This window comes from Nyctereutes procyonoides, unplaced genomic scaffold (assembly GCF_905146905.1).
Source record: "Nyctereutes procyonoides isolate TBG_1078 unplaced genomic scaffold, NYPRO_anot_genome, whole genome shotgun sequence".
NCBI classification, from domain to species: Eukaryota; Metazoa; Chordata; class Mammalia; order Carnivora; family Canidae; genus Nyctereutes; species Nyctereutes procyonoides.
This window is the reverse complement of record NW_026575142.1, coordinates 5,479,656-5,949,626: the sequence shown is the minus strand read 5'-3', so window position 1 is coordinate 5,949,626 and position 469,971 is coordinate 5,479,656. Positions and strand designations below refer to the sequence as shown.

The 469,971-nt window shown below is 36.8% G+C and overlaps 2 protein-coding genes and 1 non-coding gene across 8 annotated transcripts; all 3 read right to left on the bottom strand.

The window, feature by feature from the left end:
• Window positions 1–5,476: 5,476 nt before the first annotated feature.
• Window positions 5,477–325,573, bottom strand: PDE1A (phosphodiesterase 1A). 6 transcript variants are annotated; one of them, XM_055308586.1, is made up of 16 exons: window positions 325,531–325,573; window positions 325,136–325,246; window positions 102,181–102,294; window positions 80,457–80,639; window positions 75,549–75,615; window positions 72,397–72,513; window positions 71,360–71,500; window positions 62,593–62,693; window positions 54,872–54,997; window positions 51,524–51,625; window positions 51,296–51,416; window positions 37,220–37,301; window positions 34,856–34,976; window positions 33,636–33,781; window positions 11,558–11,674; window positions 5,477–8,115 (listed from the first exon to the last, which is right to left on the bottom strand). In XM_055308586.1, exons 2-15 carry the CDS (start codon window positions 325,234–325,236, stop codon window positions 11,601–11,603), a joined length of 1,596 nt encoding a protein of 531 aa, XP_055164561.1. In that variant the 5' UTR covers window positions 325,237–325,246; window positions 325,531–325,573; the 3' UTR covers window positions 5,477–8,115; window positions 11,558–11,600. The 6 variants fall into 6 exon arrangements, with proteins under 6 accessions (XP_055164561.1, XP_055164560.1, XP_055164562.1 ...); XM_055308585.1 differs by having other exon boundaries at window positions 325,484–325,557; XM_055308587.1 differs by having other exon boundaries at window positions 11,601–11,674; window positions 325,484–325,557.
• Window positions 271,654–271,781, bottom strand: LOC129499021 (small nucleolar RNA SNORD22). Its single transcript, XR_008662284.1, has one exon. It is a non-coding gene; the product is annotated as a small nucleolar RNA SNORD22 (small nucleolar RNA).
• A 13,152-nt stretch (window positions 325,574–338,725) lies between the features above and the next one.
• Window positions 338,726–339,871, bottom strand: LOC129498799 (basic salivary proline-rich protein 1-like). The gene has a single exon (XM_055308347.1). The coding sequence runs from the start codon at window positions 339,869–339,871 to the stop codon at window positions 338,726–338,728; it is 1,146 nt and encodes a 381-aa protein (XP_055164322.1).
• Between the last annotated feature and the right edge of the window lie 130,100 nt (window positions 339,872–469,971).

The following is a 469,971-nucleotide window of genomic DNA, read 5'->3' as shown; positions in this document are numbered from 1 at the left end:
TCATCATAAACTACCAAAAGCTGTGTTGGTAGAAGATAATCTAATGCAATATTCTGGGGGAAAATAATTGCCAAAATCAATAAATTTTGATTTAAACTATAAATAAATTTGTATGCTTTTCTCCTATTAATGAATTACTGTTTACAAATCTTTTTTCTTTCATTGTGTAATGTGGAGTTAAAATATTTTTTTCTGTTAAGGAATATATATATATATATATATATATATGAGTGTGCGTGTGCAGAATTTATACATATGTGTGTATACATGTATATGTACACATATGTATATACAAAATACATGTGTACAAATGCATATGTATAAGGTAACTGCTGAAATAAGAAAGGAAACCGTTTATTTTTTTATTGTTATTATTATTATTATTATTATTTATTCATGAGAGACATGGAGAGGGAGAGCCACAGGCAGAGGGAGAAGCAGGCTTCCTGCAGGGAGCCCGATGTGGACTCGATCCCAGGACCCCGGGGTCACACCGTGAACCAAAAGCAGATGCTCACCCAATGAGCCCCCGAGGGGTCCCAAAAAAGGAAACTTTAAAAAGAGAAAACAATTTTAACCCCTTTGCTATAAAGCACAGAGATCAAAGCCCCAGGCAATCAATACTTCCCTAGTTATCACTTCCAGGGGGTTCTGCTAGGGAAGGGGAGGTGAGAAGGAGGGAGAGCGGAGGAGAGCAGACCCAGGGGAGAGTGAGGCCGGGCGGGGAAGGCCAGCCCGGCCTCCTGTCCCCGGCCACCCAGGGCCTAGTGCCCCGGGCCCAGGCTGCCAGGCCATCTCCATCTGAGTGCGCCTTTTGTACGCTGCCTATTTCTCGCAGTCTCCTTTCTCCCGGGTGGGTTTAAAGATCCTGGTTTCAGTGTTGACCCACTTGGCTTCTAGATTGCATCTGATTTACCACATTTAGTTGACGCGTCTGTTTATGGGCAATTTCCTCATTATGAAAGGTCCTCTCCTTTTTTTTTTTTTTGTTTTGTTTCCTCCAAAGAAAGACCTTTTTGTGTTGCTAATGAAGGCTCTCTGAAACCCGTGGAGTTTGCTGGAGTGTGTGCCTGTAGTTTTCCTTTTGAGAAACTGCTATTGTTGCTTCTAAGTGCACCTGGATGTCTAATACCGTGTTTTATTTAACAAGCCATCCTGGAAGTCTAAAAGTCATTGTTATTTTATCTTTATGCTGATAGTTTTCTTCCTGACCTTTGCATTCATTAAACAATTTCCCCTAGAATCCAATGTCTACAGGACATATATCGACATACAGATCAATAGAGGAGTCTTGTCTATAAATATGTACACAAGTCTGTACCTCAGTCTACTGCACCTGCATGTCTCTCTCTCTGGCATGTCTGTAATTGTGCCTTTCCTCTCCTCCAGCAAGGACATAAATTGTGCAGTTGATGCCAATGTGCTCTCTCCTGTAGAAGCGCCAGCCTACTCCTAACACGGAGAAATTTCCCCATCCTGTGGACTCTTAGGATATTGCTACTGAAGTGAAAGCCGTACTGTGTTCTAGCAACTATACTCAGGAATTCATTTGATAAGAAGAGGATGATTCCTTTAAAGGGGAATTTTTACAGCTCGTACTATCTCCGTTTAGAAGACACTGTGCCGGGCATTATCGTCAGCATCTTACATGGGCCATTTCATCTCATCATTCTAGTAATTCTGTAGACTAGGGACTCTTACGTCTCCACCTCACAGAGACCACGACAAAGTCTGAGATTGAACTGAGCGTCAAATTCAGTCCCTTGGATAAAATATTTTTTGCCTCAGGTCTTCCACATAAAATTCAACAAGAAATAATGGTATTATTAATATAAAATAATAACACGAATTTACGTTCATTGAGAACCAACAGTGTGTCAGGTACCGTCCAGATCCCTTAAATATTCCTCATTATTTTGCCATTCTCTCAAAGCCTTCATGGTAAGAGGTTGGGAAACATTAAGGTCAACAGCTTATCAACCACCAAAAAACATACTGTGAATTGAGGTCATTCCTGTTCCGAAGCTTATGTGGTTCCCACTATTAGTCATCAAGCCTATAAGAAATCACCCCAGAAATGTAAGCTTTTCTCCTTAGCAAATTTGGTAAGATCAGCTACAATTAATATACCTCTGCACCAGCAGCCCCATCTCCCCAAGGGTAGACAAGAGACAGATGGGGAGATCTTAATGGTTCTCTCTTATAATTCAGGTTTGCTTTTAGTAGCTATTAAGTATTAATTAAGAATTAATGGACTCCCATGTGTCTGCTCTGAGAAAAAAAAAAACACAAATGGCTTTTTGGAATTACTTAGATCTAAAGGGCTTGAAAAGGGAGTCTCATTTTGATTGAATTAACTAGAGGTGTCATCTGAAAAGGATTAACTCAATCATCTACCAAACACTTCAGACAAATAAAAACTTTTCCTGCCTGCCTTCCTTCCTGAATTCATTTTTACTTATTCCATAAACATTTCCTCAGTGCTTCCTTACCTGCAAATCTGGCAGCAGGCGTGCGCCCTGGCAAGCCACCGAATTCCTGCACGGTGTTCCCGCAGCGGAGGGCCCGGGCCCCTGGGCAGAGGACTGAGGGGAGGCTTTCTGGGAGGCCTGACCTGTGCCCAGATGCGGGGGGCGGGGGCAGGGGTCCTGTGACAGGTCAAGATGCCAAAGGCCCTTGCGGGGAGGCATCGCGTGCTGGGCCGAGCAGAAATCCAGGACCAGGGAACGGTGAGGTGAGAGAGAGCTGCGGCCCAACACAGCCTGGGCTTAGACGTGTGTGTGTGTGTGTGTGTGTGTGTGTGTGTGTGTGTCCGCGCCTCAAGTGTGAGGCTAAGGAGTGGAAGGTCCACCTGCAAGCTGTGCGCCAGGGCTCCCGGGCCCTCCGCCTCAGCGCCCCCCGGCCCTCCCGGGGCAGGTGCCAGGGCCCAGGGCCGGGCCCAGTGACGCCCCCGGCCCTCTGGGCTGAGCGGGACTTTCACATCTTTGGAGGGTCACAGAAGCAGCAACGGAAGAGGAGGAAGGAGAACAAAGACGAGGAGGAAGGAGGAGGAGGAGGAGGAGGAGGAGGAGGGAAGGGGGCAGCAGGAGGGGAAGGGGGAGGCGCAGCCAAGGACTTGCCGCCTCAGGCTCTGCGGGGCGAGGTCGCTGACCCCTGCAGGACAGGCTTCGCCGTGTTTAGATTTTTGTGGAGCGGCCGGGAGAGGGCCCCAGCCTGCGTGGGGAGACTGATGCACTGAGGGCGCCCGGGAAAGGAGGCAGAGCCGAGCTGGAGGCCGAGCAGCCCGGTGGGAGCCCGGGCAGGCCGGGCGAGGCCTGGTGGTGCATGCGGCCACACGGCTCTATTGCGGAGACAGGAGTGGCCCGCGGGCTTCCAGAAGGAATGTGATGTGGTCCGCGGCGCAGCGCGGGCAGGAGGCTGCAGCAAGGCCCTCGAGCACCAGGCCCTCAGCGTGGGGCCCGCGGGCTGGCTTCCCAGTCCTTCTGGGACTAGAGCCACGTTGAAAGCGGGAACGTGGAGCCTCTTGTCCGGTGTGGAGAGAAGCCGCCTCCCGTGGGGTGCTTGGTGGGGTTCGGAGGTCCCCCCAGCACCTGCTAGGCCCCGCACAGCGATGGGCTCGAGCCGCCAGTTGCCTTCCTGGCCAGCTGCAGCTGGGGGGCTGGTCGGGGCCTGCGGGTGCCCTGGGGGGCGGCCACCCTTCACCTACGAAGGTCCACACTGAACTCCGGGTGGGGTTGCTTGAAACACACACTTTGAGGTCACATGTTAAACGTGCAAAACCATTCTGTCCGCAGGAATCAACGGCGCTGTGCCGTCCTGCGAAGAGCCGGGCCCTGGCCCTCGGGCCCCTCCGGGCCACCTCTAGAGACCAACGTCGGGGTGTGGAACGCAGGGGAGAAAGGCAGGTGAGGGACCTGGAGCGTGGAGAAAGCACGCGAGGGCCTCCCACAGCCACCAGGAGCCGTCGCTCAGCTGCAAACCCGGCTCTTGCGCTGAGCAGCCGTGCCACCTGCCACAAGTTAGTGCCCCCTCTGCCACGACTCCTCACCCACACACGGGGACAGCGAGTCCTCGGAGGGCACTGATAGGGAGTAGGAGAGACAACGTCAGAACGGGATGTTAATGCCATTGCAGGACTGTAAGAACCTATAAGAACCCTTAAATAACTGTGATCTTCAATTATCAGGGATAGAAAATGCATCAGCTTGAGATGCAAAGGAAGCTCCCCAAACACCACAAATTGTAACCAAATAACCTAGACATTGACTAATGTCACTAAAAGACTAGTGGCCCCAAATAGAGCTTTCAATATACATGTTGATCCAGAAGGACTGTATTTGAAATATTTGGGATTCCCTCCAAAGAAATGTTGTATATGTAATGGAGGACATTAGAAGGTGATTGTTTTTGACTCTAAAATATATATGGTCTGTATGGTTTAAGGCTTGTTCTAGGTGGTGGATAGGCTTTGCGATATTTAGAAAAGCAATTGGAGAACAGAAGGCTTCATATAGCTTCCAAAGGAAATAGGTGTTTTATATCTAAATCGTATTTCAGAATTAAAATATGGCCTTTGGGAGCTTTTTGCTCCTTGTGGAAATTTATCATGGAATCACACGTAAGGTAAAAATTTCAGTTAAATGTCATGTATCTGATGAATAGAAGCATTTCTATATTTTGATGGAGTGCTTCGCAGCCTGGGAGGCGGAGTCTGAGAAGGGACACAGGGCACCAATCATTCTTAATTCAATTAGCTGAAACTCTTTAGGTCTTCACCTTGATTTGATACACTTTGCTTCTTTAACATTCTCCGCTGTTACCTTGGTCGCATTGTTCTTCACAGAGCTTTCCTGTCCACTGTGCTTCTGCTCCACCCTATGCAGATAGAGGAGAAAGAAAAAGGGGTCTTGGGTGGCAAGAGAGACCTAGAAGCAAATCCAGTCTGGGTTGGATTGGGCTTCCTTCCACGTGGGACCTGGCCTTATGCTCTTTCCCTCAGTCTTGGTTTCCTTGCTCATATCGATACCTACTTTGCTGGAGTGTTGGGGATTAGAGTTGATACGCGTTGAGGGTTAATACAGAGGCCGTACATGGAAATAGGCAACGAGTATGAGCTTCTTTATTATTTGTAAAGAAAGTGTCAACTCGTGTGCAGTTGACTCAAAGAAGTCTTAAAGGCCCTGAAGATTTTACCGTCCTTAATACTCGGAGGTGCATGTTACTTGCCCCTGGTTACTTTTCTATGCGGCATTTTGGTTATTATGTGTAGGAACGATCTCCACAATGAGATACGACATTTACGGAGATAAGATTCAGCTTTTCAGATTCCCGTCTGCAACACGCATCTGGCCATGAGCTTGCGGATAACAGCCCAATAATAGATGTCCAACGGGTATTTCCTTAATAGAATGAAAATTATTTTCTGAGAGGACTCATATCAAAGCTGGCAATCTGCCTGATTTTCCAATTTCTCCAACTTGTCCGTGCCCCACCAAATGGAATGATATCAGACACCAAGTGTTTCACAATTATTTTCCCTCAAGTATGATTTATTAAACAATCATATGTAATAGGAAATACAGAGAATTACAGCAGAATAAAAACACAGGAATTGTAGCTTGGCATCTTAAAAATGAAATAAAAGGGCTACTGGTTAAATAAAGAGACGTGTGGAATTGTTAGGTATGTGTCCTGTAGCTGAGGATCGAAATGCAAAGCAGGAAGGCCGAGATGCAGCAGCCTGACTCACCCGCCCTCCTCAGGGCCCACCCAGCATTGGTGTTTGCAGAAAGGGTGGGCCCTGCCCACCTCCGCCCTGACTCCCTCCCGTTGGCGCTAATTAGTAGCTACCCTGGAAGGAAGAGAGAATAAGGGAGATGGAAAGGAGACAAGTGGAAGGGGGAGGGGGGAAGGAGGGTATGGAGAGAGGAAAGGGGGGAGGCAAAGAAAAAGCGCACTGACAGCGTGCCGATTCTAAGAAGTAGACCCTATTTCTCCACTCCCTCTGGAAATTCGGTCACGGTGCTTTATAAGTTAAATAACCTGGAAAATTAGGTGAGAGGCCATATACAGAAACTGATGAATTCATTATATTTCTCTCTCTCTCTCTCTCTCTTTTTAGTTAACAAAGTCTATAGGTCCTAAAATATCAATAGGAACAAAGTGGACAAGTTTCCTATGATGACTGAGAAGCAATGTTCCAAGTTACTTCTCCCCGGAGAGATTCTCTAGCTTTTCCAAAAGACGACTGGCTGGAATAAGAACAAAAGTAATTACGCTTCCCAGAGAGTCAGATTCTATTTTAAATGCAGAATATTTTCTAGCTGGTAAATAGCTACTTTTAAAAAGACACTGAAAGCAGTAGTTCTCATTTCTTCATAAATAGAAATAAAAAGTCCATAGTTAAAAGACAAAAAGTCACCATGATGTACATATCTATAAATCTCCCCCCACCGCATCATCAGAGATCAATCCGTACTGCTTACATTTAAAATATCAATTGCGTTATAATGTCTATGATACAATTCAATTATTTAGCTGAGTTCTACACAAGTTTCAGGTGAACCAAAAACTAAGGACCTTATTCACAGAACTTTTAAAGGCATTTTATACACAGTCTATGCACAAATATATCTTAAATTAGAATGATGCATACCTAATATGCATTTAGAATATGGCTTACACATTAAAGGAGATCTAAGTTGTGGATCGTAAAATCCCACCACTCAGACTTAAAAGCTTCTGATTATATCGATTTCTAAAATATTGCTTAGCATTGTGGAACCCAAGGAAAAAGCAGGTGCAACAGAAAACTGATAGGATGGATGGACCCTCCTTCACTTTATTCTTTAACTGATGGCTACTCTTGATTTTTTCCATCCAGTTCCTACCTCCCACCACACAGATTCGTTTCAGAATCATGGACGTGTTTGCACGGTGAAAAGTTACAACCCCTCATTGTGCTTGACCCTTCCTGTCAGCTAATAACAAACAAAAGTTGTTCTTCAGTTGGGGGCAAAGGAAAGGCTCTGCACATGCTCAGGCAAGACATGACAAGCAAGCAGAGTCTCCAAGAGTTGCAGTCTGTTTCTGTGTAGTAAAACTATCAAGTCACGCCAAATGATATTATCTGTACAGAAAAAGGATGGGTTTCCATTTTCATAGATATTTTTCAATACACACACATACTTCTTGTCACTTATCCCTGGGCCTGTGATATATTTTGTCATGTCCTGATGGCATCAACACCCCAGAAGGCAAATTTCATTCTCAGTCCTCACAGCTGTCTCCAACAATGGCTGAGGGTTCTTCTTATCCTGGAGTGTAGGGAACATGGGACTTGCATCGTGATGACGCTCAGGTGTGTGATGTCTTAGTGCTTTGAAACCACAGGCATGGATGCCAGTTGGTCCACTGGTTTCAGGGATGGGTCTCACTGCAGTTTCCCAGCTTGAGAGTTACAATGAAGTGGTTGGTCATCAGGTCGTAGAGCCAGGGTAAATCTCCATTGTTGTCACAGGACGTCGACCACAGCTTCTGAGCAGCCCCACCTCTCATGTTGCTTCCGTGTATTTAAAATAAAGACAATCTAAATAGCCCATTCTTCAGAGAGGCAAAAAAAAAAAAAAAATCCCCCCCCCCCATAATTTTGCTTTGCTTTTACTTAAAACCTTGAAATATTTGTAATTACAGAACTCTGCATAAAAGGATATAAGGAAGTAAATTTTTAAAATGCTTCATCTTTTGTACATGTGTCACCAAGTGCCCTATGCTATACCTGGGCTCAGAGCGATGACAATTTTAACCTATCCAACTTTTGTCTTCAAAATTTCTCAGACTTGCTTGAAAAAGCTGGGTCAAAACAATCAAAACATCTCCTCCAAGACTGTTTGTTGGGGGAAGGACAATGGCAGAAGCACTGGCCAAAAAATCTGATGGCAACTTTGGATGTACTTGGTTGGCTGGAGTTACTAGCTCAGAATTTATGTTCTTCTTCTTATGAGTTCCTCTCAAGAGTCCATTAAAATGGCCCGATCCAGATGTGTGTTGAAAAAGGAGAACATAGCTGTGTGGAAAGCTGAGGATTTAAGATGTTCTGGTCCTGTTCTCATTATCCTGAAATAAAATTCAAACGAAAACGAGGATCATGTTTCAGTCATACACACGCATCGATTATTGTGTGGTGGTATCACCTTGGACTTTATATACCTTGTCAGAAATAAGGGTTTTAAAAAATAATAATTAAAAAAATAAGGGTTTTTCAGTACAGAAAAGATAATGGCTTTCTACCAGCTGGGAGTCGTCTTCTTCTTTTTGTCTCTCTGTGTGTGTATGTGTCTGTCTGTATATTTTAATTCTACTAAAACTTTGGATTGTCTGGATCAGAAGTCCAAACCCAAGTAGCTATACAAGCCAAGAAGGCAGTATAAATGGGGTAAGTGGGCCTATGTGAGTGCAAAACCAGTGGAGTCACGAGGACTGTAGTGAACTAGAGAGAACAAGTCCTGTGTGATGACATTCAAAGAGATTTTACATCAGTAAGTCAAATAAAGCAAATGCACCGACGACATCCAGCCCGCACTCCATTAGGCTTTGACCTCTCCTTGGACGGTGCACTCAACACCAAAGAGCAGGTGTTGGTAGGAAGAGGGAACACGTCCTTCCCCGTGAGTGCCAGCTCTGATATTGGTTTGCTTTTGGAGCGCCATCAGTCTCTGGCGTGTCCTTCAAGGAAGACAATATGATAAATTATATTCTAGCATCTTTGTAAATGATAGAGCAGCATGGCATTTACATCCACTTCCAATCTCATTCACTCTAATTAACAAAAACGGTTTTAAAAAGTAAGCAAAACCAAATAGTTTTGTGGACGGAAATCTCTCAGAAATAATAGTGAAGTTATTCAACAATGTGAAAAGTAGATTTCAAAGGTTGGTTTCTTGCCCTAAGTGTAGTGTTGATTTATGAGGTTTTCTCATGGGGCACATTGAATTAGACCTCAGTGTTTCGTGGGAAAATATCTCATACTGGGGCCCACACACCGAGAATGAAACAGGCAATGGCTCTCAGAGATACAGCCAGGCTGCCATAAGGTCTATACTTTCCCCAATGGCAGCCAGGGAAACAGTTAGCTAGAGGTCACAAAGAAAGTGTGGTTAATATGCAACCTGGGAGCCTGGAGGCAAAATCTGACCTTCACATATATTTTGTTTGGTCTACACAGTGTTTCAAAACACTTTGAGCCAACATTAAAAATGGAAAGGTTTTACAAAAAAAAAAAAAAAAAAAAGTCTCTTAGCCAATGGAAACACCTGGAAACACTGGTCCCTAATTTGTACATGGTGAAAATATGCTGGAGGCAAAGACTGGCTGGCTACAGCCTTCAGGTCAGGTGCACTGTGTCCTTCCTGTTTCCAAAGGCTGACCACCGCTCTTGTCTCCCAGACACTGGGCCTGAGTCACTGTTCCCAAATGTCACCACTCTTTGGTTTTCTATTTCCCTTATTTAAGAGACCTGCCTATTTCTTGAAGGTATATAAATCTCATCTACTGCAGGTCATGATTTCTGGAAGACTGTGGACTGAAGTCAGAGCTTTCTCAGATTGAAAAGAAAACTACAGCATCTGGCTAGTGCGGACGGAAAAAACAATGGTCTAACAGCCTGCCTCAGTGTGCACACTGCTGTTTGAGTGGTTCTCAAATCTTTCCAGCTTTGGGGTCTTTTTAGTTAAAAAAAAAAAGTTAAAAGAGACTTCATTAACTGCCATTTGAATTCCACTGAAACACCTTATTGATGGGATGCCAGAATTTTACAGATATTTTATCTGTAAATATATATAATATACACTTTACCATAGACTTCTTCATAGATCGGACAGTCATTTTTACGAAGGTACTGGCGACCCGTGTCCCCTGCACGCAGTTTTTGGAAAATATTCATAAATATTCCAGTTCCATGTCATAAACATGTAAGAAATGCTGATTGTAAACTCTTTTCTTTTGAAGCTTCATAGTGTGCACTGGCTTGAAGATACCCAGTAGGAAAGACTTGCTTAATTTTGTTCAACTCAGTTTTCAAATGGTATTTATTTGACACAAAAAAATTTTTTTGTACTTAAAGCATCTATAAATACTCCACTGAATCTAGTTTTCCCTAAAATATGCTTTGAGGGTCCATCCTATATCATCAGAACCTAAGAACTCTTCAGAAACAGGGCAGCCCTGGTGGTGCAGAGGTTTAGCACCACCTTCAGCTGGGGGTGTGACCCTGGAGTCCCGGGATCGAGTCCCACATCGGGCTCCCTGCATGGAGCCTGCTTCTCCCTCTGTCTGTGTCTCTGCCTCTCTCTCGCTCTCGCTCTGTCATGAATAAATAAGTAAAATCTTAAAAAAAAAAAAAAAAAAAAGAACTCTTCAGAAACAGCCATGGGCTCTAAAGGTAATAAATTTACAGCTTGGATGGAGGGTATTAAGAGAAATTGCTATAGCTAATATGAGACAATATGTTAAAATTGTTAAATATAGACATACATGGGTTTTAATTGCTGAACAGCCACTCTGTGGGCTTGATTTCCACCCAAGCTTCATATGTAAAGAATCTTACATATGATTTCACAATCACCAACTCTGAAATTGTTGAGAGGACTAAACGAGATTAATACACGTGAGATCGTGAGATGTTCACTGCTCTGACACTTGATAGTTGCTATTAATGAAACTACTAGTATCAATAAAAGACAGTCTTAAAACCAACTCACGAATACGGAGATGAATCATCCTAAAAGCTAACCACAGTTTAACTCTTTTATATCTAAAGCAATATGTGAGGAGCTACTGACGGCATCTCAAAGTCTTGGTATAGGATCCCTCAGCATTTTCTTCCCCGCCCCCCCACCATCACCCCAAGAGCAGGGCTCAGTATAACACAGAGAGTTTTGTTTCTCAGCTTTTAAGGAGACCCTACAACATCTCCACTATAAATACACATCCTTCCCTTCTAACAGCTGGCACTTCCCCTGTAGGCAGACCCAAGACCACGGTCCTTAACTCTAGTGTACAGAAATACCACAGACAGAATTATTAAAAATTAAGATTTCCAAGGCATGATTCCCAGAGTTAGTAATTTTATAGGTCGAGGGCAAGCCTTAGAAGCTGAACTTTTAAAAAGAGAACCACTGATGCAAACAAATGTCTACAGATTTGAGCAAACACTGATTATTTGTTTCCTAATATGTCCTTGCTTTGTTATTGTCACCTAGTGTTAACATTCATATTTCCTACATGAAGTAGAAAGGGGATCATGATTAAATCTCTCCACAGCCTACAGATTATTATTATTTTTAAAGGACTAACATGTCTCGCTGAGGATAATTTTTATCAATGAGCAAACTAAGCTCTTTGAAAAAGTAAATATTTAAGATTTTGCTTCAGAAAATAGGAGAGATTTTTTTTTTAAAGATTCCGGGAGGACACTGCAATGAGATAGCTTTGTCTCTAATGATATTCTATGAACCATTCACTTCAGAAATTAGGTTTCTTGTCTAAAAAATAAAATTACCTCACATGTTTAAAATGACAGAAGCCTGTAAGGTATTTCAAACCTATGAATGTGTATCCACATGTTTTTCTTCAGCATTTACTAGATCTTCTGAGTTCTTATGAAGATCTGGCTCACCTAAAAAACACAAGCAGACAAATAAACAAAATAAGCCTGTGGAAAAAACCTAATAAGGTCAGGAATCTGAAGCAATTTAGTCAAATGTTGAAGATTCAGTTATACAATGGATTCTGTGGCACATTTCTCCAAAGATATCAAATACCATCTTTTCAGACTGTGGATTTAAAGAGTACAAGTCATCTCCTGGGGGTTGTACAACATTGTGAAGTTGCAATTTAAGCTGGTAATACAAAACTGAAATAGATGACACCTACTAAATCAAACATAAAAATTATGCATGCTTTTCTTTGATTTTTTTTGGGGGGGGATTTGGGGCAGAGGGAGAGGGGGGAGGCTCCATGTTTCGTGTGAGCTGGAGGTCAGGCTTGATTCTCACGACTCTGAGATCATGAGTAGATGCTTAACCGACTGAGCCACCGAGGTGCCCCTTTCTTGAATTTTTTAATCAAAACAAATTGTTTTAAACAAACTCTGTAATGATCAGTGCCTTTTACCACATACCCTTTAGTTGCTATGAATTTAAACAAATGTCTAATTAGAATACTGATCTTTAAGATAAGACATAATTTGCCAAACACACTAATGAAATTTATAATCCGAGAATAACTCATCTTCTATATAAACCGTGAAGAAAAAAGTGAACATGAAAAATGTGCCAATATTTCTAGAGAAGTTGAAGAGAATCTATCAAAAATAAAAATATAAAGCAAAATGTATAGATAAAAGAGTCTTATGTGAAAAAGAAAATAAACAAATTTAGCAGAAATTTATTTTTGGAGCAATTACTCAAAATACTTTGATATTTCAGGAAATGGTCATAGATGATGGCACGTTCTTTCTGTTTGAACTTTGGTCAAAAATATACTAACACTTAAGGGGCACCAGAGTGGCACAGTTGGTTAAGCATCTTACTCTTGGTTTAGGCTCAGGTCATGATCTCAGGGCTGTGAGATCGAGTCCCAAGTGGGGCTCTGCACTCAGTGTGGAGTCTGCCTAAGATTTTCTCTCCCTCTCCCTCTCTCCCCCTCCCTGCCCTCACTCTCTCACTCTTTCTCTCTCTCTCTCTCTCTCAAAATATATAGGTAGGTAGATAAGCTACACCAGTAGATAACACCAGTTATCTTTGAGATCACTCCTTTAACATATATTGTAAGATTGTGTTGTCTCAGTTGCAACAGATTTTTTATTGAGGTTATAAAATTAGTGAGCATATAAACCTTATGGGGTGTTACTATGAAGCAAAATTATTTTGTCTCCTGCTTTCTCTTTAAAATATATTCAAAAAGGGAAAATTCTCTTTTATCCCAGCATGAAGTTCTCAGGTAGTATCATGACTTTTGCAATCATCCTTAGATAATAAAAACATTATGTGATCACATTAAGTTACCAAAGTCTCCATTCTGATATTAGATAGTCTGGTCACATACATTACACATCAATCTTAAAGATCATAGAAGATTCCTTTCCAACCTTGAGTTTGTGGTGGACCCCAGAAATGGTGTGTGATGGTGAGGCATGGTTGATGCTTCTTTCTGTTTCACTCTCCCCCAACTGGCTACCTTGACTCCTGAGCTGGAGCAAAGGAGGGAAAGGGCTGAGTGTAGAAGCCAAGTCCCTACACCATGGTAGGATGGCTTCATACTCACTAGACCTGGCAGGTGTTTAGAGCTAATTCTTCGGTGGACACATTCATGGGCTCTTCAGGGACTTCTTGCCAGAGGCCATGGCTGGAGCCATCTCGTTATGCACACACGAAACTCTGGTTCCTTTACGATATTCAAAGCCCCCTCGAAATTTACTCTTGCATCTTCAGCTTCTGTCTGCTGAGGTTCTCTCATTCTTCCAAATATGGGTGGGGCCCATTTGGTTTACACAAAACATTCATGAGGCTGTTGTTCCCATAAATTACTTGAGGAAAGATTGAAACTTACATAGCCTCCTCTCATGTGGCTCATCTGTCACCAGCTAATCTTTTGCATCTCGTGTAATAATTACACTCCATTCCTAATATCCCTGAGGGTCCTGATGCAGTTCTCTTCTCTTGATTTGGGGTAAAGAGGGAAACATTTCTACACCTTCCCAACAGCAGATAGCTCATTAAAGAAATTCTCCTCGCGGATCCTTTTTCAACCATTAATAACCTGACCCTTTCATCTGTTTGAGTTGGGTAACGATCATAAGCATCTCATAATTGGCTTTGAATCTTCTTTGAAATTCCTGACTCACGGGATTTTTTTCTAAAATCTTAGACTCTTAGCTTAAACCTCTGATTTAATATTCTGTTACTTAGGACTAGATTAGAACAGAACAGAGCAAAAAGAATAGACTTCACTAAAAGAGGAATAAGAGTAATTCACAGGTTCTTAAAATTTTTGAGAGAAACTTTTACAGTGGGCAAAAATACTGATAAAGAACTCACCAGTAACAAGAGTGGAATAGGAACAAAATCATCAAGTTGTAATAATACAGCCATTACAATTTACAATTCTTGTTAAAACTGTCTATATGTATTATGTATTCTAACATGAACATGTTGTTATATATTGGTTTATTGAACCAATGAGTAATGAATGATCTGAGTAAGAAAGAATACAAATTAATGCATCAGAATAACAAATTTTATATTATCCCTATTAGCAGCAACAGCAAAAATAGTAGTTAACATTTAGAGAATGCTTACACTATGCTAAGTGCTTCATATATTTTATCATTTAATCCTTCGAACAATTTTTATTGTCCAAGGTCATATACCATCTAAGGAGCAGAGCTGGCCCTTCAACCCTGGAGCCATGCACTTTACTACTAAACCAAAGAGTTTGGTCACACAGGGCTAACTCCCTGACCCAAAGGGGCAAGTTTCTATTAGATTTGAAAGGCTGAAAGCATTCCTTGTTGCTTGGAGAGAAATGATTGCAAAGTTTCAACTTGAGAAGTATAGAGTAAACACGACATTTTTCATTTTTCATCTTCCTGCTCTGGCTAGCTACTAGGATTCAAAATTCAGTTCTTCAGAGTAGAATGAATGGTTTCATAGTAAGAACTGTAGGAAGCATTTTCTAAGAAACAAAACTCTGTTTACTGCCATTCTGTGTAGTAAAACCTACAGTAGAGACAGGCTAAGAAGGATTCAGATACCAAGGTCCACACAAATCCTACACTCAGGGGGATTTCAATGCAAAAGGCTGCAAGAAGGAATCAAATGCTTTCTTGCTAATGCCAGGGAGGAGAAATAATAGGGATTTGTGACTCCAGGAGTCGCAGTGATTTCTGACTCTCCACCCTGCAGCACCACAGCCAACACTGCACCATAGATGTTAGGGATCTCAGATTGCTGTTTTCCTTGCATATTCATCCACAACAAGGACAATGCATTGTTTCTAGAGACCACACACATCACAAGTTTCCTAATTATTAGTGTTTATGATCAAATTCTTCAGGGGAGAGAAGACTTTTTTCTGTATGAGTTTCCATCTACAGAAGAAAGAGTCAGGAGAGTATGTCTCCTTTGATTTTTGGTTTTCATTTTCCCCAGGGAGACAAAAACTACTTACAATCTTCATCAAGCTGAATACATAATTTTCAGCAGGTAGGTACCTGCTATGGAAAGCAGATTTGGCAAATATTGATGGTATGCAGAATCCAAAATTTTAGGAGCCTTTAGATGTAGACTGTAAAGATTGTTTGACAAATTTGTAGATTGGTTGAATTGGGGAAAACTAAACCCCAAACAAATAATTGTTTCTTCCATCTTATTTGGCTTTAGGCCACAAATCTCAGAGGACTTAGTAGGTAGCCATCTTGATTAAAGTTCAAAACTCAGCCAAAATAGAAATCAATCTCACATAACTAGCTGTCCTTTAACCTGGGATGAGAAGGGCTAGTGTTCTCTAAAAATGCCTCCCATGCTGTTTTCTCTCCTATGTACATGCCCCTAGCTAGCTTAGGCTGGCTGTGAGGAGAGGCTATTTGAGGGATGTGCGGAGAGGTCCTATTTAAGAGTTTTTAAAAGTTATAATGGAATAAATTGCTTCTTTTGGTCGTAATGCAAGTTGTTCTATCACAGTACACTTATAAATGGTAAATCCATGCTTTAAAATAAAAGCACTTAAAGCAATTAGCCACACAGCACTTTATTGATCTACAACATTCAGCCAAGATTGTGGGGAGTGGCACAATCTCTAATCTATCAATACTCATATAACAGGATGACTCTCATGATGAGGTGAGTTTACTTAAAATAAATCATGAGTTTTCTATTATTTCTACATTACTAACATCAAAACTATTATCTTATTCTTGTTGAACTTCTTTTATTTAATGAAATTTCTATTTCTTACCAGTCTCTGGGTTTTCTTTAATCATCAGACTTGCTCAGCATATTTTATAGAAGCATAGCTCAGGATGGGTGATATGGCAACACAGAATGAATCTGTTTAGAGTGATGAGTTAACATGATTAAGTAGGTCTTTTTGCTGAATACCTCCTTACTTCCACAAAAGTTTCCTGATACAAATCAAAACTAGTCGACTTCCAAGATCACTGGCTACCAGTTGTCTTACCAAAGAATAGGGCTACACTGGGCTTCGAAGAGGTTATGGAAATGAAGTTTGAACATCAGATTCTTGACAATTTTCACCATTTCTTCTTGAAGGCTTACATATTAAATCCTACCTGAAGGTATCTTTCGAATCATTTTTTATTCACTTTCATTTTTTTTCTTAATTTCTTCATAGAAATGAAATACATGAAAGAAAGGAAAAGATTTCAGCTATAAATCTTTTTTATTTCATTATTTCTGCAAATTTCCTAGATTTCTATAGTTTACAAGGGAACATTATATTAGCTAAAGCCTGAACAAGAGTCTCAGAGGGAGTAAAGTCAGAACTCAAGAGTTTGGATTGTAATTGGTCTAAATTTAGGCATACGTTAAGGGATGAAAACTAAGACAATAAAATATTCTTTTGGAAAATAAGTAGGATTGTCATAAACTAAGCTAACTGGGTTAGCTAAAATCTTTTCTTTTTAAGAGCATTTAGGTCTGCAGAATGCTTTCTAAAAATTTGTTTTTTTTCCTCAAGGGTTCTATGACAAGAAAAAATAAAGGCAAGTATATTAAGCGGCGGAATCCTCAACAGAAAGAATTTAGGAGAACACTTCATTTTCAGCTTGACAAATTGAGCAGCTATATCCGTCATTCAGAATAAGCCACTTCCATTCCTTCACTCACTCCTGCAGAAAACTGGATGGATTTGAGAGAAAATCCAAAATGTCTTTTGGCGAGATACTCTAGAGGTAATTCTGTTGGACTAATTAAGAATGGAAAGGTGACAGGAGAGCCAAGACCCATTCATCATACATCTGCCCACTTGATCGATGGAATTGATCCATTTTCTCATGAAATGTTCCATTGCTTTATCTCATACCAAAATTGTCGTGACCAAGCAGTGTTTTTCCATAATATAACTCCTTAAGGAAGATCTCCATGTAGTTTGGGGGCACATATTTGAGCCCAGAAGAGTAATAAGAATTACTGTGGAAAACACTAAATTCTAAATACTTCTTATGTATTGACTCATCTAATCTTCACAACAGCCCTTGAGATAGACACAATTTTTATGATCCTCACTTTAGGACTCCGCAAACTGAAACTGAGAGATTAAATAACTTGCTCCATGTTACACAGCAAGTAAGTGGTGGGACCGGGATTAAACAGGTAGTCTAGGTCCAGGGTTCTAGATCCTAATTCTACACTGTGCAACCGTCCAGGGTATAGGTTATTTAATAGCTGCTATGTTTCTGTCTTTCCCTAGTATGAGTTTATGGCTTATCTTTGAAGTTAAATCCAATGGTAAATGATAGCCGTTTTTCCTAAGGTGGAGACAGAGAGTAAGAATAAGTAAAAACACATTTGTGAAAATATGTTCTTTGGTATCAGACACCAAGCCACTCTCAGCTAGTTAATTATTGGGGTGTTCCTACTAGTACACTATAATTAACCATTAAGTCAACTGTTAGGGAATCACAGTAAAGAAGGTATATAAGAGCAGCTCTTAAAAAATCAGGTTTTTCAGGGGGAAAATAACTTGACTAATCTGATAAACTGAATTATATATGGGACAAGTCATTCTCAAATCCCACAAATGAACAGTATATGAAGCCATTTTTCTCCAGCCATCTACTTCTACTATAATAGAAATAATTTTTCAGGGATATCTGTCCCTTAGAATTTTTATCAATCCTTTCTTATTTTTTTTTAATGGCCAAGAACTATTATAGCAGTTGTTCAAAAAAAATGGTAGAATTAGTGTAAAGGAGAAAGTAAGTTTATGAAAGTCACATTGCCTTTTTGATGTTTTAGAAAAGGGACATCCAACGTGAAACTGTAAGCTTTATTGCAGAAATGACACAGTGATAAGATGCTCAAAGAAAATTTATTGACACTCAACATATTATGTCAGCAAAGAGAAATGCTACAAAATGCCATTTAAACAGATATTTGAAAGAATAAAGATGCTGATGTAGCGACAGCAGTTGAATCAGGTCAACCAAGGAATTTGCAGCCTTTGTGGTCAGTGATGCCAATTGTGCAATCTGCAAAAATGGGTTCCCTTTCTCTCATGGTGCCAGGTAGATTTCCAGCGAGTAAACTGAAATCTTCAAGTTTTTTTGTCACACTGGAGCTGCCACCATGCATGCAGTTTTACCTAAGCATGTTTACTGATCAGGAAAACTTAACGTTTGCATGAACTGGCTTTTGCTTCTGAAAAAAAAGGGTGCTTATTTAAAAAATATCGAGACAAAATTATTTAAAAGTTACGAAACACTAAATTGTACTTAAAATCTATAATGATCCATGTTTATAGGAATTATTGTGGAAATTATAAAGATAAATATAATTGATATTTTTCTTAATTTTCAATATATTTTACTTTTGCTCCTAAAACTTGTGATTTTTGTGTTCATTAGTAATGATCACGAAATGACCCCCCCCCCTTTTTTTTTGGAATTTAACTTATTTTTTCACCATTTGATTTGTTGCCTAAAAAGCCCAGATTGCCTAAATGAGCCCAGGAAGCTCACTTCTAGTTGATTTCAACTAGAGTAGGAACTCTCAGAATCTAATAAGAAGCTATCTTGAAGGATATTAATATTGTCTACTAACAAATAGTATACAAGTATTAGGATGTAGGACCATATTATATAAAGCAATAATATGGAATCTATGACTTATTTCAAAAATAAAAATATAATCATACTTCCTGTTCTTTTGTCTTTTCCCTACTAATGTATTTTAATAATCTTAACAAAACATCAAATTCTTTGTAGAAATACAGAGTTAGAAGGATCAATGCCCTTATGTAGGTTATGACTTGACTTTCAGGTACAACTGCACTCTATCATTCCTTAATCTACTGAAAAAGCATCAAGAAAACCATTAAGCTTTTCTTCTTATGTGTGTATCTCATGAGTTATAGTCATGCACAGTACATCCTACTTTTTATAATTTAATATATATAAGTAATTTATTTAACTCATAAGCATTTGGTAAGCTCATAAACATTATGGTAAAGTATAGGAGGACATTTTTGGCTGACTCTGGGTTTCAGAGCAACTATTAACTGATTGGAAGTTAAGTTTCTTTTCTTTACTATTTATAAGACTTTTATATTGACTAAATCTTTAGTTTAGGAGAGTTATAGACATACATTTTTAAGGAAAACAACATTGTACACTGAAAAAACATACTAAAATATATATGTACTGAAAATTTTACCACAGGAATTACTTATACTTACTCATTTGTATATAAATGTAGCATAAACTTTATGTATGAACCAATGTATGTTATAAATTCTGAGTGATCCAACTAAATGATGGTAAAGACAAAATCAGCTAAAATTGTTAAGCATAACAATAAAATAGTGCTCAAGAAAGAAAAAAAATGATTTGTAATACTCAATAAGGACCACCTGTCAGAGTACCCTTGACCAAATAGAAAGAACAAGAGGCATGCCTTGGAGGAAGAGGATCATTGGAAATTCTGGGAATAACTTATATTCTGACCATGTACAACTATGGATAAAATCTCAAAGTTGCCCCAGAATACATCGGCTTCATTTCCAAATTGAGAAAGGAGCACATCTTCCTACTTGTGTTCCTACCAGCACAGATCTCTTCTTGTCCTTGTTCCAGGACCTGCGGGGAAACCATTTTTTCATCATCACTAAGTAGCCCGTAATCACAAGGGAATGCAAACCTGCTCCTTCTACCTTCCTTCCAACTTTTATTGTTCACGTAAATAAAAGTGGGGAGTTCACACACACTTGAATAGTATCACTTAAAATACCCCTACTTTTTTTTTTTAAAGACTTTATTCATTTATTTAGAGAGAGTAGGGAGAGGAGCAGAGGGGTAGGGAGAGGGACAAGTAGACTCGGTGCTGAGCACAGAGCCCGACAGGGCTCAATCTCACAAACCTGAGATTACAACTGGAGCCAAACCACGAGTCAGAAACTGAACTGACTGTGCCACCCAGCTGCCCCTGAATTCTGCTGCTGTTACAGTTCCTCCATCAACAGTTTGGACAAGACTTCTGTGAGAAAATTTAGAAAATGTAAATAAACCAACTTCTCACAACTAACTTCTAGAAGATGATCTAGAAACTATCCAGAAGGCCACTGGCTTTGAATTTAGATAAACCAAGTACAAATCTCTGCCTTTTTCAAAGACCGCTTGTATGGATTTAGACAATTTTGATTCTCTAACCTGCAGTTTTATCAGGGCTATAATTCCTACCTTGTGAGGTTGCTGTAATATATGTTTGTATAAATGATCCACGGGAAGATACATAAACAATGTAAAATTTCACTCCCAAATTCATAGTTTTCAACATTTTAAAATAAAAATGTCTATGGGATATAACGTACACATTTGAAAGCTCAAGGGATCAAGTTGTGTTGAGATTAAACAGAAGTAGATTTGATGAAGCAATTATACTGCTCTCTGAGATAAGTTTTGGGACAAAGTTGTCTTCTCTTTTTGGATTTACTACTACCGTGACACTATTTTCTGGGTATTATATTAAACAGTGAAAATGAATATGGAATATTCATTTGCAGTATGTGTGCAAACCTGTGATTTGGGTAACTAACTTGCCCCCGCAGACCTCAGTTTTCACATTGGTAAAATGGTGATAATACCTGCATCATAGGCTTGGTTGCCTGATTCAATAGGATAGAGACCATGGCAGAGCTCAGTCTATCACCTGGCAAGTAAACGTGTCTTTAGTAGAAAAGGTTTCTGCATCCTATTTAGCATTAACATCAACATGATTTCAAAAATCACTTATACACACTGTAATAGTCAATACTGCATTTTAAGATAGTTCAAATATAAATAACAATATATAAGGTTTAATTAGTGAACCTATCGCAGTCTATTAAAATGTCATGCTAATCATAATGTAAATTTGATCTTTTAAATATTTTAATACTTCCCCATCAGTTTCAAATATTTCCTTTATTTCTAGTGGTTTTTGTGTTTTAATTTTTCAAGCAACGATACAAGACCTATTTTTACAAACTCTTTGTTTCCTGTTGAGAGAGCCTATGATGTTTTCTAGCAAAATACGATTTACATAAACTAGTTTGGCTAAAATATTAGGTATTCAATACACTTCAAATAAATTATAAAATGTGAAAAAGTAAAGTAACTTATTTGTAATTCATATGATGATTTTCTGATTACGAAGGTAGGTCGTAGGTACAGTGATTTTTTTTAAAAAAATGTCCTGATGGAAATAGGAAACAAAGCTTTTTGTAGGGATTCTAATGAAGTTGAAAATGCTAAAAGCCAACCACGATCATCCCAGACACGCGTAGGCATGGATGAAGGACTAGAGATATCATTTTAGACAAATAATCAGGCTTTTTCTTTGTTGAATGGGTTAAATTTGAGGCCAGAGCTAAATCATGCTGTACAAATGAGGGGATTTTTACTGGCTGAGAGGGAAAAGAGAGGAGTTAAGGTCATGAATCAAGAGGAATATGAGACTAAAAAGGCTTTAGAGAAAGAACAGAGGTGAGTGGTGACAAAGAAATTTTCCTTTTGCTCGGAGGTGTATTGTTAAGACAACAAAGCTTTCATATGTCCTTGGAATTTGGAATTATTGGGGCAATATGACAAAGTCTTGAACCTAGGCTAGTGTTAGCAGTGTGTTACCCTGAAATTCTGGTTACATTTGTCAGAGAAGAGTAGCACCTGAGAGAGAGAACTGTCTCCGAGAGCTGGTCCCTACTTCCTGCCTAGGTCTTCGGTCTCATTCTGCTCCCATCACCTCTGCTCAACAGCGCTACCTCCAATCTGCTCCTTTCTTCCCCACCATCGTTTTCTCTACTCCCCAGAGTTCCACTGTCACAGTGTTCCCCGCAGAGTTTTCAGAGGCTACAGAACTCCTGTGAACGCTTGCAGTGATTTCTCATATTGCACAAAGCAAAATGAGAGCAAGTGAGTAGGTTTTGGGTGTCTGAAAACACAGAAAGTATAGATATTGTGCAAGAGAAGAGGCTTTGGGGGAACATCCTCCACATTTAGTTTTCCCTTTTTCTACATATCAGATGTTTCTTTTCTCTTTTTAGATCTTTTCGCTAACCAAAAATATATGATAAAACATAGTGGGTAACATAAATTTCATTTACAGGGCTCACCACTAAATTGAGACCTTCATAAAATAAAGACCTCCATAAAATGGGAGTCAATTCTCCTCTACCCAATACTGACCAAGTTCTCATCTGGCTTAGGGATCTGAAGAGGAATAAATATTCCATGAATTCTGCTCTTCAAAAATCCTATCAGCTTTTTGTTTGGCATGTAGAAGGCCTCTGTAAGTATTTTTGTAGTGACTTCGTTTATAGTTCTCAATTTTTTGTCAGACTCCACGGCTTTATTAAGTGCAACACACTCCAATCACAGTATCTCATGACATACAGTGGTTCTTGCTAGGTGGAGAGGTGATGCACACCTCCAGAAGGGAAGGCTGGAATCTCCAACAGACAATGTGCAATTGGAAACATAGACTAAAATTCCTCGCCATTTCCACTCATTCCTACACTGCTTTTGGTAGGCCCCTTTTGAATGCATTTTTTCTCTTCCCATTTTGAGAATGTAAGTCAGAATGTGATAAATATCTCAACTGGAGTATGAATAAGACAGCTGTGCTTATAACTAAAGGGTAGCCTTTTTGGAGAAAGCAGGTTAATGGAGTTTGGGAAGATAGGTAAGATTTTAAAGCAGAGTAGAGGAGGGGACCTAAGAAGTACATTCCATGAGGAAGAAAGAACAAAGATTAAGGCAGAGAAAATCCACTGCCTTTCCTAGGAGTAGAAGGTAAACAAACATTCCAGAGGAAATGTGTGACCCGAGGCACAGATTTTTTTTTTTTTTTTTGAGACGCAGATATTTTAAGGGATATCGTTACCAAGGTACACTCTGTTGTTTCTTGAGTACAGCTTGCCAGGGTGGAGCTGGCTCAGATTCTAAACTGTACTTGGCTCGTCTTGACCATAAACTGACTAATTTCCTGCTCTCTCCCTCCATGTCTGCTGCATTCATTTCAATGCACAAGAGTGTTCTATTTTGAACTACCTCTGTAAACTGGAGATAAGCCATATTGAACTTTTAAAAAATAAAATAGCCCCCAAGGTGCTAATATGCTGCCAGAGTTGAAAACTATTGAGTTCTGCTTTTACAATAAATGAATGAATAAGCACATACTCACTGTTCAAACTGTATGTAAGCTCTCCTAGGTTTAAGTGACTTCGGCGAATACCACCTCTTAAAACTTCATAATTCTGATCTTCCAAATGTTTCCATTCTATCTACCATGCCCCTGATCTAATATACTGATAATATAGAATGTCAGCTAAAGAGATGAAATTGGAAATGGGAATAAACTAAATGCATAATATGTAATTTAGTAATAGTTTGAAATATACAACTTAAAAATTACTAGTAAGATCTCATTTAAGCTGTTAATTGCATTATTGAACCATGATTAGAGAGAAAATGAGAGTGGGCACTAGTTTTTTTCTTTTCTTTTTAAGATTCTATTTGGGGGAGAGAGAAAGAACATGAGTAGGATGAGGGGTAGAGGGAGAGGAACAAGCAGACTCCCCACTGAGCATGGAGTGGAAGCCAGGCTCGATCCCAGGATCCTAGGATCATGACCTGGGCCTAAGGCAGATGTTTAACTGGCTGAGCCACCCAGGTACCCCAAGAATGAACTCTAGTTTTTATCTGAAAAACTTTGCTTCCCCCTGTTTAAATTTCCCTTCTGAAATCTAAACAGTATGCATATATTTTCATCAAAAAGATGCTTAAGATTTAGTCCTGGGAGCTTAAAAGTTATAATTTTGTTTACATGGTGAGTTTTGATTCATTACAAAGATAATGGGAAGGAATAACTAAAACATTTTATGAACAAATATTTTAAAACATAATCTTTTAAAGTAATTCAATACAAAGTAATGTGGACATGTTTTTGTTGTTTAAAAACAGTGTTTTTATTTTCTCTAAGCAGCAGATGTAGAATCGTTAGGAGCACTGTTAGGGACTGGTAGGGATTGCGGGCAAAGAAAAAAAATGGGTCCAGAACATGAAGAGAAATCTATGGGATAAAAGCACAGAGTAGACCCCAGAGTGAGATGGGCACTTGGGAGGGAAAGTCCTGCCATGTAGTTGGTTTGGGTGGGATGCTTAACAATCAGGTCTCAGAAGCATTAGGACAAAAGGAGAATGAGAGATCAAGCAAAAGGGGGACGGCAAAGCTCTGACGGCCTACAAGTGGCCAAAACAGGAGGTCAAGTGTCAGAGGCAGCCGGTGATAAAGCAAGAAGCAGATGGGACAGGGTATATCTAGGGAGATGAGAGGGAGAGAACAGGAGTCAAGCAAGGTGGTTATCCCAAGGGTAACATCACATTATGAACCTCGATGGCATTTAAAGAAGAAAAAAGGAGGTCAAGAACTCTAACTGGAATAGGCTTACTCTGCTTTAGAGAAAACATTTGAATGACGAGCTTCTGTTTTCTTCAAACTGTAGCAGGGGGCCTTCAGCTGGACATGATGTTTTGTCATAGAAAAACAACACAAGTTATTTTATTTGTGCATCTGATTTATGGGCTAAGAAATTGATATGTATTATACATATGCTATTTAAAAGACTTAACTACTTAATGTTTTTGTACTTAGTGATTTTTAGAAAAAAAAATCTGTACGATATTTGGATACATTTTTTGGTCTCATGTTTTCTATCAAGATCCCCAAATTCCCTGCTGAGACAGATAACAGCTATTTGCCTCATTGTGGATAAAGCTCAGAAAATATGCCATTGAGTAGAAAGGTGTTCATTAAAGAATATGTACTGCATGATATCATTTACACCCAAATATGCCAAACTAAACTATGTATTGTCTGCAGTTATACAAACAGGAATAACAGCTAGGAAACAAACAAACAAAAAAAGATCATGAAATTCATAGTAGTGATTAGATCATGAGAGGGAAAGAGGAAAGAAACAATTAGGGGAGGAAAGAAACAATTAGGGAAACACTTGGAACTTCCAGGGGTGATAATATATTTCTTGGCCTAGATGATAGGTTTTCTCTCTCTCCCTTCTTTTCTCTTTCTTTCCTTTCTCTCATTTCTCTCTCTCTCTCTCTCTCTCTACTTCGTTGTGGTCACTGTCCTAGGAGCTCCAGAAACATCAGTGATTAAACGGACATCCTTGTTCTCATGAGCCTTATTCTGAATGGGGGAAGACAGACACTAAAAATTAAGTGTAGCAAGCCAATTATTTAAAGGTTAGACAGTGATGTGCAACCTCACTGACAGGGGACAACTGTTGCTAGATTGGAAAGCAGAGAGGAGACAGCCGTGTTGCTTGGAGGAAGAGTGCTTCTAACAAAGAGATGCTGGTTCAAAGCCCTTAAAGCAGGAACAAATCTGATGTGCTTAAAGAAAGAAAACAAAAGGACAATGTGGAGTTTAGCATAGCTGGACTAGAGCAAGTGAGTGAGAGGAAGGAAAATGGGAATTGAATCTGCAAGATAAAGGAGGTAGCACAGACGTGGGCCATATAAAGCCTTATGGGCAACAATATGCTACGTCTGCCCTGTAAAGGGTCTTGGGACCTGATTGTTACATTTTAGGTATTTTATAAGTTGGTTGTTAAATCTAGTAATTCTTTTTTTTTTTTTTAAGATTTTATTTATTTATTCCTGAGAGACACAGAGAGAAGCAAAGACATAGAGGGAGAAGCAGGTTCCTCACAGGAAGCCCAATGTGGGGCTCGATCCCCAGACCGGGATCACATCCTGAGCCAAAGGTAGACGCTCAACTTCTGAGCCACCCAGGTGTCCCTAAATCTAGTCATTCTTAAAAATAAAATTATAGAAGCTACAATGAAATAGACTGCATTTAAAGCAAAGGTGATAAATATTTTTAAAAGTATTTCCTAATTATTTTGACCCATATTTTCACTATCTATGTCTCGAGGTTAATCACATCCACCAAATCTGTATGATGTAAATATCTTATCTGCACATCTCTTTACCAACTCCCATGTTCAGAGACTTCATACTGATAGCTTGAAACTGGCCATGTGGGAATATTTGAACCATGGATGGCACCAAACTTTATGAATTGCAGCTTGATTTATTGTTTCATTGTTACCTAAAGTGGTGGAGATAATGATAAAAATAGAGATTAAATTTAAAAATGTGTCGTGTCTACAATTGCTACACATTGTAAATAGCAAAGAGATTTGAGGAAATTTTTTTCCAGTATTCAAAAATCATTAAATTACCAAGAAGACATTTGCACTTTTGATGAACAAGTGAAGTGGACACATGTCTCTTCTATATTTTCTAAGTTCTGACATATGCTTTTTTATACTTTCGTCTTATTCCTTGATATAAATGAAAATATCAATGTTCATGTCTGAACAACTTACATTTGTCAGTTGCCACCATAAGTGGACCATAGACAGAATTTGGCAAAAATCAGTGAAAGCATTCTGTGAGAACCAATAACCCATAAAGAATTTACAACAAAGGCTACTGGTATATTTGATTATTACTTTTCAATTATGTGTTAGATAGCCTGTCTATCAGTAAGAGATCTGAGAAACCTGCATATATGTGTGTGTGTATACACTTGTTTTGAGCCAGTTGTTACGCTTGCCAGCATATTACTGCTTGTAGGCCACTGCCGAGATTGTCCATTGTAAGAATATATGCTGAATTATTTACCTATAAGTAGCACATATATGTTTTTATATATTCTTTTGCAGTATATTTCACAATATATATTTTTAAAACCAAAAAAGTAAACAACTTAATTCGTCCTCTATGACTATTAAGAAAATTGAATCAGCAGATGAAAATTACCTCACAAAGAAAACAGCAGGTTCACATGTTTTTAAAAGTAAATTCTGCCAAATTCAATGCCAATTTCAGCCTCACAAACTCTCAAGAATTTAAAAATTCCAACTCATTTTCTGAGGCTAGGGTAACCTGAGTACCAGAACTACGAGCATGAGAAAGGAAAATGCAGGCTAATCTCACTCATAGAGTTTTTAAGTCAGCACAAGTACCACCTACATTTTGGGAAGTTAATACATCACAATTAGTTGGGCCTAATAAGGAAGATAAGGTGGTTCAACATTAGAAAATCTATTAATATAATGCATCATATAAACTAATCAAAAAATCATATGAATTATTTAAAAACCCACAGGGAAGACATTTGATAAAACTAAATGTTCCATTTAAAGTACATTTTCTCTGAAACCAATATTACTATTATCTGTTAACTAACTTGAATTTAAATTAAAAAATTTTTAAAATACTTTTTCTTAACAAATTGTTGATGGAAATGTAACCTCATAAAGAGCAGATCAAAGGAAATTAAGACATATCACACTTAATGATGAAACATGAAACACCTTCCTTTTATATTTAGAGAAAAGTCAAAAGCTATCACCATTTCCTTGTCAGATGATTCTGGATAAACTTGCTAATGCAGGTGATTCAAGAAAAACAATCATTAAAGGTACACATTTGGGAAAGAAAAAAGCTGACATTATTTGCAGAAGATCAGTATTCAAAAGCAAATTGTATTTCTCTACACCAGTGAGAAACAGCCATTTGCAAAAATAACAAAAAATATAAAATACTGATGGAAAAATCCAACAAAATATATTCAGAATTTTGAAATAAATTATTAAGTATAAATACTGATTACATTGGCATACAATATGCTTAATGTGATGCCAAGCATCTAATAACCTTACATATTTTCCATCACCATTATTATTATTACTATGAAGTAAAAGTAAACTTCCTGAGAAACATGAAAAAAGATATATATGAGATATATATGAATAGGAAGACTCAAATTCATAAAGATAATTTGCTCCAAATCGATATGAAAGTAATTCTAACCAAAATCCTAATTTGTTTTCCTTCTTTGGGTGGACCTTATGAGGTACTGAAGACAAAAGCAGGGCTTAAGATTCCAAATGAGTGAGTGATATCATACTGAACATCTATGACTTCAGAGCAGTTATGTAGGAAATAAGCTCCCAAAAGAGACTAGAAAACACTCATGTGTTTGACAATTTTAATGCATATTTTAAAATGTCAAGCTTGCCTTAAACTAGCACTAGGTTTCCTTCTGCTTCTAAACAGCAGTTACTGGTACCCAATGGGCAAATCTGGTGGTGCCTCGGTTCCCACGCTGCCTCCTTTCCTCACTTGTTTCTCGCCTTTGAGCCTAGTATTTTGGGGTTTGAATCAATATCACAAGAAATCAGAAAGTTACCCAGTACAGTAAGAATCATATCGCATTTCATTTCAGTCTGACTTGCCTCTACCCCCACGCCCCGATTCCATTGAGAAGAACTTGTTTTCTTTTTCTTTTTTTTTTCCAATCAAGGTGGATTTAGTAGACCTGGTTCAACTGATAGTTATTGTGTCTAAACACAAACCAAACTATCACGTGGCTTACCAAAGTAACTCATTTACCTTGAAGGGGAACCAATATTTGTGTTTGACGTTTGGGGGCTAGGTCTAAAGAGCTTCTTTAACAGTTCTAGGCATGAAGCTGAATGTATTCTAAAACCTATTGGTTAGCTTATAGGTTTAAAAAATTTCTGCATAAATGGCATCTTGCTTTACTGCAGTAGCTTGTGTATTTTGCTAAGTGCTTGCTCAGTGTTATTTGTGTCTCCCATCCCTGTTGGGACTCGCAATTAAAATTTGTGTATCTTTACAGTTGTATGCTTTTCCATAATATGAATACAGCACAGCTTGTGAATCCATTTTACTGCTGTTTTCAGGTTTTTTAGCTCTCAAGAACAATGCTAGAGTGGATGTTTTGTTCAAATCCTCTGATGCACATGAGAAAAAGTCTCTCTAGGGTGAAAATACAGAAATCAAATTATTGGAAACACGGCAGAAGCGTCTTCAGCTTTGCTAGAGAACACCAAGTTTTTCTGCAGAACGATTCTATGAATACATATGTACAGTTAATGTGTAAGAAAACCAAAGGCCCTGGCTTTATTCTTGACTCTTTTCTTGATTTCATATTCCACATCTGTTAACAAATCCCATTAGTTCTACTTTCAAAATATATCCAGAATCTGATCTCCTGTTGCTATCCCTTCCTGCTCATGCCTACTCATTCAAGTCACCATCTTTATGCATCCAGAATTTAGACATCACTACCACCTGGTCTAAGCCCCCATCTTTTCCCTGTGTTATAAAAACGAGAGCCTCCTTTCCCACCCCTTTGTTTCCACCTCTTTGTCTCCCAAACAACATTTTCCATTCGGTAGCCACGGTGATCCTTATAAAACTTTAGGCCATTTTATTTTTCTTCTTCGAAAAACTACATTTGGCTTCCTATCTCTCTTGGGTCAAAACCAGTGATGTGGCATCATGTTATCAGAGACTAAGTTTTCCAAGGGCTTTGTGTTATTTGGTGGAAGGGTGAAGTTATTAACTTCATTGTTATCTACTATTGATTATGCATTTAAATTTTTCTACTTAATCACAAAAATAATAGAAATAGAATGTAAATATTTCAAACCATCAAGGAGATGAATTGCAATGGAAAAAAGAAACAACTCTATCAATAAAAATGAAAGCAAGGAAAGTAGGAAAAAATTAGATTAAGAAGGTTCCTCTAGGGGCACCTGGGTGGCTCAGTGGTTAAGAGTCTACCTTCAGTCCAGGGCGAGATCCTGGAGTCCCGGGATCCAGTCCCTCATCGGGCTCCCTGCATGGAGCCTGCTTCTCTCTCTGCCTGTGTCTCTGCCTCTCTCTCTGTGTCTCTCTCATGAATAAATAAAATTAAAAAAATAAAATAAAACCATAGATCATTTTGATAATATAGTTTCCAAGGAGTCGGTGCGTAGAGTATACACATTTTGAGTAAAGCAAATACTGCCAAATTTATTTTATTTATAACATCACATGTTTGGTTTCTATTTCCAATTCAATGGTGAACTAGATACACTTAAAGAAAAATCCCATGGTAAAAACAACTAAAAATGTGGGATGAAATACTGCTAACAAGAAATTGACGGAGACAGCACTTGGAGAACTGTCTCCCTGTCTCCTTGCTTGCAACAAATATTAAAAAGTATGTTGTTCTCAGCAAGAAAGGAAGAAAGGAAGGAAGGAAAAAAAGAGAAAGGAAGGAAGGAAGGAAGGAAGGAAGGAAGGAAGGAAAGAAAGAAAGAAAGAAAGAAAGAGAAAGAAGCTGATACTCTCAGAACTTGTCTAAATAAAGATGGAACAGAAATTCAGAAAGACAAGGAAACTTTGGAGCTAGAATCTCTCTGGAGGGCATCTGCTTATCTCTACCGGAATCCTGATTTGGAGACTGAATTGACCACCACACTAGGTTTATGCCACAGTGAAAATTTAATTCTATGTTCTGTAATGTACAAAAATTCTGTAAATGCAACTCACAATATTAAGGATCAAAGGATGAAAACCTAAGACCCTGGGGTCACGCCCTGGGCCAAAGGCAGACACTTAACCACTGAGCCACCCAGGGATCCCTGATCTATAGTTTTAATTTGCTAAAGCCAGGCTGCCTGTGTTCAAATATTGGTTCTACCTTTTCTAACTATGGGACTCAGATACTATTACTCAATTCCAGAAATATAAATTGAGAACTTTAGACACATCTAAAGTTTACTGCACATGTGCAACAAAATATTCAGTAGAGCACAGTGCCAGACAGTTTATTAGAAAGGGAACAACTGCAGTCGCTAATCCAATTCTGAAGAGTTTTCCCTCACAGATTTATGGCAAATAGGTTCCAGGCAATAGGTTGATGTTTGGGGGTTTATTGTTTATTTTAGTTAAAACTTCCCTAGGAGAGAGTTTATTTTGGCCCATTGGATTTTTGGGTTTATTAAGGATGAATACTTCAGATTAATTTTTTCAAAGTACTTTTCTTGAAAGAGTATAATAGGAAGTGCTAGGGCGCAGTGGGAAAAACTTTGGGTAAAGAATCAGAACAGTTTGGACTCTAGTGCTGAGAAGCTGTGTGATCTTCAATTTCTGTACGTATCAAACGAGGGCAGTCATTTCTAGTTAGGAAAGTTGTTGCAGGAGGAGACACCTGGCACACAGGAGAGTTTTCAGAAATCTTGCTTCCTCCTCCCTTCCTTCCATCGCTGAAAATATTATATATCCATCTATTTTCCTTTCTGAATAAATACATGCAAAGTGGAGTTTAAGTATTCATTTATTCATTCATTCAAAACTAAACTCACTAAGTAATTTTAAAGCCCCTACACTATGCCAGGGACATACTAGCTCTGAGAAAATAATGGCAATAAGATAGATATTGTTCCTATTTTCAAGAGCATATAGTTTAGGGATTTATATCCTTATACTGCTTCAGGGCCAATATCTTGAATATAATTTGTCCCTAGAGAAAAGTAATTCAAGTCATTTGAAGTCCTCAGTTTGATGGGTTTGACAATATTTCAGTATGGCCATCTGGGTCTTGTGTTGTGTTATGTTCTTTATCCAGTGACAATAATGTATCACAAAGACCGACCCTCTGTACTGGCCAGGACTAGCTACATGACCGCACGGCCCCGTCCAAAATAGAAATGGGGTCCCTGGTTCAAAAATGTCTAAGAAGCTCAAGATGATGATAGTAGAGGTTTTAATGAACCCCAGGGCCATTCTGAGTGTGGGAGGCTGCGTGACGACAGGAAGTGGCCCTCGTCATGGCTGTAGAGAACCACCTAAGCCTGGGAAACCCTATTTCTTTTCAACTAAGATCAGGCTTATCGGAAAATGTGAGTTACAGAGTCAGATGAAAACATCAGAAGGATATTTCTTTTATTTTCTAATAGCAGAGGTAGGGGAAATAAGGTGTGGACACCATTAAGTAGTTACTTCATTAAACAAATATTTACCGAGTGCCTCTTCTATGCCCAGCCTTGTGCTAGGAGCTAAGGATATACCGGGAAACACAACAGACCACGTCCTAACATCTGTGGACTGTGTGTTACCCATGCAGAAAACAGACGATACATTTAAAAAGGAATAAATAAATGTCACTGATTATAGATTAGTGGTACTACACTGAAATGACTAAACTGGGCCCTCACTGGGAAAGACAGGACAGAGGATATTATTTGTCAAGGTCAAGGACGACCTCCTTGTGGGGCTGCTGCAGTTGGAGAGAAACAGTGAATTCTTCACTTACTAGTTATGGGATTTGGGGCAATGTCATATAGCTCTCTTCTGCCTCAGTTTCCTTATCTGTCAAATGGGGATAACAATACCTTATAAGGCCCATGTGAAAATTAAATTGAGTTAATTACAATTAATTGTTTTTTCAGCTAAAAATGAACAACAGCCTTGCCAGCCAAGGAGGAAATGGCCTTGCAGAGAGCTCTAAGAGGAGAACCCCCCAGCTGAAGAAATAATCATTGCAAAGGCTCTGGCATATTTCAAGAACCTGCCAGAGGCTGCTGTGCAGGGAGCAAAGCACATGAGAGACCCAGGGCAATGGAACGGAGTGTGAGGGAGGCAGGAGCCAGATTCGGAATTAGAAAGCTAATTTCCTGCACCAAAGATAATAACTGATACTAATTCACAAACACTGTAAACCAAATTGACTAATTTATTTGAATCGGACAACATACTAGAAATAGCTAAAGCTAGCTTCCCATTTGTTTCCTTTAATGGCTGATTACAAATTATTTTTTAAAAAAATATTTCATTTATTTATTTGAAAGAGTGCGAAGAGAGAGCACGGGCAGGGTGGAGGGGCAAAGGGAGAGAGAGAAGCAGGCTCCCCAGTGAGCAGGGAGCCTCAGGCGGGACTCGATCCTAGGATCGACCTGGGATCATGACCTGAGCCAAAGGCAGGTGCTTAACCTACTGAGCCACCCAGGTGCCCACAAATGATCTTTTTCAATGCATGAATGCAGTTGTCACCAAAAGAAATAATTTAGTAAACCCGAAAAAAAAAAAAAACACACACGCAGGTCTCTGACACTCTATGTGACATTCCCAATGCAATACAAAAGCCACTTGTAAAGCCTAAAACTCAGGCTCGAGAGCACTTCTAGAGATAACAAGAGGATCTCTGCCACGTAAGGTTGTGTCACCATGTCATTGTTCCGTCCTTCGCGTTCACGTCACTGCCACCCACCGATACCTGCTTCTACAGTCCATGTGACCTCATCTATTTAAGGGATAAACCAACTCTGTTATGAATAATTAAAGGGTAGCAAAGTTCCAGATACCACCACAGGCTTCATAAGAGGAGTAACCTAGGAGGAAAAGAAACCCCAAAATCCCAGAGGAAGAGTTGAGACAGACAGAGATGGCCGTAAGGCTGCATAAACAACGGTACCTTGAGCAGCCAACTCTTTCCACCTCTCTTTGTTCTGCTGGATGATGTCCACCAGGTTGTTTTTGAAGCTCTTTAGGTCCACGCTTGCAAGGGAGTAGTCTGGGGAATAGGTTCCATCGTTCATGGTGCCTTTCATATTTGATCGTCTAGACAAATCAACAATGGTTACACAAGAAAGGTGCTCAAGCTAATAGTAACAACCAAAACAAAACAAAACAAAACAAAAAGCCCAGAAAACACGAAGCTCAAGATATGAAATAAGGGAGCAGAGTCTGAAACACTTTACAAAACCGACTGCAGAAACAGGATGGCAGGTGCTCGGGCCCAGTTTTGAGCATGTGTCGGGGCTGCTCATGTCCCTCCTTTCTCCTCCCAGGGAGGGGTGCTGGGACTCTGGCTGGAAGGCCCGGGTGGGGCAAGGGCTCTCAGAGCACAGGTTGGAGCACCCTCACCTTATGGGGCGGCCAGGCCTGATTAGACCAGCGGAGACTTGAGGCGAGTCCCTCAGTGAATCATCAAAGGGGCGTCAGGACTCTGGGCCCGAAGCGGGGGGTAACCTGCATTCTTCTCACGGAGAACATTTCCTCCTGCCCTCCCTCCCTGGGCCAACATGCAGGGAGCCTGTTGTGTGCTATCAGGAAAGGCTGTGTGTTCAGAGGCGCAAGAGTCAGGCATGATTAGTTTGCAACTGGAAGCTTTAAATAATATCCCTTAACAAATTTATCAATGGAAAGTGTTTATAGCTGGAAATACTGTAAGTGATCGTATAAATCAAGATGTTACTGTTACACGTTCTACACCTATGGAACCCACCTCAGCCACAAGCCTCATTTTGGTACAGGCGTCTCTCCAGAGGTACCAGTGGGTTGTAATCGGTTTATTTGTGAGCAAACGGGCACGGCTAGGTATGTTAGTATCCAAAGCATAACATATACATTTCCACGCAAATCCCAATAGTTTCATTCTCCTGAGTACTGAATGCTTTCATATTATACACACGAGTTAGTACCTGCATATGTTTTGCAGGGGACAGCAAGTGACTTTCAAAGGCAGATGCAAAAATCACATGTAGCCACCAGGTGGCAATACTACCTAATAATTCTTTTAAGCATTTCCTGCCCTCCAGTAAGATTGAAAGATAATCGTAAGGAAAAGGTTATAAAACAGCACAAAGATTAAAAAAAAAAAAAAAGGATGCAGAAAGGAAGAACATCTCAAACCTGCTTGCCCCATAGGAAGAAGTGTCTGTTTTTGAGGCTTCCTCTATAAGAGGAGTAATAATTTTCTCTGTCGAGTCTGTCAGAAGAGAAAATGTTGGCTCTACTATGAAATCAATGAAACCTACAAAAGCAAAAAAAAAAAAAAAAGATAAATTGAAACCTTAGAATTTCTTGAATTCTAAAGCCTGTAATAACGAAGAGTCTGACGCACCGGATGGTAAGTATCGGCTACAACCCTGACTCAGTTTACCCCTTGCAGTTATTCTGTGTCCAATAATGTGATCTTTCGGGATACTTAATGGCTCTATAGCTCTATACAATAATCTCTTCAGCAGTGGAAGTGATACTATTTAAGTTGGATAACTCAAGTATATTGGCTTTGCTACTTAATATTCAGTCTTATACTCCCGTTAACAGTTAACAATAGATTCAAATGAAGGGGTTCCTGGCTGGCTCAGTTGGAAGAACTTGTGACTCTTTTCTTGGGGTTGTGAGTTTGAGCCCCATGCTGGGTGTAGACATTACTTTAAAATAAATAAACAATAAATTCAAATCTACCCAGAGTGAATATATTTTCCTCTCTTAGTGAGAGGGATCATTGCTTTTCTGAAAGGTCTCCCCTTGCTGGTTGAATTTACTACTGACCAACAAAGAATGATATCTCTAAAGCTCAAAAAAAACCGGAATAACTGACGTTTTGTCCTCAGGCCACAGGAAGGCAGCCGTGTTTTTCCCTCTTAGTGGGTCAGTGAGAGTCTTCTGCTAGGTGTTAATATTTCAAGGTGCTGTTTATTATTCTCTGGATGTAAAGGGAACGTTCACAACACGTGGGCATGTTGTATCAAAATCAGTGAAGAGAAAAGTAACGTCTCTGGGGGACAGCACCTTTCCCCCCACCTTGAGAGGTCAGGATGAGTGAGACCTTAAAGTACTCCTCAAGGTAGAAGACGACACACAGGGAGAAGGGGGCACTCCCACCCCCCTGTTTAGGTGGAGGAAGAGGCCAGCCTCTTGCACACTCCAGCCACAGTTCAGCACTATGTACCCCTGCAGAGCTGTGCCCCTAGAAATCAAGTGCTTGTGGCCTTACACACCCCTGAGGGCTACGGGCAACCACCTGAATATAAGACAACATGGGAGGGAGGCTTGTTAAGTGATACCATACCCAGAAATATCCACATTTGAAGAGTATTCCATCCATCAGATAAAAATAATGCACATTCCAAGTAATGGGGTCAGACATGTTATTATACATTAGGGTGTCTTTTTTTTTTTTTTTTTTTTTTTTTTTTTAAGAGAGGGAGAGAGGGGAGGGAAGGGGCAGAGGGAGAGACACAATCTCAGGCAGGCTCCACACTTGGCATGGAGCCCACGCCGGGGCTCGATCCCTGGGCCCTGACATCACCACCTGAGTCGAAGCTTAACCAACTGAGCCACCAGGCACCCCTCAGGGACATTCTTAACACAAGAAAACACCAATAGCTTTGTGTTTTAATTGACGCCCTCGACTCAAAAGCAATGTTAATTGGCCTCCAGTGCACTGCTCCTTCGAGTTCTGTCCATGGTTTCAAATACCTGGGACATGGAGACTGCCAAATGAGGGGTCACCTCCACTAACGGGGCGGCAATTTATATGACAGCAACAGTCTCAGAAGATTCCCTTCTTTCCAGCTCGCTTGAGGAGGATCCCAGCCTGCCACACTCACACGTGCTAAACAACGGAGAGCACCTGTGTCATGGGAGCTTGAAACACAATCGGTTGGCACTTGGATGGGAAGGGGCAAAGGTCAGAGCAAAAGTTAGGGCTTGGTAGGACGTGCCCAGGGCAGGTGGCAATCCTCATGTTTATTCATCTTAGAGTTCAACGAGGACGCTGCCTCAGGGAATAACCAGTACAAACATCTGGACCACGCAGCATAGCCACAATGTGTTTAATAATGGGCTGAACTTGTTGGCTCATCTACCTAGAAGAGTTTTGTTTCTGGAGGAATATAAGCTGCTGTATTAAATACACAATGCAAGCTCAGTGACAACAAAACAGACATATTAATGTTTTCATGGATGGTCCTACACACGAAGGATGGGATTACAGATTAGTCATGGGCAACAAAGTACAGAAAAGGCTCTTACATGAGAAAAAGCCCATTATTTATTCAAGGGTTACAGAGCAAGTAACGCATTTACTAATACTGCTCGATTGAATGTGTTTTGTGAGAATGTTTTGAAATTCTTATCATTAAATTTATCGTGCGTATGAAGGGAGGTTTTCATGGGTGTTGCCCTCATGACCAACACAGTTGGTTTATCCACCTGAAAACCGGCGAGCACATCCCACCCTCCACAACCACCATTCTCGAGTAGTACCTATTTGTGACTGGGCCACCATCGTTGACTTCCGATCACAAAGTGGAGAAAATGGAAGTCCTAATTCGGCTTCTTTATCTCCCTGTGGAAAGGAAAGCTTATTAGTACGGACTTGGGTTGGAGACGCTTGGATAACGAGCAGTCCAGATACAAAGTCTAAGAAAAAAAAAAAGTCACATCTTTATCTCCTTAATGGGCACTGTGCCATTATTTATTTAATTTTTACAAAACCAAAGGTACAGTCCAAGCTGGTGTGATTTTACTTAGTCTCCTTTTGAGGATGTGTTTGTTGTTGAAGAAAAAAAATTTTTTTCAGCACCTGGAGACTGCTTTGGGATGACAACCTCTTTCCTGTGAAGAGATAAACCCCTTAAAGAGACAAACCTTGGGCAGCCCCTGTGGCCCAGCGGTTTAGCGCCGCCTTCAGCCCGGGGTGTGATTCTGGAGAGCTGGGGTCGAGTCCCATGTCAGGCTCCCTACATGGAGCCTGCTTCTCCCTCTGCCTGTCTCTCTGCATCTCTCTCTCTCTCTCTCTCTCTCTCTCTCTCTCTCTTTCTCTGTCATGAATAAATAAATAAAATCTTTAAAAAAAGAGAGACAAACCTTTGCTCTTTGGAATTTTCTGCAGCTGCCATAAAATAGTCATCTCACTGTGTCATTTGGCATTTAATTAACAATCAAGCTCGTGGATTTTTATGCTCTTTTTATCCCCCCCCCATGCCAAGTACATCACAGATCTTCAGTATCAAAACTTCATGATTGTACTGCTTTTAAAAATTAAAAGCACATAAACATTTTGAAACATGTTTCCACTTATTAACCATTTCACCTGAATCTTCCACAGCAAATCATGTGGAGTATCAACATTCTTACATTCTGTGTGCATGATTTTGTTTTAACATACTCTCAGAAAACTGAAACATCAATGGTTTTTATTATTTGGTCTTATCTATAGTAGGTTAATTGAGCCCGTATGTTAAAGAATTCCATTTATCTTTGGGTGCAACATCACAAGACTAATCCGGTTTCATCTCCTAAAATAAAGGTGGCTGCTCTGGGCAAAACTTTATCTTCACAAGGTTTAATAAAATATCAAACATAGGTTCTTTCCTTTCCATTCAAGGGCATGACCTTACAAAAGAAAGAGAAGCTACTTCACTTCTCTTTCCTTCAAATTTCTGGCTAATTGAAAGAATGCCTCGGGCTCTATTTTCTCCCAAGGTATTGGTTGTATATCTTCATGGAGCACACCGGCCTTATGCAAAGCCACAATTTGGGACACATGGTCAGGTTCTGAAATCGGAAAACAAAAGGAAGAGCCTCTCACTTTTGCTTTGTTGTGGAGCATATCATGCAACAATGTAGGACCTGTCTGAGGACTTTGGCATTTCCACTCACTCTGCTTCCTTGAATACCTTTTGGTCGTGATCTTTACAACATCATGTCAATATGTTTTATTGGCTTTACAATCTTTCATTGATGATGTTTTCTGGCACACTCCCTCTAAGCCTTCCTTATAAGCCTGATTACCAGGAGCAGAAAGTTTAAGATCAAAATTGTTTGGGGGGCCATCTAGATATGGTCACTGGACAAGTAGGCAAAGTAGTTGCAAACAGGTATATTTTACTATGTCATGACTTAAAGAAAATAGTGAGTAGAATTTCCATGAGCTCTTCCAGCAGCCGTGCTCTTTCCTTGGAGGATAACAACACCCACTACATTGGGAATTAATATTTACATCCAGCTTAAGGGACAGAGGAAAGGGATTTATTAGCCTTGGAGTTACAATCCCCGCTGTTCAGCTGGATCTCTCTTATTTCAGACCTAGCGCAACCTTTGCTGAAATGAACTCCCCTCATATGTTACATCACTTTGTAATTACGGGTAACTCATATTGGGAATAAAGATCCAATGGTATCTCCTTGTGGGATTATCCTGAGGTTATCTAAGAGAGTTTATGTGAAGCCTACATTGCCAAATACTTGGTAAACGCTCACTGAATGTTAGCTAATAAAGCCGTATTTCTATAGGTGAAGAAGATTAAGAGTGCATTTACATGGAGTAGTGTGCAGAAGTGCTGAATCACTACATTGGGCCCTAGAAGCTAACAGAACATTGTATGTTAACTATACTGGAGTTAAAATTTAAAAAAAAAAAAAGAACCCTACTTCACAATAACAAAAATACAAAGCTGTGAGGTATTGATGATGTCTAATGCATATCTTGGATGGTGCAGGAAAAAGGACAGATACTTAATTGAGCATGTGATGGAGTGGCATTGCCCCCACCCCTAACTATCCCCACCCCCCATTTTCTAGCGGGGAATTGACATGAGAGGAATTACATGTTGAAGGATTGATTTGTCAGCAGTGTGGTGGATGACTTGAAGTGAATTAAAGATGACCCTTGGGCTTTCCCCCCTGAATAAGTAGGAGTCTTTCGTGCCACTGATAGAAATAAGACAATCTGAATGAGAATTTGAGATTAACAAAACCAGGAGTTGGTTCTTTGAAAGAATTAATAAGATAGATAAACCATTAGCCAGCCTTATTAAAAATAAGAGAGAAAAGACTCAAATTAATAAAATCATGAATGAGAAAGGAGAGATCACACCCACACCCAGGAAATACAAACGATTTTAAAAACTTATTATGAGCAACTATACACCAATAAATTAGGCAATCTAGAAGAAATGGACGCATTTCTGGAAAACCACAAACTATCAAAACTGGAACAAGAAGAAATAGAAAACCTGAACAGGCCGATAACCAGGGAGGAAATTGAAGCAGTCATCAAAAACCTCCCAAGATACGAAAGTTCAGGGCCAGATGGCTTCCCTGGGGAATTCTATCAAACGTTTAAAGAAGAAATCATACCTATTCTACTAAAGCTGTTTGGAAAGATAGAAAGAGGTGGAGTACTTCCAAACTTGTTCTATGAGGCCAGCATCACCTTAATTCCAAAACCAGACAAAGATCCCACCAAAAAGGAGAATTATAGACCAATATCCCTGATGAACATGGATGCAAAAATTCTCAACAAGATACTAGCCAATAGGATCCAACAGTACATTAAGAATATTATTCACCATGACCAAGTGGGATTTATCCCCGGAAAGCAAGGCTGGTTCAACACTCGTAAAGCAATCAATGTGATTGATCATATCAGCAAGAGAAAAAACAAGGACCATATGATCCACTCAATAGATGCAGAGAAAGCATTTGACAAAATACAGCATCCATTCCTGATCAAAACTCTTGAGAGTGTAGGGATAGAGGGAACATTCCTTAGCATCTTAAAAGCCATCTATGAAAAGCCCACAGCAAATATCATTCTCAATAGAGAAACACTGGGAGACTTTCCCCTAAGATCAGGAAGGAGACAGGGATGTCCACTCTCACCACTGCCTTTCAACACAGTACTAGAAGTCCTAGCCTCAGCAATCAGGCAACAAAAAGAAATAAAAGGCATTCAAATTGGCAAAGAAGAAGTCAAAATCTCCCTCTTTGCAGATGACATGATACTGTAACACAGAAAACCCAAAAGACTCCAACCCAAGATTGCTAGAACTCATACAACAATTTGGCAGTGTGGCAGGATACAAAATCAATGCCCAGAAATCAGTGGCATTTCTATACACTAACAATGAGACTGAAGAAAGAGAAATTAAGGAGTCAATTGCACCCAAAAGTATAAGATACCTAGGAATAAACCTAACCAAAGAAGTAAAGGATCTATACCCTAAAAACTACAGAACACTTCTGAAAGAAATTGAGGAAGACACAAAGAGATGGAAAATTATTTCATGCTCATGGATTGGCAGAATTAATATTGTGAAAATGTCCATGCTACCCAGGGCAATGTACACATTCAATGCAATCCCTATCAAAATACCACGGACTTACTTCAGAGAGTTGGAACAAATCATCTTAAGATTTTTGTGGAATCAGAAAAGACCCAGAATAGCCAGGGGAATATTAAAAAAGAAAACCATAGCTGGGGGCATCACAATGCCATTTCAGGTTGTACTACAAAGCTGTGGTCATCAAGACAGTGTGGTACTGGCACAAAAACAGACACATAGATCAGTGGAACAGAATAGAGAATTCACAAGTGGACCCTCAACTTTAAGGTCAACTAATATTCGACAAAGCAGGAAAGACTATCCACTGGAAAAAAGACAGTCTCTTCAATAAATGGTGCTGGGAAAATTGGACATCCACATGAAGAAGAATGAAACTGGACCATTCTCTTACACCAGACACAAAGATAAACTCAAAATGGATGAAAGTTCTAAATGTGAGACAAGATTCCATCAGAATCCTAGAGAAGAACACAGGCAACACCCTTTTTGAACTTGGCCACAGTAACTTCTTGCAAGATACATCCACTAAGGCAAGAGAAACAAAAGCAAAAATGAATTATTGGAACTTCATCAAGATAAGAAGCTTCTGCACAGCAAAAGAAACAGTCAACAAAACTAAAAGACAACCTACAGAATGGGAGAAGATATTTGCAAATGACATATCAGATAAAGGACTAGTATCCAAGATCTATAAAGAACTTATTAAACTCAACAGCAAAGAAACAAACAATCCAATCATGAAATGGGCAAAAGACATGAACAGAAATCTCACAGGGGAAGACATAGACATGGCCAACAAGCATATGAGGAAATGCTCTGCATCACTGGCCATCAGGGAAATACAAATCAAAACCACAGTGAGATACCACCTCACACCAGTGAGAATGGGGAAAATTAACAAGGCAGGAAAGCACAAATGTTGGAGAGGATGCGGAGAAAAGGGAACACTCTTACACTGTTGGTGGGAATGTGAACTGGTGCAGCCACTCTGGAAAACTGTGTGGAGGTTCCTCAAAGAGTTAAAAATAGACCTCCCCTATGACCCAGCAATTGCACTGCTGGGGATTTACCCCAAAGATACAGATGCAGTGAAACGCCGGGACAACTGCACCCCGATGTTTATAGCAGCAATGTCCACAATAGCCAAACTGTGGAAGGAGCCTCGGTGTCCATCGAAAGATGAATGGATGAAGAAGATGTGGTCTATGTATACACTGGGATATTCCTCAGCCTTAGAAACGACAAATACCCACTATTTGCTTCGACGTGGAGGGACCTTGAGGGTACTATGCTGAGTGAAATAAGTCAATTGAAAAAGGACAAACACTATATGGTCTCATTCATTTGGGGAATATAAAAATTAGTGAAAGGGAATAAAGGGAAAGGAGAGAAAATGAGTGAAAATATCAGTGAGGGTGACAAAACATGAGAGACTCCCAACTCTGAGAAATGAACAAGGAGTAGTGGAAGGGGCAGTGGGTGGGGGTTGGGATGACTGGGTGATGGACACTAAGGGGGGCACTTGGCGGGATGAGCACTGGGTATTATGCTATATGTTGGCAAATTGAACTCCAATAAAAAATTAAAAATTAAAATTAAAAAAATGATAATTTGAAGACTATTATGGATTTAAGATATTGAGAATAAAGTGCAAGAATTATCACTGCTTATGCTAAAATAATAAGAATATTGCTATTGTTAAAATAGGAATAAAGCTCCTCATATACATCATGGGAAATGTGATATTGGAGATACTTATCTGATCTAGGCAGATACAGCTGATTGGTTATATTGATGTAGGTAGGGGCTGTTTTCTGGTATTTTAGAAGCTATATTTTTATACTATATAACAGACTTCCTTTGTTTGACCTAAAAATGATAATTTGGGCCTGAAGAAGGCATTGGGATGACTGACCTTCCATGACCTAAATTTTATACAATGCTAGATAGTAACATTTTCATATAGGACTCAGGCATTTGACAGATACATGTAGGGTCCACCTTCCTATATTTGGAATTAGAAATTTTAAATTCTATTTGCTTCTTGTATCCGACAATGGAATTGGGATATTAAATTTCCACTGCTAAAGCACACTGAATGTTAAGCACATTAATTATTTAATTTATTTATAAATATTTAAAGTGTTATTCTTCAGGGTGAATTAAGGCCATGAATGCAAGATTAGTAGAGGGCCCTATAGCCAGACTGAGGACTTCATAAACCCAATTGGACAAAGCGGGTGTTACTAAAGGAGAGAGAAAACTATGTAAAGAGAAAGTTGGATTTCCTGAGTATAAATTTGACAAATTTTATAATTTTCCTTACTGTGTCCTGGCATAGGGAACATTCACTTTCCATCAAGATGAAATCAAGGGTCAAGGCAATAGACATTGTATAAGTCAACTAGTTTTTCTTGGAGGATATATTTTCATTAGAGGGTGCCACCTTCTGGAGGCCAAAAATGTACTTTCAAAAATTAGTAAAATACCGAATATACATATATATTCTAGTGCATTGACTTGTACAGTGGTTGGAGCAAAAATATAGCGTCCTAAGGCTATCAAACTCAATTCATTAGCCAACACAACTCAATTCTGATCCTAGATCTCTGCATCTGTTCTTGGGAATGAGCCTGCAGGTAGGGAAGGGGAGAAGGTTACCCCTGCCACATGGAAACACAAGGTAGTCTGCTGTGCTTAGGCTCATGTCTGTCTTGGGAATTCCCCTGGAGGTCGTTGAGGTTCCTTCTCTGAAAGGCCACAATAGAGACCAGAAGTTATTTTTATGTTTTACTAACAGTGTGAAATGCTCCAATTGATGTCAACAGGGTGTCCAATCTAGTGACTTACTGGCATATTGTTTTTTCATTTTTGCATTTTATCTGAAGCCAAAGCAATTTCTATAGCTTTCAAGAATTGGAGAGGATAGAAAAGGGCAAAGTATAGAAATCCTGAGGAACCTTTGGCATTGAAACCCAAGTTCTAATCATAGAAGCCACACCAACAACAAACATACAGGAAGCTCCTGACCACAGACCTGGGGGCCACTACAAGGTGAAGGGTGAGTTTGAGGGGCCACTAGTTCTGCAGGGGAATTTAACTGAGGAGAAGGGAAAGAAGCAATAGTTTAGCCTTCTTGGGACAACTCAAAGGATTTAGGTCACCTGAGTATCCCTTTTCTTCCTTCCTTCTAAAAATGGCCCTTCTAAATTCTAGAAAGCCCCCAAAACTGTCTAAAAGCTTAATGATTATTAGAGCTAACATATTCATTTTCAGCAAAATTTGTGATATGCTATAGTGTTTTTGTGAGTTATATTTCATAGAACATTAGTACCCCCTGTACAATACTTACATGCCTCTTAAAACTATGAACTTTGATTCTTAAATGTTATTATCCTGACTCATAGCTACGGTTCTTTATATTGAGGATTTTTTTTTTTTGGTTGTGTCTCAATTTTTGATGCCAGGTCCTTGGCTGAGAATGTACCAACTAAATACATTTTTATTACTATGGGAAATGCAATCTATTTTGAAATAACGTACTTCATACTGCTTCTAGCAATGTTGAACACAAAGGGGCCTGATGGCATGCAATTTAGGATAAAGTAATTATTTGGCTCTTCCCTCCCCCCAAAGATTGCATTCCCAATAATTTGTTCTTCCTTATTTGACAAGGTAATTCTTATTGGTAAGTGTAGATTTTACCTAAATGTCATTTTATGTCACAAAACAGCTAGACAAAAAAGGGGAAAATTCACTTACTTATAGGGCTTATGCAGTAGGAAGCATGAACAAGTTTTAATGACAGGAAGTATTTCTTTTAACTTTATTATTTTATCTTTTATTATTTTCAGAAACTTATTATCCTGCCAACCTAAAATATGTCTGTTCAAGGAGAGAAAAAAAAAAGCAAAACCCTGTGTTCCTGTACTCATGCATTCTTCTGCTGGTCCCTCTATCTCTGATCTGTCCTATCAGTCATATTTGAAATGAGGAGAGCATTTTCTGAATCCACACATTACAGCCAGAGGGCAGAGACAACTGTGTTGACCTGCACAAACACTTGAGGAGAGGCCATGAACTCTACTGATGAATGTCACAATTGTGCTGTGAAACCTGCTTTGGAGATGAGGACATGCTTTACCATCAGCTGCTTACTAGAGACAGAAATAAGAGTTTCTCAAGGCTGCAAATTCTGGATACTATTCTGATCTCTTCAGGCTACAGGTTCTCATGGCTTTAGAAAGTACACTTAACTTAAAGAGACTCATAAACTTGTTTTGCTTGTAAACATGTTTGTTGGTAGAACAAACTTACTTGTTTTGACCTTCACCTGTTTTGCTCTATATTTTTCTGAAGGGGATTTGAAAGTCACTTACGTTTACAAGTCCAGAGACTGAGAAATACAATATTCCATTTTTAAAAACTCAAGGCCTAAATCAACTTATTATGATCTGAAAGGAATTTCATAAATGAAGAGAAGAAGGAATGAGACAATTTGATTTTATAATATTCCATATAAACACATATGTTTTCGTCTCCTTCGAGCCCTAAGTACCTTATATGTTAAGGTTGAAGCAAAGGTGGTCAATTTCTGAACATTTTGGGATGATACAAATGCCTATTATTGCCCATCAACAATCCTGTCAAAAAACAAAACAAAAACCTGACACTTTCTTTCTCTAACACAATCTGAAAATGAAATTACAAAAACATTCCAAACATCATGATGCTACTACACCTATTTCAAGACTTGACCTTTTGTGTTGTGTGCATTTTAACCTCTATGTAGATATTTAGATATCTGAGTCACTGTTCACCAGGCATTGAGAATGACAGAGTTGCTAAGTAGCCATATGGAAGAGTTTTTCTCCATCCTGGATTTCAGGTGACTAAAATCACTGCATGCTGGAAGCAGCTTCATTATTACTATCAGTCACCTTTCTAGATATTCAAGAATATGATAGTGAACTTCAAAAACATCTGGACTCCATATCATTAAATTCATTACTCTCATGGTTCTATAAGGTATTCTTTGGTTTTAAATCAATAAAAACAGGGATAATAGAAGTCATGATACTCCTTGGGTATCTAACAGTAATTTTCAAGAGTCCAGAATATATTAGAACTTTTCCTAACACTGGTTTTTTGTTTTGTTTTGTTTTTAGATTTCAAGTCATCAATGAAGTAGCCTTATTCTGAGATGTTCTATTTTAAATCAAAGGAAAACTTAATGTACAAATCTTAAAAGCATAGATTATGAACACACTTGTGTAGTTAACACTCAACTAATACAAAAAACATTTCCATCACTTCCAATCCCTGAACGCTTTCCAATGACTCTCACCTCCTATAGGCACTCACTGTCCAGATTTCAATTACCATAGATTAATTTTGCCAGTTTTGAACTTCATATAAATGGAATCATGTAGAATGTATTTTTTTGAGATTTATCCTTGTTTGTATTACTAGTCCATTTTTTATTGTTGCATGGTATTCCATTGTATGACTATACTATGATTTATTTATTCGTTTCTATTTTTGATGCAAATTTGGACTGTGTCTAGTGTTGGGCTATCGTAAGTAATATGGTTATGACTACTCCACATTGGTGGGCACAAGCACCAATTTTTCTCTTACACACTTATGGGTGGACACACTGGGTCATAGAGGATATTTAGTTTCACTTTAGTGAATACTAGCCAGTAGTTTTCAGGTGGGTTGCAATGATTTATACTTCCACCAACAATTGCCTGATATTTCCAGTTGCTCTGCATTGTCAATAACACTTAATATTTTCTGTCCTTTTAATTTTGGCTATAGGATGAGGATGAAGAGGTATCTGATTGTGATTTTAATGTATAATTCTTTGATAAGCAATGGTAATGGGCATACTACCCATTTCTGTATTTTCTTTTATGAGGTGTCTGATCAAATTAGACTGATTTTTAAAATTACTGATTTGTAGGAGTTCTTTATGCAATCTGTGAGCAAGTCCTTGGACAGATATTTGTAGTACAAATATTTTCTCTTACTCTATGTTTTGCCTTAATGGTATTTTTGGAAGAAAAGAAGATTTAAATTTTGCTCTTGTCCACTTTACCATTTTTTTTTTCTTTTTTGGTCAGTGCTTTATGTGTCTTCTCTAAAAAATGTATGGCTACTCTCACAATGAGAGAGATTTTCTCCTAAGTTTTCCTCCAGAAACTTTATAGTTTTAGGTTTTGTATTAAGGCTGGAGTCAATCTTTTTTTTTTCTTCCAAAGATTTTATTTATTTATTCATGAGAGACACACAGAGAGAGGCAGAGACATAGGTAGAAGAAGAAGTAGGCTCCCTACAGTGAGTCTGATGTGGGACTCGATCCCAGAACTCTGAGACCATGATCTGAGCCAAAGGCAGATAGATAGATGCTCAACCACTGAGTCATCCCAGTGCCCCAAGGATGGGGCCAATCTTGAATTGCTATTTATATATGATACAGGTAAGGGACAAGATTCCTTTTCTCCCATATATTTAGTATTCCATTAGTATTCACAGACTTTCCTTTCTCCACTTAACTGTTTCATTCCCTTTGTAGAAAATCAAATGACCATACAAGTACGGGATCACTATTCTTTTTTTTTTTTTTTTTTTTGCGACATCTATCACCCATTGATCAACAGAGTTGGGATCACTATTCTATTTTATTGATCTGTTTGCTACTCTCCATGTTAATAATACACTGCTTTGATGACTCTAGCTTTCTACTAAGTCATGTAATACAAGGGTAAATTCTCCAACTTTCTCCTCTTTTTCAAAAGTGTCTTGGTTATTTTTAGGTTCTTAATTTCTGTGTCAATTTAGGATTAGCTTTTCTTTCAACTGCTACAAAGAAGTCAATTACAACTTTTGATAAGGATTATGCTAAGTATATTAATCAATTTTGGAAGAACTGACATCTTAATATGTTAATCCATTAACATGGTATACCTTTCAATCTGCATAGATAGGTTTTTAAAAATCTTCTCTCAACAATATCCTATGGTTTTTCAGTATTTAGGTTTTACATGCATTTAATTAAATATATTCCCAAATATTTTTATTATTATGCTATTATAAGTCATACTGTCTTTAAATTTTCAAGTTGTTTATTGCCAGCATACAGACTACAGTTGATCCTACAACTCTATTAAATTTATCAGTTCTGGTCACTATTTATAGATTCCTTAAAATTTTCTATGTAAGGGATCCCTGGGTGGCTCAGCAGTTTAGTGTCTGCCTTTGACCCCAGGTGTGATCCTGAAGTCCCGGGATCGAGTCCCAAGTCGGGCTCCGTGCATGGAGCCTGCTTCTCTCTCTGCCTCTCTCTCTCTCCCTCCCTTTCTCCCTCCCTCCCTCTCTCTCTCTATCATGAATAAATAAATAAAATCTCTAAGAAAAAAAATTTCTATGTAGATGCTCACGTTTCTGCAAATAAAGTCACTTCTTTTGATTTCTATCCAATCTACTTTATTTTCTTCTATTTATTGTAATGGCTAGAGCTTCAAATGCCATTTTGAAAGGAAGTGGTAAAAGCAGATATCTTGAACTTAGCATGAAAGTGTTCAATATTTCACCAGGAAGTATTATGTAAGCTATAGACACTTTTTACCATGTTTAGAGAGTTCCCTTATTTCTAGTTTGCAGAAAGTTTTTGTAACTAATGTCTTTTGAATTTTGTCAAAGGTCTTTTCTGCATCTATTGAGATGATTGTAGGATTTTTTTCTCTTAGTACAGTAAATTACTTTGAATGATTTGTAATATTAAAACAACCCAGGTCACAATTTGTATACTCTTTTACTCTATTGCTGGATTGGATTTGCTAATATTTAAAGGAATATTTCACCTAGGTTTGGGACATAGATGGATGATTAATTTTCTTTACTTGCAAAATCTTTGTCAAGTTTTGTCAGGATTATACTGATAATTTTCCCTCTCACTCTGTGTTATGAAATAATTTGTGTAAAACTGGCATTATTTCTTTTTGAAAAGCTTGAAGAACTCACCATCTCTCAACTGAATTGAGAACTGAAATGAGAATTAAGAACTGCCTGAATCTTTCTTCATGGAAAGAGTTTAAATTACAAATTCAATGTTTATAAATAGATATATGAATATACAAATAACAACTTCTTATTGTGTTTGTTTTAGTAATTTATATCTTTCAAAGAATTTGACAATTTCTTCTAAGTTGTCAAATGCATTGGCATAAATTGTGCATAATGTTCCTTATCCTTTTGCTATATGTAGGGTCCATAATGATAACTTCTCTTTTACTTATAGTTTATGGTTTTTTTCTCTTTTTAAACTTGCTAATAATTTTATTATGCTTTTCAGAGAACCAACTGCTTTCTCTGTTAATTTTTGCTATTGTTTGTCTTTGTTCTATTTCATTGATTTCCACTTTTATATTTGTTACTTCCTTCCCTCAATTTATTTTGGTTTAATTTTCCTAACTTCTCCTAGCTTATTTAGGTGGACGAGCAGGCAATTGATACATACTTTTTTCTTTTCTAATATGGTATTTAAAGCTATAAAATTTCCTCTAAGCATTGCCTTAGCTGTATCTGACAAAATTTCACAGGTTGTGTTTTCATGATCATTTAAAATATTTAAATTTTTTTCTTAACCTGAACAAAGTCATTCTGTCTTTTCATATTTCTATTTTTCTTCTCTCTCATATGATAAAATTGTTCTTAAAGATCTCTAAGTTCTCATTAGATTTACACTTTTCTACTTAAGTATTTGGTTGAGTACATAAAATTATAATTTTTATTTGACCATAGTATACAGTTGGCCTATAGAGCTGGATAGGTTTTAACATTTGTGGTGTGTTTTTTTTAACCACAAAATGTATTAAAATATTTAAAAACTGTTTTTAGTATTTAAATACTTAAATTTGGAAGATGCTACCCAGTAGTTTTCTCTAGGACTATGCAAGGCTATTTTAAAGTGAAACCATGTTATCATAGCCATTGACAATTACATTACAAATATAGTAATATATTCAGTCTTCATGTCTTAAGAATAGATATAATATCAACTGGCCATTCCTTATTATATTATTTATAATTAAACTATAACCATAAGTATAGGGCTTTCTGGAGTTGAGTCACTGTAACAAATTATCAAACCTGAGGAAGGTCATGGGAAACCTTGAATTTATAACCAGTGGTCAGAAGGGCTGGTGTCCTAGGGCCCCTCTTGAGGTTGGCATCTTGAAGTGAAGCCACTCTTAGGGAAAACTGAGCCTTTAACTTTGGGAACTGATACTAATTCTGGGTAATTCACATCATAATTGTATTGTGGTACGTCAGGTGGGAGTGGAAACAGAACAGGGATACTATTTTTAAAAAGTACACTTGTGGTAGAGACCGCTAGCCATTCCCCATGTCGAAGCTTGCTTTTTCATATAATAATTTAGTTTTTACTCAGGCATGTATCCATCTAACAAAAAACTACATTTCTCAGCCTCCCTTGCAACTATGCATATATAACTAAATTTTAACAAACAAGGTGTATACAGCAGTGCTATATATCCTCTCCTTTCCCATTTTATGATGAAAGGTATCTGCTGGGTGCCTGGGTGGCTCAGTGGTTGAGTGAGTGTCTGCCTTTGGTTCTGGTTGTGATCTCAGGGTCCCTGGATGGAGTCCCACATACAGCTCCCTGGATGGAGCCTGCTTCTCCCTCTGCCTGTGTCTCTGCCTCTCTCTCTGTGTCTCTCATGAATGGATAAGTAAAATCTTTTAAATAACTTTAAAAAAGAAAAAAAAAGATATTTGCTATCTCTAGCACTTTACCTCTTAACAGTAGACAATGATGCGATTTTTTTCTTTCTTTCCTTCCTTCCTTCCTTCCTTCCTTCCTTCCTTCCTTCCTTCCTTCCTTCCTTCCTCCCTCCCTCCCTCCCTTCCGTCCTTCCTTCCTTCCTTCCTTCCTTCCTTCCTTCCTTCCTTCCGTGGCATCTGAGATCCAAGACTTGACTCTCTTCAAAACATATATTATGCCACACAGGATTATGAAATACATTTATCTGAAAGATTAATAAATTCTGCTTAAAGTCTAAAGAATGTGTTGTGGCCAGTTGATAAGAGTAAGTCACCAGTCCTGGATTCTGTATAGAAAGTATGCCAATATGAATAGTCACTATTTCCAAAAACATTTGCACATATTGTGAAAGAGGCACCTGTAGGAAAAACTCCTCCATCAGGGCCATGGTCCACCGGTAGTGCAGCTGCCAGGATTTGGCCGGGTGGCTGATGTCTGCTGCATGAAGAATCAGGGACATAGTTTTGGCTTTGTCAATCCTGTCAAACCAAGGACATGTTCAAATGATCAGAACAAAGTAACCAATTACAGTCTTTTCTGAGTCTAAGCCCATGGAACTTTAACATGACAGAAGAAAATAACCTACCCTTCAGGCTGCTGCAAACTGTTTCTTATATTTTTAATTTGCTGGAAGTGACCTGACATGTCTGTAGATAAAACCATTTCAATCACTAGGTTCCGAAGATCCCTGTGGAGTCATCAAAAGAAGAAAGGTTCATTTGGCCCTTGATGATTCCCAAGTAAAACATTTCCTTAAATACTGCCAATTAAATTTTATTTTTCTTAATGGATATGAGCACAAAAGATGCTACTTTAAATGTAAAAGAGCTCACAAACGTTGACTTTATTTCACCCTTTAATTCTTATGGTTTTAGGAAGTTGCCAGGAGAGTGATCTGTGAATGATGCTGTTTAACATGTCCCCTTAAAGAACTGGATGCTTTCCCCACACACATTCACAACCCTCCCCTACCCATAATTCCCAAATACTGTTTTTCTATCTGAAGGGATAGAAAAAAATAATTTTTTAATTAAAAATAAATGCAGTATTTGCTATTATTAAAACCACCACTATTCATTCAGGATTTATCCAATCCAAGCAGTGTCCTACGTTCTTTAAATGATGAGGTATTATTATTATTGCTTTCCTTTAATATTTCCTTTAATATCCCCCTCTATAAGAGGGAATGAGTTTTGCCCAGTCACACAGGTAGATGGCAGAGATAAGATTCAACCCCAAGAGTTCACACTCCTTAAAGCTGACACTTGTACCACTTACATCATAAGACCCCCAGGGAAGCCAAGATGCTAAAGGGAGTGGGGATTCCCTATTTCAGCTTTTGGTACCCTGACTCTACAATCTATTGTAGACAGAGCTATTGGTACTATTGAAATTTTAATCAAATTTTAATCTTGAGCTATAAATACAGGGACCATATCACAAAACGTGTGCATGAGTAACTCATTCTCACACTATGTAGGAAATTAGTTAGCTCAGCAAAGGCTTGCATGTTCTACAATTCATTGCTTTCTCACTAGATAGATAAAAAGGTCACTTACACTGGAAATAATATTTTATTTTCATTCTGTGGCATGGCTAATAGAGTAAGCTAAATAAAAGGTATGTGGTCAAGTTGAATTATAATCTTGTGTCAAAGATATTTAACCTAAAGTTTGTATGATTGAATGATTTGTTTTTAAAACAATCACATATTAGAGGTGCTTGCTGAAAATTATGAGTGCTCAATTCAACTGAATTTTTAGATGGGCATTGTGAGATATCAATGCTCTGGTTACTGTATATACTGGATAGCTTGCATACAGAATACTTTTACCCAAATATTAAAGGAAAGGAAACTAAAGATAGTTAATAAAATTATTCTTGATTACATTTTTTCTCTGGAATTTTGAAGAGACCCATATTACAATAGCAACTGAACCAAAATATTCATTCTAACTAAGGAAAAATGAGATGAAAGTTTTATGAAATCTATAAAATTGGTGCATTGTACTTTCCAAATAAGTGATGAGTAAATGCTAGATATTATCAATAATCAACTAATAATATATCATTAAACTAAGCAAAATAGTGCATAAGGGAAATGTTACTTATTTATGAGTCTTCCTTATCAAAATTTTTAATTGTTGCATTTATTGTTTAAGTTACATTGAGAAATAAATAGGTATGCAAACAGACAACCAAGAAGTCTTTAAAAAGCTATTCATATTTTAATTTATGGTAAAACGTTATCAAGTTGATACTAGCAAATGCATCTTTGGTAGCTTTTTAGAAACAATATTGGATCAATTAAATTCTATAATCTATATGGTAGCATAGTATTTGTTAAAAACAATTCTATAAAAACATACAATTAGGATGATTCTGAGAAGTTACTGTACAGAAATCTATAAAATATTACAGGAATAAATTATTAGAATAGTAAAGATATTAAAGAACAAAAAGGTAGTAGGAAAAAAATCACATTGAAATAGCAACAGAATCAACTTTGAGAGGAAAAGAGGTTAACTGAAAGGAATATCCATAAAAATTAGTAATATAAATGTTACCTCTGGGAATACTAATCACTGGTGAAAAATTAATACTCAAAATGTAAATAATCATCTTTTGAACCATAGGAAATGCTTCCAAACTTATCTCCCTACTCCTACCTTTGCCCTTCTATTCTCTATGTAGCCCAGTAGCCGTAGCTTTAAAATTCTTTTGCAATTAGATGCTCGCTTTCTTAGCTGGAAACCCAACTGGGATATCATTTCTTGCAGAATAAAATGAAAGGCCCAAACCAGCTTCCCAAAACTAAGTGCTTCCTTCCACTGACATTAGATCTGCTTCTACAGTTGCAACAGGGAGCCCATATTTTTTACACAGCTTCAAAAATGGCCTTGAAAAACCAGAAAGCTTGAGTACTGGGACAAGTAACCATCAGAAATTAGAGCTTGTTTTAAACCCTGAATTAACTATTTATTCTTTATTCCTTCATTTATTTTCAGGCAGTTCTTGATCCCAAGGCACATCTCTTCTTCTACCTCAATTTAAAGAAAAAAATGAAAGCCCCCTGATATTTAAGTAGGAAACTTTCTGGCTCATTACCTAACTTTTAACAAAATCTTTGTTAAAGATAGCAATATATATATTTTTTAAGTATAAGTAGGTCTCTGACTAGTAGGGATATGTAGATATATTTGCACTAAAAATTTCTATGTTTATCAGAAATCCATACTTAACTGGACATCCCTTATTTTTATTTGCTAAATCTGGCAGGCCAGATTTTTTTCATCAGATGAACCAGCGGATGACGACCAAAGGATCAAGAAGGAAGTTATGCTAAGTGGTAGGGGTACATCTTGTTATTTCCCTCTACATGACAATAAGTATCATCAATCCATGATTTTTTTTTTTTTTTTTTTTAGGCAGACAGATGCCTTGGAGAAACAAGTTAAGATTTCCCTCTGCTTCTGGGTCATTTTAGCATATTTGTAATTTTTTTCCTCCAACAGTGAATTTTTAAAATTTTTTTTAAAAAAGCTAAATTCCACATAGAGAAAAGTACTATATGAAGGAATCCATATTCACTAAGATTTTGAATTTTTTAGGCACATATTGGTACAATTAAGCAGAGCTCCATTCCCGAGAGCACATCATTATGTACCCTAAGTATTCATTGTGCGGTGTGCAGTCTTACGGACTGGCTATGATTTATACAGATGTGGAATTAGCCTGGGAAATAGCTCAACTCCAACCAGCCGAGCCTGGCTCCTGAACATCTTCTAGGTACTAATCCTCAGAATCATCCAGTCAAGGGGAATTTTTATAATGTGAGTAAGGGATTGACTTTCTTCTGTTTTCTTCACTTTAAATTACATAATTTAACTTTTACCCAAAATTGAATTTCCTCCAGGCTTCCTTTGAAACTCACCTCCAGTCATCTTTGGATAAATTTATCAAAACATTCATTTCTTCTTCTTGCATAAGTCGATAAGCTGCACTCACATGGTGATTCTCTAGGACAGAGCGATCATTATACAAAAGGGCAACATCTGACCTAAGAATTAAAAACACAATGTCCAGTAGATGATTTCTTTAGACTGCACGAGTATTTACTAAAAATACTCATGTCACAAGACATCTTATCAATAAGAATTTTATAGTTGAACACCTACATTTATGGAAGTACTTAGTGTCTTTTTTTTTAACCATATGATAACTTAAAAATAGACTTTTTTTTTTAGCACAGTTGTAGTTCACAGCAAAACTGACAGGAAAGTACAGAAATTTGCCATGTACCCCCTCACCCCAGACATGTAAAACTGCCCCCATCATTACTGACATCTCCCACTAGGGTGGTACTTAGTTATAATTTATAGGTGTACATTGAACATCATTATCACCCAAAGTCCATAGTTTCCATTAGGATTCACTCTTGGATACTCTATGCACATTCTTGAAATCGGGCAAATGTACAAATGACATTAGCACTGCCATTATGCACCCGCCATTATGCACCCGCCATTATGCACCCACCATTATGCAACCCGCCATTACGCACCCACCATTACGCACCCACCATTATGGCATTACACAGAATATTTTCACTGCCACATAAATCTTCTGTGCTGTCTGTTCATCCCTCCCATGCCTGTAACCCCTGGCAACCACTACTTTTTTGTCTCCATAGTTTCAGCTTTTGCAGAACATCATATATTTAAAATTATATAGTGTGTAACCCTTTCAGACTAACTTCTTACACTTACTAATATGCATGTAAGATTCCTCCATGTGTTTTTATGGCTCAATAGCTCAATTCTTTTGAACACTGAGTAATATTCTATTGTCTGTCTCTCTCACAATTTACCCTTTCACCTACTGAAGGACAACTCAGTTGCTTCTGTGTTTTGGCCATTATGAATAAAGCTGCTACAGATATCCATATTCAGGTTTTTGTGTGGACATAATTTTTCAGCTCCTTTAGATAAATACGAAGACGTTCAATTGCTGGATTGTATGGTAAGAGTATGTTTAGTTTTCCAAGAAACTGCCCAACTGTCTTTCTAAATGGCTATACCATTTTGCATCCCCATTACAATGCAGGAGAGTTTCAATGGCTACACATCCTCATCAACAATTGGTGTCTTAGCCATTCTAATAGATATGTAGTGGTATCTCATTTAGTGTGCATTTCCCTAAAGATATATAATGTGGAACATCATTTCATATGCTATATGAAATCTGTATATCTTCTGTGGTGAAGTGTCTGTTGAGGCACATTTTTAAGTGGGGTCACTTATTATTGTGGAGATTAAAGAGCTTTTTGTATATTTTGCGTAACAGTCCCTTATCAGATATATCTTCTGCAAATATTTTCTTCCATCTTGTGGATGGATTCATTGTTCTGATACTGTCTTTTGTAGAGCATAAATTTTTAATTTTAATGAAATCCAGCTTATCAATTATTTTTTGTGAATTTTTCCTTTAGTGTTGTATCTAAGAAGTCATTGCCACATTCAAGATCATCTAGGTTTTCTCTTAGGTTAACTTCTAGGAGTTTGATAGTTTCATATTTTATTTTATTTTGTTTAAGATTTTACTCATTTATTAATGAGAGACAGAGAGAGAGAGAGGCAGAGGGAGAAGCAGGCTCCATGCAGGAAGCCCAACGTGGGACTCGATCCCGGGTCTCCAGTACCAGGCCGAGGGCTGAAGGCAGCGCTAAACCGCTGAGCCACCCGGGCCACCACAGTTTTGCATTTTATATTTAGGTCTATCCATTTTGAGTTTTTGTGAGGAGAATAAGGTCTGTGTCTAGATTTATTTATTTTTTTGCATATTCAGTAGTTTCAAAACCACTTGTTGAAGAAACTAGATTATCTTTGGTCTATTGCATTGCTTTTGCACCTTTATCAAAGATCAGTTGAGTATATTTTTTATGTGTCTATTTCTGGGCTCTGTTCCATTGATCTATTTGCCTATTCTTTTACTAATACCACATTATCTTGACTACTGTAGCTTTATACTGAGTCTAGAAGTTAGTATCAATTCTCCAACTCTGTTCTTCTCTTTCTGTAATGTGTTGGCTGTTCTGGCTCTTTTGCCTTTCCATGTAAATTTTAAATTCACTTGTCAATATCCAAAAAATAATTTGTTGGGAGTTTGACTGGGGTGGCACTGAATCTGTAGATCAAGTTAAAAAGAACTGAGCATACTGACAATACTCAATCTCCCTACCATGAACATAGAATATCCCTCCATTGATTTAGTTCTTTGAATTCCATCATCAGATTTTTATAGTATTCCTGATAAACATCTCATACATGTTTTGTTAGATTTATACCTAAGCTTCTCAGTTTTTTTGATGCTAATGTAAATGACATTGTGATTTTAATTTCAAATTCTACTTGTCCCTTACTGGCATATACGAAAGTGACTAAATTTTGTGTGCTAACCTTATAGCCTGCAAACTTGCTATATAGTTGCTTATTAGTTCTAGAAGCTTTTTGTCAATTCTTTTGGATTTTTTATATAGACTATCAGATAACCTGTGAACAAAGACAGTTTTATGCTTTCTTTCCCAATCTCTACACCTTTTATTTCCTTTCCTTGTCTTATTGCACTAAGACTTTCACTATGATGTTAAAATAAAAACGTGGTGAGAGAGGACATCCTTGCCTTGTTCCTGATGTTAGTGGAAAAGCCTCAAGTTTCTCACTGTTCAGGGTGATGCTAGTTGTCAGTTTTTCAAAGATCTTTATCAAGTTGAGAAAGGTTTCCTTTATTCTTAGTTTGCTGAACATTTTTATCATGAACGGTGTTAAATTTTGTCAAATGTCTTTTCTGCATTTTTATATGATCATGTGTTTTTTGTCTTCTTTAGCATGTCAATATGATGATTTCCTTAACTGATTTTGAATGTTGACCTTGGGGATAAATCCCATTTGGTCATAGTGTTTAGTTTCCTTTTCAGTATCATAGTTTGAATATACTTAGGCCTTTTCCTTATAATTTGTAATCCCAGTAACTGTGAGATAATCTAGATATGCCCAACAGAGAAAACAAAATTACCTGATACCCTCATTCAATTACTGAATGAATCAACCCCTCTGTGGATGAATCAACCCATCCAGATAGCTGATTACCAACTATTTCTTATTCCCTTGGACTAAAATTACTTTGGATGGAGGGTGGAGGGAATGATGAAAATCATTTAATCTATTTATGATTTTAGGGGTTTTTTCTCCCTTATAATGCTATGATTCAATTTGAATATTTAGATCTTACAGCATTAAATTAACTCAGAAAACCTTTAAAAAACCCATAAAATTTAAAATATGTGTTTTACCACCAATTTATAATGAACATTATATTTTAAAGTGATGGATTCATCAAGAGAAGTTTTTTGTTTTTCACCTGTCCATATTTTCACATCATTTGATCAAATAAACTACTTCAAGTAGTATTGTTGAACTTGGTATTCTAGCATAAAGTGTGAACTATGCCAAGCATTCTCAGATGTGTATAATGGAGCCCTGGCTTCTTCCTCTGTCCTTTTAGGACCAGATGATTTTGCAAGTGTGGAATGGAAGCAGGATCTTTATGTTTAATGTATTATAATGATAAATCCACCCATGTAAGTTGCCAGGTTGGAGGTAGACTGCAAAAATAACAAAAGGAAAGTCAAGTTAAAACCTGTGCAACTTTGCTTCCACTTGCCCCAATGTCTAGACTCTTCATTATTCCTTCCTTGTGGTAGATGTATACTCTGTCAGCACTAAAACCACCTTGCGAAGAGGTTCTGTTTTAGGGCTTTACAGTCAGTAGCACTAGTTATAGAACTGACTGTACTCTGAATGTTTTACCAAAGAATAGGCAAGGATAAATAAAAGAAAGAGCCAAAGAAATCTGCTTTCTGTTGCAAGCAACCTATTTTAGATCTGTATCTAGTAATCTACCAAATAATCCGAACTTTATTGTTCATCCAACATAGGGAAAATGACCTAGCAGACAGAACAATTACTTCATCTTTTGTTTCTAGAACTATCATAAAAGCAGAAAAACATATGTAGTTAGCTAACGGTATATAATTCCAAAATAGATTTTCTTTTAACCTCAACCATGAACTAAAAATTCTTTAACCAATAATCATAACTCAGTTTACAGAAAAGTACACCTGCAAACCTTGTCTTAAGAGAGAACTGAACATATCTTGCTCAAGTATCTCCAGAAGTTCATTCATATTGTGGGAAAAACTAATTTGAAAATCACATATCATTTGTTTCATATGGCCTCAAATCCACCCATGGCAGCATAATCACATGACATGGCTACAAGTATCACTGTCTTTTACTATCAGCAGCCAGCAAAGTTGCATCTCTTGGAACCAGATTTAATTGTAGCCAACTATTATGATTTTGTTTCATAAATCCAATAAGATTCTGAGAATATAGCATGGTCTTAATGTTTGAGATGGTCTTTGACTGCTAAGAAAAGAATAAAACTCTAAGCAACATTCAGTATCCATGGTAACACGTAGCTCAGTCTTTTCACAAAAAAAATGTCCATTTATTTACACTTTCAAGGATTTCATAAATTATAATATCTGTATTAAGCTGAAATCTAGCATTGCACTGTGTTCTAAATTATTTTTTTAGTCTGCATTCTCCAGTATATAGTCTCCCACATTAGAAAGGCATTCTAAATCCCAGAAACAGCAAATAACAAAACATACAATAGAATTATTGATACTAGTAACATAGGACCTAATTTTTTTCTTGGACAAAATGTAAAGGTGATAGAGTTTTAAAAGCACATTACATTCTTACATTTGTGGTCAGTACAACATTTTTGTTCACAGAATTTTCAAATTCTTGTATAATTAGTCCTTTAAGTTGATCCTGGTAGGCAATTTAGAAGAAAATAAATAAAATACTAGACCTTTTCTCCACTTTCTATACACAGTTTCTTAATGTAAAATTGGGGGAGAAATGAATTCTTCCTCTTTCCTCTCCTCCTTCTTTACTTTCTCTTCTTCCGCCTTTTCCTTTTTTCTCCATTTCCTTCTCCTTCACTGCAGGAGAAGGCCAGTCCATTGCCTTCACTTTGCAAAGTAGAAACAAGAAGTGTTCTTTGGTTCCAAATCACTTGCTCCCCTCTCCACCTCCTAAAACTGTTGTCCTATACAGGGCCCAGCTCAGTAATGAGCAGTCTTTAATTAAAATCTCACTCAGTATGGATTCAGTGGATGTAGAAGAGTCTCCAACAAGCAAAATTCATCTATACGGTCTACCTTTGCTACAATGTTTGACACAAAAAGTGGAACAAGTCCCTCTACTCTCCAAATGTATAGGCTAATAACATTCTCTTCCACATGACCAGACCTCCAGGTCTGACTTTTCCCTTCATGGTCTGTCAATCTTGGGAACTCCAGGACAGACAGATGCCTTCCTCAATACTTCACTGCTGGAATTTCAACTCTTCTTCTGTCTCCATCAAGTGGCCATATTATCTAAGCCCATCCCATTTCAGGCTATAGAAGACTAGAACTCTCCAGCATCTGCCTTGGTCATGAGGTTAGGGTTGTATGAGCAGACTGGATTGAGACTGTCCCTCTTCTCAGCTTCTCAATTCTGCACTGCCATCAGCTGGCTGTGTGCATACAGAGAGGTTGTTTTGCCTCTTGAAGTCTTTGTTTTCTCTACTTAGGCTGTGAGGTCTTGACTAGATGAGCCATACATAATGTGGCTCTCTGTCACTTCAGTCACTAAAAGCTTTAAAAACGTCTAATCTTTTAATAAAATATTCTTACGTGCCCCACATTTTTAAACGTAAAGTAATTTCCCACAGCTGCAAAATCAGTTGTTGGAAACATTGCTATTAAAAAGCAAATGAACAGACCATAAGAAAACCTGCACATGAATGTTTCTAGCCCCTTTATTCGTAACCTTTATTCCAAAATTTGAAGTAACTAAGATATCCTTCATACATGAACAAGGAAACAAACTCTGTCCCTTCCATACAATGGAATATCATTCACCAATGAAAACGAATGAGCTATCAAGCCATGAAAAGACATCAAGGAAGCTTAAATGCATATTATTAAGTGAAAGGAGCCAGTCTGAGAAGGCTTCCTATTGTATAATTTCAACTATATGACATTCTAGAAAAGGTAAAACCAAAGACACTAACAAGACCAGTGGTTGTCAGGTGTAAAGGGGTGGGGAGGGAGGAAGGGATGAACAGGTGAAGCACAGGGGATTTTAGGGAAGTGAACCTATTATGTATGATATAGAACGGTGGATATATGGCATTATACATTTATAAAATCCATGCAATGTGTACCACAAAGACTAGACCCTCATGTGTAGATGGGCTTTAGTTAATAATGTGTCAATAGTGATTCATTAATTATAACAAAGGTAACCATACTGATGCAAGATGTTAACAGGGGCAACTGTAGGGGTGGGGAAAGAAAGAACATGGTAACTATGTACTTCATGTTCAGTTTTTCTATAAATCTAAAACTTCTCTAAGAAATGAAGTCTAGTAATTAAAAAAAGAAAAAAAATAGTTTTCTCTTAATAGGACTAGAGAGTTCTACAGTAGCTCCAGAGAAACATTATATCCAGAGAAACTTATATCTCCATCTCAAGCATCTCTGACTCGTGAAAGACTCAGAGAAATGCCAGGATCCTATGTATAGAAAGTCAGATCATGATGAGTCCCAGACACATTCTGTCTCCCAGGCCCTGAGATCTCTGTGCAACCAAAAAGAGCACAGAGCAGCTTTCTCTTATGAAATGAATTATGTCTCCCCAAAATTCATATGTTGAGGTCTTCATGCTTTGTACCTTCGAAGATGACCGTATTTGGAGATATGGCTTTTAAAAGAGGTAATTAAAGTTAAACAAGGTCATAAGGGTGTAGCCTAATCCAATATGGCTGATGTTCTCATAAGAAGAGGGAGTAATACCAGGAATGTGTACCTACAGGGAAAAGGCCATGTGAAGACAGTGAGAAGGTGGCCTTCTGCAGGAACCAAACCTGCAGACACTTCTTGGACTTCTAGGCTTCAGAACTGTGAGAACATTTCTGTTATTTACACCACTCATCTGTGAATTTGGGAAAAGAGCCCTAGCAGACAGATACATCTCCAGTCTGGTATTTGGATTCTAATACCTGCCATTATTACCATCATTTAAAAAAAAAAAAACAACTCATTTTTTAATTATTTTCAATTTAGCACTTCACACTAACTTGGAAATAAAGTTTCTTTGATTTTTTTTCCAGGAGCACAATTTTATTACTTTCAAATACATAATGACACTAAACTGATGCTTTAAATAATATGTTGTAAGATTCATCTCAGTCAGTAGATGTCTGACTTGTGTGCTGGTTCAAACTTATGTTCTGGGCAGAGAGAAATTATCTGACACATTTTTACATTCTTTAAATTGCTAAATATGTCACCAAATGCTCATAGAATTTTCTTGATAAATAATTGATTGTAGCTTAAGAAATTTTTCTAGAATCCATTAAAATTATTAGACATCTTCACAGTTATTTTTAAATTTTCTTAAAAATAAGTAATATGTAGAAAAATAGATTTCAAGTTTTAGCTTAGAAAAGTTAGTACTTTATATAGCTTACCTTGTCTGAATATGAAAGTTGTTTGTGGTTCCTGTATGCTCATAATCATGAATGGCAGCAGCAAAGACCATTGCTAAAATTTCCAGTTCAGTGAGCCAGTGCTAGTAAATTAAAGAAAGATACTATCATATTTAGAAAGCAGAAGCCATTTTGTATTTCTACAAGAGATTTCCAGTGCACCCAGTATAAGTAATCATATAAATACATTACATTATTTTTATTGATTTTATTTTAATGATTATTTTTTAAGATTTTATTTACTTATTCATGAAAGACAAACAGAGAGAGGCAGAGACACAGGCAGAGGGAGAAACAGGCTCCCTGCAGGGAGCCCAATGTGGGACTCAATCCCACGACCCTGGGATCATGACCTGAGCCAAAGGCAGACACTCACCCACTAAGCCACCCAGGTGCCCCATATTTTTATTGATTTTTAAATACATTTTTTTCTTCCCATTTCACATCCATGGATTGTGCATAATGAATGTTTCATGAGATCAGTGATTGTTTCATGGCTTGTAAATTCAAAATACAGACATTATAATGTTCCTTGACAATCAGAAAAGGACTAATTTTCTATGATTTAAAAGGTAAGCCCTGAGTGGATTTTTGAATTCACAGACTTATGAATTTGGGCTCTCATAAAATCAATTACAGCTCAGTAATTTTAATAATTTTTGGCATAAGGGTCCATATACCATTAAGATGTCTTTAGCTAGACTTTTGTAGAAAACTCTTCTATGAGAAAAATTTACACCTAAGAGTTGCAAATACTCACTTTGCTCATTAGAGAACTGAACTTCACTTTTATATTTAAATATTTGTAAGTTTCTAAGACTTTACAAATTTCTTCTTCATAACACACATAAACTGTGCAATTAAACTTTTTTTTTAAAGATTTATTTATTTACTCATGGGAGACACTCAGAGAGAGAGGCAGAGACATAGGCAGAGGGAGAAGCAGGCTCCCCGCAGACAGCCCCATGCGGGACTCGATCCCAGATCTTGGGATCACGCTCTGAGCCAAAGGCAGACGCTCAACCACTGAGCCACCAGGCATCCCTGCAAGTAAACTTAATAATAAAGATAGAAAAGTGTTTTCATATAAAATCCAGACCACTTGCTTCATATCCATTGATCTTTCTGTTATCAATTAGATGGTTTAACAAATTTTCTCTTTTTTAAGTCTACTTAGGTAATTTGGTAGTTTATTCATCACTGAAGTTTTGCATAACAGTTTTATTATACTGTCCATTATGGTAACCACGTGACCACTTAAAATGAAAATAAATAAAATTAAGTAAGATTAAGTTCATTTTCCCAGGCACAGAAGCTACATTTCAACTGTTCAATAGTCACATATAGCAAGTAGTTACCATATGAAACTGTGCAGATGCAGTGTTTCCATCTCACAGAAAGTTCTATTAGATAGAAGTACAAGTAGGTGGTACTTGATGGTGGGAAATGGAGGATCCAAATGATACAGAGCTTGCTCTTAGGAGTCTCATTTCCATGTATTTAAACAATGAACTCATACAAAGCAACAGAAAAATATAATGTAAACTACATGCATACTTCATAAAAGGTCACAAAAAAAAGGTACAATTGAAGGGCAGACAGAATGTCTATTTGGTGGCAGGGATATTGGAAGAATGAGCAAAGATTAGATTGCCCATTCTACATGCAGTATTAGGAACAGAGAGATTCTAAATAGAAAGAGCAAATGCAGAATGATACTATAGAGGCCAATATGGAAGTTGAGCTGCCAATAGTACAGTTGTATTGGAGAATTGAGAGGAATGAGAGTGGAAAGAGAGTGCAGATCAGATTATGGGAAGAGTTGACAGACTACTGATGAATTTGGATTTTGTATGAAATGCAAGAGGGAGCCACTGTAGTAGGTCCAATGAGTCAAAAATGAGAGGCAACAACTGTTAAATTTCATAATTGACGAAGCCATGATCTTATTAATCTTTGCTCCTCTTCACATAACCTATCATGGTCATCAGCACAGAGTCGGAACTTAACATTTGTCTGCTGACTTGAATTTCACTGGTTTTGCTTTAGGAGGAAGTAGTACGGAGTAGTAAATAATCTCTACCATGGATAATCAGACAATTCTGGTTTTAAATCTTTGTTGATCCTTAGGCAAATAAGTTATTTACCCTCTCAGCCACAAATTCCCATGAAAGAATTTGTGATCATTCCCTGTGGAATTTTAAAAGAAGTTTTTAAGTTAATGTATTTGGCGTGCCTTTCACAAATCTTGTCATACAGTAAAATACAGAAAAAAATGTCATTTTACTGAACTTAATACCTTAAGTGCACTGTAGAAGGCACTGAGTCTGGAAAATAATAGTGAGCTAACATATCTTTAGTGATTGCAATTCAAGAATAAATGTCTCACAGCTGGAAGACTGAGAAGAAATGATTTTCAGAACCAATGGGAGTTGATATAACTAGCTATTTTGTGTTTATGGGTGCATTTAATTGTGAGTCATTAAAAGGAAGAATGGCCTGTATTATAGACTAAAGTGGGACTGAGCCTCCAATGTCCCCAGTGAGACTGGGAATTAAACACCATGAAATGAATAGCAATTAAAGTCAAACCAGGTTTTGTACCCCCAGAGACTCATTGTTTTATATAAAAAAATTGATCCTAGAAACAAGTCACCAGTTTTCTTACATATTTCCTATTTTTTCTAAAGATTTTATTTATTGGAGAGAGAGTCCATTTAGGGATGGGGCAGAGGGAGAAGAGAATCTTAAGCAGACTCCATACTAAGCATGGACCTCAAAGTAGGGCTCAACCCCAGGACCCTGAGATTATGACTTGAGCCAAAACCAAGAGTTGGACACTTCACAGACTATGCCACCCAGTGCCCCGTATGTATTTCCTATTGATTATATTTAAGATTTAGAGATTTCACTGTGATTTAAAAAAACCCCGCAACATTCAATATCTGCAATAACATAGAATATGAAGTTGCAATTCTAAAAAAAAATTAGGGCAACAGAGATGAATTTTAATTATAGATTATCTCATAAGTATTTACAAGTATCTTCTTAGCTGTCAAAACTGGTTATACTTATTTCCTGTTTTTAGTCTCATTATTCTCTGTTTCCCATAAATACTACTTCCTCCACAAATCTCACTTATATATTGCCACACGATAGCCCTAGGAATTAAGCTTAAATTATAAATTAGTCTGAAGAGAGTAAAATGTTGACCTCTCACACCGAATTCTAAAAGCACATCTATTTCGTATTAGTGAAAGTAGAATTTGGGGCTGATTTTCAGTTCCTTGGTTGTTTACTCGTTTTACATGAGTGTCAAATAGAGAATTCTAACTCAGAAAATGGATGCTTACATTCATGGATTTTGTGTGAATCATGAGAACACGCCAGAGAGAACAAGGCTGAGCCCTGTTCCTCTTCCCAAATAGCACAGTGGTCAGTACGTCATCTACTTTCTTCTGATTCCTCATGGGTGACATAAAGGGTTAAAATGAGGAGTCATGATCAGTGCAGACCCTGTTCTTCATCTGAACTGCAGTTTGCATTTTGTCTAGAGAGACACCCAGGCACACTAACCCTAAAGTGAGCAGTCCTTGAATTACATCAGAGGGACCTGTTGGCTGCCAACGGTAGTTTGTACGAGGACTGGCAGAAAGAAAGAAGCTGACACGGACTGAACATGTTAGTGAACATGGTTGCTGTTCATTTGTATAACCACCCTATTTTTCCACTTACGGGGTAAATGTTTTTATCTTTACTTGGCAGATAACAAAGCTGAATCCTAAAGAATTGAATCAACCTGCCAAAGGTCACATAATTATCAAGAGGCAGAGCAGGAGTGCAACCCAAAATCTGCTTCCAGTGTTTCTCCTCCCTCCGGCGACCACAGTATTCCCTCTACTGATGACAACAGCATCCAGTACTTGAGGGAGACAATACGCAGAACACAGTTTTCTAAGGTTTCAGAAGCAGAATTTCTAGATGAATTAACTGGGTATATTGATGGGTAGAGCCTTTAAGACTTATGATGTAAATTTTCATATCTGAATTATTCAGTGTGTGAGTGTGTGTGAGAAAGAGAGAGAGAAAGTGTATGTGCATATATAATGTTGGGAGAGTTTCAGGTCAGAAAACAACATTGACCTATTAATTCCTCGTGTGTCTAAAACAGCATAATTAACAACTCTTTTAGCTAAATTGTAGGGTTGGACACCTTTTTCTCTATCCCTTTGAACAGGATGACATAGTTTGCTATAACTTATCCAGTATAGAAAGTGTTATAATATTAATATATAATACATATAAAATAATATAGAATAAAAATAAGTTAATAATTAAGATGTCTGTTAATGCCTATTATGTTTCAGGAACTAGGGTAGGTGCATCCATATATGGTATCATTGACTCTTCACTGTCATCCTACATGGTGGTCAGTATTATTAACTACATATTAATGACAAGAAAACCAAGGTCATGGTAGAGCAGAGTTTCAACCCTATGTCTGATTGCCTGGAAAGCCTGCACTCTTTCCACTCTTCTAAACATTGTTGTCTGGAAAGCCATTTGCAAGAACAGAATTTCCACATAGTTTGTAGAATAGAAACATATTGGCATATTCTCTGCAGATTGATTGGAGAAAACCTGAGTCATTCCAGAGCATGGAAGGCTATTTCTGGGTGTAGTCAGTGGACTTACAATTTCCAAAGGAAATAGATCTCACGTCATCATTTTTTTCTTCTACTCCTGATATTAGAACACAGTGCCAGGAGCCCTTAAACACAAGTGTTCCCTTACCAAGGCCCTAGGATGATTTCAAATTCGGAGAGACATTTGGAGGTGGCTTCACAGCATCTGGTGAAGCAATTTGCTCCTTAGCAAATGGATTGAGGTACCACACACCACTGTCACCTTGGCACAGGGCTACAAGTTAATTAAGTGTCAAAGGACAGAGAGAGACAGACTGGGATCAAGTTTCCTCTGCAGTCTAGTCCCAGGCTGAGGGCATCCGTGTGACATTAACAGACTGAAGGGCAAGAGCTCCATCACAGTCCCTTTCAGGCACTGGTCCTCAGCACATTTTGCAGGTGGCAGGCTGCATTAGTCACAGTTTGGGGCTGCCACCGGACTACTCCATAAATGTCACACGGATAAGACCGTCGTGAAATAACAGGGCATCAACTAAAACACGAAAGCCAGTGACCCAGTCTTCCCCGTTATCATATCCGAGGGGTTTCAGCTAAATGAATATTTCTATAATACATTTTTGTGGTTTCAAAGAACCAACACATTCATCTGTGGGGAAATTAATACTAACCTACCACTGCTTTTTTCATCTTAAGTAAAGCTTGTTAAAATAACTTCCCTAAAGCTACCAAGCTGGCTGTGTAATTTAGTTTTGGCAACATCGTCAATAAATTCATAATTCATTTTGCCTTTCCTCTTACCATCTATCATAAAATTTCTCATTACTCCCTGTAGTTTAAATATATTTTCCTGATCTGGGACAATGACAGTCTTCCACTAGAGAATTTTTTGTAAAGGCCACACTAATAGATGAGTAAAGAGCCCACTGACATGTTGCTGAAGGATGAATCAGTTAGAAACCAGTTCCCCCCATGGAACCTGCTAAAGTAGAGTGAAGTTATGCTTATGATTGGTAAGTTATGGACTATGTGATCTTTACTAATGTCAACTTTCTAGCAGTCAGGCCAGGCCAGGCCAGATTTCCCTAGTTTTCCAGAGAAGTTAGGATGGCTCGTTATTCCCGGGAAAGAGTCCTCCTCACAAGTTGGAGGCAAAAGTCACACCGTGGATATGAATTTCTCCTTTTACCAATAATACAGCATCCCTCATCTCTTCGATGTCAACTTCAATGTCAACTTCAGAAGAGAAGTTCTGAAGCTGAAATAGGCTTTTATTTGTCTGTCTTTACACTGATAGCCAAAAAAAAAATTTACTTAAGCAGAAACATATTTCTAAATGATGGAATTTTGATTACCTCTCCTCATAAAATGGTACATATCTCCTCATTGCATTTCATAATTAAAGTAGATATTTGATTATCCTGAAGGAGGCATTACTTTTCAGAGCGGCACTTAAATATTTCATTTCTCAGTTAACTTTTTCAAAGCCACAGAATTTAGGAAAGAGGACATGCCACACTTAAAATGAAAACCATCTCACTATTGGATTTGGGACCAAGGCCTTAGAAAGGAAAGAGCAAGTAGCTCTCACCAGGAAGATGTCGAAGCGGCTTTTTTCAAGTGTAACAGCATTTGTGGCTATCAAGAGACAAAGAGTTCAAGAAATAGCTGTGAAAGTCAAGTCTTATAAAACCAAAGGAACTTTAAAAGAATTTCTGTGTGTGTGTGTGTGTGTGTGTGTGTGTGTGTGCTCACGTGCTAGAAACAGTTATAAAGAAGGCTATGTAACTACTTTCTAAAAGCTTATCAATCTTAAAGCTATGGCTTTGAATGCTTGATTTTCTACTTTTTTTTTTTTAAAGATTTTATTTATTTATGAGAGACATAGAGAGAGAGAGAGGCAGAGACGCAGGCAGAGGGAGAAGCAGGGTCCATGCAGGGAGCCTGATGCGGGACTCGATCCCGGGTCTCCAGGATTCCACCCCAGGCTGAAGGCAGGTGGCGCTGAACTCCTGAGCCACTGGGGCTGCCCTCTACTTTTTTTTTTTTAAAGATTTTTATTTATTCAATCATGAGAGACACACACAGAGAGAGAGGCAGAGACGCAGGCAGAGGGAGAAGCAGGCTCCATGCAGGGAGCCTGATGCCCGACTCGATCCCGGGTCTCCAGGATCACGCCCCAGGCTGAAGGTGGTTGCTAAACTGCTGAGCCACCTGGGCTGCCCTTATTTTCTACTTATTATTGTTAACTTCTACTTCCCTTTACATGTCAAACCAGACTCCTGGAAAGATGAGTGAGTAAGCTTCAACCCAGGACCAAGGAAGTCCCGCCATGATTGCATCTGATCTCAGCCGAGGGGCACAGTTACACCGTAAGTCTGTGATGCCCGTACATATATCTTACAATAGAAAAACAAGCTCTGAGGGTGACAACACACACAGTTCATTCAGCCTTCTACAAGGTCACAAGGGGGCCATGCTACTTCATCAGTTAAATTTTTGAGATTTCTTTCTCCCCTAAATAGGACTTAACTCCAGAGCAGGTTACATTACTTTGTAATTTTGTGGTAGAATGTATATGTCTATTGGATTGGTGGTAAGACTCCAAGAAAATCCTTTATTGAAAGCCTTTATTAAAAATTGATCTGCTTGCTAGCCATTAGCCATTATAACTGCCAGCTATGTAAGTGAAGCTCCATGATGTCCTGCCCGCTGATGTCCCCAGATGTCTTCAGCCATGAAGCTGGCTAATTGTAAGCCCATCAACAACCTCAAGTGAGAACCTCCTAGTTGGGACCCTTCTAACTACAGACCCTTGGGAGATATTGATGATTTGTTGTTTTAAGCCACTAGTTTTAGAGCAGTTTGTTTTGGACAAACAGATACTTGAAACACAGGTTAGAAGTGGGATCTGGGCCCAAGGCATTGGTGGATGTGCAACATTTTGGAGGCAAAGAAAGATGAAGAGGAGTAGATAATTTCTTCAATCATAATATGAGACACTATAGGATGAACCACAGAAAATGGACTGTATGTGTAGTAAACAACACACTATTGTTTCTTGGGGGAAAATAAAATTATTATGAAAATTTTCTATGTATGATAAAGTTGAAGAATCATGCAACTGTTGTATATTTTCAAGATCTTCAGGATGACATACTGTGGCCCTGGGGCATTGCTTGGGACCAGATTAGGAACGGTCTCTGGTGTGGACAGATGAGGTATTGAGGATCTCTGGGCCCCAGAGAGTATTAGTTACATAGATCGGAGTGCCAGTGACCCAACAGAACATGTGTGTGACTTCTAAAATCAAAATAGTTAGTGCATATTGTGGGATTTGGTGGAGCATTCTATTTACATGCAGTTTATGGCACTGCTTCAGCATAGGCTAACGCATAAAAGAATCAAGAAGGTACCAAGATTTGGGCATCTCACATGGCCTTACCCTTTGAACCTACCTCAGTGTGGAATTTTTAGAAGGAAGAGTTGCTCCTTCCTTTTCACTTTCTGGGAGTCACCCTAAACTCTGAGACCTTACAGAAATTCCAGGCAGTGTCAGAATTCCTAACATCTACTCAGGTTGTCTCCAGATTGCATTGCTGAGTTAGTCACTGATTCATTCATGTGGAAAGAAGAGGAAGGAGAATTTGGGAAAATTCATAGAAATAATTTCCGAAATCCCTACTAGGATTTGATTGTGATTAGCAATGCAACTAAAGGAGAAAAAGCCACAGAGGTCAGCTTGAGAGAACATGATAATATGAAGAAAGAGCACTGTAACTTTTATCCCAAGACTTTTTATGTAGGTCATTTTTTTTGGCTGATCCCTACAGGAAAAATAGGTTATGAACAAAAATATTCTAGAGTTCAAATTTTGGGAATTTTGCAGTATATTTGCATTTGCCTCTGGATATCTTTTCACAGAGTTAAAATATTTTTTTGGAAAATGTATATTATGAACAACTCATTAACCCTCATAAATCCAAAAGATCATTTCTTACAATACTTCTGAGGGCATTAAAGGGACAATGGCAACGTAAAAGAAAGGAATTCGATATTCCAAACTATTCCAAACTAACAGACTTCAGTTACAAAAACTTTCTTACCATGATACCTGTATGAAGCATTATGTAGTGCACAGTTTGCGTGACATCAGCTGCATGAATCAAATTGTGATACGGATTTTTGTACTTGCTGTAACCAACTTCTAAAGCTTCTGCAAAGGAAATTAGGCAAGAAACAGGAATCTGCGAAAAGTAATAATTATGATTATATTTTGACCAAAATAGTAGCACTAAATCAACATGAGCACAACAATGTTTGGGATAGGACACAAATATGAGTCAGATGTGAGCAGTAGGTTCTTGAGGTTAAATGTAGGTTGTTCTAAAAAACTGTTTTATTAACCTGTTAGCTTTTAATCCTGAGAAAGATTGCAACCTCCGGGTCTTTGACTAAGATAGATGAAATAACAATCTTACCCATAAAAAAAAAAAATCTTACCCATACTGTCTTCTTTAAATGTTTATATTTTCCAGAGCCAAGACAGAAGGCTAGTTCTTAAAATGGTAAAGTTCCCAATTACAGTTGGGAAGTTTAGTTTTTCTATCTGTAATACAAGGGATTAAAATAAATGACCTCCCAGTACCTTCTAGCTCAAAAAGGCCATGATCCCATTGGTAATGAGGAAAGGTACAGCTTGCAGAGTGCTCAAAAATCTGGATCAAATCTGTTGCTTAAGTGGCTCTAAATGAAATTAATTAGAAGCCCTTTCATCTCAGTTTAAGAAAAGCTACCAATAAAGGTTCATTCTGTGTTTGGGAAACAGAGATTATATTAAAACAAAAACAAAAACACAGCTCCCAATCTCTACATGACTGTTTTGTGAGTAATTCAGGGGGATGTTGTATCTTGTTGGAATGGGGCTACCATGGCCCCATGATATCCGTGTGGAAATATGTCAATGAGTCATGGAAAAAAGCTACACAGCGTGGTGAACTCATCCCCCTAGACCGGGGACTAGACTAGAAATGCCGACTAGAAACATGAAATGCACTGATTGATGACTTGATGGCTCTGCGTTTTAATTCTTACTCAGATAACTAATTCTAGGAGCATTTTACTTTTGTTCCATATTTCTGACCTTGAAACGATTGATAAGATCATATCTGGTAAACAGTTCATAAATCATAAACTTCAGACTGTGTTCTCCACTTGCTTCATTTAAGGCAAATACGTCAAAAGACCATTTATCAACGTCCTGTAAGAAGAAAAAAGGAGTAAATACTTTAGATGACAATATTTTTTTTAATATTTTTTCTTTATTTATTTATGATAGTTACAGAGAGAGAGAGAGAGAGAGAGAGAGGCAGAGACACAGGCAGAGGGAGAAGCAGGCTCCATGCAGGGAGCCTGATGCGGGACTCGATCCCGGGTCTCCAGGATTGCGCCCTGGGCCAAAGGCAGGCGCCAAACCACTGCGCCACCCAGGGATCCCCCTAGATGACAATATTATAGAGTTGTTTCTTTCTATAAAAAATTCTTGGAAAGATCAAGCATTGTAGATTCACCAGGTCACATTTCAATTTAGAACATCAGGCTCTATTTTCCCCAGTGTCTGCGATGACAAGAGGAACTTAGTATCCCTGGGTTTACAAAAGTGAGGCCATAACATGTGCTGTAAGTGCTAAAATCATCCCCTTAATCCCAGAGTTATCAAACTGGATGTAATAAACCCCGTAACACTGTAATACTGATCTCATTCTCCATCTCTCTTCAAATCCACCCCAAAAATCACTTTCCCAGAGTGGGCTTCATTTTGAGGTAGAATTACAGATATGCAGGTGATGTCAATGTCAATGGAGCTATAGGGGAAAGCGGTTCCAGTTTCTTTTTTCCCAACCACCACCTTCTACATGGCTTGAAATTCCACTCTAAGAGTTAGTCCTTGGATTTAAAGCTTTGATATTTTATGTCTTCTTTTAAGATGCAATTACCCTAGAATGATAGAGGACTACCTTATTCCTCACTCTAACCTTGGCTGATTCATTTATACTTTCCTCCAGGGACAGAGGGAAAGGGAAAGAAAGTGAGGCCTTTGACTGAGGAGAGGGAGGAAGAAAGTAATTACAGCATTTCAGGCGATTCCCTAGGGAAGTGGGCAGGTCTGTAGGGAAAGGAGTACATACCCTTGGAAAAACTCCACTGACAGTGGGAGGAGAGAAAGCAACAAGCAAGTGTGCCAAACCATTCCAGCTACCTCATGACTTTTTGCTTTAGGTAAGGCCAGGATGAAATCTTGCAGAGAGGTTCATAAAATGGACTTGTAACAGTGATATCAACCCTATATACTAAGGAGGTTTTAATATAAAATTTTAATTACTAAAATTTTAAAAATTTAAAGAAATAACAACAGTAAATTGTAAGGATTATTAGAAACTACTAGCAAAGTGTGTGTTTACATACACACAGCAGGTTTAGTACCGGTTAGGCAACGTTAAGACTGTGCATTAATTTTTAATTTGAGCTGAGATTATTTAGAACTTCGTTCATTTAACAAATGTTTACAGAGGCCAATTATCTGTACTGTAACACGTTGAAACTAAACTGAGAATCTGATAAAAAGTATTCAGTCTTTTTTAAAAATACTGCTTTTGAAAATAGCAATAACAGCTTCAAATGGTATTTTTAATCAATTGAAAACACCAATGAGATATTTTTTTATTTGCTTGTATGCCTTTGTTAAATTCCTTCCATTTGGCCCAGGTTTGATCCCCAAACACTTGCTTTATGTGTTTGTGAATTTAAAATCTCTGAAGGTTGTGTTAGAAGGCATCTTACCATCAGTAAATCTCAAATGAGGCCAACAAATCTTTGATCAAATTCCAAAGCTAACACAGAAGAATTAGTTCAGATTGTTAGGAAGCTGCTGTTTATAGTTCCTGCTAGGGGTTTCCCACTGAATAAAAGTTAGTTTTCCACTGTGGGGGATTTTTATCAACAATGATGATTTACATTTATAAACTAGTGCAGATGCTTCATTGAGAACAAACAAGACAAGAAGTACCTCAGGAAGCAAGACCTATTTAAAAATATTCCTTACTGGTAATATTTCTTCCTTCCACCTGTTCATTTCTACATTTTTTTTCTATCTTGTATTTTAGAAAAGTGTTTACTTTCTCTCATACTAAAATATTGTGTTGGTTTCCACATAAAGGTTATTAAAATAAAAAAATTTAAAAAGTTATATTCTTGCCCACAATTGGGGAAATCAAAATCTCACAAGATACAAGGAGTAATTAATATTCTATAATGTGACATCTCACTTATATATTTGTCTTTATTATAGCTTTAGAAACATATAAAAAATATCCAAGAAAAACTAAAATTAATAAGATTAAAGTCTAATATGCAGCAGAGGAAAAAATATGCAAAGAGGATGCTTAAAAGGAAATTAACCAAAGAATATAAGTAGCAATATAAATTTAAACTAGAAAAGGGGTTTAATAAATCAGAAATAAAGCAACTCAGGATGGTCCGTTGCCAGTGTCCTTTAAATTCTTTGGTGATATAAGAAAACCACCATGAAATTGTTAGAGGAGACAAAGCTGAATTTCTCCACCCAAATTAAATGATAGAAAGAAATAAGAGATGTTGACGGTGAGCCTGCAAAATGCCTCTAGAAATAGGAACAGAGCTCATGGGTACACAAGCAGTGGGACAACTGGACCCAAAACTGTCACCACTTCAGAGTTTCGACTCCAGCTATTTCTAACATATTTCATACTGCATTTGGGTCTTGGCCACAGAAAAGCAGAGATAAGAGAGACAAATTTCTTTTTCTTTTCTTAATTTTATCTTTTTATATTTTCCCAGACCTAAAATTCTAAACAAATTTCTTTCATATAAGTTTTGTCCTGGAACATCTTTTTTTAACGCATGCAACTTTCCTGTAATATATATAAAAAATATGTATATTCTGACAAGTCCTAGTGCCTTCTTAACACTGAATTCAAGATCTACCTAAATAAAGCATGAAGAAGAAAAAAAATCACATATGTGTGTGCACACATATGCATATGCATGGATATAATTTGTTAGTGCAAATCAATCCTCATGTAAGTCTACAATGAGTCATGACTTGGAACACAAGACATGTTGTAAATGGCTACAGTATTTTTTATGTACCAATACACAAGCTGCAGCAAAGACCCATTCTTATTTTCTCCCAGCCATTTTAATAAGATTTGAAAAAAATGACTATTTGAAAAATTAAAATAATTGAAATTATTTCACCTTTAACGTTACTATGACAGCTTCTGGATATACCAAACCAACCATGTGATAGGACTTTCTGTACATCCTGAAAAAGAAAAATAAGTATTTATATGACTCATATACTTGCAGTTTTCAACTATTTTTTAAATATAAGGGAAGAGGTTACTTTTGACTTGTTCACCTTGTATCATTACTTTCAGGCTGTCTTTGTGGCAACAATGATAACTATGGTCACCATTTATTGAGAATTTACAATGTGGCATATGCTAATATGAATTTGCCTACACACTAGCACCCTACTAAGTCAATATAATTGACATCTTTCTCTTCACTTCATCCTATTAAAAGAGATTGTCCTTTGTATGTGCAACAACGCTTTTTGGCATGCCACTACATCAATGACAGAAGAGTTATTCTTGTTTTGTGTTCATTTATGTGCCAAAATTTTCAGGCTGGAAGCCTAATGTCATTAAAATATTTCTTTTATGGATTTGTTTCTTTTTTTATATATATAAAATGGAAATCATGAGAGAAAGAACATGTAGTATCACCAGAATTTCCACAGCTTCCTTTTTTTATATTTAAAAATATTATGGCAGACCATATTGACAAAAATGGCTGAAGGTTGTTTGAATTATCATTTAATAAAAATTAAGAAACCTTATGCAGAAGAAAGTTATTTCCATTTTTATAATAGCATCAATGAAAATATTAATTAGTCATTTGTTGGATCTTCTGATGAGCAACCAAAATGACATAAATCAAATATATACAACTCTTCCATTAGTTCATTTGACAAGAGAATCTGTGTGATACCCTAATGTGTAGGAATGGCATTAGACTTCTATTCAGAACTGGAAGATGCATGGTTCATCCACAAAGTCCTGGGAAGAAAGAATTTAACTATGAATCGTGTCCCTTCATTTTCCTATTGTTAGTCCATTGGCAAGCTGCATTCCTAGACTATACTGTTTTAACTTCTCCAAAACTGCCTGAATAAAATCATAATTTAATGACTATATCATTAATTTGTATGAAGGAGGTCAATATAAGAAACAGTCATTTGGAAAATAATTTGCAATTTCATAAAACCACTACAGAAGACACTAATCCTTTTTGTTTTTAAAGGTTTTTGTAATTTATTTATTTTAGAGAGAGAGAGAGAGCACGAGTGGGAGGGGCAGAAGGAGAGGGACAGAGAATCTCAACCAGACTCCACGTTGAGTGCAGAGCCGGATGCAGGACTCCATCACACGACCCTGAGATCATGACCTGAGCAAAACCAAGAGTCAGAGGCTTAACTGATTGAGCCACTCAGGTGCTCTTAGACACTAACTTTTTGATTCAATGTACCTTATATTAAAAATCCATAAAACATATTACTTGGTTTCTATGTAAAATATTTCTTTTTTAAAGATAATAAATGCCAAATAATTCATGTTTCTCTCTCTCTTTTTTAAAGATTTATTTATTTATTTTACATATAAAGAGAGAAGTCCAGTGGGTGTAGGGGCAGGGGGAGAGGGTGAAGCAGACTTCTCTTTGAGCAGGAATCCTGGTGCAGGGCTCCATCCCAGGACCCTGAGATCATGACCTGACGAAAACCAAGAGTCAGTCGCTTAGCCAACTGAGCTACTCAGGCGCCCCTCATGGTTCTCTTTTTAATCTTGATTTCTTGAAAGTTCAGAATTAAAATATTGCATTTATGTTTATCTCTAGCCTAGGCCTCCTTGATAAAGTATTTCCCCATTTTATCAGAGACCTTACTTATTTCACTATTTCAATTTTTAAAGACTCTAAATTTTTGAATGTGGTAATTGATTATAATAAAAAATTATCCTTATTCTCTATTTCTCTTGGAAGATTTCAGTTTATAGATAAGAATACTTCTATTAACTACTCCATTGAGCTAGGCATAATTATTCCAGTCTTGCAGGGCAAGGAAAGTAGTATTTGCACTAAAACAGATCCAGAAAATGATGATTGTCAATAATGATATTTAGTTGTCTTGTGGGTTGTTTTTGTTTTTGTTTTGCAGACAAAGTCTTTTTCTATCTTTTTCTAGTCAGTATTACTAAACAATGGAAGGACATGGGAAATAAAAGGATAATGGACTAGGAAAATAAGGTCAATATAATAACCAGGTGTAAGAAATTCAAAAAATTAAGTAACTTTCAACCTGTGGGACTTGATGGTAGAGAACAGTGGTAGGATGCAGCAAAGAGAAGACATGCCTTAAATCACAGACTAGCCACTCACTGGCTATAGGACCTTTACAAAACGATTTAATGCCTCTCATCTGTAAAATGAGGATAATTATAAGCTTTTGTGAACAGTAAATGATACCAATGCGCCAATGCGTACCATAATATAATAAGGACTCAATACAAGAAAGCCATTATTATTATTAATGTCCCTGTTTCACTCCTTGGCAGCCAGTGCTCTGGTCTTCAGGGCTCCCTGGCTTCTGTGGGGACTCTGGTGCTGATCTCTTAGGTCTGGAGGAGGTTGAGGAAGGAATGTCCACGTGTGTTCTCATTACAAGGAATGTAAGGCAAGACCAAGATTATCCTTCTGAGGAGATAGAGGAACTCCCCAATAATCAGGTTCTAATCCCACAATCCGTAACAGAACATTAGAACAAAAAGGGAGGGTGACTGGGATCAGAATCAGTGTGGGGGGAACCTTACCAGAGCTGCCTCACATTGAGCAAGTAGCTGATACATGATAGAACCAGGAATTTCCTGGGCTCCTGCAAGTGGTGAAAGTCCAACTGGAAATATGGTGGATGGCCTTGGGAAGTTTTGACTGTACTTGCAATGTGTGATTCAAAAACTCAAAAGAAGTCCCCCCAAACCAAAAACTATCTTATGTGAGACACTGCGTTAGGTAAGAGACCAATGGCAAGCAAGAAAATGACAGTTGCTGCTTTCCTGGGGCTTACTGAAGAGTGAAGGCGGGCAATAAATAAAAATTAGATTATAGACGGCACTCAGTGCTATGATGTAAACCACTGGTTAGGGTAGACAGAGTGATGAATTGTGTACAGAGCCATCAGGGAAGGCCTCTGGAAAGACAGGAAGGGCCAGCCAGGGAAAAGGGGAGGGCAAATCACTTTTGGTAGAGGGAATAACAGGATGAATGGTCTCAAGGGGGGAAAGAGTTAGGGGTGTTCATGGTATTGAAATCAGAACATAGATATTCAGTCAGAAACGAAGGTGGCATTTGATGACGCGAGAAAGTAATAAGGTGCCTAATCCTGCAAAAACCATGATACAGAAGTCGCCATTAATACCAAGTGAAATGGAAAACCATCAGATGTTTTTAAGTTTAGGAGTGACAGGGACTAATTTATATTTCATACCGTCACTGTTAGAGTGACTTGTTTGGAGAGGGCAGCTGGGGAAGTTAAGAGACCCAACTGGAAAGCAGATGGCAGATCCCAGAGCTGGATATTGGGGTTGCAGTGAGCAGATTCGAGGTCTATCTGGGGAAGTGAATTGCTAGGGGAGCTGCAGAGGCACTGGGTCTTGGGAGGGAAGACTTGAGAGATACTCAGGAAGGCTTCCTAATTTCCAAAATTGAAGGAGATTATCTTTGAAAATGAAAGATAAACATATGGCCCGATTTTTAATGCACCTCCTAATGGGGATACAAGAGTAATAAAAGAGATTTCATTTCCACATGTTTGTAACATACCAATTTCTTCAAGACGGCTTTCTAGTTTAGTTATCTTACATGTATTTGATATTTCCATACTCTGTTAAACCAAATATTTTATGTAGCATATGAAAAGAATGAGAATTTACCATATCAATACACTTTACAAGAATCTTAATCTTTTATTGAATGGAAACAGAAATTTACTTCCTCAGTTTGCATCCTTTTTAGCCTGCCAAGTTCTACAATATTTTCTTTAAAAAGACAAAATATACATTCTTTTGGCAAATCACACATATTTTCTCTTATCTGTGATTCTCTCACTGACTTTCTGAACTACTATGGGGATATTTTCGATCTGATGTTAATGAAAATCAGCAACTGTCACACACTTTCCTAAATTGTCTTTGAAAAAGGGCAATATGGTTATAGATACTCTTTCTCTCCAGCCCTGCCTCCCTATTGGAGGCTTCTGGTCCTGCCTGGCAAGGGACCAGTTTATGCACCTTACCAGGGGTGTATAATTTTTTCTTCATCTAAGGGGTTTCTAATAACTAGTTTTCAAAATTGTCAGATGTCATGTGTTTACTTCAAGTCTTTTCTTTAGTTTTATGCTGGAACACTTGTTTCCTACACAGAAAAATTGACTGTATTCCTAAGGGCTAACCAAATATAAAATCATGCCACATTAACATGTATTTCACATCAGAACCTATGGTGATTTGATCTGGTGCTTCTAGGGGCCATAGAGTATTCCTTGTTTCAGCGACAGAAATGTTAAAAAAAAAAAAAAAAAAAAAAAAACTCTTCGAAAGCAGGCATAAGGAGCTTTTCTTCCATGATGGAGAGGGAATGCTCTTTTTGTTTTAATGCAGAGAAAGGCCTGTTGGATTTGAGAATGTAGTATAGAATTTGTTTTATGAAATGTTACATTTTATTCAGGTGAAACTAGTTGTGTAACATGAATGCGTTGCAATTTTTTAAACAATTACTTACAGAGGTACATTTGAGGGCAGTGGTCATTCAAAAGTCTTTGCTTTTAGCATTTAACATCAATTTAAAAGAAATAAAAGTAATAAATCCGGGACAAAACATTTTTGTTAAGGTAAGCTCATAATAAAGTTCTACTTTTGCTCATTCTGGGTATACTTATAACTGAAGTTTTCTTCAATAGGTAAAATATTTGACTCGTGTAATTTTGATATGGTAAGTATATCTCTTGCCTTCCAAATTTTATTGTCTTGAGATACTAACAATTTCACTTACCTTTCCACAAAAATTCCAGCTTGAACAGCATGCACAATGCTTCGAAATTTTGGTTTTTCCTCAGATTTCTTTTTCATCATCCCCATTTTCCGCGTGAAGGTGGACGCCAACCAGTCCCGTACTTCTGATGGGACTGAATCTGTCTGAATGTCACTGAGCTCATCTTCAGTATCCAGCAGTCTTCTGTAAAAATTTATACCGATATTTAAACTTTAGGAACAAGTGAAGGAAAACTGATAACCAAACAAACATTGCAATAGGATTTAAAATACAGCAATCACTCTCTGATCATCCTTTAATATGAGGTACCTAAAAAAGAAAAATGATTGGGTTCACATTTGGGAAGCTCCGAATTTCTCAAACTGATGGTCTTCTGAAGGCAAGCAATGGTCTTGAGCATTTGCAGCTTCCCAAACGCAGTACCGTGATACCAGTCTAGAGAATATATCAACTCATGTACTATCCTAGTCATAAATAAAACTAAATTAGAGAGTTCATCAACAGATGTCTGTTATTAAGGAAGGTAATTGGAGTGGAAAGACAACAGAGGAATAGAAGCTATGGAAGTCACCTTATACGTAACGATCTTGTGTACATAGTACAGATAGCACATGCTGCTTGCTTAAGTCCTTGGAGTCTACAAAAGTCATTCATATGTGTTATTTCATTTGAGAGGTATCTCTAAGTTTTAGACAAATGATACATCAAGGACTCTAAAAGATACTCATTCTGAGATCAACATCACAGATTAAAATGTGAAGAAAAAAAAGATGGATTATTTTGAAAGCTCATTTTAGGTGACAATGCCAGTGGAAGAGGAAGAGGAAGAGAAACACCTCCAGTTAAGTGCGGATGCTGTCTTGAGGGCATGCTGAGAACTGCTGGCCGAGGGTCCCTGTCCTCTCTAAGCTCCAGGTTAGACAACACTGTCAGGACTGATGGGTGATAATACCTGCCAGTAAGGCTGGTCAGCTCCAGTGATCCAGAACTTCCCAAAGGTCTGAACTGAGAAGATGGTGTGAAAGGCTCCCCACAAATGATAAAAACACTCTACAGAGCGACTGAGGTTTGCCACTGGGAAGAACACAGGCCACCTGTCTGCCTCCTGACTTCCTTATTTCTGTGTCTGCACCAATTTGATAACTCAGAGCTATTTTTAGCACACTTGAGTTTTGGCTTTGGGGTTCCATGTGCTTAGGTAAAGCTCTTTGTACAGAGTGAAGCCTACGGATCATAAGCTGATGGAAGGAAAGCAGAATGACAGTGTGTGTGCTAAAGCATCCAGAACAAGTCATCTTTGAGAGGGCAGGAACCAAGGGAAGAGAAAAAAAAAAATAGAAAGCTCACCCACTGCACCCAATGCTATCTCAAAGAGTCACAAAAGGTTACATGAAGACCTCTACATGCTGCTCTTTATAAACATTCAGAGCGCAGTCATTTGCCACTATGCACAAATGCATTTATGAAATTACCTTATGACAAAATATATACAATTAATTCTGGAATTACAAAACTACATGTATGCATATGAAGATTTAAAAAAGCCTTACATAACTGGAAGTTAGTACTGATTAATACTTACTTTGATTCATTTTTAACTTTCTTTTGGAACTTATGTTTGAGTGGTTTTGATTTACTCTTAATACACCAACATTGTAATTCAAGGCAAAATGTTTTTTTTAGCATTTTGTCCATTTTAAATTGGATTGTTTAGCCCATGGCAGCAAGACACTACACTATGTGGTTTGAAAATTCAAGGGCTTATGCCATTTCTCTTATTTCTTATTCAGTGATAAGTAAAACCACAGAACAGAACAGGTGGCATGGGAATTCATTGTGGTGTAATCCTGTGATGTCACTGAGCTCCAAGAATTCTACTGCTGCCTCGTTTTATCAGCAACTCAAAGTAGAATGACAGACACACTGTAACGGTGGCCCATTGATTCTTGGCAAATTTGATGTGGATGACTTTACAGCTGTATGTCCTAAACTCATAAATTACCCAAGACCGATCATCAAACATGACAAAATCAGCATATGGAAATGAGATTTCGAATGGAGATATGAGACTTAGGAGTCTGGTACTTTGGTAATTCTTAATCATGATGCATGATGTCATTCATGAAGAAGGAAAGAGCATATATAATCTTGGAGAAAGAGTAATGTGAATTCATTTGTGGATACAGACATAAAGGAAGAGTGTGTATAGAGGAAAGCATGAGATATGCTAGCCTGTAACTAAAAGAAAATTTTGAAAAAGCAACACCTACCTCTTCGATGGTTAATTTTATACATTACACATGGCTAGGGTGTGGTGCCCGTTATTTGGTCAAACCTTAGCCTAAGTGTACATGTTGCTGTCAAGGTGTTTTTTGGAGGTGATTAACCTTTAAATCAGTAGACTGGGTAAAGTAGATTATCTTACATACTGTGAGTTGGCCTCAAGACAAAGATTCTTTCACGAGGAAGGAATTCCACCTTCAGACTGCCTTCCGACCAACGACTGCAACATTGGCTCCTGCCAGATTTTCCAGCCAGGGTCAGCGTGTCCTGCAGATTTCCAGCCTATAGCCCCCACAATCACATGAACCAATTCCTTGCAATTAATCCATTTCAATCTCTATCTCTCTCTCATTCTCTCTAATAATATAAAGGCTAAGGAGATAGAGGCTTTCATATATATAAAAGCTATACATATATAATATATTCTATATAAAGGCTAAGAAAGACTATTTCTATCATTCATGAACACTACGTGGTAACTACTGCATGGATTAAAAACCCAATAGATGACAAAGGCACATTAATATAACTCCATTATATTAATGTTCACTTAATAGAGCACATCAGTTATACCTCTGGTTTTGAAACACAAAAATCATTTGCAAGGAACTAAAATGCCTTTTTAGCTATTATGGATCTAGGCACCAAACTGTCTTCTCATGTATTAATAGCTCTTTTTTTTTTAAATTGCTGAGTCATAATGTATTGTATGGATATACTAGTTTGTGTTTATATTCAACTACGGCCATCTTGGTTGCTTCCGATTCTCACAATTACAATAAAGCAGTTACGAATGATTGTATGCAGACTTTTCTAGTTTATTTGAGTAAATACCAAAGACCACAATGGTTGGATCGTATGGTAAGAGTATGTTTAGTAAAAAAAAAAAAAAAAAAAAAAAAAAAGGAAAGAAAGAAAGAAAGAAAAGAGAGAAAGAGAGAGAGAGAGAGAGAGAGAGAGAGAGAGAGAGAGAATGTTGAGTTTTCTAAAGAAACTTCCCAACTGTCTCCCAAAGTGGCTGTACCGTTTTGCACCCTGACCGGCAATGAATGAGAGAGAGGCCAAGCCACTATCTTCTCTCTCCTGGCCTACTTCAGGAAACTCCTACTGGTCTCCCAGTTCTTGTCCTGATGCCCTCAGTCTCTTTCTTCTGCGGCCAGAATGCTCTTTTAAAGTATGAGTCAGATCTTGTCAAGAACTAATTCATAAAGTCCTACACAGCTCGTCACAAGTCCTACCTCTACCTTCATCTTTTCATCAGTTTCCCCTTACTCATTTTCTTCCAGCAACACTGGCCTCCTTGCTGTGCTCCACCTTGCCAGCCTTGCTTCTGCTTCTGAGTCTTTGCACTTGTTGTTCGCTTTGCTTTGACTCTCTTACCAGTTTTGAAAGGGGTCATTTTCTCACTGTATTCAGGTAAAGAGGGTTTCCCTGACCCCACTACTCAACTGGGAAACACCTCCGTCTTTTTGTTCTATTATTGCCTTCTTAGCACTTACCGCTACTTGATATAATGTTGTATGTTTACTGGATTGTTTATTCATTTTATGTTTAATCCACTAAACTATAAAGAGAGCAGAGAGTTGGTCTGTTTTTGTGCATTGTTGCATCACCAGCACCTACAACAGTGCATGGCACAGAGTAGGAGATGAATGTGTATCTACTGAGTGTCTAGAAAACATTCAGAGATATTTACACTAAACTATTATAAGTGATTACCTTTGAGGAGTGGAGTGAGAATGGGGAAGGTAGGAGAAATTTTGGTCTTTAGAAGTCCTATATTTGATTGGTAATCAGCAGCAGCAGCCTGGGAGTGACTTCACCGTTGTCAATCATCTCCTTCATTGCGTTTAGGATAATTTGCATTTGGATAATCCCTTTACAGTTTTTGAAGCAAATTATGGGGCAACATGTATATTTGGTGTGGAAAACACATTAAACAATTTTATGGTATTTTGAATTATAGGCAAAGTACTAAGACATTCTTAAGGAAGTTATAAATAAGTTGTACCAGATTCATTAAAATAATTATTCTGGTTTGGAGAGAAGAAACTTGATAGACAAGTGAATAAGACCTAAATATAAATAAATTTTTAAAAAACCAACACACCTAATGATACATATTTCTCCCCACTCCTCTCCGTCTCCCTCTTCTCCCTTTTGTTCTCCCTCTCCTGGCCACCTGCCTTATACCTCTGCCTTCCTGCCTCTGAGCACAAGGACTCTTCAGGTTTCACTGCGCAGAAGCAAAAACTACAGTATAATGTGGAAGGGCAATCCTGGGGTTTTGTTAGAGAATTATCATAAACATAAACAGTTTTCCTATCCATCTATGTGAGACAAGTGAAAATATCTGAATATTCACCTAAGATTATGTCACATGGAAAACACATAAGACTACGTTTTGCCCTCATTTCATTTTTGAAATAAATTTGTGCATGTAGGGTTGATAAAATGGGATCTGGAATACTGTGATTAATTTTGCTTTCAAAATCTCTAAGAGCTAAATTACTCTTCATCCTAATGTTAGATGGCAGAGTAAGCATACTGCTTTACATCATGAGTGCTCTTAAAAAAATAAAGACTTTGTGTTTAAATATCTTACAACATGAAAACATAGTCACTGGTGCATTTTTCTTAGGAATTCTAATAATGCACTCTATAGAAAATAAATGTGTACAATGTTATCACTGTTAACCTCGGAGAAATACTTCTTCTGTATGATGTGACTTTCTTTCTTTCTTTCTTTCTTTCTTTCTTTCTTTCTTTCTTTCTTTCTTTTTTTAGTTTTAAGAGTGTCAATAAAACAGAAAGTGAAGAGTACCTGAAAATGAGCTATGGATAGATGGGGGTCCGGGGAGCTGTAAAAACTGATCCTCCGTCCAATCAGTGCTCAACTGATCCTTGAAGCTATTTATACCCCAAATTTTCTCTTGAAATCAGATGACACAACTCCCAAAGGGCTTATATTTTGAACTAGAAAATTTTCAAGGGGAAGGGAATAAAGGAGGCGGCCACGGAAAGAGAGGTCATGAGATTTTGACTTTTACAATTGTATCAGTGAAAATATTTCTGTCCACAGTGGACTCTTGGAAAACGGTTATATCAGTGTACCCACACAGCTATTTCCAGGCAATCGGTGCCCACATTTACACCTACTGAGCATTAAGATTCAAGTGCTGGATGTAATTAGAAACTGGCTTCCTAGGTTTGAAATGTTCTTTTTCTTGATTTACTCTTCTTGTAAAGGATACATTTCAATAAGCCACCAAGTCATTCAGTTCTACCCCTAACATTTGCTGGTCCCAGGGCAGGAGCACATTTCTCCCAAATACCAAATAATTAAATATTTTAGAGTTAAATATCAAATGATAAATGTGTTCTATCCCCCTACCTTTTAATAAGTTTCACAAAAGTCTGGCAAGTTGAGTTTGACTTGAGAATTCTCAACTCCTTACATGACAAGGTTGGGCCAGCTGGCGGCCGCTGTCCTTCTGCACCTACCTAACCTCCGGCTCAGGCCTTGCTGCATAAGCAGGTGGATACTGCAGCCTCCCTCCTCACTCTCATCAACTTGCCCAGCTTTGAAAGTAGCTGTTTGTTGGCCACTCTTGTAGGGGTGGAGAGGTACACATACCACAGACCTAAGTGGTCTGGCCATCTCAGGAGAAAAGACCTACGAAAGAAGCCCCTTAAAACTTAGGAGACAGGCTAGGGGTCCTTTGGGCAGAGAATTCTGGGGTCTCAGTGTCCAGAATATGAGAGAGGAGCACAATGGGCAGGGGAGGGGGTTCTATAGTCCATGGACCCAAAAAGAGAGAAGAGGGGCATGAGTTTCAAGTACTTCTTGGCTTGAAGATTTATCACCCCATGGGGAGGGGCACTCCAAAAATGAGCTATTGGTGAGCACTCTGAAATGAGGGGCAGTGTCGAGGGAGGCAGTTATATTGGCCCTGGGCTCAGGATGGTATTGAACTAATACGGTAAATATGTTCCAAGTGAGCCCTCCAGGGATGGCTGGGAGAATTAACAGAAGTTGATCATTTTGCAGTATGGATATTTTGGGGGTAAGTAGCTCCCACATAGGTTAATCCATTAGTGTTATTTCTTTGATGAGCACATACCTGTGCTCTGAGCTGACTGTAGCCTCCCATCAAAAAACAAAAACAAAAAACAAACCAAAATCCTAAGAGTAATACTAAAGCTTTACTCAGAGATGCTAATGCTGCTGACTCTATTAGTTTCAATGAATCAGTCCAGGAGCCACGCTCTAATCCTCACAATTCCACTATGAGGAGAATACGATGATTATCAGTACCCTTATTCTACTGATGAATAAGCTGAGGCACAGAAACCTTCAGTGATTTGCTCCAAGCCACACAACCAGTAGTGGCCATGCCACTTTTGAGCTCAAGTCTGATCTCAGAGTTTGAGTTTTTGTTTATTTATTTTGTTTAATAATAAATTTATTTTTATTGGTATTCAATTTGCCAACATACAGAATAACACCCAGTGCTCATCCCGTCAAGTGCCCCCCTCAGTGCCCATCACCCATTCACCCCCACCCCCGCCCTCCTCCCCTTCCATCACCCCTAGTTCGTTTCCCAGGGTTAGAAGTCTTTATGTTCTGCCTCCCTCTCTGATATTTCCCACACATTTCTTCTCCCTTCCCTTCTATTTCCTTTCACTATTATTTATATTCCCCAAATGAATGAGAACATATAATGTTTGTCCTTCTCCGATTGACTCATTTCACTCAGCATAATACCCTCCAGTTCCATCCACATTGAAGCAAATGGTGGGTATTTGTCATTTCTAATGGCTGAGTAATATTCCATTGTATACATAAACCACATCTTCTTTATCCATTTATCTTTCGATGGAGTTTGAGTTTTTAACTGCTCAGCTCTCCTTTACCTCAAACGTGTATGTTTTCTTACTAGGTACCCAGACTACCTTTACTTTCAGGCAACATTGATGTGAATAATCACTATTATCTAACCCATCTCTAGCTTGAAATTTAGGACCAAAAATAATTGAGCTTGGGGCACCTGGGTGGCTCAGTGGTTGAGCATCTGCCTTTGGCTCAGGGTGTGATCCCAGGGTCCTGGGATCGAGTCCTGCATCAGCCTGCTTCTCCTTCTCCCTCTGCCTGTGTCTCTCATGAATAAATAAAATATTTTAAAAAATAATTGATCTTAAAAAAAATTAAGGGAATTTGGCCCACCAGGGAATTTTTTGGTCAGAGGATGTTCAAATTTATTTTCCAAGACTGGTACGTTGAATCATTCTCTCATACAGAGATCTATCTGGATGGTCGTAGAATTTCAGGGTACTTTGAAGTACAATAAATTAAATGTCAGGATGAGAAAAGGTGATACATTCAAAATGCCATAGTGAGTTCCAGTAACCTGCTTCCTGAGTGTGAGATACTCTTGAATTAATTCTTCCAGTCTACACCTGAGCACACTTATTTATTTATTATTTATTCCTTGTCTTGTTCCAAAAAGGATTTAAGATGGCAGGCTCACAAACTTGTTTCAACAGTTTTATTGTTGCTGTTGTCAGTTTTCTTTCCTTTTTCTGTCTATGTGATAACTTTGCTAAACCAAAAGGGTTTTATTAGCTTTTTTTTGAACTGTGAAAAAATGACCATTACATTACTATTAAGACTGCACACTTGTGGGGTACAGGTGTGGGGAGACATGTTAGTTATGCTGACCTTAGCTTAATCCTCAAGAGACAAATCTTGGCTAAAACAAGACCAGCTAAGGAGAATGTTAAACTCAGATGGAGCTTTCTTCATGTTAAGGCCTAAGGAGGGCTCTATGCCCCCTCTGTACTCACCCAAGGAAGCAGAGGCCTAGCCAGAGGAGGTTCCATCCCCAAGTACAGGCAGAAAGAGCCAGGGGAATGTTGCAGGAGGAGTCTGAGAAGGAGTCAAGTTGCTTGGACAGTTGGGATTCAGACTGTATTTTTGGAGTCAGCTGGGAGATTGAAATGGAGGGAATGGGTGAAGCAGCAAACTGCCCTAGGCCTGGCTGATGACTCTTGGCTTCCCACCAGAAAGTGCTCTTTTATTTTTAGCTCAAAAATATCTTTGAATACATGCCATTAGGCACAAAGCTTCACATTCCATTAATTACCAAATTTTCTGATTAATAAGCATCCTCCATGGTTAGGAGAACTGCCTCTGGAGTCAAACTCCTGACTTCACCACATATTTGCTGTGTGGTCTTGGGAAATGTGCTTCATCCTACCTGAGTCTCAGTTTCTTTGTCTGTTAAAGAGAAGTGATAATAATAGTATCCCTAATGGTGGGGTTGTGAAGATGGAATCGTCTAGGGAAGCACTTAGAAAAGTGTCTGTCACAAAGAAAGTCCTCAAAGAACCCCAGTTATTTACACATCTGCGTGAGTTCGTCTACACAGATCTTCATTTCTGACATGAAGGAAAAGGAGGGTATCCGCTCATGGGGATGGAGGTGTTTGAGACATTTTATAGTAAGAAGGCGGTCAAAGTGAGTTTGGAGAGCCAAAGAACAATGTAAATCCTTCCAAGGATCATAACGAGGCAGTGGGAGGAATCTCCAAGAATAACTTTTACCCACTTTAAAATTTTACCTAGGAAAATAGGCAAATTTGTAGAGACAAAAAATAGGACAGAGGTTTCCAGGGGCTGAGAGGAGGAAGAGCATGGGAATTATTGTTTAATGGGTACAGAGTTATTTTGGGATGATGAAAAAGTTCTGGAAATAGAGAGTAGAGATAGTAGTGCAACACTGTACTTAGTTCCACTGAACTATACACTTTAAAATAGCTAAAATGGTAGCTTTCATGTTATATATGTATTATCACAACATAATATCTACCTAGTATTGGTCTTCCTGCTCCATTTTTCAGGGAATAGATATGTTACCTCTTCTAATTGGAGAAGTAAGAGAAGGGGATTCTGTTCTTCATCCAATTGTGCATCCTTCCAAGGCCTACTAAGAGTGCTAGGGTGAAGGAAAAGGGTGGCCTGCAGGCCAGAAATGAAGCCTAAGGGCCTACAGTTTCTCAGATCTGGGAGACGTGACCACATCACAAATCAAAGGAGGGGCCTTCCCCTTTTGCCCAAGACTCACTGCTATGAGGCACAGCTAATCTCCAATTCAGCACCTCTTACTTTTTGCTCCTGTTCAATGATGGAATTTCCTGGTCGAAGGAGGCATTTCAGCACAAGATCATCTCATAATAATACTTGGGCTACACTCTTAATAAGACCTGAAAATTCTAACCATTACATTTCTAACATTCTATCTCTCTTTTCTGTAGCCTCATTTTGACATTCCCTAATGCAGGAGTTCTCAAAATGTGGTTCCTAGACCAGCAGAATCAGCAGTACCTGGGAACTTTAAGGCTCTACTCCAGACCTATTAAATTAGAAACTTCGGGAGGTGGAGACCAGCACTCCGCTTTAACAAGTTCTCCAGGTGACTCTCATGAATGCTAAAGTTTGAGAACTGCTCTCATCCATTCACAGCTTGCCAATTCATGGATTCTCCACCAAGAAAACAAGATTCGACTGTGCATTACACGAACTTAGCAATGAAGAGTGTTGGTGAACTACTGAGAAGGTACCGGCAGGACAATCTCCATGAAGGTATCTTAATTAATGAAGATTTTATATTGATGTTACAAATGAGAATTATCTGTATGTTACTTAATTGCAAAATAGAAAAGTCAGTTTCTCAATGGAGCAGGGGTGGAACCTACTTAGAGGAGTTGAGATATATTTGGAAGACAGGAGTATGAGGGAAGACAAAAACTATATTTCTTTCTAAACCTATGAGGCCAAAATATGACCAGAATGATGAGGGAGTTAACAAGAGCCAAACAGAATAGCAAAATAATTATCATTGTATATAGAGTGCCCTGCATAAATACTTGTTGAATAAAGGCATAGATGTATAAAAAGAGAAGCAGAGAATCTCTAGTCTTAGTGGTTGTTAAACAGTCATTTTTTGTATATTTCGATGCATGTGATATATGTTAACATTTTTAGTCAGGCCCTGCTTCATGTGTGAAAATATGCTATCCCAAAATATTTTTAAAAATATTTGCTCTAATCCTGTGGCTCTTTGTCCATATAGTCAGCCATGATTTCATTCACTGATTCAAGTTATAGGTGAAACACAATTACCGAAAGGGAGAAAACTCCTGTTCCTGGACTCGACTTTTCAAAGTCTAGATCCCGTGAAAGGAGGAAAGACCCAGGAAAAGACAATAGAAGAATACATGAGTCAGAGCAGAGTTTTCATTCCTTTGTGCACACATGCCCTTAGTTTAACAAGAGGAGTCAGAAAGGAAGACAGAAGGGATCTTGAGAAGAGACCCTGAATCCTGCCTGACCTTCTCCAAACTAAGAAAAATCTTGAAGAGAGTGACAATACACCCCAAATAAATTCCCAGGATCCTGGAACAGAAGAGAGCTGGATTCTCCACCCTACCTTCAGCTCCCATTTCCAAGTGGAACAGAAGGACAGCAAGCTCCCGGTGCAGAGCTGTGTCTAGACAGCCTCAAAGATGATAGTGACTCAGACTGACGGAGAATGAATTGAGAGAAAAGTGAGGGACAGTAGACAGAGGCAAAATATACTTTGGAGGTAGGCTTGTTGATAAAATATGGCAAAGAATGAGGAAAAACCTTGTATTTAATGAGAAAAGTCTTAAGTATCTGACTTTCCAGTACTCGATACTTGCCCGAGGACCATCTATTATTGTTTAGCTGTATCATGGAATCAATAGGTTTTGTGGGCTACCTTGGAAACTGAATCAACCTTTTTGTTTTACAGGAAAATAGGATGTGAATTCTAAGTAGCTAACTTAGAAATCAGCCTTTTGTGTTAGGACTTCTTATTTGGGTAAATTGACTCCCTGGATAGATTAGAGATTAAGAATTTGAGCTCTGAAACAGGCAACCTGTGCTGTTGTTAGGATGCTCTCAACTGCATGTGACATCAACCCTAATCTCAAGTGGCTTAACTAATACAGAGAGTCAGTGTTTTCCTTAAAAAGAAAACTAGAGGTAGGTTGGCTCCAGGAAGGGCTTCTTTAAAATCAGCAGGTCGATAACATCAAGGACTCAGATTTCCTCCATCTTTCTATAACACCACCTTTAATGTTAGATTTAGTGTTATGCTTATAGCGAGATTGTTGTATCAGTTTCCCGCATCATACCCAGATACAAGACTCGGATGCATAGGTTTTCCAGACTCCCATTTTATGGAGAAGAAAGCTTTTGTGCAACACTCCTATCAGTCTTCCTTTTATGTTCCAGAACATAAAATTCTGATGCCAGAATTGCATCATGCATCCATATATAAACTCATCGATCAGGGAATTGGAGGCTAATTACTGATTTAAATCAATTAGGATTTCACTCATTGTGACCCTGGGCCTGGGATTCGTCTTCCCTGAATCTTTGCAGAGGAGAGTGAATAATTGAGAAAAAAATGGGTTCTGTTGGCAAGGAAGAAGAGAATAGTTAATGCTGGATTTAAGTTTGAATTTATCTTTAACACTTATTAATTATATGATCCTGAGCAAGTCCATTTAGTTTCTTTATGCCTCATGTTTCTTAACTTTATAGTGGAAATAATATAAATATCTAATTCCTAAGTTCTCTTGAAAATTATATACAATCACATATACAACATGCATAATATGTTGCTTTGGGTATAATTAATCGTCAGATAATGTTAATTGTTAATATCATTATTGGAAAAGAATATTTAAATTGATACATTTTTCCTTTTTTTAAAGATTTTATTTATTTGAGAGAGAGTGAGTGTGCACAAGTGGGGGTGGGGAGGGGGCAAAGGGAGAAGAGACGCCGACCCCTAAGGGGTCTAAGGGACTAAGCAGGGAGCCTGATGTGGGGCTCTATCTCAGGACCCTGAGATCATGACCTGAGCTAAAAGCAGATGCTTCACCCACTGAGCCACTCAGGTGTCCCTAAATTTATATCTTTTGCAAATCTAGTAAATAATCATTTATATTTTACTGACCTCAAATTTCACGAACAGTAAGATCTTATATAATCCATGGAGCTTTTTCTTGTTAGTCATCTCTCAAAAGATCTGGTCAGATTTTTTTTTCCCTGTTTCACTAGTGAGGCTGTTTTTGAAAGTTTGTAGAAAGTAACATACCACAGATGGACAGAAAATATGAAAATCAACCGAAATGTACTGCCACTTTTTCTAAGCCTGGTTTTCACACTTCATCCACAGGGTGAGAACAGCCTACAAACACAGCACTCCAAACAACCACCCCTCCCTTCAACTCACACCATAAAAATGGGAGTCCATAAAAAATCATAATTTGCTTTTTAGTGGTTCACTGAGCTCCAATAGTGTCTTAGCACCTACCCTTCAAATTGATTTCCCTCAGGGACTCCTCCAAATAAAAGCAATCTAAAATATACAAGAGCCCATATCTATAAATGCTTCCTCACTAAGCAAATGATAAGCAGCCCCCTCCTGTCACCCTGCTGGTGACCAGGGTAGGTTAGACATGAGCAGGTCTCTACAAAGGACTTTGCAACTATGGATAAAGCCACAGAAATCCAGAACAGAAAGGGGCTGGAGACTTCATCTTCCATGTAAAAAATAACCAATGACTAGGGAAAAAAGAAAAAACTCTTGCCCGTAGGCTTATCCTTAGTAGGAGAGAAGCCTGGATAGGATTTGTTCAACGTCCCACACAAATCCTGATCCAGGCCCCCTGCATGCGGTACTGACCTAGACATTTTAATTTTTACTCCAGAGAGGACAAAGTTGTTGTTGTTCGGCAAAGTGTTCTCCTCCAGTCTCAATTGTGTGGCATGTGGTTTAAATAAAATTGATCTCTTACCTGCCTCGGGAGATACCTGACCACTGCACTTACATATCCAACTCCCCTGGTCATACTGTTTGAGGGATACACATGTGTTACCTGACCAGAATCAATGAAACAAAGGTTATGTTTGCTGGAGCCTCTGAAAAAGAAACCCTTTCTCATTCCTGCTGGATTTGAAGATGTGAGGCTATAAAGCTTGAAAATAACCATTGCCATCCTGCTACCACTCAAAGGATCAAAAGGAGGCTATTTCAGTGCCAGTGAAACACAGAGGTGAGTCCCTTGACATCATTTTTGCCTGGAGTCACCTATGCTTAGACTCCGCACTAGCCATCAATGTTTTGGCAGTGAGAGTTTCTGGAAGGTGGTTTGGTTGCACTTTCTGTCATTTATAATTAAAATATTTGTAAAAGGTGTTCATTAGTCCTGCCCTTCTTTTCCCCTTTGCCCATGCTGGCTCTAGGTGTCCACGGAGTACACATGGGTCGGTGTCATCATGATGTGCAGCTTGTAGTGATTAATCACAAAGAGTTTGCTCTCCATTGTCACACTGAGCCCATAGTTTTATAGCCCACAGTCTATATTTTGGCCATAATTATTGTCACGCTCTGGCCAATGATTAACAACTGAGTTTAAATCGTAACTAACCTTTCTGATTTCACAGTGCTACTTAAGTTTTGCCTATTTGAAAGGCCTTGCCTGTGCACTGGTTAGCTCCATTCTTATATTTTCCACTTATGCTTGACCGTTGGTCTCTTTTCCTAGGTAACTTCCTCAGGGTAACTTCTCACCTAAACTACCTATAAATATTATTTCTCTTTAACCCAAATATCTTTTTCACTCTTTGTGTCCAGGCTACGGGAAGCCTTCCATTCTATAAAAAGCATGAAACAAATAAACAGACAAACACAATCAAGTAAAGGTCCCTACTAATAGACTGTTCTGTTTTTGTTTTTTCCTATGCTTGCAAATTCTTGAAAAGTAATCTAATTTCTTCTTGTCCTGTTCCATATTAATTCTTCATACTGCCCTAATCTTTCCTGAAACTCCTCTCAGAGGCATCAGGGATATCCTACCTGCAGCCAGTACTTTTCCTTGTGTCATTTGATTTACTCTTTTCAGTAACCCTACTCTCTACTGGCTTCTCATGCTTCGGATCTGCAGATCTGCCTCCTGCATCTGTATCTATTCTTCCTACGTCTCCTGTCCAATAGCTGCATGCCTAACTTTCAACACTTGTCTTTCCCATATCTTCCCTTGACATATCTACCTTCCCACTCCACCCTCTATTCTACATTGCATCCTGTCCCCTGACTTCAGTTACTAGGGTTGCATGGAGACCCCGCTTGAGATGGAACTCCACGAGTTTTTGAAACCTTAATGGTTAGAAGAAAAATGCACATTTGAAAAGTCAAAAAATAATTTGGGTGTTTTTTTTTTTCTTAGAAGTTTTTTTTTACTTTCAGAGAAAGGCTGCTTTTTTGTTCTTTTGTTCTATGAAAATTTTTTTGAATAGGTCCACTAGCTACATAAAATTAAAGCAAATGCCCTACTCTGCCATACAGAAAATTGAGACAATGTGACTGCAAGAGGCTAATTATCTCTGAACAGTAATGTACACAGTTGTCCTCTTTGGAAGCACAGCTGCATCACTAAGGATTCAGTGTCCTTTAGGAAAAAAGTGACTTTTTTTTTTCTAAATAGAGATTTAGACTGCATAATCTTTGAACATAGTTGTTGTTGAGATGAGATGAATGTGCAACCTAATGTTAATTTTGAGAGCCCCTTCCTATCTCCTGGCCTAGCTTGAGGTCCTGAAGTCAGGATAGGAAAATATGTTGAAAAGCACTCCCATAGGTGATGATAAGCTGACTTCTGGAAGATGGGCTTAGACTTTAGAGGATGCAGATAAATGCCTGGTAGAGGGCCTCTGTGGAAGGGGTTGTTTGTGGGCTCTGAGAGCATCCATCAGGACGGTCCGACAGCAGTTACAGCTCTAGCATCAGTTTGGGGAACTGGAGGAAGATGTTGAGCTCATGCTTGGGAGTAGGGCCTACCTATGGACTGCTGGATTTCAGGGGAAAATAGGTGATCTGCAGAGGAACAGTTCAGCAGTTTGAAGCCAGAGAGCTGCCAGCAGAGGAAAGGGACAGCGGGGAAGATGGGTAAAGCAAGGTAAACACTCACTGGGCATTCTCAAAAGCTTTAGGATGGGGAACATGTTGAAATAGCAAAGGAGTTCCAATTATTGAAATAAAATTAAAGGATAAAAATATCTGAGACCCCTGTGTTACAATCCCCAATTTCACATCTCTGACACTATATTTCTGAACTCTAATACTCAGATATTTGGCATGTTCCAGACATTTTTTAAAAATTACTTTTGTTAGAAGCTCTCTATTTAAGAATAAGCATGAGGAGCTTTGCCAGAGAACAAAACCCATGAACTTAAAGGAATACCTTCAAGTCCGATTCTATCTAGTTTGGAATCTTGACTCCGTACAATTCTTACTGCCTGTTATTCTCTCTGATTATGACTGAGTGCAGCTCTTTAGTGTTTCCTCCTGTAAAATGTCAGGATGCTTGGGTTTCTCTCTCTAACTCAAACCTTCTCTGTTTCTTGCTTGCAGCACTTGTTCCTGTGCCTAGGTTTGTCTTCACAGCTCTTGACCCAGTTCTAGACACCAGCTATGTGCACAGTTGTACTCCTAACTCTACTGACCTGGGTCGGTTCGTGTATTTACTTCAGATGCTCAATAACAATTTGCTTCATGAGTGAATATTTGTTGGTAAATTCCTGTACTTGATGATTTCAAGGGGGTTAGGTTTCCAGGTGCCCCAAATTTCACTCAATTTCTATCAGCGTAACTTCCAAAAGTCCTGATTGACATCAACCTGTTCTTGCTCAAATCAATCTCTCATGAAGTCAACTGAAAATGTTTCTATCAAGACATGTTTCCTTTCGAGATTCCTTTCTATCAGTTGGGCTTTGCTTTCATTTCCAGGTAACTATAGCCCACCTGTCTTCAGTTTTTCTTTTCAGGATCAAAAACCACACTCAGGAAATTATTTGTTTCACTAGGAAACAAAAACTATATATCTTAATATGATATGTACCCTAGAGGTATCTGCATTTTTATTAGTAAAATAAAAGTAGTGGTTATTATTTAACTTTTACTCCATCTGGTATTGTGCTACATTTAATCCTCAGATAGGGATCCCTGGGTGGCGTAGCGGTTTGGCGCCTGCCTTTGGCCCAGGGCGCGATCCTGGAGACCCGGGATCAAATCCCACATCGGGCTCCCGGTGCATGGAGCCTGCTTCTCCCTCTGCCTATGTCTCTGCCTCTCTCTCTTTCTCTCTCTGTGACTATCATAAATAAATAAAAATTAAAAAAAAATTAAAAAAAATCCTCAGATAAACCCTATGAGGTCAGCATTTTCATTATTCTTGTTTCATAGATGATAAAGGTAGGAAATAGAGAAGTTAAGTAAGTTGCTTAAAGAAAGGAAGTATTGAGTGGAGGATTGAGGCTTTGAACAGTCCATTCTTTCTGAATCCAGAGTCTGTGCTCCACGGTAATCCTAAGGCTTGGATTGATCCATATAACAAGATGAGGCTACTGATTGTGTTATTAGGTGGTATTAGAAAGCATAATATCCATCTCTGAAAGGATACCTGCCAGCCATCTGCCTCCTCTCATGAACAGCAGCAATCCATGAGGTCGAGGATGCTCCTTTGCCTGGCAATATCCCAGTCTAAATAAGGATAATCGGACAGTTGTTTGTTTGTTTCCCCCTTAAGGCCACATGTTTCTGGCTTACAACCATGCAGCTTTGAAAAACCATAACCTCTAGGGATACGCCCAAAACAGGACTCATAAAATATTGGCATTTACATTTGTAAAATGTCTCGCTAAAAAAAAACCAACAAACAGTTGTATTCATTAGGAAATTATGCTATAATCCTTCAAAGAGGGTTATTATTCAAATTCTGTCAGAAGAAACTCTGTTTTCATTTTTTTCACTTATCTTTCTCATCCTTCCAGAGAGATTTTTTTGTCTGTTTGTTTTGATTTGTTTTCTTAACTGAAACCCTGAAGTTACTAACCCTTAGCAGGAAAACGTGTGTGTGCATGTGTGTGTGTGCGTGCGTGTATGGGTTCTAAACCAATTGGTAATTTGTTTTGTCTTGCTTTTATCATGTGTTGACCTTTTTCTTTGGTCCAGCCCAAAATGATAAAAAAAACTGCCTCTCTGGAATACTCACTAAACCACTTTTTTCTAGAGAAAAAATTTTCCATTAAAAAACATCTCAAAAGCCAGTAAGTTTTTTATTTAAAGTTTAAAATCAACTAAGTGCTTCTTCATCTCTCCTCCTAACTCATCTGTTTTACTAATATTCCAAGGCAAATGCAATCCTAATAATCGTAAATGTATCTCAACAAAAACATTCTCAGTTTCCTGCTGGGTCTTACTAAGTCCATTGGAAATCAAATCACAGCAAGTATTATTGCTCTAAAATTTCTAGCTGGTATTTTGATCATAAAGTCACCGCCTTAGAATATACATAAGAAATCATCTTAGGCCTAATCAGTGGCATACTGGTAAATGTTTAACCACAGGCTCTCCAGAAAAAACAAATCCTGACTCGTTGCATTTCCCAGTTTCCATGGTGTAAATAAATACTCACACTGCAGCCAACTTCAAGCTACCAACGTGGCATCACTGAAGGCAGAGTTGGCAGTGATGCAAACACAATCCGCACACCACTGAGGCTGACAACTCTGACAGCATGTGAGCTTTCATCAAAATTTCCAGTAAGTCTCCAAAGTCTCCAGAGTCTGATGTTAGTGAGGGGATGCAGAAGAGATGCTTGGGTAAGCTTTTCTGTCAATTCATTTCCTCCTCTGTATTAGGTATGTAAAATGGTGATAAAAAAAAGTTTCTGGCTCATAGGATTACTGTGATGGTTCAATGAAATAGTGCATGAAAATGCTTTGAAGAGTTCCTGGCACATAGCAGGCAATGTATGGTAAGAAGAGGCTTTTAGTAATAAATGTTAGGTATTGTTTTTCTAGGATCTACAAATCCAACTGTCAGAATGTTTTATTGTACATTGTCACCTTAATCTTTCAGAGGTCATTAAAAACCATCCTTGGGCAGCCAGGGTGGCTCAGCGGTTTAGTGCTGCCTTCAGTCCAGGGCGTGATCCTGGAGTCCCGGGATTAAGTCCCATGTCAGGTTCCCTGCATGGAGCCTGCTTTTCCCTCTGCCTGTGTCTCTGCATCTCTCTCTCTATGTCCCTCATGAATGAATAAAAAGAAAAAAAACATCCTGAGAGGATGCCAGTTACAGAGAGAAGAGCACTAAGAGAGAGAAGTCATACCTTAGTTTCTGTCCCTAGTTTTGTCATAGCCTAAGTCTGTGACCCCTGGCAAATCTGCTTACTTCTAAGAGCTTTAGTTCTATCTATCATTAGTAAAGTGCAGAAAATAATGATCACCCTGTCAGCTGCATAGGATTATGGGGAGCCTATATGATAAGCCCTTGGACATTGGTCCAAAGGTGGGGTAGTATTATTAATCCAATTTAGAAATCAAGATGCATGGAAGCATTAAAACAGTGAAAAGTTTTGTGTCATTTGAGTAAAAAATGAGAGTGACAGTATTAAGAGCAGGGATTTTTTTTTAAGAGAACACACACACACACACATACTAGTTCTACTGTGAAGCAGTTAAGTACTTTTTTTCTTCCCACAAAAAAGCAATTTTCTAAAAAAGTAATTTTCAAATGAAAAGGAACTATACTTAGAAATGTAACATATGTGTAAATGAGTTAGGGATCATGGAGAACTAAGTTAACAAAATTTCCACAGAATCATAATTTTCTGGGAAACTTAATAAACATAGCATATAATAATCTATCAAATGAAAGACAAGATATATTTAGGGAAATGAGATCATCAGCATTATGCCATTTTAATGTTATAAATAATGTAAATCTCCAAATAATTCTTTAAGATAAAATTTCCTTAGTTTTATAAATAAAACTAATAAATAAAAATGTCAAGGACAGATTGAAGAAATCTTAAACATATCACATTCACTCAATTTGTGAATAATTTGTGAAAAGCATACATGAAAATGAAGGAGCAAGGAAATTACAGGAACATTGGATTTTTTTTTTAATTTACACTTCGAATCTCTGTTTGCCTAGAAGTACACACATTATATACACTCAGTGAACGTTAACCAGGAAAACAATTCTGCATAAGGTTTGTAATCTAAAAGTGTGCCTATGATCCCCAACCCCAATCTATGGCTCTAAATCATGTTTTAACAGAAGAGTTCTGTCTGCGGAGAAGGAAAAAAATCACCTGTGCAACACAGCCTGCACCATGCCCTCTATTGTCTGTTATTAGTGAAAATTCTCATGGTTTGATATTAAAAAGGTCAGTATATGACATAGAAAGTCCTCCAAGTTTCCTTAGTTATGGGAAAGAAAGCAACATGAAACACTGTGTATACAGTGCGCTACCTTACATAAAAGAAGAGAAAAATATGGAATAAAAATTTGTAATAAATCATTGGAAATATATATAAGAAATTTATGAGTTGGAAACACAAGTATATTGGGATGGGATAAGGCAAGACCTTCATGAGGCATCTTTGTACATTCTCTTGATTTTCAAATCATGTGAATTTTTACCTGAAACAGCTCTGTGTGTGTGTGTGTGTGTTTATGCCCAGAACACATGGATATGTACGAACTTCAGTCTCACATCTGGCTTAACAGTTGTCACCTCTGCCAAGCTTAGGCCTGACTCATGCTTGGACACCTGCAGAAGCGAAGGGGCATGATGGAAGTCTACACTCTCCTTGTCCCATCATCTGTTCCACTCACTCTGCCGTTTCTCATCACTTGATGATGTGGGGGGGGGCAGTGGGGGAGTCGCAGGAAATTATAGGAGTCAAAGGATGTTACAAGACTGGCGTTTGTGTGTGTTGTCATCTATGTGACAAATGCCCAAATGCTGCTTATTTTTCTCTTATTGGGAGCTTTTGTGTGTCCTTCAGAGAACTTGCTACACCCTCCTGGGTGTTATGTGTTCTCGGATATTTGGACTGGATCTTTATGATTTTTCCCTGGTTCATTCAACAATCATCCCATGCAGCCAGCCTCTTTTTCGTGTTCTGAAGTCAGTTTTCTTTCATTATGGGTGAATCCCTTCAAAGGACTCCTACTCCACTTGCTTTATGACTTTGAAAAACTTAGTGCCTTTTCTAGGCTAAACTCTGGAAGGACATGTCCCTCCCTCTATAGTGTCCCCCTTTTTTTAAAAAAAATATTTTATTTATTTATTCACAAGAGACACAGAGAGAGAGAAAGGCAGAGACACAGGCAGAGGAAGAAGCAGGCTCCATGCAGGGAGCCCGATGTGGGACTTGAACCTGGGTCTCTGGGATCAGGCCCTGGGCCAAAGGTGGCGCTATACCGCCGAGACACCTGGGCTGCCCTACAGTGTCCCTTTTACCTGTGAATTCAAGGTAGTTTGAATCAGCCTGCCACCTTTATGTCTGCTGAGGTAAAGAAACCAGTCTCAGTACCCTCTAAACTCCAAGAGGTAGTGGTCAAGTCTCTTACAATCTGTCATATCATACTCCACTGAGTCTTCTATTAGCATTAGGATCCTCAGCACCCCCTCTTGAGGTTCTGAGGTAAGTACTTCCTTGGAGGAAAAAGAGAAAATGAACAGTTCTCTCTTAAGGCCAGGGTTTCCTAGTCTCCATATTATCAACATTTGGGGCTGGATAATTCTTTGTTGTGAGGGATTTTCTTGTGCATTGTAGGATTTGTAGTTGCATCCTCTAGCTTCTCCCCATCACATAACAGTAGCACACTCCCATCAACCAAACCAAAAATGTCTCCAAAGAGTGTCAAATGACCAATGGAAAGCCAGTCACCTGGTCAAGAGCCACAGCAGGAGGCTAAGAATACTCTTCAAATAAATCCCCATTTCCTAATTGTCTAACCACTCTGCTAAATATGAGGCTAGGTGATAAGGTCTAGGTGATGCACTTGGGACTGTCTCTTAACAAGCCCTGCACAGAGAGTCTGATGGGTACATCTTAGGGGAATGTGTGAGCCTGTGACGCCCATTTTCTTAGCAGGAACTCTGAAATCTTGGGATAATAGGAAAATCTGTACATCAGTGAAAATTGATATAAGCCTATATCTGTCTCTGACGTTTACAAATCTGCGCCTAAAGATAATGAGGGTAGGAGCGAGGAGACTTTAATTTGTTCATTTTATGACTTAATTGTTTGGCTATTTTTTTTCCATATTCAGCTCTTCAGATTTAAATGTGTATTTTTTTTTTTTTGGAAAGGGTCATAGTCCAGTTAAATAGCTACATGTAGAAAAACCCTTTAAATTTTTATAAGATTTGATTTCATGACTAAGATGTGCTAAATTCATGTTTGAGATAAATGAAGGCCAAGAAAGAGGAGAAAGGGAGAGAGGCAAAGAAGTTAAAAGGGAAGGGGGACTAAAGCATACCTTGTTTCGTCAATGTAAACAGCTTCCAATACAGATGCTGCATATTCAATATTCTTCTTTAAGTCTACGACGTTAACATCACCTCTCTCCAGCTGCTTCACTAAGCATCTTAGTCTGTTTCAAAAAAGTAATAAGAAAGAGAAATAAAAAGAGGATTTATTATAACTATATGGAAAATAGTCCAGTATTAAATACACAAATCAAGTTAAACTAGTAACATATCTTTCTAGGTCATGAAATAGAAATATTTTCAGGAATTTTTTTGATATAATTAAGTTCAGTTTTTGTCACTTAAACAACTCTTGAAAATTATATCCACCTCTTAATAATATTAGGGCGATAGATAGCTATTTTAGGTATTTCAAGGATAGTCTTTCTGAAAATTCAAAACAATATAAATATTTCCATAAAAGTATATTTCTAACATTAGAATTTATTCTGTGGTTGTTCTCTTTTTTCAGAGCTGGCACTAAAATATTATTTAAAGGGTACTCTTTATATCACCACTGTAGCAACTATTCACTGTATATAGGAACACAAACAAAAACGAAAGGCAAAATATCTGAGAAAATATAATTATGATGAGAAAAAAATATATGTATGTATGCTTAGTATTTTTACTGAAGTGATTTTTCACCTGAGACAAATCTGTACAATATTTTCTTTTGCTTTTGCACATACAATGTGTCCCAACTCCCCAAGGAAATTTGAAGCATAGGGATCAACTAAGCCATGTCTGGATTCCTGACTCACAGAAACTGTGAGATAATTAATGTTATTGTTTGAAGCCATTAAATTTGAGGAATAATTTTTTATGCAGCAATAGATATCTCATGGAGTAAGATAATGTAAATACGGATATCTCTATATGTTTCCTAACATTTTAAAAAATTTCTGTGCATTAATTTTATAAACCAAGTGTTTCTGAAGATGCTACTCTATCCTCAGCAGAAAAGGAAAACATAATCCTTACTCTCTACGTACTATTGATAAACAACGTGAAGACAATTTGTCCATTTTCCTAAGTCAGTAGACAGAATTTAATTCCATTCCTGAACAAAGGTATTTTAGAGAGAATGAAGTACATCTGCTTTTAGGCACCACCTTAGAGGTAGTGTAGCAGATTTTCTGAAAATTTACTTTGGATGATTTCTAATACTAAGACTAAGGGTGTAAAGACAAGTTAAAAATTTCAGCAAGAGTTTTCACAGATACTTTCTCTCTCCATGGGAAAAAAGCCATGCTTAGACTAAAAGTTCTTATTCAGGAATCTACAAACAATTATTTTGTGTGCCATACATTTTTGTGTGATAAAATATTAGCAGATAACACATTGCAAAATAAAATCTATGTGTTAATAAAAAAGAATCTTATTCATACAGTCAGCAAACTAAAACAAAGCGAAAGTAACAACTAAAACAGGTTACTTAGAAAGGAAAAGCTAGGCTTGTCCGATTATGATGATAATGGAGTAACACATTGAGTGTTCTGAGAGTTTTGTAATGCTTAAGACTCAAGCATGTTATACTTAGTGAACTACCTTTTATGTGTGAGAGCAAAAGAGTCTCACAGTCCACAATGACTTAAAAATATACCACTCGTGTATCCTTCTTGTGAAAATTACTTGGTGCGGCTTGGTTGTATTTGGGGTTGTATCTTGTACTTTTAAAAGCAGTAAGTACTTCAGCTGATTGGCTTATCTTCTGAATAAACTCTTCTTATTTGAGTTAGCAATTTTCTCTCCTAAAAAACTACATTTATCTTTTCTTTCTAAAGAATTTATTTATTTATTCATGAGAGAATGAGAGAGAGAGAGAGAGAGAGAGAGGCAGAGGGAGAAGCAGGCTCCATGCAGGAAGCCTGATGTGGGACTCGATCCCGGAACTCCAGGATCACACCCTGAGCCAAAGGCAGATGCTCAACTGCTGAGCCACCCAGGCATCCCCCCAAAAACTACATTTTTCACATTCTCTTAAAGCTAGGTATAGTCATTCAAGTGTGTTCTGGCCAAGTAGCGTAATAGGTTGTTGAGTGAAGACATTCAGAACAATTATTTTGAAGAGGGCTTGAACTCAGCTGGAAGGAATTCTGTTTCATCCTTGCCAGTTCCTTGCTGCCCAAATGCAGTGGAATTGTCTCAAGGTCAAGCAACCATTTAGGATCATGAGGCAACCTGGCAAATGGAAGTTACCCACTATGAATGGCAGAGAAGGAAGATGCCAGTGGCCCAAGTCCCATGCTGTGAACCTACCCAAATGAGGTCACCTGCCTCTGAAGTTATTTCATATGAGAAAACAAAAAAATGTTGTATTTAAGCTACTATTATTTTGGGACTTTTATGTGCAGCTGAACACAATCCTAACTGATAAGTGAAATGAGTAAGAAATGACTCAAAATAAAGAACCCAAGAATAGCAAAATCATCAGAGAAAATGAATGGGGATGTCCCTGGGAAGCTACCATCAGGTGCACTTTCAAATCATGACAGCCTGCAGTTGTTCCCAGGGGTATGATTTTAACAAGTCTGCAATAAAGAAAAACAGATAAAAAGCCAATATCCTTTCTGTATGATAGTAATGGACAATTTGAAATTCAAATGAAAAGCAGTATCATCTAAAATAGTACCAAAAAGGACGTAAGTTTGGCAAAATAACATGGAAGCCCAATGCACTGAAAACTACAGAACATTGCTGAAAAGAATTAAAGTAGACCTAAATAAATGAGATGCATGTATTCGTGGATTGCAAGACTCAATCTTATTAAAACATAATTTCCCCAAAATTTAACTATAGATTCAATGCAATCCTAGTAAATGTCCATGGAGGCTTTTGATATTGTTGTATATATTAACTTGCTGATTCAAAACAAATGTAATAAAAAGAATAATTTGGAGGACTTATAGTATTTTAATACTTATAAAACTTCAAGACTTATTTTATTTTCTCTAAAGATTTTAGTTATTGATTTGAGAGAGAGAGCATAAGTAGGGAGAAGGGGCAGAGGGAGGAGGAGAAGCAGACTCCCCACTGGGCAGGGATTCCCGACAAGGGGCTTGACCCCGGACCCCGGGACCTGAGCTGAAGGCAGCCATAACCCATGGAGCCACCCAGGTGGCATTTCAAGACTTATTTTAAAGCTACAGTAATCAGTACAGTAAAAATAAGATAACATGGTATATTATTAGCATCAGGATAGGTTGATAGAACAATGAAACAGAATATAGTCTAGAAAGATATCTGCTAATATATATAATTGATTTTGGAAAAAGGTGCAAAGATAATTTAGTGGAAAAAGGATAGTCTTCACAATAAATGGTGCTGAATAAATAGAAATATCTATGTGTGAAAGGAACTTTGATCCATACATGCATCACAGATCCAAATGTATATCCTAGAACTATAAACCTAGAAGAAAACAGGAGAAAATTTTGTCCTCCTGACTCAGCCAAAGATGTCTTATATATAACACCTAAAGCACTGTCTATGAAAAACATAAATAAGTTGAATTTCATTAATATTAAGAACTTGTTTTCAGAATTGTTATTAAAAGAATGAAAAGAAAAACCAAAGACTGGGAGAAAATATTTGCAAATCATATATCTGATAAAGGATGCATATCTAAAGCATAAAGATCTTGCAAACTCAATATAACAAGATAAACAACCCAATACAAAATTTGCAAATGATTTGAACAAACTCTTCACTAAAAAAGATGTATTCATGGCAAATATGAAAGGATGCTCAAAGTTACTAATCATTAGAAAACAAATTAAAACAATAATGAGATATAATCAAACACTTATCACAATAACCAAAACTAAAATAACTGGGCATATCAAGTATTGCCAAAGATGTAAAGCAACAAAAACTACCGTACACGATTGTTGGGAATATAAATACATACAATCATTTTGAAAATAGTTTCTTAAAGGTTAAACATGTATCTACCATACAAATCAGCCATTCCATTCTTTGGTGGAGAGAACAAGAAATATACGTCCTTTCAAAGACTTGTACACAAAATAAAAGCTTTATTTGTAAGAGCCCCAAACTGCAAACAACCCAAATGTTCATTAACAGTAAACAGAAAAACAAACTAGGACATATCCATCCAAAGAAGTTCTACTCAGCAATAGAAGGAATGAACTACTGGCATGAGTAGGTGCCAAATACTTATACTGGGTAAAATAAGATATGTGCATACAGCCTGACTCATTTTCTACAAAGCTATAGAAAATGCAAATGATTCTTAGAGTGACAGGAACAGATCAATGGTTGCCTGAGAATGGTGGAAGTAGGGATGAAGAAGGAAAGGGAGGGATTACAAAGGAGCTCAAGGAAACTTTTGAAATTAAGAGAAATGTTAATTTTCTTAATTGCGGTCATGGTTTCTTAGGTGTATACATATGTCAATACTTACCAAATTATAAGTTAAAACTGAAATATGTAATTTATGTATCAGATAGAAAAAGGACATATGCAAAACAGGTGCTTCTTACATATCGTCATTTTCATCAATTTTATTAAAATACCAAAATTCTAACATATACTATTAGAGACATGAAAAAAAAATCTGAACCAGCACTATATTAATGATATCTTCCCAAGAGAATGATGCTAATCTTTGATAATTCCTAAGACTTTTAACATCAGCCTGAATATTACAAACAGGTTTTGATCTTCTTAGCTTTTTGGAAGGGCTTCCTTACCTTCTAATGATCAGAACACATAAAAGAAGACAGAAATGAAAATAGAAACGCCATCTTTGAAAATAACTGACTGGCTTTGTGATTCAATAAGTAATTACAGAGGAGAAACAATTTCTACCTTCGAGCAAAAAATACTTAGCTGTAGAAAACAATTGAGTATCTTTTATGCAAATATAGAGCTGTGACTTTCCAAATCAAAAAATACCCAATATAAACTGGTGTAGTTTTCATAATCAAGTGCTTCAAATACTATAAGGTTACCTTCTAAGATACTACTACCATGACCCAACCTTGCAAAATGATGACCTGCCTAACTAAGGATATTCTCATATTGAAAAATCTTCTGTATCTATGCAACTCTTTATTAATTCTAGGATATAAAATGCCCAGGACATTCCTAACGCTATGGAGCCTGAATAATAAATTAATAAATGTAATTTAAAAGAGAATTGATAATCATTAAATCCCTATAACATCCCCCTTTGTGATCTGATTGAAATACAAAAGTGAGAAAGACATGGTTCTAGGAACACCATACTGAGAAGCAGAAAGGTAAAGCTAGAAGAGTATCTATAGCAGATATTGACATTAACACGGAGAGACGGCCTTACACAGGAGGGCACAAAAACACACAAATAGGGACTGTCAACAAAGAAGCTGCTATGTAGTTTTCAGTAAGTCCTATTGCCTCTGATTACAACTTGGTAATAAAAATGATAATTAGAAGCTGTTAAATAGTGACATTCTCTTGTCTACGCTGCAGGTCAATGCTTAGGAAAGTAAGTCCTAACCTTGGCCTAAGCAGCAAGGCTTATAGATTTAATGAATTTTTAGGACATTTTTCTTTCACCTAGGAAAATATTATAATTGTAAAGCTCCTGTTACATTTATTTTATGAGATAAATGATTCCTAAAAAAAATTGATATTATTAAAAACAATGGGAACAACTGTATGGCAAATATTAATTGCCTTTAAAATAAGTTTACATTCTACATTTAAGGAGCAAAATAATCCCACTGAGGTGGAGAATAGATGAGGGAAAAATATTCTTTTTTGAAAAAGTATTTTTTTAAGTACAAAGGGATATATCATTATTCTCTCTCTTCTCCCAAAATCACAATTTAGGTAAAACTATCACTTTACTGCAAGTAAACTTTTTTTAAAAGATTTTATTCATTTATTTGAGAGAGAGACAGAGCATGAGCAGGAGGAGGAGGAGAGGTAGAGGGAGAGGGAGAAGCAGATTCCCTGCTCAGTAGGGAGCCCAATGCAGGGCTTGATCCCAGGACCCTGAGATCACAACCAAGCCAAAGTCAGAGGTTCAACCAACTGAGCCATCCAGGTGCCCTTCAAGTAAACTTTTTATTACAGAAATGGGCAGGCATAATTCCCAGCATGTGGAAAAATTCCTTCTAAGTAGAGACAAAAACACTCAAACAGGGACATCTGGGTGGCTTAGCAGTTGAGTGTCTGCCTTCAGCCCAGGATGTGATCCTGGAGTCCCATGATCAAGTTCCACATCGGGCTCCCTGCATGGAGCCTGCTTCTCCCTCTGCCTATGTCTCTCTCCCTCTTTCTCTCTGTCTCTCATAAATAAATAAAATATTTTTAAAAACCATTCAAACAGAAACACTTTCAAGATCAATTTTTTTCCTATTTAGAAGCCAAAGAACAGTAAGATCATGTTGACTATACAGAGGGAAGCAATCATTTGTGCCTGGCTATTGTTCCTTCTCTGAAATACTTTGGGCTGTGTGAACTCCAGGATTTTCTTTAAAGGTTATATATTTAAATAAATATGTATATTAAATATATATTTAAATACACATATTTAGACACATTTACATCTATATATATTACAGATTTAAATATGTTTATTGTCTTATTTATTTGTATTGATAAAACCATAAAATGCAAAAACATGTTTATAAAATAGTTATTATATATTTAATAACTATATTTGTGTTTACATAGCTTTATATATATATTTTAGCTTTTTATTTATTAATATAAAACACATATGTTTTGGAAAACACATATTTAGCACTGAGCTCAGATAGCCACTCTGTGCTAAATATCCTTAGCTTGTCCCTCCTCCTAATCCACTTTACTGCACTGTACCCTAGTCCTTGCCCTGAGAGGGAGTTATAAGAACTACATCAGGTAACCATTTGAGTTTCACAATAGGAAGCATCACAGGAGATAGGGGGGAGAGAGAAGAATGAAGTCAGAGTATTATTATTCTCTTCTTCTCCCTGGATGGTCACTCCCCACAGAAAGTCACTTGTTAGGCTGTGCTCTCCGTCTTCACAGAGTTCTCTTTCTGTCTCTCTGTCTCTCCTGGTGGTTTCTACACTCATCCCAGAACTATAAATCCTCTCTAATATTAATTTCTCCTCAAATTACCATTTTGACCATACCATCTATTTTGCTTTACTTCCATCACACCTCCTATAACACCATCCTCTCAAATCAGAGACTCAGAGATTTTCAGTACAGTCCTCTGAGTGTGTTGAAAAGACTGTAGAGACAGGGCTTTAAAGTCAGTAAGGATTCACTCTACTTACATTCACCTTTTTCCTGGCATTCATGGAGAGGCGCAACACACTGGGAGGACAGCTACTTCAGCTTTCTAGAACGATCAGCATTAGAGTGAGTTCTGGTTCATGGAAACTGCACACAATGCTGGGGAAATGTAGGTGAGCCACAAGACCAAAGTGCCACTTTCACACTGGAGCAACCTGACACTTGAAAGGGGGGTTTTGGGGAGATAACTGATGCTTGCTGGGTCAGAGAGTATGTGGTACAATTTTTCAAATTTAAAGAAAAAAGTAGACAAAAATAGATTCATGGTTTATATTTAAGCCTGGTGGATTAAAAAAAAATGCCTTTACTACCTTTCAGCCCTGAAACATCACTAACATCACATAAAGGGACTGAAAAGGTAAAAAAGCTACAAGACAAAGGGATAGGAAAGAAGATAATGGCAGAGAAGTTCACAATACATTTTTGGGAAAGTTAAACAGTGAGATTTGAGGACTGATTTAACAGATACCAAGAAAGAAAAACAAAGCAAAGTGCTTTCAAAGGATAATAACAAAGAGAAACAAGACCATTATTCCTCACAGAACCTCAGAATAGCTTAGCAGGTAGGGATACCAAAGATCTTACAATGTAGGAATCTGGCTTCAAGTTCAAAACAGGAGGGTGGAATTTCTTTAGAACTTTCAGATTTCTTTCTCCACCCAACTAGTGGAAAACTATCCTTACCTATACTTACAGCAAACATGGAAATGAGGCAAGACTGCCAGATTGAAAATAGGAGGATTAAATGAAAGTATGCTGAATGATGACAGCCCAGGTGTCTTTTCTCCCACCTATTAAGAGAATGAAGACTGGAGTACTCATTGTGGGAGAGACTATAAAGCCTATAAAAGAGAAATGAAATTTTGGAAACAGTTCACAGCTTGCTCACCCTTTGGTGAAGCTCAGCAGGTGACAAGCACCACCAATGCACAAAGAGATTCTAATCACTTCTTAGAGCCACACTCTTTAGTATTAATGGCCTATCAACAGTGAGCAAGCATGGAGGGAAAATCTCCAACATAAAAAACAATGTTTTTTACATAGACAAATGTAAGCAAAATTTCAAAAAAACTTGGGGAAAACAGAAATAATACAAAAGCCAAAGATAAACATTTAAAAAAATAAGAGATTTTTCTAAGAAAAATAAGAGATTCATCCATGCAACAAGAATATAATGCTACTTCTTATAAATGGAGTAAGTAGTATTGAAGAAACTCTTAGAAATTAATCCTAATTATTTACATAAAAATCTCAACAGAGGGAACCCTGGGTGGCGCAGCGGTTTAGCTCCTGCCTTTGGCCCAGGGCACGATCCTGGAGACCCGGGATCAAATCCCACATCGGGCTCCCAGTGCATGGAGCCTACTTCTCCCTCTGCCTGTGTCGCTGCCTCTCTCTCTCTCTCTCTCTCTCTCTCTCTCTCTCTCTCTCTCTCTGTGACTATCATAAATAAATACAAAAATAAAAAAAAAATTTCAAAAAAAAATCTCAACAGAAAGAGTAGAGAAAAAAATTCTAATATCCTATAAAGTGGACAAAAAGACAGCAAGAGGGATAATAGAACAATAAAGATAAGAAAATTAGAGGGCCAATTCAGGCAATCTAATATGTAGTGAACTAAAGTTCTAGAAATCGAGGATAAAGAAAATTACCACAGAAGAAAGTCAATTACCCAGAACTAAGAATCTCCATATTGAAAGGACCCACTGGGGTCAGTCAGGTTCATGGGCATGTGATCTGATAGTCATATAGGACCTCGTGCTTAAAAGCACTCGTAGTGTAGTGCTCTGCTGTCATCATCCTGAAATTCTTAATAATTTTTGAACAAGAAGCCTCACATTTTCATTTTGCATCAAGCTCTGTATGTTATGTAGCTGGTCAGGGGTTGACCTAGAATCCTATACTCAGCCAAATTTTCAATCAAATTTGAAGAATAAAGGCTTTTTCAGATATTCAGTGACTCCCAACATTTGCCTTTCCATGCACTCTTTTTTCAGGAAGCCACTGAGAGACGCATTTGACCAAAGCAAGGACATAACTTGAATCTAATGCAGATAGGTGAAGATGGGAAGTGTCTGAATAAGAGATATGTGACCATCCTGGAAATCAACTAGTCTAAATGAAGTAGGAGCACAGAGGAAAGGATGTAGGAAGAAGTCTCTAGGGAAAAAAACGGAACTGAAGAACAATGGAATCAATAGGATATTTGGAGCTTTGTTTTGGCAGATCAGTTGGCAGATCAGTTTATAAAATTATAAAATATATATGAAAAATACAATAATTATGAAATCAAGGAGAAGAAAGTTATATAAGATATAGAAGGCATTTGATTGACATTTTTGACTGACAAGTGAATCATATTTAGAAATCACCTGCTTACAAACACAAGTGACTTAAAAATGAAATAAGGTACAATATGACACTTTTGAAAAGAGGGTAAGGAAGCTGATGCAATAAATGTATGAGAGCTATTTTCTCTATTATTAATATGGATGTCCACTGATAAAGGCTAAAATTGATAAATTAAGAAATAATAAAAGCATATGATTTGGAAATATTCTAAAGAAGGAAGAACTAAAAAGAGTTAAACCACTGAAATTACTTAGTTCTGGAAAACTGGCTGCTGATCTTGATAATAATAAAAGTAATTTTAATGACATAATCCCCTATTAAAGTAGAATATTCAATATATTGTCAACAACACAAGTGACTTAACTTAGAAGTCAGGTACTTTACTTGGTAGTTTTGGAATCACTGACCATGAAAAATTTAAATGACTAAAAAATAACAAGATGTCAAAATTCATCTTGAATTAAAGCAAAGAAAGACTGAAAGGGTACAAAGCATTCTAATTATGAGTTGATGATTAATGTTGAATTCCAGTTGTTCCAGGCGTTTTAGACACACAGTGAAGCCGAGGGAAAGAGAATTACACATGATAAATGTACACTAGTTCATCACATGTTCCATGCTCATGGACTAAAATAACAGAAAACAGGCACCAGTGTTTCAGATTTGAGGTAGACACACACAGGAAAATATACATATATTATGTGAAAAAGAGAAAGAGAGGTATGGGGAAATAGCATAAACTATGAGTGCAGACTGAACTATAATGGATGATTTTATTACATATTTTATTTATGTATTAAATATATAATTTATTACAGGTTACATAGTTTTGTGGAAAATCAGAGAAAGGTACACTGAGGTGCTTCAAAAGTCAAATTAAAACATGGTTGAGAAAGAATGAAGAGGTTGCACATGCAAAAAGTACTATGAAGCTGGAATGTTCCTAAAGCAATTAGCGGTTGAAAACCAGCAAAGTCGAGTACTGTGTTAGCTGAGCAAAGCAACCTCGGCGCCAATTCCACCAAAAATAACAAAGGCACGTTTAGGGCATTTATTCTTAATAGAGTGCCACGTAACAACAGGCTTTAGAAATACACTAGCAGAGAAGGAAAATAGATCCTATTAAAATAGACTTTTAAAGAAAGACACATTAAAAAAAAATATATGGAAAGAAAGTACAGGCCCACTGCACAGCTGATACAGGAGGGCTTCCTAGAAGCAGAGAGGGAGAAAGAATTAGCCTGGCTTTTCTCATCCTCTTCATCGATCCATCCTGCAATCTCCTGGCAATTATCTGCCACTGGCCAAAACTAGGCAGGTGCCAGTTCACACAGGAACCTAGGAAATTCAGCTGTGATGATACAGAGCAGAGCAGGAATAAGGCAAGGGATAGACCTAGAGGCAATTAGGCCCCAAAACGTAAGACACAGTACCCAGAAAGTGTCAAAAAAATTTTTTTTCTGAGATTTGGAAATAAGGCAGAAAGGTGGGTGACATGTCTCCTCTGTCATGTTGGGGCAATGCTAACCAGGAGTATTTGGGAGGGATGTATTTAGTTTTCTTCACATATTACTATTGATTAAAAAAATCTAGATTTAGTGAAGCCACTTGTTCAGTGTACTTGCAGATTTTTGTCTGGTAGAAATGAAAACAATTTTATCTGGTGGAAGAGACAACTTGACAAGTTTAAGACCTTGTTGGACATTAGCCAGTTGTGCATCCAAACCAGAAATCTTACTGTACATTGCCCATGTACACATACCTCCCTAAACACATTTTCAATTAGTTATAACTTCCCACTGATTCCCTCAATATTAGTGATTTAAACAAAAACTTGGCACATGTTCAGTTTGCATTTGCACGTCATGACTTTATCTTTTTAAAAGCATATTTTAAAATAAGTACAACAGAACAGCCCGGGTGGCTCAGCAGTTTAGAACGGCCTTCAGCCCAGGGTGTGATCCTGGAGACCCGGGGTCAAGTCCCACGTTGGGCTCCTTGCATGGAGCCTGCTTCTCCCTCTACCTGTGTCTCTGTCTCTCTATATATATATTTCTCATGAATAAATAAATAAAATCTTTAAAAAAATAAAATAAAATGAGAACAAAAAATGTCTGTGCAATTTATCCCAATTCAGCATGTATAATAATATGTAATGCCACTAACTCCAGAGAAGGATATAATAGATACACAAATAACAACCAGAAAATATGTCCTCCTTTCCTTTCTATTTCTTTTTTTCCCTTTCTTTCAGAACTAATAAAGACATGGCTCTTGTGAGTTCCTAGAATGTAGATTTAAAAATCAACAAAAATTGGCCCTAAAAATAGTAACTTGTTTGGGAAAGAGCAGCTTCCTAGCAGATCCACAGAGCAGTAGTGCTATGCTCACTCACTTGATTTTTAAAAATTTTTTTGACATACTGACATTATTAGTTTTAGTGTACAATATAGTGATTCTCATTTGACTTCTGATGATTGAAAATATAGCTCAAGCACTGAATCTGTCCCAAGAGCCTATCATAATATCACTGCACAATCACAGAGGTTTTCGACATATTTTTGCTTCTAAGTCCTTATTTGCTACTCGAGGCAAACAAGGCAAGTAATTCAGCAAGATAGATTCCTGATTTTTAAGCATGGAATTACATGCTAAACAATAAGAAAACTACCCTTGGCCAATTTTTCTCATGACTTGTTTTCAGGGAATCTTCAGTGGTCTGGGTTTTATTCCTTCAGAGCTGTTGGATGCTAGAGTGAAATCTCATATTGGGTGCTTTTCTGCAAATTCCTTTAATTTGACTGAGATAAAAGCAATCCCATTTGTCTGGAGATGCACTGCTACAGTGCTTCTGCAGGAATTCAACTTCACTGTAAGACAATAATGGGAGGTGAAACCCTATTCAGGAGGCTCTTGGAATGGTTCACAAAATCAATTAGGGTCCTTATCCAACGTTCTTGAGTCTAAGCCATGACTCGGTTACAGTGAGTGCCTGGCAAGTACCAGCCTCAGTCACAATCTATTCAAAGACAATCTGTCCACAGCACTAGAGAGACACCAGCTCCATGACATATTAACCATATATGATCTGGCCAAGAGAACATGATGACTTCTTTCTGGAAGGTCAAAATTTCCTTATAAAACATATTTAATTATTTAATATGATGATGATTAAACAGGACAATTTCCTGGGAAAAATCTTCAATTCTTTTTTTTTTTTTTTTAAATCTTCAATTCTTATCCCTTTCCTTTATCCTTACAAAGACTCCAACTCCTATCAAAACAAGGGCTCATCTGGAAGTGGGCACAGTTGAAAATGGGATTTAACATGCTTACACAATTGAGCCAAATCAAGCCTTCTCATTTCAGGGTTTCTGGTGGTTATGGCACAAACACTCAACCATTTGCTGGGGAAGATAACCCAGGACATAACTTTTGACAATGTTTTCGAGATCTTTAAGCATAAATGCCGAATGAAAGATTTCAACTCTGTGTTTTGATAGCCTTAGGTAAAGAGAAGATTTAGTATTAGAACAGAGCTGTCAAAGAGACAGGGATCGGGGGGCACGGGGGTGGCTCAGGTGGTTGAGTGTCTGACTCTCGATTTGGGTCATGGGATCCACCACACATCAGGTTCCATGCTTGGTGTGGAGTCTTCTTGTCCCTCTCCCTCTGCTCCTCCCCTGTTCACCCTCTCTCTCTCCTTCTCATTCTCTCAATAAATTTTTAAAGTATTTTTTAAAAAGAAGCAGTGATCAGTAAAATTGACATTTCTAACATGTCAGAGGGATTTATGAATTATTTTGATTCTTTAGCAGATAGGTCGATCTGGCATACACAGTAGTGGAGACATTTTTCATGCATTATGGACAATACTTCAAGATCATAGAGATACTTGTCAATGCTAAAATCAACATGAAACAGCAATTTATGCAGATCCAAATGTACAAACAGGCTCAATTATCTGCTTGACATTACAGAAAAAGTCCTCACCTGGTAAGTTTAATCCTGTTCTCTATAGTAGTTCAGCAATGGTTTAATTTTGGGGGTGGAGAGAGAGAAATCTGGTAAAATTGAATAACCCAAGAAGATCTGAAGTTCTTTTTTTTTTTAACTTTTAAAAGTAGGCCAAATACAGTTTATTTTTTATTTTTTTAAAGATTTTACTTATTTAGTTATGAGAGACACAGAGAGAGAGGCAGAGACACAAGCAGAGGGAGAAGTAGGCTCCATGCAGGAGCCCAATGTGGGACTCGATCCTGGGACTCCAGGATCACACCCTGGGCCGAGGACAGACGCTCAACCACTGAGCCACCCGGCGTCCCAAATACAGTTTAAATAGATTTGTACGGAGTGGTAAAAATTTGAGAATTAGTGTAAAAACTTAAAGTTGAATTCCAATATTCAACTTCATCTCTCTCTCTCTCTCTCTCTCTTTTTTCCAACTCAAACTCCTTATATTGGCAAATAATGGAAGAGTTTACATTTTCTTAGAGACTCTCCATAAGTTATCTTCCAGTAAACAATGACTAGGTCATAATGAAAATAGGGTAGGGAGACAGAATCCTTAACTTTCATTCTTTAGCATGGTTTTTATTATATAAATTATATTTATTATTTATATTATTATAAAGGCAATAAGTATTCGCTATAAGCAGAGGATGAGCAAATTTTCAACAGTGTATAGCAGGAGAAAAAAATACCATTCTATAATTCTTAGCAAGCTACAACCTTATTGTGATAGATAAGGACTCACAAAGCATGCCACCACCATAGAACCAGAGGGCTATCTTAACATATTTAACAAGGTAGAAAGGTTATTCTCTCTTTCTTCCTTATTTATTTAAGGTCCATATCCCTTTGGCTTAATAGTATACCTGTTTTTCAGCTCCCAGGATAAACTGTACAGAAATTTCATCTGCCTTTTCTGTTACCAGAATTAGAAAGCAATAATAGCTCGATAGCAAAGATCAAAGACCCATTTGCTCTTCGTCTTCTCTAGGGTTGGTTCCCTGGCAAGCTAATGATCAATCAAAACAGAGAAGTTTGGTTACTAGGAAAAGAAAACCCTCCTTGTAGACTATTATATTTATGAACCTGTTTAAAAAACTTGCTTTCCTCTTCTTTCCATAGTGAATGCAATTTTTTAAAGATTCGTTTACTTATTTTGAGAAGGAGAAAGAGAGCACACAAGTGGGGATGGACAGAGAGAGAGGGAAAGAGAGAATCTCAAGCAGACACCTCAATGAGCACGGAGCCCAATGCAGGGTTCAATTTCACTGCCCTGAGTTCATGACCTGAGTCAAGATCATGAGTCTGATGCTCAACTGACTGAGCCACCCAGTTGCCGCCATAGTGAGTGCATATATGAGAGTATCGATCCTGGGGGCGCCTGGGTGGCTCATCTGGTTGAGTGGCTGCCTTTGGCCCAGGTCATGATCCAAAGGTCTTGAGATGGAGTGCTGCATTGGGCTCCCTGCTCAGCAGAGAGCCTGTTTCTCTCTCTCCCTCTGCTGCTCCCCCTGCTTGTGCTCTCTGTCTCTATCTATCTCTGTCTCTCTCTCGCTCTGTCAAATAAATAAATACAATCTTAAAAAAAAAGAGTATCAATCCTGGTTTCCTACCTGTACCCTTTTGGGCTTCAAATTTAGAGTAACTACTTAAGAAGATTCTTATAAGATCTAAAATATGAAGGTTTTAATTTTTTCTTATTCTTTGGCCTTTACTTTTAAAGTATTTTTGTCAGGGTAAGTCAAGGATACTTACTGAAAGGATATATATCTATATATCCTTTCATAAAAATTAGTATTTTTTCACCCTCTCAGTCCTACGCTGTGTTCTGTTCACCAGAGACATCTTCTTTAAACTATTTTGGCTATCTCTTCTGGGATTTTTCTACATATCTTTAAATGGTATATTTATTATTTTATTTCTTTTATTATTTATTCTTTTATTTCTTGACATCAATATTGGATAATGCCTATTGGCTTCCTGTTATGGTAGATGAGGACTTAGGTCTTTATATTTGTGGCTGACTGTATTTTATTACCCTAAATTCCCACTACTGGTCTATACTACTCTTAACCAATAATCAATATTTATATTTTTATGATCACATCACATACATAATGCTCATTACATGGCCAAAAAGTGTATAAAGGTCATATTTCCATCCGTGGATTTAAAAAAATTTCCTGATGTTATTAAATACCTCATTTTTAATATCATTATTTTCTCTATGTCTATTCCAAATTTTTCCCCCAAATCCTACTTACATCTACCAAATATCGATCAACAATTTTCTCTTTTTATTCTGGAGACTACTGTCTTACAGCTCTTTATCTTCTGGCTCAAATCTGGAGGGGCTGATCTCCAAATCTGAAACATAGCTATCATCCTGAGACCTGCCTTGGCCACACTCCTTATGGTATGGATCCCCCGTTTCTGGATTCAATGACTTCTTCTCTTCTGAATTCTCCCCGTTTTACTGAAAAGAGCATATTCTCCAGTAGTTCCTAAGGAAATGTGCGTGTGACATAAATCTTTGAATCTCTGAATCTTAAAAGTTTTTGTTCTTTCTTCCCATTTGATTGGTAGTTTGACAGTATATTTAAGATTGAGAAGCATTTTCTCTCAACGTTTGAAAACTTGCCTTTACTTCTGCCAAGGAGAGACATGTGCTTGGTCACTCTGTTCTGTTCTAACATTAACTACTTCTCCTATTTACATATTTCAAAATTTTATTAAAATGTTCTATTCTCTAATGCCTTCTCTTTTTTGTCTTTGACGTTGTAGGTTTATCAATTTTTACTCTTCTTCTGTCATTTTGGGGAAGGTTCTAGGTTGAAAGGAAATAAATACATGTGACAATCCACCATCTATATTCAAAAGTAAGAATGTTCTTTTCTTGCTGCCTGACTAAATTAGCAAAAAGAAGATAATAAAGTGTAGCTAAGATGAAAACTTCTTTTTGATGAAGTTCCTAAATGACTGAACAAAATAACAATAATGAAGCAGAAAATTTCCAGGGCTAGTACAAGTGGGCATTACCTATTTGGTACTGAAAAAATCATGGAGTATTTTTCACAAGTAAAAGATTATCTTTTCCTAGGGCAGAAAAAAATGACTGGGAAAACAAGGAATAAAGAATTATAGCTGGAAGTAGTAGAGGTAGTAGAGAGAATTGAGTTTATTCTAGAAACTAGAAATTCAGTCTCTTGATTCGTACACAGCTCTATACTTTTTCCATTTCATTACTCCCTCTAAAACTGTAAAGGCTCAAAGAGACATACTCTAAGGGAATCTCTGTGCTCCAAATCCATGAGTCATTTTTGTTCGCTAATTTTACCATTAGTTTTCTGGCTTCATCAGTTACTTCAGCATTTCTATTTGAAAGTGGGATAGTCTCTCACTTGTGTGATGTTGGTTTTTCTACTGCAATTTGCTTCTCAGAGAAACTACTTAAAACCAGCCTGTGGAACAAATGGCCATGCAATGATACCAATAAAGTAGTTAAGTGACGCCAAGAAACCCATCTGAGTGCTAACCACATGGACTAGAAGACACAATGTGAATTCTAGTAATCAAGTGTCCCATGAAGGAGCCAGCTGCTGAGCAGATGCTGCCCCTGCTGCTAAGAAAGAGAAAAGGACTATGCACCTCAATGCACTTTATATTCACCTTGTGCTTTGAAAGCCAGAGAACTGAAGAAATCAGTGGAGTGTGACAAATGTTAGTATATCCAAAAGATGAGGTTGGGAAAATGTTATTTTTTTTGAACTACCTCTTGTAGTGGGCTCCCTTAGACTGTTGTGCTCTCAATCTGATTCAACAAGTGAATACTGATTGAAAAGGCACAATGTTTTTTGTTTTTTGTTTTTTTCTGTGCAGTGAATAACCATTTGGTCAATTCAGTTTCTAATACTACAGCCAAATGCTTCTGAGTTTAGTATTAAATGTAGTTGATAGAATTTAGAGAAGTAAACCTTAGACTAAAATGTAGAAATCAGTGCATTATTGATATAATTTTCTATACTTATTATTGATCACCTAAATTATTCCCACAGTACCTGTGACTTACTGCATCTGAAACAATGTCACGTTCAATGCAGTGATGCTGTTATTGCAGATGCATGTTAGTATCACTTATTTCAATATTAAAATGAGAATAGGCCTGTCCAATTAACTCTGGTGGCTCAACTCACTCACCTCCATCACCAATACCAAAGACTTTTAGCCATAATCTCAATGTCTCCACCATCACTCCCATCATGTGTCCTCATCCCTTCTTTCTCGATTCCTCCCCTCTGATCATTCCCTGTTTGAGCCTTTCCTCCATTACCTAATTCAACTTGGTCTTGGCTGTTCCTCTGCTCCTGGAGGAGATAGTCACTGTCAGGAGAAGTCACTGCATGCCTTTCTAAAAACAACTTTATTAAGATATCTTTGACATATAAAAATTGTATATATTTAAGGTATACATCTTTATGTTTTGATATCTATATGCATTGTGAAAAGATCACCATAACTGAGCTAAATAACTTACCCATCATCTTTACATAGTTACCACGTGTACAGGGGGCTATTTTAAGATCTAATCTTTCAGGAAATTTTAGGTACATAATAGCCCTGATTCTAGCTATCAATCTTCTTTCCTAAGAAAAACTTTCTATGTGAATGTAATTCACTGCTCTGAACTAATTAAGTTCATAGGTGTCCTTATCCCTGTTATATCCAGCTTAACTCAAGATTACAAAACCTTGGCACAAAAGAATCCATTCTCACCAAATTTCAGCTCTTACTTCTGCTGTACACAACCCCCTGAAGGATCCTAACATTGATGTCCTCTTACATTCATATCATATCTCATATCCTAACATATCCTAATATTGAAGTTTGTGTAATGCGTACATGTATGTAGGTGTGTGTGTGTGCGTGTATATTTGAGGACACACAATTCCAAAAATCAGCATTATTTCCCCACATATACCAAGAACTGAATTAGATTTATTGTACTTTACAAATGTTTAATTCAATATATGAATATATCGTCTACATGCATGTCTTCTGGCATAATAAATCTCTTTGTCCTAAGTTTCCATAGACAGTCCCATTCATTTGATAAACTGTTGAAGATCTATCTAAAGATCATAAATCTTATGTAATCCACACAAAACCCCTAATGAAATAATACTCTCAATTTAAAAATGACAACACTGAGGCTCAGAGTTTTAACTAACTTGCCCACGTCTATACAGTGGATTAGTAGAATAGGCATATCTAAACCAAATCTGTATTTCTCAGAAATCCATTCTTTTTCCTTCTATAGCAAGCAGGTAATACGACTAAAAATATTTAAATACTGATCAATATACAACAGGGGGGAGCTATTTCCTTCTTAATCCTTGAAGTTTAAAATGTCAACTTTTGATGTAATAATTTTTAAGAATTAGCAAACCTAATAGAAAAGTAGAAAATACCAGACATCTGTTCTGTGTCCACATATGTACAGCCACATAAGTCCGATCTTTAGTAGTAAATGGTCCCATATATGGTATAATTACAGTGATTCTGATGGAATTAGCCAATCAGCAAATGTTTCCAAGAATAATACAACACATTGCTTAAACTGTTGTCTGTTGAGGAGCCTATCTTATAAATATGAGAACATGGTTTTAGTATGAAGTTTTACACACACACAAACACACACACTTTATAACTCATGACAGCCTTCATTAAATGGTATTCAATACAAATTTTTAGATTTGAGAAAATGGCAAAACAATATAAGGCTCTGTTTGGGCTTTTGATATTACTTATTTCTGAACTTTAAAAAAAATCTTTTCAACTGTTAACTCAGAACAAATCATTAATGACCATTAGTCTAACAAGGGAAGACACAGATTGAAGTTTTTCTGGAAGGAAACAAAAGACATATCCATCAAGGAGAAAATAAATCATTTTTAGAAACTGAAATCTTGACCCCAAAACAAAACACACAATGGAGCATTACTATTACTTGGCTTTTTTTTCTTGCAAAATTCTAAAGATTATAAAGTGGAAGTCAGACAAGGAAGAAATTAGTGGTTAGCTAAAATTCCATGGCAACACACCCACACTTGTGAAAGGATCATGGTTCTTTAAAGATTGTACATTATCAAACCCCATCTTAACATCTTGTTCTAAGGATGAAGCAAAATGTCAATGACACCTGAGACCTAATAACACCTAGGATTCCTGGGGCATTAGAAGCTCAAGGAGGTGGTTCTGTAATCGTAAACATTCCTATGATCAAGCACATGCCCTCTTTTTCTCCCTGGTGCAGCTGAATTAGGTCCTAGCTTTCAAGTAGCTGGTGACCTGAGAAACTTAACCTGTCCTATTGCAGGAAAGCAGAAGCAGAAGCTTGGGATTTCAAAAGGCTGTAAGGTAAGGAGATGCCTTCTGGAAGAACACAGGGATGTAGCTACTGGCAAGAGGGGTTGAAACCCCATGGAAGCCCCAATGTCTATGATTTTAGATTCCAGTTTGAGGAGTCTCGGTCTTATACTACATAAGGGATTTTAGGAAATGGTCATGATGAAAGCAGTTTTTGGTAGGTTTATTTGGCTTAATTTTTAGATAGAGAGAATCTTAAATCCAAAATAATATTTATACTTATAAGTAAATAGCTGCGTTAGAGGATTTTACTGACCAAGAGTTTAATTAGACAACTGAGAATTATAATACAAAATCAGAACATAAAAATCAAATTGAACAAAGTCACAAATTTTAAGAATCATTGGCTAATTTGTCCCTCTTACTATCTTTGCCACAATGTATATAAAATATATTTTGAAGGGATATGAATATAAATGGAATTTCATTATAATGTTATCAATGATCAGATATATAAGAAATTAATATTGCTTTAAGGGGGCATGTTGGCAAATTAATCAGAAGAAAAGAAAGAATTGGATTTCTCTCATCTACCTAAGTCCATAGAACATATAAATGAGTGGTGATTTTTTAAAATAAAGACATACAATCTACTCTTTCCTAGCTTTTTAATCATTCCTTTGTAAAAATTCCTTGTCATCAGTATGTAAACATGTTGAATGCTTTCCCATCCTGGAAAAAAAAATAATTGCTAACACTTAGTATGCCTTTACATTGTGTTAGAAATCGTTTTAAGTGCTTCACATATACCAACTTATTTAATCTTAAATCAGTTCTGCAAAGTAATTTACATTTGTCTTGATTCTATAATAAGGACTCTGAGATACCAGGAGGGTAAGTAGCTCACTCAAGGTCATATAACTACTAGTTTGTCAGGTAGCCATGCAGTCTTCGCTATTATACTAATTACCATGCTAGTCTCCCTTCCTTCTAGCTACCATTCTTGTATTCTTTTGCCCTCCCTTTTTACTAAACTTTCTCCCCAAATAGGCACATTCTTACCTCTGATTCACTCCTGAAGAGCTGCCTTCTACCTCTACTATAGCACCATGATCATACTTGTCTATACCATCATGACTTCTTCATGGCCACATTTGGAGAAACTCTGGTTCTTACGCTTCCCAAACTTTCGGCAGCATTTTTTTCACTTCCAAACTCTCTGGAATATTCTTGTCTTCTCTACCATCATCTTATCTTTCTTTGATGTGCCAAAGTTGGCTTTGTTTTTTTCTGAATTTTCCCTCTTTCTAAGTGTGCTTGGCAGTACAAGAGTAGAGTATAACTCTCCCCTTCTAAACCTTTCCCACATTGTTGTCAACCTTGCCCATGTGAGTTGCTTGGGCCAGTGGCATGTGGGTCTATTTTTTATATAATTTTTTAAAAGATTTTTTTTAAATTTTATTTATTAATAAGATACAGAGAGAGAGGAAGGTAGAGTCACAGGCAGAGGGAGAAGCAGGCTCCATGCAGGGAGCCTGACGTGGGACTTGATCCCGGGTCTCCAGGATTACGCCCTGGGCTGAAGGCAGCACTAAACCACTGAGCCACCGGGGCTGCCCAGCATGTGGGTCTTCAAATAAGCAGTGGTCTTAAATGTATTTGCACATTTTGGCTTGGTCTCTTGAGTTCCTGTGATCCACCAGGAAAAGAACATACCCCAAAAAATAGCTTGCTAAGGACAATGAGGAAACACAGACCGCAGACCTAAATTTAACCTCCAACCTGTAGTCATGCTGAGCTGATCTCAGATGAGTTCAACAGAAAAACAGCACACTTGAAGAACCATGAATGTGAAATCAAATATTTAAAACCAGATGTTATAAACCACTGGGAAGTTAAAAGTTCAGCTCCACTACTAATGGGACTTTGATAAGGGGCAAATAAGTTAACATACATATAAGCCTTAGTGTTCTCATTTACAAAGTTGGAAAAATGTCTGCTTTACTTGGGTTGTTGAGAAAAAAAGTTTTTTTTTGGTTATTGAAAAAATTAAGCACATGAAATAATCCAAGTGAAATTCTTAGCACAATGACTGACATATAATATGAACCCAATTAATGCTTGCTATTATTATTGTTATTATTCTCCTGATCTCCAGGCTCAAATATGCTAAGAAGCTGGAGGTCACTTAAAGACCTTACACTCAACTCCTGCAATAATGAGCTCATTATATTTCCCTTCCTATGCACCTAACATTCAAAATGGCAATAGGTTTCACATGGCTCATAAACAAGCAACCTAGAGGTCCTCTCTGGCTTCTTCCTCGCTTTTTTTGTTTGATCTGCAATCAAAGTTTTCCAATTTTATCTTCTATATGTCAACCTTCCATAACCTTTTCTCCTTAGTGTTACCACCTAATTCACTTATTTTACTGCAGCATCCCTAATTTAGTTAAGGCTCCGCTAGCCACTATAAGAGATAAAACTCTAAACCTAATAGCTTAACACAATCGAAGGTTATTTTCAACTTATAAAAAGGCCAAGTTGTGAGTTCCTGGTTAGTAAATGATTTAGGATTTAAATTCCTTCCTTCATATGGTACCATTTTCAGTACATGCCTTCCATGATCACTGACTCACTCATATCAGTGGAGTAAGCCAGTGAAGTAGAAAAGAGCATGGGTTGTTGCATGTAGAAGGCTTTTTGGTTGAGAGATGGAAGTGGCTCATAACCTCCACTCATCTTACATTGAGAAGAAATCAGTGATATGGCCACATCTTACTTTAAGGAAGGTGGGGAGAGGCAATCCAACTGTGTGCCAAGAAGTGAGAGGTAATGGGTCTAACGAGCAGCTAGCCATGCATTGCTCCAGTCCCCTTGCTGTCTTCCATGTCTCCAGGACTGGTTCTCCTATAACACAATTCCTGGCAGGATCCAGAGGGATATTTTTGTTAAACATAAATTGGATCATCTTACTCCGATGTTTAAATTCTCCATTGTCTTCCATGTAGTACTTTGACTAAAACTCAAACTACTGCCTTGACTTACAGAGCTCTTTGTAATTTTGCCCTTGTTTTTACCTTTCTGAGCTTGTCTCATGCCAATTTCTTTATCAGGTACTATGGTCTACTCAATTTACTTTCTGTTCCAGAACCACTCACACACATTTCTTCCTATCCTTTGTATACACTCTTTTCTTTTCCTAGAACACTCTTCTATAATCTTTACATGTTTGTTACCTTCCTCCCACTAAGACTGGCTTAAATGACACCTTTTCAGAGACGCCATCCCTGACAATCCAATCTAAAATAGTCACCAGTCACCTTCTAGCATGTCAATCTATTTTAACATTTTTTCATAGAATTCACAGCAATTTTATGTTTCTTTCTCTCAGGTATCTACTTATTATGCCTATCTAACTCTTCACCCCTCTACTCTTCTAACAGTAATGTAAGTAGTCAGAAATTCTTAGATGTTTTCTTCACCACTGACCTCTACAACGTGGAATGCTAGAACTGTTTGACACATGGTTAGTGTTCAGTAAACTTGACTCATTAATGAAGTGTGTTAAACTTTCTATGCACTGTGCTAGAACTCCAACCAACTCTACTAACCTGAAAAAGACAAAACAAGTTTGTTTCTTACATTAATATTACAAAAGGTACATGTGGCTGAAAACCAGACTTACTAAAAAACCAACTGGTCAAATTATGCCTAAAAAACCACTTAGCTGACCAGTTTAATTATGTCCCTTTTTCTTTCCAACAAGCCTAAAAATCTAAAAGGAATCTCAAATGGGTAGAAACATGTTTTTCACTACTTAGGACTTTTTTTTTTCCAAAGATGTTTTATTTTTGCATTCAGTGAAACTACTGAAGTTTTAAGTCTGCAACAAAGTATCTTCTTCAATGTGATGAATTAAATTTCTCTTCCCACTTGTATCAAGAAATCTTAGTGCAAAAGAAGAACAAACTTCTAATATGATATTTATTACTGTTTTTTTTATTTGTATTTATTTATCCATGAGAGACACAGAGAGACAGGTAGAGACACAGGCAGAGGGAGAAGCAGGCTCCCTGCAGTGAGCCTGATGCGGACTCAATCCCAGGACTCCGGGATCACAACATGAGCCAAAGGCAGACGCTCAACCACTGAACCACCTAGGTGCCCCCTAAGGTGATATTTAAAAGTTAAAAAACACAGTAGTAAAAGAAAGCCAAATTCTCAATACTTAAAACAAGCTGAGGCATTTTTAAATATTTTAAGTCGTATTAATATGATTTAGTTTAGTTAAATGTGGAAGGGGGACTTAACTTTGTTTCCTCTCCAATAGGATGTTTGCAGTGATACAGGTAGAATCATAATGATTAATAGTTGCTGAGAACCTCTGATTTGGCAGGCAGTGCATATGCATACTTTACAAGGACAAGCTTAAGAAACCGAGGCCTACTGAGGTTACGGTACCTTCCTGGAGTCAGAAGTTATCAAGGGTAAGCACTGTGCACACTACCAATATAATTTACCCATCGCAATGTAATGGCCACAGCCTGGCCATCGAAAACCAACGGCCACCGTGCTTGGTGTGCCAGCCATCTGTCGTGCGACCTGAATTCTGAACACCACCGTCCCACTGGGGCTCTGCTGTTGGCTGTGCCACTGTCCTGCAGGACCTACTGCTGGATCGCACACCAGAGTCCATTGATTCTTTCAGAATCACTTTCCTGGCCAGCAAGTCAACCCACGTCCCAAGGGCTACGTACTCTGTTGGTTTCTGCATGAAACTGTCCAGAGAGGCGAATGTTCTTGGCTTTCAAAAAAGTCTCAAACCAACAGCACTGATGTGGTATCAGCACCAGATCTGTTCTCTACACAGAATTGTTAAATTTTGCTCCTGGTATTTGTAGGCTTCAACCACAGTGACTGCTTCCTGTTCCAACTTTGCCACTCCATCACTCCCCCAGCACCACTCCTGCTTCAGTACCACAGACTATGAGAGTTGGAGGCTACCTGGAAAGTCAAGTTTCATAATTCAAATTTTGAAAGTTTTTTTTTTTTTTTTTTACAGTAACCTGGCTTAAGATCTTCCTTTTGTCAATGAATCAAATCAGTTCAGATAAATTTGCCATTACGGGCTGTGAAGACCATGATTCCAGCCTCTGCTCCTGGATTCATGGTCTTCCTGTGTGGTGACTCTCATGCTTCCTCATCTCACTACTTCTGGTTATCCGTAACAATGCTTGCTTCCTTCTCTGATTTTGCTACTTTCTTATTCTCTTCTCATGCTTTACATCATCAATATTTACTGGACCTATTATCCTTATTCTTAATGCTCTTTCTGTTTACTTAGATATTATAAAAGTAGAAAAATAAAATATTAATGGAGGCCAAAGCCTGAAACACTTCTTTTCCCTTTCTTAGCAAAAAAAATTGTTTGTTGAAAACATACCTTCTGAAGTCTCCAATAATTGGGATTTGGGGGAACATAGAAGAACAAAAGGAAAGGTATTTCGGGCAGTTATTTTTCACAGCCCTTCAAATCACGTGGGGCACAGAGATAGCTTCATATAGAAGGACACAGAGCCAAAGAAGCAGTGATAGTATAACAGCCAGAACAAGCTAAATAAACATGTGAATAAATATTTAAAGTAGGGGTAGACATCACTCCCTGTGTTTTAGTATTTATGTCTCTTCTCTAATCACAAATTATTCTTTGTTTAGTTTTCTCTTCTGGTTTCAAGAGAAAGCATAAGTCAAGAGGAGACACTTTGACATTTAACAATAAGGGTATTTTCTACAGTTACTTTTTAAATTTTAACAGTTCTACCTTCTTTTTCAACTTAATTTCCAGATCTGAAATTTACTATTGTCTTATGTCTAGTAAAGGCAAATGTACTTAATTCTAAAATTCTCATCTTCAAAAACAAATTCTCATATTCACTTCTGATTCTATTATTATTTTTAATTTACATTAATACCAAAATTTGAGGGGAAAAAGTATACAGAATATATATGTACTAGTATATCAGCGTGCAATCTGTGGGTAAGCATTTTTTTTAATAAGTTGAGAATACAGAATATTCAACATTCAAACAAAAGAAAATGTTCAAAAATATCCAAATCTCTTGGTGGAAAGATTAGAGTAACTTATAGTCCACCATTTTTTAAAAAGTGTTTGGCTAGATCTTTATTAATTTCCCTAAAGCTTAAGACTATTCTCTAGCAACACAAACTAGGGATAAAATGAGAGAAACAAGGGTAAAGTTAGCAGTAACTTCAATCTTAAAACATGAAAAAATGATTCCAGATGAGTCTCTACCCTACATATAAAGAGTAGAGTCCAGGCTCCCCTGTCTCCCTTGAGGATCCTTACCGTGATCTCCTCGTTGAGACTCTGTATGCCTACAGCTTCTATGACGCTCACTGACTTCTCATTTCCCTCCAGTCTGGTCTCTTCTTACAACCTTTTTCTATTTCCTTTCTCATCCTGCTGCTTAATTGTTAATGTTGCCCATAGTTCTATCCTTCCTTCTCTTCTCATTATAGTCTATATGCCCCCGAATTGTACTGCCACCTATTGGCTGGTGGCATAAATCGACATTTCCTGCCCCTCAAGATTCTAACCTATACAGCACTTCCTACTGTGTTCTCCATATAGATGCCCCCAGAAACTTCAATCTCCAAAACTAAAATTGGAGCTCACTAACCTTCCCCCAAACCAGCTCTTTCCTATACACTATATTTTGATAATGCCATGCACACTCACCCAGTCTTGTAAGCAAGAAATGTGGTTATTAGCCTAATCTTAGATTTCATGCTTAACACTAACCCATCAGACCCCGTATTTATTAAATACCTCTGATTCTCCATCATATCTCTATATTTAACCTTTATTCTTTTCTACAGCCATGACTTATTTTTTTTCTTTTTTTTAAAGATTTTATTTAATTATCCATGACAGAGAGGCAGAGACACAGGCAGAGGGAGAAGCAGGCAGAGGGAGAAGCAGGCTCCATGCAGGGAGCCCGACGTGGGACTCGATCCCAGGTCTCCAGGATCACGCCCTGGGCTGAAGGCGGCACTAAACCGCTGAGCCACCCGGGCTGCCCTATAGCCATGACTTTAGTTCAGATATTGATCTCTTGCTTGGATTGTCAATTCAGTCTATCTACCGCTGTGCCTACATCTAGATCTTCCCCTAATCCTCTTGTTCTGCAGAGGCAATCCTTCATTTACACTACTATTGAGGTGATCTCAATAAGCCACATATTTAAGCAAGGTAAAAACTCTTCAGGATCCCTATTGCTTGCAGGAATTCAGAAAGGAAATCCCTCAGCATATCTACACCAGGAAGACTCTGACAAACTACTAGTCAATCTTCAAGAGTTAGATCAGATGTTTTCTTCTTCGTGAGATCCTTGACATAATGAGGCAGAATGAATCACCTCCTCTGGTAGCATAATTGCTTGTACTATGCATTTCTGTTTTTATATTTACCACACTATTGTATGTTTACATAAATGTACTGCCTCTGGATTTTAAGCTCTTTGAGGCCTTGGATTGTGGCTTTTTATCTTTGAGGAGACTGAACATAAATTTTTGGCATAAAAATATATTAATTCATTGGGAATATGGAGGAATAATAGAATTTGTTTAATTTGGAATATGACCCAACACTAATGTAGAGCATAAATTGGAATGGGTAGAAAATGTTGACCAGGAAACAAGGAAGAAAATGATTGCGATAGGACAGGCACAGAAGAAATGACAAAGTCCTAAATAAAAACCGTGCTGGGGGTCTGTAGAAAGGGCACTGTTCAATTTGGAAGGAAATGATTATTTGTCTATTCATAGAATTTAAATTCTGACATTCAGAAGTTTTTAAAAAATCTCCTTTAATCACATTTTTGTATTCGATTTAAAGAGCAAATATATTTATTGTGTTCCCCTTCCTCAAATACTCCTTTGAATCACTGCTGTGCAACACAGATGCTCAGGAAAACAGATCGTGTTACTTGTGGTTTCAAAAAGGACATACTTCTTGATTTCTAAAAATAAGACTAATAGTACAGTATGATCTATGAAAAAGTATCAGTAATTTGGAAATAAATATCTTACAATAAAAGGGGGAAGTATTCTCTCTTTTTTAACATTCTCAAGTTGTGGGATATGCTTTGTATATAGAAGTAACTTTATAAACACTATCTGTATAAACTTCTAAACTACCAGAAACTCTTTCTCTAATAATCTTATTATCAAATAAGATTGCAGATATTTTGGAGAGCTTTTTCCTTCATCACTTGTAATAATCTGATTTTTATGCCTAAATTTTCAACAGCTGACCATCTAAAAACCTAGCATCTACAGATCTAATTATTATCTATGACATTTATAAATAATTATTTTAGGGATCCCTGGGTGGCGCAGTGGTTTGCCGCCTGTCTTTGGCCCGGGGCACGATCCTGGAGACCCGGGATCGAATCCCATGTCAGGCTCCCGGTGCATGGAGCCTGCTTCTCCCTCTGCCTGTGTCTCTGCCTCTCTCTCTCTCTCTCTCTGTGACTGTCATAAATAAAATAAATAAATAAATAAATAATTATTTTACTAGCTTTTTACTTTTTTCCTAAGTTTTCATATTTTTATTAATTTTTAATTAAAATTTTAATTAAATTTTAATTAAAATTAAAATTTTAACATTTTTAGCTCTAAGTTCTGTTAAGGTTATCTGTACCATAAAATTTATGATTTCTTTTTAAAATACACATTTCACAACAGTAAGAATACTCAATATTGATAGTATATTCTCATTCTAGTATAGAGTATATTCTCATCTACAGCTCCGTATTATTGAATAAGAATAAAAAATGTGGCATTTTATTTTTAATTTTTTATAATGCAAGAAACACAAAAAAGTAAGTAGAAACCACACATACTCTCACTACATATTTTAAAAGAATATAAAGAGGTAAAACATTGCCTCTTTCAATTAAAAGCTTGATGCTCTCATTCCAAATTTTTATCCACGGTTATAACAATGTTCATACCTGCAAATATCCATGTACATAAGCACAGTTTTTTTTGTTATAAAAGTGTTTATTGGAACTAGGGGGATCAATCAAAACAACAGGTACATTTAACCCCACTTTATATTCAAAGTCACATATCTATTTTCATGTGGCCATTAAGTGTTTCAGTTGGTGGTGGAACCCAAACCCTTTAAAGCCAAATAAAGTGTTTCCTTCACCATTGTATCTTAAATTTAGAGTGTCATCAGAATCATCTAGAGGATTTTCTCAATATGCAGAGTTCCAGGCCCTGCCGGGAAGTGCTGAATATATGGCTATGGCTTAGTTTCAGGATTTTCACTAAGTTCCTCAATACTATTGTGATGGTCATTCAGAATGAGGATCAAAATGTCTACTTTTAAGGGAACTTAAACTTTTCAAATTTGTCTCCTTTAGAATTAGCTAAAAGCTATTTCTGAATGACATATATATGGAAAGAGAAAAGAAAATGTGGGATTTAATATTATTGAACAAGTATTATAAAAATGCAGAATCCTGGATGCTGCTAATTAATGATTCCTTATGAGGAAAAGAAATTGTAATTTTCTGGTTACATGTAACATGCTGTGTGCATTAGCAAGAGACCCACCAAGTCTAGTCATACAAATTTGTCTTACTAGTTAATTAACTTGGGAGATCAGATGAGACTTAAAACTCTAAGTTCATAACTGGTTGAATATTTCAAGCAGGGTAATACTTTCAAGGTTTCGAATTCAGTACCAGTCAGAACACAGAAACTAAAAATATATCCAGGGTGAGCTGAAATAAAAGTATATGTGACGCACTAGAGTCCATGGAATTAGGCCAAAAACCACTAACTAAATTGCCTTCACTTGGGCTTTGGGATTGCTTTGAAATACTCACACAATCTCTCTGGGAGGCTGTGCCCAATCCCATCACATAGATTTCCGCTTAGACTTGCTACCCTCCCCTCCATACACACAGGTAAGTGGGGGTGAGGTCAAAGCACACATGTGCTTGCTTATCAATGAAAGTACCTGAAGGAAGAAGGCACCTTTGTTGTTGCAAGCAGTGTGTCCATGGCTGCTCCTGGGGAAAAATTCCTATAGTCCATGCTGCTTTCTGACCAAGAATACCCCCATCCACTTTCTGCCCCCTGACTCCTCAACCAGGATTACTGAGATTACTGAAACGACCTCCTTCTTGACAACTTCCATCTGAAACATCCCACTCATTCTGGATCACTCCTCAGAATTACCCAGCTCCCTCTTGCCACCAGGTAATAGGTAAAGACAAGTAGCCTCAGATATTTTCATGGATAACATGGCCACAGTTGGAAAACAAGGCATGCCACGTGTCTCCAACAGATTTGAGAAAATCCCTTTTAGTTTACCGGAATGTTGCTAGAGAGAGGAAGAGCTCTGGACCTTTGCCATTGCATAATATTGGGCTTCCATCTGCATCCTTTAGTTGTACAGGGAAGTTGCAATAATGCTCAGTTTCCATGTTAAGATGTCAAAAACTCCATAAATGATTGGGTCACTGAATCTATCTATCTGTCCTAAATCTAAAGACTAAAGACCTAATAGTGTGTGGTCCAGGACCACTTGCCCAAGAGAAATGAGGCCAAGGAGTGAAAAGGACACTCATCTTCGAGCAAGGAATACCTGGCAAAAGGCCTTGGGAGGCTCTAAAGTGTAACCCGCAAGCGAGTGGGTATGCTAAGATTCTTTTTTTTTTAAAGATTTTATTTATTTATTCATGAGAGACAGAGAGAGAGAGAGAGAGAGAGAGAGGCAAGCAGAGACACAGGCAGAGGGAGAAGCAGGCTCCATGCAGGGAGCCCAATGTGGCACTCGATCTTGGGACTCCAGGATCATGCCCTGGGCCAAAGGCAGACACCCAACCACTGAGCCACCGAGGCGTCCCTAAGATTCTTATTCGGCCATAGCCTTGGTTAACTGTAAAGTAACTTTGGGCTGTCCTGGGGTTTACAAAAACTACTGCCTATTGCACAAAGCATCCACTGTCCTTTTTTTCTTGTTTATTTAGATCTTTTCCATCAGTGGGAAAAAAAAGATCCTACTTATCCTCTTTCCTCTCTCCTTCGCCCACTCACATAAGAGCATCGTCTTTGCTCAGTAAACTTGATTTCCTGAGCTCAAAGGAGAAAAGATGAGAGCTATTTTTCTTTTATCCTCACGTTGAAAACAAAGAGATTTGCTCATTAAATTGGTTGGGAGTCATTTCTATATATGCCACATTTAAGTATAAACTAGACAACATTCTTGGAGGATAAATGTGAAATAGCTTAGTACAGGGTCACAAACAGGAGTCAGAAAGCCCATGGTCTTCCTTCCATTCTACCTTGAATAGCCTTGGATGTTAGGCCAGTCACTTAGAGCAGATGCTATCATACTGTGTCTTCACCACTTTAGCCCATGCCTCTCCCACTTCCAATATCCAGCACCTACATTCCTTTACCTGAGACTTTCTCTGGATGCCAGTGCCCACTCTGTATCACACCTGACTCTGGAAGCTGCTTCAACCAGTTCCTGACAACAGAAGTGGTTGCTGTGACAATGCCTTCTCTTCCTCCCCCCTTGCATGGCACACTCCGAAACACGTGTTCCACCATTTCCCGGAGGCCCCCAGTAAGGTACAGTTTCCCACACTGGTAATTTGCTTGTGTATCACTTCCCCATTTCTTTATTAATGTTTCCAGAGATCAGCTGGCCTGCTTTTGGGAGAGCATAAACAAAGACAGTCTTTTGCTACATGAAAAAGTAAATATTCCACAAGCCAGTGGAATTAGATAACTTGCCAGCCAGATGGCAAGAAGAATCCCGCTGCTAGTTGTAACTGCAGTGGTGATAATCCTTAGTGTCCTCTAGCACAACTGCTAACTCACTTGTGAAGATTTGAGATAATATATAGATAGAAGAATGTATTTCTGCATACTATTCAACAGCTATGGGGACAATGGTAATTATAAGAGCTATGGAGTTGAATGGTTATTGTTTGGCCATTGTAACACTTAAAGAATGACTGTGTCACTTGAGCCTAGTCTCAATTCAGGAGAGGGTGTGAAGGCCAAAATTCTTCATGTGGCATTTAAATAGACATGTATCTCCTATAACTAGAAGAATATGTTGTAAATTAAGTCTTATTGTTAAGACTAAAACACAGAACTGGGAAGTCATTTATGCTAAAGGTCCTGTTAAGAAAAAAAATGTGATCATAGGATATGTGGTGGGGACATATGGATGGATGCGTTGGTAACACTGAACCCCCAAATTCATTTGAATCCTAAGAGAGGTGCCTACTACTTCTAGTAGTAGGGTCAAGTCTCAGTATGACTTGGTTAGAGAAGTACTGTCCCTTTTATAAAAGAGATTATTCACCAAAAGAGCTGTAGGAATTTGATATTATATACCAGCCATAACTGGGAAGATATGCCTAAGAGTCAGTTTGAGGTTACTGAAATATAAGGAGTAGAAAATAAGGTTGGCTACATACACACACACGTACCACACATAAAAAGATCATGATCAGGTAAGCAGGAGGTGGATATGTGCTGCTATTATGGAAATTTAAAAGTTCTCAGCCAGCTTTCAGTGCAGAACCAGTTCAAGACCCCAAATCATCAATTAGGAAAGTTGAGTAGCCTTATAGAAGGACCCTGCCATGCATAGCAAATACATTAAATAGCAATTTCCCAATATTTCCCTCTAAATACTAGGGCCTCTGTACAATGGGAAAAAACACTTGCATTTTTGAGGTATGTTGGATGCCAGGGGACCAAAAATACCATCATATCCTGACTTTCTTAGGATATACAGATGCCAGGTAATACGCAGAATGCTGGCCCAAGTCTATTTTGTAATGGATCCATTGTGTCTATGGACCCATCCTATGATTATTTCCCAAGTCCTTGAATGCAGAAAATGGATAGATATACTTAGCAATTAGCAGAACCTTGAATTGATTTCCAAATCTTTATAATAAGAACCATATGGTCGAGAAAACCTACTATAAGCCCTTAAAACGGCTTCATTCCCCTGGGCCAAGAATGCACATCACATGTAATACAGCAATTTGGGTGGAATGGCAAAGGTTAGTGTCACCATCAAAGCCTTAATGGTTCAGAGAGGATCATGTCTACATACCCTCAACTAACTCAACATCCTGGTTTTGCAGAAATAGGCTAGATCATGGCGGATGACAGCCACTGACCACAAAATTAAGTAATATCTCCATTTGCTGTGCTAAATGTGGTGTTTTTTCTATAGCACATTAACAAAGCTTCTAAGACATGGTATACAACTCTTGAACTGGCAGGTGTTTTCATTTCAACACACATCAGAAAGGAAGATCAGCAGTTCAGATTCATGTGGTTGGATAGTAGCATCTGTTCATGATCATGCCCTAGGGACTGTTGGTTCTCCTGCTTTCTGACACAATACAACATGGAAGGACCTTGGCCACTGGGACATTCTGCAGAGCATTACACTGGGCCACTATACTGATGACAGCATGCTACTCAAACAGCAGCAAACGATAAGGAAACCCACACTGTGCCTTCTGTGACAGACAGTGGGAGGTAAATTCTACAAAGATTCAAGGGTATACCACACTGGTGAGGTTTGTAGGAGTCCAGTTGCCTGGCACATGCCAGAACATAAACTCCAAGGTAAAGTCATTGTATTTTACACCTCAAACACTAAGAAATAAATACAGAATTTAATAGCCTCTTTAGATTTTGAAGACATTTTGTTCATTCCACATTTAGAAATGTTATATTTGGAATTAAGTCTAGTTTCAGGAACAGGTAGACTAGACTTCCATGTTGCACTGACACCTCCCTCTCAGCTCACACCTATGGCCTCATGGGGGCTTCTGTAGGGTGGAGCTGAAGAAAAATCTGGCCATGGTTCACTTATTGGCCATTGCAATAAAATACTGGGAGCTGAAAATGCCACACTACCTCCTTACTCAGTGATTGCCCTGAAAGTCCATAGTATGGGGAGATCCTTCCAGTGGGCAGGGCTTTGAGCATTGCATCTGACTGTCAACCCTGTGGAGACAGAGTTGGCCCAAGGTAAGGATACATACGGCAAATGACTTGACTCTGTGATTAGGGGGCCTTAGAAAAAACAGGATTGGAAGACTGGAGATAATAGTGTCTAGAGAAGAACAAGTGGAAGGAATTATAGCAGTAGGCACAAAGTTGTTTCATATCTCAATGTCCTCTACAGTAAAGACACTGAACTACCAAATGGGCAAAATTTCTTGTCTAGTGGGTAAAGTTTATCTTTCCCACTGGCCCATGAGAGAAGAAGGTATTGGAGTACATATGTAGGCTACGCACGGGCTTTCTCTTAGTAGGCTGATCTAGCTACCGCCTCTCTTGACTGATTTGTCAAAATCAAAGACCAACAGTGATCAATCACTTGATATAATGCAATCCTTTGAGGAAACCAACCAACCATTTGGTTGCAAGTTGGTAATATCTGACCCTTTCCTCTCCCAAAAGGACAATAAGCCTTAGTTTCTTATGTAGTAATACTATCCAGGCCTCAGAGAATGGGCAATTTATCATCATGGGATCTTGTATAACATATTCTTGAATGAAAGGACCCATATTACAACAAAGAAAGGTGACCAGAAGTACATGACTATGAGATATCACTTATTTTATAATATATTGCATGATTCCAAATCTGGTGGCCTGATGAAATGTTGGATTCATCTCCTAAAGGCACAAATAAACCACAGGTTTGTGGATGACAATCTCTGTGGGATTGGGGTCCTATCCCTTAAATAACAGTGGCTGTTCTATGATGCTATTTGTCTAATAGCTAGAATACATGACTCTGTAGATCTAGAAGTAGCCCCTTTTATTATCCTTCCTAGTGACCCACTGGAGTGATTTATGCTTTCCATACTCAGCTTTCAACTTTGCTGCATAAGAGCTACTGATTCCCAGGATGCAGCGTGAGGTGAATTATAGGATGGTGACTGTATTACAATAAAATTTTATTTGCAAAAACAAATTGCTGGCCAGATTTAGCCCATGGGCTATAGTTTTCCAATCGCTGCAGTAAATTATTCCTAAATTTCCTTAGTGGTATAAAATTCTATATTGTAGGCCTCTATATTCAGGTAACATTCTGAAAAGTCCTTCAAGTCACAGGAGATTAGCAATATCTGTATAAGGATATTAGAAAGTTGATAAAAATCATACATAATCTAAAATTATTGCTAAGACTTAGTATTTCAGATTTAAGTCTCTAGTAGTAAAAATAATGTATTTGTAACAATTTAGACTACCTTTAAAAATGAATATAATTATTTTTGAACATGTAGTATTAAGGAATTGACAATTATGTTGAAAACAATTTGAAAAACAATGTCCACTGGGAAAATTATTCTTTTTTTTCAAATGGCATGACTTGTTGACGATATTAGTCTGTTCAAGCTTCATAATTACTGCCTGAATCAAAATGAAATCACTTGCAGTTTAGAGTGCCAAATAAAATATATAGCCATAAATCTTTAATAAAGAAGATGAAACATATGTTCAGGTCCTGAGAACTTTAAAAAGTCTCTGCATAATAAGCTACTATAGATTAACAAAATCTCTGTGTATCATCTTCCCTCCCCCTTTAATTTTTAATCAAGCAGAATATTTAAAAGGATGAAATACAATGGAGCAATCTAGAAATTAACAGATATAGCTATTGAACAAATTGATTATAATAAAAAGTGAAATTTGGCCAAGTGCACTTTTTAAAACTTTAAACAATACTGATAATGTAAGTTGAACTGGTGGGAGGTAGTAAATACATAGTCCTTGGAATGGCTGCCTCCTCACTTCTTATATCCATAAGTTGTTTAAGAGAAAATTTTCACTTTCATCCAATTGTGTGTTTGTGCATCTTTTTTCCCAGACATAAGATGAGTTACATTATAAAGAGTTAAAAGTATATGAAACATCCCAAGTAATTTACTTTATTCATTTGGAGGCAGAGTGTATGGTTTTTGTCTATAGTTATAAAGTAGTGTGTATCCAATAAAATTCTATAGAATTTACTAAAATTCAACTTAGTGCTATAATTTATTCACAAAACATACATACATGCTGAGAAAGTTGCCATTTTTGTTTTTCCTTTTTAAATTGAAAGTGTTCCTTGGAACGCCTGGGTGGCTCAGTGGTTGAGCATCTGCCTTTGGCTCAGGGCGTGATTCCCGAGACCTGAGATCAAATCCCAAATCAGGCTCCTTGCATGGAGCCTGCTTCTCCCTCTGCCTATGTCTCTGCCTCTTTCTGTCTCTCATGAATAAATAAATAAAATCTTAAAAAAAAAAAGTGTTCCCTTTATCCTCTCTTACCTTTACAATTTATCATATATAAACATCTCTTTTTAAGTTTATAATGTAGGCATTAATCTTGCTTTTTTTTTAAAGATTTTATTTATTTATTCATAAGAGACACAGAGTGAGGCATAGACACAGGCAGAAGGAGAAGCAGGCTCCCTGCGGGGAACCCGATGTGGGACTTGATCCCAGGACCCTGGGACCACAACCTGAGTCAAAAACAGATATTCAACTACTGAGCCACCCAGGGGCCCCTAGTCTTGCCCTTTAAAAAAATAAATTATGAGGAGGTTCACATGGGGAGAAAACAGAGGGTTTGCAAATTAATCGATAACAGCTTTGTATTTTCCTTCAAGGTAAAATGTTGGATATGCTTTTTGTTTAAGAGAATCAATTTGCTATTATTTCTGAAAAAAGACAAGACTGATGAACTTTATTTTCTATGACCATATTTTTACTTCACATGCTGTAAAATTAGGTAGAGATAAATCAGTATTTTGTATTTATATTGAGATTTGTTGTGTAGAGAATAATATTGGACATAATACCATTATTATAATCCCATAATTAAGGGTAATCACAATGAAAAACAATTTATTACTCTTCCACCAAATCAAAACTTGAAACACTTCCATTTCTAGTAATGAAATGTGGGGTCTAAAAAGTAAAAAAAAAAAAATGTACTCAAAGTCATAGGAGAAAGATAGAGGGTCAACGTCAAGTGATGAAACCAGTTATTCTCAAAGATTATGAAGACTTTACTGTATCCACATTTGATGGATTCTATCAGAAAATATCAAAGATAAGAAAGGATACGTTTTTTCAATTTAAATATCAAATCAATCATTTCAGTTAAAATCTCATTGGAAAAAAGTGGTTGTTTGAAATCTGAGAAGAGTACATTTATGAAGAAAAACTTATTTTGCAGACATGCAGTCAGACAAAATATGCAAGGAAATACAGTTGGGAAAAATAACAAAAGGACAATTTTAAGAGTGAGGCTCACATAAAGATATGGAGAGGTGAAATATCTACATGTGATGGATGTGAACAGCTCAAGAATTGTAGAAAAACTTTTCTGTAACTCAATAAAATAGTTAAAATTGGATTCAAAGTTACTGTAATATAAAAAGAAAAGAGGAAGAGAATGCCAATGCAATGAAGGAAATTGGTTTTAGAAGTGATCAGCCCTAAGGAGGGAAGCAGAGTTATCAGCATAATTGAGGCAAAGACACAGTGAACATACTAATGATAAAAGAAAAATATATGGATAAGGAAAATTTGAAATCTGCAGAAAGAAACAAAATAGAAGTAATTCTCATTTTTTGAAATAATCCTTTATCATTCTACATTTCAACATTATTTGTGCACACTATTGTTAGTTTTATTAGCACAGATGGTCATACTATATCCTTAACCACAACACAGTAGTACTGCAAAGAAGTGTTCTAAGAAGTCCTGTGGTTTCTGTTCCTTTTATAGTTAATAACATGTTAAGTAGGTATCATAGATGCAGTTAGTGCTTTGAAAGCCTTGAAAGACAGCTTCAGTATATGATCTCATTCCATCCTCAGCAATCCTTTGAGTGGTTGGCAAGTATCATCCTATTTTACAAAGGTATTGTTGGCCAGTTATTGCCCCAAAGACAATATAAACTCTTTAATCTTGGTATTCAATGTTTTTTTTGTTTTTTCTTTCTAATTCTTCCCACATTTCTTTAGGACATTCACTGGCTCCCTACATCCAAACAGACTCCTCCACACTCTATGACTGCGTATCTCACTTTTTCATGTCCATACCTGTGGCAAAGACCCTCCTATGTACTCACAAAACTCATTTCCTTTTACACCTGAGAACCCGGAGTTTTTGCTGATAGATGAGGCCATGTGACCATGTTCTGGCTAATAAAGTACCAGAGGAAATCATACACACAACTTCCATGCCTGTTTTCTAAAATCTCCCACTCAACCTGCCATGCAAGTACTCTACTTTCTTATCTTCCTACTCCTGATACAGAAAAAGGAGTGGAGGATTATAAGGACATAGACTTTCTGGGACCTGGGTTTCTGCATCACCCCTTGGAAGAGCACCTCCCGAATATTGAAGTATATCACCAGGTGAGCAGGAAATACATCATTGCTATGGTGTATTTATTCGGGATTACTCTTGTAACAGTAAGTTTGCTCTAGTATTAAATTTTACTCTGTTTACCTATTCAGATAGAAACTGCATTTTCCAACCAAGTTCAAGTTACCCTTCTCCAGGAAAACTTTTTGACCACTTCAGCACTTCCTGAATTTTTCCTATAATTAATTTTCCTATAATTCTTGTTTATTATTTAGTACGTTTAATGCCATTTTAAACTTACCTAATTTAAAGAAATCATTCTTATGTGTACAGATCTCTGAGTTTTCATAAACGCATATGGTCATGTAACAACGACTATAATAAAGATCTCGACCATTTTCATTACCCTTAAGAGTTGCATCATTGCCCTTTCCCATCAGCTCCCTCCCTACAAATTAGTCGTTGGCAACTACTGGTGTGTTTTCAGTCCCTATGATTTTCCTATTCTAAAATGTCAAATAAATTGGGGTGCCTGGCTGCCTCAGTTAGTGGAGCATGCAACTTTTGATCTCAGGGTGTGAGTTCAAGACCCATATTCGATAATATTTCATTGTATGGATAAACCACAATTTTTTTATTCATTCCTCAGCAAAGGAATACTCACCTACAAGTCTATGTATGGTTGTATGATTTCATTTTTCTCACATAAATGACTAGGGATGGAATGGTTGGAATATATATAGGTGTAAGTTTAAATTTTCAAGAAACTGTTAAACTTTTTCAAAGCAGTTGTACTATTTTGTAATCCAAACATCAATGTATGGGTTCTGGCACCTTAAGAACATCATCAACATTTAATATAGTCATTTCTTTTAATTTTAGCCATTTAAACAGTTGTATCATGATATCAAATGATTAATTTGCATATTGCTAATGATTAATGTTTCTACTGCTATGAGTATTTCTTCATGTGCCTATTTTGCCATTCTTACATCTTCTTTGGTGAAAATCAATCTTATTTTAATTGTTATTTTTTCTTTTTTTTAAATAGAAGATTAAGAGTTCTTTATATATCCCAGATATGCTACTTTTCACATATAGAATTTGCAACTATTTTCTCCCTGGTCATGGTATCTTTTCATTTCCTAATAGTGTTTTTCAAAGAGCAAACTTTTGAAGCTCTTTTTAAAATTAAGATTTGGTGATATCCAATTTATTGATTCTTTTATTTTGTGGATTGTATGTTTTCTACCACAGTTTAAAACATTTCCCTAATTCAAGATTACTAGGCTTTTCTATGATTTCTGCTAAAATATTTTTTAGTTTTAGGTTTTGCATATTTTTTTAAAGATTTTATTTATTTATTCATGAGACACACAGAGATAAAGGCAGAGACACAGGCAGAGGGAGAAGCAGGCTCCACGCAGGGAGCCCAATGTGGGACTCGATCCCAGGACTCCGGGATCATGCCCCAGGCCGAAGGCAGCCACTCAACTGTTGAGCCACCCAGACTTCTCTAGGTCTTGCATTTAGATCTAGGATTCATTTTGAATTACTTTTCTACATATCATGTGAGTTATAGGTAAGAGTTTATTTTATTTTTATATATAAATATCCAATCTTGGGGAACATCGTTATTGAAAGGGTTATTATTTCTCCACTGACTTTGCACTTCTTGCCACATATGTATGTGTGGTCAATTTATGGACTCTATTCTAATCAGTTTTTCTATTTTTCTACTGAACACCAATATCACATTGTCTTGATTACTATAGTTTTTAATAATAAGTCCTAGGGATCCCTGGGTGGCTCAGTGGTTTAGCGCCTGCCCCTGGCCCAAGGCATGATCTTGGAGTCCTGGAATTGAGTCCCACATTGGGCTCCCTGTATAGAGCCTGCTACTGTCTCTGCCTCCCTCTCTCTTTCTCTCTCTCTCCCTCTCTCTCTATCTCTATCTGTGTCTCTCATGAATAAATAAAATCTTTAAAAATAATAATAAGTCCTATAATCAGGCAGGATTAATTCTCCAAAACTATTTTTGTGAAAAGCATTTATAGGTCCTTCATATTTCTGTATGAATTTTAGAATGAACTTCTTATGTTCTACAAAACAAGGGCTGCTAGAATTACTACTGAGGTTGTATTGTATACGTATGACAATGAAGTGACATTATAACAATCTTCTGACGGTAAACATGATATACCTACAGACATGGTGTATGTCTCCACTTATTTACGATTTTTTTAAATTTCTTTGTTACATGTTATAGTTTTTAATATATAAATCTTACACACTTAGTTATCAGATTTATCCTAAGTATTTTATATTTTTTTTGCTGCTATTGTTGTAAATACTATACATCCTACCACCCTGCTAAATTCATTCATGAGTTCTAGGAGTCTAAAAGAAAATTTTATTAGAGTTTCTACACAGATGATTATGTGTTCTGCAAATAATAGTTTTACTTCTTTCTTTGCAATCTATATATGTTTCCTTTCTTTTTCTCATCTTATTGCATTTGCTGGAATTTCCAGTATGACACTGAATCGGCGCAATAAGAGTAGACATCTTATCTTGTTGATAGTTTATTTTCTTTCTGTATTTTGCTTTTTTGTACACTTTTGTATTTCACCTGTATTGATCTTTATTGACAAACATGTTGAAGATGGGTAGGAAGTGAATGGCTTTTACTACTAATAATATCTAATAGTGAATATTATTTCCTTATTGATTTATTATAGTTTTTTATATATAGGATGAAATATTAGTAGGTTATGAAAAGGAGATAAGGAGCAGTCTACTTAAAAAACCATTTTAGTAATTATATACATATATAATTAATCAAATATTAAAAGCTAACTCATCTAAAGACAATATCTAGTGCTGTTAATGAGGTAGAACAGATTTCAAATTCATATAAAATGGGACTATAAAATGATAGTCACTGTAGAAAACAGTTCAGGACTTTCTTATGAAGTAATGCTCCCTGAGCCCAATTTCAAAAATTGATTGCATTAGATGAAAAGATCACACATCTGGGCCTCATGAAACTATTTTCATGAGGAATTTTATGGGACTCTAGAGCATATGCAGGATGCTTTAGTGCCAGACAATTAACAACGGCACAGAGTAGGGGGCGTAGTATTCATCCCACAGTTTTAAGGGCACTACATGTGGTTTCAGCAGAGAGGATTCTGGGAAATACAATGTTGGTAGCACCAAGAGAAAGCACCTCCCAGCAAATATGGCACCATATCTACTAACGAAGGACACTGGCAATAGGGAAGCCTGGCAAAGCTCTTCCTCCAAGCAACTTCACAAGCAGTAAAAAATGACCAAGCAGTCAGGGGCTAGAAAAATAGAGTTGTTCCTAAGCTCAGAGGTGACATCCTCGTGTTTCCCAGCAGTGACTAAGTGAGTCTCTGAATGTAAGCTGGAGGACTTATACTATGGAGGTACATCTAAGAGTCCATGATATAATACCTAGGTTTTCAAGAAATAAAAATGCAATATGAGATTACGCTAATTCATCCTCATGAAAAATAGGGCAACAGAAGATCCTCATATAAAAATGGAATAATGTATGTGGTCAAATTTTGCAAGAAATGTAATGTTTTATAAAATTGCATTTCATTGTATTGATGTATTAGTTTACATGCATTTAAAGTTATGCAAAGAGAGATCATATATTTTTGTCGTTTCATTACATAAATGGCAAGTGGAACAAATAGGAATTATTATTTCTATTTTACAAAGGCGTGAGCTGAGATTCAAAGGGGATGAGTGAGTTGCTCAAGACCACACATTTGGTAAGTGGCCCAGAAAAGATTGGGTCTTTTGAATTCTAATAGAAAATTCTTTCCATTCTACTAACCTCATCTCATTAAGAATGTATTTGCAATGCCCATTTTATTAATAGCTAACAATATTTGTGACAATATTTCTGGAGTCTTCAGTTTGGGTTGGAGATTAAAAAGAATATATTTAGGGGATCCCTGGGTGGCGCAGTGGTTTGGCGCCTGCCTTTGGCCCAGGGCGCGATCCTGGAGACCCGGGATTGAATCCCACATCGGGCTCCCAGTGCATGGAGCCTGCTTCTCCCTCTGCCTGTGTCTCTGCCTCTCTCTCTCTCTCTCTCTCTCTCTCTGTGTGTGTGACTATCATAAATAAAAAATAAAAAATAAAAAAAGAATATATTTAGATAATTGGGAATATAGAGTTTATTTTTAATTTTCATTTACCTTTTAAAACTGAATTACAGGGCAGCCCGGGTGGCTCAGCGGTTTAGCGCTGCCTTCAGCCCACGGGCCTGATCCTGGGGACTCAGGATCGAGTCCCACATCAGGTTTCCTACATGGAGCCTGCTTCTTCCTCTGCCTGTGTGCCTCTCTCTCTCTCTCTCTCTCTAATAAATAAAATCTTTTAAAAATAAAAATAAAACTGAATTACAATAGATTATTATATTTCGTACCTTTACTTTCAATCGGTATTATAAAGACTTCGTACTCTAAATACATTAGAGCATTTTGAAGTTAACTGAGTTGGGTATTATTATTTAAAATCAGAGGTAAGAACATGGTCATTTCTCTCATTTCTGATACATTTTGTCTAAATATTAAGTGAGGAAAGTCTGCCAAATTGCTGTTGGATTGCAGCACTCATTTTAAAAAGTGAAAAATTACTTATATCCTTTTGCAAGACATTAAGGATGGACATGTTTTCATTGTTCTTCCTCTGGCCAGCCTGTGTTTAGGTTTAAAAGGCTTATGTTTTGGTTTTATCTTGCTTCCAAATAATAAATTTCTGGTTTGGAGTTTAGACAAGTTTAGTTATGCAATGCATCTTAATACCCACACTTAAACATATTTCCAGGCTAACCAGATGTTAACACTCTTGTGCATTTAAGCCTATGACAATGATAGTGATATGTGGCTCCAGAGTTAAGTTTTAAATATTTATACTTAATTTTTTTAAGAAAACAGATCTTTTTTGAACATTTCTCATAACCTTTTTAAAAATAAGAGTATTATATGATTTATCAATATAACAGTAATTCATTACACTAAGATATTCTGAAAAGTATCTTTCTCTCCACTCACAATACCAACATCATCCACAGGAAGGGACCATTAGTTCACAAACCAATATGTTAAACATATATTGAGTATCTACTATGTACTCAGTATTGTACATGTTGCAGATTTTAAAATGAAAGCTGCAGTTCTCATTCTCACGACTAGAAGTGCAGACAGACAAGTGCTCTGATGATCACCATATGGGATGATTAATGCTGTGATAAAGGAAAGTACGGAATGCTATTAAGAAAAACAAAGTAGAAAAAAAATTAAAAAAATAAAATAAATAAAATAAATAAATAAATAAATAAATAAATAAATAAATAAAGAAAAACAAAGTAGATCTTTCAATCCAGATGAGGTAGAGAGTTTCCTAAGGGAATCTTCGGGGATTATCCTTGAAACAACTGAAGTTATAGGAGTTAAGTGAAGAATGGAATCTCAGGCATAAAAAACAATACGTGCAAAGGCTTGGAGGCAAGCAAGTCAGGAAGCCTGCAGGAAACTACAAACCATTAGAAAGGATCTTATATAGGGATCCCTGGGTGGCGCAGCGGTTTGGCGCCTGCCTTTGGCCCAGGGCGCGATCCTGGAGACCCGGGATCGAATCCCACGTCGGGCTCCTGGTGCATGGAGCCTGCTTCTCCCTCTGCCTGTGTCCCTCTCTCTCTCTCTCTCTCTCTCTCTCTCTCTCTCTCTCTGTGACTATCATAAATAAATAAAAAAATTAAAAAAATTTAAAAAAAAAAAAAAGAAAGGATCTTATAGAGCTTCTGCTGAAGGGCTTCTGTTGATAATCCTGGAAGGCAGGCAGGGGCCATCCATACCTTAAGAAGTTTGGAATATATTCAAAGACTCATGAGGGAGCCAGCAACCAATTTAAAGTAGGAAATATCACTCCTGCAGGATGGCAGTAGGGTGGAGGATAAATCTAAGAGGGATGAGACTATGGCAGGGAAATGGACACTGTTTTGTTACCTATGAGAAATAAGAGAAGGCAGTGAGGGTGAAAAGAAGGAGCTTAATGACTGAGAGGCTGCAGTGGTAAAAGAGAGGGAGAAATGTGGGCTTACAAAACTGGGGAAGACTTGTGAGCAACACAGGAGAGTGGCCATGGGAAGAGAAGGCACAAGTTGGGCTGACAGAAGTGACAGGTTCTGTTCAGTGATGGTGACACATACTTGAAATTCATCAGAGCGCAGGGCAGAAGAGGGTCTAGAGTCGAGCCCCAAATCTGCACTTCTGCTAAGTGTTTGTGATTCCAAAGCAGGTTGTTCAGAGACCACATAGGCAGTAATCAAGAGTAGCTGACTCTAAAATGGGATAAACATCTCCATAAGACTTTAGAAAGAGAGGAAAGGATATTAAAGATGGAACCATGAAAATGACAATAGTTAAAGAATGGGCAAGAGAAGATGAATATTGTTATATTGAAAAGAACCAACAACAAGGAAGCCGTGGGAGAAAATATCAAGAAAGGATGCATCTGAATAATTCTAACAGTAGTGTTTCTGAAGATTAGGGCCAGAAAGAAAATCCTGAAAATTACTGATTAAACTTGATGATTGAGGAAATTGAGAAACTTAGTAAGACTGGGTTCCATGGACAGATGGAGGTCAAAACCTGGTGCAAAGGGTGAAGGACAGGACTGGACAACAGGAAGGTCAGGACAGTGAATGCAGACCAAGAATTTTTATCGTGAAAGGAAAAAGAGAGCCAGTGGGGTAACAAGGTCGGGACCTAAGAACAACAGAAATTCTCTTTTAAGTTTTTAATCAGTTCTCTTGAGTATGCTTAAATGTTGGATGGGCGGTGGGGGGAAGAGATTGGGGAAGAGAGAAAGAAAATAAGAGCAAGAGGGACAGGGATTAATAAAACAGAGAAAGAAAATAAGAGCAAGAGGGACAGGGATTAATAAAACAGAGAAAGAAAATAAGAGCAAGAGGGACAGGGATTAATAAAACAGAGGTGTATATATTGAATTAACACTGTGCCAGCCTATAATGGTTTTAAAAATTTAATGAATAGAAAAAAAATTTAATGAATAGATATAATTATCTAACTCTATGTGTGGATGTAATTATCTATGAAATAAGACTGAAAGAGCACAAATCAGATGCCCTGGCTACACAACAAGCAGGGCTGGAATACAAATACAAGATTTTCCAACTACAATTCACATTTTCTTTTAATTACACCGTTTCCCAAATTTTGAAAACTCCCCTCTCCCTTTTTGACAAACATGAAAATCTCACCCCCACACTCCTGCTGATCTAATAATATGTCCCCTCAGTATAAACCACTATAATCTGGATATTTTCACTAGCCAAGAATGTTAATCCCTATATGTGTAATGTAAATCAAATAATATTTTTTAATTTCCAAATATAAAATTAAAATGCCAACTGTGTTTTCTTTTTCAACCTACACACACGCCCTACCTCAAGAGTCACCTCCTGAAAACCCCAACACCCCAAGCTCTCTCCTGGCCTTACCTGTCCTAATGTCGCTTCCTACAGAGAAATGATCCCTGCCATTTGCCACTTTTAGTATTCTCCACTTTGTCCGACTGACCATATTCTATGCATAAGTCTACATAAACAAGAAACATCTTTTTTTAAAGAAAGCTTTGATTAGAGCTAAGAAGGTACTTTCCCAGAAAGTCCAATGCTACAGTAGCAGCATGCTTGATTCACACTCTCCCTCATCTTGATGCCCTTATGAAAACAATGTGAATGAAAAGAACTTCACCCACAGGACCAAGGTGGCCATCAGAGGCTGACGCCAGTGTCATAGAGATCCCAGGGGAAAGCAATATCTTTGTAGAAACATGATGATTCTCTGTGGTTTCTAAAGTTTTGTAGAACACTAACAGTTCTATAGTTCTTTTTTTTTTTTTTTTTTTTTCCAGTTCTACAGTTCTAATTTCCTCTGGAGCCACCCATTCCTTCTCTACAGTATGGGCTCTTCCATAGCCCCTTAATGTTTATAACCTTTAAGAAGGCTCTCTTCAGCCCACATTTACTTCAGTAGGTCTTAGCATTGTCAGTATGAATTACTCATTAACCTATCTTCTTAGTCATTCCTCCTATGTATATCCAAGTGTGTTATAAACTGCCTTTAAGAATGAATATTTTCTTTTCACTCTATCACCGCCTCTTTCATTTTGCCCTTCATGGCTTGAAAGAACTTGAAACAAGACTTGAAAGAACAACATTATTCCTCATCATGGATTGATTTTCTTGCTTTGGTAATTTTTGGTTTTGTCAAAAAAAGAATCTTGAAATATGTTTCTTACTGTAAGGGGATTTGCTGGCTCAAAATCTTAATAGAATTATATGAATTTAGGAGAAAAACTGGTCCCACCTTATCTTTATATAACTTAAACATATTCTATGAGATCTCGATATTATTAAACAAACACTATTATCTATGACATTGATGATAAAAGTCTTACTTGTCAAAGAAAATTGTTTAAAGAGGTTCTACAATAAATTAATCCTAAATCCTAGTTCAACTCTTCTTTTCTGACCTTAAGCTAATCAACAAATTTAAAAATGCTCACTATGGTTCTGCCCTTAATTTTGCATCTTAAGTATACTCATATTTAGTGGTAATTCTGTCTTTATTTACTCCTCTACTTATAAATCAAAGCTACTTTGCTTAAACAATTAGTTTAAAATGCATTAAAAGGGTGATATTATATAGACTTCATTTACTTCCAGGGCAACCAAGCTAAGGAATAATTTCCCCCAAGCAGATTTTCTGATGGCTCAAATGGACAACATAAATGGTAAGAAGTATGCTTAAGCCCTTTTTCTTCTCTTCACTGTGCCAACCATTCTGTACAGCTGTTTTTTTAGAATCTACAAAACGTCAGCTCCTGCTACCAAGCACAGTAACCCAGCAAGGAACACAAAATGACGTGGTTCCTCCAAAAATTGGCATGACAAAGTGGATAAATATGATACACATTACTTAATTAGCATGCAATGGGATTATTTTCTTCGGTGTTAAATCTTAAGATTATGAGCATATATTTGGTCTCTACTGGATTCTGAGGTTATGCCAAATTAAAAAGCAGCTTTCAACTTTCAATTTTTTTCTTCTACAGAAGAGTATGTGATGCTAGTGGTCTGCATTCTCTTGGTAGACTGAACAAATGGTAGACTCAGTATTGCCTGCAGTGTCAGTGTCTTTTATTCACCAAGACCTGTAAAATAAGGGTCAGCTAGAAGATACATTAGCTTTCTTGGATCATAGTGAGGACTGGACAAACATGGTACATTTGTTTAATTAATAAATATTCAAAGTCACAACTAAGTCTTTGTATAACACTGATGTGATAACATAAGCTCAATATGGAAACCTCTTGTCCATGTTCTTTGTTATTGCATCCCGAGAGCCAAGAACATGCTAGATGGTTTAGTTGGTTCTGTGTGGCTATGGGGTAGAGACCACAGTACATGTGGACTCCGGCAGGGCAGACCTGCTATAGTATTCAAGGTCCTCTGAGCCGGGACACGGCATTGCTGACTTCCAGCATGTCACACTGACCAGGAGGAATGTGGGAGAATGGAACTTGAAAGACACATACAGCCTTGCATGGGCTTAATAAATATTTTAAGTAACAATTCTATTTTAAAGTGTATTATAAATCGAACTAAGAATAAAATAACTATTTTTCTGGAATTGAAGAAACAGTTTTTAAAATTCATATTTATCTCTGTTACCTCAGTAAACAGATATTAACCACAAGCAGGAATCTGCTTTGAATTTTTTCTTTTTGGGTCTCAATAAAACCTGCTTTTTTTTTTTAATAAAACCTGCTTTTAAAAAATTAACTTATTTTTAGTATCAAATCACCTTTCCTATGTTCTTAGCTAACTTCAATTGAACAATTTGCAAATGGGCTACTTCTTATAAAAGACTATATTAAATATAAAGTTATGCATATCATTTCATAGAGAACTTGAGTTTATAATAGCAGATTCGTTGTTACTGATTTTGTGACAGCTTTGTCTCCATGGACTCTGATCTCTAAGATACTACCCTAAACCAAAAATATCCCACATGTATAAATGATTACACATCTGCAAAATATTTTGTTTTACATCACTAGCAGGTATACAATCAGTAATAATTAAATCCTAATTTATCTAAAGTTTATACATTCGATCTCTTCAATAGGTTGTAATAAAGTACCTACAGAAAAACTAATCTGGTTTCAATGAGAAGCAATAAATAGTATTTAGGGCAAATGACTGCTAATGACTTCTGTATGACTATAATCTAAAGCAGATAGATGTTTTGCATGTTGAATGAGATATAAAATCAAGATGGTCATTAAAAACAGCAGTAATGGCATTTTCCAGTAAGAGCATTTACTGATACCCTCTGACTGGATTCCAATTCATGAGATCACAGCCAGAATTGCCACGCTCTCTTGTAGTTCCAATTGGCGTATTTCTCCACTTTTTGCTGAAAGGACATGGTGTCCTATTTTTAACAGTTCACTAGGTCTCCCAAAGGCAATATGTTGGAGTGAGCATGAAGATTTAGTTACAAATCAACATGTTGCTATAAAAATTACTTTTCCTTCCCAAATCTTAGCATGCACACATGCCTACACACACACACACGTGCATACACACACACACACACACTTTTAAGAAAGTTAGCAAATTCATCAATTATTTCATTCATTCACATAAAAAATGTTGAATTCATATTAGGTACCAAGCACTGTGCTGATAAATGGGTCTCAGTGATTAAAAGAAAGGGGAAAAACTTTAGTCAGCCTCCAACTGTCTGGATCTACAATGAAAGAAAAGGCACAAAGAAGGGAGTCTTTATGACTTTGATAGTTCTTTTACTTTACCTACATTACTAAAAATCTATTTTTTTTCATTTATGAAATGAAAATATTGGACTTTACAATCATTTTACAAATTACTCCCCTAGGATCTGATTCTGGGAAGATTCTTTGGTGCTCCCTTGAAAAGCATCTCAAACTAAGAACTGTGCAAGTCGACCCTCTGCCCCTGCTTTCTTTGAAAGTGCTTTCTAAACTGTATTGTTTGCCTATTTGAGCTGCCAGTTAAATTTTTATTTGAAGGAATTTTCAAGGCCAAGAACCAATGTGTAAGTCACTAGGCTAGTCTTTTAAGTTCTCTTGCAGTCTCATCATTCAATGAGTCTAGGAAATATTTTACTCTGGTTTTATAATTTTGAAGTAATTATGTTTAGAAGAAAAGTGTACTGATCTGTCACTAACATTGGTAATGATCTTGGGCACATTGTACTTAAACGTTAATCTTCACTTTTATAAAACGAGATCAAAGTAGAATCTACCTCACTAGGGTAGAATTCATTACTGATTAGAAATTTCTTAATTTGAAAAAAAAAAAAGAAATTTCTTAATTTGGTATTGGGCACATAGTAAGTCACAGAATCAAGCCCAGAGTCTGCAGTTTCCTGGATATTAGAAGCTGAATTCATTGCTCATGATGCAGGATCTTTACTACATAAATAAAAAGTTATGTGACTCATCAATAGTTTTCATTTTCATATTGATGGAATTTTCCTTGGAGATACTCAATACTTTATAAGCTAAGTGGAAACATTTGTAGAACAGTTAAGTGAAACAGGTGAACCTGTGTTATTTTTTAATTATTCTTTTTATTTTAGAAAAAAAATAATAAAGTGGATAAATGGTTTCTCAGAAATCAGTAAATAATCAGCTTTAGATCCAGAAATCAAGTCAAAGACCACATTCCATGAAAATAATATCATAATTACGTAGCTAATAAAATTTTATATTTAGATTTCACAAAATGAATTCTCGTTGAATGTCAAAGAGTTCTCAATATTCTGAGTTTTGTTTATAATACAATTTTTGTGACATTTTGTAAGGCTCACAAACAGTTGAGAGTCCTTCCTGATTTATTACAAAATCAGGCAAATATTATTTTAACCTGATGAGTTTTAACAAACAAATCTAGAATAAACAGCTTTGTGAAAGCCTTCAGATCTGTAAACAACTTAAAGCAGTGGAAAATAAGGACATTCTAAGAAGTTACATATAAGTAAAGGATAGAAAAACAAACCTAGTTTCTCCCTTTTTTGTGACCAGTTAAAAATATTCATTTATTGTCAATGCTGGTAAATATATCTTATGATTCTATGCAGAAAAAAAAACTCCCATTTTTCCTCCCCAAATAAGAAATTAGCTATTTTTCTCCTTAGTAAAGATTCAATCGCAAAAATTATAAAAATAAGTTCTCTACTAGGGAAGCAATAACTAAAATAATGAGCATTTTTTTCTAAGAAGGAAGATAGAGATAATTAGGAAGTTGAATGCAGGCTGAAGCCAGGCCAAAAAAAAAAAAGAGAGAGAGAATTTTTGAAAACATTTTTACCCCTGTCCTAATGTCTAGTAGTTGGAGCTAAAAATTTCTTCCAGCTCTATGGAGGAAGAGGGAATTCTTTGGAAAATTCTTGTGCCTGTCAGAGAAGCACAAGAAAAACACATCTCCAATGTGAACACTGCTTGTAGAGAGAGTACTTGTTTGGGAGGTAGGTCCAATGTCATTAGTGAACAGGACCAGGAAAACCTCATGGACCAGAAGAAGGATGGTACTGCAAATATGGCAACTCAAGAGCTCCAGGAGCAACGATCTAAAACACCCAATTTCTTCCAGAAGTGAGAGGCTCTCCCAATTTCCAGGGGCTTCCCTATCTTAATGCAGTAGGCCAATGAGTAGTCCCACCATCCTATGCAAGCTGGGTCTGGCATTGAAGTGATGCTCTGCAGATTTCTTGAGCACCTTCTTGGGAGGCCAAAGAGTCAATCAGATACCATAGCCAGGAAAGAAGATATCTCTGTTTTGAGACATTGTAGGAGAGTGGAAGACAGAGCCATAAATATCAGTGGTTTTATTAATTTTTACTGTCCATTTTCTAGGCTAGTGCCTGGAAAAATTATTCATTAAAGATTATATGTTTCATTTCATTAAACCTCATGTTATCACTGTGAGGGAGATAGGATAAGAAATATTATTTCAGTTTTACTAAAGAGGAAATAACACTAAAAGTTCTATGTCTCAGTATTTAAGGAACAGGAAACAGAATTTTTTTGAACCACAATTCTCTCACCAGAATCTTGACTCCTTCACATCAAACTGCTAAAATTCCCATTTTGGGGTCATGCATATGAGATCCTCAATATGTACAATTTTAGTCATATTTTCAAGTTATAATCAACCTAAATGTGAAAATGATATGCATAAAATAATTTTAATGCCTAAATTGAGGGAATTTCAATATATAGCAACTTTGTTAAAATTACATATATGTGAGAAAATTAAAAATAGATGGAAATCAGTGGGGTTCCTATATACTCTTTAAAATTTAGAGTTTCTACCTAATTTCCAAGCATTTTAGATGAAGCATATTCTATTTTGGAGGTCAGATTTGTTCCTGCCATTACTTTTTGCTTAAACTGTATGTTTTACCCCTAATCTACAAGGAAACAAGATCATTGCTCTGTGGGTACCTATTGCAGAAAATGTGCTCACTCCACACCTAGACTCTTTTGTGATATCTTTGTTCTTTTTTTTTTTTTTCAGCATGGGTGATTTTCCCTCTCCACCCTCTATGTACTGTATGGTTGACTGCCCTAGATGCAAGACCAAGTCAGCTAAATTAGTCATTCAGAAAAAATCAGTGGTTGTCTTGGGCAATAGATTCAGCAAATATTTAAGTGTTTATTATGTGTCAGTTGTTTTCACTGAGGTTATCACGACAAAGTGAGGTAGGTACTATTACTCATGAATCTCTGGAAGTTTTAAAAACTTCTCAAGGTCATGGAATTAGTTATTGCTGGGATTCAAGCCAAGCTTTGGATTTTGAATTCATTTCTCTTTTTTTTAATACCAACAACACATCCTGGCTAAAATCTCAGGTTATGAATGATAAGTTGATTCAATAAGTCAACAGGAGCAGAAAGTGTAATAAATGAAGATCAAGCTGCACAATCAGAAATTGGAAGACAGGGATCCCTGGGTGGCGCAGCGGTTTGGTACCTGCCTTTGGCCCAGGGCGCGATCCTGGAGACCTGGGATCGAATCCCACATCGGGCTCCCGGTTCATGGAGCCTGCTTCTCCCTCTGCCTGTGTCTCTGCCTCTCTCTCTCTCTCTCTCTCTCTGACTATCATAAATAAATAAAAATTAAAAAAAAAAAGAAATTGGAAGACAGAAATCCTAAGTATGATAATAACTGGAAAATCTAGACTCTTCAGTTATCTTTAGTGATGCATAGATATTATGCTCACCTACAGCACCAAATGTGACTGAAAAGTATATTTGTGTCCTTATACTATATACCCAAACTAACACAAAATGGATCAAAGATCTAATGGAAAAGGTTACACTATGAATATCTCAGAAGAAAACATAAATAAAAGCTTCATGACATTGGATTTGGCAATAATTTCTTAGATATGATACCAAAGTATAGGCAACAAAAGAAAAAATAGGAAAACTTGACATTGTCAAAATTAAAAATTTTGTGCACCAAAGGACACTATCAATAGCGAAAAGGCAATTCATGTGAGTTAGAAGAAATGGGAAAAGTATTTGCAAATCATATATCTGATAACAGATTAATACCTAGAATATATAAAGAACTTCTACAACTCTACAACAATAACCAAAAACCCAAACAACCCAACTAAAAAATGGGCAAAGATCTTGAACAGACCATTCTCCAGAGAAGATACACAAATGGTCAATAGCATATTAAAAGACACTCAATATCACTAATCATTAGGAAAGTGCAAATGAAAATCACAATGAGATATCAATAAACACTCAAAGATGATTAGTATCAAACAAAAAAAAAGAAAGAAACAGAAAATATGTGGTGGCAAGGGTATGGAGGAATTGGAACCCTTGTGTTTTGCTGATGGGAATGTAAAGTAGTGCAGTCACGAGGGAAGACATTACAGCAATGCCTCAAAAAAAAATTAAGCAGAATTACCATATGACCTAGCAATTTGACATCTGGGTAAATACCCAAAAGGATTAAAAGCAGGAACACAAACAAATATTTGTACACCAGTGTTTATAGAATCATTATTCACAACAGCCAAAAGGTAGAAGCAATCCAAATGTCCATTGATGAATGAATAAACAAAATGTGACACATGCATATGATGGAATATTATTTAACTTTAAAAGAAAAGAAATTCCAGTACATAATCTAGTATGAATGAACCTTGAAAATGTTATTCTAAGTAATATAAACTAAATGCAAAAAGACAAATACTATATGTTCCACTTATATGAGATACCTAGGACATTCAAATTCATAGAAACAGAAAGTAGAACAGTAGTTACCAGGGTATAAGTAGTTGTTGCTCTCTGGGTACAGGGTTTTAGTCTGAGATGACATGAAATTTCTGGGAGTGGAATAGCAGTGATGGTTGAGAACATGGGAAAGAAACGTGGGTTGAGGAAGGGTTTTTTTCTAAATGAAAAAATAAAAGCATGTTTTTATGCTGAAAGCACTGATCCAATAGGACAAACTGATGTGGTGGAGAAAGGAAGCAAAGCTAAAGTCTTTGAGAAGGTAAAAGAGAATGTGATTTAGTGACGTGTGTAACAGGTGGAGGCATGAAGGCAGGATATGTAAGCATGGGTACAGTGAGGTGGGTAAATGTGCCACAAATGTTGCACGTTTTCTTCTCGTTTCTTTTTTCTCAATGAGATAGAAAACAGACTCCATCTGAACGCCAGGGGACAGGTGGTATGAGAGAAGAGGCCAAGATGTGAAATTGTTTCTAGGAGCGTATTTGAGCCTAAAGCTAGTAAGGAAACAGTATGATTGAAAGCACATATTATTAAGGGATTCTTTGAGGTTTGTGGTCATGAATTTAAACAGAATATTAAGTATGGCCATGTTTTTATTCAACCACATTGCCCAAGTGGTGGTGTGAACAGCTTGTAAGTTGAATTTAACAATGTTGGGGGTTTGCCAGAAGAATGTAATGAAAACAAGGACACTGACAGTGTAAGGAAGGTCATTAATGCACAATGGATCACTAAATAAATGAGCTGTGCGAGGAGAGAAATAAGGACACAATTCAGGGACAAGGGCACAGTAAAAAGGTGGCAGGATTAATGGATGGTAGGTTCCATTTGAATAAAGAATTTTTGGAGTTGGGACACTAAAAGGAATAAACTGGAAAGATAGGAGGCAGTAGTTAGAGACTGAAGATGCTAAAAACTGAGCTTGTGGAAGGGGTAGTGTTATTAGGCCTCAAATGTGACCACAGGAATGGATGATGGAGACAGTGGGGAGAACAGAAGTGGATCAAGGAACTGAGATTCCAGAATTCTTTGTGGAATCACTATGAAGTATGATTATAGTGACAGCCGGATGATAAACTCGTCAGGAACAGGTGAGCAAGGGTCTCACCTGTTATTTAGAATCAAAGTAACATTGAAGAACTATGTTAGAAAACATCTCATCTTCCACAGAAAGAGTTTTTAAGCTGGGGTCTATAGAAAGGATTGCTGAGTTCCCAGAATCCTCTGAAATTGTAAGCAACTTCTGTTCTTTGGGTAAATACATGATTTTTTTTTTTCTAAGAAGAGAATCCATAGCTTTCCTCTGGTTCTCAGAAGAGCCTAATGTCCCCAAAACATCAAAATTACTACTAAGGCATAAAAAACCATATATAGTAAAAGTAAAATAATAATTTGAATGTAATCCATTCCTAGAGCTGTCTTTACCTCTAGGCACAGCTAACCACTGTTTATGGGGTCAGGTAATTTAAGGTGTCAAGCTCTCCTGCTCTCTCCTCACTCATTCCACTCTAGCCATAGTGGCCTCTCAACTAGTCCTTGAATCTAAATCTTTGTACTTGTGGACTGCTGCACTCATTTTTCTCACCATATATTCATAAAATTCAGCCTCTTATTGCTTTAGTTTCCCCTAAAACATTTCCAAATAAATAGGGCTTCCTACTCCCCAGCTACAACAGTACCACCATCCCTCTAGAGGCCACCCCTACCTTTTTTACTCCCAATTTGGTTTTCTTCCTACCCCTTACCTCCACTGGACATGTTTTCTCTCCATTCATTTGCATGTTTATCATTTAATTTAGGCAAACTCTCCAATGCAAATGCCACATGAGCAGAAATTTTGCCTGTCTTATTTAGTAGCAACTGTTGTTACATTCCCCGCACTCAAAATGGTGCCTGACATATACAGCCACCTAATAAATTGGAGCTGTTGAAACTTCGAGTCTCAAATGATCACCAGTTATTTCTTGCATAATAGTGCTGAAGAAATTATTAAAGAGCAAATGATTTCAGAAGGGCTATTGGCCTATTTCTTTCCATGTCTTACCACCCCTCCCCATCTCCATCTCTCCCTCATGTTATGTAGAGCCCTAAATGTTAAGTAGAAACACACTTAGATGTCCCCCATCCACAAGCCCATCTCTCAGCACCACTCTCTCCTGCTGCAGCCTGCTTCACACCAAACGGGGAGGACATTCGCCCTCCACTCACCTCCCCCTCCTGCCTCACACCTTAAAATCTGCTGCAACCCCGCTTTCACCGCAACAGCTCTAGGAAGAAGTCTCTCAAAAGGTCAGTGGTGACTTCATCAGCAAACAAAATGACATGTCCAGTTCCCAAAATATAAAAAGTTAAGTTGGGGCTCGTCGGCCAGTTTCTTGGTTCCTCTGGCATCAGTCTCCCAGCGCTACTCCAGCCCCTACTCTGCTTCACACTCTCCTTTGCATCCCTTAGAATCCAAGTCAGGTGGCCCCTCCCCTGCCGCACAGGGTCTCACTCTTGGTGATTGCACTCGGTGCTCTTGCCAGAGGTCCCTACCCTCAGGGCTTCCCTGGTGCTCTATGTGGCTGGTCTCCAGACTTTCCTGCTCTACTTTGCCTCTTGAATTTGTCACGTTTTTTTTTTTACCCGCCGGCTTAACATGGCTACTAAGATGATTGAATTCTTTGTGGCTTATCTATTTATTTTGTGTCCTCAGTGCCCCCCTTTACAGATGAGCAGATGGACGCACAGAGAGGCTTAATAATTTAGCTGATATCATCCAGTTACGGAGCAGATGAGCCGAAAGCATCACAGTTTAGGGTTCGAATCTTGGGACTAGGAACAATTACTTAGCTGTTCTGGGCCTTGTTCTCTCATTTACAAAAGGGGATTTAAAAAAAAAATAGTCCCTTTGTCATAAGTTGGCTGTGAGAATTAAAATGAAATAAAAGTATGAAGTTCTTAGAAGAGTACATAGTAAATAGCATATAGAAGGTGTTATTTTCTTACCTGGGGACTGAATCTATTCCCTTTGCATTATATCCTATAGTGGAAGGAGCAAGACCTCCAAAGCAGAGAAAGATAGAAAGACTGTGAACTTCTACTTGAAAAAAATCCTAAAGAAAAAATACAGTAGTATACTGCATGGAAAGAAAGAAAATCTACATGTTAAGAGCTTCACAGTTAATTTCACTTAAATCGTGTTTGAAATATATTTAGTTCATCACATCATAATACTGAGTTCCATTAAATTTACCATCTAAACGGAAGAGTGTACACGGAATCCCTGAGAGTAATGAATAATTCTGTCATTTTCAAAGTCATAAAATTATTAATAACTTGAAGCTTTTGGTAAATAACATGTCATTTTATCTCCTCAACTGTAAAAATTAGCTTTTGGTGTCTAGAAATTAGCTTTCACTGGTGTTTCCACTTTTTAAAACAAGACAACAGGCCCAAAATAGAGTCCCTTATGCTAAACCCAACATCACCAATCTGACACTAAATTACAGTTTCTGCCTCTCCCAGAAATGGAATCTTAAGCCAGTCAATCAGGAATCACCTGATCAGCACTAGCAAGGTAGTTTCCTAGACCCTCACCATCCCCTTAAGAGAAAGTGACTTTGCTAAAACCAATGTGCTTTTTGCTGGTATGTCTTCCTCTGGAGTTTAAGAGGCATAGCAGAGCACAGTCTGGAAACAGCCACATACAGCACCCAGGGAAGAAGCCCTGAGAGTAAATGGGACCTCCATGAAGAGCGCTGATTTCACGGAGTGAAATTACCAACGGCAGGACTTATGGGGCAAGGGAAAGGGCCTGCCAACCTGGGTGGTGATGAATGAAAAGCAGAGGATGGGAGAGAGTGATGCTAAAAGAGCCCAGAAGCAAAACCAAACAGAAGCTCATCAAAATGAGCTCCTGATTTCCTTCCCCCAAACATGATATGTCTTGACAGGCCACCTATTCTGATAATCATTACAGGATAGAGTTTTGTCAAACTGACTAAATGCATGGTTGCTGCCTTTTGGACAAAAAGCAGGAAGGTCCATTTCAGTGCGCTAAAGATACATATGGCTTTCTTCCCTCAAAAAAGTAAAGTATGATAACCCACTATCATCGGTAATACCTATGGTAAAATATCACACTCACCAAAGCCTTCCTCATCAATGTTGGTCCTCAAACAGTTACCTGCCCATTGAAGTTCTAGAGCCTTTATGTCATTATTATATTTGAGTCTTAGTCATAATTTCCTGTCCCCCTGGGTCCCCTGTTTGGTTATGGCCTTCCGCAGTAGCTACACAACGTCAGCACAGTTGGGACTAATTGAAGTATTCTAATACCATCATTTTAGAAACAAGACTCCAGACAGGAGATAGCCACTCAAAGACAGGACCGCTGGACCTACGGAGTTCACTGGCTTTCTGTCTCGAATAGGGCATGGGTGGAAGTGAGGGTACTGGAAGCAGAAACACCTGCTCTTGAACTCTGACTCTACCACCCAGTGTTTGATGCGGGGTTACTTGATTATTTGGGCCTGTCAGGCCTCAACTATGAAATAGGGAAAATAGCACTTAGCTTATAAGGAATTAAGGAAATGAGCATGTTAACTTGAGCTAGCCTGAGAGTTCCTTTCTTGGTGATTTACCACCTAGATTGTTAACTGGCAGGCACCTGGGTGGCTCGGTTGGGTAAGCATTTGTCTTCGGCTCAGGTCATGATCCTGGGGTCCTGGGATCAAGCTCTACATAGGGCTCCCCGTTCAGTGCGGAGTCTGCTTCTCTCTCTCTCTCTTTCTCTCTCTCTTTTTCTCTCTCTCTCTCTCAAATCAATAAATAATATATTAAAAAAATGTTAACTGGCATAAGCACCTATGCAATCAAAACCACTTTACTCATCACAGCAGTCCCTGTCACCATCCTACCTTTCTGCTAAGTGCAGAGTTTCTTTATAACCAGGAGGCAAGGGTCTGAGATGACAGGCAGGTAAGTCACCTGTTTTTTCTTGCATGACTGCACCAATGGTAGTAAACAACATTTCAGTGATAGCCAGACTGCATTTAATGCACTGTTTGAATCTCTTACCCTTGTTTTTATTTGATGCTTATTAGTGTCCTGCTGAAGAAAATAAATTTTAATTTAGTCTTCCTCATGGATTTGTGCTGAAGACATTATTATTTTCCATATATCTATGAAAGAATAACTTTGCTTTAATATCAAAACCATATTTCCTTTTCTTTGAATTATTGGACTAAAGAAACTTTTATAGGTTGTAGGAATGAGGCCTTCTTTGGTAAAAGTAAAGGAGACACAAGAAATAGCCTTTTCTACTTGCCTAATAGATTATGGAATCCTCCAGGGTAATTTGTATTTTCAAAGATGCACTTATCTTACCATGCTCCATTTCATATTACCTTTTTATTTCTTAAGTCATTTGAGGAAATATTTATGATAAACTAGATGTTTTTATCCATAAAATACTGTTGAATTTCCATTTTATAAATGAAAATACGGCAGTAAAAAAACAATCTAGTCCTTAAAAAAGCACTTTTAAAAGAGTGATCAAATTCAAACACAATCTAGATTCTTTACAATTAAGTTTATTTAATTGGAATAAGATGTTTTAATTAAGAATATGTAATCTTGAGTAATCATTAGAATGTAATTGTTTTGAAGAGTGCCTCAATCCAATTTTCTGGGTCAAAATGTTCACATAAAAATACCCTCAAGTTCTACAAGCTCTGTTCAGCCTAGGAGAATCTTGTGCATTTCTAAGTCTTGAACAATCAGAAATTATAAGGCAAGGGCTGATCCCTCTTTCAGGAAAAAGTAAATATTCTACTTCTATCTATGACAAAGGTTCCCAAAATTGTTGAATCATAATCACTTGCAGGACCTTTTAAAAATATTAACTCTCTGCAAGATTTTGTCTGAGCCGATCTACTTCATGTGGGTTTCATAACACTCTCCACAAATGCAATTATGCTTATGTTTTATGAAAGAAGGAAAGGTGTTTCATTTTCTAAAGTCCTAAACCGAATTTACTTGAGGTAGAGAGGGTGATAACCATACATTCATTATCCTACTTCACTGCAGAGATATAAACCTGCCACCAAGTGACCCTGATAGAGCTCCTATTGTGTAGTTTGGGCATAGATCATTGAGATTACGCTATAAAATGCAACTTTTATTGAAGAACAATTTATGGGAATTGTTGAATTAAATAGGGCCAAGGTAAATAGCAAAATGAAATATACGCAGCCTGTAGGATTTACAGAATTGTCAAAAGGAGTTTCAAAATAAGCAAATGGATGCCCTTAAGGCGATTTGTAAAATATGCAACTTGTATTTTCATTTGCTTTCAGGCAAGTTACATCAAATTTAAATGTTATTCTTCAGAAAGTCTGTCCAGTAAAATGCCCCACCATCATTTCTGCATGGCTAATGTTCGCTCTCAACAATAAAGAATAGTTTGCTGTCAAAACTTTCAGAGAGACTCCAGGTGGAATGAATACTGATGAACAAAATTTCTGAAACCTATTGGTCCTCTATTCCCCACCTTTTTTTTTTAACTATTAATCTAAGCCAAAAGCACCTAGTCTTATAAAACTCACTTCATAAAATATCTCTTGTAAAACAGAAGAAAATGGAAACTTTGAAATTAGAAACAGAACACACAAAAAACTAAAAGAAACAAAACAAGCAACCCCTTGACTAGATCTAGCATCTTTAGATTTTCAAGCAGGAAAAGTAGTTAAGGAAGTTTACCCTGAAAATTATATGGTTATGCTATATATCATTAAAATACCTAGATTGTCAGGGATAATAGCTAGCTTTTCCATGGTCCTGTTGTTAAAATAGGAGGAAATTAACTAAAATCCAGGTACTGAAAATAACTTCTTGATGTTGCATATTTTCACATGTCAAACAGATTAATTGCAGAAAACTGTTTATTTACTTCTAATTTAGATGTCTTTTGGAATAGCATAAAGATTATATTTCCTTGAATCAGGCATAACACATAGTAGAAAGTGGACTTCCCTTGAAGAAAAAGGGCACAGACACATTCATGTTCTTCAGGGTTTTTTTTTTTCTTTTTGCAAAAATCACAAGAAAAATATTTTTTTAATAAAATTTTTAAAAGATAAATTTTCTTGGGCGCCTGGGTCCCTCAGGCAGTTAGGCGGACTACTCTTGATTATGGCTCAGGTAATGTTCTCAGGGTCCTGGGATCGAGCCCTGCCCTCAGGCCCTGTGCTCAGTGAGGGGTCTGCCTGAGAATTCTCTCTCCCTCTCCCTTTCCTCTTCCCCCAGCTTGCCAGCTCTCTAAGATTTAACAAATCCTAAAAGATAAATTTTCTGTCTCCTCACACCCCAAAATACCATTCTTAAATATATACCAAATGTTACCATAAAAGGTTAACAAGTATCCAAAATGAAGTTAGTAACTCACTTTTCAACAAGAGCAGACTCCTCCCATACCCCCTACCATATAAATTATTAGATTTTTGAGATATAAATATATTATCAGATGAAACTATGCCCCTATTTTATGTAATCTAATTCAAATTTCTAGATGTAAAAGATATAGAAATATTTGTGGCTATAACTCTTGCATATGTCTACCTTTTAATGATATCTTTGTAGATGTTCTCATTTCTATTTATCAGTGTGCACTCACGTGAGAACTCTACAATCTACCTTCTAATTTCCCTCCCTTGAGATTCAACAGCTCCAGAAACTCTATCCTGACCTAGTCAGATAATTAATATATGAGAACAAAGTATAGCCTTGTCTTAGCCTTTAGATATGCATACCGTAAGTCCTTAGTTATAAAATTTCCTTTGTAATCACTGAATGAGCAACTAACAGGAAGAAAGTTGTTCTTATTTTATTGTTTTATTGTGTTTATAGGGGACATTTTCTTTGAAGAAACTCCAGATTTGGTATATTCTTTACTTTAGTTGTCTGCTATGTATTAGCAGAAATTGCTCACATTGGGTGCTGGGAATTATTCACATTTGGTAATGTGAATTTAGTGTTTAATGTTTGTTTTATAACTGTTAAATGAGCTTTTATGATTTGGCTGAGAACATTCCACTTCTTTCTTATTACATCTGGACCAAACTTGGTAGCCAAATCAGGAATTTTTTTCAAAGATTCAGAAGTAGAAAATATCACTTAAACACTAAGTAGAATTATGCTGAATTTTCCATTTAAAATACATGATAGGGATCCCTGGGTGGTGCAGCGGTTTGGCGCCTGCCTTTGGCCCAGGACGCGATCCTGGAGACCCGGGATCGAATCCCACATCGGGCTCCTGGTGCATGGAGCCTGCTTCTCCCTCTACCTATGTCTCTCTCTCTCTCTCTCTCTCTCTCTCTCTCTCTCTGTGACTATCATAAATAAATTTAAAAAAAATACATGATAATCGGGATCCCTGGGTGGCGCAGCGGTTTGGCGCCTGCCTTTGGCTCAGGGCGTGATCCTGGAGACCCGGGATCGAATCCCACGTAGGGCTCCCAGTGCATGGAGCCTGCTTCTCCCTCTGCCTGTGTCTCTGCCTTTCTCTCTCTCTGTATGACTATCGTAAATAAATAAAAAAAAATTAAAAAAAATACATGATAATCATCACTGAAATGGAATTATATATAATAATTTAGTGTGGAACACACTTGCATTAGTATAAAATCAATAGACTCTTTAGTACTTATGACTAGAGACTCATGTGTTGTATCAAGGAGGCATTCAATAGCAACTAAGACACTTTCCCTGTTCTTTAGAATCTTACACAGGATATGGTGAGTATATATTATATGTATATGTACATATATGCATATGTTTATGTATATACACAAGCAAACTGCACATTAAGAGTGAACGCAACTATTTTTTTATAATTAGACTATGAGACTGACACATTGTTTTACACATAAATAGACCCCATATCCTCATTGGTTGATCACCTGAATGTTCTGTGTGAATCAGTTCATCTACTTAGAGTATGCATAAGTCAATATACGATGCCGTTGCCTGGAAGGATACAGTCACCGGTATAGTCACAGCTCACACTGCTTTATCTCGGTATTTTGGTGGTCATTTAACAATAGAGTGGTAGCTCTAACCCCTGCCCATTCATTATAAATTAGAGTTAATATTTAACCTACTTAATCCCTGGCCAACTTCCAATTCTGACTGAGATGAACAGTTTCCTTAAATTATAATCTCTCTCAATCTTCGTTCTCAGCCTCTCATCCAATACAGTACAATCCTTACAAGCCATCCTGCTTTCTTTGGCACCCAGGTTGATACTGAACTATCATGTAGCTAATGAACGCTTAATGTTCTTGATATTTTCTTTGTATTTCAACAATAGTTTGCAAATATATTTTGATTTTGAATCATCAAGTAGACCTTAAATTTCAGGGACCAGGACTGTAACATTTGACTTTCTATTTTCCATAGCAACTATTAGAATGCCCTATGCATTAAAGATATTTTATTTTTGAATGCATGATCACATATAGACAGTAGGGGAAGGAATTCAGAAATGGCCTATGAAACTACTGGTTGGAGAGTGAGAGTAGCACAGAAATCTCTTTTGGACTTCACATTTTGGCATATACAATAGACAGAATATAACCATTACAACAGGGAGTATGGTTCTCTATATAGTTAAAATGTTCTCTTTAGTATGTTAGTGAATAGAGCTATAACTGTGACTATAATAATAGCTGTTGATCAATTCATCTTTCTATAATGGAGGACTAGGCAATTAAGAATACTGCTTCTGAAGAGAATTTTAAAACCTTTACAAAAATCATTATAGATACAATAAAAAATTATAGGAACAAGATCTGGGAAAGGATGGGAATCCAGAAATGTGGGTTTGTTTTCCTAAAATACCCCTTTCTGAGGAGCTTGGGTGGCTCATTCAGGTGAGTATCTGACTCTTGATTTCAGTTCAGGTCATGATCTCAGGGTCATGAGATTGAGCCCCAGATTGGACTTCATGCTGAATGTGGAGCCAGCTTAAGACTCTCTCCTTCTCCCTCTGCCCTTCCCCTGCTTTGCATGCTCTCTCTCTAATATAAATAAAATAAAATAAAATAAAATAAAATAAAATAAAATAAAATAAAATAAAATAAAATACCACTTTTACTCCAGAGGCTAATATGAAAAAGGTAGCTAAGAAGTTGAACTTTACATGGGTAAGGACACAAAAGTTTGAATTTACGGTGTATTACAGCTGAGGCCTTGGTAAGTCACTATGACCGTCTTCACCAACTTTCTGCTAGGATTCTGAAAGGGCTTCATTCTAGAGGTAACAAAAACTGAATTATGCCCAGTTTTGAGTTATCTAAGTGGCCTAGATAAGCTTAAACAATAAATTTATTTAAGGCAATTGCTAGAAATTCAGAAGCTTGGAAAGCATAGTTTAAAATACTTTTGGAAGAAAATAAAACAAGCCTAAGTCTCAAATTACTTCCAAATTAACCTTTCAAATTCTGTGTGTAGCAGATATTCAATCAATACAAAGGGACACAAGACCCCATGAGTAAAAACTAGCACAAACAACAAAAACAGAATCACAGATACTCCAGATACAGGAAATAGCAAACACAAACTACTAAACAACCAAGTAGATAAATACCAAATTGAAAATAACATCAGTAACCTATAATATGTAACATGAAAGATTTTTAAAATTATTAAATAGAAATTCTAGAAGTAAAAATACAATATTTATAATTAAGAAATCAATAAATTGGTTTAACAGCAGAATGGATGCTAGCAATGAGAGAATGAATAAATTAGAAATTAAATCAAAAGACTTTCCAGAGTGAAAAAATAAATAAAAGACTTTCCAGAGCGAAGTAGAGAGAGACAAAAAGAGACAAAAGAGAAGAGACATAAAGAGCACTGCGTAAATATCTAACATATTATGTTAGGGAGAAAGGGGGTTAAAGCTTATATTTGGGGAGATTATGTTATGAATTAGAGAATTAAAGAAGGTCAAAGATGCGGGAAAAATGAAGAGTATCATGATAGTAAAAATGTGATAAACCTAAGTGAACACTAACTGTATAAATAATAATAACATCTTGTAGGATTTATAGTATGTAAAATAAAATATTTAAAAAAACAAATTAAAAGGAGAATAAGTAGAGTTCAAGAAGCCTAATGCTTACATTTCTTGGAAGGCTAAAAGTATAAGTTAGCATTAGATTTTAATAAGTCTAGCATGAATGTTATAATTTTTAGGGAATCACTAAAAAGACTGGAAAGGAAATGTATATCTTTTAAACTAATACAAGGATTAAAAAAATAAAATGATAGAATTAAGGGCAACATAACAGTTAAGACAAAAATAGGCAAATTGTAGGTTGGCTGATTTAAACCAAAACTCTATTAATAATTATATTAAATGTAAACAGACCAAGTATACTAAAATTTAAATTCTCTTAAAAGACATACATATAAAATATAAGTAAATAGAAAGATTAAGGATAAAACAACAGAAAGAGAACTATCATACAATATTAACCAAGAAAAAACTGGTGTCATTATATTAATACCAGACAAAATGAATTTAAAAGCAAAAATTACTGCTAGAGATATGGAGAAAATTCAATTCAGAAATCTCTTTAATGTGTGCTTTTAATAGTATAACCTTAAATATATATAAACTGAAGTGACCAAACTACGAGCAGAAATAGACAAACCAACGGTCATAGCGGGTTAGTTTAGTAGACCTCTCTTAGCAACTGAAAAAAGGTAGGAAATAAAAAGTAAATTCATTGAAGACTCAAACGAATCTTTTAATAAATTTGACCCAATGGGTATAGGCCTGCACTAAACTGCATCCAACATTGTACCTAAAACTATGGAAGGCATATTCTTTTCAAGTCTACAGGAAGCATTTATGAAGGTGACAAAATACCAAATTAGGTAAAGCCAATCACAAAAAATCTCAAAGACTTTAAAACACGGAGTGTGTTCTCTGCAATGTAATTGTGACAGAAATCAACTAGAAAATTCCCCAGATGCTGGGAAATTAAAATATTTGTGATTAGTCCATGGATCAAAGAAGATATTATACAAGATATTTTTGAGCTGATTGATAAATGAAATGCATCATATCATAGCATTAGACGCAGATAAAACAAAACAGAGGGAAATGCACAGTGTGAAATATAGATATTGGAAATGAAGAAAGATTAATAATTAATCAGCTAAACATTCATCTTAAGAAATTAGAAAGAGAACAGTAACAATTGTTTTTTTTCATATGGCTTACAGTTTGAAAGTGAAATTTTTAATACAGTAAACATCTTTATATGACCATAGCATGAGACACAAAATCAGAAAATATACCCTGGTTTATAAATTAATCTATTCAGGGCCTGTTGTACAAGCATATGGTATTCATTTGATAAATTTTTAATTGGATGGATGCGTGACACTGTGTCAATCACTTTATGATGTATCTATATATTTTTAAAATATGACAGAGTTCTGAAGGTGTTCAGTATAACAGCATAGGCAGCAGACCTAACTACATCATCTTCTTGAATTTTATCCTTTCAGAAACTACAGTGCAATATGCTTCTTCTAAGATAGAAAACCAGAAAATTTGTCATTACAATTGCCCCAACCTTCAAACATTCTTACTCTTGAAAAATGTGTACAGACTGATTGATGGGCTGGCATTTTACACAGATTTACACCTTCAGGCCATTGAGGTGCTTTTGTAATATACATATCAAAATCATGATTAAATTGAGTATCAGAGTGGGAGAATTAGTATATTACCACTTACGACTTCTCACTTTCAGGAATTAAAATATTAAATGCCATCTTCGATTAAAAAATACCTAAAAACTATACTGAGTACCTTTTCTGAATTATATTACAACATTTAAGACATAGTAGTCATTTAATCAATGTTTTTGATGCCATCATTGAAATTTAATGAAAACCATTATTTACACCTTGCATAGTGCTACAAAAAAATATGAATATGAGGAAGCTTTCAAATCTGTAATAAAATATTTACAAAGAAAAAACAAAAAAAAACAAAACAGAAAGATCAGCGCACACAAACACATTGCATGCTTACTTGTACTATTCTTAGCAATGACTACAAATTGGCTTCAACCTTCCTACTATTGTAACTTCATTATACATAATTTAATTGTCTCCAGACTGCACCATCCTGAATGTATGAATGAAGTTACATTCGTGCATGTGCCAACATTCTATTGCTTTGGCCTCCACCTAAGGAGCTTCTTAGAGCATCCTGCGCTTCGTTTGGGCATTTCCTCGTCAGTGCCTCGTCAGTGTGTCTGGAAGCTGTAAGTCTATTATCTTTCCAATTCTGATAAGCATCGTTGTATGCTTCAGGCTACCATTGCAGCTACCCATTCAGGCTACCCATTGCAGCTCACTTGCTCTTGTTCTGGGCTCTTGAAACTAGATGCCTATTCTTCTCAGATGGCAGCCTCAATGGCTGTGCAGACAACAATTTTTCCCTAATAAATCTTACAACACAACTGAGTTCAAGCTTTAATATTAAATCAACTTCTGCTAAAGATTAAAAAAAAAACCCAAAACTGAAATAAATTAGTAATTTGCAAGTAGGTACTTTATAAGTGAAACTGGTCTATAGTGATAAAAGCATCCCCAAATCCATAGTGTGGTATATATATAATCACTCAAAACAGCCCATTGCTGCCTCTACTTCTTAAACACCTCCACCTCCAGTCATGGCCTCTGCTTTACAATGATGTCATCACATTCGTGATTTTTCTCTGAACAAAGAAATATTTGGCACCAAAGATATAATCATATCTTCACCTTCGCAAGATAAAAAACTACGTGCATCTCTAAAGTAATAGTGTTTGCAATTGTGTGTTGCATTTTCTTTGTTTTTCTCATTTCTTCTCCCTCTTTTTCTCTGTCACACACACACACACACACACACACACAAGACTTCAAAAATCACAAGAGGGTGGCCCAGGTGGCTCAGCAGTTCAGCACCACTTTCAGCCCAGGTTGTGAACCTGAAGTCCCAGGATCGAGTCCCACGTCGGGCTCCCTGCATGGAGCCTGCTTCTCCCTCTGCCTGTGTCTCTCTGCCTCTCTCTCTCTCTCTCTCTCTCTCTGTGTGTGTGTGTGTGTGTGTGTCTGTGTCTCTCATGAATAAATAAATAAAATATTTTTTAAAAATTGTTTAAAAATCACAAGAGAGCATGTATGTTATCCAGAACCTCTGCAGAAAAAAAGTTTGTTGCAAACACAAGATACAGAAATGAGAACCTCATCCTGAAATAATCATAGAAAAAAAAACTGTATATCCTTTATACCCTAATTTGATGATACCTGCCTTTTTCCTTGGCTTTCTCTTAAGACTGCCCTCTCTGCTCTTAAGAGTCAACCAGGATATCATTTAAATGTTGATAAGATCTCTGAGCGTGGTTTTGGGGCTGGAAAGAAGCGACTGCTTTCAAAGAGACATTACAATAGTCCCGCTTTATCCAAGGGGAATATTTCCAAGACTCCCACTGGGTGCCTGAAACCTTGAATAGTACCAACCTGCATCTCTACCTCTTCCCCTATGCATGCATACCTATAACAAAGTCTAATTTATGAAGTAGGCACAGTACGAGATTAACAACAATAATAGAATAATTATAGCAATATACCACAATAAAAGTTAAATAATTGTGGTCTTTCTCAAAATATCTTCCTGTACTGTACTCACTCCCCTTCTTGTGAGGATGTGAGATGACTAAATGCCTGCATGATGAGAGGAAGGGAGGTGAATGATGTAGGCACTGTGATGTAGCATCAGCCTACTTCTGACCTTCTGACAATACATCAGGAGGAGGATCATTTGCTTCCAGACCATGGTTGACCATGGGTCACCAGAACTGTGGAAAGCAAAAACGCGGGCAAACAGGGGACCACTACATTTAGGCTGATGACTAGCACATTCATATATTCAGCCTGAACCTCTCTGCTTCATCGCCATCTCCACTTGGGTAATTAATAAGCATCTCACACTTAATGTATTCAAAAAATGAACTGCCAATACTTGCCTTTTCAGTTCAGATCCTTCCTCAGTTGTCACCACCTCAGGTAATGGAGATGTCATTCCTCCAGATGCTCAGCTCACATAACTTTAAGTATCTTTGGCTTTATCTTTCACTCACAACCCTATAACCAACCCAGTACCACCGCTCTGAACAGCAATTTCTTGCCCATATTACACCAATAAATACTATCTCTTGCTTTTCTTTTTGCCTTCCTATAAGGTTATTCTGAACAAAGCAACCAGAAGGATTTTTTTTTTTGAAAAAGAAGTCAGCACTTGTCATACCTCTGCCTAAAATCCCCCGTGCCCCCTTTCTCACTGGGAGCAACAGCTGACCTCTTTAATGTGGCTTACAGGCTTTCCATGATCTTAACCTATGTCCTTCCATGTCTCCTCTCCTGCCACACTTCCTCTGAATCGCACCTCCCCTGGCCACGGCCTTGCTACCCCTTGGACACATGGGCACGCCTCTGTTTAGACTCTGGAATGGTTGTTCTCTCTGCCTGGAATGCTCTCCCCCACATATCTGTGTGGCTTCATCCCTATCTGGAGTCTCAGCTCAAGCCTCTCTCAAGAAGACCACACTGACCGCGGTTCAAGTCCCCAGCTATCCCAGCTCTCTTTTTCCTCCTTTTCCCCGTCTTGTTTTATTTCCATGGAGTACTCTACCTTCTACTGCACTAAATCAATTTAGTCTACCTTCTAACGTACTACTTTACTTATGCATCACGTTATTGTTTATTGCTGTCTTCTGAAAGCTAGCCCTCTACAAGGAGAAGGATATTTTTCTGCCTTGTTCGAATCTAGAATAGTGTCTGACAAGCCCACAGCAGAAAAAGAAAATATCTCTTAGAGGAATGAACATGCTATTTTCAGGCTTTTAGATCCATATGTCTTTTCCAAAAGAATGACAAGCTAAGTCATCAAAGTTTGCATTTCCCCAAAACATCATTATCTTTTGCATTTACTCATTTTAGTTGTTAATAATCTAAAAGACTTAACTTTCTAAAATAGGGTAGAACTAAAACTTCTATGAAAGGGTGGGTATATTTTCCTACAGATACCAGATCAAAGAGGATAAACTGGGGAATAGAAATAGAGAAGCTGGAGGGAACAGTATTTATTGAATATCAGGTCAGCAATTGTGTTGGAAATTTTATTTCATATTTTATTATGTTTTAATTTGTAAATCAAACATTTTACTTTTGAAAGGGTAATACACGTAATAGTAGAATGTTCTAAAGGTGTAAAGTGGTAGACCATAAAAAGTAAGTTTCTCTCCCATCTGTGATACCTGGAAGGCACCCAATTCCTCCACCTGGAGGGAAAAATTATAACCATTTCTTCTACAACCCTTTAGAGGTGATCTATGTACATAAAAATGTATGCCTATTGATATATCTTTACACAATGGTAGTTCATCCCTGCTTTAAAAAATGAGAAAAACAACTCAGAGTATTTAAATGGCCATCCCATGATCACTCGGAGAATAAACGGCTGAGCCTGCATCGCTTGTCTATTTGATCTTAAAGCCCACATCAAGAAAAATCCCAAGTATTTCACCCCAAGACCTCTGAGAAAATTGACTTATCCTCCATAAAAACACTTCTCCTTCATTGGGCAGCTAGCAGAGAAGAAAACTATTAGGATCCTCTGTTCTTTTCTGGGAACCTTTCTCGAGCGAAGTCTGAGATAAAGCTCTGTAAAGGCAGATCTGACTGTGAGTGGTGAAGTCTTCATCTATGTCAGAAAAAAAAAAAAGAAAAAGAAGGTAGCAAATAACAAGCTTGCTTTTCCCTTTAGCCTAAATGTAAAAATCATTTGGTTAGAAAATGTTTGATTTAAATCTCGATAAAGAATTTTTAAATATTATTTTTGCTTAAAACTCCAGACATCCCTTTGATAAATAATTGGCCCTATCTCGTGTTAATAATCCAGGGGGAAGGGGGTATGAACAGACATCACTACAAAGAAAGCAGTCTCCCTCATTTTGACTATTAACCTAATTTAAAGCTATAAACTCAGAAACTAATAATAAAAACTTTGGATCCTGCAGTCTAATAGCTAATTTGTGCTATGCTTCTGTTTAACTCATATATTCAGTTTCGATATTAAGGTACTCACATATCCATTTCATTTTGTTTAAATTATGTCTCCCTCATGATCTCCATTAATAACTTATTACTTCCTTTGCTTCTGATACAATCACAGATTGAAAACCTTGCCAACTGCAGCCTGCATTCAGCCCTTGGAAAATTGCTTTTTTTCATCATGTAGTGAAACTCCCCAATACATACTAAGTGTCTAATTTAAGACAGTTGCCATGTGGGGTGCCTGGGTGGCTCAGTGATTGAGCGTCTGCCTTTGACTCACGGTGTGATCCCAGAGTCCCAGGATCGAGTCTCACATTGGCTCCTGCGGGGAGCCTGCTTCTCCCTCTGCCTGTGTCTCTGCCTCTCTCTCTCTCTCTTTCTCTCTCTCTGTCTCTGTCTCTTATGAGTAAATAAATAAAAATCTTTAAAAAATAGGTGCCACGTTAGATACTGTACAATAAGAAAGGACAAGGCATGTTCTCTATTGTCAAAGAGATTATAGTCCAGTGAGAAAGACAGGAATGCACATAAATAATTATAATGCAAAGCCATTATAAAGATATATAGGGATCCCTGGGTGGCGCAGCGGTTTGGCGCCTGCCTTTGGCCCAGGGTGCGATCCTGGAGACCCGGGATCGAATCCCACATCAGGCTCCCGGTGCATGGAGCCTGCTTCACCCTCTGCCTATGTCTCTGCTTCTCTCTCTCTCTCTGTGTGACTATCATAAATAAATAAAAAAAAATTAAAAAAAAAATAAAGATATATAAACAAAGCACAATGAGAGCACAAAGGAAAGATTATGGAGTTTAACAGGTTCAGAAATAGCTTCATGAAAGAGGGGCAAGAAAGCTGAAAATTAAAAGAGGTGTATGCCAGATGAGGGGAAATCATAAGTAAAAGCCAGAGAGTTATGGTGGAACATGGTCATCTTCAAAGGAAGCAGAAGTACTTTTATGGGGAAAAGATGGCTCACGCCAGCCACAGATGAAATGATACATTTAAGTTGCTTACTATTCCTGGAGATTTGAAGACATTACTAAAATCAAACTACCTCATACTAAGCTGATGTAAAACTAACTGGTATGTCTGTCATTTACGGGGGATCTACTACTTAGCTGTATATCCCAATCTTTAAGAAAAATAATGTACCTACTGAGTTGAAGACTGGCTTTATATTAATAGGCTTGAAAAAGCCAGTATGGGAAAAAGCAGGAAGAGATCATTTCTCCATTCTACTAATGTCAATAGAAATCTTCATGAACTCAGGCAGGTTGTTAGACCCGTCTAGCAAGAGGGGTCAAAGAGAATAGGAGTAGACAGGAAAGGCGAATGGGGCCAATAAATATGTATAGAATATTTCAGTATTCTGTGGTCTCTGGCTTTGGAGGCATGCATTACCCATATGACTTGTCTCAGACCACCCAAAAATAGGACCACATGTTCCATAGAAAAGGTATCCTGCTGTGTTTTCACATGGCTTAGGGGGAATTTCTCATTCTTCTCACAGGAATTGATTATTTTTCCTCTTTTTGGCACATTTTACTGAGGTGTATAGATCACATCTATCCAACTGACTCTTTGGACTCCACATCATCCTGTCCATTTCACTCTGTTCCATTTTTTTTAAAATACAAAAAACAGACCTTAGTTCCCGCTTCACTTTCTGTCTGTCTGCATTCTTAGTTGTTGCCCTGGATCTCAAAATTTTACCTTGTGCCAGAGCTTTGGGCTACTCCATGCCTGGAAGGAGTATTTAGAAATTATTCTAAATTTTAAGTTCAAATTGTTCTATTCTTTTCCCTTCTAAAATAGATTGATCTTCATGATTCTGTGAATAGAGGAAAGAACCTAAGATAGCAAAGCCTGTGCAAAGGAGGTGGGATAGTTTAAATTCCTGTAAAAAAGTGTTATTATAACACCAAAATAAACTAATATGTTCTGATAAATGGTATATTAATAGACATCTCCAATAAGGAGGTAGGTAGACTAAAATGTCATTGCTATGGTGATTTTAGTCTCAGGAGAATTGAAAATAACCCATGTGAGTGTACAGGCCAGACCTTTGACTGTTAAGTTTATTTAGTTAGAAAGTTTTTTGCTGTGGAGGCTAGGAGTAGTATTTCAATATACTAAAGTTCAGATTACAAAATGGAGCTCACCGAGGAAAAGAGTAGCCTCTGTGTGTGAACAATTTAATTTTTTTTAAATATCACAAGTAAACAGGATAAACATAGACTATGTCTGAAAAAGACACACTTTCCGTTTCTCTTTGCCAAAGTCACATAGCGGCCTCTGACTGAGCCAGTACAAGTAAGTAAAGTAATATGGTCATTGAGTCTATGGGATCTTAACTATAACAACAAGTTGAATGGAAAGCTTTTCAGTTACAGGCATTTATGCTTAGATTTCTGTCCTTTGTTTTGTTTTTCTTGGTCAGAGACTAGCTTGGTAGAATTTTTAGTAGTGTTTATGACATTTAGAGGTACTTGAAATTTCTGAAAACCATCAGTCTTCTGGTGAGGAAGATTAAGATTTGTCAAACTGCCTTCCTTTCCAAAGCCATGGACTTCTAGGCATGGTACTTAATCTGAAAATTAAAACACAAGCACAAATACACACACCCAGACAATCAAAGAAAAGGTATTTAAAGTCTCTGGAGGGTAACATTAGGGGAATATTTTGTCACGCCCAGGATTATATAATGGGAGCAGACTGGAACTTCAGACAGTTAATTGCCTCATCCCAGAACTGCCTCAACTATCCAAAATGCTGAGAGAATGTTCAAACTAATGTTCAGGCTAACACAAAATATTTTTTAACCATTTTATGGAGGCATGATAGACATATGAAATGTTCTGCATATTTACTGTATACAACCTGATGAGTTTGGAGATAAGTATACTTCTGCGAAACCATCGCCACTGCTTATGCCATAAGCACCAAAAGTTTCCTCCTGCATTCTCTTTTTATTAGTAGTAGTTATTATCATTATTTTGTGTTGTGAATCCTGTCCTCTCAGTAAATTTTTAAATATACAATGTAGGCGCTATACTTTACAGTAGATCTCTAGGACTAGTTCATCTTGCATAGCTGAAACTCTGTAGGAGAATAAAAAATCTTTTTCCTAAAATCAAGTGATAGTAGAAATTCCTTTTGACAGTTCATTGGGTTCCATCTGGTTCCCAATTTTTAAATTATCACTTATTTAAGCAACATAGTTGAGCACTAACTATGAGCCAGGCACTAACCTAAACCTTTAGAATATGAGGATTAAATTCACTTCACATTCTCATAGTTTAGTGACATGTAATCAAATATATGATAATATTTTGAGCTAAGAACTATTACAGAGGTGTGAACAAAATTCCATGAAGTGACCAGGGTGGAGAGTATTAACTCTGGATGGGTCCGGAAGACAAAAGGAAGTAAAATCCCTCTAGGCAAAGTACAGCAGCAGGCATAAGAGAGGTCATGACATAATCTGAAATCACACAAGGTTCAGGATGGAGAGAAAGATGGAGAGGAAAGATGGAGAGAACTGGTGGAAAGCAAGATGAGAGGAAGAGTCTGGGATCAGGTTGCAAAGTGTGGCTTTGTAGGACAGGTTAAGTAAACCAGATCTCATTCAATAGATAATAGAAAGTCAACTGAACCTTCTAAGTATAGATTTAATATCATCAGATTTCATTTTGAGGAAGTTAACTTGTGATAGACAGGAAGGTGAACTAATCCACAGCAACAATCAATAGAACCACCATATAGGAACCTGTAATGTGGTAGGGACAGATCATAAAATCACTAAATATTTTATCATTAGACATGTATTTTTCTATTACTTTCCATCCTTCATGGATTTTAAATTATTTGACAAATGATGGAAATTCAGAGAATATCATTTACTTTAAATTTTCTACAGTTCATACATTTTGTAGGAAGTTGCATTTGGCTGATCCTCTCCAATTTACCAAAGGTTATATATACAGTTTTCGCTGCTCCTATGAAGAAACTATTTGAGGATATTTAAAAACTGCCCCCAAATGAATGCCCCTAATTCAATACTGACAACTAAGGATAAAAAAGGAAAAAAGAATTCAACCAGACTAAATTAACAGGAGTACATTCCTCTTACACACGCATTTGTTGCTTAATTATGAAAATACATTGCTTTAACCTACCAAGGTTGATTCTAACTCCTGAACTACACTCTATAGAACAGCTCTTAAAATGACACCCCTTCCAAGCCATTGCCAGTGGCTATCTTAGGGAGATATTTGTAATAATAATATATTTTGCCTCTTGTTACTCCTTATTTTTATAAAGTTTTGGTCAAAAACAATGGTTTCTTCTCCTTCATCTACATAGCCTACAACCCTAGCATAAAAAAGAAAATAAATTTCTTTGGTTATGTCACTGCTTTCCACTGAACTGTACAGTAACTGAATCAGGTCTTATTTTACAGGAATTGAAATAATAGGGGATTTTTCATACTTAGTCTATATTTAATTTTTTATTAAGTATAACATACATACAGAAAAGAACACAAAAGTTAAATTGCAATTTGATAAATTTTCACAAATGAACACCTCATTGGCACCAAGACCAAGAAAGACAAACAGGACATTATCAAGACTTCACAAGTTCCACTTATGCCTTCTTTCAGTACTTACCCAACCCCTCTGACAAAGAGTAACCACTGTCCTGACTTCTAATGCCATAGGTTTAGTCTTGCCTATTTTTGAATTTATGTAAATAGAATTATACTGTATGTATGTTTATATATCTGGCTTCTTTCATTCCCCATTATCTTTGTGAGATTCATTTGTATGGAACCAGAAAAGACCCCAAATAGCCAGAAGAATGTTGACAAAGAAAACCAAAGCTGTGGGCATCACAATGTCTGACTTCAAGCTATAGTTTCTTGTAGATAGAATCTGCTTCCACAAATTTTGGGGCATTTCGGTAGTTTTCAGCTTAGGGCCACTTAGGTAGTGCTTCTACAAACATTCTTGTTCATGTCTTTAGATGAATATTCACATGCATTTTTATTAGGTGTTTCCCTAGGATTTGAGTCGCTGGGTTATAAAAAAAATGCTTGTGTCCAGCTTTAATGGGCTAGCTGTTTTATATTTATTTGAGGCTAAGGAAAAATGGCTTCTCCAAAAGAACGCCTACATATAGGGCTTACTATAATTTGCAGGGCACAGTGAAAACTAAAAATACTCATCTTTTTTAAAAAGCAAAAAATGCAGTTAGATGTATAAGTATTTTTCCCCTTTTCTATGATCTTTCTCTTGGTATATAATCAGACTCTAAGTAAAAAAAAATTAATTGAAATTATTAGCATGGATTTTACCCTTTACATCGATGATATACAATGTCAGTATTAAATGCAAATATAAGAGCATTCAATTCTCATGAAGAATCACTAAATTTGCATAATTCTTATTTCAGAGGGAGCTTTGAGCTGGCCAGAACAAGCACAAGTTAGACTTTATAGCCCCCCAGGCACAGAGCCAGCCAATGAGTCTATCTAGGGCACAGAATTATCAGAGTTGCATGCAGACCCTTACAAGCAACCTGGAGGCCACCCCATGGATAGGTCAGGTGCATGCTCAGGTCTGATGAATGACAGGTTCTTCTTTCCACCAGCTGCTGGGGCAGTACACAAAGCCCACCTGTGGATGGGCTCTGGAGAAACTGAAGCCGGTATCTCCTCTTTCCACGAGCCCACTGCCCCAGTCTATAGTGTACAGGTGACCCTCAACTTTCTTTAAAAATCGGTAGTCTTGCTGCCAGACCATAATGGGGACAGTTGCTACCAATCCTGCCCTGAGATTTCCCCAGTGCCAGACTACTATCCTCCTCAACCCCATGCTCCTGCCCAGATCTCTGCCAGTGTTAGAGGCAGTGACTGAATTTGAATCTTCCTTTTCTTTTAATCCCACGCAGTGGATACAATGGGTGTCTACCTTCACCCTTCAAAAGGCAGCAGTGTTGGGACGCCTGGGTGGCTCAGCAATTGAGCACCTGCCTTTGGGCCAGGGCATGATCCTGGAGTGCCAGGATCGAGTCCCACATCAGGCTCCCGCATGGAGCCTGCTTCTCCCTGTGCCTATGTCTCTGCCCCTCTGTGTGTCTCTCATGAATAAATAAATAAAATCTTAAAAAAAAAAGACAGCAGTGTCATGGGACAGGGAAGGGAGACATAAAGGAAAGGTCAGGCAGGATCTGAGCTCAGGGAACAGAGAGTGGTAACCAGGAGGGGGAAGCTAGGTGTCATCATAAATGAACTGAGGCTCTAAAAGTTCTAGAAGTCAGGGATTCAGCCAAAAGAAATGCCTGAAAGTAAGACTGGTAAGCTCTCAAATGAGGACAATTGCAATGACTGTTTATATTTCTTGATTACTGCAGGTAGGTGAAGTTAAACCAATGGATATTCACTACAGCTCCAGAGTTTTAAGACATTTGGGTGAAATCTGCCTCCACGACAAACTAGGTCCCAGCTAAAGATGGGCTTAAGGGAGAATTTCGGAGAATATATATCAACTGAAGTAAAGTATTTGTGAAGGAAAACACATTCCAGCAGAGGAAGTAAATGGTAGCTACCTCTATCACCAGTAGGCCTGTCCACCCTCAGAAAGACAAACCTGGGGGAAAAGTTCATGCAGGGCCTAGAAAGCAGATTCCAAACCAGTTGGGCATAGAATTCTGATATTTTGGGCTTCTCAAATGTGGTCAAGAAGAGAAGAATACACAAACTCTAAGAACACATTTCTAGCTATCTCTGTCTGTGAGGTGGGCAAGGCCAGAGGAGAGCCAGAGCAGGGAGCAGGGTAAAGGTCCCAGTACTCAGCTAGGGCAGTACTGATGCCCCCCACAACCACCATCACCCTCACCAGCTGCCTCTCTCCAATCAGTCTTTACTCCCTGCCCTATAATATTCTCATCCCTGATCTTCCTCATCCCAAGGAATGACTGTGGTGATTATAACTGTAAGTTCTTTTTATCTTTATGAATTATGACAAATTCAAGGTTAGTTTATAGTAAAAGATGGCCATTTTGCTTTTCCTTGCTTCAGCAATATTAACAAAAAGCACATGACCAATAGAACATGTTCTTCTTCTGATAATCTGAAGAAAAAAAAATGCATTTGAAATAGGCAGACTCTGTAGTCCAGAGACTCTGGAAACAATTTCATCACTTGAACAACTACAGATGATTTTGCCCTTAGTTCAATGTTTCTACAGTTTAACCTGCTGTTTCTCCAAGTATTCATCAAAATTTCCATATTTTCAATAGCTGTAAATGCAGGTAAGTGCTTAAATCTTTTAATACATTAATAACAGCCATAGTTAGGGATAGTTTCCAGATGCTTGTTTTTCTCTAAATGTATCAAACTGAAGAAATCCAATTTCCTAGAGAATAACTTTGAAAGTTGTTGGGTGATTGGCTGCAATTGGAAGATATCTTTTAGGACCTGATTATCAAGTGAGGGAAAATCAATAGTTTAGGGTATAAAAACTAAAGAAAATAGTGGATGTGAGTTAAAAATATCTGACAAGGTGATATCAGAGAATAAATCATTTTACTTCACAAATTTGGGATGCTTTTCCATGCATGTCACAATTTCATTCAGGGTGTGTTAAGTGTCAGTGTTGGCACCTTACATTGACATTTAATCATCAGTCAGAGCAGTCTGTTCTAGCTTCTAGAGGTAAAATCTCCCCTGTCGTGTTGTGTGCATGTAAACTTATTGAAGGAAATGAATCTGAACCATAATTAGTTAATATTAATAATTTACTTGATGCTGATGTTCTAGGAAATAATCCGGATTAAGAAGGTGAACTGGTGCAGCCACTCTGAAAAAAACAGTATGGAGTTTCCTCCAAAAGTTAAAAAAAGAGCTACCCTATGACCCAGCAATTGCACTATTAGGTGTTTGCCCAAAGAATACAAACATAGTGACTCCAAGGGGCACATACACTCCAATGTTCATAGCAGCAGTGTCCACAATAGCCAAACTATGGAAAGAGCCCAGATGCCCACTGACAGATAATGGATAAGGAAGAAATGGGGAATATATATAGTGGAATGTTATGCAGCCATCAAAAAGAATGAAATCTTGCCATTTGCAATGACCTGGATGGAACTAGAGGTTATTATGCTAAGCAAAATCAGTCAGTCGGAGAAAGACAAACATATGATTTCACTTATTTGTGGAATTAAAGAAACAAAACAGATGAACACAGTGGAAGAAAAGGAAAAATAAAATAAGATGAAATCAGAGAGAGAAACAAACCAGCCATCTCTCAATTTGTGTTTGCAGTAAGTAACCTTCACAGTTGAGATAATGTTTCCCTTTGGGACAAAGAGCAGGCTTGCCTACTGCTAGCTATAAAACGTGGATTCCCCAAGCTCAGCATTCCTCAGGTATGATGCAGTAGCATGTGTGTCTGAGCCCATTTAGTGTTTGCTCCTGTGGAACATGTGAGCAAGGCTGGTAGATGCACATGTGAATACTGATGCCCTGAAGAATAAAGCATCTTGCTTCTGACCCAGGAATCTCATGTCTTCTGACAGCATCTCTGAGGCAGCAATAGGCTAATTTATTAGCTTTTGAGGAGGGTTAAATTTATTCCAAGACAAAAGGACTCAAATATAAAATACTAGAACAAAATTAAAATGGAATAACCAAATAGTCTAGCTTTACATTTCATTTCCAAGGAAAATGGAAAAAAAGAAATAAACTAAGCAGGAAAGAAACCACTTCATAGGCATTAAGACAAGAACATGCCACTGGCAATAAAATAATGTTCCTCCCCTAAAAACAATGGTCAATTGTGTCCGTGTTCTACCCAATTGCCAGCTGGATTTAAAGGAGTTGCCTACAAGAGTTGACTTGATAAATGGCAGAAAACATTTATTTTAGATAAAACTCTGTAAACAAAACATAGCTGTGACATTCAGTTAAGCAGTGAATACGTTTCATCCTGAGTCAAGGAAACCATTAGCCATCCTCCTTCTAGAGTGAGAACTTATTTTTTTTTAGAGTGAGAACTTTAATCACCTTTTTAAAAATCAGCAATTTGACCTTGTAAATCTCAAATATGTGAGGCACACGTAAATCAAAATTCAATATATTTTAATAGGACATTTCCCATTGCAGGTGGGCTGCACCTGAGAGTTCCAATGAGATAACTATAAAGTAATGTTAGTGAAATATGAACATCTGAATAGGCGGAAATGTACCTTGACAACTTCTACCCCGATTACACATGGAAGCCATGTGTATTTTATAGTTGAAATCTAAAAAAACTAACTCTAGTGGTTACAGGAGACATGCATATTGAATTCAATGATGTCTTGATTTCATCTGTTTTCTAAAAATTAATCAGTTAATTATTTACACTGTCAAGATTTGTCAATGGCAGCAGCTTAACTGCATTTGCTAAATCCAGAATCCTTTGGTGTGAAATGCATAGTATGAAAATAAAATATACTTATGGAATGCAAATACAGGCTTACCTGCTGGTTGCTCTACATCTGAACATATATGTTCTAATGCTCACCTTTCTGGCAATAAATAAACAAAGAATAAATAAAAAATACAGTTGAGTAACTTGCTAATGCATCTGGTAAAAGAAATACACAACCCAAACATCGAGAAGAAGGGGAATAAGTAGAGGCCTTATGTTTTAACTCAAATGAATATTTAGTATGAGCCAATCTTTCTCATACACACAAGAAAAATAATAAAATGCAAATGAAATATGTGTGTGAGTACTCTATTGCCAGTTATATCAGTAGCTGAATTACACTTAAATAAATATGGATATTCTTATCTTTAGAACTTAGCAGTTTATCCTCATTAACCGTTAAAAATGAATTAATTTCTGAATTTGTCTGGTACTCTTACTACAGGAAAGATAAGTTGAAGTATTTATGTATATTGTAAAGCCATTTTGGTTTCTGTTTTGTTTCATTTTGTTTTTAAGTAGGCTCCCTGCCAAGCACAGAGCCCAGCACAGGGCTTGAACTCACAACTCTGAGATTAAGACCTGAGATGAGATCACAGAGTCAGATGCTTAACTGACTGAGCCACCAGGCATCCCTACTAAATGTGTGTATTATAAAACGTCGGCCCAAAATGACTGTCACTTTAAAAAGTAAATTTTATTCTGATATTTCTTGCTCTTATAAAATAAATCTAGCTCTGAAAATAAAATTGTAAAACAAAGACATGTATCAGAAACATTTCAATCATTTCTGAGTGACTGCATTTCATGTCTACATGGTTTTTTACAAGCATATATCATCATCTGAATTTTACATGTATCCATTAATACTAAAATCATTGCTATCAAATTGAAACTGCCTAAGGCATTTATTTCTTAAAGCTCATTTCATGGTAATTTTTTTAAAAAAGGTTTTAATTAAGGTCGAGTTTGGCAGCAATGCTGTTTCTATGACAACTCATGATTTCAGTGTAGTTCCTTCAATGCAGAATTCAAAGTGAACAATTCTAATTGAGGACACATTTAACGAAATTTTAGGCTTTTAATTTCAAATAACTCTTCCTTTAAAATGAAAATGTCTGTAATATTTTCAAGTTGCTTTGAGTTATAGGGATTTTGAAGGAAACCGAGTTTACCATCAATTTTATAAGAGTTGCTCATATTCCAGGATAGGAAAGTCTGAGTCAAGTAATATCTAACATATAAGAGTTGCACAATTTGAAAACAGCTCAAGGTGAATTTGATTGTAACAAGACTTTTAAACTACCTTGCTAAGTGTTGATATAAATACACAGTTGAACCATACAAAAATATGAAGATATTTTACAAAATTGCTGGAATCCCAGAAACAGAAGATTTTAATATGATTAAAGAATGCTTTGGTAACACAATAAGCTGCAGATCCAAAACCAAAAACAATAGATTATATGCCTTGGGGATATATACTATGTTAAATACCTTCCCATATCTGTTTGAAAACAATATCTTGTGAATTTTTATTAACACTAATTAAGAATCATTAATTTATTAACACTAAAATAGAAATTTCTCATTGACCTCCTATCATGTAATAATCATTTTCTGATCAATAGTTCTTATGAAGTGATAGTTCAGTGAGCTACCGAGAGAGAAAGAAAAAGCAAGGAGGAAAGTTAAAAAGAGAAAGAGAGAGAGAATTGAGAAGAGGAAGGCCAGAGAAGAGAAGAAAACTTGGTCTAAACACTTAGGTGACATCAATACTTTCTATCATCCTTGAAATCAGTTCATTGTCTTATATCATCATATGGGGGAAAGCTTACAAAACAATATTACATGAATTATTACAAGTTCACTGACCTTTCTTTAGAACAGGAAGTCAACCTACAATATTAAAAGACTAAATGATACTGAATTACACTGCCAACAAGCTTTGGAGAGTTGCACAAAGTTTGTTTATTTCTTTGGCTGTTAGGATCATCATGATTCAAATAAAAAATATCACTACTTCCTATATCAACTTGCAGCAGAAGAAATTAAGATTCATAACACACTGGTGAAAAGACTTATGAGAAATTTGGATGTTTGTGCAAAATACCTCTTAGTGTTTTCTGAAATTTAAATAATTCTTTTTTTAATTTAAATAATTCAAAGTAAAAAAAACAAAAGTATGAAATAATATTACTTTCAAATTCATGCTAAACACCCAATTCCATCAAGACACTTAACTCCAAAGAAAAGCTGCAGGATTTTTCAACATGTTCCTGTACTATCTGTGAGCTCTTCAAAACATTTCGCATTTGAAAAGATGATAAATACTTAAGAAAACCACAGAAATCACTCTTTTCAATAGAGCCTCATAGTAATGCTTCACTCAAAGTCTAAACAAAAAAATACAATCCCTAAGACGTTATTACAGTGCCTTTTTTTTTTTTTTGTATCTTAGTTACTAAATTGCTTTGGATGGATTCTAGAAGAAACTAGCTTTATAACTCTGCTTTCTCTAAGTAATGTTAGATTCCAGATTTGATTTTAAATTGCTCCATTCTGCATTTCCAAGATAGCTCCACTGACACGCCTCAAAGACATAACTTGACTGTTACCAGTAGATCATGAAATATACAGTATTCGATTTCCAAGCAGTTTGTCCCAAGGCAGCATTTGGCCTCACTGAGGCCTGAACTCTAGAATTATAGATTAAGGGAGGTGGAGGGAGCCAAGCAGTGGTCCCCCTTTGACGATGATTGAACACTGCTGTAAGTCTTACCTCTAGTAGGCAGACCTTTATTGGGTGCCTCTCAACCATTTCTTAGCCACCTTCCCTTTTCCTGACAATTGCATGAATTTCCCAGTTCTGTGATTTTGGTGTACAAGATTCTACTCTTTCATATTCAGAGTTATCTTTTCAAGACAGACTCAATGATGTCACCTTTTCACGTAAATCTTTCAATGGCTTCCCAGTGCTTGTATGTATGTTCGCGAGAAGCTATGGACAGGGGCAGCCCAAGTGGCTCAGCGGTTTAGCACCGCCTTTATCCCAGGGCGTGATCTTGGAGACCCGGGATCGAGTCCCATGTCGGGCTCCCTGCATGGAACCTCTGCCTGTGTGTGTCTCTGCCTCTCTCTCTACTCTCTGTGTCTCTCATGAATAAATAAATAAAATCTAAAAAAAAAAAAAAAGAAAGAAGAAAAGAAGCTATGGACAGCCTGATCCCAACCTTCCTTTCCAGACTCCTCTCCCTCAACTTTGACTCGCCCTCCCTTCAGGACACCTAACTGATTACCATTTCTTAAATCTTTATTTTCTTTCTTCTTCTTTTTTTTAATCTCTATTTTCATACCCTCAATCTTTTGTTCATATGCTTTCATCTGCCTGCTTTCTAAAATCTCAACATGCTTCCAAGTAACCTCCTGTTGGAAATTTGGTCTAACTCATCTGACCAGAATTCCTCTTCGCCTTTATGTCACCCTACAGTGATGTCCATCATCACCATTTCCTAATCACCAGGATATTTTTCCATCTGGTATCATCTCTGTGCCTCCTCTAGAACTTCCTTTAGCTATTTTATAACAGTATTCACTGCAGTGTACTACAGTGTATCTGCATTTGTATTTTTTCCTTTTCCTCATACACTGAGTTTCTTGGCAGCAGGGATATATAACATTTATTGAGGCCTTACCAAGTGAAAGGCATGATTCTAAGTACTTAACATGCATAAACCCACTTGATCCTCATAAGAACTCTAGGAGGTTGGACTATCATCCCAGTGTTACAAATAAGGAAACTAAAGCAGAGAGAAGTAATTTCTTCAGAGCTTTGTATCTTGCTATTGGAAGAGACTATATTCATATTCAGGCCCTCTGACTCCATAACACTTGTTCCTAGTCAATTTCCTATACTACCTCTTCCTTCCCTTCCTTCCTTCCTTCCTTCCTTCCTTCCTTCCTACCTTCCTTCCTTCCTTCCTTTTTTCTTTCTTCCTCCTCCAACTTGCCTGCCAACTTTTTCAATGCCTATCATATTTCCTAACCATGTAGCTGTACATGTTTCTCCAGCAAATTAATGTTGTTTTGAATAACATGTATGAGTAAGTCTTAGAAAGAGGTAGGCACAGCATCTTCCCAAACAACTCTTAAAAAGCTTAATAAATCTAAGTTAAATTATACATAAACAATTCTGTTTCCTTAGTTTGAAACTGATGGTAACCAGAATCCATTTGAAGCAAAATTTAAGTACAATCTTTCAGAACACACTAATTCATTTAATTGATATTTTTTTAAAAAGGCAAAACAAAAATAAGCATGTTAAAACATGTAATAAATAATGGCAATAAACCCCTCTGTCTTATACTTGAAGCGTTTTTGAGTGACTTTATAACGTAAAACTGCTTTTAGAGATGACAAATTTACAAGCTTTCAAACTGACACATCAATGATTAATGTAAATGACTTTTTCAGCTTAAAATCAGTTTCTAGCTCTAAGAATTCATTCAGACACCTAAGTTTATATCTGTACTAATACATTTCCCTCAGTTTGAAACATCGTTTTTATGCATCAGAAAGAATACTGGTGTCGCTTTAGGTATTTTTTTGTTTGTACGATGTCCATGTCAGTATAATAATTGAGTAGCTAAAATCTGTATAGGATTGTCTGTCATACACACACTTCATGCTGCTGAGAATCAAACTCCCAGCAATCAAGAAAAGTAACAGGCAAAAAAGGTTACAGAAGGCATTTTCCCATGAGCTTTTATTCCCTGCATTCATAAACCTTCCTGTCTGAGGAAACTCACATGGTCACGCACACCAAAAATTACCCAGAAAAGAAGGGTAGGCTTATCCTAAGATTGCCAGGCAATGACGTGTTTATTTAGCCTTATTTCTTGAATACTGTCCAATGATTTTATACAGGTCAAGACTCGAATTCCTAAGTTCTATAGATTCTTTCAAAATGGAACCCAAATACCATGAAAGAAGTGCTACAGAAGTTTCAACGTCGCATTCCTTTCCCTCATAGTGATTATCATATAAAGCCTACATATTTTAAAAGTATGACTCTGGGCTCTTTTTCCCTCCTGATTACATCTGCTCCAGACACTGACTTTGACACTGTTTGGGAACACTCAACATAGATACCACTTCTGGAGAAGACATGATGAATTACTATAACATGTCCTAGTACAAATTTGTTTGTGATTAATCTTAGATTTCATTATCTGACATGGAAGAGTCATATTTTATATGTCTTAAAATATTAACTTCTTTATCATCAACTTTTAAATTTGTATAATCCCATCCATCATTCAGAGGGTGAGGCAATAGGATCTGGCAGGTGTCCCAGTTTTATCTAACTTGGTTTAGAAGCTAACTATAGTACGCTTTGTAAGGCACTGTGGGGGCAGCTGAAAGATCTCGCTAGAACACTCTCTCAACTGCAAGACCAAACATAGGGACAGAAGATCTCTTAATTTTATTGTTTGTCTAAGTATGAAGCAGGTTTTTTTTTTTTTCTAACTTAAGGTGGATTTAACCATTTAGGCACAGTGGGCACAGGGCCTAGCACCCATGCTATATTTAGAGACTTATGGAAATGTTCTAAAATATGAAGAAAAAGTGAATAGTAATGCATATGTCTCAATGAATCCCACCTGGGCTTATTTTTTTCTTTGGTGAGGGGATCCCAAAATGGCAAAAGTGCTCATGGCTTGGTTTGTCATAATGCAGCCCTGATCTTAGTTGATCTTTTTGCTGAGTGGATCCTTGACAGGCTTTAACATATTACTGTGGTTCTCAGAGAAAAAGCCCTAGACTAATAAACAAGTCCTGGGTGCACAAGTTATGAGTTTTGTCAAGTGGACAAATCACTTAACCTCCTCTACCCTCAATTTCTTTATCTATAAACAGGAATGATAATATTAGTGGCTTATGTATTTGGCATCTCCTAGGTTCAAGTATGAACTCATTTAGTCCTACCATAACTTGGAAAAGGATGGAGCTAAATGAGGCAGGCACTATAATCACCATTATACACCTGCCTAAGCTGGGTATCAGAGGGCTGACCTGATTCCTCCAAGTATCCACAATTAGTGAATACTAGAGCAAAAATCTGAACCCAATCTGATTTCTTTCCACAGTGACACAGAGTCACTGTGAAGATCTGTAGATAAAAGAAATTATTTTTAAACACCTAAGTATCATTTAAATGCAAAGTAGCTAATTGCAAATGATGGCATTTGCTTTTGCTTACATTTTCTCCCCAAAGCATTTTTTGATTCCTGTATGAGAGCTACATGTAGATGAAACTCCTTGTTGGTCATCTAGGTTTTCTTCAAAGTCATGAAATGGTAACATAAACCTAGTTTAATTAATATGTGTGTATGTATGTATAATATGTATTATTTTAGTCATGCATATGTATAAATTATGAGGAAACTGGTGACCAATTATTAAATTAAAATTAAGTTTTAAATTGTTCAAATGATAGTTGAGGTCTTTAAAAAAATAACTTTATTAAATAGGAAATGTAGCCACTTTAGAAGCAAAATGCAAACCACACTTTTCTCCATGTGGAAATCTTATTAGGAAAAAAGGCATGTGAGGCTTTAACTCAGAGAAGAAAATTAAAGTCCTTCTACTTTTCATGGTTTGAGAAGGCCCATGCTTCTTCCCAAGTGCCAGATCCTCTCATTGAAGGGGCTAAGCCATCTCCTGGGTGAGAGGAACAGTTTCCATTGCAGGTCAGAAGAAATACCACACGCTAGAACCCTAGAATGCTAGTGGTGAAAAGAACATAATTAACATCTGTTGTTTCCTCATTTTATGGAAGAAAAATACTAAGGCCAGACTAGTGAGATGATTTTGAGCAAATCTGTGGCAGAATCAAGTTTGCTAGTCCAGGACTTCCCTCATCATAACATGAGAAGTATTAGTGGAAGGAAGATGTGTTCATTCTGCAAACCAAGCCAGAAGACCAAAGAGATGACAATTTAGAGACTTCTTAGTAAACGAGGAAAGCCCACAATGTCTTTGTGTGGGGTGAACATGAGCAATCTTACTACGAATTATTGGAAACATAATGTAGCATAGCCATCCCCCACCAAGACAGAAAGAGGTGATAAAATCATCAAACAATGACAATCACAAGAATGAAAGTTGACCAACTCTCATGTGCACAGGGCTGGGAGGGCTCCCAAGACACAGGATTTTCAGTACTAAAACTGAGAATGCCGCACGAAAACCTGAACAAGATGCCAAGACATTGTTTTTCTTTACATTTTCAATTCACATTTCTTTTTTCCTTTTATTTTCAAATTTGCCTATTGAGAATGTGATTGTTGATATTTAACAACCATACAAATATATGCGCACACCTTCCTATACAGTACAGAGAGAAGAAAACAAGATACAAATCCCTGCCTCAAAGACCTGTTCTAATGGGGGAAGAGAGATAGAAAATAAACACAACAAATAAATGAAGTATGTAGCACGTTCAACATTCTAAGTGCTATGGAAAAAAAATAGAACAGAGAAGGAGAATTGACCCAGGACAGCAACTTTTTTAGTACGATAGGGAATGGCCTCCTCTAAGAAGGTGACATTTGAACATAGACTTGAGGGAGGCAAAATAGTGAGCACATAGATTACTGGGGAGAATTATGTTCCTGGCAGAGAGAACACCATATACAAGGACTCTAAGCAGAAAGCCAGCTTTATGTATTCAAAGAGGAGTGAAGGGAATGCTATTCACTAATGCTATTCACTATGGGCTGAGGGCAGGATAGATGAAACCAGACAGAAAATTCAGATTCTCCAAGCCTGTTTAGCCACATCATGGGAGGCAGAGTAAGAAAGGTGGACTGCCAAAGACATTTAAAGTAAACCACAGAATGGTTTTATCAGGAGGAACTGGAAACTAATATCTCTGGAGGCTAGCAAGGCAATGGTCCCAGTAAAAGATGTTTACCATGAACTACAGATATAAGGTCTGAGAGGCTTAGAGCGCTGATGGACATGTGCCATAATTATACTATACTCACATCTCATGAGTTTTATAGATTGAGGAAAGATAGAGTCAGTATCTTTCATGTTTAAAAACAAACATAGATAAATCACTTTGGAAAATAATCCACAAAACATTAGTAATGTCATTTTATATTTACTAATAATTTGCTTTGTTTTTTAATAAGAGGCAATAGTGAGATTAATTACATTGATATTAATAAAGAAAACTAACTCCATTTCACAAATATGTGTGAATTTCCTCAGTCTTAAATTTCGTAACAGGGAGCCAAACCTGAGGAAAACATTTCTGATACAAGTAAAATGACTACAGAGCCAACATGTACCTTCCAGAATTCAAGTGTAAGCCAAAAGATATTTTGCAGATATATATGGTATTAGCCAGCAGCTGGTCTGTGACCACGGTGGTGTGAAGAGCTGGAAATACTACTGGACTATTCCGAAGCTGGAAAATGTGATCTAATTCTCAGTAGCTCTCTAATAACTTGACAGTCTTCTCCTCCACTCCCTACACCTCCCTCCTAAAATTGGATGTTGGTTTTGGACTATGGACTATTAATCAATCTACTCTAGCTCCTCTCCATTCCTCTCCCAAAGTTATCTTTCCATCTGTAAACATGATGACACAATCATACTATCCTCTTATTTAAAATTCTCCAAGCACTCTTCTTCAACTTCAGAATAAATTCTAATCTTCAATTTGTAGCATAAAAGCCATTCATGACCAGATTTGTCAAGGTCTCATTTCCTGATAATTCTCCATGCGGAATCTACATCTGTTTTCCCTTTTGTACCCCCACTAATGCTATTTCTTCTCTCTTTAATTTGTGTTTTTTCTCCCTCATCTCAATTATTTCCTTACTTCCATTAATTCTTGCTCAGTATTCAACTCCTTTATGAAGCTTTCCTTTATAGCACCTCCCCTCCCTACTCCTCTTCTGTGTCTCCAAAGCAGACTCTTTAAAAGAGTTACCACACTGGATTTCAACAGATGCTTTACTTCTCTGTCTTTTCCATCAGGCTGAATTATTTAAGCATGGGAGCAGAGACTTACTCATCTTTGTATCACTAGCTCTTAGAAAAGTGTCTAGCATCTAAGTGACATGTGTTAAAAAGGTGAAAGAATGAGGTATGCCTGGATGGCTCAGTTGGTTAAGCATCTGCCTTCAGCTTAGGTCATGATCCCTGGGGTCCTAGGATCAAGCCCCATGTCAGGCTCCCTGCTCAATGGGGAGCCTGCCTCTCCCTCTCCCTCTGCTGTTCCCCCCTACTTGTGCTCTCTCTCTCTCAAGTAAATAAATAAAATCTTAAAAAAACAAAGACCGGAGAATGAATAGTTGGATAAATGAATAAAATAAGGATTATTATTTTGTGCAACTTTAGATCAGAGAATGAATAGTTGGATAAATGAATAAAATAAGGATTATTATTTTGTGCAACTTTAAATCACAGTTTTCATCTAAAATGATATTTTTATTTTGGTATCATTCACTTTAAACGTGAAATCTGATTTTCAACAAATTTCAGCCATTAGCATTTGCATTAGGGATAAATGCCTATGTTAGAGGGTTTGAAGTAATAGGCTCATATATTATCTGCAATTCCTATAAGCGTTTTCTTTTCAACCCCTAACAATGTGGCAACTATGTATTTTTAAATTTCATTTATAATTATGGAATTACTGATCAAACCTAATAGTAAATAGTAAAGTAACCTGATACAGCATTGGTTTTCAGGTTCTTTTATTAGTAGCACTGAAGACTTTGTCACACAAGATCTCATACAGAATATACAAAATAGTAGAAGCAGAAACCATAGCCATTCAGGTTGAAGCTGAATTGGGGATACCCAGCCTTCACCCTTACTTTCCTCTCCCACTTTCCTCCTGTGGGTCTGCATTGTGTGCTTGCTGAATTATTTAAGAATATCCAATATCTGTTAAATAAAAAAAAATAAACAGAAAACAAAATGTGGTGGATGAAACTGACAAGGCATAAAGTATGTAGATGGTGAACAATTCAGTTAGTGTCTAAAACATCAGTACTATTTATACAAAGTGGTAAGTATAATTAGAAAAGTATAATTAGAAAGTAAATCAGTAACTTGTAAGATATGTATATCTATCTCCTACAGATAGAATAAGTGAAATATATGATAAAAAAAGTAAATGGATTAAACAGAAGTATCACTCAGAGATGGAAACAGATACAAAAGACCAAGTCACAAGGTACAAATCATGTCACCTCCAGATTAAAAGGTATACTATCGCTAAATCAGGTCCCTATCTGTGACACACATCACAGATCCATTTGGGTCCCATGTATGTTCTATCTGACATGCGCAGAGAAAAGGCAAGGCTATTCAGCAGATCAGTGAAAGTGAGAGCAACTGACCAGGTGCTGCCCCTGTATACCCCTAGTGGAACAAGAATACATTGGTTCCAAGTGCCTTCCTTCACTAACCTCCTTGTTCAATGTATCTTGTAACTACATCTTCAATAATAAAGGCCAATGTGGCAGTCAGGAGGGGTGGAGAGAGAGAGAGAGAGAGAGAGAGAGAGAGAATATATAAGTGTTATGCAACACAGGATTCCAGTAGGATGGTCCTTTAACCCCTCCTGCACCCTATCGCAAGTATGTTAACCCATATGCATCTTCTTCTTCTTGCTTCTTGCTGTGTGTTCTCATTTGGTTCAATAAACTATGGGAATCAAGCACCCTAGTTTGGGTCTGTGAGTCTTTCTGACTCTTAGGAATGTCTGTCGGTTAATATGCTTGGACACTACCATTGCTTCAATGTAATTAACCACATGAAAGGGGTCCCCGAGACTGTCGTCTGTTTGGAAAACATGGATATAAGGCAATCTTACAAATCAATTAGTGGTAGCCTACTTTTGTAAGCCTTTCATTAATCTTAACTGTTAATCAATCATGGTTTAATCTAACAGGCTTTTATAGCATTCCCAGACTATATTAGAGCACTTTGTTTTTAAAAAACGTATTCTGAATTCTTTTCTAGGAATCTTATCCCTTACAGGAAATGCTGGTGTAGAGCTCTGACATTTCATTACACTTTGGCATCAAAATACATCCAACTTTTTTCTCCACTTTCAATTCTAGCCCTCTGACTTAATGCCTCTGACTTACATGACTTGACGTTCTATTAATGACGTATTCCAATAAAGAGCTGTCCTAATTTTCACTCTTCCTGATGAAAAACATTTAAGATTTTAAAGTAAAAGTTTTTAAGTTTCTTGCAAATATATAACATGCCTTTATAAGACTGTAAACAAAATAGACTCCTAGAGTGCTGATGGACATTATATTAGGTTGAACTATATTAAACTCACATTTTTGTAAGTCAGATATTGTAAGTAAAAAAAAAAAACTCACATTTTTTAAGTCAGATAACAGCCAGATATTGGCACTTTTATATAACTGAAACAAATCTGCTCCTCTAACCATTCTCTAGTTTAGACCCCCTAAAACACTCAATAATATTTCATCACCTGATTGAGAACTTCTAATGTTTCTATTGGCTCTTAACGCAATTTCTCTCATTTTGGACAATTTTAACTTATGGAAATTTCTTTCTAATTACAAATAAAAATGTGTATTGCTATAACTTCAGTTTATGAGTCAGGTGGTTTTATTCCCTATCACGCAAGCCAGAACACTCTTAGTAACCATGATGGGACAGCAAGTGTAACCTGAGATAATACTGGGCACATAAACAAGTACAATACCCTATGTCTGTTTCACAATGAATATACGTGATTCCTCTTTGGCAAGCTATCCTTTAAAATAAATGATGATTTCTACTATTGTTGTTTACTTTCATTTTCATGAAGTTAAACATGACTCTATTTTCTTGGATCATTCCTCTGCTGGCAGAACTTTGAACTCTATACATTTAACTTGGTTTACTTTAAATATATTAAATATGTATTACAAAGGAAGAGGAATCAAACTAACCTGAATTATAAGCTAAAGCTTCTCAATCACAAAAGGGACAAATTAGGGAACTGGTAAATGTCCCTAAGTTAATTCTTGGTTATACATTCTGGCTTCCTCATTTGGATCCATCTTTCCTTCTTCCTCTTCAGCCTACATTCTTCTCCTTATTTCCCCCCTTTTCTTATTATTATCTTGGGCCTGCATTGACAGAATTAATATTGTTTAGACTTACTTGCCTTTTTTTCTCATCACTAAAAATGTGCTGACCTGTCCTAGAATCCATGTGACTGAATATAGACTCCAGTATCCACCTACTAGCATCCTGTGTAGAAATCTATTTCTCATTTTGTACTGTCTTCTGTGTAATTGAAATCAAGCTGAGATGGAAAGAGTGCATGGCACTTTTACAGGGCTTTGTACCCAGGAGACACTCAATACATCAGTGGTTCTCACCTCTGCTATTTACCATATTCTTCCTTGGTATGTAGTCAAATGTCAAAAGATGCTAAGTGACTACAATGTGCAGGAATTTGCCTCCTATGTATCAAGAGATGTCTGTCTGGCAGTAAACAGTTATATCTGGCAGTGATACAATGTTGAAAGGTGATGATGTGAAATCTTTGAAATTGTGGTTATTTTTATAGGAACAGACACTGTGAGAAGTTTGTCTACTAGAGCAGTTTTAAAAAGTTAATTATTTTTTCTGTGTCTAGTGCAATAGCACTAATCCCTTCAATTAATTAATTGATTGATTAATCCCTTCAAGAGTGACTCCAAAACTTCTACTACTAAAGAGTTTGCCTCAAACAAAAAAAGTTTGAGATCCACTATAATATACGTTTATTTGAAGAATGCTGATTGGCCAATAAAAGTAAAAAAAAAAAGAAAAAAGAGAATGAAGGGTATGTTTCCTATGTTCCTTTCTGGGTGAGGTGACATTTCTGTTAGTGCTGAAACTGAAACCATATTGATTTATTGCCCATACTTGCCTATTGCCTCTCTTAAAATTTATCATATGACCTTAAAAATCCTAAACTACCTACCTCCATATAAAATAATTTTATCTCTCTTCCCCATTACTTTGATATTGTTCTTAAATTTTTAAAATGTATTCAATGGGGCAGCCTGGGTGGCTCAGTGATTTAGTGCCGCCTTCATACCAAGGTGTGATCCTGGATACCCGGGATTGAGTCCCCCATCGGGCTCCCTGCATGGGGCCTGCTTCTCCGTATACCTGTGTCTCTGCCTCTCTCTCTCTCTCTCTCCCTGTGTCTCTCATGAATAAATAAATAAAATCTTTAAAAAAAATAAAATGTATTTAATATTAACAGAAATTTTTGTAGTGGCAAATATGGACAGTATGAAATTGGAAATTCATTTCACGTTAAGAGGCCCGTTAAGTATGAGAAGCCAATTTGTTTATGTAAAGCTTTATTTTGGGACATAATCTTTCCCTTTAATAGAACATCATTTCCTCAGACTCCATGGGTTACTATGGTATCTTGCTTATATTTTCTTCTGCTAATGTTCTTGAGTCCATTAATGTTCAATTGTGAAACTGTTTTGACTAGCAGACTTGGCAGTCATTGCCAATATGAGACAAAGAAAGCAGCTCCTTGAGCAACCAGAGTCATACAGAAATAAACAGAGGAACACATCATTGTCACAAGCTCATGTTAAAATTGTCACAGGCCTTATTATTTGACAAGATAACCATAAACCTGACAAAATGCCACGAACAATAAAAGTGAGTTTCAAGTACTTGTTGAGCATCTTTCTTCAAATTATCACTAGTCACTATGGCAAAAAATAGTCTGCTTCTTTTGGTTAAAATATTTAATGATTTATAAAATTTGCAATTTAGAAAAATACAGAATCCTCTTTCATTGATTCTGGTGATTTGAAAATCACATGGAAAAGATGAAAAAATGTATATGCCAGCTGAGTGTAAATATTAAGGCTCTTTAAGATAAGAACCATCTCTTACTGATTTATCATTAATCCTTTTAACCATTTCATCTCTTATAACTAAAATTGGATGTAAAATAATTGGCCCCTTTTTACATAAGGGTCTGATATACATATTACATGACACAACTAGCAAATTTGCTCACCATAGTTTCTGCAATACTTTTATCTCCCTTTATTTCTATTTCAAATATGTGTTACAATTTTAGAATCTGTACTAAACATTAGAAAGACACTTTAATAAATTTTAAATTCTCATGGTGAGACATTGTTTTCCCAACAAAATCAATGAGATGGCACTAAAGAACATTCCTGAACTCTGGGTACTTAACTTCTTGATAAAAGAGCCTGACAGACTAATTTAGCAAAGTCAATTCAGGTGTGAAACTGCATGTGGTGGAGATAAGCAGCATTTATGGGTTAGTCAGGGGACTTTTAAAAATCCAATTATTCTTGAATACCTTAAAAATTAATTAAAAAATAAAATTATACTTTGTCATGCACGAATGTCATAATACATAATAAAAAAGTTATATCTGATTTCTTCATAACTCAGTCTTACTTCTGAAAGTGAACTTGGAACTTGGAAATATCTGTCTCACCATTTTTATTTCTTTACTTTTTTTTTTACTTTGTATTATGGAAATTTTAAAACACATTCAAAAGTAATGTCAGTAAAATGAGCTCCCATGCACCAACCACTCAGCTTTAACAATTATTAACAGTTTGCCAGTCTTTCTCATCTATCATCTCCTCACTTATATTTATGAGAATATTTTAATGCAAATGTCACACTTAATATCACTTCACTTGTTTACCTTTTGGTATGTATCATTAGCAGGTAACACTTTTTTCCTATAACATTTACAAATATTATTATCCCATTTTACAATATTCCTAAGAATACCTTAATATCACCAAATATTTCATTCATGTTCAAATTCTGTGATTTGCTCATACATATTTTTTCAGTTTGTTATTCAATCAAGACAGCCTCTACCACCACTCACTGCCAAGAAGACCTGGCATCGTTTTATTTGGTTGATATGTCTATTAAGCCTCAGCTGCCACTCCCCACTCCATTTTATCCATGTCATTTATCCTATAAAATTCCCACATTTCAGATTTGGCTGATTTCCTCCCTCTCACCCTTCTTAGTACCTCTATTTTTATGGAAGATCATACTGGGGCTGAAAGAGATTCAATGACATCTGTTGTTACAGGATGAGATAATAGGAGTGTAGGAGTGGAACTCAAATCTCTGCTGTTGAATCTATAGACTTACATAGTATAGGAAAGAAAAAGAGTGAGAAGTTTGGAGGTTGACACCTTGGACGAGGTGCTTAGATCCATTTAGTAGCTGAGTGACCTTAAACATGTCACCTAGACTCTCTAAGCCACATTTTCCACATAATGAAAAATAAGAATGAAAAATTCCTTCCTTGCTCATAAAATACTTATTAAATGCTAGCTACTTTTACATTATTATTTTAAGTTATACTTCTTTTTTGTCTTTTTGGAAAACACCAGGTTGGTTTTGAGCAAAAACAGTACCATTTTTTGGAACCACTATAGGCCTGATGGTACAGTTAGAATTGGATGATGTATTGTTAATAGTTGCTAAATCCTTTTTAATATCAAATCAAGCACTTTAGTTCTCTCCCATCATTCTATCCCAGGTATGATCCATGGTATAAAGCCTGATTTGTAAAATGTTTAGAATTCCTCTCTAACTTTGTATTCTGTCTCTACCCTAATGTACACCCCCAAAAGTCATCTAGCTGGTGTGCATAACTCAATGACACCATTTTCTCTTTTCACAACCCAGAAGAGTATATGTCATTATTAAGTTAATTTCTTGATGCATTGTTTTTATACAATAGATTCTTATCACATGTTTAATAATTGTTTCTTTTTTATTAAAATCTATTCACATTTGAAGAACATAAAATTAAGTTGAGTTTATTTGAAATAGAATCACTTAATTGATTAAAATGTAGCTACTGTAATAAGCTACAGTGATCTCTTTCCAGTTAAATAAAGCATTTATTGGAAAAAGGGAGGGATGCCCTGAGGTTGTTACATCTTTACCAAGATTAACTAAAGTAGATTTCAGGTCTCTAGAATGTTATAAAAATGAAGGATGCAGAACATTCAGTGGAGTAGACTGCAGTGATAAATCCTGGAGCATGGTCAAGGAAAACAAGAACAGGAGACCCAGAAACCAAACTTCCAAATTTCCAGGAGTTGGTGAGTGGATGTGCATGAAACTGATTTGGAATCATGAAGGGCTGACTGTGATTGGAAATTGTCTTTAAGGATGAAGGGCAATACTGTTAAGCAGTCTTTCTTGAGCACCACAATGGACCAGGAGCAAGCACGGAGTAAGTTGATGATCGATCGAGCTGAGAGTAAACAAGGAAAGACCCAAAGAATGTGACAAGACAGTTATGGTAAGATCTGCTGTTAAAGAGACTTAAGAGGAGCTCCAACCAAGGTAGGAAGAAAAGGCTAAGAGTGAGCAACCATCTAAGAAGAAGGTCTATGATGAGGTAGTAGGCCACTGTAGGATGAAAAAAAGACTGTGGTCAGAAAGGGCATTTTCAAAATTCAAGATCTTAGAGAAGGATCTTGGGAGTATGCAGCTGAAATAGTGAAGTCATTTGGATTAGAGGAGGTTAAGAGTTTGTTAAATGGATTATCATTGAAGATACTAAAGTTATGATACATCAGGAGCCTTCAGAGACCTTCCAACAAAGACAAAGAAAAGAAGAAAGAGAAAAAAAAACTGCAAAGAGAGGCCTTATAAGACTTCCCAGGAGATGGAGAAGAGGGGAAGAATGACTCAAACAAGATGAATTTACATGTGTAAATACAAGAAATACAAGAAATACAGAAAGAAAACTTCCCAGGGGTACAGACTAAGCAGAAAGTCTTTGCCTATCCAAAACAGCAGCTGGGTGGAATCACAACTTAATGTCACCTGACTCCAGAATCACTGAAAAACATTAGAGCAACAGTTCCCAAAAAAAGATTATGGAAAAAGTGGTTATAAAATGTGCATTATAAACATTTCTCAAATATAGATTTCTTCCATATTAAATTATTCTTTTAATACCTACAAGCATCAGTTCCTATTTAAGGTCAAGATCCTGCCAAATTTTGTTTTGTTAAGAGAAGAAAACCAGAAGAAACTTCTCTGAGCAATATTTTATTTGAAATGTTATTTTTAAATATGGCCATCAGATCTCCCGAGATGAAAACTTACTCTGACAAAAGCTTGTCATTGACTCGACTGAGGGACCTAAACAAAGGGAGAGGACTGCACAGAGACAAGGTGTCAACAGCTGCAAATAAAAATATGAGCAAATTCTCCCCATTGTATCTCAGCAGACAGTATGAAATGTTTGAAATAGTGATGACAAAGAATTAAACAGGCAACATTGTACAAGCCAGTATCATAGCAATTCCTTAAGCATAAAAGAGGTACACCTTTGTGAATTACCAAGCAATTCAGGACCAGGAAGGAAAGAGGTAGGAGACACACACCCCACCCCAGGGTCTGGCTCTGTAAAGTAAGAAAGTGCAATATCTAAGAGGGTGCAATGCCACAACCTCAAATACAAATTCAGAAGCTCTTTATACTTGGAGAATCAATCTGCATGGTAGGTCAGAGCACAGAAAAATTCAAGAACATGCAGAATGGTTAAGAGTAAGGTAGACCAGGGACGCCTGGGTAGTTCAGCGGTTGAACGTCTGCCTTTGGCTCAGGGTGAGGTCCCCGTCCCCGGATCAAGTCCCACATCGGGCTTCCTGCATGGAGCCTGCTTCTCCCTCTGCCTGTCTCTTCCTCTCTCTGTGTGTCTCTCATGAATAAATAAATAAAATCTTTAAAAAAAAAGAGAGAGTAAGGTAGACTAGACCAATGTTACCACCTAGGGAGCATTCCCATAGGAAGACAATGCTCAAACACCAACCTGAAGCATAAGATAAGACTCCATTTCCTGGATATGACAGCCCAGAAGCAAAGGATTCCTAAGGATAGGGATTCAGGGTGGGGATAGTGTACAGGCCAGGAATCTAGTCATTAGTAATGAAAGGAGACTTAGGAAAAGGCCCAAATACTGTGGACTAGGACACCATGTAATGACAGGAGGAATTGTTGAGGCTCGGCAACTTCATGACGTCACAGGACACCAGGCCTTACCTGTGGTAGTCAGTGAAGAAGACTAGAAGGAAAAAGGCATCAGGGGAGCCTGGCTGATTTACTTGGATCAAGTATCCTGAGTTTGAGTGTGGAGCATCAGACACTGCATTGTAGCAGTAATGGAATGGGAGCAAAATTACTATCTAACTTGCCTTTTCGGGGGACTGAGGGTGGCCTAGTCTGATACGAATACTATTAAGAGAGCAATTTCCAATGTTAACAAAGTAATGGAAGGCAAAACCAAATGACAAGGGGTCGGTAGAGGAAGGAGGGAAAAAGAGGGCAACAGTGTAAATTACTTCTTCTATAATCTACTAGTAGAGCGAAACTCCTTGTTTGAGAATTCAAACTTATCATTTTTGGACATGGTGGAATTATAAACACAAATGCCAAGGGCAGTTCAAAAGCTGTGGTAAAACTTGAAGATGATCCCCTAGATGAATGAGAATAAGAAGGCTATTTCATAGATTTCCCTTAAAGTGAAAACCACAGACCCTTGCAATATACAATAGCATTCCATCAGAGAAATGTAGAAGTAAAGGAATAAAGAAAGGTAAAGAATGGTACCTGGGAATAGCAAAATTGAAAACTAGGTAGTTTTTTTTTTTTTCATACTTGAGCTTATCTGAAGGCAGTGAAGAAGAAATTAAGGGAGAGACAGAGTTTATAAATAGTTTATCAATGTAATATCTGGGGGAGAAACATGATTTAGCAAAGCAAGAGGAAAAAAAAGCAAGAGGAAATGCTTGTAGCACAGGAAAAGAAATTAGACTTTCACTTAATGACTACCTCAAGTTAGCAAATCATGTACTATTGCTTAAAGGTACCAAATAGATATGTAAAAGGACAGAAACTAATAAATACTAATGGATCATCCTCTGTCTTAATCGTCCACTCAATCAATAAATATTGACTAAGCATTTCGGAAATGATGGAGGAGAAATATGAGCCAGATGTGTACAAATGTGTTCAAAATTTAAAATTTAGTTAGGTAGATAAATCCATGTAAAAGATTAATGAGTAATTCCTTGTAGCGTATACTTAGTATTATTTTTTTGTATGTGATGTTTAAAAATTTGTATGTGCATTCATTCATGCATCAAATTAAAATGAATAACTCTCAAAGATTTATATGATAGGCTCTATGATGAATATCAGCACAAATACTTGGATATCCATATAGAAAGGATAAACTGTAACCTCTACCTCACAAAAATTAATTTCAGGATAAATCAGAGGCCTAGACGTAAATGATAAGATTATAAAGCTTACAGAAGAAAATGGTAAAGTATTTTTACGACATCAGTACAGACAAAATTTCTTGGGACACCAAAAGCACGAACTATTAGGAGAAAAAATTCATAAAGTTAATCTCACCAAAATTAAACTTCTGTTCTTCAAAAGAGACCATTAAAAATTCCATCAAATAAACATAAAGGCAAGTCACAAGCTATACAAAATTATTCATCAGACATATATCTACAAAAGACTTACACACAGAATATATAAAGAGCTCTACAAATCCATAATAAACAGAAAACAACCAAAAAAAAGGACAAATATATCAAATGTTTCACAATAGATACACGAATGGTCAATAATCAAATAAAAAGATATTCAACATAATTATAGACATCGAGGAAATGCAAATTAAATCCAATGAGTTACCACTTTGAACCTACTAGAATAGGATAAAATTTTCTTATCAAATGTTGATAAGAAAGTGAAGCAAGTAGAACTCTCCTACATTGCCGATGGAAGCAAAATTTTATTACTACTTTGGAAATTAATTTGACAGTTTTCATAAAGTTAAATATACAACCTCTTTATGACCCAGCCAGCCCGCTCCTTGGTATTTACCCAAGAGAAATGAAAACCTGTGTCCACAGAAAGATTTGTACAAGAACGTTCATAGTACCTTTTATTCGCAATGCCCCCAATGGAAATAACCCACATGTCCACAACAGGAAAGCTGATGAACAAACTGTGGTGTTTTTACACAATGAAATAATAACATTTAGAAATAAGCTCTAAAAATAATAATCATGTACCGATACCCAAAACAACATGGATGAACCTCGAAAGTATTATATTGAGCTACAATAGCCAAATACAAAAGAGTACGTAGCAAGTGATTCCACTAACATGAAGTTCTAAAGTAGGGAAAACCAAGATAAGATGATGGAAATTAGAAGGTTTCCTGGGGCGCCTGGGGCGCTCAGTTGGTTATAAGCCTCTGCCTTCCCCTAAGGACATGATTCCAGGGTCCTGGGTTTTCAAGATTGAGAAATACTTTTTGGAGAGATGAAGATATTCAGTATTTTAATTGGAGTTATGGTCACCTGTATGCGTAACCATAGGATCCACTGAACTAAATATCCATAATCTGTGTATTACTGTATATAAATTATGCCTCGGTTAATAAAAATAACTGATATTGGACCAAATGATTCCTAGGAGTCTCTTCCTATTCTAATATTTTTGTCAAGACTGCAACAATTTATATATATATATAAAAAAAAAGACTGCAACAATTTTCTAAGTATTAGCTTCCATAAAAAATAACTATTGAAAAAATAACTGTTGAAGGAAAACTATACAGTATACTTGGAGCCATTTGCATGTTACTATCTTAAAGTTTAACATTCTGTAGCTTTTTAATGAGTTTCCAACTGCAACTAATGAATTGCTCAAATAAAATGTTACCACATGTAACTCAGATGTCATTCTCCATCTTCAAATCTTCCCACTTATCTTCTTCAGAATTAAACTATGAAAATCCTGCTTTTTTGCTATTACGACTCTTACTATGAAGTCTTTTTATTACTGATATTTTCATATTTTTAAAGGTCTTACCATGTTAGCATAGTTGTATCCAAATCAAAACTGGGTAGTCTCTAATCTGAACATAGCATTTGCTTAGACTTTCAAAATGTATCCACAAAGGCACATACAACAATTTGAGAATCATTTCTGACAAAAATCTTTAAAATTCATTTTTATGAATATTAAGCCATTGCAAAGGAGAAAAGGGAAGAGAGTGTTTTGTTTAAAGCCCTTTTATGACTACTCTCAAAACTTAAATAATAAATTCCCTTTTTAGTAGCACAAAGCACAATTTTTGAAACCTACTTAATCTTTGAGATAATTCTCACATGCTACATTAACACCAGTCCTTTTTAATTATCTTCCACTTAGCAATCTAAATTGAACATGCTGAATCGCAACCATTTCCATAAATAAAAAATAAATAAATCACTCTTAAACTACTTATATCCATGCTTCACGCCAAATTTCATAAGATAGAAAAATGACATGATTATGATTTTCTAAAATAGGTTTAATAAAACAGTTACAAATGTCCCGGAATGTTAAAAGCCAAATATTAGATGCAATTCCTTCTCATTCTCTCTCCCATCTTGGCACCGATTACAAATGTTAGTTTTTTTCCAAGTGAAACTGTGTGACTATAAAGCTACTGAGAGAGATCATGAGAGCTCATGGCCCTTGCTGACATGAGCTCTACAGATCCTTTCCTTCAAGCTCAGAAACTACACAATCCCAGCTGTTCAAATGTCTGACAGAAATAAGGGCTTGGAAGAGTTCCATCTGGCTGAACTTTAACAGCACAAACAGGAATAAAGCAATGCTCACAGGCAAGGATTTTATAAAAGTAAATAATCCTGCAAATGGAGGAAATAAAAATGCATCATTCTGTAAAGGTTAAGTGGAAAAAAATGCACAGTAACATAATATAAGGATTTAAGCATAAAGTGTTAATATGGCTGTTCTTAATTTTGAGACAGAGATGCTCATGTGATATTTATGAAATATCTTTTCTTTCCAAAAGTGGATATGTGTCAGGATCATCTTACTTGGTCAAAAGCACCAGGTGTGGACTCTGTCTGGATGAAGATCTTTTCTATTCATCCATGATGATCCAGAGACTTGAATGAGCACCTTACTTCATGCCGACTCATAAGCAAGCCTAGAGATTCTGGATCACCATCATTATGACACACTTTGAAGCACAGCAGATAAAATCCACCAAAATCTTGGGACGCCTGGGTGGCTCAGTTGGTGAGCATCTGCCTCTGGCTCAGGTCATGATCCCGTGGTCCCAGGATCGAGTCCCCATCAGGCTCCCTCCCTGCAGGGAGCCTGCTTCTCCCTCTGCCCCTGTCTCTGCCTCTCTCTCTGCATCTCTCATGAGTAAGTAAATAAATGACTAAAATCTTTTTTTAAAAATCCGCCAAAATCTTATTCTTTTTAAGTTCTCTTCTCTTCCTACACCCCCTGCTTTACATTCTCCACGAGTACCTTGCCCTGTCATGCCTCTCTGCCCTTATTCATGTTCTCTCTGGTCCTCTCCACCCGACGCCAGTTGACCTTAGAAGATTCAGCTCCTCTTTAAACTTTCCAAGTTTTCTGTTTCCTGTCCAGGTGGAATAAACCATTCCCCCTGCCCATTTTGATACATCGCCTAGGTCATTTGAGAACAATGATATGCATGCGAGGCTTCATACCAGATTTACAAGTTATCTTAAACAGGATCATTTAAAGGGTCATTTTGAAAAATCTTTTTTTTTTAAATTTATGTTTTAAGCAACCTTATGTTGTTTTCCTCTTGTTGATTTTTAATAATCATTTACAGGCTTTTTAATTGGGAATAGTATTTCTTCATCTTTGGGATAATTATAAGATACTGATGGAAATGTATAAAATCCAAGTCATAAGCTAATAAGAATTATGGTCATTGCATAAAGCAATGATAATACCCCTGAGTAAATCTCAGCAGGCCCATGACCAAGGCCCATGACCAAGCTGTTCCAAGTGTCCAAGTGCACTGAAGATCACCTGAGAATATACCACATCCTAGAGTAAAAAGTCAGACATGGCGCATGTTAGTGTGATAATAGAAAAGAATGCCCATCGATTCACAGTCAAGATTACTAGCCAGGAGTCATGGTTGTATTTGAATAAAACAATGATTGCATTGAGAAGTTGTAATGAACTCAGAGCATTTAAGGATCAGCAGGTGATCACAAAAGGTATGTAGGTAATAAATTATATGATTAGTTTGATATAATGTGATAGATTTTCTTCATTAATCATGAGTAGTTTTGTGGGGAGTTGGTTTTGTTACATTTCTTAGAAGAAAGAGAACCAATGGAGTTATGATAGATTTTAGGCACTCATGAAGTTGTTTTTCACCTAGTATGCTGGGAGAAAAGAGGATTTTCTCCACCTCCCATCATGCCCTTTCTAGACTAGACACAAACTTCTGAATTTGTTATTAGGACATCATATCACATCAAAATATGATTTTGAATGGTTGCCAGAGAGATCAGTGAAAAGTCCCTTTATATGGTTCTGGATGGTTGCAACTGCTTTCATAAAGGTCCTTATTTAATCTGTCAGCGTGAGGGCATATGTTACACATAACATAGGGATTGCTCATAAGACTTGTATTAACTTTGTTCAATTTTGCTACCAAAGAATAATTTTGTCATTTTAATCTTTAACTCATTTTATTCTTGCATAGAGATATTCATTGTTTCTGGACTACATGGGGTTTTTTTCCACTAGTACCTACTCAATATTTATTTCTGTAACAATTATTGTTTACACTATTTCCACCTTGCATAATATTAAAAGTAAGCTTTAGCAATAATCAAATACGTATCTGTGGTAGGCAGAATTCTAAGAATAATCTCCAATGATCATTATTCTTTTGTAACCTCGTTTCTTTGAAAATGAGTAGAACCTGTGAGTATGACGACGTAGCTGTGATTCCTGCAGTGATGATGATATGTTACATGGAAAAGTTAACCTTCACAGAGGGACATAATCCAGGTGTCCTAATCTAATCACCCAAGTACTTTAAAAGTAGAGAGTTTTCCTTGGATGGGAGCATATAAGGAAGGCAGAAGAGAGGTTAGAGAAATTCAAAGCAAGAGAAAGATTTGTTTCATCATTCGAAGATGGAGGGACCACGTGCAAGGACCAAGAACAGTACTAGAGGTTAATGTGAGGCTCCTGGCTAACCGCCATTGAGGAAACAGGAAATTCTGCCCAATTAAGAACGAACTTAGAAGCATACTCTTTCCTAGAGTCTCTAAACAAGAGCCCTGCCTGGCCCACACCTTGATTTCACTCTTACGATACTCTGAGCATAAAACCCAGCCTTATGTGCTCAAATTTCTGACCTACAGAATTCTGAGCTCATAAAAGGTGTTGTTTTGAGCTGTCGTCTGTGGTGATTTGTTCCTTAGCTAAAGAAAACTAATACAGCATCTAAAACCATGAAACATGCAAGCTTGGTTTACTATCTAGAGAAAAGAGATCAGTTTTAAGGATATTTTATTTTTGCACAGAATATTTCAAGAACATGTTGTTATTCATCGAACATCTAACTTTTCTGTTCTGGAACTCATACCATTACTCCTAGGAAGTTTAACCAGACATTTCCTAAAATATGAACTACAACATCTTGCATAATTTAATAATTAAAAGTCTGAAAATTAATATTTTGTGAAAAACATTTGGGAAAAAAATTTTAATAGAAGATTACATTTGGTAAATTAAAAGTGTCCACAGCTTAATTACTGCAACTCACAGGCAAGATAATCACTAGGTACTCCTCACCACCAACATAATAAAATCCAGAATCTGCATCTGGAACCTCATTCTGGTCCTAAATTTTCTACCCACCTCATTTATAATTAATCCTCTTCTCAGAGCCTCTCCATACTCTGAAAATTGAAAATCTCTTTGGTTTTCTCACAGTCTTTCTACTATTCCTTTCATCGATATCTGGGCTCCCTTTTCATCCACTCTTCCTATCTAATTTCCACCCTTCTTTCTTTTTTTTTCAACTTTATTAATGAATGATTTACAAATATAACTGTATATATGTATAGAGAACATTATTATTTGACATACGTATACATGGTGCAATGACTACTGAGATCAAGATATAACTAACGCCACCAGATGTCACATAATTCTTCTTGTGTGTGGGATAAGAAAGTTTAAGATCTACTCCAACTTTCAGGTATACAATACCACCTTATGAACTAATGCCATCATGTTGTACATTAGATCCTCAGAAGTTATTCTTCTACTAACTGAATGTTCGTGCCCTTTGGCTTAAATCTGCCTGGATATACATCCATTCATCCACTGAAAGACATTTAGTTTATTTCCATACCTTGGGTATTGCGAATAACACTGCAATAAACATAGAAGCGCAATTATCCCTTCGAGATATTGACTTCATTTCCTTTAGATACACCCAGAGGTAAGAATGCTGGATCATATGGTAATTGCATTTTTAGTATTTTGGTAAACCACTATGTTAGTTTCCATAATGGCTGTATCAATTTACATTCCCATTAACAGTGAAGATTCCCTTTTCTCCACACCCTTTCTAACATTTGTTATTTCTTGTCTTTTTAATACTAGACATCCTATGAGGTGATATTTCATTGTGGTTTTGATTCGCATTTCTCTGATGACTGGCGATGCTGAGCACCTTTTCATGTACCTATTGGCCATTAGTATGGAACCACAAAAGACCCTAGATAGACAAAGCAATCTTGGGGAAAAAGAACAAACCTGGAAGCATCACATTTCTTGATTTCAAACTATTTACAAAGCTATAGTAATCAAAATATATGGTAAGGGCATAAAAACCAGTACATAGACCAGTAGAACAGAATAAAAGTCCCAGAAATAAACCCACGCATATACAGTCAACTGATCCTTGACAAGAGTCCCAAGAATATACAATAGGAAAAGAAGAGTCTTTTCAACAAATGGTATTGGAAAAACTCAGTATCTATATGCAAAAGAATAAAATAGGATCCTTAACGCAAATGGATTAAAGACTTAAATGTAAGACCAAACATTATAAAACTCCTAGAAAAAAATATAGGGGGAAAACTCTTTGACATTGATCTTGGCAATGATTTCTCGGATATGACACACAAAGTAGAGGCAACAGAAGAAAAAAAATAAACAATTAGAAGAACATCAAACTAAAAAGCTTCTTCAGAGCAAAGAAAACAATCACAAAATGAAAAGGCAGCCTAAGAAATGGCAGAATATATTTGCAAGCCACATATTTATCAGATTAATATCCAAAAGAATTAAAAACCAAAATATATAAAGAACTAAAAAGCAAAAAAGCAAGCAACTCTATTTAAAAATAAGCAAAGGACCTGAATAAAAATTTTTTCACCCAAATTTCAAGACTTGAAGTCCTTCCTGATAACCTTCTCCTGCCCTCAAACTCTCTTCCTTTTCTGAATTCCTCAGTACTTCTTATCTGTGCCCAGTTATCTTGCCATCATATTTATTTCTTTTATCTCAAATGCCATCTTGAACTATTATTCAATTCATATTATCTCTCTGTATGGACTGTATACTCACTGAAGGCTGAGATCATATCATAAAAACAGGAAATGATTAGTATTTGACAGTTTGATTTTTTTTTACAAATATAAAGAAACTTTAAAAATATTTAGAACTTATGTCTAATAAAACACAAAGAAGTAAATGAAATCACATTTTAGCCATGACTGGAGGAAAAAGCAAAAAGCTGATTGAGTGTTCTCCAAAAGTTTATACTCATTTAAAAAGTCTGTGTTTCTTTACAGCATACTTCATGTGAACAACTTTTAAACAGTTTTTCAAGAAAAAGCAAATATCTACATTATTTCCTTGCACTGAATCTAAAACATCATCAGTGTAAGACACACTATTATTTTAATATCACTAAAAAGAAACAAAAATTGCCATTTCCACTGTAACAAAATAACTTCTCATCACTTTGGCATTTATTTTATCAGACCAGGTGATTTGGCAACTACTCTTACCATTGCCTGGGGAATGAGAAGTAATGTTTGTTTATATGCCTAAGGAACAGCATAACAAAGCTTTACCTACTTGTGAATATCCCCGTAGAGATCTCTACACATTGTATTACTGCTTTGCAAGAAAACAGATATTTAAGGTCACTTATTCCATAATAAATGTTTGCTCCAATGTCAAATATAGGCCCCAGTGCTTTTTGTGTGCACTGGGGCCTATATTTCTGTGCATTTCTGTGTCTTTTTGTGTGCACAATTACTTTTCATTTCAATGTCATCTTGAGTATGGTATTTTGAGGAGCAGCAAACTCAACATGTGTAGTAAGAATAATGCACCTGACACAACTGAGATGATGATAAGATGAACAGAAATGGAAAAAAATTATAAATGGGCTGGCAATTATGTCAAATAAAATTGCTGGTTTTGTAGGTCAAAAATTATTCATACAGTATTTTCAACAGTAATTTCATATTGTTTAACCTAGTGTGTCATGGTTGTCATCTCTCTAAAAGGCATTTTAAGACCCAATTTTTTAAAAAGTCTGATTTCAGGGACATTATAATATAGGGGGAAATGCATGAATTAGGAAAAAATGTATTTTTCAATAAACTCTTTACCAGAAAAAAAATGTTATATGTGATTTTAAGAATTATTAGTGTTAGTGTCAGACATAAGAGAAAATTTCTGGAATAACAAACCAGATTAGGATTTTGCCATTTGCAACAACATGGATAGAGCAGAGAATATAATGCTAAGCAAATTTTGCCGTTTGCAACAACATGGATAGAGCAGAGAATATAATGCTAAGCAAAATAAGTCAGCCAGAGAAAGACAAATGATTTCACTCATATGTGGAATTTAAGAAACAAAACAAATGAATAAAGGGGGGAAAGAGAGAGAGAGAAAGAAAACAAGAAACAGACTCTTAACTATAGACAACAAATTGATGGTTACCAGAGAGGAGATGGGGGGGATATGGGTAAAATAGGTGATGAGGATTAAAGATTACACTTGTCAAGATGGGAAAAAAATAATCTAATTTAAAAGGTAAAGGAAGAAAGAAACCACATTAGAAAAGTTGTTTCACAGACTAGTTCAAAAATCAATGGGAAAAAATATCCTCTACCTGTGTATCAACACTCCAGTGTCTTTTTGTCTTTTTTTCTCATCATATGATACAATGTCTAGTATTGGAGTCACATGTACAAGTCTTATTATGTCTTCTACTGGATAGTAAATTCTTTAAGATCAGGGATGAGTTAGTTTTAGGTCACCTTTGTATCTCTTTCCCCAGCTAGCATGGTGCCATGAACAGATAAGGTGATCAGTACCTACTTGATTGAATGAATGGATACTAGGTAAATGTCAAAGGAGTATGATACAGACTCTGCACATACAATTTGTTTAGAGATAAAACCAACTTGCATAGGACAAAAAAAAAGTCATATTCTAAGAATAATAAGATTTCAGAAAATAAAGAGCATTACTTCCAAAGAGGTTTACATGAAAAACATGGAATTTCAACTGAATTCAGAAAGGATGGAAGTGGTTTAAACAGATGAAGCTAAAATGAAAAACTGAAAAATTGCATTTGACACTGAAAAAATAATAAAGATACATGGAATTATAAAAAAAATAAAACTTAAATTGGATGAAGTCAGTAAGGAAATTCCTATTCTACTCTTGTAGAACAGTTTATATTTAAAATGTGCTGTTTTGAATTATGACCACTTAAAAGAAAGATGCGTAATATTCACTGTTATTACTGAAAATGGACATAAGCATGAATTATAATGTAAACTGTCAACCACAACTATAAAAATTTGATCTATTTTGCCACTTAACTCCTATTGACACAAAAACACAGAGTCCAGCGTTGTGATAAGATGTGAATGTAACACCACTAAATAGGCTTCAAATTTATTATACTTTTTTTATACTACAATGGCCCCATGTTAAATCATTAACATTGGCTCTTTGCTGCTTATTATATCATGAAAAGCCCTTTTGCAAGTATGGAGGTCAAGTTCTTTGGCAGAGTTTAATTAGGGTTCTTTACAAAAATAGTATATTGCTTTATTTTCAGCATCCTGGACTGAACTGCACACTGAGATGATTACAGTAATTTGTGATCACTCTCCCCAGAGCCTCCAGGAACGCCTGAATAGGTGTGGGCTACAAGCAACTACTTATGTCTCAAGTCTGTCTTATTACTTTTAGTGTAAAGGAATATACTGCTGTCTCAAATCTTGCTAGCTTTTCATTACTACCTTATTACAGCTAATGCACACAAATAGTTTGTATCCTATATATTTTTTACATATAGGAATCTTGACCTCTTTTTTTCCACAGTTTGGATTTCAACTTAGAGTCTTATTAACTATGTAACTGTGGAAAGTTACTAAACTATCCTAAGCTTTAGTTTACCTATTTATAAAACAGGGTGAATAATACCTATTGACCCGTCCTATCGACTTACTGACTTACTCTCTTGACCATCAATGACTAAGTGGTCTCAAATTGGAAAATAACACTAATGTTTTCAACATTATGGCATAGTTTTCTCTTGGAAAGAATGTGGCCTTTCAGTCTAGTCTATAATTGGTAGATTTTGAAGGACTGTTTTTTATTACCCATTTCTCAGTTTTTTTTTAATCATTGTTTTTCTTCACTGACTTTTACAGTCTCTTACAAACTCACATTCAATTAAGTGTGTTTTTTTGGTGTGAGAAATTCTATGAATTTTGGCATATATGTAGATTCATGTATCATCACTCACTATCACTCTCAGAATACAGAAGTGTTCCATGAGCCAAAACTATTCCCTTATGTTGCCCTTTTGAGTCAAATTTCCCCCCTAAATCCTAATCACCAGAAACTACTAATATGCTCTCAATTCTATGAAATTTTAATAATGAAATTAATACATGCTTGTTCTAAACAGTTAAAATATATATACATTTAAAAGCTAGTATGCTCCCATTCCTTTTATTAATCTATACCTTTAAGCTAATCAGCATTAATACTATGGTTATATATCATTCGACAACTTTCTCAATACTCAATTTACAAAGGCATTTATACATATACTTAAAACTTATAAAGTCCCATTTCTTTTTCTTTTTATTGAAACCATTCTAATACAGGTTTTACCACTTACTTTTTCAATATTAATCAATTTTGGGAATACTTTCAGATTTATATAGAGATCTATTTCTTTCCTTTTAATAGTTGCTGAATATTCCACAGCTTGATCATATGATGCACAATGATTAGTAATAATTGACTTTTATCTTTAATTCCTTGTGATGTCATTGAACACATTTGTATCAGGCTTTGTGCTGATTTGTGCTTTTCCCATGACTAAATGGAGACTATGTCCTTGACATACAGCAGATACTGAGCAAACTAGTTTTTTTTTTTTTCTTTCTTTTTTCTTTCCCAAGCATCGTCTCAAGTTAGCAACCTCTCTGACATGGTGGCAAGAGATTTGCACATTTCAGACTATATTTCTACCAAGTGAGAAACATTTGCTAATTTCTACACAAACCCTTTAGGAATAATGCTCCAAGATGATGTGCCTTTGTTTATGGCAGCAGAAAGAGCTTCCGGCACACAAATATGTTCGTTATCTCCTTCCTATTTACAGCTTTGCTCACAGGAGTCTCTCAATGTCTCTTTAGATTCTGTAGCCTTAATTAGCCATCCAGATGAGTCTCAACAGCAACCCTGAGGGCAGATTTCCAATTAAGCCACTAAAGAACTAAGTATAGCAATGTCTTTATTCAAAAGAATCATTCTATTTTGGCAAGAGGAGAAAGTGAAATTATATCTTGAGTTTAACTACAATGGAGAGAAAGACCGGTGAGGGAAAAGTCTAGGAAATTAAGGCCAAAACAGCAAGCAGGAGAAGGACCACTTGCTGGGGTGAATAATAGTGGGCATTATCTTAATTGATCTGCTCTAAACCTGTCACAAAGTTTTTTCTTTCTCTCTGTTTTTTTCACAAAGCCTAGGAGACAATACCACCTTTGCCAAAAACATCAGAGCATCTGTGACCTACCAGTCCAGTGCAAAACATTAATAACTTCTACCAGAGGGGAGTTTTTACTATTCCATCAGTGTTCAGTTTTTGTTATAAGTCCTTACTTGTGAATCATAAATGTATATTTTTTAAAAACTTATAAACCCAAAACGGATTAAAGACCTAAATGTGAAACATGAAACCATAAAAATCCTAGAAGAGAGCACAGGCAGTAATGTCTCTGACACTGACCGTAGAAACAATTTTCTAGACATATCTCCTGAGGGAAGGGAAATAAAAGAAAAAATAAATTATTGGGACTACATCAAAATAAAAAGCTTCTGCACAATGAGGCAAATAATCAGCAAAACTCAAAGGCAACCTACTAAATGGGAGAATATACTTGCAAATGATATCTCTGATAAAGGATTAATATCCAAAATATTTAAAGAGCTTACAACTCAACACCTAAAAAGTAAATAATCCGATCAAAAGTGGACCAAAGATGTGAACAGACATTTCTCCAAAAAACATATCCAGATGGCCAACAGACACATGAAAAGATGCTCGACATCACACATTATCAGGGAAATGCAAATCAAAACCACAATGAGGTATCACTTCACACCTTGAGAAAGGCTAAAGTCAACCACACAAGAAACAAGTGTTTTAGAGGATTATAGAGAAAAAGGAACCCTGGTGTGCTGTTGGTGGGAATGCAAACTTGTGCAGCCACTGTGGAAAGCAGCATGGAGGTTCCTCAAAAGGTTAAAAATAGAACTACTGTATGATCCAGTAATCTTACTATTGGCTATCTGCCCCCAAAATATAAAAACACGAAATCAAAGGGGAAAAAGAGAAAAATCAAGAAACAGACTCTCAACTACAGAGAACAAACGGATGGCTACCAGAAAGATGGTGGATGGGAGGATGGGTGAAATACGTGATGGGGATTAAGGAATACACTTGTGATGAATACTGGGTGATGTATGGAATTGTTGAACCACTTTCTGTATCGCATACTTGAATATTACACTGTATGTTAACTATATTGAATTGAAATTAAAAATGAAATAAAACTAAAAAAAAAAAAAAAAACCCTGTATATCCTCCAAGACCTTTGTCCACAGAGTGAGACAAAGGACAGTTTTAATTCTGGGTGTTACATGTCATTTTTAAAATAATAATGACAACATTTAAAAAAATCCAATAAAAGTATGCTCTGAAAATGACCTTGGTAAATATAAAATAAGCCAAAAAGAAGTTTCATGCTGCAGATAGACGAGAAGTTCATCCAACCCCCAAATCTGATAGCCCCACCTTTTTCTCTCTTGGATACTTTTTGCCTAATGGCCCATGAGAAAAGTGGAAGGGAAATCACTGTGAGAAATGCATGAAATTTTTTATATTCCATAGATCAAGTTTTAAGAGAGATGACTCATTCTTTGGCTCAAAAATGATCTCCCTAGAAAAATCCTTCTATATCAAAAAGAAGAAGCTCAACTTTTTCTCTCACCTGACAACTTCAATTTTTCAACTCACTTTATAGTGAGTTTTTCGAGTTCCCTATATCAAGAAAAAATTCAACTATGGGATGGAACACATCATTTTTTATCGCCGTTGTTCAGTGTGGCTTAAAATCATTAGGTTTTCGAGGTCTTAATTAAATTAAATATCGATCAATCATTCATAAAATTATAATTAACAATTAGTCAAGTTATCAGACAAAAAAGTTAGTGCCTTTGCTTTTTGACCTTTTTGTTCTGGCCAGTTCCACATGGACAGGGTGGATGAGGGAGACCTGAGGTGGAGCAGAGATGAGGAGATTCAAGGTGAGGTGCTAAAGGAGAGGTAACAGGTGGATATTACTGGAAGGCATCGGGAAGACAGAGTGAGAGGGCTAAAAGGTGGGCAATCCCATAGGAGGCACAGACTAGTCTAGAAGTGATTCCAAAACCAGTTGAGAAACAAACAGGGAGTGAGAGGATGAAATCAAGCCTGACCGATGCCAGAAACTGCATTAGAGACGCAAGCCGACAGAAACCAGGACCAGAACATTCTGAAACCAGGAAAACTTCTAGAAGGAGATGAACTGCTTCAAAGTCACTTCAGCCCAGTCATTACAGGTATAAGTAGATGAAATCCATGAAGTCTCATCTATGCATAAGTTCTAATTAACTTCTCCAAGTGAAAATGCCAAATGAGGGGGGAGAGACAGAGATCAAATGGAACAGGCCAGTCAGGCCAGTGTGGGTCAGGGGCGGGGGTGGAGGGCAGCAGCAACAGGAGTGCTTCAGACCCTTGGCCCTGCACCACCTGGCGCCTCACCCAGACCTGCTGGTTCCGAATCCGCCTTGTACCGGGGTCTCCGGGTGAACTGCTGCCGACGACCACCTGAGAAACACTATTGTAGTCCCATCAAACCAACCTGTAGCTTTAGCCACAACAGCCAGCTCACCATCCTGAAAAACTCCGGGTCTGTTCTCCATAAACTGCCTGCTGTTTCTTGCCTCTGAGAAGCCCAACTCCCTTCCCCTCCACCTCCCGGCTCCTGTCCTCCTCCGGAGTGCAGGTACTTTCCACCCCTACCACGAAGCCTTCCTTGACTCTTCCACTCAGTCCTTTATCCCCCAATAAATTCACAGGAATCTTCCAGTATCACTTATTGGCCAAGAGTCACCTATTAATTTGTGTTGCTTCCCATCTTGGTATCTTGTATTATTATTATTATTTGAGGATTTAGATAGGTTTAGACTATAAACCTTTATTATTATTTGAGGATTTAGATAGGTTTAGACTATAAACCTTTAGGTTTAGGAGATAGCATAGTCATGCTGCTTGAGAATGGTTTCTTCATACGGTGTCTGGATTCTATGCAATTCATTCACGAGGCTAATATAATAGAACCTAAGCCTTACTGAAGCCTGGAAATCTGTCTGCAAATAGAATTAAGGTGTTCATTAAAATATATGAAATTGTGCACAGGTCACAGCCAGACAGCTTAGCTAAAACATGAAGAACAATCAATACGAATAAATCTGTTTCAATTTGTAAGTTCAAGGGTTTTTTAATGTTCTGTGTGTAACTAGATTTGTAGCTAGAAACATGTAAAAATTTAAAAGGTTCTCTAACTTATCTTAATCTGGTATCTTAATCTAGTATCTACTGTATCTTGAGAAAAATTAAAGATTTATTATTCTTGGTATTATAAGAAACTGGCCACATAGCCTTTTACTACTATAAATCAACACCATTTACATAATGAATTGAAGCTGGCAAACAAGTATGAGAATATGGTACAAAACACTGTTATGCACTGTTAGCCTTTAAATTCTTCTTTTAGATTCTATTTGAGTCACCCTCACCGAAGTATCACTTAAGCGTAATATAATTAAGAGAATGAATACTACTGAACATCTAGCATGTTTTCTAAGTCTAAAATATAATAAATCTGATTATATACTGCAATTTCAAATACGATTCAGTTACTCAACTAATCATTCCTATTTTTAAACATAAGATTACAATACCATTTGCACTTTCCATTTCATGACTGTTTCTCCACAGGCAAAAAAAAAAAACCTTGGCATTAGCATTTTATAATGGAATCTAATTAACTTAGGGAATTTAAATTTAGGTGGTAAAAATTGATGACTGGTGTTCAATTCAAATCCAGAAAATATAATTACTACAATTAATGGAGTATATAAATTGCACGATTAAATTTGAAAAGAAAGTGAGAAAATGAAAAAAAAATCTGGCAATCAGGTTACTTTTTACTGATTAATAATAGAAGATACTCTCTTTTATATATTGTGTTTACTTCCAGAAAGGTGAATTTCTTGACCAGAAACTTCTGGGCCAGCATCTAATTGGACCATTAGGAAGATCACTCTGTGACTTTGCTTTTTATTAAGATAGGAAAATAAAAAATTGAATTGTAACAGACTCTTGGAAGCTACAGATATCTCTCCAGTCCAATGCACAATGATTTTTAAATCGTCTCTCTAAACTCTCTAATCGTCTCACGTCTTGGTTATAGCATAACGTGTGTAGGTAGGAATAGCATTCTCCTGTTAATCTGTTTTGGCTTCTGAATATCAACACATGTTCACTTTATCTCATATCCCACAGATACTTTATAGTAACATTCTGCCCTCTGCTCATCACTACCTCTGCTTGTGTATAAATCACTCACTCCTCAGGTAGTTGACATGGTAAAGTACTAAATTAAGTACCCACAGTTAGAGCAAAAGCTAGAAAAGCTGCATATTTGCTTTGGATTGGGCCTCACTTTTCTCCTCTGTGACTCTAGAGGTCACAGTGTGGTGATATTAGATCCCCTCCCCAGTACTGTGCTGGATGGAGCCAGCTCCTGCCAGCTCTTGAGAGCTCATTGTGCTCATGGTTTTTCCAACTTCAAGTCCATGATGGAAATATTTATACTAGGGAAATTGGTCAATTCTACAAATCAAGGCATTTTAATGTCTTTTCATAAAGGCGATCTACCAGTACACCACTTCATCTAGCTCTTTTTAAGAAAATAAATGAGGTCCCATCAGTAGCAAGCAGTAGGGAAGTTTGGATTGCATGCATCACATAATAAAGGAGCATTATAAGAAGTTTATGTGAGTGGTCAGGGACAGAAGTGCCAAGAGAAAGAGAATTGTTTAGTCTCACAATGTTTATTAATGGAAATAACAGAAGACTGGTTGTCAAGATCTAGTTTGGGGCCTAAGTCACTACCGATTGCTGCTTTACTGGCCAACTCATCCCTTATCCCCCAAATTATAGATATATAACAGTAGTGGAAATGTGTACCACAAGATTGTTCTTTCAGAGTTGCTTACTAACCACTTCTGGAATCACTATCATAACAACAATAAAAACTACACCCTTAACATGATTATTTGTTCAACAGGAATTTTAAAAAGGCAAATATGGAAATCCAGGCTTAGTCTCAAAATGAAATGCAAATTTCTAGTTAACTTTTATCAATTGTATATAACAACTTCTCAATCCAATGCTTTCTTAGCTATGAACAGCATTTTCACCACAAACTTTTATCATAAAGTAGAAAGTGCTCTACACAGAAAAAAGAGGTAGGACTTCATGACTTACCATGTAACCCCATGACTCTGTACTTAGATAACTGTCTCATTTCAATATGTCTAGGAGTAATAATACATGCTGCCCCTTCCTCAGAATTCGTGTCAGAATTAAATTTAAAACAATAGAAGAAGAATGTATAGAAATATCCTAGGTAATTAGGTTTATTATTTCTATTATAGCCCAAACTAAAAATGTGAGAGAGGACCATTGTTTTTACTAAATAAGCAGTTGTTTATTATCCAAATGACAACAGACTGAATCACACAAAACTGGTGTATACTTGGTCATAGTCAAGGCACACCATAGCCATGTTGGGTGATAGCATCAACATGACAGAGAAAAGAGATTTAAAAGTACATGAATATATATATAAATTTATAAATATATAAATATATATTTATATATAAATATATAATATAAATATATAATAAAATTTATATATGAATATATATAATATAAATATGTATATATATAAAATTCACTGGTACAGCCCTTCCTTAGGATAGAATGAGGAGTACACATGAAATGAAACATGTAAATGAACTGTTACCCTTCTGCTGCTCTGATATCATTTACACAAAGAGACCAAGAATACATAGCTGATATTGAAAGGGAGCCTATTGCTGCTTGACTACATGATGCAACTAGGGTCAATGAAATCTGATATTTCATGAGCCTGAGTTCTAGACAGGATTTTGTCAAGTGGTCCTGACATAAGCTTGGCTTGTAGGAAATCATGAATATGCCCTCTGAGAGACTTGATTCTTTTCTCTCGCTGTTTTTTTTTAAGATTTTATCTATTTATTCATGATAGACACACACACACACACAGAGACAGAGAGAGAGAGAGAGAGAGAGAGAGAGAGAGAGAGGCAGAGACACAGGCAGAGGGAGAAGCAGGCTCCACGCAGGGAGCCTGACATGGGACTCAATCCCGGGACTCCAGGATCACACCCTGGGCCAAAGGCAGGCGCTAAACCACTGAGCCACCCAGGGATCCCCTCTCGCTGTTTTTTTATTCCATTTTCTGCTTTCACTTATTTCTGTCAAAAGCTAAAGGCACCAAATCCTTTTTGTCCTAAATTTTTTTAAAGGAAAAAAAAATTAGCCTACAAATATGTAATCCCCAAATGGAAGGATTTATGGACCCATATGAGATCAAAGTAATTGTATCCAAAAAATTCAAATTTCTATATGATCACAATAGTTATCATTTATCAAATGTTTAGATGATTTTGAGCACTGTTAAGTACTTTCTATATGTTACCTCATTTTACTGTCACTTCAACCCTATATGGTTCTACTATTATTATCCCCATTTTATAAGAAAAAACAAAAAGTCAAGCTGGGCTTGAAATCCCAAAATCCTTTACGGAATATTTTTAGGGGATCAGGCTTTAAACACCCTGAAGTTCACTGCATTTATTTAGTAGTTTTCATCTTTCAGCCAAAACCTAAAGAAGAAGTTTTGATTCGCAGTCAGATTATTTTTAGGTTCTTAGGCTCACAGTAAAAATGTAGATTTCCAGTAATGCTAGAAGACCAAACATGGCTTATTTTAAGCAGTTGTTTATTATTCATTTATCATGTGTCTTTTCATTCAATAAGTATGTATTATCAACTGCTCAGAACTCTGGTGGATACAAAAAAATGAAAAGCTATTTCCCACAATCATCCAAGAAGAATTTTTAAAATAACCCTGAGTTTTAGCCGGTGGCATACCTAGCATGTTGGACACAAAGCGTGGATCATTTTTAACACTTCTCTCATACGTATGAAAAAATTGTTCTCAGATATATTCATGCAATGAGACAAATAATAATAATGGCTAGAAAAGAAAAATAGACAGTAAACATTTTATCTAGCTGAACTTGTGCTGGTATGCCAGCATAAAAACATAAATAATAAAATAAACATTAAATATATTTCTGAAAATTGAAAAGGCAATGGATTTTTTTAATTAATTTCTTTTGTTTGTATAAAGGAAAACAAAAAGTATATCTACGTGGTGTTCTGTTAAACAAACAAATCCTCCTGCCATCTTTTATTCCCCCACAATATTACTCCCAGGTATTTGAGACAATACATTGTACTTTGTATGGATTTTGTAGTTTGACAGATGTGAGCTTGAATCTTGGCTCTGCTGCGTCCTAGCTCCATTTTGGATACTGATCAGTTGCCATTCTGCAACTCTGTGTTGACTTCCTCCTAATTCTTCTCTAATTCTCTCTCCTCCTAACATGGACCATTTCTCTAATTTCTTTCTTCAGCCCTCTTCCCTTAACTTTGTACCTTCTCTTTCTTGAAATCTAATATTTTTCTTCTCCTTCAACTAGCACCTTTCTTAAAGTATCTCCTAAATCTGGCTCCAGGTTCATTCTAGATTATGAATAATCTGCTAGAAATTCCCACCTGGAATGATTAATTTCCACCTTTAATGATTAATCTCAAATACTGGGGTTAAGCTTAATTAGATAACCAGTAAGATAAGCCCAGAGGTCTTAAAAAAAAAGAATTCTCTGACATTGTTCATTCATTGGGCAAATACTTTTCTCACATCTTTTATGTAGGAGGCACTGTGCTGGCACTGGAGATGTGACGTGTACAAACTCAATCCCAATTTTGTAGACTCAGAACGTACATTCCAGGGTGGCAAGTCCAGGGCAGAGTTAGGAGGCCACAGGGCCTGAGCACCATAAAACCCCCTCCATTCAGACAGGTCACATGGTGCCCCTAGCCTGCCAGGTCCATGGGATATGAAAAAGGCTTCAATGACATCATCATCCTGGAATATCTGAAGGAGCTGAAGTTCATGGCTGTTTACACCAAAGGCAATGATCTGACTGCTGGGGCCAGCATGAACTACAATCCTGTTGTGTCCACGATGGCTACAGTTCTGGCCTTCTTTATGCTACCCAAAAGCAGGACATGGAGTCTGGTGACAGGTCCTCACAGCAAAGGGATCCTGGGCTCACATGCAACAAACTTCGAGCAGACATGCTGGGACACCTAAAACAGTAGCCAAGCCTGGGGGCAGGTGCCAACCTCAAATTTTCTAGGATCCCCCAGCACAAAACCTGAGCCTTTCCCGTGTTTGCCTTTTACTGCCTAGCTCTGCTCCAGAGCAGGGTCTCTGGGGTCTGTGTCTGGGTCTCTATCTCTTCCATTCCAGTGGAAGAGACAGACACAAAGCAAATCATAAATGTAAGTGTATAACACAAACCGTGATAAATATTTCCAATGGAAGTTACAGGCACTAGGAAATAATCCTTTGTTCTCATTTCTTAATAGGTCTATGGAAGCATCTTCATTTATCCTTCCATTCATGACGACAGAATTAATAGGAGGATTGCTGTGTATATCACAGGGATAGGAGAAGTAAAAATCTCTTTATATTGATGAACCTCCAGACTTCCTGATCTTATTTAACTGCTGTGGTCAGAATTATTTACATTGTATGTGCCATATGGCCTGCCAGTAAAAATATTAATATAAATTAAATATGGTGTCTCTTCATGATAGACACTTTTGAATCAGGTTGTTAAAAAGTCAAAACACAATAAAAAATAATAATAGTATTCATTATAAGGAGTTCAAAATAACGAATATGTTTTTCTGCTTTCTCCCATTTTCAGAGTATATATTCCATAAGGTATCTCCTAATGAACGGGTTCTAAATTTATACTTTAGAAGAATAAGTTCGTGAAAGAAAAAATCAAAATTTTATAATGAACAATTGAACTAATTTACTATTTTAAAATATGCCCACAGTTTAAGACTATGAATAAACCTTTGTTAGAGTGTAATTTACTTTAAAGAAAGCCTATATCTTTTTTTTTCTTTTTTCTTTTTTCTTTTTGAAGAGGGAGAAGGAGAGAGAATTTTAAGCAGGCTCCACACTGAGCATGGAGCTCAATGCAAGACTCAATCTCATGACCCTGAGATCATGACCTGAGCCAAAATTAAGTGTCAGACACTTAACTGAGTCACCCAGGCGCCCTAAAGAAAGCCTATATATATATTTTTTTTTTAGAAAGCCTATATATTGATATGAATTGTTTCCAACTATAACAATGATGATTAGCAGTGTAAATATGAATGTGGGAATACCCTCTAATGAATATATAAAAATTGTAATACAACTAATACACGGCTCAATAATACAATAATACAGCTGGGCTCACATGGCCTATATCATTCTGTGTAAAGCATTTCCATTTCTCAAACTTTACTTCATGAAGATAGTATAATCACTCTCATTAACAAAGTAGAATAATAAAACATGAAAGGTATGTGGCAAACACAGAGAATTTAAAAGTTAAATGTACACTCATCAGCTACTCATTGTCCTCTACATTTATTTATTTATTTGACAATCATCAATAAGTTCATACTAAGAAGGAAATATAGGGGCACCTGGGTGGCACAGTCAGTTAAGCGTGTACAGCGAGGATGGGAGATAATGAACGTCCTGTGTACCTTCTGTTCAGGTCATGATCCCAAGTCCTGAGATGCAGCACACATTAGCCTCCCTGCTCAGCAGGGAGCTTGCTTCTCCCTCTCCCTCTGCCATCCCCCCTGCTTGTGATTGCTCTCTCTCTTTCTCTCTCTCTGTCAAATAAATAAAATATTTTTTAAAGAAGGAGGGAAGATAGGATATGCACTAAATAATAAATGATCATGGGCAGCCCGGTGGCTCAGCAGTTTAAGCGCCTGCCTTCAGCCCAGGGTGTGATCTTGGAGACCCAGGATTGAGGCCCACGTCGGGCTCCCTGCATGGAGCCTGCTTCTCCCTCTGCCTGGGTCTCTGCCTCTCTCTCTCTCTCTCTCTCTCTCTCTCTCTCTCTCTCCTCTCTCTGTGTCTATCATGAATAAATAAATAAAATCTTTTTTAAAAAATAAAAATAATAAATGATCATACCAATTTCTGGTAGCTACTCTGGTACGTACTCAGGCAAATATACTCAGGAACATAGTGTTACATAAAATTAACAAACAAACAACAAAACAACCAAAAAACCTACCACCACTAATGCCCAAGAGAAGAGAAGCTTATTTTCACTGAATGAATCAGGGAACACTTCACGAAGACAGTAGTAGTGCCGGAATTAGGATTTGAAGCATGAACAAAAACAGGAAGTTTAAATAGGAAGTAGAGGGGAAGCATTGAAGCAGAGGAAGCAGAATGGACATAGGCTCAGGAAGGGAGGCATGCGACAGGTCCTGGAGGACAATGAGGCATCCAGAATGAGTGTAGCATAGGATCTGGGAAAGGAGGAAGGAGGTGAGGTAAGTGGAAAGTGGGTCTAAAGTCCTTCAAATGACAGAAGAGTCAGTATTTTACTTAGTTGAAAATGAAGGGTCATTACAAATTACAGGGAGAAGGGAGGGACATAACCATGACAAAGCTCTAAAGACTGATATAATTACTCTAGAAACAAGGAACTGTGAAAGGAGGGCTGAAGATTAGAAGATTAATCTGAAAAATATAAAATTTTAGATTAAAAGGGAAAAAGGTTTTGAAGTGAAAAGGCACAAAGCGGAGAGAAATAAGTAAATTTTTAAAAACAGAACAGAAAGGATTTGATATTCATTTTGTTATGGAAGACAGTAAGTTAAAGAGGCATCAAAAATAATAGATTTCCAGCTGAAATGACATAGGGGAGTGGAAGTACATGTTATGCTTTCTTTAGTAGCTATCAACAAACAGCTTAGGCCATTCGTCTAAGCAATATTTTTCAAACAACAGTTTACTGGAGACTTTGATATGTTTATAAATATTCAACACAAAGAGGGTTTCACTGTCAATTTAGGACACACTAAATATCTTATCTTCCTTTTAAATATTTACATTTAACATAAACATAATAAAGTTCCAGGAAATTGTGTAGTAATGTGTGTGTGTGTGTGTGTGTGTAAAATATTAAATCTCACAGGACACTAGTGCTGCAAAGGACAAACTTTAGAGAGATGAGCATACGTATTCTCCTGAACTTACTCTTACAGAGAAAGTAGGTGTAATAATAAATCTCTTTGGAATGGATCAATACCAGGCATCAGGAAGTCATGCAGGTAGACATACTTAAGAGATAGAAAGAGATGCAAATTGTCACTCAGGACAGAGTTGAGATCTGCAAACATAAATGTAGACCTCACCTAACAGAGAAGGTCGTCGAGATTATGAGAAGAGGTGGTTTTGCAAAGGACTGGAGAAGTTAATGGGAGGATGTGGAAGCTGTAGACAATCTACATTTTGAAATATAATAAATAGAAGGGAGGGAGATTAAATTGTAACTTGCAGAGTAGAAAACCTAAGAGAAAATTATTTCAGAGTGAGCATCTCCAAGTTAATGAGTTATAAAGAGAGATATCACCTAAGCATTTTAATCTAAGACAAGTCTGAAATGTGGAATCCTAGACCATTCCCTTGGCATCCCAATCAATCTTAAGGGAAAACCCAGAACCAAAAAGTCTGGAAGTCATCTCAACCTGTGTCAGTTGAGATTTAAACTCATAGTTCTAAGTGGCCTTCAGTGTTCTAATGTTTACAGTTGTAGATTGAACTCCGTAGGATAACACACTAATTGGCATGGCCACTGGTTTTCTGAGAACGGGGCCAGTTCTTCTCACACAGGTAACGCTAAGCACTCTGGGGTCTGTCAGGAGAGGAGAGAGAAAGAAAAAAGCAGGGAGTGGGAAGGAGCAAAAATCATATTTTTATCTAGATATCTGTAAAGATTTTAAAAACTAGATGAAAGCTAAGGTCCTTTACCAGCACAAAGTTGGCATAGCCTCCATTAAATTGATAAATGAGGCTAACTTGGCAGCTGACCTAAAAAGAGAGGGGGAAACAATGTGTTGTTAGGTAAAAAGAAGCATAAAGCAGAACAGATGATCCAGATTTTATATACTGATCAAAATTATTCAACTTTAGCTCCTCAACTTCCATATGGGTTTGTCTAAAAGCTGGTATACAGAATTAAGAACTTTTATATAAAATTTAGGTCAATGGTCATTTGGTATAGCTGTTTGGCTCCTCAGAATGTAGTCAGAAAGGATTTTCCATTTTTTAAATGAGCAAAGATCAAGAAATAATGGATCTACTCTAGGAATGAAATGTATTTTAAATAAATTGTCTTTGCTACCCTGTACCACAAACATATATATTCTTTAGTAAATACTTTTTAAATATTTGATTCTTGAGAGAGAAAAAATAGCATTCTTAAGGTTATTATATTGTTTTGCCTAACAAAACATAGGATTTATTTTCCCTTTAGAAAATAGATTCTTGGGCATCACCGCCTTCAGCCGAGGGCCTGATCCTGGAGGCCAGGATCAAGTCCCACATCGGGCTCCCTGCTTCTCCCTCTGCCTGTGTCTCTGCCTCTGTGTGTGTGTGTGTGTGTGTGTGTGTGTGTGATGAATAAATAAATAAAATATTTTAAAAAAAAAGAAAACAGATTCTTACTATATTTCAGAAAAAATTACAATAAAGTAAAATATTTTAAAATAACAAAATATGGAAGTTTTATGGCACTCTAGAATGGTCTAAAGTACATTAAAACAAAATAGCATCTGAACAGTAAATTTCAAGCAATTTGAGTATGAGGAAATTTACAAAAAGCAAAGCCTAAAAAAGAAGAGATTAATAGGATGGCGGCCGTCAAATTATATTTTATTCATGTCTATTAATGAAATCATAATGAAGTCATAATAAAATATCGCTCTAGTCTTGCACAACCTAGAAGCCACGCCCTTCAGTGGCTAAAAGGGTCCTAAAAGGGTCCTTCCACTGCCTAAGAAAATGTTGTTTACATTATGTAGCAACAAATCCCTTCTGCAGAGATATACTTTCAAAGCAAATGCCTGAACTTTATCTTCCTTTTCCCTCATCTTTCTTTACTCCTTCTGGAGACAGTATTTCATGTCCTAAAGTTCCTAGTAAGTGCCTCGTATGTGACACGTCTCTAAATCTGTGTTTGTGTTTGTATAATCATCACCATAAATCATATGATCCAGAGAACATATGATAATGTACTCTTGCTCCTTGTATTTTTCTTGCTCCACCTCTGGAACAGAAAATTTTCATGAATATAATGACTCTTAAATAATTCTGAGTAGCTCAAAATAATTTTTGAAGGGGATTCAAATCATTTCCTTGGCTAGCGAGAATGGGTTATACCTCAACGAAGGATTGTTTGGCCAACCTGGCATACTCATGAAGGCCTCCTAACGCTATCTGTTTCAAAGATACCATGTGTAATGGCAAGCCACACTCAATCTGTTTGTTCTTAGTATCAGTACTCTTCAGTGTTTCCCCATCTAGTCGGTTGTGACTCCTTGAGCTTCAGTTTCTTCACCAATAAAATGTAGATCTACGTAGTTTCCTTTCTACCTCATAAGGATATTGTATGGACAAATACTATAAAAGATGTTAAAAAATGGTTTTCAAAATTCTTATTATGGGATTCTATACAAACATAAGCCATCATTATTCAAAATGGTATTATTTGCAGATTTTGTATCATCTGCTTTTTGCTAAGTGTGAATTTAAAAGCAATGCTTTTAAAAAAACTCTCTTCAGAAAGAAATGAGGAAAAAGGCACAAGGCTAGGTAAAATGCTGCCAAACTTGTGTGTACATAATACCTGGGTGTGATAATCCACAGATAACTCCCATCTGTTATTTCTTAATTTACCCTCAGCTGTTTCAATAATGTGATATTGTTCATCATTTTTCAATCTTTTCAAAATATTTCTTCTTCCATTTTTAAACTCACATCATTGCAGTTATGTAATTGAACATTAACTATTCTCTCAAGTAGGCAACTTTGTTTCCCTGGCTTCTCTAAGAGTAGATGAAAAATATTAACTATGGGGAAGCTTCTTGGGATCAGACTATCTTCTGGAAAACATAAGCAAGGAAAGCAATAAAGGAAGAAAAAGGACTAGCTGAAGTAAAGTGAATCTCAGAAAAATAAAGGGAGATATATTTTGGGAAAACTTAGAGAAACAGAAATGTGTACCTTAGAACACTAATACCTGGAGCTACTAATAAGCCTTATATATCAATAGAATATATTTGGGAAAATAATGGAGTAAAGAAACTTAAATTTTACTGCAAAAAAATCTAATAGGCCTTATAAATTTCTAAGAGGAGAGTGTGACAGGCAGTATTTCTCAAACATATTCCATGCTTTTGTTCAGAGTATTTTCAGGGAATGGTGTTCTGTGATGAAACAGCATTTTGGAAACACTGAGCTCAGAAGTTTAGGAGTTCAGTTCATCAGATTTGTCAGTTTTAACAACGAACCAGATGGGGGGGCAACACAAATTCACAAAATAAATGGAGTATGGACCTTGACTCACTAGTCCTAACCACTTAGAGCCGTGTATTGTTCCCTGTGCCAAAGCTCAGCTCTGTGCTGGCTAATGAGGAATTCTCCGTATGGCCAAAACTCTCCCAAACATTTCAAGCACTTGTGCAGTCCCATGCCTCTACTCAAGTTATACGACCTTCTTGTATCCTTCTCTTCTTCTACTTGCCCATCAAAATCGAACGAACCTTCAATGTTCAACCTTCAATGTTTCTCCTTGTCTCGGTACTTCAAATGTGCTTCACTTTAGGACAGTAGTTCTCAAACTTGGCTGCATATTAGAGATATCTAAAGAGTTTTTAAAAAACACTGATTCCTGGGTCTCATCCAGGAGATACATAGGTCTGAGATACAACTTGGGTGTTTGAATTAGAAAATTTCTCAGTGGGATCCCTGGGTGGCGCAGCGGTTTGGCGCCTGCCTTTGGCCCAGGACACAATCCTGGAGACCTGGGATCGAATCCCACGTCAGGCTCCTGGTGCATGGAGCCTGCTTCTGTCTCTGCCTCTCTCTCTCTCTCTCTCTCTCTCTGTGACTATCATAAATAAATAAAAATTAAAAAAAAAAAGAAAATTTCTCAGTGATTGTTAAGATACAGGCAATGTTGAAAACCATTGATTTGGAGTTCATGGTAGTTTGTACTTTTTAAACCTACATTCTAAAAAATGGTTTAAGATATTTAGAGAAGCAGCGTAACACCCTTCATTTTCATAGGTCGCTTGTACCCATAGACATTTTTTAATAAAAAACTAAAAGAAAAGGGGTGCCTGGGTGACCCAGTTGGTTAAGCATCAGACTCTTGATTTCACCTCAAGTATGATCTTGGAGTCATAAGATCAAGCCCTAGGACTGGCTCTACATTGAGTACAAAGTCTGCTTGGGTTTCTCTTTCCCTCTCCCTCTGCCCCCCAACCCCCAACCAATATTCTCTCTCTCTCTCTCAAATAAATAAATAAAAATAAATCTTAAAAAAAAAACACTAAAAGAAAACTTTGGCTTCTATTTCCAATAATGATGCTAATCTTATCAAAATGTTTTCCAGGGATGCCTGGGTGGCTCAGCGGTTGAGCATCTGCCTTTGGCTCAGGGTGTGATCCTGGAGTCCTGGGATCAAGTCCCACAGCAGGCTCCCTGCATAGAGCCTGCTTCTCCCTCTGCCTATGTCTCTGCCATTCTCTCTCTGTGTCTCCCATGAATAAATAAAATCTTAAAACAAAAACAAAAACAAAAAAACGTCTTCCAAACTACTCTGTTTTTCCATTCCTATTCATGTAAATTATATCATTAAGTGGCTCCCAAATCCAGCTATGAATCAACATAAACTGGGAGCATGTGGAAATACATATATCAAAGCTTTCTACTCCCTGACCTACCAAAGCATATCTAAGAGCTTCAGAAGTTTGTTTTGTTTTTGTTTTGTTCTGTTTTGTAAGCTACAATTCTAATGTCAATAGCAAACACATTTATTTTCTGAATCACTGATTTAAAAGAAGAACTAAGTAATTTGGCTTTTGTGAAAACATCTACTTGTTATAGTGGTATTCAGAAGGGTTCAGTAATAGAAAATAGTGTCATAAATCTACACTATAAAGAATAAATATTTTTTTAAAATATCATAAATCCCTAGAGAATACACATTATGGATGAGATTCACATATGGTTCAAAATGCATAAGGCGGCATTATTTTATTTCAGGATTTATTTATTTTTTTAATTTCGGGATTTACAATGCCTCCTTTCCATGCCACAGTTTTAGTGGAATTGGTATTGAATTGCCGAAAATTAATTATATTCAGTTTGTATTAAAACAATGAATTGTCTCAAGCCTGTTAGCATGACACTTAGTAAAAATCAATTCTCAAAAAGGAACTGAGAAAAGATAGGCCATTATTATGGGCTTAATAGCTCATGTTTTAAGAAATTAGTGAAATTTCTTTAATGTTTAACTTTTTAAAACTTTTTTTTAACCAGGAATCTCAGGCACGCTGTAACTCTGGAGTCAGGTGAGCAATATTTGACTCATTAGTCACATGAGAGTCAATAGGACTTCACTATTTTGCTTTCCTATCCTCACTGGTCTCAGAAAACTTCAAAACATGAAATAAAAATTCAGATTATATGCTATCTCTTCATTGGCTGAATGAAGATGGACTGTGGATGGAATAAAGGAAAGAAGAATCAGAAAAAGCATAAGAGTTTTCAGAGAGCATTAATTCCATTAATTGACTCAATTACATTTGCCACATTTGCCAATTCTGGGTTTGGCCATGTGACTTTTTGATTTTTCCAATGGGATAGAAGGAACTTGACTTATTTCAGACTCAGTCAGAGCCTTGAAAAAAAATATTTGTGAGTTTCTGCTTCCTCAATGGATTCCTGAGATTACCGTGAGAAAATATCCAGGCTGGCCTGCTGGAGGGATATGAGAGACACATGGAAGAAACTCAAGTCATGTAACCAAGGTCTTCCTAGCCAGCCAGTTCACCCCAAACCTATGATCTGGCCACAGATGCATGAGAAAGTCCACTGGGACGACAGAACCAGGCAGCTGATCTGTAGACTCATTGTTTTAAGCCACTATGTTTTAGGGAGATTTGTAAACAGCAATGACTATGTTTTAAGGAAATTTATAAACAGCAATTGCTAATACAATCGTCTTCAGCATTTGAAAGGCTGTCCTGTGAAAGACAGTTTGGATCCTTCTCATTCTTAGTTGTGCTAAGAAAGAAAAAAAGTTTGTATTGATTGAAAAACAGATTTCCATTTAAGAAAGTACTTTTCTAACAAGTCACGGTTGTTCAAAGGAGGAATGGGCTAAAGGCAGTGAATTCACCGATTCTGGAATAATTCAAGTTGGGGCTAACAGGAATGCATTTTATTCGTTCAACAAATATGTTTCTTACTCTTTTCCTCTAATGCTACAAAATTATATAATCTGTATATACAGTATCTGTATATATCAGTATATAATCTGTATATAATCAGCACAAGTGTGTTGTAGAGTTTGGTTTTCTCATTTTAACTGGTAGTGGAAACAAGAAAAAAATACCCATCCCTCTAGTAATCCTCTGTAATAGGGCTGCCAGAATTTTAACCCAAGACTTACTGGCCACCATTCACTCTGCAAATGGATTACCATTATGTATACCTAACTAAACAAATTATTCCACCTATCATTCATTCATTTCAAGGGTCACCAGCTAGCAGTCTGTAGCTGGATTTTGAGTCCTTCACTACTTTTTTTTAAATAAATATTGATTGATTGATTGATTTTAGAGAAAGGGAGAGAGAGCGCGTGTGGCGTGCCTGAGTGGGAGGAGGCAGAGGGAGGGAATCTTTCAAGCAGACTCACTGCTGGCTAAGTGTGGAGCCAATCTCAGGCCTCTTGGGGCCCATCCCACGACCCATAAGATCACGACCTAAGTCAAAACCTGGAGTGACATCCAACCAACTGAGCCACCCAGGCCTCCCAGTCGTGCACTGTTTTTAATAATGTGAAACTAAATGGTTTCATTTCCCATCTACATAGTTCCCAATACCTCCTATTTACAGTATTTACAATACTGACTTAGTCTTCTTGAAGACTATGTAAGTACTTACTTGTGTCACACATTCTATCAAAAGTTATGGGAAATACACAAGTGTATTCAATATTGATTCAGCCTCAGAAATCTTAAAAAAATTTTAGAAGGGTTGATCTTACTCGAGTAATTATAATAGACTGAAGTGATATGTGCAGTACAAGAAATCCAGATAAAATGACATAGGATCTCAGAGTCAGGAAAAAATTAGATGTAGCTGAACTGAGCAGCACATGCTTAATTAGTGGGCACAGAATTGGCAAGAGTCTCTTTTTTTCTGTTTCATGTTATTTCACAACGACAATCACCACTGGAAGAGCGTTAAGCATTTGGAATCTTCATTAGAGGAAGGAGATAGCTAACAAACAGGTGGCCACAGATTGTCACAGGTCCCTGCTTTCACCCAAATTTTAATTTAATGATATAATTAATTAATTAAAATGACTTTGATCTAATGGGATTTTCCTTTTCTTCCTCAATTAGAACTCAAAAATTGCCACGTTTGTATGTTAAAGCTACAGACATGCTGTTTTTCATTACGTTGGTCTCTATAATTTGTTCCAAGCTCTTTGAACTTTGAAAATGTCAAATTAAGTATTAATATTTTTAAAGTTGAAGTGGTGATTTTAATTATAAAGGCCATTGACATTCAATGCCTATAAACAACTGATTAATACATTTAGAATTAATATTTAAATAGCTCTTTAAACAAACAACTCTTCTAAAAATGACATGTTAAAGGCTGGAAGTGTCCAAAACACTAAAAATGATCACCAATTTGACTCAAAATTAGTGTTTCCCCATAACAAAAAATATAGCTTTAATAGAGCAGGCTTGGGATATTGTGAAGATAACAAATTTGATAGTTTTATTTTCCGTTCTTCAAATGCACCGTGACTTGCCCTATTCACTTGCAGCAGCTCCAATTCAGGAAATGTTGGATTTTCCTCAATTAGAGCTCATGTCCAAGTGGCTTTAATCAAATACATAAATAAACAGAAGCTTTCCCATGAGAACTAACTATCAAAATTATGTCATATCCAGTCACAGAACTGGAGAGATAGGGTTTATAAGTACTGCAGGCCTCCTTAAACTCATTCAATCTCTACAAACCTAGGGATCACCTTAATCTTACTCTTTTTCATTGCTTTTTACCTAAACACTATATGTAACAGACTGATCATTCCAAATATATAAGTTTCCAGATGGTATAAAACCATTAAATTATCCAATAAATCATTTTACCTTCATTACCTTGATTTTCCTCATTTCAAACACTACAAAAGCCATTTCTACTTCATGCCAATGTCCAAGATAAACACAATTATCACCAAGCTTCTCTGGCTTAGAAAACAAGATTTGTGTAATTCCTGAGAGAGAGACATTTCCTTTTGTTTTAATCTATCATCTATTCCTGGATCTATACTCAGAATCATTAATTGTGGATTTATTACTAATTTAAGGACTTATAGGCTTGTAAATGATGAAAAATACACTTAGGATTTCAGTAAGCAGCAGCTCTTAATATTAGCATTACTACCTACTGCTGCTACTTACTGCTGCTGGTGATGGTAAGTTTATTGGAAATAAATTTGTTTATTTGTGGATGAAATAATACCACCAGGAGTAAATTACTTACTGCTTGACTTTAAAGTGTATGACAAATTACAGCTTATATATTTGTGATGACCACTTAAAAATTAGTTACTTTTATCACAGCTGGAAAAAAAAGGCACAGTTATGTCTGATAACTTTTGCATGATAAACATCACCCTATGTCTTACATTCATAGGTGTTTGCTATTTTGCTTTGATCTTTGTAGTACATTTTAAAGATCAGTTTGAGTCTGTTCCTTCCCTTATAAGTCATACAAAGACCTCTGACCAGCAGCAATAACATCCTGGCCTAAATGATGAAAAACTAATTTTTAATGGACACGTCTGTTATAAATATAATTGTTCGTCTATTAACTAACATTGCGCCTGATAGCATCATAAACATTAAATTCATTTCACTATGCCTATTTTCCAGAAGTATTTTTCACTTTCACAGCAAGGAGAGAATAACTTAAACACAACTGTTTTGTTCAGTCAATTAACTGTCACATAAACATCATCATTTATTTAAAAAAAAAAAAAACAATGAAACTAAAATTCCAGTATGTAACTATGTAACCATTGCAGGAAAATTCTTAAAAAAAAATCATAATTACTTTTGTCTTAGAGCCAAAAACTGTTAAAACATTTTCATAAATACAGAACTTTATTATATTTTGGATTCCATTTACATGGAGCTTTTTCCTATGAGGAAATTCATCACATAAAAATGATATTTTACATATTATACTACTTCATCAGCTCACACTTAATTTTTTTCTATGTAATTACTTTTCACTCTGATGACTTGTGCTAAATGTATTCCTGTCTACAATATGTGTTTCTGGTGAGAGGGAGGTGTTAAAAAGTGGATCAAATCACAGAATATCATAAATACTTAAATATTTACAAGACAAAAATCCCAATGTCCACAAATGTATTACAATTTCTTTAAATTCTGAAGTGACTTTGTATTTTATATTTGTTCAGGCTTTTTGTTGTTCCCAAAACACTGAAGGATATGGGTTTGAAATATCTGAATAACTGAATACTATCTAGATATTTTACCTAGAAAACTACCATAAATAAGCAGTCAGTCAGGGGTTCCCTTATTAACGTGTAATAATCTGAATGCAGTGCGGGCCCCCGCATACCAGCAACTTCTGTTTTAGCTGTAACACTGATGTTCATACACTGAGCTTAAATGTGGAAATAAGTAAAAATGATTACATTCCAAAAGGTGTATGATTTTAAATATGTAACAGATATTTTATGTGATTCTTCAATAAAGCATAGATCACAAACTTGAAATTTAAAAACCAGTCACAGCAATAGGTTACTAACCATGCCTATTAGGTCCACAAAGAAAATTAGGATCTGCCTTTCTTTTGCTGTGCTTTCTTATTTCATCCTCCTGCTTTCTCCATCTCCATGTGAAGAGAATGTGCCTGCCAAAAGCACACTCAGAATTCCTCTGCTAACAGATACTTGTAAAAATAAGACTTTTGAAAAGGCATAAAGGGAAGAAACAGCATGTTCTAAATGCTGTGAAGATCTCAACATGATTTTCATTAGTCTTAGGGCCTGGCAGCGATCTGACTTGCACTTTAATGTCTCAAATTCTGGATGCATAGACCAGTTCTCAAATCTGGGGCTGATGAACAACTATTTGCATGATTTCGTTTGTGGCTCAGTGGTTGAGGGTCTGACTTGGCTCAGATCATGATTCCGGGGTCCTGGGATCAGGTCCCGCATCGGGCTCCCCGCACGGAGCCTGCTTCTCCCTCTGCCTATGCTTCTGCCTGTGTCTCTGTGTCTCTCATGAATAAATAAATAAAATCCTTAAAAAAAAAAGACAAAAAACAGAAACCCAGACTTAAACTTCATGGCAATGAAATTTGGATAAGAAATATTCCCACTGATGTAGCTTTGTTAGGAGAAACAGATTTTTCTTGATATCAAAGTTAAATGTTTATTTAATCCCACGAGAATATAGAAAGTTCACTAAAAAATATGAGTATGCAAGAAGATGGAAGTATCTTCACCAACTGTTTTACTGGAGTCATAGAAAGATAATTCATTTGAAATGGATAATAAATTGATGAACCTATTTCTATCAAGTGATCGATTAGGATTACCAGAGATAAAACTCTGTGGTTACACAGAAAAAGAAGTTTTTAAAAGTCTAAAAAAAAAAAAAGTTCCCTTTTCTATGGGAAGTCTTTAATATCAAGTGTTTATCCACATCTTGGATTTTAAGGTTCTATGTAATTTTATTTTCTATTTGTTGAGGAACAAACTTAGTGTTATTAATTTAAGATATATTAATATACATATTGTGATAGTGTTTCCTTCCTGGAAAATCATAAAACCTACAGAATTTCTCTTGAATAAAGAGAGAATCATCATTTTTATATACAATTCTGAACTGCACTGATGCTTACAGTCAGAACGACGAGGTATGTTTGAGATGCATCGTTTATATATTCTCAGGGCTGACTGGCCAGACTCACTGATCCAAGTTCCACATGATATGCATAACAGAGACCATATAAACTTCCACCTTGGCCATTAAAAAAAAAAAAAAAAAAAAAAAAAAACAACACTTTGCCTTTTCCTTGCCTCATAGACCTGGTGTGAGAATATGTACCTGAAATATTCACAAAAGACTTTTTTTAAAGATTTTATGTATTTATTCATGAGAGACACACAGAGAGAGGCAGAGACACAGGCAGAGGGAGAAGCAGGCTCCATGCGGGGAGCCCGACGTGGGACTTGATCCCAGGACCCCGGGATCTCGACTTGAGCCCGACTTGAGTGGTTGACACTCAACCACTGAGCCCCCCAGGTGTCCCCACAAAAGACTTTTAAAACATAGACTTGCTAACCTTACTATGTGAGATGATTCAAGAATCACCATCATAGGAGACACAGACATTCTTAGAGGCAAAATCTAAAGAATACATAAGATTTCTCACAGTGTTCCCAGAATCACACCCAGCCATGGATATGGAATTTCAACGTCTACTGTCTGCTCTAAAGCCTCTCAACTAACTTTTTGCACTTGATGGATGACTTTTTTGTCTGAAATTTAGGGAGATTATGCTAATTAAAAATCAATGCTTATTCAGTTTCAAAAATTAAATTAAAAAAAATAAAATCTTGCTCATCTCTCTCAATTCACTTAGGTGTCAGAATTAGTCATCATTGATATCTGTCTCATTATAATTTCCCAGGACTTTGTCACCTCCTTTTTGGCACCCATCATGTTCCTGTGCCATAGTTATCTAGGTATATACTAGACGATATGTCATGTGAAGGCAGATAAGATATGTTTTTCTTAAAAAAAAAAATGTGTTTTTCTTTATCATGTCTGACCTCTTCAATGCAGTAGCCCAGATTCTGGAGACTTATAATCAATCAGACAAGGCCAGGTGAACTGAATTTAACCTGTGGGTTCATCTGCAGGAGAAAGTAGTCTGTGTATAAAAATTTGAATGGTGCCAATATGTCAGATATTTCCCCCAAAATCCTGGACTGACCTCTCTTAATGACTAATATTTTAAGTGAATTATTTATAAACAGTTAAAATACTATTTTCACAAAACTCCTGTCAAATTTGCGACTGACACACACAAACAGTCTAGCACTAATTTGCTTACCAAGTGGATTGAGAACTAGTATTGCAAACCCTGTAAGAAATAGGTTGTGAAAAAGTACATATTGAGAAGGAAAGGTCTGGTACATGGGTCTCTGACCCAGAAAGGCAGGCTTGAGAAAGATGTTCCAATGTGAGAGGTGGACAGTCCAATACTAGCCCAAGAAGACAAGGGACCAGAGAAAGGAGACCAAAAAAGAAAATGAAGTGAGGCATGGAATAAGGGCATAAGATACCAAAAGCAGTCTTAAACCACTTCCTAACTTGCCCAAAAGTACAACTAGGTACCAGAAAGCCAGTGCTGTGTTTTACTGAAAAATCACCCAAAATTTTCTACTCATTGGTATGCTTTATTAAGATACTCTCCACCTCCCTTTTTCCTCATGACAATCATATCCTGATAAAAGCAAAGCCATCTGTCAACGTGCCAACTGACCAATCAATCCCAACCCCAAAATCTAGCCTTAATAACCTGTTTTTAGCCAGGGACCATTTATTTGTACACTTGCTCGAAACAGTTGCCTAAGTGAAAGTATGTCCTCCTTGGCAGCTATGTTTTCTCTTCTAGGTCACTAGGATCATGAGGCAATCATTCGAATTTGCCAAATTGTATTCTATTTTGGGGGCAAAGCATCTCAGTTACTTTACATGAAAAAGAACTGAAGCACAGATGAGTCTCAATTTCCCCGTGAGTGGCACTTCAGCACACAATGAAGCAGAAGGGATATGGATTCACCATAAAGCTGTGGTGAAAGACCACCCGCTTCAATCCAACAGCTTCCCAACGGGGTAACACACTAATGCTACTGGCTAAGTGGATCTGACTTTATCCAACACAATCTCGCCTTCTTGAATTTCCGCAGGTGCCCTCTTCTCATGGTGCCCTCAATGGGATTGAGTTTGGAATCATCTGTGTTACTGTCACATCTTCTTGAAGTCATACATGCACTTGGGGGAAAATACAAATTAGTTACACAGGAATTATGGCAGGTGAATACACATTCTACGGTCATTTTGGATTTTTGGTTATTTATTGCCATTACTGCATAAAATGTAGGCAGAGGTTATGATATTAAATCCACATGTGTAGATTTAAATATGATTTTTTTAAAGATTATTTATTTATTTATTTATTTGAGAGGGAGACAGAGCACAAGCAGGGGTGGGGGTCAGAAGGAGAAGGAGAAGCAGGCTCCCCGCTCAGCAGGGAGCTCAATGCCGGCTCGGAGCTTCATCCCAGCACCCTGGGATGATGACCTGAGCTGAAGGCAGACACTTAGCCAACTGAACCACCCAGGCGCCCCAATATGATTTATTTTTAAAAAGGTTGTGAAACATATTTGAGCTAGCATTTTAAGCATTACAAAAATATTTATTAGAAGCTACTAATAACACTATAATAACACTTAATCAATACATAAAACATATGCCTTGAGGCCCACTCTTATTCATTATGTGACAATCACAAAATGCCAGGAATTCCATCCATAAACTTCTACTATCCTGTAGTTAACTCTAGATCAACAACTGTGACTGCAACTTGACTTTAATGTCTCATTTTGCTAACATGTAATATCTCTGCTTTGTTTAGGACATTATTTTGGGGGAAGTCCAAAATGTATATGTAATCAGCTTCTTTTTAAAAAATCTTCTGTCAAAAAAAAAAAAATCTTCTGTCTTACAAGGCAGAAATCATCGTGTTGACTTTCTAGCCTCTTTAAAATGTTAAATTCCTAATTCTGAATTCTAAAGTACATAAGTGACTTAAGAATCAAGGGTTAAAGAGTCAATGAAGAAATTGCTGTTCTCTAGAGAAAGGGTAACCACCCCCCCCCCACATAGAAAATAAAATCTTAGCTCAATTTATTATACTGTATCTACATTTTTTCTGGCCATAGATTTCACCACAAAAACTTAATTTTCCTGTTGCCCTGTTGTTTCCTAAACTGCAGAAAGATACCCCTGAACGAGCTGTAGAGGTATATACTTTACCGTACAGCCATCAAGTTCACATTTGTCTTTTCACACATTACTGCAAAAAGGTATAGCATTTGCTGCACCGAAACATTATCTCTGAGTATAATCAGTTGAAATAACCAAGCACAGTATTTCCAATTTAGAGGGCTGTGCAACCATTGCAAACAGCGAGGGATTGCATAATGTTTTAGAAGTTTTTCCAGTGCTGTGTCATTCATGTGCTTGAATAGCTAATTTGCTTTTAAAATATCTTTTGAGGAGTTGATAAGAGCTTGTGCACAGAGTTTCAGAAAATAGAAAATAAAAGGACTCCTTAGGTATGCATGAGGCTAAACTTGAGACACACTCTACTGCTTTGCTGTAGCTTAGTGCCAAAATTCCCAAGTTAAGGGTGAGGAAAGAAGTGATTTTTCCTGAGAGCCCTGGAGCCAACTGGGATGTAGCATTACTTACCTAAAGATGGGTCTTTGGAGATGTTTCTTCCTGATTGTGACATGGTCATCCATTTAAAGGTAAAAGTTTAACTTCTTCCTGGAAACCACTCCAGAAATCCAGGGAGAGAATGTAGAAGCTTATCCTGGTCTATCGTGCTGCAAGGAGCCCAGAAGGAAAAAGTAGTTTCCTCTTTCTCTTTTTGGGTGCTGGGAGAAAACTTCCCTGCTCTCTGCCAGCTGAACAGTGTGTCCATAGAGGCCACATAAGACAAGCACGTTGGGGCACTCCCCCACAGAGCAGGGTGTGCAAAAACCACCAACAGTCACGTTGATACAGGCAAGAGAAGTGCACAGGACCCTCGGAAACAGAACAAAACAAACAGAAAACTTCCTACCCTAGTGGCACCCAGGTAGGAGCTCCCTGAGTTATTGCAGCCATGAGAGCACTCCTTCCACATGCTGGTCAAGCTCTGAAAAGCTAAGTCCCTCCCTGTCTTTAAAACAGCCTGTTCTGAGGCTCAACTTTTTTTCTTCAAAATAAAAGTTGTACAGCTGGTTCAGCAGTCCCATGTGAGTACCCTCTGAAAGTTTGTTCCCTTAAAAGAAGAACTGTATACAAATTAACGAAGGAAGATGGGCTCAGGCTGCATGCCTGGCTCTGCTTCAAAAGATTATAATTATTTTACAATATTGCTTTTATTCACACTGGATGGACTGTGGAGGCCACTCATGGTTTTTGGCACTCATATAACTCAATAACCTACACTTGGTTAAAGTCAAAGATATCATTTCAACCTTTAGAAGCCCATGTGAAGCTGGCCAGAGCTACAAAAGTTATAAAAACAAAAATTGCTCAGTTCTATCAGTGTGACATTGTGACCAGATGTCTGTACCCAGAGTGACTTTCCAACTACCTGGAGACACGGAAAAAAAAAATGCTATGGAAACACACATATACATAGACACACACTTTTTTTTTAAGTTCCCCAAACTTCCTTGGAACCTAAGGTTTTTATATTTTATATGATCAAATTTGAATTTCAAAAATAAAAAGAAAGAAATGTAGATATTTGAGGGAAGTTGTAAACAGCTGAAAATAAATGACATTAAAAACTGTTTTACTTGGAAGACAGACTCACACTGCAGGAGCTCTAGTTCTAGTTAGAGATAAGGTGAACCCTCACATTTTAATGTAACATATTTTGGAGACATTCTTATATCTGAATCACTAACAAAATTCCTACTCAATCAATAGTGGCATGAGATTCCAGGCCAGAAGTTTGGTATGCAATAAAATAAACCATTTCAAAGCATGATTAAAATGTTTTAAAAATATACGTGAAATAAAGGCCAGGGAAATTGAGATGCTCCCGAATGATCAAACAAGGGTCAAATGACACAGAGGAGGATATGACCTACATGGTTGCAATCTGTAGTTCTTAGCACTCTCCAAATACCTCCACGGGAGCAATTACACCCTTTTATTTTCCTCTTAGCATAAAGACAAAGAAGAATAGAATTTCAAAGAAATCACTGATTTTGTAGAGCATGGTTCTAATCCATACCTTTTTTTTTTTTTTAAATCATTCTGAGGCAGGATTGAACTAAAAATAATAAATGGGTTCTAGTCCTAGGTCTATCATGAAAATGCAGGGCCACTGTTGGAAAATTCTTGACCTATCTGAGCCCCAGTTCTTGTATTTATAAAATGAAGTAATAACATCAATTGAATTCTATGTTCTCTTCCAGTTTTAATGGTACTATCATGCTATTTCTCAATATGATTACTTTGCTTCTTGCAAAGGAATTAGCATAGAAGTTATGATGCCCAATACTCCAAAAATACACATTTATTATGTAAGCTTTAAGTAAAGAAGTCATAAATAAAAAGAAATTTTATATTGTATGTATCTCTGTAGATATTATATATATATATATACTTAATGACATCTAAATCAGTGTTCTCGTCACCATCAATAGGCATCCAATCACAACCTGACACGTGTGTGACCCTGCAGTTAAATCTGGAGACCATCCACATGCAAACTGATATGCAGACCTTTGGAATAAATGCATTATTGTAACCATATTCTTCGGCTAATTATGACTTTTTTTTAAGATTTTATTTATTTATTCATGAGAGACATAGAGAGAGAGAGGCAGAGACACAGGCAGAGGGAGGAGCAGGCATCCATCCAGGGAGCTGGATGTGGGACTTGATCCCAGGGCTTCCAGGATCATGCCCCAGACCAAAGGCAGGCACTAAACCGCTGAGCCACCTAGAGATCCCTAATTATGACTTTAATCATAATCTAATGAGTCAAATAATTTGTTTTAATTTAAACTAATTATCATATTCTGTTTCTTTGCATAGGAAGGCACATAAGAAATACCATGATATACAGGTCTTCTGGAAGGATTTTGGCATTTATGGGTGGCAGTCAATTTCTGTACTCACGGTTCATCTATATTACTATTAATTTAGCACAAATACTCCTGAGAGATAACCCTAGAGAATAAGCTCATCAACTTTTAAAAATTAACTTTCATTTTGTCTACTTTTGAATTAGAAAGGTGAGATGATTTCATTTACAGGATGGAAGGAACTCAACATAAATACTAGTAAACTTCTAGCCAAGGTACAGCTCAAATGACAAGTCAAGTATAAAATCTAACTTGAAGCTCGAAGACTTGACTATCAACTGCAGAATCTTAAACTTGTTAAATTAATTATAGAAAAATAATATTTTTGTCGTGATTAATTTTATATTCTTTTTGTTCTTTAGATAAGGTAGAAAGCTTAGATTCCCATTTATTTCAAGCACCATATTTAAACCCAATCTTAAAGCCTAAAAAGCCATGAGAAAATACCAATAAGTTAAATTTATTCATCTGGCACAAAGGAAAATATGTATTTCTTAAATGTTTTCATAAACTTTTTAACCAAAAAGTATTTATATGTAACATTCGGAAGAAAGTTTCCTTTAGTAACTTAACTCAACTTATTGCAGTATTATTCAATAAGATAAAAGGACTCCACTATTGTTGCTTAAATTACAAAAATATATTCCTTAAATTAACACAATTGTACTGTGTAAAGAACTAAAATATATTGTATAAATAACCAACCAGGCCAACTCTCCTATAAAATAAACCAAATACAATTTATTATGCCTAGTTTCTTCCTGGGAGTGGGAATCAGAAATGGTGTTTATATTTTTTCTGTTATGGTAAACTCTCTTTCAGTAGACCTTGTCTAACACTTTCACCAGCAACCCGTGCTCATGGCATGTGCTTACTCTGTCTCTCTCTCTCTCTCTCTCTCTCTCACACACACACACACACACCTTCCCCCCCACTCAGCATTGTTAGAGACTGCCAAAACAGGTGCTTAATAAATATTCCTTAAATTAATTTGTTAAAATACTCAGCTGAAACACACCAATGTATCCAACATAACTCACGGTGTGTGACAAAAAACATAGATTAGCTCCATAACTTTCCCAACCAAGAGGAGACTAGGCGTGTCATGGTATTTTGTTTTTAGCATCTTGGAAAAGAGGTGAGCTTTACTTTCTCTTGTTTTTCTTTTCTTTTTTTTTTCTATTGAAATACTTTGTTCTATAGCTCTGTTATGCATAAGTGCCAAAAAGTATGCAATGGATGAAAAATCATGCAATGACAGCCCAAGAACTGGGTTATGAACTTATCTATAAAGTATCACTTTACCAGGTAAGTCTGATCAAATATCAGCCTGAGACAAAATTTTTTTTTTTCACAATGTCTAATTAAACACAAGGTCACAAGTTATGTATTTAAATGAGTTTTAAACTTAGTAGAGAAATGGGAAGGAAATGCAAGAAAGAGAAGAACAAATGGCATTTTAGGTTTTACTATTATATACATATGATATTTCAATTAAAAAACACATTTTGGGGCACCTGGGTGGCTCAGTTGGTTAAACATCTGCCTCTGGCTCAGGTCATGATCTCAGGGTCCTGGGATGGAGCCCTACATTGGACTTGCTGCTCAGTGGGGAGCCTGCTTCTCTCTCTCCCTCTGCTCCTCCCTCTGCTTGTGCTCTCTCAATCTCTCTCCCTCTTAAATAAATAAATGATTTTTTTAAATAAATAAAATTTTTTTAAAAATTTCTTTCCCTCTTGCCTCTCTACTTTCCATCAAGGTTAGTGCTAGTCTTGTGTATGATTAGAGTGTCTCCTATACCTAATCTCCAGTTCCAGAGTGCTCAATCTTATTTTTTTTTTGATACAACATATGTGAAAGAAAAACACATATATGATACTCTCCCAGAAAAGTGCCCACATTTTGATAAAACCAAGAAAAATAAAATACAAGCACTGCCATAATTTTCATTTGATGTATAAATATGGCATCAGTAAAGTGGAGCACCATTTGCTACCTTGAGATAAATAGAAGGGTGTAAACTATGACTAATGTACCAATCACACACAGCCCCTTTACCACTGGGCAAAAAGCTACTGCCTATAAGTGCATGAGACTGGCATCGTTTAGAGATAACTCTAAATCTAACATACCCTTTCAAGGTAAGTCATTTGCAATCTCTTCAGCATTTCATCCATATTTCATGACAAATTTCCTACTACATGTCTCTTGACTGGCTACAAAGCTAGTTCATAAGTAGTAGAGCTGGGATTTAAATTCAAATGTCTTATTCTTGAGCCCAGGCTTTTACCCCTACTGAGTTAAATTGTCACCTTTGTGGAGACTCTGACACTGAGGTTGCCTGTGTTCTTTCTGGGCTATATTTCTCACTCTATGGAGAAAGAGAAGGAGAAATTAATCACTCTGATGAGTGTCTACTCTCTTAATCCTCTACCCTACTGCAAAATCATTGCATTGTTCATTGTGTTGGCATTACTTACAAGAGCCAGCCCCAGAGAAGGCCTACTGATATCAAGGCGAAATAATCAATGAGTATGTTCTCCTACGATTCAAATGGAAGCTGTGTTCTATTATAAAGAGCCCTGGACTAATGTCAAGGCCCGTATTTTTAAATCCCAGCCCTAGCAGTGATTTTCTCAACTCCCTACACATCTGTTTCCTTAGCAGTCAAACTAAAAAGTCAGGCCTCATGACCTCGAAGAGCCTTTCCAGCTCCAAATTTTTGTGACTCCATGACTGACCCTGTGATAACATGTCAAGTTATTTAAACTTGGTGTCCAAACAAGAATAAGCTCTGTATTTATTTTTAGCTTTTCTTAACCACAATGAGTCTATGCATACCACCAGAATACTTTTCATCCCCATTGTTGTGGAATGAAAAATATAATACATTGCTATTCAAATGTGAAAATAAATTGTAGTATCTCTAGTTTTTTTTCTATTTAAGTGGTTTTCTTTTTTTCCTTTTTGTTTCCTATAGCTTCACTTTGGAACTACCATGACTGGAATGTAAACTACAGGAAGACAGGGATTAGTGTCTGTCTTGTTCCTAATACATTCAGTGCTATTTACTGAATGAATGATCACATGAACAAAGTGACTATTAGTACTATCTCATCATCTTTTTGTATATTGTTTTTCTAAAAACTTAGTCATATCTGGTAAATGTTCAGACTTTCATATTTCCTCCAACCCACTGTTTTCCTTCAAGGAGGCATCTGACCTTAGAGGGACATGGGTTTCTATGACCCTGTACTGGCCTCAAACCCAAAAGGTGGCCTCAAACCCAAACCTGCAAGTCCCTGAACCTCTCTGTTTTCTCTGGTCTCTGCAACCATGTCCCTTTTCTGTCTGGTCACTTGGCTCCCTGAAGACATCTATTGCTGAAATCTATGGCTGTTTTGTTCAGTAGGCTCAGTCTGGGCACTATGGCCATTCCTTTCTCCTTAAACCCAATCTCACCCTTCGCTGGTGGTGCAGGACCCTCAAATGTACATTATATCCTTCATCTGGATCCCTGATGAAGTTCTTAATCCTTTGGTTTCTGTGTAGGATTCCCTGACCTCTTAAATGGGCATGGCAGGCTCATAGCATAGATAAACTCTTCTCAGCGCAGCAGGACTTCCTGATACCCAGAGGGAAGGCTTGGAATTGGACAAGCCATTCCACCATCTTTATTCTGTTGTAGCTAAACTCACTAAGACATGGGAAAATTCCCTGCTGTAAGCTTTCACTCTAAGCGCTCATGCTCCACACTCTAAGCTTAATCGATAAATGTCGTGTGTGTTTTGAGTGCTCCACTGACTGGCCATTCCCCTTACTCTGTCCCTCTCCTTCTGCCTCCATATTCCTTGAGAACAAGAATTAAAAGTGGAGCCTGAGGATGTGACTGAATTGTCATCATTTCATGATAAAACTTTAATAAATGAGCAGTTGCTTCGTAAGGGTGAATCAAGAAAGCAGCTTCTTGAGATACAATCTACTCCTGGTGAGGATGCTGTACATTGTTGAAATGACAACAGAGGATTTTAAACATTAGGTAAACTTGGATGATAAAACAGTGACAGATAGACTCCAATTCTGAAAAGATCTACCTTGGGTAAAATGCTATCAAATAGCGTCACATGCTACAGAGAAAACATTTGCGAAAGGAAGAGTCAATCGATGCAGCAAACTTCACTGTTGTCCTATTTTAATAAATTGCCACAGCTACCCCAAAACTTTAGCTCAACTACCACCATGTAATCCATCAGAAGCCATCAACACCGAGGCAAGACCCTCCATCGGCAGAAAAATTACTGCCCTCTTACCACAGGCCCAAGATGGAGTCACTTTATTCTACACAAGCCATCAAAACAGGGTTTAATACCTAACCTAATTACAGCTTCAAAATCCCCCAGAAATGTAGTCTTAACAGGTTGATCAGAAACTTTCTTATCAGCACAAAGGAGGTCATCTGTCACGGGGTTCTTCTCTATGCCCCAAGGAAGATGAGGTAATCTGCAGGATAAAAAACCCCTGCTCTTTCCCTTAAGGGAAAGTTCCTGAAACAATTCTTTCTTTTGTTTTGCTAATAACTGCTTTGCCCCACTCTCCTTCCTACAAAAACCTTCCATTTTTTTTTTAAATTAGTTTCTGAGGTAAAATTTAGTGATTCATCAATAACATCCAGTGCTCATTACATCAAGTGCCTTCCTCAATGCCCATCACCCAACTCACCCAAAATCTATCAAAGGAGTTCACAAACTCAATATCCAAAACACTTTCATTTTGTACAACTCCTTAGAGCTCCCCTCTACGTGCTTGAAGGGAGGATGCCTCATGCATGAATCCCTTATAAAGCTAATTAGATCTTCAAATTTACTCCTTAAATTTTGTTTCTTAACAACTCGCTGAAAGTTTAGATGATGCTTAAAAAGTTTGAATTGCTAAAAAAAAAAGTTTAGCTTCTTTAGCAATAAAGTATATTTTAATTAAGGTATGTCCATTGTGTTTTTAGACACAATACTATTGCATACTTAATTATATAGAATAGTATAAATATAACTTGATTATGCACTGAGAAACCAAAATATTAATTTGACTTGCTTTAATAGAATATTCACTTTATTGCAGTATTCTGGAACAGAACTCGAAATAACTCCAAGGTATATTAAAGTCTGGCTTCTTACTTGTTTTTACTTTCATCTGTGATAAGAATAATCCCACTCCCCACACTGCATTGGTGCCTCTGGCTAACTGGAAGAAGATAAGATCATACTTATTAAGTGGAAGAGAGAGAAACACATTATTCACATTATTTTATGCGGCTTTTTATTCATTTCAGTGGGTGCATAGTGAGTAAATTATAGCACAATCTTAACACTGCCCTGACCTATCTATCCCCATCTCATTTGCTCATTCTTCACTACCACGCCGGCATTTTGTTCCTTGAACACTCCACACTCTTTCGGACTCTTTGAATGTAGTGTCCCTCGGTCTAGGATGCTGTTCCTTCTGCCCACTGCTCAGATTTCAGCTGCACTTTCACCTCCAAGAGGTGACTCTTCTGACAACCCTATCTGAATGTATATACCTGCAATCCTGTCTTTGTCTCCTTATTAGCACGCTTCATAATCTGTGTATGTCATGTTAATTATTTATTCACAAATTCATCTGTTTAAGTGATGAATAAACCCACTCTTCAGGATTCAGAAACTGAGGGAAAAATCAGAACATCTAACTGTTCCTAACTACCTTAAACATAAACCTAGGCAAGTCATACAAAAATACATATTTTTTCTTATATACATGTCTTTGAAGGGGAGTGAAACAACTCCAAAATATATCTCTTTGGCACATTGATTATCTTAAGCTCATTATTTTTAAGAAACGAAGACCCTGATGAGGCTCAGAAAACTGAGTAGAAGTTACCCTTTTGTAAGAAACACATTTGTTAGGGAAATCTGCAATTCTAAGGTTGTCTCCCTGGCTGTACTGGGAAGAGGAGGATATCTAAATCTCTAGACACCTATCAGAGAAACCTTTGACTTAAACCTGAAAAACAGCCTTACTTTTGTTTACTATGCTTTTCCTGACTTCCCACCCCCAACATCTGTCTTTAGCTGAAAACGATGTTTAAGTTGATGACTTTGGCCATTTGGGAGTTAAGTTTCTCTGGGTCTCTCCCATGTATCCATGTTACCAAATTTTGTTTATTTTTCTCCTGTCCATCTATCTTACATCAATTTAATTATTAAATCAGCCAAAGAACGTAGAAAAGGAGAAAACGTTTCCACCTCTATGTATATAAGTAGACTCTTACTGATCTCTTGCAATGCTTCAAAACACTAATACGTGTATGTATTTCATCTTGAAAAATCTGTCATTACACTTCTTCACATGAGGAACTCTACCTATCTGAGAATAAATGCATTGAATATTAAAACTGACAGTGCAGCTGATGAATCACTTTGGAAATGGTTCTCAATTTCACCAAAACTATTTTCTACCTTATTGGGCAAAGAGCAGACTCTACCCCACTAATCGTTTTAAACTCGATGCTCCTGACTCGTCAGTCAGAATGAGCTTATTAGCCACTTATTCAATAATAAAATAGATCAGAATTGTTATTTTCTTCAATGAATTAATAAGGAAGCCCAAGTACATAGCTTCAAGGGGCAAGGAAAAACTGTTCCCTGATTTGGCTGACTCTTTGGCCAGGTATCAGAGCGGAGCCCTCCTACTTCACAAAGGATGAAAAACTCCTTTGTCATTTAAGTGTGGAAGCAGGTCAGTTAGAGTTTGATTGGCTCCAATTAGCACTCCCACAAGTTCTGACAGCCTTAGTGCTGGCGGTAGGACAACTTCTTTTAAATGACTGTGACATTCTGTGAAAACATCAACAACAACAACAACAAAGGAAATCATTTAAAGCAGAATCTCATAGCCAACCACCCACCCACAGCTCACTATGTAATTCACTGTAAAAGGAAATGACTTATGCATAGCGGGTAGTTAAATAAACATTAGAGAAAGAGGCCTCCTTAATATAAAATTCCCTTTGAGTCAGAGGACTAAGAAAGAGATGATTGAACAGGGGCTTGAATGAGGAATAGATATTCAGTAAGCAGGCTAAAATGAAGGGCAAGCAAAGTGTTTCATCAGCCACTAGCACTAGGCAACAACAGTTGATTGGGAGGACAGGTTGTGGCTGCAGCAGTGCGCTGTGGTTCAGGCTAATGTGGCCTGCAGAGTTCAAGAGGCTCACGCCATCACGTAAGAGCAGAGTTGTAATGAGGAAAATAATCAATGTGATATCACAGTTTAAAAGCATGTGATTCAGAAGTTTCCATTACTCCCCAAACATGCCAAAAATGTTGTTATCTGCAGCTCTTCAGGCAGTGGAAAATTGTCCAAAGGTACTTGCATGCTGAGACATGTTCTGTTTCTCTGCAGCTCTGAAACCCATCATGAAATCACTGACTTAGCTTCAGTACTGAGTCATCATTACCAGGTTTCCTCCATATTTTAAGTTTGGTTTCAACATGACTTTAGATTCAATTCATAGTTGGTGGTGGTTGTATTTTAAGTCCATCTTAAGCTTCCAGTGATGCCTATGAATAAATATGCAGAACTACCACCAAGAATGAATTGAGTCAATGTCAGTAAATGGAAAATTCCTAAATGCTAACCTATTGACTCTCCAAGCTTTTAGAATTAGACAGCAGGAGAGATAATCGTGACTCACACTGACTTTGAATAGAAGCAGCCACTCAATTTGCCAAGATTTTAATAGTTATGTGGTAGGTTCTATGAAAATAACTCAAATGTATAGAAATAGGTCACTAACCCCTATTAACTTTTTAAAACAAAAATGAGTTCGCAGAGAGAATACAGACCACATATATTTGTACCCTCACATCCATTCCCTTCTCAAAAAAACTCATTCCAGCTTTAGATTTTTGCTCCATTTCTACTCACTTTCCCTCATGTCTTATTCTTTGGAATGATCCATCCCAGCAAATCTCATCTCTGGAATTGCTATCTTCTCTTATCAATGTATTATTTCTATCAATTTTTCTATGATATAACTTATTTGTACATTCATTTAATTAATTTCTAAACTTAAATTCCATAGGGTTTAAACTAGTCAGTGAACATCAAACCCCAATACCTGACAAAATATTGGAAATCAAGTCTATTTTAGAAATTCTGCATCTTTTTTTTTTTTTTTTAATTATGAAGCTTCGTTTTGCTCTGTGGTCCCTCAAAATGTCAATCTTCCTTCATCTGCTCTTTTTCTCCACCTGGCCCAACAGAAAGCATGGGAGCAGGTGAGTTGACCTATCTTTTAGTCATTTACACAATACTTTTCTATACACCATTTCAGTTAATCCTACATAACACACCTAGAAGATAGATTCTCTTATCTTCAAGTCACATCCAAGGAAACAGAGTTTAGAAAAGTTACATTATTTGCCAAATGCTATAGAATTTATATGTTACAGTAATAAGATTTGAATCCAGTTCTATCTGATGCCAACAGCTTTGTTCTTACTGACCCTGCCTCTCAATAATCACATTCTTAGTTTAAATAGTATCCTTAGAGAAAAAGGCATCTGGGCCGACCATATCTTTTTTTATATATATAAAGGTTTTTATTTATCTATTTGACAGAGAGAGCACAAGCAAGGAGAGTGGCAGGCAGAGGGAGAGGCAGAAGCAGGCTCCTCACATAGCAGGGAGCTGGAAGCAGGACTCCATCCCAGGACCTTGGGACCACGACCCAAACGGAAGGCAGACCCTTAACACCCTGAGCCACCCGGGGACCCTTTGGCTAACCATACCTTAAAAATATAATTCTTTAATCATTTTAATGAGACTGAACCTCAGCAATGACTCAGACATGATTTAGAGACACATTATTTTGGTTTGCGTCATTTTCACAATATATATGAATGCTATATATGGATTCTCACATATATATGGATCAGTGAACAAAAAAATGAATAAAAAAATAAAAAAAGAAGACTACATATGGAGTTTAAATTTTAAAGTTTAAATTTTAGCATATGTTTGGTGTATAATCTCCCTGAACAAAAGTGGATAAACGTTCAGTCAAGCATCACTGAGAAACCCCAGAAAATAAAGCAAGCTGGAGTAAATAGATAAATGAAGTTGTGGTTCTACCCCCAACATACAGAATGGCTCTCCAATACTGAGGTGTGTGTAATGAAGTTCTTTCTAAAATCATGCTCTTAGCAACTGATCTGGTATCATTAAAAAAATTAATTCATTAATTAAATTCTCTATCTTCTTTCAAAATCACATTATTAGATATTTCACCTGCACAAAAAAAAAAAAAAAAAGAAGAAGAAGAAGAAGCTGGATGGGCTCCATTTGTAGACTTGTAAAGCTCAGAGTTGCCTGAGATTGCCTAGACCCTATATTCCACTACAAGGAAAATATGGATCACTGCTGCCATTTATTGAACATATATTATGTACCCAGCTCTGCTGAGTGCTCTACAAACCCTATAAACACTGAATTCTCCTGGGATAGGAATTAGTGTCCCTATTTTAGAGGTAATATTGTACAAATGGGACTGGCAAAGTAGGTATTTGAGCTCAGGACACCTTTCTTCCCTAGTTAATGCATTACCTACTAGTATGCACCCTGAATGTGGCCATCTAATATGATTTGCTTTGATTCCCTTGCTTTGCTCCTCACAGCCATTTTGCTTTTCTTTTCTTTTTTGAAATTTTATTTACTTTTTCATGAGAGACACAGAGAGAAAGAGAGGCAGAGACAGCAGAGGGAGAAGCAGGCTCCACGCAGGGAGCCCGACGTGGGACTTGATCCCGGGACTCCAGGATCATGACCTGAGCCAAAGGCAGACACACAACCACTGAGTCACCCAGGTACCCCCCACCCCCATTTTACATTTTTATCCTCACTCTTCTTCTGCTCCTGGTGAATTAATAATTTTCTTTTCCAATGACAAGCTGCAAGTATCATTATTGATTCTAACTTTCTTAAATTTGTGGGAATTCTGTACTCACTTTTCTCAATTGTTCTGTAAATAAAAAACACTGCTGCTGTTTTGGATGTACACATTGTTTCAGTATAGAAGCTCGTGGACATTGATTTTTTTTTTACCTTGAGTTAATGAGTTATTTGCTATAAATAGAAGAGTAGGCCCCTTGAATCTAAGAGGACCTTCAAGGTCAAGTTATTCATCCTCTCAACCATTGCAGAATTTCTCTTGCTTTTCCTTTCAGAGAGGGCTTACTCCCAAGTGCCCCTGTGGTAGAGGAAGTGAATACATTATTCCCTTGATCTCCATTCCAAAAACATTTTACAACCTAAGTATTTCATCTTGTTCAATGTTACTTATGTGTAAAGATAGCGGCTTTTCTTAGACTAACTTCTTTACCTTGTATACAATCAAAGAAATAACCACCTTTTCCAGCAATGAAGAGAAAACTAGCTGGGTTGGTCTTACCAAGGGATGGTATTTGGTTTCCAAATACCAAATGGTAAATTTTTATTTTAGGTTGATTTTAGGTTGTCCTCAAGAGCTAAAGATAAAAAGGAAAAAAATACCCACGTTTAAAGGTAGTTCCGCAACAATTCGGTGAGTGGGTTCATAAAACAGACAAAAGAAGCTCAGAAGGGAGAGAAAGAAAGCCTCATAGGGGAAATTATTCTGTTTTATCAAGGGTTAGCCATTGATTAGAAATTCACGACAGCAGAACTGTTTACTAGAAGGATAAAATGGAGAAAGTCAAGTAAAAGGAAGGTGAAAATAACAAAGCAGCATGAAAAACCATAGTATTCAGGACCTGATAGTTATCTTGGTATGAGCAAGGGTAAAAGTATGATGGGGAGTGGCAGGAGATAAAGTTGGAAGATTAGACAGAGGCCAAATCATATGTGCCATATGGGGAGCTTAGACTATATAGAGTAGGCAATGAGCAATGAGTAGCCACTGATTGGCTAGTCAGGGAAAATGGCACCTTCAGTTTTGCAGCTTTAAAAGATCTCACTGATTCAAATATGGAAAATATTTTTGAAAAGAATGAGTCTAAATGCAGGGATATCAGTAAATAGTCTACTAGAGTCTTGGCGAAAGATCAAAGATGGTAGTGGTATAAAGTGAGGCAAAGCCATTGGACAAGAGAGACTCTAAGATACTAACAGGATGTAAAGCATAGGGCTTAGTGAATGATTGGGTATGCTGAATGAGAAAGAAAAGGATTCTAAGGCAGTACATTCATTTCTGGTATGTTCATTTGAGTGGATGGTATAGGAAGACTCAGATCATAAAAAGAATGATGATGAAATACAAAGAAATAAGTACGATCAGAGTTTATTGGTGGGACACAGTGAATTGCAACATCAAGGGATGGCTGAAGTGATGTTTCAGGGGTGACTATGTACTGAAATTATCGAAGGAGTAAAGGAGTCAGTTACAGAGGGAAAATGTGTGTGGGGGGGAGGTGGAGGTATTGCTACATAAATATAAAACGATGAATGTGGATGGTATTGCTCAGAGGGAATACATAGGTTTGAGAAGTAAACGCCCAAGAATAAAACTGCAGCAACTGAAGGGATGGCCAGTGAAGAGTATTCAGGTGACGTTAGAAAGACTGAAGGGGATCCCTGGGTGGCTCAGCGGTTTAGCACCTGCCTTCTGCCCAGGGCAGGATCCTGGATTCCCAGGATCGAGTCCCGCATCAGGCTCCCTTCTTCCTCTGCCTGTGTCTGCTTCTCTCTCTTTCTCTGTCTCTCATGAATAAATAAATAAAATTTTTAAAAAAAAAGACTGAAAAGTCAGGAGAGAAAGTTTTTCCTACAATAAAAGTGGAAGGAACTTCAAGTGGAAGAAAGATGTTACTGGCATCAAAGGTGCAGAGCAAATAAAAAAAGAAAGAATAGAAATGTTTTCATTATAGTTGGCAATAAGGAAGCCACCAGTGCGCTTTAATGAAAGCAATATCTGTGCTGGAACAATCATATATTCAGTAAGACAAAAGTTCTGAAACCAAGAAAATCGTGAAAGTTGGGGGATTTTTCTAACTGGGTATATATCAAACTTACTTCAATTAATGCTGCTTATGGAAATAAACATGAAAAAAAGATATGAGCTAACTTTACAAATATTTGGCATTAAGAATAAAGAAATATGACCATCTGTTTGCATGATAACAGTTTGCTTCAAGAAAGTGTTTTTAGGTTTCTTTTTTTTTTTTCTACTTTAATCCTTCATTTTAAATCTCCAAGTATTGTTTTCTTTTGGGAGGACATGTGTACTAACTCAACAAGAGATATGGATCCAAGAAAAGATCAGGACAAAGTTGCCCTGTGTCTTCTTCAGCTTGACATTCTCTCAGATAACCTCTGTCTGTGTGTGTCTGTGTGCGTGTGTGCTCGCGTGTGGTTATTTTACAGAAAGAAAGAGTGACTCTGTTGGCCCTTGGCATAAAATTTAAGTAGCCACAGTCAGTCTCCTATGTCTCTTTGTCTTTCAGGATTTACTTCCAGGATCCCACTGCTCCTATTTTGATCCTGGGTATTTAAGTCTTGAACTACAGCAACCATCTAGAATCAATGTTCTATGTATTTTCTTCTCATCTAGATTTCTATAAAAACTTAACTGTGTTCTGTGTTTTGCTCTCTCAAATGTAAACCATGATCTAACAAAAAAAAAAAAAAGCATCTGCCAATGTATTAGCAGAGATAAAAACCTGCTATCACATTCCAGAACATGGTAAGAATTCTAAAGTTAAGGAATTATGGTAGATTGATTGGATGCTATTCAGTTTTAGGTACCTTTTAAATAATACCACATAGTCAGCTATTGATTCTTCCTAATTATACGCAGGCATATATTCACATCCAATTCTAATAAATGCCTATTGTGTCTTCATTTGTGCAAAAAAAATAATAAACACTTTACATATTTTCTGAATCATTTTAAAAAGATAATAGAAATAGTGCTCTTTTGGGAAATGAATTAATGGTATCTAAAATTTAAGATTTACTCTCAATATGACATAATTTAATTTTTCCAAATTACTCAAACTGCCTATTATCCCAACATTATTTCTTCAAAACATCTTATTTTCCTCTTTAGTTTAAAATGCCACTTTTATCATACATACATTTAACTTTCACTTTTATTTGGCTTGGTCTCTCTTCTATTCTGCTAATTTTTCTATACAAATACCACACAGGTTTAGTTATTATACCTTTTAGTATACTAAAACATTGGATAATGTTTAAACAGACTTCCCTCAGTTTAGTTCTCCTCCCAATAAATTTTTTTCCATACTAGTGCATAGTTACTCTTCTGCAAAAATTTATTCTTTTACACAATCATTTTGTCAAATATAAAAAGTCTATGATCTTGAGCAAAGGATCATTAGGGATAACAGGAGCCAGATTTCTCATGATTGGAGAAGGGAATTCCACATATGGAAAAGAGTAAAACTAGAATATATCCTTTGGACTTGGTGGTACTGATATAAACTATAGTTTATGTGTATACTATATATAATTCTAGCTATGTCCATTGAGAAGCCGAGAAGCAATGAGACACCAATAGTAATTAGTACACCAAGCACCCAAATTTTGGTCTCTATATACCACTCAAAACTAAAAAAATATAAAAAATTTTAAAAATTAAAAAAAATCAGTATTCCTTATAAAATAGGTTGATTCAGGATTGAGGAGGGAAAGTACAAGATCAACCTAGACTCTTATGATAGAAAATAAGGAAGCATTCAAAGAATGATGGGAACATATAAAAAAAATACAGCCTAAAGAGGCTCTACTGGTCAAATGTGGGACAATTTGAGCATTAAATTAAATAATGAAGATCACATATTGCTACTCATTAAATAAAATAAAAATCACTGAATCATTATTCATATAAAAATTGACTGAATAAATTGGAAAGAAAGCTCTTCCTTAGAGTAAAATATAACCAATAAATATCAAAAGAAAGATGGAGTTATAAAATCAATGAATTTTTTTTAATCAATGAATATTAAAACAGTGGGTAAAAGTATAATGAAAAAGAAACAGGATATAGATAGGATAACGATTGTGTTGAATCCAGATGACTTTAGGTAGTATGGACACTTTTTAAATATTAAGTCTTAAACATAGGATATCTATTTACTTGTGTTTTATTTAATTTTGCCATCTTCCCGACATACCACAAGGACTGGTTCTACTCCCAGTGAGCCTCCTTCCCTTCTCGGAGAATGTCAGGTCCCCACGGCATCTGCCTGCCCCAGTCTGGTCCGCACGCTCTGCCCTGGCCCCCATGGAGCCCCTCACCTCCAAATGCAGACATAGGGCACCTTCTTGACCCAGTGGCAGCCAGGCTGCTCCACGGGGCCTCACCCAGTGTTAGCAAGGATATTCCCTCCTCAGTGTCTACCCCTAGTGACTTCCCGTCCACGGACCCCACTCTGCTTCCTGGCAGCAGCCCAGCTGTTTCTGCTGGATTCTCTCTCCCCTGTTGCAATAGTAGTGAATAAAGTCTTTCACTTTCATTAAAAAAAAAAAAGGGATATCTATTTATTTGTGTTTTATTTAATTCATTCACCAGTGGTTTTTGGTTTTAAGAATCCCCATGACATTTTTCACAGAAATAGAAAAAACAATCCTAAAATCCATGCTGAACTACAAAAGTCCTCAAATAGCCAAAGCAATCTTGAGAAAGAAGAACAAAGCTGGAGCTACCACACTTTCTGATTATAAAATATCTTACAAAGCTGCAGTAATTAAAACAGTATGGTGCTGACATGAAGACAGACATGCAGAACAATGGAACAAAAACAAGAAGTCCAAATATAAGTCCACACATATACACTCAATTGTTCTTTGACAGGGGTGCCAAAAATATACAACAGGAAAAGGATAATCTTCAACAAATGGTGTCAGGAAAACTGAATATCTATATGCAAAAGAATGAAATTGGATCCTTATCTTACACTACACAGCAAAATCAATTCAAAATGGTTTAAAGACTTAATTGACCATGGGAGACCTAAAACTGTAAAACTCCTAGAACAAAATATTGGGAAAAAACTCTTTGACACACTGTTCTTGACGATGATTTATTAGATATGACATTGAAAGCAGCACAGCAAAAGAAAAAATAAACAATTGATAGTATATCAAACTAGAAAGCTTCTTTACCAAAAAGGAGACAACCAACAAAATTAAAAAGTAACCTAAAAAAATGAGAGAAAATATTAGCAAACCAAATATCTGATAAGGGGGTTAATCTCCAAATACATAAAGAATTCTTTTAACTCAATAGCAAAAAACAAATAGCCCAATTAAAAAAGTGAATATGGGTGCCTTAGGGGCTCAGTCAGTTGAGGGTCCAGATCTCGATGTCAGCTCAGGTCTTGATCTCACGGTCATGAGTTTGAGCCCTGTATTGGGCTCCATGCTGGGCATAAAGCCTACTTAAAAAAAAAAAAAAAAAGAATAGACATTTCTCCAAAGACATACAAATAGCCACTAGGTATATAAAAGGGTACTCAATATCACTAATCATTAGGGAAATGTGAATCAAACCCACAATGAGATATTACCTCATATCTGTAAGGATGACAATCATCAAAAAACAAAAGATTAACAAGTATTAGCAAGGATGTAAAGACACTGGAATCCTTGTGCACTGTCAGTAGGAATATAAAATGGTCTGGCCACTATGGAAAACTCTATGGAGGCTTCTTTAAAAATTAAAACTGGAAAACACCATACAATTCAATAATCTCCACTTCTGGGTACATATCCAAAAGAATTGAAACCCGAATCTTGAAACAATATCTGCAGTCCTGTGTTCATTGCAGCACTATTCACAACAGCCAAGACATGGAAAGGACCTAAATCTCCACCAATGGATGAATGGATGAAAACAATGTGGTAAACATAAAATGGAATAGTACTCAGCCTTTAAAAAGAGGGAAATTCTGCTATATGTAACAACATGGACACTCCTGGAGGATGTTAGGCTAAATGACATAAGCCTGTCATAGGACGAATACTGCATGATTCCACTTCCATGAGGTATCTAAAATAGTCAGGCTCGGAATCAGAGAGTATGATGGTGGTTGCCAGGGACTGGAGGGAGAGGGTAATGGGGAGTTATTTTCAGTGAGTGCAAAGTTTCAGTTATGCAAGTTGGATAAGTTTTAGTTTTCCAAAATGAATGTTGCACAAAATTATAATTATAGTTAACAATACTGTATCGTGCACTTAAAAATTTGGTTAAGAGAATGGATCTCCTGTTAAATATTATCACATACACACACACAACGCGACAAGAGGAAACTTGTGAAGGTGGCACGTAAGTTTATTACCTCGATTGCGATGATAGGTTCATGGATGTATGCATATACCCAAATTCATCAAATTTTATACATTAAATACATGCAGTTTTTGCATATAAAAATACATACACCTCAATAAAGTTGTTTTTAAAGAAAAAGATAGGGCAGGGTATTTATATATCTCAAAGTATCTTTCTACAAATTGCTTATTAATTTAAAGATAAAGTCTAAGCACTTTATTATTACTTCATCCATATTAAGATAAACCAGCAGCATGTCTCTCTTGACACAACACCACTTATGTCCTGTTCCTGTATGAATCTACTCATGAGGAAATATTACACATAACCAAACTGAGGGAGGGTCTACAAAATAATTGGCCTGTGCTCTAAAAGTGTCAAGGTCAAAAAGCACATGGAAAGGTTAAAGAACTGTTTCAGACGAAAAGACTAAGGAGACAGGATGACTACACACAATATGTCATTTTAGATTTGATCCTGGACTAGGAATAATATAACTTTCAAAGATATTATCAGAACAAGGCCAAAATTTGAATATGAACTGAGGATTAGATTAATATTTTATCAGTATTAAATTTCTTGATTTTAATAATAGTACTGTAGATGTGCAAAAGTGAGATTGAAAAGTGTGTGCATTATAAATACACATTTAACTACTGTACTTACATAATAAAAATTAATATTTATATGCATATTTAATCATATATATGTATAGAAAGAGTGAGAGAGAGAATAATAAATGGAACAAAATAAATTGTTCATGGAGTTCCTTGCACTATTACTGCAACTTCAAAATTATATGAAATATTTTTTTAAATTACAGTTCAAACTGTAACTTTTACATTGTATTGAAATCTTAGACATTGAAAAGTCAACGTATAATTGGCTTTTAATTGTAAAATATAACCAGCATTGCCTTTAAACTTTATATCTTACAATACAATAAACTTTATAATATAATTTGCTACATCAAAACCTCAAATCATTTTTCAGAAGTAAGGTAAAAAACTTTTGGAGGATAACAACTGCATATTTTTTATGTTCATAGTGATTTAAAGACAAAACATCAGTATTAAATAAAATGAGTAATCTACAACCCCGAATGAGTTTTAAGCCCAACCAAAATGTTTCCCTTCAGACAAATTTCTCTCAGCTATTCGAGTAGAAATAATTTTCCAACTCTTAATTCCTATGCCACTGTTTCTCTAACTTTCCTAGGACATATAAAACCTGCTATTATTTTCTTTCTCCAGAAATTTATAGTTTCTAAGTGCTTCTGCCTAGAAATACTTCCTTCAAATTCTTCCCCCCTCTATTTCCGGCTTACTATCCAATCAGCGTGGGTATGTTTTGCTTCTGGAAGCCTTTGTTGGAAACCGAGTCTGAAATAGATGTCCTTTGTCTAGCTGTCGAACATCCTTTCTTTCACTACTAAGGCATCTACAGCATAATTGCAATAATTCTTGTACTTCTTTTGGACCACCATTAACTCTAACTTTTTTTTTTTTTTTGCTTTATTTGTGTTGAGGAAATAACTCATCATTGTATTCCATACATTTCTTTAATATTACCATGCATAAATTAGATTGGCAGTGATTAAATGCCTATCTATATTATACTTTTGCAAAATGCTACCTATGGATTTCAAGTTTGAGGAGAAATCTATTTCCTCCTTCTGTCCACTGAGAAAGCCTGCTAGCAATGACAATTCATTTGAAGTGGGCAAACCTAGCATCAAGATCTTGGCTTCTATATACCATTCTCTACTAAAAGGAATTTATTTAATCTATCATGTATCCATGCACGCTCATGCAATTATATAACTAATTTTTTCCTAAAGAATGTTTTTAGTACTTAACACTCAGCCTCTTTCTTGAATAAAACAAGGAAAAAAGAATGGAAAAGATACCTAACCCTTTGGGGTTTAGTGTGCTAAAAAAGTTCTGAGATACACAAGTTAAAGTTGGCATACTTTGGATCTGGACCAAAAAATTGTTTTTATTGGCTGTGGAAGATGGAATTTTAGACTATGTTGGGCCATACTATAATTGTGTTTGGAAATGCATAATGTGATGGGGAGCATTCAACATGATTAAAAGACTATGCATGCTGGAAAGTGTTGTATGTATTTTTTTCAGCACTTAGAGCTAATGCAGACAAATGACAATGCAGTTAATTTAAGACCATTTACTGAAGATATAGAAGATATAGATATTTGCCAAAGACAATGTGGAAAAATAAAGAAGCCTACTTCTAAATATAAGTATTAAGATCTCAACAGGATTCACAGAATGGGCTAAAGTCAGCTTTTTATTGGTATAAAAACAACAGTAAAGGAAATCTCTTAGAGTAAATAGTTTATGCCTTGAGCTATCTCCTCAAAACAAACATTCCATTTCCCATCTGACAAAGAATCAAATGACATTGCTTTGCTTCTAAACAGGATTATTTTTTCTAGGATCCATGAATGTTGGTGATTCCCTTCAGGAGAGATGAAACCTATAAATATTGTTTTAGGAAGCTGATCTGGGAGTTCAAGGGAAAATATTTTATGCCAATAAGAATCAAATTAGCTTCAATGTGAAAGCTATGCAAAAGAGGAAAATCTATAGCACAAGAATATATTTCAATCCTGTAGTCAATATTAAGATCCTAAATATTGTATAGCTCTTAATACCATTACTTAGATCAGTTTCTGCCTAAGGCAATAACAATTTAAACATTTCCTGTTTCATTCCTGCCCAGTATTGTTGTTTTTTCCATTATTGCAGCTCAAAAATACTTGGGCTGTTTTAAAGATTAGTGTGTTGGCATGAAACTGCACATGCCTTTTAAGAATATTTTCTTTAACCCTCAATCATGACTTAGTATTTTAAAATTCAATATGGTCAAGAGCCTCTAGCATCAAAACAAATTTCATGGAACCTTATTAGGAAATTAGTTATGATGGAAATGATAGCGTGCTGGGACATGAATATTCAATATTTATCACCATTTAAAATGCTAATATGCAAGATAAAAGTACAAGTGTGACCCTACTTAAAATGCTAATATGCGAGATAAAAGTACAAATATGTTTTTCAATCCATTTCAGTTTATTTTTTTTTTTAATTTTTTTATTTATTTATGATAGTCACACAGAATGAGAGAGAGAGGCAGAGACACAGGCAGAGGGAGAAGCAGGCTCCATGCACGGGGAGCCCGACGTGGGATTCGATCCCGGGTCTCCAGGATCGCGCCCTGGGCCAAAGGCAGGCGCCAAACCGCTGCGCCACCCAGGGATCCCTCCATTTCAGTTTAAATGATAGTTATGGCATCATGTTTACATCATCTCAGCTTTTTTTAACTATACTTTAAATATGATAGAATATTTAATATTTTATTTTAAATATGATAAATATTTTTAATATGATAGAATAAATTCATTAAAAAGTAAAATAGCAATGATTTATCAGGAATATTTTATGGTATCTTAACATACTGAGTGAAAGGCATGTTCCTAACCCTGCCTGGAGAAAGATGTGGACCATCCCACGGGGTTAAACAGCGTACCAGTGAAGTGAAAACTCAAGATTCAATTCACACAGGACAAAGATGAATTTGTCTTAGCCATTGATCACACAAAGGCATGCTGTTTAATACAATGAAATCAAGTCGGAGGGTGGAGGGAAATGTTATTGTCATCAAACATTTATGAAATTAAGCCCAGTCGCCTGTTTGGGTCAGGTATGGTTACTACAACATACCTTCGAGACTAGTAAGTCTGTCTGAAACATCAGATTTAAGAACTGACGACAGATTATTTGCTGCAATGCAGAGTAATTATTCAGATTGACAATTCACTTTGCCAATGGAAAAGTAAGAGAAAATGAGAATTTTAAAATTTACTCATTTTGTCATTTGGGTATTCACTGGTCTACATAATACTTGTGAAATGTTTAGTTCAGATAATTAAATATTACTTCTATGTATCCTTAAATCATAACCTTCTTTGGTATCAAAGAGCATGAAATCTCTGAAATGGCCGAATCTGTTTAGAAAGCTAGTTCCTCTTCTAACAAGGAGTGTGGTCTTTGGAAAGTTACTTAAAATATTTAGGCTCCAATTTCCTCATCTGTAAAGAAGGGCTAATAGTTATGACCAATTCATGTAATTTTTGTGTTTTTTAAATGAGGCAATATATAGAGAACATTCAGACAAATACCTGATTCATGGTAAATCTGCACAAAATGTTTTGTTTTGTTTTGTTTTGTTTTAAGATTTTTATATATTAGAGAGAGAGAGAGAGCATGAGCAGGGGAAGGGGCAGAGGGAGACTGGATCCCAGGACCCTGAGATCATGACCTGAGCATAAGGCAAACACTTGACTGACTGAGCCACCCAGGCACCCCAAATATTTTGTTTTTAACTTTAATCTGCACACTAACCTTTAGGATTACACTTATAATTGGTTAGGTTCAGGACAACCTTTGGAAAAATGCTTACTACCTTAAGGATTTTTCACTGTATCACAGCTCCTAATTGCTGAATGAATCATGATTTTCATGGATACACCTGTGCACATGTGCATACGCCACCCCTCATCAAGCCCTCACATCCACTGCTTTATTGAGCATTGCTTTTTTCCCCTACACAAGTAATAAAAATTAATAAGGTTATATGTCTTTTCTCCTATTAATCTGCTTGCTGTGAGTTTATTTCAGAGACCCAGCTATGGAACCTAGGAGGGGAGAAGGTGTCTTTCTGCCCCTATAGTACATACACATGGATATGCTTTGTTCATATTTTATGTATCACTTTTTATTACAAGGTGCCTCCCCCTCATAAATTTTAGTATTCTTCATTACCAAATATTCCTAAATAATGTTGCACTTAGGTTTGATGTCCTAATATCTCATGTCACCTATGAGTGATAATTTCCAAGTGGGTGAAAGAGAGACATAGCCATCTAAGGAGACTATCAGATTCAGCCTGGACCTTTTAGAGACTGCAGACATACACCTGCCTCCCTACTCCCACCTTCCACCCCACCCCCGCCACAGGCTTCTTCTTGTTCCCATCAGATTCCACAACTCTCACCGACCCTCCTTAGCCCCAGTTCAGTTCACAAAAAGTCCTCTTTATTAATAGAAGTGTATACCACAAGCAGAGAAGAAGAGAAGATGCATGCTGAAGACCATCACCACATAAGTGTCCTCATACTTCCCAAAGACTAGTAATTTGTGCAGGCCTGAGACTAAAGGACAGATTCTATGAGGCACCCAAAACCTACCCTGTAAGGGTCTGTAGGCCATCTGTTCAATGATGTTTTCCCTGGTGCCTCATACTTACCACATACCTTACCTATACTTTGTTATGGCATGACTCACTAACTACTACGTATCACAGTTCTTACGGTCATGAGATCTTCCCTACCAGGCTTTTGTGGATTGTTGATAATAAGTGGTTGATGAATGGATGGATAAATAAATGAATGAATATCAATGATCAACCTCTGAATCAGGTCTAAACTGCTAGACTACCTTGTGCTTCAGATCTTTGTCCATATTCCATTAAAAAGACATTTGCTGATGAGGCATTGACACTGGACAATTTTTGATATTATGGGGCTGGAACACAAGCTTGTCTTGGAGTTCTGGCTTTATCTCCTTTGCTATGAAGCTCTTGTTCCATGTCCCTGGTTGTCACTGCTGTTTTCCAAGATCCCAGGCATACCACCATATGACCTGAAGTTGCATTTTAGCATTTTCACACTAGAGTAAGAGCTCAGTGACTCTTCTAATTATGCAAATCCTTTGCTTTCCTAACATTTCGAGCTCCTAACACTCATGCTTGGCACATTGGGTATGCCCAGTAACTTTTGATATTCTTCCTTCCTTTCTTATTTTAAACCATTTGAACCATGTTGGAACATATGTTTCAAATAAAAATTATAAAACTACATGATTCCTTTAATTCTATCATTTAGATTGTTTTCATTTAAGACAGAAAATTTAGAGTTACCTTCGAATTATTCTTTCCAACTTAAGAATTTCCCTCATTGAAGTCTGATTTATAGGCACCCTGAAACTCTACAATTGTTAAGCACATGTGACTTTTTAAGACCCAGCAAAAATTATGGACCATTCTGCTGTGAAAATTGTAAAGAATCTCAGATATTTAGAACTGAAAGAAAAAACTTCAAAGGCATTCCAAAACAGCTCTCTGTTCTTTTCACATAACATCCAAAAAAACTATCACCCACTGCTAATGACTGTGCATGCCAGCCAATTTTCATCTACCAGCAAATGTATTCACTTACAGTTCCTTTCAACAGAGTTCTAAGTCTAATTTAGTGTGGTTTAATGGCTGAAGTCAAAATGACTTTTTTACATGGAAGCAGTTTGCCCTACGGAGTTGCATAATCTACTCTGATTCCATTCAATGGCAGGTACAAACATGAATTACGGTGGTAGTATGGAAAGGTACTTTAGAGATCATCTAGGTCAGACCCTGTATTTTCGTCTGGGGAAACTGAGGCCACAAAATTGAATAAAATAGTACTCTTTCCCTCTCATCCACAAATCTGAAGTTAATTTTTCTCTGTATTTTTACATATCCTTTAAAATTTAAAATAAATAACTATCGGGGCTCCTTGGTGGCTCAGTTGGTTAAGAGTCTGCCTTCTGCTCAGGTCATGATTCTGGGGTCCAGGGATCAAGCACCATGTTAGGCTCCCTCCTGAACTGGGGGTCTTCTCCCTCTCCTTCTGTCCCTCTCCCTGCTCCTTCTCTCAAATAAATAAACACAATATTTTCTAAAATAAAATAAAATAAATAACATTTGGAGGTTGATAGATTATACTATCCATAGGAATACACACACACACACACACACACACACACACACATACATACACACACACACCAGGAATTCTAAGATCTTCTTAAGATACTAGCATCGTCAGCCCTTATAATAAAACTGCGGGTAAAAAGTGTCACTCTGTGACAATATACCCAAAAATGGAAGCGCCCTTGCGAAATATTTAGGTTGAGTCAGAGAAAACATAACCCCTAACCAAAAAAAAAAAAAAAAAAAAAAAAGCAAATAAAAGATCATCAACTTAACTTTAGCCCCACCACACACACAAATTAAATGAAAAATTCATTCAATACCATTAATAGTGAAGAGAATAGGAAAAAAAAGAACACCTCCCTCCTTGTATTATGTCTACTCTACTCCCTTCAGCAAAGAAGGGTCTTTACGGTTTAAATACTGCCAACAGTAATGTAAGTTGAAAAAAGAAAGTGTACCTGTTCCAGTTTTATACCATCCACATTTGTTTTCTACACTCGCTTAGAGGCACTCAACACTCACTCTTTGAAATCTTCATCTCTATTCCTAAGCAGAATCATAAAGCACAAATATTCATAAAATCTAATGTGAAAAAGACCTGGGTTTGAATATGGTTTTGCCACTTGTTAGCTATTTGATCTTGGATAATCTTCTTATCTCTATGCTTCAGTTTCCACATGTATAAAATAGACTTCAGAATAATAACTCCTTTATGGGATTGTCCTAGTAAGTGGAATCATAGTAGATATTGACAACTCTATAGTATATGTAGCATTTACGGTTTTTAAAAATGTTTACATTTCAGCCATTAAATAACTCTAAAGTAAACCAATTTAGATGATCCATTTAAAGCATTTATAATACGAATTCCCAAATAAAACATGTTAGCTAAAATTCTGTTTACCTCATAGGGCTGTTGTCAAGATTAATAAGATAATATAAATATACAAATTTCTGAGCACAGTTACCTGGCACATAATAAGACCTCAATAAATACTGGCTTTCCATTAGCATCCTTATTATTATCATTGACATTACTTTTAATTATTCCTACTGCCAACTGCCTTCTCTCCTCTTTTCCCCCATCAAAGGAAATGAGAACATCCTCAAGCAGATATCATGCCTTCAAAAGACAGTGGCACTCACAAAAATTTAGTAACTAGAGAAAATGATGGAATGGACAAAGGAAAAAAAATAGCAGAAATAGGGACATTAAGTGTGAAACTGAATCAGAAAGTTTCCAGTTGGAGAAACAAGCTAGGAAATCTTCCTTGAATGGAATTCAAGACTGGCCAATTTATGACTCCACCTCAGTTCCTATGCCTCTATTAGGGGCCAAAATCAGAGCATTTACCCACATAAGTGAAGTTACTGGCTCATGACATGAAACAATATACCAATGACATCAAGTTAGCTCTCAAAAAAATGTTTTAAAATAAAATAAACAACATTACTAGGGACATGAAAATCCCCTGCACTATCATTGAATCAAAAACTGGTTAAGATCAATTCAGGCTCATTCCTTTTAAGGCTATTGTTTTGTTTTCCAATTTCCAAGGATCCTCACTTTGGAAATTATAATTTATTCATCAAAGAGATGTTACATTAACATTACAGTATGTGAACCAATAGCTTTTCATTATGTATAAAAATGCAAAACACAAAAAATAAAAATTGCTTACATTTGTAAAAACCTCTGCATCTTAACTATAAAAGGGGGAAAAATAGATATCTGCAGCTGGCACTGTTTCATGTACCAGTTTCTGAAAACAATAGAGAATGTCAAAAGTATAAGAATTACCATATGCTAGTGCTTTTGCTCTGACAAATTATTCACAAATAACTTATGCTTGTATTCTGTAATTCACACTGAAGTTAATAAAAGTTGGATCCCTAATCACATTCAAACGATCAATATTATATAAATATGTGCTCGAAAGATCTTTTTCTCTTTATAAAAAATATTTTAAATTTAGAAATATAAAAAAATAAAAAAATAAAAAAAATTTAGAAATATAGAGAAATATATTAGCATATATACAGAAATATGTATGTGCAAAGGCATAAATACATACTCTTCCCAAATAAATTTTTGTTATTAACTGGCACCATCAGAGAAGAGTATACCTTATTTCTTCAAATCACTGAGGCTTGATTCCTTAAAAATGTTTAACCATTTAAAAAAAATCATTCTGAAATGTATTGTGCACTCTTCGCCTTACAAAAGGAATCATCACTGGGCATTTTGCTCTTCTTTCAAGACATGATCAAGGACTGAGGTCACCTGACAATGTGAACTCAGTATAGAGTCTATCCTCTGGTTGCTTAAACTCCTGATAGTACAAAAAATACGGAAAGAGATCAAGGATAATAGAGTAATGTGGTGCTGCTGCATCCACTGCCCCCTCAAAGCTACCTTATTATTTTTTTTCCTTATTTTTTTAACCACACGCAGAATATTTACTCTCTCCTGACCTCTTCATTGCCTTATCTTCCTTACTACTTGTCCTCTGTACTGCTTTCCTTCAAGTATTTCTCCTTTCTCTCATTCAACACTCAGTGCCAACTGTGAGCTAGAACCTCTGCTGGGCCCTAATTACAAAGACATATTCAGCCCTTACAAAGATTAAATTCCTGCCTCTTTTTCATATGTTCTTGGAGTTTTGTGGTGTTATTTTTTTTTTTAATGATTCTCCAGGTTAACTTCTAGCAAGTGTGATTCTAAAAATGTGATATTTCTATTTAAAAATTTATTTATGATTTGGTTGGGCAAAGTAAAATTTAGGCTCCATTAAGTTCAAGCCAAAATTCTCATACATTTCCCTACTGATAAAGAAAACACTCATCTATAAAGCACCAGTATTAACAAATAAACACAACCTAGGAGTAGGTCGTCTCAGGATTTTGAGATTTTTTTTTTTTGAATACTAGTTACAACAAATAGCTTGCATGAAAACCTAAGGAGGATGCTGTCGATCGTACCTTGAAATAATGTGTAGTAGTACTGGTACAATGGAAGATGAACAGACAAGATCATCAATCAAGTATGGAAAGACTTCGCTGAATCAAAGATTCTGGGTCTAATCCCCCAGTTAGAGGCAAGCTTCCCAAGAAAGGCTTTCAACAATTAAAAATAGAAATATTTTTATTCACTTCGCTTAGTCAACCAAATTTTATTTAGTGCGTACCCTGAATATTAATTATACAACAGGTATAAAATAAGAATTGTAAAAATAAAGCAGCAGTATAAGGTGATAGAGTGATGCGTGGTATTTTATATCTGGCACTAATTTAACCTTTATAAGTGCGCTCTAAATAAATAAAGGGGGTTCAGAGTCTTACATTAAAATGAGAAAATTTAGGCTCAGAGAGAATAACAGGAAGTAATAAATTCAGGAAAAGTCTTAGAATTCCCAACTCAGTTTTGTACTCATTTTATTTCCCCATCCGACTCCAATCCTGAGAAATTATGCTTAAAGAGCTTTTCTTAACAAAGCAAATGTGGGGGAAGCCAGAACTGAAGTGTAGGCAAGCACTTTCTAAAAACACTAGAAAGCAAAAACAACATCATAAATTTGCACTAATTAAAATGATGCTAAGTGTTCTCATCGCACAGACAAGTGTGCTAGCCCACTTTCCTATTCAGTCATGGTCCAAAGTCTGAGCTATCATATTCTAAAGATCACTCTTTACACTTGATATCTTCCCCCTTTTTCTGCTTTTATATAATCTAGTAAAAAAAAAACACTTTACATAAACATAAATATGTTTGCAATCTTTTCCCTGAACTCTTTTGTTTTTAATACATTTGGTTTTTCAATATTTTTATTCATCCCTAAATTGAACAATACATATACCTATTATTTGCTATTAAATTATTTTTCCCAGCTTTATTGAGGCATAATTGGCAAGTAAAATTGTAAGATATTTAAAGTTTGCAATGCAATGATTTGATATATGTATATACTATGAAAGCATTCCTCCTGTCAAGTCAATTACCACATTTATCACGTCATATGTTTTACCTTTTGGTGGGGAGAGGTAGTGAAAACATTTAAGTTCTCCTCTCTTACAAAATTTTAATTATAATACGTAGTGTTTCTCTCTATGGTCACCAAGTTATACATTAGATCCTCAGACCTTATTCAGCATATAACTGAAAATTTATAACCTTTTATCAACCTCTCCCTATTTTTCCCTCCTGCCCTTACCCTCCAGATCCTGGAAACCATTTTTCTACTCTGTTTCTAAGAGTTTGATTTTTTTTTTTATTTCTATAAATGAGTGATACCATGCAGTATTTGTCTTTGCCGTCTGGCTTATTTCACTTATATTTGCTATTAAATTAACCCCAACAAACATGTGGAGGTTCCCTATGTAAATTCTCAATATATGGTTAATGGAAGTTTGAAATCACAAAACCAAGGACCAAAGTCCTAGTACTATACTAAATCCCTAACTTCCTAAGAAAAGAGCTGAAAGATCCTCTGTAAGATAATCTCTCAGAGAAGGGAATGTTATAATCATTTCCCCTTGGAAAGATTCTTCCCAGTGCACATTGGAAGGAAGGTAGACCATGAAAATTTCCTTCGTTACCGATGGCACGCTCTAAAGGTCTCTCCCCTTCTTATTCTATCAAATCATGTTTTTTTTTGTTTTGTCTTGTATTTCCTGTTTATTTATGTCAAGTCAAATTTGGTCAGAAAAGGAATTTACTGGAAGGATACTAGGTAGCTGGACTCACCCTACAACTCATCTCTAACTATCCAATACTGTATCAAAAACTCCAAAAATTGAACTTGGCCAAAAATATCCATTTGGCTCATCCTGGGTCCCTAAAGAAATAATAGCTTTTGGGGAGAAGAGAGATATACTGTTTGGCTAACTTTGGCTTGCATAATGGGAGATACAACTATTTTACTAAAATTCTACGGGAAATTCTACAAAAGAGGTTGGATGTAAGCAGAAAAATTAAAAACTTTATAAATCCTAGCAAATACCTACTGTAGCATATATTTTTGCTCAAAACTCTGAGCTTCTAGAGAACAACAGTCTTCCCATTGTGCCTAGAACCATATGTGACACAAAAAGTGCTCAATAAATACTTGGTCTCAGCACACTCTTCAACTTTAAACTCTAATGTCAAAGAACTAAATGCTAAGTCTCCTCATTCTCCATTCACTGACAAGTACCAAGTCATCTTTTATTTCTTCTTCTTCCTCACTCTGATTATTTAGTTGGTGACCACATCCATTGACATGTTTTCCTTTAACATTTTTCCTCCTCATTCCAGTCCATCTTCCAACCTACCACCAGAGTGATCTTCCTAAAATATAATCTGCCTAAAATCCATCATAAATAGCTACTAACTACTAAAGATTGCCTATATCAAAGACACAAGAGGATATCTCACACTTGATGTTTTAACTCACAGCTCTTCTTCCTACAATCCCATCAGCCTTGCCTGTGACATGTGCACATTCATCTCCTGAGTTTAAGCTTCACTTTCTTTCTTTTATTTTTTTTAAAGATTTTATTTATTATTCATGAGACACAGAGAGACAGAGAGATGCATAGACACAGGCAGAGGGAGAAGCAGGCTCCATGCAGGGAGCCCGATGTGGGACTCGATCCCGGGTCTCCAGGATTGCACTCCAGGCTGCAAAATGCGCTAAACCCCTGCACCACCGGGGCTGCCCTAAGCTTCACTTTCTTAATGTCACTTTCCCATACACACCCTGTCTCATCTTCCACCTTAGAACAGTAAAATTCTTCTGATCTCATAGAATTTAAAAACCTGTAGTAGTCAATTAGCCAAAAATACTGGCTAAAGTATGAAAGCATTAAGTAATAATTAATTTTTTAACTTAAAGTTTATGAAAATGCATTCATTGGCCAATCAGTTGATGTAGGAACAAAGCTTTTTCTTTACATAGGAGTCTGCTGATTGGAGGAACTTCAATTCACCTTTCTAGAACTAACCAAATTCAAAATGCCTCTCTGTGATTCATTTTTTTTTTTGAAGGTTAAACTTTTATTCAGCAAGGCTCAAACAATTACATGCTAATTTCCAGCTAGGTTGCACCAAAAATGACTTAAAAATTTCCTTTTAGGGGATCCCTAGGTGGCTCAACAGTTTAGCGCCTGCCTTCGGCCCACGGTGGGATCCTGGAGTTCTGGGATTGAGTCCCGCATCGGGGTCCCTGCATGGAGCCTGCTTCTTCCTTGCTCTCTGCCTGTCTCTGCCGCCACCCCCCCAGCCCGTGTCTCTCATGAATAAATAAAAGCCTTAAAAAAAAATTCCTTTTAAAATAAATAAATAAATAAATAAAAATTTTCTTTTGGTATCCCTGAAGAACTGGATTCCTGTTATATAAAAGCTTTGTTCTTTCTTTAGACCTACAAAGAAGTATGTACACTTGACTTCACCAAATGATTTTTTTTTTCCCACATTTAGAAATCTCTTATGATCCCTCAGTTCCTTCTGGAGCAAGCTTCCTCCTTTCCCCCCAGCCAGCCCCAGGGGGTTCACCTTTACAGGCTGTCTGTGATTCTTTAACATGGAATGAGAATTTAAGACATCTGCAAAACAAACTAAGCTCAAAATCTTACTAGTTTCATTTAGTTTTCTTACAAACTCTTGTTCTTATTCATTTTAAATTAGATACCTTTTTTATATGACTTTTTATGAGGCTTCTCAAAATATTTTTTTAATTTTTTTTTTTTATGATAGTCACAGAGAGAGAGAGAGAGGCAGAGACACAGGCAGAGGGAGCCTGATGTGGGATTCGATCCCGGGTCTCCAGGATCGCGCCCTGGGCCAAAGGCAGGTGCCAAACTGCTGCGCCACCCAGGGATCCCGGCTTCTCAAAATATTAAACTTAGTTTTTGTATATATGATAACTTTCTTTTCATACTCATATTTTATTAGTTTATTTAATATTTAATTAGCTTGTGTAATTACTACATAAAATTACAACTGCCTTAAACAAGTTTGGGAAGAATCACAGCAGATTCTTGGCAAGCATACTGTTCAAATGGTGGGAGCAGAGGGCATTGGACGAGCCAGAGATTAGCTATTAGCTACAAGGGCTCCACAGACCTTCAGTACACTGTGTGTTGCAAGGAACAAAACTGAGCTCAAATGACTTAGAGAAAAATAGGAAATGTGCAGGCCAATAACATGAAGATTCAGTGCTAGTGCTTCCTTCAGCTGTGATTTGATGCAGTTATTGAAACAATGTCATCAAGAGTTGGTTTCTCTGTGTGTCTCAGCTGTGCTTTCCTCTGGGAGTAAACTTCCTCCTCAGGGTGGATCTCTTGGCTAGCAAAAAGGCAGCATGGCTCTGACCCTTTGTTTTTGCACTCCCACATTCAGCAGAAGGAAGACCCCATCTAGTTTTTCCCAGAAGCTCCAAAAATAGTCTCTTGTATCTTATACTTCTAACTGGGTCACATGCCCATCTCTGAACCAGTCCCGTGACTGGGAAGGTAGACTATTTATTGGATTAAGCCCATAGAGGCTCCCCTTACCTCGCTGTCCAATGTTGGGAATAAGATCAGTTCCATCAACCAATGATAATGGAGGAGGGAGGCTTTCAAAAGAAATTTGCGCTTCTTATTAAAAGAAAGAGACTGCACTCTGGCAACTTGAAACCCAAAATCTTGGGGTTTAGCATTCTATCAGAGTTAGGCTTGAATATGGAGAGTGACAATTGACAAGAAGTGCCCTCAGCCAGACTTAACCTAATCAATCTATTCATGAGGAGGAGAACAAGGGGTAGTAGGGCATAGCTCTTACCTTTTAGGTTTAATACTTCTGCCAAATTTTCCTAGACACTGACTAATCTAGGGGGAGGAGGAAGGAAAAGAGACAGATAGGGAGTTGCACAGGCAGGAGTGGAGAGTAGGACAAACATTTACCCTTCCCAGCACAAAATTTTTGGATTATTTTTCTCTGATTTTTTAAATTAAAAATTAAAATACCAGGATTTTGAAATATTTTTAATTTGTTAAAATTTTAAGATAAAAAGAATAATAATCATGTTTTCTTTAATCAAGACTTTATATTTTACAGCAATTTAAAATTCAATTTTAAATTCAAGTAAAATTTAGAAGAAGGCACAGATATTTCCCAAATATTCCCTGCACCTATGTATACACGGCCTCCCCCATTGTCAATATCCCCCACTAAAGTGGGTCATTTTCTTTTTTTTTTAAAGATGTATTTATTTATTTATTTATTTATTTATTTATTTATTTATTTATTTATGAGAGAGAAGCAGAGACAGAGGCAGAGGGAGAAGCAGGCTCCATGCCAGAAGCCGGACGTGGGACTCGATCCCAGTACTCCAGGATCACGCCCTGGGCCAAAGGCAGGCGCCAAACCGCTGAGCCACCCAGGGATCCCCGGATGATTTTCTTATAATTGATGAACCATAGTTTACATTAGGGTTCACTCTTGGTGTTGTTCATCCTATGGGTTTGGCTAAATGTATAATTTGTATCCATCCTTAAGGTCTGATAACAGTATTTTCACTGCCCCAAAAGTCCTCTATTCTCTGCCTACCCATCCCTCCCTCTCAACTTCTAACAACCATTGATCTTTCTACTTTTTCCATAGTTTTACCTTTTCTAGAATGTCATATAATTGGAATAATAGAGTATTCGGCCTTTCAGATGGGTTTCTTTCATTTTGTAATAGGCATATGAGATTTCTCCATGTGTTTTCATGGCTTAATAGCTCATATCTTTTTAGGGATGAATAATATTTCATTATTTGGATGAATAATAATTATTCAATTATTTATCCATTCAACCGTTTTTCCACAATATATTTAATATCTGTGAGCTTCAAATAAGTTAAGTATGTTTTTCCTATAACTAATTTTCTGGATCTTATTAATACAATAACCCAAAATCTAATAATCTCAGTATCTCAAAAAATATTCATTTAAAAAAAAGAAATTATAAAACTAACCTATATTTCATCCCTATAAATCCTCTAGCAGTCACAGCACACACACACACAAAAAGCTATGCACATTTTATCCCTTGGCCTTTAACCTTTAGATACAAGAACCAAATCCACTCTGATTTAGCTCCTTTTTGTGAAAGAAGAGGATATTTAGGTTGCATTGTATTCAACAAGAAAAGAAGCCACCAGCTGGCATTTTGATAGCCTCAAATAACATAAGAAAGGGATTGTAGAAGACATACTTTTATTTTCTTCTGGCAAGGAGAAGCAGGAACAATTCAAGCATCTTCCCACTCACATACTGCTCTATATAAGGAAGAAAAAGTACATTTCATAACGCAAAAATTTTGTTTTGTTAATATTAAGGAATATGTAAAAGATAATGTCCTAGTCCCTATAGAGTTCAAATAATATGGAAAATATGAACAATCTATTAAAAATTCATAGTTAATTTTCAAAATCACAGCCAAGCAAAAGCTGAAGAAAAGCAAAGGCATGAAATCACACTTCAGATTCACTCAGGACTGCCAAGGAACGCTTCAAGGAGCTCATGGTAACTGAGCTATCTCCTGGCAAGGAAACCCTTGGCAAGTACACCAAGCTAGTGATGACGAGGAAAGAACTGCTTCTATGCCAGCCCAACCTCTCACTTTATCTGTTTGCTATGTGAATAGGAGTTCAGAGCCATGGTGATGGCTGGGCTGCCTCTACCAAAGTTCCTTCTCCATTCCTGATCTACCTATACCACACAAGGCCAACAAAAGCCAGAACTCCCAAGACTTGTTACGTTTTCTTAAGGCTGCTGGGATCACAGATACTGAAAGAATTTCTCACCCCTTTGAACTTTGAGTGGTCATTCTAAAACTAAAGTTATAAAACTAAATTTTCTATTTGCTTTTACAAAGAAAGGCTCTCGTGTTAGAAATGCACCATTAGAGGAGAACCTATCATTTTCATTTTCAGTGATTTAAAAGAAAAAAAAAAAAAAAACAGAAGACAATGAACCTCTACCTGGAACAGTTTAAGAACAGTACTGAGGGGATCCCTGGGTGGCGCAGCGGTTTGGCGCCTGCCTTTGGCCCAGGGCGCGATCCTGGAGACCCGGGATTGAATCCCACGTCAGGCTCCCGGTGCATGGAGCCTGCTTCTCCCTCTGCCTGTGTCTCTGCCTCTCTCTCTCTCTGTGTGACTATCATAAAAAAAAAAAAAAAAAACAGTACTGAGACTGAAGATTGCATTTAGTAGAAGACTTATAAGGGCTTCCTTGAACAGAGAGAATCTAAGAAATTCTGGAGAGAGAGAGAGTTGGGAGGAGGGAGAAAGTTGTGACAAAATCATGTAGTTACTGTGAAGCCACTTGAGCTTGTAAATCCATTAAGTATTTAAGAATACTTTTGAGTTTGCTCACTTCCCTTTTAATCAAATAGCAAAGATGCTTGTAAAGGTGAATACTCCTATTTTCCACAGATATGACTTCCTTCGAGTCATAGTCAGTTATTAAAGAAACAACAAATTTCCATTCAGTTCAAAAGATGCACAATGTTCAGAACAACTAGGTAGGATATGAAGCAAAAGGAGCCAATTATTTTTAAAGCTAAACTTAAAAAAATTTAATGATACAGAAATACCATATTCAGAATCACTCTTCGCATTCAGAGTATAACACGTTTTTTTTTTAAATGACACTTAAAAGGAAAACAACGTAAGGACCAAACTTTATTAACTTTCAAAAATATCAAGCTCTTCTCCATTTTTCTAGTTTGTTATTGTCTTTTGAATCTTCATACAGGTACTGAAAGAACTGAAATGACATTCTGGATATAAAGGAAAAGCTATTTGCTTTCATATCCTAGCCTTTCATAAAAGGTTAATTTATTTTGAGGAAGCTATAAGGCTAAGTTCTTTCTCCTGCATCCAGTGTTGTGAACCAGTTAAATTCTAATTCTTCAACACCTGAAGTAATATCTCTCAGTAGGGCCTTTTTTTGGCCATTTTATGTAAAGCAGACCCATCAGCTTACTTCCTATCCTATAGGTATTTCCCATTCTATTCTTTATTTCCTTCAAGTCACTTACCATTTTAGGGAATCATTCTGATTACTTGCTAGTTTTCCAATACCTCTCTTTACCAACCAGAACCAACCTGTGCATTCCTCCTACTAAGCACAAAAACTGATACATGGAGAGCACTTGGAAAATACCATGACTGAATCTTTAATTAAAGAGTGAGACTGAAGGATTACTAAAAAAAAAAAAAAGAATAGTAAATGTGTCTACTTCTTATTTTTGTTTTTTTTCTTCGAGAATTATCTTGGATTGCTTAATTTGGCATGACCTCAGTTTCTTTGGATTAATTTAAGACAGTAATAAAAAATAAAGGATAGCTACAGGAAGGGATAGTGCCTTTAGTTCATAAAGATTCCACTAGTAATAATTTATCAGGAACTTGGCCTCATCAGATATTTCAAATTTAGCCTAAAGTTTATTCATCAAATCCTAGTAGAGTGACCAGTTTTGCATTTAGCCAAATACACTGTAAATGTCTGTATCTAAGAATGTTTTCATCTTTCCTTTCCAATAAAATGCTATAGAATTGGAATTCGAGTAACTAAAGTATATTTTGATTAAAAAATTTGAAGCAGGGTCTCAAAAACTTTTGGGGTGCCTGGGTGGCTCAGTCGGTTAAGTACCTGCCTTCAGCTCAGGTCATGATCCTGGAGTGCCAGGATCAAGCCCCACATCAGGCTCCCTGCTCAGAGGGGAGTCAGCTTCTCCAGCTCCCTCTGCAATTTCCCCCACTTGTGTTCTCTGGCTTGCTCTCGCTCGCTCTCTCAAATAAATAAATAAAATTTTAAAAAACTTTTAATTGCTTATATGATACATTGAGAAGGTGTGTAATTCCTAAGAAATCACAGGAATTACAAGTATTTTTTTAAAGTTGAAAATAGATCCTCTTCAGTTGAGAAAGCATTTCTTTCATTCTATCTTTTGTCAGTATGATGGTTGGGAATAGCATCACCTAAATTACTTCATGAACATTAACCTTAAAACCAGTTTTATGCAATTTAAAACAATAATTTTTATCCTCATTAAACACATACATATATTCTGGTTTCGTGTTTCCTGAATGGTGTTATCCACAGGCAAATACAGAAGCTATTCCTAACTATTCCCAAAATTAAGATTATTATTCTCTATTTTTATTATTCTACAGTCAGTTAACTGTACTACTCGTGATTTCAGCTCAGGTCTGATCTCAGGGTTATGAGATCAAGCCCATGCCAGGCTGTGTACTCAGTGGGGAGTCTGCTTGAGGTTCTTTCCTTCTCCCTCCTTGTCTGTCACTCCCCCATCTCTCACACTATCTCCCTCAAAAAAAAATTAAAAATTAAAAAATAAACAAACAATAAATTTGTAGAATTAAAATTTTTTCAATGGCCCTAGTAACATTTTGGCATATGCATTTTGTTTTTGTTGTTGTTGTTATTGTTGTTTTTGGTAAATTTATTTTTTATTGGTGTTCAATTTGCCAACATATAAAATAACACCCTGTGCTCATCCCGTCAAGTGCCCACCTCAGTGCCCATCACCCAGTTACCCCCACCCCCCGCCCACTTGGCATATGCATTTTGATAGTGAGATAATATTCATTCATTCATTCATTAAATGGTTCACTCTTGTGTCTCCAGTGTCTAGAACAATGCTTAGAAAAAGCATATGGCGAAAGCAATTTGGAAAATTATAAAATAAATAAAAGTAACATAAATATCTATTGTACTGAAGATATTATTATGAGGTTTATGGTTAGCTAAAGAAAGAGTTTTAAGGTGTTTTCCAAACCTTATTTCTTTTGTATCCTGACTATCCCTTCTTTCCATGGTCTTGAAATGTACTGTCACTGTTTTCTTCATAGTAGCTTTAAATCAGTAACTTTCTGTTTGTCCTATAATCTCTGGCCTGGCCTGTGTCCTCAGGGATACCTCAGCCTCTTAGATTTTATACCTGTCACAGTTTTGTCTTCCTCCCTTCTACTTAAAGATGTCAAGTTTATCTTTCTTAGAACACATTTCTCAAGAGTTACCTTTCTAGAAACCAAAAAGGCTCTCCATTTCTTAACAGATAAAATCCAAATCCTTCACATTAAGATAGATAAATTCTAGATCTGAGTTCTTATTTCCATTCTCTCCTAAGTAAAGTGTTTGACATTGATAAATTTATGCCACTTTTCTAAACCTCAGTTCTCACAGACAACTGAGAGATATTAAGGAACAAGTCAGTCCTACAACAGTGAAAGCACAAAAGTAGAAATCTACCAAGTGCGTCAGCAAAATAATCAGTGAACCATCTTGATTGGTGGGAGAGGTAAGGATGAAAATGTAACACAATGGGAAGTTCGAAACTTGGAAAAATGAGAAAGAAGGCTTAAAATATTACACAGATAGCTATGCACTTCGTTTTATCAAACGGTAGGAAGTCACTGAATATTTTTGAGGAAGAGGTAAGTGCTATTATTCAATTTTCAGGAAGGAGTTCTAGAATAAAGCATCTGAAAAGTACGCACAATTGGTACAGGAGGTACAATGTTTAGAGTTGTAAATCAAGTCAATTTATGAGTTGTAGACGAATCAATTAATTTTTAAATTTAATTTTGTTATGTAATCAATTTATGTACTGTCATTTATTTATTATTTATTTAGAGTTGTAAATCTAACTTCAAAATGAGAAAGGAAAAAGGGAGGACACAATTGGATAAAGGTTTCACACTGGGTCTCCTATGCACAGGTCTCAGCAGTTCTGCCATGGATCCGCAAAATTCTTTAGAACTAAGAAGCTGATTTTGCCACTTATTCCCATGCTATATATCCTCAATAAGGTTTTATAGCTTTTTCTGTCATAAATTGAAGTACTATTCTTCCTCCTAACTAGTTTCTTCTTTCTGTTCATGAGAATCCTATTTTTGAACCATGCCCAGATTCTACCCTGGTTTCTTCTTTCTGCTCATGAGAATCCTTATTTTTGAACCATGCCCTGAGTCTACAAAAGAAGACTTCTCAGGGTTAGTCTATTCAACTGTTAGGCTCACCAGGCTAAAAGGGCAGCTAGAGATTAAACTGGGAGGGAGAGGCAAAGGAAAAGAAAAGGAAGAAGGAAAAGTGAAGGATGGGGAGAGATAGAAGGAAAGCTACCAATATCAAATATGAAAAAGAGGACTCTACAGGTTCTACAAACACTAAAAGGATAATAGGGGAATTGCAAAACAAAAACAATAAGGGGGATATTATGAACACCTTTGTGCTCATAAATTTGGCAACCTAATTGAAAGAGGAAAAATCCTCAAAAAAAAAAAAAACCCCACATTTAAAAAAAATTCACAGCCATTAATTAATAAGTTTACTTTGTAAATAAAAACCTCCTCCAAAAGATAACTCTGAATCCAGATGACTTTAATGATGAATTCTATCCGACATTTAAGGAAAAACTAGTAGTTAATTCTCACAAACTATTTCAAAGAAAAAACTTCCCAATTTATTTTATTAAGACAAAATTACCTTGATTCCAAAATGAGGCAAAGACAATACAAGCAAAGAGAAATGTAGACAAATACCTTTCACAAATATAGACACAAAAATTATGTTAAAATATTATCAATCAAATTGAGCATTATGTAAAAAAAAAAGATAATATATAATAATTAACAGGTGTTTATCCCAGGAAGGCAAGGTTGATTTAATATCTGAAAATCAGTCAACATAATTCACCATATTAATTTAATACAGGGAAAAAAGCATATGATTATTTTAGTACATACAGTGAAAGTATTTGACAAAATTGATCACTATTTCATGATTAAAAGCTCCCAGAAAACTAGAACTAAAAGAGAATGTCCTCAACCCAATTAAGAGCTCCTATGGAAAACTTCATTTAATATCAAACTCAGTGATAAAAGTCTCAACGCTTCCTAGATAAGATCAGAGAAAAGGATCTGTGCTTTAATTATTTTATTTAACATTACACTTTAAATCCACACCAGCGCAATAAGGTAAGAAAAAAATAAAAAGTATATAGAATATGCAAGAAGTAGAGATACTTTAATTATAGACAAGATAGTGTATGTAGAAAATCCTGAAAGCTATGAAAACTAATAAGTGAATCCAGCAGGTTTCCAATAACTAAGGTCATTATTAAAAATCAAGTGTATTTCAGTTTTGGGGGGAATATAAATGTGAAATGAAATTTAGAAAAAGCCACATTTAGGGATCCCTGGGTGGCGCAGCAGTTTGATGCCTGCCTTTGGCCCAGGGCGCGATCCTGGAGACCCGGGATCGAATCCCACGTCGGGCTCCTGGTGCATGGAGCCTGCTTCTCCCTCTGCCTGTGTCTCTGCCTCTCTCTCTCTCTCTCTCTCTCTCTCTCTGTGACTATCACAAATAAATAAAAATTAAAAAAAAAAAAAGAAAAAGCCACATTCAAAAAGCATAAAAATAAATATGGGAAAAATTTTGGTGAAGACAATTGTTAAGATTTTACACTAAAATTTACAAAATACTATTGAAAGAAATTAAGCTAAACCTAAATAAATGAAGAGATACACCATTCTTCTCAAAACTGTTAAGATACCAGTTCTCTCCAAATTAATCTCTAGATTTAATACAATCCTAATCATAATCCTAACTAGGACTTTTAAAGAAAATTAACAATATAAATTAAATATTTATATCAAAATTCAAAGGACTAGAATAGCTAAAGCAATCCTGAAAAAAGAATAAAATTATAGTACTTAAACTACTTCCTTTCAAATTTTAGTATAAAGCTACAATAATCAAGACAGTGAGATACTGACATAAAGATAGATGTATAGGTTAATGGAGCAGAATAGAAACTTCAAAGACAAACTCATACTTTAATTGGCTTTGGCAAAGTTACCAAGATAATTTAATAGGAAAATGACTGTCTTTTCAAGAAAAGGTGATGGGAAAACTGACTATATGGGGGTGGGGGGAGGAATAAATACCAATCATTACCTCACATCGCACACAAGAAAGTCAGCTCAGGTAACTGTTCCTAAACATAAGAGCTAAAACTATTAAACTTCTACTTAAAAATTAAGAGAAAAATTCTGTGATATTGGATGAGTCCCAAAACACAAACTATAAAAGAAAACAATTGGTAAAATAGATTTCATCAAGAGCAGAAACTTCTGTTTCTTAAAAGACAGTTTATAAAACAAAAAGCTAGCCACAACTACAAAAAATTTTATTCCGGAATCCACATATCTAACTAACAGCTTTTATCCAGACTACATAAAGAATTCTTACAATTTTGTAATAATAAAAAATAATCAAAACTGGACAAAATATTTAAACAGGCACTTCACAAAAGAAAACATATGAATGGCTAATAAGCATATGAAAAGATTTTGAATGATCACCAGTCATTAGGAAAGCATAAATTAAAACCACAATGTGATACTACTACATACCCACCAGAATGGTTAAAATTGAAAAGGTTGAAATAACAAGTGTAACAAAAATACGGAGCAAGTGGAACTCTCACGCATTGCTAATAGAAATATAAACTCATACAGCCACTTTGGAAATCTATATATCAGTTTCTTATAAAGCTGGATAAATATTAACCATGCAACCTAGTAATTTTACTCCTAGGTTTTTACTCAAGGAAAATGAAGACATGTGTCCACACACAAGCTATATGCAAATGTCACAGAAGTATTATTCATAATAGCTAAAAAGTGGAAGCAATCCAAATGTCTGTCAACTTCTGGATGGATAAGAAAAGTTTCTTATACACATAGCATGACATACTACACACCAATAAAAAAGAATCAAATATGGATACATGCAACATGGATGAATTTAAAAACATTTGCGGGCAGCCCCAGTGGTGCAGCGGTTTAGTACCGCCTACAGCCTGGGGTGTGATCCTGGAGATCCGGGGATCAAGTCCCATGTCAGGTTCCCTGCATGGAGCCTGCTTCTCCCTCTGCCTGTGTCACATTCTCTCTCTCCCTCTCCCTCTCTCTCTCTCTCTAAATAAATAAATAAAAAAATTTAAAAAAAATAAATAAATAAAAACATTTGCTTAGTAAAAGAAGTAAAATCAGGAGACTACATACTGCATAATTCCATTTACATAAGGTTCTAGAAAATGAAAAATGGTAAGAACAGAAAGCAGATCTGATTTTACCTGTGGCCGGGGTGGACAGAGAACAAGTTTGTTGGCCCTGTTCAAGTGTAACAAGACACAAGGAAATTTTTTAAGTTGAGAGAACTATTGGTACATCTTGATGTCATGGTGATTTCATAATTGGAGACATTACAAAATCTCAACAAACTATACACTTAAAATTGGTGGAATTTATTATAAGTAAACAAAACAGAGGAAAGAGTCTCTATACTAAGGGAAATATCACTATATTGTGTCACAGGTCCCAGTCATGGCCTCTCTTCTCCACAAGGAAGTGCCATTTATACATACCAGGAATAAAAAGGCAGGGACCCCCCCCCATCCATTCTCTACACAATTTAAATGGGTCTTACAAGACTCTTCCAAGACCTTACCCACTTATACTTTTATCCCCCCAAAGATTCTGAATGTGAGGACTGTGTCACAGTAATAATTCTCTCAATACCTAATTTTCAATGTTCAGTTTAACTCAATTCTCCACATATCATTGAATAGTTAGTTACTCTCTGTCTGGGGTTATTATAGGAATAGCTATTTAACAATTAACAAGAAGACAGTCCTTCTTTCTGGAAACTTAAAAGTTTAGTGAAAGAGAAAAGTGTCCACAAAACAGCAAGTAGGAAATATAGATAGATATATTCACGAAGTGAAGAGAGTCTCTATTGTGTTATAAAGCACTTAGAATAAAAGGTTTTTGCACATGGCAGATTAGGCTCAATCCAGTGGAAGATGACATTTGACTGCACATTTTTATAGAGATACTATGACTATTTTGATACAGCGATTTGTTTTTCATGAATTACCTTGTCTGATTTCCAAGTGATTTTTGTTCTTGAGTGCTGCATGTAGGTGGAATAACATTTCAGTTAAAATTATATATACACTTATCTAAAAAACAGAAGGTAGGCAAATGACAATCTTCACAATTTAGTGAACTAAATTTTCTAAGCAGTTTCATGGAAATCAACTTGCGTTCTAGACCAATACATTTGGATTCAGAGCAAAAATTCTCTAAAACCACCAGTTATAATCCACAGTCATGGGGTTTGGAACAATGATAAAAATTATAATGAAGAAATGCCTTTCAGTAATTATTCACTGAAGAAAAGAGATAACATGCCACAAAGGTAATACATGTCAGGCAGATGAGAAAACATGAGCAAGAAACTTTGTCTAAGCTTACAGAAATGACCTCATCTAGTCCTACAACCATCAGAAGTCCCCAGAACTCTCTTAATTCCACACTATAATTATTGGCTGTTATCCAGGAAGAAGAACTGAAATAAAACAAAAGAAAGAGCTCCCTTTAATCTGAATCATGACTTTTCAGATCTGGACTAAAATGAGACTAGCCTTTGAGTATAGGATAGAAAGTGTTTTCTTCTCCAAGATATGCCAACCTAATTCTTCATACACATGAAGATGTTATGTACTGTTCCCTACTAAGTTGTACTGTACTCTGAGAAAAGAACTTTTTAAGTTGCCATTTGCTTCTTTTTTAAGAATACTTTTTTTGTTGAAAATTTTTTTCAACAGGAAAGAAATTATCACACTGTTCAGTGTTCCAACTCTTTAGTGAATATCAATAAGAAAGTCAATGGCTCAGCAATGTGATTGCAAAAAGAGTTTCATGAGACACTCTTCTCAAACTTATCTTAAAATCTATTTTAGAACTTAGAAAGTCTTCTTTAACATAAAAACTTATCTTTAGTATCCAGATCTATAAGCTTCCTCAATACAAGCAATTGATTAATGCATTAATATTGTGTACCTATTTTGTGCAAAGTGATAAATAAGAATATAGACATATATTTACTTGGATCTATATATTTTACTATCATGAAAATTTTATTCTTTCACTTTACTTAGGAGAGGCTCTTTCCTGAATGGGGAAAAATGTCTTTGTAAACATTTCTATCAAAGAAAAGGACCAATAGGAATGTTTCACATAATGTACACAGCAAGGTAACTTATTCAATTCTCTAAAGGTTGGAAAAGTAATTTGCTGAAGGAGCCAAATGTTGCCCTAGACATGACAGTGCCCAGACTTTGGGGTCCAACAAAATGCACTAGAATTGAATTTTTATTCCATTCATAATTAATCATTTGATCTTAAGCAAGCTACTTAACTTTCTGAATCCTGGCCTTATTATTTATAAAATGTACATCCTCTTTTGAAGGATCTTATGAAAATTCAATGAGATTATTATGAAGCACAAAGCAGTTGCTTCATTAGGTTATGTCTTTTGGTGACATAGGAAGGATGTATAAAGTTACTGCTTTTCCTCAATAAGACAGTAAAAGGAAATTATAGAATATGAGAACAATTACATATACATATACCATAATGAGATTCTTTGGTTTGCTTATTATTAAAAAAAAATGGAAGAGGATGACCAGGAATTGCCCAAAGTGATGCTATTGTGTCTTATTTACATGAAGACAACATGGAATTCCAAGAGAAAAATAAAAGACAGTGATGTGGACAACTGGGTTCAGGCATACAGAAATAGATTCCCTCATAAAGGGGAAGATATGTACCTCTGCAATTTCTCCCATGTCCAACTAGAAATGGACAATATCTTATAGAAAAGGGTCAGTATTGCTGGCCATCACTCTGGAGTACTCTTAAAACAGCCCTTGGATGGCTTCTTCTCCAGCCCCAAGGACTTGTCTATAGCTTCTCAAAAAGGAAACTGAAAGTTTAGATTCTTTAAGAAGCTAAAAGAGGGTTGCCTCGCTGACTCAGTTAGTAGAGCATGTGACTCTTGATCTTGGGATTGGAGCCCTACATCGAGTGTAGAGATTATTTAAGAAGGAAATCTTAAAAAAGAAGAAGAAGAAGAAGAAGCCAAATGAGAATATAGAACCTTCAATAAGCATGACAGTTGGTTCCAGGAATGGAATGACTTCCACATCATCAATGCCAAGGTTGACATCCCAGAAAAAAGATCAAAATAAGCAGCAACAAATATAGATGGAGGCCATTAGGTGCCTGAACCTTGATTAGTACCACTGAGCAAGACAAGACAGGGAGAACATGTAAACTGAGACGGGATTTGTAAACCAAGAAACTCCAAAGGGCTGGAAATTGGGGTCAGGCTATATTGTTTTATCATTTCCATGATAACTTTGATATTTTGTATTACCAACACATCCTAGGAAAGCTAAAGTTAGATGTTTTTTGTGGCTGAAATTATTTTATATCCTTTAGAAAAAAAATACTGGCTAGTCACTTTTTCTTCTATTATTTTACAAGTACCACAAAATGCTTTCCCAAATGTACTAGATCCTTTTCTTAACTTAATGAAGTTAGGGTAAAATTCCATTTTGTTTCACTTACTAAAAGTGTTTTATGAGCTTCCTCAGACTATATATTTAGTAAAGAGTATTATGAATGGAAGTAACGCTTTTTTAAATCCTTAAATGTTTGCTTCCTAAAATGTTATATAATAATATTTCTGTTAATTCAGTTTTAACAGTGTTAATTCACTTTAGATAACACGTTAAAGTACTAAAGAGGTAGGATGCTCTACCACTTGGTGTATTTAAGGTCGCAAGATAAAAGAACCAATTTTCTTATTTTGTCATCAAAAGAGCAAAGTAAAAGTTAAATTTCATTCATGAGCTCAATAGAAACACTAATACTGAATAGGCTATTCTAATATTGTGACAAATTTTCTTTTAAAGGCAAAATATTGGACAACAAACGTGTAAGTTCTATATCTACAGGTTGATGAACTATTAATTAGCATGAATTATATTTGTTACAATTAGTGTTACCCATTTTAAGGCTGCATTCATAAGGTGCACATTATTTTGACTAATACGTAGCACACTGTTATGCTGACTAGGGCATCTTATTTTACTAAGTTTCAAAGTTAACCCTAATTTAATAAAATTAATTCAGAATATTGCAACGTAGCAAAGTGAAATCAAACACCAGAACTGAGTAGCTTATATTTTTCTAATTTTCAGCGATCCAATTATTTCAAAAGAGACTTGGGCCAACTTACCAAAAGAATGAAGATCTAGGATCAGAATATTTTAACATGAAAATGAGAATGTCAATAATAAAAATGATTAAGAAGTAGGAATTACATAGGGAAGTTTCAATTCTTAATATGGCTAAAGCTTTGTGTACAAAACATAGCTCTAAGCTTCCAGCTGAGGTAAAGAGGGAGATATTATGCTTTTTTCACAACTCATTTCATCTCATAAAAGGAGATACATATTTAAATTCTGTTAGGAATTTGTCACATGGGTTATTATATAAAGACAGCAAAGAACAAAATAAATGGTATAATAATTCAAAGGCATGAATCTATTTCCATCACTTTAAAAGAACATCAATAAAAAGCCAATCATAGAATGTTGAGTTTCTGTAGTAGTAATTGCACTTCAGGATAATTCAAACCGATTCATATGTGTAGCTTTCTGATAATCTGACACATGCTGAGGATTGAGGATAAAAAATGTAGAGCGGTTAGCATTTCTCCGATTGTAATTTTTATTATATCCACTAGCATTTATTGATTATAATAGCTGTCATTAATTGACTGCTGGGCACCAGTGACAGTGCCAGCTGCTTTAAATATGTGACAATTTAATTCTCATAAAATCCATTTTCCTCCAAACAGTTGAGAAAATAAGACTCAAAAGGGTCAAGGGATATACCTTGACTCACAGTAAATAGTGAAATTGAGATATGAATCCCAATGTTTTTCATTTCAAAGACCATTCAACCCACATCATCCTGCCTCCCCATCTGGTAATTGCCACATTCTAGAAGACAGTGCTGCACAGGGCTGAACATTAACTAACACTTGCTTAAAACTTTATGGGCATTTCGAACATGTAGTTTCATTTCACAGAACTACTCCTAGAAGTAGAGAGCACTATTAATGTCCAATTTACAGATAAGAGAATCATAGCCCCATAAAGCCCAAGGTGGCATATTTACTGGGAAATGAATAAAGACTTATTCAAGACTTAGAAATCCAAAGCCCATTCATGCTTTTGACAGAAGCTATACGGCATAGTTCAAACTCCAGTCACAAAAAAATCATCCAGTCAATGCACGTGTCCTCTGTGGTGAAGTAAAGTCTCTCTTCTCTAAGTACCAGGTACACAGAAGGAAAAGATGAGGTTTTGTTGCAGAAACCATGGAGCTTGACTCATATTCTTGCCATGACAAAGGACAGCTTCCCTTCAACGTGGAGGAGGACTAAAGAACACCTGCCAGCAGGGTTGAAATTAATCTCAAAAAGAAGCTGTTCAAACCAATATAAGTGAAGCCTAAAAATAATTATTTACTAAATTCCTGTTTCTTTTGACTTCTAGAAAATAAAACAAACAACTTTAAAGAGAAATTTCCTTGTTGGTCTATACTTGCTACAATTCGCAAAACATCAAGGGCATTTTATAAATTCTGGACAAACTTGTTCAATTCATTAATGAAACAAATATCCATTGGGTACTGCTATGAGTCAAGCACTGGGTTAATTACACACACACACACACACACACACACACACAAACCAAGTACTTTCTAATTATGACAGATTGGCAGTGGATGCCTGGAGCAGTACAGATCATGCCCAGCCTCAGTGGGAAAGGGTGATAGGACAGATTAACGACATCTGATATGCGGTGAGAAAGAGAAAGTCTCTGTGCATGCAACATGTATACAACTCCCATTTCAGGGGCATTCCTGTGTGTCCTGTTATTACCCCAAGTCATTTATCTCTGCAAATTCCTTTTTCTCAAAACCAAGTGAAAATGGGAAAATCACAACACAGGTCCAAATATGGTACCTGGACTCATTATGTCTGGATGCAATTGCTAGTGCATTTGTCGCACTGTTTGGAAAAATTAGTGCAATTCCTCGGCCTTTTCTTAGTCTGGAAAAGTTGGCCTTTTCTTACATAACGTCTCATGTCTTGGTTCTCATGTAGAGGCTACTAAAGCAAACACATCACATCTCTCCTCCTACAAGAAATAAAGGAGCCATGAATTTAGCTTAGCACTTTCAAAAGTTATTGGCCCCGGGTCTGGCCTTTGCCAACTTGACTACCACAACATTTTCTTGTTCAAACTAAAATTACAATGTCACAATGTCTGATAAACGACTCCTTTCCTGTTGTGTTATTTTATAACAGAGAATAAGTGCCATCTTACTCTAAAACACAGTGGTTTTGACTGATGAGGCTTCCTTTAACTTGAAGTTACTGAATCCACACATATGTATTACTTCCTACTTATGCCTTTTAGTTAGGAAAGAGGATGAAAAATGAAAGCCTTAAGTACTTCAAACTCAAAAAGATGTCAGTGTTAATTCTAGTAAAGGATAATCCTTTCAGATCATGTTTACAGGATAGTCTATAGAGGAAGTGTTAGAATTTTCTTAGACAAACTCAAAGCATGAAGGGTGAACTTCACTTTTGTAAAAAAAAAAAAAAAGAATTAGCAATTGTAGGCAATTTAAAGGATGCACGAAAGCAATATTCCTGTCTTTACATTACTCCTACTTAAACATTCATCCAAAAGGTAGTTATGTTGACAGCTTACCACGCTAGCAATCATAACAATTCTTAGATAAATTTGGGCTTTACAAGTGATATTGAAATGTGAAAGCGCTAATTCAACCTCTAATTGACAGAATCATTAGTGTCAAATTTGCAGATGTAATTTTACACTTCATAAAAAGAAACAATAAGGAAAGAAAGAAAGAAAGAAAGAAAGAAAGAAAGAAGAAAGAAAGAAAGAAAGAAAAAGAAGAAGAAAGAAAGAGAAAGAAAGAAGAAAAGAAAGAAAGAAGAAAGAAAGAGAGAGAGAGAGAGAGAGAAGAAAGAAAGAAAGAAAGAAAGAAAGAAAGAAAGAAAGACCGACTTAGGACATATGACTGATTTAGATCTGTCCTCAAAGGATGAAATGTACATCCTGGCACAACTTTACAGACTGGCAGAACACTAGAGACTGAAAAGAATACAAAGAAAAGATAAATATACATTGCATTTCAGTGTTTATCATACTTTGAATTTTTAAATAAATATTCATTGCACACATAATAAGCTATAAATCACGTATGCTAGAAATAATCATTGTTGTGATATATATATATAATATTTTGCAGCATTATTTCTTGTTTGTATTTATTACCCTATCAGAGGTCCTTGAGATAAGCTTTTATCACAGAAGTCTTTTTTTTTTTTTAAGATTTTATTTATTCATTCATGAGAGACAGAGAGAAAGAGGCAGAGACACAGGCAGAGGGAGAAGCAGGCTCCATGCAGGGAGCCTGATGTGGGACTCGATCCCGGGCCTCCAGGATCATGCCCCGGGCTGAAGGCAGGCACTAAATCGCTGAGCCACGTCTTTTGATTCCTTTATGTACGTAGGGAAGAAAGGCAATGTAACCTTATATATAAAATTAACAGTGTTGCCTAAATATGAATTCTGTCCTATTGTCATTGGTAAGCTGGCTAAAATGATTCTATTACATCTGTTTCATACAAAGAACATAACTTCTTAAAAATCACAGTATAAATTATTTTTCCCTCTCAGTTACAAGGAACTATTACAATTAAACATTCAGCACCATTATGCTGAAGAATAATAACTAGAAAACAAAAAAAGACCTTTACTGGCTTGACCATCAATAGCATTTACATGTATGACAGCTAAGGCAAAGAAAAGTTCATCAAAAAACTAATAACTTTCCATCAAAGAGAATCTAATATCATATCCACACACACATCCCCACTGCAATAGCAAAAATCTACTATAACGTGTGAGGTCGAGCAATAGTTATTCTATTCAACACATAAGACAGAATGGTGCCAGTTGCTGCACCTTGAAGCTGCACATGGCAATTCAAGTCCACAGCCCGAGAGCAAAAGCAAAAGACCTATTAGAGCTAGCCACCTTCATGTAGGGCCTCCTTAAAAAGAGTCAGCAGAACCAGAAATACTTTCTCTCGCGCGTGCAAGCCCACACACATTTCCTAATATAAAAAGATGGTTGATGGGAAGAAGGAAGTCACTTTTTAGGGAAATCTGTATTCATGGAGAGGATATGCCTTCTTTTCTTTCCCTGATACAGCCATCACCTGTACTTCGCAGTAACTTGGGGACAATTGGCCTGTCCTGTCCTTTCCCCAAGATTCAACACCAGAGCATTTGATGTCAGTTAGGGAGATGGGGTGAGCAGTTGCTTAAGTAGAAACAGTCATTCCTTCTAACTTTTGCCCTTGGAGTTGAGGGAAAATACTTTTAAATTGAATATAAGACTAACAATTTTAAATACACAAGATCACATCTTAAAAAACACAAAAATATTAATTCAATCACCAGAGTGACTGAGAAATTTTGAAATGAGGCTAATATTTTGTGAAGGGGCCATAACCTTGAGTGAAAAAAGAGGTGTTAATAACATAATCAGAGACAATAATAGAACAAAATGTTCTGTTTAGACCTCAAGAAATACATGTTCCTTTATTACTAAAATTATAATAATAAATAATAATATCATGGCCTCTCATATGTTTAGATATATATGTACATCTATCCATCTAAACTTTTTCCACTAGAATATAAGATCCATGAAAGCCAAAATTTGTGTGTTTACAGATTCAAATGTCTTTTTATGTGTGTTACTGTTTATATTCTCAGCATCTAGTGCAGTATCTGGCATGTAGTAGGTAGTCAGTAAATACCTATTCGATTAATTTGATAAATAAATATAACCACCATTTGTTCAAATGTTCAGTAATTGTCATAGTTGTTTTTTAAGCGCTTGTCATATGCTGTTTTATTTATTGCTTGTAAAAAATGCTGTTATCATTAGCCCCATTTAATAGATAAGGAAACGAAGACCAGGGATAAATTATCTTTTCTTGGCCACTCAATTCCATCAAGGGGTAGCATGCTTCACACTCAGGTCCATCTGATCCTAAAGTCAATGCTCTTAGACACCAAATGGATCCCTCTGGCCAGAAGTATGCGATTTTTTTCGTTCTGATTCACCCTCACTTACCAGAGCACACATTGGGGCCATGTGCTACCTGCTGTGGGGGCAAGATCTAAAAAAATAGAGAAGGGATTGGATCAATAGGCAATGTGAGTGCTTTTCCGTGACTTCTCCCACATACTCACATCTCCTGTGTTTTAGGATCCCCCTCAGACACCAGCTATTTCCACAATCTGTGGTGCTTGCTTTGAGTCAGGCCCTTCCTTTGCAAGGATGAAAATTTCTGTACCATAAATTCCTCTATGTTTCTCCACAATGATCAAATAAGCGTTTAATAAGCGTTGAGTTAGTGAAAATTCTTTCCTTTTTTTCTATAGTTAGAATGAAACATTTTCAGCATTTGGGAGGTGTTTTCCTTTTTTTTTTTTTTCACTCCAGCATTTAGAAGGTTTCTTTTTTATCTAGTTCATTTCAGATTTGAGAGTCAAATATTAGAGCTACCAAAACAAAATGGACTCCATCAGGATGCTAGTGAGCTCCTCACAAATGTGAGGTATTTAAGCAGAAGTTGGATGACAGAGATGCTCAATTAGGCATTCCTATCTCAGCTACAGAACTAGAGATGTAGGATCTTTCAATCCTGAGCCCCCCCCCCTCAGAGATGTAGGATCTTTCTATCCTGAGGCCCCCTAAAATCCAAGAAATAGTCTCTGTCTTGCTTGCCTTCACTACCTATTCACAAGAAAGTGGAATTTACACACAGTTACTACATTTTCTTATTAACACTCTATAACATTAACTACAACTTCCAGTCTGGCAAAACCAACAAGGTACAATGACAAAATAGTCACTCTACTAACTGCAGAAAGCTAAAAGTATAGATTTAAAAAATAAACCCTTAGGGTTTATAAAATTCACACAACTTTTAGGTCAATATCTGCTCTTTAGTCTGCTGTAAGATCAAACCATAGATCAGTACTGAGGAGAGCTTTTAATTCCAAAGAACTTTATCTCAATTTGACCAATCTAATCTAACTGTAAAAAAAAAAAAAGTTTAAATAGTTTAAATGTAGGTTTTTAAAGTTACCATTTTCATTTATTGGAAAAAATAAAGCTCACATGTTTCATCAAAATGTTTCATCAAATCCAAAATGTTGGGGATTTCTGGCTATGGAATAGTAAAAAAATTAAAAATATTCTTCACATGGTGCAGCTACTGTGGGAAAGAGTATGGAGGATCCTCAAAAAGTTAAAAAATAGAACTATCCAAAAAAAAAAAATAGAACTATCCTACAATCTAGCAATCATACTACTGGGTATTTACCCCCCAAAATACAAAAACACTAACTGAAAAGAATATATGCATCTCTATATTTATAGCAGCATTATTTACAATATTCAAGATATGGAAGCAGCCCAAGTCTCCAATGATTGATGAATAGATAAAGAAGTGATATATATAAAATGGAATGTAAGGGCAACTGGGTGGCTCAGTGGTTGAGGGTCTGCCTTTGGCTCAGGTCATGATCCTGGGGTCCTGGGATCAAGTCCCACATCAGGCTCCCTGCTGCTTCTCCCTCTCCCTATGTTCTCTGTCTCTCTCTCTCTCTCCCTCTCTCTGTCTCTCGTGAATAAATAAAATCTTTAAAAAAATAAAAATAAAAAATAAAATAAAATGGACTGCTACTCAGCCAAAAAAAGGAAGGAGATCTTGCCATTTGCAAAAACATGGATGGAGCTACAGAGTATAATGCTAAGATAAATAAGACAGCCAGAGGAAGACAAATACCACATGACTTCACTTATATGTGGGATTTAAGAAGCAGAACCACCAGCAGAAGGAGAGAAAGAAAGAGAGTGAAACCAAGAAACAAACTCTTAACTACAGAGAACAAACTAATGGTTACCAGAGGGTATAGGTGAATGGGAGGGATGGGTTAAATAGATAATGGGATCAAGGAATGCACTTGTAATAAGCACTGGGTGACATAAGGAATCTCTGAATCACTATGTTATACACCTGAATGTTATCTACACTGTATTATCTAACTGGAATTAAAATAGAAACTTGAAACAATATTCTTCATCAAAAACCAGTGATACAACCAGACAAAAATTATCAAAAACACTCTTAGGGCTTCAGACATTACCTAAAGGCAAACTACAAATTGAAAAGCATATATTGACCAGAAACTACTAAACATCAGTTAGCAATGGAAATCTATGGTATTCTGACCTGGAGCTACCCCCCATCCACCATTCCAGCTAGGTCAAAACGATAGTTTTATCACAGTGAGTCTGGCCTTTGAAACCAGGAACTTCATTGCTAGGAGTGGTTGACTTGATCTGGAGCAGAGTATAGAGGTCAGAAAGCATATGACATGGACAAAATAAACAAGAAAATGACAGATGTAAATCTGACCAGATCAATAATTACAATAAATGGATTTGATTAGACATTCCAATCAAAAGCTAGAGATTGTTGGACTGAACAAAAAGGCAAGACCCAACCATATATGTCTATAAGAGACACTATAATACAAAGATATAAATAGTTTGAAAATAAGAGGATAGGAAAAGCAGCCATACAATCTTAAGAGAGCTAAAGTGGCCATATTAATGTCATATAAAATAAACTTTTAGACAATAAATGTAACTATAGACAAAGAACAATCATAATGATAAAAGGGTCAATACAACTGGAAGATGTAACTATTATAAACGTATACCTACCAGAGGTCCCACAAATCTGAAGCAAAAAATGACCAAACTGAAAGATGAAATGGAAAATTAAGCAATTATAGTTGTAGATTTCAGTACTGTACTTTCAATGATTGATAAACTGGACAGAAAACATATAGGGATACAGAAGACTTCAACAACACAATCAATCAATTAGACCTGACATTTAGAGAATATTCTAACTGACAACAACAGGTTATACATTCTTTTGAAGTGCACAAATAATATTCTCCAAAATTGACCACTTGTTAACCCATAATTCTCAATAAATTTAAAATGATTGGAATCATTCAAGTATGGTCTCCTACCAACCACAACTATATATTAAATTAGAAATTAACAACAGAAAGAAATTAGAAAAATCCACAAATACAGAAAATAATATACTCTAAATAAGTCATGGATAGATATAACTATACTAGAAGTCAGGGCACATATTTTGAACTTTATAAAAATGAAAATACGACACATCAAAGAGCATCAGATGCACCTAAAGCATTGTTTAAAAGTAAATATATAGCTTTTAATTCTTCTATCAAAAAAAAAAGGAAAGATTTCAAATAAATAGTCCAAGCTTCCACTATAACAAGCTAGAAAAGAAAAAGCAACCTATATCCTAAGCAAGCACAGGAAGATTAAAGATTCAGAAATCAGTGATACAGATAACATAAAACTATAAGAACATCAATGAAACCAAAAATTCACTCTTTGAAAATATCAACAATAAAATAATGAAAGTATAGACAATACTGTCAACACTTCAGAAATTAAAGGATTGCAGAGGAATATTTTTAACAACTCTATGCCAAAAAATTAGATAACATGGGTAAAATGGACAAATTCATAGAAAGATATTAATAGCTAGAACTGACTAATGAAGAAATAGAAATTCTGAAAAGATCTATAACAAGTAAAGAAATTACATGAGTAATTAAAAATCTTCCCACAGAGAAAAACTCAGATCCAGATGGCTTCCCTGATAAATTCTGTAATTTTTTGGCAAAAAAGAAATAATACTAAATCTACAAAAACTCTTTCATCAAATAGAGGCTAGAGGAACACTTCCCAACTCATTTCATAATGTCAAACTCAGGCAAAGCATCACAAGAAAAGAAAATTACAAAACAATATCCTTCATGAACATATATTTAAAAAAAAAAAACGTAACAAAATAGCAGCAAACCAAACCCAACAATATATAAAAGGATTATACATAATGCCCAAGTCTGGCTTATCCTAGGAATAAAAAGACAAAAGTATATCATCAACCCAATAGTTGCAGAGAAATTTTCACAAAATCTGATACATATTGATGACTAAAAAAATTTTAACAAACAAAAAAATAAAAAGGAACGTCATTAACTTAAAGGGCATCTAAGAGAAATAGTTAAGGCCTCTACCTAAGATAGAACTAAACAAGGACATCTGCATATCATTCCTATTCACCATCATAGTGGAGGATCTAGCAAGTATAAGCATATAAATCAGAAAGTTAGAAGTAAAACTGCCTTTATGGACAGCCTACTCATGTATGTATAAAATTCTAAAAAAATCTGTAAGAGAAAAATTTGCCAGAAGGTAATAAATGAGTTTAACCAGTTTGGGGGATATATGATCAATATAAAAATTTCAATTGTATTTTTTTTAAGTTTTATTTATCTTTTATTGTAACTTTCCATTTCTAATTGTTCTACATTTTGTAATACAAATTCTTTTTTCTAATTTTATTGATATATAATCAACATAGAGTACTGCATAAGCTTAAGGTGTACAACATAATAACTTCATGTATATGTATTATGAAATGATTACACCATAAGTTTAGTTAACATTCAACTGTATTTCTTTATAACAGCAACTAACAATTTGAAATAAAATATAAAACTAACTTCCATTGAAAAAAAAGAACAAAATACTCAGGAATAAATTTAATAAAATGAGTATAAGACTTATACATTGATAATTATAAAAATATTACTAAGAGAAATTAAAAAGATTAAAATAAATGGGACTTTCCATGTTCATGAGCTGATGACTTGATATTGTAACATGGTAATAACTTGGATGGATCTACAGTTTCAATAATATCCCTATCAAAAATCCCACCAGGCTTTTTTGGTCACAACTGGAAAACTGATTCTAAAATTAATATGGAATTACAAAGAATATAGAATAGCCAAAACATTTTTTTAAAAAGATCAAAGTTGAAAGATTTACACCATGTGATTTTGAACTTAACTCTAAAGCTATAGTAATCAAGATAGTTGATATTATTATAAATTGACATATAGATAAAAAGCATAGAAAGGCCAGAAATAAATCCTTACATTTCTAACAATTTATTTTTAATAAAGGTACCAGGTGGGCTTTTCAATAAATGTTGCCTGGTCATTTGGTTATCCATATGCAAAAACATGAACTGAGATGCTTATTTAAACCCACACACAGAAATTTACTTAGAGAGATAGACCTAAATGTAAAGATGAAAACTACAAAAACTTCTGGTAGAAAATGAGCAAATCCTGTGACTTTATATTAGGCAAAATTTTCTTAGATATGACACTAAAATGATAAATTGGAATTCCATAAAATTAGAAAATTTGCTCTTCAAAAGACACCATTAAGAAAATGAAAGATAAGCAACAGAGAAAAAAAGTATTTGTAGGTCATAACTCTGATAAATAACTTGTAACCAGAATCAATAAAGAACTCTTAAAATTTAAAATAAGAAGTTGGGATCCCTGGGTGGCGCAGCGTTTGGTGCCTGCCTTTGGCCCAGGGCGTGATCCTGGAGATCCGGGATCGAATCCCACATCGGGCTCCCGGTGCATGGAGCCTGCTTCTCCCTCTGCCTGTGTCTCTGCCTATCTCTCTCTCTGTGACTATCATAAATAAATAAATATTAAAAAAATAAATAAATAAAATAAAATCTGTTCTTGGACCCTCAAAAAAAAAAAAAAAAAGAAGTTAAACCTTTTTAAAAATAGGCAAAAGACTTGAATAGACATTCTATCAAAGAAGCTATACAAATGACTAATAAGCACATGAAAAGATGTTCACCATCATCAGTCCTTAGAGAAATGCAAATTAATACCACAATGAAATACAATTACACTCCCACCAGAGTAATTCTAATCAAAAACACGGCCGTACCAGGTGCTAGAGAAAATGTGGAGAGGCTTTAACTCTTAAACGCTGCTGGTGGGAATTTCATACAGCCACTTTGGAAGTTTCGCAGTTTATTAAAGGATTAAAAGTAGACTTAACATTGGATCTAACAATTGCAAGAGAATCAAAAACTCATGTTTGCACCAAGTCTTGTTCAGGGATGTTACAGCAACATCATTTGTGACAGCCAAACCTGTCCATCAATTGGTGGATGAATAAACAAAATGTGGCATATCCATAAAATTAAATGCTATTCAGCAAGAAAAAGGAATGGACTTTTGATATCCACTATAAAAATATTAAAGACTATATATTGCATGATTCCATTTACACGACATTTCAAAAAAAGAGTAAATCTATAGAGAGAAAATAAAGCAACCTTTGCCTGGGGCTGGGAGTAGGTAGGAGTGGAGAATGACCCCAAACTGACCAAGGAAATGTTTGTGAAGCAATGGAAATGTTTTAGAACTGGATCATGGTGAGGGCTGCATAATGCTATAAATTTGCTTTAAAAATCATTGAATTGTATACTTAAAATGAATGAGTTTTATGATATGTAAATTATACCTAAATAAGACTGTTCAAAGCTATCTGTATTAAACCAAAAACTTTTATTTGAAGCTGACTTCTTAAGAAAGTTTATAATGAAAAGATTCTGTATCAGAAAGTCTCACGAATAATATGTTCAAAGGGGTTTCCCAAAATTAACATCAGAAAAGATATCAATTATTCAATTCATATGTCAAGATCTGAATACACTACTATTTGTATTTGTCATTTCTCATAAGTAAATCTTTTATTTGTTTTTTATGTCTTCCATAAGTTTATGGAAACAGACAGTTTTATAGGGAGATACAAGTAGGGAACCAAATTTGGTTTTGGAAATGTTAAGTCTGAACAACAAGAGATATTGGGTAGAATGTGGGTTTTAAAGTTTGATGCGGTCAGGTTTGGGGACATACATTTGGCACTAATCGGTAATAGACTGTTACACCATGACACTGGATATTATCAATTGAATGGAAACATAGAGAAGACAACTAAGCTGAGAACTGAATCCAAGGGTACCCCAAAATTCAAATACTGGAAAATGAGGAGAAATCCAGCAAAGAAAACTGAGAGTATTTTTCTAGGAGCAGTGAAGAGTGTTTCAAATAGGAACATTAAACCAAATGTAATACATGCTAATCGACCAAGAGATTTGAAGACTGAGCATAAACAGTTGATTTAGTGATATGGAGCCCACTAATGATTTTTAACAAGAGCAGTTTTATTGGAAAAGGGAGATATAAAAAATTATTATTGGATTCAAGAACAAATGGAAGGAGGGCAAGTGGAAACAATATATGTAGCCAACTCTTTTGAGGAATTTTACCATAAGGGGAAATTTGACTTACAGGGAGGATGACATAAGTTTAAAAGAGTTTTATTTATTTAAGTTGGAAATACTATGATACACTTCTATGCTGATCAGAATTATACAGCTGAAAGAAGTAAAATGCAAGCTACAGCAGGCTTAATTGTAGGAATATATTGTTGAGTGGACACTTTAAAGCACAAGTAGGGAGGTGGCCTTAGGAGCCCTGACCATTCATTCACTGTAACAGAAAGGAAGGCAAAGTATGGGTGTGGAGAAACCTGTGGGATTGTAGACATGGATGGGGAAGGCTCTTGTGAGGGGTCCCTCTGCTCAGTGAAGTAGGAAGCAAGAGGAAAAGAAGCATTTGAGGCTTGGGGAGACAAGAGAGGCCTAGAATAGCCATTCATGGTTGTAAGGAATGCAGTGTGTTTGTGCACAACAGGGTGAACCTGAGGTTCCTAGTCATGCATTTAAAGTAAAAGCAGTCAGCACAGGGGTGCGGTTTTCTCCAGACACGTTCAGCTCGCATGAGTGCAGGCATGAAATGATCTGAGAGCATGTTTTAACCAGGAGTAGGAATTTTCTGGAAATATATACATGAGAGGAACAAGGGCATTAATAAAGCATACCAGCAAGGGGTATAATAACGGACCATTGTATCTGAAGCATGTTGAGGGAATATGAGCACCTGAGGGGAACAAAGGGAAATGAGAGAGACAGTGTAAAGGGATAATAAGTTGGAGGTCCCAGTAGGATGGAAAAAGTCCCAGAGGTGAGGTGCTAGAAGGAATGGACTTGAAGATAAAACATAAACAAAAACAAAAAAAACAGGTGACTGGAAATTTGGTCATTCAGAATCTAGATTTACCCCAGCAAACTGACTTCTGGAAATCTGTCCAAAGGACAAATATAGATTATGAGAAAGACGTTTCCTAGTGTTATCAATATGACCACCATAAATTAGAAGCAACATAATTGTTCAGTGATAGAAACACTGAGGTAAACTCCATGTTACCATGTAAAACATAATATATAAAGAAAATAGAGCAGCAATTAATAAAATGTAACAAAACAAAGAAATCAGATACCAAGTTGTACGTACCCAATGATTATGGGTCCAGACATATATACACATACACATATTTATGTGTTTACATATATAAATATGTAACATTTATTCAAATATATAGATATATCTAATTATTTATGTGGCTATTTGTGCCAATGTCTAACTTTCTTGCTAGCTTTTAAGTGTCCCACTTACTAAGGTTTACGAGTATTTTTTTTATCCATCTAAAAAGCAAGCATCAAGCTCTGCACATGGGAGAAGTTCAGTACATTTTATTGAGTGAGTGACTTCATGAGCGAATGCATGGAGGGATGATGAATGGATAAATGAAGATCTGTGTCTACTCTTTGATTCTCATATCTAAACTTCACATACAATGTCTAATTCCAAGATTCTATCAAACTTCCTGGAATTCTGAGTTTACCTGTCTGATCTATTAATGTGAATGGTTTAAGGTTACAAAACCATCACATAATTTAGAGACTTTATCTATATATGATCTTAAAATCAACCATGTATCAAGAGAAAAATATTCACCTTGTGAATTAGTTTCACTTAAGGAGAATCAATTTTCCTATCCCTCAATGAACTACAAACGATTGTTTATTGTTATACGTCAAAACAATGGTAAATGAATTTTATTTTTGATCTGGTAGAACATGTTTTTAAAGAAAGTCTGATTTTCAAAGAGATTCTGTGACAAGAGATATCCACAACCCAAAAAGTCATTAGTGCTGCCTTTGTTACCCACAAACTTAACGGTGTGGGAATTACACAAATGATTTCCAGGCTCAGAATGAGTGTCGGACAGTGCAATGCCCACGGGTTCTATTAGGGTGACAGCAACTGGGCAGAGGACCAGCAGCCTTTTCAGCCATGCTTATTGTATCGTGCAAAACATCTACTCTGTGCTAACTTCATCCTAATCACTGCAGCAGCTACAAAAGCCCCAAACAACAGAACACTGCTGGGAATTCAGAGAACAAAAACCTTAACAACTGGCCAAAGCATTCCTTGCCATATATTACAAAAATTCTCCCTTAACTTACAAACTTTCAATCAGCAAGAGGACTTCCTGGACTAACTTTTGCAACCCATTCTACACCAGTATGTGAACAAATTCCAAATTCCAGATGACAGCACTGTAGTACTTATGTAATCAGGGAATCATAATGTCCCTTAATTTGGTGATTTTGTTAAATCCTTGAGAAACATGCATTTATTTTTTTTAAGATTTTATTTATTTATTCATGACAGAAAGAGAGAGAGAGGCAGAGACACAGGCAGAGGCAGAAGCAGGCTCCATGCAGGGAGCCCGACGTGAGACTCGATCCCAGGACTCCAGGATCACACCCTGGGCTGAAGGCGGCGCTAAACTGTTGGGCCACTGGGGCTGCCGGAGAAAAGTACATTTAAAGAAATCAATTGCAGTGGGCTTCCAAGGAGCCTACAAAATTATTTACTGAGTCGTCAATGTGTCATGTATTCCCATTTGAAGAAAGTTTAATGGTCTTTATGGGGCTATTTCCTAAGCCAGGGTAACCTTTTCCCATCTACATGTTTAAAAGCATTAGCACCATCCGTTTTGTTAATTCATCTAAATGTGTAGTAAAGGTCTTACGAGGTCATCCGGATTCTACAATGAAGAAATTAAAAGGCAAAACAGAAAGCAGACTATTTATAGAGAAAGTTGTATATCTTTCATTACTTAGTGTTCCTGACCATGCTTTATCCATCCAGTGCTCACCCATACTCCCCCACCCCCAACCATCTTTCCCTATCCCAGAGATTGCAAATGGAGAACACACAGTTTTGGCTTATAGACACGTGTCTTGTAGACACATGTTTAAGGAACATACTGCAGTCAAGAAGGGTCTTACTTTTTTCTCTCATCGCTCTTCCATACCCATCCTCTGGATTTCTTTGTTTCTGATTTTCTGGACCCTTTCAGTCATAGTGTGACTTTCGTTTCAGAAGTCAAAATGCCAACACCCAATGTAATAATTAGCACTCCGTATTCTTCCAAAGTGAAGCATTTTCCAGCCTCACTCTCCCAACTCCTAGGGTTGGGACCTGCTTCAGTTTAGAATTTCCTTCCCTCTCCTCTGTAATTTATGAGGCCAGGGAAGAAAGGGAATTAGGGGGAAGGGTGCAGCATATACGATTGCTTTCCTGTGTCGGTTCCTTCTAGATGTTGGCCTTTTCTCTAGGCCAAACACAGGATGTTTGGAAATCTTCTCTCTGGGGTCTTCTGACTACAATTCCTAAGGCAGGCCATGCTAGTCTTCCACCTGACCAGTAAGGCTTGACAAATTTTAATGGGATTTTTATATTCTCTAATATTTAAATATTCTATTTTATTATATTCTTTTCTATTATTTTGTATTTTTAAAATGAAACAGTACAAAGGAAAATGCTCAAAGTCACAAAAACTGGGGTCCAATTGTAACTCTGTCAAAACCACCTGTATTACTATAGCAGATGCTTCAGACTGACACATTCTATTTGAAGAGATCTGAAGCTAAAATCTATAATCAGACCATTTTAGCTAAGGCTCTAGATACGAATTAGGTGATACCAATGATAAGCAGTCTCAAAGTGTTTGGAATATTTGGAAGGCAAAGTTAGGAGAAGCCGTTTTGGCTGACAAACAGGGCCATGAGCCGGTAGTGTTGGCTGGATTCCACCTTTGCATATCCAGCCACTGGCTCCAGTGGATAACTGTTGGCATTGGGGTAGTAGCACTAGTGATGGCAGCCCAGCTGCTTCCTGCTTCTGAATCACAGCTGTAGTGTTGATCTTTTCACTTGCTGGTTTAGTGGTGGCCCCTGATTTCCAGCTCCTACAAACATCTATTGAACCCATATTGAATCCCTTTTTGTTTCAAATAACAGCCTGGTTCCTATTTTCTGTATTGAACTCAATGATATAATTATTTTAAGAAAAGCATCTCTTTATGGGGCACCTGGGTGGCTCAGTCGATTGAGCGGCTGACTCTTGATTTAGGCTCAGGTCATGATCTCAGGGTCCTAGGATTGAGCTCCTGCAAAGGGCTCCACGCTCACTGGGGAGTTTGCTGGGGGAGTCTCTCTCCCTGGGCCCCTCCCACTGCTTGCACATGCATATTTACACACCCTCTTCACTTGCTTTCTCTCTCGCTAATATCAATAAATAAATAAATCTGCAAAAAAAGAAAAGAAAATCATCTTTTTTGTTTCCTTATATGATAATGCAGTTAGTACATGGTTTTACCGTTCAAGGTTTTCAAGAAAATTAAAGCACAAAATAAAATTTGAATTAATTTTTTAAAATGTTGGAAAATTTAAGTGCATGATTTTTTAATCATGGCTAACTGAACATGTATTTATCATTGTTATTGCCTAACATGATAGTAAAGACATAAAGATATTATAAATCCCCTGGAAAAACAAACTGAATTGGAAAAAATATAACATGGCACAAGAGAATAATCATATTTCAGAAGTTTGAAAAATAGATGGAGGAGTAGAAATCTTAGTGAAGAATGCCAGCTAGAAATAGAAGCTTCACCCTGAAGAACCATGAAAGATGCAGAAATTAGAGGCACCCAATGTTGCAGAATTCAGAGAATCAAAGTGGGACTCAAAGTAGGATTTTATTTGAAAGTCAATATATAGAGAAGTGCAAAGCAACTACTGCTCCCACATCATTATGGAAAACTAGATATTTATTTTCCAGTGAAATTAAGACACAGAGATGAGAAATGTGGGTTTCTGTATTTAAAAAACAGTGAACTAAGTTGAAAAAGAAAACTACATAATAAATGGTATGGACCCAACTCCTTTCCTCACTCAGTTCTAGAATGGAAGCAACAAAGTTTTACGATCCTAGACAAGAGGTTAGGTCAATTTCCAATAGAAAATAAATGGTTCCAGAGAACCTTCAGATACTAACACTTGTACCTAATTAGATGGGTTGAGTACCTCCCACCTTATTATGAAACCCACAAGTCAAGGAACATTATCCATACATACTGACATCAATTAGCTTTTTTAGTGTTTTCTCTTTTAAAAGTGAGCAGATAGCCCCCCTTGAGGAAAGTTTTTAACAGAAAAATTGAAACACAGAGAAAACAGTAGTAACTCAGTAGAAAGAGCTTATTCAAGTAGAAGAAAAATTCGTTAATTAACAAAAATGAGCTTCAGAGCTATAAAAAGTGTTGCATGCACCATGAAAGAATAGAGTGCTACAAAGACGAATCAACTAAAACAAGCATGAAGTCAGATCTTGAAAAGTATTGGAGGGGTTAATTAATAGATATTCAAGTTTTTTGTGTTTTTTTTTTTAAGTAAAAATAGATGAGAGGAGTGGGAAAGTAATAAAATTTGACTCAATCTAGAAAGAGCAACATAAAAATTCTAGAAAGAATAGATGAAGAAAATGGAAGGAAGAAAATTATCAAATTAAAAAATGGAGAGGTTTTCCAAAAAAAAAAAAAAAAAAAAAAGGAGGCATGCATGCATTTCTAGATTAAAAGGACCAACGAACTTCTCAGTACAAAATTCTCACACCAATGCCATTATCACAAAATTTCAGAGGAAAGAGGTATCAGGAGAAATTCCTGACTCATGAGTGTTGGGAAGAACACCACATCCCAAGATCAGGGCTACCTGGCACCAAACCTCTCGGTAGCAGTACTAATGTTAAGAGTCAATAAAGCAGGATTTTTTTTTAATTCTGAGAAAAAAATTATTTTACTTATGATTTCAGAGCCTCTCAAGCTATTATCAAAACAGAATAAATGTATTTTCATATTTTGTACTGTAAATGAATGTATTTCTCAAGTGCCCTATTTCAGGAAGCTACTAGAGAAGCTCATCCCCTAAACAAGAGTAAACGGAGAAAGCACAGGATCCAGGAAACAACACACCCATCTCCTGAGGATGTTGAAGGGATTTCCCAGGATGAAAGCAAAGGGCAACCCCCAGTCTCAGCTGGGTCTCCGGCTTGGTGAACCCCAGAAGGAGCTGGGGACAGACACTGGAAGGGCAAGGTCTCCAAGGAAAAGAGTAAGACAGAAAAAGCACACGATGTGCTTGGAAATGTGGGGATAATGTTAAAGAGTGGAAAGAATTTGGAAAGAATTAGTGATACGTATGCACAGTAATCAAAGCTGAATTTGGAAAGAATTAGTGATATGTATGCACAGTAATCAAAGCTAACAATTAAAATGAGACATTTGTTAATTCCAGTAAAAACAAGGGGGTTGTACTCTACAGGAAGCATCCACATTTTATTTTATTTCTTGGCTCAGAAGTGAAGACAATTTAGTGGCGAGACTCTAAACACCAAATATGGATGTGCAGGAAAGGTAATAGACCTACATTGGGAGAACGGGGGAGGGTAACGCAAGAGGGCCATCAGTAGAGCTTGGTCTACATGCTAAATTTTCAGCAGGGGCTATATGAAAGCAATAGACATACTTAACATAAATAAATCAAGAAACAACTACACAGAGTTGTTATTCTGAAATACAGATAATTTACAGGAAGGAAGAACTAAAAGATGAAAGTTGAGGTCTCAGGTAGCAGACCTAGGCAGTACAGAGGAGGGGGGTGGGGAGCTGTTGGCATTCTTATGCTATTTTATCACTTTGATAAAAATAAGAATTAATTTTTGAAAGTAAGAGTGTTATAACAATGCATGGGAAGCCAAATTTATATTTCTTTAAAGAGCCAGTCAAGGCAGATAACTGGCGGTCTCCAACATTCAATTATATCTTTGATGATAGAATAAACAGGAATCATGCAGCCTCACATCATATACAGGCCAATCCTTAAAAGAAGGGAAATAACAGAAAAAAAAAAAAAAAAGAAGGGCAATCAAGAGACATCTCTAGGAGCTAGAAAGGAAATACAATTTGCCAACAATAAAATGCACAGCATTACCCAGGAAACATCCCACCAAGGATCTAAAGATGCAAAGAGTATTTGGGAGTAAACAACCTAGTACCAACTTCAAATAAGATTAACCATGCAATGCTAAATAGGAAATTCAACAAACATGTCAGAAGAGTAATTTTTAAATATTCACATAACTCATATATAACTATCCCCAAATTAGTTTATTGCACAAAACAGAAGGTTCAATTTCCTGGAAAAAGTAGATATAAAATCTATCTATAAGTGACCTTTACATTGAAGTTTCATAATTCTTTAATATTATGACCCATGAAATTCTATATATAATAACACTGTGATAAAAATCAAAGGAAACAATGACTTTTTGTTCTCTTTATGCCTCATCAGCACCATATTATATATAGTTACTGAATGGCAGCTGCAGGTATGTCAAAGCGCATGACTAAGTACCACTATTTTCTGTGAATGTGAATGTGAGTGTGTGTGTGTGTGTGTGTGTGTGTGTGTGTGTGTGACTGTTTTATAAAATTTCAACCAAGGCAAACTTCACTCCTTGCATTAAAATCATCATCAAAGAAAGGAATAATTGCTTGCTTAGTGTGTGCAGACTTATACAATGGCTTGGCTCTCAAGAAGGAACTGAAAATCTACATTATTTAGATCAACTAAAGCTACTCTTTTTTTTTTTTTTTAAAGATTTTATTTATTCATTCATGACAGACACAGAGAGAGAGAGAGGCAGAGACACAGACAGGGGGAGAAGCAGGCTCCATGCAGGGAGCTCCATGTGGGACTCGACCCCAGGTCTCTAGGATCAGGCCCTGGGCTGAAGGCAGACGCTCAACCACTGAGCCACCCCGGCGTCCCAACTAAAGCTACTCGTAAACAGAGAAACAACAACTCTTTATGTAGTAAAATACTTTCCATATCCTTGTGCTTAAAACTGTATTTCACAGCAGTCCCTGTTACACGCTTGGCCTGTTGCAACTGATGAAACGCATGGAAATTTGCCATAAATACTACAAATGGGTAACATTTCACTCACTGATGAAAGGTGAAGGAAAAGCCCTCATATGTGTCCTCATGACACTTCGCAAGGCTCAGGTGTAAGAAGTGACTGCATTTTTGTTAACGAAACACAGTGTCATTATTTTCTGAAGCCAATTTTTATTACTGTACAGGCAATATTTAAAAGGCTGTTGTCAAGGAAAAGCATCCTAAAATTAGATCGGCCAGCTTTGTTTTCTTTGCAGGAGTGGCCACACTCCTAACAGCCTCTTCTGTTTTGAAGACAGAGCCTAGTAGTGAAAGGTAAAGATTTCACAGGGGGCTTCTATAAACAGGGGAAGAATAAAATTACCCACCATTTATTGTTTTCACCAAATTATATTTCTTGTGTAAGTTCGTCTACACATAATACATATCTATATTTTCATTCCGTGCCTTTGAAAAGAACAAAAAGATCACTAAATCCTGGTATCTCATCCCAGAAGTTCATTATTTCCTCCTCTACCTCGAATCTGTTGCTTTTTTTTTTTAAATCTGTTGTCTTTATCTACTTTTTCCCTGTCCCTCATTCCCTCCTATTCTCACCTCTTCCCTCAGCCCTCAGCCCTCCTTCATCCATGGCACTTGTATTTTCCGGAAAAATGTGAACCCTGTGCACCCAGTCCTGCTCTGCTCTGAGCCTGCATGGAAGCAGCTGAGCCAAATGTAACAGGGAATAAAATCCCAGGGCGTGCAAACCGATCACACTTGAAATCTGTGGTCGAGGTGCATGCTCAGCACTGCCCACCCTTTCCAGTGCGTTTCCTTAGTCACACTCCTTGCTGAGCTGACTGTTTCACGCCTTCTCCTCAAATCTCCACTCCCTCTCTCCCCTTCTCACTCTCTACAAATAGCCTCTTATTTCACTGAGAACATAAAAGTAACCAGAGGGGACCATCACCAAGTTTTCACCTACCTACTTGCACATGTTCCCAAATAGTCTGCGTCCCTCCTGCTACCGTGGGTGAGCCACCCTTGCTCCTGGATCCAATCTCTGCACTTCAGCAGTCCTGACCTCTCACCTATTGAAGGAGATGGACATCTTCCTCTCTCTTTTTCCATCTCTCTCTCTCTCTCTGTCACTCTCTGCATTGATTTTTTTCACTCCCCACGAATCATTCTTACCATCGTCCCCATCAGACCTCTCCTGTGATGTCCCCACATTTACTCTCAGAGCATAACAGAGCTATCACCGTCTCTCTATGATCTCCTTTATTATAGAGACTTATTTAAAGAGCTAGCTGTGCATACTGCTCCCACTTCTTCACATCAGTCCTCTCTTCTATCCACCTCCCATGTGGATTTTTGTCCCATTACTTCTTTGGGAGTATTTAGCCAAGATTGCTGAAGGCCTCCATAGTGCAAAGACCAATGGTCAGTGCACGATCCCTGTACATGACCTCTCAGCAACATCTGACCCTTGATATTTGCTGTTCTTGAAAAGTAATCCTCTTTGGCTTCCAGGATGCCTCAGCGCACCGGCCACTCTTTTCCTTTCCAGACTCCTCCTCCCAAGCACTAAATGTTGGGGTATCTGAGGGCTCAGCCCTCTCTTCTCATTTATACCTTTTAACTCCCCAGAGGATCTCATCTAGTTCCATGATTTTAAATATATTTGCATATTGAAAACTCACAAATTTCTGTCTTCTGCCTTGACCTCTCATATGTCCAGCTGTCTGTTTATTTGTAAGGCCACTTGAATATCTAATAGGCTTCTCAAAATCCACAGATCCAAAAGAGCTTTTTTGTTTTTAGTGCCATCTTCCCCATTTCAGGAAATGGTAAAGGTATTATAATAATCCCTTATCCACAGCTATGAAAATCTGAAAGATCTAAACACCAAACATTTTTATTTCTCAATAAAATCTGATTTTACCTGAACTCATTTGGCACCAAAACCTGACTTGAATTAGTACAAGCCATTTATTGTCCCTATTTAAGTAAATACTAACACGTTCTGTCGCAGAAATATCCATTGGGAGCCACTCCAGACCCCACTGGGAACATTTATTGATTTGGAGGATAGGCACCTCATTACCTTTCTGAAATCTGAAAATTATGAATTTGGGTCACATTTTAACCGAAGGAATTCAGAGAAGGGACTATACATGACCCATTTGTTCAGGATGTCTCTCTCTCTTAGTCTCTGCCTCTCTCTCTGTCTCTCTCTCTCTCTCTCACACACACACACACAGACACATACACACACACACACACTAAAACAAGACATTACACCTCATTTCAATCCTTACATTCCCACATTCAATTCATGAGTGAGTCTTACAGATTTAATTTTAAATATGTCCTAAACTTGAATATTTATCATTTTCGTAAGGACCCATTTTGCCACGGACAACTGCCATAGCCCTCTAATACATCTTCCTATTTCTTCCTATCTTATCCTTCCCTGCTTCCCCCCTTGTCTGTGTTAGTCTCCACAAAATAAGCAGAGAAGCCTTCTTTTTATAAGTTTAAGGTATACAACCTATTGATTTGATACATTTATAAAATGCATTTATAATTATAAATTTTAAATTATATATAAACAAGGATCCCTGGATGGCTCAGCGGTTTAGCACCTGCCTTCAGCCCAGGGCGTGATCCTAGAGTCCTGGGATCGAGTCCCACATCGGGTTCCCAGCATGGAGCCTGCTTCTCCCTCTACCTTTGTCTCTGCCTTTCTCTGTGTCTCTCATGAATAAATAAATAAAATCTTAAAAAAATAAATTATGTATAAATGATTACCACTACAGTATTAGCCACCACCTCCATTTCTTCACATAGTTACCATCTCATTTTGTAGTGAGAACATTTAAGATCTACTCTCTTAGCACCATTCAAGTATACGATACAGTATTATTAGCCATAATTACCATGCTGTGCATTAGGTCCCAAAACTTCTTAATCTCATAACTGGAATTTTGTGTCCTTTGACCAACATCTCCACATTTCCCCCACTCTGCAATCCCTGGTAAGCATCATTCTACTCTATTCAGAAGAGCCTTGTTAAAACATAAGCCGGATCTTCCACTGTGCTGTTCCAAAGCTCCAAAGGCTTCCTACCAGGCTGAAAATAAAATCCTAATTTCTTATCACAGTCTATTCGGTCTTAGATGATATGACTTTTGCTTTTCTTTCCACCTTCAGTTCTTTCACTCTTTCCTTCACCCACTGTGCTCCAGCCCTTCCTGGTCTTATCTTCCTCAAATATGTCACATGCACCTGCCTCACAGGGTTGTGCTCCTCTTGCCCCCGTCTGGGATGACATTGCTTCAGGCTGTGGCATAGCTCAGACCTCACTTCATTAACGTCCTTCTCTACCGGTTGCTATCATAGAAAGCCCTTGCCTGACAACTCTTCTAAAATAGCCACTTCTGAATCTCCCAGACACTTTGCTGTCTTACCTTGTTTGCTTTTATTAAAATTACATTGCATATTTATTTGTTTCTTTATTACCCATCCTCTCCATCAAAATGTAACTCTAGGAAGGTAGGGATCATGACCATACTGCTTATCATTGTATCCCTGGTGCACGGAATAATGCTGGAGCTCCCTAAGTGATGAATATTCATTGAATGAACAAATTATATTGTATTAATAAGTCAGCTGAATTGGGTAAATCAAATAATATTAGTCCTACTTTCCAAAGTACCTCAATATTTTAACAAGTGTCTGTATTAAACTTAAACTACAACTTTATTTCTGAAAGACTCTCATTTTTAAATAGTTTTAACCTCATTTACATCCTTTTTATTTGACTCACACTATAATTTAATGTTTACTTTTATACTAATAAGACATATTCTTAAATACTGAACTTATTAAGGAGAATATTTTGTTTTTATTTTCTTATTTCTAAACCTAAACACTTCCCCTTTCTAGGGAATTTAAGATTATTTGGTAACATGCTTGTAATTCCAAAGTGTTCTAAATTCATTCCATCATATCTTATCTTTCAGGTGCTGTAGCTATCAGTAAATTAACCAAGTCGTCTAATAACACATAGTAGACATCAGTTATTTTAGTATAGAATCAGAAATTTTAAAAAAAGAAATCAAAGAAATATAAGAATAAAGGTAAATACTTTTTAGCACTGCATTTGGTCCTTTCTTAGAAAAAATAAAACAATTTGTGGTAAAAATGCCTTCATAAAATTGAGGGAAAGTCTATATAATAAAGTCACTTGGGGACTAATGCCAAAAATATCTATCTTTAAACTAGATATTAATTATTTTGGTTGTAAATTTCATTCCACAACATTCTCAGTCTATAAGCATATGTGATCTCTCCTTAACCCATGACTTCATTATGGATAGACGGGTTCTCTTTACAGAGGCATCTTTTGATACACATTTTGCAAATATTTATCTCTAATCAAAATATGATTCACATGATAGGATGACATCAGAACAAAGTTATTAAACGACAGTTTGAAAATTATGACTTTAGTTCAAGCTTCATCAAACACCTTGGAGTTGATTTCTGGTAAAAATAAAACTCAAGAATCATGAAAACTGTACAATCACATTGTGAAATCTCAAGACTATCTTTCTTTGTAAGTGTCTCTGTAAAGACTGTGCAAAAAGAGGATTAGTTAGTCTTCAACTCAGTTTGTGGACAAGTAACTGGAGCCTGGAGGCTAATATAAAGTTTTTAGCCTGATGGCCTCCAAGTTGGTCAGCTTCTCTCCTTCTGCTTGACTCACTACAGTTAGGAAAACTTCAGCAGGCAATAACTCTCACACGATACACAGCCGTCTTCACTCACCATGAATTCCCTGGGCTACAAGATCACGTGAGGCCAAAATATTCACTGATGACTAAAAGATATTCTCCGCATAATCCTAGCTATTCAATTACATAATCGAACAGAAATTTGAGTTTTACTAGGATGCTAGTAGTATATAGATCTTAGGAAATCATAGTCTTGGAGTAGTCATTCAGTTATTCAATGTTTGAATCTCCTCTGCTTTCCACCCACCATATAGTTACCCAGAGTCAACTTTAATCTCGTATTTGGCAGAGGAATAGGCAAAAATAAACATAGTGTCTCATACATAGTTGAACCACATAAGTAATTTACAATAACCGCTACCATTTGTAGATGCTTCTGCAGGGTCTGTACACCTTGCATTATTTTCATCCCTCACAACAATGCTCTGAGATTCTAAGTTCCATATTATAAGGTTTACCTTTTGTCATTTTTGTTTGTGTTTGTGACACAGTCACATCCTCAACAATTTCCCCTGGTCAGGTCCTGACACTTCATTCTCTTCCTTTCTTAGAAGCTTTTTAAACACCCTCCAAAAAAAGTTTCTTGGTCTTCCAGATTGAGTTAATGTTGCTGCTGGACAATATTTACTAGCTATATCTTTCAAATTTCAATATTTACTAGCTACATCTTTCAAATGTAAGGTTGTTGCATATGGCCTACTGTGTTTTTGTTTTTGTTTTTTATAGTGAAACATTTTTAAGTTTTCACGTCTTGCAATGTGCTATGTGGGGCACTGACGATACAATAATAATGAGATGGATTCCACCTCTTTCCTCTTGTTATCTTCAGAAGACAAAGAGAAGGACTGCCTAAAATGCAGAACAATTAGGTTGTCAGTAATAATACATGAAGTGCAAACAGAGTACCTAGAAGGGTCACCTAACTTAGTCTCAGATAATCATGAGTGATTTTTCTCTGACTTTTATGATATTCTGATTAGGCCCCAACTTTCCCACCTGGTCTTTCAGAAATTCCATTTCAAGATGCTTGTGGTCTCACAAAGACACTGCCTTTTTGCCAGCCTGTACTTCCTTTTTCACTCCGTTTAACTTAAAAATCTTTTCTCCACAAATCCCTTTGGCCAGTTTTTTAAGAGAAGATTTTTCCAGACAATTTTGTCTTCACCAATAAGACTCTGGCTTGCGAAAATTAAAGACTTCTGTTTTACAGCATTTAATGTTGTTATTCCATCTTTAAAAGCAAAACAGTCAGCTAAAATTTTATTTTAGATCACAGAAAAATTGATAGAGATTGGTAATAGCAGAACTAATGGTGCATGTCAGTTTTGAAAAGACAACTACTTTATATAAACCATAAATTGTGAAGACAAAGCAAGATAGAGCTCCAAAAATAAATGTATAGGGTTTTTCTTTAATATAACCAAAACAATTGCTGAAGGAACAAAGGGAGAAGGAAGGAAAAAAATAATTTGATCAGATTGCTTCCTTATCAACTCTATGTGGCAAAAAAGGATAAGTAATGAAAGAAAAGCTGCATAAAAACTAAAAGGGGAAAATGTATACAGAATTGCAAGTTAAGTTTACAAAAAATTTTGTAACATAATATGACATTTGGTTATACAGTGTTCACAGTAGGAGTAACAAAATAAATAACTATTTCATATATGTGACTATTTCAGATAAACACCCTAAAAATTAGCTAAGCCTATGCAATGAAGCTAAGTGATACATATCCCAAATCAGCTCTTGGCTGCTACATTATTCATATACCACTTATCTGGTTTCCACAATTTATTCCCCCTACTGCTTTGATACCCTTCCTCTCTTATTTTTTCCTATCACTCACTCCTTTTACCCCATCAAAAATTAGCAAAAGTTTCAAAGCTTATCAAGGTAAAAATTGAGGTCACGTTTTTCTTACCCTCTCCTACATCTGGTAGTGATAAACTTATACTGGGGTGATTCAGATAATAGAAGAAATATGTAGGTAAGGAGGAACAAGATAGAAAATCACTTTCTCCTTTTTCTTTGTGGTTGCAAAGAAGAGGCCTAGAAGAGTGGAAACTGGGCCTTCCCATGCCCTGCATGACCTGTTGTCAGGGCAACAGGATGTGTGGGGAGCCCTGGCCTTCCCAGTGCCTGTTGCCAGGGTAACAGGATATGAACCATCTTTCCTTATGCAACCATGCAGTTTCCCTGCCTTATTTTATGTTTCTCTTCTATTTGGTGGGAAATTATATTTTTTCACAGAAACCTAAAAGTGACACACTTCAACACAAAGCCCACTGAGAAATCACATATTGAAGAAAATATTGTAAGTAGGGGCATGCAGTTGATACAGTTGCTGGTGGAAATAAGTGGAAGAGAATCTTACTGATTTTCTGAAAATTGCTCTTTATTTTAATAATTGTTTGACTGGATCAAAGAAGAAAATGAAAGATGATGGTGAGAGGGGGAAAAAAGCAGAGTGGTAGTAGGAAAAAAAAACCCTTGAAAGCCAGAGAAGAATTATCTGAAAATGTTAGAAGCTAACAGCCTGATTTTGAGTGTATATTGTTGACTTTTTTGTGTGCAAACCATCTTGCAACTAGTGGCCAAAAACAATAAACACTTATTATTTCCTTATGACTTTGAGGAAGTTAGATAGTCCCAGATGACTTCACTCACATATCTGGTGGTTAATGGTTTGGCTGGTCTAAAGGGGACTCAGCTGGAATGGTTTATATCTGCTTCACATGCTCCTCCTCCAGTAAGTTTGACCAGGCTTCTTCCCATGCTGGTATGAGAGTTACAAAGAGCAGCAGGAGAGAGTAAACTCCAATGCATAAGCCCTTTCCAACCCTTCACTTGTGTCCCATTTGCTAAGAGCCCATTAGCCAAAGCAAGTTGCATTGCCAAGCTCAGAGTCAACCTGGGAGGGATTACCCAAGAGTGGATATTGGAAACCACAAATTGGGCCATATTGCAACAGTGAACAACAGCATGAAAGAATTTATGGGAAACAGAGAGCTCTTTGGCAAACGTGAGATATTAAGGCAGAGATTTGCTGGAGGATAAAATGTCAAGAGGGTCACACTTACAAAGACACTGTTTTCGGTTGGTACCAGTAGGAGGTACTGCAGATTTTGTGAGCTCTAAAAGTTTGAAAGGAGCTCCTTAACTCATCTAATAACCACCTCCAAACACAGTCTAAAAATGGATGAGAAAAACGCTGTGTACCTTTACATAGTTTATGTTCTCTGTGGGAAATAAAGCAGAATAAACTCCATTTAAATGATTTTCCTAAAACAAAAAGAGAAAAGATTCTTCTCACTCTACTTCAGGAAAGAACTTTACTGCATGCATAAAATCCTTTATAACAAGAAGCAGCAGCATAGCAGGAAGAAAATACCTAGTTTTAATCAATAGAACACCTGTCTTTATTCTTACTGGTAAATAAAATCTTCAGAGACAGACACCCAGATGTCTCTACCGTGCAGAGTTTGAGGTATTTTTTTTCCCATTTTGTTTGGGATACTAAAGGCCAAATAAATTAAAATAATTTTGTAAGAATCCAAACTCCGAAGAGGTGAGAGGGGTTAGGAAAAGTCAAGCCCCTTTGAAAATACTGCTAAGATCACTGTTAAAATAAGTTGATTAGGGATCCCTGGGTGGCGCAGCGGTTTGGCGCCTGCCTTTGGCCCAGGGCGTGATCCTGGAGTTGCAGGATCGAATCCCACGTCGGGCTCCCTGCATGGAGCCTGCTTCTCCCTCTGCCTGTGTCTCTGCCTCCCTCTCTCTCTCTCTCTGTGACTATCAAAAATTTAAAAAAATAAGTTGATTAAAGGGGTAATGGTAGTGCAAATCTAGGAGAAGGGAAGAAATAGAACCAGGGAGTTTCTGACATCTAAAGCATATGCCAAGTGATAACTCCCCTTGGAGTATGCAAAACTAGGCAAACAGATGGCAGGATTGTAGAAAAAATCAAAACAAGAGAATAGTTTTTAATTCCTAAAGTGTCAGGTTTTACAGTGAGTCTTTACAGTGAGTATTAAATAGAATTATCTAAGTCAGTGTTGATTGGAAAAGAAACATATGAGCCTATGAATCTGGCCTTCCATTTACTACCTGGGAAACATTGGTCAAGTCAGTTAATGTCTTTGAGGCTCAGTTTTCAGAAAAAATGGGATAATGGGGCTGAACCACACAGATAAAAACAAAAATCTTTTAAAAATTATAAAGCACAAAAAATTATAAAATATGATTTCTACTATGATTCATTTATAAGTTTAAGCTAACTAAAAATAGGATTGATGCACAAGTTGTTCAGTGTTTTCCTACCTTGCTCCAAATGCTGTTTATTTTGAAACAAGTCTTAGAAAGTCCACTTTTAAGAGTCAGCATACTATTACTTTTCTACTAAGAAGTCTGTTTTTATTTTCTTCTAAGTCATCAAGTACTTGATTCATGTACAAAATTCCAAGAATCCTTTGATCTTCCATTCTTATGCAGAGCTTAATTAAGGTTGACCTCTGTTTCCTTGCCCTTTGGACACTGTACTTAGGACTTTACTATTTTTTTCAGGACTAATTAGAAGTGTGTTTGAGTAGCTATAAACATCAAAATTTTACCTAGCAGAAATTATCGGCATTCAGCATTTTCTGGGCCTATTTAATAAAAATGTGTTTTTAAACATTTCATAAAATACAATCTCTTTAAACAATTTCAAGAAAGTGTAGCTTTAAAAGAAGAAACCAGAAGGGATATAACATTTCATTTATATGCCTCTCATGACCTATTACCACTTGTATGTCCTTCCTTAACAATAGATGGTTATTCATGCCTAATACTAGCTCAGACCAGGTATTTGGAATACTGTGATTCTCATGAGCCTTTAACATTATCATCTGTTTAATGATGTTAGTGAACAGTTCCTTTCATATCCAAAGGGCTTACAGCACAGACCTTTCAGAGGGGAATCAGACTTGCTCAAATATTTACATTTGATTAGCTGATTGAAATATGTTAGAATAAGGGACAAAATCTAATAATATAATGGTAATTTGGTATTTTCTAAAATGAATCAGCAAAAGGAAGGACTACGGGACAAGACAGTAATTACTTGGAAGTCAATTCCATTGTGAACCAGACCTAGACTGGGATAAGGAAAGACCTAAAGAATGATTTTCAAGTCAGAGTGACTCAAGAAATCAGACTAGCCCTGGGTTACACATGATTACAGAGCCCTAAAATCCACTCTACGGCCACCACAAGATGCTGAATTAAGGGTGCTAAATTCGTCAAGGAAATTCTTACCAGTGAAATTCAAGGTCAGCCCACTTCTCTTCCTCAGCAGTCTCCTTATTTACATGCCCATCACTCCTGCCCCAAGGAAATGTAAATCCTTGATATAAAAATCTGTGAATCTCTGTGAGAGCACTTCCACTGACCTAACAGAGCTTCCTTTCTCATCTTGACAACTCTCTCCACTGATTCTGATAAGAAAATTACTTGAAAAAAACAGAATTCTGCATTTGCATATAATATTAGCAATAATAATGATCATGGCTAGAATTGTTTGAATTCTGGACACTGTTCTAAGAAGTTCACAAGACTTACTCATTTAATCTTCTCAGTATCTAGGAGATAGGTAATGATATCATTCCATTTTACAGATAAAAAAACCTAAGATCAATCGGAGAAGGACAAACAGTGTATGTTCTCATTCATTTGGGGAATATGAATAATAGTGAAAGGGAATATAAGGGAAGGGAGAAGAAATGAGTGGGAAATATCAGAAAGGGAGACAGAACATAAAGACTCCTAACTCTGAGAAATGAACTAGGGGTGGTGGAAGGGGAGGAGGGCGGGGGGTGGGGGTGAATGGGTGACGGGCACTGAGGGGGACACTTGACGGGATGAGCACTGGGTGTTATTCTGTATGTTGGTAAATTGAACACCAATAAAAATTAATTTATTAAAAGAAACCTAAGATATCAAAAAATCAGCAACTTGGAGAAGATCATATAGCTTGTTAAATAGCAGAGTTGATATAAACATAAGAATAGATAAAATTACAGAAATATTAATAATTACAGTATTTTAAGAGATTACTGTATGCCAGATACTATGCTGTATTTCTTATATACATTATTTTATTTAATTTTCACTACCTTGATTTAGGCACTATCGCGATTCTTTGATCCTAATCCTTCCCTTTTAAGTGGAAGGATTTTCGACTGGAAAAGCCTTCCAGGCTGCCCTTTGCCACTTTTCATATTCTTTCACAGAGGAGGAGGAGTAACATTTGTTTGGGGAATGTGGAAAAAGAATTACACCTCGGAGTGTAAAATATCCTTTTCAGGGAGTGAGGAAAGGATATTTTGCTTGTAGAAAGTGTAGTCTCATCTGTTAGAGGTCACGAGGCACATTTAGGAGGTGAGACTTTGCTCCTGCTAGGGAGGTCTGCCTTTTGGGTGGAAAAATTGAATTCAAGGGTGTTCTGGCTTATTTAGCTGCAAAATCTTATCCCCCAACAGAAATTTAGTCTGCAATAAAGCTGACATAATGATCTTCATCAGCTGGACTCTAAATCTATGCCTCACTGAATCCTGAACTTGAACTCCTAAATCTAATCCCTCGTTTACTCCTGAACTTGGAGTGCCCAAGATCTCATGAGGTAGGTATCAATTTTTGTCTGCCTCAGCTGAAATAAGTCATTCCTATCTGAAGTACTCTTGGATACTTCCCAAGTAGCTCTTGGTCACATCACCCAGTGCATTTTCTTCAGGCACTTCTTGCTCTATATTAACTTTATTTCTTTATTGTCGTTGATATTGGTTTCCTCTGCTAAAACTTGAGTTCCCGTGCCTAAATTTATGCCTTATATAGCACACGACCAATGGTATTTACTAAATGAGTGAATGAATGATGAATAAAATAATTGGATTTTACAAATAAAGAAAGTGAAGTTTAGAAAAGTTAATAGATCTTCCATGATCACAGAGCTAAAGGACAGATGATATTAGAAATTACCTGGCTGATTCAGGTCTCTAATCTTATAGGGTACTCTAATCTTATAGGGTACTTTATTTTAACCATGTGTATTCTACAAACATAACATAATATTATATAAGGACTAAGACCTACTTTAAGATTGTATTTATATACCAGAACAGATTTTGTGAAGTGGTTTTCTTTAGTTTTATGATGAAAGGATAGTTTTTAAACTGATTTTTCTGATCAATCCATCAAAACCATCATATACTCAACAATGTGAGAATAAAAACTGAGATTTATCAACAATTTCCAAAAAAAAAAAAAAGAGCATTAACATTCTTCCTTGGCATTTGAAATGAATCCACTATAAGCTCTCAATATCACAGCTTGGTAAGAAAATTGGGTGGTCTAGGCACGTAAACCAGGTTTAGATGGAAGACAGTGGGTTATTTTATAGCTAAAGATAAAGGGTATCTACTCTACTTCTCCATGGAGCAGCCAAGACTGGCTCCACCCCTAGGCATCCTATCTGTACGAGAAAACGAGAAAACGTGTGCTGGGGAGCAGTGCAGGGTGGGAGGGGAAGGGTAAGAATATAAAAATAGTCATGTTGATTAAGCACTCTGTTATTCTGTTATCGGAGGAATGTATCAGTTTCTTAGTGCTGCTGCATCAAATCTACCACAAACTTAGTAGCTTGAAACAACATAAATGGATTACTGCTAGTTCTGTAGGTCAAAAATTTGATGCAAGTTTCATGGCGCTAAAATCAAGGTTTTGGCAGAGCTGCGTTTTTCTTTTTGGAGACTTTAGAGAAGTATCTGCTTTTTGCCATTGCAAGCTTCTAGAGGTGACCCACATACCTTGCCTCCCAGCCTGTTTCCTCCATCTTCAACATTGACAAAGACAAATTGAGCCTTTCTTTCTCACAGCAGGCACTGTGACCTCTTCTTCTGCCTCACTCTTTCACTTTTAAGAACCTTTGTGATTACAATGGGCCCCCTTGGAAAATCCAGACTGATCTTCACAATTCAAAGTCTGCTGATTAGCAACCTTAATTCCATCTGCTACCTTAATTCCCCTTTGACATGTAGGGTAAATGTCATCAGAGATTCTAGCGATTAGGATATGGACATGTCTGGGGAGCAATTAGTCTGCCCACCACAATGCCCATTGACTAAGTTTTAAAGATCTTCATCCTTTTCTGTGATCATTTTGGGTAAACATTCTGAGAATGTTTTCTTTTTTTGTTTTGAAAGTAAGATGAATAAGAGCTGTAGATGGCACCTGGATCAGTCAGTTAACATGTGACTTCAGCTCAGGTCCTGATCTCAGGGTCCTGGGATCAAGCTCCTCCGTCAATGAGGAATCTGCTTCTCCTTCTCCCTCTTCTCTCCCCACCCCACTCCTGCTCATGCTCCCTCTCTCTTTCTAATAAATGAATAAAATCATTTTAAAAAGAAAAAGAGCTTTAGAGCTAGGTAGATCTGTATTTATATGCAAGTTTCACCAGATACTAGCTATTTAATGAACTTAGGATACTTACTTTTTTAAATCATTGGAAAAGTAAACAAGAATACATGTTATATTTGGAAAGTTCTGACAACCAGTAGATGATAAGCAAATATTACTTCTTTCCATCTTCTCCATTCCTACTCTATCTGTGCATCTATCTCCATTCCTCCCACCTGGCTTTAGGCCCTACTTTGGTAGCCTAACTGATTCTCTAATTTTGAAGTTACAACCACTAAATTTTATTTACTCATTGACTGATTGAAAAAGATTTATTGCATGATCTTCTATGTGCCAGGTATTGTGCTAGGTGCTAGGGATCCAAAAACAAATGCAATGAACATGATTCTTACCCTCGGGAACTTGTGGCCCAGCAGTGAAGGTAGATTTTGTTATGAAAAGGGAAGTCCAGGTTACTTTATGAGCAAAATATAGGAAACTAACCTAATATGGAAGGTCAAGAAGGATTTCCTTTGGAAGTGAAATGTAATGAGATCTTTGAACATTACTTAATAGTGAGTCCCTATTAGCATTTTGAGTAGGACAATTCTTCCTGACAAAGGAATCTCCCAAGCTCTGGAGGACATTTATCATGCCTGGACCCTGCTGCCCACTGAGTACGAAACACCCTCAAGCACTGCAATAACCAGAAACATCCCCACATATCTCTAAAAGCATCACAGGGAACACGAGCAGCCCTGGCTGAGAGAGGACGAAGGAGTGGTTCCCTTGGGAAGAGAGAACAAAATGAGCAAAGGCAGATGGGCAGTAAGCAGCATTTCTTTGGGGCAATCTTGTGCCTAACTGAGAGGGGGCCACAAGCGGGAGAGGCATGAGAAGAGGCTTCAAATGTATAGGGACACCCTCACCCTGTGCAGGACGCTGAACCTTGAAGGGAGGGTAGAGGGCAGGACAGTAAAAGGATCAGATTTGCTAATCTGTGATGCTGCTCCCTTCTAAAGTACAATGTCAGTTTGGGAATATGTGCTAATAGCTCCTGTCATTTTACCGGTTTTTGCCCATTTGTGTTCAAAATATGTATTTCTGCTACATTTTCTTGGTGATGAGGGTTTGGGAAACTCCATCTGAGAGCTGCTCAACACACCACCCTCTTCAGCAAAGTTACTTTAAATTTGTCATACAGTAATTAAACACTTCTTCTTTTCTCCTTCACTTTCTGCTTCTATTTTATTCTTCCATTACTGATGATCATGTTCACCACCAGTCAGAGAAAAAAAGAAAAAAAGGAGCTTACGTCTTTCAACTGTTGCATTCCCAATTCTAGGTCTTCATATCCAGACATTAGATGTTTGTCTAGATATGAAGAGATAAGGAGGTAAGCATCTGTATGTGCAAAATCAATTTTCATATAATTAAGTTAGTATCTAACTGTAAAATTCTCATAGGTTCTAGTCCTACATTAATAAAAACTGAAAGAATTGTCAATAAGTAACTACTATAAAGTACCACGTCTCAGATTTTTGTCTATAGTTTATAGCTTAAATTTTCCTCCCTTCTATTGAACAACTGAATAAGATAACACTCTGATTTAGTTTTTGCTATAATGCCATGTTCACTGCAATTTCTACTTGACCACACTTTTCTGGAAATGCTGTCACCCCTTAGATCAAACTCTTAGAACAGGGGTATTGACTGGAAAGAGCAGCAACGATGTTTTAAAATATGTTAATTTTTTTAATCCACAGCTGTGGAGCAATTTTTACATTTAAAAAAGAAAAAAGGGGGAGCCACGGTGGCTCACTCAGGTTGTGATCCCAGGGTCCTGGGATCAAGACCCACATTGAGCTCCCTGCAAGGAGCCTGCTTCTCCCTCTACCTGTGTCTCTGCCTCTCTCTCTGGGTCTCTCATGAATAAATAAATAAAAATCTTAATAAAAATAAATAAAACAGTACCATGACACAGAAAAAAGAATTATTTCTAAAATTTGGGGAAAAAACCCTGCATACATGAAAACACATACAAAATCTTCAAATCAACTCTCCTCATGGGAACCAATAAACTTAATGATCTAGCAAAGATTAGAGTCAGAAAAATCTCCTTAGTATGTAGGAAGTAGTATAGGTCCCAGAGTCACAGAAAACTTCTGAACCAGAAATTTCATCAGGTGTTGAGGTGACGGAAGAAATAGGAAGTGTTTTCCAGGTCCTAAACAACGGATACCTTATGAACAAGTATATGATTCTTTCAAAATGACATTTATGAAGGGCATGATGTCATACTCACTTGCTAACATTTCCCCCATCATGGATGATGAGACACAGTGTAGAATCCAAATTGTCATATTGAGAGACAGGTTAATGGGAGAAGATGGACTGATGGAAGAAGTGATAGACAAAGAAAGCCAAAGAAAAAAGCCATAACTGTAAAATAAAATTAATAGAATAATCATGCAAATCTACATCAGGAATCAGAAGAATTTTACCCTTGTTTCCACAAAGAAATAAGAGATTTCTTGGCACAACACTGAACATGGTGTCTCAATTAAATATTATATGAAGGAGATTTAAAAGGAACTCAAAAAAATCAACAAAATGGTAGAGAATAACTGATAATTTAATTTAGTTTACCGATGTTTTCACATGTGTTACAAAATTTAATAACTATGTCTGTGTGCTCAAAAAAGTGATTTACAATATTATGTTATATGATATTCCTTATAAAATATCTACCTAAAAATAAATAAAAAATAAAATATCTACCTGTAATAGTTCATGTTTCCTTATTTAAAGATAGCTGAATAAGCGTTAATTTATTTTAACCCTTGTCTCTATTTTTATCTAACCTCAAAAGTGTATGTATTATAAACCTACTCAAAAAACAGAATGTCCTGTTGAAATAAATCAATGTATTCGTGAAGTTAGATACAGTAAAAGTAAAAAAAATTACTTTCCAAATATCGAAAGGTCTTCATTGAGTCTTCTTTAACAAACCAAGAAAACTATTGCAAAATTGTTTGATAGTTTTTGTGAGTAGCATAATTTTATTTGGCACCACTTAAATAGTGAAATTCTAGCAGTAGAGATTTTGATAAGCTAAAATTTCTGTTTGAGTCAATATTACATTTTAAATAGGCAAGACAATTCCAGCAATGGAATAAAGAGACCCTCATATCACTGCTATGAATGCAGACTACACAAAAGACCATAATTAAACAATTTGGCTGTCATTAGTCATGCAGATTTTAGATTTAGAGCTTCTTGTTTTGACGATTCTAAACCTAGAATACTGGAAATGTCTTAAGTCAAAGTACAAGTTAAAGTAGTAGTACCAAAATGCAAATTCCTTCTTTTTTTTGATGCAAAGGCAATCAGTCATTTAAATCAGTTCAGTAATAATGATTCTTTTTTTAAAAAAAAACTAGTTTCAGTATTTTTTCCCCTAAATGGTCATTCAGTGGCTCTATGCGGACATACACCATATTTACTTAGTACATACATGTATGATTATATCCTACATCAACACAGAATATCAAATCACAAAAGTCTACTGTTGAATGACTCTATCACTCTCTACTGAAATAAAATGAGATTGATCTTTGAGATCAACTGATAAAGAAGAAGCCAGATAACTTTGCTCTAAAATGTTAGGTAAACACAAAGTCTCTTTTCAAATTTCTTAAAGACCTATGCACTACCATACATACATACATTTAAATAACTACATATATTCATACATTTAAGTGACTACAGAAAAATAAAACAAATACAAACAAAACCAACAAGCAAAAACATCCTGTCCTGATAAAGGGAAGAAATTCTAAAATAGGTTATAATATGATCTAAAATTTTTCCGGTACAGATGTTCACTTACTAATTAGGTTAGGACACAAATCATCTGATGACTGCCAATGTTTAATTTTCATCTATGGTAATTAATTTTGTGAGCTGTTATTTGCTTTTACAGGATTATTTGTTTCCCTAGAGAACAAATTCATCAAAAAACTATAATCTTAAATCTTCAATGGATCTTAAAAACATATTTCTCTAATTCATTCAAATACTGTAAGATGGCTTCCTTTTTTTAAAGTTATTCTCTGTTAAATGCTGTTTGCATTATTAGTGTGCTCTTATACTAGCCTACTGCAAAGCCATGTATTACTTCAAGTGTAAGAAAACACACAGACAATGCTATTTAAATATATAAACATCATTAAATGCATTCGAATGGAGGAAAGTAGAAGGGAATTTTCCTCTAAACAAAGTTTGACATAATTTTTCTTTTAAAAAATCATAGATATCAAAACAATAACATTAAAATTACTTAGATATTGCATTTTATATAATAATATGTAAATGAATCATTAGAAATAGGAATCCTAGAAAATCTCTATTTTGCCTAGTATAGTATTCCTTCAGCTATTATTATAGAAAATATATTTTCATTTGAGATCTGCAGATATACTAAGCAATTGCAATGGCCTGTAAATATTCATATTGCACATTTTTATTGAAATGTTAAAGCCAATTTTTAAATTATGACATAATTAAAATAAAGAAAATAACACAGGGTTCTGGAGAACTAAACAGAACTTAGCAGCATACACAAGAAAAAACTTAAATGTTTCAATAGCAGAGTGAATAGCAATGCAATTAAAGTTTGACTCAGGTACTTACAGTTCATGTTTGACATAAGCACATCTCTTGACCCACCTTAGTAAGGTCTATTTTATACCATGAGCTATTCTGTACTCTCAGAAGAAGTGAACTGGTTAACTTCAAGCCAAAACTCTCCAATAAGTTTGGAATCCCACTAGTGTTTTCACCACATTTTTTCTTAAAGAAATATCAACTAAGACAAAGAATAAGCACAATGGAGTATATATATTCAGTACCACATTAAATTTGCCCTTGCTTTTTCAAAATCTAATCACAGAGAAATAAGTACCAGTAGTAACCTTTCTGTTTTTCTGAAGGAAATTTTATTTTTGCAAGTATCTTGGCAAGCAGCATTCCTAGTTACTTTTCTGCGTATCTAAATGACATATCTAAAGAATACACAGAGAATGCATAGAAGAAGCCATGTGTTATTACAGCGAAGTGAATTCTCAGAGAGTTACTTTATGTTAAACATACAGGTGCAAAAAAGATAATAAATCAAGCAAGTTGATCTGAGACTGACACATGTTATTTTCTAAGAGAAAAATCTTTCTAAAGGAAACACTGGTCCACCAAGTCAGATAATAGGAAAAATTAGTCATGTTAATAGTCAAATTCTGGGTGGAGTGGGGGGAAATCAAACACAGAACCAAGCAAAGAGCTTACTCACATTCCTTTCAGGCGTTGCCACATTTTTTCAGTGTGTTCTCCTATGAGATACTTAAAAGTGGTGTTTTCCAATTCTTCAATTTCTGTAGCAGTTGACCCCATGATGATACTCCTAGGGCAATATAGTTACAGTCAGTCTCAGCAGCTAGAACAAGCATTCCTCAGTCCACTACAAATCTCAAACAGTTAGACAGTAGCATCTCTCATCTATCAAAATATTGCAGATTTACAAAGCTAAGGGCAGCCTCTGGCAGAATTGCTATTGACTTTGACAGGCATATCCACTGCTCCTCACCTCCCCCCGTCCCCCCCCCCCCAAGCAGACAGCAGTATAAGCAGATCCTCTGACCTCACAGGAACAATCGGCACATGTGAGCCTGCTACTGTACTACTGACCGACTGAGCGCTCCAGCTCTCCCCAAAAGCAGCTCATCTGTTACTGCTCCGTGCACTGAAGCACATCAGAATTCCTACAGTTTACAAGATCTGTTATGCACAAGAGAAACGTGAATGACTTTAGCGCATCAGAAGAAGCTGAATTCCTCTCTACCAATGGAAGGAGGGCGGGATGTAATAAGGAAGCAGATGGTAGGAACCAGTGTCAGCAGCACCACCCTGAGAAAAAAGTGCCTGTTTTAAATGCCAAGGTTTTTGTCTCTTAATTGATCTGGAACCAACAGTGAAAAGATATAGCATGCTCCAGCAATAAATGCAACAGATATTAATGACAACAATGAGTAGATAACACATAGAGCCATACAGAAGACAGACCACAGAGCTCCACAGGTTGTTGTTGAGAGACTATGTACATCAATGATGCTGTAATCATGCTTATTCACCTTCTCCTAGCAACTCCACACAGTAGGTAACCGCCAATTTACCCAGAAGAAAACACGGCAGCTGCACACAGCCTGCTCCGTGAATCCTTTGGGGATTAAAAGATAAATAAAATGAAACTAGTGTGGATGCTTGTGTGTGTGTGTGTGTGTGTGTGTGTGTGTGTGTGTTGTGTATCTGTGTGTTGAAGGAAAGGGAGTGTGTGAAGGTGGGGGGTGGGAAGAAAGGGAGAGAGGGAGAGAAAGTGATGCTGTGCTGCTTGTGCATTTAAGAAGAAAAATGAGAGAAAGTGAACATAAAAGGAATCAGAACTGAGTCATCTGCCAAGCTCCCAACACATGGTGAGCTTTCTTTGAAACAAGCACAGACCCTGAGTATGAGCTCCACAGCAGCGATCGCTATCTGCAAGCTGCTAAGAAAAATACACTTAAAAGCAATCTCTCTTCTTATTTGTTTGAAAACCCAGGTGTAGTTTTATCCTCCCTGCAAGAAACCTTGCCTGTTACCTCGAAGTTCAAGGTAGGGATATTCAGGGGTAGTAGAGCGATGGTGATGTCTTGAATTTATCGGGTACTTATCATATGTCAGACACTGCTGCCAGTACTTAACAGTGTACCTTTTAAAAATTCTTACAGAAAGACTATGACGTAGGCAATATTCCCATTTAACAGCTGAAGAAACCGAGAAAGGTATTTCCCAGATTTAAAGCCAGTCCTTCATTTGTGTGTGTGTGTGTGTGTTTAGGGTTATGTGTTTAGGGTTATGCGTTTATTTGAGAGACAGAGACAATGAGTGGGGTGGGAGAGGGGCAGAGGGAGAGGAAGAGCGAGAACCTCAAGCAGAGATTGTGGGGCTTGAGCCCGTGACCCTGAGATCAGGATCTGAGCAGACATCAGAATCGGAGGCTCAACCAACGGAGCCACCCAGGGGCCCCCAGAGCCGGTCCTTTCCAATGGGCGCTAGGATTTGACCGACCTTCTCCCAACACAAAGTTACCATGTGTATCTAGGCACCGAATGCACCAAGGAGTAAAATCATCGTAGTATGTAAAGAGCATGTCTGCCAAATTTTATAGAAAGTGCCTTCTGATTTACAAACGAGAAGAGGTGAGCTTTGCTGCACGACTGGGGCAGAGCCGTCCAGTCGTGACAGGCCACACTCCCGCGTCGGCGAATAAAGGAGCAGGACGCCCCCCAAGTCCTTGCAGCAGGAACCCACCTGCACCCACGCGGGCCAACCTTGACTGCAGGTGCAACGGCCCCAGAAGAGCAGAAGGGCCGTCATGACCTCCCCAGTCTAAGGGGGCGTGGGTTCTTTGGGTGGCTCGAGCCCTCGTTGCCGTCGAGCCCGCGACGCCGCCAGCACCCGCTCCCCGGAGCCCATTGGCCCCCAGCACCCCTCCCCGGAGCCCCGCACCCCCCAGCACCCCCTTCCTGGAGCCCAGCGGCCCCCCCTACACCCTCCCCGGAGCCCCGCACCCCCAGCACCCTCAGCACCCTCCCCCGAGCCCAGTGGCCCCTTGCACCCCTTCCCCGGAGTCCCTGCACCCCCCAGCACCCCATCCCCGAAGGCCCCCAGCCCCCAACACCCCCCCGGAGCCCCCGCAGCCCCCAGCACCCCCTCCCCAGAGCCCAGGGCCCCCCCGCACCCCCACCCCGGAGCCCCACATCCCCTCCCCAGAGCCCCAGCAGTCCCCAGCATCCCTCCCTGCAGCCCCCAGCACCCCCTCCCCAGAGCCCAGGGCCCCCCCCGGACCCCCACCCCGGAGCCTCACATCCCCTCCCCAGAGCCCCAGCAGTCCCCAGCATCCCTCCCTGCAACCCCCAGCACCCCCTCCCCAGAGCCCCCGCAGCCCCTAGCACCCCCCAGAGCCCAGTGGCCCCCGCACCCCCTCCCCGGAGCCCCGCAGCCCCCAGCACCCCCTCCCCGGAGCCCCCGAAGCCCCCAGCACTCCTGCCCAGAGCCCAATGGCCCCCAGCACCCCTTCCCTGGCGCCCCCGCAGCCCCCAGCACCCCCCCACGGAGCCCCCACAGACCCCAGCACTTCCCCCCAGAGCCCCCGCAGCCCCCAGCACCCCCCCGAGCCCCCGCAGCCCCCAGCACTCCCCCCGAACCCCCACAGACCCCAGCACCCCCCCCGAGCCCCCGCAGCCCCCAGCACTCCCCCCGAGCCCCCACAGACCCCAGCACCCCCCCCGAGCCCCCGCAGCCCCCAGCACTCCCCCCGAGCCCCCACAGACCCCAGCACTCCCCCCCAGAGCCCCCGCAGCCCCCAGCATCCCCCCCCCGAGCCCCCACAGACCCCAGCACTCCCCCACGGAGCCCCCGCAGACCCCAGCACCCCCCCCAGCCCCCGCAGCCCCCAGCACTCCCCCCCGAGCCCCCACAGTCCCCAGCACCCCCCGAGCCCCCGCAGCCCCCAGCACTCCCCCCCGAGCCCCCACAGTCCCCAGCAGCCCCCCGAGCCCCCGCAGCCCCCAGCACTCCCCCCCGAGCCCCCACAGTCCCCAGCACCCCCCCCTGGAGCCCCCGCAGACCCCAGCACCCCCTCCTAGAGCCCAGTGGCCCCCCCCGCACCCCCAGCACCCGCCTCTCCAGAGCTGTGGGCAGCGAGCTGAGCTGAAGTTTGCTGCGGCCCTGCAGCCACTCCTATTGCACACAGGCCGCAGGCCGCTCGGCTCTGGAACCTTCTCTGAGCAGACGCAGGCAGCCTGGCGGGAGCCGCAACCGGCCTGGGTCCTGACCTGGGGCCGACCAGCAACCTCTCCCTGAGGCCCCTCTTGCTCCCCACGAACCCGGGTCTGCACCCCGGGGGTCCTGCCACCCCAAGCACCGGTGAGGGGGCTCGCCCCGGGGTCTCCCGTCGGGGGGCAGACGAGGGGGCAGGCCCCGTGCCCCGCCCCCCCCCCCCCCCCGCAGCCCAGCCAGGCCAGGGCCTCCTTCCCAGCAGGGAAGCTCCGGGCGTGGCAGGTGCAGGGGCGCTGTGCGCCTGCGCAGAGGCTCCCTCCTGCAGCCTGGGGCTCCCACCCCGCCTCCCCGCGCTCCCGCACGCCGGGAAGCAGGAGATGGAAAGACTGGCCGAAAATAAAGTTTCCAAAAAAGAAGTTAAGTGAAGTGCAGCTTCGCTTCTGTTCCTGACCTCCATCTGCAGGTAAGGCCTCTAGCATGCAGGGAGCTCTACGTAATCGCCGCTGACCCCTGCGAGCACTTACCGGAATTGTCAGAGATAAGTTCGTCGTTGCTCTGAAAATACTGATTTTACCTTCCCTGCGCCTTCGTTTATCCTTCTGGAGATATTCATCTAATAAACACTTACCTGATTTTCCTTTAATGCGATAGCCAATATCTGAATTCTGCTCATAAAGATGAATCACAGTGAAAAACTCTCTAAAATACAAGTTACTCCACCATCACTATTTTGTGAGTCAAACCGCACAGTAATTGAGGTTTCCAGCCACAGATGATTTTCTAATTATGCCAAGATATTTCAAGCCCTCACATTGGCTACCTTACCAATAATATTGCAATGTAAAAAAATGAGGACTATCTTACCCCATCATGGGTGAATTTTGTCATTAAAATTTATTTGCCCTTTCATGATCTCACTTCTGTCATGTATTGATATTTAAGATCTCATAGTTTACTGATTACACAGTACACAAAAAGGCTTAATATTGCATTAAATGTTTCATAAAATAAAATTCAAATGTGAACAATAAGCTATGCAGAACAGCTTGTTACTTAAATCCTTGACCAATGTAATCTTCAGATTTAGGCACCATCAAGAAGCTATTTCTGTTAATGTAGAGAATTCAAAGCATTTTTCTTTTCTAGTTTATAACTAACGTCTCCAAGATGTATTAATAGAGTAAAAATAAAATAAATCACATTGGAGAGAACAGAATAGAACTTAGGGAACAGCATTCAACTTTTTTTTTCCTAATTAATCTGTTGAGAAAAATTTGAGATGTTGCATTCATGAAATTAAACTAAGCCAAAAAAAATTCTGACATAAGACAAAGAAATAAGATAACATGAAAGTATTCTAAGAAATTAAAATACGCTTGCTAAAACAAGATGTTCTATGCAAGTTCTGGGAAGAAGCTGAGAAAATACTCTTAAACATAGAGTAAAAATTGACCTAATTTGTCTCTTATCTCTCATATGTTCCATCTCTTTTGCTTTAGTTCTATGTTCAGGTAAATTATTATAATAAGTAGCTCGTAGTTCCTTCATTCTTATTACCTGATATTTTACTGGAATGTTGACTAAAATTTATACAAAGATTTTTCGGGATCTACTGATCCCCAGCATAGACTGGATCCAGACTACCTGAGTTTGAATCCCTGTTCTTTCACTTAAAGAATTACATGGTAACTTTGCAAGTTACTACCACGTGTCTGTTTCCTCATGTATAAAGAAACATAATAATATCATCCTTCTCATAGTTGATGTAAGGACTAAATGATTTAATATACAAAAAAAATTAAGACAGTATTAGGCACATAGTAACTGCTCTATTAAATTGTTAGCATTTATTATTATTGATATTATTGCATGACTTTTCTCCTTTGGATTGTAGTGTAATCATTTATCTCAGTAGGTTTACTCATCATGAACTATTTCCCAAATAATTTGTCATAGAACATTATTGTTTTTATGCATTGCCAGTGTTCAGTTTAGAAACCTTACATCCTTGCTCACGTGTGAAATGTTCGAAATATTTGCGACACTAATTTTATTATCATAATAAGGTTATACTAGCACCATGTAGTAAATTAAAGGGAAAATAGTTTTAGACTTATGAGTCCATACCCAGCAAATGACAAAGATAAATGATAACATTCAGAGGCATCAAATTTGGAAAGCATACCACTCAAATATTCTTCTAAAATAATTATATTTAAAAAATAAATAAAATAATTACATGAGTCAGTATACCCGAAAAACAAAAAAGTAATCAGTGACTAAAATCAGAGACATGTACCTAACTAGCCATGGAGATTAAAAACAAAATCCCAGATTTATTTCTGTGAAGAAATGTTAGGAGAAAATTAGTTCAAATTAGAAAAAAAAAACTAAGGGGATCCAAAAAAAGATGGCTTCAAGAAAAAAATGGATTAAATTTTAAAACAATCTTAAACTGAAAAGATGATTTTCTTGATTAAATGAGAGCACATTACTTCTTAATTGATAAGAAAAGACCCCCCAGAAATTTGTGAAGTTTTAATGGTATAGCAGACTAGATATTCCAAAAATTTCTAGGCCAAAAAGCATCTACAAATATTGGAAAAATTATAATAAACATACTTTTGAATGCACAGATGGGCTTCTAAAAAGTGAAGGTGTCAAAATGTAGATGCACATAATAACAGAGCTTCAAAATACATGAAAGCAAAAATAATACAACTCTAAGGAGGAGTAGACACATTTATAATTATAGTCATATAGTCAGATATTTCATACTCACTATAAAAATTGATAAGTAGAGAGAAATCCAGTAAGTATGTAAGAGACATGAACATTATCAGTAGACTTGAACTAATTGACATTTATAGTACGCTCCACTCAAAAACAGCAAAATACTCATTATTTTAAAGTGCAGGCATTGAATATTTACCAAAAGAAATCACATTCTGGATGATAAAACGAGTCTCCATAATTTAAAAGGAGTCAAACAATACGAAGTATATTTTCTGACCCCAGTGGAATTAAATTAGAAATCAGTAACAGAAATATCTTTGGAAAACTCCCAATATTTGCAAACTAAATAATACACTTTTAAATAACCTATGGGCCAAACAAGAAATTGGAAAGTAAATTAGAATGTATTTTTGAACTGAATAAGGGTGAAACACATAATATACCAAAATCTGTGAAATACAGCTGAAGCAGTAACTAGGGAGAAATTTGTTGCACCATATAGCTCTATTAGAAATGGAAAAAGATCTCAAATCAATGATCTCAGGATCCACAGTAAGAAATTTTTTAATGTTATTTATGTATTTATTTTATTTGGGAATGAGAGACAGAAAGAGAGAATGCTGGGGGCAGGGCAGAGGGGAAGAGGAGAAGCAAAGTAATGATAAGCAGACTGGATCCCATGACCCTAAGATCACGACCTGAGCCAAGATCAAGAGTCAGACACTTACTTAACTGAGCTACCTGGATGCCTCCACACTAAGAATCTTAAAAGGTCAAGTAAAACAGGTAAAAATTAATAAATAAATATCAGAGCAGAAATCAATGAAATAAAATAATCAGAAAAAAATAATAACAAAATAAAAAGTTGTCTCTTTGAAAACATCAATAAAATTGATATACCTTATTTTATTAATAGATAGAAAAAGATGTCAAGAACTGTGAAGATTCTGAAATTTTACCATTCACACAAGCTATCAGATCAGTCTACCAGCCTATCCTTGGGTCAGGAACAAAGAATTGTATTTACTCTTCACACCAAAAGTAGTGGCCACAGTATTGGCATTTTGGTACAGGTTATCTGAGCTCTGATTCCCACAAGGTGGCACGAAAACGGCCAGATGATACCTGCACACACAGTGACTGACACTGTAAGAGACTTAGAGACTTTGGATCTTTTACAGTGGGCAGTAAACATGACAAACCATTTCTCCAGAAGGAAACCTGATTATCTTTATTAAACTGAATGGTAAATTTACCTGTCATTTACTCCAGAGAGTACTAAAATCTCCAAAAGAAGATTCAGAAATTATTTGTGGTGCATATAATATAACCAACAAAAGTCTCATACCAAAAACACACAAATAATTTCTGGAAAGCCATAATATAAGCACAAGCAAGTTAGTATTTAAAAAAAAGATAAAAATAGGAGCAAGAAAGTCACTGAAGCAGAAACATAAATGCACAATAGGCATAATAGAAGGCATTAAAAATTACTGTATTCAGTGAAACAGAAGTGGCTACATAGATATATACCTTTGCACACTCAATAATTTGAGAGAAGAACTATCTGGCCACACCAGATATTGGGAAGGATGTGTAGCAATAGAGGAACTTCATGTTTTATTGGTGTAAGTATTAGCAAAATCATTTTGGAAAGCAATATGCCAATGTCTAGAAAGGTTGAAAATGGATGTACTCTAAAATACTTTCTTACATGCATAAAGGAGACATTTTAGCCCATCCAGGCTACTATTAAAAAATACCAGAGATTGGGGGGCTCATGAACAACAGAAATCTATTTCACTAGTCTGGAAGCAGGGGAGTCCCAGAGCAAGATGCTTGCAGATATGGGGTCTGATGAGAGCCTACCTCCTGGTTTGTTGACAGCCCTCTCCCTAGCTGTGTTCTCACGAGGGAGAAGGAACATGGGAACTCTCTGGAGTTTCTTTCATAAAAGCACTAATCCCATTCATGAGGGCTCCACCGTCATGACCTAATCATCCCCTTAAATGCCCCACTTCTTAATACTTGCATTCGGGATTAGGTCTCAACATACGAAGTTTGGGGGACTCAGTGCATTGAAGGAGACATATACAAGAATGTTTCTAGTAGCAAAAAAAAAGTTTTTTTTTAAAATCAGTTAACTTCCCATTAACTTGAAAAATGTATAAATGTTGACATATTCACAAAATGGAATATAATATGGTTGTGAAAATGTGTATCTTGGAGTAAAAACTATACACGAAGATAAATTTCATGAAAATATTGAGAACAAAAACGAAGTCCAGTAAGAATTTAGACAGCATAATTTTATTTTTTGCTAATTAGTAAATACATATATAATTAGTAAATGTTTAAAGAAATGCATAGGAATGATAAACACTAAACTCTAGATAATGGTAATCTCTGGAAAGAGAGAGGAGGATGCTTCGAAGTGAACTCCATATAAGCCTCTTCAACTGTTTTAGAAGCATTTTCTTTTTTTTAAAGATTTTTTTAAATTTCTTTATTCGAGAAAGAGAGAGACAGAGAGTGGAGTGAACACAAAAGCAGGGGGCTGGAAGGGACAGAGGGAGAGGGAGGGAGAAACAGACTCCTTTCTGAGCAGGGAATCCAATGTGGGCCCAATCCCAGGACCCCGAGATCGTGACCTGAGCTGAAGGCAGACATTTAACCGACTGAGCCACCCAGGAGCACTTACAAGTGTTTTATTTCTTAAATAGGATATGAATATATAGTTTGACAGATAATACCTTTATACCTTTTAGTATTTATGAAATACATAATTTAAAAATTGTTTTAAATCTCTAGAGGGAAAAATATAAGCATAAAAGCCGTGGTAAGATTGCAAACCAAACTAAAATATGGAATGATTTAAAGTAATTGATGACATATAAGAAAAATAAATTCCAGATGTTCTTGATAATTGGGACATTTTTCTTTGAGTAGACTGGTTAGGAAAATACAGAATTAAATTTCCTAGGTATCTACCCAAGAGAAATAAAAAGCATAAGTCCACACAAAGATTTGCACACAAATGTCCATAGCAGAATTATCTATAATAGCCAAAAAGTGAAAACAATTCAAATGTCCATCAACTGATGAATGACGAACAAGATGTAAATCAAAACTTTGGAACCCCATCTACAGTAAAGAGGCATGAAATACTGACACAATGCTACAACATATATAAATCTTAAAACTGTTTTCCTGAGTAGAAGAAACCAGAACAGGCAAATCTATAGAATCAGAAAGTAAATTAGTGGCTACCTGGGGCTGGGGGTAGGAAAGGGAATTGACTGTAAATGGACATGAGGTATTTTATTGGAGTGATGAAATGTTCTAAAGCTGGATTATGGTGAAGATTGCACCACTTGGTAAGTTTGCTAAAAACCTTGGAATTGTCTACTTAAAAGGGATGAATTGTGTAGTGTATAAATCACACTCAATAAAGTTGTTTAAAAAGCACAGAAAAAAAAAAGAATTCCATTTCTTTCTCAGGCAGGTCCCCAGATAAGCAGTATTTTCTACATCAATAGTATTTACATAATATCAAATGCTGTGTATATATGTTTTCAGTTTTTAGAATTCAACCACGAGATATAACATGAGTTATTTTATTATAGTTACAGAAAAAAATACAAATGTCCTGAACTTTTTAATAAAAGTGATTATATAGCTGCCAGATATTGGGAGAAAAACGGGGGGATAAGAGGTGGAAGGAAGTTTATAATCACTGGTATTCTCCGTTTATATTGTGGGGAATTCAATGATATACTGTTTGAAGTTGATTGATCAAGATATAAAAAGTTTAAGCCTAAACTTCTTACAGAAGTGTAATTTGTTACAACAGTTACCAAAGGAATGCCAAAATAATAATTTATCTTTAAAAAATTAGGAACAGAGAAGTTCCTCATCTTTCAGAGTATGGAGACATTGATCAAGGGATGTTTGGTGGTGATAGATAAGATATTGAGGTCTGAGTATGAAATTGATCACCAGAGGAAATAAAAATGAAAATAATTGAAAGCAGTTATGGCGAAGAGTAGGCCTGTGGGTAATTGTAGGAAATTCAGTAGATTTGATATTAATGTGTTCTTTCTCTCCTGTTTGATTTTTTTTTACTGTTTATATTTACATAATAAAAATTAAGGGAGATATTTAAATACGTCTTTGATATCCTCTTACTAGCCACAAACTTCTCAGAGGTTTAAAAATTCACTTATCTTTTTCAAACCAGCTTCTCCTCCAAATTTCCTTGTTTCTATAAACTGGCACTTTTATTTTTATCTTGCTTTATCTGATATTTTCCTTTATCGTTTCAAATTTTTTTACAATAATTGTATGCCTTTTTTAAGTTCTTGGCTCCTGTTTGTCCTTCAAGTCCCACTCCAAGGCTCCAAGTACTTTCAGTTCTGCTCCCGGTTGTAGCTCAGTATCAACCCCTTCTTGTCCTTCTGTCTACCACAGCCTGATCTGAGTCACCTTTCCGCACCAGCTGTTAGCACCCTCCTAGGCGATTCCTCCTAACTGCTGCTCTGATCACATGGTGCCCTGCCCGTGAACTTGCTTGGGTTGTCCACTGCTTGCCAAATCAACATAAAACCCCTTTTCCTCAGGCTTTTCCAAAAAACTTTAAAGTGATTTAAAAATAAACACTTGTATTTATATAGTTGAGACCATCTGCATATGCATTTTATAGTTTGGCGTACTTAATACAATGTGAAGAGCAGCATTTTGCACATTTCCTGAATATTAAGATATATATAATTATTATAGAGAATTTGAAATAATACTGCAAAATGCAAAGTAAAAAATGGAAGTTACCTATTTTCCCTGAGAGAAAACATCCACTAAAAACCTGCAGAGGTTTGTAAAATTGCATATTCCTTCATCCTTTTAAAATTTTACTATGAACATTTTCCCATTCCCTTAACTTCAAAATTGTTCATCTAGCTACTGCGTAGTATACTATCATTTGATTGTGCCATTATTTATCCATCCCTATTTTTTCCAATTTTCCTTTATGGTAAATAATCCTCTAATAAATATATTTTTGCACATAAGTGATTTCTGCATCTCTAGTTTTTATGAACAAATTTATATAGGAGAAATATTGTGTCAAGAATTATAAATCTATGGGATCCCTGGGTGGCGCAGCGGTTTGGCGCCTGCTTTTGGCCCAGGGCGCGATCCTGGAGACCCGGGATCGAATCCCACGTCGGGCTCCCGGTGCATGGAGCCTGCTTCTCCCTCTGCCTGTGTCTCTGCCTCTCTCTCTCTCTCTCTGTGACTATCATAAATAAATAAAAATTAAAAAAAAAAAGAATTATAAATCTAGTATAATTTCCTTAACATTTGCTCCAATTTATTCTCTTTCTGCAATACATGAATGTTCTAAACTCAGGGAACACTAATAATGTATCTTATGTATTTTTCTTTAAAATTAGTTACCAATATGATAGGTAAAAAAAAAAAAGTGAATTTAAGTTTGTTATTGAGATTTCTTGTATTAATTTTCGGGGGATCTTTGTACCGCTTAATATCTTGCTCCACCTTTTGTTCACTTTTCTCTAATAGGGTTTACATTTTTATTACTGATTTGTAAATGTTCTTTAGATATTTGTACTAACCTTTGGCCTATCGTAAGTGATAGAAATACTTCGTTACTTTTTTTGGTGTCATTTAGACCTAACTTTTTTTAAGATTAAAAAAAACTTTTTTTAAGTAACCTCTACACTGTGTGTTCGAACTCACAACCCAGAGATCAAGAGTTGGATGCTCCATCAACTGAGCCACCCTGGCACTCCCAAGATCTAATTTTCCATATAGTCAAATCTGTCCACCTCTTCTCTGTGATTCTGCTATTGCATTTTTGCCTTTGAAGTTTATTCTCTATGTCAATATCCAGTATTTCCTGACTTTGATTTTATTCTAATTGGTATAGAATAAAATCATAAATAAAATGAAATAAAAGTTTCATTTTCTTTAGTGCTGTAACTTTTTTGGAATTTATCTGTTCATGTGAAAACTACACATCTAACTATATTCTTTCCAAAGATTTCACCCAGAGTTCAGAACTATTTATTGAAATTTTTCTTCTGCCCTCATGGATTTGTATTGTGGCCTTTATCAACCAGTATATTTTTATATATACTAGTATGTGTCCCTGAAGCATCTGTGCTCTTATTGCTCCATCTGTCTATTACGTAAGTCCCACAGTTTTACTAATAATATTTTGATGGACTTTCAATTCTGTTTAATAGATATTATTCTCAAGTGCTTTTTCCAGGCATACATGGTTAATCTCACATCAGTATTTCAATTATTGCAACCATTTTATAGATAAGAAAATTGAACTCAGCGAGATTAAGGCTACCAGTTAGTACATGACACAGAATGTAAACCTACATTTAAATCATTTGTGTCATTCCAAAGCCTGTACTATAAAATAATTCCTCTTCTCTCCTTCCTCCTCTTCTTTCTTCCTCCTCTTTCTTCTTCTTCTTCTTCTTCTTCTTTTCCTCATTGACTAAAGGGAAACTATGTAGTTTTCTTTTTAAAGCAACCCAGTTTAAAAACAAGTTGAAGAATCAAGAAAGAGCATGAGATCTTTGAATAGTCAGACAGACAGACAAGGGAGACAGACATTCGTCAGGAACTTCCACGTCAGATCTTCTCTATCTTGGAAAGGAGGTCATGGATTCTGATGACGATGAGCTTGTCATTTACTTTTTTCTATCTTGGAAATGAGGTCATGGATCCTGAAGACGATGCGCTCGTCCTTTACTGTAGTCTTCTGCTCAGCGGTCTTCTCCACATCCGCTCCTTCCTCGAGCTCACGTGGATGGCCGAGGCCTCCACCTGGGCTTGCTCCAGACCTGGCTGATCTCGTTTGGCGGCTTCAGGGTCTCTCCCACGTGAGTCTTCCGGGCTCGCCATCTCTGGCTTCCTTTTCAGTTCTTTCTCGTGGCGTCCGGTTCTTCGTTGGGGCAGCCCTCAGGCACCACTGGAGGAGGTCAGAGACTTAGCTTCCCTGGTAGTCCAGGCCTGCAGCAAGCTGGCCTTTGCCCTGAGCCGCCTCCACCACCCGCCTCCACCACCCGCACACCACCCGCACATCACCCGCCACCACCCCGCACACACCCGCACACCACCCGCACATCACCCGCACACCACCCCGCACACCACCCGCACACCACCCCGCACACCACCCGCACACCACCCGCACATCACCCGCCACCACCCCGCACACCACCCCGCACACCACCCCGCACACACCCGCACACACCCCGACCTTCTCTAGCCGCAGCTTCTTTGCGGAGAGCTCTCATACCTGCTCCTCACCCACAGCTTGTCCTTCTGATCCTTCCAGGGCCGGGCCAGGCTCCTCTGGTTGTGCCGCGGCGCGTCCACGATGGGAACCGGGGCCACCAGGCACCTCCCGGCCCAAGGGCACGGGCCCGACCCGAGGCCGGGAGCGCCGCAGCTCCGAAGGCATCGGGTCCCAGCAGCCGGGCCGCGGGGGCTCCCCGACCACCGCGCACCTGCTTCGTGGGTGCTGCTGGTTTCCGCGCCCGCGTGGGGGGCGGGGGCTCTGAGGACGGCGCTTCGGGACAGGGCGGACCTCGGGCGCCGAGACCCGCTGCCTCAGGCCCGGCTCCTGAGATGAGGGCGGGAGGGGCCGCTGCAGGCACCCCCCCCCGCACCGCGCACGCGCACACGCACACGTAGGGGTCCGAGGGCGGGAGGGGCCGCTGCAGGCGCTCCCCCCACACACTGCGCACGCGCACAGGGGCCCGAGGGCGAGAGGGGCTGCTGGAGGCCCCCCCACCGCGCACGCGCACATGCAGGGGCCCGAGGGTGGGAGGGACCGCTGCAAGGGCCCCCCGCCCCCCACGCATACGCACAGGGGCCCAAGGCGGGGAGGGACTGCGCCTGCGCGGGGCTGCTCAGCGCCCGGGGCATTCTGGGGTCTCCCCTCCGCTCCTGCAGCCTGCGAGTCGCTGCGAGCCCGGGAGGCTGTGGTCGCTGGCGTTTTAACCCCCCCAACCCGGGGCGGGGCAGCAGGACCCTCACGCGCCTCCTGGGGGCGCTCTCCGGCCTCGCCGTCCATCTGGGCAGCGTTCTCAGGACCCGGAAGGCGCAACTGCAGGACGGAGCTGCTGGGCCCAGGTGTACGGGCCAGGCGGGGGGCGGGGCCGCCAGGAGCCTGGGGCGCCCTCTGTCTCCCGTGGCCTCGAGCGCCGCCGGCTTGGGGCGCGGTCCCTGAAGCGTGTCCGGGAGGCCTTGGTCTCAGGGGCGGGAAGCAAGCATCCCTCCCTCCTGCAGATGCCCTGCAGCGTCCTGGCGGGGGGGGGGGGGGCTCAGGGGAGGTCGAGGAGCGCAGGCCAAGCCAGGAGGCCACGCCCGGCTCTCTGGGCACCTCCCTGGAGAGGCCCGCTTCAGGCCCCCGGAGGGGAACTCCATTGCTCATTGACACCCACTTCCTTGGTGGACTCTTGGTTCTCTTCCTGGAGCCAGATTTGGGGAGAATTTTTTTTTTTTTTTTTTTATTCATGAGAGAGAGAGAGAGGCAGAGACACAGGCAGAGGGAGAAGCAGGCTCCATGCTGGGAGCCCGACATGGGACTCGATCCCTGGTCTCCAGGACCACACCCTGGGCCGAAGGCAGACGCTCCACCGCTGAGCCACCCCAGGATCCCCCAGATTGGGGGAGAATTTTTAACCCGAGGGTGTCAGCCAGAGCAAAACAAGCCTCAAGTTTGTTGTTCCTGCTGGGACTCGAAATCCTGCGCTGCCCTGGATCCCACAAAAGTGACTGAAAAGCCACCTTCACACCTTGGGTGACACATTTTCTCTCTGCAACAAAGAACAGATGGCCTTCTGGTAAGTTCTAGACAAACAGAAGCCACGATGTTCTGTACTTTTGCACCGGGGACAACTTGGTTACTTAAAGTTTGCAGACCCATTCCGCCAGCCTCCCAAGATGTCGGGGGAGCTGGTTTGGGTCTTGCTCCTTGAATTCTTTACCGCATCATTTCTCAGTTTAGTCCTTTCCTTCCTATCTTGTCAGCAATGCTAAGTGTTTTGTGTTCTTTTGGCATCATGCTTCTTTACTTGACCATTGGGGTCTTCTCCTCACAGCTGTTTATATGAAAACTATTGATGTTTTCATAATACGTTCTATCCAGATAGCTTGTGCAATTTTATATCATTTCTGATTTTTTAGTTAATCGTCTTGGAGTTTTAGGTATTCCTGTTAGCTATGAAAAATTATTTTTTGCCTTCTCTCTTTTGCAACACCTTTCTAAGTGCTTGTACCTTCGCTGGTATGTCATTAATTTCTCAGCTGTTCTTTGTGAGCGTTTAGGTTGTTTCCAGTTCGCATGAAAAATCACCCATTTTGCCTGTCGGTGCAATGAATTCTTAAGCCCTTGAGGCTTATTTTTAAGAGGACAACTTCAAGGCTCATTCCCACGTTTGTGTCACAAACCACGACATTCACCGTTTCGGAGAATGAGTTTCAAAAGACTATCTCTCGGCGACAGTAAAAATCCAAGCAATAGTTTGCCTCTGTGTGTCAACAGTCCGCCTTAAAAGAAGCAAAAATGGAGGCCCATTGAAAATGACAAAGTAAGCAATCAAAAACAGGGAGTGAAAGCCTCTGTAGCATACAGCTCACCTTCGTGGATATGGTTATGAGCTGAACGACTAACTGCATTTGTGTAGCTGCGACTGGAAGATTGATGTGCCTACTTGGAAAGTTAAAATCTCTGTGTGAGAGCAGATTACAAACTAGGCTTGCCACCCCTCATCTCTTACAATTTAAGCCACTGAGAACTTAGTTAATATAATGTCATAAAAAGAGTCATAGTTTTTCCAAAATATTAGAAGACACGTTTTTTTTCTTTTTCTTTTTAGGCACACATTGTGAAAACCAGCTCACTTTTAAGATAATTTTAGTATATTCCATGATCCTGGTAGATTTCTGAGACCACTTATAGAATATTATAAAATTTTCTTCCATCTCTAAAATGATGATTTTCATGATACTTCCATTGCTTCATAAGTAGTTGATTCAGGAATTGTTTATTCATTCAAGAACAGAAAATGTTGAGTGCCTACTCTATGCTAATCATTGATTAGAATAGTAAAGAAGATTGACCAGCGGGAAAGGAGAAAGACAAGAGTCCTACCATTATAGGGCTTATATTCTAGTGAGGGAGACAGGGAATAATCAGAATAGAACCTGCTTTGGAGAAAGAATAAAGAAAGCAGTGTGACATTTTATTTTCCAAGCATTGGAGAATATATATATATTATTTACACATATGCCATCCCAACATGTTCTTATAATATTGTACCAGCATTTCTCTTTCAAGAAGCAATGCCTACATCCCCCCTTCTCCCTTGAAACTGGGTAAACTTTTGCAATGGTCTCAACCCCAGTAGAATGCAGCAGAAGTAACATTGCCTGACTTTCCAAGGCTAGATCATAAATGATGATATGGCTTCTGCCTGGATCTTTCCATCCTTGAGCCACATGTATGAATTCTTACTACTCTTAAGCCACCATGCTGCAGAGACCCAGTAGAGAAAAAGAAAGGTGATCGAGGAGCCCTAGCTGTTCTAGTCTCCAGTTCTTTGAGTCTTCCCAGACCAGGTGACAGATCTGTGAATGAAGGCTGGGAGATGACCTCTGTCACAGGCCACGGTCTGACTACAACCTCATAAAAGACCCCAAGCCAAAAATGCACAGCTGAACCACTCTCAAACTCCTGACCACAGAAATGATGAGAGATAATAAATTATTCTTGCTGTTTTAAGTAACTAAGTTTTGATGTAATTATTTATGCATCCATAGGAACTGCAAGAACAGGGTAAAGGAAAAGAAAGGGATAAGAGGAGGTGAGATTTTACAAGGATATTCAGAGAAAGCTTCTTTAAGATTGTAACATTTGAGCTGAGAATGAAAATGAAATGAATGAAAAAAATGGGGAGGTGATGCACATATCTACAGAAAGAGAATTTCATGCAGTGGGGACAGCAAATAAAAGCATCCTGAGGTTGGGGATGCTTAGCATACTGACCAGTCAGCAAGGAGGAGTGCTGCCAGTGGGATGTAAACTAGAGGACATGTGGGTAGATAGATGGCAGGAGTCATATCTGTGTAAAAACCTGGAAGCCCCTTACAAGTTTGGGGGTTTTATTCTACGTGTAATGAGAAGCTCTTAGAGCTTTTTGAGTAAGAGTGATGGGCTCTGATTTATATATTAAAATCACCCTCTGGGTTAGTTCTTCCCCTGATATTCTCTCTCACTGATTTTGCTCCAGCCATATTGCACTTTTTTCTATTCCTTAAACATACAGAAGTCTTTCCTGACTTAGGACCTTTGAGATTCGTATCCTCCTTCAGCACCTTCTCTTCATATCCTCAATGTATGTTGCTGCCAGGATACTTGGTCTGTCCATCCAACCAAAAATACCAGTCTAATTCAAGTGACACTTCCAATCATATCACCGTGTGTGTGTGTGTGTGTGTGTCTGTCTCATATGTAAGCCCTGTGAGAACAGGGGCCGTGTCGCTCTTGCTTTACTGATGTATCCACAGCACCTCGAACAGTGCTTGGAATAAAATAAGTGTTCCACCAATATTTGTTAAATAAGTGTGTAAACAATCATATCTTCTATAGATATTATAAAGACTAAGACATAAAATGTAGGAAAAGATATTGGCATGCAGTTTGTTTATGAATTGTTAATTTAGAAAATTAAATTTTTTTTTCTTTCCCAATATTTTTCACTTCTTTTTAACTAAACTCCATCTCTATTCTTACTTGCTTCATGCAGTGTAAGATTATCTTCAGATTTGGCTCCTTTGAAGTGTTTTGCTCTAATTTTATTTTTTTTTAAGATTTATTTATTTTCTAGAGAAAGAAGGTATGTTGAGCAAGTGTAGGGGAAGGGCAGAGGGAGAGAGAATCTCAAGTAGTCTCTCTACTGAACACAGAACCTGACAAGATGCTCAATCACACGAGTCTGAGATTATGACTTGAGCTGAAATCAAGAGTTGGACACTCAACTGACTGAGCCACTCAGGGGCCCCAAGGTGTTTTGCTTTTAATTCAGAATTAATCCAATAGTTATCCAGATAAGAGAAAAATTTCTGTAAGTGTGAAAAGAAATTTTACAATCTAAATACCTCTGACAATATTTTAGGTCTAGTACTCCTGTACTACTTACAAAGTTTGTTAAATCTGGTTGAATCAAGTTTATGTGGGATTGAATTTTATAAAACTACTTTGAAGTAGTAAAAAGTAATTCAGTAAAATCAAACATTAACATTATATAAGCTAAGATTTAAGCCTGCAGTAGTAGTGAGTCATGGATAAACCCAACATTCATGTCCCCAGTCATCTCTACTCTAATCCTATACCTAAAGTAATGTTGAAATCAATCTATAGTATTAGGAATGGCCAGAGTATCTGCACCATTTTTATAGGCTCTCATTAGCAAGATCACTGAACCAAGATAGGTCCCACAAAAGGGATTGATTTTACTCATGGTGAATTACTGAGTTATCTGGATCAAATTTAAAATCTATGTTGTTACATCCCATAACAATAAAAGCAGAAGAGTCTCCAGAGCCATCACAAGTATTTAGGAGCTTTCAAGATTTTCTCTCTCCTTTGGCAAACTGCTAGGTCAAACAATATACTTATATTACTTTTATTTTGAGTCCCTGGAGCAGTAAGCTTAGGGGAGCACTCCAAGAGTTTCAGACCAACGTTCTGAGCGTTTCTACTCCAACAAAAGAAACATTTTTTTAGCATAATTCTGCTAGCTTTTAAAGCAATAAAATAAAAACAAATACTTTTTCCACTTAAGATCAAGCTATCTATGAGAATATTTGATTATTTGTTAAGAAAAAGACATTTTGTTACTCCGTTATTGAGCACATTATGAACACACTGATCACATTGACCTAAAGTGCTGAGTTTATCATATAGTGTAACATGAGTAGCCGAACTATAGTTATAATGCAATGGACATTTAATGACACTGACATGCATTTTTAATAAACACATGTGAAAATATCTATCAAATGATCTGTTGGTTTCATCATCAGTTTTATGTAGAGGTGGAGTAGAAAGTCCCCTAGCTTTGTTCAAGAAGTAATTTCCCTCCCTCCAAATATGTCACCTCATGTTCTAGATAATCCCTAAAACTATGTTGAGAAGAAAGACTTTATTGTGGCATTACTTTAAAATGTTAACATCAGGGGTGCCTGGTGGCTCAGTCATTTAAGCGTCTGCCTTCAGCTCAGGTCATGATTCCAGGGTCCTCGGATGGGGCCCTGCATCGGGTTCCCTGCTCAGGGGGGAGTCTGCTTCTCCCCCTGCCCCACCCCATGTTGGGTCTTTCTCTCTCTCTCTCTCTCAAATAAATAAATAAATAAATATTTTTTAAAAAAATAACATGCAAATAACTCTTGGAAAAGTAAGACATTGACCCAAAGGTCCACAAAGACATAAATTACTGAATCAAATCATTTCTTAAAAAGCCAAAGAGAAGAGAGCATGAGGGCTTTGGTACATGAAGAAGGAGATGAAATAACCTCAGAAAAGGAAGGTTCTTTCCCAAAGGACTAATTTCTCTTACTTCAAAACCTTGCCAAATTAAATTGGCCACACTGCTGTATAATAAATAATTTTTTTAAAAAAGTCTCTGGGTTAACCACATTCTCTGTATTTTTAAAATCAAAAATATATATTCTTAAAAAGGTCATGTTCATATTCAAAAATAATGAAATGTAATCTACAGATTTACATTTTTCACATGTGCGCAGATTTTTGTCAAAGTATAGGATTCTTTATCCACTTAAGTCATTGCAAAACATATAATGAATGTGCATATATATATATATATATATACTTGTGTTGTTCTTAATTCACATCAACAAAAAATACATGACTACATACTTGCATTACTGTGTTAATATACATGCACAAGACCTCTTTCCTCCCATAAGCTGTATAAAATACTTAGTATTCATTATCTAATTACATATTTATGATTAGTTTATGCAAGAAAGCCCAACTGTTTTCCTTGTTACCATTACCCAAAACCCCTAATATAATTATAGTAATCATCTAATTAATAAAAAGAAGAAGGAAGGCAAGAAAGGCCAATTGACTGTAATAGAAATTGCAGAAATAAGATATATTTATGTCTAAGGGGAGAAATACAGTTCAAAATATATAAACCTGTCATCTAGACCTACTGAAAGCTATTGCTAACCTCACATGATTGATTGATTTTGAAAGATTTTATTTATTTGAGAGAGAGCATGAGAAGGGGTAGGGGTGGAGGGAGAAGCTGACTCCTCGCTGAGCAAGGAGTCTGATGCAGGACTTGATCCCAGGACCCTAGGGGCATGACATGAGCGGAAGGCAGACACTTAATCGACTGAGCCACCCAGGCACCCCTATCCTCACATGATTTAAAAGGACAAATTAGTTTTATAAAGACTACAAAAAATTGGCAGAGCATGGTGGTAGAGTAGAACAAGTGCTAGATTTGTATTCATGGTAACTGGTTCAGCTTCTGGCTCTGCTCCTTGCTAGTGATCTTAAACATGAGCTTTTTCTATTTCAGTTTCTTCATCTGAACATAAGAAGACAAAAGAGGTAAAGATAAGCCTGGATCCATTCCCAGCCTCACCACTTACCAACTCAGTGACCCTGGGGAAACCAATATTTCTATAGATTCCTCAGCCATAAAGTATCACTAATCATAGAACTTACTTCACTGGGTTGTCATGAAGTTTCAGAGAGATAATGAACGCATGTAACTTAGTCACCAGGATCCTTGGTTGCAAGACACATTTGATAAAGGGGAGCTATCATTACACTATTGAAGGAGTGTAACAAAAGCTGCCCTACCAGCCTAAATAGACTGTTCTTGGGAGGTTCAACTTCTAATAATGTTTATGAAAAACTATTACACATCTAAATTATTTTTAAAACTATTCCAGGTTCACCATTAGATATACATTTGCACATATTTAATTAATTTAACTGATAATGGAGTATTAATGCAATGAACACAAGAAAATTGCAGTGTTTTGTTACTTAGTCATGACTAATATTGATAGGCAAATCTGCTTCTGATTTAATTACCTTCACATGTTAGAAAAGGAAATATTAATTGGGTTTTAGAATCCCAAATCAACGATTGGAAATGAAGCTTTATGTGACTAAGAGCAGGAAATCACTGGCTTAAGGCTATGCCTAGATATTAAAATTCCTTCTCCCACTAATAAACCTATCAATTACAAGTCCAAAACACAAAAAAATTTAAAATCAATTTGACAGTTTTATGTCAGGAGTTTAGAAACATTTGCCAAAAATTTCCTAACCTACTTTAATAATTTCATGTAGTTATAAAATATATTGCTTTGGGGGCACCTGGGTGGCTCAGCAGTTGAGCTTATGCCTTCGGCCCAGGGTGTGATCTCAGGGTTCTGGGATCAAGTCCCACATCGGCCTCCCCACAGGGAGCCTGCTTCTCCCTCTGCTTGTGTCTCTGCCTCTCTCTGTGTCTCTCATGAATAAATAAAATCTTTTAAAAAATAAATGAATAAATAAAATATGTTGCTTTTATTAGATCATTTTTAAATCAAGCATGCCTTTCCAAATTCCTTTATCATTTTATAACATCTAAGCCTATGTGTGGCTTCAGGAGAAGTATGTCATTTAAGTTAAAAACCCAACCTTGAATATTTCAAAATATGTTAACATATATTCTGCTATTCTTTTTAAAACTATGCTCAATTTAACCAAAATATGGATACTTTTGGTCTCTTTTTTTTTTTAACCCTTTGGTCTTTTATTTGACAGATGTATCTATGTGTATAACACTAAGGAAAATGCCAAACTTTCTGAACCAAGTGCATTTACCGGGTAAATTTGGAGTTAAAAAAAAAAAAAAAGCATTGGCAATGTATGAAAATAACATTCTGTATAGGTTAAACTTTTTTAAGGTCAATGTAAATGTTACGTATATTATGTAATGTTGGCCGTTTACTCTGTCAACCAGAATCATATTAGTATGTGTTTGCACTTACTTATTCTTTAATACATGTTTACTGAGAGCCATACTAGTTAGTTGCTAGATGGAACTAATTTATGGTCCAAATAATGACACTGACATAACTCTCGAGTCAGAAAGGAAAAACTAAATATAGTTTATTTGTTATATGCCAGTTTTTTCAAATTTTGTAACTTGTTTGCTTATAGTGATGACCTCATTAAAAGACTGCTAAGATAATGTGATATTGTTACTATCAATTAACTAGAATATTTGATTTGTCAGTTTCATTTTGTTATTTTGCTCAAACAGGATGAACTAAATTACATATACATCTGATATATTCTAAATGTCTCGATTAATTATTTTATTATTTGGATTTTTAGAATGTAAGATTTTAATACTTTTATCCTATATAGCATGTTCTATCCTTCTACTAGGCGATAAAATACCAATACCTATTTTGGGAATAGAAATCTCTTGGTTTCATGGCACATCTTTAGAATTTCCACACCATGGATTTACGTCAATGGATGATAAATCTTTGTTTCTTGAAGATGTCTAACTAGTGTATAAAAGCCAATTGTCAAGATAATAACTTGGATGTTTCTCAATTTTCACATTTGTTTTGAATCCTCTGCCAAAGTCATATATTTATCTTCCAGGGGAAATCATGTTAATGGAAATAAGCATATGTCTCCAGATCCAAAAGCCAAAACTTACGGGGCAATGATAAAAGAAATCAGAGGGTGAGTACATTTGTGAGGATTATCACTGATATGCATTGCTCCCATATCTCTTTTTCCCTTTGCCCTTGGTAGGAGTCTGTCCTTGTGAGTGTGCTCTGAGTGAGTCTGGTTCTCTTAAGTAAAAAGCCGCTCTGTTTCTTTTAAGCTGAAAATCCAGGAAGCAGTGGGCATTAGGGAGGATAGCTATCAGCAGACAGGGTGGCCCCTTAACACTGACAGTGTCAATATTGAAGACCACTTCAATCATACTTTGTGACAAAACTATAATATGAAACATTGAGTGTATAAATAGCTCAGATATTGATATATTCATGCAATTATAGAAAAAAACTCTAGACCCCTTTATTTATTTACATTTTCCAAAAATCATCCTGAACCTAAATAGAACTTACAGATTGGTATGATTAATTCCCTAACTGTAAGATTAGTCCCTAATATATCAATAAAAACTGTAGTAAGTCATTACAACTTGCTCTTCTATCTCACCATATAATTCAGATGACAAGATTCTGAAGGTCGGGGCTTATGATTTCTTTTGGGTAGTTCCTCCTCAGGGTTTAGAATTAGGACTTAGACCTGTATACATGAAGCTACAAAAGGAAGAGGACATGACTTATTATGGATGATGGGTGGCTTTGGGGGGTTGGGCGAGGGTAGGGAGGCATTTGCTATATTTTCTTTTATTTTGTACTGTTCACGTTAAAATTTTACTTCAGTCAAAGGCATGTAATTTGTAATGTTCCATTAGTAATTTTTAAAAAGTGGAAACATCTTTTAGAAATAAGTTTATTTTTTCATTAAAAAAGTTTGGATGTCTCAATTTATCTTTCAGGGTTAGTCTGTATTAAACTCAAACGTTCCTCCTGAAAAATTCCATGAATTATAGTATGAGATTCATGACTCCTCTGAAATAGTCTTCTTAATAGAACTTATTTTTAATAGGATGTAGACTAAAAGTATATAGCAATTGAGCAGAGCATTATGAAGCACCATATGTGCTTCTAAACTAAGAAAATGATACACACGGGTCTTGCCAACTACTCCTCTCTGTCTTCCCTTCCCCACCTGCCAGTCTCCCAGCACATCCTGGATCCTGTCATGATGTTGGGTGCCTTTGATATAAATCACTTACATGGTGGTTCCTGTGATTCTCAATGAATTTCTTTTAACCGTGACAAGCAGAAAACAAAAAAGAACTCTAACTTTATAAAAAATCAGTGACCTCTTTCAAGTTACAGGACTATCAATGTATAAACTTTTTCAAAGGGGGATAAGAGGTGATAAACAATTATCTGACCACAATTAGAGACCAGGGCTAGGTGATGGACAGACATTGACAAAATTAAGGCGCAGCTAATTACTCAGAGCAGCAATTATACTAGCCTGGACAGGTGCTAGGTGAAAAAAAAAAAAAAGAGTGCATGCCCGAGAGAAAGAGAATTGAAGCACAACACAGTTGTCTGGTTTCTCTCCCCTGTCTGTGAGCAAGTTTTAAGTATTCTCTTCTTTTTTTTTTCTTTTTTAAAAAATTCTCTTCGGTAAGAAAATAGATGCTTCCTTTTTCTGTTTATGCTTCCTTCTGCTGTCTACATGTAATCCCCTGAGTCTAAATACACTTAAATCATAAGAAAGAAGTTAAAATAATCATAAAAATATGAGATTGGGGACATACCACCAACTCAGAGGATTAAACATCTGTAGCACCTGTTCTGGTGGCAAGAAATCAAAATGAGCCTAAGGGAAAATAATGCAGTAGGGGGAGGATTTGTTTGGTGTAATCTTCCCTATTCACCTTCCTAATCCTTCTCCTCATTCGCTTTACTTAAATGGGGAGAACGTCCATTAACATTCTGAATACATAATATTGTCTCAACGTCTTTTTTTTTTTTTAATTTTTATTTATGATAGTCACACACACACAGAGAGAGAGAGAGGCAGAGACACAGGCAGAGGGAGAAGCAGGCTCCATGCACCAGGAGCCTGATGTGGGATTCGATCCCGGGTCTCCAGGATCGCGCCCTGGGCCAAAGGCAGGCGCTAAACCACTGCGCCACCCAGGGATCCCTCAACGTCTTGATTTATAATTGTAGTTATTGATTCTTTTGATTCTCTCCACATTTTGTTTCCCTGACAACCCCCACCCGCTCTTCTCATCTTTCTAATTATTCTTTACCTTTCTTCTTTTCCTGTGATGGGGAACAAGAAAGGGATGTAAGGATAGTAAAAGGTATGATGAAGATAGGAATAAGTGATAAAATGGCCATGTTTAATTTTATCGTTTGCTATTTGTGTAATATTTGTTTTCTCCCCAGAATTCATATATATTTTACACTTGAAAGTTTGTACCCTTTGGCAAACATCTCCTTATTTCCCTCATTCCCCAGCCCCTGTCAACCACTACTCTAGTTTCTCTTTCTAGGAGTTGAGCTTTTTTAGATTCCATATGTAAGTGATCCCATACTATATTTATCTTCCTGTTTGACTTATCTCACTTAGCATAATATCCTCAAGGTCCATCCATATTGTCACAAATGGAGGAATTTTCTTCCTTTTATGGTTGAATAATAGTCCATGTATATTTATATATACGCACACATACACCACGTTATCCACCCATACACAGTCACCATATATATATATAGATTTATATATATACAGACACCACGTTATCCCTTCATACACACACCCACACCACATTACCCATTCATCCATTGAGACTCAGGCTGTTTCCATGTCTTGGGTATTGTGAAAAATGTAATGTTTATTATTTTTATAATAATTAAGTACCCATCTTACTGGGAGATTGCTTCTTTTTATCCTTCAAATATGCTCCTTTTTGAGCTAAGTTATTAGACATGGCATGTTGTTCCCTAGTCCATAGCTACATATTTCCCTAAGTAATACTGTTGGGATTACTTCATATCTATTCCCCAAAACTAAGAATTGGAAAAGGGAAGAAAGGCACAGGTACAAGAATGTACCAAAGGGTACAAACTTCCAATTGTAAAGTATATATAAGTTTCCTTGGGGGGAAACAAGGGCACAGGATGAAGGAAGAAGCCAGATATTTCTTCCTGTTGCCAGAAAACCCCAACCTCTGTCATCACGATCTATGCCAACAGCTCTTACCATGGTGCCAGCCCTCACCTCATGGGCTCCGGTGATAACACTGAACCCCAGGAGTGATAGCAGCTCCCTGCAATCGGTATCTTCCGAGCGGTGTTCACTCTTCCTTCTACGCTGTCAGTGTTCTTCCATGACTAATGTAGCTAGTTCTTTCTAAAATATCTATTCCCCTTGATATGTTGAATAGTTTCAGTTTTCCTGACTGAACCCTGATGGATACAAAGAGTATATAGTGGGAAGAGCCCCATAAATAAAATCAGAAGACCTGATTTCATGTCCTAAGTGTGACTAATTAGTTGGAAAGTCTGGGTCAGGTCTTTCAACCTTGGGTTCATAAAATTGCTTTATGGTTCAAATATCATAGTTTACAGTGAAAGTTAACCTCCAATAATAGACTTGTCAGTTCCATAACAACTCTCCATTCTTTCATAAAACATACTGATGTCCATGTCACAGTGACAGTTCACAGCTGGTGGTCCTCTGGCCAGGGGTCTACACTTCTCTACCCACACTCCAATACAACCAGGAGTTGGTTGTATTTATTCCAAGACTTGTCTGTGCCAGTTGTTTGTGTGTTTACATAAAGTAATTAGTGAGTAACAGAGCCAAATTGGTTTGATGACTTGTACCATAGAGAGATTTAAGAGAAGGACCAGAAGCAAATCAGGAGTGACATTTTAGAGCACCACAGAGTCCATAGAGAGCAACCATTCTTCCCCTCATCCTTCCTGTGGCTGAGGAAAATCATTTGAATTGGTCTTCTGGCTCCATCCTCCCAACAAGAAAGTATTATCCAAACTGTCTCCCCTTGCTACTAAAGCAAGAACTAGTAATTCTCTCTTATCTGACTAAGCACCTGATAAGCAAAATGCCTGATCCAGCTAGGGTATTGAGAAGAAGCAGGAAAAATCTTGTTCCTTCCCCTCTTGCGAAACCAATGCCACAGGAACAAGTGTGGAGAAGAAAGGAGTGTCAGTAACCAAAACGATACTTTTTTTTTAAACTATAAATGATGAAATACTACGTAATTTAACTGATATGTTATTAAGGAAGCCCACCACTGAGCAGGAAAGATGGGTAACTTCAAAGAACTGCTACTGAAGGAGTAGTAAAAGTATTGAAAATATAATCCATTTCATGTTTTTACCCCCAGGTTGAAATTTCACCAATATGGTTATTTTCAAATCATTTTTGTGATTCTATCTTAACCAGGTAACTGACTCCAACGAACTGCCCCCAGGGACACTTCTGTAGATGAACTCACATTGTAAAACAAAAAACAACAACAAGAACAAAAAGTAAATTGAAATTGTATTACCAGTGATTATTAGGTGTAAATAGATATAAAAGACATTTGTACTTCCTGAGTTGTGTTTCCATCCCACTGTAGAGCTCCCGTTTTATAATTCCAGCATACCCTGTAATTGAAGCTATCACCTTCTTGCTGTTCATGTCTGCCTAGTAGGATTTCATCTCCTAAGATGAATCTGTCTTCTTAAAAAAAAAAAAAAAAAAAAAAAAAAAAAAAAAAGGAGAAAAGCAAAGCCACGGGAGGGAAACCAATTGAGGTTGATGTGATTTAACCCTAGATCTTTTGCCTTCCTGCCTTTAACGATGAGCATAGGACATCTGCTTAATGAAAGGATTCCAGGCAAGAACTAATCCAGAACATCAGAGTTTTTTTCACATAAACTCTTTTTTATCAATCAGGCCTACTTAACCAATAGTACCCACCAAATGCTAGTTAAAATGCGTAGTCCCTACAGGCATTTGGCATACTCCTCAGATTGCATGGGACGTCTACATAGAGAAACACCCAGGGGGACAAAAAGCCTACATTCATTTGCATGTAAGTAGATTAAGCTCTTCCCTAGGTGATGTGCTTTGGCAGCTACTAGAAGGCCCACTCTGACCCAGAAAAACCCTAAGAAATGTCCTATCACAAAACCAGAAATTTCTATGATTGGAATAAAGGCATTTAGAGGACACCTACTTACATTTAAAAGCTAATGTATTTGTTAGTTATTCTTCAACACCTTCACATGACATAGTTAACCAGCTAATGAGTTCTAGTTCTCTGAGTGGTGAGTGCATCAGAGAAGTTAAGTTCTGAAGAAGAGGGATCTTCAAGAAAGTTAACAACGCTTATTGCAGCAGTCTCTGAGAGTCAGGGAAGTAGGAATTAAGAGAGGGATGTAGAAATGGGAATGGCTTGCCCTAAAACACTTGCCAAAACTTCTCTGAGGATCAGGCTGCTATACCATTTCATTACCATCACAAGTTTACAAAAACATCTCCTTTCCCAGCTTCATGTTTTTCCCAAAGAACTTCGCTGAAATTTGGAAAAAGAATTGGCTTTGATTCTCTTCTTGAATCAATTGATATATATTTGCTGAGACACCAGAAGAAGAGTCGTGGACAGAAGTCAAGACCAGAGCTGAAGAAACCTATATTCCAGATTCAACTCTTATTAACAGGAAATAGCTGGCATTGCCTTCTTTGCCAAGACCTCCTGAATAGTTCTTCGCCCTTTAACTTTTGTTTTTAAACCACCTGAGCCAAAACAACGACAAGCTTGATTTTTTAAAATAGGATCGGTGACAAATGCTGAAATGCCAAGTGGAAATACACAGGATACAACTAAGCAAAATGCAAGAAGGAATTTGGAAGGCAGATTAGGGGAATGTGGGCCCAAATCTGTGCCTGCCAACTGCTCTCAATAAACTGCTGAGGTCAAAGATACACTTGGGAGTTGATTCAAACACACATACCGACCAAGGAGGCAGATGCTGCTTCTTGGACTTGAGGGATTTTTTTTCTTTTAATAAGTCATGCTAGAATGTTTCCCTGAAATCAAGGATTTCCACCTTCCTGTGTGGATGATGTTCTTTCTCCCAGTGACTAAACTTCCATCTGTGGTAGGGTTAGACCTTGATCATGCAACACTAATATATTTTCCCCATTTGGAACCAGATTTCATTTGTGGTTCTGGGTTCCCTCAGGTCACGCTAAGGTCAAACAACAACTCTACGATGGAAAAACTGACCAGTACATATTCTCTAAATGTTTGCAGACCACTCCTGGAAGAAGGTTCCATATGGATAGCCAACTAAACATTTCCTGAAATCACTATTTACAAGGCTAACAGGAAACAGAGAATGTGTTTAAGATTTTAAACGCAGTTTATACAACATATACATGAAGTGAGGATACCTGTATACTAGATTACATTATAAAAATATTTATAAACTACTTTGAAGTTCTCAAATATAGTAAAACTTTGGATTATAGAAGCATTGACTCTTTAAATCATCAAGGTTTCAGAATACTTTGAAAAAGCTATCCTTATGGAAAAAGTATTTCAAAAAGTGTTAGAAGTATATTTGAATAGCCTTTTCAAAAAAATCTTTAAGAAAATGTAACAAACATCAAACACAATCAATTCTTATTGAAGCTTTTCATAGGACAGTCTTCAACTTTAATTTGCAAGCCAGAACTGTTTCTATTAACTCAGATTTTCCTCTTTATTTTTTTTAAAGACTTTATTTATTCATGAGAGACACAGAGAGAAAGAGAGACAGAGACAGAGAGAGACAGAGAGAAGCAGAGACACAGGCAGAGGGAGAAGCAGGCTCCATGCAGGGAGCCCGACGTGGGATCGATCCCGAGTCTCCAGGATCAGGCCCTGGGCTGAAGGCGGCACTAAACCTCTGAGCCACCCGGGCTGCCCAGATTTTGCCTCTTTAAAGTTACACATATTACTAATAATGCAAAGAGACACAAAACTAATTAATTCTGAAAGAACACAGGGCATTGAAAAGTCATGTGTTACACATAAATCAGGAATTAATGGTAATATAATTACAATACCATGTTACACTGGTAATATAATCACAACATGGTATTACATTATATATAGAATGTATAGCATGTGGCAGAAGAAAAGAGTGAATTAGGAAATCAAAATATGATTTGCAGATCTCTGGCAAATGTCTCTAAATGTGATCAAATTGTTTAAATAGAAAAACAAATGCCTTTTTCAGTCTACATTATATTATTGCTACCAATCATTCACTGTAGGTAAGGGCAAAACTGAAGAATTCTGTTCCAATCTAAATAGACATATAATACAGGAAAGGGCAGCAACAGCAGTGTTCCTAGCATATAGTATTTTCCTTCCTTCACCAAATTATTAGGGTTCTTTAAATAAGATAGTGTTTCTTGTCATATTTGTATGTGTATTCATGCTACTTATATACAGAATCATTAAGTACTTTGTGCTGTGTTACATAATTTCATTTGTGCAAATAGAACATTAGGTTAAGGAAAACTGATATACACATGAAACCAAGCAGAAAGCCTGATTATTCTGAATTTAGGTATCATCTTTATATCTTACTTAGCTTTTCCAGGGAAATTTATTATTTGTACATGCATAGTCAAAGTCATTAGATTTTTTTAATCCATCTATGAAGAAAAATAAAAATTTTTAAAGATCTTATTTATTCATGAGAAACACACAGAGAGAGGCAGAGACACAGGCAGAGGGAGAAGCAGGCTCCATGCAGAGTCCGATGTGGGACTCTATCCCTGGACCCCAGATCATGACCTGAGCCAAAGGTAGTTGCTCAACCACTGAGCTGAAAAATAAACATTTTTGATAAATGTTGGTAAATCTTGAAGATTCCTAGACAAAAAGTATATTTCTGACCTCAAATATTCAAGTTAATAATAAATATTAAAATAAGGGCTTTACCTCTGTCCCGCCTATTATAGAACTCTTACTATAAATAAAGAAATAAGAGAATTATAAATATCCAATTCAGTTTGTCTGTTCCCAGTCCAGCAAAAATTTCCTGAGTTCTATACAGAAGTTTTAAACATCATGAAGTTAAATAACAAACTAATTTGCGGTCTTAATCTGGAATAGATCAATTCACACAGTATTTCATTAGCCTTTCTATTCTATTGTTATAGCTAGAATAGGACCCTGTTCTCCAGAGAAATCAGGCTCTGAGAAACTACTTTTCTGGCATAGATGATAAGAATTCAGGGAAATTCAAGACAGGCCATATTCTCTATTAGCCTTAATCTATTACTAGTTCTGAAATACTGGTTAAGCAGGTACTGGTGATTTTAAAGTCTTTTATTCCATCATATTGAAGAGAAAAGGAAAAACATATCTGTTAAGAAGCAATTATCATGTTTCAGCCGCAGTTCAAGGGCTCAGGATACATCTTTATATGATTTAGGATGGGCTAACTGCAATAACAATTTTCAAGGCTTAACCCAACAGAATTTTACTTCTGTATCAGGTAAGAGATTAATGAGTATGTTTGGTAGGCAGCCATCAGGAGGTGATTCAGGAGCCCAGGTTGTTTTTATCTTGTGGTTCCATTATCCTACAGAGCATCAGTCAATGGTTGTGTCTTTTGTGTCCATATAGCAGAAGCGGGGAAAAAAGAGAACATTGAGGCCAGGCCTCAAAATGGTGCACGTCACAGCATGCACCTTCCATTGGCCAGAAAGAAGTCACAAGGATACACCAAACAGTAAGGGTATCTGGGAAATATAGGACACCTGGGTGCACAGGGAAGAACGAAACAGACTGGAAAAGTAACTAACCAACATGTCCTATAATCAGTAAACAAACAGATCTCTGATTTTGAGGAATTTGCACCCTATCTGGGGGAAACAAACAATTTACAGCAAGCATAATAAATTATAAATTATACAGTCTATTATAGAGTGATAAATATCTATCACTCTATTATAGAGTGATAACACAGTTGCAGCTGGAGGTGGTATGGAAGGGGAAAGAATGATGTTAGAGAAAGTGATGGTGAGCCAGGAGCTAAAATCATAGAGAAACAGGAGTTGAGGGTGTCCCCTGAGTGAGTTGATTACAGCAATAAGGAGAAGCCGTGGGAAATTTGGCGGGGAATTCAAGGTTTTAGAGAGGATAGAAAATGAATTATCTGAAAGCAGCAGTGAGGGACAAGAAAATGTCCACCCCCACCTTCAGGTCTGGCTATAAAAAAGCTATAGAATAAAAAGCAGCCACCACCTGAGAAGGGTGCAGGGAAGGAATGACCTCGTGGGAGAGGCCAGTTCCACAAGAGCAAGAAGGTAGAGGGACCATTCAGAAGGTCAAAGATAATCAGGATTTTGTTGATGATGAAGTTGCCAAGAAACCTGGGGCTTTATATGGTGACAGACAAGAACTGGGACAAATGGCATATTGAGATGAGTCTCAGGCAGGGAGATCCGTGGAGGAGGTATTTCAATATTTAGATGAGATACAAGGGCCCGAAGCAAGGCATCTCTCAAAGAAGTTGCACCATTTTCTCTGACTAAATTTAACCCACAATATGAAGAGAACATTTGTTTTGGAACCAAATTTTCTAAACTATTTCATATTCCTTTTTAGTGTTTTAAATTAAAACTGATTTTAAATCCATCTTTGATGAAACTCTAGTCACGATTCTCCTTCTAAAGTCTAAAGGTACATAAAAATACATTTCTTACTGATATAAACATAGAATCACAGATTCTCGGGGTTTGAAAGTTTTAATTCACTTGGTTCAACCATCCAGCTGATTTTGGAAGTCTTTCTTGCATATTCTTGCCAACCCATCTTCTGAACTAGGCTTGAACATCTCCATGGATGATGTATCTAGTGAGGTAGGTAAGAGCGTGGGCTCAAGAATTAAGCAGACCTAGATTTGAATTCCTATTCTATCACTTACACTCATGTGAACTTTGGCAAGTTAACTTTTCTCAGAGCTTCAGAATTTTCATCTGTAAAATAGAGATAATATCGCTTCCTAACTCAGAGTTCTACAAGTGAAACAATACATGGGTCTCACTCAGCACAATGTCCCACATATAATGAAGACCTCAAAAAATTTTAATAATACTATCCTTATTATTTTTATTGAGTTGTTATTTATTATTACTTTCCAAGGCATCATCTTTAATGTTGGATAGCTACCTTAGACTTTTCTCCTGTGTGCCACTTTGCAGAAAAAGCTGGTTTCAGAATATAATTTGGCAAAATAAAGTCAGTATCCCATTAGCTATAATTCATCATAAAACCTGAATTAAATTCCTTCCAAAAAGTGTGCATAATCTCATAAATACCCTGTTAAGATTTCAAGATATCTTTTCAAAAATGTAAACAGAGAAACCCTTGAAATATTCAATCTTTAAAGCTTTGTCAATGCTATGTGGCTCATAACACTCATGTAAAATGAAGAGATGTGAACAAACATAATCTGTTACCTGACATCACAACTGGGCAATGACTCATAGGGCAAATTTAATTTCAGTAGCGCTCACAGTAATCATTCCCCTGACTTTAGAGCTCTTGGTTGACATAAGGTACTCCAGATAATAAACAGAACCTTTCCAAAAGAAGCTTTCTGTGAAGCTTCTCTTAAAAATTCACAGAAAACAAATTGCCATGCTACCTGAGTTCATTACATCATTCAAAGGTATTGCTGGTGAATGCTTTTGTCAGGAAGTTTGAAGTGTTTGATAGTAGAAGTAAGATAATTGGATCAAAATTTCAAGAACTGCAAAAAACAAAATTATTTCTAATTCATGGGGATGACACTTGGCATAACTAGTAAATTCTGATACATGTAAATGAACTTTTTTCATGCAAATTATCCAGTTCTTTAAAATCATGTCTTCTGTGTTATAGTACAGTGGAAAAAATTGTCTTAAAAATCATTTAACCCTTTCTTCACCATTTAAGAACATGTATTGAGAATGCATATACTTTACACTGAGAAAATCTTTGTCAAAATATATTCTGAGAAAAATGTCTGATACATCATTATTAGTTATCAGGAATCGTTTTAAGGTATATTCTTTGATTATAGCATTGTTTTGACTTAAAAATAAGGCAGTCTACAACTTGAAGACAAAAGAATGGTTAAGTTGACGGCGAGGAAAAGTTAACTTATTGGAAAGAAATTAATAATAAAAATAGGAGGATTGACATACATTAGCTCTAAAATCCTTTCCAAACTATAAAGTTGTTATTTCTTTATAGTTTAAATAAAATATGAATACAAATAAAAGAAAATCAGAGCTGACTGCATTAAAATTATTTGAGATGGTAGCTACACACATGACGCTAAGAGGAACTTTTGGAAAGAAATATCAATTTAAACTGTATTAAAGTTTCCTGCCAAAGACCAGCCAGAAAAAACATGGCAGTGTTCTAGGCTGAGGTCTAAAAGATAATCTGGCTGTCGGGTGTTGAGACGAAAAGAGCCTCAAGCAGCCAGGATGTTGTGGTTCCTCACAGTTCGCTTGCAAGTAGTTAAATTGATTTGTAGATTATCCTATATAGTTTTAACTAAATTTATCCTCAGAAGATGCACAAGTGGCTTAAAAATATTCCTGTAAATAAATTAAAGATTAAAGACAGTGTAATAATAATGCCAAGCACAAACATACAACAGGAAATAGAGGAAGCTTACACTTCTTCCATCAGGAAGTACTCTTCGTTTTCACAGCTAGAAAGACAATGGCAATCTAATTAGGCCTTTGAAAAATTTAAGATTATAAAGAATATTTATAAAATGGATTTACATTAACTTTCACTTATGATGAATGCATTGCCCTAATTTTGCTTCTTAAAATATTATCTAATGATTTTAGGAAGTCATGATAATTAGTGACCTGACATTTTAAAGTATTGTTTATATCATCTTTATTTCAGCCTTTTCCAATTTCCATTTTTTCTGTTCATTTTGTAATATACTTAATTTACTAAGTACTTAATATAGTCTGCCTTATATTTAAAATGCTAGGACTGTTAGTACACGCGTATACTAATGAATAAATAAATACTAGTGATGCAGTAAATATACATTTTCACTGAGCTGAGCATTAGAATTAGTATTCACTCAAAGCCAAATATCACCATCATGGAAATAACATCTGGTATATAAGAATAAACAAAATTTTATCAAAAACATATATTACTTCAGATTATTAAAAATTCTAGTAACTGCCTTTTTAAGTTTTTTTATTATTGCCTGAGAATAATCATCTCTCTCAGCACTATCATTTCTAAATTGTTCTGCAGGCACTAGACATAAATTCTTACTTTAACTGGTCCACTTAATAATATGTCTAAACTCTTCTATGCATTGAAGAATATAATTCTGGAAACAGTTTTCTAGCAGCCTATTTCCCAGGGAGAATTTTATACCAACATCCATAGCTTAAGCTAATCTTAAAAAGCCCTCATTATCAAGTACTGAAAATGGCTGGCAGTCTGTAGAAATCACTTCAACAAGATTCTATTGAAAATTCTTAACTGCCATAGGCACAAAATTTTAGAAGCTTTTCTTTTTAGAATTGGTGTTATAAAATCTGTGTTTTGAAGTTTGATTAGTGAGTACAAAATGTGCTCTGGATACCTTAATTTTCTGTAACACTCTTCATTATATTTTTATGTTCCTTTTTACGTTTGACTTGAAAATCATTTGTCATAGGTGTTTATATAATTTTGTAGGATTTTTCTTCCTCATAAATTTCAAAGGGACAAGGTGGGTATCTTTCTGTTAATCTATTCTCACCAGATGTGAAGAATTTTCAAAGAAACATGAAACAGTATGGCAACTATTTTTTTTTATGAAACAAATACACCAAATGAATCTACAAATAATAGAATTATGATATAATCTAATATCTATTATTGTTTTATGATTTAGATTTTGTTAATATTTATTGCCTTGAGGCACCTGAGAGGCTTAGTGGTTGAACCTGAGCCTTTGGCTCAGGTCATGATCCCAGGGCCCTGGGATCGAGTCCTGCATCGGGCTCCCCATAGAGAGCCTGCTTCTCCCTCTGCCTATGTCTCTGCCTCTCTGTGTGTCTCTCATGAATAAATAAATAAAATTAAAATTATATATATTAATTATTACCTCAAAAAGAATATATGGATCTTTTCAAATTTGTCTACCTAACATGCTTCTTTGATATTTACAAGGACTGCCACTCAATTTTTCTATTTAACTCTTTACCAATTCTTAATAACACAAAATAACAAAAGTCAAAACTTTTATAATCATCATTAATTATTATACTCTGGCATAAGAAATAATATTGCAGTCATAATTGTACTGAATCCATGTAAAATCAGGACCGTTATAAGAAGTGAAAAGTACCAGATATGTCAGTCAGTCTTTTCCTATCAACAAATATATAATCATCTAAAATGTTATAACACTGACAAAACAAATAGTGAAAGTGAAACAGCAATTGTTCCTTCATAGTGTGTGACAAGAATGATTTATAAAAGCCACGCTGAAGAGAAAGGATTTCCAAAAATGATAAATGTGCTTTTCATTTCTCAATAAATCACAATGTACAGTATTTAAACTGTTAGTGCTCAAACTATGCATCTTCCACAAAGAAAAAGGCACTCTTCCTCCTCAGTCTGATTGGAAAAGAAATTTCTGCAGATCAGAAATTGGACTTGAGTCAACTCCAAAAGTCTATTGAAGAGAGTTTTCTCTCCTCCTTGCTTGGGCAATACACTTTCAGTGATTTTTTGCCAAAAGCAAAGCCTAACCCAAATCCAGGGGGCAAACAAAATAGTGATTTTAAGTCTCACTGTTTCTAAACTTTGATACTTATACCAATCAAGGTGAGCTTTCAAGTCATGTCTTGTCTCCTTATTACTACCTAAATGATCAGCTTTTTACAGAAGCATTATAATGTTAGAATTAAAATCTCAATAAGCTGAATAATCTGAGATCTAAAAAAACCTAGTATAAAATTTCTGAAGTGAGAAAGGGTTTGTAGTTTTCAAAAGATAGAAATAAAGACCATGGAACTAGAATCTAGAGAATAGGGAAGATTGTGATATAAAATGACATCAGGGAGAGGCTAGGCTAGACAATGCAGAGGTCCGTAAGCCATTATAAGAAGTTTGGATTGGGTGGCCCAGGTGGCTCAGTGGTTTAGTGCCGCCTTCAGCCCAGGGTGTGATCCTGGAGACCCGGGATCGAATCCCACGTTGGGCTCCCTGCATGGAGCCTGCTTCTCCCTCTGCCTGTGTCTCTGCCTCTCTATGTGTGAGTGTGTGTGTCTCTCGTGAGTAAATAAATAAAATCTAAGAAGTTTGGATTTTATTTTAGATGAAATTAGAAGCTATTGGAGGGCTGTTTAGGAAGGGAGAGATGTAATTTTATTTATATTTTTTGAAAGGTCACTGTGACTATAAAACAACCATTATATTAGTTAAAATTGCAAGTGCTGACAATAGTAAATGTTGGCAAAGATACAAAGCAACTAGAATTCTCAGACATTGCTGGGGAGAATGTAAAGTGAATACGAGCACTTTGGAAAAATATTTTATAGTGTTTGGTAAATTGAACACATGTATAATCCATGGCCCAGCAAGCTACCCCTAGGTGTATTTGCAATAGAAATGCATTCATGGGATGCCTGGGGGGCTCAGCAGTTGAACGTCTGCCCTTGGCTCAGGGCATTCATACAATGAAACCCTATGTAGCAATTAGAAATGAGTAATCTACAACTGCACAAAACAATATGAATGAATCTCACAGATATCATTGGGCAAAAGCCAGACAAGAGAGTACATATTGAGTAATTCCAATTACACGTTGCAAAAAAAAAAAAAAAAGGTAAAGCTAATCTATTATTTTTAAAAGATAGAATAGTGGTTACTCTTGCTGCTTGTAGGGGGTGATCAAGACTGGACGGTAATATGTAGAGGGAGAAAAGTAGTAAACAGGTTAGCACTGAGACCACAGCTTGGTGGCAAAGAGGAATGATGAAGAAATGATGAGATTCTTATATTGACTGGTGATACATACATAAAAAGCACAGTGTTGAAGACTCATACATAGTAGCTGTCTGCCTTAGTACAATCTACAATCTACTTTCTGAATGTCTAGCGTAACCACTCCTGGGGATGAGAAACTCATAATTTATAAAATTATTATGACTTTTATAAATTATGAGTTTTTATGGTTTCTTTAAAAAGATTTTAAAAATATTTTTAATTTTAAAAGATTTTTTAATTTAAAAAAATTATGGTTTTTAAATATATTTATTTATTTATTTATTTGACAGAGGGAGAGAGAGAGCCAGAGAGCACAAGAAGGGGGAATTGCAGAGGGAGAAGGAGAAATAGGCTGCCCTGAGCAGGGAGCCTGACCCAGGGCTCGATCCCAGGACCCTGGGACCATGACGGGAGCAAAAGGAGATGTAACTGAGCCATTCGGGCACCCAAGAAGACTAATTTTTTGTTGAAACAACCTAATGGTTTAAATTTTATTTATAATAGTCAGAATCTGACTTGTTATTCTGGTTATTCTCTTTAAGGAAAAAAGAAGGAGAAATTTGGGTCAGCCCTGCCAAAGCAGGTTACACAAAATGTGGAACTGTGAGTACAATAATTTGGGTGAGCTGCAACATCATTATAAGGATGGTTCAAGGTAACTTCCAGATCATCTGTTGACATTCTTAAAGTTTATAAACATTGACTTTTTTTCAGACAAGTCATTCATTCTCTCCCATCCACAAACTTTCCTTCATATCCCACTCCTACATTTTCCCTTCGTTGAACCATAACAAATCTTGGTCAGAACCTTTTGTTAAATTTCTCCTGTTTTATATCAATTCATTTCCTATAGTGATATGTCCGCCACAACTTTGTCCCTTATACCTTCTAATAATGTAAATTTTGAAGTTATATTTCATGTGGAACTAGGAAACTTCCTGGTCGTCTTCTAAACGCAAGATCAAAAAGAAAAGAAGGAAGCCAGATAGGAAATAACGGAGGGAGAAAGAACAAGAAAGACTTTATCTTGCATTCTAAATATACATTGTTTTGTATAATAATATATGTTATGTGTTGTATGTATGTTATGTGCTATGTGTAAATGCAATGATATAGGATAGAAGAGGTGAATTGTGGGCATTACACTTTGAATATTCCTTTCTAGTGCCTCAAGGTATGATTCTAGTATGGAACTGGACAAGTGTGGGTCCTTGTCTTGATAATATGTCTTTAAAGTTTTATTTGTCAAAAACCAACCTCTGTGCTTTGGAACCAAATTATAATAGGAAGACAAGAGTTTGGGATCAAGGGGAGCAATAGCTTTATTGCCTTGCAGGGCGGAGAAGTTTGCAACAACCTATGATCTTCAAACCTGCAAGCTGGCCCAGAGGAAGGGGCTGGAGGAGAGGGGTGGGGGCAAGGAGTTTTGGGGGTTTTCAGGAGCTAGCCAGTTTTGACAGGAATTGAGTCTGTGCTGCCAGCCTCCTTCCTCATTTCTTTAGAGTGGAACCAGGTTCCTAAAACAGAAGACTAAGAAGGGAGGAAGGGAGTTTTGCGGAAGAGAGAGAAAAGGTTGCTTTAAAATTGAGCTTCCCTAAAGCATTCGTGCAGCCATTTTTATTTTTGTTCAACTTTATACTTTTAAGCAGTTTCAGTTCTGAAGTTTGTGTCTGAACAGAAATGTCTATGAACCTGGGAAGCTGATTATAGTGATTGGTAGTAAATGTGCCAAATCGTTCCTTCCTAGCAGTCTAAGACCATCTACCAGTTATGACTTTGCTTTCCATTTTCTCTAAATAGCGATACTGCTTTGTCAATATATTTTATGAGCTTGACCTTTGCACAACCAGGCAAGCAACCAAAGTTTTGTACTTTTTTGTGAGCCCCTAGATTTGACTCAGCATTTATTCTTGCTTTGCAATATATATGGATAATCCACCATAACCTTATACAGTTTGTTTTTTACATAATCATAATTCAGAATGGATAAATTTGATGGGCTAAAAGCCCCAGAGGAGTCTAGCTTTGTTAATTAATTAATTAGTAATTAGTTATTCTCTTTTAAATGCCGAAACATTCTTTTCTACCATAACCAAATTTAGCTACGTGATATTCTGAATCACTCCCACTGATGCCATTTCATAACAATTTGCTGCAATGTTACCATGAGAAGTCAAGAATTAGGAATTAGAGGGGTGCCTGGGTGGCTCAGTTGGTTAAATGTCCAGCTCTTGATTTTGGCTCAGCTCATGAACTCAGGGTTGTGAGATCTAGCCCTAGGTCAGGTTCTGCACTGGATGTGGAGCCTGCTTAAGAGTCTGTCTCTCCCTCGCCCTCTGCCCCTCCCCTCCCTGCTTGTGCTCCTGCGCCTGTGTTCTCTCTTGTTCTCTCTCTCTCTAAAAAGAAAAAAAAAATGAAATTAGTGAGAAGTTTACCTGGTTATCACAAAAGATTTGGTTTGGTTCCAATTGGAATCATCTGATTGGATGACTAAGAAATTTCATTTTCTTGGCAGCCAATACATATTTGTGCTTGATATCTCTGCCAGCTGGTGACCTGATGCTCTAGGGTAATTTTCCAGAAGGGAAAGGAATTTTACAGCAGGAGTACTATCCTTTTACTTTTGTGGTGCCTGCATAAGAAACCTGGGATGTGATAAACTTGCCTTTCAAACTAAGGGTCAAATAGTTCTGAAAAATAAAATCTTTAATTCATTTAAACATGAAACACCACCAAACTGGAAGATTTCAAAAGTATGTATCTTCTCATCTTCCCAGCATTTCATAGTAAATACAATTGTTTTAATATTTTTTTTTGAATTTTTATTTATTTACGATAGGCACACAGTGAGAGAGAGAGAGGCAGAGACACAGGCAGAGGGAGAAGCAGGCTCCACGCACCGGGACCCCGACGTGGGATTCGATCCCGGGTCTCCAGGATCGCGCCTTGGGCCAAAGGCAGGCGCCAAACCGCTGCGCCACCCAGGGATCCCTACAATTGTTTTAATAAGGTTTCTAAACCTAATAAAGTGATTCTTTAATTTTCACAGGTTTGAAGCATGCAGAGACCAGAAAAAATGTTTTAAGACACTAATTATAAATCTCAGCTTGCAAAATTGGAAAAGGGAAAAATAATATTTATCTAGATATGGTTTACATTCTTGGTTTAAAAGAAAATCTAGATTTTCCTGTGAGTTTTCAGTATATGTTACAAATTGTAATGCTTATGTTTCATAAACAACTTTTTGTATAGCGGGATGATATAATTACCTTTATTTAGATTTTTCAATTCAAGATTTAATACTATTTTTTTAATGATTTTATTTATTTGAGAGAGAGAGAGAACATGAATGGGGCGTAAGGGAGGTGGGCAGAAGGAGAGGGAGAAACAGACTCCCTGCTGAGGGTGGAGCCTGACACAGGCTGGATCCCAGGACCCTGAGATCATGACCTGAGCCAAAATCAAGAGTCTGCTGCCTAATTGACACAGCTCCCCAGACACCCAAACTGAACACATTTAAAAATCATTCTAAATGTGTCTTCTCTCCTTTCATCAAGTGTTTTTATAGTAACAGTAAACACAGACGAGGTATATATTTCTACATTTGTAACTGGTATAAAATGTAATTTCACTCAGAAAACTAGTTCGTGCAAGTGTTAACTAAAAATAACAGCTTAGAAACTTTTGCTTGAAAGTTCATATACAATCAAATTTATTTCATTTAATAATAAATCAAAGCCTATATTTGTTTGCTGGGTATTAGCTCTAACCCATGGTTTTTTCTTTATGTTTTTCTTTCCATTCTTTGTCACTTTTATTCAGTAGTAGTATTTTTCCCCTTATTTTCGGTGCCAGTCACATCAAGAGGTGACTACAGCCAACTGTTATTAAAACATGTGTTTGCAACATAAACCCCCTTTACCACTGACCCCAAACTGACTCATTTTGCATGCTTTCATTCTTTCTTTTTTTAATATACCACCACCAAGACTGGGTGGAGGGGGCACAGGTAAAAGAGATGAAGGGGAAGAGTCCAGGAGGCCAGAAGAGGAGGAATGCTACAAGCCACAGTAAGAATGAGTTGTATTTAATTTTAAAAAGGGAGTGTACCCCACAAATGACACAGTAACAAGGATACACAGTTAAATCCCATAAGCATGACTGAAGGCTCTCACTGTGTTTGACGTCCTCACAATGGAAGGCATAAAAAGTAGAGTAGATCAATGCTGATATAGTCCAATCTAGTCCATTAGGCAAGATGGTGCAAGAAGTCATTTAAATTAAAAGTGCCCTACTCTTACCTACATGGCTAGCAGACATGGAGAATACCACAGTGATCTCTCCATGTAGTATAAAAAAATGTGCTGTCCAATGGGACATCATCTAATCCACGGTTTTCCATTATTCATAATAGAGAATTCAGAATTCTCTACTTGAGCCAAATGGTTTTATCCAGGAGGAACTGCTTTTAGATGTGAGTCAGAGCAACATGGAAAATAGCCCTTTAAACTCACCAGGTTTTGGTCTCTCATGTGAAGGAATCTGGAGATGGTCTCTGTCTAGGGCTGTTGGGCAGCTACAGAAAGGCCAGGCTACTCGCTGCTCTCTGCTCCACTATTCCTGTGTGTGATCTTTGTCCTCAGAGTCTACAGTCCTCATTCACACTCCATCTGTCCTATGGCCTTCCAGGCAGTAGAAAAGGCATACTGCCTCTCTTTGAAGCTTTCTGAAAGTCCTATGCATTGACACAACGCTTCTGCTTGCATGTCATTGCCAACAACTTATTACTTAGATAAACCTGGTTTCAAGAGAGGAGACAGAAAACCATTTTTATCTGGAATATATCGTTGCTCTGGTATAAAAATTAGGGTTCAACAATTGAGATGGAGCAGGAGCATGGATGTTAGAGCAGGCAATTGACAATATCCTGCCATGTTTTTCTGTCCATTGTCATTTGGATAAACCAGATTTCCATTTCCATATCTCAGTTCAGGACCCTTGCCTTCCCTAAAAGTCTTACTCCCTTCCTATACTACTTTTACGGAAGTTCTATCCTTTCTTCAATGTCCAATTTAGTTTGTTTGTTCTTATTTTTTCCAACTGCCCAAGACTTCGTTCAAATCTGAAATAGTATTTTATTTTCAATCTATACCACCTGTTTGGAACTCACAGTGTGCTCAGTTTCATTACTAATTTGTTCCTGTGTGTGTGCTACATTCCCAACCATGTCTGAGCTTCACGAGATCAGAGACCATGCCCTTTGTTTCTTTGCATCCCTGGAGTTTGGAGGACATGAGATTTTATCTGTCTCATTCCATGAGAGATTTGAGGTAGCTTACCTACAACATCCAAAAGAGTGGTAAAGTGTCAATAAAACTCTGGAGTACAGAAAGGATAAACTGAACTAGGAAGCCACACATAACAAGGAGAGAAGTACAAGTTAGAAAATAGAAAAATACAGATTGTAAGAATTTATTTTTAAATTTTTTAGCATTAAGCGATATATTTGACTCTAAGATATATATTTGACTAGGGTATGCATGCCATTCCTGGTAACCAGAATGAATGAAAGAGAGATATGGCCAATTGTAAATTACTGTTGAAATGGGAAATTTTTTTCAGTGGAAGCAAATCCATTTCTTTTAAAAGAAATTTTTCACTCCATATTTTACAAGGCAGGACTAAGAAATACAAGTGCAGGATGTTCCTAGTAGCATTTGCATGTCAAATACAATAATGGATTGATGAGGCTCTTTCTTTTTTTTTTTTTTTTTTTTTTTGTACTTATCCATGAGAGACACAGAGAGAAAGGCAGAGACACAGGCAGAGGGAGCAGCAGGCTCCCTGCGGGGAGTAGTCCGATATGGGACTGAATCCCAGGACCCCAGGGTTACAACCTAAGCCAAAGGCAGAGGCTCAAGCACTGAGCCCCACAGGTGCCCCTATGAGGCTGTTTCTTATAGCACTCATCAATAATGGGCATGATAGGACAACCTGGGTGACTCAGTGGTTTAGCACCACCTTCACCCCAGGCCTGATCCTGGAGACCTGGGATCGGATCCCACATTGGGCTTCCTGCATGGAGCCTGCTTCTCCCTCTGCCTGTGTCTCTGCTTCTCTCTCTCTCTCTCTCTCTCTCTCTGTCTATCATGAATAAATAAATAAATAAAATGTTTTAAAAAAATAATGAGCATGATATCAAACACAATAGTGAAGGTTATTTTATAGAGTCAGGATTCAGTAGTAATTTTTTTTTCAGTAGTCATTTTTTGTGTGTGAAATTCGGTCTAAGAATAAAAATAATTAGAGCAATGCATATCTTTCAAACTGTCACTAATACCTAATTCTCTCTCAACCTCACTTCTGAGTTAGACCAAATGGTGGAGAGTTCAAGAGTATAGACAGCCATGTATTTGACGTGTGAAGCTGTGTGAGGAAATGACACAAGATACAAGCACACAGGCTCTGCCTCTTATTGACTGTAGAACACTGGACAAGTCACTTAAGTTGTCTTTGCTTTCATTTATCTATAAAAAAATGAGAACAGTAATAGTCCCTAGTTCATTGAGCTGATGTGAGCATTACAATGGTAGTATTAATAAGGTTGTTAGAACAAGAGCTGGCACATACTAACTGCTATAAAAGTGGTTGTTCATTCATTTTAAGTAGATAGTAATGTTGAAATACTTACATAAAAATTGAGAAGGCAGACCAGGGCTTTTATTTCAGTGGATGACCACAAGTCATTCGTTCATTTCTTCCTGATGGCAAGAGGTATTAACATGGATGAAACTTTTACTTTGTAATTCACAATTTTCAGATCATGTTCTTCATGTGTTTTCTTTTAAAATCTGGGTCAGTGAAGTCTTACTAAGTGGGAGTGAATGGAAAAACAAAAATGCACATATCAGGGGCGCCTAGGTAGCTCAGCAGTTGAGCATCTGCCTTTGGCTCAGTGAGTGATTCTGGGATCCCGGGATGGAGTCCCACGTCAGGCTCCCTGCATGGAGCCTGCTTCTCCCTCTGCCTATGTCTCTCGTGAATAAATAAATAAAATCTTTTTTAAAAATGCACATATCATTTCCAATATATCAAATCATAGAAGAGATGGTATGACAGGACAAAGAAAAGCTTAAGAAAATGGCATATAGTCATCTATGAACTTTGAGATATTAGAGACTCATTTAGCCTCTTATTTCAATTTCTTCATCTAAAGTGAATGTGGAACTGTGAAGGCAAATGTCATGAGCCTTAAGGAGGATAATCACTGTCATTGTTAAAATGAAAATCCTAGTAAAATGCAAGAAATGCTTATTAGTGGGTCAAAGGTAATATACAATGATACTTCCCTGTTATGTTACAGCAAAAGAATGTACAATAAAAGTATATATATATATATATATATATATATACATAAAATATATTTTAAATATATATTTTTAAAAGTAATATCATCATAAAAAATGTTTTAAATTTCAGTAAAATTGATTTTGAGAGTATCATTAAAGCTTGAGCAATCTTCAGGTCTCCAGTGTAATAGCAACTTATTGGGAAGGGAGTCAGGTTCCATTATGCCAGCAGAATTCTAAATCCACAATCTAGCAACAGCTCAACCCTATCTCATTATCCAGAAAAGGTCCTTTTTTAAATTGACCTTTATCTATGTTCACTTCTTAAGAAAAGCTGATTGTTGTCTTAGTAAGACCTCATGATCATCCACAGATCATCATTTTTCTTATACCTGAGCTGTTATCTGACTCCTGTTGGAAAGATAATTTTGGAATGTGCCAGAAGCTCCTGAAAGGCAGAGACAGTATTTTTATCTATCTATAGATTCAGGACTCGACACTATGCCTGATGTTCAGCAACTGTGAGTAATTCTTTATTGTTGAAAGAACGTCAACCAGCAAGATGTGTTCCCAGGAATGTTTAGGTGCTTATAAGAAGCCCTCTTTGTCCAGACAGGTGAGATGGAAGAAATGGGGAAGAAAGAGCATTCCCTAAAGAGTGAAGGAGAGATTCACACAATCATCTTTGGTGTTCTTCCAGCCAAGGAGAATACTTGAGTCCTGTAGCACTGGAGGGATCTGGTAAGAGAGAAAAGCAAGAGAAGAAGGTGGTTTACACCTCTCTTGGTTTAAATAGTCAGCCTCCTTTTCTTCAGGTTCAGACTTTGTTACCTTAAATTGTAATCACTGTAACCCAATTTAGAAAAATATAGCAAGATATCAACCCTGGATCTGTGAAGAAATTCACTTCATTTTAAAATCATTGCTAAACATTTAAATAGTCTATATGTTATTTTAGAAGTGAATAACAAATCTCATATGCTACCACGGGAGGAGACAACTACATCCAATCTTCACTCTGAAAATTGATAAATATCTAACTTGCCTCTTTGGAGGAAGTCTAATTCATCTCTATTTTTAAATTCCCAATGAAATACTGATTTAGTCAAAGATAAAATAATGTTAAAGCCATTTGGACTAAGGCTGGTCAGAAGCAGGCTCTGTCCCGCATGCTATTCCAGTTTGCTTGGCAATTATGTTATATCCTTTACAGCACAAACATTTGACTATGCTTTCTGAGCAAACTCTTGGAAGGACAACCTGCCTTATGTGCCTTTTGGGAGCTAATATAAAGTCAACACTGGCGAAATATTCCCGCCAAAAATGTTTCATCTTACATACTTGAAATTTACTAAATTTACTAGATCTTAATTGAATTTTCTCATCGCACACACACACACACACACCACATTTCAAATGTGGGAAAATGTTAATTTCACTGAATCCTGGTTAAGGATATACAGATGTCTGTTGCACTATTTCACCTTTTCTGTATGTTTGAAAGCTGACATACACAAAATGTTTTTTATTTTTTATGAATTAAAGATAAAATAAGCTAGAGAAAAGTAGAAACCCAGTGAGATTAAACGCTGTTGTTAGTAATAACTATTTATTGATCATTTACTATAACTAGAAACCACACTAGTTGCTATATATACATTATTCATTTTTTTATAATTGTGGTAAAATACTTTTTTAAGTGTTTTCTTAATTGTGGAAAATATGCATAACACAAAATTTACTATCTTAACCATTTCATGGGTACAGTTAAGTGGCCTTAGGTATATTCATGTTGTTGTGTAACAATTAACCACCGTCCATCTACAGAATTCTTTTCATTTCAGAAAACGGAAACCCTATACCCATTAAACAATGACTTCCTTTCCTTTCCCTCTTCCCCAGCCCCTGACTGTCACCAGTCTACTTTTTATATGAATTTGACTACTCTAGATACCTCATAAAGTGGAATCACATAGTATTTGTCTTTTTGTGACCAACTAACTTCACTTAGCAAAATCTCCTCAAGATTCATCCATGTTGTAGCATGGGTCAAAATTTCCTTCCTTTTCAAGGCTGAATAATATTCCATTGTGTATATATACCAAATTTTATTTATTGATCCATCTATTGATGGATACTTGTATCCTTTTCACCTTTTGGCTATTATGAATAATGTTACTATGAATATGGGTGTAAGAATTATCTCCTCAAGATCCTGCTTTCACCTCTTTTTAATATATACCCAGGAGCATAGTTGCTGAATCATATGGTACATCTAATTTACATTTTTTTTGAGGAACTGTTATACTTTTTTTCATTGCAGACGTACCATTTTAAGTTCCCACAAATAGTGCACAAGTGTTCCAATTTTTCCATTTTCTTACCAACATCTTTTATTTTCTGGGGTTTTTTTTTTCATACTAGCCATCCTAACAAGTATGAGATGGCATCAGTGGTTTTGTCGTTTTGATTTGCATTTCTGTAACGATTAGTGATGAGTACCTTTTCATGTGTCTGTTGGCAATTTGTATATCTTCTTTGAAGCAATGTCTATTCAAGTACTTTGCTCATTTTTAATTGCATTGTCTTATTGTTGAGTTATAAGAGTTCTTTATATATTCTGGTAATTAATTCTCTGTCAGGTATATGATTTGCAAATATTTTCTCCAATCTGTGGGTTGCTTTTTCACACTATTGACTGTGCAGTTTGATGCACAGAAGTTCTTAATTTTTAGTTTAGTTTAATTTATCTATTTTTTCTTTTTTTTTTTTTTTTTGCAACCTGATCTGTTTTTCATCACTCTGAGAGATGGGTATTATAGCCAAATGTTATACATGAATAAACTAAAGCTTGAAGGAATCAATTAACCTGGCCAAGTCCGCCAACTACTACAAGGAGAAGCTGAGTTTCAAATTCAGTTCTGTATATCACCATTCTGCAGTACTGGTTTCAATATTTATATTTTTACAAGATTAAGAATTAATTAGAATAAACTTTCTGTCCCATCCTGAATGTGCAGATTTGTCACTTCTACAAACATAGAATCTGGTTAAATTAAGAGAAACTCTTCCCCAGATGGCAGAGCTTGGACAGCCAAATGTCTCGTATATTATTTCTTTGACATGGGAAGTACTTAGAATCAGAAAAAGATAAATAGTCACACAAGACTTCTGGCAGACAGTTTTTGGAATAACTAAGATGAGAGTTCAAGGGATCAGGCATTATGACAAGGATTGTCTGAATGTGACAACAGGTCCTTTGTGTGAGATAGTCTCAAAACTTACACAACAATGTATAGAATTGCTAAAGAGAGTTGGGTATTGACCTCAGTAGATAAGAGTGAGGAATAATTTAGTTAAAATAAAAAGTATCTTTGCACAAGGACCATAAAGAAAACTTTTTTGCCCTATTTTCTGAGCCATGAGCTTTAATCTAGAAGGAGCCTGAGTTCATAAGCTAACCTGTCACAAACCCCTCATAACACAGCATAACCTGGATCTATTTTCTTCTAAACTCGTTTCTCTTTGGAATGAAAGTGAAAGCAAGTTTAAGGATCCTCTTTTATACCCTACATTTCTATCAAGCTTATCATCTGAGTTTCTTATGAATTTTATTATGATTATAGGAGACAGAGAAAATATTTAAGTGGAGACTTAAACACTTCAACCTCAGAAACACAGTATTGTCAGAATTCAAAAAGAAAAGTCTACATTTGCAGTTTTAGCTATAATTTTGGTATTAGGATCTGGCAAATCTATTTTAAAATATACATGTACTTTGACCAGCAGATTTACTTTTCATAAGCTTATTACTTAATAGCAAAGAGGCCAGAGGAGCTGTAAACAATCTTAATGTCCATCAGTAAGGGAACACTTGAATCAGTGCACTTATATAATGGAAAATTATACTGCTATTTTAAAAGCAAATTAGATCTTTATGTATGTAATTGAAGAAATTATATTTCTGTTCAGTGAAAACAGAAAATTATAGAAATGTATATGTTTTGACCCTATTGTGAGCTCAGAAAGGAAGTGTATAGACAGTGGCATGTTAACATGGGTTACTTTGGGACTGGAGAAAGAGTTGAAGGAGATATGACCAGTGTCTTTAAATCTCATTTTGTTGCAGCAACTAAATACTACTTTGTAATTTTGTATATAGTAAAGAAAATAATGTAAAATTCGGCTCAGGCTCAAAAAAAATACAATTCCTAAAATCAAATTCTAGGCAATGGAATTATTTCCCTTTTCTTTTCCTAAAAGACAGTTATCTAATCATGCAAAAGGGGGAAATTTTTTACTTTGAATGAACTAAATAACCTGGAAACCATTTTACAAGATCATGGACACTTAATTCTAACTTGATTGAGTATGAGATGGAAACAGGTGAGCCTAATGTATATTAAAATAAACATCCTACCATGGATTTAATAAATGTTTTTTGGTTGGCCATCTATGTAGGAAGAGGGAGCTTCTGAATGGAGCATCAACCCTGTGATCAGACTGCCTGTATTCAAATCCTACCTGCCACTCACTTGATGTGGATATTTGACTCTTTAACTTCTGTATAAGCCTCCATCTGCTCATCTGTAAAATGAGATATAATTCCCTTAGAATAGTGCCAGGCACATAATGATTTTTCAGTAAATGAGTTAGTCACTCTACTATAGGATTCAGTCATTGCCCTCAAGCAGATCTTACTGAGGCAGGGAGACAAACTTCTAAAAATTAGCAAATAACTTAGCTAATGAAGATTCCTTTGCAAAGGATCACAAACATTTTTAATTATCCCTCAAGTGACATGGTTTGTAGAAGCTTAGAGATAAGGTAAGGAATGTCAATGTATATAGTTACTTAGAACGTCATTGCTGGAATATGTCTGAAAGGAGAGCAAATCTGAGAAGAAAAAGATGACTCTTTTCTTTCATACCTGGAAACAAGCATATAATATATTTTTTTAAAAGTTGAAATGGGAGGTTTCTTGAGAAGATGACAGAGTAGGAAGATCCTAAGCTCAGTTTGTCCCACTGATACAACCAGATAACACCCACATCAGTGTAAGTAACCCAGAAAATGACCCCAAAACAGGAAGAACAGACTCTCCACAGCTAGATGCAGAGAAGAGCCACATTGAAGAGGGTAGGAGGGGTGGAGACCTGGTCTGGAGTCAAATTGACACACAGAACTGTCCACAGGAAGGAAGGACATGGTGAGCATAGAGAGGAGAGATGCCCCAGGCATCCCAGGCATGGGGAAGATGAATCCCCAGAACATTTGGCTTTCAAAACCAGAAAGGCCTAACTTTGCTAGTTTTTATGATCAGTGGGGATTAATACCTGAAACTTAAAATCATCAGACTCAACTCTGAGCCAGGAGGGTGAGAGAAAACCGGTTCCCTGCCCTCAAAGAGGCAGAATAACAAATAGCTTCACTGAGATATAACATAGAAGGAGCAGTTTGAAAAATACCTGGGGTATATAGGAAGGAGATTTATTTACTAATCTCAGAACATGTGCTGGAGGGACAAGATTCTTTGGGAGACTTCTCTAAGAACAAAAGAGCTGGCAGGTGCTATTTGCTGTCCCTGCTTCCCAGCCTAGATACACAGACACCTGCAGGAACCTGTGCAGTACCAACACTATACCTAGCTTGTTAATGTTGTGCCCCACCCCACATCCTTCTATGGACCTGCCCCCTCCAGCTTGGCAGGCCTCACCAAGAGTTTTCTCAAGTAGCTGCAGGTCCTGTCCTGCAGCAGACCAACATGGACCTTGCTGGCCCCACATACCTTGCCCCCTTTAATATGCCTTTGGCTGAAGCCCGTCCAAAATAGTGCCATAGGCCTGGCAGTGTGCAAGCAGCCCCAACAGGGACCAGCATTACTCTATAAAGTTACTCCCCAGGGACAAGAGAAGAAGACACATACAACTTGATTGCAGACCCAGCAGTGGGCTGGAGCAGATATCTGATCTGACTGTGGGCTTTGCCCACCAATGAAAGCTTCCTGGTGGACAACACAGGGAAAGCACTCTGCAGTTTAGTGCTACTGCATCTATGGCAAATGCCTGGTCTGACTCTACTCAAACCCCAGACTGGCCCACTAAAAAACAGTACAGGGACCAAACCCTGCACACAACAAACAAAGAGAGCCATTGCAGACAACTGGACTGAAAGCAAAAGCTTCTGAGCCACAACACTAGGGCAAATACCACACATATAGGAAACATTCATGAAGCACCAACTTCTGGTGAACAGGACACATTGCATTGCAGGGCAGTACAGGACCTCTTCCTCATAAGGCCAGTGCTTTCAAGAACAGAAGACATAGCTGACTTTCTAAACATATAGAAACACTCATATAGAGTTAGACAAAGTGAGGAGGCAGAGAAATATGTCCCAAATGAAATAACAGGACAAAATCACAGCAAGAGAACTATGAGAGACCTCAGTGAGACCCTCAACAAAGAGACCTAAAACATATAAAAGAGCTAATCATGGATGAAGAACTCAATAATTGAAGTCAATAATACTCTAGAGGAAACAAATTGTCAATGAGAGGAAGCAGAAGATAGATTAGCAACCTGGAAGACAAAATAATGGAAAGTAATCAAGCTGAATAGGAGAGAGAAAAAATAATAAATGAATATAGATTAAAGAAACTCTAGCAACACCAACAAGCATAATAACATTTGCATCATAGGGGGCCCAGAAGAAGAGAGAGAAAAGTGGGCAGAACATTTATTTGAAAAAATAATCACTGAAAATTTCCTGAAACTGGAGAAGGAAACAGAAATCCAGAACCAGAAGGCACAGAGAGCACCCAACAAAATCAACCCAAGGAGGTCCAAACCAAGACATGTAGTAATTAAAATGGCAAGAAATGGTGATAGAGAAGGAATTTTAAAAGCAGCAAGAGAAAATAGTTATATACAATGGAAACCTCATAATGCTATTAGTTGATTTTTTAGCAGAAACCAAAAGGCACTGGCATGATATATCTGAAGTGCTGAAAGAAAAAATAACCTGCAACCAAGAAAACTGTATCCAGCAAGGCTATCAATTAAAATTAAAGGAGAAATAGAGTTTCCCAAACAAACAAAAGTTACAGAAACTCATGACCAGTAAACCAGCCCTACAAGAAATGACAAAAGAGACTCTTTACCATAAATGGGAGTAAGAAAAGTAAAAATCACAAAAGCGGTAACATTAAGTACATCTATAAAAATTAGTCAAGATATTCAAAAAATATGGGGAAGAGAGGAATAAAGAATGGATGCAAACTTTTAGCCCCCAACATCAACTTAATATAGACTGTTATACCCATAAGATGTTATGTATAAACCAATGGTAACCACAAAAAAAAAAAAAAGTGATAGAGATGCAAAAAACAAAAGGAATCCAAGTACATCACTAAAGAAAGCCAGCAAACTGTGAGGAAAGAGAGCAAGAGAAGTAATAGAGAAAAACTCAGAAATAACCATAAGACAAGTAACAAAATGGCAAACAGTACATACCTACCAATAATTACTTTGAATGTAAATGGACTAAAGGCTCCAAACAAAAGACATAGGATGACAGAATGGATAAAAAAGTAAGACCCATCTGTATGCTGCCTACAAAAGATCCATTTCAGACCTAAAGACATATGCAAATTGAAAGTGAAGAGAAGGGGGCAGCCCCTGTGGCGCAGTGGTTTAGCGCCGCCTGCAGCCCAAGGTGTATCCTGGAGACCCGGGATCGAGTCCCACGTGGGGCTCCCTGCATGGAGCCTGCTTCTCCCTCTGCCTGTGTCTCTGCCTCTCTCTCTCTCTCTCTCTCTCTCTCTCATGAATAAATAAAAATCTTTAAATAAATAATAAATAAATAAATAAATAAAGTGAAGAGAAGGAAAAACATTTACCATGCAAATAGAATTGAAAAGAAAGCCAGGATAGCAATACTTATATCAGACAAAATAGACTATAAAACAAAGACTATAATAAGAGACAAAGAAAGATACTGCATAATCATAAAGGGAACAATCCAATAAGAAGATATAATTGTAAATATATATGCACCTAATATGGGAGCACCCAAATTTATAAAGCAGCTTTTACCAAACATCACAGAAGTAATTAATAGTAGACGACTTGAACACTTCAATTACATCAGTAGAAAGATCATCTACACAGAATTTCAATAAGGAAACAGTGGCTTTGAATGACACTCTGGACCAGATATATTTAATACATATACTCAGAACATTTCATCCTAAAATAGCAGAATAGACATTCTTTACACATGCACATGGAACATTCTCCAGAATAGATCATATGGTAAGCCACAAAACAAGTCTCAACAAATTTTAAAAGATTGAAGTCATACCATACATCTTTTCTGACCACAATATGAAACTAGAAATCAAGCATAAGAAAACATATGGAGGTTAAATAACATCCTACTAAACAATAAGTTAGCCAAGAAATTAAATAGGAAATCAAAAAGTACATGAAGACAAATATAAATGAAAACACAATAGTTTAAAATCCTTGGGATGCAGCAAAAGCTGTTCTAAGACGGAAGTTTACAGCAATACAGGCCTACTCCAAGAAGCAAGAAAAATCTCAAACAACCTAACCTTACACCTAATGGAGCTATAAAAGAACAAATAAAACCCAAAACCAGTAGAAGGAAGGAAATCATAAAGATTAGAACAGAAGTAAATGAAAATAAAAATAAATTAAATAGAAACTAAAACACAAAAACAAAAAATACCAGCAGGACAGATCTATGAAACCAGGAGCCGATTATTTGAAAGATCAATAATATTGATAAACCTCTAGCCAGACTTATCAAAAGAGAGAGAGAGAAAGAAGGGAAGGAAAGGGAGAGGGAGAGAGGACTCAAAATCAGAAATGAAAGAGGAGAAATAGCAACCAACACCACAGAAATACAAAGGACTGTAAGAAAATATTTTGAAAAATTATAGGTCAACAATTTGGACAATGTAGAAAAAATTAATAAATTCCTAGAAACATAACCTCCCAAAACTGAATCAGGAAGAAATAGAAAATTTGAACAGACTGATTACCAGCAATGATATTGAATCAGTAATCAAAAAACTCTCAACAAAGTCCAGAACCAGACAGCTTCACAGGTGTTCACCAAACATTTAAAGAGTTAATACCTATTATTTCAAACTATTCCAAAACCTAGAAGAGAAAGAAAAACTTCCAAATTCATTCTATGAAGCCAGTATTACCCTGATAATAAAACCAGATAAAAACACTACCAAAAACAAGAACTACAGGGCAATGTCCCTGATGAACATATCCTCAACAAAATATTAGCAAACCAAATCCAACATTAAAAAATTTATTCACCACCATCTGAGAAAAAAATCCAAAAAACCTGACCAAGGTCAGGAACAAGATAAGGACATCCACTCTCACTACCTTTATTCAACATAGTACTGGAAGTCCTAGCCACAGCCATCAGGCTAAATAAATAAATAAGGCATCCACATTGGTAAGGTAGAAGTAAAACTTTCACTATCATGATACTAAATATAGAAAACTCTCAAGACACACACCCCCAAAAAAAATTACTGGAAATGAATTCAGTAAGGTCTCAGGATACAAAAATCAAAATAGAGAAATCTGTTGCATTTCTATGCACTAATAATGAAGTAATAGAAAGAGAAATTAAGAAAACAATCTCATTCACAATTGCATGAAAAATAATACAATACTTAGGAATGAACTTAACCAAGGAGGTAAAAGACTCTGAAAACTATATAACTTTGATGAAAAAAAATTGAAGACAATACAAAGGGAAAGATACTCCATGCTCATGGATTGGAAGAGCAAATACTATTAAAATGTTGGTAATACTCAAACCAATCTACAGATTTAATGCAATCCCTATCAAAATACCAACAGCATTTTTCACAGAACTAGAACAAGCAATCCTAAAATGTATATGGAATCACAAAAGACTCCGAATAGCTAAAACAATCAGGAAAAATAACAAAATGGAAGTATCGCAATCCCAGACTTCAAGTTATACTACAAAACTGAAATAATCAAAACAGTATGTTCCTGGCACAAAAACAGATACATAGATCAATGGAAGAAAATAGAGATCCCAGAAATACACCTACAATTATATGATCAATTAATCTCCAACAAAACTGGGAAGAATATGCAATGAGAAAAAGACAATCTCTTCAACAAATAGTGTTGGGAAAACTGGACAGCTACATACAAAAGAATGGAACAGGACCACTTTCTTACACCATACAGAAAAATAAACTCAAAATGGATTAAGGACCTAAATGTGAGACCTAAAACCATAAAAATCTAGAATATAGCAGTAATTTCTGTGACATTAGCCATAGCAACATTTTTCTAGATATGTCTTCCAAGACAAGGAAATAAAAACAAAAATAAGCTATTGAGACTACATAAAGTAAAAAGCTTCTGCACAGCAGAGGAAGCAATATAAAAAAAAACTAAAACAGAACCTAATGAATGAGTAAACATATTTGCAAATGACATATCAAATAAAGGGTTAGTATCCAAGATATAGAAAGAACTTACCGAACTCAATGCCCAAAACACAGATAATCCAATTAAAAAAGAAGACATGAACAGATGTTTCTCCAAAGAAGGAGTACAGATGGCCAACAGACAAATGAAAAGATGCTCAACATCACTCATCATTGGGATGCCTGGGTGGCTCAGTTGATTAAGTGTCTGACTCTTGCTTTTGGCTCAGATCATGATTTCATGGGTCGTGGGATCAAGCCCCAAGTCAGGCTCCATGCTCAGTGGGGAGTCTGCTTGAAGATTCTCTCCTGCCCCTCCCCTCACTCATGTGCACTTTCTCTGTCTCTCTCAAATAAATAAATAAATCTTTAAAAAATCACTCATTATCAAGTAAATGCAAATCAAAACTAAAATGAGATATCACTTCATGTCTGTCAGAATGGCTAAAATCAAAAACACAAGAAACAAGTATCAGTGAGGATGTAGAGGAAAAGGAAGCCTCATGCTCTGTTGGTGGGATTGCAAATGGTACAGCAACTGTGGAAAACAGTAGGGAGGTTCCTCAAAAAATTAAAAATAGAATTTCCATATAATCCAGTAATCACATGACTGGGTATTTACCCAAAGAATACAAAACACTAATATGAAAGGATATGTGCACCCCTATACTTATTGTAGCATTATTTGCAATAACCAAATTGCGGAAGCAATCCAAGTGTCCATCAATAAATGAATGGATAAAGAAGTGGTTTATATTCTGTGGAATATTACTCAGCCATAAAAAAATGAAATCTTACCATTTACAACAACATGGATAAATCTAGGGGATATAAAGCTAAGTGAAATAAGTGAGAGAAAGACAAATACAACATTATTTCTCTCATATGTGGAATATAAGAAACAAAATAAAGGAACAAAGTAAAAAGAGGCAAACCAAAATCAGACTCTTAACTATAGAGAACAGTAGTGGTTACCAGAAGGGAGGTGGTTAGGGGGATGAGAGGTAAAGATAAAGGGAATTAAGGTACACTTTTTGTGACAAGCCCTGAGTAATGTATAGAATTGCTGAATCACTATATTGCACACCTGAAACTAATATAACACTCTAATGGTAACTACTGGAATTCAAATAAAATTTTTTAGAACTTGGAAAGAGTTTTTAATTACTTTCACATAAATTTTTATAATAAACTGATATAAACTGGTATGATTTGAATAACAAGAAGGTGACTTTGGGCATTAATTCCATGAGAATATCAAGTAATTAGGAAATGTCTGGCAAAACTTTTTATTCCTACTGATGCCATCAGCACTTTATTTCATTAATGGCTGACTATAAGCAATATGATTTTATTAAATGCAGATAAATATCCAGGCCCTATGTGTAGTCCATTCAGGGTGACAATATTTGTGAAACCAATCAACTATAACTACTCCCTTAATTGCTAGCAATAAATAAACATATCAACCATTTGAATTTCCTAAGTTTGCCCATCCGATGACAAGGAAGTCACTATATCCCAAAGAATCCCTTATGGGTTGAATTGTATTGCCCAAAAAGGTATATTGACATGCTAACTCCCAGTACCTCAAAATATGGTCTTATTTAGAAATAGAGTTATAACAAATGTAATTGATTAAATTAAAATAAGGTCATTTTTGAGTAGGATCAACCCTTAATCCAATATGTCTGGTGTCTTTACAAGAGGAGGAGAAACAAAGACACAGGGAGAACACCATGTGATGAGGGAGGCAGAGACTGCAGTTAGGCAGCTGCTTCAAGTCAAGGAACCAGAAGATTCCAGAGATTCCCAGCCAACCACCAGAAGCTAGGAAGAGGTAAAGGAGGATTTCCCTATTGATTTCGGAGGGAGAATGGCCCTGCTGACACCTTAATTTTGGACTTGCAGCCTCCAGAGCCATAAGATGATTGATTTCTGGTGTTTAACACTGCAGTTTATTACTTGTTACAGCAAACCTATGAAACAACTACACATTCCATTTTTGTTCTGGATATAACCCTTTAGGGGGATGGCTTGAACAGCAGAATTTATGTTCTCAAAGTTCTGGAGGCAAGAAATCTGAGATCAAGGTATTGATGGGCTTAGTTGCTTCTGAGGCTTGGTTTCTTTCTCCTTGGCTTGCAGATGGCCATCTTCTCTGTAGGCCTTCTTGTGGTCTTCCCCCTGTGCCTGTCTGTGTTCAGATTTCCTCTTACGAGGATGCCAGTCTTATTGGACTAGGGCCCATCATAATTACTTCATGTAACTTAATTACCTCTTTAAAGACCCTCTCACAAATACAGTCAAATGCTATGGTACCAAGTGTTATTACTTTAATATATTAATGTGCTTGGTGGTGGGGAGGTGGAGAGATACAATGCAGCCCATAACAAGATCAAAAACAAGATTTTACTCTAACTGTAATGAAAGACCGTGCTGTCAGCCAACTCATTTTCACTATACGTAGTGCCATTGTAACTAACTACCAGGAATAATGTATAGTGAGATTTTTAGTAAACGGTCACTACTATAAGCCAAGAGATCTATAACAAAGGCAAACTTCTTTTTTGGCAGCCTTTATAAACACTCTGCCTGACACCCGCTTAACAAAAGCCTTAGTCTTATATAACTTCACTGTTTATCTCTTTTTGGAATAATTAAACATTCAGTGAATTTATTCAGAGAGTATTTAAACTTGTTTTTTCCCCATTGTTCTGTGTAAAGTGTATGCCTTGCAAAAAAAAATCCCCCAATTATAAAATTTATATGTATCACCTCTATATTTTGTCAATCTTACTCTCCCAGTCTAGGGTCTTACTGTTCCTACTGCTTTCAGTATTGCTTACAATGTCAGATGATATCCAAAAGATAACCATGTCTGTTGACCACACTTGCAATCACATTTTCCTTCACAAATTGCGTCTTATGACAATAAAAAGAAATTAGAGAAAACACAGTAACTTAAAGCTGTACACACTAGCTAGTATTAATTATATTGAAGCAAATTTTAGACCTGGAGCAAAATACTTATTTTAACAGTTGTGACACAAACTCAGTGAATGAGGACCATTCTATCCTCCCCAGAAAGACCTGGTAAAGGAAAAATAAGGATTGTTACAGTATTCTCATAAGTTTTAGTTTTTACATAGTAGACTCAGATAAGAACAGAATGGGATGAAAACCTCACATGGCTTCATGGAGACTCTCCCTTCCTAAGGAAAGCATCTACAGATATAGTTAGTACTCAGAAGGGTTCTGTGGGTTCAAAAGGTAGACAACGCTAGCCAAGCAAACATGTTGTATAACTGAAGAGCCTTTGTATAGGAATTTCATTATGTATGAACACCTCCAGCAAACTTTTTATTTTTACCTAAAGTAGTGACCATTTCTTCACCCAATCTATACTTCTATCTTACAAAACTCTGTGTCTCACATTGTGAGATCTCAATGTTTTCAATTATGTAGAAATCTTTAAAAAGGCCAGATTGAGAAGTCAGAACCAAGTCCACATAGGACATCCAGAAAAATATATCTATACTTAGAGAACCTTAGCCTGTTTCATCTGTAAAGAACCAGATGAGGAAAAAGAGGCCCAGGGCAGTGAAATAACATGTCGGGAGGTTTTAGGGATAACTCAAGGCTAACCCATAACTGTAACGAGGTCTCCTGAATCCAGTGCACGGTGCTTTCCATATTACATCCCATTTTAGATCACCTGGGAGAAGCAGAATGAAAGTTGTGTTATCTGATTTGAGATGCTAAGAAAAGTATTAATTCTATTTATTTTCTAAAAACAATATTAAAGCAAGCTCTTCAGTTGCTCCACATAAAACCAAAAATGACAGTGAGGAAATATTGAGTTATGTATCAAAGTGAATAGTAATATTTTTAAGATGTTTAGCCTAATATTAAAATAAATCAAATTACCTGATTGTCCCTGCCAACTCAATCAAACCAAAAATCCACACCCCAGGATTTCACTTTATAGGCTTTCCTAGTGGCAAAGATCCAAATGTCCAGTTAGATGGACTTTTTTACAGAGTCAAAAATATAAAACAAGGAACTAGGCAAGAGTCTTCAAAGTTATGTCAGTTGTCATGGAAATGTGAGTACCCTCTTCAAAAGGATGTGAATATTAGTCAATATCACTTAAAGAAAAGCTACTGAATACCTAATTTTTTTAAAAAAAGATTTATTTTTTTAAAAAGATTTATTTATTTATTTATGAGAGAGAGAGAGAGAGAGGCAGAGACATAGGAGGGAGAAGCAGGCTCCATGTCAGGAGCCCAACGTGGGACTCGATCCCGGGTCTCCAGGATTGCGCCCTCGGCCAAAGGCAGGCGCTAAACTGCTGAGCCACCAGGGATCCCCATGCTACATGCTTTTTACTATCCAAAGTATAGTTGGTCATCCTGCCTCCAAGGAACTCATGTCTAACAAAGGGGATAGATACAGAACCAAATAATAACATAGTAAGAATGAAATTTTAAAATAATACTGAAAGTACTACAGAAACAGGAAAGTAATCAACTTTGCAGGGGTCTGAACACTAAGTAGTGATCAAGGATGAGTTGCATACACAGACAAAAGAGATGAGATGATACCATCTTGGCAGGGGAACAACTTGTGCAATAATGCAGATGTGTTCATCAAGGAAGATAGCATCCCTGTCTCCCAGTTTCTGGGGAAGGGTTGGAGCCTAACTTCAATGGATGCCTTGCTCCAACTTGTAAAACGTCCTCCTGTCTTGAAGATAGGAGAAAGTTGACTTTTCCTTTGGGTTAGGCCAATTGACCGATGCAGATAGATGGTCTATGATTTCCCCCATCCCAGTTCTTACAAATTCTCTAGGCCTTTGTTTCCTTGAAGTTGAGTTCAGTGGGGATCAGTCCTGCATTGGGCTCCCTGCATGGAGCCTGCTTCTCCCTCTGCCTGTGTCTCTGCCTCTCTCTGTGTGTCTCTCATGAATAAATAAAATCTTAAAAAAAATGCTTAGACTTTAAAGTTAACAATAAAATGGGGCCAAGATTCAAATTAAGAGATTCTAGAATATTACTATATCCTTTAACCTCTGTTTGAGTTATTAAACAAAGGTACTAAGTGATCCTATGAGGAAAGCTCATTGTTGCCACTTCTTCTTTTAGTTAGGAAGGCAACTTCAGAGAACTTGCAGGAGCCACAAGGAGTTTCCAGAGAGAACAGAACACAGCATTGTTGGGATTGGAGAGACTTCAATTTGAATTGTAGCTTCATCACTGATGATCTGTGTGACTTTGGGCAAATTGCTTCCTTGTCTTTAAAAAAGAAGATAAGAATACTCGCTTAGCTGGCGAATTGTGAATTGTGTGTGAGAAAATGTGTATTAGAGAGGCAAATGGTGGCTTTTACCACTTCTCAAGCCACCGATGTCCTAGGTAGGTGTGCAATGCTTACCATCTAAAAGGGTGTGCCAGGGCAGAGTCACACTTCTCCATAGTGAACTCCTCCCTCATCACCTCCCTGCCTGCCTAGAGGGATGGAAGTCTTGTGCCAGCATCCTGTTGGTGGTTGTAGCTGAGGTTCACCTTTCAGCAAAGAGCCAGGTTGGGACACCTGCCTAACAGTAGCTGGTATTGGCTCTCCTCTCTTTCTACCCAGGAGAATGCATGCTTCAAACCCTCTTGAGCACAGGAGGAGAGCCAAGCCCAATCATTAACTACACAAACAGAACAAATTCAGTCTACTGGAAATGGTAAAATGAGAAAGGCTTTGCCTTTTTAGCTGGTTCTACAAAAACAGACAAAACAAAATCAAACAAAAAAAAACTAATGTAAACAGGAAGTTTCTTCAACTTAATTTTTTGAAAAACTATATAAAATAGATTCTGAAACTTCCAAACCTAAACAGAGGAACACAGCAATCTTTTAATTTCAGTAAAGGGTTAAAAGGCAGATATGAGGGTAATAGGAATTGCATTTCAGCCCTATCTCTCATATAAGTCCCATTTCGTCCTTAATATCTGGTGAAAATCACCTGGAAAGTAATGATATCTTCCAAGAAATCGCATCAAGCTACATAGCTATAGGTTATCCTGATGAAAACCAAATTCATATCAACATAGCCCTTAGGACATCCCATTTAAAATTAATGATGTATTATGTTTACGAAATGTATTTTAGGAGTTCTCTTCCGTGTTTGGTTAATTTTTATTCCTTTTTTTTTTTTAAGAGAGAGTAGAGAGAGCAAAAGAGTGAGGGGGGATAAGGGAGGCACAGAGGGAGGGAGAGAAAAAGAATCTTAAGTAGGCTCCATGCTCAGCACGAAGCCCAGCCTAGAGCCCATTGCAGGGCTTAATCTCACAACCCAGAGATCATCATCTGAGCCCAAATCAAGAATCAGATACTTAACCAACTAAACCACCCAGATGCCCCTGGTGAACTTTTTTTCTTCTGTGTTCTTTTTTTTTTTTTTAATATATTTTTTTAATTTTTATTTATTTATGATAGGCACACAGTGAGAGAGAGAGAGGCAGAGACACAGGCAGAGGGAGAAGCAGGCTCCATGCACCGGGAGCCCGACGTGGGATTGGATCCCGGGTCTCCAGGATCACGCCCCGGGCCAAAGGCAGGCGCCAAACCACTGCGCCACCCAGGGATCCCTTCTTCTGTGTTCTTAATCTTAAAGATTTTCCATTAAACTTTGCCTATAAAATTGAGAAAGTGGCCATATTCATGAGTCAAATTACAGAATTTACTTAGAAATCATGTGAGTTTGAACATTTTTATTTCCTAATTCAAAAAACAATTCAGAATTCCAAATCAGTTGATAGCATACAACTTTCCTTAAGGCAACATCCCTCCGTTTTTTATAATTTTACACCTTTTGATTGCCACCCACATGACTTGGCTCTTCTCATGGTAAAACAGATAATAACACAAGGTTAACAAGGAGGGCAACATCTGTGCTGATTATTCAGAGAAGCACAATATTTCTCATCTTTGTACATTTGTTGGAAGCAGAAATAATTTTTCTCTTCGTTTCCATAGATACAGTACATCTGATTATTAATCAGAATGATAGACCATAATTTACAAAGCCAGTTAAATATCATCTGTCCTTACTTAATACTCCAAACATTTTATTTACTAATTGGTTCCATTTTTTAATACTGTGTGTGATTTTAAAAGCCAATTTGATTTAAATTTAGATGCATTTCAGATGTTTATATAGAAACAATGGTCTTTCTGTGCTTGACAATAGATAAAACATGATCAAAGAAAGATGGTATACAGATTATATGAAATAATGTGTTCCTGTTTCTAAAAAGACAGGCCAGAAAGATGATGTTTTTGTCTATCCCTGTTTTAGAATCACTTCACGTTCTGTCTCGCCATCTTTCTATTGCAAATTTTGGGCTATTCATTTTCAGTTTTCCTCCTCGGCGTATATTAAAGACAATATATTTATTTAAGCTCCACAATTGAGTGACAATTATTTTATGGGCAGTAGAAGCACGTTGAGGTGACACTAAAGAGCAGTTACTAGAAGGAATAATAAGAGAATAATAAATATGCTGGAGAGCACATCTAAGCCTGAACCTCTTGAACTCCTTCACTCCGCCAGCACACACCACCAACAGAGGAAGATTGGCTCCCATTGCTCTCCATGACCTTGGTTCTGAACCACTCTCCTTGTATTTCACTTTGAACTGCTTCCAAACATCCCAGTTATTTGCATTTGTATTTGTTTTTTTCCCACTACTTTCCCCTGAGGATACTTTTGTATGACCTGTTACAATAAACACAGCATTATTTACACCAGAGTTTCTCAGTCTTGACACTTTTGACATTTTGGACCACATAACACTCTATTATGGGGCTGCTGACCCTGTGTGCTGTACGATTTTTAGCAGCATCTCTGGCCTCTACCCACTAGATGCCATTAACACCACTCATCCCAAATCTTGTCAATCAAAATGTCTCCAGACATTGCCAAATATTCACTAGTAGGCAAAGTCAGTCACTCCCATTTGACATTTGTTTATTTACAGATTGATCCATTCAGTAAAAGTCTGTCAGATGCATGCTTTGTGTGAAGTACTGGACTACAACAGTTAAAGTGGTAGTGTTTGCCCTCTCCTGAAGTCTAGTTATAAGTGTGGATGAGTAAACTGTTAAGTACAACTTGGTATATAAAACATTATCACAAGGACGCCTGGGTGGCTCAGTGGTTGAGCATCTGCCTTTGGCTGGTGTTGTGATCCCGTGGTCCAGGGATAGATTCCCACATCGGGCTTCCTGCATGGAGCCTGCTTCTCCTTCTGTCTGTGTCTCTGCCTCTCTCTCTGTGTCTCTCATGAATAAATAAAATCTTTTTTAAAAAAATTATCACAGAGGTAGGAACAAAGTACTACTGGAGCATAAAGAACAAAACACTAGTACTTCTAAGGCACCTAACCAAGTTGGCGGGTCGTGGTTGGGGGGAGGTTCAGCTTTTCACAAAAGAAGAGGCACTTAAGCTGACACCAAGAAGATAAGTGGGAATTAGTTCAGTGAAAAATTAAAAAGGGAAAGAGTGTTGCAGGCAAAGGGAACAATTCAGTGACAGCCTATAGGTGAGAAAGCAGGTCAACATTACTGAGGCACTGAGAACATTACTGAGGCAAGGGCCGAGTTATATGAGGTTTAATGTTTCATATTAAGGAATTTTGACCTTATTCTAAGGATAGTGGTGAGCTGTGCTCTTGCTCTTCAGGACAGTGAGTCTGGTTGGATGACTTTTGTAACTTCAGATAAATTCTTCCAATATAAGTCAGTCTTGAGTACATGTACACCAACCCAAAACTTCTCCAATTTCTCTACCTTTTACCAGGAACAAAACAAACCATCAATCTTCCCAGTCTGTCCATTAAAAAAATGTAAAATTATCTCTCTAATTAAAGCTAAGCTATCCTTAATTTTTCACTATTACAAAAATAACTCTAATTTCTAAAGTTTTTGCATTTTTGAACCAGAGTATCAAATTTTCTGTGTACTAATTAAATTAGTGCTCAGAAAAAAAGCTCGTTAAGAAGATAAAGCAAGTGCATAGTTAACTTACCATTTATATGCAAAACTAAGAAAAAAGCAAATCAGTGGCATGTCAGGTTTGGACAAAGCCTACCAACTTCCTCCTCTCCAAGGCTTGAGGTTATTTTATCTTGTTTTGTTTATCTAGATTTGTCTAGAATTTAGTTGGGAATTTCTGAATTATAAAGACTTTGTTACATTAAGTATGTAATGTATCTATTACATAAACACTAGATTTGTTCTTTGTGTGAATTAAAAATATTAAATAGGCAGGTGATGATTGTTCAATATACCACACAACTAAAGAAGACATTTAGCATGAGAAAACAACTTGATGCAACTTTGAGTAATATCTGAGTCACATAAAGAAAGTCAAATGAATGCTCAACATATTGGGAGAATTTATTTTTTTACCAACTGTGTTTTAACAGAATCTGTTTTTGATAGAATCAGTTTGGAATTTGAAGGATGAAAAATGGTAGGGTTGCTTTGCTATTTAGTATTCTTACTCAAAGCAAAGCTTTGTAGAATATGTCTATTTGCAAGTAAATAAGTTTGAATTCATTTCCTCCTTATCATCTGTTCACTACAGCATAAAACAGGGAAAAGAAAGCTCTGGGGAATATGCAGCAGGGATTAACTTTCCTTCCAGTTCTGTAAGGAACCACCTTTCTTTCTTTTTTTTTTAATTTTTTTTTAAATTTTTATTTATTTATTTATATATTTTTGAACCACCTTTATTTCTAGAGACATGGGTCAGCGACCTCTACCTTTGAACCTTACCATACTTCAAAGCAATTCCTGTCAATTGATTTTTCCCTCAGAGGTAAAAAATGTTCCTAGAGTTTGAATTTCCCATAAATTCTTTCTCTTACATTGTTAATTCTAAATGTTTAGAAAGCCTTTCAAGTGCTAGAAACCTTACGTTCCTTGAGACTCTTATTTCTGTCCATTTTTCTTTTAAGAAATGAATTTAGGGGATCCCTGGGTGGCGCAGCGGTTTGGCGCCTGCCTTTGGCCCAGGGCGCGATCCTGGAGACCCGGGATCGAATCCCACGTCGGGCTCCCGGTGCATGGAGCCTGCTTCTCCCTCTGCCTGTGTCTCTGCCTCTCTCTCTCTCTCTCTCTCTCTCTGTGACTATCATAAATAAATAAAATTAAAAAAAAAAGAAATGAATTTAAAGGGACACCTGGGTGGCTCAGGAGTTGAACGTTTGTCTTTGGCTCAGGTCATGATCCCAGGGTCCTGGGATCAAGTACCGCATCAGGGAGTCTGCTTCTCCCTCTACCTATGTCTCTGTGTCTCTCCTGAATAAATAAATAAAATCTTTTTTAAAAAATGAATTTAAATATCACAGCAGAATCCTTAAAAAATGAACATCCATATGACCCTTTTATGATATTATCTGTTGGTTGGGTTTTAGAAAGGATCATATCCTTTCTAAGTAGCTATATCTAAATACCTAGTTAAGATTATAAAACCTACCAGAGGAAGATTGGAACTTAATTCTTTGTTCCTAACTTTATTTAAATTTTCAATGGTATTCAACAAAAGTTAAGTTACAATTTAAAATAGTAAATATAAATGATCTTTGTCACGACTATAATTTTTTTAATTTAGCAGGATTGGACTTGATTTTTAAAAAGAGAAAAATTGAAAGGATACAATAGTAAGAAGAAAGAGAGAAGGGAAAGAAGGAAGAAAAATGGAAGGGAGGGAGGGAGGACATGAGAGAAAAAGGGAGGGTAATATGGTTTATGTCGTAATTCATAAAAGCTACAGTGTGACAATCTCCACTGAGATTTAGAGTCCATGAATAATGCATGAATGCAGAGATTCTTGGCCAAAAAGATAAAATTCAATCTGAGTGAATATAATATTCCTTAAAGAAAGAAAGTTTCCATCATAAATTGGTGGAGGATATGGAAAAGCAGGAGTGTACTGTCATGAAATTCTTAGAAATGAAAATTGAAAGAGCAAAACCTGGGGTGCCCAGACAAGCTTCATCCAAGGAAGAAAGCATCTTAACCAATTACACTTAGAATACTACAGCCCTATGAAAAATGTCCTCCCTTTCAGGGAGAAGGATACATCAGACTAAAAAAAAATTGTATCTAAATCTCACTGCTCTGACTTCGATTCCAAATGGATATGCCTACAGGTCAAAATACTCTGATCATGCCAATACTTGTGAATATTGTTATAATAACAATCGTATGCTATATATCAATCTCATGAGTCTTGTTAATAGAAATTCATCACACCAGTGATTAGAACATCCACTCTCAGAGTTAACTGTGTAAGATTTAAGATTATATACTTACCAAGATAATAAATGCCACCTGTGAGTCCTTTTGGCCAGCAATCAGACAGTCTTTCTCAAGTGGACACCTTGACCATTATATTGGCTATTTGTTCTTTCCATTTGCAATTTCTAAAACTAACACTCACCTTTTTACTCTGGACATTAAACAATCTGTAGAAACCATAAATACAAATAATATGTGCCCTTTCTAGATGTAGGAATAAGTGATGAAAAAAAATTTTTTTAAAAAGGAATAAGTGATGATACCAGTTCATTCATCTTTTAAGCATAATTCCCTCTTTGTGTCAGGTAAGTACTGGAAATGGGCCATTCCAACCTTGAAACAGTGCACAACCTGGCAGATGAGACAGAAATGTGCATTAATGTGATGGACTGTGAAAACACTACGATGGTAGTTTGTAGAAGTGAAATTGAAGTAACTGGAGAACCAAGAGACTTTATCAAATATTCTATTGCATTTTCCATCTCATGTACCAATAATTTTCAGATTTTGTAGATTCTCTGACATAAATAATTAGCCTAGATATTTTATAAGCAAAGATTTTCACTAGAATTTAGGGAAAACCTTGTTCTGGGGGAAAATTTATATTGGAAAAATTGGCAGTAGCATGTGACCTTCACTCTTATGTTTATTTGTATCTATCAGTTTGCTTTGGAAATAACTTGCCTACTAGCAAAAGAACTTATTTGTGTTCCCAATTGGAACTCAGACATATTTCTAATATGATCCACAGGAAAGCAAGCACTAAGTCTATTTTGTTTACCATTACATCCATAGGAACTATAGCAATGCCTGGTATATAACCTATTCAGTGTATGCACAAATATTTAAGCATAGTAAAAGCTCCTCAAGATCCTGGGTAGTCAGTGCCACAGAAGGTTGAAGATATACCTTGCCTTTGGGAACAAATCTAAGAAAAATTAGTTATGCACAATCAGCCTATTTTGATAAATATAAATAGTATCTAATAACGAGAGGTTGGTAAAAACTATAGATCTTTGCTCTAAAGATCTCTCAATCCATCAGGAATTCTATTACAATGAAAGCAGGTCTCAGACTGAATTCTACAACATTCAAACATATATTACCAAGCAGGCACAAAAATAGTTAAGTTCCAGTTCTCTGATCTCATAGGAACTCCAACTAGCACCTTCCATGGAAGGTTCACTGGAGGGAATTGCATCAATATTTTAGTAGCAGGTGTCAACTAAATTTCTAGTCCGAGACAGAAGACAGACTCATCTGTTAATGGCTATGCATAGAAACAAATAGAATCCTAGACCTAGGGCACCACTCTAAAGAGTGTAGGCTATGTTTCTAATGTTGACATTTACTAATATTTTGGGCCAATAATTCTTTGTTGGGGGCGAGCTATGGGATGAGAAGTTTCTGCGCATTGTAGAATTTTCAGCAACATCCCTAGCACCTATCCACTAGATGTCAGTAGCAGTAGCAGTTGAGAAAACCAAAAATGTTGACATTGCCAAATTGCAAAGTCACTCCCTAATCAAGAACCACTGGTCTAGGCTGCTTGGTCCACTGAACACTGTCTCTTTTTATGTAAGTCACAGGTTCCTACACAATATTTCTAACCAACCTCTATATCTTGAACACTCAATTCACCAGTGAAAACTCATTTCAATGTTCCATATGTTGTAATTAGGACACCTACTAGTACTGATCCAGATCTAGATAATGGGAGTCCTAGTAGCAGGTGCCTCTGGAGAATGTTCTCCTGATTAGATTCTTTCAAATGCTAACTGCCTGTTTGAGTGTATGCCTGATTAAAGTATTTCAAATGCTAACTAACCATTCCTCTGACTTCAAATAAAATTAACACTTGGTATCTAATTTAGACACCATATTGGTAGTACTTACAGGCACTTTACAGAGGCAACCACTGGAAAACATAAAGGCTGAACTCTGAAGGAAAAAGTAATGAAGTTGATAGCAATAGTGCAAATGCATTGAACAACACAAGTACACATGCTGTAATCCTGTTGGGAGAACAGCTGAGATGTAGCGTGTTTTACATCTTCTCTCCCTGAGTCCTGCCCAATTAAAATGATTTTGCTGATGCACAAACATACTCATTATAGCAGGTTTTCAGTTCAAAGAATGAAGTGTGGGTAATATTCTTGCAAGGATATAGAGTAAATGTTTGGATAATGAGATTTGAATAGTGAGAAATATCTGTAGATAGGATGCCTATCTTCATACCCAAGGACTGATCAATATCTTCCCATCATCAGATTCAATGAGTCAAAATTAGGAGGTAATGTAGTTTAGATTATTTCAATTTTGGTGTTTGTTGTAAGTCAGGGCTGAGTAAAATGATGATGATGCTGCCAAAGACAGCCAGTCCCCACTTTTCTGTGTACAAAATACAGGCAAAAATAGGACAGGCCAAATCAAGTGAATCCAATTAAATAATCACAGTCCAATGGAGGTATTTTAGATAAATTATGCCCCTAGGCAGGGTAGCAGAGATTTCATGCCTGACCCATTGAGAAAAAGAAAAAGAGAATCAGAAAATGTGTCAGAGAAGGAAAAGAGGACAATTGATCCATTTGTCACGGTACATGCCCTTTTCACACACACTGTTCTCCATCTCTGGACAGCACCTGGACCTGCTGATCCACCTGGGAAGAACTAAAAGCATTTAAAGATCTAGGTGACCCAGAGGCCTTGTCTTTGAGAATATAATAGTCTATGAACACAAAGGACAACACCCACCTGGAAAGAGATCCAGTTGAACATTTTAAGAAAAACTGGAAAAAAAAAAAAAAGAAAAAAGAAAAACTGGAGCAAATTCTACCAAATAGTTAGGCTTATACACAAGACACTGTATCTACTTTCACTGACTTACATGGTGGAGGGGGTATGATAAACACCCCTATAAAGTGGTGGGGTGAGGGTGAAACCTTATTCATTTCATCTCATGTTTTCCTGACTCTTTCAATTCCCTCATTACTCACTCCTCCTCCCTGTAAAAAGAGGAATGACTTACCTAATTAATGCATCTGGGAAAAAAAAAAAAGAGTTTGCTTGACTTAGCATGTTTGGTTGTTCCTCTTTAGAACCTTCCTACCAATAGAGAGAAAACACTCTGGGCTGCTCTCAACCCTGTGGGAAACCTAGGTGCTAAGTTACCTTTGTCTAGATGCATCACTTCCTGAATGGTTAAGTCAGGAGTGATGCATTAAGAAACTCATTATGGTAGTACGTCTACACTACCATCTTCAATTTTCACCTGTTACGAAGCTGATATCTTCATTTCTATCTGCTCCCTGATCTATGCCTCAAGTTAGCTCTAGATTCAGAAAGATAATAGAATAATAAATATTTGCCAAATCATCTGTAAGATAAAACACAAGAAACCTTGAGAAATAGGAACAAGGACTTGTATATGAAGACAAAAACAACACTTGAATATTGAGGTTCCTGATGTGATCAGGGTAGGTGGCTCTAAAGTTTAATAGTTTAAAAGAGTTGGGATTCTGACATTGTAGGGTCCAAACAGCTTTTTATAGCTTTACCCACAGATGAAAGGCTAAACTCTTATGGTCATTATAGTTGTCAACAGCTTAGAAGTCACCATAAACACACACACACACACACAAATACACACACACAAACACACTTGCACCCATACAACATAATAGTTTTAAATTGGCTCTAATTTATTAATTATATAATCCAGAACTGTGAGACTTTACTATATAGGAAATATGCCATCTTCCTCAGTTGGTATATATAAATAACTCAAGAAAATTATCGGAAATACAAGAGCTATGTAGGCAATTTAAAAGTACTGTTCCTGGAACAATCTGTCTCTAGAATCGTATTTGCTCAGAAAAGGAAGAGATTGAATTGATGGTAAAAATATGCTTAGACAGAAGCATGACAATGAAAGAACAAGAAGCAAGCAAGAGATTGACCTAGGAGTAAAAGGAGATCTTAGAAATCATATCGAGTGTATGTAAATGGGAAAAGGAGATGGACCCAGGTCTAGTTGCTCTCAAAGAGGAGATGTCTAAAGGGAAAGATGATTAGTTATTACCAGATCAGAAAGCATGACTGAGGCTTAAGAATCTGGCAGAGGAAGAGACCCAAGTCTTCAGAAAGCAAACTGACCTCAAAGGGAAATCCTCATCCAAAAATATGTAGAGTGACTTCTAATTTTAAAACTTTAGGGAAATAGAACCCATAATAAAAACAATTACAACTTATTTCTGTGGTGGCAGAAAAATGTCCATCCTCTAAGATACCCACACCTTACTCCCCAGAATGTGTAAATACGTTATGCTACATGGCAAAAGGGACTTTGTAGACACAATTAAGATTATGAACCTTAAAATAGGGAGATTTTTCTGGAATACCCAGGTTGGCCCATAGAGTTGAATTCTGCCAAAAATGCAAATAAGCCTGGGAGCAGATTCTCCCCCCAGAGCCTTCAGGTGGGAACACAGGCCTGCTGACACTTTGATTTCAGCCTTGTGAGACTTGGAATAAAGGAAACAGCCAAGTCATTCTGGGAGAACAGGCCTTTGGCCTATAGATTGCAAGAGAATAAATTTGAGTTGTTTTAAGCTGCAAAGTTTGTAGTAATGTATTACAGCAGCAGTAGAAATATAATTTAACATTCCTTAAAGCTTGAAACAGAAATAAAATTACTCTTTTACTAAGAGACAATTTAGTGACTTTTGACACTCAAAGCATGAATGGTTTAATATCAGGGAAACACTAGGTAGGCACACAGGTGTTTACTGTGCTTTGAGAAACATTCTCTAAATATTTATGGATTTAAAAGTCTTTGCAGGAGGCAAGATAAACTAAGGCATAACTAAAAGGCAGCCAAGCAGGACTTCCATTTCTAGTCAAGATGGAGACAGGAATATAACTTATCCTCTTGCCTAAAATACCCAAAAAATGGGCAAAATATCTGAAATACTGGTCTTCAAGACACAGAACGTTAGACAATGATGGGTCAGAGTAAGGATGCCAAGAGCTGGGAAACACTGTTGCTTCAGCTTACTACCTTTTGAGGATTTCCAGGCACAGGAGGGGAGATCCAGGAGGAGCCCAGCTGATTTACTGACTTGAGAAGACAGAACTCAGACTCCCTGGTGACCAAGGCAGCTTTGAAGGGCAGAGTTTCATAGGTAAAAGAGTTATAAAGAGAAAGAACTCTAGAAAACAAGAGAGGCTCCCTGTCCAACATTTGCCCGAGTACCAACCAACCAGAAATGTAAGGAAACTACCTGGGACTGAGAAAAGAATTACCAAGAGGATTAGTTGTTCCTATGCCCAAAATTCACACAGGACCAGAAGTATTGCTGGCTCCCACCAGCCAGAGTGGAAGACTCCATGTTTCACAGGACGTTAAAAAGATCTTCCCTCAGTATTAAAGAATGAATAGCCTTAGACTGAGTATTGTTAACATATCTTAAAAGTAGGATTTGAAAGAAGCAAACTTGTTTCAAGTAACTTTACCACATTGTAAAACAAAGCTCAAAAATATCCAGCACCTTGACACTTTCCCATCAAAAGATGGAGAGTCAGTTTCACTCTGAGAACTGGGTGAACTTGGGTGAACTCCCTTTGTGAATGCTTCTGTAAATACAAAGGTAGTAGAAATGATGCTGCATGATGCCCAAGGCTGGACCATAATAGACAATGGGCTGCCACCTGGATCTCTCCCTTTTGGAATGCTACTCTTAGAATCTCAACCACCATGTTGGAAGGAAGTCCAGGCCACGTGAAAAGAGGTTGTGTAGTTGTTTGGACAATCAGCCAGCACCAACTGCCAAGACATAAGAATGAACAACCAAGTCTTCAATGATTTCAATTCCTTTGCTTTGAGCTGCCCAAGTGATGCTAAAGAATCAGATGAGCCAACCCAACTCAGCCCCAACAAATTTGCAGATCCGTGAGCAAAATAAATGAAGTTGATGTTTTTAGTCACTAAGTTTTGGTGTGGCTTGGTATGCTGCTATGCAGTGATAGATAAATGGAACATTCCTGTTTTTGGATTCAGCTTCAGGAACAAGTTCTTCAGGTGTCTGGTGGCTCAGTAGGTTAAGTGTCTGCCTTCATCTCAGGTCATAATCCCTGGGTCCTGGGATTGAGCTCTGCATTGGGCTCCCTGCTCAGCAGCTCTTCTCCCTTTGTACCTCCCCCATGCTGTCTCGGTCTCTCATCCTCTGTCTCTCAAATAAATGCAGTCTTTAAAAAAAAAAAAAAAAAAAAAAACTAATTTGTCATGTTCACACCTTTACATACTTCTATTTGTTCAAATGTAAGTTTGATCAATCAAACAAAAATTGTATCATTCCTTGGCTTCTAATGTTCAATTAGTTAGAAAATACAGGATTTCCTCTTCTTTCAATAATTTAACTAGGATTTGTCTTAGTGGCAGTCATTTGGGTCAGTATTCTCAGGTACCTGTTAAGCTCTTTCAAAATTTACTTTCAAATATATATTTTGTAATTTTAGGAAATTTTTCTTAAATTTCATATTTTGGTATTTATTCTTTTCTTTCTTTGAATTTTCTTAATGGACTGCTATTATCCTTATACTAGATTTTGTTTGTCTATCTTCAATATCTGTCATTTTCTCTCAAATCTTTTATCTTGAATTTCTTTTTGATTTTAAAATTTTTTCTCTTTTTTTGCCTTATATTTCTCTTACAGCATTATTTGTTATGTTTATTTAGTCTTATAGTCCTTCAATTTAATCTTCATTTCTAAAATGATTTTTCTTCAATTTCCAATTCTTTCTTGCTTTCTGTCACTTCTTAGAATTTCTAATCTTATGTTATTTTTTATAACTTGGGCCATTTTCTTAATCTCTATTAATTTATTTTTAATTAGTAGGTTATGACTTTCACCTCTCTTATGGACATGTCTTTTTAGCAGGCTTATATCATCTGTAAACATCCTATTCTTTTTTATTCTCTTTTACTTTTGTAACAATTTTTGGGACTTGACCTCAATAGTTTCTAGGTATTTTATGTAAAATTGGTGTTCACAAGTTTTTAGAATTCAGCTATTCTTTTAATTTTCATGTTCGGTTGCTGTTTGTATAGTGCTAGGTAATAAGGCAGCTTGCTGAGTTTCCTGTCTCTGTCTCCTCCTGGAGTCTTATCTAAACATTGCTCTTTGGTCCTCTGGTTGTCTCTCTGTTGGCTAGGTTTTTAATTCACTCTAGACAGTTTCTCCTTGGTGTGGAATTCTGTCTTGAAAGGAATCCTAGCTGATCAATTTTAAGAGTCTAAGGGCCATAGACTTCTCCAACACTTTCAGGCCTTACTGAAGGCCCCTGAACTCTTGACAGTAGGCAAAACCCACTCCTAGTATCAGCTGCAGTTCTCAGATTGCCCCCACTACACTTGCCAGTGAAGATGAGTTGGTTATTTTAGGATCTCCTGTTCTTAGTTCCTTCAGATTCACCATTATTTTCCTCTGCTTTCTCCTGAACATAAGGCAGTATCTTTTGTATTGTTGCTCTTGGTGGTTTGTACCTATTTGTACTTTTGGAATTTGAGAGATCAAAATGCCACCTAATTTTATTATAAAAGTTGTCCATGAATATTTTTGGTTTTGCTGTCTAGTCACTGTGTTATTTCTGTGTGGGGAATTGGGAAGATCCAAAAGCTATCTCTGTCTTCCCATCAAATGATTTTTCAACAACATAATTTATGATGACATATCATCAGAGTTCAAAAAGGAAATATTATTTCAGACTTCAAGTTAACACTACATCCCTAATGCCAATAGGCATTAGTCCATGTATCAGATCCACTAATTGCAATACGTATAGGCAAGTTAACTTTATTTCCTAACATTAAATTTTTATTTTTTTAAAGATTTTATTTATTTGAGAAAAAGAGAGAAAGCAAGCATGAGTGGAGAACAGAGGCAGAGGTCAGAGGGAGAAGCAGACTTCCCACTGTGTAGGGAGCTCGATGCGGGGCTTGATTCCAGGACCCTGAGATCATGACCTGAGCCAAAAGCAGATGCTTAACTGACTGAGCCACCCATATGCTTCTAACATTAAATTTTTTAGTGTTAAAATGTTATAGAAAGAAAAGTGACTTCTCATTCTATTTGCCAGACATGTATTCCTATGGTAGTTAAAAACATTATCAAGAAGAATTAGTTGTCATGATCATTTACTTCATTTAAATAGAGTTGCCACTGAAGTCAAGAAAATATTTGTTGTACAAAAAAAAAAAAAAAAAAACAACAGGAAACAAAAAGTTAGAAAAGAAACACTTTCCTTGACTAAGAAATATACTTAAAGTGATGCATTATCTCAAAATGCTTCCTTAAAAAAACAAAGAAGTTCTAAAACAAACATGCTTCATTAAATTAATTTCCTTTTAGAATAATTCATGGAGATATTTGCCACAAAGTATATTTAAAATGTAGTCTTGGGATCCCTGGGTGGTGCAGCGGTTTAGCGCCTGCCTTTGGCCCAGGGCGCGATCCTGGAGACCCGGGATCGAATCCCACGTCAGGCTCCCGGTGTATGGAGCCTGCTTCTCCCTCTGCCTGTGTCTCTGCCTCTCTCTCTCTCACTGTGTGCCTATCATAAATAAATAAAAAAACAAAAAAAATTAAAATGTAGTCTTATGGGGGCTCCTGGGTGGCTAAGTCAGTTGAGTGTCTGTCTCTTGGTTTTGGCTCAGGTCATGATCCCAGGGTCCTAAAATTGAGCAACGAGTCAGACTCACTGCTCAGCGGGGAGTCTGCTTGTCTCCCTCTCCCTCCACCCCTACCCTGCTTGTGTTTTCTTTCTCTCTTGTCTGTCTCTAATAAATACATAAATCTTTTTTAAAAAATGTAATCTTACAAGCCCATACAAAGTTTGCCAGTTAAGGAAAATTAGCTTGATCTTCTACTTCTAATTAACCTTTGCTTCCATTACCTTAAACTTGTACATGGAGGGACTTGTGTAAAATTATGTGGATAAAGAATGGAGGAAAAAACATAGGTGTTTGATGTTTGTTCACTTGTTTCCATGTCACAGAGGATGCTAAAGGGCCTCAGGGATTCTGGGGTGATGAATACCAAAAGCAGTTGAATGTCTCCAAGGATATGCCGATCACAATGGTCAATAAATCCCTATCCCTTTTGATTCATTTGCAGAATAAGAAATGAAATAGAAAATGCATTACTTACATTCTCAGATTTTTTTATTCTAGAAAGAAAATCTTACATATTAGTATTCACACATATGAATTGTGCTTCCAGTCCTTTAAATCATACTCTTTCTGGATATAAAGAATATGTTTACGTTAGTTAAGCTTCAAGTAAGGCAAATCACACATGTACACATTCACAAACGGTATTTTTTAACAGTAATAACAAAACCAATGCTTGAAAATCTAGGAAACTAAAAACATGACTCAAAAAATATACAGATTTTATAAGACAAATAAAGTAAGTGAGAACAATATCTACAGGTGTTATAAATGTAGAAGGTTTGTTATTTACTCAGAAGTACCGCAATGATTACTCTGCTTGTAGTCTCAGCCCAAAACAACTATAAACAGGCTAACTCTGTTTGACTTCCCTACCACCTGCTGGTGGAACTCGGGATCAAATCTGGGAATTAAACTGGGCAAGTGTGCACTTGAATCAAATTATGGCTGAAGTTCCTTTCATTAGTAAAAGATCAGAAGGCAAATATTACTTGTCCCAGGAATGTGAACGGAAGAGCATTGTAGCCAGACCAGAAAAATGGGAGGGATTGACAGAGACCGAATAGAATGCCCACCGCTGTACTGTTTTACCAACCATGTACTCAAGGAATTTGGGCTCTAAAACAGCACGATATGGTTCCACTTAACACAGGACAGAATAATCCCTCCGGATGAGTCACATTCGTGGGAGAGACTCTGTGTTGGGTTTGAAAACTCTTTTAGAGTTTCTGCCAAGCAGCATCTTATACTAAAAAGATATATAATTATATAGAATGACTAATTCATTTCTGCAGATCTCTTAGATGTTATATTACATGGTGTTATATATTTACCTAATTTGTCTCCATCTTTTGGATTGTGCCCTTTGGGACACAATTGCCTTCATCTCTTCATCTCTGTCATCTAATACAATGTCTGGAATATGTTAAGTATCCAATAAAATTTTTTTGAGTGCTGAATAGGTAGATGAGCCTTGACTTAGAAAAACGAATGGCTTCAGCAAATTTGAGTATTCCCGTGTGCTTCCAGGTGTTTGTGTAACTTTAAATGAAACTGCCTTAAAAGCGCATGAGAAGCACTCTTTCTACCCAAAACTACCCTTCTTCTGTACTTCTTGTTGCCTATTTTTATCTGTTTATTAAAATTAAACTTGATGCATCTTGGTGGCTCAATCAGTTAAGTGTCCAACTCTTGATTTCAGCTCAGGTCATGATTTCTGGGCCATGAGATAGAGCCCTGTATCAGATTCCATGCTCAGCGCAGAGTCCACTTGAGATTCTCTTTCTCCCTCTCCCTCTGTGCCACCCCTGCATGTGTGTGCCCTCTAAATAAATAAACAAATGAAATCTTTTAAAAAATTAAACTTATCAAGGCATCTTTGAATCTGTAAATACAGTGTCATCATAGAGTCTTCTCAGCTTACAAATAAAAATATCTGTGAAAATAGTAAGGTGGGGTTATTCTTCTCAAAGGTTATGTTATGATTTATTTCCAAAGTGGCTTATGTTTCTTTTTTTATTTTTTAAAGATTTTATTTATGTATTCATGAGAGACACAGTGAGAGGCAGAGACACAGGCAGAGGGAGAAGCAGGCTCCATGCAGGGACCCCAATGTGGGATCCCAGGACTCCGGGATCACGTCCTGGGCCGAGGGGAGATGCTCAACCATTGAGCCACCAAGGCATCCTGAGTTTATGTTTTTTAAACAACCTAGTCTTAAATTCATTTTTCATTTACCTTCAATACTTATGTACATTAAATCTGAGACCCAAATAATTTATTCATTTCGAGGTTACCAAATTATGCAGAGAATACCATCTGCTTATAACTCTCTAAACTTACAACGTGGATCATCTCTAGATAGAGTTTAAGTATGGCACATTCCCCAAAGTATTTCTTGGTAAAGATTTAAGCAATTGTTGAATATCTGTACTGTCTCCTTTCTAGCCCTCATAACAACTCCTACACACTGACTATTGAGTAGTACTCCTTTGTGTTAGCAGCTGGCTTCCTTCTTTCAATATATTTTAAGAACCATCCTAGCTGCAAGCTGAAGCTCTGTTAAGGCATTCCTCAAGTTCTTTTTGACTAACCTAAGATTTAGTTTCTATACAGCATGACTTTTCTTAGTCATATATAAACAAAATATTAAATGGACCCCAAACAGATTTCCAAAATTAATTTCTAAAAAATCTTGGGTTTTTTATAGGATCACTTCTTATATATTCACACACAAGAATGCATATCTTCTTAAACATTCATCTTCTTAAACATTTCATCTTCTCACCAACAATACATAGGGGGTGTTATTTAAGTCTCATAGACAAAAGTCTAATCAAGTAGGCTGCATTCTTTCCTGCCTTGGGATTTGGCAGCTATGGAAGTTCAGAGAAAGTGAACATTTGGTATGGACCTGGATGTTTTCACTGCAGATACCTGCAGATAGAACACTGATAGCCACTCAGGCAAAGAGGATTGAGAAGATCACAGAGTGACAGAAAAAAAAGAAAAAAAAACAAAACAGGGTAAACAATACCCTGGCATACTTTTCTGAGGCACAAATATGACAGTACCCCATTCAGGGAGTTCTAAAGGTAAGGGGAGAGCAAGGGACAGTGAAATTTGAGCTATTAGTAGTAGATACATGATCCCATCTGTTACCAAAGTCTGATGATACTTTTTAACAATTGATATGCATTTTAAGTATTATTATTTCTTTAACATAATGTTCACTACATGCCAGGGAACTAAAATGAAAAGAAATAAAAATATAAAACTTGAGAACCACAAGTGAGTGTGAGGCTATCCTATAATATGACCTATTCACGTGAATAATAACTGGATGGATGGATGGATGGACAGATGGATGGATAGCTGAGGAAATGCCAGCATTTGGGCAAAGACAAAGAGAGTAAAAGCAAATGCCAAGGTCTCAATGAAAACTGCAGTGTAACTAGAAAGCTAATTAAATAATAATAATAATAATAATAGGCAAATGAGGGATGGAGGGGAAGAATTTTTCATATAAGGAATCTAAATATATGATCTGGGAATTGGTGTCCCTTTCAGACTTGGATAAAGTTCTGAAAGATGTAGTTAAATATCAAAATCTTGGGACTTGTGAAAAATTTAAACACACAAAGATAATGAAATTGTTTGTATACTACCTATCTTGGAAAATCCAGTAGATGTGGTTGCCATGCCTCACTAAGGGGAAGTACATTTGGACGTGAAGGAGCCATCAGTAGGTTCAATGAAGAGCTTGAAGGAAACTCAGAGGCCAGTGCTGGAGCAGAGGAAGAGGAACTGATAGACCCAAACACAACGTGAGGACTGAAGGGTCCAGGTGAGGTCCAAGAGGTGCAAGGAAAGGGAAGAGAAGAAAGCATACAGGAAGGAGAGGAGGGAAGCTTTTTCAGTAGCCCCTTCTAAAATAGAAAGTATATAGTATACTGCTGTATATGTAAACAGATACTCTAGATTTTAACTTTGAGTATCGCACAAACATCCTGTACAGTGCAAACATCTCCTGACATTGTAAAGTCCTCAAGGATTCAACCATCAATATCTTTCCCTACAATATCTATACCTGGTGTCTCTCAAAAAAATTCTTTCACAAAATAAAGGCCAAATATTCTCTTTTGCTTTTAGTTGTTTGCTAGTTTGGAGACTTCTCCAAAGGCATTAAAGCATAAAGAAGTCTCTTTTCACCAAATTGCTTTGTTCTCCCATGAAACTTTTCTTCTAAAAGAACGTGTTAGGATGCCCTTGCTTCATAATTTTAAAGAGATATGAAATGTAAGTAACTAAGTCATCCTGGTGCATCACCGATCCAAAATCATTGCAGTCTGTTTCTCAGTTTATCAGTCTCCCTGAAGACCATTAAGTACTATGCACAACCACAGTAGCTTCATCTTTAAATGCTCGGAGGTACATCCCAGAAATTAAGATGGAGTTTAATTTATTTCTTCTCCAGCTCTTATTCTTTATGTCAGTGCTTTAAAGCTGATTTATTTTTAATTGTAATTATTCTAAGAAAAGAATTTTGAAGAAAATAGAACAAGAATCTTTGCCATTAACTCTGCATTCATACTTTTCCTTTCTCATTGTCCATGTCCTGTATTGCCTTTCAAGCTCTGCTTTTAAAGTACAGGGAAGGGAGTAGAAAAGATAGCCCGCCTCTATCCAAACTTTGGTGACTGCTTCCTCCTCTAAACTCCTATACCATAGATTATGTTAAACATTTGCTTTGCTCTTAACGTGTGTGTATAGCACTTACTATTACTACGTAACAATAACAACAACATTACCCCAAACTTTACTGGCTTAGAACAACCTCTTTGTTAGGGTCTAGGACTGTGAAAGTCAAGAATTCAGATACCACAGTGGGAATGGCTCACCTCTGTTCCGCAGCATCAGCATTTTAGCAGGGAGTTACTTAATGGCTGGGGGTTACAGTCATCTGGTGGTGATTTCACTCACGTGCCTGGTGGTTGCTATTGACTCAGTGGCTACCTCTGTGGGACTTAAACAGGGGCTGTCAACTGGAGCACCAACGTGACCCTCTCTGTGTGGTCTAGGCTCCCTCACAGCATGATGGCCTAGGGGTAGCAGTGGTCTTCTCCCTGGAGACTCCATGCCTTAATAGTGAGCAAGGCAGGAACTGCAGTGCATTTCATGTCCCAGCCTCTGTAGTCACACAGTAGCATTTCCTCTGCATCTTCTTGGTCACAAGCAAATCCCTAAATATAATCAGATTCAAAGGAAGGGATATATATACTCCACCTCTCAATGGAGTGCCAAATAATTTGTGGGTTTATGTTTTTAAATTGCTACAATGCATTTCTTTACATTTTTACTTTATATATATATACCTGTCCTGGCTCTTTAGCTTCATTTTGTTCTAAGCTGATAGGGTTACCAGAAATAGCGAGTAAAAATATGGAATTCCCCAGGGAGCCTAAGTGGCTTGGTTGGTTGAGCCTCTGACTCTTGGTTTTGGCTTAGGGCATGATCTCATGGGTCCATGAGTATGGGATCAAGCCATGATAGACACAGCTTGTGTGTGCGCACTCTCTCTTTCTCAAATAAATAAGTCTTTTAAAATCATATGGAATTCCCCATTAAATTTGAATTTCAAGTGCATAATTTTTTAATGTAGTTAGATATCTTCAATCCAACGTTTAGGACATACTTATACTAAAAAATTATTTGTTGCTTATCCGAAATTCAAATTAAACTGCATAGTCTCTTATTTCATCAGATAATCCTACTCAAGCATACCTCAGTGCCATGGGTATAGAGAGGCTCAGTTATACCTGTTATTGATCCAAATATTATTTGATTACATTGTTGAATAACAACATGTACCAGATCACTAGATCCCTGTATAGGAGTCATACTCCCTATACGGGAATCATAAAGTGAAACCACACTTTCTACACCCAGATCTTCAGGTTGTTATATCAGCACATGACAGGGAAATCCCCCACAGCCTGATCTGGGTACACAACCCTACTTTACATCCATGAATAAAATAAATCATTAAGTAAAATTTTTCAGATTTTTTTTTTTTTAGAGTTGTCATCACTGGAAACTGGAAATTAGATTTGAAAACTCTACAACAGAGTTCTCTTAAGTTTCTAAAATAAGGGCAGCCGGGGTGGCTCAGCGGTTTAGCGCAGCCTTCAGTCTAGAGCCTGATCCTGCAGACCCGGGATCGAGTACCACATCAGGCTCCTTGCATGGAGCCTGCTTCTCCCTCTGCCTGTGTCTCTGTCTCTTTCTCTCTCATGAATAAATAAATAAAATCTTAAAAAAAAAGTTTCTAAAATAAAATTGGCCACTCATATAGAGTTTGTTCTAAAAAAAAAATAAAGCACTATTTCAAAATGTTCATGCTTTCCTCATCATCAAACAATTGTCTTCTGTTTTAAAATTTTTTTTTAATTTTTATTTATTTATGATAGTCAGAGAGAGAGAGAGAGGCAGAGACACAGGCAGAGGGAAAAGCAGACTCCATGCACCGGGAGCCCGACGTGGGATTCGATCCCGGGTCTCCAGGATCGCGCCCTGGGCCAAAGGCAGGCGCCAAACCGCTGCGCCACCCAGGGATCCCTTTCTTCTGTTTTAGAATATTCATTTCCTGAGGTTTTTTTCCAAATGCACTATAAAATTTTCAACAATAGAGGACCCTTAGTGGGGCTCCAGAATTATTTTAAGTTTATAAATCTTAAGCCTTATTTATACACTGAATACATAAAAGTGCTATGAGCATTTTGTTAAAATTTCACATTTTCATCTTCATATTTGTTTAGCTACAAAAAAAAGATTAGAGTAGTTGTTCAGTAGTTGTCTACTGAACTCCTATCATGAAGAAAGCTATTTTATTAATAAACATATATAATCAGTAAGTTTGTTTATAAAAATTAGGTTCTTTGGAGGTCAGATTTAGATGACATAGGAAGATCACCATATTGTGTACTGGAAGCTAATATAACACTGTATGTTAAGTATACTGGAATTAAAATAATTAAAATAAATGACACAGGAAGAGTTTAAAAAAAGAGAAAGCACTTGGTGTAACATAAAGATACAGGGCATGGGCAAGATTGAGTTACTGAGGCAGGGAAAGTCATAGGAAGAGAAGTTGGCCCAGCAGTACAATGGAATATATGTGCCCTTTGAGACAAGATGACCAATTTAAAAAGATATAGAAGTTAAACAATGTTTCATAGGTTGTTTAGAAATTGGCTTAATAATCCTCCCTTCTTGTTTCCTTGCCCTTGAGTATTCCTCTCCCACACCAATTCTGGGCTTGGCTATAAATCTTGCTTTGGTCAGTGGCAAACCTGATATAAGCAGAGATTTGGAAAGTGCTTATTCATTAAAGGCTTATCTCCTGCTACTCTTCAGAATCCTGTTGCTGCCATCATGTTAAAAATCAAGGCTAGTCTGCTGGATGATAAAAACACAGGGTTCAGTCATCCCCATGATCACAGTCAATAACCAACATCAACTACCCAGTAGATGGGAAAGGCCATCCTAGAACACCCGACCCCCAGACTCAAACATAAAATCTTAAAGTTTTGTGGCAATTTGTCATGGAACAAAATCTTTTGGATATAAATATCTATAATCTGGTTTTAAATGGTATGCTCTCCTGTGATATTTTTTTTGTCCTAAATATCCAATAAAAATTTTTTAGAGACTATGTTGGTGATAATTTGGAAGCAGAATAAAACTGGGCAACAGAATAATTGGACAACATGGTATGGGAAAGAATTAATATAAGGCAGAAACTAAATAGTACAATAGACAAAGAGGATAAAATAACATCAAGAATTCATACCAGTAATAACTCACTTTCATGAAACTGAAGCTATAATAAAGGCCACTGGATTAGAAGGTGGAGTCAAGAAATTGATAAAGAATACAGGATAACCCAGTAGACATATTGAGCATCTAAGATGTTTACACGGTGTTATACTTAAAAAAAAAAAAGACATGATGAGGAAGCTAAAATACTTTCTCTTTGTCTACTCAGCTTTGATATTAATTTGAAAGGCAACCAGGTCAAGACTAAAGATCAACTATATCCGTGGCGGTAACTGACATGCATGATGTCTTTTCTTGCTTCTAGAAGTTCTTTTACCTTTTCTGTCAGTAAATATTTGTTTAAGAATTTATCATTGAGTTTGCTGATATTCACTCTGTGCAAATGGTATTCACTATGACCACACTGGTAACCAAGGAGGGCCAACTAGGAGGGGTGAGTTGAAGTTTGTTAATAGTTATAGAATGCAGGTAAGATGCTTAAGTAGAATGCAGACTGCAAGAGTAGCACAATCAAGAGTTAATTTGTCTGTATTAAGTCATTGAAGATTTATTTTGTTCAACAAGATGTGGCCTTCTGTTAAATTCGTTTTTAAAGACAAGACTCAGGTTAACAAGAATCATTATCCAAAAAAAATGTAAATTCTATACCAAGAAAGAGAGAATATTAATAATATTTAAAGTTAATATTGAGGACACCTGGGTGGCTCAGTCAGTTAAACATCTGCCTTCTGCTCACGTCTTAAACCTCTATAATTTCAAAGTGATGTCTACATTCCCATTTCATTCTGAAATAATTCAAACCACTAACACTTGATTGAGTTAAAAGTAAACCAGTTTTTTTAGATATGTTTTAGAATAAATTACATATTATTCCTAAAAATATAGTTTTCATAAATAAAATATTTGGCACACCTTTCCTAAACAATACATGACTAGAACTATACATAAAGTGCCTATAAACTGTGGAGAATTTGGAAGAAAACTACAGAATAAAAATTGAAGATTCATATTTGAAAATAATTATAATGAAATATAAGCAAAATCTATCTTAATTTTTTATTTGAAATACTTTTTGGTTAACCTGTGGTGTCAGTGCATTACAGTATATCCTGCTTACATGTAGCAGTGTTTGGATAACTAGTCTAATTATTTCAAAGTGTTATCAGCTTTTTAAGCCATTACTAAACTAGCAATAGCAAATTTAAGATATTACCCAAGAAACTTCAAGAGGAAATTTGCTAATTCTTGAAAATTTCCCAGAATACTAACTGAATGATCTTTATTTTAAACATGCTGTCAATCATCATAATTATCAGAGAAGACAACATTATATTCAGGGGAAAGGGAAAAAAAGCATTTCCTATGAAGAACCATTTAAAATGACAAAAGTAATCATTCGCTCAACTCAAGAATATGGAGAACCCAGGGGGACTTTAACGAAAAAAGAATCAATGAGAGAAGTTGTAGGTTTTTAAAAACCAAGTTTTATTTAACTTTATTTTTTTTAAGAACAGTTTTGGGTTCACGGCAGACTTGGGGGGGAAGATGCAGAGATTTCCTATATACCACTTGCTTCCACTCCTGCATAGCCTCCCCTGTTATCAACAACCCCTATCAGAGTGGTGTGTTTGGTACATTTGATGGACCTACACTGAACGTCTTATCACCAGAGCCCATAGCTCACATTAGGATTAACTTTGGTGTTGTACATTCTATGGATTTGGACAAATGTATAATGACACACATCCAACATTAGAGAATCACACAGAGTATTTTCACTGCCCTAAAAATCCTCTGTGCTCTACTGATTCATCCTTTTCACCCCCTTCATGCCTCGCAACCACTGATCTTCTTATTGTCTCCATAGTTGTGCATTATCCAGAATTTCTTATAGTTGCGATCATATAGTGTGCAGCCTCGTCAGATGGGCTTCTCGCACTTAGTCATATGCATGTAAGCCTCCTCTGTGTGTTTTCATGGCTGGATAGCTCAGTTGCTTGGAGCACTGAATAATCTTCCAGTGTCTGGATGTATCACACTTATTTATCCGTTCACCTACTGAAGGACATCTTGGTTGCTTCCAAGGTTTAGTGATTATGAATAAAGTTGCTAGAAACATCCACATATAGTTTCTGTGTAAACATAACTTTTCAACACCCTTGGGTAAATATCAAAGAATGGGATTGCTGAATCATATGGTAAAAGTATGTTTAATTTTGTAAGAGACCATCACAGGATTTTCCAAAATGTCTGTTCCTTTTTGCATTCTCACTAGCAGTATATGAGAGTTCTTGTTTTTCCACGTCATCAGCACCATTCATTGTTGTCAGTGTTCTGGATTTTGGACATTCTAATAGGTGTGTGTCATGGTATCTAATTTTAATTTGCATTTTCTTGGTGGCATATGATGTGCATCATATTTTCATATGCTTATTTACCATCTAGACATATTCTTTGGTGAGGTGTTTCTAAAGTCTTTGGCCTATTTTTAAATATGATTACTTGTTTTCTTATTGTCAAGTCTTAAGTGTTCTTGGTACATTTTGACTAACAGTTCTCTATCAGATATGTCTTTTGCAAATATTTCCTTGCAGCTTGTGGCTTCTCTTCTCATTCCCTTGATACTGTCTTTCACAGAGCAGAGATTCTTAATTTTAATGAATGAAGTCCAGCCTGTTTTTTTTTGTAGTTTCAAGTTTTCATTTAAATTCCAATTAGTTGGGGATCCCTGGGTGGTGCAGCGGTTTGGTGCCTGCCTTTGGCCCAGGGCGTGATCCTGGAGACCCGGGATCGAATCCCACGTCGGGCTCCCGGTGCATGGAGCCGGCTTCTCCCTCTGCCTGTGTCTCTGCCTCTCTCTCTCTCTCTCTCTCTCTCTCTCTCTCTCTCTCTCTGTGACTATCATAAATAAATAAAAATTAATAAAAAAATAAAATAAAATAAATTCCAATTAGTTAACATACAGTGTAATTTTAGTTTCAGGTATTTAGGGATCCATCCCTTACATACAACTCCCAGTGCTCATAGCAACAAGTACCCTCCTTGATCCCCATCACCTATTTAACCCATTCCCCACCCACCTCCCCTCAGCAAACCTGTTTGTTCTCTATAGTTAAAAGTCTGTTTTATGACTTGCTTCTTTCTTTTTTTTCTCTGATGTTCATCTGTTTTGTTTCTTAAATTCCACATATGAGTGAAATCATATGGCATTTGTCTTTCTCTGATTTTGCTGAGCATAATATACTCTCTAGCTCCATCCATGTCATTGCAAATGTTGAGATTTCATTCTTTATGATGGCTAAATAATACTCCATTGTGTATATATACTACATCTTCTTTCACCATTCATTTGCTGACGGACATATGGGCTCTTTCCATAATTTGGTTATTATTGATAATGCTGCTATAAACATTGGGGTGTATGTATCCCTTCAAATTAGTATTTTTGTATATTTTGAGTAAATACCTAGTAGCGCAATTGCTGGATCATAGAGTAGATAGAGTAGTTCTACTTTTAACTTTTTGAGGAACCTCCATACTGTTCTCCAGAGCTTGCATTCCTACCAACAGTGTGTGAGGGTTCCCCTTTCTCCACATCCTCACCAATACTTGTCGTTTCAGGTGTTGTTAATTTCAGCCAATCTGACAGGTATGAGGTGACATCTCATTATAGTTTTGATTTGTATTTCCCTGATGATGAGTGATGTTGAGCATCTTTTCATGTGTCTGTTAGCCTTCTGTTTGTCTTCTTTGGAAAAATATCTATTCATGTCTTCTGCCCATTTTTTAACTGATTTTTGGATGTTGAGTTTGATAAGTTCTCTATATATTTGGGATACCAAGCCTTTATCAGAAATGTCATTTACAAATACTTCCTCCCATTCTGAAGTTTGCCTTTTAGTTTTGTTATTTCCTTTGCTGTGCAGATGCTATTTATCTCCATGAAGTCCCAATCATTTATTTTTGTTTCCCTTGCCTCAGGAGATATATCTAGAAAGAAGTTTCTACAGTCAGTTTCAAAGAAGCTCCCACCTGTGTTTTATTCTAGGATTTTTATGGTTTCAGGTCTCACATTTGGGTCCTTAATCCATTCTGAGTTTATTTTTGTGTATGGTGTAAGAAAGGGCCCCATTTCCATCTTTTGAATGATGCTATCCAATTTTCCCAATACCATTTACTGAAGTGACTGTCTCTTTTCCATTGGATATTCTTTCCTGCTTTGTTAAATATTAGTTAACATATAGTTGTGGGTCCATTCTGTGTTTTCTGTTTTGTTCCATTGATCTATGTGTCTGTTTTTGTGCCAGTAGCATACTGTCTTGATGCTACAGCTTTGTAGTATTACTTGAAGTCTGGAATCGTGATGCCTCCAGCTTTGGTTTGTTTTTTTTCAGAGTTGCTTTGGCTATTTGAGATATTTTTGGTTCCATACAAATTTTAAGATTGTTTGTTCTAGGTCTGTGAAAAATGCTGGTGGTATTTTGATTGGGATTGCATTAAACATGTAGATTACTTTGGGAAGTACAGACATTTAACATTTTTTTCTTCTTTAATTTCCTGGTTGACCCATTCATTCTGTAGTAGGATGCTCTTCATCTTCCATGTATTTGTGGTCTTTCAAAGTTTTTTCCTGTGATTGACTTCAAGTTTCATAGCATTGTGGTCAGAAAATATGCATGGTAGGATCTCATTCTTTTTGTTCTTTTTCAGGCCTGATTTGTTACTTAGTATGTGATCTATTCTGAAGCATGTCCCATGTGCACTTGAAAAGAATGTGTGTTCTGCTGCTTTGGGGTGGAATGTTCTGAATATATCTGTTAAGTCCATCTGGTCCCATGTGTCATTCAAAGCCATTATTTCCTTGTTGATTTTCTGCTTAGGTGATCTGTCCATTACTATAAGTGGGGTGTTAAAGTTCCCTACTATTATTGTATTATTATCAATGAGTTCCCTTGGGGTGCTTGGGTGGCTCAATCGGGTAAGTGTCTTCCTTCAGTTCAGGTCATGACCCTTGGGTCCTAGGATTGAGCCCCACATCCAGCTCCCTGCTCAGTGAGGAGCCTACTTCTCCCTCTGCCTCTGCCTGCTTCTCCCCCTACTTGTGCTCTTTCTCTTTGTCCAGTAAATAAATAAAATCTTTTAAAAATGAATTCCCTTATGATTTTTATTAATTGTTTTATATACTTGGGTGCTCCCAATTTGGGGGCATATTTATAATTATTAGATCACCTCGTTGGAGAGATCCCTTTATTATGATGTAGTGCCTTCATCTCTTATTGCAATTTTTGGTTTAAAATCTTGTCTGTCTGATATAAATATTGCTGCATTTTGTATCCATTCTGGCACCTTATGTCTTGATTGGAGCAGTTAGTCCATTTACATTCAAAGTAATTATTGATAGATATTAATTCAGTACCATTTTATTCCTTGTTTTGTCATTTCTGGAGATTTTATCTGTTCCTTTCTAGTCTTTGTCACTTTGGGTCTTGCTATTCAAAGAGTCTCTTTAATATTTCTTGCAGGTTGCTTTTAAGTGGTCATAAGTTCCTTTAGTTTCTGTGTCTGGGAAACTCTCAATCTCTCTTTCTATTCTGAGTGATAGCCTTGCTGGATAGCATATTCTTGGCTGCGTATTTTCCCCATTCAGCCAATTTCTCCTTGCCTATAAAGTTTCTGAGGATAGATCTGCTGCTACCCTTATTTGTCTTCTCTTGTAAGTTAGGGACTTCATTTGTCTTGTTGCTTTTAGAATTTTTTTCTTTATTTCTATTTTCTGCAAATTTAACTACAGTATATTTGGTGTTGGCCTGCTTTTGTTGATTTTGATGAGAGTTCTCTGTACCTCCTGGATATGGATATCTGTTTCATACCCAGAATACTGAAGTTTTCTTTCAGTAAGTCTTCTGCACCCTTTTCTCTCTCCTCTTTTTCTGGGACTCCAATAATATGAATGTTATTATGTTTTTTGGAATGACTGGGTTGTAAGTCTACTTCCATGATCCAAGATTTTCTTTCCCTCTTTTGTGCAGCCTCATTATTTTCCATAAATAATGGACGTGCAAAAATTTTTCATTCCTCTGCTTCTTCCATCTTTATGGTCATTACATCCAGTTGGTTTCGAGTCTCAGTTATTGCATTTTTCATTTAATCCTGAGTAGCTCTTAGCTCCTTTATCTCTGCAGTAAGGAACTCCCTTGTGTCTTCTATGCTTTTCTCAAGTCCAACTAGGATCGTTATGACTATTGCTTTGAATTCTGGATCAGGCATATTATTTATATATATTTCAATTAGATCCCTGGCCATGACCTTTTCTTGTTCTTAATTTTGGGATGAATTCCCCCATCTTGGCTTTTTGCCTATACCTCTGTCCTCTGAAAGCATGTTGTTTCCTGCCCTTGAGAGTAATGGCTTTATGAAAAAAAGAGGTCATATATGCTTCAGGGCCTCAGGAAATAGCTCTAGTGTATGCTGCATACACTCTAATACTGTCTTTTGACTACTCTATCTCTCAGGTCAGTCCTCTGCAGAGTTTCTACTTGCCTGCAGTGGATGTTGTTTGGACCTTGGCCAGAGTGTGGTGAATTTTAACTAGGTGTGCTCTGTTCTGCTTGTTAAAAGAGACCTGATGCTGTTTTCACTAGAGCTTATGCTTTGCAGAACTCTATGGTCAGGAGACGTGGTGCAAGCAAGGCTTTGTTCTGGTCTTCTGGGGGAAGGGCCAGATGCTCTGGTTCTCAGGCACACTTGTCTAAGAAAAGTAGCAGCAGCAGTGTGCTGGGTAGTAGGGCTTGGTGTAAACAATTTAGGCCGCCAGTGTTGGCACTGTGCTATTTACTAAAGTTAGTTTATGCTGAGGGGTAGGGTAGGGAAATGGAACTTGTCAGCTCCTTCATCCCAGAGAGGGGAGTTCACGCTTGCTGCTTTCAGGGAAACCCTCCCAGAAGAGCAAACAGTTTTCCCTCATGCATCTCAGGTGTCCTTCAGATCACTGCCTTCACACTGTGTCTGAGTTGCTTGCCTGCCTGGATCAAAGCAGTACACTTTGGGTTCTATCCCAGTCAGGCCAGCTGAGTTTTAAAACTCCAAACGTTAGTGACCTAGTATGGCAGGGACTTGCACTGGGAGAGGGTCTTGTGGAGCTGGGATTGATGCAGGTTTGACCAAGAAGGGCGGTTATACCAAAGCACAGTAGCATGTGATTTTGGGTAAAGCACAGTAAACAGCCAGTGTCCAGGTTAACAGTCCTTAGCAGGTGTCTCTGTGCCATGCAGAGGGATGTAAGAGAGGCAATGGCCACCTCTCTCAGATGTGCTCCAAGTAGGGGGAACCATCTCTCCCAGTGAGTCCTGGGAGATCCTCAGAACATGCCTTCTGCCCCTGGGCTATCTGCCTGTCTTCTCTACAGGAGCACAAAAGCCTCCCTAGATCAATTCTGGTGGGTGATGTTGATAACAGGGAAGACTATGCATGTGTCAGGGCAGGCAAGTTTATGGGAAATCTCTGTACCTTCCCTTCAATTTTCCTGTGAACCTAAAACCACTTAAAAATTGTTCTAATTTTTTTTAAATGTTAAGACACCACCAACAGTTCAAAATTTAATATTGTTAGATTAAAATAAATTCTAAGAAAATCATAAAATTCTTACTTTAAAAAGAGCAAAAAGAAATTGAAAAGTGAAAGTAAAATGAAGTATCTAAAAAACAAGTAGAAGGCAAAGATATACTCTTTCTTTTTAAGATATACTCTTATTTAAAAATATAAGCTATTCATGCTATAAACACTAAGAGAATAAAATATCTAAAAGTTGTTCCAAAGCATTTCATATACAAGAGGTAAAGAAAGCAAATGCAAGCTCAGTGCAGAGAATGTCAAGAGTTTCTAGGGTTTTTTTTTTAAGACTTTATTTATTTATTCATGAGAGACACACACAGAGAGGGAGAGAGAGAGAGAGAAAGGCAGAGACACAGGCAGAGGGAGAAGCAGGCTCCATGCAGGGAGCCCGATGTGGGACTTGATCCTGGGTCTCCAGGATCACACCCTGGGCTGAAGGTGGTACTAAACCACTGAGCCACCTGGGCTGCCCTCAAGGGTTTGGTTTTGTTTTGTTTTATTTTTGACCATTTACTTGTCATCTGAAGATACAAATCACTTTGAAAAGATTTCCAAGTAAGTCTTTAGATTAGTAGCAAAAGCTGAGGTTATCAGAGATGACCTTTGTCTTGTCTGTCACTCCTTTCCTTACTCCATCCAGGGGACATGCAAAATTCAAGCAGTAAATGTGGCTCCAACCTGTGTCTCCCTGGACCTCCCAATTCCCTGACTTCTATACTTGAAGTACACAATTAATTGAGTTAGCCCACTGCCAATTCCATGTATTGCCATTCTGAGTGCTATATAACATAGAATTATTCATCACCTAAGCCACTCAGAATTCTAAACTATTCACCACCTACAATGTGAGTGTGAGGGAGAAGGCTGAGAAGTGGGCAGAAACTAGGAAAAATAGTTCTCAAAATAGCACTAGATTAAAGTGATTGAAAGAGAAGAAACATCTTCCCCCCAAAAAATGTGTCTCAAATATATATGCCAAAAGATAGATTTGACATAAACAAAGTAATCCTAAAGCACAGTATTCCTTTGTTATACTTTTCATCAATCTAATCTTCTCAACTAGTATCAACAGTCAGCAAATTAAAATTTCCATTTATTTTCAAATATTTTGCTTGAAATAGCAGTGGATTCCAGAACTGTAGGGCCAGTAGACACTGAAAGTATGTACGTTTATTCCTTGGCCTTAAACTCCAGCCTAAAAAAACCCAGAAAAATCTACCTTACTATTAAAATTTACAAAGATGATGATTTTTTAGCTTCCCTTAGTAATTACTTTTAAATTTAACAATTTATACTGTCAAGAAATATATATTGGGAAAAGAATGAGGAAAAAATCAGGTCTACATGATAGCAAAAGAATTGCAAAGTACAAAAATAACTAAACATTAGGAATTACAATATTTGAAACTGATGATTGACTTCAGTTAACAAAGTTAAACATAAATGGATGATGATATTTGCCAAACCACTACTTTACTCAAAACAAGAAATAGCTAGTCAGGCTGCTCAGACACTTTGCATGCCCTACTGACAAAAATCTCAACCTTAACATTGACCTCTGTGTCAAAGCAACAGCTCCATATTCTCCAGTTTCTCATAATGAGATGACAAAGAGTTAACTCAAAATACTTTGCTTCCTGGAGGATTGCAACCCAGTACTAATTTTACCCAAAAGAAATATGTGCAGTATTTTAATGTTCAGAACAAGCTATAAATTAATGTCAAAATAATCTCACTTATAGGAATTATATATTCTTAATGAACATGGCTAATATTTAATAATTTAGTCCTTATAAATTGTGTTACCAGGTCGCTTTCACAGAAACATCAATTTCATAGGTATTCAGGACAGGAAAATATCAGAGAAGGAATTTTATGGATTGAAATAACTTTTTATAGACTATTCAGAAACAGAATTAAAGTGAAAAATGAACAAGCTTTAATACTTAACTCTCATAAATCCCACATATTTGTGTTTCCATACACAAATGTATCAATGAGAATTATTTACGTTTTGAGCACCCTAGGCTATGTAACTGGAACCTGCGTATTTTCAGCCAAATCATATCCAAGTGTGGAAAGAGAAAAGAAAAACATAAAGGTTTTCAAATATTTTGTTCAATTTGTATATAATTACTAAAAGACAAGAGTTAAAAGTGGCTCTCACTATACACTATTTTTCTTTTCTTTGATGACTCTGCAAATACTTAGAAGAGCAAAAAAGTAGGCATATTATATTTCCTACTTCTGTTTGTCAAGATGTCACTTAATTTGAAGAAAAAGAAAGCAGGCCCAATCTAAAATATTTGTACAAAAATTAAATGAAGGGGTGCCTGGGTGGCTCAGTTAGTTAAGCGTCCAACTATTTTGGCTCAGGTCATGATCTCAGGGTTGTGAGACCAAGCCCCACAACAGAGCCCTCTAAAAAAAAATAATTAAATGAATACAAACTATATTTTAGAAAATTTTCTTCTAGCACAATTTGTGTACCTACAACAGAAGAGAATGGGAAAAATCATTTTTGGGATCAATTTCCTTTATAAACTATCAATATTTTTCATTTCTAAAGTTTCATGATCCTTTTTATGAGTTTTATCATCATGAGCTTTTACTCTTGCAGCAAATCTGCAAGAAAAAACTATTTTGAAATGCACAAAATTTCAAAGTAAATTTTGTGGTTATAAATTTTTACATGAGGGTCGCCTGGGTGGCTCAGTTGGTTAGGTGGCTCAGTTGATCCTTGGGGTCAGGCCATGATCCTAGGGTATTTGTGGGTATTTAAGAATTAAGTAAAAATATTAATTTTGGTTTTAATTTATGTATATTTTATTTTCAGATGGGTACTAAGTTGTTAGAACCTAAGTTGGGATGAACAACTTAATAAGAGAAACTTAGGTATGTCTTTTGGCAGAGTGATGCTATGAAAAATTACCATGATACAAAAGATACTATGAACTGAAGAAGTTGAAGAACCTCTGACTTAATCCCTCTGAGGGGTATTTTCTTTATCTGTAAAATGAATATAAAACTAATTTTATTTGTGAAAGTTAGACTACATAATGCATATAAAAGTATCTAAAGGAATAACCACAGAAACTCTACAAATTTTCATTCTCCAATCTCCTGAATAACTCATTGAGTTTTTTATTTTTGCAATATTATTATGTGAATATTTTATTGAAGTATCACTTTAATGTATAATATTTAAAATTATTTAGTTTATCTATTCAGTTATACCTGAAGAGATGGTATTCTGATTCTAGGCCATAGGAAGAAACTGTTTTATGAATTAGCAAACCAAGTACAATATGTCCCAGAGAGTTTTAATATGGAGGGGATTTTTAAAATAGATCATTCCTATATGACAAATGTAGAAAGTATTGGTTAAGCAGAATATTTGATATACTAGAATTCTCTGTTTTCCTGAAATTTCACTAGTAATTGAGTTCAAATTCGATCATTGTCATTATTTCCTATAATGATGTAGCTAAGACAAATGATTTGAGAGTGTGATAAATTATTATTATTTTCTAAAGATTTTATTTATTTATTCATGAGAGACACAGAGAGAGAGAGGCAGAGACACAGGAAGAAGGAGAAGCAGGCTCCATGCAGGGAGCCCGACGTGGGACTTGATCCTGGGTCTCCAGGATCACGCCCTGGGCTGAAGGCAGCGCTAAACCACTGAGCCACCCAGGCTTCCCCGAGACTGTGATAAATTATTAAATAAATTTATTTACCCATTTCCACAGGAATAAGGTCCAGTAAAAGCGTTCTAAGCAAAAGCCAATAGATTGAGGTTCTCCTCCCCTTTCAATGAGTAACTTCTATTATTTGATATCCCTAGGTATCAATTTTGTTCCCTCTAAAATGACAGGATCAATTCCCCTCATCCTCCAAGAACAATAAGGGAGGCAAACAAAATGTGAACTGGTAGCATTATTTTTTTTAATAATTTTTATTTATTTTTTCATGAGAGACACAGAAAAAGAAGCAGAGACACAGGCAGAGAGAGAAGCAAGCTCCTCACAGGGAGCCTGATGCGGGACTCCATCCCCAGATCAGGATCACACCCTGAGCCAAAGGCAGATAGATGCTCAACCACTGAGCCACCCAGGAATCCCTGATAACATTATTAATGAAAAAGCTATGAACATATTATTTAACTTTAATAAGTCTTAGTTTCTCAGCTATCAAACGAAAATTGTAATGGCACTTACTTCACAGGGATATTATAAAAATTAAATGAGTTAATTTATGTGTTAAGTTATGTGTTAAACTAAACAATTTGGCACAATGGCTGGAATAAGGTTTCCATTATTTAATGCTAGGACAACTTATGGGGTATCTACCACTATCTCCTTTTTATCAATGAGGTAGCTGAGACTCAAAAGATTAACTAACCTGTGCCAGAAGGTGAGGAGCAGCAGCTATCATACTAGGTAAATTCATTCAGATTGCCCCGCACAAAATAGGTTACCTCTGATGATAGATGTCTGCCCTAAAGGTAAGGTACATACAGGAAACCAACTCAGCAGTAGTAGAGTAGGGCCTCATGAGAACTGGCATGTCACTCTGGATTCCTCAGCAATTCCAGATGAAAATCATTCTCTTGACTCAGCGTCTTTGCTTATGTGCCTCCTGAAGCTGCATCCTTGTGTACATCCACTGCCAGAGTTGTGATAGAGAACATCATGCTCCCGAGAGTATCTTTACTAGGCTGAATTCTCCCAGCTATTTCATGGGGTGGTTCCCATAAATTAGAATCACCTGGAGAACTTTAAAAACATACCAATCCTGGATCTGGCCCAGACACATTAAATTCGAATCTCTGGGGTCAGGGGATGTAGACTTGAATCAGCAATATTAAGTGTATGTAAGTGAACCCAATGTATAGCCAGGGCTGAGGTCAGTGAATCCTTTGAGCCAGGAGCTGACCCCTGGTCCTCTGAGGCTGCCTTATATAAGATTTCCTCTGAAGGAAATATGGCTGGAATTTCAGAGTTTTCTGGTATGCAATAATGTATCAATCTTGCCCATGGGGTGCCTGGGTGGCTCCGTCATTTAAGCAGCAGACTCTTGGTTTCATGACATCAAGGGCCACATTGGGCTCCCTGCTCAGTGCACAGAATCTGTCCCTTTTGTTCCCCCTCTCCGCCTCTGCCTCTCCCCACACACCTGTGAGCACGTGCACGCTCTCTCTCAAGTAAATAAATAAAATCTTAAATTAATTAATTAATTACATAAAGTATTAACCTTGCCCAAAGAGATTGGCCTTTGCCCTCAGGTCCTGAGAGCTAACCTCTCAGGTCATGCCCTTAGAATGTCTTGCCTAATAAGAGTATTTTTGTTTATTTGTTTTCTTGGAAACAATGGGCCATGCCAGATAGTCTGTGCTAACAATGTCATTTATGGTTGAGGAGCGTTGAGCCACAGAGTGTCAGCTTGACCTCTTGGGGGAGCTAGAGACGGAGATCAGCCTTGTGGGTTGTCAAACATGTCCATATGCCAAAGCCCCAGTAAAAACTCTGAGCATCAAGTAAACTTTCCTGCTTGACAATATTCTGCAAATGTTGTCACACATTGTTGCTGGGAAAAGTGAGTGCTGTCCTCAAAATTCCACTGGGAAGGGATATCTGGAAGCTTGTGCCTGGAACCCTCTTGGATCCTCCCTACCCCACGCATATCTTCCTTTGTTTCATTTTAATCTATAACCTGTGCTGTAATGAACTGTCACCATGAGTATAATGGTTTTGCTGAGTTCTGTGAGTCCTCCTAGTGAGTTACTGAACCCGAGGATGGTCTTGGGGACACTCAAAGTTGCAACAGATGTCAGAAACAGCAGTGGTCTTGGGAATTTCCTGTACTTTGTGTGTGGCCTATCCAGTTCACTCAGCTCAGATGATCTCTGTGAAGACTCCAACAACCCATGCTGTGTCATTCTCCCTTGGCAGCGGAATCCTCTCACATCTTCGTGTCTTTGTATCAGCTTTTCCCTGTGTGAGAATGGCTTTACTTATCTTCATCACTGACTCACTTCTCCTCATTTGTCATAAATTGTCTCGTCACTTCCAGAAATCTCCACAAGCCATCTGGATTACATGTTAGTCCTTCATGTTCTCATAGAACCTTGTACTCACATCTAGCATATACTTATCAAATTGTAACACACATGTCTGAAGCTTGGTATTTTTGATTTCTTCCAAGTTCATATATCTTTGATAGAACTTTGACCAGGCTCCAATTTTAATATCAGAGAAACTTCAGTATTTCATATCCATCTTACTCTCTCATTTCTTCAGTCCTCTCTGCTCAATGTCTTAAGGTCATGGACATTGTGTTATTATGCTTGAGCTTTTTATTTGTGAGAAATCACTGGAAAAATAAAAATAAGTACAACCAACAGAAGGAATTAGAAAAGAGAAAAAGACTGCAAAATATCTTACTAGTTCTGAGTAAAAGTAGAAGCAGGTGAAGAGTTTGGTGAATAAGGAAAACAATATAATGATAGTCAAAAAGTGATGGAGCCAAAGAATTTACAGTAAAAATCATCATAAAAATGATGGTCATTTACAAAAAAATGAGTAGTCATAAACGAAAATTTAATAAAGATAGAAAGAATTGAAAAATTTTTCCTGCATATTGGCAGTAGTTTACTGCTTTAAAAGACTATATGTATTACATTTCTCTTTTATGTATTTTCAGTAAACATGGCGATTTCCAGGAACGTGAGTCAACTAAAAAATTTCTATTAACAGACTGTGAGTTTCAGGAGGAAGGACTTTTATCTCTATGTCCCTGGCACAAAGCACAGGCCTGGATTGTGTTTGTTAAATAAATGAAGGCCCTACAAAGAGAAGATAAACCTTAGAGAAAGACAGCCCCTGTTCTGACACCATGTTAGAATTATGGGTGCCATTGAAATTGTCCATAACAAGGGGGAATTATCTAGGGCAATGACTCCCACATTCCAGGCCTTTGTCCAGCACCAGTCAGTGATTAAGTTGTCACTGATTTTTCTACCAAAAAAAAAAAAAAAAATACAATAATACATTTAACCTAAAGCTAAATTAATTCTATGTTCTTAATTCCTGCCATTATATTTCCCTATTTCCCTTACAAAAACATTCATTTATCCACTGTAATAAAAATGAGTAGTAATTGGTTCATTATATTAACATATTTGGCTGAATAGTAAAATCACAACACTATGATAATTCTCAAAAATTGAGGGGAAGTACCACTGATATGTGAAGTTCAAAAGTCTAAATGTGTTCAGAAAGTATTATAGATGCCTCAGAAAATTAGAATGAATAATCTCTGAGAAGCACTGTGTGACTCAAACAAACAAACGGGCAGCCAGTTATGCTCCCCAGTGACCAGAAGAGCAGAGTCATGTGAGCAAACCACAGCAACAGAGGGAAATGCTGCAGACTTTGTCAGAGTCACACACAGAGTGGCTACATGATCCCTGCATGAAAAAAAAAAAAATCCTCAGAGAGGTTTTTGACATTGGGAAATATCCTTTGTGAAACACTGACATTCTAAGATTTTACAACACTGTAAATAATCTGTTATGAAAAATATTTTTGTTCCTTTCATCAGATTTTCCTTCAGATGTATTAGAGTTACAGCACATGTAAGTTCAGGAGAACTTAATGCCGCTGGGCTGTCAGAGATTTGCTGGGATTTTTAGTGGCAATTAAGCCAAATGCAGGGTCCCATAAAATATAATTTTTAATGTATATTTTTATTCAATGATAATAGTGATTAAATTAGTCTATTCGAGTCTCTGGGAATACAACTATTAATGTGTTTTTATATTAGTATTTATTTTATTTTTGATGATTTTTCAAATAGATATTCATTTTCATTTATTGTTTTAAACATCTAATTGAAATCCATTTTTTCACACAATTTTTTTATTTTGATCACAGCATCCATAAATTTATTAAGATGTATATGGAAACTTATTCTGTCAAAAATATTGTAAAATTGTAACCTTCTCTTGTGGCAAAGTTGTCTTCTATTGTTACCCCCTATACCAGAATAAATAGACCAAGGATTTAAAAATTATTAAATAATATTTACAAGGCTCTTAAACAGGAAATAGAGGCTAGCACACTATAAAATTGAAACCTTTTACAGTTACAGGATTGTTTAATGCAATTAAAAGAATGTGAATGGTAATAAACATTCATCTTTTTCACATCCCTAAAGAATTTAGTTTCACAGACATATATACAAAAATATAATTTTCTTTACTTGCCTGAAACTCCATTTCTATTTTGAACATCTATCTCATCAGGATGAAAAACCTTAATCTTAGCTAATTAGAGCTCCCAATTTTTATTTTTCTAGGGCTCTAAATCCTGGGTGTTTACAGACTGCCAGAGGATGGGGTAGGGCACATTTGGACCTTAACTGATAGGATTCCATTAGACATTCAGTAGGATGTTTATCATCCCATCCAATTATTGGCCCTCACATGACACTCTGAGAACAATCTTCATTCTTGCCTGGGTTCAGGTCCAGAAGTTCTCTCCACTGCCTTGATATTAATCCCAGTGGTTTTGACTTCAGGGCTGCTAAACAAAAATACTGTAGACTAGGTGGCTTATAAACTACAGACATTTATTTCTCACAGTTCTGGAAGCTGAAAGTCTGAGATCAGAATGCCAGCATGGTCAAGTTCTGGTGAGGCCCCCTTCCACATTATAGGTTGCTCACTTTGCACTGGATCCTCATGAGGCAGAAGGAACCTCACATGCTGAGTCATCTCTGGGGCTCTTTTATAAAGGCCTGGCCCCACTTATAAGGGCTCCACCCTTATGACTTAGTGACCTCCAAATGTCATCATTATGTGGATTAAGTCTCAACGTATAAATTGGGAGAAGGTAGATATGAACATTCAGTTGATAGCACTTAGGCACCCAGGAATCCTCTCTATAGGGCTCTCTGTTCTTTCTGCCCCAGTGCACCAAGCAGTCATGCCCTCTCTGAAGTTTTGCCACATTGGAAAACTCTAAGTGTGAAAATTGAAGATTCTATCTCAGACACAGGGGTACACATCCCCCTCTCATTGACCAAACACCACCAGCTCCGTCACTCCTGGGAGAATATTTGCCTATCTCCACTTGAAACTTCCACCCTTCATCTTGTTTTGAGAGTAGAAGAATCTCTTCTTTTTCTATCAGATGTTTTTGCTTCAGAGAGCACCTAATGTAATCTCCACTGTTTGGCTGTGCCTTTTGAAACACAATAGCCGGAGACCCCAATCTTTTACACTCCAACCTACAAACACCACTCTCCTCAGGGGAAATATCAGGAAGAAACATCCATTTTTTAAAAAATAGTATTGTTATTTTCTAAACCCTTCAAGTATTTTCAACCATTTAAGACAACTTTTCTTTCAATCTTTGATTGTCGTTTTACAGATAATCCATTGTTTCTCCCTTCCTTTGAGTGTGTTGTGAGGCTTTTAGATCTCCAACAAGAATTTTAAAAGTTTCATTTTTATGTGAATACAGCAAAATGTTTGTTGTTTTTTTCAACATTTTAAAATTCTGGAGGATTTCAAAGTATTTAATTCTAGGTAAATAAGTTCAGGATGGTAGACAAGAAAAATATAGCAGTACATCCTGAAGAAAAATGGGGTTTGTGATTTAGTGTGAAATTTACAAGATGTGAATTACAGTTCCATGCATATTCTTTTGGTTTGCTAATTTATAACACATTTACTTAATAATGGAAATAGCCTCAGGAGAGTATTGCATATTTTCAAGACCTTGGAGGATGAGATTTGAAAATCTAATTAATGGTTCAGTTTATAAACCATTAAATACTACAGAATGGTTAACCCATTTCCAGATATGTAAATGTTCTATCTTAGGCAAGAATTAAGGGGTAGTATATTTTGAATACTTCTATTTTTAAAAGGAATTGATGAGGGGTGGAGAGGAAAATAATTAGTATAAGATAGAACTACAATTTAAAATTAGAAAGCAAGTGATTATTTTGAAAGCTTCTTCTACTACTGTTGGTTCTCAATCCTAACTGCATATTAGAAACACCTGAGAGAGATTTCTTTAAGTGCCTATGTTTTATATCCATTTGTAGAGATTCTGATTCAACTGATCTCAAGTGAGACATTTTTTAAAAAACCATTCAAGATGACTTAAAATGGGCAGCCAGGACTGAGCACCACTGTTCTATATTATTAAGTCAGAGACAGCTGAACACGAGAAGGAAAACTATACAGTGATAGTTTCCCAAATGAATAAAATTAAACTATCCTGAACCTAGTTGTTACAAGACTTGCAGTAATCCACAATGTAAGAAAAAACAAATGTTCTTTATATAGGGCAACTCTGGCATTATCTATATGCTTGAATTGATATCCATAAAAAGTTCTGGGGTCTGAGAAGAAGAAGGAGGAGATGTGAGTATGTAGGCATGTGCATGAACTGAGCTGAGAATCTAGTGAGAGGAAGACATGAGGATGGATGTGACAGCACAGTGACCATATTCCTGTCTAACCCAATGTTATGGTATCAGATACTATATGGAAAGACATGTTTGGGACCATCCCATACATAAGTTGCCTCCTACAGTTCCAGCTTGCTGTTGCCCTGTCCTTGGATACACTCCTGTATGTCCCTGAGTGACAATTTTTTCTCATTTGGAGCATTAAGTAACAAAGAGCCATAGCTTCCACCTATCTCATCTATCCAGTGTCAGTTTTTTCTGTTCTGAGATTTAAAAAAAAAACAAAATACACAAAAAATGAAAGAACAGAACTCTTTAAATCTGTTATAGACTGAACATTTGTGTTTCCATAAAAATTCATATGTTAAAGCACTAACCTTCAAAGCAACCGTCTGAGGAGATGGGGCCTCTGGGAGGTAATTACTTTTACATGAGGTCATGAGGGTAGATCTTCCATGATGGGATTCATGCCCTTATGAGAAGGGAAAGAGACATCAGATCTCCCTCTCTTCACCATAAAGGGATACAGCAAGAAGGCACATGTTAGCAAGCCAGGAAGAGGGTCCTCCCCAGAACCCAATCATACTGGTACCCTGATCTCAGACTTCAGCCTCCAGAACCATGAGAAGTAAACTTTTGTTGTTTAACCCATCCAGTCGATGGTATTATGGCAACTGGGGCTTAGACAAAATCTTAGAAATACCATGAAATGAAGGCAAAGTGAAGTAGCTCTTTGGGAGTACATGTTCGATGCTCTGACTTGAGGGAAGTACAGAGATTGGAGAATTAAGTAGTTAACTTGACTCTCTTTTACTATTCCTTCCAAAATATGTTACCTCCTCTGGACTTTTAACAGGTCAGATTGAGTTTGAGGCACCTGCCTAAATGTGGGAACACCACCATGAAAAGAGATCTCAGTTTTAGGGAGCAGAATTTAGATGACCCCAATTTACAGTGGGTTTGAGAAATAACTCTTGGCTGGCTGGTTGGCTGGAGACAGGGCCATCTCACCAGTTCTAGGAGGGTCTGAGTCTTCCAGCTTTCATCTGAAAACACTTAACAGAAAAACATGAAAATGTGAGACCAGCTTACATTGCTTTTAACTTACCAATACCACACAATATCATAAACCCAAGATATAATTTTGAAGGGCCCAGGGCTAAAAGTCAAGCCATCATGTATTTCTAGCTCAAAAAGAAAAAAAAAAGAAAGAAAAGAAACCCAAGCATTTATGTTTACTAATAAAAACATTCTTCCTCATGTTCGGTAACATGTGCCATAGTGCTGGCATCAGTTGTTACTTATGTGTGAGACAAGCCAAAGGGAAGACAGGGAATTAGGAAGACTTATTGAGGATAGAATTCAAGCAATGACTGAGATCAGAGACAAAGACAGAAAGAAAAATTACCTCTTAAAATGGTAGATAGTAATACTGACAAAGCATGAATAGGGGATCTAATCTTGCTCACCTGATGCTCGCCATTGCCTTTTGAAATCTGTAGGGTAGGTATCCTCATCGGGAAGACATGTAAGGTGACTGAAAATTAGACTCCAGCTTGAAGCTTTATTTGATATGTTGTCACTGATTTCTGGGAAAAAAAACTTCAACAGCAGATAGCTTCAGGTCACTATGAAACAGAAAATGTAAATAAATTCCTGGCATTCTAGTTAAGGCTTTTTATTGATGAAAACTAGAATAACACCATGAAATTCTATTTCAGAAGAACTTTAGAGAGCTTTGAGATCTACAAAATATTTTTTTAAAGATTTTATTTATTTATTCATAGAGACAGAGAAAGAGAGGCAGAGACACAGGCAGAGACACAGGCAGAGGGAGAAGCAGGCATCATACAGAGAGCCCGACATGGGACTCCATCCAGGGTCTCCAGGATCAGGCCCTGGGCTGCAGGCGGCACTAAACCACTGCGCCACTGGGGCTGCCCCAAGATCTACAAAATATTTAACAGAAATAAGGATGCTTGAACTTTTTTTAAAACCTAAGAATATAAATATAATGCTATCTATAATTTTTTAACGGTAGGGATTTAGGCTGTTCCTTTTGAAAATTCTAATAATTTCAAAGACCTCTTAAATATATTAAACTAATTTTAGAGCTTGTAATATTAATCCTTGTGCTGATGTGGAAAAATCATGATAGAGGTCATTCTGGAGGATGCTATAGATATCATATACAAATTTAGCAGCAACCTGTAGATCTCATAAGAAAAATGTGTTCTAATATACAGGAGACTTGGAGCCAAGAAATGGCCAAAGAGTGAATCACCTTCATTTTGAAAATTGTAATCTCTTTCAAGCAAATCAAGTCACTTTCAGTACATTTGAAATTGCTTTAAGAGATAGTTCATTTAAATTGCTTTTCAAGTTTGATTAGCATGTATTTTATCTAAGGAAAAACATTGTTCATACACAATATCATAATTACCTCTATTTGGCATGCTTAGCTAAAAGATTTTCCAGACATCTGCATCTGATAATTAAAAATTAATTCTAATTTTTCTTTTTTATTTTTTAAAGATTTTATTTATTTATTAATGAGAGACAGAGAGAGATTTTATTTATTTATTAATGAGAGACAGAGAGAGTGTGTGTGTGAAAATGTGCAGCAGAGACACAGGCAGAGGGAGAAGCAGGCTCCATGCAAGGAGCCTGACGTGGGACTCAATCCCACGCCTCCAGGATCAGGCCCTGGCCTTAAGGTGGCGCTAAACTGCTGAGCCACCCAGGCTGCCCTCAAATTTTTCTTATATTATTTTCACCTTAATAGTGCTTCTTTCTACAAAAAAGAAAAATATACTTTAGGAAAAAAAAAAAAAAACAACCTTAGAGAGTTTGCATTAGTTACCTAGAAATGGAATCCCAGTGCCCTAGAACCATTGAATGACTTCAGAGGAATTTGTATTTATAAAAGAATCTTATTTATCCTTGCCTAGCCTAAATCTGATTATTGTTATTCCTAATTTGCATTAAGAAGATAGAAGGATGGGAGGCAAACAGTGGCTCTCAGCAAGCAATATCTGAGAGGAAGGAGGCAACCCATTGGGCTCTAAGGGCCTCCAACAGGAAGCTAAAGAGAGCTTTCCCAAGGAGAAAATGCCTTCAAGTAATTTTCATCAAATCTAAGATATTCACATCTTTTATATTGACATGTGTCTCCTAATTAAGAGTGCTAGAAAAACCTAGTTTAACTAGGATTCTATTTTCTTTCATTATGGTGCACAAAACAGGGGGCCTCTGACAACTGAGGGCACACCAGAATGGAAGAAAACAACAGGACATATTCTTCATGAAGAACCCAAAGAAGTAGCATGGTACGACATATCCTATTAATGGTCTGTGAATAACCTAAGGGAATGAACAATACTAGTGGACATGGCAGTCATTTTCTTTTTTTAAAATGTCTTTCTTGTAAAAAATTATTTCATATACATGCATAGTTACATAGAGTATTAATAGTTTCTCTTTTCTATTATTTTGGTCTTTTTGAATTATTATTTCTTTTCATTGTTTGTTTGGCTCTGTATTATGGACACACTCTAATGTTGACCCCCTCCAATGCTCCATATCCTTGTAATAATTCCTTCCCCTTGGGTGTTTGGTGGTACCTTTCTCCTAACCAATAGAACATAGCAAAGATGATGGGATGGGATGTCACTCTTCTGGTTGCATTCTTTTCTATAAGACTCCTTCTTAGCTGATTTAGCAACAGGACACTCTCTTGCTGACCTGGAAGAAGCAAACAGCCATGTTGTGAACTATCTATGGAAAAAGACATGTGACAAGGAACTGCGGATGGGCTCCAGGACATTGGAGTGACAAGGCTCTCAGCCATATAGTCATGAAGAAATGAATACCACCGCAGTCATGTGAGCTTGGAAAAACATCATGAGCTTCAGAAGGGAATTCAGTCCTGTCAACACTTTAACTGCAGCCTTACTAGATAGATGCTTAGCAGGGGATTCAGCTGAGCAGGTCTGACCCCTGACCCACAAAAACTATGAGAAAATACATGTATAATGTACTAAGCTTCTAAATTTTTGTTACCTTGTACCACAACCACAGAAAACTAACATGCTACCCTTCTCCTTTTTCTTTCTCCTGTCTACCCACAGCATCACTGCCACCATCACCACCTAGGTAACCCAGGTGACAAAGACTCTTACATTATAAAATTATAAGTATTTACAAACTACATATATATTTTTAGCATGGGGAATCTTACTTCTACTTTAAAACTTGGATATTATGCAATATCAGCAGCACCTTGCTTTTCTCACTCAACAATACCTCATGGAAATCCTTCCAAGTTTCCTAATATGGTTCTATACAGTTTTTTTAATGGCTACAAAATAGTCCATGGTATAAATATGCTATGATGGGCATTCACTTTGTTTCCAATTCTTTGCCACTATGAATAATGTTACAACCAATATTCTGTATACAATCTTCATGGGTGCTATTATTTCTACTGGCTAGATTCCTAAGAGAGAGACTGCTAGATCAAAGTCAACTATGCATTTGTTGCTTTTAATAGAGTACTACATTACTTTCCAAAAAGGATGCAACAATTTACATTTTTGTTACAGAAATCTGAAAATACACTCACCTCTCCATTCTTGGGAAGAAAGTGGTATTTTTTTCTCTTTTTAATTTTGGCCAGTCTGAGAGTTACAAGGTGTTAATTTAATCTACTTTTGCCTGCCTATGAGGAGTTTGAATCATTGTTCTATGATTTGCCTACTTTTAGCCTTTGCATATTCTTCTCTTGGATTATCTTATTGTTCACCTGTAAGAACTCTTTGAAGATTATAGATATTAGTATTCTGTGTTCTGCATGCAAATATATTTTCTAAATGTATTATTTTTTCTAATTTGAAAAATAAAAGTTCTCCTCCCCCATCCTCCAGTTTATACCCCTGTTCTTCTTCTAGATTTTCTTGTAGGTGTTTGTTACTTTGTTTTTGTCAAATTTAATTTTTAATCCATCCAAAATTTGTCTATATGGCATGAGGTACTGGTACTATCTTATTTATTTCCTAATGGGTAGCCAGTTAGGCTAGCACCATATGGTGCAAAAACCATCATTTTCCCAGTGAGTTAAAATACCACCTTGGCCATATGTTAAATTCTCATCCTCACCAGGATCTATTTTCAGATTTTTTATTCTTTTCCACTGGTCTGGTCTGATCCAATGCCATATTGATTTAAATACAGTAAATTAAAGCATGTTCTCATCTGTAAGGCAAGTTCTCTTTCTCCAGTTCTCTTTTCAAAAATATCTTACCATCTCTTAAGCATTTATTCCTTCATCAAAAATTTTAAAACACTTCATCCAACTGAAAAAAAATAGTTTGTTGGGAGTTCTAATTTTAAAAATGAGTTTCATTTTTATATTGACATTTAGAAAATTCACATTTTAATGCTATTAGTTCTTTTCATCCAAAAACTTATTCCAGCCCTTTATTTACATCTCACATTATGTTCTTTCATACAACTCTCTAGTGTTCTACATAAAGATTTGTCCAGCATCAGTTCTCTCCTTGGGACTCTCCCAGGATCCAGGGAATCACTAAAACATAGACATCATAAGCTCAGCAGATTTTCTTCTTTTCTCCTTTCTCCCTCCTTTCCCTTTTCTTTTTGGTGTTTATTCATTTAATGAGAATTTGGGTCTTTACAATTGCAAAACACTTAAACATGATTAGGTACTATATATTTGGGGATTAGCTTAAACAGAAGTTAACTTAGTAAAAGCAAATTTTATGTAAAAGCTTAGTTCATAATCTCAAGGGTCATGAAATTAAACCCCATGCTGGGCTCCCAGCTCAACACCAGGTCTGCTTAAGATTCTCTCTTCTCCCTCTGCCCTTCCCACCCCTGTGCTCAAGCTCTCTCTCTCTTTCTCTCTCTCTAAAACATAAATAAATAAATCTTAAAAAAGAAACACACACACACATATATACATATATATATATATATAAGTTGAATTCAAGCGTGTAAGAGAAATGACATGAGTTACCATTTGCTTTTATAATTCCCATAAATAGGGATCCCTGGGTGGCGCAGCGGTTTGGCGCCTGCCTTTGGCCCAGGGCACGATCTTGGAGACCTGGGATCGAATCCCACGTCAGGCTCCCAGTACAAGGAGCCTGCTTTTCCCTCTGCCTATGTCTCTGCCTCTCTCTCTCTCTCTCTCTCTCTCTCTCTCTGTGTGTGTGTGTGTGTGTGACTATCATAAATAAATAAAAATTAAAAAAAATTAAAAAAAAATTCCCATAAATAGGAAGCATTATCAATCAAATCAGTGGAATCAGATATATTGATTCTAAATTATGGTTGTTGCTTTCTTTTTCTCTGTTCTATGCGAATTGTAAACAACCTTCAGAGGATTTTGTTCATTCCCAGACTGAAGTATATAAGATGTGAGAGAGGGTTGACTGGGTTGTGAGGAAAAGGAAGAAAGTCTTCAGGATAACACAGAAATGCATGCACACACACAAACATGCGCACACACAATCAGGTGTATTTTTTTCCAGACAAATATTTTATCAGGCTTAAAGTCAAAGAAAAACACAGTTGGCTTTCTTCAACTGTACCATCAATGAAAATAAAATTTTAAATTGCCAATATATTTTAACCAGACCACTTTTATCCTAGGAGCCAAGTATACAAAATCTGAGATTTTTACTATGAACTTTGCAAGATTTATCATTCACCTGAGTGAATAGAAGAATAACTTCAAGCTTAAATCTTCCATTTTAAATATTTGACAACAAATTTAAAGATCACCATAATTATTTTTCCTTTTTAATTTGTAATTATGCCCCTGTTGCTCTAGTTGCCTTTTTTCTACCTCTAGCAATAGGATAGCTCTGTTAAAAAAAAAAAAAAAAAAAAAAAAAAAGCACAAAAAGCAATATTCTTTTACCTTGAAAAATTATGCCTTCTTTTTTCCACAGCTCTTTTGCCCAACTGGGTTGTAGACTGACTTAGTAATTTCCCAGTTTTGCAAAGTTAAATAATTTTTTCAAGTATCTCTATAACTGAAAGCTAATAGAATACAACAAAAAATTGTTTATAGCCATTCAAATTTCACTTTAAAAGATTATTACTCTTATAAACACACAAGTTTACATAGGTCCCCTCAATTTTAAGTAAAAGGATCAATTATATGATATAGAACTATCTCAAATTATGACTACTATATAGTACCAATACTGCTTTGTTTCTAAATTTCTTACTTCATTAAATAAATTCATTTATTACTTACTTCATTAAATAAAAGACATAAACTAAAGAAAAAGGAAAATAATTTTATGACATTATGGTAAAATCAAACCATGTGACTTGGTAGTATTCCACTTAGACTGTATCCACTTACTTTCCAATCATGCTAGCTTACAAATAAAAATAAATGTCATGTTGGCTCCATTTGCTACAACCAAAACAACTTAAAATTAAAATGGCATGATGAATAGACTTACTCAAACATAGTTAAGACTGAAATGTCAGTGTGATAGCAGGTCGGCATGAAATGGATAGATATTACAATATGAATAAGATTTTCGTGGCTCAGGCCAACAATATGCAATTGATTACATGGACAGTTTTGAAAATAATACCTTTATCCATGTAGTCAAGGAGATTTTCCTCACCTAATACTGGATTAAGAAGGTACACTCTGAAAAAAAAAAAAAAAAAAAAGAAGGTACACTCTATCCCACCCTACTCCAGCCTCATGTTTGTGCTTTACTTCTTGGACCCCCCACCACTGTCAGTCATCTATACCTAAAAACTCATTCATGGTAAAATAAAAACATCTGATGTGATGTCTAGTACTTTGCATTTGGAAAATCCTTAATATTAACATGAAAGTCTTTGTCCCTTATTAAAGGACATTATGGAGGAAAGAGGAGACTATTAACTTTGGACTTGAGTCGTGGATTTCTTCCGGAGGGAATAGGAAGAACAGGACTGCTAGATCCATGGTTTTCTCACTTTGTTCCCACTCCTATGCCATTCTGCCCTTATTGTAGCTATCTCTTAAATCTTTTAATATGAAGAGAAATCTCAGAAATGCAGTCTTTCAGAATAATCTCAATAGGAAATCATTTAATATTGTATAATTATTTTCTAATGTTTTTACTGTTGTCTTGCCAATACTTAACCTAACAAGATTTTGAAGTAACCTTTTTAACTGAGTCTTTCCAAAGCATTCAGTTTAGTTGTCATGGAGACATCACTTTCTTTTCACTCTTGTCAGCTTATGGGATAATTAAATAAAATTATGTTATTGTGGTTACCAAAAAAGCTGTTCTAAGTAAAATGTGGGGACAAACTCCCTGACTTAAGGTAAGTATTCGACCATCCAAGGAGGAGCAGAGCATGACTGAGCAATCCTCAGCTATCCACATTCGGCTTGCTCTGAGCATGGTTATATTTTGCAGAGGGAATGTAGAGTACAAGTATAACTGGCAAGTTAGATAAATGGAAGATAAATTGAGGTACAGAGCCTCTATTTGGGTACAGTGTGACCTCATACCAACATAACTCCAATGAAGCTTGAACCAGACATAGGAAAATCCAGTTATCCCAAAGAGTTCTCTCAGGAGACTTTCTCTGCAGAAGAGATCAAAAACAGAGGATGTACTATTACCATCTCCAATATGTTCATAATACTAAGATAATAAGTATTGGAGGAAATGAAAATTACTCCAGGAACAGTGTAGATTGAAGAACGTAAACAACTGAAACAAATCAAGCAGTAGCAGAAGAGCCCTGCTTTGCTGAAAGAGGTTTTTAACTGTCACTTTTATAGCCATGAAACTAATCCTATTACCATTTTCTGTGATACTAAGAATTGCAGGTGTCACCATTATCATGTAAAATCCTCATCTCACATGGGTGATGTTTTGTGGTATTCAGAGGAGAAAAAAACAACTTTCTAATCTGAGGACTAAAAGAAAATAAAAGTCTACAAAATACTTGACGAAGTGAAATGAATTGTTTTAACAGCAGTGACATATTAGAGTGATCAAAATTCATGTAGCATATATGGATGATGATTCATCTTTAGTACACCCTTAATTACTACATTCATCATATGATTTGAACCTGTTCCAGAAATATTTAAAACAGGTGCAAAATAAAAAAGCATAAAATGTCACTCTATGTGAAAGTAAATGGCAGTTACAATTTTTATAAGTAGCACAAAACCATGGAACTTAAAGGACATTAATAGCATAATCTAGATTTTAAAATTTAGAAGAAAAAAAAATTTAGAAGAATAAATCAAATAGATACCCTTCATTCTGAAAACATGTTCTCATATTCTGATTGTGAGGAGAAGAGAAGGGGATACATAACAACATCTTGAATGAAAAAAAAAAAGACAGACTTTTTAATTTCATCAGTAGTAAATTCCTTTATTCTTTTTAGAATTTTTTATCTTCTATACCATGACCAAGTGGAGTTTATCCCAGGTTTGCAACCTTCAAAAATCAATTAATGTAATCTATCACATCAACAAGAATAAAAATCATATGATCATATTAATACATGCACAAAAAAGCACTTGACCAAATCCAACACCCATTTATGACTAAAACATACACACACACACACACACACACAATCTCGGCAAACTAGGAATATAGTGATAACTACAATAGAACCTCCTTAACTTCACAAAGAACATCTACAAAAGACCTCCAGCTAACATCATGCGTAATTGTGAGAAACTAGAAGTTTCCCCTCTAAGGTCAGAAATAAGCCAAGAATGTCCCCTCTCACTACTCCTGCTCAACACTGTTCTGAAGTCCTAGCTAATGCAATAAGACAAGAAAAGGAAATAAAATGTATACAGATTGGGAAGAAAGAAAGAAATCTTTGTTCACAGAGGCATGATTGTATAGAAAATCCCAAAGAATCAAAAAAGTCACTCCTGGAATTTAACAATTATAGAAAAATCACAGGCCATAAGGCTAATATAAGAGATGCATTAACACCAAACCAAGACTTTCTCATTGATGTAACTAAAATTAAAAGAGACCTGAAAAGGGTCTTCAACAGAAGCTTCTCACCGTGGGACTCAGTGATACTTAGCACTATGTGTGCACCTGCCTTCCCAAACCAAATATCAATGAACCAGCAAAACCCCAACAAAGCACATTCTACTTTTGTACCAACTTTTCTCAGAACGTGTATTTCTAGACAATTTCAGTATTTCCTCATTGATTCTTAGCTCCAGCTGAGACTTTGTGGCTTCCTAGCTTCATTCTTGATACTTCCCACGGATTGGTAAAAGAGGCTGCTTTCAGCTTAGATGTGAAAAAGCTAAGAAAGAATGGTTTGGGATGGGAAATATGGTTAAAGTTTGAGATGGCAGAGAGAAGTTTTCACAAGAGATGGAGCTGTGCTCTTTGCTATTGCTTTCCACCTTAGTGAAAAGTTTGCATTTCTGCATGATTTCAGATTGAATGAAATCATGTTGTGGGTTTTTTAAAAGAGAACTTTATATCAATATTGCTTTTAATTCGGACTTTTTAATATATGATAGATAATTCACATGATCAAAAAATTACAGTTTGAAAGATATACAGTAAAGACTCCTTTCAAGATTATCTCCATCCACTCAGTTCCCAGTTGTTTCCTTCCCAGTAACAACTGTTTTATATAATGAATACATATATTCATTTTCTCAATTTACACAAATAGTAACATACCTTACTTTTTCAGTTAACACTATTTCTTTAAAAACTTTCTAAGTCAGTACACAGAGCACTTTCTTATCTGTTTTTAACAAATGAAAAATATTCCATTCTATGGATGTACCACATGCATTTAACCAATATACCCTACAGATTTGTACATCTGTCATTTCACATCTGTAAGGATTAATCTGTGAGAAATAAAGTTACTGGTTCAAAAGGAAATGTATGTTTATAATTTTGACAAATGCTGTCAAATTGCCCTTTATATGAAGTTATCCATATCCCTAAGAGCAATGAATAGTAGTGCTTGTTTCCTATTACCAATAAATAACATTATAAAGCTCAAAACTTTGCCAGTATGACAGAAGAAATGGCCCTAGAGTAGTTTTTATATCCATGTCTCTAATATTCAGTGAAGTTACTACTTTTTTATATGTTTTTAAATTATTTGTATTTTGTTAAGTGTGAGCTATCTGTTCATATTTTTTGGCTTCTTATATTTTGGATTATCAGTCTTTTGCTGAGCTCCATGAGTTTTCTGTATCATGGTGAGATTAACTCATTGCTCGTAATAAAGGATTGCAGAATTTTTCCAAGTTTGCAATTTGTCTTTTGATTTACCGTTTGGTTTTTTTGTCATGAAGAATTCTTTTTCTTTTTATGTTTCTAAATTTACTAATCTTTTTTATTGTAAATTCTGGATTCTGATTCCAACTTAGAAAGCCTTCCTATTAAAAACTGAATTTTCATCTGGAATTTAAGGGCGTCCTTTTTTTATACGTAGTTCTTGATGCATTTGGAATATATTATAATATGTAATATAATGTATAATATGGATCCAATTTTATTTCTTCCAGAAAGCAACCTGTTGTCCCAAGACCACTTATTAAGCAATCCACTTTTACCCTCCTGTTTTGAGATAGCCCTTTGTAACACACTAGATCATTTATTTATAGCTGTTTACTTACTGATATACACATTCCTTTTTTTAAAAGATTTTATTTATTTATTTGACAGAGAGAGAGCACAAGCAGGAGGAGTGGCAGGCAGAGGGAGAGGGAGAAGTAGGCTCCCCACTGAGCAAGGAACCCAATATGGGTCTGGGATCATGACCTGAGCTGAAGGCTCACACAACCAACTGAGCCACCCAGGTGCCCCTTGACATATACATTGTTGAGTTATTGAGACATAAAGTGACCCAGGAAATCTAGCTGCTACCAGTATTGCTCCTTTTGTCAGTTTTTCTCAATATTCCTGTTTGTATACTTTTTCTATATAAACATTTTAATCAATTTTTCAATAGTTTAAAAACACTTGGTATTCTTATTGGATCATTTTAAATTTACATCATGAAGAATTGAAGAAATTTACATTGCTTTACTTTATAATTTATGAAGAATTGATAACTTTATGATTTTGAATTTTCCTGTCAAAACCTTGGTGTGACTTTCCATTATTTCAGTTCTTCTTTTATAACCTTCAAAAGCATTCTAAAGTTTTCTGAATATATGTTTTATATTTCTTGATGTATTTATTCCTAGGTATTAAAATAATAGCTGGAGTGATTTGTTCTATTATTTCATAGTTGTTTCTTGTATAATAAAAACTGTTGATTTCTCTGTATTAATTCTATGTTCCACCCCTTTACTGAATATTCTTTTATGTGGTAGGTTTTCAACTGATAGTATTTTTTATACATTCATATGGTCTTCAAACAATGTTTTTATTTATTCCCTAGTAGATTCCTGCAGGAGGGTAGATAGAAAAATATACTCGGAATTCTTTCATGTTCAAAACAGCTCCTTCTAGCCTTTAATCTTAAAGAACAGTTTTGCTGTTTAGAAAATTATTGGGTCACACATTATTTGAGGATCTTGTAAGATTTGTTCCACTACCTTCTAAAATTGAATTCTCCTGAGAAATCTGAAGTCAACCTGATTTTTCTCCCTTATATATATAACTTAACCATTTTGACTAGATATCCAAAAGATTCATTCTTTATCCATAAAGTCCCATCTGGATTACTTTCCCCTGGCACACAATGTTTTCTTTCATTATATGGATTCAAGTCTTTTATTTCACCAAGATTTTCTTGAGTTATATCTTTATTCCTGGGAGTCTAATTATGCAATGTTACATTTTTATTTGCCTCACTTCAATATTACCATCTTTCTCTAATTCTTTAGATCAGTTTTGTTATTTCTAAATTGTATGCACCTAAACCATATGTCTATTTTCCCTTGTTCCTGTTCTTTGCATTTCTGTGATGGCTTTGTTTTTCATTTCTGCTTTTTCTTAAGTTCTTCTGGCCATCTTATTTTACCTTGCCATCTTCCTTACTTTTTGGTTTCTGCTTTTTGGTTTTCCTTTAAAGAAGTGGTTGTCTTACAAAGCCTTTGTTTTCAAATTCATGGCAGAATGTTTTTTCTCAGTTTTCATCTGATCTGCATTAATGTTTTCTAAGAGTTTTGTGTGTCAGTAAGTTTGAGTGACCTTTCTTCCTTTAGTCAAATAAGCATTTAAACTGATGTAATGCCAGTTCATTTTCTTTCCAGATTAATGAAGATAAAATTGACATAAAATATTTTATAAATTTAAACAGGACAATATGATGTCATATGTAGTGTAAAATGTTTACCATAATATAGTTAGTTAATGCATCTTTCACCTCCCACAATTGCCATTTTGTTGGTGTTGTTCTGTTGTTGTTAATGTTGGTGGTGGTGGTGGTGGTGGTGTTATGGTGAAACATTTAAGAGCTAGTCTCATAGCAACTTTAAAGTATACAATACAGTATCGTCAGCTATAGTCACCGTACTGTAGGTTAGATCCACCCGATTATTCATCTTATAATTGGAAGTTTCTGTCCTTTAACCAACATCTCCTCGTTTTCCAAGCCCTAGCCCTGGCAATCATCATTCTCCTCTTTGTTTCTATGACTGAAGTTTTTTTAGATTCTGTATATAAGTAAGATCATACCGTATTTGCCTTACTCTGTCTCACTTATTTCACTTAGTTTTGTACCTTCTAGGTCCATCCATGTTGTTTCAAGTGGCAAGATCTCATTTTTATCATGACTGTGGAGTATTTCATTAGATAGATGATAGATAGATAGATAGATAGATAGATCACATCTTCTTTATCCACTCATCTGTCAATGGACACCAAAGTTGCTTCCGTATCTTGGCTATTGTAAACAATGCTGCTATAAACATAGGGGCGCGTACATCTTTTTGAATTAATATTTTTGTTTTCTTTAGGTAAATACTCAGTATTGGAGCTATTGGATCATGAGATAGTTCTATTTTCAATTTTTTGAGAAACCTCCACAGTAATTGCACAAGTTTGCATTCCCACCAACAGCACACAAAAGTTTGTTTTTCTCCTCATCCTCACCAATACTTCTTATTTCTTGTCTTTTTGATTCTAGCTATTCTGAAAGGTGTAAGGTAGATATCTCATTGTGATATTGATTTACTTTTCCCTGACAAATAGTGATGTTGAGCATCTTTTCATTTGTCTGTTGGCCACCTGTAATGTCCTCTTTGGAAAGATGTCTGTTCAGGTCCTCTGCCCATTTTTAACCAGATTTTTTTTTTGGGGGGGGGGGCGTTGAGTTGTATGTTTTTCATATATTTTAGGTATTAGCCCCTTATCAGATAAATCATTTGAAAATATCTTCTCCCGCTCACTAGATTGCCTTTTCATTTTGTTGACGGCTTCCTTTGCTGGGAAAAAGCTTTTAATTTTGGTGTAATCTTAATAGTTTATTTTTGCTCTTGTTTTCCTTGCATCAGAAAACATATACAAATGCCTATGTTCTCTTCTAGGAGTTTTATGGTTTCAGATCTCACATTTAAGTTTTTAATCCATTTTGAGTTTATTTTTGTGTATGGTTTAAGAAAGTGGTCCAGTTTCATTCTTTTTCGTGTAGCTGACCAGTTCTCCCAGCACCATTTGTTGTAAAGACTCTTTTCTCATTGTATGTTCTTGTCTTCTTTGTTGTAACATTAACTGACCATTTAAGGATGGATTTATTGCTGGGCTCTCAATTCTGTTTCATTGATACTATGTGTCTATTTTTGTCAGTACTGTACTGTTTTATAGTATATCTTGAAATCTGGGATTGTGATATCTCCAGCTTTGTTTTTCTTTCCCAAGATTGCTGTGGCTATTGGGGATCTTTTGTTGTCCCATACAAGTTTTAGTATTACTTTTTCTAGTTCTGTTAAAGTGCTGTTGGTGTTTCAATAGGGACTGCAATAAATCTGTAGATTGCTTTGGGAAGTATGGACATTTTAATAATATTGGTTTTCTTTTACTTATTTTTCAATTATATTATTAGATTTTTTGTTCTTGAGTTGTATGAATTCCTTGTATATTTTGTACATTAACTCCTTATCAGAGAGATGGTTTACAAATATTATAAAGGTTGCCTTTTCCTTTTATTGATTATTTCCTTTGTGTAGAGACTAGTTTGATATAATCCCACTTACTGATTTTTGGTTTTGTTTCTTGTATTTTTGGTGTTATATCCAAAAAATTACTGTTAAGACCAATGCCAAAGAGATTTTTCCCTGTTTTCTCCTAGGAATTCATGGTTTCAAGTATTATGTTTAAGTCCTTAATCCATGTCAAGTCAACTTTTTTGAGTGGTTCAATTTCATACTCTTATATGTGAATTTCCATTTTCAATAAAATTATTTAAAGTGACTATCCCTTCCCCATTGTAAATTCTTGGCTCCCATGTCAAATATTAGTTCACCATATATGTGTGGGTTTCTCGATTCTAACCCATTGGTCTATGTGTCTATTTTTATGCCAGTACCATACTGTTTGATCACTTTAGCTTTGTGATATAGTTTGAAATCTGGAAGTGTGATACCTGTGGTCTTGTTCTTTCTCAAGATTGCTCTGGCTATTTAGAGTCCTTTGTAGTCTAATACAATCTTGGGATTTTTTTTTTCTGTGAAAATAGATTGCAGTTTTGGTAGGGATTGCATTGAATCTGTAGATCACTTTGGATCGTATGGATATTTTAACAATATTAATTTTTCTGATCCAGGAACATAGAACATTTTCCCATTTATTTGTGTCTTCTTCAGTTTTTTCATCAATTTCTTATAGTTTTCAGAGTTTAGATCTTTTGCTCCCTGGTTACATTGATTCCTAAGTATTTTTTTATGCTATTATAAATGAGATTGGGTTCTTTATTTTTGTTTTCAGATAGTTCATTGTTAGTGTATAGAAACACTATTGATTTTCATGCATCAATTTTGTATGCTGAAACTTTACAGAATTGTTTATTAGTTCTAACAGTTTCTTGGTGGAGTCATTAGAGTTTTCCATATATAATATTATGTCATCTGCAAATACAGATAATTTTACTTTTTCCTTTCCCATTTGGATGCCTTTTATTTCTTTTTTTATTTCCCTTTTAATTCCTTCTTTGTCTCATTGATTGTTCAGGTATGTGCTGTTCAATTTCCATGTATTTGTGAATATCTCTAGTTTTCCTCCTGTAATTGACTTCTAGTTTCATATCATTGTGGTTAAAAAAAGATCCATGGTGTAATTTCAGACTTCTTACATTCACTAAGGCTTGTTTTGTTACTTAACAAATTATATATCCATCCTGGAGGATGTTCCACATGCACTTGAGAAAAATGTGTGTTCTGCTCCTGTTAGATAGGATGTTCTATATATGTGTTAGGTCTATTTGGTCTAAAGTATAGTTCAAGTTCAATGTGTACTTCTTGATTTTCTGTCTTGGTCATTTATCCATTGGTATAGGTGGAGTATTAAGGTCCCTTATTTTAATTGCATTGTTGTCTATCTCTCCCTTCAGATCTTTTAGTATTTGCTTAATATATTTAGGTGCATGCTGTGTACATATATATTTACAGTTGTTATCTCTTCTTAATAAATTGACCCCTTTTTCAATATATAATGTCTTCCTTTTTCTCTTCTTACAATTTTTGACTTAAAGTATATTTTATTTGATGTAAGTATAGTTAATTCTGTTCATTTCTGGTTTCCATTTGCATGGAATATATTTTTCCATCCCTTCACTATGAGCCCCTGGGTGCCCTTAAAGTTGCAGTGAGTCTTTTGTAGGCAGCATATAATTGGGTCTTGCTGTTGTTGTTGTTGTTTTAAATCTGTTTAGCCACTCTATATATTTTGATTAGAGAATTTAATCAATTTACATTTAGAGTAATTATTGATTGATCATGACTTATTAATGACATTTTTTTCTGCTATTTTCAAGCTCCTTTGTTGTTTTCTTCCTCTCTTGCTGTCTTCTTTGTGATTTAATGATTTTCCATAGTGGTATAGTTTGATTCTTTTCTCTTTATCTTGTGTGAATCTACTTGAGGTTTTTGTTCTGTGGTTACCCTGATGCTTACATAAAAATCTTATTACAGGCTATTTTAAGCTGATAACATCTTAACTTTGATTGCATACAAAAACTCTTTTACTTCTCCCTGCCCCCACATTTTGTTTTTGATGTCACAATTTACATATTTTTATATTGTGTATTCACTAACAAATTATTGTAGCCATAGCCATTATAATACTTCTCTTCTTTAACCTTTAGAGTTGGGTATTTAAAATATCACCATATTAGGGGATCCCTGGGTGGCTCAGCGGTTTGGCGCCTGCCTTTGGCCCAGGGCGCGATCCCAGGATCGAGTCCCACGTCAGGCTCCCAGCATAGAGCCTGCTTCTCCTTATGCCTGTGTGTCTGCCTCTCTCCTCTCTCTCTCCTCTCTCTCTCTGTCTATCATGAATAAATAAATAAATAAATCTTTAAAAAATATATCACCATATTACAACGTTGGAGAATTCTGAATTTGATGATATGCATATCTTTTCCAGGGTTTTATATTTTCACGTTTTTATGTTACTGATTAGTGTCCTTTTATTTCAGCTTCTAGAACTCCTTTTAGCATTTCTTGTAAGGCAAGTAATGATGAACTTCCTCAGGCTTTGTGTATCTGGGAAAGTCCTTATCACTCCTTCATTTATCAAGGACAACTTTGTTGGATATAGTATTTTTGGTTGGCAGGTCTTCTTTTTCTTGTAGCATTTTGAATATATCATCCCACTCCCTCATGGCCTCTGAAGTTTTTGCTGAGAAATCTGGTAAGAACCTTATGGGAGTTCCTTTCTAAGAGATAAAGCTTTTCCCTTGCTTGTTTAAAGATTCTCACTTTGTCTTTGATTTTTGAAACTTTATTATGATGTATCTGGGAGATCAAGTTGAATTTGTTTGGGGACCTATGACCTTATGATCGTGGTTGTCCAAATCTCTCCCCAGTGGCTAGTCCAACTTTAGTGGTATTTACAATTAATTGATCACAGCCAGTTACAGATTCTTTTTTTGTTCCATCTACACTCCCATGCTTCACTTAACTAGCTTTTTAAAAAACCTGAAAAACAAAAAAACAAAATATCTCCATACATTTAGGAAGTTCCCAGCTATAATTTTTTAAATATCTGTCTTCCCCTTTTTCTCTGCTCCTTTCGGGACTCAGTAATGTGGAGACTGTTTTTCTTAAGGGTATCCTAGAAGCTCCATAGGATTTCTTCATTCCTTTTTATTCCTTATTTATTTTCGCTCCTCTGACTGAATAATTTCAAATTATCTGTATTTGAGTTCACATTCTTTCTTCTGCTTGGTCAAGTCTCCTGTTGAAGTTTTCTGTTGAATTCCTCAGTTTAGTCATTGTATTCTTCAGCTCTCAAGCTTCCTTTTTTTTTAATGTCTTTTTGTTGTTGTTGTATTTGAAATTATCATTTTGTTCTTGTATTGTTTTCCCAAAGTCATTAAATTTTTTATCTATCTTTCCTTGGAGTTCTCTGAGCATCTGTAGAACAACTATTTTGAATTCTTGATTACTTTATGTACCTCCATTTCTTTGTATCATTTACTAGAAGTTTATTATTTTTCTTTGGTGATGTCATATTTCCCTCATTCTTCATGATCTCTTCTGAGTTGCATAGATGTCTGCATATTTGAAGAAGTAGTGACCCATTTCCAGACTTTATCAACTGACTTCAGTAAAGAATGGTCTTTATCACTAGGTGTAGTAGTGCAGGGTGTCAAGTGTGGGAGTGTTTTGTGACTCTGGGTCCTTATGGGCATAATGTCTCAACTCAGGCTATTGGAGTCCATGACATTAACAACTATATGATCCTTAATGAGAGCTACAGGTCATAAGAGCTCCCCAGTCTAACCACATGAGTCTACAATGATGATCTCCCCAGTTTTAAGGTCAGTAACCTTAATCACAGCTGCAAAGTTCCTTTTATCATTAATACAGTATCTTCTTAGATCTGGTATTTGGGCATGGAAATTTCAAAAGATATTTTATTCTTCCAACAGATCCAAATATGTCCAGCATTTACCTTCATTTGAGATACAACAAGATAAATTTCACCAAAGACACAGTTCTTTTGATTAGCTAGTATAATTTGGCAAATAAGAAAACCTGCATTTGAAAACAAGTTAATGAAACTGAAATTTGAAGAATTAATTTGATTAGTGACTGATACATACAAATGCCAAATATGAGGAAGGTTAGAATCTTAGCATAATTTTCAAATTTTCCTAAATTTTCAAATATTCCTCAAATTCTAAAAAAGAAAAACAAAAAAACTAATAAAATGGAAACTTGAAGAACCCATTTGATCAAGAAAAAGGCATTCCCATAGCAGTGGCTAATGTATAAAAATGCCAAATAGAAAAAGTGAAGTTTTAACAGAAGAGTCTGAATTTTCTTGCCAGAGATATATAACTTCATTTTAGTCATAAGTAAACATTGTACTAATAAAAATAAGATCATTCTACAAAATAATCAGTATTCTTCTGAAATGTCAAGATTATAAAAGAAAGGAAAGGATCAAATAATTGTCACAGACTGGAGGAAATGTAGGAGAAATAAAAACTAAATGTAATGTGGTATGCAATATAAAATTTTGGAAGTAAAATGGAACATTAATTAAATACCAAATCAGGCTGGAAATGATGAGATACATTCACCTGTAGAACTGACACTGAATCTAAGTAAGGATAAAGGTGAACAGTCAGAGTGTAAATATTATATGCTCTGAAAATGTACAAATGATCAACTAATTCAAACAAGGAAAGCATAAAAGAAAAAGAGAGTAAATAAATTTGTTGATCATCTTGTCTCTAATAGCTGGGAGTCAGTAACATTTAAAGCTGACAAATCAATTAATAAAAATATGTACATTTTTAACAGTGTGAAGATAAATACTAATATCAGATGGTAGAAGAATAGAAGGCAACAGGAAAGAAGAGAAAACATTCTTATCTTATTTTGTTATTTCTCTTAATAGGGTTCATACTGTAGGGCTAATGGTATAATATACAGTTATATTCATAAAGGCAATCACTAGGTGACAAAAGTTTTTTTAATTATCCAAAAGACATTTTTAATTATCCAGAAGATATTTTAATTATACAGAAGGCATTTTTCAAAAGCAAAAATAACAACATGGTAAAAGTTTTCAAACACATGTAATAAATAGAGGAACATTGAGATTCTTTATATACTTGTTTCCTTATATATGCCTAAAGAAACTCTGAAAGGATAGATAAGAAACCAGAAGAGGTGGTGTCTATGTGAGGGGAGTGATGTGAGGGAGAATATAGGGCAGATAATGGATATATGGGGCAACAAGATGGTGTAGACTTTTCACTGTATTTTTAGAAATTTAATTAATTTAATTTAGAAGATTAGTTAATATAATTTTAAGTTTACCTAATCAAAAAAATGAAATAAAATATAATATAAAAATATATTCAATTATTAAAAACTGGGCCCATTTTTCTCTCTGTTGTCATAGTTAAGCTATTGCCAATATTTTATAAAAAATATAAAATTTAAATGATTATTTATTAGATAGTTCCACAAACTTTGGGCATCTCAATATTTTCCCAAGAAGGCAGATATGAATTGAAATATTTTAACCAAGAGCAAAACCTTAATCAAAATGAGTTAATTGGGCTTATTCATCCCAGATTTTAAAAGTTAATCATTATGATGAACAAGGAGAAGATATGAATTTATAACTCACAATTTATTATAGTTTTATATTCTGAGAATACCATTAGTCTTCTTTCACATTCTCGTATAATGACTTAATTCTATTACTCTGACTAAAGACCTTTGCAAAGTTTTTCTGAAGTAAGAAAACAATTTTCTTGTTTTCAAGTAACATTTTTATTTTACTCTTCTTAGATATGATAATCACTTTAATTTTAATTTAATTTAATTTTAGCACTTTAGTATACCTGCTATTCAAGGTACATGAGATAATATGTCTTCTAGTTGACATTTTAAACTATCTTCAGTTGTCAAATGATGTATCCAGGAAAGAATATCTACAGTGTGAAGATAAATATTTTTTATCTTCCTAATTGCTAATTTTCCTAATTTGCTATGAGATACTTCCTAAGATCATCTGATATCAATTGTTTGAAATCACTATAGAAACTACTTCTTTCCTAAGCAATTGAATAATTTAATCAGATAAAGACAAAGACCTAGACGAGAAAAGTTTTCATATTAATAGGCTTTATGAGGCAAACTAATCTGTTATTTCTAAAACAATAGCAAACAATTCAATGGGGCCTACATATGATAAGGAATCCTACAGTATTAGATTATTTTTAGCCAAAGCATATTTATTTTATTTTTGCTTGGCCAAATTATAAGATATATAACACTATGAGAAATATTTGTATCTTAACACTATGGAACTGTACAAAGCCAGTGCACTTTTCAAGATCAAGTGACAGAAAAATGTGAGCAAGAAGCCAAAAGGTACATCCCTTGTTGAATCCAGCTGTTTAAACAATGTCATTAGGATGGTTTTCTTGCCTACTTGACTGGTTTTGCTTGCTTCTGCTTTGCTTCAAATCAGACAGGATTTATCTGTGTGACAGCAGCATGGCTGCAAGTATTCTGAAAACCATAAGGATTATAAATGTCAGAAACCTGGAGGGTTCTGAATCGCCCAGTCTGAGTTACATGGCCAGCCCCATGACAACCACTGAGGTCAGGAAGATACAGCGCCCTGAGTGGTCAGGCCTGGACCTGGCCCGTGAGTGAAGAGGAATTAGGCAACATAAGACTTGGCCAGGCCTACATCATCTTTATGACATGGGAGAAGGTGTGGCTCCCTAAAAGAGAGTGCTGAAGATGTTTATCTATGTATTTTTCTTCTTACCTAATCTGATGCTAAAATATCCAGCCCAGGGGAATAAGTTTTAGAAGTTCTGAAATGGTTTCTCTGAAGCCTTTCATATCCAAATGTTAGAGCCCTGAGTTATTTTAGGGGAACATCATCTGATTTCAATTCCCGGAATTGGGTCTTAAAATGGCACTTTAGACTTCATCGTGGCATTCATTACTCCCTCTAATGCTTTCCACTTCTATAAGCAGAATCAAATGATACAGATTGGCAAACCTTAAACACAGTCCTAGGAACAAGCACATGCTCAAACATGGAAGGTCAAAAAGTCTCAAGAGGGCTGATTTCTGAGATTTCTCTCTGCTCATACCCTCCTCTTAGAGAATGCACCTTTCCCTGCAACCCCACAGGCCAGACAGTCTTGTTCTTTGTCATAGCTGTAAGTAGGCTACTGCTGGGTCCTGGCCATCCAAGATTCCAAGTCCTCCTCAATTTCTGACTACTTGTTGCTGCCTTTCCAGCTCCATCCAAAGATTTCACATGGTAATTACAGTTAGAACACATTCCATCCACACTGAAGTGGGTATATTTTTCATAGAGATTAAAAATTGTTGCTCAGAGATATTAATTAATTAATTGCCCAGACTGACCCAGGAAAGTTTTGAGCTAGGTCTTCTGCCTAGGTCATGTGCTTTTCCTCCCTGTACCCACACACTCTTCCTCAGTCCTCATACATCGCCTAACTTTCTTCCCAATATTTTTGTTCTAAAGCAAACAAAACTATTTTGGTAGTGAAGTATTTTGGTTTGGGTTTTTTTTTAAGCAATTAATGTTGAAGTAGAAAAAACGATTAATGTAAAAGAGACAGCTCTCTCTTCAGAATCATCAGCATTCCTCCTCAATCTCACAGAAGGGAAGAAAAGGTTTGAAAATGGCAGCCCAGAAACAATAGCGACAGTTCAAGGGGATACTACAGTAAAGGGCAGATAGTTTAAAAAAGAGAGTTGATATGAAGGGTACTTGCCTTGGCACATCTGAGAAACTATAGGAAAATACGATATTACAGTTTATTTGCTATATATTTAAGCTGCTTATGTTGATTGCTTGTTAAATGAGACTGGAATTTAGCCAACTCCTGTTGACATATACTCCCAGAAATTCCCTTGTTAGCTTATAATGGATGATAAATAAATGCTGATGACTGATATGTACAATTTTTCCCTTTCATCTGACTCCTCAGAAGCATACAGCTTGCCTAGAGTAAGTCAATGCTCTTCAAAAACCTAGTGGTCATATTTAATTTATGTTAAGTCAGAGATACCTTTTCTCTAATCAGTGATTACACACAGAAAAAAAATCTTGTAACAAGCTTCTGTACCTGAGGACTTACTAACCACCAAATAATCATCCCTGCATGTGGGCTTTTCCTCCTAATTTCTGAAGGTTGGAATGATAAGGATATATGTATGTCCTTATAAATATGCTCTTATGTATATCCTTATGTAAATGTATCTCCTTAAATATCTCCTATTATGTCACCTTAAATATCTCTCTCTCTCTTTCTCTCTCTGCATATATATATATATATATATATATATATATATATATATATATAACCATCTGTGAAACCCAAAGTTGTTATTAGATCCAAACCATGGAGTTTGGAATAGTGGTTTCCAAAACTAATGGATCAAAACCTGATTGAGTAATGGATTGTGGGAAAGCCTAAATCACGATTAAGGAAATAAGGAGTTGGACTCCATGTAAAGCTGCATGTGTAATTCTTTATAAGAAATTCAGCCCACTGACTGACAATGGGCCATATCATGGATACACAAGACATGGTTCAGAGGAAAGGACATGGGCTCCACACTAACCATTAAGTAAGCTACTTAAACTCCTTGAACCTGTTTCCTCATTTGTAACGTGAAGATAGCAATGTTATTTACTACAATGGGAGGATGTGAGGGTTTGACGATATAATGCACAGAAAGCACTTGGCACACCATTGATGTCCTCGGGAAAAAACCAAAGCCAAATTGAATTCAAACATTCATCTGACTTGGAATCAAAGGTAGTGCCTTTCTGTACAGCAAAAGACTCTATCAAAACTCTACCCTATGAGGTAATCATTATAACTCTTACAAGCGCAGATTGTTTTTTAGTTTACAAAATATACTACATAGTATGGAATGAGTTACTGAATCAAAAGATTGAGGTTCTAATGCCAGTTTTGCTGGCATTACTCCATCTGTGATCTTCAGCATGACTTAATCTCTCTGAGACTCGTTTTCAAGTCTCTGAGTGGGAAGGATAGAACCTGCTTCAGAGGATTGTGGTGAGGATTAGCTGTGACAAGGGAGGTAGCATAAAGGCAGAGTGACTAGTACGTGGTTTCCTCTTCTTTCCCAATCCTATTTAAGATATAAGCAAGGCAGTGAAACTCTTCAAAATGTTTGAATATAAACGGATTCTAAAATAAGAAAAAGTATACGAACACATAAATTTGAAAGATAAAATAATAGCATTAAATTATTCCAATTTTCAAAAGCATAGTAACTCAAAATCGCATAAATTATTTCCTACATCCTCAGGCATGCCCACATCTGCTACATTTTTGCAAATACTTTCTGTTGTGGATTGTTGTTTTAATGTAAATATTCTTTTGCCTTATGAAATATTATTTCTTTGGGATATTTTTCTAATAAAATTGTCACTTATCATGAATTCATCACTGCTGATTTATTTCTTTTGACAATTTCTACATCTGTGTAAAGCTACACAAATATGGTTGGTATTTCTTATTCAAAACACATCAATAACGTTGGAGGCCAGGGTACACTTATCTTTTTCTGTCAAACTAAAGTCAACTGTTTTGCTTTTTAGAATGTTAATGGAGAGCCTGTCAGTTATTCAAATAATAGTGGAACAATGTTTATCAAAATCATTATACTCAGGGGGGAAAAAAGGCAAAAACAATGGCTATCTAAAGTAAATAAAACATGATTTTTTTTTAAATTACCCTATGTAAGTCTTTAATTCCTAATGAAAAAGAAAAAAAATAGTATGTGGCCAGTACTGAACAAAATATGCTAAATCCAAGTACAATGTAATCAAAATTGGTAATGTGACAGTAAAATAGTTAACATTATGTTTGCTTCTTATTCCATAGTTAAAAGAAATTCATGTTTCGTATATGATCATCCTCCTAACAAGCTAAATTATTGTTCATCTTAATGTCATCCAGAAGTAAAGCATTTGCCTAAAATGAATTTTCTTTCTTTTTAAACATCCAAATCAGTGATTCATATCTTCCCTATTTGGGGAATAAAATATCATATTTTGGTTAAAAATAACTTCTGATAGGTTACTTAAGGATATAAAAGATACATAAATGAAAGACGTAGTATTCAAAAAAAAAACCCTCAGCCTATTCCTCTGTGTAATTAGTTTGATAAGAATATAAGTCATATTGGTCATGAATAATTACAGTAATAGTTAAAGTCACCTAAAAAAGTGTAATTCCCAAGTCATTGAAACATAAGTATAACTCAATTAAAAGTTGTGATATAGCTGAAGAAAGTATGTATTAGTCAGAAGGAAAGATTGATCAGCTACAACATTGTAAGATCATCTTTTTCAAACATTGCAGTGCCTATCCAGATTGTGTCAAGAAAAAATATAGGAAATTTAGCCATCAATTTTTCTGGTAAAAAAATTCATTTCCATGTAGTTTTACATCGAGAAAAAGCAGATTGTGGCCATATTGATAGGAGTCTCTATCACAGATGTAATGGCAAAGTAATAAATTGGCACTCTGGTATTAAACATTAGATTTAAGAGTTTTTGCTTTTCTTAAATTGAACCACTCTGGAACTGATTGAATGAGGATTTTAAGCCTATCCAGTGAAGGACCACAGCAAATCCTTTAAACTACCTCCACTCCAGGAGCATCTTCTCTGGGAGACAATAGCTGTATAATTTCATTCTTGGCCTAGTGACTTTCCACACGCTCTGTTACAGTTATGTGAGACCATAACAATACAGAATCATTAATGGGTAGCTTATCAGCTTTCAAGATGTGTATTTACTTCCAATCTCTTTCCAATGGCAGATGGTTCCATTAGATTGCATGTCTTTCCAGAACATCTTATTTCTTGACGCAAATAACCATTCCATAATCTGTCATTTTTCTTGTGAAATATTTATAAGTGGGCATAGTTTTTGTAATGTGCTGAGGATTTAACTTAAAAGTTATTGAGATAATCTGGCTATTCCTGCAGGAAAAGAATGGGATCATTTAGGGAAAGACATGTCACCTTCTTCTGAGAATATAAGAAAAGGATTTAAGGTCCAACACCATCTGGTTCTAAAGCTTTTTCATTAACCTGTGACTTTTAGAAATGCTATGGCATAAGTCATCTTGGGTCGATATAATTTCAGAATCATTCTCTCCCATTCAATTTACCACCAGGAGCACCTGTAGATCAAATGGCTTTCCAAACCCAAATCATACAGTGAGCTGATAGGCTGTCAAAATGAAATTCCGTCATTTACAGGAGTTTGGCAGTGGAGGAGGGCAAGAGGAAAGAAAGATGTTGCATTCATCTACCAAGAAAAAAGATATGGAAATGGAAATAAGTAGGAGCAGCAGGTTAATTTCACACCGTTCTAAGACACTGTGCTCTAGGAAGCTGATTTTCAAATTTGCTTGAAGATAAGAACTGTCTACAACCCTTTTTAAAAAATTCTCCGGGGGTGCCTGGGTGGCTCAGCGGTTGAGCGTCTGCCTTTGGCTCGGGGCGTGATCCCACGGTCCCCGGGTCAAGTCCCATATCGGGCTCCCTGCATGGAGCCTGCTTCTCCCTCTGCCTATGTCTCTGCCTGCCTCTCTCTCTCTCTGTCATGAAAAAATAAATAAAATCTTTAAAAAATTAAAATAAAAAAATAATAATAATAAATAAAAAATAAAAAATTCTCTGATCTCGGGATGCCTGAGTGGCTCAGCAGTTGAGCATCTGCCTTCAGCTTAAGGCATGATCCTGGGGTCCCGGGATTGAGTCCTGCATCAGGCTCCCTGCATGGAGCCTGCTTCTCCCTCTGCCTCTGTGTCTGCCTCTTTCTCTATGTGTCTTTTATGAATAAATAAAAACTCTCAGCTCTCAGCCCAGACCCACTAAACCACAGTGAGCCCAGGGATAAAACCTGGTAACCTGATAATATGTGCCTGTAACAAGGCCTCAGGTGACTCTTCCTGGATAAGTTTGCGAGGCACTGTTTGAAAAGAGAATGTCAAGTTGTTACCTGAGAAGATGCCTCCGTGTGCTTATTGTGGTATTCTGAGCCTTGGGAATAGTGCATCTCATCCCTAATACGATGATAATCCACTTGTCGGAGTCAGAATAGAAGCTCGAATTCAAATGAGCAGAACAAAAATCTCAAGGCCTCACAATGTGGGAAAAGAGCTTCAGCCAGACATAGTCATAACAAGTCCGGGCAAGGCAGCTCGAGCATATTACCAGTTGCAGTTATTTTAAACAAGCAAACAAAAAGCACACGGATGGCTGCAACATGAAGACATGGCTGCAAATCCTGACGTTTTCAGTCACATTTCTATTATCTATATGAAAGAAATGATGATACCCAATTCATAAATGCTTTATTATCGGAGCTGGTATGATAAGTAAATTAAGTAATGTATTTAAAAGTCCACACAAGTGGATTGTGCCTACCAGGTGTAGACTATGAGGGCAACCATTAGTGTCGGGAGAGTCCAGCAACGTGTGAGAAACTGCAGTGGGAACATACAGAATGTAATATAGAGAACGTGGCTAAATGGCAGCAGGAAACCTAGTCCCCTCTAGTGGCTAATAGTTCCCTGCAACTGCCATCTCCGGACCTGGGAAGTAAAAACAGGATTCAAATTACTTGGGGAGGAATTGGGTAGCTGAAAAGTCACCAAGATACAAGTCAGACCTATGGGAGAAAACTCAGTGCCCACTTCGTGGAAATGGGGTACATGATGAGAGCTTTGTGTAACACACGGTATTAGCCCTGAAAGCAAAATCAACAAGGAAAAGCAGGAGTGAGCCTTTCCTAAGACTTCCAATTCCCCTTGGTCAAGTCTGGCAAAGTTGAGCCTACAAGTGGAAATAAAACCCTAGCTGTAAAGAATGGGGAGATTCAGAGAACGAAAGATGTTTTTGCACAAAAGCCGATAAACCAAATTACTGAGACGATGTTTATTCAAGCACAAAATGGTGTTCAAGAGAGACATCTGCTGCCAGCAAAAGATCCTGGGTGTATCCAGAGGTTTTAAGTGCACATAAGCTTTTTTTTTATGCAGCAGGCGTGGGACATAGGACAATAGGGGAATGTGAGCATTGTTCAAATTTAGCAATAGCTTAAATGCAGCCTGATTCTGATTTTTTAAAGACCTACTAACAAACAAAAATGGTCTCTTGGCTAAATCAAACACCAAGGGACCAGGTTCTTACCATCACCTAGCCCATGAAGGGACAAGGAAAGAGGGCACAGATACAGATAATGTGGTATCTTCATTAATATTAAAAGTTTTCTGAATCTTTGGACTCAGACTTGAGGAACATTCAATTAACACCTACTGTAATCCAGGCACCAGAATGAGGCCCTCCCACACATATTTAACGTGCATATAATTAGGGGAAAATCCAAGTTATGATGATCCCACTCCCGTGAAACATCTCAAAACTCTGAGTAAAGGGTTTTAAGAGTAATAGTAATAATGATAATGTTGTTGCTAACAATAACAATCACGTAAGGAAATAAAGTAAAATATAATTGAGTAATGCCAAGAAAACTATTAGACCTACACATTTTAGAACATTTAACCTTGTAAATGTAAGTATGTTCTCTTGAGAACTTAGTTACCATCCCAGGCATTAAAGAACATAAACTATTCCAAGTGAAGCCATGTAACACAAAACACAAAAGTCCCATTAATCCACACTGACTTCAAGATCTTGCATAAGAACTCTAACCTTGGGATCCCTGGGTGACTCAGTGGTTTGGTGCCTGCCTTTGGCCCGGGGTGTGATCCTGGAGTCCTGGGATCAAGTCCCACATCAGGCTCCCGGTGTGGAGCCTGCTTCTCCCTCTGCCTGTGTCTCTGCCTCTCTCTCTCTCTCTCTCTTCTGTGTGTCTTTCATGAATAAATAAATAAAATCTTAAAAAAAAAAACAACTCTAACCTTTTTGTAAGTACTCATGATGAATTTTAAATAACTGCGTTTAAAAGAATTTCGCCACCTCCTGAAAACAACAGGAGTAGAGTGCCCTCTAGAGTACTACACATATTTTAAATGCCAAATTGAGGGGAAAATCTCATTTTAATCATTTGCTGGCCATGCTCATTAAAATTTAGAAATGTGGTAAATTTGTCTATTGCTGCTACAAAAATGTATGTCTCTTAAAAATTTAGTATAATTCTCTCTCCCCCAAGAGAAATATCTTTGAACATTTGTTCTTTGAACAGAACCCAAAAAGACTAGATTGTATTTAATATATATTACATTTTTATTTTACTTTCTTTCTATACCCTATATATTTGAAACAAATCGAATACCAGTAAGGCTATTTTCGTCTTTTATGTGTTCGTGTTATCTGTTTATGTTTTGCTTTCATCGAAGTCTATAATTCCCCCAAAAGAGGAACAATATTTGTTAATCTAACATGTCAGGCTCCTGCCTTAAACTGAGATCACGCATGAGAGTAATTCATAAATACTTTTACAAGCAGATAAATCAACATACGGTGATTAAAAAAGAGGCATAACTAGATAAGTATTTGCCATGTTTAAGACACATGGATCAGGCCTAGGCTCTAACAATACACTTAACAGGAACAGGTTTATATATGATATGTGAAGTCTGAAGCTCCATCCTTGAATCAGAAATAAAATTCAAAGTCTAGAAAGATGAACAGTTACTTTCTGCAGTTTAACAGAAGGTCGACTTTGCTTTAATACCTAGCTATCATGATGCTCTTTACCAATAAAGTCAAGGATCCAATTTCCTTATCTCTAGAACAGGGATAATTTTGACATCTGAGCTTGTCATTTTTTTATGTATCAAATGTGAAAACATATAGAAGGACTTTATAAACCACAAAAAAGTGTATGGGTGGTATTATTTGTTTTATATATAAAATTGAGAGGATTAGCTAAATTTGGCTGAATGAGGTCATCCTTAAATAAAAATGTTATGCACTCTGGTATTATCCCTGGCCACTCTTCAAGCTTTTTTTTTTTTTTTTTTTTTTTTTTTTGCAAATTTTTCCTTTTTGCACATATTTTAACTGTTCCTCACATATAAATGTTTTATATGTTCTTTGTGAATCTTTCCCATGACCTTTCTCTTTTCCCTTGAAATTCTTCCTAGAGAATCTCTTTCCCTCCAATGCCTTCAAATACTTCCTACAGTCTGGAAACACTTCAATTTGCCTCTACAGATCTACTTCCTAACATCTAGATCTACAGGCCAACTGCCTACTTTATAACCTCCTTCATCTACAGCGTTAAACAAGCCCTGAGGCTGAAATCAAATACATGCATGCAGTATGTTTGAGATAAGATGCTGTCAGTGAAAAATGAGTCAAAACATATCTAGAACTGTCCTCCCCAGTCACAGCTGGACTCAGAGAAATGGCCAAGAGGATGTGAGGGCACCAGAGGCACCTTGATATTGTCCTGCCCTGGGACTATTCAGACCCACCTGTGCCCTACATTAAATGCAGTCCATCATTGTTTAAGGTGCCCAAAAGCTTAATGCACAAAGGTTAGAGGCACAAACTACAGGTGCTGCCACTGATACCCAAACCAAAATTTATGCCCATCATCTCACTTGTCTATCATTCTTTATATATTTTCTTCTCCCTTCCATCTTCCAGGTTGATCAGTCCCCCTACTTATCTAAGTTGCTTGCCTAGTGGAGTGACACAGCTCTTCAGCCTGAGAGTCTGAGTTCTTACTTGCTTTGTTCTTATCATGCTATCATCACTGCAACTGCTGGCTCATCTTTGTTACCAGACATAGAAACACCGATGCCTATCCTGAGTTCCACTATTCAGTAGCAATCCTAGCTCTTCAAGATCCTGAGGCTCATTTCCCCCATGAATATAATAATTCCTTTCTTATCTGCTGGTCCACTGCCATGAGGAGCCCATAATAAAACAGGAATTACTTTTCACTCTTTTGTTTTTTTTTTAATTTTTATTTATTTATGATAGTCACAGAGAGAGAGAGAGAGAGGCGCAGAGACATAGGCAGAGGGAGAAGCAGGCTCCATGCACCGGGAGCCCGATGTGGGATTCGATCCTGGGTCTCCAGGATCGCGCCCTGGGCCAAAGGCAGGCGCCAAACCGCTGCGCCACCCAGGGATCCCACTTTTCACTCTTTTGAAGTGAGGTCACAACTTCAGGTTCAGTGAACACACTGTATTATTACTCAGCGAAAGTGTTTCCCTAAACTAGCAGAGCTGAATTACCAGGAAAAGGAACTGCAAATTCAACAAAATGGACATTAGGGGGTGATGCTGAGAAGGACCGTTCAATTTCCACATCCTACTCCCTGGACCTGTGTATTTTAGCCATGAGGACACCTCATTATAGATCAACCAGTAATTCAAGGCAGTCTTGAAGGGTGTTGGCTGAACCGCTCTGTAATTTTAATCATCTGGTTGTTTTTGGTTGATTTGGTATGTGGTAGGACCAGGGGACCTCTTGGCTATGTACCCACTTTTACATCTCTTTCTATATGAAATGAGTCCCTTGATCTGAGAGGATGTTATATGGTATTGCCTTAGTAAGTCATACACTGTGTGAGTGATTCTGGTGTTGCAGAAGCACCACTAGCAGGTAAGGAAATCCATATTTAGAGAAGATATCAATTCAATTAATGAAGAATCACTGGCATCCTGAGGGTGGAAAGGGATTGGTGTAATCAACTTGCCATCAAGCAAGCGGTTCATCTCCTTGAGGAATGATAATGTATCAGGAGCTTATCACTGAAATCTGCTTTTAGTAGGTCCAGCATTCAGTAGCAGCAGTAGCTAGAGTAGCCATGGTATTTTTTTTTTTTGTAGCCATGGTATTGAGCCAACATATAATCTCCATCTCTGCCACCAGCGATACTCTGTTTATGAGCCCATTGTGCAAATATTGAGGTGACTCAAGGCAGAAGCTGACCAACATCCACCAGAAGGGTCACTCTGACCGCCCAGCTGTTTGGTCTTTCTTGTGTGTTGGATGCGTTCTAGTGGATAATATCATCAGAGAAGAAGAGACGCACACATGCCAGCTCATGCCTCTAACTCAGACCTTTTTGTCCTTAATCTAATCTTGCCCATTCCAGTCCCCTGACCAAGCCAAGTCATTCACTACCTTCTTCAGCGGTATATCTTTACCTCAGGCTACTTGCCCTTTATACAAAGTATGATGTGTCTAATGCTCACATCTCAGCTCCCTGGGAATAAATCCTCCTTCCCAATTGTCCTTTAGGACCACCCCTGAGTAGCACAAGAGTGAGGGAGCAGCTCATATTTGGTTGCACACATGGAGTCAACCTATCTGTGAACTAGACCCAATATGTGAGGAGAGGGAGATACAACTCTGTCAGTATAACAGAGATAAGAAAACAGAATTTAGGTCACCTGTTAATATAATTTATTTGTCCTCATGACCTACTTGGGCCTAATCCCAAAAGTACGATTTCCATTTATCTTAGTCCATTTGGATTCTGGAACAAAAATACCATAAACTGGATGGCGTATAAGCAACAGACATTTATTTCCCACAATTCTGGTGGCTGGGAAATCCAAGATCATGGTGCCAGCAGACTTAGCGTCTGTTGAGAATCTGTTTCTTCATAGATGGCTAGCTTCTTTATGATAATCTTACATGGCAGAAGAGGCAGGGGAGCTTTTTAGGGCCACTTTTGTAAGGGCACTAATTCCATTCATGAAAGCTCTGCCCTCATCACCTAATCACTTCCCGAAGACCATCACCTTGGGAGCTATATTTCAACATATAAATGGGGAGGAGAGGCACAAACATTCAGACCACAGCATCATTTTATAATGAATTGTCACCATGCTTATCCAAACTTTTCAACTCCATGATCTATCCAGGTTGTGGTAGGCAGCTAGCTAATGGGCAGGTATTCAGTATCTACTAGTGCTCAGCGGTGCACCAGATAATTCTCTTCTGCAGAAGACATAATCTTGAGTTAAAATCCTAGATGCTGCAATTTTCTTGTTGGGGCTTCCAGATACACCAAATGGAATCCTTATCTGGTTCTTGCATAGTTGGCTCCACCTGAGATACAGAATAGCTCGCCTGGACCACAGCCTTCTTTTGCTATGGGCCCAACTTGAAACTGGCAACAATCAAAGTCACCCTATTAATGAGTCAAAGCAATCATTTTAATTGCAGTATTTTTAATTGCCAGTATGCCGCCTTCAAAATCCAAAGAAGTCCACTTAGTACTCTGCCTGTTTTCTTAGTTGTACTGGGCATAAGATGTAATAACTTGGCCCTTACCATGGAGAGAATGTCCTAGAATGTTTAAGGTCATTGAACCTCTAAAAACATTGACAATAAAGCAGCCCCCTAAAACTTAAAAGAGTTTTTTTCCCACCATCTGACATGAATGGGCAACTAGTATAATTTCTCTTTACACATTAGATCCAGTTAACAAGGTGGCATCAATATAGTGGAACAGTGTAATGATCTGTTAAATGTTAAGATAATCAAATTCTCTGCAGACTTTATTTTTATAGAGAGAAGTAGCATTAATCATGTCCTGGGACAAGATAGTAAATGTGTACCGCTGTCCATCTAATGTAAAGGTAAATTGACTTTGAAACACTCTTGATTCACAGGGATTGAAAAGAACTCATTTGCTAGATCAATACCAAGTACTAGAGGCAATATTGATTTGTTCCAGGGGAGATAAAATATTTGGCATGGCTGTGATTGGGTCCACTATTTGGTTAAGTATGTGGTAGTCTATTGTTATCTGCCAAAATATATATGGTCATTACATGAGTCAGAGGTGAATTGAAAGGAAATACATTGGAAATCAACCTGTGTCCTTTAAGACTGTGAGGATGACACTAACCTCTGCAGTTTCTCCTAGTTTTCAGTTTTACTTATGATTTTTTTTTCTTGGTTCTGGGAGTTTAACTCACTATAAGATTTAGGGGGCGCCTGGGTGGCTCCATCAGTTAAGCATCTGCTTTGGTTCAGGTCATGATCTCAGGGTCCTAGGATTCAGTCTCATATCATCAGGCTCCATGCTCAGTGGGGAGTCTGTCCCTCTCCCCCCTCTACGCCTCCCTCAGCTCGTGCTTTCTCTCTCTCTCAAATAGATAATTATATCTAAAAAAGAAAAAAGACATATTTAGGCCAGGACTCTGCTTAGCACCTGCTCTCCCAAAGTCTCACCCTGACCAAGGCTCATGATAACACTTCTGGTCCTTTGTCATGAGTTCAGCTCAGATTGTTTATCCAAAACCTCCTGAAAGGTCTTTCCCCAATGAACCACTACCTGATAAGTGGCTATAAGTCCTTTTGAGTAAGTATTGAAGAAATAGATATTGCGTATACTTGAAGTAGCCTCTCAAGACTCTTTCTCAAAGGAACCCAGGCTTCCCTTCAATCAATGGGCTCTGCATCTGTGAACTTGCTCAGATCACTCTGATAACTAGCTCAGCTCTGGAATCCATTTTCCATTGTTCCTTCTAATGTCAATCTTCTCTCCACAATTGATTTTTCCACATATTGAAGTTAACAAGGTATACGCTGATGCACATTCCATCTCTCTTTTTCTGAGCAGCATGATATATGGACCCTTAGCACAGATTCCAGTGGGCCAAGGCTTCCTGGTTGCCACTCTGGCCTTGTTGGACATAATAGTAATTATGTCCAAAGTGCAACCATTTGGGGGTACCTGGGTGGCTTGGTCAGTTAAGCTGCTGCCTTTGGCTCAGGTCATGATCCCAGGTCTATCCCCTCGGATAGAGCCCCACATCGGGCTCCCTGCTTAGTGGAAGCCTGCTTCTCCCTCTCCTCCCCACTTGTGCTCTCTGCTGCTACCTTTCTCTCTCTCTCCCTCTTTCTCTCTGTCTCTCAAATAAATAAATAAAATATTTTTTAAAGATTTTATGTATTTATTCATGAGAGACACAGAGAGAGAGGCAGAGACACACAGAGGGAGAAGCAGGTTCCCTGCGGGGAGTTCAATGTGAGACTCATCCCAGGACCTCAGGATCACTACCTGAGCTAAAGGCAGATGCTCAACCACTGAGCCATCCAGATCCCCAATAAATAAAATATTTTTTTAAAAAGTGCAACCATTTGGCCTCAGATATTCTAGAATCCTATCATTTCCCATTTTCTCTAGGCAACCACATAAGGCAATCTCCAACTGTGAACTGTAGCCTATAGAGGACAGCTCCTATAGAACTTCTCACATATGCCAATTTCTCCGTCAACGGTGCATTCCTTATTGCTCTAGTGTAGGAAGTGTCATCTGGGCTCTTCCAGGGAAGAGAGGCAGGGATGGGTTCTCTAGACTCACATAATAAGTCCATTCCAACATGCCCACCTCCTGAGCTTCTAGCTCCATTCCTCACTATTCTGACAAGAAAGTTCTGGCTTCCCCTCCTAGCTTCAAAGAGGTATTACTAGGTCAGCAGGGTATTAAAACTGGCTCCAGGTGTCCTCCCTAGCACTTTAAATCTTAAATCGTGGGCATATAAACCCAAGTCTATAAACTCTCAACTTCCCAGCCTTGCTCTCTGCACAAGCCCCAGGCCAATGTACTCAAGACTTATTCCCACACATATTCCCAAGTTCCAGCTGCTATACCTCATCCAGCTCCTGCATTTCTTTGGAAAGTAAGCAGCCACCCCACCCCACAGGCCCCAGGCTTTTCCCCTCAGGCTATGCTGCTTTGACTCCTGTTTCTGCTTTATAGGCAATGAGGGAAGAAAGGAGGATATCTTAAGGAAGTCAAGCGTTGTTTTGCAGGGCATTTGGCCCTGTGGAGGTCTTTCATGCAGGGTCTTTCATTCCCAGGCAAGAAGACGCTGCTCTTCCCTAAGATAAAGGTAAGGGTTACCTCTGCCAGCCCAGGGAATTAAGGGCTCAAACTTCTCTGGCACATCCACCACATTTCCTCATCCTATTTATCAATTTTCCACTATCAGGGACCTGCTGCTGACTTAGGAGACTTGTCAAGGCTACTCTCTCCATCTCCTCGGTAGCTTGACCACCCTCACAATTCAGTTCCAGTCCCAGTCCAGTCTCTGACTGCAAGAGACACTTTAAGCACTGCCTCCTGGCTTTCAGTGCATCCTGAGTTGATAATTGGCTGCTCTGAGCCTCTGGTTCTTCTTCAAGGCTTCCAAAGCAGGCCAGACAAGTATACAGTCCTTATTACCCCCCCTCCCCCGCATCATTCAACTAGTAGAACTATCCTTTATCTCGTTTTAGCTATTGCATATCACATCCATCCCAGGTAAGGTTATTGGCCATCATGAGAACACATCTCCCCAGAAGTCATCATTCTACTTAACCACATTACTTGTCTTCTAAACAATCAAGCAAGCAAACAAACAAAAAACCTCTGAGATATATTAAGTGCTAAGCTAGAAATGATATCTATTTTACAAAACAACCTCCAGTACACTCAAAACCCCTGAAAATTGATCTTTATATAATTCAAATAATTTCAAATTATTTTACTTTATCTTACTTTTGTCAGATAAGCCAGCCTGTGATTTATCTATCAGGCAAATTCTATGATAATTTCACTTTGAAACTATTTTAATGGAATTGAGCTGGGAAAAACACAATAAAATCATTATTTATCCATTCAGGGTTCAGCCTTTATCAAGGTAATAAATTCACAGCAAATGAAGTGATTCGGGCTCTTCTTTGTGTTCTAGGCTGAGATTTTAACTTCTGTGGAAAATGAAAATGCATCTTTAAAATGTCCTTATACTTAGTCTATGAATAGAAATTCAAATAATCTCTTGACTGTATTAGGGATCCCAAATGATTTTTTGCATCTATTCCTACATTAAATATTCTTATTCTATTTTTAAGAATTGCAAACAGTTCAAAAATATGTATTAGTATCAATCCATATAATTTTAAAAATATTTATACAATTAAGTCCTGGAAATATAGCAAAAGATAGCATTGCTAGACTTAGGATGTTATGATTATGGATCACTGTCATTATCTTCTTTCATCTTGTATATGTGGGAGTCTTTTTATTTTTCACAGTAAAAATGTATTCTGTGTCATAAAAAAATTATATTACATGAAAAACTTTGTGATTAGATTTAGGATGTCAAACAGTTGCTTGAGACAGGTAATGTATCATATGTATTCTGCTATCCTATCTTGGCCAAATATTCCCACTTAGTCCTCATATTTCACACATTTATAACTATAAATCTTTAGTAAAAACAGTGTCATCCCCAGCAAAAAAAAAAAAAAAAAAAAAAAAAACAAGGATGAAAATATGTAAGAAAATTTGTCAGAACTCAGCAAAATCCCAAAGTGAACAGATGTATTTATGCTGCTCTTCTGTTTAGTCCTTCTGTACTCTGTTCGCTATGCCACTCTCCTCCTTATCACCAGGCTAACAATATTCATCTTTCTAATTTGAACATAAAACTTCTTTAATTAATTTTTTTACATTTTAAATTCCAGTTAGTTAACAAACACTATTATATTCATTTCAAGTGTAAAACATAGTGATCCAACAATTCCAAATATCACTTAGGGCTCACCACAGGTGCACTCCTTAATCCCCTCACCTATTTCACCCATCCCCTCACCTTTCTCCCCTCTAGTAATCATAAGATTTTTCTCTATATTTAAGAGTCTGTTACTTGGCTTATCCCTCTCTCCCTCTCTGTCCTTCCATCTTTCCCTCCCTTTGTTCACTTGTTTTGTTTCTAAAATTCCACATGTAAGAGAAATCATATGGTATTCGTATTTCTGACTGATTTAACTTAGCATAATACTCTCTAGCTCCATCCTTGTCTTTGAAAATGGCAAGATCTCATTATTTTTTATCACTAATATTCCATATATAGAAATATAGAGATAAATATACCACTTCTTCTTTATCCGTTCATCAGTTGATGGACACTTGGGCTGCTTCCATATCTTGGCTATTGTAAACAATGCTGCTATAAATCTGGGGGTGCATGCATGTTTTTCAATTAGCATTTTTGTGTTTTTTGGGTAAACACCCAGTCATGTGATTGCTGGATGATAAAGTAGTTGTATTTTTAACTTTTTGAGGAAACTCCATACCATTTTCCACAGCGGCTGCATCAGTTTGCATTCTCACCAACAGTACACAAGAGCTTCTTTTTCTCCACATCCTTGCCAACACTTGTTGATCCTTGTGTTTTTGGTTTTAGCCATTCTGACAGGTGTGCAGTGATATCTCAGTTTTGATTTGCATTTCCCTGACGATGAGTGATGTGGAGCATCTTTTCATGTGTCTGTTGGCCATCTGGATGTCTCCTTTGGAAAAATGTCTAATCATGTCTTCTGCCCACTTTTAATTAGATTATTTGTTTTTGGGGGTGTTGAGTTTGATACATTGTTATATATTTTGGATACTAACCCTTAATCAGACATGTCATTGGCAAATATCTCCTCCCATTCTGAAGGTTGCCTTTAGGTTTGTTGATTATTTCTTTCACGACACAGAAGCTTTCTATTTTGATATAGTTCCAATAGTTTATATTTGCTTCTGTTTCCTTGCTTCAGGAGACATATCTAGAAAAAAGTTGCTATGGCTGATGTCATAGAAGCTACTGCCTGTATTCTCTTCTGGGATTTTTGTGGTTTCATGTCCAGATTTAGGACCTTAATCCATTTTGAGTTTCTTTTTGTGTCTGGTGTAAGAAAGTGGTCCAGTTTCATTCTTCTGCATCTGCTGCACAGTATTCCCAACCATTTGTTGAAGAGATTTTTTTCCATTGAATATTCTTTCCTGCTTTTTCAAAGATTAATTCACCACATAGTTGTGGATTCATTTCTGGGTTTTCTGTTCTGTTCTATTGATCTAATGTCTATTTCTGTGCCAGTACCATATTGTTTTAACCACTACAACCTTGCAATGTAACTTGAAGTTTGGAATTGTGATGTCTCCAGCTTTGCTTTTCTTTATCAAGACTGCTTTGGCTATTCAGGTCTTTATGGTTCCATACAAACTTTAGGATCGTTTGTTCTAGTTCTGTGAAAAATGTTGATATTGTGATAGAGATTGCATTAAATGTGTTCAGTGCTTTGGATAGTATAGACATTTTAACAGTATTTGTTGTTCCAATTTATGAGCATGAAATATCTTTCCATTGCTTTATGTTGTCAATTTTTTTCATCAGTGTTTTATGGCTTTCAGAGTAGAAGTCCTTCACCTCTTAGAAGGTGTATTCTTAAGCATCTAATTCTTTTTGGTACAATTATAAATGAGATTTTTTAAAATTTCTCTTTCTGTTGCTTCATAATTGGTGTATAAAAATACAACAGATTTCTGTGTGTTGATTTTGTATCCTGTGACTCTACCGAATTCATTTATCAGTTCTAGCAGTTTTTTAGGGGAGTCTTTAGGGTTTTCTGTGTACAGTATCATCTGCATCTGCAAGTACTGAAAGTTTTATTCCTTCCTTAGCAATTTGGATGCCTTTTATTTCTTTTTGTTTTCTGATTGCTGTGGCTAGGACTTCCAGTACCATGTTGAATAAAAGTGGTGAGAGTGGACATCCTGTCTTGTTCCTGACTTTGGGGGAAAGGCTGTCAGTTTTTCTCACTGAAGATGATGTTTTCTGTGGGCTTTTCACATATGGTCTCTATTATGTGAACCTCTAAACCTACTTTGTTGAGGGTTTTTATCATGAATGGATATTGTACTTTGTTAAATCCTTTTTCTGCATCTATTGAGATGACCTTATAGTTCTTTTCCTTACTCTTATTGATGTGATATATCACATTGATTGATTCATGAATATTGAACTACTCTTGCAATCCAGATCTTGGGTTTTTTTTTAAATGTATTGTTGGATTCAGTTTACTAGTTTTTGTTAAGAATTTTTGCATCTATGTTCATCAAGGATATTGGCCTGTGGTTCTCTTTTTTATTCTCATAAAATGCATTTGGAAGTTTTTCTTCTTTTTCTAATTTTTGGAATAAAGAAGAACAAGTATTAACTCTTCTTTAAATGTTTGCTAGAATTTGCCTTTGAAACCACCTGGCCCTGGAGTTTGACTTGTTGAGAGTTTTTTGATTACTGTTTCAATTTCTTTGCTGGTTATCAGTCTGTTGAAATTTCCTATTTCTTCCTGTTTCAATTTTGATCATTTATATGTTTCCAGGGGAATTTATCTATTTCTTCTAGGTTGCCCAGTTTGTTAGCATATAGTTTTACATAATATTCTCTTGTATTTCAGTGGTGTTGGTTATTATTTCTCCTCTCTCATTTCTGATTTTATTTATTTGAGTACTTTTTCTTTTTTCTTGATGAATCTGGCTTAGAAAGTTATCAATTTTATTGATTTTTTTTTCATTTATTGATTGGTTTCATTGATCTGTTACATTGGGGCTTTTTTTGTTTCTACATCATTTATTTCTGCTGTAATCTTTATTATTTCCTTCCTCCTGCTGGTTTTAGATTTTGTTTGTTATTATTTTCCTCAGTCCTGTAGGTGGAAGGTTAGGTTATTTGAGATTTTTCTAGCTTCTTGAGGAAGACCTATAATGCTATAAACCTCCTTCATAGAACTGCTTCTGTTGCATCCCAAAGGTTTTGGCCATTATGTTTTCATTTTCATTTGTTTTCTATGTACTTTTTTATTTCTTCTTTTATTTCCTTATTGATCCATTCTTTGTTTAGTAGCATGTTACTTAACCTCAATGTGTTTGTGGTCTTTCCAGATTTTTTCTTCTGGGTGACTTCTAGTTTCATACCTTTGTGGTCAGAAAAGTTGCATAGTATTTGTAGTTGTAGTTTTTGTATTTGTAGAGGTCTGTTTATGACCTCATATGTGATCTACTTTTGGATAATTTTCCATGAGAACTTGAAAGGAATGTGTATTCTGCTATTTTAGGATGGAATAGTCTGAATATATCTGTTAAATACATCTATTCCAGTGTGTCATTCAAAGCCATTGTTTCTTTGCTGAGTTCTGTTTTGATGATCTGTCCATTGATATGAGTGGGGTATTAAAGTCACCTACTATTATTGAATTATTATCAATTAGTTCCTTTATGTTTGTTATTAACTGTTTTATGTATTTGGGTGCTCTTATGTTGGGTGCATATCTTTATAACTGTTGTATCTTCTCACTGGATTGCCCTCTTATCATTATATAGGTCCTTCCTTGTCTCCTGTTATAATCTGTTTTAATATCTACTTTGTCCAATATAAATATTGCTACTTTGGCTTTCTTTTGACATCCATTTGCATGATAGCTATTTCTCCGTCCCTTTACTTCCAATCTGCAGGTGTCTTTTGGTCTGAAATGAGTCCCATATAGGCAGTATACAGATGAGTCTTGTTTTTTTATCCATTCTGTCACTCTAAGTCTTTTGATTGAATTATTTGGTCCATCACATTCAAAGTAATTATTGATAGATATATATTTATTGCCATTTTATTACTTGTTTTGTGGTTGTTGCTGAAGTTTTTCTCTGTTCCTTTTTTTTATCTTTCTCTTTTTTGTGGTTTTGCTGATTTTCTTTAGTGATATATTTGGATTTATTTTTCCCATTATTCTTTGTATATTACTGGTTTTTGATTTGTGATCACCATTAGGTTTGTATATAGCCTCTTCCATTATAGCAGTCTATATTAAGTTGATGATCATTTAAGTTTGAACCCACTCTTTACTAGTCTTCTACTCACATTTATGTGTATGTTGTTATATTTCACATCCTTTAATTTTATGTGTTCCTTGACTGATTTTTTTACAGAAATATTCATTTTTACTACTTGTGTGTTTCCTATATTTATATTGTTACTTTAATCTCTCCTTTCCACTCAGAGTCCCCTTTAATATTTCTTCAGGCTGGTTCAGTGGTCATGAACTGCTTTAGTTTTTATTTGTCTGGGAAACTCTTTTTTTTAATTAATTGAAAGCTTTTATTTTAATCCCAGGTAGTTAACATACAGTGTTATATTAGCTTCAGGCGTATAATATTGTGATTCAACACTTCCATACATCACCCTGTTCTCATCACAACAGGTGCCCTTCTTAATCCCCATCACCTATTTAAACTATCCCCCTACCCCTCTCCTTTCGGGTCACCATCAGTTTGTTCTGTATTGGGAAACTATCTCTCCTTTTACTCTTAAAGATAACTTTGCTGGATAGAGTATTCTTCACTGCAGGTTTTTCCCATTCAGCACTTTGAATATAATTTGCCACTCCCTTCTGCCTTGGAAAGTTTCTGCTAAGAAATCCCCTGCTAGCCTTATGGGTTTGCCTTGTAAGTTACTGTCTTCTTTTGCCTTGCTGCTTTTAAGATTTTTTTTCTTTATCACTATATTTTGCCTCTGCTGCTTCCAGCCTGCTGTTCATTCCATCAAGTGTTTCTCATTTCATTTATAGAGCACATTATCTCTGCTGTTTTACCTTCTATCTATGTTAAAGGCCCCACTCATGTTTTTCACTCTTTTAGCAAGTCCATGTAGTATCCTTACGATCATCACTTTAAATTCTCTATCAGGCATGTTCTTACATCTGTTTTGTGTAGATCTCCAGGCATGGCCTGTCCTGTTCTTTCATTTTAGATAAATTTCTCTCTCTTCTTATTTTGTCTAAGTCTCTGTGCCTATT

Excerpts from the sequence above, each read along its gene's own strand:
- PDE1A (XM_055308586.1), bottom strand. The coding sequence starts at position 325,236 with ATGGGGTCAACTGCTACAGAAATTGAAGAATTGGAAAACACCACTTTT. Across the intron at positions 37,302-51,295 it reads TGGAGGAGTTTTTCCTACAG|GGAGATAAAGAAGCCGAATT; the intron begins GTGCCTCTTTCA and ends TCCTTTCCACAG. Across the intron at positions 33,782-34,855 it reads TCTTCCTATGGGGCAAGCAG|ACGATCAAATATGAAAGGCA; the intron begins GTTTGAGATGTT and ends TGATTTGTCTAG.
- LOC129498799 (XM_055308347.1), bottom strand. The coding sequence starts at position 339,871 with ATGAGCAATGGAGTTCCCCTCCGGGGGCCTGAAGCGGGCCTCTCCAGG.